Below are 569,201 nucleotides of genomic sequence, written 5' to 3' on the forward strand. Positions count from 1 at the left end.
TAGCTGGTACAGAAAACCTCTGAGCCACTCAAGTCCGAATTTGGGGTCAGCTGGAGTTGTACGAAATAAACCAAAACGCAAATTACTAAAATACCTCCAAACTAAACGCTGTTCATGAGTTAATTAGTCTGTGCAGTTAAACATGCATAATGCAATAGCAATTCTAAATACATATACTTTGCTACCTCACATTTAGTTTCTTTTACAAATAAATTGTTCAAGCCTGTAAGAAAAAAAAGCGTCATCCTGCCACATCCAGTGACGCTCACAGCCTTCAATCTTTGCTTCAGGGTCATGGGAAGGGACTCGGGTTAAACTGTAGAACTGCAGTCGAGGATGTGCACTGCTCTGGCACTTTTAAGAGTTTGATGGGGGAACATTACATAAGATGCGGTAGGAGCAAAGGTAATAGGGCAATATTATTAGGTATGATGTACACATCGTTTTTAAGAGACACACACAGGTCTTCTCCCAGAAGCCGAGGTGGACCAGTGACCCCAGAACCAACCTGCTTAGCGTTGCTTCATGATGAACATTGGACAAGCAAACACAACGGTAAAGTCAACGTACAGACTCGGGCTCTGAGAACCAACGACATTGCTTTTGAGCAGTCCGATTGCACTAACTAAAAGGCGGTGGGGGATGCACAAATTAATCAATGCTTGCCATCTGTTCTAGGTAAAATAATTCTGAATAAAAAAAATTGAATGCAATAAAATATTGAAACAAAGTTCAAACTTTATTTTCGACAGCCTAACACCAAGAAAAATGCGCCGTTCCAGTATGCAGCCACAAACACGAGCACAAATTAATTCTCGCAAAAAGGATAACCAGCCAGTATTGGTGAATCAGCTAAACGAGATCCTTTTCCGTGCAAAAAATGAAGTCAAATGAACCACATTACAGCTGCATTGTGAAAACATTCTGTGTAACTTTGAATTTTAGTTTTTATTTTGCTACAAAATATAAGGAGTTGATTTTTTCTAATTTGAGATAAAGTTGGTGACCAAAACATACTTTAACTATTTGCTATATCCAATCTGACAGATAAAAAAGCTTTGGAAAATCTTGCAAAGCAAGGTTTCATTTGAATGCATAATATAACGTTCCAATAGCAGGTATCAGCAAGCTATCTTATACAGCTCTATGATGAGCACAATGCAAGTTTGAACCCAAATTACTGTTCAAATGGATTTCAAATTGCATAATTTATAGAAATATAATTCACATTACAGCCCTTGCATGTATGGCCACTGTTAATTTTCTCAGCCTTTTGAATTTAAATTATCTTGCAAGTACAGAAAAATCCGTGACATTTTTTGAATATTTTATTTGCTTGTAAATAAATAAAATGGGCATGAATTCAAATCTACGTTCAATCTTAGTCTACATTTTAGTTTAGTCCTAGACCTGGATACTCTTTACGATAACCTGTAACCTCTTTCATGAAAAATGTTAAAGAACCCAATTCACGTGGTAGTGAATAGTATTTTTTTCATCATTTGACAAAAAAAATGGCCAAAAGCTGATGTTTCAGCTGTTTTGTCAAAATACGAATCTGGCCCAAAGTTAGTGTCCCCACAATCAAGCGACCAATTGTCGATGCTCCTCTCGGTTAAAGGCACAGCCAGTTAGGAGAACATGTAATATCCCTACGGCAGAAGCCTAAACGCGGCACTCCGCATCAAGGACGAGTCAAATCCTTTGGTTATCCTGAACAGCCAAGAGTGCAGCAGTGTCATGAAGACCATGCAGCATGTGGCTCATTCACCACAAACTCATTGTTGGACACTGCGGCACTGTTCAGTGGGCGCGCTGTGCATTCATGTCAAAATTAAGATCGACGCACAACCAAAAATTGGCGCTTTACGAGTTGACATCTGATCGTTCAAAAATTATTAGTAAAAACTGTTGTTCCTTTTAAATCTTGTTGTTTGTGTAAGTCTTACAGTCCACAAAGCGTATTTCTGGTCTTTCAATATTGTTTAAAAGATACTACGAATATTATAGTCCAATTTAGATAAAAACTGAGGTGGGGGACGAGGAACAAAAACTTTGATATGGGGGGGGGGGGATGTCGAAAATGAATTGTACATCAACTGCCTACGTATAAAGCTTACTTACAATATCATTAACGGAAAGAGATGTCAAACCCTCACATTAATTAATGTCCAGATTGTTGACTTCCTTGCTCCAGTGCATTTTGCGAAAATATAAAGCGAGCCAAAAAATAAACACCACGTCACCTGTGGGTGGTGTAAGGCTGAGAAAATTAAAATGGCAAGACAGAGAAACGTCATCACATCGGTGTAAAGCAAATTATCTGACTGCCGACTCAAAACATAAAATGAAAACTGCAGCGACAGATTGACTACTGGCGAAAAAGCACACACAACAGCACAAGATATAGATTTTTGGAATCATCAATCAACTGTTTGACATTTAGCTTCACACTTTACTGTGTAACGTAAGATCTAATTTCAGACTTCCAACTGAAGTTAAGCAGTGCAACATGTGGAGTTTAAGGTGCATAACATGGAGCTGCAAGCAAGTACATTTTATTCCAAGCTGCAGGCTCCTTGAGCAATGTTTGACATACGGCACTACGTAACCTTAGTTGAGATGCACAAGACAGTGTCGCACCATTTAACTTCAGCTTTAACCAGTGAAAGGATAACTACTTCTAAATAAGAAATCTGAGCAGGCTAATCTATTCGTGAAAGAAAATAGCCATAGACAAAAGTAACACATACTGAACAGCCTCTATGCCCTTAAAATAAGTCACAAAGAACAGAAGCACACCGCACATTACTTTCAACATTCCCAAAGAACAAGAGTCTGCTGTTCCCAATGGTTCCATGCATATTTTGGAGCATCGCAACAACGATGGCGCTCACAGCTGCGAGCAGACGCAAGCTGCAAGGTGGCCCCTTGTCCTGCTACGGCCTCGCTTTAGGTGTAAGTGTTGAGAAGTCACAGAGATGGCCGACCAGAAGCCTTGTTCCAAACAGCTGGGTAGTGCAGTCCTAAGCCTAGAAATGTTGCTGCACAATGAGACAGCTACCAGCGGATGTAAACGGTGGAAAAGATTCTGGCACTTCTGGGGAACCTCGTCACAGTTGTACCGACATTAACGTGACTCATTCAACTTCAAATCAACTGGCCTCGCAGCCATGGTGAAACAACGCTGTGGTGGTGGCTGTCCCCTTGATTTTATGAATGAGGTGCTTACGGAGACAAAAGTGGCAAGTTTCCACCACTTGACTAAATCAGTAATTCCTGCCAGTTTTTTTGTTTTGTTTGCTTCTGTCTCAAGTTCTTGGAAGGGGAACCATACCAAAGGCAGGTTGCTTGGACAGACCTCCGCTGCCAATTTCCACTGAACACCACAGGCAAGTAGACCATCCCTGCTTGGTCTCGTGCTACCGTTCGCTCGCTGAGCACTTCCCTTGTCCACGCTGGCCTCATGATTGGTGGCCCACGGTCTGTCTCTCTCCAGACTGCTCTTTCTGCGTCACCACTCCCCACCGTACAGGTGGACACACGCACCACCCATGGCAGAGCTCTCCCCTGCTGCGGCATGGCCGAGCCTACCCTGTGCCTCGCACATCACGCGACTTGCGTCCGTATCCGTAACTGCACACGCAACTGCCAATGTCAAGCCCAACAAGCTGGCCTCTTGCAGAGTGATGCTATTAAAATGCCTTTTGTCTTTACATTTTAAAATTAAAATAATTAAATAAAAGCAAACTGGAAGAACCGCTCCAAACAGATGAATGTATTATCTCAAAGCACTTAGGAGCTGGTCCCATGTTAGGTGAGATTTGCCTGCTTACCAAGGAACTTAATGCAAATTTATGAAAGCAAACTACATGGGGTACTGTAGTCATTGAACTGTCAAGGACTTTGAGGCTGATGTGATTTACTCTGATTTACTCTGCCAAAGTCTAGTCGCTTATGTGACTTTCAGTTAATAAAGAAAATAATAAACAAAAATAAAATGTAAAACAAGGCAACGGTGGCGTCGACAAACTAAGCAATACAAGGGCATAGTCAATCCACCAGCTTCCACCTCTCCCACTTAATTGCTTTGACACTTCCTTCACAGCTGACAGGTCTAGCGACGGATTTTCTGACCGGCAGGGGCTTCCCTGGCCGTATGCACCCTTACCACGCGACAGCCGGGCAATGCCAAGGCAAGCCAGGCGTTCCTATGGCGTCCATGCGTGTCGCGCCCACAGCTCTGGGCGACCGTGCCTCCTGGCGTGTGCGCCACCATTCCGTGTGTGCGCCACCATTCCGTGTGTGCGCCACCATTCCGTGTGTGCGCCACCATTCCGTGTGTGCACCACCATTCCCCACCCCCCTCTCGCATCCCTTCATTCGTGCGTCTGTCTGTTGGTCACGCGGTCCCTGTGGTCTGCCTCTTCCTCCTGCATTCCCCTCCTTCGTCAGTCCATTCTCCGATGGGTCGGTCGATGCGGCGGTAGCAGTTTTTCCTCGTTGTGTTTGCGATTTCTCTCTTGGTCACCAAGCCTTCTCCAGGCCCAGCTGCTTAGACCTACACCTGCACAAATTAAATTGATGTTGCGTTACATTGCTCGGGCTCAGTGCTACGCAAATACATATACTAACACGGACTGAACATTTCTCACCATCGTCAAGTTTCCTCGAAATAATGCATTCTGGGTGAACATTTTGTTTCAGGCCACTACTCAAAAGGTTAACGTACTGTATATTTCATTATGAGGCACAGTTAATGACACTAGTGGTGAGGTATTTCTGTCTGTGCTTGCACAAGGATGCCTAATACAGTCCTATTAAGTTTTATTCTGAAAAATATTGCATGTACATCTTACTGCTTGCCCGCTTTCCATTGGTTGCAGCATCACAATTTTGCAAAACTAACAAAAAGCAGCTATTCAAAATACAGCGACAGATTATAGATTCCCCTTTTAAAACCTCCAGATGCAAATCTTTCTAGGCCTATGTTAACCCCCAATAAATTGGCTATTAAATGTTTGAACTTAGACCTATAATAGGTTGTATATGGAGGTTTTTAAGTGTGCTGAAGTAATTGACATCAGTTTTTCAAATAGAAAAAAATGCCAAGTTTGTAATTGAAAAAAACAGCTTTTTGGAATGTTTTACGTATGGGCACAGGATCGACTATATGGGTACCACATTTCATCTCTCCAGCCATTCTAGAACATTATTATAATTGACATACCCCTCCACTCACAACTAAATGAGATTATTGTTCAAAAAGCGAATAAAATATCAAAACCAAAAAAAGCTAAATTAATTATCATATTATATGGCCAATTCCTTACACAAAGCAACAGGTACCAATACACACACACTATCAGATGACAAAAAACAAAACCTGAGCACTGCGTACACGTCCCACTACACAACGACGAGATGCAGTGTACAACAGGGTTGGTCATTTTTTTTGGGGCCCCTCACCTGCTTTCTAGTACTGCGACAGCCCCGCCATGCCGCTGTGCTGATAGGCGCGCTCGCCTTGGTACGTCGAGTCCTGAGACAGCGCCACATCCATCTGCGACTTGAACTCATCCCCGAGGTAACTGTCCTGCAACACCAAAGGTGGTGGCACAGACGACGTGACGTTGCAGGACCGCGCAGCGGTTTCTTGGAATTACTCCTCGAGGCAGCTTCAAAACATAGTAATCAGGCCAGGCCAAGCTAACATCAAGCAAACACGGTATTCTTAATATTCAGGGCTTTGTTTGAGATTAGTAATCTTTCTAGATTTGAAGCTTTCGTGACTGCAAGGATTCATACTCTTAGGTTTTTTCGGTAAAGGCACGTATTATTTTATTATTTATTTTTTACCTACGTGACTTTACCAAAAAAACTTAAGAGTATTAGTCATCTTCTTCTTCTTTGGCATGGCCGATGTAGATACAGAGCAACAACTACAATTTCACATTCAGGTGATCGAGCCAGATAACTGCGTCAGGAGCAGTGCAATGTGTATCGCTGCGATGTCTCCTTGTATTTGTGGATTTGGCATTGCGTCGTTATAGGTTAGTCACAACGCGACGACCACACACAACGCTGACAATGACAGCATAAACAATTGGCATAATTTACCTGTGAGAGTTCGGGCTGGGAGAGGCCCGGCTGACTCATCTGCGAAGGCTGACTCATGGACATGAAGCCCTGCGTGAGAGGGCCCTGCGAGAAGGGCTGCGAGCCCACGTCCTGGCTGGCCTGGCTGTCCACGAGGCCGTTGCCCGTGCTCCGTCCCGTTCCACGCGGGCGTTGCTGTTTGCCCTTGCCTGGCTTGCCACGGCCCATCCCGCGGCCTGAAAAACACATGGGCGCACGCAACCCCCCACACGCAGCGACAATGCACGTAGCTTATATAACGGCTATTTTGAATAACCGCAATCGTGAAAACAACTCGCCACAGATCAATCAACCAATAAGTGATGCTGTCACCACATTTTCATCTTTTCATTGAACTGGACAGGCAAAGAAGCAAGAAGATGCCCACCCATTGGAGGTCCATTCATCTGGCCATAATAGGCTGGCGGAGGCATCGGTGGCATCATCATGTTGAAAGGGATAGGCAAGTTAAAGGCAGCTGGGTGTCCTGGATTGGGCCCAATCATTCCCATCTGGTCATGAGTCTGAAAGTAACTGTTGTGTGGAGCTCGACCTGTACAGACACACAAACGAAAAATCACCCTCCACTATCACAAACAGAAAACTATTCACAACGATCAACACCAATGACGTCAAGTTATTATTGCTGCTTCAAAGGAATGCGCTCTGACCCGGTCCGCTCCGGTCGTACACGCTGCCCGGAATCATGGCCTCTCTTGCATCATACATCGCCGTGCTCATGAATCGACCGCCCTGTATGTGCACACAGACAGAGCACAGAAACATACACCCCATTACTCCTTCCAGAATAAAATCTAACTTAATTTTCTCAACATCACACTTCTAATGAATCCTAGACAAGTGCAAACACTCACCAAATATTCCCAAGGTTTTGGCAGGAAATACTATTTTAGCCGTTCAATTGAACTGAATAATTACTTTTTTTGGTACATGTAATAGCAATGTATGTAGGCGGTGGTGGAGTAGCATGCTGTGGCGACGTACGGGGTTGACGGTGTTGACAAGTTTGCGAGGCTTGCTGAACTGCATGAGGCTCTCGCGCAGGTTGTTCAGAGGTCCTTCGACAAGCACCTTCTGCTCCTTGTAGTAGTTGAGCAGATGGTTCCACAGAGGCTGCTTGGATAAAGCCTTTGGGTTGCCCACAATAATGACACCATACCTGCACGAAAGTCACCGCGACCACCATCGCAACCACAGACATGATTGTATTAAGCTAAATTAAGTGTAAAATATCATGATGCATGAGCATGTTGAGTTTTGAATCCGTTTAATCACTTGAAAGAAATAATCCATGAAGCATGCCGACATTGAAATGCCGTGTTACACGTGAGCCATTAAGCATCATGGCAGTTATAGTTGCAAAAAATGGACAGATGCCCGATAAAGCCCCGTCACAAAAATACTGAATGACATTATGGTTTACCCATAAAAGTGTTCACATCATCATTTAGAACCCACTAAGGTGGACAACTACATATTTTACAACCACTCTTAACAAAATCTTTACATTTTCGATTTAAAGCTTTCGTGACTGCAGGGATTCATATTCAAAATCTTTACTTCCATATCAGAACACAATTTCAATGCTATACGTTGTGCTGTGGAGCAGAGCAAACAAGAACCAAAGCCGTAAGCCTGAGTACTCAATTTCAGAGCACTCTGCGAGCTATCATAGGGGGGATGAACACGTCATACTTGGCTCGCGTGAGGGCCACATTGAGTCGACGAGGATCGTTGAGGAAGCCGATGCCCTGGTGCTCGTTGGCACGAACGCATGACAGGATGATGAAGTCCTTCTCGCGACCCTGGAATGCATCCACGCTGGCAATCTCCACCTCCTGTATGGTGGGCAGGACACACGAAATTAGCACCATTCGTGAAACGTATTGCGAGCGGTACTTTTATCCTGCTTTTCAATTTGCTGCTTCAGTGAACTTACACGTAAGATAACAAGTCGATGAAATATAACAGGTTTTTAATAATGTCACAGAGAAACAATAAATTGCCATTTTTGCCAACTGGTGTTAACAAAATAAGAGGTTTACAAAGATACTCTTAAACACATTTATAGTAAGTGATGTTGGTTTGTGGGTAATGTCCGATCACGGACTCACAGAATGAGAATCAGTCGAGAAAGACTGATGAGGCTACCATGTTTGTGAGGCAATGTGAAGTAATCGTGTTATGCTTGAAACGGTAAAAATGGTAAGAGATGCATTGGCCATTTCAAGACTTGTTAACAATCTTCAAAAGTCGTAAAAAAATTCACCTCGAAAGATGCGAGTAAAGTGAACACATTATCATCAGAATATGTATTTATACTGGAGGAATCCAATGAGATGTCCAGTAGGTACACACACCTGGTAGAGCTTGGCATGCAGGGAGCCGCTGAACTGCATGTACTGCACCAGGTACGAGCGCTGACCCTCATAAGGCGTGATGATACCGATCTGGTCTGGCTTGGCTCCAGCCTTCAGGAGGCGTGTTGTGATCTTCTCCACGTTCGAGGCCTCAGTCCTACACAACATTTGGCTTTAAGCATGAGCCAACAACACACACTCTCTCTGTTCAGCCTGGTGGCTCAGCGGTAGGGTGAGCAGCTCGCAATCGCAAGGTTATGGGTTCAAATACTGGGGAAGGAGGTTGGGTGGGGGGGTCTATACAACGACTGACACGTTGTAGGGAGTAAACAGTGGTTGCCTTATAGATAGACTCGCCCCCGCCATAGGAATGTGGAATTGCCGTCACTAGCTCAGGCATAAAATCACTTGACATTTTTTTTTTATATACTATAATGTGCGACATCCGAGACCAAATCATAGATAGAAAAAAATGTCCTGCGTACATCCAAAGTGTTATTGTACATATACAAAGCGTAACTTGTAAATTTTCCAATCATTAGTCTTTAGTTCATGGTCACTGACCCCAAGAACTTGCTTTATTCTTACAAATGGGAAATAATGGAGAGAATATGTAGATATATATATAAAACGCATACATTTATTTTACATTGATGTAAATCTCGCACAGCATGTGGCAATATTAAGCCAGAGCAGACAATTGCATTGACCCCCGCAGTGGGGTCAACATTCTCTGCTCCTCATTAGCGAGTGAGACATCACCTGTTGAGATAAGAGGTGCCAGAGCTTGCTATCTCCTCCTGGCCTTGGGTCACATAGAAGAACATTGGCTTGTCAGGCTGAGTCCACGTGAAGTCAAAGCCTTTCTTGACACGCTCCGCTGAAACAACAAGCCCAAATATCTACGTGTCAAGAAAATATTTTCGAAGCCCGCTTAAAAGATTAAACCCAATAAACAATCGCTATTATCTTGCAGATATGTACCTAAGATGTGCCCCGGTCTGTCCTACACAAACCTGAATCTTCATTAGTAAAAGAATTAAAAAAAACTCAGGCGCATCATTACAGCACATAGGTGACAAAACTGCTACATAACTCCCATGCTTTTCAATACATCAATGTAATGACATCGCTATAATTATGTCACCCATAAGCATAACTTTAAAGTATTTTTTGCTCATTAACAAAGCTTCAAGCCTGTGGATAAACTGGAAGACAAAAGGTAGGTAGTTACAAAGATGCGCTGTTTGTTTCTGGTGTTGCATCTTACTTTCAATAAATGTGACATTTTCCTCCTAGATGTGTCATCAAGATAATATGAAAAATTGGATATTTATTTACTTTTGCAGTTTCCTATTAACAATACACTCTAAACATGTCTTGGCCAATTTATGAAATAATCCCACAACCTATGTTATTGTAGGCCGTCTACTTTTCCACTTAGTAGTGCTGTAATCTAGATCCTGTTTATAAATCAACAATATGCGAATAGCCAAGAAGAACAATATGCAACATCAGGAAAATAAAGCTGTACTTCATTCTAAGAGCTTTCATTTTCAAAGATCTTTTTTTATTTGTATGGTTACACACACTGCCATTTTATACCAAACCTACAAAAACATCCAGAAATAAAGCACAACGCAGATCTGCTAAATTGAACACGAAGTCATGTAGAGCACAGCTGTGCGGAGTATTTTGTACCAGCAGTGACGCCGTTCTGAAGCGAGCCTTCGTAGAAGATGTTGGAAGGGAAGGCACTCAGTGCTGGGTGCATGCGGTACTGCACTTGCAGGCGGATGGGCCGGATGCCCAGCACCACCAACCGCTCAAACAACGACTGACATAGTCCAGCCTTGGCTGCCTTCTTGCACATAACCACGGGGCCCAGCTGGCAGTGGTCGCCCACCAGAATCAGCTACACACACGGATGCAGATGCCACGTTAGTAACACCCCTCCCTCCACGAGCAGCAGTCACTTTCAACACACACAAGTCACATGTCTTGCCATAATAGAGGTCTTTTGCGTTAGATCGCGTAAATATATACATGTGTCCATACTGTTTTTTTCGGTAAAGTCACGAAGGTTAAAAAATATAATGAAATAAAAGCAATTTTTTTATTTTTTTATTTATTTTATATATTTTTTACCTACGTGACTTTACCGAAAAAACCAAAGAGTATGGATCCTTGCAGTCACGAAAACTTCAAATCTAGAATATTTTAACACATTTATATATTTACGCGATCTAACCCAAAAGACGTCTATTATGGATGATATTGGTCGCGAAAGCCTACGTGTTAAACTCACATGTCTTGCCATTGGCATAAACCTCCATTCTGCCCTCACATTCACCGTGCCATCCACACAAAACAGGCTGATGTGTCAGAGGCACCTACACTTGAAAACAACATTTTACAAAGAGTCTGCCAAAACAGCCGATTCACCAGTTACATCGCTCGGGAACATAAAAGTTAATTATTTGTGGCTTAAAAGGTCCCACCCGAAAGGCTGGCATTACTTCATAATGCCAAACCCAAATTAATACCGCCGGCAACTATTTAACAGTTCTATAAATAGGCATGGCCTAATACTCTGAGGAGCGCACACGACCCTGAAGACACCAAAAGCTGCCACCTTTCGTGCCATACCTGCTTTGCACCGAGGACAGTGGGCACCATGCACTCGGGCTCCGTGGCCTGGGTGCTCTCGTCAATCAAAATGGAGCGGTACTGCATCTTGGCCAAACGAGGGTCACCGGCTCCCACGCAAGTGCAGCATATCACGTCCGCATTCTGAAAAACCAACGTTCTGCATCAACACACATTGCAAACGTGCCTTGCGGACATCAGGGCTACAGGCATACACTTAAGGCTTGTTGCAAATGGCAAAAAATTAGGTGCAATGTGATTCATTAAAAAAACTTGTTAGTTTAAGAATTGATAATAAGAACAAGTAATTGGATACAAGGGGATGTATATGCGGGTTCGTGTTAACTGTTTTCTGTGACCGTCAAGATTAATGGTGAACATTGAAAATCACTGATGAAACGATCTGGCTCTGGGGGTCTGAAGGAATAACTCCAAACCTTAAGAATCATCCATCATCATCCAAATCATAAGAGAGCTTTAACCTGGCTCTATGAGACTTACACATGAACAATTCTTAGAATCCTCAAGGTGCCTTTGTTTAGGTCTCTGAGCCACAGCCTAAATATTCCTGAGTCTGGCACATTGAGCTTTGGGAATTAACAATGAACACCGAGATTTATGAATGTGTGTTAAACTAACTTTCTTAGCCCACTGTGCATTGTGATGCCAATGTCCAACGTGTGATTTGACTTTCTGGTAACAGGTGCAACTTATTACTATAGATTAGGTAAAATTAACCAACAGTATAGTTGTTTCTTTGTATTTTATACATTACCCTCGAAAAAACAGCTATGTTACGAGTGTAGCGTGATTCAATTCATACTCGGCACAATTACTTTGTCTGAAGACATACCTCCTCCTTTAGGTACAAGAGAGAAATATCATTAAAAATAATTGGACGAGCATGTGGGCAGTGTCAAATTGTTACCGCAAGTGAAACCTGAAGACATGTCAGCATTTACAGAAACTTCAGCGAACATTTTAAAAAATCAATGGCTTAAATTTCGATTTAAAGCTTTCGTGACTGCAGGGATTCATCTTCTTGGTTCTTTCGGTAAAGTGACTTTACCGAAAGAACCACGAAGATAAATCAATGGCTTGTTTAACCGGTCCCTTAAGAATAAATTGCAAAACACATTTGTCTTGCACAAAACTAAACAAGCGCATCGGAATGCGCCGCGATAGTTGGCGGCGTAATTCACATTTGTAAGTTGTGGGGGGAGAGCATGGGGGGTGAGAGCACCATTGCTGTGAGCGTGGGCATGCAGGTGAAGTGGCATGTTGATCATGACAACGGTAGTTGGCATGGAGCTGTTTGGTGGTGGCAGAGTTGTGGGTGGGTGGGTAAATACATAAATGTTGTAACGTTTTGACCTGCCCCTACTAGATATCTGTGAAAACGAGCTTTATAGCTCATCGGATTCCTCCAGTGTAAATAAATATTCAGATTCTGATTCTGAATATATATGCTTGGTGCAGCCGTTTACTTTGTGCCCTCACCATCAGCAGCTCACGCTCCGCATTCCTCTTGAGGGCCCGGTACCGTTTCTCATCGGCGGAAGACAGCTCTCCGGTCTCATCCTTTAGCTGTTGCAGCTTCTGCAGCTCCGGCAAGCTACACCAAGAGCACACCAGTCCATGGTTACCATCCGTTGTTAAAACTCGTCACTAGTACAACACACCGGTGTGTTGGAGAGCAAAGCCAAAACATTTACAATGTGAGTACGACGTTTCTCCAGTAATTACAACAGCCAGATTTGTGGAGAAGTCCACCTGTTTCGTTCCTTATATAGAGGCATAGATGTGGTAACCACACTTCTGCGCTCTTGCGCAAAGTGGGGGGGGGGGAGATTAATGAGTCAACATACATTATGCACACGCATTATGCGAGCCCTTTGATCTTGTCCTTCCTGTCTATTGTATTTATTAAAATAGCCCTACCAACGGTAATCCCTATTGAAGTATGGTGCTCTGTATACACATGCATTCAAACAATCTATTATTTGAGTATTCGCTTCCACGCAGCACTAAGTCTGGTAGCTATCCGAAAGGTTAAAATTATTTTTCTTTCTTTCAATTTCGAAAGATTCTCTAATTAGTCTTGGCCAGTAGCAACTCGTTTTGCACAGAACTTCAACATTATCAAAATCTATTGAGTATCCTTGTTCGCAAACGTGTTCTGCTACTGCTGACAGTTGTATTTGGGAGTATTTAATATTTCTCTGATGTTCTTTTCGTATCGTGCTGATCATTCGTCCTATTTGCCCAACATTGCATTTGCCACAAGTGCAGTTAATAATCCTTTACACACCTTCTGTTGATGGCTTCGGGAATACATCTTTTGTACCAGATATTAACTTCTGTATTTTATGTACTGTGCCAAATCTGACTCGGATGTTTTGTTTTTCCAAACATCTGGCTGGTTTATCAGCTACTCCCGCAATGTACGGTATTTGTATCGTTTTAATTACTTAGGCAGTTTCAATGCTCGTGTTATTGGATTTGGTTTTGGTATTAAATGCCCTGTTATTTGTGCATCATTATAACCGTTCATTTGCAGCGCTTCTTTAACATGTTTAATTTCACTTCTCAGACTGTCACATGTGACACTTTCTAAGCTCGACGAATGAGCATCTTGATAACAGCAGATTTCTGTGCGGGGTGATGGTGCGACTCTGCATTCAGATAGGCGTCAGTATGTGTTTTCTTTCGGTAAACGCTGTGTTATTTTACCATTTCGCCCTTGTCCGAGCAGAATATCCATATAAAGGAGAGACAACAACAGGGGGTAGAACTCACCTGTCCATATTGCGTATTTGGTTGTGCAGAGCGAGGAAGGAGACGGGGGAGTCGATGGCTTCCCTGCTCTTGGCACACAACCGCACCACCTTGAGACCCGTGCGGTGGATCTTCTCCGTCAGCTGGTCCACTGCGATGTTACTGGGGGCGCACACCAGCACGGGCCTGTACGCAGAACAAGCACCCACACCAAGCTTCACCAACAGTACTGACATTAGCAAAGATTGACAGTTTCTCATTTTAAGCAAGCTTAACTCGTAGATGAGCAGGAACGGCAATGCCAAAGACTCGTAGCAAACAATCAGTAGGCATATGAAACCAACAATCAAACTAACACACATAATTGTACCCAAGGTCACAACCTAACCGCCGAATTGGATGACGATGCACAAAAATATGTTGTGGTCAAATATTCCCTTGTACCATTTTTTCGAAGGTAATCCACTGCTTATGATAAATCCAGTCTAACTTGCAAAGTTAAATATAATTCGAATGTAATAATGCTGTGAAAATCTTCAACCATTGAATTGAAAATAAAATTACATTAACCCACAGAACAGAGATCTGAGTCAAACACACTCACAATTAACTACCCATCCATATTAGATTCCAAAATGAAATGTACTCCAATTAGTAAGGGTAGCATAAAAACAAGGCAACCTCATTTTCATGAGTGTAAATCAGTTGAAGCAAGCACAAAGAGAAAAGAACACAAAAATATTAAAAAGCACATCCAACATTTTTCACTTGGGGAGCATTTTGTTAACATATCAATAACCTGCATACAAAATATGCTGAATAGTTTAAGCAGAATGAGTCAGCTGCGCTTCTGCTGCAGACTGTGATGCATGCCAGCACACTCGACTGCATGGGCAATACTATTTACAAGCAATAAATAACTCTGTAAACTACACTTGGTAACACCTGTGCGCCATTGCAATGTAGTGCGACTAAAATGGAACCCACAATTGCAGCACGATAAACATTTAAAGTTACATTTTATTTAGTTTCAGGAGCCCCACCCTTCCACAATGCTTTCACCTTATTGGAACTAAGGAGCCACTATTATGCCTCTATGCAATTCCAACAGCATGGGACTGCACACTCGTGTACCCACTGACTTACGTTTCTACTAAAGCTCTTCACGTTCATCAATGACACGTTACTACGAGTTAGACTGGCATGGACTTTGCACAACTTTCCGACACAGCAAACAAACTGGCACTGTATTTGCCAAGCAAGCAGAGCCACAGGGGGAGAAGACAATCTTCCACTGAATGTGCCAAGCCAGCAGAACCCACAGGGAAAAATTAACCCGTAAAAACAAAGTTTTCACTATAAATCCTTTATATGCGTGGCATCGGGACGGCTAGAGTCCTCTCGTCCTCTGGCTTGAGATGGCTGCCACCTATGGGTCAGATGATTGTGTGCCAGCATTAACAAATTGGTAAATAAATATTTTTAAAAAATTCCCTAAACAGTGTCAAATTTAGGAAAAAAATTTTCACGAAAATTCATTGTCACGCACAACGAGTCTGTGTGCAAAATGTCAGCTCGATTGGATCACGGGAAGTGGGTTAAAAAACGACCGAAAGATTTGCACGGTCCTAAGCAAGCAAGCAAACTTAATATAAAGGATTTAAAAAGACTGTCAACCACTACACTGCTTTACATATGAAAGCACTGACCCGCTGTTCTGCTTGGCCAAGTGGTAAACGATGGTGGCAGAGGTGACGGTCTTCCCAGTGCCAGGGGGACCCTGGATGAGGCTGAGTGGACGCTGCAGCACAGTCTTCACAGCGTACACCTGGAAACACACGAGGCAATGGGTGTACATATTTTACACTTAGTAATGCGTGTAGCCTTCTTAGAGTGCTATTTTTAGACATCCCGTTTCACTTCTTCAAAATTTTATTTTTATTGACGAAAGATGAAACTTAGCAGAGGATTACCAGCTTACTGTGAAATAGTTGTGTACTATATGCAGTGTTTTGTAAATGTTAAAAATAACGATTCAAGGTATTTTGTACGCGAGTAAAAACACTCACCATGCATAACCTCAATCATGAATAAAAAATATATATTTTGAATGTCATATATTGGTCATTGACTGATAAAGTATATTGGTCATTGACTGATAAAGTGGCTGCCAACTTATTTAGGTGAGAACACGATCATGAAAATACAAAACACACCTCTCTTTTCCATGTTATTGCAGGGCAAGACCAAAATAGGATAGAACCTATCTATGCCCCTGCCTGCTTCCCAGATAACATCGCTCAATGTAAATTTCATGATTTAGTAATCGATCTGATACTGCCGTTATTATTTAAATGAAACCCACGTTTAAAACGGAGACCGTGTACATTTGTTTAATAAAACTAAGCATGAACAATGTATAAACGTAGCAGCCTGAAAAAATGTGAAACAAACGAAAAAAGCATTTTTGTTAAAGGAACTGAAACTTAAGGGAAAAAACCGGAATGAAACTGAACCTTAACACCACACATAGTAAATATACAGAAACAACCTGGTCGTACCACCTCAATCAGTATGTAAAAATGTTTACTCAACAATAATACCGTTTTATTACAAATGCTTTAACTTTGTAGATTATGTAGAATAAATACCACATTATCGTGATCGTAGACAACCAAGTCCCTGTAATAATCAAGCGAATGCAAATTTAACCTTGCAAGCTAATGCCAGCTCCTTTTTATTTCATAATTATTATCAAAGACTGTCACAGCAGGGGGGGGGGGAGGAACACAAAAAAAAGGTAGAATTAAATTTCGATTTAAAGCTTTCGTGACTGCAGGGATTCATCTTCTTGGTTCCATTCTACGTGACTTTACCGAAAGAACCAAGAAGAAGAGGTAGAATTGTCAGCAGTGTCACACCTGAGAGTGGTTGAGGTCAGGCAGGCCTGGGGCAGTGAAGCGCTTTGGCAGCATGCACTTGATGAGTACATCCTCCACCTCGTGGCCCAGCAGCTTGTGGTAGATGTATCCAGACACCGAGGTCTCGTCCACCGCAAAGGTCTTCAGGGCGCTCTGCATCCTACACACGTCAACAGACTGTTACTAAAATCGCCTTCATCTCCAAGGGGAGACACCCTAGTTTCAGGAACGGGAAAACTAACTTTTTAAGCACAGCCACATGGCAATAATAGAAAAAATGGAAGCCTCACGTGTTGTGCTCGTTTCGAATTGCATTCACATCCGATGTAAAAGCCGAGTGTTTATAGGCTATTATACGCAGGCTTTCACGGCCATAATTATGTCTCCCAATTGGTTTCTTGCAGGCTAGGTTGTGTAAAAATGTGTCGTGAACCCTGCCCCACCTGACAAAGCCAATTAATTCCGTGCGCTTGCGGGAATTGTTACATTGGTCAGACAGATTGCAAATTAGTATAAAGATGAAAGAACAATCAATGAAATATGAAATACAGACTGAATTATCTGTGATTGCAGAACACGCATGTCATGAAGGGCATAAAGTTGACTTTAAGGTCAAAGACCTGTGTAAAAATAATTATTACTGGCAAAGATTAGAGAATCAATAGCGATTTTGAAAAGCACAAAATAACTTCAACCAAGCAGATAGTTATAAAATGAGTTCTGCCTGGAAATGAATTACAACTAAATAATTTTGATGACAAAGGTAATTGAAAGTATTAAATAACACTTACTTAAATTCATAACTCACTAAACCTCTATAATCAACAATTATTATAACATCTTAATTGAGAATTACTGTGATATTTAAAGAACAAAAATAATTACGGGCATTAAACATTTACTCTTCACATTGTACACTGAACACCAACATTTCAAAGTAGATTTTTGAACATATGTCCTTTGTATGAACATTATAAATATTAGTTTATTTAGGAAAAGGCCATTCAGGATACACCGACATTGAATAAGCACTTATCAAACAATACCTTGCTTACCTGTCAAAGGAGGTTGACTTCCACACAAAATCAACCTGGAAGTTGTGGGTGCACTCTGCTGGCACGCCAGTGTTACTGCGCAACTCAATTGCAATTTCATCTCCAAAGTCTGGGTACAATGTAAAGGAAATCAGACGTATGAAAACTAAAAGCCGAGGCTGTCATTAGTGTTACAGCACAAAAAACACGCACTGCTCTAACTGGTAGGTTGAAAAGGATGAACTAAATTCAATTTTCACAAGGTAGTATGCAACTTTGCCAATGCTCTTGGAAACTGTAATTATCATATTTGGTGAAAATTGTACACAACTATCATTCATATAGCAAGTAGCATTATCAGACATATGTACGCAATTGTCGAAACACACACATCGTGATAATTCAAGAACGGTGTATTTATCATCATTATACAAACATTTATGGACTTTATGATTTGGCAAAATCAGGAAATGGATACTGTCCGGGACTTTGATGACATGGCCAATCCCTTTCCAGGGAGCAGCCAGCTCTCCCTTGTAGCGCAAGCAGATCTCATCCCCTTGCATCAACCGCATGTCTGCTGGAAATCACAAGTAGCAGACAGCACAAGGCCAATGACAAATTGTTCCCAAGTTATTTAATACAAAATTAGCCACAGAGTTCTTGCAGAATTATTAAATTTGTTGTGGACAGCATATAATGCACAAAGGCAAAGCAATGAAAACAATGTAATGCAAACTTAAAAAGTAAACGTTAAACTCACTTACATTACCAAAGGTTAGGAGCAATATCTAAGCAAACGTGAACATGTATATTGTCGATAGGTACCTATACATCCGACGAAGAGCAAAACGAGTATATGGTGCCAAACATAAAAAACTACAAAGCCAACCTGAGTCAGTTTTGGGCAAGCTGAAGAAGGCAATCCTCTTCTTGTTCAGCCCCACATCCCATCTCACGGTTATGTTATCTTGAGTCTAGGGAATGGAAATGTGTGTCAATACACAGACGTTAATCAGTATGTTTCAGGACTGTACAACTGCCAAAGTGTTACACGAATGGAACAATTTCCTGTGCAAGCAACTAGTTGACACACGTGACAAATAAGCAGCAACATAACGTGAAAACAAAGGTTAATTATATCATTAAAATGCCCCTGGAGGTGAACAGTGTACCGAAAGTATTCTATTCCATAAGCCTAATTACTGCCAAACATAATTACCCTCAAAATGTACTTTGTCCAAGCTTTATTTCATGATGTAATAATCATACTACATTATACAAAACATGCACGTAATGCAGTGTAGTTGGAAGCAGCCAATCGCTATCGTCATAGCTCTAGTTCTTCACAGAATTATACAATTAGATCCACCATGAGTGGCACAGTGGTTAACACGTGTGCCTAAAAGCCTAAAAGCAGGAAGCATGCAGGTTCGGTTTCCGACTCGGGTGCCTTTCTGTGTGAAGTTTGCATGTGGTCCCCCTGTTCTGTATGGGTTTGTTCCGGGTCCTCCGGTTTCCCCCATAGCTAAAAACATACAATGTAATTGGTATTGGCCAATTCAGGAACTTCAAAACTTCCGCCTCAAGTGCGGCTTTACTAAATAAATATGGAATCATTATGCTACGCGTGAGCATAACCTAGTGACCAGGTATTTGAAATCAATAATTGAGCCACTCAAATTGTAAAGATCTACCAAAAATTTGATATTTCCATCTAATAAACACCTGGCATTGTACCCCACTTGCACCCAAGCCCTTGGCACTAACCTGGGATTCCTTGAGCTTCTTATCATAGTCGGCCTCCAGCTTGACAAGTGGCCCAAACACATTCTGATACTGGTAGGCATCCTCATAGCGTAGTAACACAGGCTGAGGCTCCTCATCCACGCCTGGCTTCTCCAGGTCCTCCAAGGTGGCATTGGGGTTTTCCTGTAACAGACATGGCAGTGATACAGACTTCCTAGGAAGCACAAACAGAGCTCCCACCCACACTGCATCCAAGGCTCAGCCAGAAATGTTGGTCTCGGATGCATAAAAAAACAGCATATTGTCTGCACACACGTACACCGATGTACATCTTTATATCAAGCTGACAGTTTTTTAGTATTTCTTTAAACACAGCAGACAGTTTTGTATGTGATATTATTCTGTGCATCAGTGGCTCAGTCGATAATGGCTAATTAATACAAGGTCAAAGGCATAGTTATTTGTGTACTACAAATATTGCCTAACAAACTAAAGCACCAGAAAGTGTGAAACTTCCTAAAATGTATGTATGTTAAGTCCATGCTTAACGCGTTTTCGTTATTAGGGCGCGTTTTCGTTATTAGGGAACACTTTTCGCACAACGTGGAATGCACACCGCGGTTTCTGAGCAGTTAACGACAAGAAACTTTGTTGAGTTGTGCGGCTGAGCAACAAGGGAATTCTGGGTATACACGCAAAATGATAATGCGTGGCGTACCTTCATCTCAGCTTTTTTTCCGCCATGGGATAACCGCAGGCTGATTTCAAAGTGCAAATGTGATTAAATTTGCATTATTTTGATTTATATATGCCCAGTAATGTCTAGACAATTCCTCACATACAGTGTTTTCGTTTAAAGCTGCATCTACCGTATTCAATGAGGAATGACTGAACGTAATAGGCTAGTAGGATGCAGGTCGATGTGTGTGTAAGTCATATGCATTCCACAAAACAGTGCCTCTTTTATTTCAGTTTCATTACCATCTGATAATAGCCACTAAACAGTAAGCAATGACTTTGAACGCCTGTCTCCTTAATCTATACTCTCCACATTGCTTAAATCAAAAGCTGATTTGACATGTTGCCAAATAGCAGGCTCCACCTCCTATGTTGCCCTCAAAACACCATTTTAGGTCGCACTCATTACACACAAAGTGCTTGACACAAATGAGTCACAATATCTTGCCAATCTCAAGGAGCATAAACCATAACACGGACTCGGGTCATCATTGCAGCAGCGGCTTTTGGCTGGCCATCGAACAAAGACAGTCACTGCATCGCACGCTTTCAGATGCGCTTCTGCGGCCGTCTGGAACGCTCTTCCTTACGATATTAAGAAGCCACTGGCGCTATGCACTTTTAAATCTAGATTGAAAACGAATTTCTTTATAAATAGCTGTTGTGTTTAGTTTCTTGTCCTTCCCCCACACCTCCAATTAGCATGGTTGGCTGCGTATGGTGCGAAAGTTCAACATGCATACATACATTTGAATCTGTGTTCAGACACCTGTTTCCTGTTATAAGCAGCCCTGTGCCCTTTAGGCCAAATAAGCAATTTGATTCCGTAATGTTTCCACAATGTGTGATATGATTGATGAATATATGTAGCAGTATATATGTACACTGCTCCAAAAGCTTTACTTAGACCTGTTTTTTTACTTTGCACCATCAACCTTTATTTACAAAATTACTTTGCAGCATGCACAACACAAACTATTCAAGCAAAGAAAACATTACGTTTACCACTGTATAACACTCGGTAGATATAAGAAATGTAGCTAATTCATTCAATAATCATATGAAATTCAATTAGTCTAATTAGTCTTGAGCAAGATCTTTCAATAAGAATTGTATTAGAAGTAATGTTAGAAATGTTCCATAATTTCCCTTTGACCAGTCATCCTTCCCCACACTGCTAAAGCTTGCCCAGTGTCAATGTTTCCAGATAGCCGTGTGTTTCATGCTCAAATATAGAGCAGTGCTCATCTCAGTCTATTCAACTAAAACTATTTTATTTTACCAGGTAAGGCCCACTGAGCTATATAGCTCTTTTTCACAAGTGACCTGGCCACAAATGATAGCTCAACAAAAGTGGCTAATCATGTGGAAATTTATAGCAGCCAAATAATGTGAACGCACGTTGTGGATTTTAAATGTGGAGGGAAAAACCGGAGGACCCGGAAAAAAATCCACGTGACCACGGGGAGAACATGCAAACTCCAAATATACAGGCGTCAGGATCAAACCACAACCTCTTGCATACCAGGCGAGGTAGTTAACATCTCGCTACCGTGGCACCCTGAGCCAACGTTTGGGAACTTGACATTTTATGGCGGGTGCCAGTCTCTGACTCGGACAACCACCCATGTGTTTTAGCACTACAATAACAGAAAAACAATTCCATTCTTGCATTTCCACACTGTGGTCTCGTATTTAAAGTTGTGCTCTTAAAAAATATTTGATACAAAGTGACAATATAGAACAGACAACGCATCTCGCCTTTTCATCACGACAGCCTATTATGTCTTGTGATCCTCTAAGTTTTGCCCTGCTTCACACAGCAGCACTGGCAGTCACACAAATAGAAAACCTCCGGCATCACCTTCCACAGCTCCTCCAGCTTGTTGATCTGCTGGGCCGTAATCTGCCGTGCCCTGAGTTGCTCCTGCTCCGAAGGGATCTTCACGAGCCAGGGCAGAAAACAGCGGTCCTGGATGAGTGGCTGCCACTGCGTTGCATCCCAGTTCATGTCCTTCAGGCTGCTTTGGCTGGCGCATGGTTGCCTGCAATGGTTGGGGGGGGGGGAGCAGTGATGCATTATATCCAAAATGTAAGCAAAATAAACACAATAACAATGGTGAAATAAAATGTGGCATGTATGCAGTGACCCTAGCTGTCAGAACATGCTCCCTGGACAGAAGCTCACTTCACTCTGCTGTCCGGATATGGAACTGCCTCCCTGAACATATTGTCCGTGAAATCACAGATTCTAGTCTCCAGGTCTTCAAATGCCGAGCACATGGACATCACCACACGCCTTGTAGAACTGAGTCATTGAGCTGCAGTGAACCAATGATTATGCCGATGAGATGTACTCATGTCTGATATTGCTGTTGTTCACAATTGCACCCAATAAAAATGCTTAATGCATCTATAATGTCACACTCCATTTACACAAGGACTGCAGAATGTGGAATGAAGAGGCAGCCCACAGTGGTTCAAAGGTAATGATAATTTTGATTTACAGAAGAAAAAAATCGTGTATTCTATCGTACATTTTGAAATCACATGAAAACCCTTAAAGAACTTAAACTCTATGGACTCATAAAATAAATTCAGTTAATGCAAGGCTGTTAAGCATATATAGCCAAGCTACTGATGGCTAGAGGCAAACAAGAATGGTTGTAAAAGCCTGTTATGATTTTATAAAATATCTTTAAAACAGCTAATGTTATGTAACAAAAAAAAGTTGTAGTAATAGGTTTTTACCCTTTTATCTGGCAACAAAACTGACACCTTTATACAAGGGATCATGTTTGCAATAACCACAACACTTGCAGTCAAAATGCAAACAAAAAGAGACAACTCTGATAATGATATGCAGTCCTTGAAATTGATTGGTCCACACGCGAGACGGCTTTTCTTAGAGCCTCGTCTCACATGGTGTTGGACCAGATGACGCCAAAACAATATTTGCTGTTTAATTTGCTCAATGCCAATAAAAAAAATCCTTAAAGAAATGTATATCACCAATGCTTTGTTTAGTTCAGACTAAATGCATTGTTTAAAACAAAATGACTAAACAGTCAAATGTTAGAAAACTGCAAAAACAGCCACCAAATAAAATTGTTCAATTTGATAAAAAAAATTGCAAAATGAACATTAATCTTGAAAGGGCACTTGAAATTGCAACCATAGTAACCGTACACAAATGCGAGTTTAGGGTTTTTTAAAATACAGATTTGCAGCGTACAAGGGTATGCTGCAGCAATAAATTCTACCCACACACCTCCGCTTGGGGAACGCTTATGTTAGCTCGCATAACTCATGTATACTGCATGGCAAAAATGCTCCCCACGACCTGCCTAACAATTATCCCAAAAAAATTTGACAGTGAGGACATTCCATATTTGAATTATACATCAAAAACCATTAACCAGGAAAAAAAAATTACGGCTCAAAAAACAATGAGAATGCACAAATCATATGAACCATTCAAATGATGTGGAATAAAAATCGAAGATTTCAAGCACACATAAACACACTTCGTTAAACAATGCAAAATTCCTATGGGAAATTGCCCATGCTCATTGTTTCATGTTGTGAAAGACAGCCATGATTTTAATTGCAGTGCAACTATGAGCAAATAAAAAAAAATAGTGGTGTGCAGTATTAAAGGACTCATTAGGTTTCCACGTGAAATTATTTGCTGATAATGTAAATATTAGTCATCATAAACATAAAAATAAAGGAATATGACATGTAAAATGTTAAGATATTTATCCAAAAAAGTACTACCTTAAGAAGACCATTTGAAAAAAAAGCATGAATGCTTTGGTCTTAAATAGCAATATCACAATTAGACATAATACATATTTGAAGACAAAATTTTACGCATCAGTACCATCATTAGCAACAGGCATCGACTGCAAATAAAAAAACTTGAATGAGTATTCATTACTCTTTGTTGTTGCACTTAGAGAAGAAAAATATGTAATTAAATGTACACGTTTTTCTTTGTAAATTAATAGTTACTACCAGTCCTTCATGAGCTAAGCTTTATCAATTGTTCTAAAGTTATGTTACTGTGATAAAGTGTGGGTGTAGCCGGCCACAGTATTCCGAGCAAAACAAATCTGTTTCACAATGAGTGTCATATATTTCCCAACTACCACTGTTGTCAAACAAATGTGTTCAGTCACTGCCAGCTTAACACCACCACAGAATAGATACACAATTCATTTTAACATGGATGTCAGTACAGTGTAAGCCTATTGTGTCACAGTACAAACTACATTCCATTTTAATCCCTGCAATACTGATCCTTTTTGATATTCACCAGAAAGGATTTCACCCGGTGTTGTGTCTCTCCCTGCAAAATGGGTTGTGAAGCTCGCATTGTGCAAAGACTCACGTGGACAATCGCAGTGGGCAAAAAAACAAAGTATGCCCTTAACTGTCGTGCATTGCAATTGAATCTTAACAAAAATATTAGCCGTTTACTTATTGGGTACAGAAATGAAACATTGCTATCAAAATCTGGGCAGAGTCCATGGGTGCTGAGAACAAGTTGAAATGTGTCAACAAAGCATTGGAAAAGGAGCCTAAGCTGGAACATGTTTTGGTTGTGTTCCATCGAAAAACATGACTACGACACCGCTTCCGATGTAAATGATGGCGAGTGCAAAAAGTGCAATACAGTGAACATGTTACGTAAACCAGGATCATGCCTTGCATAAACAAGTGATGCAAAATAAAAGACCAAACCAGGTTTTGCTCATGCATGTCTACTGCGTGTTAACCAATCATTGCAGAGCATCATATGTGAATGGTCAAGTTAAGACCAATGCTCATTGATAAATCGACACAAATACAAACGGCACACCCATCACTCGCTATTACCAAGAAACATGCTAACGTAAAACTAAAATTATAAATCGTGATATTCTTGGTTCTAAAAGGTAAAGTCACGTAGATAGAATTTTTTTCATTAATGAATAAATTGAAATTCAAAGCAAAAAAACACAACGTTTCGATCGCAACACAAGCGGTCTTCAGGCGGACTTTACCGAAAGAACTAAGAATATGAATTCCTACAGTCACGAAAGTTTCAAGTGATAAATCGTTGCAATGCATGCTATGCATATGGTTGTATTTGTAGGCATACTGAACTGCAACAGGTGCCAAGAGCGTGGTGAACCAGTGGAAATACTGCAGTAATAAATGCATTTGCAGTCACATTATCAAGGTGAAAATGAATCAACTATTTCCAATAACGTTAGAAACTTCACAAAATCGTATCTTTTCCACCTGGCTTTTATTTTTAAACTCATAATTAATAACAGAAATGTGATGTGCTGCTGGTCAATATTGTAAACGGCGCAATACAAGAAACTTTTGTATTCCGTACGTAGTGGGAAGCGTACCGGCACAGCAGCACCACGACCGAGTCAGCCTTGGCAGGGATGAAACCCAGCAGGAAAACGTTGCGGCAGCCACAATTGTAACACTCCAGCACAGTCTCACCAAGCGCCCCATCCTTGTGCAGTGTTACCTCCTTGCACTTGGCACGCACAAGATGGTTCACGATGTGGCTGCGGGAAGAAAAAAATATATTAACAAAAAAACACGGGTATATAAACGAATTGTACATCTTTATCGTCCTACCTGCATACATTTTGTACAATGAGGTTAGGGGAAGGGGTGATAAAGGAGGATAGTCGTGTGAAATGAAAGCTTTAAGTCAAGATTTAAGTTAAATACGTTGTTTCGTCCACTATTTTCTTATGTTTTACGTACTGAATGTGCTTTATAGGCGATTGATTTTCTGTTTCCATCTGCAGTGCCCTTTCGAGGCTCCAGTATTTTGCAACTGTAAAATTGAATTTTCTAAATCTTGACTTAAAGTATTCGTGACTGCAGCAGTACATATTCTATGGTTCTTTCGGTAAAGCCACATAGATAGAAAAATAATAAAATTATCACATTTCCATCGCAACACAAGCAATCGTCTTCAGTCTTCACGATTGCTGGTGTTGCAATCGAAACGTCGGGATATTTTTATTATTTTTCTATCTACATGGCTTTCCCTAAAGACCCATAGAATTTGAATATACTAATGTGGGCATGTGTTTCACATCGGCTTATTTCACAGCATTTTCCCATTGTACAGTACATGGGTAATTTATTTTATATGTAAACTGGTTGGTAGGCAATATTGAAAATTTCGTACCCTTTGGTTATTCACAACGGTGTGGTGGATTAATTTATTTAACCTTCGTTAGGTTTTTAAATTATTTATTGTGACAAGCATGAATTCTTCCGATCCAAAAATTCCACTTCAGCGCCCTCGTAGTGGAGGCCGCTCTCCGATCGAATATTAACATGGTAATTTCTCATCACTAGCCCCACCCACTTTGTTGATGACCCTTGGGCTACACCCATTTTAAACCTTTAAAACAGTCTATCTCAGCAGCTTTCCCCCTATTTTTCCTCCCGATGACGATCACTTGTGTTGTGATCGAAACGTCGTAGTTTTTTGTTATTTTCTTTGAACCTATCTACGTGACTTTACCGAAAGACCCAAAGAATGTATTGAACTGAGATGTCTACTATACTACATATTACATGTCACAGCTAAACACTACCTAGTCTCATTTCCCATTTATATATAAAATGTAATCAAATGTATGCATGCACACAATGTCATTGCATCCCTCTTGCAACATCATCCTTTGATTTCAAGGACCATGTGTGAGACATGAAGATAACTCGTGAAATATTTAACATGCTACCACAAATAATAATGGGAGAATAAGCTACCCAGTAACAAACTTCAACATCCGTAATCAGTGTTCAATTGAAACACTACAATGGAACATAAGTCATCCGAGGCTTTAAGTAACCCCACAATAGGCAGCAGCTTTTCAATCAATTCCCAGAACATTTTTTTCCAAAATAATGCCATTGGAAACCGATACAAAAATAGTAGGAATAACATTGATAGTTACACCTGTTAAAATGTTTGTGGACCAAATGCAAGTCTATTTTGTGTTACACATTCTAACATGTACGATGTAGACTGAATCTCCTTTTAAACATTTACAACGTAAACATGGTTTTACGTACATCTCCAGGGGAGACATGAGCTGCTTCTGTGAATGTACGCGGTCGCTTACATTTTTTCGTGAATTTATTCCGCGTGGTACAGTGCTTTTTTAAGTGCCCAGTTATAATTTGTCATATACCTGACATTTTGAGATCAAACTGGTTTGGCCGGACCAGCATAATAGGTACGTTTTAAAAGTCAAGTAAACTTATATCATTGTCAGATTGTATTTATAAAAAGATTGTTATTGCACATGGGGCAAAAAAGATGTTGGTTCGCGCATTTTTCAACTTACGAATGGACTCAACATACATCACCAAATTCCTTCACTAATTACAAGAAATGAATTCAAATGTCATATCTATAACATTATTAACTTTGCACCACAGGGTAAGTGGACTTAAGCTGCTGTATTATAATTGACATTGTTTAGCCAAATGGAAAATAATCAGGAAATGCTGTCTGATTTGTAAACATTTGCTTTGATTATAAAATTAGCTTAAACATTACAAGTAATACATCTGTCCCACCTTCCGGATGTGTTCCCACGGCCGTTGCAAAACCACTTTTTGCTGGAATTACAATACACCACGCAATTGGGATCGTGAATTCCACAGTAACTGCAAAAGAAAAAAAATGACCATATTTCAGCAATTAACATATCTATTAAAGAAAACAAGTTATACTCATTTTAACATAATCAGTTTAAATGAAAACAATATGTTTAAAATACCATGCAACAGGTGTACTGCTAAAATAGCATTAAACAAAATAACCATTGCCATCTTCTTGGTTCTTTCGGTAAAGTCACGTAGAAGGGAAGTAATAAAATAATAAAAATAAAACATAATAAAACATTTTTATTATTTTATTACTTCCCTTCTACGTGACTTTACCGAAAGAACCAAGAAGATGAATCCCTGCAGTCACGAAAGCTTTAAATCGAAATTTAACCATTGCCATGTAAACAACTGACAAATAAAATAAAAATGTACTTTAAATAATAAATATAACTTGTTTAAGGCTTCTGCAGTTAAAATTACATAATTAGATGTGCTAGTTTGAGGAAAACCCATATGGTACAACAAAATATCGAAACACTGCAATTTGCAAATGCAGTGTCCTTAAAAGTTATTTATAGTGGACCTCCCTTAATTCCACAAGAATGTATTTCCTCTAAAACCACCCGGCGGAAGCGACAAACGCCTACCTGCAGGCATGCGATGGGAGGTCCTTTGAGTAATAAGCATCTTCCTCGTCTTCTTCAAAGTTGAGCTCGGCCAGAGACTGAGTCGCTTTTGCCACCGCCTCATCCATCCCATTCGCGAGGGCCCCATCTGGTCCATTCAACTAAAATGAGATCGTAGAGAGCAACATCTGTATACAGCCGACGCACACGGCATATTAACAACGCGTGATACATCTCCCTTCGTAGACTTCGTCAAGTGAACGCGTGCAGTGGGTGCTCAATAAACCCGCTTAAAAATATGACGACCGCAATACGTGTGGTGTGTGCTGGGCAACGATGGGATCACTTGTTCCAAATGTATTCCTTTCGTGCATATTGACACCTGATCCTCTAAAGGCCAACAAAAAAACTGAACTCAAAATACGGCAACAAAGTTGTAATATTTAGATTACAATATCATCGGTACAGTCGTTGTGAACAGGCAGTGTTGGCATACATATGTAACAAAATCACATTTTGACTGCGTATTTAAGCAAGGTAACCGCATGCGTACAAGCACAAAAGGCATTCATTCATTCGTATCCAATTTACACACATGTACTTTCAGGGACCTAAATAACTCTTTACATCTTGACATGAATTTTGTTTATTATTAAGATTGTAACACGGAAAAAGGTGCACTTAAGCACTGGGCTTATAGCACGAAAATGTCAACGAATTCATGAGAAACGTGTACGGTACCTGGCAAGACGACACAATTTACAACTTTACTCATGACAGCTGCAACCTGCCGAAATAACCCTCACTCCTTCCCAGCAATACCAATGACATGGTTATTCATAATAACGTAAAACCAAATGTCAACGGGTTGTGGTTTTTTTGTATATATATGAATGTCCCTTAATTGGAGAACATGTTTTTATAAAATCGATACGCAGTTGTCCGCTGTATTGTCAAGAAGCCTAGTTGCCTTTGGTTTACAGACTAAGCCGATTCGTCACCAACCAAGAGTGCGTTTAAATCAATCCGCTCCCCATCCTATCCTGCCGAGCAGTGTGCGTCAAGCCTCACCGGATCAAGACAGAAGCCGTTAAAGATCTGCAGCCTATGGGAACCTGCGTACAACAGTTCTGCGACACGGCTTAGCAAGAGTGTAGAGGTCTCCGGCACCTTAGACTCGGGACCAGTTACCGGCTGATGTTCGGGATCTATGCTTGAGTATAAGCCAATGTAGCAAAAAACGTCAAACGCTGTTATTCCATACAGCCAGTAAGGTTTGTCACGTAAACGGTGTGTTGGAGAGGAAATCCACAACATTTACAATTTGAGTATGGCGTTTGGCAAATCGCCAGATTATACTGGATGTAATTTAGCAGCGAAAAGTCGTAATCAAATTGTATATGTTGTGGATTTATTCTACAACACACCGGTGGGCTGTAGTTACTAATTGGCGCGTTTTGTTGACGTGACAAATCCCTTACTGGCTTTGTCGGGTGGTGGAGGGTTACGACACATTTATACTCACACGATCGAATAAAAAACGCATTATTAATCATATTTGTCGCGAAAGCCTGCGTGTTAAAATGACTGTTATTCCAAAGAGCCTTTGGTTCTTTCGGTAAAGTCACGTAGAAAGAAAACAAATTAATAGAATACGACGTTTCGATAGCAATAGAACCAAAGAGTAATTCCTGCAGTCACGAAAGCTTCAAATCAAGTTTGAGCCTTATATACATAATAATTAGCGCACATTTGTTATTGAGTGGACTCATTCATTACGAGAATACGATATCAATATTAAGACTTTCAAAAAGTCGTGCGCGCGTCTTAGGCAGTAATTCGAAAAGGGTATATTTAACAATGTATTGCGCAATTATTCATACAATTTCCGGATATTTTAGAATATCCTTCCTTTTTTTTGCAAGTAAAATTTACTTCTCAATTTGTCGTAAACGTATTCGGGAAAAATAAATTACGTAAAATGTCCTGGTCTTAGGTAGGTTCTAAAGAGTTTCCCAACCCCATTTACGCGAAAAAAACCCCTTAAATTACTAAAGCAAAAAATGTAATTTTTTGTTGAATAAATTATCTAACTTTTAATTAGAAATCATGTTAATACGCAATGTCTTTATTAGTGTAAGCGTTATATATATTTTTTAATCACGAACTGTAACCAACTGTAAGCCATATGACGCGTGAAAATGTGGACTACGCATGTAATAATGCACAGTGGCCCGGATTGCCACGATTGACACATCACGATTCGATAAAAAAAGGAAATCGATTGTCTTTCATCTAATATCTCCATTGCACTCTGTACATCCAATCCGTTTGGTCTTTAATGTCTTCAAGAGCTATGGTCGAGAGACACTCTTTGAGGCCTCCCCAAAACCCACGACCCTGCGATGTAACATTAACCATCTTTGCTCGTATTGTCGAATTCATCCGTCATCTTTTCCGCCTCGTGTAGAGTCATACGTACTTGTCTTTCTGTGCCCCGTAGGGTGACAAATCGTAAAAAGATTAAACCAATTCTGCCACGTGCATGTCCACACACACGAGTACGTCACGACTGTGATATTCCACTTCAGTCAACTTTGTTCAACATCCCACGAAACAGTTAACCAGCAAGCCACAGACACCAAAACACACTCTCTAAAGAAACACCCAATGACATTAACATTAATCACATTCTAAACTCCCGACGTACAACCCACGCAACCACCCACGCCGCTCGGCCGGCACCGCGAAGCCGCGTGTGGGACTTGCGGTCGCCACACGCGCCTCAGCGGGCAGCCCCGCTAGGCAACACCGAGGCTTGCGCTCAGGCCTAAACGCAAATAACTCCACAACGGGCACAACAACAACAAAAACCCCGTCAACCGGTGCGTCCACACCTGTCCGTGCGGCGGCGCGTCGAGCTGCCCGCCCTGGCTGGGACCTCCCTGGCTCTGCGAGGGCAGCGTGAAGTCCGTGTAGTCGAAGTCGGTGGCCTGCGTGTCCGCGCCGATGAGTTCGCCCTCTTCCGTGTCGAGGAACGTGAGGCTCTGCGAGCTCGGCCCGTACGCGTCCACGCTCATCTTTGTTACGGATTATTAGTTGTTATTCGTGACCGGTTGTTGTTGTTTTTAAAACGAACGCCCGTTGTTGTTGTTGTCGTCGCTCGTTTCGTACAACTTTGCGAACGCGGCGAATTCTTTTTTCTTTTGCTGCCAGAACCGCCGCGGATTTGCGAGCGCGCGCTAATGGCGGAGCGCAGCCGTTCACCGGACGCGGCGCGCGACGAGCGGAAGCGCCATTACCAAAATACCTTCCCCCCACCCACACCCCACGCTTGACGTCATGTACGCGCGGAAGCTTCCGCTAGAATGACATCACGCGCGCGCGGGGGAGCGAGAATGACGTAACGCCCGTCCGCGGGAGCGAGAATGACGTCGGACTCGCGCACGGGAAGGGGGATTAACGTCACGCGAGCGCGGGAGCGATAATGACGTTGGGTTCGCGCGCGGGAAGGGGGAATGACGTCACGCGCGCGCGGGAGAGTGGACACGATGACGCGCGAAAGGGGCAACGCGGGAGTGAGTGAGTGGGGGGACAAGGTGCAACCAATCGGCGATCGCGGAGACGTCACAAAAGCTTTGGGGGATGACGTCACGCGCGCCTGCCGAATATTGACGGCACGCGCGGGTGACGTTGCCGTCGTTTGAAAGAGTCCCTCATGAACCGTGGGTGAAGTGAATCAGCATCTTTATTTATACTGCAAGATGGAATCCGATGAGCTATAAAGCTCTTGATCACAGATGTCCTGTAGGAGCACGGGGTTAGAACGTTACAACAACAAACAATGCAAAAAAGTATAGAAAATGTAAACAAATAACTTTAAAAGTAAATACAAATAAAACAAAAAATTGTTACCAGGTAAAGACTTAATTACACTTTTTGGACCATCTTATCTGACAGGCACTATTTTAATTTACTTCACCGAGTGTTAACATCCACAGTGTTTAACAGTAATCTCTTCATTGTTCTTTGATCACCGCTCGCCACGTTTCCATTCATTGTGTTGAGCACTACGTGATGTCTTTGATCACCGCTCGCCCTCCGTCCCGGCGCGTCTCCATTCATTGTGTTGAGCACTGCGTGCAGTCTTTGATCACCGCTCCTCCTCCCTTCCGATACGTTTCCATTCATTGGCTACCACAGCCTGATAAGCTCCCCCCCCCTCTCCACCTCCCTTCAACTTGCTTATAAGGGATTACATCTTGAATCATTGCTTCACTTGATGCAGCTAATTCGGCTGTGACGGTCCCACCTGATGACGGAGACTTGTGTTGCCTCCGAAACGTCGTGAATTTTATTTTTGTTTTGTTTTATTTTACTTTCATTAATTTTAATGTTTTTACCTACGTGACTTTACCGAAAAAAACCTGAGAATATGAATAGGTAAAGCCCAACTGAGCTTTTAGCTTATTTTTTTCAGAAGCGACTAATTACAGCTCAACGAAGTGGCTCATTAAACATAATTATTGAGGAATGTGTTGAGCGTTTTTATTACAGTAGATGGGTCACATATCGTGTGTTCTCACAAGCACGACTCGTTGTGCACTGCGCGCGGTGGTGATTAAATAATCGAATTGAGCACGTATCGATTAATCGACGCATCAGCTTGAGGGACACAAGCATCAATTCTAGATTTGAGGCTTTCGTGACTGCAAGGATTCATATTCTTAGGTTTTTTCGGTAAAGTCACGTGATTTTACCGAAAAAACCTAAGAATATGGACACTAGCATGTTGGAGTGATGTCATTTTAGAGTATTCGTCTGAACTGCTTCATGGCGTTGCCTTCATATCCACATCTCCAGTTTCTTCAGCCTCCCACTTTCCCCCTCCCCCCCGGCATGTTGCCTTGCTCTCCTTGCTCGCCCTACCCCACACCCCCTCTCTATCTCTCGTGATTGATTTTATTTTCTACCTACGTGACTTTACCGAAAGAACCAAAGAGTATGGATCCCTGCAGTCACGAAAACTTCAAATCACGAGCATCAGTCGCAACGCTCTCTCTTGACAAAGTCGACACGTCAACAAAAGGGCACTGTGGTATCTAGAACAACTCCCGCCGAGTGTTAAAGTTTCACACCCTCTTGAATCGTCTTGGTTCTTTCGGTAAAGTCACGTGACTTTACCGAAAGAACCAAGAAGATGAATCCCTGCAGTCACAAAAGCTTTAAATCGAAATTTAACCCTCTTGAATGTTGAGTTGCATTTTCAAGTTTAAGTGTGACCCTTTATTATTCTGGATTAGACCTCAGACGTGTGTTTTGCGTGTACTTCCCCATATGCAGTTCCGTATTGGCGTATGTCAATGGATAATTTCACATTTGATTAAAATACATTTATTGTTACACTGTGTGTATGTAAAACGCAAGGGAAGCCTGCTTGGTTACATTGAGAACAAGGCACTCAGTTGAAATAGCCAGCGGAAGGCGGTGTAAGTGAAGCTTCTAATCACATCTGGGTACAAATTGGCAATATTTGCCAGCATCTGGACAGCCTCTGTAAAGTTAAGCGGGGACACATCAGACGAATAAGAACTACGGTGATCTCACTGGGCTCTTGGTTGAAGAAAATACAATTCTATAAATTGCATATCTGTACGTATGTTTCAGTTTCATGTATTAGGTATAACCCTGTGAGCCATGCGGCTCTTGACTCGGGTGCAACCGCAACAAAACAAAAACATGAACAAGAAACATCTTAAAGTGACTACACTCGAACAGAAAAATCCTGGAAAAAACAGCAAAGTCTTCCAGAAAAACACCGTATTTCAACGCTGTGTGCAAAAATCCCAGTGGGATGCAAGTCAAACAATAACAACCATAAGACAATGTAGATTAAAGTTATCAGGCTAACAACAAACAAACATGGCTAAACCAAAACGTTTTCAAAATCACCAAAATAAAGCTATAAAAACAATGTAACAGTGATCATAGGAACGATATACATGTGGTGATATCATCGGGCTCTCTCGTGTTCTAAGAGAACAGGCTTTCTTAGTGGTTTCACCAAATTCAACAAATGTGATTCTGGCCATTGTATGGAGCGATTACAGCATAGAGGACATAATAGCAGGGTTCGTTCTACCAGTCTTGCACTCGTCACATAACTTGAGTACATTGTCACTCTGTTCCAACCCTTCTTCCCATTAGCTCATTACATCATCCAGCAGATACAAACCTTCTCCCTCCCCCATCATTCTCAAACACATTCCTGCGGAGGGAGCTGGTAGGAACGTTGGGTTGCTCGGTCAATGGCCAGGGTCAACGGCGGCGTGGTGTATTCCGCATATATGGCCGACTGTGAGGGCGGTCACAAGCCGGCGTGAGTAGGTTAAACGTTGAGTTTTATAAGGGCACCACGGGGTGACCAGCCCCTCCCCACCCAGCCTCACCCCTCCCACCCCCCACCCAGCCCCACCCTCCCCACCCAGCCCCTCCCCACCCTCCCCACCCAGCCCCTCCCCTCGCCACCCAGCCCCTCCCCACCCTCCCCTCCCCACCCAGCCCCTCCCTCCCCACCCAGCCCCTCCCTGCACGACGGACACAATAATCCCCTGTGGGCTGGTGTAACCAGGAGGTTCCTACCAGTGTAACCATAATCTGCTCTCCCTACACCACGGTCTTTGACTCGCTCTTTCTCCAGTCGAATCCCTTTGATGATACAGCACTTGAATTGTGTGTACCTCATCAGTACTGTATCTGAATTTGCTAGCTGCTTGTTTATATATCCGTCTTAGCATGTTCTTCCTTTGAAATTGTTTCATTTGATCTCATTATTTAAAAAGCTGGAAAATATTTTTATGAAATAATCAGTTAATATATTTTGTATTATTTTTTGTATGCCAAAAAAGAAAAGGGGCCGTCCATAAATGACGTCACGCACCTAGGGGGGGGTCAGATATTTCTGACGGTGTGTGACGAGGGGGGGGGGGTGAGAAATGTGACGTCACATCAAAATGCGCAACTTTAAATAAATATAGACAACACGTTCCACTTAATTAAATAGACTTTTTAATAAATGTTTTCTCCTACAACATCAGAGTGCAGCGCCACATTAAATACGCACTACAATGACTAGTTTAAAGCGATTTGAAGCATGTTTTATTTTCAAAATGGAAATATGGTTTTGGGGGGGGGGGGTTAGCTGATTAATAGTTCAGATAAGGGTAAGTGTAAAGTAGCCAGGGTGGCGGGGGGCAGGAGATTAGCTGATTAATAGTTGGCATACAAAACCATTTGCTAATTTTAGACGTGCTCCAGTCAACATTGACTGGCAAAACAACACTCGTTGAAGAAAGGCGTTTTAAATGTTATAAACTTGCTATTTTTGCACGGGTTTACTTCTAAGCTTCCACATTCGTATGAAAACTATGAAAACGTGATTTTGACATTCGTGGAACTGTAGCATTAGGAATAAAAAACACATAAAGTTTGAACATGATATATATATTTTGCATGAGAGATTCAGCTCTCATCATCCACATCAAGGGATAATGAACTAACTGTGCATAAACCGAATACATACACTACACAGCATACCCAATACCACAGCGCCTGTATTTTTACCAATATATCCAAACAGGGAGAACATTTACGCCCCATATGAACTCTTTGCCCAGTATGTTGTATTCAGCATACAGTGCACGATTAGACAATCGCATTTAAAGGTGAGAAACCCTTTAGGCAAGTGTAGTTCGTAAGAGGGATGTCATACAATTTGAAGTCTTAACAGTCCCATTTGCTTAAATGGGCAATGGGATGACATGCACCGGCATTGTAAATTCCGCACTCCAATCGTGGTGGGTCAGTGTTTTTATACGACCAGTGTCAACTTGACCACAAAGTTGTACACCTTTTATTGACACCGGAAAGTTAAATAATAATAATGTCAATCCTGGATAAGGGCCTACCCTTGTCGTTCGTTAATGCTTCCTGTGCATACAGTGTGTGTGTATTTCACAGTACATTGTCTACAATCTATAAACAATTTTGTATAGGAAGTGATTTTTAGTAGCCAAAAATATATAGTAATTGCTTGGTTGTGAAACACGATTCTATTTCTTTGCAGAACAAAACTGATCAAACAGCACGGCTTAATCATTCTTACGTGTCTCGTAACTGAACATCATGCCCAAAATCAATAACGGCACGGCGAGATCATATAAAGCAATCACACAGAGCACACACTACAGTGCATGGCACACGACAATACACGCCACACACGACAACACACAAATTACACCATTGGTTTCTTATCGTTCCCACAGATACAGTAGCGAATATTTTGGAGCACAGCATTTATACTTTCCTTTAAGGGCATTGGTACCATCCAAAATAATGTGATAAGCTGATACTGCAACCAAGCCCAGCATATATTTAGAACACCCTTTGCCAATCCACTGCTGGATGAAGCCCTCACCATGACATGTTTGTCATGAAAGTTGTTTGACCATACTTCACCAGGATCAGTACAGATGTCACCTGTCACTTAAGGTAGCCGTGAGTGGGAATCAAACTCAGGTTGCCGGCTTCGTAGTGCAGTGCGCGGACCACTGCGCCACAACTCTGCAGAATATTACAGCAGAAATCTAAAGGCAATCTTAAGCACGCAAGTAAAGTATAATGTTATTCCAAATCCCAATAGGAGATTATTAATACACTTTAAACAGTTTTTTTAAGAGTGCTTTAAAATCAGTGAAGTCCCATAAGCATTTCTGGCAAAATTACGAATGTGTAGGAATCTCCATGAATCTTGAGAAAAATCTTGTCCGTGGCAGTTTATTGTAGTGATTTAACAATACCACAATCTCATTGTGTTACTTTATTAGAGTGTATTCCTGTCGTTCAATTCTCAAGTGCGCAATGATCTGCCTAATTTATAAATTAACATCTCGTGGTACACAGTGATTGCTTTATGGAGAAACAATTCCCTGCGATGGGCATGTGGAATTCCAGTACTCTACCAACAATTGAGATGAGTACTGCTGCTGATTTGGATACAGTAAGGGGAACACACTCCCTTATTTAATGAGTGGCATGGAATTGCTGAAAGCCTACCATTCCTACAGGGAGAAGAATTTGCTGTTCTTTCGAAAGTTCACGTGAAAATGGAGGACCGGCAAAGACTTAGCAAGTGTGTGCACACGTTAAAGTAATTTAGTCCCCATAAATCACCTTAATTCACAAGCCCCTTCGGAGCAGTGATACACAGTGGCCTGTGTGCTCTACGTTGACTTCGTAAACTTTCTCGCCCTGGCCGTTATTTGACACCGATGGCGGTAACTCTGTCAGTCACGTGGCCAGCGTTGGCATGCCGTAGCGCACATAGTTCTGGCAAAGCGCAATGGGTTTGCCAGATGCCACTTGTCTCCCGGTGCCTGTCGTGGGTGGCTAACTATATCCGTGGTGGAGTTGCGCTTCACTACCGCGTCTCCCACCACGGCGCGCGTGTCATCTCCGCGCGGGGCAATGGTAACAACGCTTTAGCTCCTGACCTTCAAATTTTAATTTGTGTAGACCGTCGAAACACAAGTAGGAGTGGGCTTGCAGTTAAAGATTTGTGAAGTGAACATGATGGCCGCAAAAATGAACCCGAAGATGGATACGCGGCATGGAATAAACTCTGTCCCTGGATTCTCTCGTGAAGTAATGTCTCCTGACAGTTCTTACCAGGAGAACTTTTTGGATGACAAGGATCTTCGAGAAATGACCGAAGGGTAAGAAATTGCACCTTTGGGAATATTCCTAACCATGTCTACTTAACTTGCATTTTATTTCGGCTATCTGAATTTATGCACGGTGTTGATTTATGTCAAAATATATGATTCCATGCTTTTTGTTGTTGTTGCTGCTGGTAGTATCATTAAGCTAAAGTCATTTGGGTTCTCAAAACGACTGTATATATTCAGCCAAAACTTACAATTTCGTAAGCAATGTGTCCATGAATTACATCTTAATGACTATAACGCACAGTAAAAGCACATTACGGCTTTAAATAGTTGTCATAAAGCAGATGTGTGGCCTTTATCGGGTAACATCCATTTGATAAATTACGGCCAGTAAATCTACTGTGTAATGTCTTTTAGAGCACAGTGCACTATACTATTTACCTACAAGAGGCCTGCAACTTCAGAGGCACTTGATGGGACAGAGCCCTGCTACTGGAAGCATCACGCGCTTTCAGATGCGCTTGTGCGGCTGTCTGGGACGCCTCTTCTGATATTAGGAAGCCACTGGAGCTATGCAGATTGAAAACTCATTCCTTTAGACCTGTTATTTTTGTGTTTAGTTTGTTGTCTTTCCCCCGCACCTCCGATCAGCACGGTTGACTATGTACGGTGTGAAAGAAGTTCAACATGTATATTGATACTGTAGTCAAGTCAAGTATGCAGTTTATTTAAAACTGACTCTGCAGACCCCCCCCTTCCCGATTATTTTGTATAACCCCCTCTTTAAAAAACGCTCACGGTACAGGATGGCTCTACAATGTTACATAAAATATTGCATTGAAGGGAATAACTGGCCAAACAACATAATGGTTTATTACCAAACAATTGTGAGACCTTAATCATGTAACATTGAGAAGAGCGTATGAGGTGGTGGATTTGACTATTGGTCCAAAAATGTAAGGATGATTAAATAAATAACATCGCATCATACATCTGCTGAATATCGCATGCTGCTTTGATGAAAACAAGCTGGCTTGGTCTCTGAGACTGTTGTCATCGCTGACCCAAATATATGATACTAAATGTCAGAATCCATAAATAAATATGGTATTACATGTGTGCATACATAATGGGTGTTTATGCTCATGTTCTCCTTTAGGTTAGGGTGACATTCACAATGTAGTTTAAGAAAAGGCTTAACCGACTGAAATAATATCCCAGACAACGGTTAGAGACAAATGGTATAATTTTATGTGAGCTGTAAATTATTGACAGCTTAAACTTTTCAATGCACCTTGTTTTCACCAAGATTGCTCTATTTTCAATGTGGCACGCACATCTATGTAATTGGGCATTGTGCAATTAAACTTTAACTTGACGATGCGCGCTATTCTTAGGCGTGGTGACGTAAACGCTGCAACAGCCAACCCCAGTGTGATGGATCGCTGCCCCATAGTCCAACATTTAATATCCATGGCTGTCGTGATATATGAAGCTGTGTGCTCAGCCCTTGCAAACGACCTTAGGAAATACTTGCCTAAAATAAAACTGTTGCACTCAGCTGAAAACCTTGGAGAGGAAAACGCAGCACAAGATATATATGTTTGTTGATGAGAGTGGACTGAGTGTTATTGGAAAAACCTTTGTATTGACGTATAATTTAAATAGGAGATTTATCAGTATAGGTTTATATATCATCCTCTTGATATTCCAGTTCACCGTCAGAATTCTGAAGGCAATTATTATTGGAATGCAGGACTTACATTTATCTTGTAGTATGCATTTGGCTGCTATGAATTTCCACGTGTTAAGCCCTTTCCTTGAGCTATCATTTGGCCAAGTTGCTTCTCAAAAAAAGCTATATCGCTCAGTGGGCCTTACCTGGTAAAATAAAAAAAGTTTATAGTTAAAAACATCTAATCACTATTTTATTTAAGACTACAATGATGCTGATTATAACGATTACAGTTATGATGATGACGATTGTGACAGATGCATTGATAACAATTATAATACAATAAGAATAATAGTGACATTTTTAGTATTTGGTCCATTTTATTCGTGAATGTACATGTTTGTGGGTCCTACATCATAGCAGGTAGTATGCACTGATTAAAACAAAGAACATGGTACAACAACTGAAAGTGTGGAAAGGGAAATGAAGAGGTGTATGCTTAGAATTATTTTGACAGACAAAAAGAGACAAAAACATGATTGTGGGCTACCCATATTTGTCCATTGGCGTCAGAAACAGCATCATCTTCCATGCGATGAGCGGTGGATTGATCATGGTTGCTGATGAATAGTGACACTGATGATGACACTGTGATGACAATGGTTATGGGAATGTCATTGACAATGATAAGAATAATATTAATGATGACGATGACAAGGTGATGAAAGTAACAACAATAATGCTGGCAAAAATGTAAATAATGATGACGATGACGGCTTGTGTTGGGTGATCTGTGCCCAGGTTCCGAGCATGGACGAAGGACCCGGTGGCACAGCCGCACGTGCAGGTGGTCGTGTCGAGCCCGTCATTCTCCATGCTGAGCGCCCAAGGCAGAGACCGCGGCGTGTCCGTTCTGTGGGAGACGGCGCCCGGCCCTCGCTCCTCCTCGCGTTCCTCCTGGACCTCGGGGTGCAGCACGTCGGGCGTGTACAGCCCACCGCCGAGGCTGGCGCCGCCACCGCCGCCGTCACGGCCACTGGCCGCGTCCCCCGGTCGCATCATCTTCATCATGAGCGGCAAAGAGGTGGTGCTGGGCAAGGACTGCGAGGGGCTCGCTCCACGGCCCCGAACCATCGCCTCCACCGCCGCCGCTGCCCCGGGTTCACGGCGAGTGGCGGCATCCGAGTCGGGCGATCAGCCATCGGAAGATGAGACCGCCGCCGGCTGGTACGCTTCGGGCGTCTTGTCGGCGGACGAGGGCGTTGGCATGTCGCAGGAGAGCGACCTGGAGCAGAGCGTCGGCCGCTTTGGTGCTCAGCGTCTGGCCGAAGAGTACGGTAAAGGAGATTTACTCGCCACGGCCGCCGCTGCCGCCAACGTGGGTTTTACACGAGCCGATCTGGTGGAGACGAGGAAGATTGCCCACGAAATGTCACTGCAAAAGGATGTCTCTTTGGCTCATGACTTGAGAGATGCAACGCAACTGCAAAAATCCACCTTGTCTGAAGCTTCCATTGAGTCTGTTGGTGAGCTAGCTGCAGATAGTCACGTGACTCCCGGAACACTGGTGGCAGGAGATGGTGGCGCGGTGGGTGATGGTGACGAAGTTTTTAGTGGGTTCACTCAAATAACGGAGGTCAGTGTTGCAGAGGTTCTTTCATCTGAACCAATTAGTATCAAGAGCGCTTTCAAATCACCCGACGAGGTTAAAGAAAACACACCGTCAGAAAATGCCAGCGTTCATGAATTTAAAGAGATCACCAGTGTGACCGCTCTTGACACTGCCGTGCCAAGAGATGGGCTGATTGGCAATGAAAATAAAGTCGGCAGCCTTTCATTGGACAAAGGTCAACAGGGAGAGGCTAAAGATGACATCAAGGCTGAAGAGACAGTGAAGCAAGGTGCAGTGGTAGGAATTTCAACAACCGTGACTGCATCAGATGTGCCTGCTTTGCATGCTGATGAATTCCTCCCTGCAGACACGGATTCAGTGTCACAAATACCAAGTGGGGCTTCTACTGAATGTGAGGAATTGGAGGTTGAAACTCCAAGCTTGCTATCTGTATCACAAGCAACAGCTGTGGGCATCACAACAGAAGTCACGGTGAATGAGGATGCTAAAGATGAATCAGTGGATAGTGTGTCCAATATATCTTACGAAGTAGCTGCATCTGTTGCTCTTAACGCACCCAAAATTAACGTTGAGCAAGGAAATTCTGAAGTTCCTTGTTTACAACAGTTAGCTAAAACATCTGCTAGAGAAAAACAAGACCACGGTGTCTCTGAAGTGGCTCCACAGGGTGCACGCGATGCAATATGCCGCGGAGCCTTCGGCGTTAACGAAAACGTTGACGATTGGGAAAGAATCACTGCGGCTGGCGACCAAGAGAGGGGGAGCGCAGACACCAATATCCTGACCAGCGACAGACATCCAGCTGATGAAATAACAGGTGGCGGTGTGAAAAGACCCGATGACAGCCAACGGGGCTTTAACGCTATGCCTGACAGCCACGACCCCCCTGTGGGAACCAGTAGCACCGACGCTCAAGCAATCTACGATGCTGATTATAGCGAAGGTCTTGAGGAAAGTAAAGAACCCATGGCAACCCAGGCGGAGATCATTTCAGGAGCAATCACTCCGAGGCAGACTGAGCATACGGCGCCGCTGTGCTATGAAGAATCTGTTTATCCACTGGAAAATGTTTCAGGGGAACACGCTGTCCCAAAAGATAACGCCGCGGATACATTTGCAACTCTTGTCAAGGAATCTGAGATGCAAATGTCAGAGCAAATGGCCACAGCTCAATTGGCACAGCAGGCAGTGAAGCCATTCGAGGATATGGGCACACACGTTTCTGCAGAACGTGGGGAGCAACATGAAGCAAGTGACATACCTCCCGATGAACCGCTCACAAGTGAGTGCATTCATGCATCTGAAGTAACATGGGGTGAGGGTAATGCTATGGGGATGGACACTGCAGAAGAGGCTGTCGCTGAGGTTGAAAATTTCCATGATATCACTCGCCAGGTGAAGGTGGAGGTGGAGCAGTCTGGAGATAGTTTGCAAGAAGAAGAGGGAGAGGCAGCAGACAAGTTATCCGGCAAAGAATTGTACGAAGGTGTTATCACCGAGGGGCACGATGCGCCTATTGCAGGTGACAGACCAGAGCACGTGATCAGCGTGCCAATGTTTGAGAAGTCAATTGATAGAGAAGAAGCTCATCTAGAGGCTGAAATTATGAGATCACAAGGATTCCCTGTCTCCATACAACAGGACACACAGATGGAGCTACTGACAGAGAAGCCGACAGATGGCGTTTGTGAGATCTCTACTCAGTTTGACAACAGTCTACAAGAAGGAACACCTCAACCATGGGACGGTGGGGACGATCACACTCAGCTTTTTGAACCCATACAAGCTGAGACCTCCGCAGTCGATGTGGATGATCAAACACAAGGAGAAGGATATAGACCTATATCTTCTGAACCGTTTGTAACGCAGGTGTCTGATGATGTGGCTGTCCCTAGTGACCCGAGGGATGATGGCCAACTTGAATTGCCAGTGTTTGTCTCTGCGTTACACGAGGAGGAAATTCCTGATGGAGTCAATAAAATCAGGCCCTGCGATGCTGTTGAGAGTGAAGTGTGTGCCGCATTGAAAGAGAATGTCCCTGAGTGTACACACGCAGTCTTTACAGAACCTGCAACAGAATTGATGGAAGAGCCTCACATGTTGGGTCATGACACAATAGGGACATTGAAAGAACATATCAATGACAATGTTGATGAAGAAAAGCGTGTAGATTTGCAGATGAAAGAGCCTATAGATATATTGGATCAAAGATATTTGGGCACATTTAAAGAAGGCATCTTGGATGATGCTGACAAAGTTCCGAAAATTATTGTTACAGAGTCTGCAGAAGGTTTAGAGGAACGTGAATCCTTGTCCTTAGGTACCTTGGATGAAGAGGAAATTGGAAGACCTGATGAGTATGTTGACGAAGTAACGATTACAGAAATAGAAAATGTGCATGAAGGTGAACCCGCTGAGGTCATGGACTATGAATCAATAGGAGCATTTAAATGGAGTACTGTAGAGGGCGATAACGAAGAAATAAAACCTTTTGTGATAGAACCTGCTGAGGAATTAGACGAATTTGAGATGCTAGCTGGCTTGGATCAGGAAAATATTGGAGTTTTTAAAGAGCATGCCCCTGGTGGGGACGTTGGTGAAGATGGAGAGATAATCATTACAGAACTCACGGCAGAGTTCGAGGGAGCTGAGGCGTTCGATGAATTGGATCATGACAATATTGGAAGACTCAGACAGCATGCCCCTGGTGGGGACGTTGGTGAAGATGGAGAGATAATCATTACAGAACTCACGGCAGAGTTCGAGGGAGCTGAGGCGTTCGATGAATTGGATCATGATAACATTGGAAGACTCAGACAGCATGCTCCTGCAAACGTGGATGAAGAGAAAAAAGCATTCGTCACAGAGCCTGCCGGAGACATCGAGGAAGTTGAATGCATAGATGTCTTGGATCAAGAAAATATTGGGCACACTAAGGAGCATGTCACCCTTGGTGTTGATGAAGAGATAAAAATTACCTTCACCGAATTTGAAGAAGATTTAAACGGAGGTGAACATTTCGATATCTCGGATTACGAATCAATTGGAGCATTTAAAGATCACGGCCCCGAGAGTGCCGAAGGTGTCTTGGATCCAGAATGCATCCAAGCATTCAAAGACCGTGCATCCGAGAACGTTAACGAAGACGCGGATACGGTCAGCGCTGGACTTACGGAAGACCTGTGGAAAGAAGAGCCCACTGAAGTCATGGATCAAGAAGAAACACATGCATTTAGCCTAAATGACGATGAAATGTTTGATCAAGAGATGGACGAAGGTGTCACAGATTTGCTGGATGCAGAAGAAGGTTCATTTGAAGGTAGAATGGATGAGATCCACCTTGAGCTGGATAGAGAGGCCAGCTTGGGATCAGAGGTTCAATCCGAGGAAGGCATTGACTTTGAAGTGTGGAAGGCGCAGAGAGGATTAGGGGACTTTGCGGAACTGTATGAGCATGACATTTCCCTGGAGGCTGGAGAGTCTATCGAGGACCCGGATGCCTCGCTAATTTCAGTGGAGGACGAGGACTTTGACGATGCCATGGACAAGGAGGTTGAGGAGTACATGGACGCGGAGGACTTTGACATCGCCGCGATGCTTGCCGAGCTCGAGTCGGGCTCTGAGGCCGAGAGGAAGTTGAAGCATCCCGACGTGTACTGCATCACGTGCAAGAAGCCCATCCCGGCGCTCGATAAACTGTTCGGAGATCACAAACACCACAGGGTGACCGCTCTTAAGACGGCCGTGAGACTGATCAAGGTACCAGAGTGTATATTTTAAGTTAAACACAAACACCACCACCACGACCACCACCACAACCACTACGACCGCCACCACAACAACCGTAACCACCACGACCACCACCACAACCACCAACCAAACACCAACCACGCACCTCCGATTAGCGCGGTTGGCCACGTACGGTGCGAAAGAGATTCAACATACATACAAACACGCACGCACTGTGCATACGTGCGCACATGCACAGTGCACGATTTACAGTTGGGACATTGTTGAGATGTATCCGAGTGGTCTCTAATGCACGTGTGCGTTGTCCAGGCGGTGCTGAAGGAAAACACCAAGATCCTCATGGAACGGAGCAATGATGTCGTGGACCTTCAGAAACTGCTGTATGAGATCTCAGATTCCTTAGAGGCAAGTACTTTCGTTGCTATGAAATGGCAAAGTCACTGCTATAACAACGCAGTATTAGTACGTTCTCTGTTGGATTTCAATTCATGCTGACCTAACCTTAACCCAGTAAATACATAAATTATTCGCAAATGACAGTTTTTTTTACGTTTTTTTCTATCACTGACCATACAGAAGATACTGTTGAATAATATCAGATACCTTTATGACTGGCTTTTGTGGACTATGAAAGAGCATTTACTTTAAGATAATACGGAGGTTCTCAAGTCCAGCGAGTTAATGGTCGCAGCACAGCCAGCAGTAAGTTGCATGAAACATTTGCACCTCCAATTAGCACGGTCAGCTTCGTACAATGCGAAAGAAGTTCAACATACACGCAATACTGCCCGTTATTTGGCTATTCAGCGCTGTAAGTGCTCATTTGCAGAGGTGGGACAAAGTCATTGTTATGCAAGTCCAAGTCGAGTCGCAAGTCATCAAATTCATGACTCGAGTCTGACTCGAGTCCAAGTCACATGACTCGAGTCCACATCTCATAGGTGGGACAAAGTCATTGTTATGCAAGTCCAAGTCGAGTCGCAAGTCATCAAATTCATGACTCGAGTCTGACTCGAGTCCAAGTCACATGACTCGAGTCCACATCTCATAGGTGGGACAAAGTCATTGTTATGCAAGTCCAAGTCGAGTCGCAAGTCATCAAATTCATGACTCGAGTCTGACTCGAGTCCAAGTCACATGACTCGAGTCCACACCTCTGCTCATTTGGCAGATTGGCACAGAATCGCACCAAACCGTCTGCCTAAAATGCCATTTAAAGGTTGCTGTAATTAAAGGTCCTTAAAGTAGCTGCAGCAATGTGAAATATTGTGACGTCACTTTCAAGGTGTTTCCCCCCCAATGCAATGCATGGCTCTGTTGTTGGAAGTTCTAAAAAAGATTGTGAATTTCCCTCTGCCTAGATTCTTTTGCACATTTTTACACACACGATTGTACTGTCAGTGACTTGCTCACGCTACCACTAGAGGCAACTCAAACATGTGTTTTGGCCTACTCTGCCACGCTGGCTAAATGTCTTGACAGAGGTTGGAGTGCCTAAACTTTAACTGACTTTAACGAACTACCTGTTGACCAACTAACAGTACATACAGATTAATGCATCACTCAAATGTTCCCAGAGATAAGTTCACAATCTATTTGCTGTACTGCCATCTCCTGGCAATCGCATAGTCCAGCAGGTCTGGGAGTTTCACAAATTCAATGTTGGATTTCAGACATGAGCCACCACACCCAGCGTTATGAAATGTCAAAGAAAATCAGCGATGTTCGGCATTAAACCTTGAAACTGGAGTGCTCGATAAACTGTACGTTAAGTTGCCAAATTATTCTGCGGGCCTTATTATAAATGACTTTCCACGCTTTGAATAAACAACTGACCGGTGGTCATGGTCCCATCATATAAACACGCGTGCTTCGTGTGCAGTGCATGAGCACGGCTGTCATGGATCTATTTTGGGCGGACAAAACTCCCACCCGGGCAGTGTGAGTTCGTCCATTCTACGCCCATGACCTATTAAGGGAGGTTAATTTTAGAAATTGTTTAAATATATCAGTTGGCTCTTCACCACTTGCCACTGCTGGACGAAGACCTCCCCATGGGAGTCTCATGATGCCACAATCCATGGCACTCCTTCACATCAGCTGATCTCACTACTCTATTTCCACCATGGTCATCCTCTGCAGCATGTTTCCTCCTTTGGTTCCGTTTCTGTCAGCAGTCTTGTTCTTTGGACATAATCACTTATAATCGATGTGTCCTACCTCAGCCCAATTACTTTCCTGAACCGTTAACATTATCTCCTTAATCAGCATGTTTTCCCCGTTCCATGTTCCTATTTCTGTCTGTGAGTGTTGTTCCAAGCATGCATCTCCCCCATGCTTCTTTGTGAACTTTGCAGCCTCTGTTCCATTTTATTTGTGCATGACCCTGCTTCTGATCAACGTCAGAGCAGTAATGCACTTGATTAACAAACATCTTCTTTTTGAAAGCACCTTGGTGTGTTGCTTATTATGATCAAAGTCAATTTGACGAAATGACTGTATCCTGCTTTTGTAGACTGCTTTATTTCAGATTTTTTTTTTATCCTCATCCAGCTGAAGTAATTTTTCTTTCTTGCATTTATCTTGAGCTCCACTTCGCATCCCTCTTTGTTAAAGTTTTAATTGATTTTCCATAGGTACCTGGGTTCTTTCTTCGTAATAAATAAAGGCTGTAAATGAATTCTAGATTTGAAGCTTTCGAGACTGCAAGGATTCATACTCTTAGGTTTGTCGGTAAAGTCACGTAGGTAAAAAATAATAGAAATAATGATAGAAATAAAATAATAAATCACGACGTTTCGGAGGCAACACAAGTCTCCGTCATCAGGTGGGACCGTCACAGCTAAATTTGACGGTCCCACCTGATGATGGAGACTTGTGTTGCCTCCGAAACGTCGTGATTTATTATTTTATTTCTATTATTATTTCTATTATTTTATTATTATTACTTTATAACCTACGTGACTTTACCGAAAAACCTAAGAGCTGTAAATAAAGCTTTTGGCAGGGGAGAGGGGGGGACGACGTCAAATAATATTCGTGTTCAAATAAGCATCGGATATTGCTCCTCTCTGTTGGTGGCCCTCAGTAGAAGAAATGCCGCATTCTTGTGGCCAGCCATACACAGTGCATATAACGTGCAGCTTTGCCAGTCCCATCTGTTTGGTAGGAGTTTGACTTGTTCCAGTTGACTTATTTCAGTTCACAGCGAGATGTATCCGCCTCGTCTTAAGTCACGGTGAGACACGTTGCCCCGTCCTGTTAGTCACAAGCGAGTCCGCTTCCTTTGACCGTCACATGTTTCAAAAACGGTGTCACTCCTTCCAAACGACAACCCGTGGTGGCCCGGGCCGGCGGTGATGGTGGGGGGGGGGCGCGTCTCTGCGTCGCAGGAGAACTTCAGCGAGCAGGAGCAGGCGATGCAGGAGGAGTTCGACACGCTCATGAGGGTGCTGTCGGACCGCTACGCCGAGCTGTGCGTGCCCCTAGAGGAGGAGAAGAAGGCCAAGCTGGAGGCGCTCTACGAACAGCTGGTGCTGTGCAGGTGCAGCCTCGAGAGCACGCGCGCTCTCATCGCAGAGGCGCAGGCGCTGGATCCCGTCGCCGACCGCCTGGGCTTCCTCGTGGTGAGCGAAACTTCGATTTTATGGCCTGGTGCTCCCGCTGCCTAGATTTGAAGCTTTTTTGTGACTGCAAGGATTCGTATTCTTAGGTTTTTTTTGGTAAAGTCACGTAGGTAAAAAATTAAAATTAATAAAAGTAAAATAAAAATAGCTATTGTGCTGTGACGGTTCCACCTGAAGACGGAGGCTTGTGTTGCCTCCGAAACGTCGTGATTTTTATTTTATTTTTTATTTTACTTTTATTAATTTAAATTTTAATTTTTTACCTACGTGACTTTACCGAAAAAAAACCTAAGAATATGCTCCCGCTACCGTTTTATCGCTGTGGCTTCACGGAGAAATTGAAAACATTGCGCAAACATTAATCGATGTTAAATCAACGTCAACTATTAAATTCCGTGCAGGATAAGTCGGGACTGGGCAGGTTATTTTCACACCGATCATAGTACAATTACAAAATAATTAAGTTGAAATATGGAATATAATTAAATGTAACTTAAGTAGGTGTGTAGCCAGCGTGGAAAAGTGAGCCAATTAACCCCCCAGAGGCTCTCAGTTTCATCTAGTGCAGATCCTTGGGCCAGCAATGGTGCGAACAAGCACTTGGTGATTTCGATTTAAAGCTTTCGTGACTGCAGGGATTCATCTTCTTGGTTCTTTCGGTAAAATCACGTAGAAAGGAAGTAATAAAATAATAAAAAATAAAACATAATAAAATAATTCTCACGACGTTTCGGCCACAACGCAAGCAGCCGTCCTCAGGTGAAGAATGGATTGTCACCCAACCTGAGGACGGCTGCTTGCGTTGTGGCCGAAACGTTGTGAGAATTATTTTATTATGATTTATTTTTATTATTTTATTACTTCCCTTCTACGTGACTTTACCGAAAGAACCAAGAACACTTGGTGATTGTTGTGCCCGTCGCGGAGTTTGTGTGGGCGCGTTGCGTTGCTTGCAATTAAACTTAAGAGTGTGCGTTCATAGTCGTGTGTTAGCGTGGGAAATGTCCTTGCTTCTTCAAAAAATGCTCAGTGAACGTCGAGCTAACGTCAGGATTTCCTTCGCAGAAAAACAGAGAGAGAGTGGGAACTCGTAAGATTGTTAATTACGCTTGGTAAACTAACCACGATACGCTGTGATACTACAGAATTGTGAGAACATTTGCGATTTAAATTACACTTTACATCCTGTGCTTTGCAACGTGATGTTTTGTAAATAAGGCATCACGCGCAGTTTCAGAGCAGGCAAATCCTGTAGCATATGGCATCATATCATTACCATAAAGCGCAGTAATTGTGTTGTTGACAGCATTGTGAGACACTGAGAGCAGATCTGCCTTCGCCACACGAACGCGATCGTTATAATTTTGCAATAAACGATGTTGGGTTTTTCGTAAACAATGTTGAATTAACCCATTGTTTTGTCCCCTTGTGTATTTGAAACCTTTCTGGGTGTCCTAAAGTCTGCAGAAGATCTGAAAGCCAGGTAACGGTATTTATTTTGAAAGCGGCGCATGTGCATGCTATGCATATGGTCAATTATTGCCATCTCGTTAAAACATAGAAACACTGGAAAGTACGATAATAATAGGGGTTTTCCCCTTTTTCTGGCAACAAAACTGAAACCTTTTTACGAGGATTCATGTCTGCATTAACCACAATACTTGCAGTCAAAATGCAAGCAAAAACACACTATGATAATATATGCATTGTCCTTGAAACTGATTGGTCCACACACAGGGACGGCTTTCTTTCTTAAAGAAAGGGACGGCTTTCTTTCTCAAATCAGTTTCAAGGACAATGCATATATTATCATAGCGTGTTTTTGTTTGCATTTTGACTGCAAGTATTGTGGTTAATGCAGACATGAATCCTTGTAAAAAAGGTTTCAGTTTGTTGCCAGAAAAAAGGGGAAAACCCCTATTATTATATTTTGGTACCGGCAAAGGAGGTCTAATGATGAAACTGGATAGTACGTTGATAGGCCTAAAGAACCCCTGCACACGAAGCATCCTAGTGGTTATAATTCCGTTTGCTTCTTCGGCTCCTGCGTCACCCTCGTGCACGCTTTGACCGTAAACCACGCGAGGTGCACGCATCCCCGATCGTATTTGACGCAACCACTGGGAGATCAATTAAAAATATAAGGCCCCTTGGCAGAGCCCTCTTCATCCTTTAATTTCATTCAATTTAAAGCGGCAGGACCGTCCGTGCATCACGCTTCAAGCCCGTCGTGCTGCATTTATATTAAGTGATTATGAGCGCATAACGAGTCCTGGCAACAAAGATCCTTTCTTATGTCTGCTTCGTGCATTGCATTTTTCAGTTTACTACATGTCTAGCAATTGGGAAACAGAGTTTGCAATTAAAAAAAGTCTTAAGTGTAACGTTACTTGCCATACATCCCCGCATGCGATAAATAGGGGTCAAAGTTTTGAGTAAAAACTCACAGCAACCTGTCTAACGTTGAGGCTCTTCAATGTGCCTGGCTGTGAGCTAATCCGAAACATGTGCGTTGATATTAATATTAAGGGTGACATAACGAGTGTAAATGAGTGTGCGCTATTACCATCGTGTTCTAATCAACGTATCCCTATTCCAGAGACACAACCACCATCCCATCTGCTACTAACCAGCGGTTATGCATAGGGCAGTGAGTTGGTTTTGGTGGTTTGCCGACCTCTGATTTTTTTTCATTACCGCAAAAATTGTGTGGGAATTGTTCTGATATTCTATTTTTAAATGAAAGAGGAAAACCTTCTGTTGTGTGGTAAACAAATTGAACAAGATTTTAGTCCCTGGCCCATTGACATGTAGCATAGAAATAAGTAAGCACGTCATGATTCACCCCAGCAACGATTCATTTGATCCATTCAATTCAAGAATATTTTTCTTTTAGCTCATTTTCTCTTTTATTTGTCCTGTTTCTCGTCGTATCTCATTTGTATAGTCGTGCTTGCTACATGAATATGAATTTAACGTGAACATATAATTTGCAGACAATTTGCGTACATTGTAAATCATCGATTCTTTCAATGCATGCATCGTGAGCAAAATAATCCATGCATCATTACACACCTGATAAGTATAAGACTTGAGAAATATATTTCATACCATTTTGAAGGATTTTCCAGAAGATTGTATAAATGCTTTCACACCTGTGCAAGTGCATGTGTAAATGATTTATTCATTGCTAGAAATGATGCTGAATAAAGGATGATGGTAATTTATGTTCAGGTGCGTTATACCAACTGTACTTTAGGGCTAAAGTCTCTATATCTCCTATATTGTTTTATTGCCCGCAGGATATTGCTTTTGGCACACGGCATCATCAACGCCGACTGATCATTATCACAATTGTAATTATATGAACGGCAATAAATGTGCCATAAGAGCACAAATGGGAATGTTCCTCACGTGACTGGTGACACTGTGGTGGTTCATAATCAACGTTTTTGGGTTCAGATCGCGTTATTTATAAATGTGTCGTAACCCTCCACCACCCGACACGGCCAATCAGCAAAAAAAGTGTCACGTTGACAAAAGACAAATAGTTCACTGCTTTAGCCCACCGGTGTGTTGAAGCGTGAAACCACAACATTTACAATTTACGTTGTTTATGAATAATTGGTCGCGAAAGCCTACGTGTTAAACTGACTTTGGTGGTTGTTTGCAGGCTGGATCTTGCATTAACAGAAGGACAAGTCGATGAGTTTCAGCCGAGCGCATCAGCAGAGTTCCAGAACGCGATGCCAGACCTGTCTCACGAGAAAATCATTCTGGATGAGAGCAGCTGCGTGAGCGGTGAGGACTCGTGCTCATTAAATTCAAGAGGTCCAATCACTGTGTTCACAACCAGACAACTCCGCAATCTTACGTGGGGGGATATCCATTTCCATCTTCAAGCACGGAGCAAGATGAAAGCTTTACTCATGTCAGGCTGCTCACAAATGAAAAAAATATACAACACTGTATATCGGTTTTAGTAGAGGTTATCTTGTAAAATTGAGTGACTCATAAGCGTTCTGCTCAGAAATAGTTTTCTCTCTGCCGAGTATGATTGTATAATGAAACAATATTACTGGCTTTAGTGTGCCTCGGAAATGCCGACTTAATTAACGTGGCTTTGTAGTTGCTAGATGTCGCCACGGTGAGCACACTGGCCTTGCAATCCCAGTGGCCACCAATTCGATCTCTCTGAGCGTAATTTGCAACAATGGGCAAACCTCTTAATTCCCACCGCCCATCTTTGTCCACTCACTAACTGTGGATATGCCACTGTCAATGTCAGGTCGCATGTGGTGAGGTTAAGTGTGGGCACTTCCACCTCTTGCAGCGTTGAAGAGTAGGCCAAAAATACCCGCTATAGAATGTTGTGACCAGCAGCGTTGTGAGCAATTTATTACTTTTTCTTTTGTTATTATTAACTTCGAGAAAGATCTTCCTGGTTCTTTCGGTAAAGTCACGTAGAAGGGAAATAATAAAATAATAAAAATAAAACATAATTAAATAATTCTCACGACGTTTCGGCCACAACGCAAGCAGCCGTCCTGCTTGCGTTGTGGCCGACGGCTGCTTGCGTTGTGGCCGAAACGTCGTGAGAATTATTTTATTATGTTTTATTTTCATTATTTTATTATTTCCTTTCTACGTGACTTTACCGAAAGAACCAAGAAGATGAATCCCTACAGTCACGAAAGCTTTAAATCTAAATTCGAGAAAGATGTTTTAAAATTACAAATACATTATTATATCTATTTTTAATATCTGGGATAATAAGGTATAGGTGAGCAGTAAACAAATGCACAGGGTTTTTGTGGCAAAATCGAACCAAATTGTCATGGTGATTTTAGTGGAGGGAGTCTTTCTATGATTGGCAGAGTGGTGGAGCAGCTTCTGTTTACTTTGCAGTCAGTAAAGGTTAGAAAATGTCAGGTAGCGCACACGAGTGGAGATTTATTGACACGTGGAAGCACCTCCCAGCCGTTACAGTAGTATACATGTACAGAGATGTGTCAGTGACATTTTCACGCTCAGTATGTCTCTGCAATACCAAGCTTCCACATTGTCGCCTTAAGAAACACAGGTGGTAAACACTTAGTGATAAAAATAAATAAAAATTTGTTTTACGAGAAGACCTTTGATGTGTCTTGGCATAGAACAGCGGAAAAATTATTCTGTAATTGCTAATGATTACCACGTGCTTTGCACAGAGCAAATGCACTGTGTTTGCTTATGGGCCGCATAATGAGGCATTTGGATTTTAGTAGATCCCAGAGGAGTACATAAATTATGCAAAATGCAGTGTCACAACCAGGATAACCTCCACGCTAAAATCAATGACCCTCGATACATGTCACAAATCTTTAATATTTATCATTAAATACCTTGCATCATTGAACAGTGGCCACAAGTAACATGGTGGTGAATGGGACATATCTATCTGGCCTAGTGCTCCACATATTAATATGTTTTCCATCAGCGACTTTAAAGCCGAGAACTTCCCCAGCCAGAATTGTCCCATCAACCACCAACAATGCAAATCACAAGTTGAGTCAAAATGCCTCCCCTCTCAAATGCGCAATCGGGCGGCACTCACCTTTGTTGATATCGCTGAATTAGTGGTCTAAATTCCACATTCTTATGCCAGGACCAGTCTTTGCATAGGACAACCATTGTTGACTTAACGTGGCACTCAATTCATCGAGATGTTAACTACCTCACCCGGGATACAGGAGGTCGTAGGTTCGATCCCGACCCTGATGCCTGTATATTTGGAGTTTGCATGTCTCTCTCCTCGTGGTCACGTGGATTTCTCTCCGGGTTTTCTCTCCACATTTAGAATCAACATGCGTTTAGAGTATTTGGCTGCTATAGATTTCCACGTGATAAACCACTTTGTTGAGCCATTCTTTGCGGGCCGATTGCTTCTGAAAAAGAGCTATATAGCTCAGTGGGCCTTACCTGGTGAAATAAAAAATAAGTAAAAAAATAAATAAAATCAATGACAGGCTGATTCAATGCCCTCGGCCGGGAATTGAACCCTTCCAAATCGCTCGCCTGGCCCTCCAACCCGCAATGCCACCGGGTCCAATCTGCCCTCCACGCCTTCCCCCACTAACCCCACGCACCTGCCAAACACGGTTGGCCGTTCCTTGCAGTGCCGTCCCCGCCCACGATCCGGCCCCAGGAGCCGGCCGGAGCCACCACCAGCTCCGTGCTGGTGCAGTGGACGGCGGAGCCGGACGACACCGTGGACCACTACAATGTCTTCTACCTGGCGGAGGACGACTTCCAGTGCGAGGACACCGACACGGGTGGGTCGCCCGCGTCGACCTCCCGCGGCGTCTTGGTCCCGGCCCTCTCGTTTTTTGTGCAACTGGGTAAACCGTGGCGGGGCGAAGTGTGCGTACAGGAGCCACGGTGGCGAGATGTTAACTACCTCGCGTGGTGTGGAGGAAGTCAAGAGCCCGGTCCTGACCCTGATGACTGTATATTTGGAGTTTGCATGTTCTCCCGGTGGTCGAGTGGATTTTTCTCCGGGAGCTCCGGTTTTTCCCTCCACGTTTAGGATCAACATGAGTATTTGGCTGCTTTAAAGTTCCATACGATAAGCCACTTGGTTGCGCTATCGTTTGTGGCCAGGTCGCTTCTGAAAAAAAGAGCTATGTAGCTCAATGAGCCTTACATGGTACAAAATTTTTGTTGTTTCAATATTTTTTTGGAGTACACGTCTCTGCGCGCGATCTCGCTGCCGTGTGTGGACTGTGGTTGGCGTGCGCAGTGAACGTGAGGCAGGAGGCACGGGAGGACTCCTGCCTCATCGAGGACCTGGAGCCCAACACCTTCTACGTCTTCTGGGTATCGGCCGTCAACACAGCAGGAGCCAGCCCACCCAGCGACTGCGTCACCTACTGCACCGGTGAGGGCACCTCTACAATTGTGTGCATGTATGTATGTTGAACTTCTTTCGCAACGTACGTGGCCAACCGTGCTAATCGGAGGTGCGAGGGAAGGACAACAAACTAAACACAACAAGCTACTCTAAAGAAACGTGTTTTCAATCCAGATTTGAAAGTGCATAGCTCCAGTGGCTACTTAAAATCAGAAGAGCGCTCCAGACGGCCGCAGAAGCGCGTTTGAAAGCGCTCCATGCGGTGACCATCTTTGTTCGATGGTTAGCCAAAAGTCGCTGCGAGGATGACTGTGATGGTTTATGTTCCCTGACGAGGTCAGCAATTACAAAGATCCCCCGTATAGCCATGCAGACTGTTGGGGCAAGTGCTGTTGGCGACCATCTATGAAGACCGGCATGGCACACGAGCGGGCTGTGTGGCCAGGTGCACGCCCTGCCGCCATTGTCTCCGCAGCGCCGATTTACTCTGTTGAGTAATGTTTGCAGTTTCATTTCCTTTGTTTTGTTTTGCCAAATATCACACTAGGTGGCAGCATACACTGCGATGTTACATGTTCCATGTCAAAACATGATTTTTTTTTACTGTGATGAGATTTACATGGGTAATTTTTATGCCGTACAGTTGTTGTTTTGCTCGGCATAACGTGTGAATGGTCATTGAAGGTAAAATGGCACATTTGAGAGGATGGTGTTTTAATGGTTGCATTTGAAAATGTGAATGAATATCTAATGAGCAGTCTGTTACCCAAATAAACCCCTTAGGAGTGATATCATCCATAGCAACACACAAGTATCAAGACGCAAACATGCCCATCAAGCTCAACTCGGCACACATTCATTTGCAAACTCACACGCACGCACGCTCACACTCACATCCATTACCCTACATAAACTCTCATGCATGCACATGTGCATTCAACCCCACACCCCGTAGAACATCAATGCAGCCGAACTCTGCAACTTATAAATAAACCACTTACGCATCTACACTCCCAAAAAAGAAAGGTCTTCCTTTCGGCCTGCATAGATTACTTTGGCAAGTGCTGTGAGCGAGCACTTAAGACACCACACAAGGGGGCGTCATAGCCATGAACACATAGTTGCCTTTAATTTCCATTCACGACGTATGTACGTTGAACTTCATCCGCACCGTACGTAGCCAATCGTGCTAATCGGAGGCGCGCGCGTACGTGTAGTTCTCTTTGAGTTCTCGCCCGGTCAAACGATATCAAATTGAAACTGTCACGTGCGCTCATTTTAGCCCGGATTCCTCCCCACAGTGCCCGAGCCGCCGGTCATCCTGGTCGAGGAGTGCACGGCGTGCATGGACGCAGCCACGATCCGCTGGGACTCGGGCAACGTGACGGCTGTGGAGTCGTACTCGCTGGAGCACTGCATGCAGGCGGAAGGAGACGTGGACGACGACACCTCCGAGAGCCACATCACCAGGTGAGCCTGTCCGGTGGCTCTCTCCGATTCTGTCTTGCTTCGGGTGAGCGCCGCACCGTACGTAGCCAACCATTGGAAAGATGTGATTAACCATGCAAAAAAGATTTAACTACACTTATTTGGACCATCTTATTTGACAGACAACTATTACAGGTTATTGATAGACAGCCAGGCTTGTTTAACCATGTTTAGTTTGTTTCTTTTTTCACACTATTGTTATGTAGGCCAGGCTTAGTCACAAACCGTACCTCTCCATAACAAAGGCTCAGCCTCTTAAGCCTCACCTTACCATATTAATAAAAAGTGTGCCGTACTTGGCCCTTCCCCCTCTCCAACCATTATATATACGGAGTGGTAGCTCTTGTAATCTCTCATTTACTTGATACAGCTGTCGTGGCTGTGACGGTTCCACCTGAAGGCGGAAGCTTGTGTTGCCTCCGAAACGTCGTGATTTTTATTTTTTTTACTTTTATTAATTTTAATGTTTTACCTACGTGACTTTACCGAAAAAACCTAAGAGTAAGATTAGCACGGTTGGCTACGTACGGTGCGAAAGAAGTTCAACGTGCGTACGTGTTGAACTGCCTCGCCTGGTATGGAGGAGGTCGTGGGTTCGATCCTGATCCTGACAACTGTTGTATATTTGGAGTTTTTATGTCTCTCTCCCCGTGGTCGCGTGGATTTTTCTCTTGGTCCTTTTGTTTATTCCCTCCACACGATAAGCCACTCTGCTGAGCTCTCATCTGTGGCCAGGTCGCTTCTGAATAAAGAAGCTATATAGCTCCGTAGGCCTTAACTGGTAAATAAAATGAAATAAACAGAGGGGAGCCAAGGAGGGCAGCGTATCGCTATAGCCCAGCAGTTCATCTTCTTGGTTCTTTTGGTAAAGTCACGTAGAAGGGAAATAATAAAATAATAAAAATAAAACATAATAAAATACAATTCTCACGACGTTTCGGCCACAACGCAAGCAGCCGTCCTCAGGTGAATAACAGGGCTGTCGGAAAGACAGCGTGCTTGCGTTGTGGCCGAAACGTCGTGAGAATTGTATTTTATTATGTAAAAATTTGTATTCTTTTATTACTTCCCTTCTACGTGACTTTACCGAAAGAACCAAGAAGATGAATCCCTGCAGTCACGAAAGCTTTAAATCGAAAAAAGCCCAGCAGTCGTTTGGAGAAGCGTGATGTCCGACATTTGGAGCCTCTTCAGAGACTGAAGTCGTGAAAATGAAGCTTCCAGCACGTGGAGCAAAACGTTGGACACTGGAGAGATGCACAAAGTGTTCCAGATGTCTTGTGACCCCCCCCCCCCCCCCCCATTTGATTCTCTAAAACTTAACAATGTTGTTTACCAATGGGTGTGAAAACAGAAATGAATAAGCCAAGGAATGTCAGGGGTCAATTAATTGGGGGGTCACAAGACATCTGGGCCACCCTGTACAGTGCAGCAGTGCAAACCTCCGCAGTTGTGCCTATCTGGGCCAGTGCAGGATGCTGCCACACGCTTGGCCACGGTGACATGCTGCTGCTGCTCCCTTTGTTGGTTCTCTTGTGTTTATTTGTTTTATCTTTAACCAGGAGCGCCTCATTAGTAACCCTTTGGAAATGTCATTTTCAATCCAATTAGTACAACCGAGTTGACAAATCAGTTCACACGTTCAACTCAAGATAAAATGATTTGTTTTTCAAAGCATTGCTCATGATGACTCTGCCTCGATGAAGTTGGTGTTTTATTTAAAACTGGTTCATGCAAAAAGTGTAAGTGAATCTTAAACCCTTTTGGAGGTACGGTTGAACAAACCACCCATCACCAAAAAAAATTGCGTTGGGAGGCCTTCATCCAGGAGTATATTGATAAAGGGATGTAACTTGTAATCATACGCATTGTTTCACAGATGGTTAAGGTCTCCAAATTGGCAATCATCTGATGATAAAGGCAGGATTCAGACCACTATATTAAAGGAATGGGGATAAGCAGACTCTGGAGAAACGCTCATGTTGCTACCTGTTCTGATATTCCCAAGATCGTTCCCTTTTTGAGTGCGCCATCCTAGTAAATCTGTAATTCTTCCCAGGACATGAAAAGTCCTGTTTCTCTTCTGTTACATCACAACAATGCACCACTGTAGACAATGCATTTACACGTAGTCCTCCCCTCTCCCGCTATCGTGGGATATATTCCTCTTCCCACGATGTGTTTCCCGTGCCACCTTTCACGCAGGTGCATCTCGGGCATCCGGGACTGCGAGTGGGTCGTGAGGCTGCAGCCGGGGCAGACGTATGCCCTGTACGTACGTGCGGTAAACTCGGCGGGGCCCAGCCAAAGGTCCGAGCCAGTCCTCATCCGAACCAAAGGTACGTGACTATTAGGAGCCTCCTTCCCGTGTTGGTGGAAAGGCAGAATCTGCCGATTGTTGGTAAGGGGCATAAACCATCACGCTAAGCCATTGAACAAAGACAGTCACCGCATCACGCGTTTTCAAATGGAGCTTCTGCGGCCGTCTGGAACGCTCTTCCGATTTGAAGTAGCCACTGGAGCTATGCACTTTAAAATAATCTAGATTGAAAACTCATTTGTTTAGAAATGCGTTTTGTGTTTAGTTTGTTGTCCTTCCCCCGCACCTACGATTAGCACGTGGAACTATGTATGGTGCGAAAGTTCAACATACGTACATACAGAACAAATGTTACGGTACAGATCACAGATAAATGGCTCTGTAATGTATTTGAAACACACAATTTGGAATGGGGTGGAGTGACGGCGATGTCGTTACCGCACTCTGCTGAGAACCTGTGAAACTTGAGTTCGATTCCCCCGGCCATGGATAACTTCAGTGGTGAGTGATACACAAAGACAAACATCCCCCATATAGCCTAAACAGACTGTTGGGGCAAGTGCTGTTGGCGAGCACCTATGAAGGCCGGCACGGCACACGAGGGAGTGGCCAACACCGCGCCCGGCCGCCTTTGTCTCTCAAGTGGCCATGTCCACACATTGCCCCAGCTACTCAATTTAGTCTGAGTCGACCTAGGGGAGGCCCAGGACCGATTCGAATAAAAAAAGTCCTGCATTTTGATGTTTGGCCAGTTATATATGAAGTTTTCTACATTTGCGAAGTAACCCGAGGTGCTTGGAAAAACCTACATTTAATAATGGGATAAACCCTAATCATACCGTATTTGCGGATAGGTAAGCAGCCAACTTGCAGCATCGCCATCTACTGTTCAACTCGTAGGCCTGCAGCTTGGGTGTCAAGATCTCATCATTCACAAACCCCGCACAGACAACCACTAAAGTATAGACATGGACCACAGGGATTGGCAACATGACCCACCATGCGACTCAGCACTCATGCATGGCTGCTTGGATGAATGCTCTTTAAAACATATATATTGTTTTTAACCACCCCATGCATACCTGTCAACACATACGGTTTAGCCATATTCTTGTACAGGGGAATTGAGTTTTCAGGTCCGTACGGCGTACAGCCGTTTCAATACGGGCTAAAAAAAGAATGCCTATTTGTTTCTGTTTCTCCCTTGTGATGCGAATTTGTAGGATTAACTTTGAGATTTATAAGGGCACGGGGTGACCAATAAGGTCTGTAATAAGGTAGCGGGCACTGATAAGGGGTTGACAGGTTTGCCCATGTGACCCAGTGGAGTCAGAGGCCAGTGGAATCACCCCCAGCTTCTGCAACGGTCTGGAATACTGACCGTTATTAATTGTTTTGACACGAGCCTCTTTGCAGTGGCAGAGGGGAATCGAGGCACGGAGTCATCTTTGAACACGTCTGCGTAATGCAGCGCGATGCTTCGCAGACAGACGTTGAGGGGAGAAATAATAACACGTAAAGGGAGTGAAGATGACACCTCAGTGCCGGGCTTGAAGGGCATGCCAACAGCACGCTGGCAGGGGATGCTGATGTGATGCTTGCGGGGGTGAGTCTTGTGCTTAGGTTCATCCGTGCGTCTCACTCGGGAGCAGGGAGCTCCTCTTGTGTTGACCACTGCCATGAAGCGACTTCCACTCTGCTTGGTAGCGCTCAACCTGGCTGTGTCCGATAACGGGATTAGTTGGAAACGTATCGGGCTTTGTCGTCTGCGCTCAAATATTTTTCTTAACGCTAGCATCTCTGGCACTTGAGGTTTATCCGTGTTGTCACGTTTACTCGTGAAGTGTGTTTTTTTTAGAAAGTGCACACCGCTGCGATCCGTGCATGTAAGTCTCGTGTGTTGCAGGAAGGGAGTATTGGTTAACACACACTCTGCAATGATCCCAACAATCTGGGTTTGATTCCTAACTGGGGGATAAGATCAGTTATAAGTGGTGTCTGATCTTGGGGATAAGATCAGTTATAAGTGGTGTCTGATCTTGGGGATAAGATCAGTTATAAGTGGTGTCTGATCTTGGGGATAAGATCAGTTATAAGTGGTGTCTGATCTTGGGGATAAGATCAGTTATAAGTGGTGTCTGATCTTGGGGATAAGATCAGTTATAAGTGGTGTCTGATCTTGGGGATAAGATCAGTTATAAGTGGTGTCTGATCTTGATCTAGGCCTCTGCATTCTGTCTCCGCCGTGCACTGTGTTACTTTGGCAGTGTTGACACGAGGCCCTTCCATGCGATGGGTCGTCAGGGATGGAAACGAAGACTCACAGCATTGTCTATTTTGAGATGAGTGCGTGCGGTTGACGGGATGTACCGATCACCGTTATTGGCAGCCTGGTGACATGTTCCACATTCGGCTATAAACCACCCCCCCCCCTGCATCTGGCGCTTATGCGCTCACCGACTCCACCAACACGCAGACTCACGCACACAGCCACAGCCACCTTTGTGGGTTACGGAGTTGCACCGAGAGTGAAGATGCCTATTCTTAGGTTTTTTTCGGTAAAGTCACGTGGGTGAAAAAAAATTAAAATTAATAAAAGTAAAATAAAATAAAAATCACGACGTTTCGGAGGCAACACAAGCTTCCGTCTTCAGGTGGAACCGTCACAGCCACGACAGCTGTATTAAGTAAATGAGAGATTACAAGAGCTACCACTCCGTATATATAATAGTTGAAGAGGGGAAGGGCCAAGTACGGCACACTTTTTATTAATATGGTAAGGTGAGGCTTAAAACCTAAGAATATGAATCCTTGCAGTCACGAAAGCTTCAAATCTAGAATGGAGTGAAGATGCCCTTCGAGCACCCAGCACCAACGCCAGCCGCCCCCACGCTCACTCCATATGCTCATCCCAACACCGAGCCCCCCCCCCCCGAGCGCACGGCGTGACAGCCTATCTGCGAGGCCCATCTCCTTCCGATCTGCGGCACCGATAGAGGGGTAGTAGAGCTGCCACCCCTCGTCAGAGTGACTCCTTGACGAGGGAGAGTGTCTCCGTCCGCTCGCGAGGATGTTTGCACCTCTGTCTCTGTTGTGGGTAAGCCCTGATTGGATGTTACGCCACGGTTTAAGGTCTGGCTTTTTTAAGGCTTATGAGCGATGCGAGGCCAGGTCTTCGGCACCGCTTATCATGATGGGTCCACAGAGCAGATCAAGACGTTTTAGAAAGTGCAGTCTATCGGAGCTCGATTCAACAGACATGTAATCTGGTACATATTGATCCATGGGATTAAGGTGGGAGGCTCAGGGAGCTCGTGGTCTATATGCACTGAGCCAGTACTTCTGAGAAAATTTATTTGAAACACACAGCCGCGTGAGATTGTGAAATAAGTTTGCGAGTGCAGTACATTCATGGGCTCAACCCAATCGCCATCATGTGCATTTAGTCCTTCAATCAGTTTGACCCAGCCCAGCTCTGATGGCTACATCTTCTAAAGTATATTAGATCATTGGCAAGTGGCACAACACTCTTTTCAGAGGATTAAATAGTTTGGTAAGAGAGGCCTGTTGCAGTGACTCCTGGTTCTGTGGTGTCATCTTTGTCATGCCGTTTTCCTGACACGACACTCTGCTAAATGTGATAATTCCAGTAGAATGTGTTATTTTTTTGTAATCAGCGTGTACTATATGCTATGATGACATATGGTTCAGAAACATGGGCATTTATAACAAACAAATACAAACATAAACTGAAAATTGTGCAAAGCAGCATGGAGAGATGCATTACGTTGCAACACAGAAATATGAACAAGAGGATTAGAGAACATATGTAGGTTATGAACATAATCCAAACTATTAAGAAACGTAAGTTGGCTTGAGCAGAACACGTCACGAGAGAGGAGTGGCAGTCAAAGCCTGGAGCACGACTGAGACCGGGGAGATGGAGTGATGAAATCAGTCCGTGTGTAGGTGCTGGATGGATTGTGACATTGAAAGATCATGAGAGGTGGTGACAGATTATGGAGGCCTTCATCCATGATGATGATGAATATAATTCTGACATCACAAAATTCCATACGGTTCATCTCATGCAATAATCATGATCAATAATGACTTGATCTCAGAGGTGCAGTCTGCCATTAACTGATACCTGACCCACTGACTTGTGCAAACAGCATTGTTCGGAAACTGCTTTAACAGGGACATCCCACTACTTCTGGCCATGCAGGGACCCAATTCCTGCTGAGGAAGGAGTCCGCTCACCCAAGACTAATCATCTCCGAGGATGGAGCTGTCATCGAGTATGACGGGCGAGAGGATGAGTACCTGGACCCCAACCCAAACCGATTCTCCAGGTGAGGAGGCCGCACCCTAGCAAGGGCCTTAGCTTGGCCAGGCCTCAGCTTGGCCAGGCCTCAGCTTGGCCAGGCCTCAGCTTGGCCAGGCCTCAGCTTGGCCAGGCCTCAGTTGGGTAGAGGTATCTCTGTTACAATTAGTACTGGTAGGAACCTCCTGGTTACACCAGCCCACAGGGGATTATTGTGTCCGTCGTGCAGGGAGGGGCTGGGTGGGGAGGGACTGGGTGGGGAGGGGCTGGGTGGGGAGGGGCTGGGTGGGGAGGGGCTAGTGGGGAGGGTGGGGCTGGGTGGGGGTGGGAGGGGTGGGGCTGGGTGGGGAGGGGCTGGTCACCCCGTGGTGCCCTTATAAAACTCAACGTTTAACCTACTCACGCCGGCTTGTGCCCGCCCTCACAGTCGGGAATATTTGCGGAATATACCACGCCTCCGTTGACCCTGGCTATTGACCGAGCAACCCAACATTCCTACCAGCTCCCTCCGCAGGAATGTGTTAAGTATTTATAAATTAATTGATTAAAACCGATTTATTACACTCATGATTCATGCATTGGCTTTTGGCTAGTCATTGAACAAAGATGGTAAAACGATCACTGCGTCGCGCGCTTTTAGATGCGCTTCTGTTGTTGTCTGGAACGCTCTTCCTTCCGATATTAGGAAGCCACTGGAGCTATACACTTTTCAATCATCTAGATTGAAATCTCATTTCTTTAGAACTGCTTTTTTTGTTCAGTGTATTGTTCTTCCCCTGCACCGCCGATTATCACGGTTGGCTACGTACGGTGTGAAAGAAGTTTAACATACATACTTAAGAATATATTATTTTGAAGTGATGCAACGTTTATGCAGATTATGTCATTTAGACGAATGGGTCAGAATGAATGGGAGAGGGTACAAATAACACGGACACAAACAGACGAGATGGTACAGATGTGATAGACAGTGCCGGCGATTCAATGCAGATGAGAAATACACTACAGGTGAGGCAGTACAGACAGTACAAACTACAATCGAGCACCTGAATTTTGATGAATTGTTACATGCTGAGCCCATTTTAAGAATGCTGAGTTGAAATATGTGGAGTGAAGGGTTACTCGCACAGGCTATGGTTACCAGAGGTGGGACAAAGTCATTGTTATGCAAGTCCAAGTCGAGTCGCAAGTCATCAAATTCATGACTCGAGTCTGACTCGAGTCCACGTCACATGACTCGAGTCCACATCTCATAGGTGGGACAAAGTCATTGTTATGCAAGTCCAAGTCGAGTCGCAAGTCATCAAATTCATGACTCGAGTCTGACTCGAGTCCAAGTCACATGACTCGAGTCCACATCTCATAGGTGGGACAAAGTCATTGTTATGCAAGTCCAAGTCGAGTCGCAAGTCATCAAATTCATGACTCGAGTCTGACTCGAGTCCAAGTCACATGACTCGAGTCCACACCTCATAGGTGGGACAAAGTCATTGTTATGCAAGTCCAAGTCGAGTCGCAAGTCATCAAATTCATGACTCGCGTCTGACTCGAGTCCAAGTCACATGACTCGAGTCCACACCTCTGGTGGTTACCCCCACATTTTGTTGCAATACGCGGAGCTGTGGTTAGAGCACATGATTCATGGTTGGAAGTGCTTGGGTAGGCGACCACAATGCTTAATACAGTTGTCATAGACTTCCGCTGGGTTAACCTGTCTGCAGAGTGCAGAAATGGATGTATGTACGTTGAACTTCTTTCGCACGGTACGTAGCCAACAGCGCTAATCGGAGGTGCGGAAGATCCATTGCTGTGGTGCGTTACGCTCCAACTCGTATGCACTTCCTGCCTGCACTGACCCATACTGACGAGCTTTGTGAAGCATGGCAATCATGACCTCAGTGGCCTACACCACGTGGAGAGGCCCTCGCCCAGGGAGTGGATTGATGAGAGCAGGGACGCAATGACCTACTTCAACGGGGTGCAAGATGCGACTGTGGGCCTCCCCCCCTCGTTTCTCCCAACTCACTTTTACTGAAATAGCTACGGATGTTTTTAAAACCCGCATACAATCATATTTGAGGCTATAGCTATGTATATTTATTATTTTAGTTGCACCGTGTATTAGGTTTCAGAGGAAGACAGTCTCACAGTGACATTATTGATGAAAAAATGTAAAGGTACAATACTCACAATTAAGTTATCATGTGTCTTGCTTTCATGCGCATGTCAGTGAGCAGATAAACCTGGTGTTCAGTAACAAACGCCAGTAGCGTTACTACATTTTACGCTGTGTGTATTCTTCGGAAGTGTAATGAGCGGCTTCCGCGACACGTCGTGTAGAGGGTATTCACATTCGGGCACACCACCTTATCCTCTTCCTTCTCCGAGTACACACGTAGATATTAGCATCCCTACAGGCTACTACACGTGGTCGATCCCACAGCGTGGTTCCGTCCGCCCACTCCCGGCCTCGCCGCTGGTTGACGGCGTGCCGGCGAGGGTGGTGGGACTTCGCAGGAGATGTGCCACGTGGCCAGAGCCGGCCCAGCCACTAAGCGACCCTTGCAATTGCAAAGGGCCCCGTGGCCAGCAGAGGGCCCCCTAGAGTCACTGCTAGCGAGTGGGTGAAAAAAAATCATACATCAAAGGGGCCTCCAACCAAATTTTGCTTCGGGCCCCCAAAGGTCTAGGGCCGGTTTTGCACGTGGCCGAATGCCGGCCGAATGCCGGAGAGAGATGACGGCGAGCAGCAAGGCAGTCCGGACCCAAGGCTCCCCACACCGACCACGAGTCCACCTCCGCTTATATTGCCGCTAGGCTCCGCCTCCGGCCACGCCCTATCGTGGAACCTTCGAGCCGGTTCCCGGAGTATCTAGACCAGCCCTGCCCCTTTACCTTTGGCCCAGATACCTCTCCCTTTGGGATTGGATGATGTTTATAGTGGTGCCTGTACCCGTGCTTCCCTTTTCCAAGCAGTAGATGTCACGAAGTCATTACAGAAGTATCGTTTTTTTTATTTGTAACAATGTTTTTTGGTATTTATGGTCAGTTGTTGGAATGTTTTTATTATTATTTTCTTAACTTTTTCTACACATTTATCTGTTGATTCTAATTGGGCCTCCTATTATGCGCCGCATAACGCTGCCACACATACCCCCACCCCATAGTTGCACCCCTGGACGAGAGGGCCGTATGTCTACCTACCTACGTACGTGTACCTATCATGCAGGTGCATGGCGGTGCTTGGGGAGCTGACTCCGTCGCGCGGCCGTCACTACTGGGAGGTGAGCGTGGGCGAGTGCGAGGGCTACCGCATCGGTGTGGCGTACCCCGACACGCCGCGCGACGGCCTGCTGGGCCAGAACGACTCCTCCTGGTGCATGCGACTCGTCTGCACGCCTGCCAGGTGATGCCCCACAATGCAACACATGACATGAAAAATATGGAGATCCCCCCGTCCCCTATAGTTTGACGTAGACTCTCGCGACCAATGTTATTCGTGATAAAGTTCGTTTTGGGTTAGATCGCGTAAGTATGCGTCGTTCAACTAGCCACCACTCGACACAGCCAATGTTTAAGGTTTGTCACATTAACAAAATGTGCCAATTAGTTACTGATTCAGCACACCGATGTGTTGGAGAGTAAGCCCGCAACATTTACAATTTGATATACGACGTTTCGCTGGTGAGCACCACCAGCTTGATCAGGCGATTTGTCACAATTGTGAAGAAGTCTTCCTGTTTTTGTTTACGTGACAAACCTTATTAATTGTCTGCGTCAGGTGGTGGTGGTGGTTCAACGACACTTATATTTACGCGATCTAACCCAAAATATCCCCCCCCCCCCCATAACTTTGACAGACTGCCGGGGCAAGTGCCCATTAGTGAGTGCCTGTGAAGGCCGAAACAGCGCACAAGGGAGTGGTGGTGTAAGCATTTTGTTCATTGTTTCTCAAGAAACCCACAATACGGCGGTAACATCAAAAGGAGAGAGAAACAACAACATCTAGCGTATAAAAGGCCAGACATAATGCTCCCTTAATAATTACGGAACGAACGAGGACATTCGGGCTCACCGCCCTACCTTGTTAGGGGAAACGATCAGGAACAGCATCTTTAAGAACATGAAAAGGTTGGGGAGGGGGGGAGACAGCAACTGTGATTTGTATAAAAACAAAACATTAGTATCACAAGTTACATGACTCACTACCACCACCACCTCCTCCCACCGCCTCCCCCTCCACATCTACGGATGCCACAGGCACAAGTACGAGTTCCTGCACGCCAGCCGCACGCCCGACATCCGCACGACTCTCGTGCCGGCCCGGATCGGGGTGCTGCTCGACTTTGACGCGGGGCGGCTGGCGTTCTTCGACGCCGAGCGAGGGCAGCTCCTCTTCAGCTTCCGGCAGCGTCTGCAGGGTCTCCTGCAGCCGGCCTTCGCGCTCGATCAGCCGGGCATGCTCGTCCTGCACACGGGCCTGGCACCGCCCGCCGGCCTCGCCTACTGCTGAGTTTCTTCGGTGTGCCGGTGTGCCGGTGACGCATGTGGGGTTGCCACCTTTCCCCGGGGTTATAATTTTTATTCTGGGATCGTCCCGTTTTTTGAGGGAGCTGTCCAGGCAGGAGGGTAACTAGTGTGTGGTAGGGGGGCAGGGGGGGGGGGTGCCTTGGCCTACCGCCCTCCCCCCTGGTGGACAAAGCTACGAGTTGGGGCCCCCTTGACAATCACGATTAGACAACAGTGTAAACGAACTAAACACGTATGTGTAGACGTCATTAGGCAAGATGATTTGCGATATATAGCCTCGGTACGACCGTGCGAGACAAATAAAATATTGGGGCCCCATCCGACAGACTGCCGCACTCCCCTGAGCTGATAATGTCGTTACTACGCCACTGTCTCCTGGGAAATCTCTTAAGCCTTCTCAGGACATTGAATGTCGTGGCTTTGTCAGTTGCGTAATGATACACCACTCAAGACAACGCATGCACGTCAGGTTTCTCCCTTTTTTCAGTATTGTGAGATATTCTTCCTCCCGTGACATGTCTCGGTTTGTTTTGTACCCCAGAGGTGACAACCCTGGTGGCACTATACTTTTACAGTTGGCGGGTTTGGGTCACTCAGCCACGCCATCTGCAGAGGCCCGGATCAATCTCCAGAAACCAAGGATGGCACATGAACTGCAGCAGTGAATTGTGCGGTGGAATAGAGTCAATCTGTCTTCTTGGTTCTTTCGGTAAAGTCACGTAGAATGGAAATAAATAAATAAACATTTTTCAATCATTCTCACGACGTTTCGGCCACAACGCAAGCAGCCGTCCTCAGGTGAAGAACAGGTCTATCGAGAAGACAGAGTCTGTCTTCTCGACAGACCTGTTCTTCACCTGAGGACAGAGTCTGTCTTCTCGACAGACCTGTTCTTCACCTGAGGACGGCTGCTTGCGTTGTGGCCGAAACGTCGTGAGAATTATGTTTTATTTTTATTATTTTATTATTTCCATTCTACGTGACTTTACCGAAAGAACCAAGAAGATGATTCTCTGCAGTCACGAAAGTTTTAAATCGAGAGTCAATCTGGTTAAAGTCTAGCCTTTCATTTTTGCTGCTCCTGCCAACTCTGCTCCTGCCACCATCGTGGTCATTGGCTGTCAAGAATAGCTACTTGCCTTTGCTCCGCGTCCCGTCCCTGGGATGCATTTCATAAAACTGCTTCCCTGTTGGGGTGGAAAAAAGAATCCGCTATACTTACTCAAACAGTTTGGCTTTAGAACTACTGTCTTTCGACTTGATATAAGCTGACTCTATTCAGACGTTTATCAGCCTCACTCTCCAAATAAAATCTGTCTTTATTACTGGCTGCCTTGTGTTATTCAGACTAAAGCTTCTGCTTAGCAACTGTAATAAAAAATATGCAGGTGACTCGTTGATAATTGGAAAGTGGAGGCAACGTGTAATATTAATATTGTACCAGTGCAGGGAAGAAGCATAGATTTACACCATTGGAACCTCATTTGCCAGTAAAAAATATGATAATTGTTTTTTTACCCTTCTATCTGGCAACAAAACTGACACCTTTTTTTAGGCTAGGCTCTAAGGAAAGCTGTCTCGGGTGTGGACCAATCAACTTCAAGGACAGTACATACATTATCAGAGTTACGTGTTTTTTTGTTTGCATTATGACTGCAGGTATTGTGGTCTATGCAAACATGACTCCTTATAAAAAAAAAGGTGTCAGTTTTGTTGCCAGATAGAAGGGTAAAAACCCAATGATCAATTATCAAGCATAGATTTGTTTTTTTATTATTCATCCGGTGGAGGAAGCTCTAAACACGCCCATTGTGTTTGCATTGCAGATATTCAATGAATCCACGAGCGTGTATTATCCAAGACAATAAAACCCCAAGCTTCAGTTTTTGTTGTCATTATTGCCGCCACCATTTGCCAACAGCAGAATCGTTTATGATGGGAGCCACAGAAATCACTTTGCTGGTAAGCACCGGCAATTGTCCACGTAGCCCGTGTGAGCTCACCCGTGATCAATCGCGCGTATAATTGTTCACTCTGTAGCATATGGGAACCTAATAAACCATTTTGCATAGCTGCGGAGAGCTAGGGGCGTTTATTTGTTATGATAATTATTATTCTGAGTGAATGCAACGGTGATCGGGGTTTGGACCCAGAGCCCCACGTGCACAGCAGGGTACGAGGCACGTCCCCAATTTAGATTTGGGTGGACTTGGTGCTGAGGAATTGAGCTGCGGTGCTGTGACGTGGAGGGTTTTTGTGATCGCGATTGCAGATACGCGTTTGTCCTTCTTAAGAGGACTTTTGAAATAAAATGTTGCCGTTTCGCAACCTCCCGCCCGCTTGTGTAAAGCTGTTGTGGAGTCGCCCACTTCTGCGGAGGACAGAACACAACACAGAATCTCTATTCATCGTCTCCGAATTTTATCGTTATTAGTGTCGTCTAATTAGCCGATCTGTACCCCACCCCTCGCTCCTCGCAAGGATTCGTGACGGGAGGAGAGAGGGGACAGGCCGACAGGGCGAACTGGCTACATCTATCAAAAATAAAACAATAAAATCACGACGTTTCGGAGGCAACACAAGTCTCCGTCATCAGGTGGGACCGTCACAGCCAGATTTGCAGCAGCTGTGACGGTCCCACCTGATGACGGAGACTTGTGTTGCCTCCGAAACGTCGTGATTTTATTGTTTTATTTTTATAAATTTTAATTTTTTACCTACGTGACTTTACCGAAATAACTAAGAGTATGAATCATTGCAGTCACGAAAGCTTCAAATCTAGAATTTTACTTTTTTTTTACCTACGTGACTTTACCGAAAAAACCTAAGAATATGAATCCTTGCAGTCACGAAAGCTTCAAATCTAGAATTACATCTATCAACTTTGGTGGGCACAGCCTCTGTTCCCCTCTGCTGAAAAACTCCACTTTGCATATGGTTTCCACCTTGTCCTGGTTTGCCCAGGATTGTCCTCTGCTAAATCTGTACATTTATCTTGTACAATGACAAGGCCTGGTTTTGTTGTGTATCAGTACAACACTCAAGACATATTTATATGTATTCCCCCCCCCCCGGCCCTCTTCCTGTATTGTGAAATATTATTCTTTCCATGATATGTTTCAGTTTTTTTGTACTGCAGAGGTGGCAATGCGAAATTCGTTTCGGCAGACCCACGGCCAAACAGAACAGCGCTGCTGGGTGCCTTTCAAGAGGCACCCAATCGAGAGCAGTGCAGAGGTCAGAGGGCAGAGACCATGTAGGGCAGCGTATGCCTCTCCCTTGAGCGCAGCTCTGCAGCTGTGCCACTTGTTTCTATACACCGCTTTATTTAGGCAGCAAAGCCTCACTGGGTCTTAAGAATGCAGGTTTTGCTCGGTTTATGTGTGTCCGGTTGGTGCAATTTTGCGTATATGCGGCTAACCTAAAATTCGCTATATGCGGTTTTAATCCACTCAAATGCGGCGATGCGGTCGGACGTGCAACAACATCGCGTGTGTACTGTGTGCGCGACTCGGCAGGCGGCTGTCTTGTGTAGTTTTACATTGTGCGCCCTCGTTTTTCGGACGCATCTACCGCGTAAAGCGAGGGACACCTATGTTTTAACAAGGGCCCCACCTTCGATGTGTTCACACTTCCGACAGTCCTGTTCTTCACCTGAGGACGGCTGCTTGCGTTGTGGCCGAAACGTCGTGAGAATTATTTTATTATGTTTTATTTTTATTATTTTATTATTTCCCTTCTACGTGACTTTACCGAAAGAACCAAGAAGATGACTTCCAGAGTACTCTTTACGCGTGGAATAAAACTGGAGTACCTGGAATGTGTCACTTGTAGGGGTTATTACGTTTAAAAAAGAAGTCTGCACACCCAGGTGAGTAACCTACTTGCATCACTGCCTTGTAGAGGCTAGCTCAGATCCACTTCAGTTGGGTGGCTAAGGACACGGTGATATTTGTGTGATGCACCAACCCAGCCTCTAAATATTGCCATTAGAGTTGCTTTGGCTACCAGTCACCACCACGTCTATCAGCATGAGACTTAGATTAAACAGTTGCATAAGCACCAACATTACAAGTGTAGGTTTTAATTCTACCGTTGCGCACAATATGCTGCCGTTTTTATTTGGAAACAAAAACATTTTTGGGAGTAGTCGTCTGTGTATTTGCTTCGCATTAATATTGCACAGAAAAGCTTTTGTGGAATTTAAGTACTTTCGCGATCGCATTGCATAAAAAATGCAAGTCACTTTTTCTCCCGTGCGTCAGAGCGTATTGGTGCCACCGTGTATAATGGCATCGTGTGAGTCAGATACAATATTTTTTTAAAGAATGCTTTCAAAGTCTATTTTCGTCGATGACGGCAGCGACACGTTTATGAGCTTAGTTTAATGGATCTTGTGTGCCTCTGTCACAGTGAGCTGAGTGCTTTCTTCTGTTTTATGATAAACTAGCTGTACTACCCCTGGGACTTGGATTCACCACACCCGGCCGCCTCTGTCTCCCCAGTGGCGATGTTCACACCACAACAGTTACTCGTTCGAGGCTGAGTCGACCTAGGGGAGGCCCAGGACCAGTTCAAATAATCGTCACCGGTGGTGGCCGTGAGCGGGAATCGAACTCGGGTCGCCGGGTTCGTAGCGCGGCGCGCTAACCACTACACTACAATGCGTTACGTTTCCACGTGCGCGGGTCACGTGACAGATTTGACGTCACAGCTCACTTGCTGTGCAAAAAATATATGCATTATTGAGCTCCCCCCCCCCCCCAAAAAAGTTTATTTTTATAATGTTTGCATAGTGTACAGTCTGGAAAGTACCCACATGGCAAATTTGCAGTTTGTTGCATGTCGGGAAGTACGCTAAACATTTTGAACAGACACACATATTCACAACTTTGCCTTTTATATATATGGAGATGTATGGGTGTATAGACATTTGTCGGTGTAGTTGCAGGGCGGGCGCAGAGGGGGGGGGGAGTCCAAAGGTTTTGAGAATTCAAGAGTGAATGTTGTACCACCTGATTTGTTGGTCTTGGTTTTAATTCCCAGCTTTGCTACTCATCACACAACAACTTTTTCATAAATGTTTTCTCCTACAACATCAGAGTACAGCGGCACATTAAATACGCACTACAATGACAATAGTTTCAAGCGATTTGAAGCATGTTTTATTTGGGGGGGGGGCAGGGCTTTGTGACGTCATATTTGAGGGGGGGGGTCTGACTTTTTGTGACGCCGTGTGACGATGGGGGGGGGGTCAAAAATCGTCCAAAATCGCGTGACGTCATTTATGGACGGCCCCTTGCCTTACTACACGTAATGAATGCCATCTAGGGTTCTGCGATCATGACGTTTGGAAGTAAATCCCACCGCGCTGAGATGATGAACACAAATTTGTAATTGCAATACTGATGATGAGAGTTGTACTGCGTCCGTTGTACTTTGGACTGCGTACATTGGGCTGCGTACATTGGACGAGGGTTTCACTCGTGGGTCTGAGGACATTCAGGCTCAGAGGCCTTGGCTCTTTCTGAGTCTTTTCATTTGGTTGTTTTCTTGACACAAGTGCCGTACGTACCATATTGAGGGTAACAACCAGGAATTATGTAAGCTTTTTTTTAATGGTAGACTATTAACAAAATTTAGTGTAAAAAAATAATTAAAAGTACCTCCTCACTCAAATTGGCATTGAGTGACGTTCACCTCCGTTGGTAATCCTTAGTCAATAATACAAATTCCACATTCCAGTGGCTGCAGAAAATGTTGCATACAACAGATAACGACTATGGTGTGTGTACACTGCACATACGGTTTAAAAAAAAGCTGTGCTGTGATTGTCCACACGCGGTCAAATTACAGAGAGGAATTCAAAGATTCAACAGGAGTGTGTGAAGTTGAAATTCAATACTCTATTTTAAATCGGCCTAGCTCCATGTAATGAGCCATTTTCTTTGAGCATTGGCTTTGTACTAGCGTGTAATGTAATATCCAAACTGCCCTCTCAAGTATTGTATTGAAGAAAAACCCCGGCTCTAAAAATAGTCATTATAGGCAGTGTTGGGAACACATTCCTGCGGAGGGAGCTGGTAGGAACGTTGGGTTGCTCGGTCAATGGCCAGGGTCAACGGCGGCGTGGTGTATTCCGCAAATATGCCCGACTTTGAGGGCGGGCACAAGCCGGCGTGAGTAGGTTAAACGTTGAGTTTTATAAGGGCACCACGGGGTGACCAGCCCCTCCCCACCCAGCCCCACCCCTCCCACCCCCCACCCAGCTCCACCCTCCCAACCCTCCCCACCCAGCCCCTCCCCACCCTCCCCTCTCCACCCAGCCCCACCCCTCCCATTTTTGGATGCACGACGGACGGACGGACACAATAATCCCCTGTGGGCTGGTGGAACCAGGTGGTTCCTACCATTATAATATCTTACTGTTATCAGATTACCAAAGGCAGGCATGTATCCCTGTTTCTGTACTGAGTGTTTCTTCACCACGACGTCTCCTAACTTGCACGTGTTCTCTAATCCACAAGTGCGCTTGGGCAGGGGACATCGCCAGAAGGAACGATGGCTGTTGGTCGAGACTAACGACGGAGTGCAGGCAAAGGAGGGAACAACGCTCGATAGTAAGTTCACTGTGAAGGAGCGATGACGTTAGTTCATCTGTGAAACGACTGGACGTCTGTGTAAAAGAGCTTCATAGCTCTTCGGATTCCGCCAGTATAAATACATATTCTGATTCTTATTCAGGCGCCAGATGAGTGTTGCATCACAGGGTTGTTAGAGATGACAATGGCTTAATAAGCAGACCTTCATCCAGCAGTGGATTCACGATGGCTCATGATGATTTCTGTTTTGTTCAGCGCTCGATCGGATAACTGCTACTTGGCCTGTACCGGGTTAAATATTTGTTCTACTATTAATTTTACAACGACACAAAATATTGTTCCCAAAAATAATAATCACAGTGACGAATTGCTCATGTCAGAATCGTGGGTTAATGTGCGAGCAGCAGCAGTTGGTGCGTTCACGTCACGGCTACAGAGGCCACAGTTGTAGCGCTGTGCCATGGCCGCCAAGGTTCAATCAATGTTCATATAAAAGTAATCATAAATGTAATCAATTGGGATATAACTTTAAAATGTTCGGGCTTCAGCAATCAGGCTGAACGCTTTTCAAAGTAGCCCACATATAAACCAACGATACCATCAGCAACACGCATGTGTACTCAATCCCGCGGTGAAAATATCACGCGGAGGGCTATCAATCACCCGTCTAACGCCGTACACTCAGCTAATCCCTAAATCACGATTTTTTTTTTTACTATTTGACGCAAATCCAGAAAGGCACTTTGCTAAAATTAATAAGATTTGCAGCCCTCCCGAGTCCATGTCCAAAGCTCGTATAATAAACTGGCAATGGAGCCAAAGCATTAGTTAATCATTGTGTATCTGAGAAGGTGTCCCCAAATCCTTCATTATATAAATTGTTTAACCTTATGTGGAGACCATCACAAGGGCTGGGTGGTGTCCCTTTGCCCCGAGCACAGCTCTTGCCACTTCACGAGCCACGGGAGTAGAGAATCCGTGGCCACTCGAGCAAGAATCTTCCACTACTCCAGACACGAATGTCATACGCCACGCGTGTGAATATCATGTTTCACGCCGGGTTCCTTCGAGGTGGGAGACTCCTCCAAGAATCGCATTCAATTGCCGCCTAGGTGACTCCCGCAGGATTTGTGATTGGTCTTCAGACGATTGCCCTGTTTATATATATACACACAAAGACAAAGATTACCCGTATCGCCTTCACAGACTGTAGGGACAAGTGATGTTAGCAAGCACCTATGAAGGCCGGAACGGCACACAAGGGGGTGGGTGGCCAGCACCACGCCCAACCACCTTTGTCTCCCCAGTGGTGATGTTTACACACAACACCAGGTACTCATTGGAGGCTGATTCGACCTAGGCGAGGCCCAGGACCGGTTCAAATAATCGTCACTGGTGCTGGCCATGAGTGGGAATCAAACCTAGGTCGCCGGGTTCATAGCACAGCGCGCTAACCGCTACACTACCGCTCCCCAGTTTATATAAACACATACATGTACATGAGTGAGCATCTGAAATTGCATGAATGCATATTTGAGTGATCATCTCTCTGTTTGTATGTCTACACGTGCAAGTGAGCACTCAATAATTTGGCAGCCCTGATGGTCCAAGTGGTAGTTCTGGCGATCCTTGAGGAATGTCCGGTGTCACCTGTAGAGGAAGTGGTTGGAGCGGTGGTTATAGAGGGTAGTTGCGGTGGTAACGGTGGTGGTTGCTATGGTCTTGACGGACTCAGTGTTCATCCCCGTGTGTTGCCAGGGGTAGTCCCAGTGATCTCGGTGGTATCATTGTTAATTTTGACAGTCACCCTGGACCCAAAGTTGACAGTCGTCTAAGTAGTCATTCCGATGGTTCCAGTGGTAGTTCTGATGTGTTGAGTGTAGCCCCAGAGGTCTTGTTGGCAGACTCATTGGTTCATGTGGTCCGAGTGGAAGTAGTTATGGTGCCTGTAGTCTTAGCAGTAGTCCAGGATGTCCCAGTGGTAGTCCTGGCGGTGGCTCTGGGTGGTAACGCAAGTGGCTGACCCAAATACGAACCAGCCGCCATCGACCAGAATCGCCATTGAAACGTATTTCATCTGCGTACGCCATACGTTTAAATGGTATATCCACTAGTCTGGTCAGACTTGACGATCCTTGCCACATTGCTTGAAAACTTGCAATCGGGGTAGACTCTGGCCAATTTCGCATTGCTGCATCGGCCATATGCTTCAGTGGTTATTTTGGTTCATACCAGCTGGCTAGAATCGGGGTCAACTACAAGGAATTACCACTAGAACTACAGAGGAACCTCCTAGACGACCACTTAGACTTGGAGAGACCACGAGGACCACCACTCGGATGAATGCTGGAATCTTCAGAATTCAAAGGCGATACCAGCCAGCCGGTATCACGATTAAAACATGATAGATTACATACGGTCACGTGTGTGTGATATCCTCAAAATAAACGGTTAAGGAGCTCGTATAGAAGTAAATTAACGGCAGCGGTCTTTATACAATTACCCAGTCGAGCCTTCAATTACACACAACCATCATATGAGCCATGCACATTTAGAAACGTCAAACGATTTATTGAAAGTAATTGAGATGCGCAATAGGCGACTGTGATTACGGGGTTTTTTTTATTGCGTTTTGTTCCATTCTTAAAAGAATACATTATTTAACCAGACAATTCCCGTCCCTAATCCGCGTTTCTCTCATTTAATGCTAAAACATAACCATAGCTTGTCTAGAAACATTGTCTCGCGGATTAAAACAAAAAACATTACCGTATAAAGAGTACTGCAGGGAGAGGTGGGGGGGATTGATTGGTCTGTCAATCCACATCACATTATACTGCACCCTTATGGACTCTACACAATTATCTTGATTACAACCACAAATCAAGCCTAACACTTCAGGAACGGCATATGTACAATGCGTATAAATTAAAACAGAAATAATGTATTCTCTATTTGCTCTATTCAGACGTGGATTGTCGGTGAGTGTCTAACACGACTGACGGGGGTTGCCCAGTCACCACTGCATCGTCATCCCTTCGCTTGCTGATACAGCAACAACGTGCTCACTAAATTTCGATTTAAAGCTTTCGTGACTGCAGGGATTCATCTTCTTGGTTCTTTCGGTAAAGTCACGTAGAATGGAAATAATAAAATAATAAAAAGAAGATGAACGTGCTCACTGTGGCGTTGAGCCGATCTAAGGGGATACCAATACCGGGCACAGATTCCTCTCACCATCAGATGCAACTCACCATCGATGTGGCCTACTCTTGTCTTGAAACGGTTTTTTTCTTAATATGATTTGGTAAATTGCTAATGATTCACACTCTTTTGTGTTATAACACAATCTCAGCTTAGAGTCTTTAGACCGAAACATGTCGCAGTGTTCCAGGGAACACGAAGCCAACGTAATATTGAAAGTGCTTTTCCTAAGAAAAAAATAAAATGTACACCCCATATTTTGTCAGATTTTTTTGTTTGTTACACGACAGACCACACCCTGACCTTTACAAAAACAGCCTCTGTAAACATGTTTTAATTCTCAAATTTCCGTTCCTACAAACCCACTCGTTGTAAATCTTCCTTCATCGACATTATTTGATGTAATTCTTCCAACCGTCTTGTGGCCCATGATGGTTCGTTGTGTCATCTACAAAACAAAAGTCACGCAGCAGGCAAAAAACATGAAATAAACGAAAATTGATGGGCACAAAGTCTGTTCAAATGGTCAGCTTTCAATGTGTGCTTAAACTATATAGTGATGTTATTCTGATGTCACCTATCGTCACTTGGTCGAAGTCAAGATTCAATTACTTATTTTCTCTCAGCTTATCACAGGAGTGTCAAGAGCATGTGGGACGACAGTATAAATGGATGGAATCTTACTCTCCGTCTTTGCATTGCCACCCACTCATCGCTAAAACCACCGGGATAGATTACCGTATTTGGTTAAAGCAGGGCAGGAAAGAGCGAATTTAATTTAGCCGTAGGCAAAGAGCCAGCTTTACGTAAATTCGTTTTTGTAAATAACTACATCCTCGTTGAATTGAACATGTAAATGGAAAAAACTGCAAAGCAACATTGTTATTTGCTTCATGAGTAGAGATATTTTTAAGTGCATGACGATCAATGTTTGTATCCCAATCACTAATGACAAACAAAAGCATGTCCAATTTTACTTTTGTGGTCATTGATAAATTACACGAGTGCTTAGAATGTATGTCTGTAAGTTTCTCAGTCGTAAATCTTTGCCGTAAGGGAAGCCTTCGTGCTTTCTTCGGGTCACATTAAAGGTCAGTGCAACATGCAGTGTACAATGCTCTTCAGTGCTTTGTCTCTGGTGCTCCATCACCTCGGGAGCTGGTGGTGCCATCACCAGTCCCGCTTTGTGCGCGCAACGCATCCCATCAGCTGCTCGTCAGCAGCTCCCAGCAGAAATGAAGGCAATCCGCGAGACGTGAAATGATTTGCAACGAGCAAGACGGCCGAACTCACCATCGCACGGACCCTTCTGGATGGTGATGTCGTCCAGCGAGATGTCACCACTCGCGTTCGGCCCGGAGATTGCCGTGAACACAATCTGCAAGAGAAAGGCGAGGCAATCGGCGGGGTGGGGGGGGGACGCTTTTTGACCCACCGGGAAAAAGAAAAGTGCCCGAGCGAGCGCACCTGGTGGTCGACGCTGCTGCTGTACTCCACAAGGACCCGCCGCCAAACGTCGCCGTGCTCCCCCCACCGAGCCCAGAGCGCCGCGTCGCGCCGCGCCAGGTCCTGCCCCTCGCGGAGGCTCACGCTCAGCTCCCCGACCCCGGCGCCGTGCAGGTGGCAGAAGAACGAGAGGCAGCGAGCGCCCGGGACACCGCGCAGCTTGGGCGACAGCAGGCTAGCGCGCCGGCCCGGCGGCATGCCGCTCGCCTCGATGTACATGTAGTGGCCTGCTCCGGTAACACACACAACGGGCGGGTAGTTGTTGAGCAGTCGGGGGAGCGCTGGCGGTGAATGCCCGCGAGGGCTGGCAGGCTGGCGTGGAACACGACGGGACCAGCACCAACTACAAACTAATTTTTTTTTTTACTACCAGGTAAGGCCCACTGTGTGAATGTATGTTGAACTTCTTTCGCACCGTACGCAGCCAACCGTGCTAACTGGAGGTGCGGGCTCTATAGGTATTTTTGAGAAGTGACCTGGCCACAAATGATAGCTCAACAAAGTGACTTATCATTTGGAAATTTAGAACAGCCAAATACTCTGAATGCACGTTGATTCCACACGTGGAGGGTAAAACCGGAGGACCCGCAGAAAAAATCCACGTGACCATGGGGAAAGAGAGAGACGGGCAAACTACAAATATACAGCAGGTGTCAGGGTCGGGATCGAACCCACGACCTCCTGCATACTAGGCGAGGTAGTTAACATCTCACCACCGTGGTGTCCCTGTGAGCAAACCAAACACCTCGGAATCGGAATCTTTATTTATCCCTGAGAAATCCTTGTTGTATTTGCACGACTGATGTCCACTGAGTATCGCATAAGGTCGTGTTGATCTCGAGGAGGCCCAGACCGGGTTAAAATATAAGTTGCCGCTGCTGCGATGCTTGGCGATGGGGCTTATACTCATGTCAGAGCAGTGAGCTAGCACTGCCGACAAGCCGGGTTTGAATCCAGGTTTCATCCACCCACAAACCGAGTTCTCAATTGTAGCGAGTTGACGCTCTAATGTTGTTCACCAAAATGACTGCAGCAAAACAAAATAAACTCGTTGAAAAAAGAAAATATCACTTAATTTGGCGATTTCCAATGTGAGAATTTAACATTTTTTTCCCTTTGCGAATGTATCACCACTTTAAAAATAAGAGTCCTATTGAAGGGATAAGAATTTCTGTGAAGTTGTTCTCTGACAGAAGAAGATTTCCTGTTTGCCGTGACACTTGGAAACAGCAATGTCTTCGTCACATGACGCGGTGTCAACTTCTTCTACTCCCTGTCAGTTCCAAATTGGCGTTGGCACCAAATTTCTGTTTCTGTGGTCTGGTATACAGCAAGTGTTTGACCAAAACTCATCGCGGGATGCCGTCTTGACACCCATTCATTTCACCCAGTCAGCCTTTGCCTTGGCAGACTCGGCGACTGACATCTGTCACATCAACAAAGCGGGTGCAATGACACGGTGCCAGTAGCTCGATTAAATTATGAACAGCAAAGGAAGCGAGATAAAAAAAATCCGCGTGAATAAGAAAACTATCTGGAACTATTTTGACACATACGTAGGATGGGCAACAGGAAAATTAAAAGTGTGTTGTTTGGAAAAATGGAAGGAGCCGGAAAGAGAGGAAGACCAGAACAGAGAATGGTTTGACGACGACATCAGAGATCGGTGCAAGAAAGATGTGGTATTATTTCGATTTAAAGCTTTCGTGACTGCAGGGATTCATCTTCTTGGTTCTTTCGGTAAAGTCACGTAGAATGGAAGTAATAAAATAATAAAAATAAAACATAATAAAATAATTCTCACGACGTTTCGGCCACAACGCAAGCACCTGAGGACGGCTGCTTGCGTTGTGGCCGAAACGTCGTGAGAATTATTTTATTATGTTTTATTTTTATTTTTTTATTATTTCCATTCTTCGTGACTTTACCGAAAGAACCAAGAAGATGTGGCATTACTTGAGAAAATTGGCATAAGACAAGAGGAAAGGGGGAAACAAATGAGAAAATGTGCAGGAGACACCTACGGGCTATCTGCCCATGGATCGCGATGACGATGATGATGATAAAATATGAGAACAGGGGGAGGGGAGGATAGGAGGAGGAGGGAGTACGGCCGAGCCGGGCACCGTGTCCGGTGGTGTGGTCGCCCTGGGGGCCCGTGGACGAGGTGGGCGTGTTGCCGCTCCGCCTCAGCCACTTGAACGTCTCCCGCACGTCGTGTCTGTAGCCGCACAGGCCCTCGTCGAAGTCGCAGTTGGCCAAGCTCCGTGGTGGTGCTGCAACAGCGGTGGCAGCGGCAGTCGCAGTCACGACGAGGCCTTTGCACAAGCCTGCAGCCTCTGTCCAGTCTAGTTTCAAGTTTGTTTTTAACCATGTGAGATGTATGTTGAACTTCTTTTGCGCCGTACGTAGCCAACGGTGTGAGATCCCAAGGGACTAGGATAGGTGAGCTGGGTCACCAAAATGCCAAGAGGAAATCAACCAAATAGAAATCGGAGCAAAATCAACTCTGTCGCCATGAGAAAATCGAAATTATTGCCTGAACGCAAATTAATATTAAGAATGCGTTTCATGTCACAGAAGTCGGCTCAAGCAGATTCCTTTTTTGACTGACCATGGTACAATTACAATTAAGTTGCAGAGCACCTGAATGCATATCGGATGACTGTTGCAATCACATGTAAACAGAAAATGATATTCATTCACCAAACCGGCACCTCTCCTGCCATTAACACTGTCTTGTATATTAAAAACTAGTAATAAAATAAGGCCCGCTGAAAAGAGCACTGTGTTCATTTCAATTGGTGGTGCAAAAGAAAACTAATTATGTAAAGATACATCAATTCATCTATTGTAATCGATACGTATGCTCGCGACACACGCATTGCATAATGCATGCAGAGGTGATTTATGATTTATGCCCATGACATGATAGCGTGAGTTTTAAGTTAATGTACAAATGCGTCAGGAACAGTGAAAAATACACATGCAAAATGTTTGGGAAAATAATGAGCCAAAATTTTTTTTATAATACTTCATCCAAAACGTGTACACTGGCTAACGCTTCCTTGCCATGGCTGTACACCCTGGTCCATTAGATCTCCTCGATTCAAGCTTTGCATAAGTAAATATCTCTGAAGCTCTCCAGAAGTTTCACCGGATGCAGTTGCAATCGCAACCTCTGCTTGACTTTCATCGCTCGAGTGGAACAGCGTGACACGCCTCCGCACGGCATCGTCACGTAGACGCGGGTGCTGAGCCAGTCGCTGTAAAACGTCGGTGGGGACATTTGGAGACTGGCGGGTGCTCGCCGAGCGCTTTGTTCGTGAAAGTTGATCCTGAACCAACTACACGTGGCAGTGATGGGTGAAGGAACTCTCAAGTGCATTGAGCACAATGGCTCCATTGTGTAAACACGAGGTTAGTGAGTTTAACACGTAGGCTTTCGCGACCAATATCAGCCATAATAAGAGTTTTTTGGGGGGTTAATCGCATAAATATGAATGTGTCGTCAAACCCGCCGCCACCCGACACAGCCAATTAGTAAGGTTTGTCACGTAAACAAAACGTGTCAATTCATTACTAGTTCAGCACACCGATGTTGGACAGTAAACCCACAGCATTTGCAATTCGAGTATTGTGACGTTTCACCGGTAATTACAACCAGCCTCATCAGGCGACAGCCAGAAGTTGTGGAGAAATATTCCCCTTTCGGCCAAAAATGTCGCACGGACATGATTTGTTTCATGAAGAGTTATGCCGTAAAATACCCTCTAAAGTTCGCTTCAGTGAAGGACGTTCACGCCAGCGGTGGCGTGAGCAAGCAACTTGCAGGGCGGCACCTATATCGATCGCTCAGCGGGCTGCTGATGCGCTAAGCATTCATCCTCCGCGAGTCACTCTGGCGGATGAGACCATTAAACGCCAACCGGAGATTGAGTCTGGAGAACAAAGTGTCCCTTTGCAGGGAGTGACGAGACGTAAACTCTGCCATAAACACACCCTAAATGTGCCGAGTCACTCTATCAGCGTAGCTGAGCAGTGCCCTGCGACTGGGAAAGAGTCATAGGCAGGTGCATTTAGCAATTAACAAAAACGTATACTCCTCTGTGCTGTGTGTGCCTTGAAGAATCACATAGCAAAGCTGTCAATTAAAATAACATAAACCACGTGGCTTATCGGCATTTTATGTCGAACGAGTATTTAAATTTTTTCGCAACTTTGTTGCTGCGTTATGCAGCTGTAGGTGTATCATGATTCCAATGGCACTTCACTCCGAAAAAAATAAACACCACCCCTTGATGCGCAATGTCCATACTTTCGACACATTATGAGGACCTCTGGATTAGAGGAATCGGTCTTGGCTTGGGAATTGAGAAGGTAGCAGGGGCAGAGGTGGACCTCGGAGGAGGTGGATGGATGACATCAGGAACACCGCTGGCCTTACACACTAACCCAGCTACGAGAGGCAGCGAGAGACAGACGGTGTGGCTGGCGGAGTCTGGTCATGGAGGTCACCAGAGGTCGTACTCGACCTGACGACACAAGTTGACAAGGTGATGCGCATGTCCCAGCTTTCTCTGCAGTGCAGCGCTGTAAGATGCAGCAGCAGTTGGACACCATATGAATCCAAATTGCATTGTTTTATGGAGATGCACTGTATTCCATTTTAGTGTATTGGGGAGTTTGGGTTTGTGGGTGGCAGACGAAAATATGAGACATCTGTAGATTGTTTCTTAGGTGGCCATGAGCTAGAGGTGGAAATCCCACTTTCCTGTGATGAGATGAGGTCTCCTTGTAGGACAACCACCGTTAGTTTTCCGTAATTTGATACTGATTTCATCTACCCCGGAATGGATGACTGGCTAAGTTGACCCTAGCCAGGACTTGACCTCAAACGTTTCTGATTGGGAGTCGAGTTAACTTACCACGGCACCACTCAGCCCAAAGTAAAAGAAAACTCTAGCCATGCCATGGGCAGAAATAAACTACATTTTGAATGTTAAAATCAACTCCTATGCTAAGGAAACATTATTTTAATAATTGACTTTGATTTATGCAAAGTATATGACAAAGGAACTGTAAACGTTACACTTAGGCAAAGTGAGCAACTAAGAATATACAAAGGAACAATAAATACAGAGACATGCAAACAGAATGGTGAAAATGAGCAAATAAAATCAGCTCTGAAATATAATTTTGACAATTGATTGCATTGTTTTTGGAGTGAACTCATAATCGATATGATCTAGATACAATGCAAAATCAAACTGAAGTGTGAAGTATAACAGCGTGGTGTGGAGTTTCGATTGAGTACCTTTACTTTGCATGCAGTTGCCATGGGTAAGAGTGATGTCATCCAGAGATATCTTTCCACAAAGCAATGGGCTGAAGCAGTGAACCACAAACATGATCTGCAATGAGAGCACAGGAAGACATTAAATGACTGCACTGAATTACACGTGACATAATTGCTGTATGTGAAACTGACAGCCATCTCAATCCGAAGGTGCTTGATGATAGGGCGAAACACGTGCATTTTTCTTTGAGCTGGTGATCTGGATAAGTTGTTTCAGTGGGGGGTGGCGATGGTCATACGTGTAATCCCAAATGAGTAATTTGAAGATGCATTTGCACCATCGGCAGGTGTGGGCCAATGCCAGTTACATTGTACGGCTATGCTTTGGCTCTCGGAGGAAACAAGAGAACCCGGAGAAAACCCATGCCGAGCACGGAGAGAACAAACCAACTCCAGGGAAAGGCCCCCGACTCAGGAATTGAACAAAGGCCCTTCTTGCTATGAGTGTCACACCGCTGTGCCAATTTGTCACACTCAATGGCAACAATGCTGCTACCGATGACGATCACAGTGACAATGGCCATGATTATCTTTAATCCTAGTGATGACCTGGCCAGCTCGCTTTTGAAAAAGAGCTAAAAAGCTCAGTGGGCCTTACCGAGTAAAATAAAAAATAGCAAAGTCTCTGCGCGGTGTGTATTGAATTTTTTACAGGCTATAGTTTATCTTTAGAAAAAGCACACCAATCAACCATCACATTTCAGCAATCCCCATGAACTGTTTGGTTGTAAAAATAGCTGAAGCATGAAACACTTTATACAAGATGATGAGTGATTCTGTGTTTTTTTTCCTGCTGCAGTAGTGTCATGTGAAGAATTGCAGGAGTCCTGTCAAATATAACCACGTCATGCTGCCCAAAGCACACAGATATAACGGGTTGTAACGAAACATCAACTCTCCAATAAATGTAGATTCTTAAATTCATGATGCATGTATCAAATCACGTGCATAAAAAACCTACATTTGTATTCAATTTAAATACGTGTACGTTGTATGTGACCGGCACACGTGACCCCCCGCAGCTACTTAAAGGCACTACCATTCACTGCAGTGCCAAAAATTGAACGCGACTTGAATTGAATCGCCGGTGACAGTGGTGAATCATTACACTGCTAACGTATGTGGATGTAAAATTCTTACACTGTCAGTATCGGTGTTCGTCATAGGGTTTTGGGTGATGATTTTGGAATGGAAGCTGAGATGGAGCGATGGGACCGGCTCGTGCGCAGCAGTCAGATGGATCGTGGCATTTCAGGGCCATGTGGGATTGTCAGAGTGTGGGGTGGGGTTTCACTCATCGGTGGATCAAACACGACCGTTGATAATGATGATGAAGAGCTAGCTGAGAGGAGGCACCATGCGGACGTGGACTGAACACCCTTCTACAAGGGATGATCACCGATGGACAGGCACAGGTGGATGATAGTGTGGGAAACAGAACTAGAAATTTGCAGAACGTACGCGAGTCACATTGAACGCAACTAAAGCGGCAAACCGCTCTTAACAGAGAATACACAAGTGGCAGTATATAAATAAATACGAGGGTATGGGCTCTCCATATTTTTTCCTAATAAATCCATATTTTGTCCATCAGGTTATGGGCCTTCTGTGCCTGTATTTTTCAGCAGCGTTTGTTAAGCGGGAAATTTTTTGATTGGTTTTTACTTAATAAGCTTCATCAGCAGCGTGTGGCCCAAAAAATAAATAATGCTGGGTTGTCTTGTGTCGCAGGCAAGAGCTCTCCAGAGAAGTAAAACTCTACATTAGAAATTGTTGATAAAGTAATATGATCGAGTAGGCTATGAACGTTTTTAACCAAAGTGTTTCATCTGTTGTTGGGTACAGGGCACAAAATGAAGTGATTGCGGAAATTAATTCAGTGGCGTTTTCTTGCACGGTTGCTTCCCTGTTTCAATTTGGGTCAGGGTTGGGGGGAGTTAACTATCGATGTTTCAGAGGGACAATCCTTCATGGGTTGGTTGACACAACTCTTGATGGCAAAGCAATTGTGATACAAGAGGTGATCAGGTGGTGCCGGAGTAGCTAACCGTGATTAAACTGGGTTCTCAAGTTAATTATCCCAGCCAGGCCACCAATAACTGCACAAAAAAAATCCTGAATTTTTTTTTCACTTTAATTGGCTTAATTCCAGCTCTAAGATTTACAAAACATCCGTTTGATTGCCACGTGATGAACGTGTGTAGAAAGCAATGCGATCGCTTGAAGGGATCTCACAAGAAGTTCTGTGAAATCCGTTTCAGCAGGCCATTTCCCCTACCACGCGGGGGGGGGGGGGGGGATGGCGTGACATAAAAAGCCACCCCGGTGCAAGGGTTTTCGAACGGACGCGTCAACCCGTGGACGTGATGGCCGAGAGCACGACACGTCCCGTTGGTACGACGCGAGATCGGCCGACGACCGACGCGCACCCGATGCGGGTGCGACCGCCGGACGTTGATCTCCGCCTGCAGCCAGCCGTGGTCCGGGCGTCTCGCCGAGCTCCACAGCGTCTCCTCGGCCGCCACCGCCGCCGCCGGCGCCGCCGGCTCGGGCCGCCCCCGCGTGAAGCGCGGCGCGGGGACGTCCCACGCGCGCACGTGCAGGCGCGTGGCGGCGCGGGCGGCGCCCGTCGTAGCGCGGAAGAAGCGCAGGCAGTACTCGCGCTCGGGCGGCAGCTCCGGAGAGACGAGGCGCGCGATCGGCTCCCGTGACAGCGCCCGTCCGCTCGCCGCCGCGAAGTGACCTGCACGCGGTCCCGCGCGTGAGCGGCCGCACACGATAAAGATTCCCCCGTGAAGCCTCGACAGACCGTTGGGGGCAAGTGGTGCTAGCGACGGGGGTGGGTGGCCAGCACCACGTGGTGGCAATGGTTATAGGTTGCTCCAGGTATTCATTTGAGGCTCAATCGACCTTGGGGCGGCCCAGGACTTGGGCCCCACGAGTGCACTCACGCGCACTCACGCAGCATTCTCAAAAATCCAAGTGACGTTCGGCTCAAATGTGCATTAAGTCGCCGCACGTCTGCTTGTTTACAGCCCTCAGCCAGCGGCGGAAATTCTACATTCCTATGACGGTGGGCGAGTCTCTCCATTTGACAACCTCTGTTGACTTCCCCACACAAAGTGGTACTCGTTTATTGACCGTGGAAGAGCCATGAGGCCGAGTCAACCCCCAACCAGGATTTGAAGTGGCAAGCTTGTGATTGCGAACCACTGGCTCTACCGCTGAGCTGCCTGGTCGCAGTGGGGCTTACGAGCCGTGCTGCTGCTGATTAAAAACATGGAAATGGGGTGTAAGGAGGGGGGGAAGTGTAGTATGTACTCGAGTTTCTGCGGTTCGTGTAAACGCAGTAATTAGTGGTTGTGTTAGCCCAACTACACCACTCAGTGGTACCTACACAGAGTATGCCAGAGGAGGCCAGGCAGCTCACTGAGCCAACATCACTGAGATCCTAGGTTGGAATCCAGACAGCCACTCACGATTCAACCAGGTTCTCTGGTGTTAAAACTCCAGCCACCAATGACATCTTTACAAGGCGTAACGGTGCACTGTCTGGTCGTGGCCAATTGAAGTGCTGCCAGAAGTACTTGCGTAACATCGTCATCATCATCATCCTGATTTAATAATGCACCGTTCCCTATGAGCGTTCACGACGGAAGGGGTAAAGATGAATCATCCCTTTACGTGAAAGTCAGTATCCCCCACCGCCACCAATAGGGAAGGTGGCAGGGATAATGTACAAATATAATTTGAATGTATATTGCTTGTAAATGCAACATCACAAAATACTCGGTCGAACAGGATGACATGGAATATTCTAATTATTTATCTGCTTGTTTGTGCGTGATGAACTTCTTTCGCACTGTACGTAGCCAAGCATGCTAATCGGAGGCCGCTATTAATTCGGGTATTTATTTTTATCTGGGGATGGAGACAGTCTATCATGAGCAGAGGCACGGAGGAAGGTCTGGAGCCTGGAATTTAAGAGAATCACGAAGTCGACAGCACGGAATGGCTGGGTGGGGGAGGGCAGTACAACAGGGCAAGAATCACGTGTTTTTTTTAAATGTCACATGCGGCACGAAGGTTTCACCATAGCCCGTCGTGTGGTCTCCCTGTGGCGTGGTGTAAGTCGAGCCCGAGCTGAACTTCCAGCGAGAGTTCCCCGGCTGTTGCTTCCAGTAGCAGAAGCCGTTCTCGAAATCGCAGTCCGTCATCTGCTTCAGGAAGCCTGTGCAGCCGTCAGCAGAGCAGAGGCGTGGACAGAGGGCAGCACCACAACGCTAAACGGTCCCCGGTTCCACGCGCGCCGCCCGGTCTGGAGTGAAAATAGTCGAGCGTGAAAATAAGGGCCAATCAAACAAGACGTGCATTAATGCGGACAGCTTAGAAAAATGTCCAGTTCCTTCATTAGCTTCTGGGAAGAAAATTAGTTCAATACGATAGCAATAAATCATGATCTCTGTACTGTAGTGTTAAACGGAATTGCACCAGAATACAATGCAAGCGATTTGATCGATATTGCCACTCCATTTGCATTCAAATAAATTACGAGCGACTTCAAAGCAAAATGTTTACATCGTAAGAATAGATTTCGTGCATGAGACTGGCTTGATTTGTTAGAAAGCAATAACGCGGATGAACTTTAATGCATTACATTTTTTGTGTAATTAAAAAAGCACCTGCATGTGCAGTTCACAAGTGAGCTAGCTGAAAGGGCCGTCCTTGGCCACGGCATGGAAAAAGTCCCCAGTTGCTGGTGGAGCCGGATTGACGATGACGATCAGCTCGTGTTGGAGACCCATGACCAAAAGGATGGCCTCTAATGACGAGCCAATACCAACGTGAAGATGGCTACAGAAGCCGTATACTTGCTACACCAACTGACATACAACCATTCATCAATGCATGCCGTGTCAGTCGTGGGGGTTGTTTGACCATACTTCACGGAGGTGGTCAACGCAGATGCCTATCTCATCGGGATCTTCATTGGTAAAGCTGTTACTAGTTTAACACGTAGGCTTTCGCGACCAATATTATTCATAATCAACGTTTTTGGGTTTAGATCGCGTTATTTATACGTGTCGTAACCCTCCACCACCCGACACGGCCAATCAGTAAAAAAGTGTCACATTGACAAAAGACAAATTGTTCACTGCTTTAGCCCACCGGTGTGTTGAAGCGTGAAACCACAACATTTACAATGGTCCCCTTCTAAGCCTTAATCCAGCACCAGGGTGAATTTTGCTCAGCAAAGAAAGGCCGTGGTCTTGCCTTGCTTCTCTTCTTCGCAGGGACCCGGATGGAATGACACGTCGTCCAGAGCGACGAAGCCTTTGGACGAGCCCAGGACGGTCCCCTCGAACACGACCTGTGGCAAGCAGGGCCCGCGTTAGCGAGCAACAAGCGTGCGAATGCACTGAGAGGAGTATTCTTCAGACTCTCCCCCTCGCACGAAACAAGGGCCCCCTGCCTGAAATGTTTGCCTGGTACGTAAATGTTCTTCATCTGTAGGGCAGTGTATTGAAAAAATGTGTTGAGTTTTTGTCATAAATGAAGGAACGCTTCACGGGGAAGTCAATAACTTGCCCCGCCACAAGAAATGAGGAATTTCCACACGGGCGGTGACATGGCCCCATCTGTGGCGCATTCGCCGGTTGTTGCAAAGGTTCACGGTTTTGGTTACCGACAAACATACGCAGCCATCTACACCACACTGGACGTGTGCCGGCCTCATGGTCAAAATTTGCCTGGCAGGACCCTCTTGAAAAAGTAGTCATGAGGCTCGGCGAGGCTTTCCTGAGTCAACAGGCGTGATAACAAAACAAATCAGGGTCTCTATGGGCATTGAGTGCCAGCGCATTGCATGTTGAACGGGGAGATATTTAGATTTGTTTAACTTTGACGACATTATACTCAATTAAAAACAAACACAAAGTTAAGCAATGAAAAGCACGCGTTGTTTTTCCGTATCAATTTCAACGGTGTGAGAGCCGTGCATTTTCCATCTGTAATTCACCGCAGTACCTGCCCCGTCTTCAACAGAGAGACTGGGTTGTATTTATATTTTAAAATATTACTCTGCCCCAAGATGAAAGTTGATGTCCCCAAAAGGTTTTGACATTGTGGCTCTCCTTTAAAGATGCTGCCTCAGAAGCACCAACAACAACAACAAAACATCCACGAGCCAAGGCCAAGCAGTGAATAAAAACTCATACCAGGTGAGAGCTGGCAGCCGTGAGCCCACGCGAGATGAGCTCTCGATAAGAGTGGTTCTGTTTCTAAGCGACACAGCGCTTTTTGACAACATCTTTGAGGAATGTCAGGAACACTTACGTACCATTACGACGATCCACGGTGTGTGAGATGTTAACTGCCTCGCCTGGTATGCAGGAGGTCGTGGGTTCGATTCCAACCCTGACGTCTGCATATTTGGAGTTTGCGTGTCTCTCTCCCCGTGGTTGTGTGGATTTTTCTCCGGACCCTCCGGTTTATCCCTCCACATTTAGAAACGGGCGTTTAGTGTATTTGGTTTGCCATACATTTCCACGTGATGAGCCACTTCGTTGAGCTATCATTTGTGGCCAGTTTGCTTCTGAAAAAGACCTAAATAGCTCAGTGGGCATTATCTGGTAAAATAAAAATATAGTTTAGCTTAGTTTTCATGGCCAATCATTGAAAATAATGGAACGACCACCCCCCTTCCACAATAGGAATGTGGAATTCCCTCTAATGACTCTGGGTCTCAAACAGGAGTGGGTGCAGCTCCGTTGCTTGTGTGAGCACGGAGGCGTTTGGATCCGTTTGACTTTGGAAATGTTCCGTTCAATTTATGAACAAGCTAAATTAGCAAAAGCTAAGCAATAAAGGTCAAAGATTTGCACGTAATTTTTCTGGATCAACAACCCTGCCAATGACAAGATGGTTAAATTAACGTGAACAAAAAAATAACTCAACACATTCGGCAATAACAGTGCCTTAAAAATGAAACACATGTAACAGGTGACGTCGTTACGGCTAAGAAAAAGGACCGTCACCCGATATGTCACCTGTGATATATATTTGTTTTAATTTTTGTGTTATTGACGAATGTGTTGTGTTTTATTGTTAATGGTGCTTGAGCCAACGCAGCATCACCAAATAATTTATCGAACGAGGGTTAAATAGTTAAACCTTGCAAGAACCCAATTAAAATATAAACCTGAACTGTGGGGTCGTGGGGACGGAGTAGAAGGGATGCATTGTGGGAAGGGCTGACAACCAGAGGTGTGCCACGATCAGAAATTGTAATGAAGCTCAGAGAGCAACTGCGCCAATAGAGCCATGGCGGTGGTTTCCAGACAGGGCTTGGTGACTCGTGTGGATATATTACACTCCAATATCTGCTGGGCTGTAAGGTGGCCAAGATAGAGCGGTGTAATAAACGGAGCAATGGATCAATCTGTGTGGACCTTGCGACTGCTATCCCCTCAAATGCAAAGCATCTTTCTCCAGGTACACTTTTTTTGCTAATGAAATGTATAAAAAAATCTATATTTTAAAAGCAATTGGCAAAATGGCCCAATGCAATAGCCTCCTGAAAAAATAAGTACCGAGTCTAATTTAGGCATTTCTTGATAAATAACGATCACTCGATATTGATAACCTCGTAAGGTTGCAACATCATCAACATAGCACAGACTAATCGTTGCACGTAATAATTATAATTAGAAACTTCTAATCTAGATCATTAGATTTGTCAATTAGAAACTTTAAATCTAGATAATTAGATTTGTCAACAATTTTTTTGAACATCAGCCTCTATTTCCAGTCCAGCCTAAAAGCCTCAAATTGAGACTTTGAAAAACCACAATGTACTCACATGTGCCAAGAGTGTTTCTCTCAAACTTCTTTAACCTGCTGGGCTTACGGCTCACAATATTCAACCCGTACCAGTCGGTGAAGGCGGCTGGGAGAGAGAGGGGTGGGGAGGTCCGAGAGGGCGAGGAATTTGCCTGTACTGGAATGCAGGCCCAATCCATCATCCTGGCACAGCCCATTGCCTCCAGGTGGTCTGAGGAGCATGGCAACCACACCTGTGGCAGGGCTAGGCAGGTAGACAATGCCATGAGGGCTAGTGCAGGCACCAACAAGTTGATTGTCCCAAGGAATGTAAGGTTACTCGAATAATGTCTGGCATGGGGCGAAGTTGGAAGTCACGAGTTAAAATCTCAGCCAAAGGGATAACGAAGCCTATCGTATCCGTAGGGTCAATGAAAACAAGTACAACGCTGTGCCAGGGTCAACAGCGATCGTTCAATGGATGAACTGTTCCTCAAACCGTGTCCGATCGAAGTGTGGCAGATGCAGCTATTTAAAATCACAAACGGATAACAACGGGTCACGCTGTGGTGTGAATGCGGTGAAATGCGATCTGTTCATCACTGCGCTATGAACCTGATCACTGTCGAACGTCAACGGCGATTTATAATTCAAAAAGTCCTGAGCCCCCCCCGCCCCCCCGCCCCCCCGCCCCACTTTAAACTTCACCAACCTGCACTGGCCAGAGTCGTGAAATTTTGCCCAACAAGCCCAGGCCTACACTATGGGAACCTCATTTGCCAGTAAAAATATGATAATTGGTTTTTTACCCTTCTATCTGGCAACAAAACTGACACCTTTTTACAAGGAGTCATGTTTGCATAGACCGCAATACCTGCAGTCATAATACAAACAAAAGACATAACTCTGATAATGTGCACTGTCCTTGAAGTTGATTGGTCCACACCCGAGACAGCTTTCCTTAGAGCCTAGTCTCACATGGGTTGGACCAGATGACGCCAAAAGGCGCACAACTCAAAGACAATGCACCATCAGAGTATGAGAGCTCGGGGCAAGCATCTACACTATGGGAACCTCATTTGCCAGTAAAAATATGAAGGGTAAAAAACCAATTATCATATTTTTACTGGCAAATGAGGTTCCCATAGTGTAGATGCTTGCCCCGAGCTCTCATACTCTGATGGTGCATTGTCTTTGAGTTGTGCGCCTTTTGGCGTCATCTGGTCCAACCCATGTGAGACTAGGCTCTAAGGAAAGCTGTCTCGGGTGTGGACCAATCAACTTCAAGGACAGTGCACATTATCAGAGTTATGTCTTTTGTTTGTATTATGACTGCAAGTATTGCAGTCTATGCAAACATGACTCCTTGTAAAAAGGTGTCAGTTTTGTTGCCAGATAGAAGGGTAAAAAACCAATTATCAAGCCCAGGCCTGACTGACAGTGTGGGGGAGTCCTTCAACAAGTAGATTGACACATATGTTCTGAAGATTTAAATATAAATGGTAATGTGCCAGGAGAACAGGCATTCAATTGCGTAAAGACTTTCACATTGACCTTCATTTAGCCAGGGAAGACTCAATTGAATCTCAAGACCTTATTTAGGTTTCCTGCATGGGACATTCAGCCAATTCTGTCTTAAATTGTTATAAGCATCGACAATAACAGGACTGCCCCGATAAAGACACAACCAGTGTGGAGGAATAGCGCTCAAATCTGCACAGACTGCTCAGCAATCTGCTTGCTGTACTATGACTTGCTTACCACCTCACAGCCATGCAGATAGGTGTCTAATACATATCCCAAATGTCTGAACGATTATGCAATCCGCCCTCTAGAGCAGTGTTTGCAAGTGCCCATGTAATTTCTGAGATACGTTGGCTGCGTTACGGAGAACACAGCTAGAAAATACGTTACCACCACTGGCTTACATCCCAGGGATATGAAGAATTGAAATGTTGACTCTCGGAGAAGGGGCATTTATCGTTATCATTCTTATTGTGCTTTTGAAAGGTACAAATGAGGCGTTACTCCTCTTCCCTCGATCGTACGGCCTTGAAAGCTTTGCTCGCGACAAACGTTGACAATCCTGAAGCGCTCGCCGACCCCTTGCTCTGGCCCAACGGGCGGACTGATTGAGCGACGGGGCGATCGCTGGCGGCCGTCGCGAAGGCGCGAGTTGCCTGGAAGGGGTGCGTCATTTCCAGATGCGTCGACGCTGCTTCCCAGCTGCCCAGGGTCGAACCGGCCCAGCGCCACAGCTCGTGGACGTAGCCGCCAGCTTCCCGCGCACGCACCATGAGGCCATCCTCACCGCCACCCTCCACCTGCACGGGACGTCCACACAAGTTCTGGGTCGGCCCTCCTCTGGGAGCGTTTCAGATGTCGGTCGCCACCGACATTAGCCGTGGCCGTAAATCAAAATCAGGTCCCCTGGGTTCGGAGGGTAATTGGCAAACTACTGCGCCAATGCTAAACATTTTTTGTTAAATAACACTGGTCAACACACTTTTTCTGGCATAAGGTATTCCAACGGTTTTAAGGTAATTTTGGGGTGCCGATTCCAAATCTGGCATCAGTTTTGTCTATCACATCAGGTTTTTGAGATATTAAATATTGCATTTTCAATAAAAACTGCAGAAGAAAAATATTAAATAAATGTGGATATCTACATAAAATGATATTATACACACACTATCCTAAAAATATAACACCATATTTTAACATTAAAGCAGGCATTGACTCGCAACAACTTGCAATCATAAGTGACAGAGTTAATTTCGGGTAAAATCAATGAAAATGGGGTATGCCGATAGCATAAAAATGATGTGATAGAGCAAATCTGAGATCAGATTTGGAATCAGCACCCTGAAATTAGTCTAAAACAGCTGCAAAAGTCCAGGCCAGAAAAACATGTATTTTTTTTGTTGACCAGTGTCATTACAGTACCAATTCTACAAGAGAATTGCGACACTGATACAATGTATCGAATCGCTGGGAAGGGGATAATTGTTCTCTCTCTTGGCTGGTACTCGCAGGGTGGCACCACGGAGCTTGTACACAACAGCTCAGGAGTGAGCGGAGTGAAGTGCTGCCCCCCCCCCCCCCCCGCTGTGTGGAGCAAAGGTCACTTCTTGACTTAAAGCTTTCGTGACTGCAGGAATTCATATTCTTTGGGTCTTGCAGTAAAGTCACGTAGATAGGTTCAAAGAAATAATTCTTAAAAACTACGACGTTTCGATCGCAACACAAGCGATCGTCATCATCTAATGACGATCGCTTGTGCTACGTGACTTTACCGAAAGACCCAAAGAATATGAATATGAATTCCTGCAGTCACGAAAGCTTTAAGTCAAGATTCATCCTGATTGTCAAGTCAGGTGATGACGATCGCTTGTGTTGCGATCGAAACGTCGCAGTTTTTTTATAATAATTTTTTTGAACCTATCTACGTGACTTTACCAAAAGACCCAAAGAATAATCAAGAGGGGGAAATAAAAATTAAAAAGGAGTCGGGGGGCAGCGGGGTTTGTTTACAGCAGCGCTGTAGTATCAGAGGGGCTGGGGGGGGGATGAGGCCCCCTGCTGAAGGCTCAGCCTCCCGAATCATTCCCACGGTCAAATCAAAATATGTCGGTGCAATAACTAAGACCAGTGGCAGCCTATCGTCACATACACAGAGCTAGCGGAATGCACGAGGCACAAAAGGAGACCATACCTTTACTCATTGTATGAAGCGTTTAACATTTGTTAAAAGCTCAACATTGACTGTGTCGTGGCCCCCTTAAGTTTGCATAACCCCCCCCCTCCCCCCATTTCAACAAAAGGTTACCGCTACACGTGGCTGGCTAACTGTGACCCTAATGGCCCTTGCCTGGTAGTGAAAGCGAAGGCAGCCCGGTTGAGGGTCGTTCACCATCGGGGAAGCGAGGCGCGCCGTGCCTCCGAGCCCTTGGGTGCCATGCCAATTCACGAGCAGGTAGTGGTGACCTGCACAACAAAAACACAAAGACAAAGTTCATCTTCTTGGTTCTTTCGGTAAAGGCACGTAGACTTTACCGAAAGAAGTCACGTAGACTTTACCGAAACAACCAAGAAGATGAATCCCTGCAGTCACGAAAGCTTTAAATCGAAATTCAAAGACAAAGTTTTCCCCGCGTAACCAGAACAGGCTGTTGGGGCAAGCGCTGTTGGCGAGCGCCTACAAAAGGCCGGTGGCCAGCACACCCTGTGGCGACGTTTACACGCCGCACTAGGGGAGACCGAGCACCGGTTTAGGTAATCGTCACTGGTGTTGGTGGTAGCCATGAGCGGGAATTGAACTCGGGTGGCCGGGGTTCGTCGCGCAGCGCGCTAATTACTGTGCCACACACACACCCCACACGCTCACGTCACCCCGATTGCCCTCCGTTCTAGTGCAGGCACAAATGTTACGACGACAACAACAACAACAACAACCGCGCTTGTCCTGTACAGAATGACAGCTGCGTCTGCGTCGGCCGCATGACCTCATCCCTGAATGTGCAGAAATCCAGTGCTACATCGCAGGCAATGAGTCACTCCATATCATTCGTGATATAAAAAAAATTCGTGTAATCTGAGACACAATATCAAATAATGCATGATGAGATATTAAAACAGGCCTGCATGGCATTATGGGTAAACCCATAACATCCTGCTCGAACCTGATAGCCAACGGCGTGTTTTGTGTTACAAATTTTCAGTGTTTTTTCGTTTCCCACTTGCTACATCAAAAAAACTACATAAGCAACAAACGAAATTATTTGTTGCACACTGAAACATCTCACGATGCAGGTTTATACATGAAATTATAATGATAATTATTCCTATGTCTGCAGCACAACATTAACTGGTTTGTTTCCTATTAATTTGTGTTTTGTTTAACTTAACTTACATAAGGCTCGGCAAAAAATGTTAAATGAAGTAAATTTACAGTCTAATAAAATTCACGCTGTCAAGATGTTCTTTCTCAAAGTCCCTTTCGAAGTGCAGTCTCTGAAACTGGTTGGCAATTGGACAAATAAGGTAATATATCGTAAACAGCTCATGGGCCACATCTGTGGAGGGATTTTTTTATATTTTCAATGTGATCAGTCTCCTTAATCTTAATGAAATCTGGAAGGGACTTTGCTGACAACCGTGATAAATTTGATGTCACTCCGATTTAAAATGCCAAATTACACAAGGGAAAAACACACACACACAATAACCAACAGCAACAAAAACACACGCGAAGACCGCCGTACAACTCACAAAGACTGCTGGGGCAAAGTGCTGTTGGTGAGCACCTATTAAATCCGGCACGACACACAAGGGGATGTGTGCAACCAGCACCGTGGCTGGCCACCTATCTCTCCGCGGTGCTGGTGAGTGCTCGTGGTACCCGCTAATCATTTATAACGAGTGGACCTATGGGGAGGCCAAGCAGCAGTTCAGATATCACTCATCACTTGTGTGAGCAACTGGCAGTGAGTCAAACTCAAGCCGCCAGGTATGAAGCGAGTTGCACGAAGCACTGCACCGCCAATCCGCGTGTATGCAACTAAAAAACTTTATGCACACATTTCACGTTACAGACTGTTGGGGAAATTTTCTATAAGTTAGCGCCAATCAAAGGCGGCACAGCGAGCAAGATACCACGTGCACACAATTACCCCGTCACGTTTCCCTCCCTACCACCCATCAGGTACTCATGTTATACTGGTTGGTCGAGAGAAGGCTATGTTCGTATTCATATTTTCAGATTCCAGTTTCTAATCATAGCCAAGTAGGGGGCAGCGGGTGATGCCCCCCCCCACCCCTCCGTTTTGAGATTACTAAAATGGCTAAGTTATTGGTGTTAGAAGAGAAAATACATGAAATGTTTTTATTTTTAATGTCGGGCTCCATGTTAAAATCTTGAAATTTTGGGACTGCCTTTCCCCCTGGAAAGTGTCTAGATCCGCTTACGTTTCCACTTGGTGTCGTGGTGCAGTGCACGGACAACTCACCGTCACAACCACTCACGCAAACCCATCATCAAGTGACAATACTCTCTGTTTACCAAGCCACAGTGTTGTAGGTGATGAGGCACAGCCAACAAAAAACGGCCGTCAGTTGAAAACAAGAGAAAAATCACTTCAAGTGGATTAGATGCTGAGGCGCCTGCGAAGGGTGTTTATAAATCAGCGTGATGACGGGGTGAGCGGGGTGAGACTGAGGCTCCACTCTCAGCTCAGAGGGACAGACGACGATAACGAATCATCGTGTGGGCGGGCACATGGCTCTGCAGGTCACCGTGTCAAAGCTCCGGCTCCCGAGTCGCGGACAACTGTGTGGTAATGATGCCCAGCCGTGAAAGAAGTTTTAAAATATCTCGAAACTTCCCACCCCCCCCGACCCCCAAGAGGAGCAAATTATATAACCGTTGTTAGATTGAAAGGCTCTGCGTCTCGGAAAGTGTTATTTTTTGTCCAGATTCAGGATGTTTTGCTCATCAGAAAGGAGTGCTGCAGGTAAGTGATGCATTTGACGGGGACGTATTTTTTTTGACGTTGAACCTTTGCCCGCTTCACGTTGCCCCTCGGTGTTTGTTTTCATTCGCTTGCTGACGGCGCCAGAGAACTCCTGATATTAAAATGGTTTAAAATCCCATCGCTGAAAAAGGAGGGGGGGGGAAGAAGCAATTGTGGGAGCAGCTCACCCTGTTGTTGCCCGCGGTCTCAAGAACAGATCCTTACACTGGCTCCTACCTACCTCTCCCTTCTCATCTCACTCCAACCCCCCCAACCACCCCTGCCATGTGTCCATGTGTCCTCCGCACCAGCAAACCAAGGCCTTCTGTTGAAACCTCCAGACAACCTGCGCTCAATGGGAGGAGGTCATATTCTTAGTTTTTTTCGGTAAAGTCACGTAGGTAAAAAAAAGTAAAAAATCACGACGTTTCGGAGGCAACACAAGCCTCCGTCTTTAACTTTTTAAAATCCTTTATATTAAGTTCGCTTGCTTGCTTAGGACCGTGCAAATCTTTCGGTCGTTTTTTAACCCACTTCCCGTGATCCAATCGAGTTGACATTTTGCACACAGACTCGTTGTGCGTGACAATGCATTTTCGTGAAGAAAAATTTCCAAAATTTTACACTGTTTAGGGAATTTTTTTTTATATTTAATTACCAATTGTTTCATGCTGCCAGACAATCATCTGACCCATAGGTGGCAGCCATCTCAAGCCAGAGGACGAGAGGACTCTAGCCGCCCCGATGCCACGCATATAAAGGATTTATAGTGAAAAACTTTGTTTTTACGGGTTTACTTGTTTTTACCTACGTGACTTTACCGAAAAAACCTAAGAATATTAATCTTTGCAGTCACGAAAGCTTCAAATCTGGGAGGAGGTCAGTAGATTCCCGCGACTGCTCCCGTCGTCTGGAACGTTCTCTGTGGCCTCACCAGACGCTCTCGCGTGACGCTCTCCTCTGCCTACGACGGACTCATTCCCTCCATGATGGACTCATTCCCTCCATGCTGGACTCGTTCCCTCCATGCTGGACTCGTTCTCTCCATGATGGACTCATTCCCTCCATGATGGACTCATTCCCTCCATGCTGGACTCGTTCCCTCCATGCTGGACTCATTCCCTCCATGCTGGACTCATTCCCTCCATGATGGACTCATTCTCTCCATGATGGACTCATTCCCTCCATGATGGACTCATTCTCTCCATACTGGACTCATTCTCTCCATGTTGGACTCATTCTCTCCATACTGGATTCATTCTCTCCATACTGGACTCATTCTCTCCATGATGGACTCATTCTCTCCATACTGGACTCATTCTCTCCATGCTGGACTCGTTCCCTCCATGCTGGACTCGTTCTCTCCATGATGGACTCATTCCCTCCATGATGGACTCATTCTCTCCATACTGGACTCATTCCCTCCATACTGGACTCATTCTCTCCATACTGGATTCATTCTCTCCATACTGGACGCATTCTCTCCATGCTGGACTCATTTCCTCTACGATGGACTCATTCTCTTCATGCTGGACTCATTCTCTCCATGATGGACTCATTCTCTCCATACTGGACTCATTCTCTCCATGTTGGACTCATTCTCTCCATAATGAACTCATTCCCTCCATGCTGGACTCATTCCCTCCATGCTGGACTCATTCTCTCCATGCTGGACGCATTCTCTCCATGTTGGACTCATTCCCTCCATGATGGACTCATTCTCTCCATTCTGAACTCATTCTCTCCATGCTGGACTCATTCCCTCAATGCTGGACTCATTCCCTCCATGCTGGACTCATTCCCTCCATGCTGGACTCATTCTCAGCTGCACTGCATTGGAGTTTATTTGTCTCCTGCCTCTCACAACTCCCATAGAACCCCCCCCTCTTCCCCCAGCCCGCCAACAGAGTGTTGCTGCTGATGCCGTGAAGCACTGCTGTAGCAACCAAAACCCTGCAGACGAGACTCGAGAAGGTGAAACGAGTCCACGCTTTGCCTGCTGGTGACATATGCTGGGAGGAAAACTTATTTTCCCGTGCGGCAATTGGCCAATGGACTTAACATAGCGAAACGCTTTTCCTTGGGATAATTCGTGTAACTAAGTGTCTAGACGCCCTATGACCAAATCACCAGACTTTTTTTCCCTATCGCACTAGATCTCGGAAAGCTGAGCAGGATTGAGCGTGGATAGTGCTCGGATGGGCGACCACCACGTATTAAACAGGTGTTATAGGCTGCAGCAGAATCCATCGTCATTCTCACCAGGCCACACGCCGACCGGCGATGTGAAGCATGGTCAAAGTAACCTCCACGACCCCGCGCAGCAGGGAGAGGCTCGGTATGCCTATTAGCTCATTGAAAACAACAAACACAGGACCGTGCACGTCCGTGTCTCTAGAGCAATTGCGAACCCCGATCGTATTGTGCGGTGGTATCGTTGACGTGCACTGACGGAGCTGATGGCCCACGTCCATGGAGGACGGATCGACGGGGAATGTCGATCCGAGGTCTTGGCGGTGGCTTTTGCGTTCGTGACTTGCGGTCCGAGTGAGCCACTCACCCTGCTGGCTCAGGAAGCTGTCGTGGTCCATGGGTCGGTTGTAAAGTGCCGGGTAGCGTCGCCCGCCCCCTCGCATGGCCCACGACGCCTCCTCCTCCGCCTCGTTCTCGTAGCCGCACAGGTGCTCCTCCTCGAAGCCGCACGCTGCACTCGCACGGCGGAGGCGGTCACCGCTGACGAGCCTCAAGCACACCAATCGTACGGCACGCCGAGTGTGGAGACGTATACAACGCAACTATTTATATTTCACCCGGTAAGGCCACACTGAGCTATGTAGCTCTATTTTAGAAGAGACCCTGGCCACAAATGATAGCTCAACGAAGTGGCTTATCATGTGTAAATGTATAGCAGCCATATACTCTAAACGCATGTTGATTCTAAATGTGAAGGGGATTAATTGGAGGACCCGGAGAAAAAATCAACACGACTACAGGGAGAGAGACATGCAAACTCCAAATATAGAGGAGTCAGAGTCGGGACGGAATTCACAACCTCCTGTATACCAGGTGAGGTATATTCTTAGGTTTTTTCGGTAAAGTCACGTAGGTAAAACATCAAAATTAATGAAAATAAAATAAAACAAAAATCACGACGTTTCGGAGGCAACACAAGTCTCCGTCATCAGGTGGGACCGTCACAGCCGAATTAGCTGCATCAAGTGAGGCAATGATTCAAGATGTAATCCCTTATAAGCCGATGAGTTGTACTAACATTCTGATGAGCTCCCCCCCCCCCCTCTCCTCCCCCCTTCAACTTGCTTATAAGGGATTACATCTTGAATCATTGCCTCACTTGATGTAGCTAATTCGGCTGTGACGGTCCCACCTGATGACGGAGACTTGTGTTGCCTCCGAAACGTCGTAATTTTTTGTTTTATTTTATTTTATTTTCATTAATTTTGATGTTTTACCTACGTGACTTTACCGAAAAAACCTAAGAATATGATTCCTTGCAGTCACGAAAGCTTCAAATCTAGAACCAGGTGAGGTAGTTGACATCTCGCCACCGTGGCACAGTATGCGTGAGCACAAAGAAATGCATGGAAAGTGGAAATATGCAAACAAAAAATACCTATACAGCTGAAAATGTGTATTACAAAACACTCTGTACCTAATTCTTGACTTAAAGCTTTCGTGACTGCAGGAATTCATACTCTTTTGGGTCTTTCGGTAAAGTCACGTAGATAGAAAAATAAAATAAAAATCGCGACGTTTCAGGTGAAAAAATATATTTCTCCTGCCTCAGCAGTTCGCCTGCTCTATTTTTTCAGACGATTGCTTAAGTTGCGATTGAAACGTCGTGATTTATTTTTATTGTTCTATCTACGTGACTTTACCGAAAGACCCAAAGTGTACTCTATACCTACCTGAATAAGAGATACATAAAAATAGATTTACACGTGAATAGGTAGGTGTCATACATGCCAACGACTCCCTGTATAGCTTATAACAGACTGTTGGGGTAACTGCTGCTAGCGAGCACATCGTAAGGCAAACACGGTGCTCAGATAATCAAAGTCGGTCCTCCGGCTTGCAGCGCAGCGTGCTAACCACTGCGCCACCGCTCCCCAGACATAACGACAACGATGCCCTGCATGGCCCAACAACAGACTAGTTTGGGCCAGTGCCGTTCGCGGGAGCGCACACTTGCACACACGATACCACCACCTCCACAGGTTACTCGAACCGGCCATCAAGAACAGAATGACCCCGTGACATCACGGTAATACAACCCCTGCCCTTTTTTTGACGACGCTCAAGAAAATGCCGTGTCAGAAGTAAACGTCTCGGTGAGCCAAAGCCACGAGCTATGGGGGGTAGAGAGGAAGCGGCACAAACGAGACTTGGGGGTAGGGGAGTGCACAAGAAAGTTGGGTCACTCATGGATAGGGTGGAGGTGGGGGGGGTAAACAGCAGCACTTATACAGAACACGACAGGAGACACGGACAATCACAACCACATGTGTGGCCAGAAGCGATGGGGGGGACGGGCTGTGTAAAGCGAGCAGTGGGGGGCGAGTCTCACCCAGGCAGAACCTGTCCGAGAGGCTGATTTCCTCTATCGCCACCACCACAGCTCCCTCGCTCAGCGTAGCCTCGAACACCAGCTGTGGGAGTAAGGAGGCGGTGAAGGAGACGGCGCGTGTCACGTGGCGGCTGCCCGCGCCTGTCATCCGGTGACACGGAGGCGAGGTTGGTGGACCACGGGAGAGACGTGGCCATTATTTGAAAGCGCATGTGCACCAGGAGGGCCGGAGGTTTGCTGTTCATTAGCAGCAGTAATGCAAGTAGGTTTTTCACCGATTTTTTTAAAAACCTCTCTGCTCGGGGGGGGGGGGGGGGGAGCAGTGGTGAAATGCATTGTGCACTGATTTGTGAACCCGGTGACTTGCGATCGATTCCCAGTCACGGTAAACATTAGCGACGAGTGATATCCGAACCGGTCCCTGGACGAACACTTTGCAAGGGCTGGTATGGAGCAAAATAAGTTAAACGTATGTACATACAAGCCAGCAGTCGATTAAGAAAGTGGTGCAATTTTTTTTTTAAATGGACCTCCACGCTCAAACAATTGTGGAGCTTCATCTCCACTCGCGGTCCTGAGCCAGTGGTGGAAATCCTAAATCACCTGTTTTGCAGACCCATATCACCATGTGCTGCAATCTGAGGTATGTAAATGTATTCTTGGTTCTATCGGTAAAGTCACGTAGATCGAAAATAAAAATAACAGATAATAGAATAACAAAAATATCATAAATTGAAAATAATAAAAGCAAAAAAACCCACGACGTTTCGATCGCAACACAAGCGGCTTTCATTTTTTATTATCTCTCATTTTTATTAAATTTTCAATCTGCGTGACTTTACCGAAAGAACCAAGAATATGAATTCCTGCAGTCACGAAAGCTTTGAGCATGTAAATGTGCTATTTTATTCATCTTGGAGGGACGGTGGACTGAGCTTGGACTCGGAATCCTGACCTGAAATCACAATCTCACAAGCGACGTCATTGTTGCTCAACCAGTAATTACCAAGTGCCCTTTTGCGCACACAATCGTTGGGCTTTGCTTATCTCCACCCCTACCAAGGACCGAAATGCCACATTCCTACGGCAGTGCTTGGTCACTCCGTAGGACGACCACTGCTGACGATGCGGTTATTGCCAGCTGAGCAGTCTAGACTCAAACCGACATGCAAAAAAGACACGTCTCACTGCCCCCAGACGATTAAAAAAAAAACAGAAACGTGCATTGAAACACAACGCAAATGCGCACGCACTTCAGCGGAGTGTTACGCGGATTTCAGTGTTGTTTCTTCAGTCGGCATGGGACACGTTGGCACCCTTCCACGGCGTTACAGTGTCTCTGCAGGCTCCCGTCTTGGCCACGGTACGGCCACCGCCGAACCAGCGCAGGCAGCGGCAACATCTGCAGCGGCGGTAACTCCACGTGGCACCCGGCCAGCCCAATGCCCTAAATCACCCTTTCAATTAATAACCGCCAAAATGGCAGACCAGACGTTCTGCTCTCTTACACGCCCGTATAACCTACAGAGGTGAAATCTGGTGGTTAATGCAAACATGATTAGCCGAGGTATGCCTAGCTCTGCGATCATACATTTACTTGCAAATTCCATCTCTAGCCCCGCCCACTTACCAATGGGTTGTACCCATCTCAGACCTTTATAACCTTTGACTGCAGCAGCTCTCTCGCTGCATTTCTTCCTGCCTCAGCAGTCCGCCTGCTGTGCTTTTTCACCTGAGGACGATTGCTTGTGTTGCGATCGAAACGTCGTGAATTAAACATTTTTTTTAAAAATAAATTTTCTATCTACGTGACTTTACCGAAAGACCCAAAGAGTTTATCTACAATCTACGTTGCGAAAGAAGTTCAACATAGTACATACATGCATACCCTTCTGCCCCTCTTGCCGTCATTGCACCGGCCCACTGGGCGAACGGCAATTCGCCTGGCGAGTTCGTCCTCGAGTTGGGCGCGCACGCACTCGTCAGGAGCCAATTTAGCTGCAGGCCGATTGAAACTGAGTTGAGATTTCGAGTTGAGCCGAGAGTGTGATGGGCCCAATGGGGAAGGCAAATCGCGTGAGCAGCCCCCCGTCAACCCCTGCTGCTTGCCTCACCCACAGCTCCTACGTTGACAAAGGGGCTTGGGTCTGACAACCTGGATGGAAACGTTTAAGCGCGTTGCTGAAATCGTTGACAGGTGCCCACCGTGCTGGTGTCGAATTGCGACGGTGGTTGGAGTTGGTGGGAAACCTCAAGCCAACACAATTATGAACTTATAACATGAGTCATGCTGTTATTGTTTTTATTTTTTGGTGGGGGGGGGCGGGGGGTGGGAGCACTTGCTGAATTCACAAACCCAATCTTTTGGAGACTGACACGGTGACTCATGCTGTAAATAAAAGACAAAGATCCCCCGTAAAGCCTTCACAGACTGTAGGGGCAAGTGCTGTTAGCGAGCACCTATGAACGCCGGCACGGCACACGAGGGGGTGGGTGTCCAGCACCACGCCCGGCCGCCTTTGTCTCCCCAGTGGCGATGATTACACACAGCACCAGGTACTAATTTGAGGCTGAGTCGACCTAGGGGAGGCCCAGGACCGGTTCAGATGATCGTCACCGGTGTTGGCTAACCGCTACACGACCGCTCCCCACAACGTGATAACCACTGGCACACACACACACTGATGCAGTTCTCGTATTTGGCTGTAGTTAAAGAATTTCGATAAACTGTAGAAGAGTTAAATAAACAGCAGCTCTACCTTGTGAAACATGTTAAATACATGCGCCTTTTGGCGTCATCTGGTCCAACACCATGTGAGACTAGGCTCTAAGGAAAGCTGTCTCGGGTGTGGACCAATCAACTTCAAGGACAGTGCACACATTATCAGAGTTATGTTTTTTGTTTGCATTATGACTGCAGGTATTGTGGTCAATGCAAACATGACTCCTTGTAAAAAAAAGGTGTCAGTTTTGTTGCCAGATGAAAGAGTAAAAAAACAATTATCATACATGCCTGTATCATACATGCCTGCGTGTATGGTACAATGCAACATTTCTACCGACAAGAAACATGTGGGATTCAGTTTCCAGATACTCATTGTGAGATCCGGCCAAAAGTCACTGAGCTGGGTGACGACACTGAAGAAACCCGTGAAACTCGAGACAATGAATGTGTGCAAATGTGACAGCTGACACGTTCCTGAGCTCATATAATGCATGCTGTGTGGTTTCACTGCTTTACACGTGACATCCTATGACAGCATCTGAGAAATGTTTCAATAAACATGCAGTTTTCCTCATAAAATGTATTTTTCTTAGCATTTTTATGAGCTACAAACATAGAAAGAAAGAACAAAAAGGCGAGACACGCAGGGACACAATGTACATACAAAAGAGTAGGATACCCCGATGTAGCCTGGATAGATTGTTGAGACTAGTGTTGTTAGTGAGCGCCTATTAAGGGCTGACACGGCGCACAAGCGAGTGGTTTGGCCAACTCCAAGTCCGGCCACCTTTTTCTGATCAATGCAGATGTTTACACACCGCACCGAGTACTCATTTAAGGCCGAGTCTACCTCGAGGAGGCCCGGCCGTGCGCTAACTGCTGAGCTGCCGATTTGAATTACCTTTTCACAATTTTTTTTATTCCAGTTCAGCACAGCGTCTTGTGAGGCGATCCCATTGGGATGATTACTCAAATTGGAATTGTATCGCAATCGAATGGTTCACACCAAACGTGGCCGTTCAAAGTCGGTCTTTACGATGCAAAGTGTTCAGAATCCTGGGGGTGGTGGGATTGACTGGAGGAGCTATGCCCACGCTTAATGAATAGAGAGTGCGGGGCAGATATGTTGCGAGTGAGCATTCATGGAATTTCCATGCACATGTATTACAGGAAATTGCTATAAATACTACATATGCTTGTCTTTTTTTAAATGCTCTACTCTGGTGTGCATGTAATGCATAATGTACAGCATGTGGAAGGGGAATATGTTTCAGGCCGTACATACATCCATAACAGAGGTTTTTTTTGGGTTAGATCGCGTAAATATATAAATCTGTCGTTAAAACCCGCCACCACCCGACACAGCCGACTAGTAAGGGTTGTCACGTAAACAGAACGTGCCAATTCGCCACTAGTACAGCACACCGGTGTGTCGGAGAGCCAAGCCACAACATTTACAATCTGAGTACGACGTTTCGCCACTAATAACAACTAGCTTCATCAGGCGACAGCCAGATTTGGTCGCGAAAGCCTACGTGTTACACGTACGTACATGCAACTGGTACATATGCACAGACCTTTTGCCAATCCACTGCTGGATGAGGGCTGCCCCACGCCATGCCAGCCAAGGGGGTAAGCTCACGATAACGTCACCACGCTGGTAAGTCCGAGTTGGTGATGGCTGGGGACATGGACGCTAGAGCATAGAAGAACCGTACAACAGTGGATCCTGGTGCACTCGCTCCTTTGCTCTCTGTTCTGTGATTGGTGGTCACCCAAACACGCCCTATCCCAGGCCCAACCTGCTTAGCTTCTGATATCCGAAAACACTGTGCACATTTGGTCATTGGCATATACGTGCATAAGCTTGACGCGTATATAAATATTTTTTTTCGAACCAGACCACAGTCCAAAACGTTCATGCATCTGGGGAATAAATTAAGAACAATGATAGATGGCGCTTGCTTGGTGCAGCCAGACAAGCGTTCCAGCGCTCTTGACACCGCTGAAGCCTCCGGTCGAAACGGAAAATCCAGAAAAGCAACGACATTCATACCAGAGAAAGTTCAATTTGCTGCATCACCCACGCTGAGGATTCAACGGGCGGAAAGAGCCGTGGCGCCGTGGTTAGCGCACGGCGCGATGAAACGGCAACCCGAGTTCGAATCCCTGGCTTACGGTTGCCATCAATGGCAACTGATAGCTGCCCGGTTTTGACCAGCCCTTTGTTAACCCGCACTGACCAGCGTGGTGAAGTATGGTCAAACAAGCCCGATGATTGACAATTGTGTCGGTGGGGGGGGGGGTGAAGAGGACTTCATACCAGCAGTGGACAAAAGGATCATGCAGGAAACAGGGACCTTTTTTCAACAAATACACGCAACTACTTGTATTTTTAGCAATTCTATCATCCGTTAGGTGCCCAGGCTCTTACACTAAGGTTATAGAAGTAGCAGGCGGTGCTCACTAAATTTAGCGAGACGAAACCACGCCAATTGCGGACGTAAGTGCACGTGTTTACGTTTTTCTCATTGCCGGCGTGATTAATCACACGCAGCAGAAACCAGTCATCGCTTGCGTCTCGAGTGTCTGGCGTGGAAATCACATGGGCCGCGGCGGCGTCGCAAATCTTGAAGGCTTACTCCTTCGGAGAGGTTTCCTGGGCATCTGTTCTTGCTTAGACGTGAAAGGTGGGGGGCTGACTGGCGCTGCCGTGAGCGTTAATCGCAAGGGGAAGTTGCCCCGAGCCGTCATGCACAGCCGTTGCCGGGACCTCTCGAGCCACAATGCTCTGGGGCTGAGCAACAAGAAATACGTTTTTTTCAGGGTTATAGCGCGTAAATATACAAACCCACAAACACCCAATAAAGCTAATTAGTAAGGTTTGTCACGTAAGCAGAACATGCCAACGGTGTGTTGTAGACGAAATCCACAACATTTAAAATCTGAGTACGATGTTTCGCCAGTAATTACAACCAGCATCATCAGTCGGCAGCCAGATTTGTTGATGATATTGGTCGCGAAAGCCTACGTGTTAAACCGAGGAAGAGCGGTGTTGGGTTTTCCCTGTTCCAGTCTACATTCTACCCCCTGTCCCCCTCTCACCCGAAGACCTCTACCGTGCGGTAACTTCTGTACCATCAAAGACTGCCCAGGAAATCGAGCCTAACGGCTCATTGGGCCCTTCCTGCTGAAATAAATGAACACAATTACAAAAAATAAACACATTTGCAAATACATAATCGCATTTTATACACTGACATACCATTCACACCACAGCATACTGGTATTCGTGAACGAAAGAATCACGGTCATGAATAGTGTAAACCAGAGGTCGCAAACGGGTTTTAATTCCTTACCCGTACCCGGCCGCACCAGGGTCGCAAACGGGTACCCGTACCCGGCCCTACCCGTACCCTACCCGTATCCGGCCGGGTACGGGTAGGGTACGGGTATCGGGTACCTGATTGCGACCTCTGGGATGAAGCCATGTTGCAGGCGCGGGTGGGTTGATTCTAGGAACTTGAATTGTGAGAAGAGACAAGACGTTGGGAAATGAGTGACAAACAGTTACTCACCAGTGACTCAAGGTCTACCCGTACCCATACCCGGCCGCACCAGGGTCGCAAACGGGTACCCGTACCCGTACCCGGCCGGGTACGGGTAGCCAGGTATCGGGTAGGGTACGGGTATCGGGTACCCGGTTGCGACCTCTGGTGTAAACCAGACAAACACCTAAACTGGTTTTTACTTCATTGCATATCATCAGCAAGGGAGAGGCCTTGACAAAGTGGGATTCCTAAGCCAACTGCACAGTGTCAGCTTGCAAGGTCAAATCGCTTCCCATTGTGCGCATGCTGAGTAATACACTCGTCACGTCGTGTCCACGATCATCATTCATACATGTGTTGGACTGGATCAACTGCTGTTAGGAAACATCACCACAGCAGGATGACAGTGACATTCCCTTTCGGACAGTGCCGATGTCCTCTGCCCTCGTTTTTTCGGGTTGTGCCCAACAGCTCTCCGATGCCATTTCGGTTTTTGCAAAGTGCTGCTCATCGTGATGTCTGACGTTTAGCTGCACATGCTGGGAGCTTCTTCGAGAGCCCATGTCCTGAACAAGTTCCTGGCACATGAATTCGGTTTCAGAAGAAACTCTCAGGACAGGGAGCGAACCGTCGGACATCATTTGACGATTCACTCTAGATTAAAAACGAATTTCTTTAGAACTGATTTTGTGGCTCGTTTGTTGTCCTTCCCCGCACCTCCGATCAGCATGGTTGGCTACATACGGTGCAAAACAGTTCAACATCAATACATACATCCTGCGCACATAAAAGTTTAGTCAAGAAACAAGGTTACGTAATGTTACGTTGTAAACTTTAGTGTGCCTGCCAACAGTGAGTTTTTTGGCATGCATTTTAAGTCGTTTTGGCTGACTGTGAAGTCCAATGCCTTCCCCGCACCTTCAATTTGCACGGTGGGCTACGTACGGCGCCACAGAAATTCGACACAACAGCACACGTCCACTCTGAGCATCACGCAGCACGACCTGAAAACACACCGCAGAGCAGCGCGCGCCGTCGCCGTGCCGAAGCCACCCGGCTCGCCGACCCTCACCTGGAAGGGCTCGTCAAAGGGGCCCACGTCGAACGCCCCGAAGCGCCAGCCCTCGTCGTTCACGTCCCCCCGAGCGACGCTCGTCCACACGGCGGCGGCGGCGGCACCGTCGGCACCGTCGGCCGCAACGAAGGCTCCGTGGACGAGGGCCCGAGCCGCCAGGCCCGCGCGGGGACCGCCGCTCACGCGGTACACGAGCTCCACGCACGCACGCCGGCCCGCCGCCACCGATGGGCCCACCAGGCGCGACGCGGGAGCCTCCGGCGGCACTGACTTGCCCACCGACATGACGCCGTCTATGGGCGGGGGGGGGGGGCGCACGCACCGAGAGAGCTTACGGGAGGAGACGAATAGGCAGCCACCCGTCCCAGGTGGGTTTTTTATGGTTCGAGGATTGAACTCCCTTTTTGAAGGAGCTGTCTTGGAAAAATCTGTGAAAAAAAACCTAAGAGTACTCATCGGATTCCTCAAGCGTACATATTCTGATTCTGTAATTGTGAGATATTCCTTTCCAATGATATGTCCTGGGTTTTTTTTGTGCCTCAAAAGTGGCACGCTCAGTGGAGCTGTCAGATAATTAAAAAGTAAAGTCAGTGTACCCCTCTGTCAAGAGAGAAAAAAATGGCAGTGCCTGAATCTGCACGCCTCAATCGGCAGCCCTGAGTCAGCGGTGGAAATTGCACATTCTCATGGCAGGGACGAACCTCTTGAGACCTCCACAAACGGCAAGCTCATCCCATAGGCTCGAGAGGGATAATGGGCAACGCCAATCTCTGGCCAAGAGTTTGAATTTCTATCCTTCCGATGGCGAATTGAGGCACCTAACCACGGTGCCAGAGGGCTGGACAGCGAGCCCTGGCAGTCTGAGGCATATGCAGGCGAGGACTGGGCCACCAAATTTCTGGGCATTTGGCTAGAAAGCAACGACACCTGTTCTTATGCATGGTGGTCGCCCAGTAGCTTAACGAGAGTGGGGGCATGGGGAGTGGGGGGGGTGACTTCCCCCCCCCCTCCTGGTGGCCAAATCTACGAGTTAGGCCCCTCTTGACAACCAACATGAGATACGGTGTCAACAACAGTGTAAAAGAACAAAATAACGTAATTACAGCGCGGTTTACATTAACGTTCCACGTTTTGTTTTAATTTAATTAGAGCAGTTTTGGGGCCCCATCTGACCGATTGCTGCACCCACTGAGCCGATAATATAGTTACGTAGGTAAAATAATAATAAAATTAACATTAATAAAAGTAATAATAAAAATAAAATAATAAATCACGACGTTTCGGAGGCAACACAAGTCTCCGTCATCAGGTGGGACCGTCACAGCTAGATTTACTGTATCATACTCTTAGGGAAAAAAACTAAGAGTATGAATCCTTGCAGTCACGAAAGCTTCAAATCAACGATAATATAGTTACTACGTCACTGTGGTCGCCCTACTAGAGATATCCAGATTTAACTCTGGCGAGATCCGCATGCATTGACCATATTTTAAAAGTGGCGTGTGCGCTTTTATTCCCGGAAGTTTTGTGTGAGCATAATGTGGGATTACAAAATGTCTGTACGCACGTGCTAAACTAAAACTAAACTTTTTAATTCGACCGGGTAAGGCGCACTAAGCTATATAAAGTCGCTCTTGTTCAGAATGGACCTGGGCTCAAATGATGGGCTCAACGAAGCGTCTTATCGTCGTCTGGAAATGTATAGTAGCAGCCAAACACTCTCAACACGTGTTTCTAAATGTGGAGGGGAAAAACCGGCGGACCCAGAGAATGTTATTTTAAGCAATTCAACTAAACAGCCTTTGCAGATGCTGTTGGGTGTGTGTGTGTATGTATGAACATGTGTGTAAACATCGCCACTGGGGAGACAAAGGCGGCCGGGCGTGGTGCTGGCCACCCACCTCCTCGTGTACCGTTCCGGCCGTCATAGGTGCTCGCTAACAGCACTTGCCCCTACAGTCTGTTAAGGCTATACGGGAGATCTTTGTCTTTGTATTAACATGTGCGCGTCCTTTCGTGTATGCGTGTGCGCGTGTCTAAACGAGGCATTGCAGAGTTGTGCAGGCACACACAAGCAGAGGCAATCGCATGCAGTCACACACAGAAACAGATGTCCATGCGGCCCCGCAGACTTGCTGAAGCAAGTGCTGTTAGTAGGCATCTAAATCAGCTGAGCATGGCACAGAACACAGTGGTATGGCGAACACGTATGGGGCCGTCCATAAATGACGTCACGCGATTTTGGAAGATTTTTGACCCCCCTCCCTCGTCACACGGCGTCACACACACCTACACACACACCTACATACAACAACAACCGCCATTCGCCACTAAGTGGCGGTGACGTCACCACGACGCTTGTGCCAGGCCATGTGCACCTTGAGGCCACGTGAAGTGTCGAACGCCCGCTGGCAGGAGGTCACGGGGCAGACCCAGGTGCCACGGGTCGACTGACCGAGATGACCGAGATGACTGGCTGATGCACCACCTGTGCCCCCTACTGTGCCAACTTGCTGTGCTTTAGCCACCCGGCGCTCCGCTCTACATACACACACACCTACATACACACACACCTACACACACACCTACATACACACCTACATACACACACACCTACACACACACCTCTACATACACACACACCTACACACACACCTCTACATACACACACCAACACACACCTACATACATACACACACACCTACATACACCACAATGCACAGTACCACCCACACAGCCACTTAAACGCACAAGATAGCCACAGATGAGCCTGCATTTCCTCTCCTGGTGGTTGAATGTAATTACTCGAGCTGACTTTAGAGTTTACTAAGTGTCAATCTAGATTTGAATCTAAGTGTCTTGCGCTCTACGCTTCCCTACCTTTCGGTGATTGCATCTCCATAATCTGTACAGTCATAACACACTCGCCTTCAGGAGGCCTTCTAAAGAATATTTACATTATTATTATTATTTAAAACCCGTGCTCAAGTATCTGCTTAAGAGCAAATATAATACATCTCATTACATATACTGGATAATAATTGTCGTTTATCCAGTAAAGGGGTCGTCCATAAATGACGTCACGCGATTTTGGACGATTTTTGACCCCCCCCCCTCTTCGTCACACGGCGTCACAAAAAGTCAGACCCCCCTCAAATATGACGTCACAAAGATCTGCCGCCCCCCCCCCCCGCATTTTTTTTTTTATAAAACATGCTTCAAATCGCTTTAAACTATCGTCATTGTAGTGCGTATTTAATGTGGTGCTGTACTCTGATGTTGTAGGAGAAAACATGTATTAAAAAGTCTATTTAATTAAGTAGAACGTGTTGTCTCTATTTATTTAAAGTTGCGAATTTTGATGTGACGTCACATTTCTCAACCACCCCCCCCCCTTGTCACACATCGTCACAAATGTCTGACTCCCCCCCCCCCCTAGGTGTGTGACGTCATTTATGGACGGCCCCAAATCTTTATCCGATTCTGAAGATGCATGACTACTCAGTAACGAATTGGCCATGCATAACGATGCAGGGCCCTCTGCGGCCTCGTTTGCAAGTGGGAATTGACCTGAGACTGGCAAGAGAGCCGCGCTTACCAAGGAGGAGGAGATACACTCAAATATTCATGCAGATCCAGAAACATGCTTTGTGTGCTGCCCTCTGTTGGCCACCTTGGATCTCTACAGGAAGGGGCATTGGGCGTCTAATTCATACGATGTCCGTCAATGCGTGATCCACCAACTCGGCTTTTTTTTGTTCAAGTGCCGGTCTTTGCACGCATGTGCCACCACGCCCATCAACATTAAAAACAATTTGAACCGTAACAAAATAATTTATTACCAGCGCTTTGTCAATCCAATGCATGAAGGGCACCCCATGCGGTGTTGGTCACGTGGGTTCCGTGTTGGTCACGTGGGGTTGTTGAAGGGGGCTCCTCGGAACGTTTCAAATATCCCTCGCCGCTGATGTGAGCCGTGGCTGGGAATTGAACTCAGGACACCGGGCTCACGGTGCGGGGTATCATCGCCTGCACTTCTGCTCAAGGCCCCTCCGCCCCCATTGCTGAGGGACTACTTTTTTCTTGTGGTTTTCTTTGCTTTGATTAATTTCTATTTTTTTAATTCTTTTTTTACGTGACTTTACCGAAAGAACCAAGAATAGGACGACTCCGTTTTAGCTTGGTATGGTGTGGGACTGTTTTGTTTTTGCTGCCTTGCCCAATCTTGATCAATCAGACTTATATAATGAATGAATCTATTTATTATTTAGTGGCTTGCCTACCATGTTCTCTAGTGTGCACTCCTGTCGTTTTGTGTTTGTATTGTTTGCTGTTGTAACTCGATGAACCATCCTTACTGGAGCTTCATAGCTCATCGGATTTCTCCTGCAAGTCTAAATAAAATATCCTGACAATGAAAAGGACATAAATGTAATTCCCTGTCTTTGTCTTGTTCCCACTGGCGAGCGAGAAGTGAATTTACTTAATCACCACGTGTCAGAATAATCACGGCGTTTTAATTGACACACTCGTGCAGCGTTCAGAGTGGTGGCTGAATTTGACCGCTTTGGCAAATGCGCTTGGAGATGCGTCGAATGTTTAGTAATCGTGTCGAAAATGTATAACGGAAGACCACGGAATTCTCTGGCGCCGTTCTCTCCAGAAAGAAACGCTATATCATTCGTTTCCACTGGGCCATTCTGCACCAACGCAACACTGAGTGCGGCATTAAATCAATTCCACTTACGTACCACGTGTGCATCCAAGTCGCAGCAAGGCCAGTGTGTGATGCACGTGGTACGGCATGTAGGAAGAGGCATGCCCACGACAACACGAGAAGGCCACAGGTTACAATTGAGAAAGCCTTGGGCTAGTGCCGGTGGTGCACAAGTCACAATTATTTACCGGAGAAAGCCTCTCTGAGCCACAATACTTTTTGTACGAGGGTCCTGCGTTGGAGATGTTTTTGCCAAATCCCATGAATGAGTGTTCGACATGTGGGAGGAAACTGGAAAACCCTGATAAAACCCATGCATACTCGGGAATAACACTCAACACTGCCATCTCCTGGCCACCTTGCAGCTCCACGCATACACCACCTGGCGAGCTGTGGTGAGTTACTGACCAACCCGACCATGTTCTTGGTTCTTTCGGTAAAGTCACGTAGAAGGGAAATAATAAAATAATGAAAATAAAACAATAAAATACAATTCTCACGACGTTTCGGCCACAACGCAAGCAGCCGTCCTCAGGTGAAGAACAGGTCTGTCGGAAAGACAGCGTCTGTTCTTCACCTGAGGACGGCTGCTTGCATTGTGGCCGAAACGTCGTGAGAATTGTATTTTATTATGTTTTATTTTTATTATTTTATTATTTCCCTTCTACGTGACTTTACCGAAAGAACCAAGAAGATGAATCCCTGCAGTCACGAAAGCTTTAAATCGAAATTTAACCCGACCATGCTTAATTTCTCTTTGAGTCTGTTTCACTTGGTCGGTCGAAACGCCAAACACTCATCGATGGAATCGGCCAAGGATCCCAATGCAAGGATCCCTTCTCACAAAATCCTTGAGACTCAGTTGAGGTCGCTCCCCCACGAGAAGAAATAAAACGAATCTGCTGCCAGTCGACTCACCGCGCCAAACCCACTGGAACTCCCCGGATCTGTCGTTTGTGAACCCGCAGGTGCCGCGCTTGAAGCGGCAGGACGGGGATTCCCTCCCGAAGCGAGTGCCGTCGTCTGCCGGCCGCGTCCCGGTGCCGGCCTGCCTGCCCCTGTGCCGTCTCCTGGCAGCAGCGCCCGCCGCCGCGGGGTGCCCGTTCCTCCCGCGCCGGCCGCCTCCCGGGGCGCTTCTCTCAACCGCGAGGCCGCCCCCATCCGTGCCGGAGCCGGGCTCTCGGTCCGGCCCCGCCATGCCGAGCTGAGCGTGGCCGGATCCCGCGTCCGCACGGAGCCGCTCGACGGGCCCTCGGTTCAGCAGAAGACGAGGCCGCCACGTGACGCTGGCGCTGCTGCTGCGTCGACGAGGGCCCGGCCAGGCGGCCGCATCTGTCAACGGGGGATGAGGGGGTTGAAACAAGAGACGGATTTAGAAAGTGGATTTTAGAAACCTGATCGAGGTTTGGGAGGTAGGGTGGTCTTGAAATTTCAGGGGGGGGTTTTGGTTTGTTTTATAGGGCCATACGTTAATAGTGATGAATGTACATTCTGGAGAAAAAAAATGTTATATTAATATTTGGGGTCTCAAGGGGAGAGGTTTGGGGTGGGGGAGGGGCGGTGGGGGGTGATTGCTACCATCGCCCTTCCTGTAGGTCCCGACGCTTCGATGAAAAGCCACACAGCAACATCGCCCCCGACCGGCAAAATACATCTAAACCCTTTGCTTTCCCACCTGATGACGGACGCTTGTGTTGCGCCCGAAACGTCGTGATTTTGTTTTATTTTATACCTACTTGACTTTACCGAAAGAACCAACGAGTATGGATTCCTGCAGTCACGAAAGCTTAAAATCAAGATTGAAATATATCGATTAATTACGAAGGTGTTCGTAAGTGTCTTTTTGCGAGTTCTGCATACAATTACTGACACTATAAACACACACCGTGGACTTATAGATGCTTAATAAGAAGCGGGAATTCCGTGTCTAATTTATTTAAACAAATCTGAGTCCACTGAGATTCACGGGATTGAATTACCCCTTGTATTATGTTGGTATGTCGAACTTTATTTTGCCCCGTACGAAGCCAACCGTGCTAATCGGAGGTGCGGGGGAAGGACAAGAAACTAAACACAATAACATATTACAGATACTCAAATGATGGACTTTACATTGCACTATAAACTCTGCGACCTGAGTTTGATTCCTGGCCATGGCAAACCGTCAGTGGTGAATGTTTTCCAAACTAAGGCTGTGCTCACCCCCACTTCACCAAACTGCATTGACCAATGTGGTGAAGTATGACCGACACAGTGTGGAGAAGGCTTCATCAGCAGTGGATTGACAAAGGGCTGTGGATTATTGATGTACAACTCTTCTGAAGAATCTGCCACCACCAACATAGACGATGCTACTCAATGGTATGCGAGGGCATTGGTCCGCTTACACTTGTTTTAGGCTTTTAGTATCAAACTCTTTAAAAAGTACTCGTAAAATTTAGTTATGAACGTATTATATGGTATTTAATTTCAGGTGCATTAAGAAAAACCTCTGGATGTAAAACGTTGTCGGCCAACACTTAAAAATAAGCTCATCAATGCGGTCCTCCAATTTTGGGAGGGCCAACGAAATGTACATTTTTCAGTTTACATTTTTTTTATAGACTTTAATATCTTTATAGCTAATTTCATCTCTATAGTCCTTCTAGAACATCGTCAGAATTCGCATCACTCTGTAACTCACAACCGCCTCTAAATGGCAAGCTATTTCAAGATCTAATGAAGCTGATAATGATGATGACGATGAATGTGGTAAAGTATTGTCAGGCTGGGGTTCCACGGGTTTGCCAATAAAGTTCCTAACAAGTTGAATCAAGATGTCGCATGTGGTTGCGATCAATTTTAAAAAAAACCGCATGATTCGAGCGACAACGCAGCTGTTTTTGAAACTAACATCGTGGGGTCTCTAACATCCACCTCACAGAAGGAAATGAACTCTGGCTAATTTTCCACTGGAACGACTGACAGCTTTAAGAATAAAACCGGAAACGCACAACATTGACCAAGGAGTGAATGCATTGACCATCACTAATCGGCCAACAGTTGCCCGTGCCGGTCACCTCAATTCAATTCACGCGTAGCGCATCACGCGAATGAGTCGCTCGCTTGACGTTGTAGCATCGTTACAAAACGTACTCACGTGACACACAGAAGCAGCAACAGCCCAGCAACAGGAGCAGGGGGGTGCTCATGATGCCACGTGTCGAGCTGCCCTCCTGCTGCCCCCCACACGGCTTCGACCTGGGTTCACCTCCTGCTGCTACTGCTGCGCGAAGCTCCCAACAACACGCACACGCAGCCTCGGGGCTAACGCAGTGGCCCAGCTTGAGAGGGGGAGAGAGACACCGCCTTGCTGAAGCAGGAGTGATTCAAACAGCCACTTCTCCCACACTCTCGGGCGCAACGCCGTTCTGTTTGCGATGCCTCCTCTTTGCAGCTGCTGAACGTTAAAGTCCAGTGGGGCTCCTCGTGCCAAGCCTCCGGTGCGGGAAGCGACGCTGGAGGTACGAATGGAGTGGAATTCAAACAGAGTGCATAGCTCTCTCTCTCTCGGTGAGTCTCACACTCTGTGTGTGTGTCTCTGCAAGTCAGCTGGTTCTTGAAAATGAAGCTGCAGAGACGGGGGTCCCTCCCCACCCCCCTCGCCCCCACCCCCCTCACCCCCCTCGCCCCCACCCTCCCCACCCCCTCGCCCTCCTTGCCCCGCCTTTTCAGCAAAAATCCCACAGCCCCCTCCCCTCCCACCTCCACTTGCCTCCGGCGCGGGCTAAGTCAGAGATGGCAAACACCAAAGAGAATTCGTGAAATAAAACTCAGCACGTGCTTCGATGAACGCCGTGGCTTTAAAAGGGGGAGGGGGAATCAAAGTATACAATAGGCCGACGTTTCGGGGAAATGGCCCCTTCTTCATAGCAGGCTGCCAAAGAAGTATCGCCAGATAAGTTGGTGGGGGGGGGGGTCTAGCACAGGGACAGGGGGGAGGGGGTTAAGCTCAGGAACGGGGGCGCAGGGGGACACTGCCACCTTGTAACTGGCGTGAGTTTGCCTGGCTGACCACGTCTCTGCGAAGTGAAACAAACGAGTCGCGCAGTGCAGGCAGGGCTCAGGCCCGCGGGGATTCAGTGGGCGGTGTGGGACCGAGGCTAGGAAGTGGGTCGATTGCTGTAGGGACTGCGAGGCCTCGGGGGGTAGGAGGAGGGGGAAGCAAACACAGAGCCACACCCGTTTTGACTTGCGAATTATTATTGGTATGGAGTGTGTGTGGCACTGGCAGCATTATGCCTGTAAATCCAGCAGTATGGCAGTGCTTGTGGTTGGTGTAGCGCACGGACACGAAATTGTCACGGGCACCAAACAGTCCTCTGGGTGCAGGGTTGATGGCAGTAACAAAAGCAAGAGGGTTGAACAACTGTTTGTGTATTATTCTGAGCGGGTTGTAAAAAATCATCATTTCCTCCAGGTCCATCCACGCACGTCTAGGACAAAAACAAAGATCACGTGGAATGTGCCCGATCTCATCAGATCTCAGAAGCCAAGATGGGTTGAGCCTTGATGGTGCTTGGTCGTGCGGCTACGATGTATAACAGATATCACAGACTGTGATTGTGCATGGCCGAGAGCAGAGGGCCATGCAGAACAAAATGCATTGTTGCACCGTACTTCTATGCTCCCCCCACCTGAACCAATCCGCACTGCCCAGTATGCTGAGATAGGGGTCAAATCATCCATCAGTGCCCGCACAGAGTGGGGAGGCCTTGATCCAGCACATGCACATGGACTGTACATAAAATTGCACGCGTAAAATACAAAAATACTCACTCAAAGATCGCGAGCACCAACTCCCTCTTTAAAAAAAAACAAGAATGAGTCTCGAGACTGCTTGGTAAATTAATGGATTAATTGTATAATTACCACCGTCATTTATATGCAAAATAGGCGGCTTGGTGAAGACAGACCCAATTCTCCCAGTGGCACGATGTAAATTAAATCTTGCACGTGGACCAGTGAGGCCTGCAACAAAGGGCCGAGTGCATTAATGCATTAATCATGTAGCAACTCACCCCACCCCCCACACATCCCCCATACAATCTTATTTTTCTATTCTCTTACATTTGACCTATGACCTCTGCATGCAATGTGGCTCCTGCAAGAGCGAAACGAGCATTTGCAGCTCCGTCAGGGGGGCTCCCTGCTTCTCCTCTAGGATGTGTTCCCCACTCAATAGAGCTCCCCGTCGGGACGAGGTGTTACGCGTTACGGTCGAGGGGCTTCGCTGCGGAGGAGGAGGAGGAGGGGGAGGGGGCTGCCTCAGCCTTGAGCGAGCGCCCTTTGATGCAAGTATGAGTGCCACACAGAAATCAATGCCAAACCGGTGATTATAATCAAGACAACTTGAACGACTCCTATCTGGGAGCTGTGCACTGCAATAATTCACCTCTGATGAGCACGGTCGGCTCGGTACGGTGCAAAAGAAGTTCAACATACGTACACGCAAGTCAGGTGTGATTCTCATTTAAATTGCATCGAGTCTGAGAGCCGTGCTCTGCCTAAACGTTGCAGCAGCATGAACGTGCCTCCTAGATCTGCATACCTCTTTCTCCCATCCTGTGCATTATTCAAATTGTGCTATCAGCTTCACGTCTTGAGATGAAGATATTTATACTGGTTACAGCCCACAGGGGATTATTGTGTCCGTCCGTCCGTCGTGCATCCAAAAATGGGAGGGGTGGGGCTGGGTGGAGAGGGGAGGGTGGGGAGGGCCTGGGAGGGGAGGGTGGGGAGGGGCTGGGTGGGGAGGGGAGGGTGGGGAGGGGCTGGGTGGGGAGGGTGGGGCTGGGTGGGGGGTGGGAGGGGTGGGGCTGGGTGGGGAGGGGCTGGGTGGGGAGGGGCTGGTCACCCCGTGGTGCCCTTATAAAACTCAACGTTTAACCTACTCACGCCGGCTTGTGCCCGCCCTCACAGTCGGCCATATTTGCGGAATACACCACGCCGCCGTTGACCCTGGCCATTGACCGAGCAACCCAACGTTCCTACCAGCTCCCTCCGCAGGAATGTGTTGTAGTGGGCAGCGTCCCTCCCTATCCATAATAAAGGTTGTTGGGTTAGATCGTGTACATATTAATGTGTCGACGCAGCCAATTAGTAAGGTTTGTCACGTAAACAAAACGTGCCAATTCGTTACTAGTTCAGCACACCGGTGGGTTGAAGAGTTACACCTGAGGATCCAGTTTTAATTAGGGCGACTGCCCAGATTTGAACCCAGAATTTGTGCAATGCTGATTCAGTAGTCTGACCCTTAAGCCATCCGGCTACCGCAGAAAATATGTTTTTTTGAGGATTGGATTACATTAAGCGCATCAGAGATATGTGGATAAAACACCCCTGGACCAAACAGGGAAATTCAAATAGTGTTCAAAATATAATGCATATTGCATGCTGTAATTTATCGCAGTCGTATTTGGAAACGACTTTGCTTGCGGCGTTGGCATTAATGCAATTCAAATCCCACACGACTGTGATTGATCTATTGTGTTGCTTACTCGACGTACTAAGTAGGTATTATTATTTGTCTTTAATGCAAAGCTGTATTCAATCTGAAGGCGACTTAATCACAGCGGTAATCACGATGCCGTTCGCATGGAATATCAAGCAAAGAAATGGCTCCCTTTAGACACACTGATTGTATTGACAAATGGCTTAAGTGCTAAACAAACACGGGTAAGAAACCGCACTTCCATCACCCAACAAAACACGACTCCAACTCTCCAAGCCCTCGCAGCAAATGCAAGCACCACTTTCAATCTGCCGCTGAAAGGGGCAGCACTTTAAATCTCAAACCGAACGCGCGGGCGGTCATTCCCTGAATAAAAAAAATAACCTCCCGTGCCCACTTGTAAACGAAGTGATGAGCGCCAACCACACAGATCCAACTATCAGCTCGTGGTTGAATCTTGACTGTTTAAGACAAGGCTGGGTGCCTTATACACGCAGTTTGGTGATGTCACGTGACATGCAAGGCGTGGATGCAAAGCATGATGGGAGGACAGACCCTACGGTGAGAGTCACACCTTTAGCCGCATAGAAATCACTATCTGCGCGAATCATATTATTTCTTTCCGTCCCGCGCTCACTCTTTCTGTCCGATGAGTTACTCATCATGCACATCGCCGTTTAGGATTGGTTTAACGATCAGCTGCGTCTGACTCATCGGGTCTGAAGTTAACGTTTCCACTCGGCCACGTTTGGTAATTAATCACGTGGCACGGTGACGAATGAGCCGTATCTGAGTAATCTTAATTTTGGAGCTTTCGTGACTGCAGGAATTATTCTTTGGTTCTTTCGGTAAAGTCACGTATAAAGATAAAATAATAAATTAAATAATAGCATACTACGACGTTTCGATTGCAACACAAGCAATCATCATCAGGTATAAAATAAATAGCAACACAAATCTAACCAGAAAACTATAGACAGACATATAAGCAGACAGACATCACAAAGATACACAGAGAGAGAACACGTATTGGCACAAAGAGAGAGGGATCGTCTCTGTGACGAGGCCTTAAATATAGAGAGGGGGCGGAGAGAGGGAGGGGGCAGAGAAAAAATTAGCATGTCAATGAGTGGACGACGACGTGGTACGGTACGCAAGCTTGAAAATTAGGAGAAAGACACACTTTGATCTCACGGATGCTTAGATGGATCGCGTGTGTTGTTGGCGCAATGAGAGCGTATGCATATCACGTGGCAATGTAATAATAGAATTTGTATTCATGAATAGTGTAAATGTGATTGCATATCATGATCATGATTAAGAATGGGCATTAGGTTGTGAATGGGGTTGCATAAAATTGTGGGGGTCCGTAATTTATAGATTGGGAAAAGGTTGGTGAACAGGGGACCACATTGCATAAAATAAAATAAAAATCCGGTTCAGGATGAAGGGAAAATTCAGTTGTAAGCAGAGGTTGCACTTAAACAGTTCAACGCAGTGTCCAGCACTTTAGCAATCACTGCATTATTTTACATTTGAAGTCAATCGAAAGTCAAATGCCCCCCTACTCAAAGCGGCCATGGGGCAGCGTTCATCTCCATTAGCGGCTGTGAGTCCGTGGTGGATGCTTCACGTGGTATTTCTGGTGGATATGTTTCTCCATCGCACAATCACGATTGATACATTTTAATTCGTTTTTGTTTTAACGTCATATATATTTTACAATGATAAGGCACATTATTCCCATCATGAATTCAATCTGCATGGCATTGACTTTCATTTCGACGCTTTTAGCCACCAGTTCCAATTACATCGTGTGATAAGTACGGAGACAAATCCGAAAAGATGGAAAAACACTGCGGGTGAGTGCAGTGGGGAAGGCGGGGGTGGGGGGGTGTAATACCACCTACTAAAGCAAAATTTTTTTATCAAAATATCATCAGCTGATGCCAACGCGGAGAACCAGGCAGATTGGATTGGCGCGCACAAAAAGGGGTTAATGTTTATTTGCTGTGTGTGTCCCGCAGTGGGCCGGCCCAGCGTGCACGGTGCGCGACGCAACGCGTGCGCCTGCATGTGAAATCAATCGATACTCGGCGTCCATCCCATCCCAGCCCAGCGAGAGGCGAGCGGCGTGCACGCAGCAGGCAGCAGGCAATGCGGGCAGGCTCAGGGCGAAGTGCCGTCGCTGGTGGAGTTGGGGAGAGAGCGAGTGGCGCAGGGATGCAGCTCTGAGTTGCACCGCAGCCGCCTCCCACCACCACTACCACCACCACCACCTTCCTGCTCCTCCCCCTCCTCGTGCTGCGTGAGCCCGCGCGTATTTGACCGGCACACCGGCCGGCCTGCCAGGGACCAAGAGGGGGGCTACAGGAACCAGGGGGAGCTCCGGTGGAGACTCCTCTGGTCCAGAGGAGGAGGACGACGACGACTTGAAGCGGTGGTGGCAATCCTGAGATCGAGAGAGTTTCCCGAGACAAGGACTCAAAGCTTCACGCGAGCGCCCAGAGACCCTGCGAAGCACGGAGGCACAAACTGCACTTGTCCAACGGTAAGCAGAGTCTGTCTGCTCTTGATGTACGGCCGTCCTTTAGCCGCATACAGTGCAGCGCAGTGGGGTCGCGACAATATTCTGCAGTGGACCTCGGGGATACTTAGCAAGAGCAGAATGGAACTTTATCGCAGAATAGCGCAGCCGAACACTGCGCCGTAGTGCAGCATTATTGTGCTGCATTGTAAATGTGATGGGTGACGACAACTTATATTTTAAGTTAGTGTGTGTGTTTTTTTTTATCTGGTTCTAGAGCTAAACAAGCATTGTGAAATAAGATGTGTGTGTGTGTGTGTTAAATCTCCATGTAACTTGCGCATTATTTTGTGCATGACCATGTCTTACACGGAAGGCTTCTCGTTTCTACAAAAGCCACACAATGGGGCCACGCAATGCCGGGATCTGCAGCACAATGCATTTTATGATGAATGGATGAGTGCCAGTATTGATTTTTTTTGCAAACAAGTGCAGACACACGCGTCCACACACCCACAATGCACACACACAGCACCACATTTAACCTCTCAGCAGGGGGGTCAGGGCTAAAGAACAGAGATGAAAAAAATACAAGATTAATCGAGGTTGGGAGTGGCATTAGGAGAGTTGATTTTTTTTCAGACACCAGGCTTGCTCAGCACAAGAGATCGCACGATAGATTTTAAATAAAATACCGATGACCGATTTGGTAATGGAATGCGCCATCCAAGCATGCCCATTGTTTGAAATAAAACAAGCTTGGTTATTTTGATGAGATGAAATATTAGAGAGAACAGATGGATTTAAAGGCATAAAACTTAATTTAACCTGGTAAGAGCCGTTTGAGGTACATATACATATATTTTACGAGGTAGGCCGGATTAAATGTTTTTTGAAGGAAAATTTATTGAAGGACCATCATTTCCAGAGTATGCAGAAATGTGCAAATAACCAATTACATTTTTGCTTGAATTTCAAACTTGCCACGTTAATATAATGTAAACAATCCGTGCGTTCACAATGTATAACAAATTAACGGGGTGTTTTTTGGGGGGAGTTTGCAATTACAATTTGTTGTTAACGGTTTCGATAAAAAAAAACATTCTTGTAAAACAGCGGCGTTCATTAGCGGACACAAACAATGAATAAGTGCGACGCAAATATTCAGATGTCGATATGAGACAAAGGCAAATGGTGCATCAGCACGTGGTTCGCGAAACCAGCGATGTGCGTTTGTGACCGTGCCACTTTGGACACCGCCGGTGGTGGGGAGGGGGTGGGGAGCCGATGCCAAAACCATCTCCTGGTGCTGCCCGCCCGGGGCTTGGCTCAATGTCTGCACCGCAAAAAATAAAGAACCCTCTGCGTGCAAAAAAAAAATGCTCGCAAGCCTCGCGTTAACCATCCGCTGCGCGCCCTGGCGTCTTCCCGCTCGCAGTCAGCGATCGCGAATTAACAGACGGACCCTCGGACTCGGGACGCGACATCTTCCGTGGCGAGTCGCGCGCGGTTGTGAGCAGGCGGGGTGGGGTGGGGCGTTGCGTCGGCGGCAGTTTGGCTCCCAACGGCGGAGTGCGATTCGCCTCGACCTCGCCCCGTATCGCTAAGCCGGGCGCGTGTTGCTGCGACCGTGCAACGGCGTTCAGCTTTGTCGCATGGGGGTGCCTGCGTGCGTGCGTGGGTGTGGGCTATTCGCGTAAAGGTAGGCAATGGACACGTATCGCTCGCGAGCGGTCAACAAAGTTTTGAGATCGACGCATTAAGATTATTAACTGATGGGGGGGGGGGGGGTTGCTTTGTTTTTAATGCAGCTATGTTGAATGTTAACACATTTAGTTTGTGTAACGATCAGCACAAACGGTGTCAATGCGTCAGCTCGAACGTCGTAGCGTTACGTCAGAGGCGAGTAATATCCATGCCAGGCTTGAGCCACCCCTTGACCAATAATGATGAAGTATGGTAAAAAAATCCCCATGACCTAAAGGGCTGGGGAGGGGTTTTCATGCAGCAGTTGTTTGACAAAGGGCTGCACGTAATTATTTAATTACTGCCATCACTACATTAACAGGGTGCGATTACATAATGAACATAACATTATTTTGGAGCGATTGCGTTTCAAAGCATCACATGTCAAAAAGTTTGACCTCCGTTCAAATGCCAAACCAAAGGAGGGGTTATTTAAAAAAAAATTGTTTTAAACCCAACATACTCATCTGACTTCTTATCCACAATGCTCGCATACTCGTAGACAAACGGTGCATTCAATTTCCAACCACGCAGGGTCCCCATATTCGCTCACTACCAAGCAGCCGCGCGTTTTCTCCCATTGCGCGTGGCCCTTCTGGGAGTGGTGGCTGCGGCGATGGCGTTCGGTGGCTCTGCAGTGGGAAAACGGGAGGCAAGAGGACGTGGTTGGAAGCCCCCCAGTCCCCCCCCGCCCCCTTAGTCTTCTCCGCCACCCCCCAGCAGTTCACTAACCAGCCCCCCCCCATGACTGCAATGCCCATCGATAACATCTTGGTCGTGATGCTATTTCGCGAATTCTCTCCCAAAAAAAAACTCCCCACCAAAGCAGAAATTTACACCGAGCTTAGTTAAAAGTGGTTATACGGTTGGGCCAGAGGTTGTCCCTGTTTGTTCGACTGCGGTTTTTTTTACGCTGAACCCGCGCTCGTTACATAAACGTGTGTACTCGCGTAGCCCCGGTGAGTCATCGCTGTGAGTTAATTCGGTGCACCATGAAATGCACTTCTTCTACCGTGCACTATATGCGCAATCTGTGCCTTTGATGGTCGCACAGAGGTTGGCTGCATTTCACATTTTCCGAATCCGCATGGACGCAGGTATTAAGACAGATAATTGACAGAAATGTGATGTTGACTAATGATGCCGTTTTTTTTGCATTTTCTTGCAAAAAATCAAATATTCATATTCGGTTGCGTCCCTTAATCAAATAAGCCGAATGTGCCCCAATGTGCTTTGCGAACAGCAATTCCCTCTGTGCTTCTCCCCTGGTGGTCCTGAGCCAGTGATGAACATTCCACATGCGTAAGGAAAATGGAAGTATGTCGACCGGGCCAAGCCATGGTGGTTACCTACCAAGTAATGCGACGCTGTTCTCACTGAAGCCAGACAGCAATGAAGAGGTGCGTCAATCATTGCCAGGATTTGAACCCATAGTTGTCATAGCATCTCCGCCAACTGAGATGTATCGCAGCTCCGTCCACAGTGAACGAATGTGAATAACTTGTGTTGGGCATTGTAACAAGAATAACAACTCTAATGATCTTCACAAACGATCACGATTCGGAAGTGGCGATGAGTTTCAAGAATCGGTCGACTTTTAAATTCGTTTTTTTTCTTTCTTTTCTCGTTCGTATAGTGATTAGGGCTTTTACCCATTTCGTTCGCCTAAATATAATACGGGTTTAATTGGCGCGATTCATAGGTGCTCGTTTCTTACGCGTGCGATTTTATACAGATGTCAGTGTTGATACTTACGCGATCCGGGGGTAGAAATACCCAAAAGGGATCCCAGGTTATTGTGAAAGAAGACGTCACGGACGAAAGGAAAAAGAAGGCGGGGCGTAGGCGAGAGGGTTACGCCCAGGAGGGGCAGCGGTGACGTCACCGGATGAGGCGGGGCGATCGGGACGGCTTCCTGGTGGGAGTTTTGAATGGAGTGGTCCAACGCACGTGATCTCGCGTGGAAAACAAAGTTGTGTCGTCTCAACCTTCGTCTGGTGGACTCATTTACGCGTGTGTTGAGGGGCGTAGGAATCAATTTCAAACGGTGGATTGAAGCGCTGACAAATGCCAAACGTGCGCTCTGCTCTGTGACATACACGACGAGATACAAATGTTATCCCTAAGTAAGGAACGAAACAGGAGGATTTATCAACAAATATGGCCGCCGCCTGATGAAGCTAGTTGTAATTACTGGCAAAACGTCGTACTCAGATTGTAAATGTTGTGGCTTTGCTCTCCAACACATCGGTGTGCTGTACTAGTGACGAATTGGCATGTTCTGTTTACGTGACAAACCTTACTAATTGGCTTTGTCGGGTGGTTGCAGGTTTAACGACACATATATTTACGCCATCTAACTCAAAAAAGTATGGATGATATTGGTTACAAAAGCCTACATGTTAAAAATACACATTTTTATTTGCGTCAGTAATAGCGCAATCGATATATGATGGTTTATATTCAATATTTTCTGTATATAACTGATGAAAGTCACCACGTCAGCTCTGATGAAAACCGAACGGTTAATGAAGAAGCAACCTTAATCCAAGCAATGACTAAAAATGGCAACAGTCGGAGAAGAGAATATTGATGTTAATCATTGAAATCGGTTAACGCAATGCCATTTTTATGAAAACAATATTTTCTTGGTTTCTTAAAGTTATAGAGTTGACCAATAAAAAAAAACAAAATCATGGTCTTATAACCTTCAAACAGTCATTTTGTCTGCAAAGAGACCACATTTGTGATGATGCGACCATCTTTGGAGGCATAAAAGCTTGCAAAAGAGACACGCATTTAACCAACTTTACGTGGAGAGACTGATACAATTATGAAATGTCCTTGCCATGCACCTCAATTTGCATTCCAAATCAGCTCCAATTGACGACACTGTGCAGATCCATCCCATTACATCAAGGTCGGGTCGCACTAACAGAATTTTCCCAAATGACACTGCAAAAAGGCTGTGAGCAGCAAGCAATTAGTTAACGGTCTCCATTCGCCTCGAATCAAATGGAGAGGGAAGAAAAAATATATTGCACGCGGTCTTTTACGTAAATGACCGAGTCAGTCTTTTAGTAGCCCCTTATTGGGAAATGTGCCACTCAACGTGAAGTATCTGGAAATCCGATGGACTATCCACAGCCCTGTTATTCACAAGCCCTCCGCTTGATTCGCGTGCCGCTGCCGTAAATATATAATGCCCTTTCCAATTGACAAATTAAAGCTAATTATGCAAATTGCTGAAGAGTGGCCAGATGGATAGAAAAAAAAACGTGCCCGGTGGAGACGGGCCACTGAAAGTAGCGCGCGTGCAATTGAGCAGAGTACATCGGTGCTCGAATGCAATATTACAAAGTGCAGGCTTGCACACGCACACAATGAACGCTGTGCCCACAGATGCACTTACGCCCGTGGTACGCCAAGCAATTGATTTAATGCCAGGCTCAATTCTGCTCTGATTCAGCAGAACCCAGTTGAAACGTCGTCATGATATGGCATTTCCATCCCGAAAGCCACTGAAGCAGAATATATTTTAAATGTCCTTCCTCTTGTTTCATTGTTTTATTATTGTTATTTGAAATCCACTTTTACATCAGGAGTTGTTCTCTGTTAATGTGGAATGCCCATAATCTGCTCTCTGCTTGACCATGGAAACTCCTTGACTTGTAGACTTTGACATTCAACTTTTAATTAATGGTTTTTCCCTCTTGCCTATTTAATGCATTCCAATTACACCAGCAGCTAAAACTATTTTGATAAAAAAAAAATTGAACCTTTCCCAAAAGGTGGGGAAAATACATGATTGCATATACTGTATAGCAATTTAAATCACTTTCACCTGCACAGTAACATTCAGCACCGCCTGTCAAGATTTAGTTTGTTAAATGAGAATTATGTTTGCAATACACAACATCAGTGCTCCAATGAACAATTCATTAACGATGCCCCTACAATCGTGCTTTGTTATTTTCTCAAATTTTCTTTCTTTCTAGTAACACTTTCTGGGCGATTATCTTTTTTTCATTGCCCTCTGACCCGAGTGACCCATATTTGACAAGAGTTTAATTAAAGCTCGCTAAAACATCAAAGTTAAATGCCACACAGCACAAAATGTATTCTGTTTAAAAAGACAGAACCCACATGAAACGCTTAAGATAATCTGCTAATGAATTATTAACATGCGTATGTATAATTCATCAGTGCAGAGAAAGTGGCCCTGTGTCTCTCTATAAGGGCTTTGGAGAGGAATCAGTCAATGGCGATAAATAATACATGAAGGCAAAGGTGCAGTCCTGCAGATACCTGCTCATGCCACTGTGGCTACTTGTCCCACTTACAATCGAGCACCCCACCCACACTTTACCCCCACCACACAGCCAACCTGCCGATTGACTACAGCAATTTACACCGTTGGATGGACGGTGGTAGGAAGGTTGAAATAAATAACGCTTATATACATAAATAACGATTAAATACATAAATAACGACTAATTATGTGAATAATGATTAAATACGTAAATAACGACTCGTACCACCGTAGCAACCCGCCGCGCCAGGAGATCGAATTCAACCGACGGACCTCTGGACTGCAAGTCCAACGCTGCTGCTCACAGTTACACACCACACTAAACCCAGCGCGAGATTGTGTCCACAGCGTTGCCGTTCATTCATCGCCCGACCGAACAGCGCCGGTTCGGGTCAATCGTTCGTGGCAACGGAGAGGGCCGTTCCTAAAGTTGTCAAAGTTCGCAGCGCCGCTGTTCTGAAGTTGTCGCACGCGCTCGCCGAGAGCGGACGTGGAGCTTGTCCGGCAATAATTGGAACGTTTAAAAAACAAAAGTCAAGAGATGCAAATATTGATGCATGACGTTGTACCCGAAAGTGCATTGCGGATGATAACAAATTAAACACGTACACGAGATCGGGTCTACCTTCGTGGGATCTGGTGAGATGAAGTGTAGGAGGCAAATGCGCCGCCTTGCAATTGTTTTTGCCACGTTGCTGTTCGTGAAAGGGGGCCTCCTTTAGATGGAGCTCTGGAGAGCCCCTCGGGAAGGTAATTAGAATATTCTCCACGATGGCAAGACGTCTTGAAAGAGAGATACAGAATGTATGGAGCCTATATTATATTGGGTATTGTGGATTTCATATATACACAACCATAACCACGCAACAAAAACGTGTAAAATAACTGCGAAGATTATTTTGTTCGTCAAAATCAAGTAGAATTATCTCCATCCATGAATTAGTCGTCTGGATCAACGTTATCCCGGTTTCGTTTGCCTTAAAAGGGAACACCCTTTCGTCGGGTTCAAATTCACAGACTTCTATCAGCTGAATTGTGCCCTCTCGTGTCGTCCTTCCCCTGTACCGCCGATGAGCACGTCTGGTTACGTACGGTGCGAAAGAAGTTCAACGTGCTTACATGCGAACGTTAAATAAACACGTACACACAGTGCGCACTTTGATAGTATTGCCGCAAACGACTTTATAGTTACGTGTGTGCACACGTTTACCAGTATTTTTTTTAATACACGTAGCTCTGTTTTTTTATTTTAAATCCCATTATTTTTAATTTATATTCCACATTTTATTTATATTCCACATTTTATTTATACTCCACATTTCTCCGCGCAGATCTTTTTCTTTTGCAGACGAAAGCCAATTTGTCCTCTTCTCTGCCACTTTTGTGGGATTGCAATATCGGGGCGATATTTCTCAGCCGGTAGTGGAACGCACTTTTCCAATCCAATTAAACCGCTCAGCGGAGAGAGGATAGGAAGAGAAACAAAAACTAGTTTGGCAGAACATGCAAACATAGCCATTCATAGACACACCCCCCGCCCTCCTCCTCCTCCTCTTTCCCAGCATCTCCATCCCAATCACACAGGCAGCCCTCCGGCCACCACCGCCACGGCGATGAGTTATTGTTGCGGACTGCCTGCCGGCTGCCGGAGTACTGCAGTGTTCTCGGCTCAAAGACAAAGATCCCCCGTGTAGCCTTAACAGACTGTTTGGGGAGGGGGGTGCAAGTGCTGTGAGCGAGCACCACAAAGAGGGGGTGGGAGGCCTAGCACCACGCCCGGCCGCATTTGTCTCCCAAGTATGCGATGTTTACGCACACCACATACTCATTTGAGGCTGAGTCGATCTAGGGGAGGCCCAGGGCCGGTTCAGATACCTGTCACTGGTGTTGACCGTGAGCGGGAATCGCTGCGCGACCGCTCCCTCAAAACAAGACAAAGATCCCCCGTATAGTCTGAACAGACTGTAGGGTAAAGTGCTGTTAGCGAGTAGCACCTATGAAGGCCGGCACGGCACACGAGGGGGGAGGGTGGCCGACACCACGCACGCGCACGCACGCGCACCTTGTCAGAATGAATAATGAAGGACTCTGTTAGATTAAAACGGTGGCTGGGTGTGTGGCGCTGTAAGCGTGAGAGCAGCATCAGGGGACTGCAGCCAGCCTGGGGGGGGGGGCAGGGCTCTGAGTGTGAGTGGGAGCGGCGGGTTTAAGAGGTGGGATGCAAGGATCATCTTTTGGGAATCCGCGTCCGTGCACAGATCAAAGGCACTTTTTTTGCGTGTGTTCCAAATCCCATCCGGATCACGCTCGAGGAGTCCTCCAACACGCGATGGTGATCTGTCAAGAGTTTCCAAATGGACACTTCGAAATCGGGACGTGAGATACGCAGCGCTTAAGTTCTTACTCGACATTTTCCGGAGCGCAGCGAGGCTGGCTAAGAGTCGGGGTTGTCGGTATAAGGCACTACCATTACAGTACAAGGCATGGTCTAGACATAATCATTCTTATAGTATTGCACCCTGTATTCCGATAATCCTATATGAACATGCGTATAATCATCATGAGGACAAAATGAGGTCGGATGGATATGGTGTGCAAAAATAATTCCTATCGCTGCAGTCTGGAATGTTCCGGCTAACATTAAGCACCGGTGAAACGGAGAGCGGGGGGGTGCGGTGCTGGCGGGTGCTTGACGGATCTTTGTCTTTGAATGGGAGCAGTAGTTGGCACACACTGCTGTGCGCACCAGGACACTTGAGTTCAATTCCTGGCTGTGACTAATATCGGTGGAAAGTCATATTAGGACCTCTCCTGCATCACCCCGAGGTCAGCTGAACCTTAAAGCTCTCCGTTTCACCAGAGCAGTAAGTCGACTTGGCACTGCTTCAGATGATCGCAACGTTACAATTCTGTAATTGGCGATGTGAGCCCCGGCACCTGAGTTCAAACCCCATCCATGCCTAACTTCAGTGGCGAGTGATATCTGACACGTTCCTGCCACTGCTAAACTTTACCAACCCGTAACGGTCAGTGTGGTGAAATATGGTCAAGCAGTATGCATGACCGACACAGCCTTCATCCAGCAGTGAATTGACAAAAGGGTATAAAGCGTTGTTACCATCGTCCAGTTTTAATTCAATCTCATACAGTAGGACAGAAGTACTCCCAGGTGTGCTAATGAGTTCAAATCCTAGCCATTGTCAACGAAGCCCTATCCCTTTGGTCAACAATATGGGTGAATAACGTCAGTATTAGTCCCAGCATAACCCGTAAAAGAGAGTCTACACATCATTGGTTCAGGGGCAGCATTGGAGAGGAGCAAGTGTTGTAAGCCAGCACCTCTGTAGGCCGGCACGACGCACGAGGGAGTGGGCGGCCAGCACCACGGCCGGCCGCCTTTGTTTTCCAAGTTAGTTTCGATGTTTACAAACTGCACCAGGTATTCAGTTGAGACTGAGTCGACCTAGGGGAAGCACATGACCGGTGTTGATGGCCACAAGCGGGACTCAAATTCAGGTTGACGGGTTTCGTCTCGCAGCGTGCTAACTGCTACACTACCGTTCCCACACGCGCATTCACTAACGCACGCGCACGCAGACAAATACAAATATCCCCTGTGTCACCTACACAGGCTGTTGGCGTACGTGCTGTTAGTGAGCGCCTATGAAGGCTGGCAGCGACACGAAGGGGATTGTGGTTTGGCCGACATCCACGCCCGGTCAAGATGCGCACGAGGTGGGATCGAGAACTTGCCATGACGCATGTAGAATGTGCAATCTCCGTTGGTCAAAGAAAAGGTCAAATATTTATTTCACGAAATCACTGTAATCATACGGATGGAGTTCATTATGCAAAACGCACTCCAACCGTCAATTTCAAACAAACATTACACGCTAAGGGTTGTTTGACAAAATGATTTTAGGAGCAATGTTTTGGGGCAATGCCATTGTTGCAACAACAAAAAAAGGTCAACGGATTTCGGCACAAGTAATTGCCTAAAATATGAACGCTATTTTCCCATACATATTTAATCAGCATGTGGCTGAGGCAATTTCATTTTTTTCTAATTTAGTAAATATACCTTCCATTTGTAATATATTTCGCGAACGTAAAAAAGCTATTAGGGAGACCGTCATCATGAAGTCTACACAGTGCTTCTTAGCCTGGGGGTGCCAGATGCCCTTTCTGGGGGTGCGAGAAATGGACAGATTTTTTTTAGAAAATAAATAATCGAAAACACTAATTAAACACGGGCACGTAAGTACAACTTACTTTTCGATTTAAAGCTTTCGTGACTGCAGGGATTCATCTTCTTGGTTCTTTCGGTAAAGTCACGTAGAAGGGAAGTAATAAAATAATAAAAATAAAACATAATAAAATCAAATAATTCTCACGACGTTTCGGCTACAACGCAAGCAGCCGTCTTCAGGTGACAGTGTCTCATTCTTCACCTGAAGACGGCTGCTTGCGTTGTAGCCGAAAGGTCGTGAGAATTATTTGATTTTATTATGTTTTATTTTTATTATTTTATTACTTCCCTTCTACGTGACTTTACCGAAAGAACCAATAAGACAACTTACTTTGTTTCATCAAACCCCATGTATTTTTTTTATATCATACTTTTTTTTAAACGATTGAGGACCAAAGGGACGCAAGTCTGCAGTAACGGTTAAGAACCACTGGGTTATAGCAATGCAATAAACATTTACGTCTGAGCCCCCCCCCCCCGCTGCCCCCATCTGTAAGCTCATTTCACTCGGGCACGCCACGCGTTTATTAATTTCCTGTCAGAGCCGGCCAGTTTAATAAACCTCGTAATCTGCAGCTGGCGGCACGAAAGCGTCGTCGTAATCCAGCGTGCGCAGTTCTCCCAACAACGACAACAACGACACTCGTGGCAGTTTAAATAAAAACAACAACAACAACAACAACGACACTCGTGGCAGTTTAAATAAAAACAACAACAACAACAACAACGACACTCGTGGCAGTTTAAATAAAAACAACAACAACAACAACAACAACGACACTCGTGGCAGTTTAAATAAAAACAACAACAACAACAACAACGACACTCGTGGCAGTTTAAATAAAAACAACAACAACAACAACAACGACACTCGTGGCAGTTTAAATAAAAACAACAACAACGACAACAACGACACTCGTGGCAGTTTAAATAAAAACAACAACAACGACAACAACGACACTCGTGGCAGTTTAAATAAAAACAACAACAACGACAACAACGACACTCGTGGCAGTTTAAATAAAAACAACAACAACGACAACAACGACACTCGTGGCAGTTTAAATAAAAACAACAACAACGACAACAACGACACTCGTGGCAGTTTAAATAAAAACAACAACAACGACAACAACGACACTCGTGGCAGTTTAAATAAAAACAACAACAACGACAACAACGACACTCGTGGCAGTTTAAATAAAAACAACAACAACGACAACAACGACACTCGTGGCAGTTTAAATAAAAACAACAACAACGACAACAACGACACTCGTGGCAGTTTAAATAAAAACAACAACAACGACAACAACGACACTCGTGGCAGTTTAAATAAAAACAACAACAACGACAACAACGACACTCGTGGCAGTTTAAATAAAAACAACAACAACGACAACAACGACACTCGTGGCAGTTTAAATAAAAACAACAACAACAACAACAACAACGCGATTGAAACAATTTTGGCGACCATCGATTCGCAGAAACGAGTTCGCTTGTCTCGAGCGAAGCGACCCGCGAACACAATGGCGCGGATATGCGTGCCGCGTAATTGGCGGATTAGCAGAGGCCCCCTTTAATGCAGTAATGTATCATTTCACACTGGGATGGAGATAAAGTGCGGCTTAAAGTGGCGTTGAGGCGGCGCATTGGGGAATATTCCAGGAACCCGAGGGGCAATGCCAGCAGCGCTTTCTCTACCCCTCCTCCTCCCCACTACACTCAACGCCAGCAGCAGGCCCATTACATGTTTAATGCATACAGTAGGAAAGAAGCTGTCTGAAAAGGGAACATGAAAAGGGAACGCCCTCCTTGCTGCAAACTCGGGGTTAATGCGTTTCTTCTGTGAGATCTGTGCTCAGTGCCATGTGAATGCAGTCCCATCGAAGCCGATCTGCAAGCAGTGAGTGTCTGTGCATGAGAATAATGTGGGTCGTGTTAATACTAGCAAAAAAAAAAGAGGTCGGTAAGCTATTCAAATGACTGTGTTTATATCTTTTTTAAATGTGCGACTGCATGAAACCACGTTCATTTAAACAATTTCCTTATTTCATGACAAAATGTGGTGTCATTTTGGGACTGATTGAGAGTGATTCCATTTAAAAAAATAACTCCTGCAAAGGCATTGCAGCCGTGTCAATGCGTCGTTACGACAATTAATACACCTGATTCTTAAGCTCATACAATGCATCACGTGTGCAAGGATTGATGGGGGGTTTTTACATTCGTGTGGGGAGTGGTGGCACATTTAGATGGTGTAGTGGTTCGCACGCGCCACCCTATGAAGCCGATAATACTACTTCAAATCACGCTCAGAATCTTGATTCATCCTGGAGAAATCCGATTAACTATGACGCTCTTTTTCACAGATGTCCAGTAAGGGGGGGGGGTGTCAGAAAATGACATGAACAAGGGATACAGAAGAACGATTGGAGTACGAAGCAAATCTCTCGGTAAAGCCCACTGTGCAATTGGCTCAACGAAGTGGCGTGTCACTAGTGACGATTATTTGAACCGGTTCTGGGCGTCACCTTTGAGCTCTTGTCAAAGGAGCTGCAGTACAACGAGGCTCATTCGCAGATCAGCCCCGTTACCTCCACGGGGAACGTCGTTCTGTGCACTGACGTTAAGAGCGATGTGACCTCGACGTGGGCACACGACGGCCCACGAACGCAAGGGTTGAGCTTCGTCTCCATTGCCACGGAAGGGCAAATCCCCATTATCTGCTGCACAGTGCTGCAGCGAGAGCGGTCGTTACATAATGGGCATCAAACCGCGCTCAGTGGGACGACCACTCACAAGCCCCAACAACCAACGCAATTTACGCCCCTGAACCCACAACCGATGCGAATGTTGCCGGTTACAATATCACGGGAGGGCACGAACTCTTCGATTGTGCCACGTGCACGCGAGACAAACGCGGGTCTCTTTGGCCGGACAAACGGGGTGCCTGGCATTGGCGCTGTTGTAGTGCTGGTTTAATAAAAGCCCTGCAAGTCGCGGGCAGATTGCCAGTTCTTTGCAGTACACGCATTCAGGGCAGACAATTGGAATCCTTGGGAAGACAAGTGGCTATTGTTGTCGCGAGAACCAGTTTCACTGGATGGATCATTAATTACTGTATCAAATGGGCGGGAGCAGTTGCCCGATAGAAAGAGGTTTTGGCGAGAACAATGCTGACACTATTTATAGTCCATTAGGAATTGCTTCCATTACTTTCTGTATTATATCTATGCACTGCATATGTGTGCATACGTATTGATGCGTATGTACATGTGTGCATGTCGAGAGTGTTTTCAGTGTGATGCGTGCATTGATCAGGAGCGGTGGTGCCGTGGTTAGCGCACTGTGCTATGAACTTGGCGACCTTAGTTTGTGATTCCCAGCCGTGGCTAATATCAGTGGCGAGCGATGCCTGAACCTGTACCCGCGTGGTGAAGTATGGTCAAGCAAACTGTCGAGACTGGCAGTAGCGGGAAAAGGCTTCGTCCAGCATTTGGATTGTCAAAATGCTGCGCAATTATTTTTGGCCACCATTTCAACAATTGTATCATGAAATAATGACGTCAAGTTTCACGCGCACAGCGAGATGACGACACGGCCCGGGTGAGACGAGTGGCCGAATGGCTCCCAATGGAAATAACGCATCCGAGAGGACGATCACAGTGGAGATGGTGGCATACGATCGGTTAACTTCCTCGCCTGGTATGCAGGAGGTTGTAGGTTCGACCCTGACGACGCCTGCATATTCTCTCCCCGTGGTCGCGTGGATTCATCTCCGGGTCCACCAGTTTTTACCCCCCCCCCCCCCCCACACTTAGAACCAATATCAGGCGATCAGAGTATTTGACTGTTATACATTTGCACGTGATAAGCCACTTCGTTGAGCTATCAAGCCTATCATTTGTGGCCAGGTCGCTTCTGCAAAAAAGCTACATAGCTCAGTGGGCCTTACCTGTTAAGATAAAAAAAATAGTTTTTAGTATTGAAACCGACCATTAATTATTTACACGATTGTTCACTTGCATTATACTCACAGACTCACGAGTTTGTGAGTTTTCCCTTCGAGGATACTCATTTAATTAAAACACTGTCAACTAAATACCGTATGTTTGGTATCTACGTAAAAATATTGGGTTTTAATGTCATTAATTACATCCCATTGTGTATTATGGGATGTCATTTCTACCAACGACTTTAGCTCAGTCATAAAAAATCCTGAAATATAATTTTAGTAAATTGGATTATAATTGTCAATGATGATGATTATTATGAGGATGGTAAAATAATTTGATAATTTAAGTAAAAATAAAGCATACAAGAGTGGAGGGAGGGTTGATGGCACAGTGATTCGTTCACTGCGCTACGAACCAGGCCACCTAGAGTTTGATTCCTGTGGCCAGTGAAATTCACTAAGGTGGCCAGTGAAATCTGAACTGGTCCGGCCCATTCTCCTTCAAGCCAACCCGCACTGACCAGCATGGTGAAGTGTGGTCAAGCGACCTGCCTGGCTGATGCGGAAAGGAAAGGCCTTCATCCAACAGTGACTTCAGAAAGAGCTGACATTTTATTTTATTTTTCAAGGCATAAAAACTTTAACAATACGATAACAAAGCAATACAAAACAGTGCAGCATTAATCGATTATAAAAGCCCGGTGTTCCGTTTGTCCATCAACTAAATTAGAAGATCCTCTCGGAAGGCCTGAATCAAAAACTTATAGAAAGTGGACCCCCCGCCCCAAGATGTGGGAGTAAAAAGTTGATCCAACAGGTTTTATTTTGTAGGCATATATTCCTACACACCCTACATCCAATAGTCCGTAGTATCTGCACACATTGTGGGGGGGGGAGGACATCAGTGGGGTCAAACGGGCGATGGGCGAGGGGCAAAGCGCCGAGTAGCAGCCGCGGGCCGCCGATATTGTAGTGTATAAAGATGCAGGCGAGTGTTCTCAACACATTGGAGATTACATGAATGACAATCATGACATAATTTACATTTTTCTCTTGAGCCAACTTGAAGAAACATCAACGGAGGGAAGCCAACGCACGCTAACACACAGGCAGCGCGTGTAATGCCAGCATATAACTGGAAGGTGGAACGTGGTGACTTCGATATCATCTTAATGCCAATACTGTCAACGAATATTGATAAAGCACCAACCTACCTTGCAGTCCATGAAACAAACAAAAATCAATGTGTTTTACCAAGTAAAAAATCATTACGTGAGCTCCACCAAAGCATTCCAAATTCAACAGTTAGAATGTTAACGAGAGCTTTGTATGAAAACGGCTTTGAAGGCGCTCGCTCGCTCACTTGCTCGCATTTCCATTCAAAGTCATCAGCAGTGGGGGGGGGGGTTGAAGATCTCGAATGAATTTCAAACGTGAAGCCGCATTTGTTTTTTCCTGCGTCGCGTGTGCGAAACTTTTAGCAGAAGCAGCGACGTCGTCAGCGGCCATGCAGGACCCAGACAGGCAGCAGCAGGGCTCGCTGGCGTGGGGCGCGCGTGAGATCGCCCGCCACGTGAAGAATCAGGCGGCGCGCGGCACGGACCGCGTGCAGGATGAGCACACACGGCGCTCCTACTCGCGCTTCGGCGACGAGGACGACGACGACGAGGAGGCCGGTGACGCCGGGGTGGGACGCGGAGCCGCGGGGTCCCCCACGGGCCGCGCCGGGGAGAGCGAGGGCTCGAGCGAGGCCACGGAGGGGCACGACGAGGAGGACGAGGTCTACGAGGGCGAGTACCAGGGGGTCCCCGCCGGGGGGAAATCGGGTCACGCCACGGCGTGGGAGAACGTAAGACACAAAGACGCACGTGGTCACATCGCACCACACATACACTCATCACACCACACGTACACACGTCGTGACATCGCATCACACATACACACGACATCACACATACACACGTGGTCACATCACACCACACGTACACACGTGGTCACATCGCATCACACATACACACGGCATCACACATACACACGACATCACATCACACCACACACACACACGTGGTCACATGACACCACACGTACACACGTGGTCACATCACACCACACGTACACACGACATGCAAAGAAAGTCTCGCTGCATCGCGCGCTTTCGGATGCGCTTCTGTGGCCGTCTGGAACGCTCCTCCTTCCGATATTTGGAGGCCACTCGGTCTATGCACCTTTAAATCTGCATGGAAAACTAATTTCTTTAAAACCGCTTTTGTGTTTAGTTCTGTGTCCTTCCCCCGCACCTCCGATTAGTACGGTCGGCTACGTATGGTGCGAAAGAAGTTCAACATACACACAACATGCGGTGTGCATACCTACATACACACACACGAATATGGGACACTTGTGCAAAGTGGAACCAAATTGAAAGGGCAATAAAAACAACCCCAACGGACGTATTTTCCACGCAGTTTGTATCGTCTGGGCACCGTGCAAAGTTGACTTGCATAGATGGGGCAGCAATAGTGGCTCACGACAACCGTGAATCATCGTTGATGCCAAAGGTCCAGAATTGCCCTTTTTAAATCTCAACACATCACAGGATGTGCAGTTCGTGCGTTGGATGTCACGCACCCATGAAGTGCGTGATGGGGAGGATAGAGTATGTGGCATTTCCAATTGTTTTTATTATTTTGCCATGATCACCACCGTCTTTTTATTGGAACCACAGAGTTGGCTCAATAAAATGGGAAAAAAGCACTAACCGTTCTGGACATGCGGCGCTCTTTAGGCACACGTGGAAGTTATTTGTGCGTGTCCGTCTATCAAATGTGATAACAAAATTGTCGGGTTGAATTTCTCTATCAGTACCGAATTCCAAAGAGCCGACTCAGCCTCAAATGAGTACCTGGTGTGGGTGGGCGTGGTGCTAGCCACCCACCCCCTCGTGTGCCATTCCGGCCTCCCATAGTTTCTTCCCGACAAGCGTTCAACAAAGTTCAACATACACACGTGCTCGCCAACAGCACTTTCCCCAGCAGTCTGTTAAGGCTACGCTGAGGGGGGAGGGGGGGGGCGGTAAGAAGAAGACCTTTGCCTTCTTCGTGTTTGCAGGATGTGCGTAAGACGGGCTTGGAGGGCGAGGCGGAGCGCGTGAGCGAGCAGGAGGAGCTGGCGCAGCAGTACGAGGTCATCCTGCAGGAGTGCGGCCACGGCCGCTTCCAATGGGGCCTCTTCTTCTCGCTGGGCCTGGCGCTCATGGCGGACGGAGTAGAGATGTTCGTGGTCGGCTTCGTGCTGCCCAGTGCCGAGCGCGACGTCTGCTACAGTCGCGAGAACAAGGGCTGGCTCGGTGCGAGCACGTTCACCTCCACCACCCCGGGACCCCACGCGAAGTTGAAATGACATCAACGTTTCGATTTAAAGCTTTCGTGACTGCAGGGATTCATCTTCTTGGTTCTTTCGGTAAAGTCACGTAGAAGGGAAATAATAAAATAATAAAAATAAAACATAATAAAATAATTCTCACGACGTTTCGGCCACAACGCAAGCAAGACATCAACATTCTTTGGTTCTTTTGGTAAAGTCAGGTGGGTATAAAGGTAAAATAAATCACGAAGTTTCGATTGCAACACAAGCAATCGTCATCAGGTGGGAAAACCACAGCAAGACATTTTTTTTTGCTGAAGTGGGAATCACCTACGTGACTTTACCGAAAGAACCAAAGAGTATGGATTCCTGCAGTCACGAAAGCTTCAAATCGAGATGACATCAACAATCGATGGGGTGGAGCGGTTGGTGCAGTGGTTGGCATGCCGCGTCATGAACTCGGCGACCTGACTGACTGCTAGTTCAGGCAGCGACGACTCATGTCAGTGGCAATGATATCTGAACCGGTGCTGAAACCCCCGATTGCACCAGCACAGTGAATAATTACTAATATAATAAGCCAAGAATGTGTGTGTGTCCCGCACGTGACGTCACTCCACACGAGCCCCCCCCCCCCGTCATTCATAATCATGAGCGGATGACGTGAGACCCCCCCCCTCATTAATCATTAGCTGGTGACGTCACTCCACATGGGGCACCCCCCCTCATCAATAATCATAAGCTGATGACGTCACTCATGTGGACCCCACCCCCTCATTAATAATCATGAGCGGGTCATTATTTTGGATTGAATATTTTAGATTAACTGCAATGCACACCCGTCATTGGACGGGCTACAGGCTAGTAACCAAATAAGTTATCACGTGATCATAATTTTTTTAATTGGTCCTTAAAATTGCTTTACTTACCACCGCAAAAGTCTTGCCACCTCGAGTGATACTGAACAGCTGCTTTAGCCCATAGACTGTCAGTGGGTTATTCTCCATCGGCCCGCGGGAATGTGGAATCTCCACCACGCGCTCACTCGACACTTCACGACAGCTTCAGTGACCGCACACCAGTTATCAATGTATGTGCTGTGAGCTGGGAAGCCAGTCTATTCAGGGGGTTTTGACCACGCGAAGAAATGCGGTTGCGTGGAAACGCAACACGCGCGCAAACGCACAAATGGCTGCCCGCTAACACCCACGCACAACTGGTGCGTAGCATCATGTTAAATTGTTCAATTAAACTGCCGATTTTTCTCCAAACATATATTTCGGAGGTTTATATCGGTAAGCCAGCATCAGTAGGGTTCACAGCTTTGTACTAACGTGGAGTTGTGAGTTTCCAAATTCATGTGAGGGCCCCTTGGACAGACACACGGACAGACGGAAGAACATACGTAATGTTTCCTAGGCATAGCAATGATTAGCTCAGCGGCTCCTTGAAAAAAAAATGAAAAATGACACCAGAGCCAGTATGCATGTATTATGTAGAATGAACCGTGTAAAGGTCTCGATCGGATATGCCATAAATGGCCAAATATGGCAATGCAGACGAGCTGATTTCATCTCTTCTTACTAACCCTGGATTGGCCCAATGTCGGGCACAATGCAACGGTGAAAGCCTGCTTCATACAAATCAGTGCTTCTCAATTTAAAGCTTTCGTGACTGCAGGGATTCATCTTCTTGGTTCTTTCAGTAAAGTCACGTAGAAGGGAAATAATAAAATAATAAAAATAAAACATTATAAAATACAATTCTCACGACGTTTCGGCCACAACGCAAGCAGCCGTCCTCAGGTGAAGAACAGGTCTGTCGGAAAGACAGCGCCATTCAGACACTGTCTTTCCGACAGTCCTCACGACCCTCAATCATCCACGTTCACCAGTCTTTCCCATCCGTGTGTAAATCAAGCGACTGCTCCGCTGCTCGTATCCTCGTGGCTCACGAGGATGAAACCGGTTCCATAGTTTGTCTATCGGCCCTCTTGCTGCTGCTGCTGCTGCCTGTCATTCCGTCACATTTGCCCAAATGTATTGAGACGGTGACCTAAGACGAGACGAGCACAATGCAGTTCCTCAGGAACTACGACTGGTGTTTTTTTTGCGTAATGCACAACGGCCTCGTGCTTTGTGTGTGTGTGCTTAGTTTGGCTGTCCTTCCCCCGCACCTCCCATCAGCACGGTTGGCCACGTACGGCGCGAAAGAAGTTCAACGTGCGTGCGTTCGTACACCGTGCGCGTTTGCGCGTGGTGTTTTGAAACTTGTGGCTGACAATTACAGAAGGGCCGTGCCGCGTGCGTGCGGGGGGCGGCGGGGGGAGGGGGCGGGGGAGGGTCACGGGGACAGGGAGGTCACGAGGTCACGAGGACAGGGAGGTCACGAGGTCATGGAGGTTACGAGGTCACGAGGTCAGGGAGGTCACGAGGACAGGGAGTTGAGAAGCACCGATGTCAATGATTCGAAGCTCTCGGCGTTAGCTCTTACGAGCTCCTAGTACGCTCTGCTAAAAAAGGTGCTCACAACACACAATACGTATTTAGCTGGCTAGTTTATAGTTTATACGGTGACGTTAGGGCTTGGGTCACTGGGTAATAACCGAGTAATTAAAACATAGCGTTTGACCCTTGCCAGAATCGCTATGATCGTATCTAAATTGAGAGAGAAGTACTGGCAAGTTGATTGTCAGCTTATGCATTTACAGTGTGTGTGTGTAAATATACAAATCGCGTGCATTCATGCATTACATGGGAATGTGGTGATTGGTGTGCACGTGTTGTGCGGTTTGTGTGGGTATGTGTGGGTGGGTATGTGATATGTTGCGCGTACCGGTGTAGATTTGTACGATTCAAAGTGCGTATGCGCGGAGTGGCGGTGCAGTGGTGCGCGCACTTCACTATGGGGCCGTCCATAAATGACGTCACGCACCTAGGGGGGGGGGGGGGTCAGACATTTGTGACGATGTGTGATGAGGGGGGGGTGAGAAATGTGACGTCACATCAAAATGTGCAACTTTGAATAAATATAGAATTGTTATAACAACACTCCTACGACATCAGAGTGCAGCGCCACAGTAAATACGCATTACAATGACAATAGTTTAAAAAAAAACCTAAGAAGAAGAAGTTTAAAGCGATTTGAAGCATGTTTTATTTGGGGGGGGGGGGGGGCAGAGCTTTGTGACGTCATATTTGAGGGGGGTCTGACTTTTTGTGACGCCGTGTGACGAGGAGGGGGGGGGGTCATAAATCGTTAAAAACCGCGTGACGTCATTTATGGACGGCCCCTATGAACTTGTGTTCAATTCCCACCCGTGGCTTGCACGAGTGGCGAGTGATGTCCAAACCTGCACTGTGCCTCCCCAAGGTTGACTTAGCCTTAAATGAGTACTCGTTGCATTGTGTAAGCATCGACACTGGAGAGACGAAGGTGTCCGGCCGCGGTGCTGGCTCCGCCGCGCGTTCGTCCGTGTGTCCCATGTTGGCCTTGAGAGGCGATCACTAACAGCACTTGCCACAGCATGTCGCCAAAGCCTGCATGGGGATTCTAGATTTGAAGCTTTCGTGACTGCAAGGATTCATATTCTTAGGTTTTTTTCGGTAAAGTCACGTAGGTAAAAACATTAAAATTAATAAAAGTAAAATTAAATAAAAATCACGACGTTTCGGAGGCAACACAAGCTTCCGTCTTCAGGTGGAACCGTCACAGCCACGACAGCTGTATCAAGTTGAAACGTCGTGATTTTTATTTTATTTTACTTTTATTAATTTTTATGTTTTTACCTACGTGACTTTACCGAAAAAACCTAAGAACCTGCATGGGGATCTCTATCCCTGTGTGCAGTACTTGCAGCATCGTCGCTTGGCATCGCACTTGGTCAACTACTGGGTACCATTGCCTATAAACTATTAAAACGAAGCTGTATTCATCTTACCAGGTAAGGCTCACTGAGCCGTATAGCTCTTGGCCATTGTTTAAACGCAGCTTTTTAAATGTGGAAGGGAAACCCGGAGGTCCCCGGAGAAAAAACCCCACGTGACCACGGGGAGAGAGACACGCAAACTCCAAATATACAGCTGTCAGGCTCGCGATCAAACCCACAACCTCATGTATACCAGGCGACGTTGTTAACATCTCTCCACTACGGCGCCCTAAAGAGAAGTGGAGTATATTTGTCCTGTACTCCCTATAAAAGCTGAGTGGATTCTCTTTGTCTTGGTGCACGTGTGTGCGCGTGCGTGCGTGTGCGTGTGTGTGTGCGTGCGTGTGTGCGTGCGTGTGCGTGTGTGCGTGCGTGTGCGTGCGTGTGTGTGCGCGCGTGCGTGTGTGCGTGCGTGTGTGTGCGTGCGTGTGTGCGCGTGCGTGTGTGTGCGTGCGTGTGCGTGTGTGCGTGCGTGTGTGTGCGTGCGTGCGTGTGTGCGCGTGCGTGTGTGTGTGCGCGTGCGTGTGTGTGCGTGCGTGTGTGCGTGTGTGTGTGCGTGCGTGTGTGTGTGCGTGCGCGACAGGCGGTTTCGTGTACGTGGGGATGATGATCGGGGCGCTGCTCTGGGGCGGCCTGGCCGACCACATGGGCCGGAGGCAGATCCTCCTCGTGTCCCTCTCCTTCAACGGCTTCTTCTCCTGCCTCTCCTCCTTCGTGCAGGGCTATGGGGCCTTCCTCTTCTGCCGGTTCCTCTGCGGGATCGGGTGAGAGCCGCTTGTGGATCATGGTTTATGATTATAAGTTATTTTTTGTTAAAAAAAAGTTATTTTTTGTTTAAACTCAACGCGAGCCCGGTACAAAATGCCGATCACAGAGTGGAGGGGGGGGGGCAGAAACTCAGCGGCCAGATTTTGGGCACGAAAGGTGCCCAACGAAGGGGGGCGGGGGGTGGTGGACGGGGAATTGTGCTCGCTACCCCATCTAGGTGGAGACAATGATCGGGGGAAATGAAGATTTATATGGGGAGGGGAAAAGGGTAAGATAGCTAACATACTGGGGGGGTGGGGGGGGAAGAACGGGGCCGGGGGAGGGAGGAAGGGGAGGGAGGAATTGAGGGGGGGGGGGGAGAGAAGAGGGGGGTTATGGTTGCATTTTAACAATGTCCACCCGTCCAAAGGGGGCCCACTTAGTCACTCAGCCATCAGCTCGTGCGATCGACTTTGATTGTCGCTGCCGGCACGTTGTTAGCGGTGGGAAGACCCTTCGTTTTCACCCGTTCACATTGATTGTTGAGTTTAGGTCAGTTGCTTCGAATGGCGCGTGTAAGAATCAACGTTAAAAAAATATATATCTTTTGTTTGTTGAATCAATTTGTGACCCGGGCTCGCAACGAATCGAAACACTCTAAAATGCATGTGAACTTACACGTACGTCTTCTTGGTTCTTTCGGTAAAGTCACGTAAAAGAGAAATAATAAAAGAATAAAAATAAAACATAATAAAATACAATTCTCACGACGTTTCGGGCCACAACGCAAGCAGCCGTCCTCAGGTGAAGAACAGGTCTGTCGGAAAGACAGCGTCTGAATGAGCACCACCAAGCTTGGCAGCGTATATTTAAGCTGGGTTAGGTTATTTCCCTTCTACGTGACTTTACCGAAAGAACCAAGAAGATGAATCCCTGCAGTCACGAAAGCTTTAAATCGAAATTTACACATACGCGTCATTGTGGGTAAATCGCTGACATGTCGCTTCATCGGTACATTTTCACGATCCTGATGTTGCACCTTTTGAATCCCAGCCACGATCAACTCAGCCGTTCATCTCTCTGAGGTACCTGCAGGAGGCAGTAAAGCAAATGGGCGGTTGAATTAAATAAACAAATTGGGAGTTTTCTCGCCTTGATTGCACGCATTTGCGTCAAGCACTCACGTTTCCTCATATCCGCAACAAAAATATGAAGAAACATTCCAAGAAGGAGCCTCGTGATGAGAATATTGACACTCAGCGACGTTTCGTGAGCACACATAATTTTGATTGGCGAAATTAAGGTGTACGCATGAATGACAAAAGTACTCACGTCTCAGATTTGTTTATTACATGGTCACCATTAAAAAAACTTTTCCGGTAAATTAATATAAACTGTTGAATAACTTTGACAAAGCAGGTTGTAATGCTGGGCTGAAGAGAAATATGAGCAAAGCAAAAGTTACATACAAATGTTTGGGGAAAATGTATACAATTGTGGAAGTGACACAACTGGAATTCATATATATCCACCACGATATGTCATTAACGAAGTTTCTACTGCGGCACGGAAGCTCTACGCGTTTTTTGGAGAAACGCATGAATGATAAAAAAAACGTATCAGGAGTGTGCTCTATGAAAAACAAAGTTACCGTATAAACCAGCTGTGTGCAAATTAACCATGGGAATCAAACAGAGCGGCGACATTCATAGGTGATGTTTTGTGCCGCACCTGCGCTGGATTACATATTTCAGAAAATCGGAGCCATGTGTACCCACTAATTGAGTGTGAGGGTTCAATACAAAGTCTCACGCCACGTGGAACCACATCAAGCGGCAGCCACCGAGAACAGCGGAGTGGATGACTACTTAATGATCAGTTTCATGAAACAAAAGTCATTGGGTTTTTTTTCTTCCCCACGTAAGATCGTACGTGCCAAGTATTTAATCAATCACATTTCCGGCGCATTTCTTAAAACTCAGTAGCTCCTTTTCTTGGCAGTCTAACGTTTGCCAGAACTATGATTGACTGCGTGTCCTTAAAACTTTGTAATGCGGTGTAATTCTATTCTACACATATCATGGGTTGTCTCAATATACAACCCAATATGATTGGCATCCCTTCTTGCCCGCCAAATTTGCTCACCGTGCTTGCCAAATCTGTACAGAAGAAGAGCATTTGCTACGCGCCTCTCTGGAAAATACACACATTCCTCATACTTCGATTTGATCAAATATTTTTTAATCCGACCGTTCAAAATTAATTTCTCGGACCCCATTCTCTGGCAACACGTTCGTGATTTCGTTTAACCGAGGTAGAACTCAAGAGACACGGATAGTCTCGATGCCAATGGTGGCCTCGGTCGCTTGCAACTGCGGCCTCGGTTGTTTGCAATTGCTCAGTTGAGATTTGTTATTTATCTTACCAGGTAATGCCCTCTGAACTATGTAGCTCTTTTTCAGAAGCGACCTGGCCACAAATAATAGCTCAACGACGTGGCTTTTCACGGGGACATTTATAGCAGCCAAAAAGTGGGGGACCCGGAGAAAAATCCACGTGACCACGGTGAGGGAGACACGCAAATTCCAAATACACAGCAGCAGGCGTCAGGGCCGGGATCGAACCCACGACTTCCTGTATACCAGGTAAGGTAGTTAACATCTCAGTTGCGTCACGCATTAACGGTGTGCGTGGATGATCGTGTACCCCATGCGTGAGCAGTGCGCTTGTACACATCTAGGCAGTAGAGCAAATAGGATGCGGATGTGCCTGTGCAGTTTGTGAATGTTGTTGTCTCATACCCGTGGGTTTGCTTGGTGTACCGTGGACTTCCTCTCACGCACAAATTGTGCCCATTAAGGAAGTGGCCAAATGTCCCAAGCGGCAACCTCCTGAAGGAGCCTTCAGAGTCAGTTGATGCTTTTTACATGAATACTTTAGAATAGTCGGAGAGCCTGCGTATTTTAAAGGAATGGTTTTGGAGTTACTCGTCTCCATTGGCAAATCCGGAGCCTGAAGTCCAAATTCCGCATTCCTGTGACAGGAGCCCAGCCTTGCCACAAGACGACGTGAACAACGGGGACGTAACAAAGTCGCGATTCGTCGGTTAAAATAATGTCTTACGCTCACGACGCACGCAAACCCCGCAGCCAACAGATGCACTACACTAACCACGATTCGTAACCCTAAATTGTGGCAATTCATTGAATTGTGGCGGGGGGGGAGTGGGGCATGAATTATTACTTTGCCCAGTAAATAAAGGACAGGGGGTGGAGTGGTGGCGCAGCTGTTCACGCACTGCTACCAGAACCTGACGACCCGAGTTCGATTTCCAGCCACGGCTAACATCAGTGGCGAGTGATATCTGAACCAGTTCTTGGCTCCCACCCCAATTTACCAACTCACCCTCGCCAGCGTGCTGAAGTAAGGCCAAGCAATACTCATACACTGACACGGCATGGACAGGCCGTCACCCAGCAGTGGATTTGCAAAGGGCTGGCTGTATTTCATCGTTGCTTACATAACTACAAAATTAAGAGCGCAGTAATTCTTGAATTAAAATAAAAATTAGAACAGAATCATTGAGTGCACCATCTTCTGCAATGGCGTCTGCGCAACGGTTGATGTGCAACTCATTTGTGTGTCTTTGCCGCCGTTGTGCGTCGACGTTTCGTCGACCGTTGTTATTCGCGCAGCATTGGCGGCGCGGCGCCGATCGTCTTCTCGTACTTTGGCGAGTTCCTGTCACGGGAGAAGCGAGGAGAGCACCTGAGCTGGCTGTGCATGTTCGGCATGATCGGCGGCATCTACGCATCCGCAATGGCCTGGGCCATCATCCCGCACTACGGTGAGTCTGCTCGCCGTCCCCTACAACTCTTCCCACTTAACCTTATCACCTCCGGCTTCTATGTTTTTTCTCTGTACACAGCACAGGTTCAGCGTGAGATAATAGTACCGCGGTGATAATGAGATGGCAAAGTTGCAGCTCTGCAATTGCCTGCTCGTACGACTGCCGTCAGATGGGGCCTCCCGTAGCGGGAGTTATCGAGAGTCCTTTTTTTGTTTAGTTTTTTTGGCCTACTTTTCCACGCTGGCCAAACGTCGCGGAACAGGTGGGAGTGCCCACACTATACCCCCACCACACGCGACCTACCGATTTGCTAAATGTGGTGACCCTATTCACACCGCTGGGTGGACAGGGGTTGGGACAGATTTAAGAAACTTGCCCATTATGTCGACTGCCACTTGGGAGATCAAACCGGTGCCCTCTGGAATGCAAGTCCATTGAGCTAACGATTATACAATGGCAACATAACCCACTCATAATAATACCTTTTCTAAATTAATTATAATAGCACTGAGTATGAAGACGTTTTAATGACCGATCTGTATCGGGAGGTTTCAACAATTCCATTATTGAGAGTTTTGCACGCTGGAGGAAACCAGAGTACAAGACCTGGAGAAAGTCCACGCATACGAGGGGAAAACACTCCACAATGTCCACGCAGACGGATTCAATCGGTTTCTTTTTCACGGCCATGTGATGACCCCCCTCCAGCCCAGCAGATTTGGAAGCTTCACAAATCTGTGCGATCTGTCAACCTTCGCTTCCTAAGTGCTGGGACCAGAGGCTGCGCCAAACTCGGGCCGCACAAACTCGCTCTGCTGAACTTCAAACAACCCTGAGCGAGGCTGTGGGCAGTGATGCACAAATGAGTCATACGTCAAAGCGTCTCCGTGAAAGAAAAAAACAACGAGCATGAGGCAGTGCTCAGCCCACGTTGTCAGCCCTCAGGCAGGAGTGGAAATTCCACATTCCTCTGGCTGGGTTCGTTTTGTTGACGCTCCATTAAACATTTCCCATTTTTATCGATTCCATCCTCATCTGGGGATTTTGTTGAGAACCTTCCGTGAGTGAGCTTGGGCGCTCGTCCGCATCGCCGTCCAGTGTGAACGAAACGGGCGTAAACAGAACACGACCACTGCCACCGTTATCAAACACTGCATGCCAGTGTAACAAGCAACAATGTATTTATCAAACATAACATTTTGGACATTGGCCCACCTCTCTGCGCTGAAAAAAAAGAGCCATTGCGTTTTAATGCTGCTTTTCTATTTTGGTGCCATTTCTTAAATTGTCTCGTCATTTTTTATTTGGCTTGGTATTCGGGTTTTAATTTGCGTGGTAGTGGTTGTACCTGGGATTTGGTCCTTATATATAATTCATCTACAGCGTTATGGGATGATATTAGCATGAATGATGCTGTATCGAATGAAAGTATTATGATTAATAGACTCTTCAACCGTGCTTGCAAATGTAGTTTATCTAACTTTGAATTGCTGTTATTTGACTGCAAAGCTTAGGTTTATCAGCTATTTGTTTTTAAAAGTGGCCCTGAAATCATATTTATTCGTTACGATACAGTGTGGCTTTACATCGTCTCTTAAGCGCGACTGCATCTCAACGTGCTCTACAGAAACAGCGAGCGTATTTATCACGGAGAGCTAGGGGTAGTCATAGGCAGAGGGAAAATAGCAATGTCTTGAGCCTGGACTTGAACAGGAGTAAGTCGCAGGGGCAAAGATAGATTTGTGGACTGAGTGCAACTTTTGCGGAGATCTAGAAGCGAGTTTTCCCTGGCGGCAGGCATGCTCAAGGCCAAAATAAACAGCACTTTAAAATCCATTAACTCTCCCCGCGTCTCCTTACATTTTTCTGTGATGCACAGAAGCATTATCTGCACCTAACAACACACGGTTCTGATACTTTTTAAGTGCTCATAATGACCAAGTGGCAACATGCACATTTCTGCCCGCATTCAGATCTGCACACACACACACAATTGTATTTATGCTTCAAATATTTAAAGTTTAGTACAAAGCAATCGCTCTTGTTGATTTCCTTTTGCTACGATTGTCTTTTTAATAGGTGGGAATAGACACAATCCAGGCCTCCACTCTTGATAGGAGAGATATTTAATGCCACAATATAATTCATATAAGCACCGTGATTTGTGAGTTGGCAAGAAAAAAAAAACTGCGCACACACACCTTTTGGCGTGGCCTTCATGATGGGTTTTTGAGTCGCGGTGCAAATGTGGACGAGTGCGCTGCGAATTGACGTCATTGCCCGGAATTTTTGTGAAGGCAACGGCCGACCCAACGATATCCTTATTACGATCCCCACGGCCTTGTTATGCACGGGCCTTTCTCTAGGAAGTCAATAATTGGTCTCAGGTATTCCAAACTGGAACCCCGTGAAGGCCGTTTGAGGCCTTCCCATGTCATGATGGCTGTGGAGTCTGTTTGGCCACACTTCGTCCAAGCTCGTAAGTGCGGGTTGAAGGGACGACCCACGAACATATCCTACTCACCACGGATGTAATCACTGCTGATAAATTGATTACATGTTTCTAGGTTCTTAGTGCAGTGGGCTAACCACTGCACTAACGCTCCACCAAAACCCCAAAAGCATCCTGTCTCACTGATTAGAAACAAGCAATGGACAGGTATTGATGTCCATTGCCAGCAGTGAGTCAGTTGTGGAATTTCCACATTTGAATGGCAGGGAACAGTCTTCCTTAAGGAGACCACTGTTTCCCTACTAGAAATAAATATAGAGGTATACAATAATTGATCAAATTCATGAGTGTACAACTTTATATTTATACACTTCAGCCGAGTCACGGATGTTCAAAACAAACTCTCTAATCTGCACCGCAATCAGCCACACCTGCCCCTATAACCACAACCCGTGCAGGCTCTGGTGCACACATCAGTGTTCGATCGTACGTGAACGCAACACCTGCAGAGATGCACCAGATTCCCGCGTTGAACAAGCGCAGAAATTGGTTTGGGAAGGGCCACGGAAACAACCACGGCAATGGAGAGAATTTACAGCACGGGTTAATACGCCGCCACGTCAACATCGTCTGGTTGTGCAGCCTAAGCAATGCGTCTTGAAATCTAGATTTGAAGTTTTTGTCGGATGCGGAAACAAAATGCGGGTTAATCCTGTAGTGCAAAAAAAAAATTCCGCACAAAAAAAAACCACGCGCAATTTACTTTTTTTGTCATTGGGGCAGACGCCTTGTAAAGACACGCAGGCGGTTGACCCCCGGGAGCTAACCCAGCTGGAGTTTATGACAACGTTCATCTGTGATTGCGAATATTGCAATGTTTGACCAATTCTGGAGGAGCCTGAAATAAAAAAACACACCTGCGGAGATAACCCATCAAAGCTCCACACAAATGGGATTCAAGAATGAATTTCAGTGCTTCTCAAACGTAGCGAGTTGAATGTCTCAGGCTCTTCACTCGTGATTTGCGCACTAAATACGGGATGTTAAATGCGGTTTTCCCTTCGCGTAATCATATTTTCCTGCTCTCTGGACTAAAATGTATATCTAGGTTTAATCGCAATGCGATTAACATATCGATAGCAGGGCACATTGGTTATTGGAATGCCCCTCGTTGTTAATGAGAGGTAAATTCAGAAATCTCAGAAATAATTCTTTCATATTCACTTTCCTGAGACCGTTCTCTGCCGTGGGTGACGACACACCGCCGTCTGTGAGAGTTCCCGAATAGATTATTCATCTCGTGGCAAGACGGCGATAGGCACAAATTGGAATATAATTTAATTTGGGAAAACACACACAATAAAATATATATATACAAAAACAGTCTAACTCAGAAGAAATACACCCCCTGGATCTCCGGCCTTGAGGTTAAGCTTCAGCCTAACACGATCCCACTGCTAAGTAAGTAAAAGCCTGTTCGTGAAGCCTCAGCGAGAACCACGACAACACTCAGCCACTCGCGCCCTCCGGCAGCGACGAACCCGCATCGCCATTCCTGTTGCGCGGGATGTGTGTGCCCCCCCCCCTCCTCCCAAAAATCCAGCAGTTAAGTCCGCACCCCGTCAGGTGAGCGGACATCACGGCGCACGGTGCACAGCCGGCCTCAAGCGACACGTTACAGAGCAAACGCGGGTCGGTGAGCGAGAGATCGCTTGGGTTGCACAAGAGGGGGGGGGGGGGGTGGCAACTCGTCACGTCGTGGTCGCGTGAGACGGACGCATTCGTCGGCGACAGCGAGAACGCACTTCGTGCCGCGAGTGACTTGCGTAATGCACACGAGGCGTTGTTGAGATTGGTGCTCTTTGCGAAATTGTACTGAGTATTTAAATCAATCTCTCCGTATTCAGTTCTTGAGTTTTTTTTTCACAGAGCTGAATAAGCTTACTAGACAAAATAAATTTTACTTTGGTTCGTGTGCACACATAATATGCTGTAGTGTACACTGCATGCCGTCACCAGGCACTAGAGTATATTATTTGTGTACACTACAGTATATGTAGTGTACACTGCAGTATATCCATAAGGTTGAATAGTGCACCTGTGCCAATTGTAAACGCCATAACAGTTATATTTGTAGCATTCAATGTGGGTTTGGTGAGAGTCTCATTCCAGCGTGAGTTGTATCCAGAGCTTGACTAAAGAATGTAACCAACTTAATAGATTTCCAAAAGAAAAAATTATGAACAGGGCCACAATCTATGATGTGTCTAAATAAAAAATCCAATTTCTCAGAAACGCACATTTGTAAAGTTCCGCTTAAAAAAGAAATCACGTCTCCAAGTAATGACCCAGTTTCAAGAAACTTCACCAAAGTGAAATGGAAAACATGACCTTAATTCAAACCTTCGGCTTTTGTTTTAATCCACCACGAAATGCAGTGACCGTGGCCTCGCGCTCACAGTGACGGCATTCACGTATGGAGGCACACGGCTCCGAGGTGGATCTCTGTACGGCTCTCCAGGGTGGGTTGTTGTTTTTTTTTTGGGGGGGGAGTAACGATTTGTAGGGCGCGTGTTGTTGATCAACTGCAGTTTAATTCGATCTCCCAAAAGAAGCTCCCAAGCACGTGGGTGGCGAAACGTCGGACACCGCCGTGCCGGACAACACGCGGCACGACCCCGAAAAAAAAACCCCACATCGGGCAGCTACACAAGAGGGAAGCGTTTAAGACGTTCAAACTAAAACCCGAACGGAATATGCCAACGTCACTCAAAGCGACAACTTTTGTGATCAATAATTCATAGTTCGCATATACATATTTATATTGGTATCTTTCAAACAAAATGTCACGCTCTGTCATTCATATACCCGTTAATTAAAAACAGTCACAACGCCGTCGTGAGAATCGGCATACAATATTAAACAGCTCTGCATCTATACACAGGGCCCTAAAGAGCTGGCGATTTTTTTTCCCCCACTGACATTTAATGGGGCCCAGTGTCTCCGCCCCCCTACCCAATGGTACGCATCTCATCTGTCTTATGATTCTTTTTTTTATCAGGTCTCGAGTCACGCCCCGGCATATTGTAAGTGTCTTCTTGGTTCTTTCGGTAAAGTCACGTAGAATGGAAATATTAAAAATAAAACATTATAAAATAATTCTCACGACGTTTCGGCCACAACGCAAGCAGCCGTCCTCAGGTGAAGAACAGGTCTGTCGAGAAGACATTCAGACTCTGTCTTCTCGACAGACCTGTTTTTCACCTGAGGACGGCTGCTTGCGTTGTGGCCGAAACGTCGTGAGAATTATTTTATTGTTTTATTTTTATTATTTATTATTTCCATTCTACGTGACTTTACCGAAAGAACCAAGAAGATGAATCCCTGCAGTCACGAAAGCTTTAAATCGAAATTTATATTGTAAGTGGTTAAGCGGATAAGTCTCCTTGAGGCTACCAAGTCCACCACCTCCTTGCCTAAAACTACCTTGAGCGGGAAATTATCCGAATGCACGTTAATCACGAGGTCAATTCATCATCCTCCTGAATAGCTTCGCCGTTGGTAAATGTTATCATGACACTCCTTGCTCGCGCATTAAAAAAAAAATGACGATGCAATGACATCGATGAAGATAATACGTGGACCAGAAAGCCTGCGGCAGTCCATAAAGCTAGGCGGGAGTGCATCATTTAAGATTCTGTAACGTAAAATCGTGCATTGGCATGCATGGCTGGGTATTCCGCAGCCCTATAGCGGTTGTCTAGTTTCGCAGTTATCATTTGCACACCTGTCAACCCCTTATCAATGCCTACCTTATTACAGACCAATTCAGATCTCGTTGGTCACCCCGTGCCCCTTATCAATCTCAACGTTCATCCTACAAAGTCCCATCACAAGGGAGAAATACAAACAAATAGACACATTTTGTTTGTGCCCGTATTGAAATGACTGTACGCCGTATGGACCTGTAAAATTCAATTTCCCTGTACACGAATACGGGTAAACCGTATGGGTTGACAGGTATGCATCGGCTGTCTGCCTGATGATGCTAGTTGTAATTACTGGCGAAACGTCGTACTCAGATTGTAAATGTTGTGGCTTTGCTCTCCAACACACCGGTGTGCTGTACTAGTGACGAATTGGCATGTTCTGTTCTAGTTCAAGTTCATTTATTAGGTATAGCCCTGTGAGCCATTCGGCTCTTGAATCGGGTGCAACCGCAACAAACAAAAAACAAGAACAAAAAAACATCTTAAAGTGAATATGTGACTGAGTGCAAACAGGAAATCCAAGAAAAGACAGCAATATATTGCAGAAAAATCCACCACAAATTGTTTACGTGACAACCCTTACTAATTGGCTGTGTCGGGTGGTGGCGGGTTTAACAACACATTTATATATTTACGCGATCTAACCCAAAAAAAACCTCTATTATTGAGGTATGCATTTGCACTCGGAGCCATTTCCACTGCATGCGAGCCAATCGCGCACGCGATCATTAAGAGCCGCGTCTGTAAAGCAAACGGGAGCACCGTGACAGGTGCGCCGCTGTGGGCCTAAACGGCCGCCGGAACAGCCCCCGACACTCGGTTTGTCCTGAAGTCCCACGGTAAATGACGGGCGGTGACGGGACGGTGTTGAAATTGCCATCCAAACTGGAGGCGGTTGGGCGGGCCGCGCCAAGACTTCAGACCTTGGCTGGCACCTGCCATGGACATTTGTGGGGGGTGGGGGGAAAGAACGGCGGTGTTGGTGTTCGGAGAACTTCCATCCCAATTGGACAGAGATGGTCCCCCGGCGAGTTGAAGCGTCGCTAAATTTGTGAACGTGCGGTAACCGGCGTTGAGCTTGTGAAGTACGAGGGCCGTCGACAAGGCGTAAAATGTCCCGCGAATCATTCGCCGTGAATAATTCACCTGAATCATTCGCCGTGAATCATTCGCCATGAATCATTCGCCATGAATCATTCCCCACGAATTATTCACCGCGAATCATTCGCTGTGAATCATTCACTGTGCCGACCGCAGTGATGTCAAGTCCCAACTAGGAGATGGCCACGTGGCCTGGGGGGGCCAGTGCCATGTCTGAGACACTCTTGAGCCAGCACTGCTGACATCCTGGGTTCAAATCAAAGCAGTCGTCCTTTAATTACATTGGGTTCTCAAATGTAACATGTGTATGGTCTCAGCCCTATCAGCAATAACTGCACACACACACAATCGGTACTAAATTTTATTTGTCACTTTATTCTGTTCATTTCATTTGTGAGAAATATAACGAGAATCAACTTTGTTTGAATTTACATGCAACACACACTCTTTGCAGGGCATATAACAATGTACTGTATTGCCCCTGTTCTAGATAACACACGCTTGGCTTCAGAACTAGCTATATAATGGCATCTTCTTGGCTCTCTGATAGCAGAACACCACGAGCTCATTGAATGACACTGACGGTAAAAATGTAAATACAGCTTCGATTTGAAAAATTTATACTTGGTCAGAATAAACATGGTGAGGCCTTGTCAGGAGAGGCTTTGGTCAGTGGTGGAGCTGGAAGGGTCGATCCTTCATTGCATATATTTGCCATCGAAGTCAATAGACAACGCCTTCACTCTGGAGGGGACATCCCATTCATCCGTCTTGAGCACACTCTGGAGGGGACATCCCATTCATCTGTCTTGCTCACACTCTGGATGGGACATCCCATTCATCCGACTTGATCACACGCCACTGCCAGGCTACATCACGATTTCAAAACAGGTATAAAATAACAATTCACATTTCTTTTCAATCATTGGAATGTTGCAGCATTCAAAATGCACGATCGTAGTTAAAATCGTTGTATATCGCCCGGAGTGGCAGTTAGAACAATTGGGGCGCGTGGCTTAAACCCCCCAACCACACCCCACCATCACCTCTGCCCGACCAAAATCTCCCCATGGTAACAATGGGGTTTACCACGGCTAATGCAAATCGACATGTCACGTGCGGTGCGGAAAACATGGGCACCTCTTACGTCTCTTTGAAGACATCTGTTCAGCGTGGAGGCGAAGACCCAAACAAAAAACCCTTCAGTCTCGGCTCTTGTGCCAGAAGTGGCATGAGCAAACAAATGCCAGGCTGCACCAGTGCCGCATGAAGCAAGTGCGGGGCCTGTAGCATTTGTTATAAAGGGGCCTTAAATAAATCAAAAACACGTAATATTAAAACACACATGTTTTACTTGCATAGCAAAGTAATTGTATTTTTTTTATTTGCTATACAGCCAGATAATACGACAAATCGCTAACCTTAAACACCCAGTCGTTCATAAAAGTTGAAGGCGGTATAGTACTATAGTAATAGAGCTAGTGCAGAGTCACTGAACCGGAATTGATAGCTTGAAAGCATTAAGCGCGGGGCCCTTGAAAGTGCGGGGCCCATAGCACGTGTAGTAGCTACTACACGTGTAGTAGCTACTACACGTGTAGTAGCTACTACAGGTGTAGTAGCTGCTGCTTGTGCTACTGGGATCATCCGGCACTGAGCTGCACCTGTCCATGCACCGCTACCTAACGTCAACGCAGTGTGCGGCCTGCACGTGTTGGTATGCTGCGAGAGAGTGACGCTAAAGCCAAGAGAAAGCGGCTGAAGTCCACCCAGTCAGTTTAGTACACGGCACAGGCAGAGAGAGACATTTGCACCGCAAATGTGTCTGCGTTAACAATGATTTCTTCACGTCCACGTTAAACTATTGCGGTGAAACACCGCGATGAAATGAGAGCGATGTACCGTACTATAAGCATGCACTTTTGCTTGGATGTAGATTTGCTTTAGCCCCTTTTTTCAAGGTGTTAAGCCAGGGGTCGGGAACCTTTTTGACTGGGAGAGCCATAAAAGCCAAATATTTCTAAATATATTTCATTGAGAGCCATATAATATTTTTAACGTATCATAAATTAATTATGTCTTACTTTTAATGCGACTTCTGGTGCTGCATGGTTTTGCTGATGGCCTTGTAGTCTGGTTCATACGTGGTGAGGTTGAGCTTCATGCAGGTGTGACCTGTGAAATGTATCTTCAAAACTAATTTTTGTTTACTTTAAAATGACACAGTATTATTAAATAATATCACAAGTATTTAAAAATCAGTTCCAAACTGATTTTTTTTTCAACTCAAAATTGTCTGGGAGCCATATGCCGTCACTGGAAGAGCCATATATGGCTCGCGAGCCATAGGTTCCCGACCTCTGTGTTAAGCGAAACAAAATTAACGCGATGTGCTAAACTACGTCTCCTGCCGCCCGTCTCAGGCTCTCTGCCAGAGGTCGCAAACGGGTTTTGATTCCTTACCCGTACCCGTACCCGGCCGCACCAGGGTCCCTACCCGTACCCTACCCGAAATGAGTGACAAACGGTTACTCACCAGTGACTCACGGCCTACCCGTACCCGTACCCGGCCACACCAGGGTCGCAAACGGCTACCCGTACCCGTACCCGGCCGGGTACGGGTAGCCAGGTATCGGGTAGGGTACGGGTATCGGGTACCCGGTTGCGACCTCTGCTCTCTTCCTCTCGCAATATTCAATGGGCGCTGTCTGCGAGCGCATTAATGCGTTTCACGACACATCAAAGAGCCTCGCTGCAGCCGGGAGTGAATAAACCAGCGACATCGATCACGCAAATATCCAGATCTGCTCAAACACTGATGATAAAAGAAGAGCATTTATTTTTTAATGCAAATTTATGAGTCAAGACGGGAATTCAATTATGTTATTGAAATGGGAGGGGGGGGGGATTTAGGAATGTATCTGGATTTAATTTTGGCGAATGGCAACAGCAAAACTAACGTCCATCCTGAAGCACTCGCACAGCGAGGCTCAAGACCGAAGAGGAGAGAGAGAGAGATGGACACAGAGCAGCCAGGAACAGTGGCTTTTTAAAAATCCTTTATATTAAGTTCACTTGCTTGCTTGCTTGCGTGCTTACGACCGTGAAAATCTTTCGGTCGTTTTTTAACCCACTTACCGTGATCCAATCGAGCTGACATTTTGCACACAGACTCGTTGTGCGTGACAATTTATTTTCGTGAAAAATGTTTTCCTAAATTTTCCACTTTTTAGGAAAAAATTTTTTTCAGATTTAATTTAAAATACCAATGTGCTAAAAATGAAACTCTTACTCAAGAAAAACAGAAATGAATAATAAAATCAAACCTATGCCACGCATATAAAGGATTTATAGTGAAAAACGTTGTTTTTACGGGTAATTTTTTTTGCGTTCAGTTTGTTGTCCTGCCCCCCCCCGCGCACCTCACGATTCAGCACGGGTTTGGCTACGCACGGTGCGACAGTAGTTCAACGTACGCGCGTACGGAATCAGAACATTTATTTATACCGCAGGAGGAATCCGATGAGCTGCAAAGCTCTTTTCTCACAGACGTACCGGTAGGGGCACGGGGTCAGGACGTTACAACAAACAAACAAACAAGTGAGTTTAACAGTTTAACAGTTTAACACGGAGGAGGCTTTCGCGACCAAAATCATCCATAATACAGGCGTCTTGGGTTAGATCGCGTAAATATATAAATGTGTCGTTAAACCCTCCACCACCCGACACAGCCAACTAGTAAGGTTTGTCACGTAAATCTGAGTAGACGTTTCGCCAGTAATTACTCAGATTGTAAATGTTGTGGCTTGGCTCTCCAACACACTGGTGTGTTGCTGTGCTAGTAACGAATTGGCCACGTTCTGTTTACGTGACAACCCCTACTAATTATCTGTGTCATGTGGCGGCGGGTTTAACGACACGAATATTTACGCGATCTAACTCAAACAAAAACCTCTATTATCGACGATATGAGTGCGAAATACAAGAAAGGTAAACACACGTGACGTGCACCAGGATCGCGCGTGGAGTGTTCATCATTATTCACCCGTTCAATCCGTGACTACCGTTCACTCGTCGATGCGTCGATGAGGTCCATGGGATCTGCGGCTTCTCACGTGCGACGTGACGCCGCCGAGTAGATCGATGATCTGCCTCCCACAGCCCCCTTTCGATCCACCCTCGCCTCTACCCATCACCCACCCCACACCACCGCCCCGTGGCCCCTCCAACAACACCGGGGGGGGGGGGCTTTGCAACCTGCGGCTCCGGAGAACCGCGCACGGCTCTCTAAGGACCTGACTTCGTGGCGTTATTCATGAAGGAGGACCACCGTCTCGTATTCAACACGTGCGTTGCGGCCTCTTGGAATATCGAGTTTCTTACCGAATTCAAAGAAAGAACAAAAACACCACAGGGCTCGTCTTGTTATTTTGGCTGCCGACTCATGGATGACACAAAGACAAAGATCCCCTGGGGATAGCCTTCGATAGACTATTGGGGCAAGTGCCGTTCGTGAGCACCTACGAAGGCTGCTGCCACGGAACACGATGGGGGTCGTTAGTCAGCACCACGCCCGACCGCCTTTGTTTCTCAAGTGCCGATGCTTACACACCGCAGCAGGTACTCATTTAAGGCTGAGTCGACCGAGTGGAGGTCCAGAATTTTCGTCACCGCTGTTGGTTGCTCGTGAGAATCCAACTCGGTTGGTCGCCCGGTTCGCAGCGCAGCACGCTAACCGGTGCGCCACCGCTCCCTCCCCAACGAACCCCTCCCCCCCACCCCCCTCAGCCACCCACAACAGCACACAACCTACCCGGCCCGTGTCCCGTCCCCCCTGATGGATGGTGTAATTTCCCGTAATCAGCCGAGGGTGAAAGTGAAAGGGAATGAGGCGTGGAGATAACGGGGTTTGTGCTGACTCCGGTGGCCAGGCGCTGACGTTCTCCCACCCCCCTCCCCGCCCAGCCGCCTGCGATCATTCATTGTCCCCCTCTCCCCTTCCCCTCCACTCCGTCTGCCCCCCCCCCCCCAGCCGTTGTGCCCCCCTCTCGCCAGACGGCCCACCAACCACCGCATTCTCTCATTCGCCCTGCCCCCCTCTCTCTACCCCCCCCCCCCCCACGCCGCCAAGGCTCAATAAGTCACGGTGGCTAGGAGATGTTAACTACCTCGCCTGGTATACACGAGGTCGTGGGTTCGATCTCGACCCTGACGCCTGTTGTATATTTGGAGTTTGCGTGTCTCTCTCGCTGTGGTCGCGGGGATTTTTCTCCAGGTCCTCGGGGTTTTCCCCTCCACGTTCAGAAACGTGCGTTGGGAGATTATTTGGCTGCCATACATTTCCACATGATTATAAGTCACTTCGTTGAGCTATTATTTGTGGTCAGGCCGCTTCTGAAAGAAAAGTTTCGTTTAGGAATATTGCCCTGCAATATTTGTTCTCCCGCCCCCCGGAAACCAATGTGAATTCCCCACCGGGAATTGACATTAAGGAATATTCAGAAGTGTTTATTCCCCTTCTGAATATTTGTTACCTCCCCCTCATCGTTCTTTGTAGCGAAGTAAACCTAAACCCTAAGCAGAATAAATGTTTATTTAAAAAAGGTAAAACATGATTTTTTGCTCAAATTATCACCGAAGGCGGTGTTCATCTTTTCTTTACTGCCTTGAGACAGTGGTAACAATTCCACATTCCTACGTTAGGTGGTGAGTCTATGCATAGGAGAAGCCACTGTTGACTTCCACCTGAAAAGTGGTACTCACTTTATCGACCGTGTAAGGATGATGGGCTGAGTTCATCCCTAACCAGGATATGAACTCGCAACCTTCCGATTGTAAGCCGCTCACTCTACCGCTGAGCCACTTGGTTGGATTACATTTTTATTTCCCTGGAAGTATAAATATTGAGCAATATTCATGAACATTTTGGCAATTTGGTCCGAAGTATTCATTCACCGGATGGGTATATTTCAGGGTGCTGGACAATGTTTACACTGAAGTTGCTTGACATTGGTTTGTGTGGGCACACATTGGCAATGCTGGTTATAAAACAATACGAAGATGACAAGCTTACTCTTAAAAGCTATCATTGTTAATGCAAAACATTAAGCTGGGCAAGGTGGAGCAAGCCTTTAATCCAACGCCTTGGAGACAGGGGCGTCCGGCTCATACACAGATTTGTTAAAATCCCAAACCCACTGGGCTGTAGCTTAGTCAGGAGATGGAGGTAGAGCAAGTAGGTTCATGAGCTCATCTCTGCTGATCTTTGAGTATGATGCTGCCTTGCGCGAGGGTCTTCTCAGTTGCCCCCCACATGCAACACAAACTAAAGAAATATTCCAGATTTGAAGCTTTCGTGACTGCAAGGAATCATATTCTTAGGTTTTTTCGGTAAAGTCACGTAGGTAAAACATCAAAATTAATGAAAATAAAATAAAATAAAACAAAAATCACGACGTTTCGGAGGCAACACAAGCTGCATCATGCAGCTAATTCGGCTGTGACGGTCCCACCTGATGACGGAGACTTGTGTTGCCTCCGAAACGTCGTGAATTTTGTTTTATTTTATTTTATTTTCATTAATTTTGATGTTTTACCTACGTGACTTTACCGAAAAAACCTAAGAATAAAGAAATATTGGCTCAACATCGCAATGCATAACTCTTCTGAAAAAGGGCATCTGGAGACTCGTCATGAAAAACGAAATGACATTGTTACATTATTATATCACATGTTTATCAACTTATTGGACACATGAGACTTACATTTTTAACATCAAGAATAGAGTTTTCGTGAATTCTGCAATAAATGATAGCTGATGGGTACATTCGTCATTTCCAATAGTGACCAAAAATACATCCAAGACTGGTCCAGAAATTTAAGCAAACATGGAACTGGACTAAGTGAATTTTGCTGGATGGGTTGAATGTGAAATTTAAATCCTTGATTTTACTTTATATATATATTTAAAAAAACCCTCTTGCCATTTCCTTGACTCTAGCCCTCTGAAAGCAAAATGAAAAAAATGTTCATCAGAGTGGAAAATGTCAAGAGGGATGACGCTGCTTCAGAACGGATGTGGCATGGCAATGTGATCCATTCAGGTTTGGGAGCATGCTATGTGTGTCTGTGTTCAGATGCATTTACTTTCGGGCGTGGTGCTGGCCATCCACCCCCCGTCGTGTGCCTTGCCGGCCTTCATAGGTGCTACTCGCTAACAGCACTTGCCCCAACAGTCTGTTGAGGCTATGGACTGGGGAGGGGGAAATCGTTATCTTTGTCTTCATAGGGTGGAGCGGTAGTGCAGCTGCTAACCCGGTTGCCCGAGTTCGAATTAGGATTACCAGCCATGGCTCGCATCAGTGGAAATTGATGTTAGCCATGGCCCAATCCACAAATACGAAGGAGACATCACAGCGATATACTCCGCCGCTCCTGACGCTGATATCCGGCGCGACCACCTGGACGTGAAATTGTAGTCGCTGCTCTGCGTCTACATCAGCCGTACTCGAAAGAAGCGGGAATTATCTGAGCCACTCTTGTGCCTCCCCTAGGTCAGAGGTCTCAACCGGGTACCCGATACCCGTACCCTACCCGATACCCGGCTACCCGTACCCGGCCGGGTACGGTTACGGGTAGCCGTTTGCGACCCTGGTGCAGCCGGGTACGGGTACGCGTAGGCCATGAGTCACTGGTGAGTAACCGTTTGTCACTCATTTCGAGTAGGGTACGGATATGGGTAGGGTACCCATTTGCAACCCTGGTGCGGCCGGGTACGGGTACGGGTAAGGAATCAAAACCCGTTTGCGACCTCTGCCCTAGGTTGACTCAGCCTTAAGCGAGTTCCTGGTGCGGTATGTAAACGTCAGCACCGGGGAGACAAAGGTGGCCAGGCACCGTCCTGGCCACACCACCTCCTCATGCGTCAGTCGTGGTCACAATCGGTGTTCTCTGTGAGCACTTGCATCCACGGCGTGTAGGCTGCACAGGAAGGGGGTGGGGGACAATCTTGTCTTTTGTTGTAGAGCAATAAATAAGACTGTCTCATATGGTACAGCTTGATAGAACGTGCAGCAACACCTTGCGAGGAATAGTTTTCTGGGTTTTTCAAGATTAATTCGCAGCGCTCAGCTGCGATCTGATGGCGTGCAGGAAAAAATCACGACTCAACATCAGCCCGCGTGCCGCGTGCTTGTCTTGTTGTGGTTGCTGTTCGCTCGTGCCATCTGTTTTGCGAGCGAGGGGCGGTTAATGATGTCCCAATGTGTTTGCGGGTGCACGCGCGCATGCATAAAATGCGAATTGCCATGATTCGTGCAAAAATTAATAGAGCCTCCGCTGCGTCGGGCTCGTGCCGACTGCGTTGGTTGTGCGATTCGGCTGAGGCTGTGCGAGCAATTTCACTTTGCTTGGGCAAATGTTGCGCAGCGCTGAGCGCGCTTCCGTGTGACCTGAGCAACGTTTCTGGATGCGGTTAACATCGGCGGCGAATATCTGATCCTGTCCCGAGTCTCGCCTAGGTTGACTTCGACCGCAAATAAGTACATCAGCGCTGGGGAGACAAAGGTGGCCGGGCGTGGTCCTGCCCACCACCCCCCCCCCCCTTGTATAAGGCGCTCTCTAAGAGCACTTGCCCAACAGTCTATTACGGGGTGATCCTTTCCTTTTTGTGATGGTCCAGGCAGTGTTTTATCTTATTCCTGGGTGTCCCTACGAGGTTAGCTCTGGCTTAAACGAGTACCTATCGTGGTGTGTAAGCGTCGTCATCTGGGGAGACGTAAAGACGGCCGAGCATTGTCCGGCCACACAACCGTCTTGTGTGAGCCGTGCCTGCCTTGTTGGCAGGTACCCACTGACCCGCCCCTGCTAGACATGGGTGGGAAAAGAGCTTTGCAGCTCATCGGATTCCTCCAGTATCAATACATATTCTGATTCTCACAGTACTTGCCCCCCCCCTCCCCGCTCAACGCGGGATCTCTTCTCGTGTCCATGCAGGCTGGAGCTTCAGCATGGGCTCCGCGTACCAGTTCCACAGCTGGCGCGTGTTCGTCATCGTGTGCGCCCTGCCTGCCGTGTCGGCCGTCGTGGCGCTCACCTTCATGCCGGAGAGCCCTCGCTTTCTCCTGCAGGTGTGGCCGCCCGCCTCCCCTCGCCTCCCAGCACCACACAACCCTGTGCCGCCACCGCCGCCGCCACCGCCGCCCGCCACCGTCAACAACAACAACAGCAAACAGAAATCATCACGATAACAGCGACGTACAAGAGATAAGCATGGCATCGTCATTCGTACGGCAAGAACTGGCTCACTGTTGCAGGGTCAGAGGCCTTCTGTGGCAGCACAGTGTAGGAGGAGCATTACACCCCAGGCAAGCATTTGTATGGAGGAAATTAATAATTTCTATAAATAATGGCCTTCTACTTACTAAGGAAAGCCTCAAGCAAGCCTAAAGACATTTTCAGTATGGTCCTGCTTCGTATGTTTTGACCAGCTCTCTTTTGAGAATTTTGTTTCCGTGTGCGAAGAAACTGAAGTGCATGGAGAAACCCCCACGCATATGTTGGGGATGGCACTTGGTAGAACATCTGTATGGGAAGGTCAGTGACCTACTTATTCTGCTGATGCGCTAGGCACCCAAAATATCCCTGCAGGTGGCTGTCACATGCACGGTATCACCACAATATACCAAACCCACCACCGAAATGCTGGATGACAGATGTGACCACTGCACTGAATGTCAGCAATACCCTGTGACCACCATCACATAGGTGAGCAGACGATAAGCCTGCTGGGTAATGGTATCCGCTGTGCACAGGGCCGGATTAAGATTTTGTAGGCCCCTGGGCTATGGGTACTGTGAGGCCCCCAGTAATATTTTCAAAAGGAAAACTAAGTTAAAGAGAAATAAAATGTATTTTTACAAGGCAAACAACAAATGAAATTCGGCATTCACAAATTAAAAATAACTTTTCACCAGAGGTCGCAAACGGGTTTTGATTCCTTACCCGTACCCGTACCCAGCCGCACCAGGGTCGCAAACGGGTACCCGTACCCGTACCCTACCCGTACCCGGCCGGGTATGGGTAGGGTACGGGTATCGGGTACCTGATTGCGACCTCTGGGATGAAGCCATGTTGCAGGCGCGGGTGGGTTGATTCTATGAATTTGAATTGTGAGAAGAGACAAGACGTTGGGAAATGAGTGACAAACAGTGACTCACCAGTGACTCACGGTCTACCCGTACCCGTACTCGGCCGCACCAGGGTCGCAAACGGGTACCCGTACCCGGTCGGGTACGGGTAGCCGGGTATCGGGTAGGGTACGGGTATCGGGTACCCGGTTGCGACCTCTGCCCTAAAGCCCCGTGCCATCATCCGGCTCTGGTTGTACATTGCGATTGAGGATGCCCGAGGATACATCGGTTAATTCCATTACTGTAACTTTTCATCACAACTATAATTGAAATCAGGACATGGAGGAAATGGTATAGTAAGTGGTTATTATTTAATTGAGTAATATTTAGGCCATATCTACTCCATGGAGAATGAATTACCTAACTCCCATCACTGAATATTCCAAAACAAAACACAGAGAGATAAAATAATATATCGGCCGCAATTTTGTATTCATAAAGAATACTTTCCAGATGTTGGGCTGGCGTGAGGCTTCGAGTCAGGATTCGCTTGATAAATACCACGCTGACGCTCGCTCATGTCGAGTTGCTGGGACCAGACATATCCACACTCGTAGCACATCAGCCTTCCCAGAGGGAAGGGCAGCAGGAATTCGGTGTGCCGTGTTTGCTATGAGTCGAGTGACTGGCATGTAACATCTCCCCTGGTAACAAAAAGACCAATCTTCTTGGTTCTTTCGGTAAAGTCACGTAGAATGGAAATAATAAAATAATAAAAATAAAACATAATAAAATAAATATTTTATTATATTATTTTTTTTGTATATTATTTTTTCAGAGTGGATTTGAAATTGCTGTTGTGAATGCTGCTGTGGCTATGCCACATTGCACATTCCAAAGCATTGGTCTTTTTCGATTTAAAGCTTTCGTGACTGCAGGGATTCATCTTCCTGGTTCTTTCGGTAAAGTCACGTAGAATGGAAATAATAAAATATTAAAAATAAAACATAAGAAAATAATATGATTAAATATTTATTTAATTATGTTTTGTTTTTATTATTAATAATATAATAAAATGCTTATTTTATTATGTTTTTTTAATTTTATTATTTCCATTCTACGTGACTTTACCGAAAGAACCAAGAAGATGAATCCCTGCAGTCACGAAAGCTTTAAATCGAAAAAGACCAATGCTTTGGAATGTGCAATGTGGCATAGCCACAGCAGCATTCACAACAGCAATTTCAAATCCACTCTGAAAAAATAAAAAAATATATATATAACGGCTTACACAGCAGTTGTATTGCTGCTCAGAAGAAATTGCACTTTAAAATGTTAACGCCACCAGACATGACCAGGTTGGGCAAGCTAAATGCCATGCCTCTCATTGGTATTCTCAGTTCACCTGCACGGTTCACAATGCAATTGCATTTCAATTTCAAGCATCGTTTTTCGTAATGTTTTTCTCCTCTAATTATATTGCGTGCCATGGGGCATACTAAGAGTAAGAAGGCAGCCACAGCAAGTCGGCTGCTGGTGCTGATGATGTTGCGAAAACATTAATAAACATACATGTTTGTGCAAGCATAGACATTGTGGGAATACCGTAGTTATTACCGACACATAATAACTAGCCCAAGGCCAAATCACCCTTTATTAGCCCAATCTCATGGATGTTGGAAGCTAAGTAAGGTTGAGCCTAGATAGTGCATGGATGGGTGACCACATGTATCAAACAGGTGTTATAGGCTCCTGCTGCTGCTGGATCACGTTGTGTGCAGCAGAGGTTGTTATTGTAGTAAAATACATTGTTGTACTGCACTTCTTTTCTCCGCGCATTTACCAAACTGCAGTGAGGAGCGTGGTGGAGTAATTATCCAGCAGTTGATTGGCAATAGGACTGTTGCATGCAATGGTAGATAGTTCTAGGTGATGCCCACATTTGATTTCATCCCAGCATTTTATATTTATGGATTGGCAATATATACTTAGTCTCATGCCTATACCTATAAATCAACCGTCTGATCCTATGAAACCGGTGATTCATAATATTGTGCTACACGTGGGTATTACTCACGGCACATGGCACGAGTGTATTATATAATCTACTGAGAGGCCTGAACCGCAAGAACATATGTTCTCAGCCTATGAACAGTAACCCATTTATATCCTGTTCACAATTATTAGATTTCACTCTTCTCAAAAGCACCCCCTTTCAGTGCAAATAAGTGATTTTATTTTCCTCTTTTACAGAATGTGCGAAAGCATTCATATGGCTGGAACCAAATAGGAGCCCGAAGAGATAACAAGTACATCGTGTCAATGGAATTGGGCATAACCATTATGAGTGGGATTGAGAGAAAAAACACACGCACAATTACACAATGAAGACTGAGCTGAGCTGTTAAATTCCATGAATGCAACCCTGTACATACAATGCACAGCTGAAAACTAAAATAATAATACAAATAATCCATACACTGTGAAACATCATTCACTGTAAATTGTGTTTTTCAGGAGGGTGCAGTGTTTGGATATTTGGCCAATTTCTTCATTCAATATTCTTGCACATGGGAGAAAGGCAATTTACCTGGGGAAACCCCACGTCTAGGTGGACATTACGTTGAACAAACATTATACAGGTGTTCACAGCGAACTACTTGCTGTACTGCCATCCACAGGCCACCTGGTTAAGCCCTGCATGTTGGGAATCTCACACAGGGTAACGGTGTCTGTATTATTTCCGTGGTGTATGGATATCATTTTACGTCACTACTCTTCCCAAATTAAAAATCTCACCTACCAGTTGTAGTTACAGCATCCACTCAGGTGTACTCTGTGATGACTCAAAGTTCACGATTAATGCCCATGTACACTGGGCTTACGAACATTGTCACATTCTCGCCTCACTGGCCCACCTTCTGGCCAATCAATTACATTTCCGAATCTTCTTCCAAGATGTGCATTGGGTTGCATAAGAAAGAAAATGTGATTAATCATGACGGAGGGGGGCAAGTGGCATCGATCCAGCTGTCACAGAAGTATATCTGGGTTGTGCCATCTTCTGGTCCATCGATAACTTTTATCAATATTCCACAAGAAGCTCAATAAGGTAATTGAGAAAATGTGACTACAAGTAATGAGAATCATGTGTCCACGTGGCTCAGCGGTCACACAATGGCCACACCAGACCACGAAGCTCGTTGTCGCCGGATGAGGCTGGCTGCAATTACCGGCGAAACGTCACGGCACTCGAACTGCAAATGTTGTGGGTTTACTCTCCAACACACCGGTGTGCTGTACTAGTGACGAATTAGCACGTTTTGTTTAAGTGACAACCCTTGTTTATTGGCTGCGTCGGGTGGTGATGGGTTTTACGACGCATTTATATTTACGCGATTTAGCCCCAAAGAGAAAAAAACACTGTCGTGGATAATATTAGTCGCGAAAGCCTACGTGTGAAACTGCCTGTGTGCGTGCGTGTGTGTTCGTGTCACAGATGGGGAAGCACGACGAGGCGTGGATGGTGCTCAAGCAGGTGCACGACACCAACATGCGCGCGCGGGGCCACCCCGAGAGAGTCTTCACTGTAAGCGCGCACGCTCATTTACAGAACTCACGGACCCCCCCCCCCCCCCTCTATAGACGCGTCATCCTTGAAGAGGCGGCCATCAGCTATTCTGATAACAGCATGAGACTGATGACCATACCATGTGACACCAGAGTTGTCACCTGTTGTGTCCTGGCTTTCCCAGGATCATGCAGGTGACTTTGGGTCAGAGTGCTTGACCCACGATCAATCGAAAGGTTGTGAGTTCAAATGCTGGTTATGGGTAGTCTCAACTAATATTCCTATGAGCTGAAAAAAATAGAACCACTTTGTTGGAATTCAATGCTTTAAAAAATAATACCAGATGTCCTGGTACTGCCATAAGAAGGTGGACATTTTACCAATGGTTCAAGGTTACCAATCAATATTGGGGTAACTATGGAATGTGCATGCTGTAAATGTCCAAATGATAAGCCACTTTGTTGAGCTATCATTTGTGGCCAGGTTGCTTTTGAAAAATAAGTGAATACATGAGTGGGCTTTGTCTGAGGATGGTTGAGCTTTATTTGTTTGTGTTTTGGTGATTTTTTATTTACCTTTCTTGTACTTTGCACTCCTATCGTCTTGTGTGTTGATTGTTGTTGTGATGTTCTTACCCGCCCCTACTGGACATCTGCTCAAAAGGGCTTTGCAGCTCACCGGATTCCTCCAGTGTAGATCAATATTCTGATTCTGAACTTCGCTGGAACCCGCGAGCTGGAGAGACTCAAATAAAAAAATGAGGAAACTGGACAGTTGAGCCCCCCTGTTAATCCGTGCGCCAGGGCCCATGCCAACCGCATGACACCGCTTGACGATAACCATAAACACAGTGCAGTGCCATCTCCAGTTAAGACACTGCCTTCGAATTTTTGCCTTTTTTAAAATTCAGAAAAAAGAACTCACTTTAATCCATATTCAAGAAGATTGTTTTCGATTAGGTTTAGTGCACATGAGGTTGCATGTATCAGTGGCAGGATTAATATATACCAGACATACATGTTTTTTAGGCATTTGCCAGCCAGATGATTCACGTATGGAACAACCTCAGAGAGGACAGGCTAAAGCCGTTTTTGGAATTGCTGTCCAAAGGTTTATATTTGTTCACTTTTTCTACATCTGATCTCGGGCCCAAAAATGTTCTGACACAATTGTATTCAACACAAGGCTCTCATTGTAACATGATCAATGGCTATGGCTGAGCCTCAGAGGCAATGTGAGGAATGCTAAGAGGGAATATTGACAAGGTGGATGGAGTATTCAACAAGACACTGCACTGTGTGAGAATGTACACTTGATGGTACAATAACTCTCGCGAGACCCATTGAAAAACGGCACGTGTGAAAGAAAAAAAAAACCCGATTAAAACCAGTCCAGCGTCACACGTGGGGAGAGAGATAAGACTCATTTCCCGACCCATTGTCGCGTTACCCGATTAGTTGAGTGATCGAACCGATGATTGGCACAGCAACCGATCGCTACGCACGGCGCGAAAGAAGTTCAACGTACCCCGTACACACGGACACAGCGATGGTGTGCGTCAGCCGCGGACGTGACCGGCTCCTTTGTCCAGGTGACGCAGATCAAGACCTTGAAGCAGGAGGACGAGCTGGTGGAAATGACGTCGGACACGGGAGCCTGGTACCGCCGATGGCCCATGCGCACGGGCACGCAGCTGCACGCGGTGAGTGACGGGGTGGTGCTCTGCACACACGCACAGAGACCACAGATCCACCCCCCCCCCCCCCGCTGCTGTAACCATCAACGGACCGTCGCTGTTAGTGAGCACCTATTAAGGTCGGCACAGCGCTCAAGGAGGTGGCGTGGACAGCACCCGTGGTCAGTTGCCTTTGTCTCCCCAGTGCTTTTGCTCACCGTGGCAGATACTCACTTAAGGTGTGTTGATCTGGGTTGGGGGGGGGGTGCCTTGGGCCCCTTTGCGTGTCAATCGTCGCTGACGTTAGCCATGGCCGGGAATCGAATTTGGACGCCCGGTTCGTAGTGCGGAGCACTGCCCACGATGACACTGCTCTCCCACACGCACAGACAACACGCAGATACACAAAGACACACCCACACGTATCTGTAGACACGTAACAATAATCGCCATTGGCGGTGAAATCATCACTCTGCTTGTGCCAGGCTACGTGCACTTTGAGGCCACGTGAAAAGTTGAAGGCTCACTCAACAGAGGTCATGGTACAGGCACAGGTTTTATGGGTGAGCTGGCTGAGATGCTGGCGAATGAAAAGCATCTGTGCTCCCCATGTGCTAAGGGGCCATCCATTGAGTACGTACGCACGGAGGGGGGATTGGGGGGTTGACCCAAATGCGTACGCTTGTGTATGGGGGGGTCTACTGACAATGTACGCATATGAAACGGGGGGGGGGGTGAAGCCTCGATACTAATTTGTCGACTTTTGCCTTCAAATGAGCTAGACAGTCCGGCGGTGGACTATCTGTTTGCTTAAACACGTCAATATTATTAATCCTTGATCGTCTCTGCGTGGATTAAATATCGGCCATTCTATAGGATTCGGCGGGGGGGGGGGGGGTATAAAAAGTACGCGTGCATACAGGGAGGGGGGGAGGGGTCAAGTTTTGACAGATTTTTGCGTACCTACTCAATGGATGGCCCCTAGCCTGTTGTGTTTTAGCGGCCCCGGCGTTCTGCCCATTATTCTGAGTCTCTCCGTCACCCTCCTTTGTTGCCGGAGGGCAGCTGCCTCCGACTGGCCACTCGAATATTTTACGGGCCTACTGCACAGAGGCTGGTCTTGATACCAGTGATACACCGCCTTTAATAAGTCCACACACGCAAACATGAGTAGATTTAGAAAACACATACGTGCGTAAAGAGACACACCGACAAACACGTACACGCATTAACACGCAAGTAATATTACGTATTTATGTATTTGTTTTCTGCACTCTTGTTAATTCTCTTGGGTATCAATACAAACACGAATCCACACTCAAACACACAACTACACACACAGGCTTAAATACAAACACACACGCACATAAATACACGCCAGACACAAATATACAAAGGCAAACACACACACATACCAAAAAAAAGACAAAGATCCCCGTATAGCCTTAACAGACTGTTGGGGCAAGTGCTGTTAGCGAGCACCTATAAAGGCCAGCACCTCACACGAGGGGGTGGGTGGCCAGCACGACGCACGACCGTCTTTGTCTCCCCAGTGGCGATGTTTACACACTACACCAGGTACTCATTTGAGGCTGAGTTGACCTAGGGGAGGCCCAGGACCGGTTCAGATATAATCGTCACCGGTATTGGCCATGAACGGGAACGAACCCGGGTCGCCAGGTTCGCAGCGCGCTAACCACTACACCACTGCTCCCCACACACACCCACACGTACACACTAACACCCACGAAGACCAATATATCCCATTGCCTAGCAGCATGCTGTTTGGCACAAAGTGCTGTGCGTGAGCATAGGATGGCAAATGAGGCTGGCACGGCACATGGGAGTATGGTGTGGACTCTACTTTGTCTTCCTAGCGTAGAAATAAAACGACAGGTATACATTTTTAGGCTGAGTTGATCTAGGGCGAGGCCCACGCCATGGTCAGAGTACCAATGTGAGACTCATATTGTGCAGAGGTGGGGTGATTGCAACAACGTGCCACGGCATAGCACATAGATGTTAGCCCGCACCTTCGATGAGCACGGTTGGCGATGTACGGTGCAAAAGAAGTTCAACATACACACACACACAGCGCCTCAAACAGAACGCACAAATTCACGAGCAATGGGCGACATCATTGTGTGCTCAACAATTATGTGCACGAGAGAAAGCAAATCTTACATAATATTTTAGCGATTTCTCTAGCAATTGTAAAACAAACAAAACATGTTCCCTTTCAACATGATTGCATAATATATATATTTTTGCAAAACAATATTACGATTAAATAATACTTCAGTGGCACTGTCTGAATATATAAAAGGGTACAAAAACCTAATGGGAAAAACCACAGTCAAAATTAAATTACACATGTTCTCCAGAAGTGTTATCGCGGTGAGTTAGAGCAGCATGAGGCTATTATCACTTCCCTCCCAACGCCCACAATTATTTAATATCGTTGCCGTTTTTTATATTTCGTTTCTACTTATTGACCGAATTCCGTTATATATCTCGGGTATTGCAATACCCAATACGATTCGATGCAACGAAATTGGGATTCACACAGCCGCGACATACGACCGCACAGTGTGGGCATATTTGTTTTGTAAAGGCAGTCAGTTTCATGTAACGGTAAAGTGGCACCCCTGCAATTTCTTTATCACGCCACTCTATTTTATAAAATGCCTTTCATATTCAAGTATCTCAAAACGCTGCACGTAAAAAAAACTACACTCACAAGAGTAGATAAAATCTAATCGAAATAGAAAGCTGATAATAATGACTAGTCTCGAAATTCCAATAAAATGTAGACTTTGATGAAAGCGAATGATAATAACTGCATAGTAATCCAATCGGACATCAGGACCAGAGTGCCCTTCTAGAGGGTATTTGACCTACTCTTCCACACTGTCCAGACACTTTATTAGAGATGGGAGTACCCACACTTTACCTCACCACACGTGACCTGCAGATCCACCACGGTGTACATGCTCATACTGCTGGGTGGACAGAGGTGGGAGGATGAAAGAAGCTTGCCCACTTGTTTCAAGGAGTGCGCCGGAAGATCGACCCCGATGACCTCTGGATTGCAGGGCCACGTTCTGAGCAGCAGGGGACAGTGGAGCAATATCCTCCATGATCGTAATCTATATTTGAAGCTTTCGTGACTGCAGGAATCTATACTCGCTGGTTTTTTCGGTAAAGTCACGTGGGTAGAAAAGAAAAGGAAATCACGACGTTTCGATTGCAACACAAGCAATCGTCATCAGGTGGGAAAACAACATCAAGAGAATTGTGCTCCCACGTAAATAACACCCACCTTCACCAACTCCTGCTGACCAGCGTTGAAGTACGGTCAATTGGCCCACAGGACCTGCAGGGCGTAGAGAGGCCCTCATCCAGCAGTGGATTGTGTACGTGCGGTATTCTCGTGAGCACGAACGCCATTGGTTTTCCGAAAATCGGAAGGCCACCTATCGCATGTAACTCTGTGTGTCCTGCATGTTGAACTTCTGTACGTTGTGGATCACTTCATTCCGAGCCGTCGGAATTTTAACTTCAATCGGAGCTTCGAACTCAATCTGGCTGCCTATCATCCCACTTGAAGTCCTACATACAGAACGAACCTTCATTGAAGCGGCTGCATTCCATATCAAGCTCCCTTGTATCGCCAGCGTCAGGTGTAGCTGGATGTTTCTGTTGCGCGTAGTCACTTTAATGTGTTCTTCGTTCATGTTTTTGTTTGTTGCGGTTGCACCCGAGTCAAGAGCCGCATGGCTCTCAGGGCTATTCCTAATCAATGAAAATGAAAAAAAAAGCGGAGGGTCACACGTGTACCATGTAACGGTATGCAGCGAATTTTATCAGCTGCAGGGGGGGTCGCAATTCAAATTAAGACTTAATTATTTTGTATGTTTTTAACGCTGCCGTGTGTGTCGTAGCAACCCGAGTGGCTGCAGGTGTTGTGTGAACTAATCACACAACACGAATCAAAAATAATCTCATCTGCTGGGTTCGATGCGTGGAAAAATCCTATTTTAATGGGATAATCGATGCATCGTCAGTTTATATCACTCCCCCAGCGCCAACACCTCGCTCGCCAGGATTGGACTTGTTTAAGATTTTCTGGTTCAAAAATGTTATTACATCACTGGACCAGGAATGCCAGTCCTATACTATGTTATGATATCCAGGAGCTCAGTGCAATTATTATTGAAACCCATTCCTTTGCACCTTCCAGCCTTATCCTGTCCACCAATCAACGTGCACATTTAGTGCGAAAACATGACTGGAGAGCGAAGCAAAGAGTGGAGTGTTTAAGCATCTTCTGGTTGGATGATCCTTTCCCATTTCTCGCTTGTCTGGTGTCACTGAGCACAGCAGACGTGGTTCACAAAACCGACGCCAAGCCCGTCTCGAAACTACGCACGCACTTTGCAATGCCCCGGCCGGGATTTGTAAACGCAGCTCTGCGGCATGCCAGAGAGCTGCCCGCCTCGTTGTACGTTTCAACTCGAGCGCCTCCTAGTCGACGCATTGGGGAACGCCGTTGAATTCCCTGGCGTCCTTCTAAATCGGTGCACTCTAAACGGGCGTTGAGGGTTCAATCACAGTGAAACTTTAAGTGGCAACGTAACACCGATGCGTTATGGATTTTATGAAATCTCTAGCTGGATGGAAGGAGACTGGTGGATTTGTACATGAAAACTGTCCACCTTATATCGTGTTGCGTATTATTATATTGCAGCCGTTTTGTCAATCCACTGCTGGATGAAGGCCTTTCTCACACCGTGTTGGTCAGAGCGTTTAAACTAATAAAAAAAAAATGAGTTTTTATCTTACCAAGTAAGGCCCACTGAGCTGTATAGCTCTCCGAAACGTCGTGATTTGTATTTTATTTTTTATTTTACTTTCATTAATTTAATTTATTTACCTACGTGACTTTACCGAAAAAAACCTAAGAATATGAATCCTTGCAGTCACGGAAGCTTCAAATCTAGAACTGTATAGCTCTGTTTCAGAAGCGACCTCGCCACAAACAATCGCCCAACGAAGTGGCTTATCGCGTGTAAATGGATAGCAGCCAAATACTATGTACGCATGTTTCTAAATGTGGAGGAAAAAAACCGGAGGACCCGGAGAAAAATCCACGAGGCCACACACAGAGAGAGAAAGAGAGACACGCAAACTCCAAATATACAGCAGGTGTCAGGGTCGGGATCGACAAACACCACCCCACTGGCCAATGCGGGTTGTTGAAGGTGAGGCAGCAGGGGACAGTGGAGCACTCGTCACGAGAGTTAGCCACGAATCGCTACCACGAACCCTGAAACGCAGGTTGATGGATTCGTCGCGCAGCAGTGCTAACCACTGCACCACCACTCCCCCCCCCCCCCATTGCATAATAATACGTGTAATTCTCGACCCACGAAAGCCGACATAAACACATTTAAGATAGGTCACGATTAAGATACGTGGCTTATGAATGAGCATGTTTCCATGTGCGAGAACACCATGGAAACGTACACAAAATGCCCAAAAATCTCGTTGCTGTATTGTCTCTTACACTAGATCTCATAAACTTGCTGGTACTGTAGATGTTTCACATAAGATGATCTCTGATTCACCAACCCCATGTTAAAAGTCATTCATTTAAAGTACATGCCTTAATGGTTGGAAAAGGAATGCTAGAATTCATGCACACACTCCAAACCTGCGATAAACATCTTTATTTTTCACTCATGAACAATATAAATGACGTGTCGATTAGCAACTGATCCTATTCCAGCACCTCTGCCACCTTGCGATCAATCACGAATTGTCTTGAGTGTGCGCCGCGCGATGTATCTTACACATCAAAGTAGCAATCGTACCGCAGTGGCCACACATTTCAAAGGCACGTTCATTAATCACACCTGTCACCATGGTCCATAGCCTTAGTGACTCTTTCACTCTCTGCATATGCTTTTCCACCCATGACCCTTGACCCTTGACCCATTCCCCTAACCCCCCACTGCACCCGCCACCCTTCCAACCTTTAATTTCCCTTTCTCCCCAAGATATGCAAGACCCTGCGGAAGTGCTTTGCCGGTCCAATCAGGAGGACCTCTTTAATGCTGGTGGCTGTCTGGTGCACTCTCTCCTTCGGGTAAGCAACCCGCAATCACCCGGATACGTGCAGGTCACTTGTAAGAAGCAACTGTGTCATAAATAATATCGTTTATTTATACTGGAGGAATCCGATGAGCTTTGAAGCTATTTTTCACGGATGTGCAGTGTATTCCATCACTCATTACCAATTGCAATATAACTCAGGTAGCTTTGCGTTTGAAATGCCACTGTTATACGACTTGGCTCATTGCACAAATGTCGTGTTGGATGATGCCGTAGAATTAATTTGCATGCGGTTTGGGGCGTACGGGAAGTAAATGGGATGGATTAATGTGTTGGTGGAATATACATTTACGCTCGCGCAGTAAATACCGGTGAGGCTCAAAACGAAACGCATGGATCAGAGAACTAATTATAGCGAACAAATTCGATATCTGGACAGAATGCACTATTTTTCAGGATGCACCACTTTTCGTCGGAGCGCCACGCATGCCTTGCTCACCGCTCGCGTGCGTCCCGTTTGCGCCGCAACGTTTCTCGTCGACAGCTATTACGGGCTGAGTGTGTGGTTCCCGGAGATAATCAAGCAGCTGCAGAACGAAGAGTACGCGAAGCTGCTGAAGATCCACAACAAGCAGAGTGTGGTGGACACCACCTTCAACTTCTCCATGGCAAACCAGGTCCACAACAATGGGGAGTTCGTCAATGACAGGTGCTGCTCAACTATTTCCCCTCTGTTTAACACGTAGCAGGCTTTCGCGACCAATATTCTTCATAATCAACGTTTTTGGGTTTAGATGGCGTTATTTATAAATGTGTCGTAACCCTCCACCACCCGACACGGCCAATCAGTAAAAAAGTGTCACGTTGACAAAAGACAAATAGTTCACTGCTTTAGCCCACCGGTGTGTTGAAGCGTGAAACCACAAAAAACATTTTTTGTAAATGTTGTGGTTTCACGCTTCAACACACCGGTGGGCTAAAGCAGTGAACTATTTATTTTCCCTTTGCTGTATAGCTGGTACAGCAGTTACAACCGTATTTTCTGGGGGGTGGGGTGGGGGGGTTGGAAATAACAAAATGTTGAACGAGGTTAAGGAACGACAACTGTTGCCAAACGTGAGTATGGTTTATAATGCAGGGTCAAAGTCAGGTCAACGAGTTGTTGTGGTCGAATGAGCGTCTGGGTGGTGCTAAATTCTGTTGATGGTTGAAAATCTACATCCCCATGGTGGGGGACAGTCTGGCCATAGGTTGACCACTGTTGACTTCATATAAAAGTGCCACTCATTGTATTGATCACGCAGGGATGGTGAGCTCAATTGACCCCTTAACGGGACTTGAACTCACATACTGACAGTGAACCTGGCTCTCTGTCACGGCGACACTTGGATGGATGTGTCGAGTTTACACGAACATTATTACCAAATGTGTTTTACTTAAATGGGGAAGCTTTGAGCAACAGATATACTGTATCTACAGTATCAGTGTTGTTAATATGAACGTAAAGTCAAGAATAATCATTCGCAATGAGTGATTGAACCAAGTTGTGACTGAGATATACAAGAATATTTTTAGGAGCAGTCATTTTAATGTGCCTCAAACAATATAGTTTATTTATTTCTAAAGTATTGACTAAAGACTACATTCTAATGAAAACAAAGTTGCATTACAGTCCTGTTTCTGCTAAAATAACGATTTAATTGACAATTTACTGCATCTTCCATTTTCATCTTTTCAGGTTCGTGCACATGAAGTTCAAGTCTGTAACGTTCAACAACTCAATATTCAGAAACTGCTACTTTGACGACGTTACCTCCTTGAGCACTTTCTTCGTGAACTGCACCATCATCAACACAACATTTTACAACACAGGTTCGTGGCACGCGAGCCTTACGCCGCTTATTCCAGCTTGAAAATGATGCTCGAGTGGTTGGATAATGCTATCATCCATGACTCGTCTTAACATCTTGATGCATACAGTGCCTATAAAAAGTTTTAAAACCTAATAACACTTGTAATTGCTATGCAGCAACTACAAGGGCATTACAATGTATCTAAAGAAGACAAAAAAAACCCACTAAGCTTATTAAAATGTTCCACTTGACAGGCTTTCGACAGAACCGGTGGCAAGCATTGACCAATATAGCGCGTGTAGGTTTACATCTCAGAGTCGCGTTAATTGCCTTGTGGGTCTGCTCGCTGTGTCACTTTACGTTGATGTGTTTTAATAAGCAGCGAGGTGAGCTTTGTTCGTCGTGGCAGGGTGCAAAGGAGCTGTCAAAAAAGGTTAAAATGTGAAGGTGGTTCGGGTCGGATTTGGGAGGTGCAAACCTCCGCTTGGCAGCCGTGGGCTGACACCTCGATGACGTGAAATTTAAATGTGTCCCAAGGGGACGATATCTTTTTTTTTAGATAGGTGACAGACATTATGCGCATTAAATATGACAACCAGGTCCTGTCGCCCAATTACTTTATTCCATTCGCAAACCCCCCCCCCCCATCTCTGTATGTTAAAAGTGACGCATAATTTGGTCTCCTCAAGACAGAGGGGTTTACTGAGCGAAACATGTACGAGACCTTCTTGAGTGTGTGTCACCTAAAAATAACGAACCGGGGATGTATGGTAAAGATGTGGCGGTAATTGCGTATGAACAAGCGTGATCATGGGAGGATTTGTAAATACATCAAAATGTGATTTAATAGAAACTCCTCGCAACATTTTGTTTCTACAAGCCTGGTTTGCCATGAAGAGTCCAAGCAATCGGAAAATATGACAATTCAACTGTGCATTTCGTTGTAAACAATCATATTACGAATCACAATAACAGTAACATTAATAACTTAAATATTCCTGAATAAAGTAAGTTTTTTTTTTAAAAATCCACACCTATTGATTCATGCTTAACGGTGAAAAATAAAGCAACATCTGAACTATTGTTAATTAAATTTCGATTTAAAGCTTTCGTGACTGCCGTCCTCAGGTGAAGAACAGGTCATTCCGACAGACCTGAAGAACAGGCTGCTTGCGTTGTGGCCGAAACGTCGTGAGAATTGTATTTTATTATGTTTAATTTTTATTATTTTATTATTTCCCTTCTACGTGACTTTACCGAAAGAACCAAGAAGATGTACCGTTAATTATTTCACAAGTACAAATGGCAGTCACTTTTTTTTTCCACAAAAGCAAACATTCTTTTTTGCTCCCCCTGCTCAGACTTCTTCGCGTTCAAGTTTGAGGGCAGCCTGCTTCTCAACACCACATTCGAGAAGAACAAAGTCGGCTGCCACATCGGCTACAGCAATGACTACAGTGCCTTCTGGGTCTACTTCGTCACGTTCCTGGGCACGCTGGCCGTGCTGCCCGGCAATATTGTGTCGGCGCTGCTCATGGACCACATCGGCCGTCTCAACATGCTGGGTGAGTGGGTGAGCTTCATCTCCCTGACTACGCGGTGGGGGGGGGGGTCCCACTTGGCTGGGGCAGCTGGGCCCTACACCCCCCCCCCTGCCCCCCCTGCTCCCTCCTCACCTGTCGTGTGGTTCCGTCGCGCCGGAATGGATTCACCTGATGAGACTCTGTACCCCGCCACTGGAATCTTTCGGCGTGATGTACCGGCCTATAAAAAACATTTAAAAGCATGCTGGCTTAGGACAGAGGCCGGCTCCAACGTCTGTGTGCATCTGACCAATTTACGGAATATACAACAGCAGCAGCAGCAAAACAAATGGTAGCAAGGTGGTTATACCATCACACACAGAAGATCGTGTCATAATAGTACTGCCATCATGATGTGGTTAGGTAGTGTATTTAATGGCACGGTCGATTTTTTTACTCATCATCATCAGCCAAGATAAATCCACAGCTGGATGAATTACTCCACAAGCCATCGCCATCCTGCAGTCTTTAGATGCAGCAATCCATCTAGCACCTGCACACGAGTTGCTTTTATCACTCCATCTCCATGGTGTTCTCTCATTTGGCAGTCTGTCCATGATACGTTATTGACCAATGGCCATCGTCCCTCCTAAGCGAAATGTACTGCTCAACCACACTTTTCTAAAGAGTCCAAATGTATTCTCTTACCTGCATTACATACACATACAGCAGCGGCACATTGATGGTAGAAAAGGTGTTATACTATAACCCAGAAGGATCATATAATATTAATGTAATAACCAATACAGAAATGCTGTTCTTAAGTAGTGTATTTATTTGTTGACATTTCCTCTTCTGTATTTCACGTGAAATACAAAATGTAGTTGTTCGGACATTATTGTAAAAGTGATATAAAATGGTGTACATATATATTTTTAAGTAACTTATAATTAATCTCAGTTATTACATCAAACATGGCAATAAAGTGGTGTAATCAGAAGGAGGTGCAGATTATGGTTATTGAGAATGATGGGGGAGTGAGAAGGTTTGTATCTGCTTGAGGATGTAATGAGCTAATGGGAAGAAGGGTAGGGACAGAGTGACAATGTACTCAAGTTATGTGACGAGTGCAAGACTGGTAGAACGAACCCTGCTATTGTGTCGGCAGGTTGGAAGAGAGGTTAACGAAACCGACATTGGAGTTGTACCTCAAGGTTGATGACCAAAGTGAGGACATAAAAGCCAGAGGGTGGAGATCATTCTTGGAAAGGGGGTCTTGGTGTGGCGGTTTCGTAGGCATCAGGGAATTTAACCTCTTTTTAAATCCTTTATATTAAGTTCGCTTGCTTGCTTGCTTGCGTGCTTGCTTGCGTGCTTGCTTGCTTACGACCGTGCAAATCTTTCGGTCGTTTTTTAACCCACTTCCCGTGATCCAATCGAGCTGACATTTTCCACACAGACTCGTTGTTCGAGGCAATTAATGTTCGTGAAAAAAAATTCCCAAAATTTTACACTGTTTAGGGAAAATAAATGAAATATTTAATTACCAATTGCTTAATACTGGCAGACAATCATCTGACCCATAGGTGGCAGCCATCTCAAGCCAGAGGACGAGAAGACTCTAGCCGCCACGCATATAAAGGATTTATAGTGAAAAACTTTGTTTTTACGGGTTTACTTGTTCTGAATTAATTACAGCATGCATATGTTTTGCAATTAAGAACATAGACGTCTTCCTGAATAGCCCTGGCAATGTTAAGGCGAAGTAATTTAAACGGTTTTGGTGTAAAGACAAATCATGTACGTGTATATATAACCTTTTGAGCATTAGTTATTTCCTGATGTAATAAAACCCCAACCTTATTGGACTTATTACTGATAAGTATATTTATTCCGAATTATTACTTTAGTATTTTTCATTGAAAAATACCCCAAATATAAGCTCCTAACTGAGCGCCTATTGTTCAGTTATAAACTGCGCATGGTTGGATTAAGAACAGTGCTTCACAAGGAGCGATATTCCATGTCGTGCAAGGTAAAACATCAGAGTAATGCACCACCACCACGGTCTCTTGAGATTCTCAGGTCAAGCCCTGAAAGAAACAAGTAGAAAATGAACATTGCACTCCCCACATGCTGAGAGTAATGGTATAATCCCGTTCACAGACTGGAAAAAAATGCAAAAGCTATCTCGGTTTATTGCTTGCACTTGATTTAGTCACATGTTAGCAAATTCCCCCTGCATCAAGAACCGAGGCAATTTTCGTGATAATCAAAAAAGTGCTTTGCAAGCAACCAAGCAATTGGTTGCAAGAGTAAACAGATACGTATGCAGCTGTGTTTTGAACAAAACCCAAATGCTTTTGTGCATACACGTGTTAGAATCCGGCCAGGTGGCTCAGCGGTAGCGTGAGCTGCTCGCGATCGGAAGGTTGCGAGGTCAAATCCTGTTTGGAGGTCGATAAAATGACTACAAATTTGTGGGGATGTCAACAGTGGTTGTCCTATAAATAAATTCACCGTTGCCATAGGAACGTGGAATTTACACTGTTGGCTGTGAGCAGATGAGCACCACCTCAATGCAGTTTTTTTTAAAGCAGGTTATAATATGTCAATGCATAGGTGTCGAGTTTGGTGTGCATGCTGTACCTTCATGTCGACCTGAATAGATGCTCAATCACATCCCTTACCCCAAAATTCCGTAGGGTAAATTGTACATCTTTGGCATCATTGGCTTTAGCAATATAACACCTTGGGACAATTTTAATTAAAATAAGAGGTTTCTTTGAAAAATGGGGAATCTTAGTCTTTACGCGTGATATGTGTTTATATTTGTGTGCTTGTGTGTGTGCATGCCTAACTCAGGTGGTTCAATGGTTCTTTCCGGCATCAGCTGCTTCTTGCTGTGGTTCGGGAACAGCGGTGCTACCATGATCGGCATGCTGTGCCTCTATAACGGCCTCACGATCTCGGCGTGGAATTCGCTGGACGTGCTCACCGTTGAGCTCTTCCCAACTGACCGCAGGTGACAACTGCAATGCCTTCTGCACAAGGAGCCCCCGGACCCTATCACCGGTGTCAGACGAGCTCGAAACGATTTAATACTTAAAATATTTAATAAGAAATTAATGATACAGAAATATGTTGACCAACATATACAGATAGTCCCCGAGTTAGCGATGCGACAAAATTGTTAAATATTGTAAATTTCGCGCGGCAGGCAAACGCAGCAGCGTACGAGGTACGATACTGTACGTTGGGATGCTGTCGGGATGTTCTGTACGCATCTCCCGCCTTGTGTGGTGATGCCTCTCACTCTCACCAGCGGTCGACGGAGTTAAGTTGTCTCGGTGTTAGCTCATGTAGGCTAGGCCATCTTCGACTTACGATATTTTTGACTTACGATGGGGTCGTCGTAACGCATCTCCATCGTAAGTAGAGGAATACCTAGCTGGGCATGGTGGTGCGAGTTGGTAATTCAGCACTGTGGAGCTTGTGGAACGTGCAAAGATCATGTCAGTGAGACATCGACCTGCAGGGTCGGTGAGCTGGCTAGTGTATGGTAGTAAAACAAGTAAATTGCCTATATTTTGTCAGACCATTCATGTCAAGGAGGGCCTCTGACGCAAAATTCGGTGGAAATTTTGAATTCCATATACTGTTTAACACGTAAGCTTCCACGACCAATATCATCCATAATGCAGGGTTTTTTTGGATTAGATCGTGGAAATATATGTGTCGTTAAACGCGCCACCACCTGACACAGCCAATTAGTAAGGTTTGTCACGTAAACAGAACATGCAAACTCGTTACTAGTACAGCACACCGGTGTGTTGGAGAGCCAAGCCACAACATTTACAGATTGTAAATGTTATATATTTACGCAATCTAACCCAAAAAAACCTGTATTATGGTCCATACTGTGTACGTTAAGTGGTTATATCAACAAGCATTGTGGATCTCTCCAAGAATGCCATGCAGTCTAAACACCTTTCACCTGTACATATATTGTTGGGAATGTGTTCGTTACAACAAACAAGGCAAAATCTCCCAATGTCTGCATGCTCAAAATGACCTCATAGTCATTGTTCATGAAAGTGATCATGATAAAATCAAAGTAACTTCCTGTTAACACTACAACTGAAGACTGCTCGACCTCCGTCGGCTGCCCAGAGGCAGTGGTGGACATACTCTTAGTTCTTTCGGTAAAGTCACGTAAGTAAAAAATGAAATTAAAATTAATAAAAATAAAATAATAATAAATCACGACGTTTCGGAGGCAACACAAGTCTCGGTCATCAGGTGGGACCGTCACAGCCAGATTTGCTGCATCAAGTGAGGCAGGGAATCAAGATGCAAGCTCTTAAATACAAGTTAAGGGGGAGAAGGGGGGGGGCTTATCAGAATGTGGTAGCCAATGAATGGAACTATCGGGAGGGGGGGGGCGGGGTTAAAAGAGAGCACGAGGTGGACACTTCACATTGCTCCGGCGGTGGCCATGAGTCTCTCCGTAGGTCAAGTAATCGAACACTGAATGACGATGAAGTCATGGAGCACAACAGCGACTTGCACTTTGAGCCACCTTGTTTACCAGTGAAACCTTCTTGTGCGCAACTACCCCGTGACAGGGTCACGGGCTTCGGCTTCCTCAACTGCCTGTGCCGGCTCGCCGCGGTGCTCGGCAACGTCATCTTCGGTTCCCTGGTGACCATCACCAAGGTGGTCCCCATCCTGATCGCCTCCACCGTCCTGACGTTGGGAGGACTCATCGCTTTCCGGCTGCCTGACACGCGCAACATCGTTCTCATGTGAGCGGAGGGGGGGGCCACCATTTGGTCCCGCTGCCGGGGTCAAGACGCACACAAAGACACACACATACATACACGCACGCACGCGCACAACATGCACGGGCGCAGAAACACGTACTGACACGTCCACCTGTAGCCACAGCTGGCCATGCTTACGTTGCGGTGGTAAGAAGGTCAGTTTTGTATGTATTGTGATATCCACAAACCTGAAGTGGAAAGGTAGCTGGCAGGGCTGGGGTGGGGGGGCAGATTTATATCCGATGGCTTTGCCCCCGCCGCACCCCCTTACTGCATGGATGATGCACTATGGGTAATTGCTGGGGGTGCTCGCCAAATTAATCATGCTTTTCTCAATACAGTATTAAGGATATTGTTTTAAAAATGGCACTTTGTAATGTATTATTATGATGACATTACCGTACTACCGTATGTAATGTATTAATCTGTATACTGTCATTATATTTTTTGAAATGTTATAATATATTCTTATATATGCTGTAATTCTCCATGTCATTCAAAGTGTAATGTATACACAGTAGTGGTTGACCTATGGGTTAACTGCCCTTTGCCACAGGAATGTTTAAAATCCCACCATGGGCTCAGGGCCATAATCAGATTATTGCTGTGTCCGAGTGGTGGAATTCTTTAACTTTTAAGTTGGCATACACAATAAAATGTGGTTTATATATCAGCATCAAAATGAATATGCAGCTCTCAATTGTATGTATGTTGAACTTCTTTCGTACCGTACGTAGCCAACCGTGCTAATCGGAGGAACTGCAAATGCTACATTGTACCGCATTCGTATTTGAGCGTTATATATTTGACTAGGTGCAATCCCATGAAGGCTAACCTCTAATTGTATACAGTATACAGTACAGCATATGAACCATGTTAATGTTATTCTTGTGTTTACATTAATTTACATCATGGCAAATAACGAGTTTCCCCGACAACAATTATACTACCAAAGGGTGGCATTCAGCCACGTACAACTAAATTCAATGTCAATACTGATGACCCAAACAAATTATGCCTATAAATGCATGCAACTGCTACACATACATTCACATTACAACAGTCATATAATTGTACACGACATAACAAATGCCGGTCAGCGACACACAAGAACACTGATAACATCACAGATGCTACAGCTGAAACGACGGTATGTATGTAGAACTTCTTTCGCACCGTACGTCAAGGCCGTAGCCATGGAGTCAACATTGGGGGGGACCAAATCTTCCAGGGGGTCTGGGGGTCCCCCCCCCCCCCCAGAAAAAAAAATCTAAATTTGAAAACGAATTTCCTGCCTAAAATATTAAAAAATTCACTAACACATGGGATTTACTTTTTATTTATTTCTTACAATAATGTCTAATAGTGTATTGTATTAGATTGCGCTGTGTTTTCTTTTTTTATCTTTTCTTGTTTCATTGTATGTAATGGCAGAGATTAGGGATTTATAAAGTACAACCATAACCACAATCATATAAACATACATCTATTTTATAGCAATATATTGGAGGGGGGGCATTTTGAGCATATTTGAATATTGGGGGGGGGATGTGTCCCCCCCCCAATATATATTATAATTACGGCCTTGTCGTACGTAGCCAACCATGCTTATAGGAGGTGCGAGTGAAGGCCACATCATGCCCAACCACATTATATGCAACATCACACATACGGGGACCGAAGCAGCCACACGCATTGTGCAATGAGCAACCACACGAAACACGTAATCTGATGATGTTACACCACTGGACCGCATTGCAGTAGCTTCTGGTCTGTGGCCTAGGTTTTATGTTTTTAACACACCGCATGTGCCAAAGCTCCATCAAATATCTGTGGCATTTGCTGTAACTAAAGCCATGTGAAAGCAAAACAAGAAAAAAAATATTTGAACGTGCTTTCTAAATTGCTGCTATCTGTAAAACGTTTGTGGCATTTGTAAAACTTATAATTACGTTACCCTGTAAAATATACCCGTGTACGATGTGTTTGTTACGCCGTTGGAAAAATTGCATGCGTTGTGTGAAACAAGTGTTCCGAAGTTCTGAATTACAGGATAAAGTGAAGTCGATGTTGTTTTAAGTGGGTGCCGTGGAATTTTACTGTAAATGAGAACACTTTTTTACAATGTACATTGTTTAAACTTTGACAGCTGCAGTATTTAACGGAGGTGAAAGGTCTGGAGTAATTAAAATATTGTCAGTCTATTGGCTGGTGGTGTAAAACAAATTAAGTGGCATTTTCCATCAGTTTGTGTCACCGAAGCATTGTGATGTTTATAAAATGAAGGTATTTTATTCAACCAGCCACGATAGCATTTGGAAATAATATAAAGTTGCATTAAGATGCATTATAACAGTTGGTGATGATGATGAGAATGATGATGATGTTATATTACTTCTGTAATACAATGATGACCGAACCAACTTAGATACATTTAGAAATCGAGTAAAATTGCATTTCCAAATGGCCAAGAGGCTTCCCCATCGTGAGAAGGCCACAGCCTTGCATGTTCCTGCACTGCCCCTCAAAACTCAATGGACCAAACCTGAGTCTCATAATCTATAGTTTGTGTTTTCATTGTGCGCAAGAAATTCAATCGCCTGTACATAATCACGCTCTTACGCTCTCTGAGAATGCTCTGCTCTAGTGCCTGATGTTGTTGCCTCTTTACAGACCGTGTTGTTGCTTCAGGGTTTGAGTTTGCCAACTGTTGTGTCTTCATTAAAGTTATTGCAAAATCCTGTTCCGAATGAAGCTACCGAGTATTTCTTATCTAAGACGCCACTTCGCACATTTAATCACACCTTTTAAGTACTTACGAAACAAAAACTCTGACCACAAATAAGTCACAAATTATGATCTTCTTACGTTAAAAATAATGGCATTGCAATTGGTGAATAAAATATGTATGAAGTGCCTTGCAACACATTCCTGCGGAGGGAGCTGGTAGGAACGTTGGGTTGCTCGGTCAATGGCCAGGGTCAACGGCGGCGTGGTGTATTCCGCAAATATGCCCGACTGTGAGGGCGGGCACAAGCCGGCGTGAGTAGGTTAAACGTTGAGTTTTATAAGGGCACCACGGGGTGACCAGCCCCTCCCCACCCAGCCCCACCCCTCCCACCCCACACCCAGCCCCAGCCTCCCCACCCAGCCCCTCCCCACCCTCCCCTCCCTCCCCACCCAGCCCCTCCCCACCCTCCCCTCCCTCCCCACCCAGCCCCTCCCTGCACGACGGACGGACACAATAATTCCCTGTGGGCTAGTGTAACAAGGAGGTTCCTACCAGTAAAACTATACTGCTTTGAATACATGTGTATCCACTGCATTAACCCATTGACTCAATTGCATTGTAAACGTGTCAACAATGCACAGAATATGAAAAGGAAATAAAAAAAAATTGCCATTGCATCCGGGCTGTGATGGTTTGCTATCTCGCGGGCACCAGAACCTCGCCCATCGCGGGGTCTTCCCCATCGCGGATTTGACCGTTCGCTCCAAACGTATCGAGGCGTGATAATTGTTTTTTTACCCTTTTATGTGGCAACAAAACTGACACCTTTTTTTTACAAGGAGTCGTGTTTGCATTGACCACAATACCTGCGGTCAGAATGCAAACAAAAAACACAACTCTGATAATGTATGCACTGTCCTTGAAATTGATTGGTCCACACCCGAGACAGCTTTCCTTAGAGCCTAGTCTCACATGATGTTGGACCAGATGACGCCAAAAGGCGCACAACTCAAAGACAACGCACCATCAGAGTATGAGAGCTCGGGGTAAGCATTTACACCATTGGTGTATCGAGGTGTATTCAGTTCGCCGATCGCGCCCCCTCGTGGTTCGACCAGGGTCCGTCCATAAATGACGTCACGTGATTTTGGCCGATGTTTGACCCCCCATCGTCACACGGCGTCACAAAAAGTCAGACCCCCCTCAAATATGACGTCACAAAGCTCTGCCCCCCCCCAAATAAAATAAAACATACTTCAAATCGCTTTAAACTATTGTCATTGTAGTGCGTATTTAATGTGGCGCTGCACTCTGATGTTGTAGGAGAAAACATTTATTAAAAAGTCTATTTAATTTAGTAGAACGTGTTGTCTATATTTATTTAAAGTTACGCATTTTAATGTGACGTCACATTTCTCACCCCCCCTCGTCACACATCGTCACAAATGTCTGACACCCCCCCCCCCCAGGTGCATGACGTCATTTAAGCAATGTGTTTTGGGTTAGATCGCGTAATTATTTAAGTGGGAGAGTAAACCCACAACATTTACAATTCGAGTCCGACGTTTCGCTGTTGATTACAACGAGCTTCATCGGCCTGATGTCGGGTGGTGACGGATTTAACCCCAAAAAAACATTTATGATGGATACTATTGATCGCAAAAGCGTCCCTGATTTAGTTTAAACTTCTTTAGCTTTTAGTACATCACGGTTCAGTGTCGATGCCAGCTGGTCCTCGATAGTATAGTGGTTAGTATCCCCGCCTGTCACGCGGGAGACCGGGGTTCAATTCCCCGTCGGGGAGAGCTATAATTTTTTTAATGTTTTTTTTTTTAAAAAGCACATTAATTCTAAATTTGAAGCTCTCGTGACTGCAAGGATTCATATTCTTAGGCTCTTTCGGTAAAGTCACGTAGGTAAAACATTAAAAAAGTAAAATAAAATAAAACAAAAATCACGACGTTTCGGAGGCAACACAAGCTTCCGTCCTCAGGTGGGACCGTCACAGCCACGACAGCTGTATCAAGTAAATGAGAGATTGCAGGAGCTACCACTCCGTTTATATAATGGTTGGAGAAGGTGGTGGAGCAAGGGCCGCATACTTTTTTATTAAAGGCTCACCCTCTTAAGCCTCACCTTACCATATTAATTTTTGTTTCCCCCGTCCAACGTTCTCACGTAAAATCCTTAACCGCGACATTATTTTGGACTTGTTTAAATCTCGATATGTTACGATTCAGGAACGCTCATAGCTAATCCTCGATAGTATAGTGGTTAGTATCCCCGCCTGTCACGCGGGAGACCGGGGTTCAATTCCCCGTCGGGGAGAAGCTTGCATTTTTTACCGCTTGCGATTATTTTTGAAAACTTATTGTTCACTTCTATCCACGTGATTTTCACATAAATAAGTTGTGGGTCTCAATAACATGATTAAATAAATTCCCACTTATCGTACATTTCGATTTTATCCTGTATACTTGAATAGTGGATACTATACAGGAGTGCACTTTATTAGCAGGGTGTTTTCGAGTTATAACAAAACTGAACACGAGAGGGCGATATTTACCAACTCGCGGCTTCATCAAAATTATCTTTTTTTACATTTCCATGACAGAACATTGTCGTCAATGTGGCATGATAAGGAGACAATACACATTCCTATATCTGTACCTTTTTTACAAATCCAATCACCCACAAGCCTTTCTAAGAATGCATAATTTCAGCAGCATTGGTTCAACACAGCCTCTGTTAGGTATGGCTCCAATTTGGACGCAAGCCACGGAATACTTAACAAGATAACAATTAGCGTCATTGTGGAGAATAATCATAATTTCAACTTGTGACAGTATCCATGTTCTCAGAGGGGTGAGAAACCACAGGTCAAGTGGGAAGGCAGCCTTGCGCTAAGCTGGCTGCCAACAATTTCCCAAGCTCTGGTGTTCTATATATATTACGGTGTTATATTATCAGCCACTTAATCAGTGTTCACATGTGGGAGGAAACGGGAGTGCCCGCATAAAACCCACGCGTGCGAGGGGGAAACACTCTATCCCATACAAACAGAAAGGATGGAGTCCACATTATGTTGTACTGCATTGTCCTGGCGATGCCCATGGGAAGTACGTTTCGCAACGCTTGTTTGATCTACCAGCCCTCGGCTCCACAATGCAGGATTACAACATGCGCCAACACACCCAGGGAGTGGCACACCAATGTATTTTTTGTTCTCCACAAGGATGCTCATTGTGGCGTTAATTTATACGGTATCAATCATTTTAAAATTGACTCGTAAACTGAAAAAAATGCAAATAGTAAACGTATATTGCAATTTATCATAAACCAAATAGTAATGCTACTGCAGTTGCAACACTTGGAAACTTAGGAATTTCGCTTTATACAAACAGTACAGTGTGTGTTGAAATAATTACTTGTATATCAATGCTGACTATTAAAACATGCAGCACGTCGAAAAGCATGTTTTTTTTAATGTAAGCTTTTCCGAGGAATATTATTTACAATACTGATGAAAACATGTTCCAGATGGCCAAACACTAACAGCCCTGAACATGGAGCTACCCATAACGTGCTTAAGATTGTTATAAATGTTTTCCATGATCAAGTGAATAATTTTCTTCTAGTTTTGTAAAGCCTAGTTAGATTGAACTTACAAAATATTTACTATTCTTTGGCTCTGTCGGTAAAACAATTATGTATTATTTTATTTGAACATATCTACGTGGCTTTACCGAAAGACCCAAACAATATTAATTCCAGCAGTAACGAAAGCTTTAAGTCAAGATTTTAATTATTTACTGTTTCGTAATTTAGGCTTTGGTATGATAAACACAAATACATGTGCATACAACATTTTTTTATGTATTGCAATTTACACTCCAAATTGATAATCTAAATGGATGGTTCAATAATCCTCTTGGGAAGCCACTTGAGGATAATTTTCATTTTAAACATATCTGCGTTTAGGGCTATCAAGTGATTGGGTGAGAATATGAGTGGGCATATGTGAAACACTCAAGCAGTGGTTGAAAAGCTTCTAAAAGCCAATAATATTAAAGTATTATATGAATGACGTGGTACAAGGGGTATGTTTCATTTTGGCTTGAAGCGATTTAGTCAATAGGTTAACAAATGTGGATGTTGCTTTGAATGGCAAAGACTTGCCTCCTGCTATTAATACTCTTTGGTTCTTTCGGTAAAGTCACGAAGTTATAAATAAAATAAATCTACGTCACTTTACCGAAAGAACCAATCGTGCTATTAACTTTATAACTTCCTTAATGCAATGTGTACCCAGTACATTGTTTGTGAATGTTTAGAAATTATGTATACATATTTTAACGTATGTTATGCTGCCAGAGCTTGGATAAATACATAAATTTCCAGTCAAACTTCCACTGTAGCCCCGGGGTGCGACGTGGCCGAACAAGTGAACGACTTCTTGGGTGACCCTCAACACCATCGCCTGTAAACTCACACGCGCCTGACTTCGTACGGATAGCATCTGTGTAGCAATCACGAATGGGTGTCCAATTTCTGAATACAGTTGATGGCTTCATGAGATAGTGAATGCATTCCACCCAGTCCCGAATAAATAACACTCGCAGGCGTCATCCGTCACCCCCCCCCCCCTCTCCTCTTTAGGTGCTGCAAAGGGTCATCGCCCAAAACGTCGCCCGTGACATTTCATTTTGGAGGCCACGATGCTCGTGACCAATGTCTCCGAGTTGGTTTCGTTAATTGGGAGTCGTGCAACCACTGCCTAAACTCGGCGGGCAAAGCGTCACCACGTGTCAAGCCCTCTCGTTCTCTGTGCCGCTCGAAGAGTCACGCGAGATCCGAGGAAGTGCGCGGACGATCATTGGCGAAGTGAATTTCGTGAAGTTCGCCGCTGTCGATCCATCCCGGCGCGCCCTTTTAAAAAATATTTATCTTTAAAAAAATATATTCTTCTCTTTTTTAAAGAGTGGTAGGAAAACCCCCCAAAAATACGGAAACATAACGACCGAACGAACTTTTAAGCAGTAAATAACGATAGCATTCGGTCAGCGCTGATGAAAAGTGAGAATGAAATAACCAAAAAGCTCTCACGTGGGGTGAAAACTCTGGGCCCTCCGCGTGGCACCGCCACCGCCCCAACCCTCAGTAGCACCGCCTCCACCCCCCCCCAGTAACCACGCCCCCTTCAGAGGTCTTAGCCCCGCCTTCTATTAAACCCCGCCCCTTTTCCGGTTGTAAGCCCCGCCCCCCCCTGCCCAAAGCAACCTTTCGACCAAGTGAAACCATATTCTCAGGAAATATAAATAATTGCTTATAAGGTTTCGATTTAAAGCTTTCGTGACTGCAGGGATTCATCTTCTTGGTTTTTTCGGTAAAGTCACGTAAAATGGAAATAATAAAATAATAAAAATAAAACTATAAAATAATTAGCACGACGTTTTGTCCACAACGCAAGCAGCCGTCCTCAGGTGAAGAACAGGTCTGTCGAGAAGACAGAGTCTGAATTTTATTATTTCCATTTTACGTGACTTTACCGAAAGAACCAAGAAGATGATTATAAGGTCTCAATGGTGTAACGTACAATCTCCAAATCTCATCCACTATATATCTCTCTATGGATTCTCAATCTGTGTTCTACGAAGAAGGGGCATTGCCCGAAACGTCGCCGATTATAGTTTTCCTTTTGTAGGACATTTCTACTGAACGGCTTTGTAGACCTCAACACGGCTATACAGTATAGACCTCAAAACTAATTTTCCCTTTACAAGAAGATTACGGGGTAAACCATATGGTCCCACCTGATGACGGAGACTTGTGTTGCCTCCGAAACGTCGTGATTTATTATTTTATTTTTAATACTACTTTTAGTAATTTTTTTATTAATTTTTTTTTACCTACGTGACTTTACCGAAAAAAAACCTAAGAGTATGAATCCTTGCAGTCACGAAAGCTTCAAATCTAGAAATAAACCATATGGGTTTGGCAGCTATCACTTAATCTTTGCGCAACCACCGCCAAATTAGGTAGCAATACCAACGCAATTAATTAGCGATGCAAGCCCCGCCTCTTCCGCGAGATAACCCCGCCCCCTCGCTAAACCCAGCCCCCTCGCTAAAACCACGCCCCCTCATTAAGCCCCGCCCCCTCAATCAGCCCCGCCCCTCGCCAAGCCCCGCCTCTTTATTTTCCTTGCATCCCCCCTCCCCGCCTGGGAGCTACGCGCGCCCTCCTCCTGCGAGCGAGCCGCGGAGGGGAACCGTGAGGGCGGACGGCAGAGAAAGCGCGGGAAGAGCTAGAGCGCTTCCCCCCTCGTCTCTCTGGCCAGCCAGCAGAGCCAGCCCAAGTCAACTGCGCACGAGAAGGACTTGTCAAGAAGGAGCGCCCCGCGGGAGGGTGGACGTACGGGGACGACAAAAGCGCGGGAACGCCGAACGCCGCGTGAGGGGCAGAGAGAGAAGCAGCAGCAACAACAGCAGCCATGTCCGTGTCTGACGAGATGGACAGTCCCGGCTACGCTGCGGGGGGGCGACCTCAGTATGGATGTGAGTACAGAAGTCGTTCTTTTTCATCGTAGGGGGGGGGGGGGCATTGACAACTTTTGTAGTGCCGTGTAATGTTGGTGCTGCAAGTACACTCGTGTACAAGACAACTGCTCTGCTAAGGGCGGATATCGTAGAGAGAGAGAGCGCGCGAAAAAAGTTTGTAAATGTTTATCTCCGTCGTCGTGTATCTTGGTAACTTTTCTGTGAGGCGCGGTCGCGATGCGTAAGGCGCGCGCTGGCGTCGCGGGCCTCTCAGCCAATCAGGCGCAGCGCTCGCGCTACGGGCGAGACCACCTCGGCCACGTTTGCGGGGGGGGGGGGTGTTTCTTGTGGGGGGCCCAGCTAAGTCTTTTGGGGGGGGGGGGGGGCCTTAGACTTGGTTCAGAGATACTTTGTTTTTTTCGGTAAAGTCACGTAGGTAAAATAATAATAATAAATGAAAATAACAAATTTTGTTATTTTTATAATAATTAATAAATAACCATAAAATGAAATAATAAAAAATGAAAATAACTAAATAAAATCACGACGTTTCGGAAGCAACACAAGCCTCCGTCATCAGGTGTAACTGCTGCAGTAATTACTGTAACAGTAATTTTACTTCCGAAACGTCATGATTTAATTTAGTTATTTTCATTTATTTTTATTTTATTATTTTACCTACGTGACTTTTACCGAAACAACCTAAGAGTATGAATCCTTGCAGTCACGATAGCTTCAAATCTAGAATTGGTTCAGAGATGCCCCTCACGATTACCCCCCTTTTTAACTCATTCCCACGGTGGACTCTTCTACGCCTGTAAACGTGTCACGCTGGAGCTGACTGTGTTGCCTTAATGGATTCATTAAATTCGAAACAGCGTTGATATTTCAATTGTAAGGTTCGGGGTTTGAGACTGGGGGGGTTACGTGGTGTGTAGCGGACAGTGCGGCAAAATGAAGTGTACTATTCCGCTCCATCCTCTGCCTGGACTAACCCGCAGTGTGGTCACGTAGACACCTCGACCTGCACAGAGCGGGCACGGCCTCATCCAGCAGTGGATTGAGAAAAGGGCAGCCCGTGTATGAAGCACTGTGGCTAGGATACACTTCATAGTGGTATGACATTCACTGCATTACCACATCGGGTACAATACTGCTGTATGTGATGGTGGAGTGGTGGGACAGTGGTTGGCTCACTGCTGTGAATCCGGTAACGCGAGTTCAGGTACCCGGTGGTTTAGTATCAGTGGACATTGATATCAGAACAGCTCATGCCCCCTCCCCCTACCTCTCTTCCAGCGTGGTGAAGTATGGTAAAAAAACCTCTATAATCGACATGGCATGAGGATGAGGTCTTCGTCAGTTCGTACAATGAGTGCTTCGTGTGTTGAACTTCTTTCGCACCGTACGTCGTCTACCGTGTAACAGTGATTGTCCTGTGGATATATTCATCCGTGGTATTATGGAGTTTCCTCCACTGGCGTAGAACTGGGCTGGAAAATAACTTTTGGCTGTTTAATATAGAAACAAAATACTGTTTTACGGCTCAACTGTATACACTCATCTTTTACACGACTTACTGTCGTAACTAATATATTTAAGCCGTCAGCTTTTTTTTTCTAAGTTCTTTACATATGGTCCATTGCTGCAATGCGCTCTACAAATACCTATGCCGATGTGTTTCGCTCGAGTCATCGTGATGTGTCATGCTTTTGCTATGCAGCACATCGAATACCCGCCCAGTATATACAGTGTAGAGAGAGCGTTGACCGTAGCTTTCCGATGCGAAATTCACATTGGGTCTTACCGTGCAACCTGCAAAACTCATTTTTAGTTGCTGCAAGTATGTCACGAACGTATGACGTGCTATACCCTATGGCAATAGTACAGTCACGCAAAAAGCATAACGCCGAGATGATATAAATATACATTAACGCATAAAATAACTGTGGACTACAATAATTATATTGCATTGTTCTATAAGTAGTTGGCACAATCTTGGCTTGCTCGCAAAAGCCATCTCGTTTCGAGCAAGACTCTTCGAAGGCGGCATGAAGTGACACGTGTACTGCTCTGCCCTGCCTTTGCGAGTACAGTGTACGTCAGCATGTTAACTGTATGCCAAGCACACCTTGGGCTGCTGGCTGCTTGAACATCGTCGTCACCTGCGAGTCCCGTGACTCGGGGAGTGAGTGGCTGCTGCCCTGCCCAACTCAACCCAACCCTGTCCACAACCCTGCCCAACGCAACCCTACCTTGCCCACAACCCTGCCCAACCCTATCCAACTCAACCCTACCCAACCCTACCCTGCCCTGCCCAATCCAACTCAACCCTACCCTGCCCTGCCCACAACCCTACCCAACTTAACCCAACATCCCGGCCCAACCCTATTTATACTCGAGCTGTGCCCCCCCCTGTTCCTCCGGCGCTCTCCTCATCCCTCCCATCCATCCCCACCCCACGGTTCACCTTTCAAGTCTGCGAACCGCGTCGAACCGTGTCGCGTTTTTGTGGCGACAACACGAAGCATGCGCGTGTGTTGATTGGTGGCCGTGGAAATACATTATTTGCAGAGGGGGAGTTGGTCACATGATACATGTGAGATTTTTTTTTCTTTAAGTTCCAAAATAATTGTTTTGGGCTGCTTCATTACTTGAATGCTGTTGGTTACGCTGAATGTACATTTACTGGTTGCAAACAAGTTGGTGCATACTGCATAGTAAAACGTGACAATTCACAGCACAATGATAATCACCATATTCTGTAAATTGCTAGCATTTATATGCCTGCCCCACGACTTAATAAACATATAAATGATTTTCATCTGTGCTAACATATGAACGCTACTTATTATGGTTATCCAGACCATATACTCAGAGGGGCACAACTGGAAAACATCAAAATATGTGTCCTGTACTTGGGGAAGTTACTTTAGGCACAGTTGGATGAAAGTTATTAAATAAAGAGGTGGTCGGGAGTAAATTTAGAATTATTTTAAAAACAACTTCCCAGTCTGTCCAGATAGGTCAATATTTAATAAATGCACATTACCTGCGACAACATGGATCAGAAACCTGGACATTGACTAATAATATAGAACAGAAGTCGAGAATTGCGCTAAAAAGATAAAACACGTGGATAAGAGAATAGATTAGAGTTCTAAAGTATATTGACTATTAAGTAACAGAAGTGGGCTTGGGCAGGTGTGACAGTTCTTGAAACTAGTGATAGTGGCAGCCAAGGGAGAGGGTACACGCCCAAAGGACATTCACTGCAGAGATGAAGCGATTCAATCAGCTCGTATGAAGGAGCGAGATGGATTATTTCATCGTGAGAGATGGAAATGGCTTGGGGTGGTATTCATACAGCAGTGGATAGGTCCTAGCTAATGATGACAGGTCACCTTCAGAACGTTTCATGGAATTTGTGTTTTTAAAATTATAATGTTTAAACCCAAGCATTTCATTGGCATGTGCTTGCATGTGTGTGATAAACCCATAAAAGCATAAACCATAAGGGCTAAAGTGTAGGAGACATGCTCGTCCCAATGGGGGAGGTGCCCTTTATGAGAAAAGTAATGACCAAACACAGTCCGGTTATTTTTGTTTAGAAATACAAATTGCAGTCTCTGGATAAAAGGAGCCATTACCACCCGTGATCACAAACCTCATTTGACCACTTTGCTATTGACCCAAGCGCGCAACCAGTGACATTCGCTAAAGTTGTGAGTTTTTTATGGTGTTAAGTAAAACATGTGGTCGTAGGACAAAAATGGGGAACGTCCGGCCCGCGGGCCATATATGGCCCGCGAAATCATTTGGTCCGGCCCTGCCAAGGCAACCGCAGGCGGGACTCGAAATTCAATAAATCTAGGAGCAAACCTGGAAAAGCAGTTGCGAGTAGCAACATCATCAATATCAGCTAACATCACACGCCTCACCAAAGAGAAGCAGTTCCAGCCATCAATATAACAGGCACATTTTTAAGTTGATATTTTTTTATGGCCCGCGAATGATGTTACACATATCCAAATGGCCCTTGGCAGAACATTTTTCCCCACCCCTGCCGTAGGAGCTTAACGAGAAAATGCTGCACTGAGGCGGTGAGTAGTGGCCTCTGTAGTGGGGTGTGGCTGGGGGGGGCTCTGTTGGGTAAACGTTCGTCGAGGACAGTGAGGGTGGTGGGATGGGTGGTAGGGGTGGGATGGGTGGTAGGGCTGGGAGGGACGGGGTAGGAGGGTATTGGCTGATCGCTCTGGACAAGGAAAACCGGTTATCGTTTACGTATTACGAACAGGGGGGAGGGAGTCTTACCTACGGATTAGGGCTGTGGTTTGAGTAACCTGCACTCTCATTCACGGCAACTGTTTGAACACACCCTATAAATTATCCTTCTACAAGAATCTACACATTCACTTGACCAGAGGCGCATTTTTGTTGCTTTATAGCGTTCCCAATGTATGTTAATTTAAAACAACGATGTACACTTTGTTGGTTAAACATGGTTATCCCCAAATTTGTGGTTCAGCTACACTGTGCTGTGTTTATTGCCCTGGAAATGGAAACAAAATTGCATACAATATGCAAGGAGTTTAAAATAAAAAGGTAACCATGGTACGAAACGGGATTGCCATGCTTTTACCCTGGGACATGATGATTTCTGCACGTATTAAGTTTCTTGTTTTTGCGAGTGAATATGGTTGCAAGTGCCGAAGTCTGGATAAAAAACATTATGATCACTGCAGCTGTTTGGCAGAACAAGTAATGTTTCTACAATTGTTTCAATAGACGTTTGGAAGGATGCACCACGCAGATTCTCGAGTGGTGAAAAGCTGAATTTGAAATACACTGGTCCTGTGAATGCTAACATTGTCTTACTTTCCATTTTCCTCGTTTGCAAACTCCCATTCAATCATTTTCAAATGTGGTATTAAGCACCGAATGGGTGTGCTTTCCAGATGTTTGCACTTGTGTGCCTGCGCTCATCACTCTGTTCAAAATACATCTCTTTGGACCTGACGATTTTCCCTTCCTAGTCTGGGACCTGACCGTAAACCAGATGTCAGCATCTCCCGTAGATGCCGCATTCTTAGCAAATTGGTTTAAACTGCTAGGAATTTCTTCACACTGTTACGTAGTTGTGGCATACTGTGGAAAATAAATCCACTGCATGTTCACTGTAACAGCATTGTGGGCATAATTTTCTGCTTCTCAAGAATGTCACCAATTTATGAGATGTCCAATTAAAACAAGAGTTTTGAGTACAGTTTTGGGGAATGATACATTTGACTTGAATGAGTCAGGTCGGTTCTTTTTGCACGTTTCATTGCTTGGTAAATATGCTGCACTGCTTTATAACTGCAAGTGAGAATAGCAAAGTGGATTCATTTAATTTATTTGAATGCACCTCAATCCTAAGTGTTTATCATTGGCTTTGATAAAAATTGAAAGATGCATGGAACCGGTATGTTTCTGATGTTCATATTTGAGACACAACATTCAGCTTGCGGAATGTAATTATTGGATTTCACAAAACACATTTTGGATTGACATGACAATTACATCAGTATTGTGACATATTACTTCGATGCACTATAGGTGAAAGTGTTGTCATTTTGACATCACTTGATAAACAGACTACACGTGTGTGTGAGAGAGAGGGGGGCTTATGCGAATGTGTGAATGAGAGTGTATGATGTGAGTGAATGATTGTGAGAGATTGAGGGGTTGTGGTGTTTCAAAGTGTGAGTGTGTGTACGACTTCACAGTGCTGTCTGCAGCCTCTTTGCCGCTAGCCTTGGTAGTGCACACGTGGTCCAGTCCCTCGGAGGTATACAGGTAGTCCCCGACTTACGACGGAGATGCGTTACGACGACCCCATCGTAAGTCGAAAATGGCCTAGCCTACATCCCGGCAGCGTCCCAACGTACAGTATCGTACCTCATACGCTGCTGCGTTTGCCTGCTGCGTGAAATGTAAAATATTTTACAATTTTGTCATATCGCCATCGTAAGATCGAAATATCGTAAGTCGGACCATTGTAAGTCGGGGACTACCTGTATATCCAAATTTTCACCTGCTAGACTGGAAGCTGGTGGCCAGGCTATGGCATTATAGTAAGTGGGTTTGTGAACCCATTTGTTTAGCGGACCTTTGAGCGTTACTCGCTCGCATGCAAGGTGGGTATCCTCAGGCTATACACTTTTCCTCACAACAAAGCGAATTTATTTTTAAAAAGGAAGTAGCCAAGCATCATAATGTAGCAGGATCCTCCTGGGAAAGTCTACATTCTGCTGAGGCTTTCCTGGATAAAATCTAATTTTATTCAAATATTTGTTTAAGTTTGTCAATAAAATTGATTAGAAATGAAATAATAATAATAATAAAATGATCATTGTTTAATTAAATGAATACATTGGAAATTTAATTTAAAAAATGGCTCAATAAATTAAAAGGTACTTCGATGAAAATGTAATAAGTAAAATGTGAAATGCATAAAAATTACAATTTATGGGTTAAACAGTGCAAATAATTCAATTGTAATTTCTATTCATCTGGAATCATAAAAAAGAACCAACATTTGGCACTCGAACATCTAAAAGTCTCAAATCTGGTTTATTAAATATGAAATCCATCGCGATAAAATAGATGTGCAGAGAAAGGCACTTATACTCACCTACATCTGAAGTCATATACTTGCATAACATAAGATATGCAAGTACGTACAGTGTATATGACGTCTGAAAAGTGATCTTGTAAATTAAGGCAATGTGCCGATTACTGCTCATAAACAGTTTAGCAATTATAAGCTCAGTGAAGTCATATGGCAACTGAGAATTCAAATGAATTCGTAACAAATAGATTTCTGTTCAACCTCGTTCAGTTGAAATACTGCACAGTAAAATATTCCAAATGCAATGCTGTGCAGGGTAAAGTATCGTAGAAATGTTATCCTGCATGACCGTACATGTCTGCCCGAGCTTCTATAAACACATTACACACCTGTGATATAGCGTATACCATACATCAGCATAGTTATAAGCCCTATGTATACGTTTTCTTTGTTTATCTATCTTCTATATAAATACAGACCTTAATGTGTCTCAACCTCTAGGATACTTCCCGACAAGGGAGAAAGCTGAAAATCCGAGATTTTTCATTTTAAGGCCCCCAAATCTCGATTTGAAGTGCCTCATAAAATGTTGTCATTCAGAAACCGTAAAAAATATCGTTTGACAGAGCGTTAAACAACAAGTAAAATTAAATCGAGAACCATTGTTCTCTATTTAATTGTTTGAGTTATTTCCGATTCAAGCGGTTTTGAACGGAAAAAAATCCATAATTTATGATGTTCAAATCTGAATAATTTTGAAACGGTAAAATATAGGAGCTTCCCCTCGTAGAATATTAAGTTCATTAAATGTTGATCTTTTTATAAAAAAAAAATAACAATCTTTAATTTGAGCGGATTCCGATGGATACGTCTTTAAATATAAGAAGTTGAATCAAGTCGTCAACAATTTTAGTTTTTTTGTGGAAGACACATTTTTGGAGTAGTTGTTCACGTCTTATCGTAGATACAAATTGTAAAAAAATCATATCAGGTTCATTATATTTATTGCAAACTTTTGCCTGGTGAAGACAGGCTTCATGAACTAGTGCACAAATAAACGTAGTTTTGTCCTCGCTCATAATTTATCTCAATTAAAATGCATATGTTTCTTGGTTCTTTCGGTAAAGTCACGTGACTTTACCGAAAGAACCAAGAAGATGAATCCCTGCAGTCACGAAAGCTTTATATCGAAATAAAATGCATATGCTTCTTGAACTTGAGGCTGAGGTGGGTTGCAATAGCCTATTAACAATGCCGTTTAGTCCAGTGGACAGTACTGCACAGGTTTAGTGTAAATCCGTAATCTGATCTTTCTCTCACGTAGGTGTATAATCTTCATGAATATACCTCATGGAAAAAATGTGAGCCACCAAGCATTGCTGCAAAAGAGCCATGCCATGCGATTTCATTAGACTTATTTTTAGTAATTTTACAGCAAATGGAAAGCTGTTTTTGCATGCAGGTTACAATGGGTAAACATCCATGTTCATTTTTTTTATTGCACGTTTTGTCTTTTATTGCTTGAAACTAAAGTGAAAGAAAACAAGTTAAACGTGTATGTAAAAAAAAGTGTTTCTCTGCTTTGCGTGTTTTTGATGCTGCAGTTTTGCCTTGGAAGACACCGCAATGGGGATTTGTTTTGCTGTCTTTGCTAGGGTCAACTGACATGTTTCGGGAACCCAAACGTGATGTCCAAATTGCAAGTTTCGTGATTTGGTTTCTGATAAATGCCTCAGAAGCTGCGATAATATTAAAGCATTTACTTAGAACTTGGTGAGTGGTGTGCGCTGGAGCTAAAATTATAGTCCCATGATCGCGAACAGAAAATAAAATATATTTTGCGATTTGCTTCAGCGGTGCATTGTGGTGTATTCTGAATCTTCGTGTGGAAAATTTACTATTTTAAAGTGCTCTGACTTGACTTCCAAGCCGTGAAGCAACATATTCTTAAGCCCTGTAAATGGTCACGTGGGGGAATTGACGTTTGTGAGGATGAGGCATTAACAAAAAAATAAACAGTTCAGTGATTCCCATAAACTAGGCCTTGTATCCCAATTGAGGCTGCTTCTTATTTCAGATGCAAGTTATTTTAAGTACCTTCTGTGCACCAATTTTGTTTCATCATCACAGTCAACAGCCATGATCTTTCCACTGCTGTATGAAGGCATTCCCACATTGCCGCCATCGCTCACGGTCTCTCGATGATGCCATGGTCCGTATCGCATTTGAGAGAATCTTGATCGCTACATATCCGTGATGGTTTTCCTCTCGGGGTATTTTCCCTTCCTCGCTTGCCATTTTGCCACCTGTCACGGTCACCAGCAATCAGTCGTTCTCGTGATCCGTGTCTGTCCAATACATCTTAATTTTCCTGACGGGTCAATATGATGTCTTTCAAATGTGCTTTTTTTCTCATCCATGCGTTCTTCATTCTGTCTCTTCGTGTAATTTCAAGTGTGCATCTCTCCTGCTTCTGTGTACTGTTCGGTTTTTATTCTATTTTCTCCGTCAGTGTCCCATGTTTGCGATGTATGTCATAGTAGGTCATTAGGAGTTATTGTAATAGCTGTTGTATTTACTGCAAAAAATTGCATTTTATACAGAGTGCTGGAGTTTAGTGTTATAAGTTATAGCTGCAAAGGTAGAATAGGTATTCTCTACAATAATTTAATACCATTTTACACGTAATATTGTACTCGTCTCCACAACAGAAATGTGTGGCTCAAAATAACCACTGGCCCATTACTCGTTTGATAGTATTCGCCTGATAGGGAACCTAAGAGAGAGAAACGAGGCATCTGAGTACAAACTCGTTTAACCAGTGTACTGTACATTGCCTGTGCTGGTTATTTACCAGTCGTGTTCCAATAAAACTTTAACGTTCCAGGGTTTCTTGCTATATTGAATGTTGAAAAGTGCCTCAAATGATCGATAATTTTGACATTAAAATAATGTTCCACGATTACCTTATTGAAAACAAACTGACATTTTAACGACAATAATTATTGCATGGGTCAAGCGAATTTCCACTGAATGTAATGATTACACGTTACTATTCACTGAATAATTAGCTTATTTGACATCAAACATAAGTCGTACATCGGTAACAATAGCACGTCATTTACAACCCAAGACACATGTCCTTTTATACGTTTAACGTCATACCGTGCCTAAGGCAGTGGCTAATAGTCCACGAATGGTTAATTGTAGCTGTCCAAGCAATCTTAACTCTGACCTGCGTGTGTCTGTATTGGCACAGTTAGCTAAGCATTTAGAATAAGCGTGTGTATCGAGTATTTATTTGGCTGCAATACATTTCCACATGATACGCCAATTCGTTGAGCTACCATTTGCGGCCAGGTCGCTTCTGAAAACGAGTGGGCCTTCCCTGGTGAAATAAAAAAAATAGTTGAGCATCGTGTGATTGGTGTAGAGCCCTGTATAATCGTGTCGTGTGCCTGGCGGGTTCCCGCAACGTGGGTCGGAATGAGGTCGTTCTGACCCCTGATGGTGTCCTCTTGGTCTGTGCTCTTCTGGCTCTGTCGACTGCCTGGCACCGGTTCACTTTCTGGGCTACGTGAGCTTCTCACTCCTCCCTTTTCATGTTATTGCCTACTATAATCACCCAGAAATGTCTGTCCGTCCCGCGCGTGACGTCACTCCACATGAGGCCCATCCCCTCCCCCCGCGTGACGTCACTCCACGTGAGGCCCACCCACCTAATTAATATTCATGAGTGGGTGGATTGTTACATTAACCCAGTGGAAGGTCGATCTGAATTAAATAATTTATTACGCAAAGTCGCTTCAAATATGACGTTTCTTTACAGTGACGGTAAAACATAAATATGCAACCCAGTGCTACATCCGTGCGTGACGTCATTGCAACCCCTCCCCCTTCATTAATATTCATGCACACAAGAAGGTCGCGCACTCCACATGCCGCTCCCCTCCACAATAACCATGAGGGGTGACGTCACTCCACATGCCACACCCCTCCCCAATAACCATTAGCGGGTGACGTCACTCCACATGGGGCAACCCCCCCCCCCCTCTCATTAATAATCATGAGCTGAACAATTTTTCTATTGAATATTTCAGATTTACTGCAATATACACCCGTCCTTGGATGGGCAAAAAAGCTAGTTGTAGTCGGTTAAGTGAGTTTTACAAACTTAATACCGTGCCAAAATCATCTCCTTAATGACGAGTCTACTTCTTCAACGTTCTTCCCCCTCATCCCCCATTGTTGACCTCCCCACCCCATCACCTCTGATTAGCACGGTTGGTTACGTACGGTGCGAAATAAGTTCAACATACATACGCGTACAAATGAAATGGTGATTGTTAGCACGGAAACTTGCATCTAAAACTAAAATGTGATTTGCACTTGTAGAAAAACATAACCTTTGACATTCGTGTGTTTTGTGAGAATGGAATCCCAGCCCAGGCAAGCTTTTGTCGTTAGTTGCACACACACACACGCATGCACTCGCGTGTGCACATGCACGGACACTTGTCAAGGATGTGGGAGGTTAGATTAGTTTGTCCTTGAGATCACCCTAATCCTAAACCTGTTATATTGCCAGGCATAGTCTCAAGCACCAAGACTGGTGATGGCGAATGACATAGATAATACTGTGCTGCATTGTAAACTCCACCCATGCAGGCAACACACAGTTGGATGGACGTCACTGTATGTGCATATCAAGTTAGTTATTTTTCACGTGAAATGTGTTCCTCCTGTATGAGTGGCTCAAAGAAAACTTTTACCCATGAGATGTTACGGCCTCTGTTTTCCATTTACACGCTAATCTTCTCCACTTTACAGTAGTTGCCTGTGTTCTCGTGCCATGGATTCGCTTGTCAGGTTACGTTAATATTTTAATTTTAATGTGTAGCTAATTTTCATCACCAACACATTGCAGGCCCTTACAAGGAAATGCTCAGAATTCTTGGCACAAAATTGTGGTTTTGAATTAACTTCTTATAAAATATTTTTTTCCACACCTGTGCTGCGTCACACTTTCAAACATTCAACGTCACTCAGCATAATATCCCTGCACGATTGGGTATTGTGACCAAGCGCATTGATCAAAGACCATTCCTCAGATGTAAGAATCATGTGATGTACATATTTTACAAGGGAACCTGGAATTGTTTTTATTCGTATACAATTTATCTCGATTTTTTTCTTAATCTCTTGTCGCACTTCTTTTGGGTACAAGATATAGTGGTTATCATTGAGTTGACTTTTAGGTTATCATCTTGCCAGGCTGCACCTTGAATTATAGTCAACTCTGAAATGCTCAGGGTGTCTCTCTCTACCCTTTTGGGTCAGAAGCTAATGTCTGCCGCTGTGTTGGCTATCCCTAAAACTAGCAACAAGTGGTGTTCAAGGAAGTTGTGGCACATTTTTGCTTTAGGGTTGGTGGATTGCCCAGGTCATCAAGTGGTAACACCGCCTGTCAGGACTACAAAGAGTGGCCACGTTTTCTCCAACATAAAACAATACTTTGGAATTGGTCAAACATCTCAAGCCTGGAGGCTACTAAAAAATTATATTGAGCCTTGACAACGTTTTCCTGGATGAATAAATGGCAGCGTTTTTGTCGATGTATGCATGGCCATTAGTTTGACCAGTTCTATTCCACACCGTAGGGATGCATTGTGCATGTATTATTTGTGGTGGGAGTTGCCTGTTAATCATTTAATTTATTCATTTCATGTGTACGGCCTTTACAGCATCTACGTCAAACTCCGTTGTAATGAAGTACAGTTCAGCCTATGGCGTGAGGGTAATGTGTTTTATTGGGGTCTGAGCCGTGAGTGTATTTTAAGCATTGGTGTTCAAACTTTGGTCCCCTTCATAAGGTTGGTGTGGCCCTTGCGAGCTGGTTAACACAATGAGTCGTTGTCTCCCGACTGCGTGAGCTTTGTGTTTCTTTTAAGTTACCTTTTAGTTGACATATATAGCCCTTTCGACTTGAAAAATGTCACGGGTTTCGCATCCTGCAGGTAACAATTATTTTCTGAATTACCGAATGAGTAATGTATTGTGTGTGTGTATAGTGTGTTTTTTGTTGAACAAATGTTCTTAGATTGTGCTCGTAATAACGAACAAACTAACTTTTATTATTCATTGCCGATCAGAATTTGGCATGCGAGAAAATAATTGCAGCCTTCAGGAAATTTTTTTGTAGATTATTCATTATTTTCATGTTCCCACGAGAAGCTATTGCCCTCTCGAATGTGACAAAACTAATCGTCGGCGATGTGGCATATGGTGTGGTATCCGTTTGTGTGAGAGAGAAAAGTAAAATACTCTACCATCTTTAAAAACAAACTTGTCTTCTGTTGAAATGTATGTCACAATGTACTCTGTACAGTATTTAAAAATGTTTTTGCTAAATTTCACCTCAATGTTGGAATTCATGTTGTTGGTAATAGCCTTCTGAATGTGGTTTGGTTGCTTGACTCGGCAATGAGATAGACCGAATTTTAATTCCGGGTTGGGCATCAACGAGAACACATCTTTGTGAGGCCGTTTAATTGTAGACCAAATATTGTGGTGGCGACGTCAACAGCAGTGGTCTTTCTGTGTTCGGACATGCCCCTGCCATGGTTGATAAGTAGAATGTTTAACACGTAGGCTTTTGCGAACAATATAATCCATAATTCAGGGTTTTTTTGGGGTTAGATTGCATAAATAAATATATTTATATATTTGTATATGTATTTACGCGATCTAATCCCAAAAAAACAGTTATGGATGATAGAAGACTGTTGAATTTTCTACACCGGATTTTAGGTGCCACGTTTATAGCGGCTTTACAAGTACCATTTGATTAGGTGTTCACTTTGACTTGTACTTCCGTTTGAAATGGAGAAGGGCAGAAAAAAAAGTGAGAAAATAATCCCATCATCATCACCACCACCACACTTTTTTCAACGGTTGGGACACATGAGAAGCAGTGAAAAAAAGTTAGAAAATAATCCCATCACCACCCAACTTTTTTCGACGGTTGGGACACATGAGAAGCAGTGAAAAAAAGTTAGAAAATAATCCCATCATCACCACCAACACCACCACAACACTTTTTTCGACGGTTGGGATACATGAGAAGCAGTGAAAAAAAGTTAGAAAATAATCCCATCATCACCACCAACACCACCACAACACTTTTTTCGACGGTTGGGATACATGAGAAGCAGTGAAAAAAAGTTAGAAAATAATCCCATCATCACCACCACCACCACCACACTTTTTTCAACGGTTGGGGCACACATGGCTGTGTGTACTGTATCCGACTACCCTGTTTGGTGCGGCTAAGGGTGTGGTCCAATGCCGCCTCCCACCAAACCATCCATGCGCTGTGGTTTTCAGCTCTCCCTCCGCATGCTTCTGCATTGCCTGCCTCTGGGCGCGGTCACGACTCCTACCCGGGTCCGTGAGCTCACAAGTTGTTGTTTCCAAAGCCACCTTCCGTGGAATGCCTCGGCAGTTTACCTACACAAATCTCAGTGTTTTTTACTTTTAACCCCCCTTCTTCTCTCGCCAGCCTTCGCATTCTCACTGTTTACGGTCATCCTAAACTGTTACACTTTGGTGTATGTCCACTTCTGTTGTTTTGGAAACTTTCTCTTGAAAACGCACTCTCATTTGACCCACTTTTTGATTGACATAATTAGAGTGTGTAAAAAAAACAATCATTTCATTTGCAATGAGCGTGGGCCCGCGGAAGGTTTGAAGCGCAAAATGTGTAAACACGACGTTCACACTTGTGTCTTTCTGTTTCGCGTGTGCCCACCGTGTTGTTTTGTACCTTGGAAACTTATATAATTTAGTAGCGCTTCCCTCAACAGGCTTTAGACGATGTTTTTTTTTGCTTCGACTCCGTACAGTGCAAAAGCGCTTTCTTTCCATGAATGAGAAGCGCCTTTTGGTAAAAAGGGAAAGGGCCTCGACTGGGTGAGGTGAAGCCAAAACAGTTGCAAGGCACATTTGGCGCTCTGCCAGATGTTCATGGCATTGTTAAACTTTAACAATAATTCAATAACAAAGCGACAATATACGACAAAAAAGGGTGCCCAGCTACAGTCTATCTTGTTTTCCCAGCACTGTCTTTAAGTACCTTTTTTGTGCGCCAAAATGTACACAAGGAAACACTTAGGATGTGGGTCCTAACAAACTGCGCTCCGTGGAATCATATCGCTAATGTCGCCTGTGGTAGCCATTGTGTCTCTTGAGTGTTGGCCTGGTAGACACCCTCAATTACGGTCTCCATGTACGTCCACTGCTGTCACAAAGGTTTGCCGACAGTTTCAGTAAAGCCGGAATAATGACTGGGTTCCCACACTAAGTAAGGTCTCGTCCGCACGAGTTTTCCTTTCATGTTACTTTGCACGAGATAAGTCACCGCAGCTCTACAATTTGTGCACATGCTACGTGTTTTATGTGTCACCCGAACACGTGTGCATAATTGATCATTTACAGTTTTTTAAAAGGACAATAAAAACTCGTCAGTTTGGAGATGTGGGATTTGTCTAGTCCACGAGACATTGGGTGCATGGCGAGAGGGTAAATGCCCGACTTCGGTCAAACATCCCAGTGCAGGACTCTCTTGCAAAAGAGCCTTGAGACTCAAGTGGAGGCTTCCCCCCCCCCCCCCCCCGTGTAAAAAAATGACTTAATATACTTATTGTTATTGCTGTTTGTTTTTTGTTTCTGCACCGTGCAGCCGTGCTGGACAATGAGCGGATGTCAGCAGAGGAGATGGATGAAAGGAGGAAGCAGAACATTGCCTATGAATACCTCTGCCACCTTGAGGAGGCAAAACAGTAAGCCCTCCACGCGGCACCCTCGTACACTCAGATTAAACTGTGTAAGTTTTTTCCCACTAGTTGATGGAAAACCGAACCTTGTAATCTTACCCTGTTCGTAGCTAAAGTACGTTTGCTACGATGGCCTATATACGTACCTGCTTCTCACTACACTACAAATGAAGATGAGATTTGCGGACAAAGGTAGGTTGAATTATTTGGTACAAAAGTTATATGTCTAATTACTGTATAGTGAGATGTGTGTTTTTAAATGCTGTGTTATTTTAAAATCTGCCCCGCCAACGAGAGCATGAATTGGACATTCAATCTTTCTACGGTACGTTAGAATATGGTATGCACATTGTTGTTAACAGCTAGGATGTGGCAGTTGCCGCCTAGCTTTTATTGTGCACACCTCATTGCATAGTAAACAGGTGGTTGATAATGCTGCGCTAGCAAAGATAAGGATTATTGTACATCTCGCACTTCAACAACTTATTTTGTTCAGCGAGGCAGATTTCCACTACCTGCTCAGAATTTTTTTTGGAAGCTGTGAAGCAGAATCTTCATCAACCGTCTCCTGCTCTCTGGCGTAGCAAGGATTTGTGGATGCGTTTGGTATTTGAGGATGGATTCCCACACGAGCTGCGGTGAAAAAAAACATTGAGGGAACTCCACTTTGTGTGTACGGTTCTCGTGATCCTTGCAAAAGCGAAAACATTTCCACGCACTCTGCATCTACCTAAAGCAAATGGCAGTGAAGTGAAGTGTCTGTCAATTTTTTGTGTTGACTGACGTCAGGAACAAATGTCTTGCATGAACCCACTTTGCATGGGGTTGCACTGACTCAATGGCGGTGAGTGGCAGCGGTCCAGATTGAAAGACCGCACGCCCCCGTTTAGGCGTGGCTCTGGTTAGGCACACATGCAGACCTTGGGTTGCACAGCTAACATGGGTGTGTCGGCCAACAATCATGCGACAACATTTCAAGAGTGTTTGAGTCAGCAGTTCGGTTTATTCCAAGTAGTATTACTCTGTGATATGCATCACATTTACATATCGGTTGACCTGCGCGTTATTCAATAAAACATTCCGGTAATTAAAAAAATCCCGAAACAAGTTTTATTTTGGGACCTCCTTTGCCAGTACCAAAATATGAGAATAGTTTTGTTGCCAGATAGAAGGGTAAAGAACCAATTATCATATTTTTACTGGCAAATGAGGTTCCCATAGTGTAGATGCTTGCCCCGAGCTCTCATACTCTGATGGTGCATTGTCTTTGAGTTGTGCGCCTTTTGGCGTCATCTGGTCCAACCCATATGAGACTAGGCTCTAAGGAAAGCTGTCTCGGGTGTGGATCAATCAACTTTAAGGACAGTGCACATTATCAGAGTTATGTTCTTTTGTTTGTATTATGACTGCAGGTATTGCGGTCTATGCAAACATGACTCCTTGTAAAAAGGTGTCAGTTTTGTAGCCAGATAGAAGGGTAAAGAACCAATTATCATATGAGAATAGAGTTTCCCCTTTTTTCTGGCAACAAAACAGGTGTAAAGATGTTAAAACACCAAACTGAAACCTTTCACTACTTGTTTGCATTCTGACCACAAGCATTGTGGTTAATGCAGACATGATTCCTTGTTAAAGGTTTAAGTTTGGCGTTTTAACATCTTTACACCTGTTTGTTTGCCATAAAAAAGGGGGAAAACCTATTCTCAAGTTTGATTTTACGAAAGCTTTTGCTTGTAACTGTTGACACAGTAAAGTCAAGTGCCAGTTTAAAAATAATATCCTTTTTTTTGTGACAGGGAGTCTGGGAAGATCAGAACACAACACATTTGCACAAATATATACCACACACATCTTGCATATGGGACTGGCACACATAAAAGGACAACCAGTTTGGATTAAACCTGCAAAAATAGATCACAGATTTGTCCTCATTCTGTAATCGCATTGGCTGGCTTATCACAATATAAATACTCCTCATTTACTGGTTCCCAAGATACAAAGGTCTTAAACAAATCTTATGGAATTGAGTTTGAGCACCGAAGGTGAATTTACTCTTGCTTTAGTATTTTTCCCCCATCCAAGCATAATGGCTAAGAACATGTTTAAACAAGATAACCTTTCAGTGTAGAAGGTTAGCGTAGCATAATTCTCGCCGAGTGCCAAGCAGCACCCATGCACGTCATGATTCGCAGAGCTTTAGCGGGGCTTTAGTAAACGGGCGGCAGCGTAGGTGCTGTCTGCTGTGTTTGGTTTGGCATGCATGAAAGCATTTTGGTATTTCCTGCCAGGCCTAGTCTCCCGGGGAGGGGAGTGGGGGCGGTCTGCATGAAGGATGCCCAAGCAGCTTGTTGGTCTCTCACATGTGCGGCTTGATGCAATCCGTGCGTAACCCCGCCAACTCAAACAGCGGCTTCTTGGTCTAGCCCCCTCGGATGCATCTTGTTGAACGACCATTACACTCGTCCTCCATGGCTACCGGTCGTCGTTCGTGACCTCTCATTCGATGATTCGTTGTGCTTTTGCCGTTTGTCAATGTGCTGCCTTCACCACTCTGGTCAGTGCGGTTTGGGCAAAGAGGGGGCCTCAATAGGAGACCAGTTCAGATATCATTTGTCACTAATGTTAGCCATGGCCAGAAATCGAACACGGTGCACAAACCACTTTGCTACTACTGCTCCCCATGCATTTGTGTTATCTTGCCAAAGTTTTTGGAGTAATGTTTTCCCAGCATTCTGTCCAATTTTATATATTTGTTAATAAATTAATGTTGCTGTGGAATATTACCAATTCACTGATGGTTGTCCAATTCCTGTGTGCACTGCATTTGCATCGCAGTACAACTAAGGTTCGAGAGCAATAGCATCAGTTCTGATAATAATTCAGATATTGGGGAAAGCTTCACAGAGTTTAAACACTCTTTTTCACATGATTATTGCATTTGGATGTATGGACGATTTTTATTTTGTGTTTTTGAGTGAGAGAAAGCCAGGTTGTCTGAAGAATACTCTAAAATATTAGTGGATAACACCCAAATCCACACAGATAGGTGAACCACTTTATGTCATGCCACCTACTGGTCATCTCACGGCCCTGTAGTTAAGGCAAATCAGCCGAATGCACGTTAATTATGAGGCTAATTCACCATCCTCAATACTTTTGCCGTTGATAAATGTTATCATGACACTCCTCGCTCGCGCATAAAAAAAAAATGACGATGTAATGACATTGATGAAGATAAATCGTGGATCAGAAAGCCTGCGGCAGTCCATAAAGAGAGGCGGGAGTGCGTCATTTAAGATTCTGTAACGTTTGCCGCAGCCCTATAGCGCTTGTCTGGTCTCGCCAGTAGTCTGCAGTTATCATTTACATACCTGTCAACCCCGTATCAGTGCCTACCTTATTCCAGACCAATTCAAACTTTTGGTCACCCCGTGCCCCATATGAATCTCAAAGTTCATCCTACAAAGTCCCATCACAAGGGAGAAACACAAACAAATAGACATATTTTTTTGCCCGTATTGAAACGACTGTACGCCCTATGGACCTAAAAACTCGATTTCCCTGTACAAGAATTTGGGTAACTGTGTAAGGGTTGACAGGTATGTTATGGCATCTTACCATCACGATTATTACTTGTACAGTCCACCACTTGCTCCAGCAATGCGCTGGACTACAGGTGTGCATCGCCCACACCCTAAAATATATGTTGTAGAAAGTTCATGTAAATGTCAACCTTTTGCTGTCTTCTCGATAAGTATTGTACATTAGTCAATTTGTTCTTCAATTAGTAACTTCTTTTCAAAACATATTTTTAAAGACAGCACGTGAAAGCCCAGTGAAGTACACTATCTGTTATTCGACATGTGGATGTAAACATGCTCGTACTGCTGTGGGTAGCAGTGTTAAAGTAGGTGCACTCCACCACTCAGTGTTTATGTGAACCATAGTTTATAAAGTACTGCATTAAACTCGACACACTGCCTTCGTGTTTATTAAACAGATGGCGGTATTTTTAACAGTTCTGCAGTGTCGTATTTGATCACTGTCATGTGTAGCAGCTGTGCCTTTCTGTGTCTGCATATATTGCAAAGTGCGTGTGTATGACGTTCTGTTTGTGGTGGTGTGCGCATGAGTCAGTTGCTACATGCGGCAGTATTGTTGGGCAATTAGCAACGCTGTTTTCCAGCCGATCCGATGAATTTCGCAATTAAAATTGACCAATCTCCGGAAGATTTTCCATGTCTATTGATATGTTGAAAACATGCAGTGGGGACCTAAAACCGATAATGGAGTGACTTTATTTTGGGAACAGGCAACAACATGACTGCAGTTTTTCAATTGCTGCAGATGTAATTTCAGTCACTTTGAGTGGAGTGGTGTTGTCGATAACAGCCTGCTACGCTATGAACCAGGCAACCTGAGTTTGATTTCTGGCCACGGATAACATCGGTGGGACACGCTTCTTCACTGACCAGCGAGGTGAAGTATGGTCAAACAATCCCCATGACCGACTCGGCCCCTGACGTGCGGCCCCTGACGTGCGGCCCCCGACAATACGCAAATGTGAAAACACCCTCCACCATCGTGCTGACAAACACCAATGGTTTCAAATGTGTGGCGGCCCTCACGCTGATGATGCCTAATCGGCAAAAGTGGCCGCCCTCTGAAAATGAGTGAAGAACACTGCAGTAGTGGATTAACAATGAGCTGTAAATTATTGAGAATAAGTTTTCCCCTTTTATCTGGCAGCAAAACAGATGTTAAGTTGTTAAAGCACCAAACTGAAACTTTTTGCAAGGAATCATGTCTGCATTAACCACAATACTTGTGGTCAAAATGCAAACAAAAAAACATGCGCTGATAATAAAGGCATTGTCTTCGAAACTGATTGGTCCACACCAGAGACAGCTTTCTTTTGAGTCTCGTCTCAAACGGTGTTAGACCAGAGGACGCCAAATTATTATAACAGACGTGATTTAGTTTTCAGTTGTTAGATGACTGCTGGGAAGACCCTCATCCGGTTCGCACGGTTAGCTACGTACGGTGCAAAAGAAGTCCGACATACAGTACATCCATACATAACGTGCTGAAACGTGAAAATACATACGAATTGCGCATAATCGGCTCCGGCGCAGTTGGCATGGGGTCCCCCTGAAGGGTCTGCGTGTTTGACTGCAGCCTCTGGTCACAAGCCCTTCTCGACGTCTTTCTCGGACGCAGTCACAAACCCCCCCTAAGTCACAGTCCACGCTCAATGGGTCCACTGTACCACAAGGGTGGGTGGCAGCACAACCAGAAGGGTGAGTGGGGGGGGTCCCCATTTTTGTCAAGATGCTTTCTTTCCATCGCCATCCCTGCTATATTTTCCAGACTCCTTGCAGCTTGTGCATGTTGCTGACCTTTAGGATGGAAACTTGGACATTGTTGTTACCAAGTTATGCATTTAGTAATACAAAAAAATGCAGCGAGGCAGGGTACATTGATGCATTATGCCAATATAACATTACAGGAAGCTAACGCTCTCGAATGTTGCCGAGGTTCATGCTGTAATTGCTCATGGTGATGGACACTGAAACACACTTTAATTATTTACAAACCTATTCATAACGGTGATTAAGTTTTTTAAAATAATTTTTTTTAGGATTTTAATTTTACATTTGTAAAATATACCCATGTGACTGCTATCCGTTGCTTTTCAGTGTTGCTGTTCCGGTCTGTTGTGTTTGCCAGAACATCCTGTTTCACAGGCAGACCATTAGCTCCAGAACTGTTGTCAAAGTACTGCATTTATCACCGTTTAGTAGGTTGTCGTGCCACTGCAGCACTGCTGCAGCCTTCATTGTACCCTATAGGCTACATAAGGTCTTGCTGCTCAACAGCTGTTCTGATGCACGTCAGATAGGCCACCAGCATGTGTGAGGCTGAATGTTCATTATTAGCACTGTGTGTGCTTTTGGCATTATCTCTATAACACATCAGAGTCATCTTGTTGCCTGTTCTCAAAATTCTTCTCACTGAAACCAGATTGTAGTTGGTATGTTCTGCTATGTGATCAAAAAAGAACTGACATTCACTTGCAATGTGCTGATTCACTTGTTCTTTGGACTTTGTACATGTACAACCCTTTGTCAATCCACTGCTGGACCAGAGCTTCTCCACACTATGTGAGTCATCGAGGTTATCTGACCATACTTCACTGCGCTAGTCAATGTTGGTTGGTGAAGGCAGGGAGCATAGACATGGGTGCAATGAAGTGTGCACAACATTTTGCTCGTCTGCTGTCCACCGCACATCTTTATACTAGTGGCCGCCCATACAAGCACGATCCAGGCTTAATTCTGCTTGGGTTATAGAATATACCAGGACAAAACATTTAATTGAAAATAGAGCTTTATGTTTTTGACTCTCAAGCAGATTTAGAATCTTTATTTAGACTGCCAAGCCTACTCCAGTTTGAGTACAGTTTTGTGGTTTCACAGGCGATATCACAGAAAAATATGTTTTGGACAGTACCAAAATAAACCTCTTCTTGGCTCTAGATGGCTATTTAAACAGACACACCAAAGATTGCAGGATGTGGCCTGCAAAGAGCTTCTGCAGTCTCGCATCGCCAAAATAAGCACATGTCATTTTTATCCATAGTTTGCCGACATACACAAGTCCAATTATGTGAAGGAGTTGGCTCTTGGTAAGTTCTTTTCCCAAGTACAGAATGATCTGGTGGAGCAAGTTATTAGAAAACCGAGGGTTGTTTTAAATGTCCCTGGTTGAACAGCCTGTCTTGAATGGGTATGTGTTGAGTTGTCTTTGATGCACATGTTCAATGCCTATGTCCAAATCACTCATAAATGTGCCCGGGCTTTTCAGATATCAGAAGCAAAGCTTGGATAGTGCTTAAATAAGTGACCACCATGCACAACAGGTACACACTCCCTCACCTTGTATACAGGAGGTCGTGGGTTCGATCCCGACCCTGACGCCTGTATATTTGGAGTGTGCATGTTCTGCCCGTGGTCTGGTGGATTTTTCTCCGGGTCCTTCGGTTTTTCCATCCACATTTAAAATCAACACGCGTCTGTTTCTAAATATATAAATTTCCACGTGATAAGCCACTTAATTGGGCTATCATTTGCGGCCAGGTCGCTTCTGAAAAAGCTATATAGATCAGTGGGCCTTACCATGTAAATTTCTGTTTGTTTTAGTACAGTTTAGTTTTTTTGTGGTAAAAATCAATTATATACGTTATGCTCCCACGGTACATCCCCTGCCTTGACCAACGCACACGTGCCAGCACGTGATGAAAGATGGTCAAATAAACCTTATGACACGCGCGGCGTGGGGAGGCCCTCATCCAGCAATGTGCTGAAAGCGGGCTGCGTTGTGTATATTAATAATACATTTAATGCATCCGCTACCTGTGAAATGGGTGTCTCTGCCAGCGTTGTGCCCGTGTTGTGCACCGATGCCTTGCCTCTCTTGTCTCCGTGCATATTGAATGTCATCTCATGGCTTCCATTCAGAGCCATTGTTGTCAAGCTGAATGTTGCTACAATGTGGTTGTTATCCTGGTTATTTATTTAAGCATGTACAGTATCTATATTATGTATTCATCTGTTTATACACAGACATTGAGCATTGAATCCTCGGCAGATGTGAAAGTTGTTTTTAAATACACTGAAACGGCTCATTACCTTTGTGATTTATATGCTTCAATTAAATCTCGGAAGATAATGTTGTGCTCGCTTTAAGAAAATAAGTAATATTTTTAAAAACTTTTTTAAAAACACACTTTTATGAAATGTACTAGTAATGGAAGAACTCCACGACTCCATGAAGTGGCCCCGAAGCTTGCCATAACGTAAGGGACCGTGGCCAATTACAGCCAACGTCAGTTGACCATGGACAATTAGACCCAAGCCGAAACATAACATATTAAAAAAGAATGTTTAATAATATTTATTTTTTGTTTTATGATAGAATATAGTATTGTCATCAGTATGACATAAGTATACCAAGTTTGCAGTCGATACCACATTGGGAAGTGGATTAAAATTGAGTTACAAGATTTGAGGATACAACAACGACGACAATAACAACAGGCAGAGTGAGTTAATAAAATGCGTGTAAAAAGGTTATATCTAAGAGTTTGTTGAAGCACTTGAATAGGTGTATTTTGCTGTGAACCAGTATTAATGCCTTCTGCATCTCCCATTGCGTTATCTCCTTCTGCAATTCTAACTGTGTTCTGCATGTGAACGGCTTCATTTACATAACATGCTTCTCTCCCAGTGGAGCTTGACTTTAATCATGTATAGAGTAAACACACTTGTATCAATATAATTTAGGAAACTGTCGCGGTGAGTGTTACTGGTCTCCGGGTTATTTGGTTAGAAAAACTATCCTTTACCCTCAATTACGTGCTGTTAGCTTACAAGCGAAAATTAAAGTGAACCTACAAAAAGTCGCGATTGTGAAATACAATCTTAAAAAAAAACACTGGACTATTCGTTATTTAGTGTGTATTGACATTAAACACCCCACCTCCCCCCCACTGTGCTAAGTTTACAATCTGGCCAAGTGGCACAGTGACACATTTGATAGGTCGTGAATTTAATTTCTAGCCCTTCATCCCTCTGGGTGCCCTTAAATTGAGTACCATCTTGTGGGTCGTCATGACAGGTTTTTTTTAATGAAGATATTGGATTTTGCCATAGTAATGTGCAATGTATTGTCCTGTCTCAGGGCTGCAATTGATATGAGCTTTGTTCCACACGAGTTCGAGCATGGGAACATTTATTTATGTTGTGCTCGCTTTCAGGACAGTAACCCATGATGCTTGGTAATGCTTATTGGAGCTGTGAAAACGGTTTTGGTTAAATAGCCTCGTGGGTTTCAAGTGGAGTTCGTTGATGGCCTCGGTCAGTGACCAGTGACTACACAAAAACACATGCCCATTAAATTGGTTCTGCACATAATTTAGCTTAATTCCATATCTGAGAATTAAAATAATAGGACTTGACTGGAACACAATGAACATTAGTCTCGGTGGGGGGGGAGGGGATGTGGGAAAGTGTTGTTCCCCACCTTCTGCATCTGCACCAGAAGCCACTTGCTCTGTGGTGTCCACTTTCCTAGGTTATTCTCTAGCACGAAGAGTTTTACTGAATTGATGCTTTTCCCTGACTGACAGTCGGGATAAAATTATTTTTTAAATACATGTATGTATGCATATATGTTGAACTTCTTTCGCACCGTACGTAGCCAACCATGTTAATCGGAGGTGCGGGAAAGGACAACAAACTAAACACAAAGTAGCTTTAAAGAAATTAGTTCTTCATCTAGATTTAAAAGTGCATAGCTCCAGTGGCTTCCTAGTATCGGAAGCAAGAGCATTCCAGACAGCAGCAGAAGCACGTCCATCTGAAAGTGTGCGATACGGTGACCGTCTTTGTTCGATTGCTAGCCAAACGATGATCCGAGGGTGACCGGAGTTCGCGTGATGATTTATGCTCCTTGACTACATCGGCATGGTATTGTCGTTCATTTGTGGGAGAAAGCACTTTTATGTGCAATGAGTGCAACCTCGTAAAAATGTAGAAAAAGGGAGGCTCATCGGCATGTTGCTGCTGTGTGTGCATGCGCACAGGTGGATGGAAGCGTGCCTCAATGAGGAGCTCCCCCCAACCACCGAACTGGAGGAGGGTCTCATGAATGGCGTCTTCCTCTCCAAGCTGGGGAACTTCTTCGCTCCGGAAGTCGTGTCACTGAGGAAGATCTACGACAAAGAGCAGACGCGCTACAAGGCACCTATTCCACCGCACTGTCGTCTGCTTCAGAGCAGACTTGTGTCACATCAAAACCTAACAGTGTATATATTGTGACATTGTAAAGTCCCCAAGCTGTCTCTTACTTAGCCTGCAGTAAAAAAGGATGCTGAACAACCTTTAGTTGAACCACGAGTCCAGAATTTAAATATATTATGTGGTGATGCTATGTTTGAAGTGGTGCACAAGCACAGTTTAAAAAAATAACGCTTTCCTCAATAACACTGCCTTAGACGAACACATTTCTATAATAGGCCACGTTTTGGACCACTGGCCCTTCTTCATAGCACAATGTATGTTGAACTTCTTTTACACCTTATGAAGCCAACCGTACCCATCGCAATTAATTGGCGAGGCCAGATATAGAGTAAATAAATATTGAAGACTGCACTTTACACCATGGGGCCTGATGAGAATTAAATGTACAAAATGTTTTCAGATGGCAATTTTTTTTGGCATGTGAATAGTTACTTAATAATAGCTATTGAGTCACAGTAAAGTTATAATGTTGCTTGGCGCATTGCATTGTGGGAATATATGTTCCCTGTGAGAACAAGGCACAATCCACCTAGAAATGTATTCTTGGGCCAAATTATTAAAAATGTTCATAAGTCAACAAATACATAAACATTTACCCGATGAGGCATTTGTGATGTACAGAATGACAGTTGAGTAATTTACTAACGGTTAATTAAATGCGTTATGGAATGTCAACATTGGTTTTGTGGATAGACTGGTCCCCGCCACTGGAATGTGGAGTTTCACCACCAGCTCTGGTTTACCAAGAACACCATCCTATGCTAATTTGCGTGTGGGGATACTTGAAAATTTATTAATTTCTATGTCAAATGTAGTTGGAGTACAACATTGAACAAGACTAACCTTACCACATTTTATTCAACTAAAGAGAGCCTACCTTATTAACCTCTAGCGATCGAGCACTTGCAATAATCAGTTCAGGGGATGCTTGTTATGCACTTAAAAAGAAAATTGCTCCTATTGAAGATTGTATTTGCCTAAGTATGTCACTTAAAACCCTCTTGGCTCTAGGCCAATGCCCGAGACACATTTTCTGCCGGAAATCCCCCCCTTGGCTGACTGTAATTGGATGATACATGTGATGGGCACAATGGTGTCATTGTAAAGCTCTGGGCACTGCTCATCTATTGGGATGAAACACACATTGCCATTTATCTACAGGATGATATTTCAAAACAAACAATTTTGTACCCAAATTGGCTCAATCGCTGTGGGTACTGCAGAATGTCCTGCGATTTGCCATCTTAAGGAAGAGGCACCGTTTGCTTGGAAGAAGGCACTCACAAATTAGCCAAAAACACTGTCTGAACAGGAAAATTATAAAATAGATGTTTCAGGCAATGACTCTTCTTCATATCATGTAAATAGAATATGTATCCTGAAGGCAGTCCTCTTCACAAATGTTGAGTTTTTTGTTATTTGTGCTTGTGTGCCACTGCCAATGCAGCATCGCCAGATAATGAGCATAATACAAGACAATAACAGCCTGAGGATTGTGGCAGTGTGGAAAGCATTGGCTGCGGTTATCCTGTTTTTTGCTAAATGAACCCCCTCGGTGGCACGTACAGAAGCCACAAGAGCTTAATTGTGCGACTGCCTGTGCTTGCCTTATATTGCATGCAGGCCATGGGACTGCATTTTCGACACACTGACAACATCATCCACTGGCTTCGAGCCATGGAAGCCATCGGTCTGCCCAAGGTGAGCGACGGGCAAGTTGACCCTTGCCCCAACAACACCCTGAGAGAGCCAATCCACTTGCTTGCACAGCTGTCTGCTGTGGGTGTGTGTGATGGGCCGTGCCTCTAATATGTTGTTCAGAGCACATGGAAGAGAGAGATGAGACTGCATTATGTTTTTCATCCTGTGCTCAGCATTGTAAACTATAATATGAAAAAAAAGCCACCATTCATGGGTAATTATTTTTTATTCATGAAATATAGTCACTCTTATTAATACCTGTCAATTGAAATAGTAATTTTGCCTTTGTGCAGTTGCTAAAATGTGACGTTAAACTATTTTACATGTGTTTTCTACTTAGAGTGTTGAAGCTACATGGTAATAAAAAAAAAATCTATTCTCTGAACCGTTATGCCAGTATTGCTTCAGTAGAAAATGTTTTTATGGTCTTGCTGTAAGAGTTCAAAATAATCTGATTTAAATTGCAATCAAATTAGAAGCATTTTGTTATAATTAGGGGGATTATCTTTCCCCATGACCAAAACGCTCTACTTGTGCCTTCAGCAATGTCTAAGGTTTTTTTAGCTAACAATACTGTGCTTTGATGTGTGTAGCATTCACTTGATCTTGTTGAATTGCCAACTACACGATGCATATATATGTGTTTTATGCACATATTTAAATGGTCTGCTTAACCTACTAAGTTTCCATTCAACATTGTTATTCATTGACTTTATAGCTTTAAATTTTCACTAGGATCTTATAAATACAGAAATGGAAGCGCGAACTTCCTTCAAGAGGTTAAACATGGTAATATAGATAAACCCAGATTCGGCAACATCGTGCACTAAATAGTGGCAATATATAATATCCACGTGTTGTTTTGTGCATGACTTTTATCTTATGCGGAATAAAATTGTTGGCAAGTATCTTACTGGTGAACGCTTGCTTCACCATTATACATTTCGTGAATGTGCGTGTGTTTTTTTTTGTCTGCCCAGATCTTCTACCCCGAGACGACAGACATATACGACCGGAAAAACATGCCACGGTCCATCTACTGCATCCATGCGCTCAGGTGAAGAAGGCTGGCACAAAAAAGCCACACTTTGCAGAAGCATAAATCCACAGCATTCTTTGCATTCGTCTTGCCTGTTTTTTCCAAGTGCACATTTGCATGACGTGGCTGCACGCGCCTGTAATCTAACACTTTGAAGGTGGTGGTGTATCGCACAGACATCGCTGTGTACGTATGTGGAATCTTAACTTGAGTGCTATGAAGTGTTATGTAAAAGGCAATAACATCGTGGAGGTCGCCGACCGATCTATAGGTTTTTGAGTGTGATATCCTTGTTTGTGTGGCTTTTCTCTGGAAAAAGTTTGTTCTCCTGCTTTCAAAATACTTAGGCATTCTAAGCAGAACTTTGGTAAAAAAAATAACATGTTCTTATTTATTGATAATCCTCTTTAATCTGGCTCTCATGTTCTGTTTTCTAGCCTGTATTTGTTCAAGCTGGGCATTGCACCCCAGATACAAGACCTGTATGGGAAAGTAAATTTCACCGGTAAGTGAAACAAGGCTGGCAATTGTGTCTCTTGAACCTGCGTGCTCGGCACCAAGTACATTCCCAACTCGTTTGGTGTGTGTGGTGTGTTCACTGAACAATCTGATGCATGCACACAAATGCTGTGGTAAGATTTAATTGTGTACACGCACCGCAGATGAAGAAATTCATACCCTTGCCCCAGTAACCCAAGGATGCCTTCCATGCCAAATCTTGTCCTCATTTATAAGTGGTCCCTCGAAAGTCATGGCCAATACCATTCGACGTGTATTCATAAGAGAATCATACGTGTTGACATGGACACATATTTTTTAGAAGCAGATGAGAAGCCGTTGAGATGAAAAAGTGTCAGCCATGTGAGAGCCAGCCAGTAAGATGTATGTAGAACTTCTTTCGCACCGTACGTAGCCAATTGTGATAATCGGAGGCGTGGTACATGTGTACATTTTGAACTCATTTATTAGTCCACTGTTGCATGAGGGCCTCCCGAATATTTTTTTACGTGCAGGTTGGTAAATGCCAGGACATCAACATGGAAGCTGCTACGTCGACCTGTAGAAATTTAGAACACCTGTTTTATATGTATGTTTGTTACCCATCCAAGCACTATCCAGGCTCAATCCTGTGTTTGTCTTCAAAGAGCTGATGAGATTGGGCACGTTCAAGGCGATTTGGTCATTGGCTTGGTGATACAAGGAGGCAGATCATAAAACGTTGTTGCATATACAAATTAAACCCAAGCAAAAGAGTAGGCAGATATAATAACGGTGTTCACAACAATCATCTTTGCGTAACTGAACCGATTAACACTTTAAAATAATAGGTTTCTGTAATGAGGCTCTTTGTATAAATAGATTGTTTTCTGAGAAATTGTAACTGCTCATAGATTTAGAATATTTACGTATCACGAACACGTGCAGAGTTTCACTGCAAGGAATTCAAACACAAAGTACTTTGTCGTGGGTCAACAGACATATTTACTTAAACGTGATCCATTGTATTCACCAAATTGCTCATTGTGTGTCTTTGGCACATTTATCTCCACGGGTGGGGAGTAAACATGAAGAGAACTACAGTATTTCAATGATAAAAGCATCACATTGATGAAAACAATCGTGTGAATATTGGATGTATATGCACCCCATCTTATGTAATGGGTGACGCCAAGTCAGTGTTTCCCTGCTCACAATAAGCCAAGGAGCAGACTTGTTTTTTCTTCGTGGTCTCGAGTTGTGGAAATTCCGCATTCCCATGGCTGACGTCATTTCATAGGACAACCACGTGACAAGTTGATAAATAATCGTATATTAGAGTTACTAGCAGGAACCCGCGGAACTATTGCGGTAAAAGGATGGCCAATATGTTGTATGTTTAAACATCACTCCCTCTACTGCACCTCACCAATGTCTCGTAGTTATTTGTCGTGTAATTGGTGCTATTATATAATTCGGTGAATGCGTATAACCAATAATTTTAACGAGTGCGAGTTAGCATTGGTATAAACAAAATACTTTGATGTGGCTACCCCGACCTGACCCCCCTGTACAGTAGTGCAGAGGCTTTATTTAGTCTGGAGTGTCAAAGGGCATGATGTGTTGCTCTGGGCGCCTATTGACAAAAAGCATTTGCAAGTGCAGCTGATCGTTTTTTTTTCTGGATGGGATCTGCTCAATCCTGCTGTAACCGGGTTCAGCCCTGCCCAGGATACACCGTGCCTTTCATGTTACCTCTGCTAAGTCATCACTGGCTGGCTTCTGGGTGTCCTTGATCCGGGTCTAATCTGAGCTAGGCTCTTTATTGCTGAGGTGTTAGGCAATTGAAATAAAACGTTAGTTATTCAATCCAAGCAAAACATACTTTTCCTACACCATTTTATGTATGTAATGTGCTTGTACGTAGCCTATGTGTGTGTCTACAGCATAGATACATCGATGCACATGTAACGGAGAAGACATTTGTACAGCTGGCAAACGTTCATATTAAATATTAATTACAGTATTTTTATATTGTGGAGTTACGAATGACAAACAACAAGCGCATAATAAAGGAATTAACTAAAACGTGTAACACTCTCCCCAAGCCTAGCTCTGTGCAAAGGTATCAATACGAGCAGTAGAAAATAGTTACCTATTCACAAATGTACTGCAGCTGTGGCAAAAGCTCATTGTGGCTCACGGCCCACAAAAGCGACAATCTGTAAGTCTGTAATGCCGGTGACATCACCGTTTGCTGCCCCACATAGATACACGTCTGGAGTTAAGCCTGGTTAGACTCAAGGAAGGAATTAAGTTAGACAGAGCCGCACTCCCCTCCCACACCCATGGCTACTACCACCCACACATACTGGGGGTGGGGGGGGGCTTCCTGCCACAGTAAAAGCACTGGGTGTATGAATGTTACTTAGTCACTGGCAATTTACCATTAATAGAATGACGGTTGCAAGGGCTAAGCAGTTGGCTTGGGACATTTTATTTTATTTCGTTGTCAAATTGGATTGTTGAATTACTAACATTCAGCAGTGGGGGGGGGGGGGTGTGAAAATACATTTCGATTAAATTGTGCATGAGGACAACTTAACATTTTTACTCCTGAGTTGAATTTTTTTTTAGTGTTTTGAGCCTTTAAAACACATGTTCATACAATTTTAATGCAGCTGTTGAGGCACATCCATTGTCTCATCTTGTTATGAACAGATAACACAGTTGTGCTCACAGCTTCTTTTTCATCGACATGTTTTAATACATTCATTCATATTTTACTCCTACTGCTTACACTAGTTTCTAACATGATTTATAATTTGTACAGTACTGTACTTTAGGAATACAGTACTTATTGAATTCTTCATACACCACTTTGAAAACACTCTGAATGCACTTACTGCAACAACTTGACTTCTCTATGGAGACATAAACTCCAAAGTTGCCCGATTTCCCAATGCTGTTTGTTTTTTTACTGGTATACAGTACGTGACATTAATGCATCAACCCAGCCTTGGGTAGCGATCGTAAATGTATAGAGCTTTGAGCTCGACAAGGACAACAGGATTGGTGGTGTTGGATTTAAAATTATTTGAACGATACCTTCAGTGGACTAATTATGTATTGAACTACAAACATCTCATTGATAAAACATACAGCTATTGTCACGAGCATTTTTTTTTATACACGGAATTGTTGATAGTTCTTCAATTAAAATTGTACATTGTCACATTATAGTTCTGCTCATTTGAACAAAAATTGGAATTCCCATTTGGGTCACGTGATGAGATGAACACGCTTTCAGAATTCTCAGTCTGCAGGTTAATACATTACTAAGTAATCAGCTCTGGACGATGGCAAACTAATCCCAAGTGTCACTTCAAGAGGCTAGCCACCCAACACTCGAGATTGCACTTCTTCATACCTTTCAGGAAGAGTTTCCACTGCATGCCAGTAAACCAATAAAAACCTTTAATACCCGCAGCTGAAATGCACGAAATAAAGTGAACGACATTTTACGCGATTGGTATTTTTCACGCGCTCATTTGTGACTGGGCTGAGACCGTGGGCTCGCTACACCTGAAATCACGGTGTGAACATGAGTGCCATTCAGAATTTGAACCCAACGTCTTGGGTAGTCACCCGGTCATCTGTCTTTTTTCAAAGTCTATAATGGACAGCCTGTTTATTTACTAACATTCGTGTGTCGCATTGTAATTGGGTATGCGAAAATGACAGCTTTGACGTGGCGAGACAGGTGACATTTACACTTGCATGGTGGTTGCACTGGATGTGCGTGCTTGTCTTCAGATGAGCACACGCGCAATTTCCACAATCTGGCAGCAGCTGATAATGTCATGTGACACGTGCATGAGTTACCCAGCTTAGTTTGGCTCGAGCCAGTTTGGACCCGGAATTGTGAGGTGTCACTCCTTCTTGCCATTTTATTTTCTATGCAGTCTGTAGACACATGTTACTGTGAGACTGGTCTAAAATTACAAATAAAATGTTTTAAAAGCAAGTATTCGAAAAGAGAATGCCTTTATTATGCACAAATTATAGCCTTACAAATCCCATCCCACAACAAATTTCTGTTTTAATACACTTAAAATTCGTTTTCATATGTTAGTTTTTCAGTTGTTGTTGCTGTGTTCTTAGTGTGAAGCTGGCTATTGTAAGAATCAGTATTTACATCGCATTGTTCTAAAATATCATTGAAAGGGTATATCTTTGGCATTATTTGAAAGACTTTGTATTCGGATGATGACTGATCATATCGTCCTCATTGCCATGATCAATCCACTGCTGGATGAGAAGACCCCTCTAAGCCATCGCCATCCCTCACTGTCCCGTGAATGAATGAACAAGTCATCCAGCACCTGGACACAATCTCATCGCTCCATCTCCACGGTGGACATCCTCTTGGATGTATTTTCCTTCTTTGACTGTCACTCAACATTTAGTCTCCCTCACTGGCTCTCATCACTTCTAAGCGATATGTCCTGCACAAGCCCACTTGATCAGATATCGCATATCATAAAAACTCGTCTGAATGCCTCATAACAAACGTGTATATTGTATATAATCGGTGGACATTTCAAGCAATGGCCCAAATTTCAATTGAGCATTTATATGGTTGTGTGTGTGCGCGCGTGCGCGTGTGTGTAATTTCAGAGCTCTGTGCTCATGGCCATGACCGTTGTGTTCACAGAGGAGGAGATCAACAACATGCGCAAGGAGCTGGAAAAGTACGGCATTCAAATGCCGGCATTCAGCAAGATCGGCGGAATCCTGGCCAACGAGCTGTCTGTGGACGAGGCTGCACGTGCGTATCTCCCTCCACTGGCACAGTTGCATTTCAGAAGTCTTTGCAAATGTATTTTGTTCTATGTCGAGTTTTGTTATTCAGAGTGTTCGTTTGTCAGTTATGTTTCTTTTTTAATGCTGGGCAGTTGTGCATTTAATCCTTTCAGTTTTCATTTATTTTCAGTCAGTGGTTATGGAAATCACTGCTTTTGCAGTGACTCACCCACTAAATACTGCCAAATGCCAACGTGCACATTATCAGTCTGGCAATCCAGACTATTTTTCGGAGCCCTCCGTTGTGTTAGGGTGATGACTACGAGATTAAGAACTTGCAAGGAGGTGAACGCATACAAGCACTTCCAAAGATACACTTCGTCAGCGTGTAACAAATGAGCAATGGCGCTCTCTGTGGTTAATGGGGGCATTGCATGTGCGTTAATTGCGCTGCACGTATCCATTTCATTTCAAATGAAAGAAACATGTTTTTGTGAATAATCTCCCCATCCATATTTTCAGCAGTGTGGTAGGCTGTGCATTATTGGTTTATGGATTCTATAGTTTTTTTTATGCGAGTTGTGCTTGGATAGATGGACACAATCTTTCCTAAGCATAGTAATACGTAGCTTACCGGTTCCCTTAAAATTGTCTACTGATGCATTTGTAAAATCCAAATGAGAATAGAAATACAGAAAAAGCCATGAATTTGTGCCATGCTTAAAAATAAAAAAAACGTGTACATACACAATATGCCCACGCAATTATTCAGATTGAATGCAAATGTATAACGTGTTAGTTAGTTCATCATTATGGGACCTTCTTTGCCAGTACCAAAATATGATAATAGGTTTTCCCCTTTATTCTGACAACAAAGCAGGTGTTGAGATGTTAAAACACCAAACTGAAACCTTTTACAAAGAATCATGTCTGCATTAACCAACCGCAATACTTGTGGTCAGAATGAAAACAAAAAACATACTCTGATAATATATGCATTGTCTTTTCAACGGATTGGTCCATACCAGAGCTTTATTTTGAGCCTAGTCTCAAACGGTGTTGGACCAGAGGACACCAAAAGGCGTACAGCACAAAGCCAAGTAATATCAGAGTAATGAGAGCTTGGGGTGAGCAGCTACATCATGGGACCTCCTTTGCCTTAGACCAGAGGATGCCAAAATAAAGCTGTCTGGTGTGGACCAATCAGTTTCAAAGACAATGCATTTATTATCAGAGTAGGTTTTTTGTTTTGCATTCTGACCACAAGTATTGTGGTTAATGCAGACATGATTCCTTGTCAAAGGTTTCAGTTTGGTGTTTTAACATCTCAACACCTGATTTGTTGCCAGAAAAAAGGGAAAACCTATTCTTGTGTTCGTTCATCGGTAATCTTGTAAATATACTGAATATCAGACTTTATGATGGTAGACATTTGCTGAGCGCAGTTTAGATCGCTCGTCCCCGCAACCCAGTTGCTGGAATATAATACACGACTGAACATTTGCTCAGCACATGTTGTTCATACACGGACACGCACAAATGGTGCGTCTGGTGTCTGCTTGCAGTGCACGCGGCCGTGATTGCCATTAACGAGGCGATCGATCATGGCGTGGCCAAGGAGACCATGGTGGCACTGCGCAACCCCAATGCCATGCTGGTTAACCTGAACGAGCCGCTGTCACCGGTCTACCAGGAGACGCTGTTGCACGCCAAGCTGGACAAGGCCACCAACGCCCGCAATAAGGTGATGCGCTGCTCTTGCCCCCTTTTCGTCTTCCCGTTTCCATGAGGGTTTAAGCCATCAGTGCTGTCAACCTGCACGGTTCGCCCACTTGTTAATAGCCTCTGTTCAATGAGAGTGGTACTATGATGGCTTACCCTACACTTAGGGAAAATGTTCTGCGACCTAACACACTTTATGGCGTCAACCTTTTTTTTGTGGTTTGAAAAACTTTTGAAAAGTGAAAATGTTTTGACAACGTACATGTCACATTGTTGATATAAGAATCGCTTAGTAATTACAGAGACGCAATAGCGGTTCACATCCAGTGTTAATGAGGAAATAAAATTAGAGGTAATGGAGAGTGGGGGAAGAAGGAAAGGGAAGGAGTGAAAGAGTAACAATCTTGTATCCTGTAACCTGTTAACCTGTTGCTGAGGTTCAGTGCCACTATGTAGTAAAACAAACGCTGTTTTGATTTATCAAATCATATTTTAAGTAGGCAGTGACCCCCTTTACAGTTCTTGTATTGTTTAGCTTTAACAAATGACTTTGCATGGATTGAGAACCAAGGCCTTGTCCACGTTATTCAGTGTGAGGCAGCAACAGCTTCTGCATGCAATGTGTGTGACATCACTTCCTGTATTTACTGGTACAGTTGGTACAGACAAATGGGGTTTACATAACTAAATCAACAATATGTAACAGGGATGGTCAAATTGGCAGCTTGAGAGCTGCATGTGGCTCCTGTGCATTTCAAGTGTAGCTCAATAGGGATGTGGTCATTTTTTTACTTTTCAACATAAATTTAGTTGTAGATGCCCACAGCATGCTGAAAAAACGAATGTGTAATGTGCGTATGTTCACGCCGGACATAGCCAACCGTGCTAATTGGAGGTGCGGGGGAAGGACAACACACTAAATAAAACGCAGTTCTAAAGAAATGCATTTTCAATATATAATGAGTTTTCAATGTAGATTATAAAGTTTGAGTTTTCATTTTTAGTGTCCCTATGATACACGTGACATTTTGACGAAAAATTAAAAATGGTACGGTAATTATCTATGACCATGATAGGGTAGGCATTTGTATAGGAATTGATAGCTGTCTTGTTGGCAGAGAGGTAGTCATATGACCAGGTTTCTTGCATGCTTGCAAACTGCTTTTGACAAAACCCATCCGGTGCGATGTGTGCAATTGAACGCAACGCTCACCATATAGGTGATGTCACATCCATGTTGCATGCACTGAATTTCTGTATAGGACTGCTTTATGGTCACAATGCCTTGAGGAAAAATTAAAGATGTTGTGGCTTGTAGTTTTGGTTTCAGCAGGCCAGCATCCAGGCCACAAATGAACATATACGACAGATTATATTCCGCGAGTGTAGAATGTAATTCCAACTCACATGCTTTTTTCTCCATTGGTTCAATCAACTAAGGGATTGTGAATGTGAAAAAGCCCAATGTATATCATCAAGTTATTGAGGAACTTTACTTTCGCAATTTTTGCAACATAAATGACAGCAAATGCAAATTTTTAATGAAGAAAATCGTGAGTGATTGTTCAACAGCTCTCCATTTGAGGTTATAAGATAATTGGTATTTTGGCAAATCAGACCACCTAATTGGTCAATCAAAATACTGCACTTATAAATCCGCTACTTAACTTATTAATGATGCTATTAATAATTGGTTTGCAGTCGATGTCGGATTCCTCCAGCAAAGAGAGAGATGTATACGAGGAACTGCTGACTCAGGCCGAAATCCAGGGCAACATCAACAAAGTCAACAGTGAGTAGATAACTTCAAGGTTCACGCACGGGATGTGTAGTAACTCCTTCATCTAACAAACAAGATGCTGTATATAGACATGGTAAGTGCCTTCTTGGGTATAAAAAAAACAAGTGTACAAACATTGAAACGTATCCAAGTGAACTGACAATGATTGGAATCAGAATATCGAGTGATACTGAACGAATCCGATTGGCTATGAGCGCTTTTTCACAGATGTCCAGTCGGGGCACAGGGTCAGAACGTTACAGCAGAACGTGAGGGCGAAAAATGGCTCCATGGACATAGCACGTGGTTAGATTATACCAACGCACCTAATACATGCTGGCCTTGTGCGGCGGGGTGAAGAAAATTGCAGTGGATTATTCCATCGTGAGTTAAACAGAACCAAGCTAATGTTTTACAGCTGCGGCGTCGTGTTACTACAACGCCGCCGTGCTAGACTGTGAACGGAAAGGTCGGTCAGAAATCTGGTCCGTGCTGGTCTGGCTGCAGGCATCTGCTGTGCCGATGGCGAGCGGTGTGTCTGCACAGGCATACGCGCACACCTGTGGTGCATTGTTTACTGCCACGATGTGCCGATAGGTGTGTGTTTTTGTAATAAGCTCACGTGGGAAGCACTCTATAAAACTCTGAGTGAAACGAATTACTGCGGGTAAGCAAAAGTTTACGCATTCTCTAAGGGGAGCAGTAGGTGGCTCTATCCATCGCACAGATTAACGATGCTTTTACATCTTGGGAGACGAATGATAATTTATTTTGATGGTTAATATTGTCACATTTCTTGGTTGACAGAGTTCTCTCTTTGTATTGTGACCGTCTTTTGTTGGGTTTCTTGTGGGGTTCGCGTTGACCTTGGTGGTGGCGTGTGCCTGATAACACAGGCAGCCATTTCTCCATTAACGCTCATCGCTAAAGTTAGTTGGCTTTAACTTGCGGGATACATTTTCATCTGTAAAGATACAATTTACTTTCAAAATCTTGTACGTTTCCATTGTCATCTGCTTACAAGTTATTGAGACAGGTGGTTAAATATGCATTCATCGTGATTGCTTTTCGTGTGTGTTGTCAAAGCTGATGTGCACCTTGTTGTTCTGCCTAAGCAGAAGGACTATAATTAGATTACTCTCACTTTCACTGGTGCTGCTGTGCGACTGTTGCGCCATCGTGTACGTGGCCGATTCGAGCACCCACATGCGAGTGTGCGCAGATTTCCTCTACAACGCAATAGACTTATTAAGTTACTTTGTTACACATTTATTGCGTGCATTCATCCGAGGGAGCAGCGGTGGCGGCGTCGTGAGACAAGTCACTGTTGTTGACGACCACTCCCTTGCTCCCCGTGTCCTTCTGCACGTACGCACTCGCGCGCGCGACTCTTCAGTGCAAGCCGCTTTGGAGCAGGTGGACGAAGCCTTGGAGAAGCGAGACGAGGAAGCCATGATCCTGGCGCTCAAACTGCAGGCACTGGCCCTCACTGGGGTCCAGTCCCAGAACTCGCCCTGGTACCTGGAGCAGCTGAGCAGTGATCGTCAGCTGAAAGGGCAGGTGCGTGCCGGTTTTCCCGTGCACTTTCGCCAGCGCGTCTTGTTAAAACGTTCTATTCCAGTTGTTTTGGTGGCGGCAGCAGCACTTCCTGTTGTTGCCGAAATGTTTTGTTTCTTGCGTGGGAGTTTGACAAACAGATTATGCATTCTGCATCAAAGTGACCATTAGATTGTTGTCCTTCCCCGCAAATCCGATAAGCACGGTAAGCTACGTACGGTGCGAAAGAAGTTCAACATACATACAAATTACTTATCCATTTTACCCAGGTTTGATTGATGCCTTCTTCCGAATGTATTTGGATCTAAAAGGATTTGCCCTTTTAATTGCTTTAAAGGTCGTGTTTAACCAAAACGCCGAATGCTGTAACGGTGCATGTTCCAAGTGAACGTAAAAATTACGTGTTTAAAGTTGGTTGTACAAACAGAACGAAATTATTGCGGCATTATATTTGCAACAGCAGCTGTGTTAAAACTGTTTTAATTCGTAATCATATTTGCCACCTGATTGCAGGAGTCGGGTTCTTTCGAACCCCTGAGCAAGGATGAGCTGCAATCTGGAGTCAGAATTGCCAATGAGGAGTCATCTCGCCACAAGCAAAGTGAGTCCCTCTCCCAACCTTCCTGTTCCACTTGGCATTGGAATAGCACGAGCGTGTAATCCATTATCTGTATGTATCTTACATTTTATGTGGCGAACCTTTGACGCTTCACGTGGCCTCAGACCGAGTACCCTCAGGCCTTTGCTATTAGCGCCGTGGTGACGTCACTACCTCTTAGTGGCTAATGGGTGTTGTGGTTGGTCTTGACTTTTTATTCCTTCCCGTTGTTAGAGAGACCTGTGTTTTTTCCCCCGTGCATGTGTGCAAGTGCATTTAGACATGATGGGTAGGAGGGACCTGGCAGTGCACACTACATCCAGTGTGTTTGCTGCCGAGAATTGCTCATTAGTCATTTGCATCAGTGTTTATCTGTACCACACGTGTGAGAAAACTTAACATTCTAGTGCAGTATGTAAAAAAAACACAAATGCTGGGAGACAGCTGTCTTGAGTATTTTTAATATCCTCCAAACCTCCTCGTTTGCTCTTTGCAAGTTTACCAAGAATCCTTTCGAATGGAAAAAAGTACTAAGACCCCAGAGATCCAATCCCAGCCATGGATACCATTGGTGGGAAAATGGTGTCTGCTCCTGTTCTGGACCTCCACTAGGTTGACTCCAGCATAATTGCGAACCTTGTGTGGCATATAAAGCATGAGCAGTGCAGGGAAGGCAAGAGCCAACTTCGTGTGGTCCTGACCCCACACCCCATCCCGTCATCTACTGAACCTTAACAGTTGGTCATTCGTATTGTTGCCCTGGAGACCGGGAGATCGATGTTCGGTCGCCACGTCGATTGCATTCATGGTGAATTGTCACTTAACAGAGGGGGCCACGTGAAGGCTGCCATCATCCACTCCCATCTCGGCGAGTCACTCCACTGCTCCTGATGGGGTTATCTGGCTTGACCACTTGAATGTGAAATTGTAGTTGTTGCTCTGCATCTACATCAGCCTTATGAATGAAGAACAAGTTGCTTGCTTAACAGTACTTGCACCAACGATCTATGAAGCTTAACGGGGAGTGGGGATCTTCGTGTTTGTGTGTTTATGTGCTGCACTCTGCAGAGCTGAAGGCCATATCTCACTGCAACGAGGTGATCCGGCGAGGCGTGGCGGCCGACACCGTCGTCGCGCTCATGCAGTCGGAGGCACAGCTGCCCGACGTGCATCCCTTTGCCGCCGACCTCTACCAGAGCGAGCTGGCCGCGCTGCAGACACAGAGCCCCTCCGTGAGCAGGACGCACGCACCGCCACAGCACAGCCATCCCCGGATGGCCGTGCAGGACACGCACCTCAAAGTACAGCGATCCCTACGGTGGTGGCGAGAAAGGAGCCACGCTGGCTACATGTTAACTTCCAAGCCCGGTATACAGGAGGCTGTGGGTTCAATCACGACCCTGACGCCTGTATATTTGGAGCTTGCGGTGTCTGTCCCCGTGGTCGTGTGGATTTGTCCTCGGGTCCTCCGGTTTTTCCTTAAATATTTAGGAACATGCGTTTTGAGTATCTGGCTGCTGTATATGTCTTCATGAAGCCACTTCATTGAGCTATCATTTGTGGCCAAGTCGCTTCTGAAAAAGAGCTATTCATTGGGCCTTACCTGTTAAAATAAAAAAATTGTTTGGTTTAAAAATAGTTTACGTTTCGCCAGGAATTACATCTAGCATAATCAGGCGACAGCCTGATAATTCAAAACGTCGTACAGGAATTGTCAGTGTTGTGAATATACTCTCCAGCACACCGGTGTGCTGTACTAGTAACGAGTTTGCATCTTTTGTTTACGTGACGAACCTTACGAATTGGCTGTTGTTAGGTGGTGGCGGGTTTAGCGACATTTATATTTCCACGATCGAACCCAAAATCCTCTGATGGATTCGAGGAAAAGAGGACATTCTTGAGCTTCTACTCAAAGGGGGGCAGAGACCGGGGGAGACAGACGGATGAGGGGTGGGGGTTCTTGAAAGTTCAGTCGTCTTAAAGTTCAAGGGAGCCGATTGTGGCTAAATATTTTAATTACAAATTTGCCTCCACACAGTTGTATTCTTAGGGCAAATAAGGAGCAACAATGCATATCAGTGTCCCCTATTGTACCTCTTGCCTGATCGTGGGGAATAAAGGGATTGATCGAGTGAGATGGCAGTTTGAGCAACGTGTAAGCAACACATGATACCACATGAAAACTGCAGAATCCTGAAGCTCAAGTTGCTGCTTTTGTTGAACAAGAATGTAGTTCAGAAAGCGAGGGCTTTTATGTAATCTGCATTGATGGTTACTGATTAGTTTTGCACTATTCAGACTGCCGTATGACAGTAAACCCTTGTGCGTCTGTGTCAGGGACACATAATAACCCAATTAAGTTTTGGACAGTTTGTGCTTTTGTCATTGTTTCGACCTACATGTGTGAATAATTGCCAAATAATGTTTTCCATCGCGTAAAACTGGAGACAAATGTTCCAGACCCGCATAACCTGACACTCCATGGTGTTCTTTGGGCGCTTACATGTAGGTGAACTAATTAAAATACGGAAACTGTTGAGTGGAAAGCATACTACTGATATAATATGTAACTGAGAATTAACCAATTCACTTGTGTAATTGCGCACATCTTGCCAACAGAGTAATTGATACCAATGCTGTCACTTGCATGTACGTAGTGTTTTTAAAAGATGTCATGAATGTTCGTGGGTAGCTCTGGGAGGTAACACTGTATCAGGAAACTGCACTAGCACTGCTTGACTACTGGGTTCTTGAGTGTAATGAGTTGGTCTTAACGCAGTCAACAATAACTACAACCCACTATATTAGTCTTCAGAGTGATTGGCATGCAACAGATAACCTGTGTAGTGAGTGAGAAGGCGTCCTCCCTAGTATAGATATTAGCCAGTTGATGGGACCTGAGAAGTATACACCTTTATCTAAAATGGGGATAGGCTGTCGATTTTGTAAGAGTTTTGAATTTATTAAATCCTTCTGTGACATGACACTGATAGCTCAATTTGAAAATGTACATGTCAAGTCCTTTTGTCAGTGCACTGCTCAATGAGGGCATCCTTCATGCCTCTTGGGTCATGAGGTTATTTTTGTTACCAAACTTAATTCAACTGGTCAGCCTGGGTTGGTGAAGGGTGGGTAGCATAGACGTTTGAAGCATAGAATTACAAAACAAAGCACCACTCCTCTGCTGCCCACTGCATATCCCCGCACGCATCCATATGACAATTGTCATGGTGATGGTTCATCCAAGCGCCTTCCAGGCCCAAATTCTGCTTATATTTTTCGACCTCACGAGATGGATTTCATTTTAGGAAATTGGAATATAAGCGCGGGGGTGTCACAAATGATAAAACGGCAACCTTGTTTCCTCCCTTAACATTGTAAATGTTCCTTAAAAAATATCCTGAAGCAGAAGATTAGTGCCGGATACAGTCACATTTGCAAACGTGATTTGTAACTTTGATCATTACCTGTTTCTCGGTAGTTAAATGTTAATGTGCCATTTCATTGGACTGTTTTGTTGTTGTTTTTGCTGCCATTCTCAATCTTGATAAATCGGGCGTACATAATGAATTCATGATTTATTTGTATTTAGTGACGTGCTTACCATTTTCTTTATTTTGCACTCCTTTAGTGTGTTTTTGTATTGTTTGCTGTTGTACCTTACTGACCTGCCCATAAGAGGCATCTGTGAATTCCTCTTCCAGTCTAAATAAAAGTTCAGATTCTGACGACGTGTGAATGTGTGCCGCCGGCGCAGGGCGAGCTGGCCCACGAGGAGATGTACGTGGCAGTGGAGATGCTGTCAGCGGTAGCACTCATCAACCAAGCTCTGTCCTCGGGCGACAGGCCAGGCGTGTGGAAAGGCCTCACCAGTCCCGCCGCCGGCCTGGCCAACTTGGAGGATGAAAACACACAGAAGTACTCGCCCGCACTCACCACCTGCGCTCCCCACCCGCGCTCCCCACTTCCCCACTACCTCAACTCCCCATCACGCATGCACCTGATCCCACCCTCCATATGTTGAATTTGTCCAAGGAGTTTTTTTTCTTCTGAGTCACGAAACTGACTCCGATATTGGGTGCTCTTCATAAGCGTCGTTAGTCATTTTGAAAATATCTTGTACATTCGTAAATGCCAGCACCTGAATAATATTGTTGCGCCTCGTGATATGTAGAAGTATGAAACGCATCGTGTATTATTCCAGGACTCCCTTGGATGGAGATATACCAGTGTTCTTCACACATTTTCAGAGGGGGGCCCACTTTCACCGATATGACGTCCGTGTGAGGGCCGCCACACTGCCTACAAGGGGTGTTTTTCAACATTTGTGTTTTGTCGGGGTCCGCACATCAGGGGCCACGCTAAAGGTCCTTGGCTCTCTCGTGCCTTGCAATGAAGAACACTGAGATGTACTCTACTGTGTTACATCTCAATGGGCTCTCATTTATAATTTTTCATATTTCTTTTCAATAATTTGACCATTATGGGGAAGCTGTTTAGATCATGCTTGGCTACATTAAATGTCATGTGTCATGTTTTTAAAGAAGACAAGACTACAGCCGTCCCAATAACTCCATCCGATATAAGTTCAAAATACACGCTTTGTGAATATTACCAGTACAATATTTATTCCACAATATTTATATAGCCTAACCTCTGAAGCAGGGTGTGCTGTTATGTTTATGGCAATAACTAGTTCCCCAGTTCGACGTACTTGAATAGTGTTTTTGTCTTGAAGCATTGAGTCATTGCTCTTTGGCTGTGGGAATTGGCTTGGATGGTGCCCCTCTGACTTAGTTGGATGAAGAATAACGAGGAATTAATGGGGGTTAATTCGCTGATGGATTGCTGCACAGTCGGGGGGGAAAAGCATTTGCCTACTGTGCCTAGAATGGGGGAGGAGTGAAACTGTTGTTAATTATTTACAGGAATTCAAAAGCAAGTTCCAACAGGATAATTAAAGACTGTAGTATTGGTGCAGGTGTATGATTTTAAGTTAATTTACAATAAAAATGTTGAAGCTAGTTAACTCTTGAGAATATATATATCTATCATTAGCTTGGGTTCATCTTCAGAGATGAAAAATGCCCCATTATCATTTGATGATAGAAACACCAGCTTTTTGAAATATATATTTTTGCAAGTCAGAATTGGGTAAATATGTAAGGAAGCAACTGGTGTTTTATAATATTTTTTATTTTGCGTTCCATCATTGCGTATTGACTTAAATTGCAACCTCGGGAGGGAAGTCTGAGAAATTAAACTTTATTAAAGCAGTGATCTAAAATAAGCCTGTGCACATTATTCATGCCGTGTAGTGATGTCATATGATGCGCGAGGCATAATGAATCTGAATGGGAATATTTATTTCACTGGAGGAATCCGATGAGCTGTAAAGCAGAGGTCGCAATCGGGTACCCGATACCTGTACCCTACCCAATACCCGACTACCCGTACCCGGCCGAGTACGGGTACGGGTACCCGTTTGCGACCCTGGTGCGGCCGGGTACGGGTAAGGAATCAAAACCTGTTTGCGACCTCTGCTGTAAAGCTCTTTTTCACAGAGGGTGCACCAAGCCACTGTGGGTGGACCAAGCTGCTGGTCACAATTGAGCTTTTTGCTGTTTATAAATCACACGTTGCATTATTTTTTTAATCCTCATTTCCATCCTGCACACGTATTTTTGGTCTGAGTTTCTCATCGTTTACAGAAAGTGTTAGAGAATTAGTTGAATGTATGGTTTTACTGCCGCTAAGATGTAAGCTATTGTCACGTGAAGATGCGGGGGGCACCCACGCCAGGGTTAAGCGTGTTCTCTGCTGCTGGGCAGGTACATTGACTCGCTGCTCATTCAGAAGACTCAGTCGGCAGCCCAAGGCAAAGAGTTTCTCACGTGGAACGACATCCAGAGCGGCGTGGAGGACGTCAACGGCACCGTGCAGCAGGAGCACGAACGTGAGGCCCCCCCCCCCACACTCGCCTATCCCCCCAGCAGCAGCAGCAGCAACAACGTCCTTGTTGATCAATGCATTTATAGCCCTTATGACATAGTACATATCTAGTCGGTCAGGTGACATTGTCAGTTTAACACGTAGGCTTTCGCGACCAATATCATCCGTAATAGAGGTTTTTTTTGGGTTAGATTGCGTGAATATATAAATGTGTCGTTAAAACCCGCCACCACCTGACACGGCCAACTAGTAAGGGTTGTCACGTAAACAGAACATGGCCTTGCCTCTCCAACACACCGGTGTGCTGTACTAGTGATGAATTGGCATGTTGGCTGTGTCAGATGGTGGCGAGTTTTAATGACACATTTATGTATTTCCACGATATAACCCCAAAAACCTCTTATGGAGGTGACATTGTGGTGAAGTTTTCAACTCACATTTGTAAGGTAGCTAGTTCGAATTCATCGTACATATGGAGTTGATAAAATCGTTAACACTTTGTCAGAGGTAAACAGTGCGTCCCCTGGATAGACTGATCCCTGCATGGAAATGTGGAATTTACAGCACCGTCAAAGGTGCCACTAAACGAGACAACACACCTCCAACGTTGCTTCCGTGAGCAAGGAGACACGTAAACTCTATTTCTGGGCCAAACGTCTGCAAGGAAATAATAATGATATTAATTACGATAGGGTATTGCTTAGGTGTACAACTACACACCTAAAACATTATAAAAAAGTAAATCGCTAAAATCACACTGGCTCAATAAATAAATAGCACAGCCCACCGCCTATGTATGTATGTATGCTGAAAGAAGTTCAACATACGTACGTACGTAAGAAAGAGGTGGTAGCGGTGAAATGCTGATTGGGCTGACTGGAACGTGCATCGCGTGGCAGGGATCGTGGCGATCGGCCTCATCAACGACGCCCTTGACAGCGAGGATCCCCAGAAGACACTGAAGGCGCTGCAACACCCGGCCGCCAAACTGCTTGGCGTGGACCCGTCGCTAGCGCGCCACTACCAAAACGTGCTGCGGCAGGCCAAGGCCAACAAGGCTAAGGTGGGGGACTCGGCGCTGCAGGCCTTGTCTTGTATTATCACCGAGTTTAGTTTTACGAGTGGGCATTGCCGACTGCTGTTCTGGTGTTTGGTTATTGCGCTGGGATATGTCAACACTATGCCAGCCTTGGATGGAGATTGTTTTGACGCAGTGTCTGTCCTTTTAAGTGAGAGGAATCTTGTGAGCTTTTTATGATAACAATTACTGAGTCTATGATCTAGTCACAATATGTTTTGGGGAGGAAGATTTGATGTCACGGACAGGATTCCCAGTCATGTATCATCATGTCTAAATTGAGAGGTATACAGAGAGACCTTGCTGGAGACACACAAGCTCAGCTTAAATGATGCACATGCAGTTAAACTAAACAAACACATTCCAGAAAACATAACATTAATTGAACAAAATATGCTTTCTCACTACCAGTTTTCTTTGAACGTATGTCATTGCACTGTAGAATAACACTTAAACACTTGCAGAGTAAGCTCGATGGAATCCCATTTAGTTCTTCTTGGGCAAAGCTTTAACAAATAGAAGTGGTGGCTGTGAAGCAGCGTATTCAACTCCCATGGTAACATTCTAATTGAATTCGAGAAATGGTGCAGCCGATTAATGGTTATGTGTTCATGTAACAACTAATTCGTTCACTGTGGCCCTGTTGTTTATGTTTCTAATCTTACCGGGAGATCGACGTTTTGACATGCAGTGGACACTTGACGACACTCGTGTTGATGAGCAAGCGCGTAGCACGCAGGCACAGCAACACTTAATAGGAGCTCAGCATTAATCGTGGCTACTGGTCCCCCCCAATGTAAGAGCTGATTGTTTTTGGTACTTTGAGAAAATTGGTTTCCTTTTTGAATTATTTATTGCTGCCTACTAGCATAGGTTGCTGTCAATATTTATTTCAACATTTTAAATAATCAAATTTGGTAGCAGATGGGTCGTGTTGATGACGTAGTAGTCCTTCTGCGAGGATGTATCAGTTTCGAGCAGATTTTTTTTATAAGCTCCCAACGGTATGTATCTGACAAGTCTTCTCCGGAATTTCAACTAAAATAGACGCTTTTTTTGTTTGTTTCAAAATGACATTCTTTTTTTTCATATACATGAGGATTGGTGTCTGCATTCTAGTTTTCAACAGGGACGACAGATACACTGAGATTGTCCTCCTGTTCTGTATTGTGTTAATAATCTAATGCTCATATGTCACAAGTCAGATCCACGTGCGTGTGTTGTGTTTTAGGCAAATGGAGATCCCTCGGCTGTCCTTTGGCTGGAGGAGATTCAAGAAGCAATATACAGGGCCAACAAGCAGAACGAAGAGACTCAGCGTTGTGAGTTGCTTTGTGTGTTCATTCCAAATCCCTAACCCCAGTCCACTGCGTTTGTTTTACTTCTTAAGGTTGCACAGGTCAGGAAAAAAAATCCTAAAGTTCTAATAGCAACCATCATTAAATTTTACTGACTTCTTTGAACACTATGCTTTTACTCCCTCAATCTAGCCCAGATTGGCAGCTAAGTATTTAACAAATGTATCTTAAGAATAATACTTAATGAGATTAAAATAAAATATATTTGGAATTGCTGCTATAATTGGCTTTATGGTTAGTTACTAAAGCAAAGTACAGGTAGCCCTTTATGTATATAGGAAAAGTGTTTTTTTATACACTGGTATTTTTATGAAGCCTTTATCACTCCCCCAGGTCTCCTTTGGAAATAGATTTTTGCCTCAATGGGCTTTCACCTAGTTATAAAGTTCACGCATCTTTGGTTAAAACAGGAGGACTGGATGTGCTACCACCCCATTGGTCCACTTGTTGTTTTACAATATTACTAAAGTTTTCATGGTTGTGCTGTGGAGTTCTCATGTGTGTTTAAGTTGTACATCATGCTGAACAACACACATTGTACAACTTGGTAATGCTGCAGGGAGCTACGCTACTTTCCATTTGGTATGATATTTGAACGCAATGGACCAAGTTTATATCTGTACGTTGAGTTTCGAAAGCCATTGGATGGTATCTTGGATCACAACTTGGATTTTTTTTCCCTCCTGCAATGGCGTGTATTCGGTGGAGATGGGTGATGCGAGTAGTGGATTGCACCTCGCCTTACAAAAAGTGGTCTACCTTGCCTCCACAAGCCACTGAGCGACTGTGTGTGTGCGAGTACCATAGATTGACTGTGTGCGTGAGTTCCATGGTGACTGCGAGTACGATTGAGTAACTGTGTGTCGGAGTAACCATAGTGACTGTGTGTCTGAGGACTGTGACTGTACGAGTACCATAGAGTTACTGTGTGTGTGTGTGTGAGAACCATTGAGTAACTGTGTGTGTGAGAACCATTGAGTGACTGTGTGCGTGAGTTCCATGGTGACTGTGTGAGTACGATTGAGTGACTGTGTGTGTGTGAGTACGATTGAGTGACTGTGTGTGTGAGTACCATTGAGCGACTGTGTGTGTGTGAGTACGATTGAGTGACTGTGTGTGTGTGAGTACCATTGAGCGACTGTGTGTGTGTGAGTACGATTGAGTGACTGTGTGTGTGTGAGTACGATTGAGTGACTGTGTGTGTCTGAGTACGATTGAGTGACTGTGTGTGTCTGAGTACGATTGAGTGACTGTGTGTGTGTGAGTACGATTGAGTGACTGTGCGTGAGAACCATTCAGTGACTGTTTGTGTATCCATCCTCCAGTGGCGGTGGCGGTGGCGGCTATCAACATCGCGGTGGACGAAGGCGATGCATCACAGACGTTTTCTATGTTGCGTTCACAAGACGTGGGTCTGCGTGGCGTCGTGGAGGAATGCAGTGACACCTATCAGTCTGAGCTGTACGATGCCAAGCAGGAGAAGATGGTTCAAGGTGGGGGATTGGCACCTGGCACAGGCGCAGGAAAACCATCTTTCATTTCATCACTTGGATTTGTCATCATGGCAAAGTCGTCTCCAGTTTTAATGTCGACCGTCACTTCCATGCTGATGACCAAAGTAAACTATCCACTCCCACATCCTACCTTGACGAAGTCTCATCTGGAATTGGTTATAACTTTTGCCAAATGTTGCTAAATTTGAGGCACACTTACATGGCAGAAAGCCCACACTCGCACAAGAGTCCAATTTGAGCATGAACTTCCTAAATTCTAACAAGGAGTTGTCATTGATCTCGAGGTCTCTCTCAACCCTACAAGTCCTCATACCGTCAACCGTGTAACATCACTCACATCTTCCATTCCTTTCCCCAGCTGCCGCTGAGACCTTATTCCCTATCTTCGTCACATCCCAACTCGGCTATGCTCCTCCTACGGCCTCCCAGAATGCCTCTTTCCCAAACACCAATTGGTTCAAAATGCTGCTGCCAGACTCTTTACCCGCACCCGTATTTGAGATCAGATCATCCCGACACTTCCATTCCTCCACCGACTCCAAATCTTGGATCTGTTTTCAAATGTGCGATCATCATCTTCATTATCATCTATGGACTTGCTCCTGCTTATCTCTACCCTGTCATCTTATCTTACTCCCCTCTACACATTCTCCGCTCCAGCAACCAAGACTGGGGAGGTCGAGGTCGTGGGTTCGAGCCCGACCCTGATGCCTGTATATTTGGAGTTTGCATGTTTTCCCCATGGTGGCATGGATTTTTCTCCAGGTCCTCCGTTTTTTCCCTCTGCATTTACAAAAATGCTTTTCGAGTATTTAGCTGCTATAAATTTCCACATGATAAGCCACTTCTTTGAGCTACCATTTGTGGCCAGGTTGCTTCTCAAAAAGAGCTTCATAGCTCAGTGGACCTGACTTGGTAAAGGAAATACTTTCTTCTGAAACCTCTCTGTCAAACGTTCCTCAGTCGGGGGTTGCTCTCCTCTGCTGCTCTCGCAGGCTACAACTCCCTTCCGACCGACATCTGTGCTGTGGACTCCCTCGCCCTGTTCAAGTGCACAATCAATAGTTTCCTTTTTTTCCCTCTGGTTATGGCTCTTTCTGTCTATTATAATATAAATCTGCCCATCGTTTCTCTGCTGTGTCTTGAGATGCAGTTGCATTCAGACGTTACATATAAATACAAATTGTATTATAATTGTATTGTGGTTTGCGTGCGATTTTCGTCCCCTGCAGGGGACAATGGGAGCCAGTGGGTTCAGCACCGCACCAGAGAAGGTTTCGACTATTACTTCAACCTCCAGGAGCTTCACGGCACGTGGGAGCAGCCCAAGGGATTTGTGCAGAACAACACGCAGCTGAACCGTGAAGACATCCAGGTGCCGTAGCCTGTGCCGTCCTTATGACTTTGTTGAACCTGGAGGCCAGGAAATCGTGTTGGCAAGTGTTCTTGAGCCTCGATGCTGACATCCTTTATTCGCTAGCTAATCAATCAGTTATGGCTGGCATATATTGACAACAAATAAAAGTAGGCAAACAAATTGCCCCATGCATAATAACACTTCGTTCAATACCATGGCAAAATGTCTCGGGACATTTTCAGGAGATCTTTGGCTTTTGTGGTCATACGTTATTGTGAACTATTACCATCTTGTCCACATTCACCACCGACCACCTCACCGCTTTGCAAATTCTTGTCAGAAGCTACAGATAAGTGACGGTAACATCTTGTTACTGCTGTCTGTGGGTAAAATTCACTCAACTCCGCTTAAATGTTTTTTTACAAAAGCTAATTCAACGTGACACCAGGCTGACATTCTGTCATTGCTTCCCCTCGGTAATGCCTTAACGGCCCCGGCTGGTGCGCATGTGTCCGCATCCCACCCTCCCTCCCCCCCCCACCCCAGAACTCGGTCAGCCAAGTGACGGCAGCGTACAACCGCGAGCAGATGTGGCTGGCTCACGAGCCAACCATCGTGAAGCTGCAGGCGCAATGCCGCGGGTTCCTCGCGCGCCGCAGTTTCCAAGCCAAGCGGGACTTCTTCCAAGAGCAGGTCCCGGCCATCACCAAGATACAGGTACGGCACGGCGCGCTGACTTCCATACACACGCTCGTGCGCCACTCCGGACTGCCAGATTTACCATGATTCGGCTTTGCTTCGTTGCAGATTAACTGCACGACTGTCGTAAAACGTGGTGGAAATTATTTTCCACCATTGTAATCGTCACATACTTCCTTAATCAACTTCATCATAATAAGCCATGATCTATCCACTGCTGAATGATGGTTTCTCAAAGCGGTCGCCATCTCTTATAGCCTTGTGATGCAACAATGCGCTAACACCTGAAAATGAGCTGCTGTCATTGGTTGGCATGACTATATAAGATATATAGTCATGCCAACCAAGAAGATGAATCCCTGCAGTCACGAAAGCTTTAAATCGAAACTACAGAGTGGTATTGACAAAGGGGCTTTGTTTAAACATGTACTGTCCCTTGGATGTCTTGCAGGCTACCTGGAGGGGGTTCAAGCAGAAAAAAGCTTATCAAAACCGACTGAAAGAATTGCACAGTGATGTCCCGTCTGTTGTCAAGGTAACCTGTTGATTTGTTTTCCAGCATTTCCTAAATTCCCAAAATAATGCATCTTCGTAGTGAGGTTCAATCGCATATGGGGGGACTACGAGGAGGGTCATTTATGGTCTCTGTTTAAGCTGGACGACCTCAGGCCCGTGTCACAAGCAGGGCCAGGTCGCATGAAGCGACTTAAGTGAACGTATCCATTCGCTGCCTCTCTAAATGGATGTAAATGATTCGGGGACATGTTTTGAATTGAGGAGTTTAGTGCAACCCGGCCGAGGTAACTTTGATGAAAAAAAAAACGCGGGGAAATTAGACAAAGTTGGGACAAAAGAGCCAAGGACGCTGCAGTGGCCAGCTCCGCTCGATGCTGCTACCGCATATTACGCTGAGGTTAAATTGTAAATCACGCAGAAATGTATTACACAAATTGCGGGAATCGTAGTATTTTGATTTATTGACATTTTATCTCATGATGATCGCAGGTTTATGTCTTGTAAATTTCTATATTTTTCAAACGGTCGTCTGATTTAAAGTTAATGTGTCATCGAGCATAAGGTTGTAATACTTAAACCACAGCGGCAGTTAGTAATTTTCTGCAATAGAATGAGAATTATAACTCAGAATGCAAAGACGCCAGCTGCTCGGGAATTCCAACAGATTACCGAAGAGCGTAGGTCATAAGTGGTGATCGTTGTGATATTTTTACTGCAGCTGCAGTCCTTGGTACGCATGTGGAGGGATCGCAAGAAGTACCAGGAGAGGAAGAAGTACTACCGGGACAATGTAAGTTTTTTTTGTTCTTCACGACAACTGTAGACGCATCATTTCCCATAGCGCATTTATATTAGAACTGTCAACAAATACACTGAAACTTCTCTGGACTTTGGGACAATAACTTTTTTGCTGTCATGTTCACTCTTTTTGGGCGGTATTTAAGACTGTTGAGAAAAAATATTTTTTGTCGTAAATTAAAAGTGGCGGCCAATACTGAAATATTATCGCTTGTTCTGGACAGACATTGCATACATTTTTTTTAAAAAGGAAGACTTTCTCGCTCTATTTAAAGACTGGCCAAGGTGTCCATCCGCTGTAGTCTTTGTTCAGCAATCATGATCCATGCATAGTTCCATACTGAAACTTGTCTTTCTTTTAAAAGCCATTTCTGTCGACACGGTGAAATGTGTAAATGTGCAATGGTCGCAACTGCGTTTATACCGTGAGCATTAATCAATGCACACTTCTCTCTTTTCTGCCTGAAGATGGAGTCCATTGTCAAGATCCAAGCCTTTTTGAGGGCAAACAAGGCCAGAGAGGATTACAGGACACTGAGTAAGTGACTAACCAGCAAGGCTGTGTTTAATGGTGCATGCACATGGGGTTGTAGTTTACAGCATTTGCTTGTCGAGGGTACAGGGCTTTGTGGGTGTCAAATGTTTACACGCGTCAGTGATGTGTGAATTTGCAACATGTTGCTATGGGTATGGAAAGTTGTGTGTGTGTGCACATGCATATACAGCTTTATCTGTGGTGAGTAGTTATGGATAGTGGTTAAAAAACATTACCACACCATGAGAGTGGTGCAGGGAAGCCTTCATCCAACTGTGGATTCACAAGGGGGCTGCAAATGTTGATACTTTTTTTTCACATGTAAAACTTAGTGGTCAGCACTCTGTGCTATGATCTACATTACCAGGGGTTTTCCCTGCCATAAACATCAGTGGCATTGGCATCTGAATCTGGTCTTCAGAAAGTTTGTTATTACTGTGTGTGAAAATCAGCACCCGGGAACTATAAAGGTAGCTTTGCATGATGTTTGTTATACGACACCCCCAGTGTGCCATGTTGGCCTTAATTGGAATAGTCTCATGTACAATCTGGCTTGGTCCCATCCTCAGCTTTCACAGACCTGATTGGCCTCGGGGTTCTTTTTTTTCCCTATTATTATTTTACCAGGTAAGGCCCACTGAGCTATATAGCTCTTTTTCAGAAATGACCTGGTTCTCAGATGATAGCGCAACGAAGTGGCATATCATGTAGCAATTTAGAGCAGCCAAATACTCTAAACCAGGCCTGAACCATGGCGTGACGTCACCACTATATAATGATTTCTGCGTGCAACAACACCTCACAAAGGAACCTTTCCATCCCCCGATGCTCTGTGTGTGCGCAGTCAGCGCGGAGGACGCACCGGTCAACGTGGTGCGCAAGTTCGTGCACCTCCTGGAGCAGAACGACCTGGACTTTCACGAGGAGCTGGAGGTGATGCGTTGCCGCGAGGAGGTGATGACCAACATCCGCTCGAACCAGCAGCTGGAGCAGGACCTCAACACGATGGACATCAAGATTGGGCTGCTCGTCAAGAACCGAATTACTCTCGAGGTGATTTCTCCCCCACTCATTAAATCGGGTCCCTTTTTTTTAGTGAGCCATCGGGGCGAGAGCCGATGTCATGGCTTTTAATAGATGTGTGAGCTGTTTGTAATGCAGTCTTAGCCGTACTCGCTTGTTGAATCTTCAGCTCTCAGTAGCATTGATCTCAGATTTCCTGGGTATGTTGTGCAGTGTGCAAACCACAGCACCACCTCTCCCCACATATATACAAAGATCCCCTTTATAGCCTTAACAGACTGTAGGGGCAAGTGCTGTTAGCGATCACCTATAAAGGCCGGCACGACACACGAGGGGGTGGGTGGTCAACACCACGCCCGGCCGCCTTTGTCTCCCCAGTGGCGATGTTTACACACCACACCAGGTACTCATTTGAGGCTGAGTCGACCTATGGCAGGCCCAGGACCGGTTCAGATAATCGTCAATGGGTGTTGGCCGTGAGCGGGAATCGAACTCGGGTCGCCAGGATCGTAGCGCAGCTTGCTAACCCGCTACATTGCCATATATACACACACATACAGAGACACATGGTAATTTGTTTGTTATCTTAGGGCAGATTATATGGGTTGCAGATTAACAGTGTTTGCAGAGAAGTAAGATCAACAATCTTTCAGTGTGCAGCTGATTCTATTATTAGCTGCTACATACTTTATGAGTCTGACTCGGCACCCACGTGAACATAAAACAAGTGAAGACATATTTTTACATTTCTTGAAAAACGGATAGTACACACAGATCTCCCGTGTAGTCATAAAATATAGCAGCAGTGCAGTGATTCTTGCATTGACAGCGACGTCTTTAATATTTTATTGGAAATCTCTTTCATGTCTGTCTTCTTACGAATCTCAGGCAGTTAGGACGAAGAATACACATATATACGGAAATTAATATCAGGAGAAATTGCCAATCAAAATGTTTCTTATGGTGTTCATTTCCCTTGGTGGGGTCCTGAGTCATTGGTGGAAATTCCACATTCCCATGGCAAAGACTACGTTATATGTGTGAGGCAAGTGAGGCTGAGGTGTGTGTGGCTCTCTTCTTCTGCAGGACGTGGTGTCGCACAGCACCAAACTGAAGAAAAAGAACAAGGAGCAGGTGGCGGGCATGATGGTGGCAGACAAGCAGAAGGGCCTCAAGTCGCTGAGCAAAGAGAAGCGGCAGAAGCTGGAGGCCTACCAACACCTCTTCTACCTCCTGCAGGTGTGTGCACCCATCCAACTCTGACACAGCTCTCAAGTAGTGACTAATCCCATGTCTGCATTTCCCATAAATATGCTCAATTTCTCTTGAAATGCAAGTTTCCTTGTCAAGGCGCCCCTTCCCCCCTCCAACCCAGCTTAAATATACACTGCCAAGCCTGGTGGTGCCCATTCAGACGCTGTCTTTCCGACAGACCTGTTCTTCACCTGAGGACGGCTGCTTGCGTTGTGGCCGAAACGTCGTGAGAATTATTTTATTATGTTTTATTTGTATTATTTTATTATTTCCCTTCTACGTGACTTTACCGAAAGAACCAAGAAGAGTTCTCACAAGCAATGTGTGTGTGTGGGCTCATGGCCAACAACGGTGACGAATATCTGAACCAGTCCTGCACCTCCCGTAGGTCTACTCGGCCTCAAATGAGTACCTAGTGTGGTATGTAAACATCGTCACTTGAGAGACAAAGGCAGCCGGGCGTGGTGCTGGCCACCCATGCCCTCGTGTGCCATGCCGGCCTTCGTAGGTGCTCGCTATAACAGCACTTGTCCCAACAGTCTATTTAGCCTATACAGGAGATCTTTGTCTTTGGTGTGTAATTGTGACGGTGGCCTACATATTGCGTGCATTTGATTAACTAATATTCCTGTGCACGTGCAATTGATTGAATGCGCTCCATAGCTTGCAGAAAAGTTTCCTTTATCCCCCGCTTATAAATCAGTTTTCTCATGTTGCACACTTAAATGAAATGTTATTTACTACAGAATATTTCAATTGTATGTGAGTTGTTGATCTTAGTGCATATACAATATTCGAATGTTTCTATCATTAAATGTCAATGTGTGCTTGTATCCCATAGTGTGTGCATGTTTTGTTCCCTGCAGTATTAGTACATTAAAAACAAAATCTAACCTACACAATTTAAATGAGAATAAATGCAACCACATCGTGATGATGAGAAGGTGGCTTAGGCTAGAATGCCGAGACAATTCTGGGTTTGCTTATGGCCAGCTGCCTGTGATTAAACCAAGCGTGGCGAGTTGATGATCTTAGCCTGGTCAACAATGACTCTACAAAAACACTCCTATACAGTATTACATTAGGTTTTGTGCTTGATGGTTAAATTCCAGCTCTTGGGTGACAATCTCATTGCAGAGCATATGGGAAAGTGCACCCCCTCCTGTGTAAATGATAACTAGGCCACTGGAACATATTTTTTCGGAGAATTTCTGTATACAAATTTTTCCTACAGACTCTTGATTAACACAGAGGGGCATATTGCTTTCAGAGATTTCTGAATAGATTATTCATCTCATGATGTGATGCTGAGATAGTATGATTGAAATTAATTGGGGAAAGTCTTTTTAAAAAATATCACAACTCTCTACAATAGCCGCCGGTGTGTTTTTGAATAGCCACAATTAAAACCTCATCGTTTCCCGTGGCAGACAAACCCGACGTACCTGGCCAAGCTCATCTTCCAGATGCCTCAGAACCGATCGACCAAGTTCATGGACGCGGTGATCTTTTCCCTGTACAATTACGGCTCCAATCTGCGCGAGGAGTACCTTCTCCTGAAGCTCTTCAAGACGGCCCTGGAGGAGGAGATCAAGTCAGTGCTCGTCATACGCTAGCATCGGCCTCAAATGGGTCCAAGTCCGACTGTATGAGATCATGTGTAGCGGTCTTATGGACGCGTTTACATGCGTAGAGTCGTGCTTCGTGATGCCCTGTGGGATTGTAGACTCAGACGGGTTGAATATTCAGGGCTGCTTGAATATTCACGCCAACATCCGCCCACTCTTTGTTCCGTTGCGGGTACTCACTACTCCTCGTCTCTTAGCCCTCTCTCCCGACTCCCTCGACCTTCGTCCAGGCTACCTCGTACTCCCCCACCCGTAGCCTCCTTTGTCTCTCCAGCCCAGGAGCCTTTCTACCTGCTACCTGGCTCCTCTCTCTCTCTCTGACTCTCCTTTGTCTCTGACCCCTCCCCTTCCATCCAGGTTCCCCTTTTGTCCGCTTAGCCCGGGCTCCTCCCTTTTACCTGGCTCTCCTCCTACCTCGCTCCCCCACTAGCAGACGTCTCACTCTCTCTACTTGCCCTCCTCTCTCTCGCCCTTCTGGCACTCCCCTTTCTGGTTGGACCCCTTCCTGTGGTTGCCCCTCGTTGGGTCCCCGCAGTACTCCTCTACACAGGTATATGGCCCTGTTGTTCATTCACCGCTGGCTGAGGGACTACCCACACTGTGCGTATCGTGGAGGAATATTGTACGAGGTATTGAACAATACAACTATTTATTATACTACTCTGCTACCTACCACGTAGCTCTACAGCCCTATGACAAGCTCTATGTATTGTGGACGCCCATCCCAGCACTCTTCAGGCTCAGCACCTGCTTAGCTCCCGCGATGTGATGGTATCGGGCGCATTCCCGGTTATTTGGTTGAAGGCCGTCTTGTGTAAACCTTATTAAACATACTGTTCGGTCTCATTTTAGTCGGAAACCGCCTACATAGTGCAAGTGAGAGGTAATGCTGTGGCATCTGGTCCTTGGCGTGCAAACTGCGTTTAAGCACATGATGAGCAAAAACCACATTAACTTGAAGTCGTAAAGGTCAACTGGGCAGAATTGCTCATTAATTCTGGTGAAATCCTCTGCCTTTCCCACAATCTACAAAACCCCCTTTGCATATTCTTGGTTCTTTCGGTAAAGTCACGTAAATAACCCACGGCGTTTCGATCGCCTGATGCAGACCGCTTGTGTTGCGATCGAAACGTCGTGGGTTATCTACGTGACTTTACCGAAAGAACCAAGAATATGAATTCCTGCAGTCACGAAAGTCCCCTTTGCATAGTCCACATTTGTATGTATGTTGAAGTTCTTTCGCACTGTTTGAATTGTATATCTCACTTATGTTATACTTTTTATGATCTTTTTCATGATTTCTTAGGAGTGTTTCAGAGTAAGTATTGTTTATTATTCGCCTGCTGTGCTTGTTTGGCGTGTGACGTTGGGAAATGCTGTGTAAAACCACATGCATAACAGAACATTAAAAACAGTGGTGCTGTTTAATCTGAGTGAATCATTATATTCTTGCACCGTACATATTTTTCAAAACCAAATTTTAGAGCCCAGCGTCTAAAATGAGGCATTACGCATCTCCCCCCGCAGGTCCAAGGTGGACCAGATGCAGGACATTGTGACGGGAAACCCGACCGTCATCAAGATGGTGGTGAGCTTCAACCGTGGCACGCGAGGGCAGAATGCCCTACGGCAGCTGCTGGGACCTCTGGTGAAGGAGGTCATCGAGGACAAGGCCCTGAACATCAACACGAACCCTGTGGAGGTCTACAAGGCCTGGGTCAACCAGATGGAGAGTCAAACGGGAGAGGCCAGGTACGTGACATGTGTTACGCAACCCCAAAAAGCAAACTTCTTGCCCTTGGAGAGGTGTGCCGGTCTCGTGTTCTCCGAGCGGTCCAGCATGAGTTTGTTTTCTTTCAATGAGAGAAAAGACGTTGAAATCTCCAGTCAGGTAGAGCCACTCTGGCGACTTAACTGCATTCTCATATGGAAACGGAAGGCAATCACATGACTTGACTGTTAAAATTGGAATGTTTACCACTGACTAGCTGTTGCCAGCAGAAATTAGCACTACACAATGTTTTTTTGAGCATGGAGAAACTCAGATTTTGTGAATAATTTTTACACCGATTGGCAATACCCATCTTGAATTGGTTTTACAATATAACATGTATACATCAAATTGCTAGATGCAAAAGGCTGGTCAGTTGCAGTTTGTGGACCAGTATTTGAGATTTGCTGCCATAATGCGAGTTGTATTGATTTTCTGCTACAATGCCTAATGCGGGGAAGGCAATGCAGACACATTCCAGCATGTTCCTTAAGGCCAAGTTGCTGCCTGCCTTTCAGCTTTAACATGAAACATGTTTTGTGATTGGCTAAGTTCCAAACTCTTCATCCCTTGTAGTTCATTGTATACTCAAATAATGTAGTTGCCAACATCTCGGAGGACGGCTTACAAAGGCTAGTATTAGATACACATCAGGATGTAAAAATTACTTTCATTACATGCATCACTGGTGTGTTCACATTTTTTGTTCCAATGATGTATCCTTATGAAGAGTGATTTCTTTTTAAATAAAACTGAACCACCACTTGCTTAAAACAGCTTTTCTAATAACTTGATGGTTTTTTTGTGCATCAACCTTCGACTCGCTACGCTTGAACCAGGTTTAATCACAGTCTGTGGGTGCTAGATTAAAACCTAGAGTCACAGTCGTGTCAGCTCAGCACTGGTCTCTGAGCCGCCCAGCCTGCCACCTCCCCTTGATCCTACATCACAATGAGCTTCATTGATGACCTCCTCATGAGCTCCTTTGATTCAAATACTTGAGGAGTTATTCGTCCCAACATTAGACATCAAGCACGTGCATGCAATCAAACAACATGTGTATAAATTTTGATTTAAAGCGTTCGTGACTGCAGGGATTCATATTATTGGTTCTTTCGGTAAAGTCACGTAGAAGGGAAATAATACAATAATAGAAATGTAAAACAATAACAATTCTCACAACGTTTCGACCGCAACACAAGCAATCATCATCAGGTGTGAAATCCACAGCAAAAAAATGTGAAAAAAGTGCTGTGGATTTCACACCTGATGATGATTGCTTGTGTTGCAGTCGAAACGTCGCGAGAATTTTTATTGTTTATATTTATATTATTTTATGATTTCCCTTCTACGTGACTTTACCGAAAGAACCAAAAATAACATGTGTATAGCTTTAGAGCAGGGTTTGCCAACCAAATTAACAAGAAGAGCCTTTTTTTGGTAAAAAATATAAATATATTTTAAGAGCCGCGATGCATGTTATTACGAGACGGTGGTCCTTCATAAGTAACGTCACGAAGCAGCCCTTTTAAGGAGCCACATGCGACTCCGGAGACGCAGGTTTGCCGACCCCTGACCTCGAGGAACGTGACGTGCACGGCTGTAATCGCGCCGCGTTGTCGTTTCTCAGCAACCTGCCATACGACGTGGCTCCCGAGCAAGCGCTGGCGCACGACGATGTCAAGAAGAGGATGGAGACGTCGATCCGCAACCTCCGCATGGCCACCGACAAATTCCTCCTTTCCATTTTCAACTCCCTCGACAACATCCCGTACGTGTGCCTGGTCACGCTGTGTGCGCGCATGAAGAGTCGGGCAGAAAGGGCGTGCGACGAAGAAGCGAGCCGGTGTTAAATTGCCGAGCGATACTAAATTTTATCGTTGATAGACTTGCTGAAATGGTAAAGTCTCGATGGTTAAAACACTTCGTTTTGTGTGGGTAGATGGGCGACTGCGATAGCAAGTGGCAATTTTGGCAATTACTACCACAATGCGTTCCATATCCAAAATGTTTTTGTCTTCTCCCTTACTCATAATATGGGACAAATAATTTGTGCGTAACATTATAATCCTTCATCTCGTGGGATGCATGTCTTTCCATGTGGTAATTGTGACAACTATTGCCTTTCGTGGTGACGTGCAGAGTCGCATTGAATCTACACACCTTAAATTGTGTTCATTGCCATAATGAAATGCGGGCCATTAATATGAAACTAATCCTGGATCACAAAGCATCCAGAGGCATTAATTTAATCTGAGAATTTAGTGCATGAGTGCATTTACGTGTACATTACTTAATGGTTAGAATCGTCATGTGTTTTATGAGATGATGAATATTTGCACAAGGGTTGTATTATCCTTTATATCAAAGCTCCAAGTGAACAGGATGTCAATTGAGGGATGCATCTTATTATGTTACCCGTACTGTGAATAACATTGGCAAAGCAAACGCTTAACTGTAATTCCATTATTAAATAGTTTTGATAGTTTTTATGAACATTTAAAAATTACTTAACACCCAAGTATTTCTGTATCAATATGTAATGTCATCTGGTATGCGCCTAATTATGGAGATGAGATATATTATCCAGCGAAGCAGATCTATAAACCAAACCATAGCACGCAGGCCTCACCACACTTCCCGACACCGCAGTCTTATCCCGTGGCGTTGACCAGCATGTGTCTGTGCACGTAGCTATGGCATGCGGTACATTGCCAAGGTGCTGAAGAACTCTCTGCGTGAGAAGTTCCCCGATGCCACAGACGATGAACTCCTCAAGGTAGAAAGGGTCGACCCCCCACCCCCACCGAGTGCTCGGCAATCTCCTCTTCCTCCTCTTCCTTCGCTCCCTGCGAAGCCTCAAGAAGCCTATTCTATCGTCTTATGCTTCCTCTTCGCCTGCTTGACCACAAGCTTTGGCCCTTCTATTCTTCGTAGCCGGCTTCTTCACCTCCTGGAAGTGTTTCCTTTATCAAGTTACAGTAGTTTAATACAGCATTTGCTGTATGCAAATGTACCCGATCCTGCTGGCAAGCTACTCTCATCATGGCCATGAGCAAGACCTGTCCACCAAGTTTCAAAAGGCCCATGTCGATGCATGTCCAATATTTTTGCATTTGGAAGAAAACTTGAGAACTGGGAGAAAACTCAAACATACGAGAGGATAACATATCCTGCCATAAATCTGCTTTTGCTGGAGTGCTTCCTGCAAGTACTTATTTTCTCTGCAAGTCATGACTTGCCATTTTGGTGTCATCCACAACCCCGGCTGGATCACAGATGTGCATTATATCCCTTGCCAATTGAATTAACAGTATCCAGACATGACAACCCAATATCCTGCAATGCAAGTTGATAGTACATTTTGAACGACAGCTCAAACGTGTGAGAATTGTTCCTCAAACATTAAAGCGTGAATGTAATTATTGATTTAATTAATGTGTCCATGGAAAATCTCATTGGGTCTCAGGAATATTTTTCAGGATGGTCTTGTTATTGGCATCTTTGACCCATTCCATTACAAATCATTTTGCCTGGAGACTAAACCCGAAGTATCTGGAGAAAACCATTGCATACAAATGGATGGTCAAAGTTCCATGCAGATGGGTTCACAAACCCACCACAACTGTCCTGCCACCTTCTTGCAACTTCACCGCCTCGTGGGTTTGGGATCTTTACAAGTCTCTATGGTACTCTATCTCTTGGTTCCAAAGCACCGGATTGCACAAGTGCACCGCCGTGCTTGGCTTGGTGATTGAGTGAGGCTATGAACCTCGTTGATTGAAAACATTTCGCTTCGTGTGTTATTCTACGCCATTCAGCCGATTCAGAAGAGCATCACCGAAGACGCACCTTGGTTGTGTTTTTCATCACCGAAACTTCTCAACTGTGTGTGAACGCTTCATGCCTCAAAGGCCTAAGGGGGGGGGGCGATGCCTTTCCTCCCTGCTGCTCTGCTGCCCCTTTCTGAATCCTCCTGCTGTACAAATCTCTAGTGCAGTAGTTGAAGTGCTTTCCTTTATAGCAGCTTTGACTCTAAACATGCTAAACCCTAATAATCTGTCACTGCTGTTCTGAACTGCTATACTGTACTGTAAACAAAATTGGTTAGATATGAACGGTGTGCTTAGTTTTTCAAAATGTATTGGAAGATATTTAGTATAATGATTATTAATATTTTTTGCATTTTGTTACATTTATGTGTTTCATCTTCATACTCCAAACACGCTGTCTCTTGCAGATATTTGGGGAAGATATTTACATACGAAATGTATCAACTTTTTTTTACTTGTATAGTTAAAAGCATGCGTACACGAATCCCTTAATTATGAATTTGCAAAGTTGTTCTTGATTTATAGCCATGTGATGACCTTCCAGTCAAGTCTAATCGAGTCCACTGCGATATTTCCACATCATCGGAACATCTTTTAGTAGCTGTCGTATCCACGTCCCGCACACGCTGAATAAATCCCAGGCATTTTTCTTTTTCGGCAAATCTGCTGCGCGCGTACGCTTGGCTCTGTGACCTCTGTGGTGCGGCGATTGACCCCGCGCTGCTCGTTGGGTGCCTTCCGCAGATCGTCGGCAACCTGCTCTACTACCGCTACATGAACCCGGCCATTGTCGCCCCCGACGGCTTCGACATCATCGACATGTCGGCGGGCGGACAGTTGCACAGTGATCAGCGCCGCAACCTGGGCTCCGTGGCCAAGGTGCTGCAGTTCGCTGCCTCCAACAAGATTTTCGAGGGCGACAGCGCGCACCTGGCCTCCATGAATGCCTACTTGTCCGAGGCCAGCCAAAAGTTCAGGTGGGTGGCTTGGGGTGGGTGCGGGCAGATTGGCGGCTTTTAATAACAGCTGGACATCTTCTTCTTGGTTCTTTCGGTAAAGTCACGTAGAATGGAAATAATAAAATAATAAAAATATAACATAATAAAATAATTCTCACGACGTTTCGGCCACAACGCAAGCAGCCGTCCTCAGGTGAAGAACAGGTCTATTTTATTATTTCCATTCTACGTGACTTTACCGAAAGAACCAAGAAGATGAATCCCTGCAGTCACGAAAGCTTTAAATCGAAATTTAAGCTGGACATCTGCGATAAAAGAGCGTCAAAGCTCATTGGATTCCTACAGTGTAAATAAATATTCTGATTCTGAAATGTTCTGAATACTCACGAGTGAAGAGCTGTGCTCCTACAAGAGGTTGATAGTACGGTATAACAATCTAATATTCTGTAATAATATACAGCATATTAAATTACTTAGGAATTAAAACAACATGAACAAGAGTTTTTAACCTAAATGTTGTGTATACATGTGTGTGTAGTGGGGAGCGGTAGTGTAGCGGTTAGCGCGCTGCGCTACGTACCTGGCGGCCCGGGTTCGATTCCCGCTCACGGCCATCACCAGTGACGATTATCTGAACCGGTCCTGGCCCTCCCTTAGGTCGACTCAGCCTCAAATGAGTATCTGGTGCAATGTGTAAACATCGCCACTGGGAAGACAGCCGGTCGGGCTTTGTGCTGACCATCCACACTTCCGTGCCGTGCCGGCCTTCATAGGTGTTCGCTAACAGCACTTGCCTCAAAAGTCTGCTAAGGCTATACGAGGGATATAACTATATATATACAGTATATATTTATTGTAAATGCAGCATGAGTGTAGAAGAGGTACACAGGAGGTGGCGCACACACGAGAAACCCATCTCTCTGCTCCTGCTACAGGAAGTTTTTCCAGGCGGCGTGCGAGGTTCCCGAGCCCGAGGACAAGTTCAGCATTGACGAGTACTCGGACCTGGTGACCGTGTCCAAGCCCGTGATCTACACCACCGTGGGCGAGCTCATCAACACGCACTCGGTGAGGCTGCCCCCCCCCCCCTGCCGACGGCCAGCCTCCTGGCCATTCTCGCCTCTCTTATGACGACGAGGAGTCTTCAAGTCAATATTGTTTAGAATTATTCCGTGGCACGTTTCGGGTGCGTAGATCCACCATCCAAGGTGCCGTTTCGCCGAACGCAAAAAATAATATAGTGGAGCTGGGCGGTCCACTTCATTACTTAAATAATCACCCTAAAATTAGTTGGAGGAAAAAAAAAAAGTTTTGCCCCTCTGTTCCCACGTGTGCTGCCGGACAGGAGGTGATGACACTCACTCCATACAGTCGCGATCAGCACCGTCGTTAAAGCTGCATCCCGTGCGTTTTGTGCAGTTGCCACACATCGGCAGCCCTTTTGTCATTCCAGTGCCGGATGGGGCTCTCTCCCCAAGCCGTGCAGGTTGGTCATGGGCCATATCTCATCAGATTTCAGAAGCTGAGCAGAGGTGAACCTCGACAGCGAATGGATGGGTGACAACCATGCATAGACAGGCGTTCATAGGCTTGCAGGGCTACGAAGTGGGCAGCAGAGGGCAGAGCAGCATATTTTTACGCGCTTGCATTTCCATCCGCAACTTCACCAATCCTCACTGGCCAGAGTAGTAAACAAAATGAACCTGCATAGTGCGAGGTGGTCCTCATCCGGCAGTGGATTGATCAGAGGGCTTTACGTACTTTTATGCACAGAGTTGCACAGAGCCAGCTGAAGCTCTGACGTGCCCCCCCCCCGTGTTTTGTGTACTCACGCAGTTACTGCTGGAACACGAGGACGCGATCGCTCCGGATCACAACGACCCCCTGCATGAGCTGCTGCTGGACCTGGGGGAGGTTCCCAACCTGCAGGCGCTCATCGGTGAGCGCGCTGTGAGAAGCCAACGGGGGGCAGCTGCCCGTGATCGCACGACCGGCATCGTGCAGTCCGTGTAGTGACACGCCCTCACGATTCGTATTTCGTATCATGCGGACAGGGCTTTTTATAAGGGGTTAAAATCAACTGTTACGCTTACAACAATACACTTTATAAATCGTGCAATGGAAATGAATACATTATTTTAGGTTAACGAAAAAGGGAGAAGGGAAAATAAAACCCAATTTAAATAGAGGGCATAAATGAGGCAGGAAAAATATAGATTAAAAAAGAATCGGATCCCAATTAAAATATTGACCTTTAACCTTGACAATACTCGAACCTTACCTAATATTGCCACACATAATTGCAGTGTTTCATGCTAACAATAAAAACCCCACTGATTTACGTTCCTTTTTCAATCTCCTGCGTGACAGTCCTCCCACACTGTGTCAGTCATGGGGATTGGTTGACCATACTTCACCACGCTGGTCAGTGCGGGTTGGTGGAAGTTGGGCCTTGGCGCCGCACAGATATCGCAAACTACCGATGCCATCACCTGAGAAATCGAACTCGGTGGCGTGCAGACGTCACCGCGGCAGGGTTTTGTCACCCATTGAGCCCGGCACGGTGCGAGCTGCTACTGTTTGTGCCACCTCTTGCCATGCAGGCGAGGGTGGGGGAGACGCTTCTGACCCCAACAAGGAGGCGCAGCTGGCCAAGACAGAGATGTCTCTCACTCTGACCAGCAAGTTTGAGGTGCCAGAAGGAGATGACAGCAACATGAAGAGCCTGCTGCTCAAGTAAGCCTGGGGGCAGCTTCCCTGCACAACTCTCCTCTCCCTATTCTTAGGTTTTTTCGGTAAAGTCACGTAGGTAAAAAATAAAAATTAATTAAAGTAAAATAAAATAAAAATCACGACGTTTCGGAGGCAACACAAGCTTCCGTCTTCAGGTGGAACCGTCACAGCACGCTTGCTGTAATCAAGTAAATGAGAGATTCCAAGGGATACTACCCCGTATATATACTGGTTGAGGGGAGGGGGATGGGCCAGGACTGGCCCACTTTTATTATTATGGTAAGGTGCGGCTTGAGACTACGGCTAGTCTACATAACAAAGGACTGAGCCTTTATTATGGTAAGGTGACAGTAACTCAAGAATAGTTGTTTGTCAAAAAAGATGGTCCAAATACTACTACTGGATAAGAACGCACTTGTGACTACTGGCCTGCGAGTCGTTGTATGCACGTGTGAGGAGTGGTTCTTGCACTCGGCAAACCTGGGTTTGATTTTCGGTGTCGTACAAAATCAATGGCATGTGGATGTAAACCTGTCCTTTACCGTCTCCTAGATTGACTCGGCCTTGGTTATATTTGTGGTGTTGCGTGTAAACTTTAGCACTGGGGGGGAGACCGGTAGCAGGGGGAGGTGCTGGCTATACCACACGTGCTGTGTGTTAGCAATGGGTAGTTATTAACGGCACAGGTCCCGATGCCGTATAAGACTTAACGAGGGATCTTTGTGTGTGTGTGTGGCTGCAGGACCAAAAGGCTCATTGTGGACGTCATCCGTGTGCAGCCTGGAGACACTCTCGCCGAGATCCTGAAAACTCCAGCCACATCTGAGCAGGTGGGAGGATTAGGGGTGATGCAGCACAAGACACAGGACACGAGCGATGTAACACGAGAGGGAGACCATTCTATACTCTTGGGTTCTTTCGGTAAAGTCACGTAGGTATAAAAAGAAAATAAATTAAATTAAATCACGACGTTTCGGGCGCAACACAAGTGCCCGTCATCAGGTGGAACAACCACCGCAATAAACCATTGCCGAAGTGGGCAAGAGGAGGCTGCTTGTAACAAGAGGCTATATTTAAGTCAGAGAGGGGGGGTGGAGCCAGGGAGGAGAGAGAGGGTGGGGGTGTGGGGTAGGAGGAGTGGGGGAGTGCCTGCTCATTGTAGACTTTTGCCTCTGGCGACGCATCAAATATGGGCAACTTTGGCCAAAACTACAGCAGTGGCATAGAGTGGTGGAGTACTGTCTGTTCAAAGAAAAGAGAATTTGGTGAAAAGTGGTTGATGAGATGATGTGGTCCACAGACCACACGACCTCAGATTATCATGTAATTGTGAGTTGCCATTCTATAATGTCTGCTCGGGGTATAGACAACTACATTTTTTATATAAATATATAAAAATATATAGTGACTTAAAACTTACTTATTTTCTCTAGCTCGCCCCACAACCTTCTTAATCCCCCCTCATAACCACCACCATTACTGTTCCCTCTTCATATTCTCATTATATGGCTTTCATTCAGTCAATCCATTCATCATCATTTACCGTCATCAATTTCGCTTTCACCGAATTCACACATCGCAGATTGTTCCCCATAGCTTCCTCTAATTTATTTAATTCACCTCATGCCCATTACATTCATGTGAACCGTTATTAATTCTTAGCAAATCGCCTTAGTTAAGGCGTGATATATATTATGTTAAGATAAGATATCCTGGACATGAACAGGGGGAGGGAAGCAGTCAGAAGTGCAGGCGGCCAGGGCGAGGGTATTCCAGACAGCGTTCGGGGCTGCAGAAAACTGGTGATGACCTCCCATTGAGCGGAGGTTGTCTGGGATGGGGCTGTCATCATATAAGGCCTTGCATATAAAAGCGCTCCACTCAGAGCCGATGAGACAAACGAGGCTGACTTGCATGCGAACACACACGTGCGGCGATGAGTGCAGGAGGTGGAGCATGCGATGATGATCCAGAGGCGGACCATCATGGCGGCGAAGACGCCCGAGAAGATGAAAGGCGGCCAGGTGCTGGCCGAGGCCGACCAGCCACTGGATAAGAAGAAGCGCACCATCGCCAAGAACCTGAAGATCCTCGAGTCGGCTTCCCTCGTCTCGTCGGCTGCCAACTACCAGCAGCTCATCAATGACATCGCCAAGGTCTCTCAAGCTTCACGCCATACCGATCCCTCATCGGCGGTGTTTCATTACGTTCATGTTTTTTGTCTGTTGCGGTTGCACCCGATTCGAGAGCCGAATGGCTCACAGGGCTATACCTAATAAATTAAACTTGAAACTTGAAATTATGGATCTTAGTAATATAAGTCAGCTGTTGCTTATCTAGGGTAATGGTGGCCTAAGGAGGGTTACCCGGAGAAAAACTAAAACACACGTCATGCAAAATGTATGTAAATTAGAGTATGCAAATGAATTGTTTACCGACATGGAGTGGGGGGGGGGTCAAGACGTGTGGAAGGTATTGTCTGTTCGTATTTCTCCAAGTAATTGATTGCTTGCCAACATGTTTGACATGTTGATTGAGGCCACGTGAGCTGACCCTCTGAGTGAGGAGCGGCTAATAATTAAGTCAGCAGTGCACGTAAAGTTTTTTTTTTCTTTTTCCACCAGCTCTGTTAATCTGCAACTGGGCTATCTGTCCATGAATAATCGAGGGTTACCCATAAAAGCCTTACCTGCGTTTGAAGGTTATTTCTCAGGAGTGTCCTGACAGGTGTCTGTAGCAACAAAAACATTGCATACAAGGCGATAGATAGCACTCTCCTGCCTTCTCCTTGACACCGTGTGTAGTCTTTCAGGTTGGTGTCTTGTGCACAATATATATTGACGCTTCACAGTTTAAGCAGGGCAACCGTAAGAAGCGAGTTGCGGCTTGAAAGACGAATGCGCTGCCCCGTGGCGTAATTTGTTTACCAGAATTATTTTTCTTTTACGTGCAGGACATCCGCAATCAGCGTCGCTACCGGCAGAGGCGTAAGGCGGAGCTGGTGAAGCTGCAGCAGACTCTGAATGCCCTCAACTCCAAGACGACCTTCTACGAGGAGCAAATCGACTACTACAACAAGTACATCAAGACCTGCCTCGACAACCTGGCCCGCAGTGGCAAGTGCGTAATCTCACGACATTGCAGGACCCTGTAGCTCGGACTGTGTTGTCCCCTCTGCTGGTGGTTTGGTTTATCTCTCCTTGTGAAAACATTGGGAACTGTGAGTAAAGCTCACAGTGGTTCAGTGTGAATGCTCCCTTGACCCAAATACACGAATTAGCATTCTGTAAGTTGCCAGCGAGACTGATTCAAGAGCGCTGAATCCATATTGGATTCCAGCGCAGGGAGAGCCGATTGAGCCCCTGTCCTGGCAATGTCCACGTTAACCCTTTACCGTTCCGAGGCATCTGCAAGTTACAGGGTGGGGTCCCGTTCACCACCGAATCTCGTAGCGTGCAAGCGGTTCGCGTTAAATTCATTTCGAGAGGCGTAGCACTTGATGTTTTTAGAGACATTGTACTGTACACGCCGCAGAGAACTGTAACGACACGACCGCACTCTAAGATAGCTGACGCCAAACTGTGCCACACGCCCTCCCGCATGGCCCTTTACTTCAGATTCCATTCAGAATCAGTTTTATTCCATTTGGAATCGATTCCATTCCGTACGTGTACATCATCGGATCAGAAAAGGATTAAAAACAGTTCAGTTCGTACTTAACAATTAAATTGATCCGTAGATTCAGTCGTTGGTCAAAAATAAATATAGGTCCCAAATCTCTCCCATTCCTGTTATGAATGTAACTTCACTTGCTCTGAAGATATTTGTGAAAGGTGCTGCCTTTAAAAATGTACTTCGTAATCTGACCATGTGCTGTGAGCTTGTTGAATGTGTTTGCTAACAATTGCTTTTAATTGACAACACAAAATAATGTCGGGATGTCTACTTTGTGTATTTAATAGCTTTTAACTTGGTACTTGAGTTCGATTCCTGGCCATGGCTAACGGCAGTGACGAGTGATATCTGAGCCGGCCCTTGGCTCCTCCTTCACCAACTCGCTCTGACCAGCGTGGTGAAGTATGGTTAAACAACATCCATGACTGACACAGCATTAGGCCTTTATCCTGCAGTAAGGGTTGTAAATCTGTTTTAAAAGCAATTTAAAACTGCTCCCCCCCATAATTTAACAATGCGTTCTGTGAACATTATGTTTTTCCTACTGAACAGCCGTATTTGTGTTTTGTAAGGCTACGGCTAATAGTCGCGCGCACGTCCGTTTTTTTTTTTTAAGGAACTCGCGGCGATCGGTGCATCAAGGCAGCAGCGCCAAGGGTAGTTCAGGCAAGAAGGTGAAGCAGACGAACCTGCGCTACACGGCAGCGCGGCTGCACGAGAAAGGAGTGCTGCTGGAGATCGAAGGGCTGCAGCCCAGCCAGTACGTGTGTTTCGCTTTCCACTACGCACGGGGCAACTTGGCGAGAGTGCCGTGACCGAATTCCGTGCGTTTACCGATGCATTGGCCCAAGCGACTCAGAATTCATCCGGTCTCGTCAGGTCTCAGAAAGCTAAGTTGAGCCTGGGTAGTACTCGGATGGGCAACCACAGTGGGACAGCGCAGTGCAGAAGAATCTACCCACCCTCTACCTGCTATGATCAGCATGGTGAAGTAGGGTCAAACAACCCCTCCCATGTAATGAGGCCTAAAATTCAGGAGTGGATTGACAAAAGGGTGTACGTAATAATTTTTTCTTGTTATTTTCGTGTTCAAGGTTGTTTAAATACATTAAAAATGTGTGGGATTTGTAAGGTTTTGTATATACGTCATTGAGGACCCACGTACTAATGCTGGACTGATGTTGCAGGTTCAAGAATGTGCTCTTTGACATCAGCCCCTCGGACGAGGTGGGCGATTTCGATGTGAGAGCAAAGTTCATGGGAGTGGAGATGGAGAAAGTACAGCTGCATTTCCAGGTGAGTGTGTACCTAGCTCACACAATTCCACTCAACCCCCAGAGGATAACTGAAGTTCATTTCTAAAAGCCCATTTGATCAATTTGATATTTGGTAAAAAAAAATTAATGACGATCTTTTAATATGATAGCCTGTCATGTATGTCAACGTATAGATGTTTGAATTGACTTGGCCTCGTCAACTGGTCAATCTATGGAGACTGTTCACCACAATAGGAATGTGGAATTCCCATGACTGAATTGGGGGTCCCCCAAGACTGCTGCTCTATTCCTCATGGATCAGGGAGAGGCATATTGGTTTACTTTTCAGTTTGCATAGCCACACTGTCCAATTGGCAGTGCAGCATGCATCCTAATCGCAAGGTTGTGCCGTTAGCATCCTGACCACAAATGAATGAACCTTTGATCCCACGGATTGCGGAACCTCAACAAGTGAGAGTCAAATCACTGGAAGGTGTGTGTGTGGTCCCTCTGTGTGAAGACTTTGTAATTTCCACCACAGGCTTAGAACTGCCAATGGAGCCGAGTGCTTTCCCAGTGTACGGTGGTGTGGCACTGCCAGACACGCACGGTCCCTTCATGTATGGACCTGCCAATAACATCATTGTCCATCTTCCTTCCGCCAGGACCTGTTGCAGTTACAGTACGAGGGGGTGGCCGTCATGAAGATCTTCGACAAGGCAAAGGTCAACGTCAATCTGCTCATCTTCCTGCTCAACAAGAAATTCTATGGAAAGTGAGGGGGTGCCCCCCTGTGGCAGGGTATGGGGGGGAAAAAACGTCTTGGGCGAGTGGGTCCTTAGACCCCCCCCGCCGCCGATGCCACCCTCTTCCCCAATATGACCCCAAGGTGTGCCTCCTTGTTTTTAAAAGCACACACTTTTTTCGTATGCTTCTGCCCCAAACCCTCCTCTCGCTCTCCTCCCACCCAGGTGAATGTACGTAGCGTTTGTGTATCCACGGTGGGGAAGGGAGCCGTGGCCGAAAATAAGATTAAATTCCACGCGTCACGATGTAATGAAATTAAGTGTGGGAGGGGGGGGGGGCGGAAAACGCGCCGATTTTTTGTAGTTTTCTAAATGCGGAGGCGCTACTGTTATTGTATTGAACCCTCTCACTCACGGAATGATGCACGTGCTCACAAACTTGGGGAAAGGAATGACAATTGGTGAACAGTTCTGTTTTTAACCTTTGCACAATGTACACGACAGCTAATTAAGCTGGCAGTAAGAATAAAAAAAATTGTATAACCCGTTTATATACATATTTTGTTTTCCTTAAGTAAAAGTTAGAATGTTTGAACACTCTTTTGAACAGTACATAGATTACATCCTGCACTTACCATTCGACAATCACGTCTTGAAACACTTAGTTGTCATTTATAGGGTAATATTTATACATTACAAATTAATTAACACTATTCTCTTTACAGAGTATTTTAATTCACTGACAAACGTACAGTATATGGGTGTGCTTTGGATGGTGTAAAGCAGTCTTCTTACTAAGTGCCTTACATTGTCTTGTGATTATTCTGAAACTGTCATTGTCTGAATGAATCTTCTTACATTCCACTTTTCACTTATTCCTATTTTGCTTAATCGTCTGCATAGCATCATGTATAAACAGAGATGCTCCATGTAAGTGACTTCTCTTAGTTCATCCATTCTCTGATGTCTTTCAGAAGTGAAGTTCTGCTGTTCTTTGCTGTTTATGCAAAATAAAGTAGCTGGTACGCTGCGGGTGGCTCGCCTGAGTTCTGAGTGCGCAACATCTATTTGGCAGAGTTGTGCCTTTGAACATTTTTTTTTGCAAAACAAAGGGAGTTTTTTTCCTGATATGGAGTGAATACTTACTCGAAGGAAGTTCTTTGTGTGGTTAACACGAGTTTTGACATCTGTGTAATCCGTGATGATAGCAATCTCCCAGGCCCTCTGCCGACATGCATAACAATCTGAGCCGGGAACTTGCAAACTTAGTAAATAAAAACACTAACAATTAAATTCCTTATATTTCAGTTGATAAAGTTATTACCAATTGGTGGGAAATCAAAGTTTGTTCTATATAAATGGCCTCTACCACACAAATGTGGAATTTCCACATGCAGAATTGGTTTAATGCATGCGTTTTCTGGGCGTGGTGATGTTTGCCTGAAAATCCATCTTGAGACGGGGTTAGTGGATTGCATGGAGATCATGTGCACAAGATACTGACCTAACTTCAGGGCTTGTGTTGCTTGTGTGAGAATACAAGAGGTTATGTGGATGAGTGGCGGTCCTTGGTATGTGGGATTTCTATGGATACTTTACTTTCCTCCTGAAGGCACAAATGCTCAAGGAATTGATGAAGCATGCCAAGGAGCGTCTTTCGGAATTTTTTTTTTCCAAAGATTGGTCGATATTTTCTTGGTGGGGTTCCTTCGTGATGAAAAGCAAATGACTTTTAAACGTCAACAAACACTGCATGTCCGATCAAGTTGTTACCAATAGTAATGCTCACTTTGTCTTTCAACCTATCTAGTGACTTTACCGAAAGACCCAAAGCATATGAATTCCTGCAGTCACGAAGGCATTACGTCAATATTTGCTCTGTGTTCAAGTCAAATGTAACAATCAAATGACGTTGCATGCAAATGGTGTAGTTGCATAATAAAAAATGCATATTCTTTCAAACCAATCACATTTGTGCATATTTTAACGGATTATTAAATAAAACCCAATTAATTGAGATTTAAGTTTCAACTTCAAAGCCCTGTCACAGGTGGAAAATTACCTAACAGAATTTAAGTCGACAATGAGGGACAATATTTAAAAATAATTTTGTTAATGCAATCATGATATTTGAAGGTTAAGGCTAAAGTGGACCATTCGTTCAATTGTTTTCCAATTGTAACATTTTACTAAAATAAAAATATAGAACGTCTTTCACACGTAAATAAAGTGTTCACAAAATAATGTTGTTTTATTGCTTTAATTGCATTAAACCATTTATACAACTGTACAAAACCAACAATCATTTCAAAAAGCCTGCAAATGCAGTACACATGCCCAACAAACCTTTTTGAACTTCATGCTGCGCAGTGTCTGCGGTCAAGGCATGGACAGAACAGAAAGGGTGCGCTCATGCACACATGCAAACTCGTCTGCTGACAGTTTGTGCGAGCTCCCTCTTGGGGAGAACACCCACCTTCCAATGCCCTTGTACTCCACTGGACTGCCCCCTTCACATCGAAAACAAAAGACTAAGGCATGTAAGGATTCAACCAACCAGTTTGTATTAATCATAATTACAATTGATGTATATTTACACATGCATTGCTGGTTCAATAATAATTTCAGTGCTGCTGGGTACAGTTGAACTGCCAGTGACTTCATAGTTTGTAGGCAATATGCCAATGGGGGCTTATGTGGAACTCTTGTCATTAGGCACATTTTATGCCAACATTTTAAAGCACTTATTAAATTCACATTACTCTAGCAGTGAATAGTTGTGTATATCGGCAAGGGAAGCTTTGGTTTTGGGATTGTACCTCAAGCAAACAGTGTTTGGATTCAGTTATTAAAAGTGACATAACCACCAAGATAACCATTTGATACAAATGGAATTAACCGAGGAAATTAGGACAGACTTAACCTATTTTCTTACAAAATAAAACGTAAGTTAGCTATTTCCAGTCAGTAAACTTAATGTCTTACATTCCAAAAAAAAAAGGTTGATTTTAAATCACCGCATCACAGTTTTAACGACTTGCCCACACACCGAGTCGTGTAAAGTTTTGTTTCTTCAACACGCTTTCTTCATCCTCATGCGCCGCTGCCAGCCTTGTCGCCACCCCCCGCGCATTACCCCACCAGGCTTGGCCTCTAAGCGTCGTCGCCCGCAAACTCGTGCTGCGGCAAGATGGCAGCAGCGCAGCCCACTCCGGCAAACGACGCCGGGAAGTGCAAGTCCCTCTCCCACTCGTCCGTCTCGACGTTGTACACCTGCACCAGGCTCGTCACGTTGTTGAGCCGCCAGTTGTATCCGCCCACCACGTATATGCGGTCCCCCAGCAGGGCGCAGCCGGCCTCCGACTGGCCCGTCCGCATGGACGTCACGGCCGTCCACTGGTCGGCCTCCGGCACGTAGCACTCTGCCGCCAGCACGTCGTAGCAGCGCTCCACCTGGTCGGCGCGCCCCCCCAGCGCGTACACGCGTCCCCGCGCCGCCGCCATGCAGTGCAGCACGCGCGCCTCGCTCATGGCGGCGCGGAACTCCCAGGCGTCGCGCGACGGCTCGTAGTACTGGAGCGCGCGCCTGTCCTCGCCCGGGATGCCGTAGCCGCCCGCCACGTAGAGGCGCCCGCCCAGTGTGGCGCCCGCGTGGCCCCACGTGCGCCGCTTCAGTGCGCTCACGTACAGCCAGCGGTTGTCCTTGGGCGAGTAGCGCTCCACCGACGCCAGGCTGCCCGTGCGGTTGCGCCCGCCCACGGCGTACAGGGCGCCGTCGACCGCCCCCAGGTGGAATTGTATTCGGGCGTCCTGCATGGGTTGCAGGCGCAGCCACTTGCCGAGGTGCGGGTCGTAGCGGAAGCAGTCGCTGACGGCGCCCTCACCGCTGCGGTACTGCACCTGCTGCCCCCCGACCACAAACACAAAGTTGTCGAGCACGGCCACGCACGGGTGGCTGCAGCCCACCGCCATCTCTGAGAGCTCTGCAGTACAGACACGGGGCGCACAGCGGGTGCAAGCGGTCAGCAACGGTTCTGGAATGCGCGACGCTACCCAACAACTAATGTGAAGCCCCGGAGTGAACGTGCCGCACTTGGCTGCGCTACTTTAACGAACGAGTTGACGAATTGGAGCCACTGGGTGGAATTTCATGGAAATGTCCAAGCTGCACCCATAGCCAACTGGGTTAGCACTGAACTGAACTGTAGCAGTGCAAACAAATGCAGGTTATATGTTCACTCCAGCCTGCACAAATATCAACACTTTCACAATTTAACAAAATAACGAAAATTTACGCAAACAACAATTTCAAATGCGGCATCTTCTCCCACCCAAGTGCTTAAAGATAGCCCAGAAAACAAACCACTTAATTTGTACATATCCTCCTAGGCTGTGTCCTGAGCTCGCCAATGACAACGTTTATCAATTTAAAAAAGTAATATCACCATCAAGTCACATGCAGAAGCACTGCCAAAACGCCCTCTCATGGCATCGCTACCATTAATTCCAACGTGAGACGGCAGGCTCGACACTATACGTCAACATCACAAGTACAGCGCACGGTGGGAGCCGACCGAATTAAGCCAATGGAGCACAACGAGCGCTGGTAAATTTCCAACCCATGATGGTAGCCATCGATTTCACGAGCATATCGGCCAGTTTTATTTTGCAGGAGCAAATTTAAATTATTGAAATGCTTTGCGTAGACCCTGCTCAGATAAGTTCAAAACAGCACTCAGTCGGCTTTTGGGCTGCATTCACAAAGTGTGGCTGGCCGTGAACGACGTAGCAACCGCGCTGCGATGATGGGGGGGGGGGGGGGGAATTGCTCGCACCCTTGAAGTGTCGGGAGGAGCTGTCTGGGAGGAAGTGGACCTTGGTGCTCACTGAGCGGTCCAGGTCGATGTAGGGCGTCCCGCCCAGGGTGAGCAGCGACACGTGGTCCGAGCGGATGGCTGTGCGCGGGCTCTGCATCTCGTGCTGTCTGAAGGGCAGCACCTGCATTCGCGCACAGAGGGATGGGGGCCTTCAAATTGGCTACTGATGCAGAAGATCTTCATAGCAGTTTAACACGTACGCTGCCGCAACCAATATCCATATTGCAGGTTTTTTTTGGGTTGGATCACGTAAATATAAATGTCGTTAAACCCGACACAGCCAATTAATAATAATGGGCTTTTTTCCGGCAACAAAAATCGGGAGAAAGAAAACTGAAATTGCCCACATCACCAAATGCAGGGACAGACACGCACCGACTCCCACACATGAACATGGCTGGGTGTCAATTCTAAAATAGCGGTGCCAAGTACAAGCCAGCAGGAACACTTATTTCCTGCCACATTAATTATCAGGCACGTAGAGATTGCATAAACTCACATGTGTGCATGTGGTGAGGACAACTCTGGCAAATAATGAACAAGTTGTGAAATACATCAATTAGCGCTGGCAGCAATTACCTAATTTTTCCCTCCACAAGCCTCATGTAGCACTCGTCACACAATGTCTTCTCATGGTGTCGCTTGCAGTTGAATTGATAAAAGCCACGCGAGCGCTGAACCATATCTCCACCTTGTGTTCACCCACTCTCAAACAGTAGTCTTGAGATGTGGTCGCATTAGGATACTTTAAAAATACCAAATTGTATAGTCAATGGAACAGAACAACAAATGCTTACGCTTAAGCTGGCACAACATGAATCGTGCTAATTCAGTTGTGGCATGAAGTTGCGGCTTCATTGAAATTATACAAATTACAAGTGGTAAATTAATAACAGTATATCAATAAGGAAAAAAACCTCAACATGTCTGCTTATATTTAAAGTGATAAATATTTCTTAATTTAAAAAAAAAAACTTATTTTTCCCATCTCAGGTGAGACCAAGCAAATTATTTCATCTGCGTCCATTGTTCCCATCAGCTGAGCCAGCAATACAGCCCTCCCACCAGATGTGCATAGCTACAGTGGCTTCCTAAAAATCAGAAAATGCACCTTTAAATCGAGATTAAAAACTCATTACTTTAGAACTGATTTTTGTGTTTAGTTTGCCGTCCTTCCCCCGCACCTCCGATTAGCACGGTTGGCTACGCACGGTGCGAAAGAAGTTCAACACACATGCATGAAGGTGAAACTGCTCTAAAAGGTATCTATTTGGTGTTTGAACATCTTAACACCTGTTTTATTGGCAGCAAGGGTAAAATCTATTATTTTTGATGCTTTTATACTGGCAAAAAGGTTCCATGATATGTAGCTGCTCACCCCGAGCTATAAATGTTCTGATGCGTGTGGCATTGTCTTCGAACTGTTTGCCTTTTGGCATTCTCTGGTCTCGTACTGGTGAGATTAGGCCATAAAGAAGGCTGTCTCTGGTGTAGGCCAATCAGTTTAGAAGGCAATGCATATATTGTCTGAGCACGTTCGTTTGCATGTTCACAAGTACGAGTGGTGAATGTAGACTTGATTCCTTGCAACATCTATTTAGTGTTTGAACATCTTAACACCGGCTTTATTGCCAGAAAGGGTAAAACACCTATTCTTATTTTTCTATCGCGCGAATCGCGGGACACATTCTCTCCACATCTAGCACGGGGCGCACGGACCTGGAAGTTGAAGGCCTCGAGTAGGAAGCTGCGGCAAGTGGGGTCCTCCATCATGATGTCCACGGGCTGCACGTGATCGACAAGCTGCACCGAGCTCATGAGCGGAAAGCGCACGTGGGCGAGGACATCGGGCGCCACGCGCCGCCGCCCCTCGCTGTGCCGCAGCCAGCGAATCGCCGCTTGGAACAGATCCACCTGCCCCACGTCGCGGGCACAGCAACACACCCCACCACCCTATAAGCAGCCGCAAACCACGATCCTTGAAAAAAAGAGACCAAATGTCCAAATTTGGCCAGGGCAGTTACGGTTTTAGAACGCCTGTTCCTCCCCCCCCCCCCAGCGTACCGAAGCATTTGCTATCATTGGGATTTTGGATTAGCATAGTAGTGGGCGGGGCCTATGGGCAGTGAGCGGGGCCTATGAGCAGTCAGTGGGGCCAATGTCAGAAATCACCAGGCTTCTCTGGTGTGGGCAGGGATAGTGATGGAGTGGTCGTGACTTTTGGCTGTGAGCTCACCACCAGCTCCCGGTTGAGCCTCCCAGAGGTGCCCAGGCTGCTCAAGGGAATCGATGGCTGTCAGGGTAATGCCCCCAACATTGGTAACAACACACACTGTTGCCTACGTACGGTGAGAAAGAAGTTCAATATACAACACGTAACCACTTGAGTGGCCAGGTGGCATAGGGCACGACGCCCCACTGACCACCTTTTCTCGATGACCTCTTACATGTTTACAAATTGGGCCACTCCACTCTAGATGCATCCGATGGTTGGCAATCAAGGAAATCGGTATAGTGGGGGGGCTCACGGACCGAAGTCAAGAAACACTGGCTTAAAAGGGATCGCAGTGACTTTGTTTCAATGGTACAGCCGAATAATCTCCCAAGCAAAACCAGGAGCCGAGCAGGAGGAGACGTCAGTGCTCAGCGCTCGATCCTCTCACCTCGGAGCAGCACTGCAGCCGGTTGCTCCTCAGGAAGAAGACGAGGCGGTCGAGCGGCAAATGCAGGAAGTCATCTTCGGCGGCGATCTGCAGGAAGTGCGTGAAGGTGAACGCGTCGACCGACTCCTTGAGCGAGGCGAGGCTGAACGCCGTCGCCATCTGGCCCACGCCAAGGCACGTCTCCACGCTCATCGCCGACTTGAGGAAGTCCTCGCAGAGCCCCACGACGGGCGCCATCTGCAGGAAGACTGCGGCGCCCAGCACGTCCTCCACGCACTCCATGTCCAGCGTCACCTCGCCGCAGTAGGCGAAGTCCAGGATGTGCTGCAGCCCACGCGCCGACAGCCCCTGCAGCTCGATCTCGCGCTGGCTCGCCTCGCGCATGCCACCCGTGAACATGGCCCTGTGCACAAGAACAACAACCGTCTGGCTTACGAGAATGTCGACCATTCCACGTCGCCGTCGGTCATGTTCTATCCACTACTGGATGAAGGTTTTGCCAAGCAGTGACTGTCCCTCACGGTCATGTAACTATTAGGTTTTAAAATCGGCTCAGATGGATGTTCTGCGAACTTTCCATTATACTCAAAATAGTTAAACCAGTTTTCCTAAGATTTTAAACAAGATATGGAGATTTAAGAAAGGACTGCTAATTTGATGGGTTATTGGAATCCACACCTTCGTGCAATGGACAGACATAAGCAAACTTCCTTTCAGTGGGTATTGAGTTGGAGCGTATTGACAAATTAAACAAAGGGTGCATTGGCGATGCAATAGGGCTGACGCCTATTTGTTTGAAATATTGGAGCAATGCCATGGGGTCCGACCGTATTGTTGGGGTTCATTTTAGTAAGAAATGTTTCTACTTCCCTTCGTCCAAATGTTCTGAAGGACAATAGAGACACAGAATAATTATGGTCAGATGTGGCAGGATGAGCAACATTATTCGATGAAAGATTACTTATTTCAAAGGTATTTTACTGCTTGTACAGAACACTTACTCGAATGTGTCAATAATATTCTTTCTACCAGAAATATCAATGCCATTTATAGCCTATAAATTGGGCAGCCTTGAATTTCATGGCCGGCATGGCAAACGAGGGGGTAGGTGGCCAATACCACGCCCAGCCGCCTTTGTCTCCCCAGTGGTGATGTTTACACATCGCACCAGCTACTCATTTGAGACCGAGTCGACCTAGGGGAGGCCCAGGACCGGTTCAGGACTCGTCATTAGTGTTGGCCGCGAGCGGGAATCGAACTCGGTTCGCCGGGTTCGACAGCTCGGCGTTTCGCACAAAAAGCTCCACGTCGCGCGCACACACACCCACATGTTTCTTTTCTCTCCCACACTCATCTCCAAAGCGGAGGGCCGCAGAGCGCTTGGGCACCTGAAGTAGTCGCTGCAGGCGGCGAGCACGGCGCGGTGCACGCGGAACGACGCCTTCTCCACCAGCAGCGTCACGTCCAGGAGATGCCCGTTGTCGCGCAACGCCGCCAGCCCGCGCAGCAGGCAGCCGCTGTACCCGGCCGCCGTGAACGTGCGGCGCAGCAGGCTCGGCCGCTCCGTCGCGCTGTCAGCGCGGGAGACGCCCGAGGGGACCCGGTGTGCGAAGGAGGGGCAAGAGATGCGTGAGGGGGGAAGTAGGGACGGGGGGTTGCAGCAGCTCTCAATGTCACAGGCGAGAGCGCGTAATGATCCAGCCCCGCATTGATTAGCGTCAACAAGCCAGCAACCCTCATGCGGGTTGATGGATTGTGCAGATATCGCGTGTTTTCAGTCTTGCCATCTGATGGGCTTGGGGGGTGGGGGGCAAGAGAGGGCAGTACAGAAAGTAGGTTTACAACGTATGTATATGGAGTTCGGTGTTATCTGTCATTTGCGTAAGAGTTTTTTTTTCTTTCTGGGAGCACTAGTTTTCTTCCACTTGTGAAATAATTAATAAGGGATATACTGAGAAAGACCCATCTGAAAGAGCTCTGATATATGTTTAATAGCAAGTTAATAAAAACATTATCAGAGGGTTTTTTTCACTCAGGGAAAATAAAGACTACATTCCAGTCGATGAATAGACCTTAATAAAACTCATTAACTAATTATCCGAGATATTTCCTAAAATATACATACGAGAGAGGGCAACACTGAAACTTCTGAACTTGAACACCAGTTAGCCAGAACATTGGAATATTATTCATTGCATATGTTCACCAAAGCAGCAAAAGTATAACTTAAGATTAAATTAAGACCATACAAAATAAATGCAGGACATTATTAATAAATTGACAACATAGATCGAAACAAACTTCAGTTCATACAGAGTGACCGACCTGTGTAGGGTAAGGCAAGGCATGCTTACCGAATCAAACACTGAACTTGCTCGTGCAAAACATCTCATTAAAAATTAGCATTACAATTGCGCTCTAAGAGGTACTGGCAGTTGAACGCAGCCAATGTTCACACCAGCCACAACTCAAGTGGGTGTGCGTGGCATTAATTTTAGAGGCATTTCTGACGAAGTGTTTATTCCCACCGTGTGTCATGCTGTCACCAACTCACTCGAAGTATTTTTGACAATGAATCTTCATTAAATAATGAAAAACACTGCAACGGCCAATAAACCATGTTCATCGCTCCAAGAAACGTTCATTTGTGTTCCATGTGAGAAGTGTCCAACAAAAATGGCCATTCCACCACTAGCTTTGGGCTATAAATGGGATAATGATCAACTCCCCATGCTCTTTGCAAAAACTCTTTTTACACCAACTTTTTTCTGCTGTATTTAAACCCACGTTTGTTAAACTGCGGTGGCAACGTACTCCACCAACAACAATTATCCTCTCGAAATCTGTCCTGTAAAGCAGGAGGTTTCCGTTGAGGCAGGGACGTCGTTACGTAAATTTCCCTCGATGTGATATAAGATATTCCGCGCGCTATATTGACTTTCAAAATGCACAGCATATAGGTGTAGGGGATCTGCGAGCCACCCTCACGCACACGCAAACACGACATCACCCGGACCAAGGCGTGCCAGACGGGGATGTGTATTGGAGATGGTTTAAAGGGCGCTGTGGGACGGATGTTCGAGGTTGGTTGTGGAACGAGTGTAGCTGTGCATTGATGAATTAAAGAAGTGCTTCAAAACATTCTCGACTCCTCTTCATAGGTGGCAATGTGCCTGGAGGGCAGTTGGCTTTGTGTGAGCAAGACATTGATACTGGCCTCCAATGCATCCCCACGGTATAGATATACACGCGAATCTCCTATATACATTTTTTATTTTAAAATCCTACGACTCAACATTATTTTTGATGCACAGAGTATAAATTATTTTATAGGTCAAAAACATATCTCAACGAGCGAATTTTATCGAAAATTATATAACTTGTTTTTGGAAAGATTTCAAAAAAGCATTATTATTGTTGTCCTAATCTTTCATCCTTTAAAAGTGTTTAATGTGCAAGTATGCTTGCGTGCATGCCAATGCCTTTTCAAACATTAAACAAAAAGGCTTCAACTCTTTCCAAAAATGGGTGACCTTTCTAGGATGGTATACACAAGGAGCACCCCAGTCCCAGTATGTAAGGTTTGTCCTGGCACAGCAGTAACAATCTCCTTAGAGATGTAACAAAGCATAATACAAATCAGTCCAAAATTATACTGAGGAAGGCTATGACCAAATCGGGTTTGAGGTTTGGCTAATGTTTTGATTGGCAAGCACCATGCATAACAGGTATTATAAGCAGTGAGGCTACTTTGTGGGCATTACAACATAATCAATTGTTGTACTACACTTCTATGCTTCCGCATCGATGCTGCCCGCCTTCACCAACCAGGGATACTGACCTGCAAGTATGTTCTAAACAACCCCTTACAATGCCAGCATGGTGCGGAGAGGCCCTCATCCAGCAGTGCATTGACAAGGACTGTAACGTGTACACATTATACGTCTCTCACAGACACACACACTCGTGTAATCTGTGTGCTAATTCTCGGTAATGAGAGATCCTCAATTGTATTGGAGGAGCAGCTCAATGCCGGATTGCCACACCGGTGCTTGAATTATTCACGCAGAGTCGAGGGCGGGGAGCCTGCCGGGACAGCCATGAAAAGCGGAGCACAAACTCGTGCGGTGATGAGTGAGAGGTGACAGTCACAATCAACGCAATGGGCACGAATGAGCAGTGTTGCACGGGTTAATGGGGCAATGCACACGGTAAGAGGGTGAAGTAGCCGCCACTCTGGGGGTCAGCGCGGGGGGTCGGCAAACCTGCGGGCTCTTCGTGATGTTATTTTATTCAAGGAGCACATTGCGGCTCTTGAAATATTGCATTTTTTAAAATCGAATTTGAAGGGGAAAAAAAATGGCTCTTCTCGATATTTTGATCGCCGACCCCCGGACTTGACACATGGCCAGAATTGATTGTTGCGTCGACGTACGGGTACGTGTGTGCATGTACGTTGAACTTCTTTCGCACCGTACGTAGCCAACGGCGCTAATCGAAGGTGCGGGGGGGGGGTAACAAAACTAAACACCAAAAAGCAGTCTTTAAAGAAGTGAGCTGTCAATCTCGATGTAAGTGTTTAGCTCCAGCGGCTTCCACGTGCACGTGTTACTACGATGCCTCTCCATTGTACCCAACGCCAACACACCGCCATTGGCCACTAAGTGACTGTGACGTCACCACGGCGCCTGTGCCAGGCCAGGTGCACTTCTGAGGCCACGTGAAGTGTCGAAGGCTCTCCAACACCAATAACAAGTCATGCACTCGCTGACAGTAAGCGAGTAGGCAGAGTAAGGGGTCATCCATTGAGTAGGTAAGTCAAACATCTATCAAAACTTGACCCGTCCCCCCCCTCCCTGTACGCACGCGGACTTTTTACACCCCACCCCCCCCGAATCCTATAGAACGGCCGATATTTAACCCACGCAGAAACGATCAAGGATTAATTATATCAACGTGTTTAAGCAGAGTCCACCGCCGGACTATCTAACTCATTTGAAGGCCAATGTAGACAAATTATTATCGAGGCTTCACCCCCCCCCCCCCCGTTTCCTATGCGTACGTAACATTGTCAATAGACCCCCCATACGCAAGCGAACGCATGTGGCTTGACCCCCCCTCCATGCGTACGGACTAAATGAATGGCCCCTAACGCAATTACACTGACCCACACGGGTGGCCGAGTCGGGCATTAATAAGTTAATGTTGTTTTAGTGTTTCGAGCCACAAGCGCATTCAAATCATGAGACCGTCAAAGTGGTTATTTCTGTGTCAGCATGCTGCACGGGGTTTGGTTGCTCGTTCATCAGTGGCCCCGTGTGTGCGCATTAGCGTGGTCGAAACTGTGCAATGCGTTCCTGTGGGGATTGGCAGATCCTGTGGTACAAGCGATCTCCCGTCAGACCATTAAGAGTTCATAATGCATTATTGTACATGATGATAGCATTACAGTAGAGTTGTCAATGCCATCGTTGATGATCACGTTGTGTAGTTATTGCCGTTACTAACACTGTTTTTTTTTAAATATAAATGAAAGTAATGTATTGTTATTGCTGTAGTTGTGGTACATAGCTATGTTAATAGCCTTACTGCTTTATATTAAGTATTAGTTTTTGCTATTATCGTATGACGATAGATTAGTTATAATTGCTATTTTCTTGTATTTAAGAGTAAACAGCTCTTAGTTGTGACTGTAATTGTTAACGTTGTTGTCATTGCTGCTCTGGTCTCTGAGGAACACCACAACTTGCTGGGTGGGCCGACTCGCACAGTGCCAGCCTGGGGAACACCACCACCACCACATCAACCCCACCACCACCATATCAACCCCACCACCACCATATCAACCCCACCACCACCACCATATCAACCCCACCACCACCACATCAACCCCACCACCACCACCACCACCATATCAACCCCACCACCACCATATCCACCCCACCACCACCATATCAACCCCACCACCACCATATCAACCCCACCACCACCACCACCATATCAACCCCACCACCACCACCACCACCACATCAACCCCACCACCACAACCACCACATCAACCCCACCACCACAACCACCACATCAACCCCACCACCACAACCACCACATCAACCCCACCACCACCATATCAACCCCACCACCACCACTACCATATCAACCCCACCACAACCACCACCACATCAACCCCACCACCACCACATCAACCCCACCACCACCACCACCATATCAACCCCACCACCACCACCATATCAACCCCACCACCACCATATCAACCCCACCACCACCACCATATCAACCCCACCACCACCATATCAACCCCACCACCACCATATCAACCCCACCACCACCATATCAACCCCACCACCACCACCATATCAACCCCACCACCACCACCACCATATCAACCCCACCACCACCATATCAACCCCATCACCACCACCACATCAACCCCACCACCACCACATCAACCTCACCACCACCATATCAACCCCACCACCACCACAAAATCAACCCCACCACCACCATCAACCCCTGCACCACCACCACCATCAACCCGACCACCACCAACATTCACAACTCACCACCAGTAAGCAGCACCCTATCACCACCATCACCAACCACCACTATTGCCCGATCACTACCGGCACCACGGAACCATGCGCACCACAAACACCATCATCAGCAGCAGCAGCCTACCACTACCGGCAACACAGCGAGCAGCAGCATAGCGAGCAGCAGCAGCACGAGACCGCCCTCCCCACCACCTGCTGCCGCCGCCGCCGCCTCCGATGTCTGCGCCGCTAGGCTCCATCGCGAACTCCACTCCTCCTGCCCCAGACTCCGCCATCTTGCCCCGTCCGTGTCACGTGACTGAGAATGGGCTGCCCCCCCCCTTTACCGTTGGTGTCAGTTACATCACGTGACTGAGAATGGGCTGCCCCCCCACCTCACCACCGTTGGATTCAGTTACACCACGTGACTGAAAATGGGCTGCCCCCCCTCTCACCTCGCCACCGTTGGTGTCAGTTACACCACGTGACTAAAAATGGGCTGCCCCCCCCACCGTTGGTCTCAGTTACACCACGTGACTGAGAATGGGCTGCCCCCCACCGTTGATGTCAGTTACACCACGTGACTGAGAATGGGCTGCCCCCCCTCTCACCTCGCCACCGTTGGTGTCAGTTACACCACGTGACTGAGAATGGGCTGCCCCCCCACCGTTGGTCTCAGTTACACCACGTGACTGAGAATGGGCTGCCCCCCCCCCCGAAGTGGCTTATCATCGTGTGGACATCGACCTACATAGCTCAGTGGGTCTTACCTGGTTAAATGAAAAGTTTGGTTTAACTGCTACCCCCCCAATCCATGTGACTTGATCATGCCCCCCCACCCAACCACGTGACTTGATAGTGCCCCCGACCCCCCACCACGAGACACCAGTAGTACCCCAGTCACCACAGGCAAATTACTCCGTTCGCAAATTGAATCGTATTTAATGTCACTTAACACTGTGATTGAGAATGTAACATATCAATAACCATGGCAACGTGGAGCTCCTATACCATTGGCTCAATGCTGTGAACAGCCCCGCTGTGGTTTTGGAGCCCGATGATTTTTCTGTACAATACCATGTTGAACTTATCATTCTTGGATCTTTCGGTAAAGTCACGTCGATAGGTTCAAAGAAAATAACAAAATAACAAATATTTTATTTTAACCTATCTACGTGACCCAATAATTTTAATTCCTGCAGTCACGAAAGCTTTAAGTCATGTTGGACTTATTTCGCACCGTACGTCTCCAACCGATGAATAAAACTTTATATGCGGATTCTGCTCAATTCCTTATTGAGGACATTAGCTTGTGGGAGGGGGGGGGGAGAATAACAACACCTGGAGAAACCCCTCATCACGCAATAATCCAATTGCAGAAAGCATAGGAGCATGCGTCAGCCACCTGAATTCTGTGAAAAAGAGCTTTATCACTCAAATTTTTTAGGAGAAAGCATTTTTACAGGCCCAAGGCATCTCTTATTTTCCCAAATGGATGTGCGTCGTTCCTCGATGTCAATAATTGGAATAAACTGGGAAAGCCAAAACGAGCAACCTCTACTGCCATCTACTGACTACGGCGATTGCCCCAAGAAGTATCAACAACCTCTGCATCATCCACCAAACCTGCTGCAGAGTGCTTGGCCATGACGTTAAACCCTCCATTGCGATGCTATGAAACGTTAATTTGAGTAACCTTGTATCATGGATGCTGCCGTAATATATTGGTTAGCAAAAATAGATTTTCAAAGGCAGAGGTCACCAATTCGTTCTGACGACACCACGCCTGTCAATCCCTTATCAGTGCCTACCTTATTATACAAATTCATCCCTTATTGGTCACCCCGTGCCCTTATGAATCTCAACGCTTAACCTACAAAATCCCATCACAAACAAAAGCATGTCCGTATTGAACCGGCTGTACGCCGTACTAACCTGAAAACTCAATTTCCCTGTACAATATGGGTAAACCGTAAGGTTTGACAGGTATGCAACAGTGCGTAGTTGAAGCAATGAGCACTTTTTTCAAATCCTGTCTGTCAACATAATTTGTCGATCGGAAGATCACGTGGTGGGGAAGTGAGAGTACTCCGTCTGGCCTAGCCAGCGTGAAATCATAGGCCAAACACTCTCAATACGGGTTCTGGAGTTTCCTCCAAGTGGAAGCTCTTCTGCCAGCAGTGGTATGAGCAAGCCATTGTAGGGCTGCATCATGAATCCGTTTCACCAAATTATAGCAGCCCACACATCCTTTGGACGTGACCATCGTTCGTGCCTCCAGCCAGCACTTTTTTTTACAATACATGGTAAAAGTACACGTCGTTAAACGTGGCCCTGCGTCCACCCATGCACCCCCTCCCCTCTGCGTGCTTGGTGGTGCATGGCCTTCGATTAGCACGTTTGTCTACGTACGGCGCGAAAGAAGTTCAACACACATATATAAAACGTGCGCTGGTTGGTGCGTGGCCAGCCAGAAGAAAAAAACACTTTTCGAAAAAAACTATGTTTAGTGAAAGTTATATTTCATTAGTTTCACAATTAATGAATTGCACTTAAATCAATTGACAAAAAACACAATTCAGCCATCATTTTTGACCATGTTGTTTTCTCACTTGTACAGTTGTCATCTCTTTTGCAGTCATAACATGAGCATATAATTTATAAATTAGAATAGCAAGTACAGTAATTTAATCTTGCACTCAAAATTCCATTTGTATCGGGAGCGCAAGGATTGATTTGAATCAATTATTTAACCATATACATAAGTGCTGAGTTACCTTGCATGAAAGCTTCCTCAAACTTTTACTTGCATTGAACTCATTAAGCGGCAAGCCACCTGAATTGCTTTTTGCATGGATACAGCAATAGATCACATGTTGACTTTCTAGACACCAAGGAGATCGGCGTTTCACACTTGAAAAAAGTAAAACGTCGGCAGACTGAAATATCCTCACGTTGTGTACAAAACACTTTTATTATTATAATTCAGAGGACACGTGTAAGCCGCAGAGTTGTGCATCGTTTTGTTCAGGCAGAAGTCAATCGTTGGTATCGCAGCAGTAAAAACTTGGCGCGGAGTGGCGGCGGCGGTGGTGGTGGGGCCAGCTTCAGCAGCAAAGCTGTCTGGTCCAGGTCTTCAGTTGGTAAGGGCAACAAGCGCCTCCACCACATTACCCATGTGCTCACGTAAACTCCTCTCAGCCGCTGTCCGCCCAATCTCCATTTCGTTCATCTACCCACACACCCGTGCGGCACAAAGACAAAAATCCACCGTTCAGACTCGGAGCCTGTTCGGACAGAGTGATGTTAGCAAGAATAAATAAATCCAGCACAGCTCACAAGGGAGTGACGTGGCTCATACCACGTCCCTCCATATTAATTTCTCCAGTGCTAATGGTCTCAGACTGCACCAATTAAGCACCAAGTCAAATGAGTTCAGGTGAGGGCAGGGAGTGTATACTGTACGTGTATAGATGTACAGTACAATGGTATTTTCTGCACTGCCTTCTGGCTGCCCACCACATAACCTCACAGCCTATAACAACCTGTTAATGCAAGGTGGTTTCCCAACCAAAAACTTTCCAGGCTGTTGATATGACCATCACACCACATATCACAGCCAATGATTAGTGATATTAGAGAAACCATGAAGACACGAGGTGGAGGTGTGGTCAGTTGCATACATGCCTGGCTGCATTGGTCTTCCGCCTTGCTACCTTCACAACACCACACTAGGTGGTCATTATAAGCCTAGTTAACCTATGGAAGCCCGATGCTGAGCTCAATTTCCAATTGCTACTAATGTGCATGAACAGGAATCAAACCTGCCAAATTATGATTGAGGCAGTGCGTCAATTAACCACCATGATACCACTATCTTTACACATCAACGGCCACTTGAGTGTAAGTGTATCAGTGTGACTGTGCCAAGTGCCTTCTGAAGCCACAAAACATGTAAAAACACAAATAAATCAAATTATTTTATTCTGAAGTTAACAGAAATTAATAACACATGACCATCATATAATTGACGAACACCCTTTAATATATATTACGTGTTTGTTTTAAATAAGTGAAAGCCTCGTCACTCACGATTAATTCTACATCTTCTTTCCTGATGGTAACCTTGGCAAGTTCATTCTCTCTGCAGAAAATATCATCAGGAAATTAATTCAATACAATGGACAAACATTCATATGGGCCCTTGAATCAGTACATTTTAGTACATACATAATGCATGTAGTATTCATCACACAAAATCACTGCAAGTCCACTTTAAATGAAGCCTCATGTGCATGACAACTGGTATCAACAATTGTTTGCATTTTGACTGCTTGTGTTGTGGTTATTGCAAACATGATCCCTTGTATAAAGGTGTCAGTTTTGTACCAGTTGAAAGGGTAAAAACCTATTACTTTATTGGTATCAACAATGTTGAGCAAGTGTTAACATTAACAAGCCTACATTTTCCGCACATTTTATGGGAATTTAACATTTTAGATGTGTATTGAGCTGGATATGATGGCGCATCCCTGTATCCACTGCATCACACAGATTTGTTGAAACTCCCAAATCCACTGGATTGCAAGGTGGACTGATGTCAGTAAAGCAAATGAGTTCCCGAACTGGACAGAGTTTTGAGCGTTATCTCCTCGTACGCGTGGGTTTTCTGAAGGCAAAACAATGTCCTCTTATATGCAAAACACTTAAATGGAATTGGCCAAACATTCCATGGTGGGATTTTGCACACTAAAAAGGGATTTTGATACTGAAGAAAGACTTCCTAGATAAAGGCCTATGTTATTATAACAATATAATTGGACACATTAAGTTTACCAGTGTCTTGGCTTGCACCCTATCAAAACATATGGCTGCTAATGTTACAAGTCATTTTTCACTCATGTAGATGTTTACATTACACTTGTACGTGTACAGCACTTTTTGCAAATCCACCGCTGGGGTATGCATGGTGGGGGGGGGGGGTTTCACCATACTTTGACAAACTAAAGTTTAACATGATTAGTGCAGCGTAGTAACAAGGGATAATCTCTGCATGGTGTAACAATCGCAGCACTCACCTCTGTTGCTTGGCGGTCTGTTCCTTGGATCGCCTGTCACCAATCACTGACATGGCCTGCAAATGTGACAGCACACAAACCCCTTCAGTTAAAAATTAACCACCGACAATTGTGCATGTATGGCCCCGTGTAATGCCACTGCTGAACGAGAGCGACGCCGCAATGCGAGTCGTGAGGGTATAATGACCATACTTCACCACGCTAGTTAGTGCAGACTGGTGAAGACGGGGGGGCATATGGAACAATGAATCTTAATTCAATGTCTTTTGCTCTCCAAAAGGTAGCCAACTTAAAATGTAATATTCAGAATTACCAGGAGCAACAAAAGCAGTCTTCCCACGTTCGCATCTCACTCTCCGCCGCTTTCCAATCGTCTTCTCCCTTGTCCAAGTCTTCTCTATCACGTGGACGTGTCTTCATAGCTCATCTCTCCAAATGACTATTTCCTATTCCACCAAACCCCTCTCCTCTAATTCTAGATTTGAAGCTTTCGTGACTGCAAGAATTCATATTCTTAGGTTTTTCCGGTAAAGTCACGTAGGTAAAAAATTTAAATTAATAAAAGTAAAATAAAAAAAATCACGACGTTTCGGAGGCAACACAAGCTTCCGTCTTCAGCACTTTCTACCCACTTCCTCCTCTCCCAATATCCACAAATCATCCTCACAGTTCCCACGTATTCGCTTCTGATTTAATATCTCCCACTCAAACTAAACTATTTTTAAATTAAACTTTTTTTTATTTTACCAGGTAAGGCCCACTGAACTATGTAAGATGTTTTTCAGAAGCGACCTGGCTACAAATGATAGCTCGACGAAGTGGCTTATCACGTGGGAATTTATAGAGAGGCATGCAAACTTAAAATATACAACAGGCGTCAGGGTCGGGATCGAAGCCACGACCTCTCTCATACCAGGCGAGGTAGTTAACATCTCGCCACCGCGCACCCACCTCGTCCATCTCTGCCACTCATCCCCTCCCACTCACCTCGTCCTTAGCTCCCACTCACCCCCTCCTCATCCCAACTCAACCTCGTCCATCTCTTCCCCCACCCCACTCATCTCCACCACCCCACTCATCTCCACCCCACTCACCACCACCCCACTCACCACTACCACCCCACTCAGCACCACCACCCCACTCAACACCACCACCCCACTCAGCACCACCACCCCACTCAGCACCACCACCCCACTCAGCACCACCACCCCACTCACCACCACCCCACTCATCTCCACCCCACTCACCACCACCCCACTCACCACCACCACCCCACTCAGCACCACCACCCCACTCAGCACCACCACCCCACTCACCACCACCACCCCACTCACCACCACCACCCCACTCATCATCACCACCCCACTCATCACCACCACCCCACTCACCACCACCACCCCACTCAGCACCACCACCCCACTCATCATCACCACCCCACTCATCACCACCACCCCACTCACCACCACCACCCCACTCATCATCACCACCCCACTCATCACCACCACCCCACTCACCACCACCACCCCACTCAGCACCACCACCCCACTCACCACCACCACCCCACTCATCACCACCACCCCACTCATCACCACCGACTCCTCTCCCCACTCCTCACGTGCCCCACGTGCGCGCACCCCCGCGCGCCGCGCCGCGCGCCTCCCGGATGCCACTCACGCTCTCGAGGCTGGACGCCGAGATCTCCTTGTCCTCGGCGTAGTCGGTGACCTTCTCGAGGTCCGCCGCGCCGCTGTCATGCTTGCGGGGCTTCTCCGCGGGCTTCTCGTCGTGACAGTTCTCCTCCGCGTCCAACTCCAGGTCCGCCTCGCCCTCCGCCATGCTGCCCATCGAGCTCGTGCCGAGAAAGGACTCGGTGACGTCACGCGAGCCGCCGCGTGACGTCACGCGCGCGGGACGGAGATTGTTGTGACGTCATCCGGCCCCGCGCGATGAAGGGGGTGGGGGATTCGTCAGACACAAAGAGCCGTGGACGTGACGTCATGCAGATGGTCGATGTACTTGCAGGAGTTATTCTATGGTTCTTTCGGTAAAGTCACGTGGATCGAAATAAAAAATAGAAAAATGAAAGTAACTAAATAATAAAAAAATAAAATGAATAAAAAAATCAAGTGAATAAAAATAATAAAACTATCACGACGTTTCAATCGCAACACGAAACGTCGTGATAGTTTTATTATTTTTTATTCACTTTATTTTCATTTTCATTATTTTATTGTTATATATTGTTTCTATCTACGTGACTTTACCGAAAGAACCATAGAATATATGAATTCCTGCAGTCAAGAAAGTTTTAATGTACTTGCAGTGGGTTAGTGTAGTTTAATGTTGCTCTTTGGCTCTCCAACACGCCGGTGTGTTGCTGAAATCGCAACGAATTGGCACGTTCTGTTTACGTGACACCCCCCCCCCCCCCCAAAAAAAAAAAACCTGCGTTATGGACATTATTGATCGCGAAAGTCTACGTGTTAAACCACTATGAAGTTACACCATTGGAACCTCATTTACTGGCAAATGAGGTTCCAATGGTGTAAATGCTTACCCTGAGCTCTCATACTCTGATGGTGCATTGTCTTTGAGTTGTGCGCCTTTTGGCGTCATCTGGTCCAACACCATGTGAGACTAATCTCTAAGGAAAGCTGTCTCGGGTGTGGACCAATCAACTTCAAGGACAGTGCATACATTATCAGAGTTATGTTTTTTGTTTGCATTATGACCGCAGGTATTGTGGTCTATGCAAACATGACTCCTTGTTAAAAAAGGTGTCAGTTTTGTTGCCAGATAGAAGGGTAAAAAACTATTATCGCTATGAAGTTCTGCCAAATTTCAATTTAAAGCTTTCGTGACTGCAGGGATTCATCTTCTTGTTTCTTTCGGTAAAGTCACGTAGAAGGGAAGTAATCAAATAATAAAAATAAAACATAATAAAATAATTCTCACGACGTTTCGGCCACAACGCAAGCTGCTGCCATTCAGACAGCACGCGGTGCAGAACCACGCGTGGTTTTTTACGAATTAAAAAATCGCGTTTCGCCCTCCCCCCCAGGCTGCCCCCCCCCTCCCTTCGCCTGCCGGGCACCCGTAGGCCTTTCCGTGCTCCCCCCCCACGACTCCTCCCACCCCTCCTGCAGACGATCGGCGGCCGCTTTCGCGCGCCCTGGGAGCCCGCTCCGTGAGGCTTCTCAGCAGCAGCAGCAGCAACAGCGGCGGCCTCCATTTCACGGAACGACGACGACGTCGTTGTCGTCGCCACCGAAGGCTTTCATCGAAGAGCCCAAAAAAAAATCGCTTCGCCAAGAACCAAGCGACGCCTCAGAGCGGTGGATTTGGGGAGCAACGCGAGGCGATTCTTGGCCCCGTTGCAGGCCACCGTGCTCGCGTTGTGGTTCGCGTCAGGCAGTAGCAGCAGCAACAACAGCAGCAGCAGCAGCGATCCCTCGCTTGATTAGCGAGAACCATCCGCTTGGTCACCACCAACCCCCACCCGGTCTGGACTAAGGAAACCCTCGGTCCCCCGCGGAGGGAAAGGCCGAGCGACCTGGGCCCCGGCGAAACGGAGTGTGGTGGGGCTTCTCCTCGGGCAAACGAGGTTTTTTGCGGCGGCTCGAAGCGGACGAAGCGATGGCACGCGAGTACAAGCCCGGCGACCTGATCTTCGCCAAGATGAAGGGCTACCCGCACTGGCCGGCACGGGTGAGTTTGTGGCTTTTTCCCCCGTGCGGATTGGTGGGCCACTCATCCCCCGTCAATGCACTCGGTCGGCCTCGTTTGCGATGAACGCGATGAACGCGAATGCACAAAGCGGACAAAACGATTCAGTGTCATGCCATGTCACGCCACATCTCATCGCCTTCATCCACCCCCCCTCCCAGTCCTGAGGAGTTGTGACTCTCACGCCACAACATCTCAACATCTCAATGTTGTAGGTTTTAGATTTGAGGGCTCGTATGTCGCAACGTTTGCATTTGTTTGCAGGAACGATTTTGAAATGTTGGCGGTGGTGGTGATGGGGGTGGGATCATGAGGGTTCCTATAAAGAATGTTCTTTAAAGGGGGGCACGGAGTATACTGAGCCGTTAGTTTGTTCCCACCACACGGGTCAAAAGTTGTGTTTTATTTTTAAAGTATATTTCGTGCCGGCTTACTGCAACCTTGGAATTTCTTCCCTTCAGATGATGATTGGAAGTCACGTACGCTCCTTGCGGAACTTTTGTTTTCGCTCGTTTATCGATTGCACGAACGTGCCACTTGGAATGACCGATCTTAGCAATCCCCTTGTTAGGTACGCACCCAGACCGTGAACTCTGGGGCTGTGTCAGATACGAGTTGATTGTCTTGCGTTCATTGAGAATAAACGCATGTTAAAGTCACAAAGGCATCCTGTGGGTTGCGCCTGAACATGACTCGTGTTTTTTTTCTTATTAACAGCTTAAAATTCTTGTTTGGACAGCCTCGCCGCCAACAAATAAGATCTGTTTGCTCAGGGAGCATTGTAAAAGCCCCTTGTCAACCCACTGCTGCACGAGGTGCCCTCCCAATATTGAGTCGCGCGCGTTGCTTGACCATACTTCACCACGATGGTCATTGCAGTTTGGGGGGGGTGTGTGGACGGGAGGCTTGGGACAGAGGGACGGATTTTAGCCGTGGCCGGGAATTGGAAGTCAGGTAGCCGAATTCATCGTGAAGTGTGCAAGCTATTGCGCTAACCACTGCTGCTACCCGTTTGGAACGGTATCTCTTTTCAATATTGTATAGGGCAGCAGTGGACTGGGTTCGTTTTCACAGTCTCATCAGCAAGGCATGGCTGTGTTTATGAATGCACTTTGTACTGTTTATCAATCGGCTTTTTTTGCTGGCACAGAGAATTGTAATATCATTAATCGGCCTTTGAGCCTTCTTTCGGATTAAGGGTTTGCATTACCCTAGTTAAGAGTTTGGCCCGAGATTGATGTAGTTCTGCTGTAGTTCTGCTGGACATCTGTGAAATACTGGACATCTGTGAAAAAAGAAAGAGAGTTATAGCTCATCGGATTCCTCCAGTAAAAATAAAAAAAAATTCATCCTGAGTTGATGAACACTCGGGCCCCATGTCCCCGAGCTAAATTGAACAGGCGGTGCTGAGCCGATGGCTAAAATGCAATATTCCTTTCGTGGGGTACCATTGTCTCCTTTGGAAAACCACTGTCAACCACCCAAAAAGTGAAACTCAGTTCATCATTCTGTCCAAGTTTAATCCATAATACGGACCCATATCTCGCATGCGTTACCCTACCCTACACTGGGCATAGCAATGCATTCGGGCGTTTATATTCATCAAATGTCGCGATTGTGTATGTCTGTGTTGTATGCAACTACAGCCACATCTGCTGTACTGTTCTGCAATATATCAAATCAGCAGCGAGTGATACATTTGCATTGACAGTCTATATGCGTATACAGCAGTGTCCACAGTTCAAAATGCACAGGCTATGCGAATCATTTTAAACTCGTTTTGTCCAAGCGTAACTCTTCATGAACCCTTTACAAATACACGTGTGAGTGCGATGCACGTTTGGGGAGTAGGATTGTCAATTGAAAGATGGATTAATGATGTGAAGTGCCAGACCGCGACGTCGAGTTTCATTCTCTTGGTGAGGAAGAGGCAGCGGGGCCGTGATGCCAATGAGCATAAGCTGGGGGGGGGGGGGTTCCACAATATGACGACGATATATCACGTGATGCAAGGTCACGATAATCGAATCGTCCTCTTATTTGTTTATATTGTGATTAGCATTGTTTGTGCGTTTTTTCCTTAAATATTTAATTTCAGGGCAAAATATGAAATAATGCTGGAAATAAAGTTCACAGTAATAGCTCACGTTCAGAAAAATAGCTATTCGCTATTAAATTCATATTTTATATATGTATGTTGAATTTCCTTCGCACCCTATGTAGTCAACCGTGCAAACCTGAGTAATTAGACTTGATTATGCTTATACGACGTAATACATTTTATTAGTTAAATGTACTTATTGGTTCTCGTGTAACTTACGTTGTGCATGGTTATAAGCGTGATAGGTTTATGTTGAGTGAACCGCAGTTAAATAACGTTAAGTAACCTTGATTGGTCATAGATGTTCTGCAAAGGACAAACAAAACAATAACATTCTTAAATACAATTACATTTTAATGGAAATCGTGATTTCGTAAAACAAATACGTATCTTATATCTTAAAAATTATAGTGTAAACATGAACATGGCAGTGACTCGTGCATTGTATCAACTCCAGACATGACGTTTTAAGTTCGTGTTATGATCTAGAATGTTTACCAAAGTGGCACAGATTTAGAGCCATAAATACATTTGTGAAATTATTGCCATACAAAGTGTGCTGTAGCCACGTGATAACACAGCAGGCTTTTGTTCAGTGCGTGCTCTTAGCTGTGTTGTGTGTGTGTGCGCGCACCGGCAGATCGATGAAGTGGCAGAGGGAGCGGTGAAGCCACCGTCCAGCAAGTATCCCATCTTCTTTTACGGCACTCATGAAACGTGCGTATTACCTGTTGGACTCAGAACATTTATTTAATAATAAACACTCTCGTCACTCTCTCTCTCTCTTTACCCCTCCAATATTTTATTGAAATGGCAAGCCAGGAAAGATGATTAAAACCATATGTGTGTGACTCTAACTAACTTGACTGTTACTGTATAAAGCGCCTCGCTCTAAGTAGAGTAACTTTGTAATGCGGTCATATTTGGTAGCTAATTTGTGTGTGCTCAATCTGCGAGTGTGGGTGGGGAGAGAGTGCTGTGGTGAGTAGGGCACCCCTGCAATATTCAACCACCGGGGTTCGATTCCTGGCCATTGACATCACTGGTAGAAGTATGTAAATTAAACTGGGCTGAGCTTCAACAAATTAAACTCGGCCTAAATTGATCACCCCTCTTGCGTTGTGCCAGCCTCAACAGACTCTCGCGAACCAGCACGTTTACTTGGTCTATCCAAGCAACTAAAGGATTCCTACGTGTGTACGTATGTGTTCGCTAACAGCACTTGCCCCACAAGTCTGTTAAGGCTATATGGGGGATCTTTGTCTTTTTTTGTATGTGTGAGACAGGGCCTTTCTAGGTGTGAAGGATATATTCCCATATATCCAGACCAAGAACAAGTATGGCAAGCCCAATAAGCGCAAGGGCTTTAACGAGGGCCTCTGGGAGATTGAGAATAACCCCAATGTCAAGTTTTCCACTCTCAAGGTTTGTAGCTCGGTGTGAGTCATTTGTTAAAGGCAAAGGATGTGTGCCTATTTGTGTGTCTTTTTTTACTCAACCGTTTTATCGATAACCTTTATTTAACCAGGTTTCTTGTCAAATGTTTGTTTTTGTGAACACCATTCTTAACTCCCAACAAATTATGTTAGATAAAACACTTTTTTCGTATTTTTTGTGCTTTCCACAAATTTGTTCAGTGCATTATTTCTTCCTGGGATTAAAGCCTTAGAACATTGATGTACTTGGTTATTAGCATTACTTTGTATATCAGGCCAAACACTTTAATTTAAGCTGCTCACTGGTGCACCATTATAGATGACAGTGTTATTACCAATGCAACCCTCTCCTCGACCCAGTGACGTAATTCCATCACGTGTTCCCTTGCATCTGCCAGCAGAGTTCAGCCCCGTCGGAGAGCGGCAGTGAGGCCAGCGAAGCGGAGGGCAGTGAGCCGTACGGGGGGCGGCCGTCCCCGCCGGTGAGAGACAGCAGCGAAGGAGAGAGGGCGCCATCGGACCTGGAGGAAGTGGACGATCCTGGCACTCAGGAAAAAGTCCCACCACCGCCTGCCAAGCGTAAAAAACCTGAAGTCGTCTTGGACGTGGTACGCGACACGTCTGACATCATCATTGGACCTTGCTTATTATGGAATACTATGTACAATTGACCCAATATTTCAAGTAATGGCCTGCCGTGTGAGTTGTATGTTTGAGTAGTACTGTTGTGTGTAATCACATATCTTTGTTATAAACCCGCACGAGTGGTGAGTTTTGTGCTGTTCGCCGCTGCCAACGAAGTCACCTATTTATTTTTGCAAATTATTCTCCATTCGCACCATAAGTGCCATGTGGCAAGGCGAAAACATTGTCATTTGGAATTTTCAAAGTAAGCAGTACACCTATTTTGTGACAATAAATGGCCCTACGAGATGTCATTGCTTCTTCATTTAATTCAATCTGGCTGTACACATGTGGTGTAGTGTGCTTCGAGTGATCTTCAATGCATGTTGTTATATTACTAGAACATTTAAGTAAATAATGCTTCACAGTACACAAGTGAACATGTCGGAGCAAAGAGTCAGCACGGCTGTTAAATTACCTATCATTTGTGGCCAGGTCGCTTCTTACAAAGCTATATAGCTCAGTGGGACTTACCTGGTAAAATAAAAATAGTATAGTAGAAAATAAAGTTATGTGAAGTATGGTCCAAAGGCCCTGGGTTTTGTCCGTTCATAATTTCACTGTGTCTGTGCGAGCGTCACTAAGCAAGCGTTCATTTGCACCTTCAGCCGGCCAAACGAGTGAGGCGCTCATCTAGCGAGGAGGCAGGAGCTGCGGAAAGCGGTGCGGAGATGGAGGAATTCCCCGAGGCTTCTCGGAGCCCCTCGGGCTCGGAGTACGAGGAGGAGAGCTCTCACGACTCGGACAAGGGCAGCGACGAGGTGGATATGCCATTACCCTCCTCGTGGTATCGCATTTTTACGTAAAGCTGCTTCAGCAATGCCACTTCTGCCAGCTGACCATATTCAAAGGAGCGTTGCAGCTGACGTTTATAGCTTTCATGCATTAGCACTGTCCGTCTACCTGTAACAAGGGGGCATGATAACTTAAAGGTGATCTTCAAGGGACACATGGTGAACATAAACAAAACCTCAATATAATGTTGTGTTAATAAAACTGTCAAAATTGATCAAAAGGTGTTCCACGCCCTCCCCAGTAGAGCCGCTATCTGAGCCCACTGTTTCATCCTGGTCTACAGATGTCTTGCGCCTGGTGCGTGCTAGAATATTATTATAGTTAGTTATATATGTTTCAGGACAACTGCATATTTTTTTAAAGCATTACAGGCCTGATACATTTGCACGATTTTTCTTTATTCATTGGATAGAAATATATGTTGACATTACATATACACAAAAGTAATGTTTAACATTAACCTTGCCTTGCAGTCTACTTCCTTCATGATATTTATAGCCCTGAATGTTGCGTGTGTCATGTACACGATTGACCCGTCAACCCCTCCTCAAAAACAATGTACTCGAGTTATATAGGTAAGCAAGGGGGGAGAGAGAGAGAGAGTGAGGAGGGGGGGGTGTGGAGAAGGGGAAGGGGGGCTGCGTGAGCGCTAGGGGGAGAAGAAGTGAGGCTGGGGGGGAAAAATCTACTAGTACCCGGTGGGTATGATGGAAACAACCACAACCAGTTAAGGCTTTACCTGGTTAATAGTGGTTGTTTCCATCATACCCTCTGGGTACTAGTAGATTTTTCCGAGTTACTTTCCCTCCGTGTCCCACACTCAGCTTCCCACTTCTAGCCCCGCCTACTTCACTTCTTCTCCCCCTCACGCAGCCTCCTTCCCCTGCCCCCACCCTCTCTCTCTCCCCTTGCCTCTCCCCCCTTTCTTACCTATATAACCTCTTTCCACGGCAGCTCTCGCCTACTTCAGCATTTTTTCTTGCTGTGGTTGTTCCACCTGATGAAGATTGCTTGTGTTGCGATCAAAACGTCGGGATTTGTTTTATTTTATTTCTACCTACGTGACTTTACCGAAAGAACCAAAGAGTATGGATTCCTGCATTCACGAAAGCTTCAAATCAAGATTAATATACTGGTGGTGCGTGCCACTGCACTCCCAGTGTTCTACTCGAGGCAATTAACAAGTAGGCAATGTATTTCCTTTACAACCCCCGAGTCGGTTGTGGATATTCCTACTCGTGTTCAGGCGTTGCATTTTGGCGTAATGGTTTTGTGTTGTGTCCACCGCACAGGACTTTTCCCCAGAGCGAGTGAAAGGGGCGACGCGGGGTGGCCGAGCGACCAGCGGCCCAGCGCGTGGGGGAAGGAGGAAGGTACGGAACCGCACCCTTGCCTTCATCTTGCATCGGCGCGAGCTCTTGCTCGCCCGCCGTGTCGAGCGAGCTCGGTGTTGTTAAGCATCCCCCTTTTTTCCGCAGAAGTCAAAGTCCGTGTCTGAATCTGAATCGGAGGAAGCAGACGATTCCAGCGCTCACGAAAAGGTTCCGTCGCCTGACAAGTCTCCGAAACCTCGTCCAGCCAGCTCGGAGAGCGACTCGGCCGAAGAGCCGTCGCTCGAGGTTTTTTCAAACCCCCCTGAGAAAGGTACCCAGCACTGCCGCGTCACTGATAAAGCACTGCACAGTGCCGCCGCAGTGTTACTGTGGCCAGCTTGTTGATGGTCTACCACAGGCACGGAATGCCACCACGCTTGGGGTTGCGTGCTGTGGCACCATCGAGTTAACGGTCTTGGTTTTGTACAGTCGTCAAAGCTGAAGAAGCTCCATAGCTGCAACGGAACTCATTTACTATGCGGCCAGTAGAAAAAGGAGGCCATCACTTGTTGTATAGTAAGAATATGTATACAAGAAAACCTTGAGGAATTGGAAAACTTTTTCAGGCACATCCTACATTGGGATGTTTTGACCCAATTCTTTGGTGGGTTATCTCCTCGATGAGATAATACTTAAACATGCACACACATGATGTGCTGCCATCTGTTGGGTATCTAGTTTCACAAGTTGGGAGTCTTACAGCACGTGACCTTCAGGTGCCCCACCAACCTCGACACTTTAAATATCTGGATTACTCACACATGCGCCACCACGTCGACTCTATTTTACCACCTTCCTACCATGCAGCCCAAGGCACTCGGTTGGCATTCGCACTTAAAGTGGGCCAGTGTCATTGTGTGTTTGTTTGAGTGCTGAACACAAATACTCACTTTTTGTTATTGTCTTCCGCAGTAGTTGAAAAGAAGGCTCCAGCAAAGCCTCGTCCCAGGAAGGTGGAGAAGCCGCCATCCCCCGTCTCGTCTGACTCCAGCAGCGAGAGGTGAGAGCATCACCGTGTGATGGGACCTGTGACGCATTGTGGGAGCACCGCGAGCCGGGGAGAGTGAATATTTTGGTCAATCAAGTGATGCATGCTCAGAGAAAAACCGCATCTGTAATAGTTTTATGAGAAATTATCGGCATCATCATTATCATCGGACATTTGCATATCCGATTAGCTTGGTTGGCTACGTACGATGCGAAAGAAGTTCAACATACATACATAATTAATCCACTGCGTATTGATGGTCTACCCAAGATGTTGCCACCTTTAATGTTTTTGCGATGTAATAATTCATCTAGCACCGCACATGAGGTGGTTTCATCGCTCCATCTCGTTTCACTTACGATTGCCAGTGGGGAAACTATGGTTGGTGTGTCAAGATTAACGTCGGGAGTGGCAGCCAACGTATGGAACACGCCAATGCTGAGGTCCACTGCAGAGATGGAGCGATGAAATCGGCTCGTGTGCAGTAGCTAGATGGATTGTAGTATTGCAAAGCGGGAGAGATGGTGATGGACTCGATGAGTTATTCATCCATAAGTGGCTCGATCGTGGCTGATGATGATGATGGTAACACGTGCATAAGATGTGTTTGAGCATGCACTATGCCATGTTTGTATATCGAGTCTATATTTGTATTAATTTGCGGCTGCACCCCCTACGTGTGCGTGCGCACGTTTGCGATCGGCACGTCCGCTCGCGTCCCAGCGACGACGGGGACCGCGTGAGCGAGTGGAAGCGGCGCGATGAGGCGCGGCGACGTGAGCTCGAGGAACGCCGGCGTCGCCAGGAGGAGGATGAGCTGCGCAGGATGCGCGAACGCGAGGAGGAGGACCGCCTCCGCGAGGAGGAGGAGAAGAAGGAGCGGGACGATGTCAAGAAGGACAAGAAGGGCAAAGAGGACAAGAAGGGCAAAGAAGACAAGAAGGAGAAGGAGCCCAGGAAGGGGAAGAAGGAGGAAGTGAAGAAGAAGCCAGTGGAGAAAAGTCGACCGAAGCCTTCCTCGTCCTCCTCCGACTCCGAGGTGGAGGTGGGTGCTGCGTTGTTACCACTCGCAAGCAAAAGTGATCGTTATTTCATTTGAACAAGCAATGGGGATTCATCTTCTTGGTTCTTTCGGTAAAGTCACGTTGAAGGGAAATAATGTAATAATACAATAAAACATAATACGTGACTTTACCGAAAGAACCAAGAAGATGAATCCCTGCAGTCACGAAAGCTTTTAATCGAAATTTAAGCAATGGGGAGTTGCAAATCGACCTATCCTCTTAATGGGTTCAACAAAACAAGTACTTTGGGGAATGTCAACCGTCCGTGACCTGTGGGGATAGACTGATGGCCAACGTGAGAATTTAGAATATCCATCACTGCCTCAGGGTCCACCTTTCGGGAAATGAGTGCCCCCACCATTGTTTGGCTATGGAAACAAATGTTGATATGACTTTGACAATTGTCCATTGTAATGTGTACACATTGCCCATTGCAATTATATTGTGCTGTGTTGAATGGGTTCTCGGTGTTAATGGAGCATTCTTCGCTTCACCGTCAGGCAACCCTTCAGCATTTGTTTTCACAAGTCACATTGGTCTATAAGAGGCTAATATGCTGGTGGACCTACATGCTTTTATTTGTTATGTTTCAGTGGTAGGACATATTCTTGCGTGGTTTTATGTACTTGGTAACTACAGCGTGTTGCCCCACTCGCATTGTTGCATGTGCCCACACTAACTGACTCGTAGGCTCCCGAGCAATTTCTCTCGAATGTGTCTGCGGTGGTGGCAGTGAGCCAGTGGGTGGTGAGACCACAACCCGCATCTTGTCATTTCATCAATCAGCCCTTGTCAAGATGACAATATCACGTACAAATTGAGTATCGGACTATCATGTTTAATTTTCTGAGTCAATAAAATATCAACTACTAATCAAGTAAATCCAGCCATTGACCCATTTTATACCATTACAGTGCTTGTGTGGTTTTATTCTCCTATTCTACCCCGTAGTCTTTAACTCCCTAACCCATAAATATTTCCCGTTTAATCCTTGCTCCTATTCAACCCCAGGCTCCCAATACCTTTTTTCCCTCTATCAATGACTGATTGCCTCTATAAAAAATCCACTCGTTTTGAAATGCAGATGCTATATAAATAGTTTATTTGCCCGTCGGTAATTCCATCACCATTAACTCTATTTTCAGATTAGACGGTGCTCCTGCTACAAATAACCGCAGAAAGCAACGGAAATTGGCACTTTAATTATATCAGTTTTGAATACTTGAGAAACTTTTATCTGTGGATCTCAGTGGCGGGGGTGGTGGGAGATGGTATGGGCTATGAAGTGTTTGCCATTTCTCAGCGCCGTTCGGCTTGTGTCGCCGCTGCAGGTGAAGAAGGAGAAGAAAGAGAGCGCTCCTCGTAGGGCGCCGCCCAAAAGGCAGCCCGACCGCAAGCCGGCCAAGGAGAAGAAGTGAGCGGCCGTTGCCCGCTTACATTACACACAGTCAGCCAACAGCAGTAGATGTCGGTGTTCGTTTGCCCTGTATACACCCGAGTAAAAGCGCGAGACTGTGTCAGTTGATTGCATGGTAGGAAACAAAGCTGTCATGCTAACTCTCACAAGGCCAGCCCATACCCTTTGCACTTGAAAGTCAAGTTCTTGATCTAGTTTACAATACAAGCGTTCTCTATGATTATACTCTAACAAGCACAACGGTAACCCTAGCAAGTGTAGCTCTGTCCGTAACAAGCTTAGCCCTAAATCTGACTAAAAACACACACTGACATCTTAATTACCTTAACAAGAACAACTCTAACCACAACAAGGTCATCAGAATAGACCTCATCCTTACAATGATATCATTTTCCCGAACATATCAAGCCAAGGTTAATAATCCATAACTAAAACATGTGTTCTAACCCTAGCAAATACACAGCGTTCAAAGACCAGTTTTTACATAATTTCAACTCTTACACTCCCCCTTCACAAGTCTAGCCCTCGTCACTAACCCAGGCACTCGAATAATTGGGGAACAGCTGCATTTCTAGATATCGTGGCTCCGTATGTCCCCATTGCCAAGTGTTTTGAGAACCTGATCTGCAATGATGCGGAACGCCCTGGCTGTCAGAATGACGGCGCAAACTCAGGCTGCATCCTCCCGTCATGAGCGTCTCGCCCCTCCTCGCTTCCTGCAGGCAGCTGAAGGAAGAGGAGAAGGAGCGTAAAAAGCAGGAGAAGCTGCAGCTGAAGAAGGTGGAGAAGAAACGAGGTTGGTGTTTGATTTTCACTCCCATCTTAGTTGCCTTGGCAGGTCATTTTGACCGGAGTGGTTACCCTGTGAGTTATTTGTTGATTGAATCAGGTTAAATTAGTCACATGGATTATTAGGAGACAACATGATCCTTGATGCGTCGTGCCACACCGTCGGCGATGTATTAAGTTGTACAAATGTAGAGTTGGAATGCTAAAGGTCATGTATAGAGTAAAGTTCCCTGTGTCTCTGGACCCCTTCTTAAAAGAGTCCTGCATTGACTTATTCAATAAATAAGCTATATTTCCGACAACAATGGACAACTACTTACAAAAATAACACCCCATGTGATTAATTAAATTGATTTATATTTTTTTACTTGTAAGTCGCCTAATTTGTGGAACGACATCGGACTACATTTTCAATTTATTGTTGGAGCTGCCCTTCATTACTTCTGCTCACTCCGCAGCACACTTAACCACAAGCTCTCCTCCCCATGCTTCCAACAGAAATATCCATGGAGCAGCGGCTCAACAAGCTGCACGTGGAGATGAAGCTTTCGCTGAGCTACGCCAACCCCGTACGCATCACGTCACAGCGTCACAGCCTAGACTAACGTAGCCCTGGTGAACGATACTAGGCGCTGCTGGACTTGATTGCCTTCCACCAGACTTGGATACGCACCGAGGGATGGAATGATTCACCAACCCACCCCCTGTAGATTCGACAAATTGTTGCGATCCATGGTCGAAATTCAATTAAAGATTTTTTTTTTTAAATAACATAGCCGTTATTAAAAAGATGGCTTGCAACGGTGACGTTACGTGAACCCATTGCATGCAGTATTAATGAATTTTTTTACAAGTGCCAACTTAAGCTGTGACTAAATACTTGACTGTCTACCAATGGACACTTTTATAAATACCAATTCATGACTTTGCAGTGCACCACTAGGAACTTGGCTGTACACCAGCGGAGGCTCTCTGCTATGCTCCGCTAGAGAATTGGCAATGTATCAACAGTGTGTACTGCAGAGGTTGTGCAAAAACCCACCATGCCGTATGTACTGGAGTCTGATAAATATGCATCTGGAAACTTTTCACTCGGGAGGGGTAATGCTTTACTGTCGCATGTATTTCACCATGGCAGCTTGGGAATTCTCATAGAAATTTAACCATGCTGCTTATAAGTATCCTGAGCTTGTAGTAGAACAAAGTGTAGTGCACACTCCATGGGGTTGAGTAGTGGCACGATGGTTAGCTCACTGCGTTATAAACCTCACGACCATTGGTAACGTCAGTGGCGAGTAAGATCTGAACCAGTCGTGGGCTCAACGCCACCAACCCGTACTCACCATCGCAATGGAGTAGTCGACCCCCATGACCGGCATGGCGTGGGGAGGCCTTAATCAAGTGGTGGATTGACAAAGGATTGCATTTTATTATTGTTGTACGCCACGTGCACTTTCAAAAAAAAAAACTGCCTATGCTTGCAAGCAGTTGGGAAAGATGTATGTGATGTATTGCATTGGATACACTGGAAGTGGCTAATACATCAAATCTTTTTTTCTGCAGGACATTGCCAAATGTTTACAATGCATGGATGAGCTGGGTTCCCTAAAGCTGACGGCCCAGTTGCTGCACAAACACCAGGACCTCGTCGCCACCCTGAAAAAAGTACGTGTCGTTTGCTAATCCACATGAAAAACACCTCACCCACCCTCTTTTACTAGGACTGGCTTTTAAGAAACCATGATGTACTGACGTGGCCAGGTGGCTATTGATGGTTTCAGCCTGGTCACAAATAATTGCACAAAAAACGTGTTACGTTAAATTTGGTTTTATACTTCATTTGGCTAAATTCCAGCGCTAAGGATTAAAAATATCAAAATTAGAATATGTATTTATACTGGAGGAATCCGATGAGCTATAAAGCTCTTTTTCACAGTTTGTCACGTGGAAAATATTACTCCCAGTGACAGGGCAGGTTGTAAAGTGCTGCCATCTTATTTGTGGATCAGAGGTCCCTTCAAGAGATTCAGAGGTTGTTCTGTGGTATCTGCTTTTGTGGGCTGTTTTCTAACACAAAGGGTTCCATTGGTCTGTGAAAGTTGCAAATGGATACCTAGTCTCGTGACGTGACACCGACAGCATGATCAGGATAAATTTGTGCTAGGGACTTGACGAAATAGGCTTGATTCCCGACCACGGATAACATCGGTAACGAGTAATATCTGAACTGGTCCTGTGCGCACCGCCTTCACCAACCCATGTTGATCAGCATGGTGAAATAGTCAAACAGCCCCCATAACTGACATGGCGTGGGGGGAGGCCTTCAACCAACAGTGGATTGAAAAGGGTTGCAATTTATAATGTTTGCACACTACACATACATTTTAAAAGCATAGAAGACCAAGCTCGACCAAACTTGGATTATACGTGACGGTGAAAAACCTGCATGCTAAAGGGTGTTTCTCGCAGTTCTATTCGTATCTTGCGTAACAGTCTTGACAGGTCATTAAAAATAAAGGATCGTTTCTAGGGAGATTGGATTTCATGCAGTGGCCATGTCTCACACCGTGATGGTGGCTCGCCCCTCCCCTCCCCCACCGGTACAGGCGCGGCGGTATAAAGCGAACGAGGACGTCATGAAGAAGGCGACGCTCGTCTACAACAACCTGAAGAACGCGTTCGTGGGCCCCGGCGGTGGCGAGAGACCGCCGGGCCGACTCAGCGGGGATCGGCTCAGCACCGACACCGCTCCGACGGCGGCCGAGGACGGAGCGGAAACGCAGAAGAAAAACGACGCCGGTCAGAAACGTAGCCCAGCGTGGCACCTTCACCACCACACCCTGCCGTGCCTTACCCCTCGTCCTGCGTTCAGCAATCCTGCGTGTCACTTTTAACGGGGATGCAGGCTAACGATGATTCACCTGCTCATGTTATTTGATCAGATTTGGAATGAGCACTTGACTATAGAATATAGTTTTTTTCGTGCGTGTGCTCTCTTGAAATGTATTCATTTTCTGTCTCGCTTGTATTGTCTCATGCATACTTTTTTTGCGCTGTCTTGGCTTCTGCTATAATGCCCATATGTTAAGCCCCATACCCTAAACACTGCCACAGCTATTTCTGATTGAGTACGACCATAGGCTGGAATCGCGTGACTTCTCTTGTTAAGTTTCTCCTCTCTCACGGCCGGAGTGAGCAAAGTTGAGCGATGGACATTCAGGAGGCAGGCTTCCAGCACCGTTCTTTGGTTATATTTTGTCAGTCGCTCAACTTGGCGAGTTCCAGCGGAGAGAGGAAAGGTTCATAATAACGCCTCATTGATTTTGCATTTGATGTTGTTACCGTCATGAGGTGGAGAAGACCTGAGTGTGAACGGGGCAATACAGAAGCAAGACATGGATGCGAGGGAGGAACAGACCCAAGATGCGATGAAGTCGGAGCAGCCCAAGGAGAGGTGAGTGCGTTTAAAAGCCACTGCCAGGTTGGCACTCGAAAGACTCGCGCAGGAGATCAGCATCATGAACTTGCACCTTCATCGAAACGAGCAATCCTGATCACAACTTGCACACGGGCAATTCATCGAACACATCTCCGTTGTGACGTGCGTACGTACGTTACATGCGTGTTCATTGCGGCAGGCCACTGTTTGCCAGTGTCGCAGAAAGTATTGGATGGTTGGACATGATTGCTCAAGTTTCACTTATTCTATGCTTGTTGGGGCCAGATGCACCTCGTTGCAAAGCAGGATAAGGGATCGCTTTGGGTCCACTTGTCACTGTGTGTAACTTAGGCTTTGATGAAGGATAAGGATAGCATTTAATTTAAATACTGGTTGTTTGAAGTAGTGAGTTTGCCCACATAATGTATGCATGCAAGCTACTGTTTGATTTAACCCTTTGTTGAGTTTACAAAGCATGGGAAAAGTCCGTGGCCTTGCCCTTGAGTCGTTTATCTACATGTAGGACAATACGGGAACATATTTTTTTAATTTGAGTTGTAAGAATGTTGGCATTTTAAATGAGATTTAAAATATTTATTTGAAAGCGGCATTTCATGATTGACAGTGACATTCTGGGAATGGCTGAAATGAACCAAAACATCTTAAGTATTGTTAACTGACATTACACCTAACTGTATACTTATGTCATACTTTATATTTATACATTTTCTTTAAATATAAATTTTAATAAATTGCCAGACACAAGTGCTATATTTTAGGTCTACTGAATGTGTACCCGTTAAGTATTCCATATTCCACTACGTTATCGGCATATCTTACAGAATCTGTGGTATAGTTCCAGCCACACTGCACTGCAATCCCAGCAACTCTGGACGTGTTCATTTGTTACAGTTGGACTAAACTTAGCCTGGGCACCTTTAAGGTCAACTCTGTCTAAAACAACCGTTTAAAATGATTCGGTCATGGGCGTGAGCACTGAAGAAAAAGGTGGTCAAGCGTGCCGTAGGATTTACCACCTCCTTGTTGCCATGCTGGCTTTACTATGTGCTTTCAAACAGAACTTTCATATCTCTGTGTGCCTGGGTGGCAGGGGTGGCTTACTTGTGCCTCACAGTAAGAAGGGCCTGGGTTCGACTTCTAACCTGGGAACCTTATGTGGAGTTGTTTTTGTTGATATTCTCCCCTCTTCTTGCATGGGTTTTCTCTGGATACTCTGTGTTCTCGCATAACAAAAGTAAATCAATTACAATGCAACTACTACTGGCCAAACATCCAATAACTGAAATATTTCCTGCATACTACTCATTTGGGATGACACCACAGCAACATCCCCCCCCCCACTGCAAATTCTTCGCAGGACCCTCGTGAAAAAGTATTGAGATTCGGTGAGGCCTTCCTGGCTAAACACGCATAATAATAATGATGTGCGTGTTTGTGTCTTTCATATGTCAGCGCCCATCTAACACCAGCAGCAGGCCCTGTCGAGAAGCCACCTCCCGATGGCCCAGATGTCGCCACATCGACGGAACCTGCGAACGGGAGCTGAGAAAACCGTGTCGTCTGCATTGCAACATTTGGCTTCGTCGCAGTTCCCTTGACATCACGCAAATCGCACGCAGTCATGCGCACAACACTCGCGGGGTATACACGCACGTGACGCACACACCTGCTCGCTGCTCTCCAGCCTCAACCTTAATGCTAGGTGTGCGCTGCGCGATAATGACAAGCACTGTGGCAGGCAATGTTGCTACCATGGTCCTGTGCAGGGTGGGGGGTGGGTGGGCACCATTGTACAGCCACACGGTCTTTGGAAAAAAAAAGTGTGGATTTTCCATTGAGAACACAATTATGCAGATTGTGGGTTTATTGTACTCGCCTCTTATCATTGTGGGGAACTTGTTGTCCATTGTCCTTCTGCAGGCGTTGTCAAAAAGCCAGCTTCTCCCACGTGTGCAGCAGTGGTTACTAATTCCCAAGGAGCTGCTCTCCACTAATGGCAACTGTGGTCCCACATGCACAGGAGGGCAGGTTTAGCACATTGGTTGGCAGTCAAGAGTCAAGTTGCTAATGTAGTTTGTAGTCCGTCTTTAATTCTACCCATTACCGTTATTTCGTCGGTACTTATATGAAGTGCGCCTTAAGAAGTGTGGACGTGGGTATTTAGAAGCCACTGCTGTGACTAGACAATAGAGACACAGAGCGGGCCCAGAATATAGGAAGAGGCTTCTTCAATGTGCTTCATTAGCCCAGCTGTGACGTGTGGTGGGTTTTTCGCAACCTGTGTTAAAGTGGAATGTCGCTGAGCTAATTACTGTGCAGTCTCCACCTCTCCTTGCATTGGGAGAGCTTCCCTACATCTTTAGTGGCTTCCCAACTCGTGAAAAAGTTCCATCAAAGCACAAGTGTGTGATCAAATAGCGCTAAAAGTTGGGCTGTAAACTGTGGATTGTTCACACCTCTGCGAACCAACAGGTGCCATTTATGACCCTTTTTTTAATACCTTATGTATTTGATAACTCTTTGGACAAGTAAAATTTAGTCTTTAACGGTTTTAAAAGCGTACACATTTAAAATTGTGAGTGGGGTGTGTCGCAATGCCGGGGGCAAAGTGAGGCTGTGGCGGCTGGCCATTGAGTTGTGCCGTTTAACATCGGTACGGGCTTCTATGGAAGTGGCTAATGCAGAAAAAAATCTTCGTAAAGCATCCGCCAGTGCTGGAATTAAAGCCAGTTGGTCTGGTAGAGACAGACTGACAGGGCGACCTGTGTGATATCTCCTGGAATTCATCGGAATCCCAGGCTTGTGGAAGTGAATTGTTGCAGCAGCTTAGCCAGTGAGTCCAGGATTTCCCGCTCGCTGCCGTGTGTATCCTTGCCAAGGCCACCAGCTTCTCTAGTTTAGAATTGCAGTTATTGTAGGCACCTCGGACTGACTGGCATTTCAGGTCTCCCTTATGTTAAGTTTTGTATGAATGTACCAGTGTGTAGCGTATTTCCGATCTCCCAACGTGTTCCTCTCCGCTTTGCAACGCCGTGTGCACACGTTATTGTTACTGATAAGAGAGTAGCCTCGATATGGTTATGGGCTGCAGACGCTCTCCGTTTCACACAACACGCACACGATTAGCAGGGTTTTTTTTTAAAGACATTTGAAATTAATTGGAAAAAAATATATCTGTGCTGTGCAGACTGTGTTATGCCATGCGTGGATTATACTTCCAAATGGGTTAATTTTATGGTCGAATTGGATTGGCCATTGATAATGTAACTCTTGGCTGTTTAGATGTGTTGGTTTGTTATTTTTAATAATTATTTTATATGTTGAGCAGTCTTAGTTCTGCAGCGAAAATAAGTAGGAACCTTTAAATACCTTAAAATGACCTGTGGTACGGTGTTATAGTGAGGCCAGGGAATTCAGATTTAAGAACGTTATTGATGATGCGCTGTTCATTAAGCGTTACTGCCTGCAGTTAAACGTGCTGACAGCTAAGAGATGCCCCCCTTCAATATAACAAGCTAACCAAAGAGAAGGGTATGATAGAACCAGGTTGGTTGGCTGGAATCTGTATCTCTTTAGGAAGTTTTAGTCGTTAACCCATTGAGTTTTTTTTATATTTTCCATATAAATTGGTGTAAATGAGTTTGCCACATAACACATGGACCAAATTATCAAAGATCAAAAGCAATAAAACGGACATTTCTCGCCACAATCTGTTAAAATCCAAACGTGTGCATATTTTCTTGCCGCTGCTGGTGTGTGCAGTCAAGCGCACAGCACAAGCGGTGTTGACAGGGCACGTTTCCACTTTTATATTATGACCTGTTCAATATCATCACGCCGTTACTTCCCTGGTTATAAGCAGCACCATCGGTCCTCAATATAATAACAATGTCTGCCAATCGTGTTGATCTTTGACAATGTTCTACCATGTTTTATATTACTGGTGGCTCACTGAACATCCCGTTTCTCCAAGGGTGCCGACTGACCCTCCCAAAAGTGTGCCCGTTCACGTTGTCTTAGAGTGTTTAATGCATTTGGAGAAGGCATCCTTTCCTAAAACAGCAGTTTTTTAGGAAGCCCCGTTTGTTCAAATAACACCTGCCATCAACAGATTTTCCCTGAGACCAGTGTCTTTTTCATTGCAAGGCCCCGAATACACCCCATCGTGCTGTCAAAACTCAATGGTTTCAAATGTGCGGCGATCGTCGCACTGATGTCTAATCGGTGAAAGTGCCACACCCCCCACGAAAATGAGTGTCCCTCCCCAAGCCCTGCGGGTTGTGTACGGGTTATTTCATCTTCACCACACCGTTCAGTGCGGGTAAGTGAAGGCAGGACGCATAGACGTTGGGAGCATTGCACAGGACAACAATGTATTTTGCTCCACCGTACCCAGTTGGCAACGCGCAACCCCATGAGTAAAGCAGCAGTGGTGGCAGGCAATTTGTCAACTGCATTTCTCTGGCCATGTGAACATCTTCCAGCAGAAACCGAGGTGTATGAAGATACTTCAAAATAGGTTTAAGTGTAAGTGACGCTATGTAAATATGTGCCAGACTTAAACATTTCCTACTCTTCACAAGTTGTGTTTGTGTGCCTGTGTTTTGACTATACAATTCATTAAAACATTGTTGGACTTTTTTTTCTACCCACATGTTGAAAATCAAAATAATTAAACAATGATGGAGGCGTACCATTATTGAAAACTTCAAACAGAAGCGGTGTGATAGTTGATCCGGGCTGAGGTAAAAGGTTGACTACCACAACATGTTACAGCCCTGTTGTCAATCCACTCTTGGATGACGGTCTCCCGATGCCATGCGGCTAATGGGAGTTATTTGACCACACTTTACCATGTTAGTGCCGGTTGATGGTGGGGTGCATAGTTGTGGGCCATTAGAAGTGCAGTACACACAATGGAGTTATTGCATTGCCCTCTGCTTTCCACCACGTTGCCCTGCAGCCTCGTATGCATAATAGTTGCTCATCCAAGCTATTCGGGCATTATGAAGGCTCAACCTCACCTGATCAGTTGCTCTTCCGCAAAAAATGCGCAAGCTGTAATATATTATTGCAGGGGATTTGGTTTGAAACTATGGGCAGGTATTTTCCACTTTTTATTTAGTATGGAATGGTGTTTGCCACCAGTGAAACTTTACTTTTGAGTCCTGTACCCCTTTTGTGCCACCTCAGTCCTGATTTGCTGCCAGTTCACTGAAGTTGAGAAAGGTCAACCTCTGCAAAAGGTCATTAACTTTCGACCTCCCCCCCCCCCACATCACAAAGTGGCTATTTCATCAAGGTGCTTGTAAACAGTAACCTACTGAGATTCAATATTATGACGGGTCAAGTGCATTACGACACGTCATGCATGTCATCAGAAAAGGCAAGTTGTGATTCCATTTTACAACAATATTTAATGTTAAAGAGCAAAACAGACAAGTTTCCTTCTGCAAGACGCCAACCGAGGAGGGGTTCCAGTATGGTCACCGAGAAGCTGGTATGGAATGCTGTCAACGTAGATTTCACGAATACAGTATGTACATCGGGAGACATTTTTACCGCTGCCATTTTTCACACAGTAACACTCTAGAACGGAGTGAAGAGGCAAGTGCTGTTGATGGACGTCCTAACAACAGGCCGGCACGGGGGCTATGGGTGGTGTGGCCAACGGAAACCCCAATCTGTCATCCGTCTCTCCATCGCAATTATTCACACACTCGCTATATAAGCTGCCAGAGGAAAATAGAAAATCGCCAATGATCACTCGTCAGCGGTGTGCGCGGCGAGGAGTCGCAAAACGCAGGTTGCCGGGCTCGCAGCAGGTGAGGCACAGGCGCCTTCAGTTGAATATGCCGGGGTCTACGTAAGGGAACGCCTCGAAGTCGCACGCCTTGCCCCCGCTCTCGTCGTAGTGCAGCATGCGGAAGCAGACGTCGCAGAAGAAGCAGGGGTCCTCGGGGGCCAGCTCGTCATTGTTGGTCACCCACCTGGGGGGCGGAGGGAGTGCAGCCGTTGAATGGAAAACGTTAAGAACGTTAAGCAAGAGTAGCATTGAATTAACTTTCGTAATGAATTACCCTCCGAACAACTTCTGAATAGATATGTAGGCGATACATTTCAAGGTGCAGAAACGCTTGATGGGAGAGGCCAACGACGAATGTTGCCGGGATGCGCCTCTCACTTGGCCGTGTAGATTTTGCAGACGAGGCACTTCCTCGACATGAAGCAGTGCTTGCTGACGAGCAGGGGATACAGGGACCGGTCTTGGCAGTCATCCGGGTTCACCATCCTGGTCGGTGTTCATAAAATCAGACCACCAGAGTAAGCCGCTGTGCGTTGCCCCACCAATACAAAAAGGGGCTTCTCTTTGCTTTGGTCCACGCAATGTTTACAAATAATCGCGATCCAGGCACGTACACTGGTGGACAATTTAAAACAAAGTTGCCTCTTCATCTCCAGTACAATGTCACATCCGACTCGCTGGAGACGGATATATGAACAACTATAAAAGGTGACCGGTAAGCCATGCACAAATACTACGCTGGGTGTTGGCGGTGAATTGGTCAGAGCGGATACGTGAAGGTGGGATATAATGCGAGATTGTATTGTGGTGACGAATATGACCCAAATAAAATACGTAGTTTTTAAGTTAGTAAATGTTTATCTTCCTATGAAGATTGACGCCCTGCCAAGGTAATATGGATTTTCAACCACTTGTTCAGGGCTGCCTATAGAGATAGGTGCCACCGAGTGCTTGATTGAGCAAGGAGACTGGCTCCGAATTACTATTTTTCAATATGGCTCCTTGGTTACATCCAAAAGCTAGAAGCCCAATGTCGCGCGTCTTTACCTTATGTCCTTGACGATGACGATGTGCTCGCAGTCTCCCTGGTGGCAGTACAGGTAGGGGAATCCCACCTTGAGAACTAGGTCATTAAAGGTGTGGTCTTCCATGGAGCGTGCCTCGAATGGCCCGAGACCCCGGTCCAGGCAACTCGCCCACTCTACGATCGTCCTGCGAGACGACACCCGGGGAGTACGCGTAGCTCAACACCATCATCATTACTTTTTCTTTTGGTGTTACGTTTATTGTCCTTCCACCGCACCTCCAATTAGCACGGTTAGCTACGTACGGTGCGAAAGGTCAGCATACATGCTTAATATGAGCATAAACCATCACCCTCGCAATGGCTTTTGGCTGGCCATCGAACAAAGACGGTCAATGCATCTCGCGCTTTCAGATGCGCTTCTGCGGCCGTCTGGAACGGTCTCCCTTCCTGATATGAGCCACTGGAGCTATGCACTTTTAAATCTAAATTGAAAGCTCATTTCTTTACAAGTTTTTTTGTGTTTAGTTTGTTGTCCTTCCCCCCCACCTCCGATTAGCACGGTTGGCTACGTACGGTGCAAAAGGTCAACATACATACGTGATTTTCATACCGTGCCTCCCACGCAAAAATAGATTAACCGAAATTATTATGCAGCTTATGCAGTCATTGGTGACCAGGCTCAGACCATGAAATCGCTCTCCCTGAAATCCCAGTTTAACTACAGGTGGCTGTAACCTTGCTTCAAACCTAGTATGTGTGTGGTGCTGCTTCAACGCCACCTGCTCACTTCACACGGTTCAGGAATTTTTTTAAGAAGAAGAAAAAAAAACAGGCAGCGGCAACAATAAAACCAACACAATGCCACAGAAATCCCAGAACGTGTCACCACCTGCTCAGGTCCTGGCACTCGGGGAAGCGCATGTCATTGTAGAAGATTCCCTCAAAGTAGAAGAAGGCCGACTTGTAGAGGTCCTTGCTCGTGTGCTCGGGCGCCAGGTCGGGGGTGTTGCTGTACTCGCCCAGCATCTGCAGGTCGCTCACGCACGGCAGCGCGTCCCGGAGCTCCGTCAGCTTCTGGCTGCCCAGCACATGGAGCACCTGGTGCGGTTTGCTGCACTTGTGCTGCAGAGGTAAAGCAAAACAAATGACGTGAAATTCACCGGTACAAACAACCCCATCGAGCCACGTCGGCGCGGGGGGCCCCGCACGGCCCATGTGCTTATCCCCCTGGCAATTTGCCGAGCCAAGACCAAACCGAGAAGGTCTGGCCTCACACAGACATCTGGAGAAGGCTTGGGACCAAGCAAGGCCAGAGTCGGGGTTGATCGTGCGAGCTGTTCGTTGCGTCAATCGGCACGTTAAACTTTTGACATCGACAGCAGTGGGAAAAAAAACAATCCACGACACGAGGTCTATTAGATGTGGTGTGCCGGGCGTGGAAATATTTCACGGGTCACCGACCCAGACAGGAACTGCTGAAATTAAGGCATGTGCGAGTGTGCTGGTGAGAGCTGGCTGGGGAGTGTGTGCCGGCGGGAGTGTGCCGAGGAGTATACCAGCGCGAGTGTGCCGGTGTTAGCGTGGTGGAGAATACGTGCCGGCAAGCGCGTGCTGGCGAGATTGTGCCAGTGTGAGCGTGCCGGCGAGTGCGCGCCGGAGAGGGCTCGCCGGAGAGAGCGCGCCGGAGAGAGCGTGAGTGTGCGCACCCGCTGAAGGATGATGGGGTAGTAGACGTTGACGACGAGCAGGACCTCTCCGGGCGGGATGACGTCCTCCAGCTCCTCAGACTGCTTGGCGTGGTACTGCAGCTCCTGCACGCAGCACGAACAAGGCAGCAGTGGCAGCAGTGGCAGCAGCGGCAACAAAAACAAAGATCCCCCTTGTAGCCTTAAGAGACGTTTGGGACAATTGCTATTAGCGAGCGCCTGTGAAAGCAGGCACGGTATACGAGGGGGTGGGTGGCCAGCACCACGCACAAACACCTTTGTCTCCCCAGTAGCGATGTTTACACACTGCACCAGGTACTCATTGGACGCCGAGTCGACCTAGGGGAGGTCCAGAACCGGTTCAGATAATCTTCACCGGCGGTGGCCGTGAACGGGAATCGAACTCGGCTGGCCAGGCTCGAAGCGCAGCGTAGCGCTGACCGCCCTGGGTTTGGCCCTGGTGGCTGTGTGCGCCATCTCGCTCGGGAGCCCGTGGCCTTGCCTCTGGCGGCTGGTCGTACCATCTCGCGCAGCATGGTCTGTATGCGCTTGTTCGTTGCCGCTCCCGTAGAGGGCAGGCGTTGTTTCTTTTCCAGGTACTGCTGCCTCAGCCTGCACGCACAGCACACATAGCACGCGTAGCCTCATCATACTGTTGAGTCAAATCGCTGTTCGCGAGGACCCATGAAAGGTTGCCACGGCACAGGACAGGGAGGGGGGGATGGTGGCTAACACCACACACAGCACCAGGCACTGTTAAGACTCGAGTTCACCGGGTTCGTAGTGAAGTCCGCTAACCACTACATGACCGCTCCACACAGCAGTCACCGCAAACAAGCACAACGCAGACAGCACGCACTCCAACACGTGTACAGCACACATAGCACACTACACACGATGTACACCGACACGAGACCTGTCAATCCACTACTGGATGAAGGTATCCCTCCCATGGCACATCAGCCGTAGGATATTTGACCAAAACTTCACGATGCCGGTCAGTGTTGATTGGTGAAGATCGGGAGCGTAAGCCTTGGGAGCATATGACAGTACAGTACAACATCGAATTTTTTTTCTGCACCGTCTTTTTGCTACCCACCAACATCGCCCCTGCCTTCAACATCTGTCATGGACGGCGGTCGGCCATCCCAAGGTGGGGGGGGGGGGAAGGTGGGGGGGTGGTGGGGGGGGATTGTCCGGGGATGGTGGGGGGATGGTGGGGGGGGAGGATGGTGAGGGGGGAGGATGGTGAGGGGGGGGGGATGTTGGGGGGGGGGAGCCGACTCGCCTGAGCGTGAGGAGGTCCACGTGCGGCGGGATGCTGCTTGGATCACAGTTCAGTGCCTCAGCGGGACACCGCAGCGTCTCCACTCTACGCGCGCGCAGCAGAACACAGACACCGCGACAGACGACGACGGGGCCCCCCGTTTGTTGTTGTCAATGTCAGGGTGACATCACACGCGTGGCTATCTCAAAGACAAGCGCAACACGCGCGCGCACGACGTTATGTTTGCACGTGGAAAGCTGCCGCTGCTGCTGCTGTTGCAAGCTGCTGCTGCAAGCTGCTGCTGCTGTTGCAAGCTGCTGCTGCAAGCTGCCGCTGCTGCTGCAAGCTGCCGCTGCTGCTGCAAGCTGCTGCCGCTGCAAGCTGCTGCTGCAAGCTGCTGTTGCTGCTGCAAGCTGCTGCTGCAAGCTGCCGCGTCTCCGCACCCGCACACGAGGCTCAGCTCCTGCTCCAGCGCCTCGGGCCCACCGCGTCTCCTCGCCTCGGCGGCAGCGAGACGACACCGCCACCGCTCCGCCAGACCGCGCACCCACACGGCCGACGAGTGCGAGCCGGCGACCTCCAGCCGGAGTTCATCCCCGCACGCCTGCCCGCCCTGGCCCCGGCCATGGCCCCGTGCTTCCACGGCATCGGGGGACGACGCAGAGAGAGGAGCCGCCGCAGAGAGAGGAGCCGCAGGAGGCGGATGAGGAGCCCGTAACCCCGAGCCGCATGCCGCCTCCGCCATTTGTTTACTTCCGCCTGCTTGAGCCACTCAGGGAGCATGCGCACGCGTGCTACGGGTGCCCGTGCGCTCCGCGCTGACGGTGGTGGGGAAAGGCGTTTGTAAAATAATTTTTTACGCAGTGCCGATTGTGGCGTCTGTGGGGTGGGGGTCCAGGTGGTTGGGACGCCCCGCCCCCCCACCCCCCAGATTCCGCAGGGCGATGACCACAACGTGGAGTGAGACAATGGTCGCACGTGTTGGACGAAGAAGAGCTGATGATGATGGTGGTAATGGTGATGACATTGGTGATAATGGTGATAATAAAGATGAACATGATGAAAATGATGATGATAACAATGATGACTTTACCGAAAGGGACCGTCCATAAATGACGTCACGCGACTTTGGATGATTTTTGACCCCCCCCCCCCGCTCGTCACACGGCGTGACAAAAAGTCAACCCCCCCCCCCTCAAATATGACGTCACAAAGCTCTGCCCCCCCCCCCAAAAAAAATAAAACATGCTTCAAATCGCTTTAAACTATTGTCATTGTAGTGCGTATTTAATGTGGCGCTGCACTCTGATGTTGTAGGAGAAAACATTTATTAAAAAGTATATTTAATTAAGTAGAAGGTGTTTATATTTATTTAAAGTTGCGCATTTTTACGTAACTTCACATTTCTCAACCCCCCCCCCCTCGTCACACATGTCTAGGTGCGTGACGTCATTTATGGACGGCCCCAAAGAACCAAAGAGTATGGATTCCTAGAAATATGGATTCCTGCATTCACGAAAGCTTCAGATCAAGACTGATGATGATGATGCAGGCGGTGATGAGAAGGGAACTGCCACTGTGCAAGTGGTGTTGTTATTGTTGTTGGGAAAATTCGATGGAACCTGAAAGGGAATCAACATATTTATATATACCGGAGGAATCCGATGAGCTATAAAGATGTCCAGTCGGGGCAAGGGGTCAGAACGTGACAAAAATCTGGGTACGCACCACTTGCACGTTGCCAAAAGGTTTGCTTGCACGGATGTACAAGTCTCCTGCCACAAAAAAAAGAAAAAGGAAACGTGGAGTTTCCCCCGCTAGAGTTGTCGACCAACTCGAGTGGCTCGTGTTGCGATCGAAACGTCCTGCAGTCACGAAAGCTTCAAATCAAAATTAAATCAAGATTCAGATCAAGATTCAAATCAAGATTAAAATCTAGTTTCAAATCAACATTCAGATCAAGATTCAGATCAAGATTCAGATCAAGATTAAAATCTAGTTTCAAATCAAGATTCAGATCAAGATTCAAATCAAGATTCAAATCAAGATTCAGATAAAGATTCAAATCAAGATTCAAATCAAGATTCAAATCAAGATTCAGATCAAGATTCAACTCTCGTGGTGGAAACCGCCTCGCTTCGAACCCTTTGCGCACCCTAACGCAGCGGCTCTTTAAATATCGACGAGAAATTTTGTTTTTGTTAAATTTAGACTTAAAACTTTCGCGACTGCCGGAATTCATATTCTTGGTTCTTTCGGTAAAGTCACGTAGATAGAAAATAAAAAATAAAGACCGCTTGTGTTGCGATCGAAACGTCGTGGGTTTTTTGCTTTCATTATTTCTTTTTTTCTTTTTTCTTTCATATAATTCTATTACTTTTTATTTCATTTTTCATGTGACTTTACGTCCATCGTCCGTGTCGTAACGAGAGTGCGCACGGCTGCCCTCCCGTGGCCGTGGCCGCGTGTGGCTCCCCGAGTCGCAGCAGCGGCAGCGCCACGCGGGGGAGTGGCCTCCCGTCTCCTGGACGCGAGCGACGCCAAACACAGGTGCAGGAAGACCTGCGACGGGCGGCACACTCACTCACCTGAGCAGCACACACACACTCACCTGAGTGGTACACACACTCACACTCACCTGAGTGGCACACTCACACACTCACCTGAGTGGCACACACACACTCACTCTCACCTGAGTGGCACACACACTCTCACCTGAGCAGCACACACACACACTCACCTGAGTGGCACACACACTCACACACTCTCACCTGAGCAGCACACACACACTCACCTGAGTGGCACACACACACACACTCACTCTCACCTGAGTGGCACACACACTCTCACTCACCTGAGCAGCACACACACACTCACCTGAGTGGCACACACACACTCACCTGAGTGGCACACACACTCACACACTCTCTCACCTGAGTGGCACACACTCACTCACACACACACTCTCACCTGAGCAACACACTTTCACCTGAGTGGCACACACACTCACCTGAGTGACACACACACTCACACACTCACTCTCACCTGAGCGGCACAACCAAGGTAAGAATCTCACCAGCCCCCCCCCCTGCGTTGGACACAGCCGTTGGTTGTAAGACATTGGTGAGGACGTCACCTGGGGAGACGGTGCAGACACCTGCGGCAGAGAGAGACACCTGCGTGATGCGCACTCACCTGGCCGGAGGGTGTATAGGGAATGGACACCTGAGTGGCCATGAAGCTGGGGAGACGGACACTCTACCTGGGGTGACAGCTGGGGGGTGACACGGTTACTCACATGGGTGGACACACACCTGGGTGGACACACTCACCTGGCCCCAGGTGATTCGAGAATAGAGCAGTGACGTATAACGATGACTCTATTATTACAGTTCGCCAAAGGGTACAAAGGCTAGCGATAATATTACAGTTCCTAAAGGATACAAAGGCTGGCGATGCTGCTGTATTAGCAACGGATAGTGAGGTGTTTCACGAAACATTTCACATTGTGCTGTGCACGCAGGGCAGAGTTGATAAGAGCTGTGTGTGTGTCGGGCTTAATGGGGATAGGTGGCGCCAGTGATTAGCGCACTGCGCTACTCGCCCGGCGACCCGAGTTTGAGTCCCGTTCACGACCAATGAAAGTCGCGATTATCTGAACCGGTCCTCCTGGGCCTCCTCCTAGATTGACTCAGCCTTATGTGAATACCTTGTGCGGTGTGTATTAAACATTGCCACTAGGGAGATAAAGGCGGTCGGGCGTGGTGTTGACCACCCACCCCCTTTGTGAACCGTGCCGGTCTTTTTAGGTGCTCGTTAATGGAAACTTGTCCCAAAAGTCTGTGACGGCTATAAGGGGGATCTTTGCATTTGTTGACCTTAATAGGCGCCCTCTGAAACATTTACCCTGCTGGTGAATGATGGACCGTTGTCTCTGTGGTTTTTTAAATAATGTATGAAAATTAAAGAGATACTTGTAATAAGCACCTCACATGCATGTACTGTACATGGTGCTTCAAAAACATGTTAACACTTATATGGGACTATCGTTTTTAATGAAAAAAGAACGGATAATAGACTGTAACATGATAACAAATGTAATGTTAATAGCTTTAAAAAGTCTTTGTCAACACGTGCCTGGAATCTTCTCCAGGTGGTCTCTTGTGGTATTGTTGCAAATTCTCTGAAGTGTGAACATTTTTTTGAAGCACCCTGTATAAACAGTGAGATGTTAACTACCTCGCCTGGTATGCAGGAGGTCGTGGGTTCGATCCCAACCTTGCCGCCTGTATAGTTGGAGTTTGCACGTCTCTCCCTGTGGTCGCGTGGATTTTTATCCGGGTCCTCCGATCTGCCGATCGACGAACTGTGATGTCCCCATGTGTACTGCTGGGTGGACTAAATCGGGGAGGGTGACGTGGGTAGTGGCGGCGTCCCATAGTCCTCGCGTCGTGCGCTGTTGGACGTGAGTGAAATGCAAAACGTCGGGCGTTTGCGCGCAGCCTGCAGAACGAAATGCCGACGCAGATCCAGTACTACAACTCGTCACCGGCAATGACGGGGGTGTTGCACCCCCAAACGGCGCAGTGTTCGCGTCAGCCCGTCCGGCCCTGGGACCCCTACCCACCCCACCCACCTGCACGCATCATCCCTGCCACGGGTAAGTGCACACCAGCAGGAGCAGCAGAGCCCACCATGGGTGGAAAAAAACCCCCGATTTTTCCAGCGGCAGGCATCGGGGTTTGTCTTTAATACAATTAAACCCGATTTCGGTGAATTAAAACCTGGTGTAATGAATACGAAACTCTGATCCAAGGCTTAGGCTGCTTCCTCGTCGGTGCTGCTATCGTACTCGGGGGGCCGTCGGGCACGGGGTAGTCGTAGAATGCGGCGGGCAGGTTGGTCTTGATGAACACGAGCTTCTCCACAATCGTGGGCGCCAGTGAGTTCCTTAGCTTGGAATGGATGAAGCCCATCGTTGAGAAGTTGGCGAAGTGCGCTTCTGCAATTAGAACCAATTAAACCGGATTTCTCCCAATCTCAGATGATCGGGTTTAGTATAAAAAGACAATTAAACCCGATTGTAAAAAACCCGACTGTGCCGATAACGCACGGAGTATTGGCGACGCTTAACCAGAGCAAGGGCTGTCTTGATTATTTCACGTGATCGGTTACTCTTACCAATTTTTATCGGTTCGATTGCTCAACTTTCCCCCACTTCGGATGAGCCCGGCTGGCTACGTATGGTACGGAAAAAGGTCAACGCCCGTACCTACAATCGGATAACTTGAAATCGTGGTGTCACGCCGGGCCTGACTTGCAGGGGGGTTTTCCGCCTTTGAGAGACAGCATGTGGGGGCAGCTGACATTTGTAAAGGGGTCCGCGTAATGCAAACACAGACTTAAGCAGTCAATCATTAACGCACGTTTCCATGGGTTGCATATGGTCAATAGCAGCGCGCGCACGAGGGCAGAACCAAGCTGGGCCAAAACCAGGCCAAGTTGTGTTCCCATTAAGCCGCTGGCCTCATCCGCTCCCATCCCATTCCACCCACCTCACCGTGCGCTCAGAGTTCAACGGAGGGCCCTCTCCACAGCGTGCAAGTTCTGGGGGGTTATTCGATCATACTTCGCCATGCTGGTCAGTGCGGCTTAGTGAAGGCGGGGAGATGAGACGCAGGAGCGTAGAAGTACAGATTTGCACCCAGATTTGTACTCACAACCGTCGGATTCTTAGTCCAAGCATTTTGCTTCAATGCCAACCAAACACAGCTATTAAAGTATCTAAAGTTGGTGGCATTAAGTGATTCAGTTGACACCGTCTGTTAGCTTATGATCTCAACCAGACAGAACACAATTTTTTATCGCCACCCATTTCACGTATTTGCAAAAATGCTAAAACTTGTCAATATTTTATTGAAACATTTCCAAATTTGTAGCCATTTTCTCACCAACAGTTGGCATACAAATCAGTTTCCATCAACACACAAGCCGAGCTCATTGTGCCTCATGCAGTTTGCCACGGTCCTGCTGTAACCAGAGCCTGATGCAACGCGCCTACAGGCACGGGCATGCTTCTTGCATCGCACCCCAAACTAAGGTTTTCATCTTGGTTGGCTGGCAAACTCCCATGCGTATCGGTGTTTTGCACCAACGTACATAGGTTTTCAACACTTCAACGCATTTATTTTTTCCGGACGGATTCTCAGTTTCGCTCGGACTCCGGCTCAAAAGCGCCGACACCTTTCGCACGCGAGCGCTTGCGCGCGTACCGGACCGTGTGTGTGTGCGCGAACGCGACTGGCCGCGCAGGCTTTCACCACCGATCGCTGTCGGCCCCGCTGGACCGCCCAACGTGGAACGACCCACGGCACGGGCGCGCCGCCTCTCCGCCGGCCTGGCCGCGCGTCGGTCCGCGACGCCAGCCCTTCCAGTCGTCCCTTGGCCGTCGAGCTCCCTTCGCAGGTGCCCCCCAGCAGAGCCTTGCGCGTCTTACGTGGTTTTTCGTCGCCGCCGCGTTCAAGTTCGGTCTAGAAACGCTTTTTTGCGTGGTGTTTCGGTTTGTCGTCCATTCCACCCGCACCTCCGGTCAGCGCGGGTTGGCTGTGTACGGTGCGAACATTACTTCTCTCAAGCTCTCACCACACACTACCGCGGGCATCTTCAGGAGTTGAAGACGACAGCTCTCTGACGGTGTCTTTCGGGTAGCACATTATTTATTCATTTCAAAGTTCATTTATTAGGTATAGCCATGTGAGCCATTCGGCTCTTGAATCGGGTGCAACCGCAACAAACAAAAAAACATGAACAAGAAAACATCTTAAAGTGACTATGTGCAAACAGAAAATCCAAGAAAAGACAGCAAAATATTGCAGAAAAAATCACCGTTAATGCAGGTACAACCCCGACCACTCGCCAGACAGCCATCGTCGGCCTTCTCCAGCCTCTAGCTTCTCCAAGTCCTGAAGATACCCCGCAGTAGTGCGTGGACAAAGCTGGAGGAGAGAAAGGCTCAACAGTACGCCGCAGGGAAAATCCCGTGTTTTAAATCGCCACGATTGCTATTCACACCGATCGTCGGAGAACAGTCCTTCTAGCTAAGGCGTCGGCGGTTTGCGGGGTCGTCCTCGTCGTGAATGGCACGGTTGTTGGTGCGTGGCGCAGCTCGGACGATGGACTTGGGGCTGTACAGCCGGGGGCGACACGTCAACGGCAGGATGGGCAGCCTGCCACCGTACGCCCCCTTCAATGACCCGCACCTGCTCGACTACTACACGCGCAAGTTCGCGATGGAACCCCGGCCGCCGTCCACGGTGGGTGGTGCCTTGCGTGGTGCCGGAGGCGCGCGGTAACAGCGGCGGTGGTGGGAATTCGAGAAGCCACGTTGATGTTGATGACGGTGAAGACCATGAGGTGTATGACAAGTGCCGATCGTCGTGATGATGTTTATTGTGGTGATACGGATGATGATAATACCGAGAATGATAACAATGATGGTGATGGCGATACTTATAATACCAAGGATGATGATGAGTATTGTTGTCGTTACAATGGACAAAATGAAACTGATGGTACTGACGATAATGTGATTTACAATGGAGATATTTTAAGATAGTGGTGACACAGACTATGACAGTTGTGATGATGGCGATGCACGAGTGCCACTTTAACCAACAGCTTAAGGTGTCGCGCACGGCTTGGAATACAAAAATAAACCAACTCTACGTTGAACACATCCGTCATTCCTGAGTTACCCGCGTTACTCCTACTGCCGTGCGCAGGCGGGGAGATCGGGCAGCGCCCGCAGCACCAGGGGTGGCGTCCTCTACACGGTGACGGTGAAGACGGGAGACTGTAAGAACGCCGGCACCCAGGCCAGGGTATGACCAGCGGCGCGGTGGATGTCATGTGTGCCGTGTGTGTGCGTGTCTACGTATCCGTGGGGAGCGGTCATGTAGCTGTCACCACCAGTGACGATTATCTGAACCGGTCCTGGGCCTCTCCTAGGTCGACTCAGCCTCAAATGTGTACATGGTGCGGTGTGTAAACGTCAGCGGCCAGGCGTGGTGCTGGCTACCGACCCCACCGCGTGCCGTGCCGGCCTTCGAAGGTGTTCGCCCACAGACACTCGCTCCAGCGGTCTGTTAAAGTCTGCACGGTGGGTGGATCTTCTCCTTCCTTGCCTTTGCGCCAGGTGTACCTGCAGATGAAGGGCTCCAAGGGCAGGGTCAACAAGAAGCTCCTCTACAAGAAGTCCGGCTCCGGCATCGGCGACTTCCGGTTCGGCCGCGGCTCCAGCCACACGTTCCGACTGCACGGCCCCGAGCTCGGCGAGCTCAAGGCCATCACGCTCGAGGTACGGAGAAAGAGGGCTGGGGGGGGGGGCACCCCGCCTCCCCCCGCCACCACCACCGCCACTGCGTCCCGTTGCCCCCATCATCATTTGTGGCAGCCACCGCTACCACCGTCGTGCGTAGCGCGTAAAGAACCATGGCATTACGTCCGTCGTGCCTCCGTGTGCTCGAATGAGTGTGTTGCGTTTAACGCTCGCATCCATTGGTGACCCCGAGCCTAGCGGTGGACATTCCCTGTTCCGATGGCGGGGCTCAGTCTCACCGTAGGACGGCCCCCGCTGTTGGCGATTGTTGGGAGCGGTAGGGTTAGCGCGCTGCGAACCCCGGCAAGCCGAGTTCGATTCCCGCTCATGGCCAATAAAAGTGGCGACGAACATTTGAACCGGATCTGGGCTTTTCGTAAATGTCTCAATCCTTAAAATGAATACCTGGTGCGGGATGTAAAACATCACCACTGGGGAGACAAAGGCGGCTGGACGTGGTGTTGGCCACCCACCTCCTCGTGCGCCGTGCCGGCCTCCATCGGTGCTCGCTAACGGCACTTTCCCCAACAGTCTGTTGAGGCTACACGGAGGTTCTTTGTCTTTGTTGTGGTTGTCAACTCAGCCTCAGATGAGTCCCTGGTGCGGTGTGTAGTAAACATCGCCACTCGGCAGACAAAGGCGGCCGGGCGCGGTGCTGGCCCACCCACCCCCTCGCGCGCCGTGCCGGCCTTCGTAGGTGCTCACTGACCACGCTTGCCCCAGCTGGTCCGTTAAGGCTACACGGGGTGAATCTTTCTCTTTGGGGCAGCACGATGGGCTGGAGGAGCGTGACGCGTGGTTCGTGGAGGAGGTGAGCGTGACGAGCGCGTCGCGGGCGCGCACCTGGACCCTGCCGTGCCACTGCTGGCTGTCGCTGCACCGCTCCGACTGCCAGATCAGCCGCACGTTCACGCCGCTCGCCTGCGAGTCGCACACCGGTGGGGATGCCCCTCGCGATCGCTCGCCACGTTCTACAGACATCGGCGGCGACACGTCACATATCTGCCCCGATCGATTAACCGCCGACACCCAGCGAAATGTGCCCTTTCGTGCGTACGTTTGCTTACCTGTAAAGCTCAGAAACGCGTTTCCCCACGTTTAAAGCAAATTTGCGCTTAGTTTTTTGTCCAGTAACCTATTTAGCGCATGTGTGAACATCTACAGATGTGTGAACATCAAATATACATCTATAGATGTTCACACTTGCGACCTTTTGAGCTGGATGACACTTCACCAATAGGTTACCTTAATGACACTTCACCGATATTCTACCTTCACAATGACACTTCACCAATGGGTTCCCTTCACAATGACAATGAATCGATAGGTTACCTTCACAATGACACTTCACCAATATTTTACCTTCACAATGACACTTCACCACAATTGGCTACCTTCACAACGACAGCCGTGTGTACACGTCGTCTGAGACGATGTCACGACGCTGACCATGAGTTCTAGATTTGAAGCTTTCGTGACTGCAAGGATTCATATTCTTACGTTTTCTGTACTTGATACAGCTATCGTGCTGTGACGGTTCCACCTGAAGACGGAAGCTTGTGTGGCCTCCGAAACGTCGTGATTTTTTATTTTATTTTAATTTTATTAATTTTAATTTAATTGTTTTACCTACGTGACTTTGCTGCCAATGAGGTTACGACGGTTACCCCCCCCCACCCCCCCACCCCCCCGTAGTGTACGAGGTGGTGACGGTGACGGGCGACGTCCGCGGCGCCAGCACCGACGCCAACGTCTCCGTGACCCTGTTCGGCGAGCGCGGCAGCACGGCCAAGCTGCAGCTGGCCAGCGCGTGAGGCCGCCTCCTTTGACCGCGCGCCCGCACGCACCAAGACGCGCCTCCCACGCTAGCGGCTTCGTTCGTTTGTCCATGCCTTTTTATTTGAGGTAGGAGGCAGGGTTAGGGTAGGAGGCAGGGTCAGGGTGGGAGGATGGGTCAGGGTAGGTCTTAAATAGAGGGATAAATGTGATGTCCTCACTTGTGAGCCAATCGGGATGGAGGGTTAATGTAGCTAATACCGAAACAGCAGGATTTCTCTACAACTCTGGCTGTGGCTTGATGATGCTGGTTGTAATTACTGGCGATATGTCGTACTCAGATTGTAAATGTTGTGGGTTTACTCTCCAACACACCATCGTGCTGAACTAGTAACGAATTGACACGTTCTGTTTACGTGACAAACCTTACTAATCGGCTGTGTCGGGTGGTGGCGGGTTTAACGACGCATTTATATTTAGGTGATCTAACCCAAAAACCTCCATTGTGGATAATATTGGTCACCAAAGACGACGTGTTAAACAGGAGAGAGGTAGTTCAACACGTAGCAGGCTTTCGCGACCAATACTATTCACAATAAATGTTTTTGGGTTAGACCGCATAAGCATAGATGTGTCGTAACCCTCCACCGTGTTGTTGTTTTTTCCTGGATTTTTCTTTTTGCGCATAGTCACTTTAAGATGTTAATGTTTTTGGTTTTTTGCGGTTGCACCTGATTCAAGAGCCGAATGGCTCACAGGGCGATACCAAAAAATGAAATTGAAACTGAAACCACCCGACACAGCCAATCAGTAAGGGATTTGTCAAGTAAACACAACGCGCCAATTAGTTACTACTTCAGCCCACCGGTGTATTGGAGACTAAACGCACAACATGTACAATTTGATTACGACGTTTCACTGGTAATTACATCCAACATCATCGGGCGATTTGTCAGAATAGTGGATAGACATGCTGGTAGGTTGGTCAGTGATTGGGTAAGTAGGTCGTGGGGTAGGTGTGTAATTAGTAGGTGTGTGTATAAGTCAGTAGCCAGGCTGGATCGTCGCGTGAGGTGCGATCGTTTGCGTGACGTGTGTGCCCTCTGCTGCTGCAGCGGCAAGGACTGCTTCGAGAGAGGGAAGACGGACACGTTCAAGGTCAAGGCGAACTGCGTGGGACCACTGCGGAAGATAAGGCGAGGGGCAACACTGATTGACTTTTGTTTTGATTGACATCTCGCCACGGTGGCGAGATGTTAACCACCTCGCCTGGTGTACAGGAAGTCGTGGGTTCGATCACGACCCCGACGCCCGCTGTATATTTGGAGTTTGCGTTGCTCTTTCCTCGTGGTCGCGTGGATTTTTCTCCGGTTTTCTCCTCATCAATGAGAATCGACGTGCATTTAGAGTATTCGGCTGCGTTAAATGTCCACGTGATAAGCCACTTCGTTGAGCTTTCATTTGTGGCCAGGTTGCTTCTGATAGAGAGCGATGTAGCTCAGTGGGCTTTACCTGATAACATGTAAAAAATAGTTTTGTTTAACCGGCTAAGAACTCTAACAGACCAAAATTTGTCTCATTTGCAAGAGCAACCCGGGCATGAGTCTGCCGATAGGGGGGCGATGATTGCTGCTGTGTATAAACGCAATCGAACAGATCTGTTGTGCCACGAAAGATAAACATCCCCCTTAGAGGCAGGTGGCCAACACCACGCCCGGGCCGCCTTTGTATCCCGAGTGGCGACGTTTCCACACCGCACCAGGTACTCATTTGAGGCTGAGTCTACCTAGGGGAGGCCCCGGACCCGGTTGCGATAATCGTCTCTGGTGTTCGTGGCCACCGTGAGCGCCAATCGAACTCGGGGCCGCCGGTTTCGTGGCGCGGTGCACTGACCGCTGTGCCACTGCTCCTTACACACGCACACACACGCTCACGCGCACGCACACACACGCTCAAGCACACACACACACACGCACACACACACACGCTCACGCACACACACACACGCGCTCACGCGCACACACACGCTTACGCGCACGCACACACACGCTCACGCACACACACACGCACACACACACACGCTCACACACACACACGCGCTCACGCGCACACACACGCTTACGCGCACGCACACACACGCTCACGCACACACACACACGCGCTCACGCGCACACACACGCACGCTCACGCACACACACACACACACGCACGCGCACACGTATGCGCACACACACGCTCACACACGCACACACGCTCACACACACACACGCAACACGCGCACACACACACGCACGCGCTCACGCGCACACACACGCACGCACACACACACACGCGCACACACACACACGCACGCGCACACGCACGCGCACACACACGCTCACACACGCACACACGCTCACACACACACACACACGCAACACGCGCACACACACACGCCCGCACACACGCGCACACACGCACACACACATACACACACACGCACGCACACACGCGCACACATACACACACGCACGCACGCTCACGCAGGGTGGAGCACGACAACCGCGGTAGCGCCCCGGGCTGGTTCCTGGAGCGCGTCGTGGTGACGGACGTCAGCCGCCCCGGTGCCCGCTGCTTCTTCCCGTGCGGGCAGTGGCTGAGCCGCGACGAGGGCGACGGGCGCACGGCGCGCGACCTGCTGGGCAGCCCCGACCCCATGCACGCGCCGCGCAAACGTGAGGGCGGACAGCAGGCCCCGTGAATCTCTAATTCACTTATTCGTAGTTCTATGAATCCCCATTCACTTGGGTGCAGCTCTATGAATCTCCATTCACTTATTCACAGCTCTATGAATCTCCATTCATTTACGTGCAGCTCTATGAATCTCCATTTACTTATCGCAGCTCTATGAATGTGTATTCAATTATGTGCAGCTCTATGAATCTCCATTCACTTATCGCAGCTCTATGAATCTCCATTCACTCACTCACATCAGCGATCGTGGCCCCCTATTGCGCGCTGACGCAAGAGGCGCAAGCCGAATTCACCCGCCGTGCCCAGGTGCCATCGAATGGCCTTTCCCAACCTAGCGTGCAGGCGTAAACTCGGCAGTTGCTTTTGAAATGCCGTACAAGAAAGATTTAACCTCCCTTCCCCCGGCGTGCAGCAACAGAAAAAATCAGAAGCGCTGCTAAGTGTGCAGAGCCTCCATGAACCTCTTGGTTCACGTCTGCAAGGGGCAGGTCAGACACAGCAACAGTTCAGTGGGGTCCTGGCGAAACTTAATAACCCACAGGCAGGAACCCAGAACCTGTTCCATTATCACTGGCCACGGTCAACAGCAATCAAACTGAGGTTCCACCATTATTACTACGCCGGTCGCTATGCGGCCAATAAAACTGTCGCCACTTTTCGGGAAGTTACCACCGAAATTGACCGAGACCCCGTCATGGGCAATGTTGATTTCTTTCACCGCTGCCCTCCGCGGCCACCGGCAATAGACATCTCTGTACTTCTTCGCCTGAGGACGGCTGCTTGCGTTGTGGCCGAAACGTCGTGAGAATTGTTTTATTATGTTTTATTTTTATTATTTTATTACTTCCCTTCTACGTGACTTTACCGAAAGAACCAAGAAGATGAATCCCTGCAGTCACGAAAGCTTTAAATCGAAAAATCTCTGTTCTCGTTCTAGCCGGGAGATGCATAGATTCGACCGCTCCGGTTTGTTCGATTTGACAGCGCGCGCAACTGTAGGTTGCTTTTTTTCGTTGAGCTTTTTGTCTTTCCCCTGCATCTCCGATTATCCGATTAGCACGGTTGGCTACGTACGGTGCGAAAGAACTTCAACGTGCGTGCACGCCATCGGCTCCCTAGCTTGTGGGTTTGCGCCGCTGGTGGTTGCTCAGGGAAACGCGCGCGGAGAAACTCCGCAAAATCTTTGCGCAACAACTCCAGAGGTCAGGGCTAAAGGTCGCCGCACAGAGACACGCCGCGGAGAGAGACGCGCTCTTGTGACATCGCCTGCCCGGGTTGGTGCACAACAACGCGGCCACAACTTGCCAACGGCAACTGTGTGCACGGGCTTAAAAGATGGTAAATAAAGGCAGGCGTGGAGAGCGAGGTGCTAATCGGAAAAAGCCCCATTGTGGCCCCAGCGTGTCGGGGCTTGCCTTCAAAAGAATACCACGAAGCTTTGCTCGCGAAGGAACGGTGCGAGGTGTCACCGTACGAGATTCCGAAATCACGCGCTTGTTTTCGTTGCCGTATCGATACGATCTAATGCAGTCGAGTTAGTTTCATATATATTTATGTGTATACAAATTTAGATCGCAATATTTCTGAAACGTTATTTTCTTTATTCAGGTTATACATTTCCGAGTACAGTATTTGTTTGGCCTCTATTGTAGAATGACACGGTTAACTATTACCGTCATACTGACGATTGCGCTCCCCTGGCCCAGATCATCGCCGCACTGGTTGACCGTCACCCACGGCTAGAGCGAGCCGAACGGCTTTTCTCGCGCCGCGACCGATGGCGAATCGCTCGCCGCGCATTTGCCGCACGCAGACCTGGGGGTGCCGCTCGCTGGTTGCGTGCGGAGGCGCCGTGCGCCTGCTGGAGAAAGCGCGTCGCTCACGGTAACTCACCCCGGTCGTTGCTCACCCCGGTTCCTGCTGCTGCTGATTCTGGGTCCTTCTCTCCCCACGCAGCCAAGAAGTACGAGGTGACGGTGTTCACGGGGGACGAGCGCGGCGCCGGCACCGACGCCGACGTCTCCATCAGCATCTTTGGGGAGCTGGGAGACACAGGTCGGTGCACGTCCAGTGGGTGAGCGGTGAATGTTATGCGAGTGCGTGAGTGAGTGGGAGTCTGGTGGTTAGCGCTACGCTGCGCTATGAACCCGGGGACCCGAGTTCGATTCATGCTCATGGACACCGCCAGTGACGATTATCTGAACCGGTCCTGGGCCTCCCCTAGGTCGACTCAGCGTCAAATGAGTACCTGGTGCGGTGTGTAAACATCGCCACGAGGGAGACAAAGGTGGTTCTGGCTGTCCACCCCCTCGTGTGCCATGCCGGACTCAATAGGTGCTCGCGAACAGCACTTGCTGCTAGAGTCTGTTAAAGCTACATGGGGGATCTTAGTCTTTGTTTTCTTAACCAAAGTTAAACAATGAACTATTTTTTTTATTTTAAAACTAAATGCTAAACTGAGCATTTTCTTGTTATATTACCAGGTAAGGCCCACTGAGCTACATCGCTATTTTTCAGAAGCGACCTGACCACAAATGATGGCTCAACCAAGTGGCTTTTCACATGGAAATTTATCGCAGCCAATTACTCTGAACGCGTGATGTTGATTTTAAATGTGGAGGGAAAAACCGGGAGGATCCGGAGAAAAATCTACGTGGCCACAGGGAAAAAGACACTCAAACTCCAAATATACAACAGGTGTCAGGGTGGGGATAGAACCCACAACCTCCTGTATACCAGGCGAGGTAGTTGACATCTCCTAGCTACCGTGGCACGCTCGTTGAATGTGCGTGCGTGCTACGCGCAGGGGAGAGGCGGCTGGACAGCAGACGGAACAACTTTGAGCGCGGCAAGCAGGACAAGTTCACGCTGGACTCCCCCAATCTGGGCCGTCTCACCAAGATCTCCATCGGCCACAACAACCGCGGGCCTTCTCCCGGATGGTTCCTCGACAAGGTGGGTCCTACCTCGTCGCCCCACCGCGGAGCGACCCGGACGCCGCTCTGCACCTCGCTGCGAGCATCCGCCGCCCCGCAGTGCCTCGTCGAGAAAGAGAAGACTCGGCAAATGTATCCAGAGGCCGTTGAAGACTAGGTCCCTCCCCCCCCCCGCCCGAGCTGTTGCGACGTTGGCAGCTGCCCTTACCGCGTGCCACTCTCTGGCTCTAGGTTGAACAGAGAGGTGCGCGTAAAAGCGGTGCGCGCGGAAAAAAATGTCAACGGCCGTCGGTGATTTTTATGATCCTCTTCGCGTAAGCAGTCGCGGCGATGAATGCGATCGCGACGCAAAGTTGCGTCATGTTGACGGAGTGGTGCGCGCGGGGTTGTGTTGTGCGCCGAGCGCTGCAGGTGGTGGTGGACGACCGTGACGCCGGCGTCGTTTACCAATTCCCGGTGCGGCGCTGGCTGTCGGAGGACGAGGACGATGGGCGGATTCGGCGCGAGATCCCCGTGGCCGGCGGTAGCGTCACCGACGGAGGCGCCGGTAAATCCCACGCGGCGCCCTCCACGTGACAAACCCGAAACCTGAACCTCCACGTGACAAACCCTAAACCTAAAACTCCACGTGTCAAACCCTAAACCTGAACCTCAACGTGACAAACCCTAAACCTGAACCTCCACGTGACAAACCCTAAACCTAAAACTCCACGTGTCAAACCCTAAACCTGAACCTCAACGTGACAAACCCTAAACCTAAAACTCCACGTGTCAAACCCTAAACCTGAACCTCCACGTGACAAACCCTAAACCTAAAACTCCACGTGTCAAACCCTAAACCTGAACCTCCACGTGACAAACCCTGAACCTGAACCTTCACGTGACAAACCCTGAACCTGAACCTTCACGTGACAAACCCGAGACTTGAACCTTCACGTGACAAACCCTGAACCTTCACGTGACAAACCCTGAACCTGAACCTTCACGTGTCAAACCCCAAACCTGAACCTTCACGTGTCAAACCTTAAACTTGAACCTTAACGTGTCAAACCCCAAACCTGAACCTTCACGTGTCAAACCCTAAACCTGAACCTTCACGTTACAAACCCTGAACCTGAACCTTCACGTGTCAAACCCTGAACCTTCACGTGTCAACCCCTGAACCTGAACCTTCACGTCTCAAACCCTGAACCTGAACCTTCACGTGTCAAACCCTAAACCTGAACTTCCACGTGTCAAACCCTAAACCTTAACCTCCACGTGTCAAACGAAACTTATTTTATTTTATACAGGTAAGTCCCACTGTGGCATTGTGAGCGATCAGCAAATGCCACAGGCAGACAAGTCTAACTATCTCGACTAATCCCTCCCCCCCGCCCGCGCTCCACCCGCCAGCAGGCACCCTGTACACGCTGCGGGTGCTGACGGGGGACAAGCGCGGCGCCGGCACGGACGCGCGCGTCTACGCGGTGCTGCACGGCGCCGGCGTCGGTGGCGCGCGGCCCGGCAGCAGCGGGCGCCTCGAGCTGCGGGGCGGCTCCTTCGAGAGGGGCGGCACGGACGTGTTCCAGCTGGAGGCTGGGCGCGACGTGGCCAGCCCGCTGGCGCGGCTCACCGTCGGGCACGACAACTCGGGCGCCGCTCCGGGCTGGTTCTGCGAGAAGGTACGCGGTGTGCGTAAAACCGGACGCGGTAAAGCAGCCCGTAATTTTTTTGTTGCATGGATGTACGTTGAACTGCTTTCGCACCGTACGTAACCAACCGTGCAAATCGGTGGTGTGGGGGAAGGACAACAAACGAAACACAAAAAGCAGTTCTAAAGCGATGAGTTGTCAATCTATATTTAAAAGTGCATAGTTCCAGCGGCTTGTCGTTGTTGTTGCCGTCGTCGCTTCGTGGCCGCGGACACGTCCGATTAGCGCGGTTGGCTAAAAGGAGTTCAGTTCAACGGAGGTCATCGCGATCGTTGATCTCGTCCGCGGGGCTCAGGTGGTGGTGCTGTGCCCCGGCACGGGCGTGGAGCAGACGTTCCCGTGCGGCCGCTGGCTGGACCGCCGCGAAGGGGACGGCCTCATCGAGTGCGAGCTCCTGGAGGACTTGTCGCTGCGCAAGACAGTGGCCAAACGTACGGGCGATGTACCCGACCGGTCGGATGACTTGGCGCGAAGGTTGCGAGACTTTGTAATCGATCGAGGAAAGCCTCGATGAGACTTGAGCCTCTTGTTGCAGCAAGTTATTGTTTTGGGATCACGTGACACGCAGGCTTTCACTGGTAGGTCGATGATGCTAGATGTAATTACCAGCGAAACGTCAAAGTACTGGAATTGTAAATGTCGTGGATTTACTCTCTAACACACCGGTGGGCTGAAGTAGTAACAAATTGGCACGTTTTGTTCACGTGACAAACCTTACTAATTGGCTGTGTCGGGTGGTGGTGCGTTAACGACACATTTAAACTTACGTGATCTAACTCCAAAAACCTTTATTATGAATATTTTGAGATACTTATCCAAATAGGTTTTTTTATACATATCATAGTTGGGTGAGAGAGTTGACATTTCGCCACCATGACGCCCTTGCGGTTCGGTCAACGAATACCGCTCGTCATCGTTCGTGCGCCGGTGCCCAGCCCGCGTCACCGCCACATCTATGCTTCTTATTCTTGGTTCTTTCGGAAAAGTCGCGTAGAAGGGAAATAATAAAATAATAAAAATATAAAACAATTAAATTCTCACGACGTTTCGACTGCAACACAAGCAATCGTCATCAGGTGTGAAATCCACAGCAAGAAAATTTGAAAAAAGTGGCTGTTTTTTATTTTTAACGTCAGCACCACGGACAGCGATTTGGCAGTTGGTCAGATGGACGAGTCCATCTATGTTTGGAAAAGAGGAGGGGGGAGAAGAAGAGAATGGAATGCGGTCTGAAAGTCACCGTAAGCGTGAACACAATCAATTAAGACCCGAAATGGTTTATCAAATCCTTCCAATGATTGCTAAGCCAGAAACCATCTTCTCGGTTGAAATTGTCTCTGTGGTTGTATATGTGGATAGCCTCATAAACGTATCTCTTATAGTAGCCAAATGGCTCGCAGAGAACCTCTGTCTTGGAGAAGTCAACGTCATGATAATTGGTTTTTAACCCTTCTATCTGGCAACAAAACTGACACCTTTTTTGCATAGACCACAATACCTGCAGCCATAATGCATTATGGCTGCAGGTATTGTGGTCTATGCAAACATGACTCCTTGTAAATAAAGGTGTCAGTTTTGTTGCCAAATGAGGTTCCAATGAAGTGAACGTCATGTTTTATATTTTTATTATTTTATTCTTTGTCTTCTACGTGACTTTACCGAAAGAAACAAGAATATGAATCCCTGCAGTCACGAAAGCTTTAAATCAAAATTTAAATCTGTGCTTCCGTCGCCACGCTCGCAGGGCAGCCCTGCTCCGTGTGGGTCCACACGAGCGACGTGCGAAACGCCGGCACGGACGCCAACGTCAGATTCCAGCTGTACGGGGAGCGCGGGCACTCCGAGGAGATCCTCCTCGACAACAAATCGGACAACTTCGAGCGCGGACAGACGGACAAGTTCACCGTAGGTGTCGTCTGGAGCGCGCCCAGATCCTGGGTGCTGATCGGGGCGGCCGCCTGTGATAAAGTTGGAGTCTAGGAAGTTAAACTTTTAACTATTTAAACTATAATTTTTATTTTACCAGGGAAGGCCCACTAAGCTATTTTTCAGAAGCGACCTCGCCACAGATGTGGAAATGTATATCAGCCAAATACTCTTAAACGCATGTTTTCTAAAGTTCATGGTGTCAGCTTGTTCACTGATGACAGTTAAAAAAAACTTTTTTTTGCTTAATCTGGGGGAAAAAGGTCCAGATTTGAGTATTTAAAACGTAAATTTCCGTTTGACTGCCATGCAATGAAGATATCTAAAGCGGCAGATGTGGGAAAGTGCGGCACCGCTATTATGGACAGGAGGCTGCGCGAAGCAGTCATCCTGTGATATCACCTTCGATGGGCCAATCTCCCCACGCCTTTGCCGGTCGTGAGGATTATTTGACCATACTTCACCATGATGGTCAGTTTGCGGGTCGGCGTAGGTGGGGAACAGCCCCCCCCCCACCCCCCCCAGCAGCCGATTGACAAAAGACTGGGAGCTGTCCATCGTTATGTACCAAGGTTTGGGAAACTGCAGGTGACCTGTAAAGCTGAGCCCACGAGGTTCGCGTCCCTCCTGTCGCGTGTCGCGTGCTGTTGCCGGGGATGCAGGTGGAGCTGCCGGACCTGGGGCCGCTGTACAAGATGCGCGTGTGGCACGACTGCACGCACCCCTTCGCTGGCTGGCACCTGGACAAGGTGCGGCAGCCACTGGTCGCAACTCGCCCGCGTGTGTGTCGTTGTACCTGGTGCGGTGTGCAAACATTTGGGGAGACAAAGGCGGCTGGGCGTCGTAGTGGCCACTCACCTCCTCCTCGAGGCCTGTCCCGGCCTTCATAGGAGCTGGCTAATAGCACTTGACCCAGCAGTCTGTTCAGGCTACATGGGGAATCTTTGCATTTTTTGTCGTATATTTATGGTGGGGAATGGTGGCAATTTGGTGACCCGAGTTCGATTCCTAGCCACGACCAACATCCAGTGGCGAGCGGTATATTAATTTATTCTGGACCTCCCCTAGGTCAATTCAACCTTAAATGAGTACCTGGTGTGGTGTAACAAATATCTGGGGGAATCCAAGACGGCAGGACGTGGCGATGGCCGCATAACCCCCCGTGCACCGTGCTGTGTGTGAACACACACAGCATGGCGCACAAAGGCGGCCGGGCATGATGATGACCACCGACCCCTTCGTGTGCCGTGTTATCGAGTAGCAAGTGCCACTTGCTAACAGCACTTGCCCCGAAAGTCTGTTAAGGCTACACGGGGGGGGGGGGGGGGGGGGGATCTCCGTGTGCGTGACTGCGCATCACCCGCGACTGCAGGTGAGCGTGTGGATTGCGGGCGGACGTGAGCGCTACACGTTCAAGTGCGGGCGCTGGCTGGACGTGAACGAGGGAGACGGGGAGATCGTGCGGGAGCTGCCGGCTGAGGGCCCCTCCGTCCGCCAGCCGCTGCCAGGTGTGTGCAAGCACACGGCCGGCTCGTATAAAATACCCACAATGCTTTGCACAGCACTGGCGTAAATGTGGTCGGAAGACCCACGATGCCTCGCAAGGCACCAGGAGGAGTGCCCATAATGCGTGGATAGGCTGAACGAGATGTTGGATCCAGCAGCATCCCTGAACGGCGTCACGGGAGATGAGTGGGCCTGCAAATGCGAATTCAACCCCGGTGAAGCCTTGGGAGCTGAATGGAGTTCAAGAGAATAAAATAATAATAAATGAAAATAAATCAATTAAATCACGACGTTTCGGAGGCAACACAAGTCTCCGTCTTCAGGTGGGACCGTGACAGCTAAATCACTTGATACAGTAAATTTAGCTGTGACGGTCCCACCTGAAGACGAAGACTTGTGCTGCTTCCGAAATGTCGTGATTTAATTGATTTTAATTTCATTTATTATTATTTATTATTTTTTACCTACGTGACTTTACCGAAAAAACCTAAGAGTATGAATCCGTGCAGTCACGAAAGCTTCAAATCTAGAAAAAAAGATTTGGATACCTGATGCATAAATGGACAATTAAAAACTCTCCAGTCTGTGACTTTGGTCATCCAGAACAGACCATACAATGTGTAACGACGTAATGCCCGATCCACAAACGAGGAGACATCACAGCGATACACTCCGCTGCTTCTGACGCAGTTATGCCGCTTGACCACCTGAATGAGAAATTCTACTTGTTGCTCTGCATCTACATGCGCCGTACCAAAGCAGAAGTTGGCCTGCTTGCCCGCCTGTACCCGCTTTCCTGCTGACCTGCCTCGGTTGATTCATGGCGCTAAACCCCTCTCTGGCCCCCCTCTTCCCCACCCGCCGTGTCCGGCCGCGCGCAGTCGTGCAGTACGCGGTGCTGGTGGAGACGGGGAAGTGCGCGGGTGCCGGCACGGACGCCGCCGTCTCGTTGTGCCTCTACGGCGAGCGCGGGGACACGGGCAACCGCGTGCTGCAGCGGAGCTCGTCGCACCGCAACAAGTTCGAGCGCGGGAACGTGAGTCCCCCCCCGGAGCCACCGCCGTGCCGTGGAGACTCGGCGTCGGGAGGGAGACTTGGTCTTCCACGACCGATTAAGCGGAGGTTTTAGACATAGAGTCACGTGCGGCCGCACGGAGGCGGAGGTTGTCCGTGCCGGCACCGCGCACGCCCCCCGTGCGGACCGTCAAGCTCGCAGTTTATCACTCTGGGCGGCATTATTGTGTTATTACTTTTGTTGTTTCCAGTTTCGGTTCATACGACCTCACGAGTGACAATGCCGTTACGGTGCTCTGCGATTGCACACGCTCCGCACTGCATTCTATACGCGTTGGATTGCTACCGTCCTCACGTTAACCTCAGCTTCCAACACGATCATGGCAAAAATGCGTTGTTGTACCGTACTCCTACGCTCCCACATCTGTGCTCCACGCCTCCACCAAACCCGCACGGGCCAAAATGGCTGTTCACACGGCGCAGAGAAACACCCATCCAGCAGTGGAATCACACGGGTGGGGGGGTCCTGTGTGTGCATGCGGGCGTGTGCGCACGTGTTCGGTGCAGACCGACGAGTTCGTGCTGGAGGCCGTGAGCCTGGGCCGGCTCGACCGAGTGAGAATCGGCCATGACGGCAAGGGGTCCAGCGCCGGGTGGTTCCTGGAGCGAGTCGAGGTGCGAGACAAGAGTCGGCCAGAGGGCCCAGCCCAGGTGTTCCCATGCAGCAGGTGAGACTCCCTCCATAATTTATTCATTCTTTCATTTTTATTTCCATTTACGCACTGCGCTACCTGATCGCGTCAAGGAGAAATAAAGCATCGCGCGAACTCCGGTCATCCGTGTAGCAACAGCAGCAGCAGCGGTTTATGGATAGCTATCGAATTAAAACTGGACGTAGTCAACTGTGGTAATCGTAGGTGTGGGGAAAGGACCACAAACTAAACACAAAAAATCAGTTCTAAATAAATTAGTAAAAAAAAATTGCTCCAGTGGCTTCCTAATATCGGAAGAGCGTTCCAGATGGCCGCAGAAGCGCATCTGAGAGTGCGCGATGCAGTGACGACTGCCTTTGATGGTTAAAATTTCCGTTCACAAGGATGAGCTGGGTGCATTCGTATGGCTAGGTTACCAATTGGCACAGCGAGGAGCACACGCTCGCTCGAGTCTGTGAACCCATAACACCGTCTCAGTTTCGTGACCTCCATCCTCAAATGTTGTGGTGATGTCACCGGCATTAGTGGCGAAGAGTGACTTTTGTTGTTGTTAGGAACGGCTTATTTTGCGATGTGGCAAAATGTTATGAATTTGAGAACATCACTTTCATTTTAAGTAGTAATTGACATTTAACGAGTACACAAGTCAGAACTCTGATACGTACATCTCTATCAGAGTTACACAGCTATACTTTATAGTTTACTTCTCATTAATACAAGCCAGGTGGAAACCCGCTTAGCTTTGGAGCACTGACATGGTCAGACTGAAATCTGCCATCATCGCAGGAAAGAGAGGTTTAATTCAATGCAACTTTGATAAACAATATAAAGTATGTAAACACAATCGTGAGCTTCGCTGGCGATAAACAGGAATCACAGTCAAAGAAGCACTTACACAAAGCTCCAGACAAGCAAATGGGGCTGGAGTTCACCCCTGTTGGTGACCCGAACTCAACCGGTGGAAATTCCACCTTCCCATGGTAGAGGACAACCTTCGACTGCGTGTGTGTGCGTGTGTTCGCTGCAGGTGGCTATCCGAGGGCGAGGACGACGGACAGATCGTAAGGGAGCTGCTGCCCTCAGGACACTCGCAGATTCTCAAGAGTAAGAGGCTCGCACGTGCAGGTGGTTGGGAGGTTCACAGGGCCAAGACCAAAACTAAACGATTTTTATTTGACCTGGTGAGGCCCACTGAGCTAAATAGCTCTTTTTTTCAGAAGCAACCTGGCTATCGGAAATGACAGCGCGACGAAGTGGCTTATCGCGTGGAAATTTATAGCAGCCAAATGCTTTGAACGCAAGTTGATGATTATAAATGTGGAAGGAAAGAACGGAGGACCCGGAGAAGAATCCACGCGACAACGGGGAGAGAGACACGCAAACTCCAAGTATACAGCAGGCGTCAGGGTCAGAATCGAACCCACGATCTCGCCACGGTGGCCAGGAGATGTTAACTACCTCGCGGTTTGCAGTTAATCCGGGTCTCCAAGTGCAGCGCGTTGGTGGGCCCAGCCCCAGTAATGAACGACCGCACGCATTAAAAGTGTTGGGGCCGCTGGTCCCCGAAGTCCCTCCCTGCTCCGTGCCTATGGCAGGGGCTCTGCCGTGCGCCGACCCCTCGCTGCTCTGCGAGCAGCTGCTGCCGTCGCTGGGCTCATCGCCCGACGGCTCCCCTCCCTGGTCCGTCCCTCCGCGAGCTCGTGTGAGAGGCATAGCTCGCCGCACGCCCTCGTTCACCTGCAGACGCTGCGTTGTCTCTCCACGGATCACGCGCTATTAAACGGGGGTCAGGGGTCAGAGGGCGAACGACGCTGCCCTCACACTGCGCGAGTCCCGGCGGCGACAGACGGAGCGGGGACCTGCGAACGCACCGACCCCTTCCCCCACACTACGAGCGCACACACCTGCACACACGCGACACCCACTCGTTCGCCGCTCTCCGCAGCGCTCACTCACGTGGCGAACCACTGTGTACACATGCACACCCACACGCTCACACTGCTCGACAAGATCACGCGAGGCCACGCTTCGCTATTTATGATTTATTATTCGCTACCTGGCAACTAATGTTGAATCAGTGAGTCGACGAGGCTGGCCTATTCCACTAAACCTGTACCTATTCCTTATCTATCGGCTATTATCCTACTTCACCTTCTTACTCCCTGTTAGATGCCCACGGCGGTTCGTTGATCCCGTACTCGCAGCGTGCCTCGATGCGTCTCACGGACGTTCGGGTCGCTGGACTGGAGAGCGTCCTGTCGCCTGGCGCTGGAGAGAAGAGAGCCCGATTTCCCCTTTGCACCCACTATTTATCCTCCCTACCTCAAAGGGTGTCGGCTCTGAACAATGGGCTCGCGCCCCTCTGGCACGCGCACCGCGGTTCCGGGAGCCTGTGATATGCTAATCAGTGTGCGGCGTTGCGCGGCGTAAATTCTAATTAATCCCCTCCCTAACAATGGTGCCTGCGCGCTCAAGCGTAATTATCCCAACCATCCGTGACTATGCGCAAGAGCCCCTGCGGTCCCGCTACTCATGCTGTCCCGTCCCTCCCCTGCTTGCCCCGTCGACACGTGGGTGGTGTGTGTGGGGGATGCGCTTCAACCGCGGTGGCCGAATGCCCCTCGCCGCGGCCATACCATCTTAAGGCAGGTCGCAGCGCCGCGGTGCAACGTAGCGTCGGGGGAGGCCGTCCAATTCCCTGATCGCCGGAAACCGTGAGAGTTAATCCCGATAAGGGTTTCTCGGATAAAAACCGGTCGATCAGGTGACCTTCCCTTCCAGCTCTATGGGGGGGGAAATGCGTGCGGGTGTGTTCATGTGAGGTGAGGTGAGGGGGACGAGGGGTTGGCTCCGTTGCTTGGTGGTGGCGAGGTCGGGGATGGGGCGCCTGCCGAACGGCTTCGTGGCGGCGGCATCACAAAAGCAACTCGTAAAATTCTAGATTTGAAGCTTTCGTGACTGCAAGGATTCATATTCTTAGCTTAAGTTTTTTCGGTAAAGTCACGTAGGTAAAAAAGTTAAAATTAAGCTGTGTAACTCTGATAGAGATGAAACGTCGTGATTTTTATTTTATTTTAATTTTAATTTTACTTTTATTAATTTAAATTTTTTACCAACGTGACTTTACCGAAAAAACCTAAGAATACACCTCGTAAAAGTTGTGTGTTGTGGCTTAATTTGACTGGCGATGACTGACGATGACAACCCAGCGTCCTGTCTCCCCGTCCCCGGGGCCCTGTGCGATCGCTGCCGGCAGACATCAGCTACCACGTGAAGGTGCGCACGGGGGACGTACGCAACGGCGGTACGGACGCCAACGTGTACGTGCGTCTCGTCGGCGAGGCGGGCGAGACCGCCAAGATCCCGCTCCGCACCTCCGCCAACAAGACCGGGAACAAGTTCGAGCGTGGACGCGTCGACGTGTTCACCATCGAGGGCGGCGACATCGGGAAGGTGCGACCGCGGCGGCCATTTTGAGGGAGTTGCCTTGTAGTCCTTCCTGCGTCGCCGACACGCCAGGCAACCCTCCGCAATAACCGGGTCCTACGGTTATTCAACCACACATTTGGAATCGACGTGCGTTGAGAGTATTTGGCTGCTAAACATTTCTACGTGATAAGCCACTCCGGTGAGCAATCGTTTGTGGCCAGGTGGCTTCTGAAAAAGAACTCTAAAGCTCGGTGGACCTTACCTGGTAAAATAACAATTTTGTTTTTTACATTTTTTATTTTGAATCTGGCGCGACCTCTTGTCGCGGTCTCGTGCCATCAGTCTGATCTCTTCCCGCGAGACGCTACGCCCTTCCAAGCCGTTCAGTTTCCAACTGATCAGCGTTCGCTGCCGTTTTCCAGCACCCGCACAGAAAGGCCCGCTGCGCCCTTCCCTACCTCTTCGGCGCCACGCGAGATGTATCGAGCGATGAAACCCAATTGAACGTGGCACCCTTTTGCGACACGAAACAAATTTGATTATTAGCCGTGCGTATGGCCACCCGCTAGGCGAGTCGCCGTTGACCGGGCTGCGGGCGCGGCGGATGTCGCGGTCGGTGCCCGACGGTCGCGCACAGGTGCGCCGCCTGGTGATCGGACACGACGACTCGGGGCCCGGCGCCGGCTGGTTCCTGGAGGGTGTGGAGGTGGAGGTGCCCGCGCAGGGGCTCGTGTACACGTTCCCCTGCGGGCGCTGGCTCGCCTCGGACGAGGGCGACCGCCGTACGGAGGTGGAGCTGCAGCCGGGGCAGGTCCAAGAGCGCAACAAGCGTACGTGCCTCCTCCTCCTCCGTTACCGCCATCACCAGAGCCACATTACTACTCGGGTGGGAGATGCCTTGATGGCAATGTGGACAAGCTCACACCTCCTGGCTGTTTTGTACACCTATGTATTTAGCCTTTTCATTAATCCACTGCTGGATGAGGGTGCCTCGCCATGCCGCGCGGGGCAGCGGGCGTTATGTGATCGTATTTTTCCCCGCACTGATCGGTGCCGTGTTGGTAAAACGCCCGGGGAGAGCACGTACGTGGGGGGCAGCCTCGTACAGCCCAATGGATCTTGCTCTGTGCCGCCCGTGATGCCAGTAAATCCCACGCTGCCACGCAGTGATCAACTACGAGGTGACGGTTCGCACGGGGGACGTGCGCGGCGCCGGCACGGACGCCGCCGTCTTCGTGCAGCTGTACGGCGAGCGCGGCAAGACGGAGCAGAAGACGCTGGCAAGCCGCTCCGACAGCTTCGAGAAGGGCGCCACCGACGTCTTCAAGGTGCGTCCGTGTGTCCACCACCACCATCATCATAAAAACGACAGAAACCATTAGCCACTTAAGCGGCGGTAACGACGACGTCACCACGGTGCCTGTGCCACGCCAGGTGCACTTTGAGGCCACGTGCAGTGTCGAAAGCTCGCTGACAGGTCATGTGACACACCCACGTGACTGAGATGACGAGCAGATGCACCAGCTTTGTCACCTCTTGCGCCAACATACTGCATTTTAGTCGCACGGCTCTCCGCTCGTTATTGTGCTCCTCTGCCCTCCGATGTTGCTGGAGGTCGACTGCCCCCAACTGCCCAGTGACTTCCTTGACGAGCCTCCTCCTTAGAGGCCGATCTTGACACCGCCGGTACCTGTCTTCGGCAAGTCCAATCACCACCACTCGCAGTAGCAGCAGCGAGCTGTGTGGTGCAAAGCGAAGTGGTGACACCCGTCGCACCTGTTCCCTGTTTACTTGCGGTGATCGCGCAGGTATCTTTGTTCACGGTCCACCGATATGGTTTTAGGAGGCCCCGGGGCAAAATGCTGAATAAGGGCCTCAAAAAGGGTCCCCGTTGGGCCTTCTGCAGAGCACCGTTCACTTAGCAGACCTCGTATCACGCTGGGACAGGTGCTTGGCTGGACTGCAGCAAAAAAATTGGAATGTTGACACGAGATATGAGGTGCTTTGACTCGACAGGAGATACTGGTTTCAGCAAATGGCTTCGCTAACCCACCTGGATGGGTTTAACCCTGCTGCATGTGTGCTGAACTTCTTTCGCGCCGTACGTAGCCAACCGTGCTAATCGGAGGTGCGAAATGAGTGTCGTCGGCTCGGAATTGCGTCGATTTTTTCTCTTGCAACTCCACTTTCCTCCGGCTTGCTAAATAAGAGCGAGAAAATTGGATGAACGTGCCAAACGGGACCCTCCTGAAAAGGGGTCTTGAAAAATCAACGAGCTTTCCGTTGATGAGTTAACGACTCAAGATGATGATTATTAGACACAAGAATCAATGGATGCTTCCATGGCGTACTGCTTTGCACACTGGATCTGCAATCCAGAGGTCGCAGGTTTGGTTTGATCTGTGAGCGGTAGGAGATGTTGTTGATGTTTAAACAGGGAGGTTTATGGAGCGCACACGAACGCGCGTTTGGAAGGCTACGAGTTGACGTCTCTGTCCTCGGTCAATTGAGTCCATGAGTCAGATGTGGTTGCTAAAACAGGAACCACTTTGGAAGCGATCAACGGTCGCCATGCCCACTATGTTGACCCTGTAAAGACAAATTGTTTTTTTTTATAATTTACCCGTCGAACTCAGTCTATGAGTTGAAATCAAGATAGCCAGCCGAATTGTGCAGTACGGTGTGAACCTTATGAAGCCAGACTGTGTAAGAAGTCGGAAAGTCTGCTGAAGTAAAGAAATAAGCCCCGACCCAAGATGACTTAGGCGCTAATTAAACTGCGCACAGGGCGTCGAGTTTACGTGCAAATCGCGTGGGGCGCTTTTTAAAAATAATATAAAGTGCAAGACGCCACGCATGGTTAGTGTTGTACTGTACGGTCAATGCAGTCGATGGCGCACGTGTAAACAACCACCAATTCTAAAGCTATTTACAGTGTTGGCCTGGTCTGTTGTGAACCTATCTACGGCGTTAATCGCGCCGAATGCTTTGCTAAGGATTTCCCCCTCACGCTCGCTCGCTCGCATCGTCACTTTGTCAGCTGAAGGTGTTTTACATTCACTTTACATCAAACGAACTCATCTTCTTGGTTCTTTCGGTGAAGTCACGTCGAATGGAAATAATACAATAATTTAATTATGCTTTATTTTTTATTATTTTATTACTTCCCTTCTACGTGACTGTTCTTCTTCACCTGAGGACGGCTGCTTGCGTTGTGGCCGAAACGTCGTGAGAATTATTTTATTATGTTTATTTTTTTATTATTTTATTACTTCCCTTCTACATGACTTTACCGAAAGAACCAAGAAGATGAATCCCTGCAGTCACGAAGGCTTTAAATCGAAATCAAACGAACTCTTACAAGGCCACGACTATGAGCCGTACGCGGCACCTGATTGTTTCGCCTTTGAAAGGTGAAACAATAGCTGTTACAGCACGATTAGGTTTAGTCGTCTCCGCACGTCTTGAAATGCGTTTTTATTGTCGTTGTTGTTTGTCTTCCCGCCGCCCCGAAACGTCTAAAATAAAATAAGTAGAAAAAAAGATTTGCGACGTCCCTGGGTGGGCTTGAACCACCAACCTTCCGGTTAACAGCCGAACGCGCTAACCAATTGCGCCACAGAGACAGCTGCAAGGAACCACTTGCTGTTCCTTGTTTAGTGAATTACGGTAATGACACTCGTATTGACTTTGGGGCCGTCCATAAATGATGTCATGCACCTGGGGGGGGGGGGGGGTCAGACATTTGTGACGATGTGTGACGATGGGGGGGGGTTGAGAAATGTGACGTCACGGAAAAATGCGCAACTTTAAATAAATATAGACAACACGTTCTACTTAATTAAATAGACTTTGTAATAAATGTTTTATTTTGGGAGAGGGGGGGGGTAGAGCTTTGTGACGTCATATTTAAGGGGGGTCTCACTTTTTGTGACGCCGTGTGACGAGGGGGGCAGGTCAAAGTTAACGTTAACTTCGTGTACAAAAATAACAAAGATCGTCCCTGGGTGGGCTTGAACCACCAACCTTCCGGTTAACAGCCGAACGCGCTAACCAATTGCGCCACAGAGACAGCTGCGTGAGAACTGTCGACCGTTCCAACCTTAAGGCGTCTTCTCAATGATATTCAACTGTGAATAAACATTCATCCAGCATTGACCGCGCACAAACAAAACAAACTCACAAACACTTAACACGCTCGCGAACACCGAAAAGCATTTGCTCTGAGGCTTTAAGCTCCCAGATATCAGCCACGGGCATCAGAGGTTGGCGTGTCCTGTGCTGTACCTGTACGTAACACATTACGACTGATTGCGAGCCATTGTAGCGCATTGGGAGAACATTGAAACGCTCAAAAACATTTTGTTGGCAACGTAACTTGGATTGACTGCTTCCGACTAGCAAGTTTTCCATCTCAAAGTTGGTGTCTCAAACACGCGACGGTTCCATCTGTTGATGCCTCCAGCAGTTCTTTGAAGTTGCTCTTCGTGAGTCGTTCATCACCACACTCCGTGTGAAACATTCCACTTTCCTTCCATGTCCGCAATATTCACGTTCACTGGCCTGCACTGGCAGCTAGGTCTCGGCAAGGTAAGGTAAAAGGTCAAAAGCAACGAGCTTACCTTTACCCTACCTTTTACCCTTACCCCATACATATTACCCGATTACAGGGTAATTACTGGGGTACTACACATGAACAAGGTTTATAACAGGTAAATGTTAGGTAGGTCGCTTTATTCATATAGAATACTCTCGATGATTCCAATTTTAAATGGAGGCCACGGACTGCGCCACGGAGCTTTTAGCGAGCGGTAAACACCGGGTAATACTTTGCGCTACCTTCCCCCTATACCTTTACCATTTTACCCGGTAAAAATGGTAAATTACCTTACCTTGCCGAGGCCTACTGGCAGCGGTGAGCGTAGTTCTTAAAAGTATGTTTTTTTTCTAATTGCACGAGAATTTCTCAGCATGCACATACATTTAAATCGAGCAATTAAAATGTACCTTATTGTGGAAAAAAAAAATCACTCGTCCCTGGGTGGGCTTGAACCACCAACCTTCCGGTTAACAGCCGAACGCGCTAACCAATTGCGCCACAGAGACAGCTGCAGTGGCTTTCTGTCTGTGTCCCTGCTGACACTAAGCCGTGTTCATTGATTGGGGTAACAGAAGATGAATAATGCGTGGAAAAGTTAATATCCAGCTTGCTACATTCCCTTATTTAAACAAGGCATTGATCTGCAGGTGGGGATGTATTATAATCCCCATCTCTTCATGTTCCACCAACCATTTTCCATGTCATCAAATGATATTCATATGCAACTACACCAAATAAGAAAAATTACCGCTGTTTACTAATATAATAAGCCAATAATGTGACGTCACTCCACGTGAGCCCCCCCCCCCTAATTAATAATCATGAGCAGGTGACGTCACTTCACATGCCGCACTCCTACCCAATAACCATGAGGGGGTGACGTCACTCAACATGCCGCACTCCTCCCTAATAACCATGAGGGAGTGACGTCACTCCACATGCCGCACTCCTCCCTAATAACCATGAGGGGGTGACGTCACTCCACATGCCGCACTCCTCCCTAATAACCATGAGGGGGTGTAGTCACTCCACATGCCGCACTTCTACCCAATAACCATGAGGGGGTGACGTCACTCCACATGCCGCACTCCTCCCTAATATCCATGAGCGGGTGACGTCACTCCACATGCCGCACTCCTCCCTAATAGCCATGAGGGGGTGACGTCACTCCACATGCCGCACTCCTCCCTAATAACCATGAGGGGGTGACGTCACTCCACATGGGCCCCCTCCCCCTCATTAATAATGTTGAGCTGAACAATTTTTGTACTGAATATTTCAGATTCACTGCAATATACACCCGTCCTTGTACGGGCAAACAAGCTAGTTCATCATTAAATGCTAAATCTGATGAGTTCAGGAACCCTGTGTAAATCGTATTTCTCCAGCATGTTAAGATTAACGCTCAAACTGCGAACCAACAGCAATTGAATTTAGATACTTCTGGGGTGCAAAATATCCTCAGTTGCGTCCCTCGATGGGTTCCATCTTTTGATGTCTCCAGCAGTACTTTGAAGTTGCTCTCCGTGAGTCGTTCATCACCACACCCGTGTGAAACATTCCACTTTCCTTCCATGTCCGCAATGTTCACGTTCACTGGCCTGCACTGGCCTGCACTGGCAGTGGTGAGCGAGGTTCTGAAAAGTATGTTTTTTTTCTAATTGCACGAGCATTTGTCAGCATGCACGTACATTTAAATAGAGCAATTAAAATGTAACTTATTGTGAAAAAAAACAATCACGCGTCCCTGGGTGGGCTTGAACCACCAACCTTCCGGTTAACAGCCGAACGCGCTAACCAATTGCGCCACAGAGACAGCTGCAAGAAACCACCTGCAGTTCCATGTTTGAGGAATCACTGACATTCGCTGTCGTAAAATATAATCGATTACACTGGTCAACACACTTTTCTGGCATAAGGTATTCCAACGGTTTTAAGGTAATTTTGGGGTGCTGATTCCAAATCTGGCATCAGTTTTTGTTTATCACATCAGGTTTTTGAGATATCAAATATTGCATTTTCAATAAAAACTGCATAAGAAAAATATTAAATAAATGTGGATGTCTACATAAAATGATATTATAAACACAATATCCAAAATATACAGCACCATATTTTAACACTAAAGCAGTCACTGACTCGCAACAACTTGCAATCATAAGTGACAGAGTTAATTTCGGGTAAAATCAAGGAAACTGTGGTATGCCGATAGCATAAAAATGAGATGTGTTATAACAAATCTGAGATCAGTCTAAAACGGCAGCAAAAGTCCAGGGAAGAATTTTTTTTTTGTTGACCAGTGTTATTGACTTTGTGTGATCAAAATATACTCACAGAGTCCCATTTCGGTTGACAGGCGAAGGCGCTAACCAATTGCGCCATAGAGACCGCTCGTAACACACTCAGCTGACCGCGTGGTCTCCAAAGCCCACCGATGATATTCGCTCGACGCAACTGCAACACGAGGCACAAAAATGCTACGCACATTTGGGGACTTTGTAAACATTTGTCAACATGACATGGTGTTTATTAGATTACCCAACAACTTCATCCTGACCTTTGCAACAGCAAAAAAAGCCTCGTCCCTGGGTGGGCTTGAACCACCAACCTTTCGGTTAACAGCCGAACGCGCTAACCAATTGCGCCACAGAGACAGCTGTAGGAGCACTTCCGACCGTTCCATCCTTAAGGCGTCTTCTCAATGATATTCACCTGTTAATAAACATTCATCCAGCATTGACCACGCGCAAACAAAATAAACTCACAAACACTTAACACACTCGCGAACACCGAAAATAATTTGCTCTGAGGCTTTAAGCTACCAGACATCAGCCAAGGGCATCAAATATTGGCGTGTCCTGCGCTGTACGTAACACATTACGACTGATTGCGAGCCATTGTAGCGCATTGGAAGAACATTGAAACGCTCAAAATCTTTGGTTGGCAACGTAACTTGGTTTGACTGCTTCCGACTGGCAAGTTTTCCATCTCAAAGTTGGTGTCTCAAACACGCGACGGTTCCATCTGTTGATGCCTCCAGCAGTACTTTGAAGTTGCTCTTCGTGAATCGTTCATCACCAACACCCCGTGTGAAACATTTCACTTTCCTTCCATGTCCGCAATATTCACGTTCACTGGCCTGGTGAGCCTGGTTCTTAAAAGTATGTTTTTTTTTCTAATTGCACGAGAATTTGTCAGCATGCACGTACATTTAAATAGAGCAATTAAATGTAACTATTTCGATTTAAAGCTTTCGTGACTGCAGGGATTCATCGTCTTGGTTCTTTCGGTAAAGTCACGTAGAAGGAGATTAATAAAATAGGTGGTCAAGTAGACAGAGTCTCTGTCTACTCGACCACCTGAAGACGGCTGCTTGCGTTGTGGCCGAAACGTCGTGAGAATAATTTTATTATGTTTTATTTTTATTATTTTATTATTCTCCTTCTACGTGACTTTACCGAAACAACCAAGACGAAAAATGTAACTAATTGTGAAAAAAAACAATCACACGTCCCTGGGTGGGCTTGAACCACCAACCTTCCGGTTAACAGCCGAACGCGCTAACCAATTGCGCCACAGAGACAGCTGTAGGAGCACTTTCGACCGTTCCATCCTTAAGGCGTCTTCTCAATGATATTCAAAAGCGGTTGCTTTGAGGCTTTAAGCTACCAGACATCTGCCACGGGCATCAGAGGTTGGCGTGTCCTGTGCTGTACGTAACACATTACGACTCATAATTAACGTTTTTGTGTTAGATCGCGTTATTTATAAACGCGATCTAACCCAAAAACGTTGATTATGAATAATATTGGTCGCGAAAGCCTACGTGTTAAACATTACCACTGATTGCGAGCCATTGTAGCGCATTGGGAGAACATTGAAACGCTCAAAAACTTTGGTTGGCAACGTAACTTGGTTTGACTGCTTCCGACTGGCAAGTTTTCCATCTCAAGATTGGTGTCTCAAACACGCGACGGTTCCATCTGTTGATGTCTCCAGCAGTTCTTTGAAGTTGCTCTTCGTGAGTCGTTCATCACCACACCTCGTGTGAAACTTTTCACTTTCCTTCCATGTCCGCAATATTCACGTTCACTGGCCGGCGCTGGCAGTGGTGAGCGTGGTTCTTAAAAGTATGGGGTTTTTTACACGCTTTCATTTCACTCTGTCTGTTATTGCCGTTGTTGTCGTTTTTGTATACTCAAATCTTGTAACTCAATTTTAACCCACTTCCCAATGTGATATCGACTGCAAACTTGGTATACTTATGTCATACTAATGACAATGCTTTCTTCAATCATAAAAAAATATATTTTGAAACATTATTTTTAACATGTTATGTTTCGGCTTGGGTCTAATTGTCCACGGTCAACTGACGTTGGCTGTAATTGGCCACGGTCCCTTACGTTATGGCAAGCTTCGGGGCCACTACCTGGAGTCGTGTAGTTCTGCCATTACTAGTACATTTCATAAAAGCGTGTTTAAAAAAACAAATTATTACTTATTTCTAATTGCATGAGCATTTGTCAGCATGCACGTACATTTAAATCGAGCAATTAAAATGTAACTTGTTGTGAACAAAATAAACAATCACACGTCCCTGGGTGGGCTTGAACCACCAACCTTCCGGTTAACAGCCGAACGCGCTAACCAATTGCGCCACAGAGACAGCTGCAATAAGCCACTTGCAGTTCCATGTTTGATGGATCAATGACATTCGCTGTCGTAAAATAGAATCGAGTGTTGACTTTGCGTAATCAAAATATACTCACAAACACAGTCCCATTTTGGTTGACAGCCGAACGCGCTAACCAATTGCCCCACAGAGACCTCTAGTAACAAACTCAGCTGACCGCGTGGTCTCCAAAGCCCACCGATGATATTCGCTCGACGCAACTGCAACACGAGGCACAACAATGCAACGCACATTTGGGGACTCGTCAACGAAAACTCCGTGCAGACTTATTGTTGGACAAAGAGAGACACGTCAGTCAGCAGGTGATTCACTCCCTTTGAGGTAATTGTAACTTTCATTGAACTATACTTTGTAGCGTTATACTTTGTTTAACCATGCACCGTGTACATAATGCAATGGCCCACAGTCTGTTGTTTTTGAAGGATAGCTCATGACCCACATGTTTTGTGAAAAATTCTAATTCATTCGAATGAATTTAACTGAAAAAAAACCGTGTCCACTAAATACATTTGCAAACACTTGCCAACATGACATGGTGTTTTATTAGTTTACCCAGCAACTTAATCCTGACCTTCACAACAAAAAATTGCCTCGTCCCTGGGTGGGCTTGAACCACCAACCTTTCGGTTAACAGCCGAACGCGCTAACCAATTGCGCCACAGAGACAACTGCGAAATGGCTCAGGCTGTTCCATCTTTAAGGCTTGTTGATGACATTCCTTGAAGTGAAACAAAACTGCCATTATTGACTTTGTTCAAGCAAAACACACTCACAATCATCGTCCCTGGGTGGGCTCGAACCACCAACCTTTTCAGTTAGGGGCCATCCACAAATGGCGTCACGCGATTTTGGACGATTTTGACCCCCCCTCTCGTCACAAAAAGTCAGACCCTCCCTCAATTATGACGTCACAAAGCTCTGCCCCCCCCCCCAAATAAAACATGCTTCAAATCGCTTTAAATTATTGTCATTATAGTGCGTATTTAATGTGGCGCTGCAATTTGATGTTGTAGGAGAACACATTTATTAAAAAGTATATTTAATTAAGTAGAACGTGTTGTCTATAATTTATTTAAAGTTGCTCATTTTGATGTGACGTCACATTTCTCAAACCCCCCCTCCCTCGTCACACATCGTCACAAATGTCTGACCCGCCCCCTAGGTGCGTGACGTCATTTATGGACTGCCCCTTAACAGCCCAAAACGTTCTTAAAAGTATGTTTTTTTGACACGCTTTCATTTAACTCACTCTGTCTGTTTTCGTCGTTGAGTCTAATTGTCCACGGTCCCTTACGTTATGGCAAGCTTCGGGCCATTTTTTGGAGTCGTGGAGTTCTGCTATTACTTGAACATTTCATAAAAGCGTGTTTAAAAAAAAGTTTTTTTGAATACTACTTATTTCTAATTGTACGAGCATTTGTCAGCATGCACATAGATTTAAATCGAGCAATTAAAATGTAACTTATTGTGAAAAAAATACACAATCACACGTCCCTGGGTGGGCTTGAACCACCAACCTTCCGGTTAACAGCCGAACGCGCTAACCAATTGCGCCACAGAGACAGCTGCAAGAAACCACCTGCAGTTCCATGTTTGATGGATCAATGACATTCGCTGTCGTAAAATAGAATCGAGTGTTGACTTTGCGTAATGAAAATATACTCACAAACACAGTCCCATTTTGGTTGACAGCCGAACGCGCTAACCAATTGCCCCACAGAGACCTCTAGTAACAAACTCAGCTGACCGCGTGGTCTCCAAAGCCCACCGATGATATTCGCTCGACGCAACTGCAACACGAGGCACAACAATGCAACGCACATTTGGGGACTCGTCAACGAAAACTCCGTGCAGACTTATTGTTGGACAAAGAGAGACACGTCAGTGTCTCTCTAATTGTAACTTTCATTGAACTATACTTTGTAGGGTTATACTTTGTTTAACCATGCACCGTGTACATAATGCAATGGCCCACAGTCTGTTGTTTTTGAAGGATAGCTCATGACCCACATGTTTTGTGAAAAATTCTAATTCATTCGAATGAATTTAACTGAAAAAAACCGTGTCCACTAAATACATTTGCAAACACTTGCCAACATGACATGGTGTTTTATTAGTTTACCCAGCAACTTAATCCTGACCTTCACAACAAAAATTGCCTCGTCCCTGGGTGGGCTTGAACCACCAACCTTTCGGTTAACAGCCGAACGCGCTAACCAATTGCGCCACAGAGACAACTGCGAAATGGCTCAGGCTGTTCCATCTTTAAGGCTTATTGATGACATTCCTTGAAGTGAAACAAAACTGCCATTATTGACTTTGTGCAAGCAAAACACACTCACAATCATCGTCCCTGGGTGGGCTCGAACCACCAACCTTTTCAGTTAGGGGCCATCCACAAATGACGTCACGCGATTTTGGACGATTTTGACCCCCCCCCCCTCGTCACAAAAAGTCAGACCCTCCCTCAATTATGACGTCACAAAGCTCAGCCCCCCCCCCCCCCAAATAAAACATGCTTCAAATCGCTTTAAATTATTGTCATTATAGTGCGTATTTAATGTGGCGCTGCAATTTGATGTTGTAGGAGAAACATTTATTAAAAAGTATATTTAATTAAGTAGAACGTGTTGTCTATAATTTATTTAAAGTTGCTCATTTTGATGTGACGTCACATTTCTCAAACCCCCCCTCCCTCGTCACACATCGTCACAAATGTCTGACCCGCCCCCTAGGTGCGTGACGTCATTTATGGACTGCCCCTTAACAGCCCAAAACGTTCTTAAAAGTATGTTTTTTTGACACGCTTTCATTTAACTCACTCTGTCTGTTGTCGTCGTTGAGTCTAATTGTCCACGGTCCCTTACGTTATGGCAAGCTTCGGGCCATTTTTTGGAGTCGTGGAGTTCTGCTATTACTTGTACATTTCATAAAAGCGTGTTTAAAAAAAAGTTTTTTTGAATACTACTTATTTCTAATTGTACGAGCATTTGTCAGCATGCACATAGATTTAAATCGAGCAATTAAAATGTAACTTAATGTGAAAAAAATACACAATCACACGTCCCTGGGTGGGCTTGAACCACCAACCTTCCGGTTAACAGCCGAACGCGCTAACCAATTGCGCCACAGAGACAGCTGCAAGAAACCACCTGCAGTTCCATGTTTGAGGAATCACTGACATTTGCTGTCGTAAAATAGAATCGAGTGTTGACTTTGCGTAATCAAATATACTCATAAACACAGTCCCATTTCGGTTGACAGCCGAACGCGCTAACCAATTGCGCCATAGATAACGCTCGTAACAAACTCAGCTGACCGCGTGGTCTCCGAAGCCCACCGATGATATTCGCTCGACGCAACTGCAACACGAGGCACAAATATGCGACGCACATTTGGGGACTCATCAATGAAAACTCCGTGCAGACTTATTGTAGGACAAAGGGAGACACGTCAGTCAGCAGGTCATTCACTCCCTTTTAGGCAATTGTAACTTTCATTGAACTATACAGTACTTTGTAGCGTTATACTTTGTTTACCCATGCACCGTGTACATAATGCAATGGCCCACAGTCTGTTGTATTTGAAGGATAGCTCATGACCCACATGTTTTGTGCAAAAGTTCCAATTAATTAAAATGCAAGTAACTGAAAAGAAACGCACTGCGCTGATTTTAGATGTGTCCACTGACGACATTTGCAAACATTTGTCAACATGACATGGTGTTATTATTTGGTTCTTTCGGTTAAGTCACGTCTAAAGATTAAATAATAAATTAAATTAAATAATAGCATACGACGTTTCGATTGCAACACAAGCAATCATCATCAGGTATAATGAAATAGCGACATAAAATCTAACCAGAAAACTATAGACAGACATATTAGCAGACAGATATCACCAAGATACATAGCGAGAGCAACACAGGTAACAGAGAGGGGTGATCGTCTCTGTGGGGTGGCCTTAAATAGACAGAGAGGGGGGGGGGCAGAGGCAGAGAGAGGGAGGGGGGTTAGAGAAATAATTAGCATATCAATGAGTGGTCAACAGACGTGGTGCTGCAAGTGCGATGACACGGCAAGCAAAGAGAAGTTTTAAGCTTATCTTTTTTCAACAAGTCGCCAGAGAGAGAGAAAAAAGATAAGCTTAAAGCTTCTCTTTGCTTGCCGTGTCATCGCACTTGCAGCACCACGTCTGTTGACCACTCATTGATATGCTAATTTTTTCTCTAACCCCCCTCCCTCTCTCTGCCTCTGCCCCCCCCTCTGTCTATTTAAGGCCACCCCACAGAGACGATCACCCCTCTCTGTTACCTGTGTTGCTCTAGCTATGTATCTTTGTGATATCTGTCTGCTAATATGTCTGTCTATAGTTTTCTGGTTAGATTTTATGTCGCTATTTCATTATACCTGATGATGATTGCTTGTGTTGCAATCGAAACGTCGTATTCTATTATTTAATTTAATTCATAATTTTATCTTTAGACGTGACTTAACCGAAAGAACCAAATAATAATTCCTGCAGTCACGAAAGTTCTAAAAATTAAGAATGACATGGTGTTTATTAGATTACCTAACAACTTAAATCCTAACCTTTGCAAAAAAAGAATAAACTCGTCCCTGGGTGGGCTTGAACCACCAACCTTCCGGTTAACAGCCAAACGCGCTAACCAATTGCGCCACAGAGACAATTGCAAGAGACCACGCGACCGTTGCATCCTTAAGGCGTCTTCTCAATGATATTCACCTGTGAATAAGCATTCATCCAGCATTGACCACGCGCAAACAAAACAAAATCACAAATACTTAACACACTCGCGAACACCGAAAAAAAATTTGCTCTGAGGCTTTAAGCTACCAGATATCAGCCACGGGCATCAGAGGTTGGCGTGTCCTGTGCTGTACCTGTACGTAACACATTACGACTGATTGCGAGCCATTGTAGCGCATTGGGAGAACATTGAAACGCTCAAAAACTTTGGTTGGCAACGTAACTTGGTTTGACTGCTTCCGCCTGGCAAGTTTTCCATCTCAAAGTTGGTGTCTCAAACACGCGACGGTTCCATCTGTTGATGTCTCCAGCAGTACTTTGAAGTTGCTCTTCGTGAGTCGTTCATCACCACACTCCGTGTGAAACATTCCACGTTCCTTCCATGTCCGCAATATTCACGTTCACTGGCCTGCACTGGCAGCGGTGAGCGTGGTTCTTAAAAGTATGGGTTTTTTTTCTAATTGCACGAGCATTTGTCAGCATGTAACGTATTTTTTTATTTAAAGCTTTCGTGACTGCAGGGATTCATCTTCTTGGTTCTTTCGGTAAAGTCACGTAGAATGGAAAAAAAATAGTAAAATAGTAAAATAATTCTCACGACTTTTCGGCCACAACGCAAGCAGTAACGTATTGTGAAAAAAAAAGCACACGTCCCTGGGTGGGCTTGAACCACCAACCTTCTGGTTAACAGCCGAACGCGCTAACCAATTGCGCCACAAAGACCGCTGCAAGCAGCCACCTGCAGTTCCATGTTTGAGGAATCAATGACATTCGCTGTCGTAAAATGGAATTGATTACACTGGTCAACACACTTTTCTGGCATAAGGGATTATATTCTAGATTTGAAGCTTTCGTGACTGCAAGGAATCATATTCTTAGGTTTTTTTCGGTAAAGTCACGTAGGTAAAACATCAAAATTAATGAAAATAAAATAAAATAAAACAAAAATCACGACGTTTCGGAGGCAACACAAGTCTCCGTCATCAGGTGGGACCGTCACAGCCGAATTAGCTGCATCAAGTGAGGCAATGATTCAAGATGTAATCCCTTATAAGCAATTTGAAGGGGGGAGGAGAGGGGGGAGCTCATCAGAATGTGGTAGCCAATGAATGGAACGTATCGGGAGGGAGGGGGGCGGGGCTCAAAGACAGCACGGAGTGCTAAGTACAACGCATCGGGAGGGGGGGGGGAGCTGGGCCAAAACAATGGACGACGGCTTGGACGCGGCTGCCGCTGCACACGCCAACACAATGGACAGAGAGGGGGGAGGGGAGGTCTGATACACATGATAGACAAAAGAATGAAAATGCCCATATTTATACCAATGCTGGCTGAACAATGAAGAGAGCACTGCCAAAAAATAACTCGGTAAAGTAAAGTAAAATAGTGCCTGTCAGATAAGATGGTCCAAAAATGGGTAATTAAGTCTTTTTTGCGTGGTTGATAACATCTATCCAATGATTACTAAGTTTGTACCCATCATCACGGTTGAAATTATGTCTGTGTTTGTATATTTGTATGGCTTCGTGTACATTATAATAAGGGATTATAATTTATTTAAAGTTGCGCATTTTGATCTGACGTCACATTTCTCAAACCCCCCCTTCCTCGTCACACATCGTCACAAATGTCTGACCCGCCCCCTAGGTGCGTGACGTCATTTATGGATGGTCCCTTAACAGCCCAAAACCCTCACCGATTGCACCAGAGAGACAGCTTGACCAGCGAACTGGCTATGAACTCTTTCTGGCTCATTGATGACATTCAGTTTAATTTAATTAATGGCTTAAACCACCAAGGCTCTTTAATGACATTCACTGTCATTTGATGACATCGAGTATTGTTATTATCGACTTTGTTCAAGCAAAACACGTCCCTGGGTGGGCTTGAACCACCAACCTTTCGGTTAACAGCCGAACGCGCTAACCAATTGCGCCACAGAGACATCTGCAAGGGCTCCCAGGCTGTGCCGTCTATAAGACTCGCAGATGACATTGCTCGAATCGACTGGACATCAGCTGCACAGAGGCAACGCAAAACAAGTCGGTGGGGGTGGTTATCGATTCTAGATTTGAAGCTTTCGTGACTGCAATGATTCATATTCTTAGGTTTTTTCGGTAAAGTCACGTAGGTAAAAACATTAAAAAGTAAAATAAAATAAAAATCACGACGTTTCGGAGGCAACACAAGCTTCCGTCTTCAGGTGGTACCGTCACAGCCACGACAGCTGTATCAAGTAAATGAGAGATTGCAGGAGTTACCACTGCGTTTATATGATGGTTGGAGAAGGTGGTGGGGCAAGGGCCGCATACTTATTATTAATATGGTAAGGTGAGGCTTGAGACTAAGAATAGACTGCATAACAAAGGCTGAGCCTTTGTTATGGAGAGGTGCGGTTTGTGACTCAACCTGTAACAAGAAGACCACCACTAAACATGGTTAAACAGTAATGGTTGTCTGTCAAATAAGATTGGTAAATAAGTGTAGTTAAATCTTTTTTTTTTTCATGGTTAATCACATCTTTCCAATGATTACTCAGTTTGTAACCGTCATCACGGTTGAAATTATGTCTGTGTTTGTATATTTGTATGGCTTCGTGTACAAACCTTTGATGGTAGCCAGGAGGTTTGCAGAGAACCTTGGTCTCGGAAAATACAATTTCATGAGAGCCCACCGAGTTGTAGCAATGATCGGCAACGGCCGAAAAATCAGTTCTGCCGTGTTTCAGATCTGACTTGTGCTCGCGGACACGATCAGAGACATGACGTTTCGTTTCTCCAATGTAGCAATCACCACAAATGCAACTCAATTTGTAGACTCCAGGATACTGTAAGTCAGGAACGACATCCTTCACAGATGGAATCAAATCACGTATTTTATGCACTGTACTGAATCGGACTTGGATCTTATGTTTGTTTAGAATTTTGGAGATCTTTTTGGTCACGCCTGCTATGTATGGCAACGTGATAGTTTTTGTCGGAGTTTCATGTGGCTGTTTCTGTATGGTGGGAGAGACAGCTTGGCGGATAGTGCGGTCAGAGTATCCGTTCATCCTGAGGGCCCGATGTACATGTCTTAATTCACCGGCCAGGTGGTGTTGGTCAGCAATGCCATGGGCTCTGTGGTATAGCGTTTTGATGAGAGAATCAGAATTCAATCCATGTTGGACTAAGTCCTCAATTATTGTTAGGGTGTCCGGTACTGGGACTTTGGTGAACAAAGATACTACATCAAAGCTGACGAGGATGTCATCAGGAGATAGTACCATGTCCTTAACCATAGAGACTAATTGGGTTGAGTTGAGTACTGCCGAAGAGGTCTTGCCTGTGAAGGGGAGCAGAGTATCTGATAGAAAACGGGCTAGTTTGTACGTAGGAGAGTTTATCGTCGACACGATGGGTCGTAGCGGGGTGCCTTCTTTATGGATTTTGGGAAGACCATAGAGTCTGGGTGGTCTAGCCGCCGATGGTTTTAGAGAGGGAAGTTTGCTTGGTTCGATTAGGGAAGTCGAACTCGTGATGATACTGTTGGTTTTTGTCGTTAGGTTTTTAGTGGGATCGTTTTTAATTTTGGAGTAACTCCCATCATTAAGAAGGTCCAGGATTTTGTTGTTGTATGAATCTTTATCCATGATGACCGTGGCATTGCCCTTGTCTGCCGAGAGGATGACTATATCATCTCTCTTTTTTAGGTCCGCGAGTTCAGAGCGTTCGTTTTTGCTGATGTTACTAGTGGGTTTCTTAGCATTCTTAAGAATAGTAGCTATTTCAGCTCTTGCTACATCTGCATGGATGTGTCCTATGCCTCTGAGGGCTACATCAATCTGAGAAATCATATCCTCTACTGGTATATATTTAGGAGTGACGGCGAAATTTAGTCCTTTGGCCAGTACCGTTTTTAGATTGTCAGAAATTGGGATGTTACTCTGATTAATCACGGTCTTGTTAACATCCAGCTTTGCGATGTGTGGCTCTGGTTTCTTCTTAGATAGGAGGTTGAATTTAGAAATCAGGTTAGCTTTGCATTTGGCTGACATTGAGTCAGCAGAAGCAGAAGTCATGTAATCAACGTGGTTCCAATCGGAAGGTGACATTTTTTGTATTAACATTAAATGTGTTTGTAAGAGAGTCTTGTCTAAATTATCGAGTTCAGATCGGAGTAACCTTATTCTCTCCGAGATTAGTGATAGGCTAGCTTTAAATAAGATCTGTTTAGAGTTCGGTGAGGACACAGCAGCGGATGTGAGTGTGAAAGCGATGGGTATTACCTTGTTATCTCGGCATCTCTTGAGGAAGGCCAGCGTCTCGAGAAGCTGTGACTTCTTGTCTCGTTGTCTGTTAAAAACTCTAACAGATAGGTGGAATTCCTCCCCGTAGAGGGCATTAATTCTAGATTTGAAGCTTTCGTGACTGCAATGATTCATATTCTTAGGTTTTTTTCCCTCTGTCGACTTCATCGGAGAAAAGCACTGGGAAATGCAAAACTCGGTTAGGATTCTGATGTTATTTAAATATGTCACAGTGTGGAGTTATGACTTTCGTCGAAAAGTCTACTTTCTTTAAGACGTTTTCTCTATTTAAACGTGCTGCTTGAGTACTTACTGGATAAGTAAGTCTAAAGCAATAATAAGTCATGTTAATTTATTTGATTATGAATTATAATATTTGTCATGAATCATGTTATTTTTTGTTGTAGAAAGAGGCATACATTGATGACGATAAATTATGTTGTTTCGATGTATATCCCCCTTTCTCTCTCTTTATCATCACGTCGGGCTGTCTGCTCCTGCCTTTGTCCCTCTTAGGCTGCCTCCACATCACCGTGTCTCTCTGTCTGTCTCCCTGTGTCTCCACATCACCGTGTCTCTCTCTGTCTGTCTCCCTGTGTCTCCACATCACCGTGTCCCTCTCTGTCTGTCTCCCTGTGTCTCCGTGTCTCTCTCTCTGTCTGTCTCCCTGTGTCTCCACATCACCGTGTCTCTCTCTCTGTCTCCCTGTGTCTCCACATCACCGTGTCTCTCTCTGTCTGTCTTCCTGTGTCTCCACATCACCGTGTCTCTCTCTGTCTGTCTTCATGTGTCTTCACATCACCGTGTCTCTCTGTCTGTCTCCCTGTGTCTCCACATCACCGTGTCTCTCTCTGTCTGTCTTCCTGTGTCTCCACATCACCGTGTCTCTCTCTGTCTGTCTCCCTGTGTCTTCACATCACCGTGTCTCTCTGTCTGTCTCCCTGTGTCTTCACATCACCGTGTCTCTCTGTCTGTCTCCCTGTGTCTCCATATCACCGTGTCTCTCTCTGTCTGTCTCACTGTGTCTCCACATCACCGTGCCCCTCTCTGTCTGTCTCCCTGTGTCTCCGTGTTTCTCTCTCTGTCTGTCTCCCTGTGTCTTCATATCACCGCCACTCTCTCTGTCTGTCTCCCTGTGTCTCCACATCACCGTGCCCCTCTCTGTCTGTCTCCCTGTGTCTCCGTGTCTCTCTCTGTCTGTCTCCCTGTGTCTCCACATCACCGTGCCCCTCTCTGTCTGTCTCCCTGTGTCTCCGTGTCTCTCTCTCTGTCTGTCTCCCTGTGTCTCCACATCACCGTGTCTCTCTCTGTATGTCTCCCCGTGTCTCCGTGTCTCTCTCAGTATGTCTCCCTGTGTCTCCACATCACCGTGTCTCTCTCTGTCTGTCTCGCTGTGTCTTCACATCACCGTGTCTCTCTCAGTCTGTCTCCCTGTGTCTCCGTGCCCATCTCTCTGCGTCTCTCTATCAAGCCCATCTCCTCCTAACCCTCTCTCTCTCTGCATCTCTTTGACTATCCTCGCACTCCTAGTGCCGGATGAAGCTAGTGCGTGGCTGGTAGCATATGTTATGAAGGGGTCTAAAATAAAAACACGTAAATATTAAAACACAATTTTTTTACTTGCATAGTAAAGTAATTGTATTTTTTCATTTGCCACACAGCCAGATAATACGACAAATCGCTAACCTTAACACCCAGTCGTTCAAAAAAGTCGAAGGCGGTATAGTACCACAGTAATAGAGCATATTCTTGGTTCTTTCGGTAAAGTCACGTAGAAGGGAAATAATAAAATAATAATATATTTTTTTCTCCATACTGATATTATTTTATTATTTCCCTTCTAATAATAACAATAATAAAATAATAAATTAGTTGTTGTTTTATATTTATTTTATTTTATTATTTCTCTTCTACGTGACTTTACCGAAAGAACCAAGAGTATGAATCCCTGCAGTCACGAAAGCTTTAAATCAGTAATAGAGCAAGTGCACAATCACTGAACCGGAATTGATCGCTTGAACGCATTTAGCGCGGGGCCCTTGAAGGTGCGGGGCCCGTAGCACGTGTAGCTACTTGTGCTACGAGGATAATCCGGCACCGCCTTACACCCCACCGCGATGTTCATGCGCCCAGAGTCGGCGTCGTCCCCCACGCCACCCACCCCACATCGCTCCCGTCCACGTGTACGCTGCCGCGCAGCTGGAAGGCGGCTCGGAGGGTACGTGTCGATGAACGACTAAAGAAGGGGGGGGGGGGCAACTTTAAAAGGGCAGGTGTGGGAGCATTAGATGGATGGAATCGTCGTGTGTTTGAGATTCCAACATTGCGGGTGGACAATTTGCCAGGCGGTAAGCAGAGTAGAGCAAATGTGTTGAAAAACGACATTTTCAGAGGGTTTGAGTTGTCCTTCACCAATCAACTACAATATCAGTCAGAACATGTTGCGTACAGACGCGGCGGCCTCTGATGCCCGTGGCTGATGATGTCTGGTCGCTTAAAACCTGAACGCAAATGCCACGAGTGAGCCTTAAAGACAGGACGGCCAACTCAGCCATTCAGCTGTCGCTGTGGAGCAATCGATTAGCGTGCGTAGCTTTTACTCGAAAGGTTTGGGCGTGTTCAAACCCACCCAGGGACGCGTGTGAGTTGTGATTTTGCACACAAGAAGTGAACGTTGTATTGCTGTTTGTTCGCAATTAAGTATTTCCGTGTTGCAGAAATACGATTTTAACGGTTACATTTGTTTCTGAATTCGTCATTTTTGTTGTTGTTGCATTTAATGATGAACAGCGGTATTGTCTCTTTTCGGGTGTCGTCACGTATGAATATGATTTGGTGACCTGGATAATGGTACATCCCACCTGCATATGACTGGCTTGCTTAAATAAAACAATACAGCAAATAGGTTTTGGACTTTTCCATGCTCACATATCCTTTGGATGGCACTCTCATGCTCACATTCCCTTTTGATTGCACCCGTTGGGTTGCACTCCCTCGTCGAGGAGGCCGCTCTCCTCCTATCTTACAGTTACATGCTAATTTCTTACATTAACATCACTAGCCCCGGCCACTTCTTGATGACCCTTTGGCTGCACCCATTTCAAACCTTTTAAAACAGTCTGCCTCAGCAGCAGACCATGCTTTCCCACCTGATGACGGACGCTTGTGTTGCGCCCGAAACGTCGTGATTTATTTTATTTTATACCCTACGTGACTTTACCGAAAGAACCAAAGAGTATTATTATCTTGTGTTCCCCTAATTAATTAGCATGGTTGAAGCATCAGCAGTCTCGCGTTCTTGAGAGCACAGTCAAGCAACATCGTCAGCTGTCTCTGTGGCGCAATTGGTTAGCGCGTTCGGCTGTTAACCGAAAGGTTGGTGGTTCAAGCCCACCCAGGGACGTGAAATTTTTTTTCGCTCACAAGAAGTGAACTTTTAATTTCTCGATTTGAATGTGCGTGCATGTTGACAAATCTTCGTGTAATTAATTTTATAAAAAATTAAAGAACCACGCTCACCGCTGCCAGTAATGGGGACCATCCAGTGGAAGCCAGTGAACGTGGATATTGCGGATATGGTAGGAAGTGAAATGTTCAACACGGGGTCTGGTCGTGAACGACTAAAAAAATTGCAACTTCAAAGTCCTGCTGGAGCATCAATAGATGGAACTGTCGTGTGTGCAAAATACGAAGAGCTCAGGAACATTACGGATACCTGTGCAAATCGTATTTCTCCAGCACGTAAGACAAACAACTTAACTGCGTACCAACAGCAATTAAATGTTGACTTCTCGCGTGCAAGATAATTTCACACTCGCATCCCTGGGTGGGCTTGAACCACCAACTTTTCGGTTAACAGAAACAGTTGCGAAAACACTCAGGCTATTCCATCTTTAAGGCTCTTCCATGACATTCTCTTTAAGCAACCAGGCGTCATCCGCTCTCTCTTTTCTCTACGTCTGTCTCTCCTCGTCTGTCTCGCTGCGTCGTTCTCCACGTTTCACTGTCACCCGTTATAACCAAAACCGCTATTTTGCACCACCACCACATCTCCTGCGCGCGCGACACAGCGTTCGCACGGTGCCAACCATCCCCCCCACCCAATGTTCATGCCATCGCCACGGCTTGCACCCAAGGTCAGCGTCTCCCCCCCCCCCTTCCTTCGGTCCCCGGTGCCGCACAGCTGGAGGCGGAGGACGTGGGACGGCTGGCGAAGCTGCGCGTGGGTCACGACGACAAGGGCCTCTCCTCCGCGTGGTTCCTCGACTCCGTCACCGTGCGACGCTTCCGCGGCAAGCGCGACCTCGCCAACGCCGCCGCCGCCGCCGCGGGCGGCGCCCGGACGAACGGGGAGGCCGGCGCCGGCCGACGGGACGGGAGCCGTCGCGGGAGCCTCGCCGGGGTGGCCGCACCGATGGCGTCGCTGGCGGGCAAGGGGCCGGGCGGAGAGGCGGACGGGGACGTGGAGACGTACACGTTCGCGTGCCGCCGCTGGCTCGCTCGCAACGAGGACGACGGGCAGGTGGTGCGCGAGCTGCTCCCCCAGGAGGGCAGCAACCTGAAAGGTGGGAGGGGAGAGCTGCTCGGTTCTGGCCTTACGCGGGCGTGGAGGGCAGGGTCACATTTATGGTCATTTGGCACCACCCGGAGGGACCCATCCAGGGGGACCCACCTAGGGGAGAACAGAAAATACCACTCCCCTATCCGCCCGCCCACGCCTCTCTCCCCACTCTTGATGTACAATCAAAATTACGAACTTTCAGAGATTCGAACAAACCCGTCCGTATTCAAATCTAGAAACCCGTCCGTGTGTCCAGTTGCCTGTTCGGACCGAGACTCGTAAGTTCGAGCACCGCGCAATAGATGGCGGTGGTGGCATCTACATCTATAGAACGTGAAGAACCAGTGGCATCTGCACAGGAGATTTTAAAACTTTTAAAGCCATTCCCTGTGTTTAGTGTACATGCCGTACAACATGTTTGGAATCGACATGAGTAAAGTTCACTTACGAACAGGCCTCTGGAACCTAACTCGTTCGTAAGTAGAGGAGTCCCTGTATTTTATCTGTATAAAGACAAAGATTTCCCGTATAGCCTTTAAGAAGCTGTTGGGACAAGTTATGTTCGCGAGTTGCACCTATGAAGGCCGGCACGGCACGCGAGGAGGTGGGTAGCCAGCACCACGCCCGGCCGCCTTTGTATCCCCAGTGGGGTGGATTAAACACCGCAAGGTACTCATTTGAGGCTGAGTCGACCTAGGGAAGGCCCAGGACCGGTTCAGATAATTGTCACTGGTGTTGGCCGTGAGCGGGAATCGAATTCGGGTTGCCGGGTTTGTAGCGCAGCGCGCTAACCACTACACATACCCAATATGTGACGTCATTATTTAAAAAAATATATTTTTAAAGGTAGGATCGGGCGACACGTGGGCATTGGACAAATGTGCCTTTTGCTTCCCTCCCCCGCTATTAAATACAGCCCTGGCGTAGGGTGAAGGAGGAATTGCACTCCAACTAAGAATTCATTCTTGAGGGATGCTTTCTAATTACAGCGCCGATCAGCGAGATAGATGGTTACAATTAATCATGCAGCAGCCGTGATGAATCTGTCGCTAGATGAAGGCCTTTCCAAATCATTGCCAGTGGTGCTACGGTGCAAAAATCCACTATTTCATCGCTTCATTTCCACGGTGGATTTTCTGTCGGACGCATTCCATTCCTTGGCTACCATTCTGTCACTATTCTTGCTAAATACTATAAATACTGTAAATCGGTGTCACTGGATCCAAATTATGAACATTTCCAAATGCAGGTATCGTCGAAATTATTCAAACATTCAATGCCAGAGGATTATTTACTGCACTGTTATGTTTTTTTTAACGTCATACAATGTTAAACATGTGTTTTTACATAAAGGGCCCAATAAAATGGCTTTGGTGCTGAAGTACACAGTGGGCAGCAGGCCAGATTAGGGCAGCAGTTAAAGTCGAAACCGTTTAAACACCATGGCAACCGCTTGCTTAATTGAACATTTTCCATCTTCGCATTTGCTTCATGTCTTAATGGCATTTATTAAACATTTTTTTAGAACCCCTTTTCCCTAAATTATTGATGCGATCGTGCCGTTTCATTTTAATAATTGAGGCGGCCGTTGCTCCCAGGCGGATTGGTCGGGGAGTGCCATCTGTCACGTGCAATGTTTCCGTCTGCGCTGACCGGGGGTGATGACGGGGGAAGCGATGCTCGTTGTTGGGTACAGCGCTGCCACTTAGCAATCTCGGGGAGCTGTTGCTTTAAGCAAAGCAGCTGGCAAAGGCAAATCGTCTGTCTCTCGTGGCGCTATGGGTTAGGGCAGGGGTCGGCAACCAAAATAACAAGAAGAGCCATTTCTTTCCAATTCGGTACAAAATTCAGTATTTCAAGAGCCGCAATGCATCTATGTACGTACATATCGTCAAGAAGCAGCCCGTAAAGAGCCGCATGCGGCTCCGGCGCCGTAGGTTGCCGACCCCTGGGTTAGGGTGTCTGGGCGTTAACCGAAAGTGTTGCTGCTTCATGCCCACCCGGGGGAGTAGTACGTGCGCGGTTTTTTTTCTGTTGCAAACAAGAAGTCAATATTGAATTGGTCAGTGAACGTAACAGGCGACTATAATCAAGACGTGTGAATGAGTCGGTGGAACCTTTTTAGATGGTAGAGATATCAACTTTCCTGGAAAAGAACCAAATGAAACAATAGAGCAAGTAGGTTGTTAATCCAAAAATTGCATAACATATTCGAATGTTCTTCCGATGAAATACAATGGCAGGTCAACAGTTGTGTCGCGATGTGCAATGCTTTGCCAGTCCACCACCGGATGAAGGCTTCCCCAGCCACAGGAACCCCTGACGCATTTGGTCGATGTGTCCTGGCCTGCCCAGGCCATCAGAGAGCTGTCTTTGCGACGCAATCGGTTGCCCACCAGAAGTCGATGCTAGATTGCATCTTATTAACGGGGCATTAAACACAAGACCGCAACAGAATGCTTGCAGCTGTACTGCGGTGAAGATGGTTTAGTGTGTTTGGTTGTTAACAGAAAGGTTGGTGGTTCACACCCACCCAGGGATGTGAGTGTTTTTTTCCATTAAATACAATTAAAGTGGTTGATATTATAATTGTTTTTTTACCCTTCTATCTGGCAACAAAACTGACACCTTTTTTTTACAAGGGGTCATGTTTGCATAGACCACAATACCTGCAGCCATAATGCAAACAAAAAACATAACTCTGATAATGTATGCACTGTCCTTGAAGTTGATTGGTCCACACCCGAGGCAGCTTTCCTTAGAGCCTAGTCTCACATGGGTTGGACCAGATGACGCCAAAAGGCGCACAACTCAAAGACAATATTGTTTAGTACGATCGCATTGTCTTTAGCAGGATTCTTCAACTGGCGGCCAGTGGGCCACATGTGGCCCAGGAAGGCCCAAGGGAGTGGCCCATTGAGCTGTGGAACCGCCAAGACATATCTGGCGCCGAGTATTAAATAAACACAGATTGGTGACGTGAAAGGGAGACGAACAGGATCGACGAGGAGAGAGCCGTTGACAAGCTGCATTATAATAGTCACAGGGCATCTCAACGCGATGTCATAACGTATGGTGTCACATGACCATGAAGCACATGCCAGTCACATTGGTGGGCTGCCTGGAAACACGGCTGAGGAACCCCAGATTCCAGAGGATCGTCGACGATGACGTGCCGCCCCTCCCCACTCTCGCTTCGGCACCCCCACTCCTGCCGTCGTTTCTCCGGCTCGCCCCCCAGAATGCACGTACAGCGTGCACGTGTTCACGGGCGATGTGCGTGGCGCCGGCAGCAACGCCAACGTCTTCATCACCGTCTACGGCACCGCGGGTGACTCCGGCGAGCGGCAATTGCGCGATTCCGAGAAGCACCGCAACAAGTTCGAGCGCGCAAACGTGAGACCCCCCGCCAAAAATGCACGCACGGTGGATTTGCCCGTGGTGGAGGTGGCGTTTGGTGGCGGTGGTGATTGTGGTGCTAATGGTAGTTGGTGGTAGTGAGTGGGTGGGGCTACCTGAGTAGTGGGTGGAGCTAACTGGGTAGTGGGTGGGGCTACCTGAGTGGTGGGTGGAGCTAACTGGGTAGTGGGTGGAGCTACCTGAGTAGTGGGTGGAGCTACCTGAGTAGTGGGTGGAGCTAACTGGGTAGTGGGTGGGGCTACCTGAGTAGTGGGTGGAGCTACCTGAGTCGTGGGTGGGACTCGCTAAGTAGTGGGTGGAGCTAACTGGGTAGTGGGTGGGGCTATCTGAGTAGTGGGTGGAGTTAACTGGGTAGTGGGTGGAGCTACCTGAGAAGTAAGTGGAGCAACCTGAGTCGTGGGTGTGGTTGACAGAGGAGTAGAATCTTGATTTGAAGCTTTCGTGACTGCAGGAATCCATACTCTTTGGTTCTAAAAAAAGTCACGTAGGTATAAAATATATCTACGTGACTTTACCGAAAGAACCAAAGAGTACAGAGGAGTAGAAGTCGTTGCGACCAACAGCGCAGACCGAAGAGGCAACTCACTGTGTGGGTGAGGCTCGTGGTTGAGTGAGCGTGGCTTTGAGGACCATGTGCTCTGGTTGAGTTTCTTCAGGAACTCGCTCCCAGCCCATGGAGTGAAACACGAACATCCTGAAAACACATCGGAGAGCTATACAGCACAAACGCTATGATATGAACATGTATTGACGTTGAACTTCTTTCGCACCGTACATAGCCAACCGTGCTAATCCGAGGCGTGTAAATGTTGGGTGTTTATCTTCTTGGTTCTTTCGGTAAAGTCACGTAGAAGGGAAGTAATAAAATAATACAAATTCTCACGAGGTTTCGGCCAAGCAGCCGTCCTCAGGACGGCTGCTTGCTTGGTTCTTTCGGTAAATTACGTCCCTTCTACGTGACTTTACCGAAAGAACCAAGAAGATGAATCCCTGCAGTCACGAAAGCTTTAAATCGAAATGTTGGGTGTTTGTTGACCTTTCCCCCCCCCCTCCGCACCTCCGATTAGCACAGTTAATTACGTACGGTGCAAAAGAAACTTAACATACATACGACATTACAGAACAAATGTGATGTAGGAGACTGACAAAAGAAAAAAAAGGAGTCAGCTCTTAAATCGTGTGTGGCGGATATCCACGTCGCCAATGGCCTCCCGGCTGCCACTGTGTCATCGTTCTGCGGCCGCTGCAGGAGGACGTCTTCACAGTCGCGGCCGTGGACCTGGGCGAGCTGAAGAAGGTGCGGCTGCGACATGACAACAGCGGCGTTAGCGCCGGCTGGTTCCTCGACCGCGTGGAGGTCACGGAGCAGACGTCCCAGCGCAAGTGAGGGCACCCGCGCCGGCGCAAGGGTTGGAGCGTGCAGGCGGGTGGACGCGCAAGGGTGTCTGTCGGAAGGGTTGTACACGTGATAAGCCACTACTTCTTCTTGGTTCTTTCGGTAAAGTCACGTAGAAGGGAAATAATAAAATAATAAAAATAAAACATAATATATTATATTATTATAGTATTTTATTATATTATTTTATATTATTTTATTATGTTTATTTTATATTGATAAAACATAATATATTGTATAATTATATTATAAAATTATATAGTTTAATATAATATTATTTAATTTTATAATGTTCTATTTTTATTATTTTATTATTTCCCTTCTACGTGACTTTACCGAAAGAACCAAGAAGATGAATTCCTGCAGTCACGAAAGCTTTACATCGAAATATAAGCCACTACGTCGAGCTATCGTTTGTGGGCCAGCTCACTTGTGAAAAAGAACGACGTAGCTCAGTGGGCCTTAACTGGTAAAATAACAAAATTGTTTTAGTTTATTTTGTGTCGTGCACGGCCCCACCATGTTATTGTCGCCTGCGGACACCGCGCTAGGTACGTGTTCCCATTGTCATCACCTGTGCTCACTTCACTAGGTACGTGTTCCCATTGTCTTCACCTGTGCCCACCGCGCCAGGTACGTGTTCCCATTGTCTTCACCTGTGCTCACCTCGCCAGGTACGTGTTCCCATTGTCATCACCTGTGCTCACTTCACTAGGTACGTGTTCCCATTGTCTTCACCTGTGCCCACCGCACCAGGTACGTGTTCCCATTGTCATCACCTGTGCTCACTTCACTAGGTACGTGTTCCCATTGTCTTCACCTGTGCCCACCGCACCAGGTACGTGTTCCCATTGTCTTCACCTGTGCCCACTACGCCAGGAACGTGTTCCCATTGTCATCACCTGTGCTCACTTCACGAGGTACGTGTTCCCATTGTCTTCACCTGTGCCCACCGCACCAGGTACGTGTTCCCATTGTCTTCACCTGTTCTCACCTCGCCAGCTACGTGTTCCCATTGTCATCACCTGTGCCCACCGCGCCATGTACGTGTTCCCATTGTCATCACCTGTGCCCACCGCGCCAGGTACGTGTTCCCATTGTCTTCACCTGTGCTCACCACGCCAGGTACGTGTTCCCATTGTCTTCACCTGTGCTCACCTCGCCAGCTACGTGTTCCCATTGTCATCACCTGTGCCCACCGCGCCAGGTACGTGTTCCCATTGTCTTCACCTGTGCTCACCACGCCAGGTACGTGTTCCCATTGTCTTCACCTGTGCTCACCACGCCAGGTACGTGTTCCCATTGTCTTCACCTGTGCTCACCTCGCCAGCTACGTGTTCCCATTGTCATCACCTGTGCCCACCGCGCCAGGTACGTGTTCCCATTGTCTTCACCTGTGCTCACCACGCCAGGTACGTGTTCCCATTGTCTTCACCTGTGCCCACCACGTCAGGTACGTGTTCCCGTGCGGGCGCTGGCTGGCCGTGGACGAGGACGACGGGCAGGTGGCGCGCGAGCTCGTGGCGCAGGACCCCGCCCGGGCGAAGGCCCCGGCACTCGGCTCGGCAAAGCGGCCCAAGTCCAGCGCCAGCCTCAGCTTGGAGCAGAAAGGCAGGGGCGGGGGGGCATGGGCGGGGGGGGGGGCGGGGTGGGGGGCGGGGGGGCATGGGCGGGGGGGGGCGGGGTGGGGGGCGGGGGGGCACGTGGGCAACATTCACCAGGCCCTTAGGGCTCTATCCACCTGGCACTAGGCACTACGAACTAGGAAACTCACACTCGCCACGCTGGGAGTCGTGGGTGGTGTTCGTGTCTTGATGGGAAGTTGTGAACGGTGCTAGTGTGGCGATGGGGATGTGTGTGTGGTGTTTGTGTGGTGATGGTGAGACGTGTGTGATATTAATGTGGTGATGGTGAGACACGTGTGGTGTTAATGTGTACGTCGCCCGTGCAGCTCAGCTCACGACGTACAACATCAAGGTGAAGACAGGAGACAAGCGTGGATCGGGCACGGACGCCAATGTCTTCATGGTGCTGTACGGAGAGAAGGACGACACCGGTAGATAGGCAACTTGCCGCTTGATTGTCGGTTCCTTCCACATCATCATGTTTTTTGTTCTGGTTGTCAACCTATTCAGCATCGTCGCATTATGATAATTATAGACATCATCGTGGGATCATCTGCATCATCATTGGATTTTAAATCGGCATTGCCGTATCACTGTCATTGTTATCATCACCAGCGTCTGCATCAGCAATTATCAGTATCGGCGAGAGAAGCATCCTCGTAATCATAATCAGCAGCAGCAGCATTATTCGCAAACATCATCACGTGCAAGAAAAAGATCAGTATCAGGAAGAGTAGCATCATAAGCAACAGCAGCATGATCAGCTTCATCACCATCATTGTCGTTGCCACGGTTTGATGGTCTGTGTTTGTTGCCACAGGCAAGGTAAACCTGAAGTCATCCAAAACCAACAAAAATAAGTTTGAGAAGGGCCAGATTGATGAGTTTACCCTGGAAGCTGTCGACATCGGAGCCCTGAAGAAGATTAAGATTGGACACGACAATGCAGGTAATCCCCCTTCTAGGAGAAATGAATGAATGAAATGAATACTGTAATAAATTTGTGCGAGTGTTTTTTTTGCTGGCAAGAAGTCAATACTAAATTACATCTTATTACAGTGAATGGCATTGCCAAGTCTTGAAGATGCGCCACAGATGCAGCTGTCTCTGTGGAGCAATTGGTTAGTGCGTTCGCCTGTTAATTAAAAGGTTGGTGGTTAAAGCCCACCCAGGAACGATGGTTGTGAGTGTATTTTGCTTGCAGAAAGTCTATACTAGATTTGTTTTTAAGACAGCGAATGTCATGAATTCCTCAAACATGGAACAGCAAGTGGCTGCTTGCAGCCGGTGTTGTGGTGCAATTGGTGAGTGTGTTTGGATATTAACTGAAAGTTTGGTGGTTCTAGCCCACCAATGGACGATTTTTGTGATGAGATTTTGCTTGAACAAGTCAATTTTAGATTCGTTTTTATGGCAGTAAATGTCATTAAAGAGCCCAAAAAATAGATCAGCCAGAAGTTGTCAACTCTATGGCATAATTGGGTAGTGCGTTCAGCTGTTAATTGAGAGGTTGGTAGTTAAATCACGCCCATGGACAAGGGTGTGTGAGTATATTTTGATTGCACATATTAATATTGGATTAGTTTTTACAACAGCCAATGTCATTAATTCCTCAAACATGGAACAGCAGAGGGCTTCGTGCAGATGTCTCTGTGCTGCAAGTGGTTTGCGCATTTGGCTATTAACTGAAAGTTTGGTGGTTCAAACCCACCCAAGTGCCGATGTTTGTGAGAATTTTTTATTCCACAATGTCATTTATTCTTTAAACAGGGAACAGCAAGTGGCTTTTTCGAGCTGTTTCTGTGGTGCAATTGGTTAGCGTGTTCAGCTGTTAACCGAAAGGTTGGTGAATCAAGCCCACCCAGGGACGAGGTTTTTTTTGCTTGTAGAAAGTATATTTTAGATTTGTTTAAACGACAGCCAATATCATTAATACCTTCAACATGGCACAGCAAGTGGCTTCTTGCAGCTGTCTCTGGCGCATTTGGCCAGCGTGTTCTGCTGTGAAGTGTAAAGGTTGGTGGTTGAAGCCCACCCAGAGACGCTGTTTAAAAGTGTATTTTTATTTCACAAAGTCAATACTAGATTCGTTCTTAAGACAGCGAATGTCATTAATTCCTTGAACATGGAACAGCAAGCAGGTCGTTGCAGCTGTCTCTGTGGCGCAATTGGTTAGCGCGTTCGGCTGTTAACCGAAAGGTTGGTGGTTCAAGCCCACCCAGGGACGACCTGTCGGAGAATTTTTTGCTGGCTAGATTAGATTCGATTTTACGACAGCGAATGTCATTAATTCCTTCAACATCGAACAGCAAGTGGCTTCTTGCAGCTGTCTCTGGCGCATTTGGCCAGCGTGTTCTGCTGTGAAGTGTAAAGATTGGTGGTTCAAACCCACCCAGAGATGCTGTTTGAAAGTTTCATTTTATAAGTCAATACTAGATTCGTTTTTAAGATAGTGAATGTCATTATTTCCTTCAACATGGAATAGCAAGTGGTCATTTGTAGCTGTCTCTGTGGCGCAATTAGTTAGTGCATTCGGCTGTTAACCGAAAGGTTGGTGGTTCAAGCCCACCCAGGGCCGATGTTTGTGAGAATTTTTTATTGCACAATGTCATTAATTCTTTAAACATGGAACAGCAAGTGGCTTTTTTGAGCTGTTTCTGTGGTGCAATTGGTTAGTGTGTTCAGCTGTTAACCGAAAGGTTGGTGGATCATGCCCACCCAGGGACGAGGTTTTTTTTGCTTGTAGAAAGTATATTTTAGATTTGTTGGAACGACAGCCAATATCATTAATACCTTCAACATGGCACAGCAAGTGGCTTCTTGCAGCTGTCTCTGGCGCATTTGGCCAGCGTGTTCTGCTGTGAAGTGTAAAGGTTGGTGGTTGAAGCCCACCCAGAGACGCTGTTTGAAAGTTTATTTTTATTTCACAAAGTCAATACTAGATTCGTTCTTAAGACGGCGAATGTCATTCATTCCTTCAAAATGGAACAGCAAGTTACTCCTTGCAGCTGTCTCTGTGGCGCAATTGGTTAGCGCGTTCGGCTGTTAACCGAAAGGTTGGTGGTTCAAGCCCACCCAGGGACGAACTATCGGAGAGTTATTTTCTTGCTAGATTCGATTCTATTTTTCGACAGCGAATGTCATTAATTCCTTAAAAATGGAACGGCAAGTTAATCCTAGATTTGAAGCTTTCGTGACTGCAAGGAATCATATTCTTAGGTTTTTTCGGTAAAGTCACGTAGGTAAAACATCAAAATTAATGAAAATAAAATAAAATAAAACAAAAATCACGACGTTTCGGAGGCAACACAAGTCTCCGTCATCAGGTGGGACCGTCACAGCCGAATTAGCTGCATCAAGTGAGGCAATGATTCAAGATGTAATCCCTTATAAGCAAGTTGAAGGGGGGAGGAGAGGGGGGAGCTCATCAGAATGTGGCAGCCAATGAATGGAACGTATCGGGAGGGAGGGGGGCGGGGCTCAAAGACAGCGCGGAATGCTAAGTACAACGCATCGGGAGGGGGGAGGCGGGGCCAAAAAAATGGACGACGGCTTGGACGCGGTTGCTGCTGCACACGCCAACACAATGGACAGAGAAAATGGACGACGGCTTGGACGCGGTTGCTGCTGCACACGCCAACACAATGGACAGAGAGGGCGTGTGCAGCAGCAACCGCGTCCAAGCCGTCGTCCATTTTTTTGGCCCCGCCCCCCCCCCCTCCCGATGCGTTGTACTTAGCACTCCGTGCTGTCTTTGAGCCCCGCACCCCTCCCTCCCGATACGTTCCATTCATTGGCTACCACATTCTGATGAGCTCCCCCCTCTCCTCCCCCCTTCAACTTGCTTATAAGGGATTACATCTTGAATCATTGCCTCACTTGATGCAGCTAATTCGGCTGTGACGGTCCCACCTGATGACGGAGACTTGTGTTGCCTCCGAAACGTCGTGATTTTTGTTTTATTTTATTTTCATTAATTTTGATGTTTTACCTACGTGACTTTACCGAAAAAACCTAAGAATATAGCAAGTTAATTCTTGCAGCTGTCTCTGTGGCGCAATTGGTTAGCGGGTTCGGCTGTTAACTGAAAGGTTGGTGGTTCAAGCCCACACAGGGACGAGCTTTTGGAGAGTTTTTTGCTGGCTAGATTCGATTCTATTTTACGACAGCGAATGTCATTAATTCCTTCAACATGGAACAGCAAGTTGCGCATTGCAGCTGTCTCTGTGGCGCAATTGGTTAGCGCGTTCGGCTGATAACCGAAAGGTTGGTGGTTCAAGCCCACCCAGGGACGACCTAGCGGAGAGTTATTTACTTGCTAGATTCTATTCTATTTTACGACAGCGAATGTCATTAATTCCTTCAACATGGAACAGCATGTTGCTCATTGCAGCTGTCTCTGTGGCGCAATTGGTTAGCGCATTCGGCTGTTAACCGAAAGGTTGGTGGTTCAAGCCCACCCAGGGACGAACTTTCGGAGAGTTTTTTGCTTGCTAGATTCGATTCTATTCTACGACAGCGAATGTCATTAATTCCTTCAACATGGAACAGCAAGTTGCTAATTGCAGCTGTCTCTGTGGCGCATTTGGTTAGCGCGTTTGGCTGTTAACCGAAAGGTTGGTAGTTCAAGCCCACCCAGGGACGAACTTTCGGAGAGTTTTTTGCTGGCTAGATTCGATTCGATTGTACGACAGCGAATGTCATTAATTCCTTCAACATCGAACAGCAAGTGTTCTCTTGCAGCTGTCTCTGGTGCATTTGGCCAGCGTGTTCTGCAATGAAGTGTAAAGGTTGGTGGTTCAAACCCACTCAGAGATGCTGTTTGAAAGTTTATTTTTATAAGTCAATACTAGATTCGTTTTTAAGATAGTGAATGTCATTATTTCCTTCAACATGGAACAGCAAGTGGTCAGTTGCAGCTGTCTCTGTGGCGCAATTGGCTAGCGCGTTTGGCTGTTAACCGAAAGGTTGGTGGTTGAAGCCCACCCAGAGACGAACTTTTGGAGAGTTTTTTGCTTGCTAGATTCGATTCTATTTTTCGACAGCGAATGGCATTCATTCCTTCAACATCGAACAGCAAGTGGCTTTTTGCAGCTGTCTCTGGCGCATTTGGCCAGCGTGTTCTGCTATGAAGTGGTAAGGTTGGTGGTTCAAGCCCACGAACTTTCGGAGAGTTTTTTGCTCGCTAGATTCGATTCGATTTTACGAAAGCGAATGTCATTAATTCCTTCAACATTGAACAGCAAGTGTTCTCTTGCAGCTGTCTCTGGTGCATTTGGCCAGCGTGTTCTGCAATGAAGTGTAAAGGTTGGTGGTTCAAACCCACTCAGAGATGCTGTTTGAAAGTTTATTTTTATAAGTCAATACTAGATTCGTTTTTAAGATAGTGAATGTCATTATTTCCTTCAACATGGAACAGCAAGTGGTCAGTTGCAGCTGTCTCTGTGGCGCAATTGGCTAGCGCGTTCGGCTGTTAACTGAAAGGTTGGTGGTTCAAGCCCACCCAGGGACGACGTTTTGGAGAGTTTTTTGCTTGGACAAAGTCTATTCCTTATCTGTTTTTTAAGACAGCGAATGTCAACACGTTCCTTCGGAGGGGGCAGGTAGGTACTTGGTTTGACAGTGCATTCGTGCGATCCGTGTGACGCTGCGTGGGGCGGCGTGTCACGTGGTGCTGAGCCCGCCCGAAGTGGTCTATGAAATACAAATCGAGGGCGTGGCTAATCACGACGGACAGACCGACAAATAATCCCTGGTGGGCAGTTTGGAACTGTTGTTCCTACCTGTATTAATTCCTTAAACATGGAACAGCAAGTGGCGTCGTTGAGTTGTCTCTCTGGTGCAATTGGTTAGCAAGTTCAGCTTTTAACCACCCAGCGATGCTGTTTGAAAGTGCATTTTTATTCCTCAAAGTCAATACTCGATTCGATTTTACGACGGCTAATGTCATTAATTCCTTCAACATGGAACAGCAAGTTGCTCCTTGCAGCGGTCGCTGTGGCGCAATTGGTTAACGCGTTTGGCTGTTAACCGAAAGGTTGGTGGTTCAAGCCCACCCAGGGAAGACCTATCGGAGAGTTTTTTGCTTGCTAGATTCTATTCTATTCTACGACAGCGAATGTCATTAATTCCTTCAACACGGAACAGCAAGTGTCTCATTGCAGCTGTCTCTGTGGTGCAATTGGTTAGCGCGTTCGGCTGTTAACCGAAAGGTTGGTGGTTGAAGCCCACCCAGGGACGAACTTTTGGAGAGTTTTTTGCTTGCTAGATTCGATTCTATTTTTCGACAGCGAATGTCATTCATTCCTTCAACATCGAACAGCAAGTGGCTTCTTGCAGCTGTCTCTGGCGCATTTGGCCAGCGTGTTCTGCTATGAAGTGGTAAGGTTGGTGGTTCAAGCCCACGAACTTTCGGAGAGCTTTTTGCTGGCTAGATTAGATTCGATTTTACGACAGCTAATGAAATTCATTCCTTAAAAATGGAACAGCAAGTTACTCATTGCAGCTGTCTCTGTGGCGCAATTGGTTAGCGCGTTCGGCTGTTAACCGAAAGGTTGGTGGTTCAAGCCCACCCAGGGACGAACTTTCGGAGAGTTTTTTGCTTGCTAGATTCGATTCTATTCTACGACAGCGAATGTCATTAATTCCTTCAACACGGAACAGCAAGTTGCTCATTGCAGCTGTCTCTGTGGCGCAATTGGTTAGCGCGTTCGGCTGTTAACCGAAAGGTTGGTGGTTCAAGCCCACCCAGGGACGAACTTTCGGAGAGTTTTTTGCTGGCTAGATTCGATTCGATTTTACGACAGCGAATGTCATTAATTCCTTCAACATTGAACAGCAAGTGTTCTCTTGCAGCTGTCTCTGGTGCATTTGGCCAGCGTGTTCTGCAATGAAGTGTAAAGGTTGGTGGTTCAAACCCACTCAGAGATGCTGTTTGAAAGTTTATTTTTATAAGTCAATACTAGATTCGTTTTTAAGATAGTGAATGTCATTATTTCCTTCAACATGGAACAGCAAGTGGTCAGTTGCAGCTGTCTCTGTGGCGCAATTGGCTAGCGCGTTCGGCTGTTAACCGAAAGGTTTGTGGTTCAAGCCCACCCAGGGACGAACTTTTGTAGAGTTTTTTGCTTGCTAGATTCGATTCTATTCTACGACACGAATGTCATTAATTCCTTCAACATGGAACAGCAAGTTGCTCATTGCAGCTGTCGCTGTGGCGCAATTGGTTAGCGCGTCCGGCTGTTAACCGAAAGGTTGGTGGTTCAAGCCCACCCAGGGACGAACTTTCGGAGAGTTTTTTGCTGGCTAGATTCGATTCGATTTTACGACAGCGAATGTCATTTATTCCTTCAACATTGAACTGCAAGTGTTCTCTTGCAGCTGTCTCTGGTGCATTTGGCCAGCGTGTTCTGCAATGAAGTGTAAAGGTTGGTGGTTCAAACCCACTCAGAGATGCTGTTTGAAAGTTTATTTTTATAAGTCAATACTAGATTCGTTTTTAAGATAGTGAATGTCATTATTTCCTTCAACATGGAACAGCAAGTGGTCAGTTGCAGCTGTCTTTGTGGCGCAATTGGCTAGCGCGTTCGGCTGTTAACTGAAAGGTTGGTGGTTCAAGCCCACCCAGGGACGACGTTTTGGAGAGTTTTTTGCTTGGACAAAGTCTATTCCTTATCTGTTTTTTAAGACAGCGAATGTCAACACGTTCCTTCGGAGGGGGCAGGTAGGTACTTGGTTTGACAGTGCATTCGTGCGATCCGTGTGACGCTGCGTGGGGCGGCGTGTCACGTGGTGCTGAGCCCGCCCGAAGTGGTCTATGAAATACAAATCGAGGGCGTGGCTAATCACGACGGACAGACCGACAAATAATCCCTGGTGGGCAGTTTGGAACTGTTGTTCCTACCTGTATTAATTCCTTAAACATGGAACAGCAAGTGGCGTCGTTGAGTTGTCTCTCTGGTGCAATTGGTTAGCAAGTTCAGCTTTTAACCACCCAGCGATGCTGTTTGAAAGTGCATTTTTATTCCTCAAAGTCAATACTCGATTCGATTTTACGACGGCTAATGTCATTAATTCCTTCAACATGGAACAGCAAGTTGCTCCTTGCAGCGGTCGCTGTGGCGCAATTGGTTAACGCGTTTGGCTGTTAACCGAAAGGTTGGTGGTTCAAGCCCACCCAGGGAAGACCTATCGGAGAGTTTTTTGCTTGCTAGATTCTATTCTATTCTACGACAGCGAATGTCATTAATTCCTTCAACACGGAACAGCAAGTGTCTCATTGCAGCTGTCTCTGTGGTGCAATTGGTTAGCGCGTTCGGCTGTTAACCGAAAGGTTGGTGGTTGAAGCCCACCCAGGGACGAACTTTTGGAGAGTTTTTTGCTTGCTAGATTCGATTCTATTTTTCGACAGCGAATGTCATTCATTCCTTCAACATCGAACAGCAAGTGGCTTCTTGCAGCTGTCTCTGGCGCATTTGGCCAGCGTGTTCTGCTATGAAGTGGTAAGGTTGGTGGTTCAAGCCCACGAACTTTCGGAGAGCTTTTTGCTGGCTAGATTAGATTCGATTTTACGACAGCTAATGAAATTCATTCCTTAAAAATGGAACAGCAAGTTACGCATTGCAGCTGTCTCTGTGGCGCAATTGGTTAGCGCGTTCGGCTGTTAACCGAAAGGTTGGTGGTTCAAGCCCACCCAGGGACGAACTTTCGGAGAGTTTTTTGCTTGCTAGATTCGATTCTATTCTACGACAGCGAATGTCATTAATTCCTTCAACACGGAACAGCAAGTTGCTCATTGCAGCTGTCTCTGTGGCGCAATTGGTTAGCGCGTTCGGCTGTTAACCGAAAGGTTGGTGGTTCAAGCCCACCCAGGGACGAACTTTCGGAGAGTTTTTTGCTGGCTAGATTCGATTCGATTTTACGACAGCGAATGTCATTAATTCCTTCAACATTGAACAGCAAGTGTTCTCTTGCAGCTGTCTCTGGTGCATTTGGCCAGCGTGTTCTGCAATGAAGTGTAAAGTTTGGTGGTTCAAACCCACTCAGAGATGCTGTTTGAAAGTTTATTTTTATAAGTCAATACTAGATTCGTTTTTAAGATAGTGAATGTCATTATTTCCTTCAACATGGAACAGCAAGTGGTCAGTTGCAGCTGTCTCTGTGGCGCAATTGGCTAGCGCGTTCGGCTGTTAACTGAAAGGTTGGTGGTTCAAGCCCACCCAGGGACGACGTTTTGGAGAGTTTTTTGCTTGGACAAAGTCTATTCCTTATCTGTTTTTTAAGACAGCGAATGTCAACACGTTCCTTCGGAGGGGGCAGGTAGGTACTTGGTTTGACAGTGCATTCGTGCGATCCGTGTGACGCTGCGTGGGGCGGCGTGTCACGTGGTGCTGAGCCCGCCCGAAGTGGTCTATGAAATACAAATCGAGGGCGTGGCTAATCACGACGGACAGACCGACAAATAATCCCTGGTGGGCAGTTTGGAACTGTTGTTCCTACCTGTATTAATTCCTTAAACATGGAACAGCAAGTGGCGTCGTTGAGTTGTCTCTCTGGTGCAATTGGTTAGCAAGTTCAGCTTTTAACCACCCAGCGATGCTGTTTGAAAGTGCATTTTTATTCCTCAAAGTCAATACTCGATTCGATTTTACGACGGCTAATGTCATTAATTCCTTCAACATGGAACAGCAAGTTGCTCCTTGCAGCGGTCGCTGTGGCGCAATTGGTTAACGCGTTTGGCTGTTAACCGAAAGGTTGGTGGTTCAAGCCCACCCAGGGACGACCTATCGGAGAGTTTTTTGCTTGCTAGATTCTATTCTATTCTACGACAGCGAATGTCATTAATTCCTTCAACACGGAACAGCAAGTGTCTCATTGCAGCTGTCTCTGTGGTGCAATTGGTTAGCGCGTTCGGCTGTTAACCGAAAGGTTGGTGGTTGAAGCCCTTCCAGGGACGAACTTTTGGAGAGTTTTTTGCTTGCTAGATTCGATTCTATTTTTCGACAGCGAATGTCATTCATTCCTTCAACATCGAACAGCAAGTGGCTTCTTGCAGCTGTCTCTGGCGCATTTGGCCAGCGTGTTCTGCTATGAAGTGGTAAGGTTGGTGGTTCAAGCCCACGAACTTTCGGAGAGCTTTTTGCTGGCTAGATTAGATTCGATTTTACGACAGCTAATGAAATTCATTCCTTAAAAATGGAACAGCAAGTTACTCATTGCAGCTGTCTCTGTGGCGCAATTGGTTAGCGCGTTCGGCTGTTAACCGAAAGGTTGGTGGTGCAAGCCCACCCAGGGACGAACTTTCGGAGAGTTTTTTGCTTGCTAGATTCGATTCTATTCTACGACAGCGAATGTCATTAATTCCTTCAACACGGAACAGCAAGTTGCTCATTGCAGCTGTCTCTCTGGCGCAATTGGTTAGCGCGTTCGGCTGTTAACCGAAAGGTTGGTGGTTCAAGCCCACCCAGGGACGAACTTTCGGAGAGTTTTTTGCTGGCTAGATTCGATTCGATTTTACGACAGCGAATGTCATTAATTCCTTCAACATTGAACAGCAAGTGTTCTCTTGCAGCTGTCTCTGGTGCATTTGGCCAGCGTGTTCTGCAATGAAGTGTAAAGGTTGGTGGTTCAAACCCACTCAGAGATGCTGTTTGAAAGTTTATTTTTATAAGTCAATACTAGATTCGTTTTTAAGATAGTGAATGTCATTATTTCCTTCAACATGGAACAGCAAGTGGTCAGTTGCAGCTGTCTCTGTGGCGCAATTGGCTAGCGCGTTTGGCTGTTAACCGAAAGGTTTGTGGTTCAAGCCCACCCAGGGACGAACTTTAGGAGAGTTTTTTGCTTGCTAGATTCGATTCTATTCTACGACAGCGAATGTCATTAATTCCTTCAACATGGAACAGCAAGTTGCTCATTGCAGCTGTCGCTGTGGCGCAATTGGTTAGCGCGTCCGGCTGTTAACCGAAAGGTTGGTGGTTCAAGCCCATCCAGGGACGAACTTTCGGAGAGTTTTTTGCTGGCTAGATTCGATTCGATTTTACGACAGCGAATGTCATTTATTCCTTCAACATTGAACTGCAAGTGTTCTCTTGCAGCTGTCTCTGGTGCATTTGGCCAGCGTGTTCTGCAATGAAGTGTAAAGGTTGGTGGTTCAAACCCACTCAGAGATGCTGTTTGAAAGTTTATTTTTATAAGTCAATACTAGATTCGTTTTTAAGATAGTGAATGTCATTATTTCCTTCAACATGGAACAGCAAGTGGTCAGTTGCAGCTGTCTCTGTGGCGCAATTGGCTAGCGCGTTCGGCTGTTAACCGAAAGGTTGGTGGTTCAAGCCCACCCAGGGACGAGGTTTTGGAGAGTTTTTTGCTTGCACAAAGTCTATTCCAGATCTGTTTTTTAAGACAGCGAATGTCAACACGTTCCTTCGGAGGGGGCAGGTAGGTACTTGGTTTGACAGTGCATTCGTGCGATCCGTGTGACGCTGCGTGGGGCGGCGTGTCACGTGGTGCTGAGCCCGCCCGAAGTGGTCTATGAAATACAAATCGAGGGCGTGGCTAATCACGACGGACAGACCGACAAATAATCCCTGGTGGGCAGTTTGGAAATGTTGTTCCTACCTGTATTAATTCCTTAAACATGGAACAGCAAGTGGCGTCGTTGAGTTGTCTCTCTGGTGCAATTGGTTAGCAAGTTCAGCTTTTAACCACCCAGCGATGCTGTTTGAAAGTGCATTTTTATTCCTCAAAGTCAATACTCGATTCGATTTTACGACAGAAAATGTCATTCATTCCTTAAAAATGGAACAGCAAGTTACTCCTTGCAGCTGTCTCTGTGGCGCAATTGGTTAGCGTGTTTGGCTGTTAACTGAAAGGTTGGTGGTTCAAGCCCACCCAGGGACGCACTATTGGAGAGTTTTTTGCTAGCTAGATTCGATTCGATTTTTCCACAGCGAATGTCATTAGTTCCTTAAAAATGGAACAGCAAGTTAATCCTTGCAGCTGTCGCTGTGGTGCAATTGCTTAGCGCGTTTGGCTGTTAACTGAAAGGTTGGTGGTTCAAGACCACCCAGGGATGAACTTTCGGAGAGTTTTTTGCTTTTGCTAGATTCGATTCTATTCTACGACAGCGAATGTCATTAATTCCTTCAACATGGAACAGCAAGTGTCTCATTGCAGCTGTCTCTGTGGTGCAATTGGTTAGCGCGTTCGGCTGTTAACAGAAAGGTTGGTGGTTGAAGCCCACCCAGGGACGAACTTTTGGAGAGTTTTTTGCTTGCTAGATTCGATTCTATTTTTCGACAGCGAATGTCATTCATTCCTTCAACATCGAACAGCAAGTGGCTTCTTGCAGCTGTCTCTGGCGCATTTGGCCAGCGTGTTCTGCTATGAAGTGGTAAGGTTGGTGGTTCAAGCCCACGAACTTTCGGAGAGCTTTTTGCTGGCTAGATTAGATTCGATTTTACGACAGCTAATGTCATTCATTCCTTAAAAATGGAACAGCAAGTTACTCATTGCAGCTGTCTCTGTGGCGCAATTGGTTAGCGCGTTCGGCTGTTAACCAAAAGGTTGGTGGTTCAAGCCCACCCAGGAACGAACTTTCAGATAATTTTTTGCTTGCTAGATTCGATTCTATTCTACGACAGCGAATGCCATTAATTCCTTCAACATGGAACAGCAAGTTGCTTATTTCAGCTGTCTCTGTGGCGCAATTGGTTAGCGCGTTCGGCTGTTAACCGAAAGGTTGGTGGTTCAAGCCCACCCAGGGACGAACTTTTGGAGAGCTTTTTGCTGGCAAGATTAGATTCGATTTTACGACAGCAAATGTCATTCATTCCTTAAAAATGGAACAGCAAGTTACTCATTGCAGCTGTCTCTGTGGCGCAATTGGTTAGCGCGTTCGGCTGTTAACTGAAAGGTTGGTGGTTCAAGCACACCCAGGGACGAGGTTTTGGAGAGTTTTTTGCTTGCACAAAGTCTATTCCAGATCTGTTTTTTAAGACAGCGAATGTCAACACGTTCTTTAGGAGGGGGCAGGTAGGTACTTGGTTAGACAGTGCATTCGTGCGATCCGTGTGACGCTGCGTGGGGCGGCGTGTCACCTGGTGCTGAGCCCGCCCGAAGTGGTCTATGAAATACAAATCGAGGGCGTGGCTAATCACGACGGACGGACCGACAAATAATCCTTGGTGGGCAGTTTGTAACTGTTGTTCCTACCTGTATTAATTCCTTAAACATGGAACAGCAAGTGGCGTCGTTGAGTTGTCTCTCTGGTGCAATTGGTTAGCACGTTCAGCTTTTAACCACCCAGCGATGCTGTTTGAAAGTGTATATTTATTCCTCAAAGTCAATACTCGATTCGATTTTACGACAATGAATGTCATTCATTCCTTAAAAATGGAACAGCAAGTTAGTCCTTGCAGCTGTCACTGTGGCGCAATTGGTTAGCGCGTTCGGCAGTTAACCGAAAGGTTGGTGGTTCACGCCCACCCAGGGACGAACTTTCCGAGAGTTTTTTGCTTGCAAGATTCGATTCTATTTTATGACAGCGAATGTCATTAATTCCTTCAACATGGAACAGCAAGTTACTCATTGCAGCTGTCTCTGTGGCGCAATTAGTTAGCGCATTCGGCTGTTAACCGAAAGGTTGGTGGTTCAAGCCTACTCAGGGACGCACTATTGGAGAGTTCTTTGCTGGCTAGATTCGATTCGATTATTCGACAGCGAATGTCATTAGTTCCTTAAAAATGGAACAGAAAGTTAATCCTTGCAGCTGTCTCTGTGGCGCAATTGGTTAGTGCGTTCGGCTTTTAACTGAAAGGTTGGTGGTTCAAGCCCACCCAGGGACGAACTTTTGGAGAGTTTTTTGCTGGCTAGATTCGATTCTATTTTACGACAGCGAATGTCATTAATTCCTTCAACATGGAACAGCAAGTTGCGCATTGCAGCTGTCTCTGTGGCGCAATTGGTTAGCGCGTTCGGCTGTTAACCGAAAGGTTGGTGGTTCAAGCCCACCCAGGGACGACCTAGCGGAGAGTTTTTTACTTGCTAGATTCTATTCTATTTTACGACAGCGAATGTCATTAATTCCTTCAACATGGAACAGCATGTTGCTCATTGCAGCTGTCTCTGTGGCGCAATTGATTAGCGCGTTCGGCTGTTAACCGAAAGGTTGGTGGTTCAAGCCCACCCAGGGACGAACTTTCGGAGAGTTTTTTGCTTGCTAGATTCGATTCTATTCTACGACAGCGAATGTCATTAATTCCTTCAACATGGAACAGCAAGTTGCTCATTGCATCTGTCTCTGTGGCGCAATTGGCTAGCGCGTTCGGCTGTTAACCGAAAGGTTGGTGGTTCAAGCCCACCCAGGGACGAGGTTTTGGAGAGTTTTTTGCTTGCACAAAGTCTATTCCAGATCTGTTTTTTAAGACAGCGAATGTCAACACGTTCCTTCGGAGGGGGCAGGTAGGTACTTGGTTTGACAGTGCATTCGTGCGATCCGTGTGACGCTGCGTGGGGCGGCGTGTCACGTGGTGCTGAGCCCGCCCGAAGTGGTCTATGAAATACAAATCGAGGGCGTGGCTAATCACGACGGACAGACCGACAAATAATCCCTGGTGGGCAGTTTGGAAATGTTGTTCCTACCTGTATTAATTCCTTAAACATGGAACAGCAAGTGGCGTCGTTGAGTTGTTTCTCTGGTGCAATTTGTTAGCAAGTTCAGCTTTTAACCACCCAGCGATGCTGTTTGAAAGTGCATTTTTATTCCTCAAAGTCAATACTCGATTCGATTTTACGACAGAAAATGTCATTCATTCCTTAAAAATGGAACAGCAAGTTACTCCTTGCAGCTGTCTCTGTGGCGCAATTGGTTAGCGCGTTTGGCTGTTAACTGAAAGGTTGGTGGTTCAAGCCCACCCCGGGACGCACTATTGGAGAGTTTTTTGCTAGCTAGATTCGATTCGATTTTTCCACAGCGAATGTCATTAGTTCCTTAAAAATGGAACAGCAAGTTAATCCATGCAGCTGTCTCTGTGGTGCAATTGGTTAGCGCGTTTGGCTGTTAACTGAAAGGTTGGTGGTTCAAGCCCACCCAGGGACGAACTTTCGGAGAGTTTTTTGCTTTTGCTAGATTCGATTCTATTCTACGACAGCGAATGTTATTAATTCCTTCAACATGGAACAGCAAGTGTCTCATTGCAGCTGTCTCTGTGGTGCAATTGGTTAGCGCGTTCAGCTGTTAACAGAAAGGTTGGTGGTTGAAGCCCACCCAGGGACGAACTTTTGGAGAGTTTTTTGCTTGCTAGATTCGATTCTATTTTTCGACAGCGAATGTCATTCATTCCTTCAACATCGAACAGCAAGTGGCTTCTTGCAGCTGTCTCTGGCGCATTTGGCCAGCGTGTTCTGCTATGAAGTGGTAAGGTTGGTGGTTCAAGCCCACGAACTTTCGGAGAGCTTTTTGCTGGCTAGATTAGATTCGATTTTACGACAGCTAATGTCATTCATTCCTTAAAAATGGAACAGCAAGTTACTCGTTGCAGCTGTCTCTGTGGCGCAATTGGTTAGCGCGTTCGGCTGTTAACCAAAAGGTTGGTGGTTCAAGCCCACCCAGGAACGAACTTTCAGATAATTTTTTGCTTGCTAGATTCGATTCTATTCTACGACAGCGAATGTCATTAATTCCTTCAACATGGAACAGCAAGTTGCTTATTGCAGCTGTCTCTGTGGCGCAATTGGTTAGCGCGTTCGGCTGTTAACCGAAAGGTTGGTGGTTCAAGCCCACCCAGGGACGAACTTTTGGAGAGCTTTTTGCTGGCTAGATTACATTCGATTTTACGACAGCAAATGTCATTCATTCCTTAAAAATGGAACAGCAAGTTACTCCTTGCAGCTGTCTCTGTGGCGCAATTGGTTAGCGCGTTCGGCTGTTAACTGAAAGGTTGGTGGTTCAAGCCCACCCAGGGACGAGGTTTTGGAGAGTTTTTTGCTTGCACAAAGTCTATTCCAGATCTGTTTTTTAAGACAGCGAATGTCAACACGTTCTTTAGGAGGGGGCAGGTAGGTACTTGGTTAGACAGTGCATTCGTGCGATCCGTGTGACGCTGCGTGGGGCGGCGTGTCACCTGGTGCTGAGCCCGCCCGAAGTGGTCTATGAAATACAAATCGAGGGCGTGGCTAATCACGACGGACGGACCGACAAATAATCCCTGGTGGGCAGTTTGTAACTGTTGTTCCTACCTGTATTAATTCCTTAAACATGGAACAGCAAGTGGCGTCGTTGAGTTGTCTCTCTGGTGCAATTGGTTAGCACGTTCAGCTTTTAACCACCCAGCGATGCTGTTTGAAAGTGTATATTTATTCCTCAAAGTCAATACTCGATTCGATTTTACGACAGCGAATGTCATTCATTCCTTAAAAATGGAACAGCAAATTACTCCTTGCAGCTGTCTCTGTGGCGCAATTGGTTAGCGCGTTCGGCTGTTAACTGAAAGGTTGGTGGTTCAAGCCCACCCAGGGACGAGGTTTTGGAGAGTTTTTTGCTTGCACAAAGTCTATTCCAGATCTGTTTTTTAAGACAGCGAATGTCAACACGTTCTTTAGGAGGGGGCAGGTAGGTACTTGGTTAGACAGTGCATTCGTGCGATCCGTGTGACGCTGCGTGGGGCGGCGTGTCACCTGGTGCTGAGCCCGCCCGAAGTGGTCTATGAAATACAAATCGAGGGCGTGGCTAATCACGACGGACGGACCGACAAATAATCCCTGGTGGGCAGTTTGTAACTGTTGTTCCTACCTGTATTAATTCCTTAAACATGGAACAGCAAGTGGCGTCGTTGAGTTGTCTCTCTGGTGCAATTGGTTAGCACGTTCAGCTTTTAACCACCCAGCGATGCTGTTTGAAAGTGTATATTTATTCCTCAAAGTCAATACTCGATTCGATTTTACGACAGCCAATGTCATTCATTCCTTAAAAATGGAACAGCAAGTTAGTCCTTGCAGCTGTCACTGTGGCGCAATTGGTTAGCGCGTTCGGCAGTTAACCGAAAGGTTGGTGGTTCACGCCCACTCAGGGACGAACTTTCCGAGAGTTTTTTGCTTGCTAGATTCGATTCTATTTTATGACAGCGAATGTCATTAATTCCTTCAACATGGAACAGCAAGTTACTCATTGCAGCTGTCTCTGTGGCACAATTAGTTAGCGCGTTCGGCTGTTAACCGAAAGGTTGGTGGTTCAAGCCTACTCAGGGACGCACTATCGGAGAGGTCTTTGCTGGCTAGATTAGATTCGATTATTCGACAGCGAATGTCATTAGTTCCTTAAAAATGGAACAGAAAGTTAATCCTTGCTGCTGTCTCTGTGGCGCAATTGGTTAGTGCGTTCGGCTTTTAACTGAAAGGTTGGTGGTTCAAGCCCACCCAGGGACGAACTTTTGGAGAGTTTTTTGCTGGCTAGATTCGATTCTATTTTACGACAGCGAATGTCATAAATTCCTTCAACATGGAACAGCAAGTTGTGCATTGCAGCTGTCTCTGTGGCGCAATTGGTTAGCGCGTTCGTCTGTTAACCGAAAGGTTGGTGGTTCAAGCCCACCCAGGGACGACCTAGCGGAGAGTTTTTTACTTGCTAGATTCTATTCTATTTTACGACAGCGAATGTCATTAATTCCTTCAACATGGAACAGTATGTTGCTCATTGCAGCTGTCTCTGTGGCGCAATTGGTTAGCGCGTTCGGCTGTTAACTGAAAGGTTGGTGGTTCAAGCCCACCCCGGGACGAGCTTTTGGTGAGTTTTTTGCTGGCTATATTAGTTTCGATTTTATGACAGCGAATGTCATTCATTCCTTAAAAATGGAACAGCAAGTTAACCCTTGCAGCTGTCTCTGTGGCGCAATTGGTTAGCGCGTTCGGCTGTTAACTGAAAGTTTGGTGGTTCAAGCCCACCCAGGGACGAACTTTTGGAGAGCTTTTTGCTGGCTAGATTCGATTCGATTTTACGACAGCAAATGTCATTCATTCCTTAAAAATCGAACAGCAAGTTACTCCTCGCAGCTGTCTCTGTGGCGCAATTGGCTAGCGCGTTCGGCTGTTAACCGAAAGGTTGGTGGTTCAAGCCCATCCAGGGACGAGGTTTTGGAGAGTTTTTTGCTTGCACAAAGTCTATTCCAGATCTGTTTTTTAAGACAGCGAATGTCAACACGTTCTTTAGGAGGGGGCAGGTAGGTACTTGGTTAGACAGTGCATTCGTGCGATCCGTGTGACGCTGCGTGGGGCGGCGTGTCACCTGGTGCTGAGCCCGCCCGAAGTGGTCTATGAAATACAAATCGAGGGCGTGGCTAATCACGACGGACGGACCGACAAATAATCCCTGGTGGGCAGTTTGTAACTGTTGTTCCTACCTGTATTAATTCCTTAAACATGGAACAGCAAGTGGCGTCGTTGAGTTGTCTCTCTGGTGCAATTGGTTAGCACGTTCAGCTTTTAACCACCCAGCGATGCTGTTTGAAAGTGTATATTTATTCCTCAAAGTCAATACTCGATTCGATTTTACGACAGCCAATGTCATTCATTCCTTAAAAATGGAACAGCAAGTTAGTCCTTGCAGCTGTCACTGTGGCGCAATTGGTTAGCGCGTTCGGCAGTTAACCGAAAGGTTGGTGGTTCACGCCCACTCAGGGACGAACTTTCCGAGAGTTTTTTGCTTGCTAGATTCGATTCTATTTTATGACAGCGAATGTCATTAATTCCTTCAACATGGAACAGCAAGTTACTCATTGCAGCTGTCTCTGTGGCACAATTAGTTAGCGCGTTCGGCTGTTAACCGAAAGGTTGGTGGTTCAAGCCTACTCAGGGACGCACTATCGGAGAGTTCTTTGCTGGCTAGATTAGATTCGATTATTCGACAGCGAATGTCATTAGTTCCTTAAAAATGGAACAGAAAGTTAATCCTTGCTGCTGTCTCTGTGGCGCAATTGGTTAGTGCGTTCGGCTTTTAACTGAAAGGTTGGTGGTTCAAGCCCACCCAGGGACGAACTTTTGGAGAGTTTTTTGCTGGCTAGATTCGATTCTATTTTACGACAGCGAATGTCATTAATTCCTTCAACATGGAACAGCAAGTTGCGCATTGCAGCTGTCTCTGTGGCGCAATTGGTTAGCGCGTTCGTCTGTTAACCGAAAGGTTGGTGGTTCAAGCCCACCCAGGGACGACCTAGCGGAGAGTTTTTTACTTGCAAGATTCTATTCTATTTTACGACAGCGAATGTCATTAATTCCTTCAACATGGAACAGCATGTTGCTCATTGCAGCTGTCTCTGTGGCGCAATTGGTTAGCACGTTCGGCTGTTAACTGAAAGGTTGGTGGTTCAAGCCCACCCAGGGACGACCTAGCGGAGAGTTTTTTACTTGCAAGATTCTATTCTATTTTACGACAGCGAATGTCATTCATTCCTTAAAAATGGAACAGCAAGTTAACCCTTGCAGCTGTCTCTGTGGCGCAATTGGTTAGCGCGTTCGGCTGTTAACTGAAAGTTTGGTGGTTCAAGCCCACCCAGGGACGAACTTTTGGAGAGCTTTTTGCTGGCTAGATTCGATTCGATTTTACGACAGCAAATGTCATTCATTCCTTAAAAATGGAACAGCAAGTTACTCCTCGCAGCTGTCTCTGTGGCGCAATTGGTTAACGCGTTCATCTGTTGACCAACAAAGTTAGTGGTTCAAGACCACCCAGGGATGATGTTTGAAAGAGTGTGTTTTGCTATCAAGAAGTCAATTTTAGGTTGTTTTTTTTACAGTGATTGTCATTCATGCCTTCAATGATGGTACAACCCATCTTGGTGAATACGTTGTTGGTTCATGCGATTTATCTGCCAAATGTTTTGCTCAGTTGAAGTCGGTGTTGAAACATCCGCTGAATCTCACTCACCGAAACTTGTCCGAAACGTGAGGACCTCATCTTCGTCCTTTAACCTTGCGCTGGACGCCCACTTTTTTTTTTCTGTTCACCCCGCAGGCCTTTCTGCCGGCTGGTTCCTCGACTGGGTGGAGGTGGATGCGCCGTCGCTGGGCCAGCGCCTGCGCTTTGCCTGCGCGCGGTGGCTCGATGCGGACGAGGACGACGGCAGCACGGAGCGCGAGCTCTTCCCAGCCGAGCCGAGCTCCGAGCACTATGCCCCACGTAGGTGCTCCGGCAGCTCGGATGCTTTGCGCCGCAACAGCAGCGGTGCCGGCGATTGCGCCAGCGTTCACGGTAGCGACGATGCTAAAAACGATCGTCACGATGGCGGCGACGACGATGTCGGCGTTTGTGAGGATGTCGTTGATGCCGGACGAGCGGCGTCCGTTCGCCAGTCCCCTTTCGCACTCCCTGCCCAGTACTGAAAGAAAGAGACCAGAGCAGCAGACGGTTTGAGTGGTGCCACCATCCGTTTTCTCGCTAGGTCAACTCAAGCCCAGGGTGGGCTCCCCACTCGCAGAAAACAGTCAATCAATCCTTCTGAGTAGTCGCTGCGGTTGCCACCTATTCTGGGTTCTCCCAAAATTGTCGTCCATGTGAGGTCACGGTCCAAAACGTCCTCGGGTTTTTGTCGAATGCGTCAGAACACACCGCTCGCGGTGCACTTCTCCCCTCTTCTGATGCCGTGAATAATCTTCCCACGTTTGTCCTGATTTTTGGTTTGTACCTCAAATGTGGCGGACCCAGGGAATCGGTTTTGCCACCGCCCAGTGTGGTCAGGGCGTGTTTTTTTGTCGTGGGGCCATGCTGGTGATGCACTCAAGAGTGATGGCTCACCAGTCGGGAGATTTGCGAGTTTCAACTCCCGGTTGGGTAGTGGATTCTTCCCATCATCCGCCCGGGGGTGGATAAAATCAGTAGCGCCAAATTGTGGGACGTTAACAGTTTACAAACTGATTTCAAGCTTTCGTGACTGCAGGGATTCATATTCTTGGTTCTTTCGTTAAAGTCACGTAGAAGGGAAAAATAAAATAATAAAAATATATAACAATAAAATTCTGACGACGTTTCGATTGCAACACAAGCAATCATCATCCCTTCTACGTGACTTTACCGAAAGAACCAAGAATACAGTGTACAACCTATGGAGTGACTGGTCCTCACCATAGGAATGAGGAACTTACACCACTTACTCAAAGACCACCAGCATACATAAGTGCGGTCCTATTGCTAGTTTGGTCACAGAAACACTTTGACTTTTACTGCATAACCATGACGGTTGTTTTTTTTCTAGCGGACACTGGGGAGGAGATCTACGGGTAAACTAATGGTGACGTTGGGCAGGCATTCATCCAGCAGGGAATTCATCATTACTGACGACGATGATGAAGGGTCATCTCAATTCCAATGCCACGCATGCTTCTCTTGCGGAGTATATACAATTCTTGTGATTTGTGTTTAATTACAGGCAGTGTTCAAGCATTGACAGTTTGATTATTTATCACTCTGTATTGCCATTAGAAGCTTTAGGGCAATAATGGTGTTCTATTAATGTAACTAAGATGATATATTTTTAATATTATAATTATTACAGACTTCATTGTATTTTCAATAAATTAGTTTCAGAAGGCCATTCGAACACCGAATTAATTGTCCCCATACGAATTAATGTAAAAGACATTAATTGGTTCCAGACACAAGACATCTCTCATTATAAAGCATTTTTACACGAAGTTTACAGTAATTACATGCATAAAATCATTCAAAAAAACCAGAAACACAATAAATAAATGGAATAAATGAATAAATATATGGAATAAATGAAATAAATGAACATTGAACTTCACTTTACCTGTAGTAAGGAGAATTGATGGCTTGAGTGGAAGGTGGTGAGGAGGAGGAGGGTGTAAAACCTTTGTCTGGGCACGCGTCATGCATGCTGGCCATACGCGTCTCAGCCAGACAGGTTCTTTCAAGTCGTGATTGCCCATTCGACCTCCAAATTTCGTTCGGTTTCCGGGGCAAAAAATGTTCGGAAATATTGTTCGAACACCGATTTGTTCGAGTTCTGGTGCGTTCGATCTCCGAGGTTCTACTGTACTATTAATAAACATGAGGGGAGTGGTGGCACAATGGTAAGCACACTGCACTATGGCATCAGTGGCGGGTGATATCTGAGTGATATCTCAACCAGTCCTGGGCCACTCCTTCCCACCTCCCATTCACCATCCCACATTGACCAGTGTCGCGAAGCATGGTAAAAGTAACCTCCATGATTCACACGCATGGGCAGGTCTTCATCGAGCAGCGTCTGAATCTCGGAACGCACAAATGGTCATCTTTCATTTCATTCAGAGAGAGGCATAGCGCCAGTTGTTTTTAAAAGACGTCGTACTCCCAGCAGAGAACCGAAGCGACACAACCGCAATCTGCGATAGCTGGCGCCGTACTGTGCAGTCGTTCGTGACCGGCCAGAGACCATGAACTCGCTAAAATTGAGAACCACAGGTTTAACCACAGGTGGCTAAAATCTGCATTCAAACCCAGGCTCTTAGCAGTGCTGACTCAGTGCTTTGACCTCTAAAGCCACCTGGCCACCTTTTCATTTTTCCCCACGAATTCAATATGCAAATTGTCCAGCTAAGGAACGGCGTGACTCCACTTTATATCGCTTTGCCCATTTGTCAACAAGTCTATTAGCAGTTCAATTAGTCAGGCGCAGGTGAGAGCCTTTCAAGGTGCAGTCAACGTTTTGCAAGTAGGAGACACGTATGGAATATTGCGGGCATTATTTTAGATGACAATGACGCACAGCAGGTCATCAAGGAATGCGTGGCGCATGCTGATCGCTGCGGTGACACCAATCTTGCCGCTTTGCTATCAATGCTCAACCAAAAGTGCCCCTCATACGCACACCAGTGTAGAGACAAGGCTTAACAGGAGGCACTCTTAACTGTGATGTTGTGAACCATAATGTGTCCTTGTGTCTCTGCGGTTAAAACACGCGACTTTCAATCGCAACGCTGCGAGTTTAAATCCCCTTTTACGGAGACGATTGAGCACATTGTCCCTCCGGGTTTAATGTATAAACATTCCCTCCCTTTGCAGTTAAGCAAACGGCGGTTGTTGTCCTATAGGAACGTGGAATTTCCACCGCCGGTTCAAGAGCATTGCCCCGTTGCCTGTGTGAGCAGGGAGACTCTATGACCTTGTGAGGGATCAATGCGAGCAAGTCTGACTCTCGGTTTCGTACGAACGAAAAGGCGACTGTCTGATGGGGTTCCGTTAAGGGATTGCCAATGTAGCTTTTTCGCAAAATGCCAGCTTGCTCTTTGTCACCGCTTACTAACGCCGCCCACCCTTGCCGAAGCAGCCGTCCTCATGCAGTGCTGCAGAAGTGGAGGGTGACAAGCGAACAATAAAATCCAGTTCATGTTGGTCGCTTCCTATGAATGCTGTTTATCTGTAGTGTCACGGTGTTGTCTGCCACGTGTGCAACTAGATGCCAATCCGTCCAAACTGTGATCCAGTGCCGCGTTTATAAGTTGACCACGCTAGCTTTCACTGCCGACATCTATTTGTTTATTAATTGGGCCGGGTGGTGCTGTTGGCAGTTCTCAACTCTCTCTAGCGGAGTTTACAATCGGCATACCACTTTGTGGGACGTCAACAGTAGATGTACTTTGGCTAGACTGGCTCCTGCCATGACAATGTGGAATTTCCAGCGCTGGTTCGAAACCCTGGGCTCGTTTGACTCGTGAGACATTTTGATTGCGTCAAAGCCCCCACGTGAAATGTTTTCCATCAGCTGCGTCCGACACAGATAATTTGAAAACCCGCACGGATCACCGTCTGTACCACGTTGGAGTCTGGGTACATCACGTGTTGATTACAAAGAGCTGCAGTGGTCGAGGTGGCTTTGAGGTGCATTTGCCATACGTGTTTTTCCTTATTTTAAACATGGGCCTTCTCATGAAAGGGCTGCCCATGTAAGATGACAACGACCAGTTTTAAATGCCATATCTGTACATGCCAGGCGTGATGCGCAAGCTTGCAATCCAGCACTTTGGGCCATCAGGGTTGTAGGGTCGTGGAAAGATTGTTTTATCCGTGAGATATCCACCTGCGCGGTGACCAGGTTGACCGTCGAGAATGCAGCACAGCAAGTAGGTTGCCAAACCTCTCGAATTCGAGCGTTAATCCTTTGCGTCAGTGGCTTTTCTTTGGGCGCCTCTGGGTTACCTCCCACGCAACAAAAAACAAATGACTCGGCAAGGAATTGGCCAAACATCCCCAAATGCAGCACCTTCCCGAGGCGGCCTCAGGGAGGGCTATCATTACTGATACTGCCGGTCCATTTCTAGCGAACAGCTCGATGCCGTCCCGGGTGTCCAAACCGCTCCGCGGCACGTGGAGAGAAGCCAAATGGGTTTAAAGGGGAGCATTCAATTACACGTATTGGCCTCACCTGGCGAGGACAATATTAATGTACGTTTAATGGATATGCCTGCTCGCTATTACATTGATTGTGAAGACCACCCTGCTTTCCCTCTGTGGTTTGCCCATATTTGACTCTAAATTACGCGCAAAGTGAGGGCTATTTCTGGGCCTGTCGTCAATTGCCTTCGTCTGCTGCGAATGCATCATGCAGCCCACATGCTGGCTTCATATTTGCGTTGCGAAAAAAATGATACGTAGAGAAATGAGATCCGATGAAATGAAGTAAAAAAAATAAACACCCTCTGGTGCGCCGCGGATCCGGACAAAATTATTTTGCCACGCGGTCGTGAAGCAGAATGACGACAGTGTGACTTGGGAGTTGGCCTCCCAGAGCGACGATGAACCTTCCCTTTTGTGGAATTTTAAACGACAAGCCATGGTGTCGTTTACGAGCGCGTAACGGTAGAACGACGTTTGGCTTCTCCGCTTGATATGCAGGTCCACTGGGGAAAGCCCTCTTTGTGTCCGAGGGCCTCGTATCGGCCGAGTCCCCAGTAAACACGCGACGTTGCGCCTGACGTTGGCACGTGGTTGGAAACGTCGAACCGAACGTCGGTCTCAAAGTTTCACGTTTACTGGGATTGTGTTGGGATCGCGTCAGCGTCAGAGTCCGTGTTGCTGCTGTTGCTGCTGTTGCTGCTGTTGCTGCTGCTCGAGGTATTGGTGAATGTTGGTGTGGGGTCTAACCGTGGTGCTTTGGCTTTAGTGTGTTTGCCGAAAAGGCAAAGCCCCGGCACGGTGCGGTGTGAGTCGGAGCGGCGTGCGTTGATGGGCTGTCTTGGTTCTTTCTTTTTGGGTGAATTAAATTCTGTGATTTTCTTTGAGCTTGCGTTCTACAGACATGATTCGTAGTTAAAAGATTAATGTCCCTAAATCATTTAACAGTCGAGCCGATAATAACTGAGCACATTTTAAACTTGGCCAAATTCATAGTTTGAATTATTGAAAATAATAATTTTAATAATGCATTGTATTAAAAATGAATTGGCATAATATCTCAATGCAGGAAAACAAGTCTTGTGATTCACTCAGACTTCCCTGGACAAACAAAGGACGTTGCTGTCATTTAATAATTCACGGAGCATTCTACTCATCACTTTAAGCAATATAGATGAAGGCAAAGCATTGGCGACCCTAAAACCAGCAGTGGAAATTCCACATTTATATATCGAGGCCAGTTTCTTGATGGAATGACCATTGTTGTTTTCCCACAAGGTGGTACCAATATTACTTTCCCCAGTAGAATGATAGACCAAGTCAACCTCCGAAAGGAATTTGAACACATGACCTTCCAGCACCGCCTGGAAAAATTCGCGTTCAAATCCCAGTCAGGAATTGACTCAAATCCTCATCATCTCCGGTGTCAATAAAATGAAAACAACATCTTTGGAAGATCAACAGTGGCTACCCTTTGGATAAACCAGCCAACAACATTGGCTCTAGACTGCCAATGGAGATACGCAGATTTGAAATCGAGGAATTTTAATAGAATGGCGGCCTCCTCGCGACTCCATCGACGAGTCCCCCTTTCGCCTGACGCAGAATGTCATTGGCCTTAGCGTTCGGGCCTCGTTTGTGACCACTGAGCTGCAGTCGTGAGGTTTGCCGCCTGGTGACGGTGCGTGTGCGATGGTGAACTCTGGGTGCTTTCCCCGCTCGCCTCCTGGGTTTCTCCAAGCCACTGCACTCTCCCTCCCGTCTCTCCGCTGCTGCTGTTGGTGGTGGTGATGGTGGTGGTGGTGGAACAGCGTGATCTCTGGGCACAAGGTAAACTCCAGACTCTCTATCGGACGTCCTATTTGCACATTCATCATTTTCATCTTCTCGGTGGTTAAACCTCACTTCTCTTAAACGTAGTTTTTGGTTTTTCCGTGCGTAAGATATTTGGTAACACTCCCTCTAGACATGTCTCTCATATTCGGTGTGTAGAACGTTGAGCAAGCCTGCGAGTGATTTGCGAGTATCAGAAGGCTCCACCGTGCTAATTTTAATTCAATTAGAGAGTTAGACCCTCACTTAACATGAGTGGTAGCCAGTTATGATACCAGATTCTGTGCCCTATGTCAGTAAAGTTATACAATCTGGTCATACACCTACACACACACACTGACCAGATGATTTGATGCATCGCCAACATTTACATGAAACATCAGCGGAAAATATTGCGTCTTATAATCAGGAGAACGGGGTACTTCATGTGCAGCATCTACGCAGGATAAGAATCTCAAGGCCAACTGTGTTGTGGGAACAGGATTTTCAACCAGGTATCACCCACCAAAAAAGTACTTTAAAGCCTCCACCTTCACCCATTTACAACAATAAGAGCGTTGATATTCAGGGATCATGGTAGCAAACGGTAATTGTGTACGTCTCTGTGTGGAATGTTTATCTGACTGGCGGTCTCTCTGGCTGGAGCGCACGACACATAATTAGAAGGTCGCGAGTTCAACATCCTGACGGAGAATCAACCCTCGAATTGAGTCCCACTTAGCTGGATCTCACAAGTGGATGGCCTTAATTTGGCGCGGTAAAAAAACCCCCATTGCTCAACAAACCTGGCGACAGCAAACCGACGTGAACTTACCCAATCCGAAGAAAACAATCCCACACGGGTCCCACGGTCGGACTGGCTCCTGCCATAGGAAGCAGAATTTCCACCAAGCAGCGACAGGCAAATTGCGGAGCGCTTGTCCGAATCGCGGCGATGCTTGGACGCTGATTGCAGCAGGTGATAGACGCTGTCGCATACTCTTAGTTCTTTCGGTAAAGTCACGTAGGTAAAAAATGAAATTAAAATTAATAAAAATAAAATAATAAAATCACGACGTTTCGGAGGCAACACAAGTCTCCGTCATCAGGTGGGACCGTCACAGCCAGATTTGCTGCATCGAGTTAGCCAGCACCGGCGACCCCCCGTCCCCCCCAACTCCCACCCCGCGCGAGCACAACGGCCGCGATTTCGTCCGACTCGTCGTCCCGAACGCGTCTCACACCCTTCCTCTGCTGCCCCCGCACCCCACCGGCAGACGTCCCGTACGAGATCACGGCGCGCACGAGCGACGTGCCGAGTGCCGGCACGGACGCCGACGTGTTCGTGGTGCTGTACGGCCGCGACGGCAGCTGCACGCGCCAGGCCAGCCTCTGCCCCAGCAAGAAGCAGCGCAAGGAGCACTTCAACCGCGGTTCCGTCGACACCTTCGTCCTGGAGGTGCGTGGCCCACGCCGATTGGGTTTGTCGTGGCACGGCAGTGGTACCACCACCACTACTACGATGCGTCACGTGGCGAACCGTCCATTGGCTCAGTGGGGTCACCTCGATGTGATCGTTACTGCACCTGCGATGAGCACGGTTGGCTATGTTACGGTGCGGAAGAATTTCAACGAACGTCGCTGCCCGCTTAATTGTTTGTTCTTGAAATATTTTGCTTCCTGATGAAATATGCGCAGGAAATTAAGGTTTCAAATAAACGGCCTTTTTAAACTGTTCTCTGGAGTAATCGACGGCATGGGAAATTCTGAATTGAATACGATTGAATATCCCAGCACGTGAAGCAAAACGCCAGCACTTGTTTGCCGAACAGCACGTGGCACAACCTTTAAACACATCAGAGATCTTGATCTTTAGATCCCTTGCTGGCGAATAAACAAAAACTAAGCTATTTTTATTTCACCAGGTAAGGCCCACTGAACTATATTGCTCTTTTTCAGAAGCGACCTGGCCACCAATGATAGCTCAACAAAGGGACTCAGCACATCGGAATGTAGAGCAGCCAAAAACTCTAAACGTACGTTCATTCTAAATGCGACCACGGGTCGAGAGAGAGAGATACGCAAACTACCAAATTTACAACAGGCGTCAGGGTCTGGTTCGAACCCACGACTTCCTGTATACCAGGCGAGGCAGTTAACATCTCATCGCCGTTCAGCTTGAGTTGAGCGGATCAGAGTTGAGGGTGGTCGTGTGTGTGCGTGGGTGTCCCGCCCACACGCTCAGCTGGAGGACGTGGGCGACGCCATCGAGAAGGTGCGCGTGGGGCACGACAACGCCGGCCTGAGCGCCGGCTGGCATCTCGATCGCCTGGACGTGCGCAGGCTGCTCGGAGGAGGGAAGGTAAGGAAGGATGCTGTTGTCATTATCCTCATCGTTATCATCATCATCGTTATCATCATCGTCGTCGTCGTCGTCGTGGCTGACCCCCTCTATCATCATCACATCAATGCCACTATCATCGTTATGATCATTAGCACCACTATGATCATCATTGTTTGTCATATTTAACATTGCCAAGATGACGTGATGTGACCATGTCGTCTAGATTTGAATGAGGCCCTGTGTGTTTTGGTGACACCACCACCATGACTGCTACCACTATCAACAACAACACCCGCCATTCGCAGTGATATCACCACGGCGCCTGTACCAGGCCAGGTGTACTTTGAGGTCACGTGAAGTGTCCAAGGCTCGCTGGCAGAAGGTCATGGGACAGACCCAGGTTGCATGGGTTGACTGACTGAGATGACTGGCAGATGCAGCAGCTGTGCACTCAACTGTGCCAACTACCACTACCACTGGCATTCCCACCATCAACACCGGCAGAACTAGCACCGCCACCAGCACCATCACCACCACCACTAGCACTACCAGTACCACTGCCATCATCATCATCATCACTACGAGCACCTCCAACAGTACCACCATCATCTCCACCAATATCACCATCACCAGCACTATCATCACCACCAACACAACCGGTACCACTATCATCATCCTCACCACGAGCACCTCCACCAGTACCACCACCATCGCCACCAATATCACCACCACCACCACCACCGTCATCACCACCACCGCGCTGACGCTGGCTGTTGCGGCTGGCCGGGCAGGGTTCGGAGACGTTGAGCTTCCCGTGCGGGCGCTGGCTGGCGCGCTCGGAGGACGACGGCGAGGTGGTGCGGGAGCTGGTGCCGCGCGCCGTCGTGCAGGAGCGCGTGCTGCGCGACGGGAGCCTCAAGCGCGCCGAGAGCATCTTGGACGACGTCCTCCAGAGTGAGCGGTGGGAGGGGGGGCCCTGCCACCCCAGGGGCAGAGGTCGCAAACGGGTTTTGATTCCTTACCCGTACCCGTACCCGGCCGCACCAGGGTCGCAAATGGGTACCCGTACCCGGCCGGGTACGGGTACCCGTTCCCTACCCGTACCCGTACCCTACCCGAAATGAGTGACAAACGGTTACTCACCAGTGACTCACGGCCTACCCGTACCCGTACCCGGCCGCACCAGGGTAGCAAACGGCTACCCGTACCCGGCCGGGTACGGGTAGCCGGGTATCGGGTCGGGTACGGGTATCGGGTACCCGGTTGCGACCTCTGCCCAGGGGTCAGGGGCACTGAGCCAGCGGTTAAGCCGGCTTCTCGATGCTCGCCGATGAAAACGCAAACAGATGATCGCAGAATCGGAATGTTTATGTATGCTGGAGGAATCCAGTAGGGACGTTACAACAGCAAACAATACAAAAAAAACGATCGGAGTGCAAAGTTTAGGAGAGGTAAACAAATCATGTAAAAAGCAATATACAACTAAAACCTAACAATTGTTTATCTTTGTTACTGACCTTAGTTGTTCATGCAAAGTCAAATGGCAGCTTCTTCTTCTTCGAAGCTGCACGTGGTGCTCGCCGCATCCGCCCTCGGGCACTCGTTAACAACACCGCTCGCCGCCCCTGCCCCACCACCCCCCACAACGGTTTCCAATGGCAACCCGGGGGGGTGGGGTGTGGGTGGGTGGGGAGGACCGCCGTTGTCTCCCTGCGATGATCTCGGAGCTCTCACGCGTTGCTCCCCCCGCCCCCCCGCCGTGCGCAGCTCACAAGTACAAGGTGCGCGTGCACACGGGAAGCGTGCGAGGCGCCGGCACGGACGCCAACGTCTTCGTCACCCTCTACGGCGACCAGGGAGACTCCGGCGAGCGCAAGCTGAGCAAGTCCGAGACGCACTCCAACAAGTTTGAGAAGGGCCAGGTATTGCGGGCCGTGTAGTGCGTACGTGCGTGTGTGTGTCAATTAGTGGGACCTGAACTATAACCTAAACAATTTTTGGTTATTTTATCAGAAGAGACCTGGCCACAAGTGATCGCTCAACAAAGTGGCTTATGACGTGCAAATTTATAGCAGACAAATACTCGAAATGCACGTTGATTCTAAATGTGGAGGGAAAAACCAGGGGGACCCGGAGAAAAATCCACGCGACCACGGGGGGAGAGAGAATGCGCAAACTCCAAATACACAGCAGGCGTCACGACCTCCTGTATACCAGGCGAGGTCGATAACATTTCGCCACCGCGACACCAAATCTCACTCCTTGATCCTCGCCCTGCGCACACCCTGAGCATCGATGGGCTTGCCTCCCTCCTACCCCCTCTCTCTCGGACGTCGGCCGGCTCAGGAGGACATCTTCACGCTGGAGGCCGTCGACCTGGGCCGCATCCACAAGATCAAGGTGCGGCATGACAACTCCATGCCGAGCCCCGACTGGTTCCTGTCCAAGGTCGAGGTGGAGGACCTGGACACGGACGAGGTGTTCCTCTTCACCTGCGAGCGCTGGCTCTCCAAGGACAAGGAGGACAAGAAGCTCGAGAGGACCTTCTACGTGAAGGTCAGCAAGCGAGATGCTCACCCCCCACCCCACCCCCCGCTAGCCCCGTGACAGTTTTTGTTTGCGCGGTGACGTAACTTCTGCGGTTGCCGCCTCCGAGGTGCAAAATGAAGGGACGCGTCGCGGGAAGAAGAAGACTATCTCACAGTGCCGGGGAGAGGGGCAGAACCGCACGTGAACGCAATGTCTACGGTGGTGAATTCTATTGTTGTTGTTCAGCTGACAAACAAAAAAACGAACTTTTAAAGTCCAACTTGTTGATTTCCCAGCACAGCTTGCTGAAAGAAGAGGATGATCAAGAAACAACCAGGACAGGTGACACCCAGTAGTGGAGGTTTGCTTTTCGGCGCAGTCTGGATCTGCGAGTGTTTTTTTAAATTTTATTTTGCAGCGGGCAACGCTGAGTTGTAGATGTTGTCGACCGTAGGTGATAACATTTCTACATAATGATGATGAAAATTGTCAGTCCCCTGATGGATGCTAAACCTCCCCTTGTCACGTCCGTAGTGCGGCTGCTTTCGCCAAGCTTCACCACACTGGGTCAGTGGAGGTCGGTGAAGGGGAGGGATAGGATCTAACCGGTTTAGGTATCACTCGCCACCAATGTTAGCCGTGGCTGAGAATCGCACTCGGATCACCAGGTTCACAGCACAGTGTGGGCGCTAAGCGCCGCGTCGCTTCTCTCCTACGTATTTAACACGTTATGTTCGTGTGAAAAAAGCATCAGTAGTCAAAAGTGTTTGCTAAAGTGAGCACTGAGCCAGTGGTGAAAATTCCATATTCCTATGGCAGGGTCAACAGTACATCCGTAGGATGACCACTGCGGACTTCCCATATGTTTCCAATGCTGAATCGATGGTGGTGGGTTAAGCAAAAACTTGACTACATTTCACAGGCAAGGCCTAGTGCTGCATACATCTCCACCTGTGCCGTCTCATTAGAGACTGCGGAAAGTCTTTATAGTTTTACACTTGCGTTTATTCTCGGCTAAACGATGTCCTACTCCTGAGATTGGTGTCAGCAGATCTCTCGCGAACAAGACTTACCCGACGAGACGGACTTTTGTAAAAAGAAAAAAAAAGGGCACGGCAAAGCAAATTTTACGAATTTTTCACAGCTCTTAATAAATGTATCGCCGAGAACGTGATTCCATTATCAAGCTGTTCTTGAGAGGTGGGGGGCGGGGGGCATGCGTGCCTTGGGATCATTGGTTGAGCCGTAGAATTAATAAACCGAGAAAAAAAACAGCTCAATCGGCAATTCTTGCGACTTGATACTTTTTTTTGTGGCAGTTGTTATTGACTTGCAACGTGGACGCGTGGCGCCATGGTCAGTGTGCCGTGCCCGCAGTCGGAGGGTCGCGATTTCACATCCCAAAATTAAACCGTAAACTAAACAATTTTTCCTTTTATTCTACCAGGTGAGGCCCACTGAGCTGCATAGCTCTTTTTTCAGAAGCGACTTGGCCACACCACGATGGCTCAACGGAGTGGCTTATCGTTGTGTCAAATTTATAGCAGCCAAATACTTTAAACGCACGTTGTTCCAAAATGTTGGGCTGTCATTTGTGGCCAGGTCGCTTCTGAAAAGAGCTATATAGCTCAGTGGGTCTTACCTGGTAAAATTAAACAAAAATCGTAGTTTTAATAGTTCCCGTTCGTGGTCGCCGTCCATCCCAGCGGCTGTTCCGGCTCACCCCCTCCACCCCCCCCGTCGTTCTGCTTCTGAGTTCACTGTGATGGGACTGGGAACATTTCAGGAACAAGCGGAGTGAGTGACCGTTATCGTTTCACCGTCGCTGGTGTTTCGCCGTTCCTCTCCCTCGCAGGGCTACGACGGTGAGAAGTCGAGCGTGGGGAGCTCGGTGCGGAGCCTGCGCGGTTCGGCCGGCGGCAGCCTGCGCGGCGCGGCCAACCAGACGGCCCAGTCTGCATCGAGCCGGCGCCGGAGCATCGTCGAGGATACGATATACGAGGGCCCAAGTGAGTCATGGACTCCTCGCGGGACTCTTCGCTGCGGCTTGCTGATGGCTCGTGGAGCGGTGGGGTTAGCTCACGCAAAACCCCGAAACGTAGCCCCGGCAGTCCACGGTGCCAAGTGGGTGTGTTGCCGATGCCACCCGCTAATCAGGGACCGATATCAACATCGTCATCGCCACCGGTGCTCCCACGGTCACCGCCACCTTTGGCCACACATTACCCGACCGGGAACGTGCATAGCACCGCGCACCTCCGATTAGCACGGTTGGCTGCGCGCGGTGTGCGAAAGAAGTTCGTCAACATGCGTGCGTACATAGCGATTGTTGCCCCTCCCGCCCCGGACCACGCTGGAAAATGAGACCTGTCCTGGCATCTTGCATTCTCACCCAGCTCGTCGACGTGAACTCACTAACGACGCCGCCTCCTCGCCCGCAGCGCTGCCGTACCACGTGGCGGTGACGACGGGCCGCGAGAAGGCTCAGGGCGCGCCGGGCCGCGCTTTCGTGGTGGTGTGGGGCCGCGCCGAGCGGCGCACTCCCCGCCTGTGGCTCGACAATGCCGACGGCCCCGTCGCCTTCTCCCCGGGCTCCACGCGCTCCTTCCGCCTCGAGTCCCTGGACGTGGGCGACGTCACCAGCGTGGAGGTGGGCGGGGCGGGGCGGGGCGGGGCGACCCCACCGGAAAGGCTCGTTGGCCATAGGGGCCCGGGTGCCTGGCCACAAGATGTTAACTACCTCGCCTGTTATACAGGAGGTCGTGGGTTCGATCCCGACCCTGACGCCTGCTGTATCTTTGCAGTTTGCGTCTTTCTCTCTCTCATCATCATGGTGGCTAGGAGATGTTAACGACCTCGCCTGGTATACAAGAGGTCGCGGGTTTGATCCCGACCCTGACACCTGCTGCTGTAGATTTCGAGTTTGCGTGTCTCCCTGTGGTCGCTCGGATTTTTCTCTGGGTCCTCTGGTTTTTTCCTCCACATTTAGAAACGTGCATTCAGAGTATTCGGCTGCTATAAGTTTCCACGTGGAAAGCCACTTCGTTGAGCTGCCATATGTGGCGAGGTCGTTTCTGAAAAAGAGCTACGTAGCTCAGTGGCCTTACTTGGTAAAGTAAAACATTGTTTCGTTATAATTGGACAGGGGTCCCCGTGGTGTTCCTCGCAAGCAGGGGGCGACCATTGGCCAACGCGACCCCTCTCCCTGTGGGTCCAGGCCTGGTTTCGGCACACTTGCCGGGCGGCGGTAGCGGCGGCGGAAACGCGGCGTCTCTTGTGTGTCTCGTCTCCCTCCGTTGCCGCCAGCTGGGCCACGACGGCACGTCGTCGTCCGAGTCGAGCTGGTTCGTCGACGAGTTCACGCTGTCCCTGCCGACGCGCGGGGTGGCCTTCCGCTTCCCGTGCCGCTGCTGGCTGTCGCGCACGCGGGCGGACGGGCAGACGGCGCGAGTGTTCAACGTGCGCGACGCCGAGCTCGCCAACTCCAAACCCAAGGTGCGCGCGCGCTCGCGCCGCGAATAAGTGACGCGCACGTCACGTTGATGATGAAGCGTCGGTCACTAATGACACTCGCGTAGTGTGGAAACGGCCGTTCCGTGTTAACCCTCTGCAACCCCAGGTCGGACGTCTGCTGCGGAGATGGAGCAATGAAACCAGAATGTGTGCAGGTGCTGGATTGAGCGTTACATCGCCGCATGGTGGGAGTTGGTGCTGAACCGGTGGGAGAAATCCCACAATGCCACGGAGGAGCGTGGCGGTCTGACCATTGTTGATATCTCGCAAAGTGGAACCAGTTTTACGGACCTCAGAGGGATGATGGGCTCGGTGGAACCTCCGTGGGGGTGTGGGCAGGCATCGTTCTGGTCTTGTGTCAAGCACTCCGATCGCAGAAACTGACGCGGCACAATTTGTAACTCTGATCACATTGCAATAACGCCGCACTGTCAATGCGGACACATGGACGCCCGCGTAGAATGCAATCGGCGACAGTCAATGCGCGATCCACTGTGACCATTAGGCACCGGCAGCTCGCACAGCGCAAGCGAGGCCTCACAAACGACCTGGATCTTCTGCAGCGTCGCGGGCTTTGCGCGGTTTTAACCGGACATCACCGTGGCCTTAATTAAACCGTCTCACAGCAGGGTTCCTAATTAAATATTGAAATTTTTCCTTCTGCGGAGAGCGTATATTTTTTCATTGAGCACGACCACCGTTACAGACGAAACAGCGTATTATCACACCGGTCTCGTCCGTTGTTGCGCCGCCGCTCCCGGCTTCCAGCGCGTTTGACGAATGGCCGTGCGTCGCGGCAATAAATCTTGCTGAGGCCGGAGACTCTCTCAGTCTCTACTTCCAGCTCATCTGAGCTCTCCCAACACCCCCCACCCCACCCTCCCTCCCCCACCTTCTACGCGGTCATTGGCCCACACCTTCCCGTTGCCTGCTGAAGTGGCCTGATTGATTGTGGCAGGTTATCAGGCAGCCCGGCTGCAGGAACTCACAGATGCAAGGCAGGGAATTAAGCGGGGCTCAAGCACTGCACAGGCACGACTCTTCCTCGCCCCTTAATCAAACGACTGCCGCTCAAGAAGCGCAGTCCACGCCGAATGCTTGTCGCGCGAGTTCCACTCTGGCTCCGGGCCTTACAGCCGGCGGCTCCCGGGGTCGTGTTGGCGTGAAGAACAAGAGAGGTTGAGACGAGGTGGCCAGAGGCACGAGGTGTGTTGGCGACGGCTATGTTAGAGACACTGCCGGGGTTCGAATCTGGGGGGTTACGACCGCTTGCGATTCAATCGGCTTCTCAGGTGTGATGAGTCGATGGCCCCGTGGTTTCACTTTGTTGTTAAGGCCTCAGTTGCCTAGCTCAGATGGAATGGTGGGTTCGTTTGAGCGCCGGTCCACGTTGCGCCGGTCGCGATGAGGGTCGGCCACAACGGTCGGGGCGTGAGGGTTCGTCGGTCGGTTAGCGAGTCGCTCGAAGGGGTTGCGTGCCGTGCGCTCGCCGTTTGCCCGCAGGTGAGCTACGAGGTGACGGTGGTGACCGGGGACTCTCCAGGGGCCGGCACGGACACGGGGCTGCACGTCACGCTGTTCGGAGCCAACGGGGCGACGCCAGAGGTGACCCTCGCCAAGGGGGAGGACCGGTGAGTGACGGCGACGCGGCAACGGAGTTACATCGTCACCTGCGCTAGGCCTGAGCCGGAGTTCGACGTCTCGTGCACAACGAGGACATCTCTCTGTGCGATGTGCTGTATGTTGAACTTCTTTTTGCACCGTACGTAGCCGACCGTGATAATCGCCGCCACCATCGTCACCACCACCACCACCACCACCGTTGTCACCACCACCACAGCCACCGTCACCACCACCACCATCGTCACCACCACCACCACCATCGTCACCACCACCACCACTGCCACCATCGTCACCACCACCACTGCCACCGCCACCACCACCACCGTCGTCACCACAGCCAGTGTCACCATCACCACCGCCACCGCCACCACCACCACCACCGCCACCATCATCACCACCACCGCCACCGCCACCACCACCACCGCCACCGCCACCATCGTCACCACCACCACAGCCACCGCCACCATCGTCACCACCACCACCACCACCGCACATTGACGGCGTGGTGCGTAAACCCCACGCAGGTTCGAGAGGGGACACAAGGACGTGTTTGCGATGGAGATGGATGACGTGGGGCGGCTGGAGAAGATGCGTGTTCGCAGCGACGGGAAGGGCAGCCGCCCAGACTGGTTCCTGGAAAAGGTCATTATCAGCGTCAGCCATGAGCTATCCACTGCTGCATAGCTTTTCTGCGCATAGCTGCTTCTTTACCACTCGTGTGTACATATATATATTTTTGTTACGAAAATCATTGGGAACAGAATAATGGAATAATTATAGGCCAAACAGGCACATAAGTAAGCCGGGTTTAGGAAAGTTTTTATAACTATCGACGGCAAGGACACACACGGACAATCATATTCCACGTGTTCTTCCCGTGGTCGCGTGGATTTTTCTCTGGGTCCTTCGGTTTGTTCCCCCACATTTAGAATCAACTTCGGTTTCGTGTCTTTGGCTGCTATACCTTTTTACACGTTACGCCACAGAGGCATTTCAAAAGCTACCGGCTTTCCCAGCCAGTCACGTTTTATTTCGGCCGCTAATTGTTTTTACAGTCTGCGTTCACGTCGCCGGATTTGTGTTTATATATATATATATGCGTCGTCGCCATTGTTGTTATTTTCAGATTCTGCTGAGGAACGTGAAAACGTTCGAGGTGACGGCGTTCAAGCTGAGCGGTTGGATCTCAAAGTCTAAGGGGGACAAGAAGCTGGTGTGGGAGCTGCCAGCCGTGGCCGGGGCGGGCAACGACCCGCCGTCTAAGACCACGTACACCATCGCTGTGAAGACGAGCAAAGTCAGGGGTACGACAGAGCGGGACAATTAGTTGGGGGGGGGGGGGTGGGGGGCTCGACCTCAGCGATTCGGCCCCCCGCAAATAATGAGTGGGCTGCGACTTGTGATTCTCCCTCTCCCGCCCTGCTGTTATCTTGGGGGGATAGTTTTTGTATTGTTAATTCAGCCGTTGATGCTGCAATGGCTCCATAGCAACGGATGTAGGCCCCATCGGCTTGCATGCGAATTCCATGGAGGGGGTGACAGAAAAGTCTGGGGCCTGACACATGATTCGTGGTGCAATGTTCAGTTCGAAGGATATTAAGTTCAAGATGGCTTTTAAAATGTTTTAGGTTTACACGGACTGTAATTTTAGCAGTTGATTGAAATCATCTTCAAAAATTCATACAAATCAGGATAAAAAAAATTATAATCCAGAGGATAAATCCAGGCCCATAATTATCAGACCTGGCTCCCTGTGACAGAGATCACGATGCTGGGAAAGAACCTTTCCAGTGGCAATCAAATGAAATGCCACGATAAAATGTTTCTCCATGCGGGGATTGAAGCCTCGTGACCTTGATGATCCACACGTGTTGCACTTCGCGGACCGTGCAGAGAAGCAGTACGCACGTATTGCACGTTTAACTTCTTTCGTACTGTACGTAGCCAACCGTGCGAATCGGCGGTGCGTATTACCAAGGTCGCTCACTCATTGCTTCCTACGTCAGGCCACGGGGCTTTCCATCGCCTCCTTGTAGACTGCCGTCGTGCTATTTTTTTTTGCCAAACCTAGGCAATTCGTTGCCGAGTGAGCGTAACCCCTTAAGTGGCGGATTATATCAAAACCGCTACCATCCCCCCCAAACCCCACCTTGACAGAAGCCCACACCAACCGGCTTGCTGAAGTATGGTCACAAAGCCCCCCATGACCAATGATGGCATGGGGAGTCTTCATTCATTGGTGGGTTGAGAATGGTTGTAATTTGACAAAAAAGGAGACCCATTTAAGCCAGCTGGGGTGATGCCGCACGAGACCAGTGCGTGCGTGTGTATTGATTTGTACGAGTGACACGACCGGAGGATGCAACAACAACAACAATAATAGTAATGCCCTTTTGCCCGGACATAGATGTCGCCTTACGTCTGGGCAAAATGTTCATTTTTCAGGGGTCAATTGTGCAGGTGACCCTCTGCCGTGTGTTCCGTTTGTTACAAATTGCATTACCAGGTGCTGCCACCGAAGAGCGGGTTGACCTCTAGCTCACACGGAGCTCGCGTAGCGGTGAATAGCCCGACCGTGGCTTGGTGCTTGACTCGCTCGGGCCAAAATCGCGGGACGCATCTCACGTAAACAGTCGGGGGGGGGGGGGGGAGGTCAACAACGCGTGCACACACACGTTAAGATTGAATGACAAAAACGCACCGAGGGATTGTAGGGTTCGGTTGTTTGTTACAAAGCAGCGTGTTTATTGTTGGGGAAAAATCGGCTCGCTCGGCCCGGGGGCATCGTGGCTCGAAACGACGGATCGCGGTCGAGGCTAACGGCGGAGTGGCGGCCGAAAGAAGGGAACGCGTCTGAGAGCACGTCCCCACCGCGGAGATGGAGTGATTAAATCAACCCGTGCGCAGGCGTTAGGTGGATTGTTGCATTTCCAGACGGTGAGCGGTGGCGATGGTTCACGGACGACTTCATCCAGAAGTGGATAAATCGCGGCTAATCATAATTAAACGTACGAACTGATAACACATGATTACATTTTAGATTTCAGTCTAATAACATGAGCGGTGACGCAGTAGTTCATAACCCACTGTCCTGTGACCTGAGTTCGATTGCTGGCCACGGCTAACATCAGTGTCAAGTGGTATCTGAACCAGCCCTGGATGCCCCCCGTTTACCAACCCACGTTGGCTTTACGAGCGTCTCTACTTTGTGCCTTTCTTTCGACGAAATTTCTCTCCACCTCGAATCCAGCACGGAACATCTGAACCAGACTTCTCAGCGATATAAACACTGCTCGTCCTTTGAACAGTTTTTTCATTATTCGCAGCTTTCCCAGCAGCACGCCGCTGCTGCTGCCATTGCCGTGCTGCTGCCGTACGCACGTTGAACTTCTTTCGCACCGTACGTAGCCAACCGTGCTAATCGTGGGTGCGGGTGAAGGACATCAAACTAAACACAGGAATTAATTCTAAAGAAATGAGTTTTCAGTCTAGATTTTAAAAGTGCATAGCTCCCAGTGGCTTCCGAATATCGCAAGGAAGAGCGTTGGTTCCAGACGGCCGCGGAAGCCGCATCTGAAAGCGCCGCGCGACCACCGTCTTTGTCCGACGGACAGCCAAAAGCCGTCGCCGCCGCCGCCGTGAAGACGATGACAGGAGTTCCGCGCGACGGATTCACGCTCGTCGACGAGGTCAGCGACGCGGTCGCGGTTCGTATTTGTGACAAGCGCTTTGTGCGTCGCCGCACAGGCGCGGGCACGGACGCCAACGTGTTCGTGGCGCTGCACGGGGACGCGGGCGACTCGGGGCCCCTCGCCCTGAGCTCGTCGCTCAGCGGGGGGAACAAGTTCGAGAGCGGCCGCACGGACGAGTTCCGCTTCGCCGACCACAAGAGCCTCGGCCGCCTGTCCAGGTTGCGCGTGTGGCACGACAACAAGGGTGAGGCCTGGCGCGGCGCTGCTGCTGCCGTGTGTGTGTCTGTGTGTGTGTGTGTCTGTGTGTGGGGAGCGGTGGTGTAGCGGCTAGCGCGCTTGCGCTACGAACCTGGCGACCCGCGTTCGATTCCCGCTCACGGCCAACACCAGTGACGATTATCTGAACCGGTCCTGGGCTTCCCCTAGGTCGACTCGGCCTGAAATGAGTACCTGGTGCGGTGTGTAAACATCGCCACTGGGGAGACAAAGGCGGTCGGGCGTGGTGCTGGCCACCCACCCCCTCGTGTACCGTTCCGGCCTTCATAGGTGCTCGCTAACAGCACTTGCCCCTACAGTCTGTTAAGGCTATACGGGGGATCTTTGTTTTTTTTGTGTGTCTGTGTGTGTGTGCAGGAGCCGTAGCACAGTGGTTGGTGTTCTGCGATGCGAACCCAGCGGGTGACCCGAGTTTGATTCTCGCTCACGGCCAACACCAGTGACGATTACTTGAATCGGTCCTGAGCCTTCCCTAGGTCGACTCAGCCTCAAATGAGTACCTGGTGCGGTGTGTAAACATCAGCACTAGGCTTTATAGCCTTTACTATTTCTAACACCTGTTTTATTGCCATAAAGGTTAAAGCCTATTCTTCTTTTGTCATCATCTTGTTTTCTTGCTACTGTTTTTATTGTTTTTGTACTTTCCCCCCGATTTTCTTCCAGCTGTGCAACCTGCACCTCCCGATTAGCACGGTTGGCTACGTACGGTGCGAAAGAAGTTCAACAAACACACACATACACACGTCACCTCGCGACGACCAGGTCACGTGCCCTTTATGAATGCTGGAGAATGGTCCGCTGAATGGAGATATCACAGAACTACAGCTGAGATTCCTTCAAGTGACCTTTTTAAATCACACACTCGGGGACACACTTGCCACATGCCCTGCCGCAGACATATGCTTGGCAGTCAATCTGATAATTTTTTTCCCAAATGTTGAAACTTTGTCTAAAGAAAAAAACCACGCATTTAATACGATAGTTTGTGTGACAATCGACTCACTCCGCTTACAAACCCGCATTGATCGTGGGCGGCTGAAACCCGGAATTTAACCGAGGGTGTCAGCGGTTCCAGCGCAGTGTCGCCTACCCCTGAGTCTCCGCGGTGCTCGCTTTAATTGAAAGTAGCTCACGAAAGGTCTAGAGCGATGGCGAATCTAATTACCACCGGCAAAGCAGATCTGAATGTGGTAATTTCATTGAGGGTTTCTACGTAAAGTACCGCGAGTTGTAATCAGGTGGAAAGACGACGAGGGTAATGAGTTCCGCAGTCGAGCAGGTGAAGTGGTTCGTGCAGCGCCTCGGCAAGGGATCAAGTCGCTGTTCCAGTACTCATGGCTACTCGCTAAAGTACTTGCTCCCGTAGTCTAGAGGCTTACACGGGGTTTGTGTGTGAGTGTGTCTGTGTGTGTGTCTGCTACGAACCCGGCGACTAGCGTTCAATTCTCGCTCACGGCCAACACCAGTGACGATTACCTGAATCAGTCCCTGGGCCTCCCCTAGGTTGACTCAGCCTCAAATGAGTACTTGGTGCGGTGTGAAAACTTCGCCCACTGGGGAGACAAAGGCGGCCAAGTGCGACGTTGGTCACCCACCCCCTCGTGTGCCGTGCCGACCATCGTTCATAGGTGCTCACGTACAGCACTTGCCCCAAAAGTCTGTTAAGGCTATACGGGGGATCTTTCTCCTGAGTGTCCTAAGAGATGCAATCGCTGCGCCGCGATGCCATCAATCCAGCAATGTGGCATCTGAAGTCGGTCTGGGCTTCTGCCCACGTCAATCCAGCGTGGCACGGCAGGGCAGACATCGCGACTAAGCGAACAAACGCAGCCGCAGGAGGTTTTTTTGTTGTTGTTGTTCTTCACCTGCCACACCGCTCCCTCGCGTGCCGCCCCGGCGTCCATCGGGCGCTCGCCAACAGACAGCGCTCCACCCGGGGCAGCGTGCGTCTCTCGCCGCGCGTGTCCGGGCTCGCGTTTGGTGCGCGTCCGTCCGTCTGTCTGCCTGTGTTAATGAAACACCCCCATGCAGCGCCCATTCTCACAGTCGCGGCGCGTCTCGCCGACAGGCCTGGGCGCCGGCTGGCACCTGGCGGAGATCGAGGTGAGGGACGAGGTGGCCGGGCAGACGTTCGCCTTTCCCTGCAACCGCTGGCTGGCGGACGACGAGGACGATAAGAAGACCGAGCGGGAGCTGACGTGCGCCGGCTCGCACAGCCGCGCGTAGCCCACCCCCCCCCCCCCAACACGGCGAGACATCGCGCGCCTCCCTTCCTCTCTCTCTCGCTCTCTCCGCCGCACGCGCTCGTTCTCCCACTGAATTTCAACGAGGGCTAAATGTAAATTAAGAAAAGCGGGGGGTGCGAGGGGCTGCGGTGGAGGGTGCGGTGGAGGGTGTTGCGTGGCATATACGTTACGTGGGTGGAAACAACAACCCCCCCCCCCAAAAAAAACCCGACGGGAATTTGAGATGAGCGAAAGCAGCGGGCGCTCACTCCCCGGCGGCGCCCCCCCTCCCTCACCCCGCTCCCTGCCGTGGCCGCGGGATTTCGTGAAGGTCGCTGGTGAAGTCGCGACCGCCCCAGACGCGTTATTACTCCGGAGCTGCGTGCGGGGCGTGCCGCTCTGAGCGTAACTGCTTTTGCCCGGCTCACGATTTTTTTTTTGTCGCTCTCCGGACGCGGTCGCCCCTCGTGAGCGCTGCCCCGGGACTGCCGGCGTCGGGGATGTAGTTTGTAGTCGCCGCCGTAGACGAGCGGACGGGAACAGGTTGAAGCTATCAATCCGATCGATCAAGTGGATGGCATACCTTGTCAACCCCTTATCAGTGCCCTACCTTATTACAGACCAGTTCAGACCTTATTGGTCACCCCGTGCCTGTTATAAATCTCAACGTTCATCCTACAAAGTCCCATCACAAGGGAGAAACACAAACAAATATATCATTTTTTGCCTGTATTGATACGGCTGTACGCTGTATGGACCTAAACACTGTACAAGAATACAGGTAAACCGTATGGGTTGATAGGTATGGGACGGATTTCATTTTTGAAGTGGGTGAGAACCCTCTGAGACCAAATACCAAATGTTTAAAGGAAAATTTGGCATATACGTAGTAATACAAGAAAGCGAAATTGACACTGAAAAAACAAATATGGTGACAACAATCAAAATAAATCTATGCAAACGGAAATAAGCGAAAATATGAAAAAGAAAACAACGCTTTTAGTATTCGTGTGAGTAAATATTACCATGAAATGCAATGCCGACTGGACGACTCCAACATAAATACAACGTACAGGATAAAGGCGCAAGAGTTAAAGATCACCAAGATTTTTTTTTTTTTACAAATCACTAAAAATGGTGAAATTATACTGAACAATAATTCACCTGATGGCGTTGAGGCGTTTAGAATTGAATGCCTCCCGGACAGACGACCGTGAATGTCCGCTCGGCACTTTACTGGCAGCTTTCTGCGTGACCGTCAACTGTTCAGGAATTAACGGCCATAACCTGGCCAAGAACTGAAACTCAACAATTATCTCCGACTGCACAGATTCCATTTCAAACTGATGGATGTGTACGTTTTCCCTGTGGCTGCGTATCGGGGAGATATGTTCGTGGTAACGGGTGTGCGAAGAGTTCTAAGTGTGGAAGTTTTGATAAAATGTACTCTTTTTTCTACAGATTGTCGGTTCAAAGAGGCCAATTTTCCTGTACATTTGTGTGGAATGATTGAGCTATTTTGTTTAATGCAGGATCTCTTCTGTCAACACAGGATCATTATCAACCAAACTGTAACCATCATAATCAATATTTATTATTAATTATTTTAAAATACTGAATGTGCTCAGATTTTAATAAAAAATGGTTTAAGTTCTCTCAAGAAGGCTGTAGATGTTGTTACATTTTTTGTAAACATAAATTGATTGTGCTTGAATTCTGTTAACAGTGACTCCATTTTTAAATATCAATGAACATTGTTAACATTGTAAACAGCTTGTAAATTCCAAAAAAGGGAAATATATATACATCTTACATGGGAGTTTGCCTCTGTGTCATCTTTTGTTTAAAGCCACACACAGGAAGTCGGAACCACTTGCCAAACTGGAAGTGGCACATTGCATTGCATTCTGGGAGTTCCATTCACCCTCCCCAGCTCTGTCCAAAGCATCAGCACAGGTGGCTGTTGATGCTTGTGGATTAATCCTTGCCTAACTTTAAACATTTCGAATACCAAGTCCTTTGTGTAACAACAGCAATTTCTAAATGAAATTTCAATTTTGAAAATAAAAATGTACTGAACACAAGATGAAAAGTTTTGAGAAGTGTAAATTCACCAAATTATCAGTTTATCGATCATGATCAAATCATGAGGCCTTATCACTCTGCTCCTGGAGGAAGACCTTCCCGCAATCCGTCTCGCTGCTGTGCAGAGGCAGATATCTCGCTCCGTCTCCACATCGACCGTATTCCCAGGTGTGTTCCACATATTAGGCTTAATTTGAACGCCCGTATATATATATATATTTTAATCAAGGTGTTGTTGAAACTTCTACAAATAGAGCAAACACAATATGTAATATATGGAAACAACACCAGTCGGTAAGTAGAGTGTTACTGTGTGGGAAGTGAGTTGATTTGTGGTGTGAGACTTCATATTTATGAACTCGGGAGAGAAAAAAAGTGGCAACTGTTGTACAGTATTACGTGTCATCGTCGGTATTTTTGGCTGTGCTTTTAATACACAGGCACATTTTACAGTAAACACTCTCTCGGTTGCTATGCATCTCAACATTACACGTCTTGGCACAGCAGTGCATGGAGGAGAGAATTGGCGAAGGCTCTCGAAAGACACTCGACGTTGACCTGAACGTGACTTTCTAAATGAATCACGGAAGGTTCCTCTTGAACTGCATCCGAGAAAATTGCACCGTTAGGAAACATTTGACTCGCGTTTGGTAGGATGCGAGTTCAACCCCCGATCCGGGGTTGAAACTCGGCTCAATCAACCCTCGGTGGTCGTGAAAACGAGTATCAATCCTCACCCCGGCCTTTTTTGCCGTGCTTGTTGCTGACTTGTAGCCCCTACTCCCCCTACCCCACACCCCCACCCTCCCTGTCTCTCCTCCCTGGCTCCTCCCCCATCTCTTACCTATATAGCCTCTTGTCACAGCAGCCCTTTTGCCCACGTCAGCAATTGTTTCTTGCTGTGGTTGTCCTACCTGTTGACGGACGCTTGTGTTGCGCCCGAAACGACGTGATTTAATTTATTTTATTTTATACCTACGTGACTTTACCGAAAGAACCAAAGGGTATGGATCCCTGCAGTCACGGAAACTTCAAATCGAGATTGACGACGTGGCAAGTCAACGGTGGCTGTCCCCCAGTCGGATCGTTCTCCACCACAGGAGAAGAGCCGAGCATCTCAAAGTTCCTCTCGCCAGAAACAACAGAGATTTCGTCGAATTTGCTCGATTGCCTACGGCCAGTGCTACATTGTGTACGTTGGACTTGTGCGCCGAACGTAGACAATCGTGCGAATCGGAGGTTTATACCCTTTCTGATAATAAAGCAGGCGTTAAGATGTTCAAATAGATACCATTTGCCAAGCATCAAGTCTGCATTAACCACACGTACGTGTGGCAAAACATGCAAACAAGCATGCTCTGATAATTATATACGCATTCATAATAGAGGTGTTTAGGGTTAGAGCGCGTAAATATATAAATGTGTCGTTAAACCCGCCACCACCCGACACAGCCAACTAGTAAGGGTTGTCACGTAAACAGAACGTGGCCAATTCGTCACTAGTACAGCACACCGGTGTGTTGGAGAGCCCAGCCACAACATTTACAATCTGAGTACGACGTTTCACAACTAGCTTCATCAGGCGGTCGAACCCAAAAAAAAACTTCTTATGGATGATACTGCTCGCGAAAGCCTACGTCTTCAACTGAATAAACGTATTGTCTTTGAAACTGATTGTCCTGCAACAGATGCAGCCTTTTTTTAAATCCTTTATATTAAGTTCGCTTGCTTGCTTGCGCGCTTACGACCGTGCAAATCTTTCGGTCGTTTTTTAACCCACTTCCCGTGATCCAATCGAGCTGACATTTTGCACACAGACTCGTTGTGCGTGACAATTTATTTTCGTGAAAAATGTTTTCCAAAATTTTACACTGTTTAGGGAATTTTTTTTAAAATATTTAATTACCAATTGCTTAATGCTGGCAGACAATCATCTGACCCATAGGTGGCAGCCATCTCAAGCCAGAGGACGAGAGAACTCTAGCCGCCCGTTTCAAAGACCAATGTGGGCTGGGTTGTGGCCCATTGAACACGCATATAAAGGGTTTATAGTGAAAACTTTGTTTTTACGGGTAAATTTTTTACATGGCCTTGTCTCACCAGTGTTATAGCAGAGAACGAACAATGGCAAAAAAAGGGTCCCATGGTTATATTGATGAGATACATCCCTCGCGAAAGAGACTCTCAATCTCAATGGCTCGCCAACCTGGTTAAAACCAGGGACCACTTGCATGCCATTTCACCATTCCTGCACGGGAGTGAATGCAGAAAGAAAGAAAATAAAATGCAATCGGATCACGCCACGTGCGGCAATATGCGTAATTTGATTTTTCCATTCATTCGGCGAAGGAGGTTGCAGCATTTGATTTTAAATGTAAATAAATTTCCGCGGGAGGTTACGAACGGTGTGATGATGCATCGTGGTGCCACGCTGAGTGAGCTCGGGGCACCCCACATACCTTGGGGGGGAGAGGGGTAAGGGGTGGGAACCACGCCGAAGAGCGGCTACTGAGCAACACCCAACACGGAGAACATGTGCGGGGCATGTTTTTAATTGGGCGAAAGCAGGGACCCTGAGCATGTTGTGTTGCTAAGAAACGCAATTTGTCATAAATGGGGGGCGGGGGGGGGTTATCGTTACCCGCGCCTGCGTGTGTCGCAATGGGTCGCCGTGTCTGGGTGTTAATGCGGAATGGTCGGTGTCTCGAGGCAATCTGGAAAGCAGCCGATTTCATTACAGAGCCAGAATGGCCCTCCCACCCCTCGCCCCCACCCCCTCGCCCCTACCCCCACGCCCCCACCCCCTCGCCCCCACCCACCCCTCGCCCCCACCCACCCCTCGCCCCCACCCCTGCCCCCACCCCCAGCCACACCCCTAGCCCCACCTCCTCCCCCACACCCACCCCACCCCCTCCTTGCTCAAGTGAGCAGTGAAGCACCGCTTGGTCCACCCCTCCCCCCGCCTCCCTCCCCCCGCTGGTGACCCTGAGCCTGTGGTGGAAATTCGACGTTTCCATTCCGCGGGAGGGCACATGCCGCTTGAAGCGGCTCACAAATCGTGAATTGTTTTAGCGACCCGAGGTGTGATGGGCTGAGCACAAGAGGCAATGCGATTTGGAGGAACGCGGATTCTGAGAATTGTCATTATGATGTATTTACATTTGTAAAGGTCGATGACTGCATGAACAAAAAATGTAAATTATTTTTTATTCCAGCTCTGTTGATTTGACCGTCGTGCGACACGTGATTGTGTTATAGGGCAAGCGGGAAAGCTACGCTGCCGAGTGTGGATTCGATGTCACAGAGAATTACTTCTGAATCTCAGAAGTAGTTCTCTGATATCCACATTTTATGACTGTTCTCCAACACAGGGATTGGTACACGCACCACTCTCTGAGAGTTAAAATGGATTATTCGTCTCATTAAATGATAGCCGCAGCAAAATCGCGTTGCGGGGATACATTTGATGACCTACATTTTTGTCCTTACGTCATTAAATTAGTGGCTCAATAGTAATCGTCTCATTGAATAATACAAAAAAAGGCTTTACCCTTTCTGGAATAAATATAGGTGTTGAGATATTCAAACACCAAGCAGACACCAAATTACGATATAATATACAGCAGAAATGGTTAAACCTTTATTTAATCGTTCAATATCTTGATACTGGTGAAAGGGTCCTGTAGCTTTAACTGCTCAGCCCAAGCTATGGATGCGTTGGTGTTTGCGTTGCCCTTGTACTGCTCGCTTTTTTGCGGCCTTTTGTCTAGCACTGGTCTCTGGTGCAGGCCGATCAGTATCCAGGACAGTGTATCATCAAATCATATATCTATTTTTAGTTATTTCGGTAAAGTCACGTAGGAAATTTTGATTTCATTTTTTACCTACGTGACTTTACCGAAAGAACTAAGAATATGAATCCTTGCAGTCACGAAAGCTTCAAATCTAGAAATCATATTTCTTTGCGATTTTACCGCTGGTATATGGTTGCGCAGACATTGATACATTTTGATTGGTGTCTACTTGGCGTTTGAACATCTTACCACTTGCATTTACACCAGGAAGGGCATGAAGACATTTCAGAATTCAATAACTTGATACTCGCGAAAGTGTCCCATGGAAATCACCCTGTTGTCGGACTTTTCCCTGCCACGTGAATGTAGGTTTCTCACCATAATCATGGGATCTCCAGCAGACACGAGAGTTGCCCTATTGCTTGATTGAACAGGGATGATGCACTGTGACCATAAACATTATCATTCTGTTTTTACATTTTAATTCAAAATATCTTGTATTCATAGACGAAGAGTATATATATGGTGCGTGAATTTCTGGAGTGGAAATACAGTTTAGTGTATATATGGCAGATACGTGAATTGGCTGTCTCTGCCAGTGGAGGGTGCTATTGAATAATCCTTGTAGACATCTCTCCTGCCTTGCCCTGAACATTACACACTGCAGTGAAGATTTCACTACACTGTCGGTAGAGGGATATCGGGTTCTTAAAGATGCGGCCCAACACACAAACATCTCTAATCTTGAAGATAAATACGTAAAGTATGCGTCGCCATCTTCACAAGGCATTTATTGTTTTAGATGTGAAGCTTTTGTGACTGCAAGGATTCATACTCTTTGTTTTTTTCAGTAAAGTCACGTAGGTAAATCAATTAATAAAATAAAATAAGTTGTTTTCATTTATTTTATTTTATTCATTGTTTTACCTACGTGACTTTTCCGAAAAAACCTAAGAATATAGCAAGTTAATCCTTGCAGCTGTCTCTGTGGCGCAATTGGTTAGCGCGTTCGGCTGTTAACTGAAAGGTTGGTGGTTCAAGCCCACACAGGGACGAGCTTTTGGAGAGTTTTTTGCTGGCTAGATTCGATTCGATTTTACGACAGCGAATGTCATTAATTCCTTCAACACCGAACAGCAAGTGTTCTCTTGCAGCTGTCTCTGGTGCATTTGGCCAGCCTGTTCTGCAATGAAGTGTAAAGGTTGGTGGTTCAAACCCACTCAGAGATGCTGTTTGAAAGTTTATTTTTATAAGTCAATACTAGATTCGTTTTTAAGATAGTGAATGTCATTATTTCCTTCAACATGGAATAGCAAGTGGTCAGTTGCAGCTGTCTCTGTGGCGCAATTGGTTAGCGCGTTCGGCTGTTAACCGAAAGGTTGGTGGTTCAAGCCCACCCAGGGACGAGGTTTTGGAGAGTTTTTTGCTTGCACAAAGTCTATTCCAGATCTGTTTTTTGATTGTTTTCTTTACTCGTAACTTGTGTTTGTGTCGTGTTTGGGTTTCTCCTGTAACGAGGTTGTATCAGCTCGGATTTTCTATTTTGCTTCGCTGCTGCTGTAGTTGTTGTTGCTGTTGTCATCATTGTAGCGAACCAGGTCACCCTTGCGAATGACACTCTTATCATGGGCTCTGAAGAGTTCCTGTTTAACAAAAGATCAACTGGAGCGTGAACTTTGCCCCTTAGACTCTGCGAATTGCAGGTACTCGTAAAATACGTTATTCTATCATTTCCTGGAACGAAACAATGATTTAGTCACGAACACTGCCTTAAAAGGAAAGTGTGTGTATTTACTACTATAATGAGCCAAGCATGTCAGTGTGTCCCGCGCGTGACGTCACTCCACGTCGACCAGCCCCCCTCATTAATAATCATGAACAGGTTACGTCCTCCACATGGACCGTCCCCCTCATTAATAATCATGAGCAGGTGACGTCACTCCACATCGAACAGCCCCCTTCATTAATAATCATGAACAGGTGACGTCATCCAAATGGACATCCCCCTGCCATTAATAATAATTATCGGGTGACGTCATTCCACATGAGGGGGAGGAGGGGGGCGAGGCGCCTCCTCCCCCCTCCTCGGCGACAACTCACAACCCTCACTACAAAGGCAGAACCCTCACGTCACGTGATCTCCGTAACGCTGTTGAGACATCAAAGTAAAAAGGCCGTCACGATGAACAAGGGATTTTAACATTAAAATGAAATAGGTCTGTGTCACCGCGCCCTTACAAATTGCACACGAATTGATGCAATGAATATCACGTCGCGGTCTGCTTTTCGCTTGCAAGTTTCAGATTTACTGCAATACACCCGTCCTTGGACGGACAAAAGGCTCGTTTATATATATAATAGTTTACATTTCGGTCAACGGCCCTTCTGCAATGCACAGAGACCAAGGTCAAGTTCATTTAATATGGTATAGCCCCGTGAGCCATTCGGCTCTTGAATCAGAGAGTTAAGAATGGATGCTCTTATCCACTCTAACGCTCTGGCCATGAAATTCTAGATTTGAAGCTGAAGAATAAGAATCTGGCCATGAAAGTCACCGATTATAGATTTTTTTTATTTTTCAACGCAGTGCTATTTATGAATGTATTGAGTTTGTTTTGTTATCTGTGCTCGTGCGCCGCTGCCAACGCAAGTTCTGCCAAATATTTGGTTTTATCATCTCTCGGCAGTTCCTGTCCATTGGAATGCTGTAATGAATGTCACCAGAACATGTTATTTTGTTAAAATAGATGTTGTTTGCATTAATGCTTCGCAACTCTTTGCTTCTCGAATAAAAAATGTTAGAAGACGTATACTGTTGTGTGTCTCTCTCTCTGTGTATCTCTGTGTTGTCCCTCTCTGCTTGTGTGTCTGTCTGTGTGTCTCCGTGTCTGTGTTTTGTCTCTCTCTCTCTCTCTCCAATTTAGCAATCTTTGGAATAACGTAATCATCCAGGTAAGGTGCTGACTGTTGTTAGCCGACTCTTTGTGTTGTATTGCATTGTATTTCTAAGTTCACTCAGTTTGTTTTATACCTGATGACGATTGCTCGTGTTGCAATCGAAACGTCGTATTCTATTATTTAATTTATTTTCTTTCTACGTGACTTTACCAAAAAGCCCTAAGAGGCTGTCGGAGCAAGTGCTGTGAGCGAGCACCTGTGAAGGCCGGAACAGCAGACGAGGGGGTGGGTGGCCAATACCACGCGTGGCTCCCTTTGACTCCCAAGTGGCGATGTTTACACACCGCACCAACTACTCATTTGAGGCTGAGTTGACCTAGGCGAGGCCCAGGACCGGTTCAAATAATCGTCACTCGTGTTGACCGTGAGCGTGAATCGAACTCGGGTCGCCAGGTTCAGTAGCACAACGCGCTAACCGTTACGCTACCAATCCCCACATACACATGTAAACGCACACGCACACAGACTCCTCCCACTAGCCTTATAGACTCTTGGGGCTGAGTGCTATTAGTGAGTAGCCAGAGGTGGGACAAAGTCATTGTTATGCAAGTCACAAGTAAGTCTCAAGTCTTTGCTCTCGAGTCCCGAGTCAAGTCGAGTCAAAGATGAGGCAAGTCCAAGTCGAGTCTGAAGTCATCAAAATCATGACTCGAGTCTGACTCGAGTCCAAGTCGCATGACTCGAGTCCACACCTCTGGTGAGTACCTAGTAAGGCCCGGGGTGGCACAATATAACCTCGCTTCCATGAACCACAGACACACAAAGGATGCACGGAAGTTGCTCCCACTCCCGGCACCTCTTCTTGGTTCTTTCGGTAAAGTCACGTAGAAGGGAAATAATAAAATAATGAAAAGAAAACATAATAAAATACAATTCTCATGACGTTTCGGCCACAACGCAAGCAGCCGTCCTCAGGTGAAGAACAGGGCTGTCGGAAAGACAGCGTCTGAATGAACACCACCAAGCTTGGCAGCGTATATTTAAGCTGGATTAGAGGAGGAGGGCGCCTTGACAAAGGAATTTGCATATCAAAAGATGCTGGAATTTGCAAATCAACAGATGTTTAAAGTTGCATTTTTTCATAACGGATTTTTTTAATGCTAATGTTTGACGTTTCGATATCGCGGAGTGGCACTGATTGCGGATTGATTGATACCCCAGTCGCGGAGTTAATTAACACCTCTGGAAAAAAATCGTGTCCAAGAAATAAAATATTAAATTTCCTCGGCCCATTTTGTATTATTTGGTACCCCGGGCTACCGCCGTGAGGATCACGTGTGCAGCAGTCACGTTCCACCTGCTTGCTGGCTTCCTGCACCGCAAGCAATAATCGGCAGAAAAAAACGATTTCGACCGACGTGTACATATCTCCCGTCGCCATCGTTCCTCGTGAGCACCGGGGGAACGAGCCTGTGTGTTTGCAGGCGTGTAATGATGAGCCGTCCACCTCCAGCCATTTTATAAATTGTCACTTACATTTAATGATAAAAAAATATATATTATCGCAGGTTTACCATCCGATTTGCAATGGCACTCATTCCTTGTTTTTAAATCCTTTATATTAAGTTCGCGTGCTTGCTTGCTTGCGTGCTTGCTTAGGACCGTGCAAATCTTTCGGTCGTTTTTTAACCCACTTCCCGTGATCCAATCGAGCTGATATTTTCCACACAGACTCGTTGTGCCAGACAATTATTGTTCGTGAAAAAAAATTCCCAAAATTTTACACTTTTTAGGCAAATTTTTTTTATTTTACATATATTCAAATAGAACGCATTCATGGCTTTGGCTGAACGTCAGAGTGTAAGAGCCCAGAGCGTAACCCCTCCACAGGCCGTGGCGGAGTAGCGCAGTTGGTAGCGCCCTCGCTTCCTATGCCAAAGGTCGCGGGATCGATCCCCGCTTCCTCCACAGGCGAATATATTTTTAAATCCTTTATATTAAGTTCGCTTGCTTGCTTGCGTGCTTGCGTGCTTGCTTGCTTGCGACCGTGCAAATCTTTCGGTCGTTTTTTAACCCACTTCCCGTGATCCAATCGAGCTGACATTTTCCACAGACTCGTTGTGCGAGACAATTAATGTTCGTGAAAAAAAAATTCCCAAAATTGTACACTGTTTAAGGAAAACAAATTAAATATTTAATTACCAATTGCTTAATACTGGCAGACAATCATCTGACCCATAGGTGGCAGCCATCTCAAGCCAGAGGACGAGAAGACTCTAGCCGCCACGCATATAAAGGATTTATAGTGAAAAACTTTGTTTTTACGGGTTTACTTGTTCCCATCTCGCATTAGCCGAATTTGTAAGATGTACACATCACGTGCGTATTATTATTCGGACAAATTGAACGTATCAGATTAGTGAACGTACGACTCCGATGCATGCATCGTGAGCATAATAATCGTGAAAGCATACTCTTTACGGGATGAAACGAGGAGCCATTGTATATGCGCTGCTCACTTTCTGGATGTATACAGTATTTTCATTGATGCATTTATTCGAGGGTTGCCACAATGCTTTGAGATACAAAAAACACCTGGGTGCACATCGTGACAAAAAGCACATCTCCAAAGACTGGTAGACCTGGTGAATGCGCCGTCTCGAGTGAGTGTAGCATTGGTACAATTGCGGCCGTGCTTTACAACTGACGTATACAACTGGGACTCTTTAACATCCCCAGGGAGACTGGACAGATGTATTGGGGACGGCTGTAGTCTCAAAGAGAGAAGGGTCCTGGTTGAGGAGGGTGAGAAAAATAAACGGGACAGGTGACAGCCTCAAATTCATGCCATCACGTACACACAAGTCGGTAACTTCACGGAGGACAAATAATTGAGCAACATCATTTTAGTTTCTTTTGTATTTGAAACCAAAAAAACATTTGTTTTATTATGTTTAATGATGTACAGGTGATGGTACGCATTCGTAGCTTGAAGTTCGCTGCAGTGTTTACAGTTCTTACGCTAGTTCGGTTAATGTGACAGACAAAATGCACGCTCGTCACCACTAACGGCTGGCTAAATACTGGACAGCCTATAAATGCTCGCGGATTGAAATGGAATGCAAAGTGAAAATCATATTTTTGATTGAAGCACTCATCGTCTACAGCAGTGATTGTTAACATTGTTAGGACGCACTTATTCCATACTTGGTGACACAAATGTTGAAAGTTTTGGTTTTCATTTAAATTTACTCTCAATCATCCAGACATTACTGACAGAGCACTCAACTCGCCAGCGACATGAGTACAGTTGCGCGACAATTCCACAGTGGCCGTCCTATATATTATCAGTTGTACAAACACTTTAATTGTAATTCATTATTTGTGCTTATACGTTATATTGTAGTTATCAAAATACAAAGCCTGATACAATGAGGTGATAATATTTGCTCCCAAGTCATTACATCTCTTACAACAAAGTATATTGTTCATCATTATCATCATCATCCATTAACTTGGTCGTTTATTAATTTAATGTTCATTATTCAATTACGGTGATCCAATAACTTATCAAATTAATTTGCCCATTTAATATATCATGCTAAAGTTCACTTGTGCATTAATTCCTTCATTCATCCATCGAGTGATTTATGCATCACTCGGTCTGCATTATAAAAAAAATCTGGCCTACAAAGATAAAAACGCCACGGCGTGTCTGTGTGTGTGGATATAATAATTATCATTTCAGGAAGCAGAAGTACATTTAAGGTGGCAAAGGCAGCTGAGAGGGGCTAATGGCACCCACATCAGAGCTAAGCCAGTGCTAGGAAACGCGTACCCAACCCGAACCCCCTTAGAAATGAATATTTGTTCTGCCAATTGGACCAGTATCCAGGATCACTGGCTCACCTTCCAAATAATTGTACCCCCTTTATTTTCACATTGAAAGACTATACCCATGCAAATTCTGAACGGAAACGCCACGGTACAAACGCCGCTTTGCAGACGAAATTCCTGAAACAGATGCTCAACCCTCCTGGATATTTTTTTACATTCCTCGAAGAGACGCTGGTGGAACCATCTATCGCATCTGAGCACCAACAGGCCGATGTGTGCATCTCCTTCACGAATGGGAAATGAAAGACGGGCCACACTAGTGCGATTTGTGGCCGTGCAACCACAACTGTGGCCCATGTGGTAAAGCACTGTAGCCTCTGCTCGTTGAACAGAGGAATATCAAAACGACACAAACGCTTGTCTCCTGAAGAAGCCCTCTCGTGGCTCGCCGACCTCGACATTGGCCTTTAGACCCTGAACATATTGCCATACGCAACAAAAACAATAGTTGCTCAGTCTTCTTACGGTGTATTCTTGTATTTAATCGTGTCCTCGTCAATGTAATAATAATGATAATAACGACACCTTTAGCGCCATACCACGACAAGCCGTGGCAAGCCGTGGCAACCGTAACTCCTGTCATTCCCTCGGGGGGGGGGGGGGGGGGGCGGAAATAAGTCGGGGCGACACAAATATTACCATCGGGGAAACAATTTTTCGGGGAACCAATATACATTGATGCAGCTTGACCTGAGATGCTGGGTTCAAATCCGAGCAACCGCCTGCGATTAAACCGCGCTCTCGAGTGCCGTGAGTCGATGGTCTCAGCCTGGCCACCAATAGCGGCGGGGAAAAATCATCGCGCCTAAATTTGCGCAGAAAAAACACGTTTTTGTTGACTCCAGAAGTAGTTCTGCGGAGAGAGTATCTCTGCCACAGCGGGGTGCACCGCTGGCTGCACGAGATCCGAATGGAATTTCTTCGTCTCTGAAATGGTGCCACTTTCACGCTTGAAATCGGGGGGCGGGGTGGGGGGGTGGGGAGATACGTATGTAAGTACGTTGAACTTCTTTCGCGTCGTACGTAGCCGAAGCGAGCGTGCTAATCGTGAGTAAGAGTCATGCCGTGGTGGTAGACGTTCATCACGTGTTTCGTTTGTGCAAACATGCCCTGACGTCCGCCTGTGATTTGGTGCGTGCGCATGCGGCTCGAGCCGTCCGCTGCGTGTGACGTCGGCGGCACGGAGCGCGACCTCTGGGGTGGAAAAACACAAAACCCGGCCCCCGTTGTGGCTCTGTTGTATGGTGAGAAGACAAAAATGTGTAATATAATTCTGTTGTCCACACATGCGCAGAACAGAGTCTGCGTTTGGGTTTTGAATTGTAACGGTTCCACATTCGTGCTGCTGATGTTCGAAGCAACAACGTGTTTTATTTAGAGTAATTTCAACAGAGCAACAAACGCAACATTGCCTGTGTTCCCACCGAGCAAATGGACTTTCTGAAGCCCCACCAGCAGCAAATCAAATTGTGAACTCGCGTGGCACTTCATTATCGGTGCGTGGATGTTTTGCTATTGACGGGCTGGCATTGACCGAAGCCGCAGGGATGCCAATGCCGCCAGTTCTGTGAGAGCGAAGGTGTCGAAAACTCAAAGAGGCTACACGAACTTTTACGATTGCTCGGCAGGCAAACAGTTGCAAGGCTGCAAGGGCATGGTAATGCTTTTTTTAAGTTGGCGTGGTCTGGTCGTTGCCGAAGCCCATGAATGTTTATTTTAATTGAAGCAGCAACTTGCTCCTTCCTGCATCCCCCTGCGCTCCGCTGTCCTCCACGCGCACGCTCAAGTGCCCTCTCGAGGAAACAAGGGGGGTCGGTGATGGTGGCGGTGGTCACGGGTTTTCGAGGCGCAACCCAACGGCAGCTTCAGCTCGGGATTTATGCGACACTCACGCGCGCACGCACACATGCACACACGCGCGCACGCACGCGCTCTTTCACTGGGCGAACGGTTGGCGCGTGAAGAATTTGGGGAAGTTGCCTTGAACCCGGAGACTGCGTCGGTCTCTCCGGCTGCAAGGGAAGTTGCTGTGGCCAATTCAACTGCTGCACTCTAAAATAAATAAGGGCGAGGCACCTCGACCTGAAATTGGTTCACTCCCTTGGCTTGCCTCTGTGGCATGCTCGGTGTCAGGGGGACACGAGGTGGCCACTTCGTGGTAGTGCAGCAAGTAGGATGTTGATCTGGGTACTTCTGCTTCCTCCCACAGTCAAGACACTCAGTCAGGGCCCAACATCTCGGGAAAGGAGAGGAGCCTCATCAACAAATTCTGAAACTCACCGAGAGTATTTCCTGCATAAATCATTGACTGCGATAACGAGTTAAGATTTACACACGCTCGCGGCACCCACTCCCCCCACCGCACCATGTAAAAATGTGGACCCCCGCATATCTCCCGCCCTGCCGATACATTTTTTTCCCCCGGTGTCAGTTAAATTTACTTGGGCTGGGGTAGAGGGGTCGAGGAGGCTGCTTGGGAAGATGAGGAGGAAGAGGAGGAGGTGGTGCCTTGCCGATTGGCGGAGCTCGCATGTCCCAGCTCACTCGTCGCAGCCCAGGATTTCGACGCGCAGTGTGATGCGGTTGAACCACGCCGTGGGCAGGATGCGCACGTACCGCGCCCAGAACGGCGACTCGAACATGTTCTTCTTGTGCGTGTTGTTGTCGTAGTTGCCGGCAAAGATCTGCGACGTGAAACAGGCGTGCTGGGTTAAGCGGAATAACTTGATAGCCACAATATCTCATTATCCACGGAAATTAGGATTTGTCAAGAGTAGGTGGAGGCAAAGCGTTCCACTCACGGATCGCAATGGGGCGCTGCAGAAGTTTGCAGTTTCAGCCCAGCGGCCACTCTGGTAAATTCTGAATTAACCGTAAATACTACACGGCGTCTGCTCTGCAGCGTGTGCTGTTGTTATCATCCAAATCTGCCTCGTTGGAAATATCTCGCACACGTTGTGAACAAATCGCATGGCGACATCGCCCCGAACTGCTGCAGGACTGATGCCCATTTGCAGGCCGGCACTGCGTCCACTTACCGCCGGACCAAGACAGCTGCTGCTATGGTCCCCTTGGCTAGATTGCCGCAGGGCACTGGAATGGTTTGCGATGAGCTGCAACACCTCTGCGTGTATGCACGTTAATCTTCCTTCGCACCCTACGTAGCCACCCGCGCTAATCGGAGGGGAAGGAAGAGCGTTCCAGATGGCCACGGAAGCGCATCTGCAAGCACGCGACGCGGTGACCATCTTTGTTCGATGGCCGGCCAAAAGCCGCCGCCGCTGCTGCTACTGCTGCGAGGACGACCGGAGCTCGCGTGACGATGGTTTATGCTCCTCGACGCGGTGCTGCTCCGAGTCAAAGCGAGCACCTCGCATTCCGCCACGCCACGCATCCCACATCGCCACTTCCACCCACCTTGGGGCGCCCGCTCGCCCTGTCCTTGTAGAGGGTCCAGCTCTTGCCGTCGTCGCTGTGCGCCACCTTGTAGGCGCGCACGAACTGCACGGTGCCGAGGTCTCGCGCTCCCTGCGTCACCACGCCCGACACTCGCCGCGGCCGCAGCAGGTCCACCTGGCGTGGCGGGGTGAGCGGATAGCGCCGGTTAGAGGCCGTGTCGTTGAGGCCCCGTGGTCCGCACACAGGCGAGTCGGTGCGCGGCGGGGGAGCAGGGGTTTTCCCACCAGTTATTCACCATGCCGTGCCGGAACCAAACCGCATCGTGGGACTTCTGAATAGGGTTACATTTTCTATTTCTATTTTACCGGGTAAAGCCCGCTGAGCTATATATACCTCTTTTTTTCAGAAGCTACCTGGCCACAAATGACATCCCAACGAAATGGCTTATCACACGGATATTTCTATCAGCCAAATACTCTAAACGCACATTGATTCTAAATGTGGAGGGAAAAACCGGAGAAAAATCCACGCGACCACGGGGAGAACACGCAGACTCCAAATATACAGCAGGCATCAGGGTCGGGATCAAACCCACAACCTCCTGTATACCAGGCGAGGTAGTTAACATCTCGCCACCAGGTTCAAGGCCAAGCAAGGCCAGGGGCCTAATAAAGACATTGGTTACGAACATGCGGCTTCGCCGTGTCAATTACAAACTTGCTCAATGCATGCGGCATTGGTAGTCAGCTCCTGTTCCTCAGCAGTGGACAAAGACGCCGGGTCTTCCTGAGCTACGCTGTAACTGACTACGCAGCCCGACTGTGAAAGCCTTGCACATTGGTACGACCGGAGGGCCTGGAGAAAACCCCACGCGGACACGGGGAGAGAGACGGTACCTGCAACCACTGCTGCTCGTTGCAGCTGGCGGGGGTCCAGGCGTTGACTCTGCCTGTGGCGTCGAGCCGGGCAAAGTGCGGCTCCCAGCCCCAGAAGTCGAGGCCCAGGGTGTGGAACACTCCAGACGCCGTCATCTGCTTGTCCTTGATCCTCCCGTCTTTCACACCCAGTGGCTCTGAGCAGCCTGGGGTTGGTGGGTGGTTGGATGGGTGGGTGGTTGGAAGGGTGATTGGGTGGGTGTATGGATTGGTTGGTGGTTGGATGGGTAGTTGGGTGGGTGGGTTCATGGGTGGGTGTATCGATGGGTGGGTGTTTGGTTGGGTCGATCGGTAGGTTTGGGTGGTCGACGGACGGACAGGCAGGCACCAAGTAGAGATTTACAAATTAGGATTACATTATTTAGATATCGTGTTGATTATTAACAAAAGTAAGTGGACCAAAGCAAGACATGTAATTAGAAACTAAATACGGATCGGCAGTCATAAGTCAGAGAGTACGTCCAACTGGGAAAAGGAACTCGTATGCATGAACTCTGGGGGATAGGTGTCAGCTTGGAGAGGCCTTCATCCAGCCAGGGACAACCATGGCTGACGATAATTTCCACACGCTTTTCTGTGCCCTTTTCGGCCCTAACTGATTCTAAACTTGGATTGTACCAACCCCCCCCCACAAGTCTACAATCTAATTTGTGAAACGGCCGAACATTGGGCCTGCGCTTTACATGTCATACAGCGCGCGGTCCAAAAAAGGGAATGTGAAGCCACGGGAGAGGGGGTGCCGCTCTTACGGACGGGACGGGCGATTGCATCTGAGCAATGACACAGGAAAAACCAAGGATCTTCAAGAGTCAAAAGTTTGCAATGCGCTGCATCGCCGGATCAAGCAGCCAAAGCTGCCTTTTGGCCATTTAATCACCGCGATAAGAGATAATCTGTCTTCCGCGCCTCGGAAGTTTAAAATGATGCGCCCTTTTGTGCGGATCTGGCCATGAAAGGGAAATGACACCCCTTTGTTTTGCTCATTCTACTTCGACCTGCTTCGGAGCTTCAACTATGCAAGCAAAGTTGTAAGCAAAGCGATTGACTGTTACACCGGTCCGTGAAGACACAGGAGGGTGGTGTAGATTGCAACGCCGTCAATCCTCCCTGCGAGGCGGCTGGCGGCAGCTGTACGCGCCGATAAGACGCTCGCCGGATCGGCGAGATGAGCCGACATTGGCAATCCCCCCCCTCCCCCGCGCCCCCTCCCCTCCCCCTGTCCGCCCCTCCAGCCACCTCTACACCGGTGCCCCACATCTCCCGCGAGTGCCACTGTAAAAACCTCGCTGCTTTCGCTCGCTCGCTCTACGCTCCAGCGACTCATCCTGCTTTCTCTAATCGCGCCTGTCCCGTTACGCACGCACGCACGCCCTCCCTCCCTTGCATACATCCCTCCCTCTCCTCCATCCCTCCCTCACTCTCTTTTCCCCCCTCGCTCCCATTTCATGGGTCCTGTCTGCACTGAGGGTGATAGGGAACAAAGACGGTCGGAAAAGCCGGTGTTTTTTTTCCATTTGTTCCGAAATTGGTTCACGTGATAATTGACATGCGGCCACAAAGTTTACCCTATGCATGGAAAAGGTGATTTCCATCAGAAAAGGAATAGTTAATGAATGGGAATTCCTGGTCTGACTATCGATGTATAATTGCGATGCTGGAAAGGCATAATAGAGGGCATGGTTGTAAAACCTGTGAAGCTGGAGACGAGGATTGTAACATTTCAACCTTCCCAGTGATGCCATGAATTGTTACGATTCGATGGTGCAACCCAATTCAATAACACATTATTAGTTCGTCCCGTTTTCAGTGTCCCAATTGTTTTCTAGCTCTTTTTTTCCCCGTCTCCTTTGTACGGCATTTCTTCGATTCGTTAGCTTCGTTTGCCTAAACGTGACGTCGGCGAAGCAATGCGTGTCGATCGTAAACACATGCACGTCTCCAAAGATGTAGGCCGAGGCGTCTTGGCGGCACTTGAGCCGGTCACGTCACACAAACGCCTGCCCACCAATCACAGCCACTGGCTCACCCGCCCGCCCACATCCCCTAGGTCTAAAGGCGTCAGGTCCGGGCCCCCCCAGCCGACCTGCCACTGTTCATCTCCGCTTCCCCTACCCCCCCCACCCCCTTCGTCGTAAGCCTGGCGCCCAGTCCCCTACAGCCTACGGACCCCGGTGCAGTTACACCGCCTGCACACTCGATAGCTTCACCACGGTCGGGGGATGTCAACGCTCCAGGTAAAGTCTCCCTGAGTCTCCGAGACTAATCTCGCGCGAGGATTCTGCTACTTTTGACAAGTTCAGCCGTTGTTTTTGCTTCACGTGCAGCAGGAAAGTGAAGGAACCCCACGCTCGCTCTGTGTGCCACGCATTCTTCGATGGCCGTAGGCACTCACCGGTGAGCTCACACCCCAGCAGCTCCATGCGCAGGGTGCAGCGGTTGTGGCAGATCGTGGGCAGCAGGCGCACGTAGCGGCTCGTGATGGACGGGCTGAGGGCCGTCACACGCGGCGTCGAGTTGTCCCAGTTTCCGGGAAAAATCTGCGAGGGACGCGACCACGACGAGCGCGGTTCTCGTGATTCGAGCTACGCGGGTGGGGGGGGGGGGGGTGCTGCCGCGATGTCATTTTTAAAGGCGTTAAACTTCACGGCGTTACGATGTTCGTGATGTCGGTGTCCCGTAACTTTGTAATTGAATGTCACATTTTTATAGTACTATTATCACTTAAAAAGTCCTTAAAACTGGACTTGCCTCTACACAATCCTCCCGTAAAGCGTCCTGATCATTGCAACTTTACGATCAATAATGCTCATAATGGGCATTCTGTCAGAAAATTAGTATGTAATATTGAGAAAGGTTGTAAGAACTTGGTGGGGTGGAGAGGGGGGAGAAACCGAATTGTAAAATTAATTTATGTGCAGTGACATCGCGGGATGTCACTATGCAGTACCGGCCCTAGAGGGGCCTAGTGAGCGCTGATTGATAGCGCTGGATGGCACCACGCTTGGCGTGCAGTGCCGGCCCATACAGGACAGGGTGTGGGAGTGCCGGCCGTAGGAATGAGGTTACTAACGGCCATGGCACTCTGGTTGACGCAAGAGGACACGCGACCAAGTGGGGGCTAGGGGTGGTCACGTGGTCGGGAGCCAGATTCTTCCCGAGGATTCTGGAAGGTGGTCGTGGCCAAGGGCGGAGCCAGCCACGCCGCAGAGAATATAAGCCGGGTTCCCAGAGGGACCAGGGTTGTTGTTGTTGTTGTTCATCCTGGAAGAAACCTTCGTCTACGTTCTCCGTTCAATGAGTCTCCAACACGTGGACCTGGACCCGAGCAGTTGGTCCTGGTCCGTAGTAGCTAGTGACGTTCTAATTAGTGTAGTTAGTCTGGTGGTCACCACCATAGGTTGTTATTCTGTTAAGGGGCAGTTACCCCGTGTGTTGGGAGTTAAATAAACGTGTTGCCTCCAAGTCAACGTCTGCAACTCAGTCGAACTCACTACATATGCACTCCGCTCCCTCACACCGCTCACCCACTGGGCTGGGGGAGGGGCGGTTGTGCAGACAGGGGGGGGGCGGTACACCGACTCACTGACCCTGTCCTTGGTGGAGCGCGCCTCGCGGTATCCGCTCCACGTCTTGCCGTCGTCACTGAACGCGAGCATGAACTTCTTGATGTACTCGGCGCTGCCCATGCGACGCGCGCCCTGCGTCGCCACGCCGCTCACGCGCATCGTGCGGCCCAGGTCCACCTGCGACGAGGACGAGCAACGGTCGCGCGTTTCAATCGGAAGCGACCTGGCCACAGACGATAGCTCGAAGAAGTGGTCGTTCACGTGGAAGTTTGTCGCAGCCAAATACTCTAAACGCACGTTGATTCTAAACATGGAGGGAAAAACCGGAGAAGAATCCACGCAACAACGGAGAGAGAACACGCAAACTCTCAAATATACAGCGGGCGTCAGGGGTCGGGATCAAACCCACAACCTCCTGCATACCGATGGAGGTAGTTAACATCTCGCCCGGGGTGAAGTTACCTGGATCCAGGCCGACCTGTCCTGATCGTCGGGAGTCCATGCGTTCACCAGACCATTGCGGTTGAGGCGCGCGTAGAAGGGGAACCACTTCTGCAGACCAAACATGCCGCTGTACATGGAGGAGGCGGAGATCTGGTAGCTCTTGATACCGCCCCCTTCCATCCCCAGCGGTGCCCCGCAGCCTGCGAGGGGCGAGAGAGTTCAGAAATTGGGAAACGTCGACGCGGCACCAGGCTCGTTGTGCGGCAACGGTGTCCGTCGCTTTGCCGCGTGAGGCCCACGCTGGGCCCACGCTGGGCCCACGCTGGGCCCACGCTGGGCCCACGCTGGGCCCACGCTGGGCCCACGCTGGGCCCACGCTGGGCCCACGCTGGGCCCACGCTGGGCCCACGCGCCTCTCCTCAGTTGCTTCTCCGCTGGGATTGCGTTGCCATTTGCAGCACCGACGTTTTGGAATTACCTTCATTTTCCTTCCTCGGCCATCGTGTAAATCTTCCTTTCAAAAAAAATATATCCTGAAGCGGAAGATTAGCGCTGGATAATGGTCACATTTGCAAATGGGATTTGTTACTTTTTCGTTACCTGTTTATTGATAGTTCAATGTTAATGTGCCATTGTACTGAGGGACCACTATTGCTGTGTGGTGTTGTCTTGGTGTGGTCTGGGACTGTTTTGTTGTTGTTTTGCTGCCTTGCCAAATTTTGATCAATCGGGCTTCTATAATGAAAGTGTTTATTATTTACTTATATTTAGTGACTTGCTCTCCATTACCTCTATTTTGCATTGTTTGCTGTTGTAACTCGCTGACCCGCCCATACTGGACATCCGTGAAAAAACATAAGCTTCACAGCTCATCGGATTCCTCCAGTCTAAATAAAACAATTCTGATTCCGATTAAACTCGGTGCTGGTGTGCGTGAACGTGGGATACTGACGCAGCTGGCAGTTCTTGCCGGTGTAGTCGGCCGGGCAGTCGCAGGTGTAGTCCCCTTTGAGGTCTCGGCAGATGCCACCATTCTGACACGGCCTGTCGAGACACTCGTCGATGTCTTGACGGGACACCGAGAGAAACGCGCGTTAGTTTGAACACAGCTCTCCCTCCCCCGGCACTGGCCACGCGTACTGCTCTAATGCTGCTCCTGGCAGTGGCGTCGCGTGGTTGGCATGGTACTATCGTGATTACACTATTGTGGTTGGCATGGTACCATCGTGATTAGACTATTGTGGTTGGCATGGTACCATCGTGATTGGACTATTGTGGTTGGCATGGTACCATCGTGATTGGACTATTGTGGTTGGCATGGACCATTATGGTTTGTCCATCGTGGTTGGCATGAACCATCGTAGTTGGCATGGGCCATTGTGCGAGGAATTAAATGGGGCCCACTTGTCCGATGCCACCGCCAGCCCCCTCTTTGTAGCCTGGCCCCATGTGCCTGAGTGGACATTTGCGCTGCCTGCACATGTGTGGAGGCTGTGCAAACTGGTCGTATGTATGTATGTATGTTGAACTTCTTTCACACCGTACGTAGCCAACCGTCCTAATAGGAGCTGCCAATTGTCCGGTTGAGCCAATGGTAAGTCAAACAATTGCTCGCGTTTCTGGAGCGTGAAGTACGTTTTTGGGTGTTCGTGTTGTCTGTTTTGTGCCAGTCACTGTTAGCAGCAGCTTAATTAAACGTGCAAATCATAAAACAATCGTCAGCGTTCTCATTAGTGCTGCGTGGGTATATTGAAGGGCTATTGTCTGAAACATTAGCCCACTGCTTTGGCATGTTTGCTGAAGTTTTAATGATGAACATAATGCGTTTCTTGATGTACTTAAACAGCTCTGTCAACCCAGTGAGCCCGATTTTTTTTAAACAAAAAACTTAACTGGGATTAAAGACTGAGTTTAAGCTGATGTGACGTGGCATAATTTACTTGGACGTGAGGTGGAAAATAATATAAAATCCTGAGCGTGTAACTTTTTCTCAGCAATATGGGCTCGCCAATTATTCCACTAAAACAAGCACACAATGATGAGGAGCACAGACTTCTTGTCATTGATGCAGAGATTTCCTGAGATCCATGCCTCGCCAATCTCTTCCAAAGAGGACCCATGCCGATAAAAATGGGGCAGAATTGCCACCAGCATTTGTTCAAGCGAGCCTGACTCTGCCGGTGAGAGCCTCAATGTTTAAAACGGTCCACAGAGTTGGCTTTTTTTGAACCAGCACTGCTCATAAAATGCACTCTCAGAGAATGGCTGTGCAGCCGATGGGTTGTGTAGAAATATACATTTACTCATTACAAATATGTAAAAGGAGGCGTTATCATGTCTTGCAAGCTCCAGCAGCAAAAGGGCCACTTTGCTTCGATGTGCCTCAGGCGGGGGAATGGAAACACAGGAATGTGTATCGGGCTATGTGGATCACATCGCTAATGGTTGGAACAAATCAGCCTCAGTGATCCCACGTACTGACATGTTTTTTAGTCATGGTTCCAATCTGAAGTAGATTATGTTTTTCACTTTTTACCATCTGATCGGTATTAATTGTGCTTTGTCTGTCGTTTTGAACAATTGTGCAGCCCAAAATACAACGCGAGCATATCATTTTGCGTTAAATCGTAGATCCTGACACGTCGTTTTGATGGATTTATTGTTTGTGAAATAATGTATTACAACCTATGAACGGATGCAGTCTCACACCCCAAGTGTGTAGCCTCACCGACTGATCAAACCCATCCCAAAAAACCCCCCAAATTCCCAGAAACACCTAGAAACCTACTGACCTCTTGTACCTCAGCGCAGCGCTGGTGTTGGCTTAGCGCTGGGGTACCATACATTGTCCTACCAAGGGCCAAACAGGACTTTCAAATACCTTAGGCGGGCCGTGCATTTAACTCAACTCAACAACAACCGCCATTCGCCACTAAGTAGCGGTGACGTCACCACGACGCTTGTGCCAGGCCATGTGCACCTTGAGGCCACGTGAAGTGTCGAACGCCCGCTGGCAGGAGGTCACGGGGCAGACCCAGTTGCCACGGGTCGACTGACAAAGATGACCGAGATGACTGGCTGATGCACCACCTGTGCCCCCTACTGTGCCAACTTGCTGTGCTTTAGCCACCCGGCGCTCCGCTCGTCACCCATTAATAATGTAGGAAATAGCGTGCGTCTCGACCGAATACGAGGGGGCCCTTGCGGTGACATAAGCGACTTGAGTGCACTACAATTAGAAACACCGCGTTGTTGCCAGGTCTTCAAAAATAACCCCCCCTAGAACCCGATTAGTGCGGCCAAGATGCTCTGGCGGTGACATCAAATGATCGTTTGTGTGGGGCGTTTGGAAGTGGTCGGTACGAAGTGAAAGTAGTGGGCCATGTGACACGCGGGCCCGTGAGCCGTGAGTTCGGCCGTCGCCGCGAGTGCAGCGCCACCACCCACTGTCTGTGCAGAGTCGGCCCTTGAAGCCCCTTGGACACGTGCAGTGGAACTCCTCGTCGATGGAGTCTCCGCGCACCCCGAGCGACGCCTCGCACTGCCCGCCGTTGTGGCACGGCTTCGAGCTGCAGGGCCCTGCGAGTGAGGAGAGCGGTCGGTGATGAGATCCCCACGAAAGACCAAAGATCTCCCCGTAGAGCCTCAACAGACTCAGTTTAACACGTGTGAGGCTTTCGCGACCAATATTATTCATAATCAACGGTTTTGGGTTTAGATCGCGTTATTTATAAATGTGTCGTAACCCTCCACCACCCGACACGGCCAATCAGTAAAAAAGTGTCACGTGACACGTGTCGGATGGTGGAGGGTTACGACACATTTATAAATAACGCGATCTAAACCCAAAAACGTTGATTATGAGCCTCAACAAACTGTTGGGGCAAGTGCTATTAGCAAGGAACCTGGTGTGGTCAGTGCCAAGCTTGGCCGTCTTTGTGTCTCCAATACGGATATTTACAGACTGCATTAGGTATATAATTAAAGGTTGGATCGACCTAAGAGAGTACTCAGAAATGGTTGTGATGTCACTCGCCACTTATACTTGGCTGTGGCTTGGAACAGCACGGTGCCCTGAATTCACTACGCTAATGCTTCCTAAACACGTGTCGCACACGTGTCACACACACAGACAAAAATCCCCCGTGTAGCCTAAACAGACGGCTGGGGCAAGTGCTGTTAGCGAGTAGCACCTACGAAGACTGGCACGGCACACGAGGGTATGGGTGGTCAGCACCACGCCTGGCCGCCTTTGTCTCCCCAGTTGGCGATATTTACACACTGTACCAGGTACTCATTTGAGGCCGAGTGGACCTAGGGGAGGCGCAAGGACCGGTTCAGATGATCGTCACCTGGTGTAGGCGGGAATCGAACTCTGGCGGCTGGGGTTCGTAGCGCGGGATCGCGATGTGAGTCCTCAACATGATTCGACGAGTGACGTTAACAGGCGCACAGCAAGCGGGAAATTCCAAAATCGGGCAGCGCAGAGCAAAGAACCCAGTTGTAACCGTTCGTCCGACATTGACCCGACGTTTCACGTTTGCTGGGAAGAGGGCGGCGTGGACGTCATCGCTACGCGTAAGGAACGCGCAGTGCCCACGTTGCGCACACACGGGATGCTGCGTGTACAGTTTCCCTCCGTTTAATCCAGTCGGCTGTAATCCTTCTTCTCATCACTTAGCCCTCTAAGCTATCGGAGGATTCAAGGAAGCAGGTTATTTCCCCCCACTGTGTAAGCTTTATAAATAGAGCATTAAACCCATGGCTATTTATTTTGTATTCATAAATGTCTTCCGTGAGGTTAAGGCGGTAAATCATGCGCACAGTGTAATACGCACTTTTTGCAAGTCAATAAATATCGCTTGGGCATGTGGTGATATTGGTCTGTCTTTGGAATGTGGAATTTCCACCGCTGGCCTACAGCTGCCAATGGAACGTGAGCAGCACCCAGAGATGCCCGTGCCGAAGGACACGCTTCCATTGGCCATAACAAAGAGGGGGGGTTTTTTTTTGGGGGGGTGGGGGGGGGTTAGATCACGTGAATATTAACGCGTCGTTAAACTCGCCACCACCCGACGCGGCCACTCGGCAAGGTTTGCCACGGAAACAAAACGTGACGATTCGTGACGAGTTGAGCACACCGGTTGTGTGTCCGAGAGTTAAACCCACCACACTCACGATTTGAGCGTGACGTTCAGCTCGCGATGACAACGGCCAGCTTCATCAGAATTGTGACGAAGTCTTCCTCTCTCGGTGGATTCTTCCATCGTGTCTCCTCTAAACTGTTGCTCGCTTCGAAATGAATGGGTTGCTGGCGGAATTTGCAGTAACAATGAGTTTCACCAAGCTCTGGGCAACAGAAGCAGAAATCCCAGAAGAACCGGTTTCCCCCCCCCCACGGGTTGAGTGACAGAAGCGAGTGTGTAATGTGTGTATCTTGAACTTCATTCGCGCCGGACATAGCCAACTTTGCCAATCGGAGGTGCCGGCGGGGGGGAAGGACAACAAACTAGACACAACAAGAAGTTCTCAATAAATTGAGTTTCAATCTAGATAATTTAAAAGTGCACAGCTCCAGCGGCTTCCTAATACATATCGGAAGGAAGAGCGTTCCAGACGGCCGCAGAAGCGCATCTGAAAGCGCGCGATAGCGGTGACCGTCTTTGTTCGACGGCCAGCCAAAAGCCACCACCGCTGCTGACAGGATGGTGACCGGAGTTGTTCGCGTGATGGTTTACCCTGCTCCTTGATGACTCTGCTGCACAGTCCGCGTAGTCAACTCTACACTGACCGATGCAGCATCGTCATGCTCCAGGCCCGTGTAGCCAGTAGGGTCCCACCCCAGGTTTCCTTGCCAGCACGTCCTCCCACAGGTGCATTCAACTCTGTCTTCCGCTTTCCGCATTGTCGCCCCCCACCCCCCCCCCCCCCGTCGTTTCATCACAAATCACCCGGAATGGTGAGCAGAGTTGAGCCTGGATAGCCGCCACACAGCCTGGGTTGTTGAAGAGGCTGCTGTGTGGCTAGGAGGCAGGCAGCAGAGGGCATTGGAGCAAAAGTCATTGCTGTGCCGCGCTTTGAATGCTCACGTCCTTGTCGCCCGCCTTCACCAAACTGCACTGACGCGCGTGATGACGTTACGGTCAAGCATCCCTCACACTGCCTGCCAAGGGGAGAGGACCCAACATCCAGTGGCTTTACACGTGCACACATGTCACCTGTAGTTACGACAACCCGATATGGAGCTCGCTGTCCAACTGACCTGGAGCCACTCCACATCCGTGGGCCAGTGCATTCTCACGGGCCGATACAATCCTTCCACAATCCGGTGATTAAAACCCCCCCTCGAATTCAATAATGTAAGTGACAACTCGCAAGCTTAAAACGTGAACATTGAAAAGACGAATGTATAATCATCTCATAGTTAGCCAGCCTAATCTCCGAACTATCCAGCAGGCCTAGCAAACGAGAACGAAGCAAAGCTTAGCATGATCAAGAAACGTGAAATACTTTGGAGTGCAACTTTGATCTTGTCGCTTGGTGTAGGCCGCTTGGCGTTTTGGGTCTGTGCTCAGCAACCCTGATACAAAAAAAAACGTAAACCTGGTAGGAAACATCTTGAAGAGTTATTATAAAACTAAAGATCAATTACTCCAACAGATCCGATTTATATAATTCAGGTTCACACAGCGTTGTTGCTATGGGAACCCATATAAGGAACATACACTTTGGCTTGGTGCCAGAGTCAAGTTTCAGAATTGTGAATAATGCCCATGGAAGCGTGAACAATGTGTTCTCACACTGGCCGTCATTCCGTTTTTACAAGCGGTAATGTTTTCACCTCCCCTCTCAGGATGATATAAACTCGTGAACCGAACGTCAAACGAAACGCCTAAGTGCCTTTTTGCACGAACCGGCAACAATAACGTGCAACGGACGCCTGTCGGCTGCGCTGAGCTAGTGGTGGAAATTCCGCATTCTCATGCCACGGGGGGGGGGGGGGGGGTCTATCCAGAGCATGGCCAATGTGTTCCAACAAAGCGGTACTCACCGTGGTCCCTCCCCACCATCAGGATGTAGCACACGGAGTCAACTGTGGACAAGGAGCTCACACTCGGAGCTCGGAGACGTCTGACTGCGAGCTCGATCCAAGATTTGACCTCGCCTGGTATGCAGGAGGTCACGTGTTCGAACCCGACTCTGATCCCTGTATATATTTGGATTTTTCGTGTTTCTCTCCCCATGGGTTCGCATTGGTATTTCTCAGGGTCCTCTGATTTTTTTTCTTCATATTTAGAATCAACGTGCGTTTTAGAGTATTTGGCTGCTAGAAATATCCACGTGATAAGCCACTCTGTTGAGCTGTCATCCTTGGCCAAGTGATGTGGCCAAACGATAGATTGCTTGGTAAAAAAAAAAACAGTTTAGTTTTAGGTTGTAACCTGCCATATTCAACCATTAAAAGGGCCGAGACAAAAAACGCGGATGGCACAGATACATTTGAAACTAAATTAAATGAAACACAAGTGAAAGGAAATGTTTTGAGTCCGGTATTAAAACGACCGATTGTCACAGCTGAGCGGACTTCAGTTGGCAGAGACCGTTCCAGGTCACCGGGGCTGCAGATGGAAAACCCCACTCTGCCCTCCTAAGCTGAGTGGATTTCACACGGAGCAGCAGCAGCAGCAGTAGGTCCATAGCACTTTACAGATGCGCATCTGTCGCTGTCTGGAATGCTCTCCTTTTTTCCGATATTAGGAAGCCACTGGAGCTATGCACTTTTAAATCTCGGTTAAAAACGTATTTCTTCTCAGCTGCTTTTTGTGTTTAGTTTTTAGTCCTTCCCCCGCATCTACGATTAGCGCGGTTGGCTATGTACAGCGTGAAAGAAGTTCAACATACATACAATACCGCTAACGCATCGCGCCGTTAGTAATTCCGTGTGGCGTTTAACGTTTCTTCCAGGTTTAGTTTCGTTCACATTGATGGCAGCTGTTCCCCACCCTGGACCGACAACGCTGAGTGTCACATCGGCTCCTGTACTGGAGGAGCAGCTGTTGGTGGACGGAGTGAACTGAAACACTTCCTGACAAACTGGTGCCAGTGCCTCGGGCACGGGGGGCGGCAAGGGTAGGTGGCGGCAGGAGTTGGGAGTTGCCCAGCAATCCCAGCAACAAACACTCAAAAGAGACCCGCGGGTGATTTTCCCTGCATTGCAGTTCAAAGGTAGCGTTGCGTGTGTGGACACGCGAGGGATGCGCGGTGAGAGCCCGGGCATCGTTAGCGCGGGGCTTGTCGGGGCGTACGACCGGTGGCAGCTTTCGTCCGGAAGAGCGACGTCGCTGCGATGGAGCGAGCGCGTGAAAGAGTCGCTAAGCTTTGATTAAGTATCCCCCGCGGGCGTTGCACGGCCAACTGCTTGAAAGGTTTGGGCGAATCGGGCGCTTGAACATGCAAATAAAAAGAGTTGCACTAACTTCATTGGAAGCGATAATATTTTAATGCCCACATGGCACGCACGGTAAAGCCGGACTTGCCATCCGAAGGGTGTCGGTTCAATGCCACTCCGCAGGTGGCAGCGGCAGCAGCAGCAGCAGGGGAAACATTGGGGCAAGTCTTTTTAAGAATTCCCCTCCACCGCCGTCAAGCCAGCAGCAGAAAAGGGGAACACCAGAGAGTCCAGCGTCAAAGCTGACTGATCGGCGTGAAAGAGAAGGCCAATGCACCCTCCCACAGAGGCTCTCTCGAGCTCCCTCTAGTGCAGGGGTCAGCCACCAAAATAACAAGAAGAGCCCTTGCTTTCGTATTCTGTAAAAAAAAAAACCTCAACATTCCAAGAGCCGCAATGCACGTGATGAATCCGAGGTGGCGGTGGTCCTCAATAAACGACGTCACGAAGCAGCCCATGAACAGCCGCATGCCGCTCCGGGGGCCGCAGGATGCCGACCCCCCCCCCCCGGCTCCAGCGGACGCCCGTCTGTCAGCGCCGGCGTGTGCGTCCGCCTTTGCTCGCTCCGTGTGGCGTGCAATGCACCCACATTGGCAAGTCGCTCCGTTGACAAACAAAGCGCCCGAGTACAAGTCTGTCGGCTCCTTTGTCTCGCCGCCGTTGTCGTGAGCGGTCGACCGCCCCCACCCCACTCACATCGCCCCTCCTGGCCACTGCAGTTGATGAAGGGGCTTCATCTGTGCGGTGCCTTCCATTGTTCACGCGGGGCAGGGGACGGTCCTTTGTGCATTGGTGGAGCCAAAATCCCACGGCGAGGGGAAGCCCCGCGTGGATGGGGATGCTCATGCAGCTGATGCGAAGGATGGCGATCCGTTGCGCGATCCATCGTCAGCATCGGCTGCGATGAATCCACAGCTGGATGAAGGCCGCCCCAAACCGTCGCCACCTCCCACGGCTCTGCGATGCAACATAGCAACCCTAACCCTGCACGTGAACTAATTTCATCGTTCCATCTCCTAATTGCACGTGCTCTGAGATGTGATCCAACCCTCGGCTGCCACTCCATCATTACTAGTGGGGGCGGGGGGCGTTAATATACTCACAACTAAATTCACGTTCATGGGCAGCATTGTGTCCTCAAATGTACACCGCGGTAAAAAAAAAGATGCTGCTCAGTGCAAATGCAAGCCAAGAGAGAGCCCCAACGCATTTCGCACGCAACAATCTTAACGGAACACTTCATCAGTGGCATGATAGAATTTCAGGAAAAATTACAAAACCAACGAAATGAAAAGTGAGGATTGGCTCGGTGGCGTTGGCACGTCGGCGTTGGCACGTCGCCGTTGTCATCGTTGTGGCGTCGTCGTCGTCATAATCATGGCACGGTTGTCGTGACGTCATCGTCAACGTGGCACCGTCGTCATGTCGAGTTGTCGTCGTCATTGTCGTCATCATCGTCATTGTCGTCATCGTCGTCGTCATCATTGTCGTCATCGTCGTCGTCATCATTGTCGTCATGATCGCCGTCATTGTCGTCATCGTCGTGGCATCGTCGTAATGTCGAGTTGTCGTCGTCATCGTCGCCTTCGTCATCACGGCAGTGACGTCATGTCGCGTCATCGCCGCCGCCACCGTCGTACCTTCCTGGCAGAGATCTCCCTTGAACCCGGGCGCACACGAGCAGCGGAACGGCTCCTCCAGGGAGTCCCCGCGCCCCATCGCCTGCACCTCGCACTTGCCGCCGTTGTGGCACGGGCTCCGGCTGCAGGGTCCTGACCATCGACGACACGACCGCGGACGCGAGGAGCCGTTACCGCGCGCCGCACACGCGCGCACAAACACATAGGGTCCCCCGTGTAGCTTCAACAGACTGTTGGGGCAAGTGCCGTTAGCAAGCAAAAGCTACGAAGGCTGGCACGGCACACGACGGGGTAGGTGTCCAGCACCAGGTCCAGCCGTCTTTGTCTCTCCAGTGGCGATGTTAACACACAGCACCATGTACTCGTTTGAGGCAGAGTCGACCTAGGGGAGACCCGTAATTGGTTCAGATAATCGTCACCGGTGTTGGTGGCCGTGAGCGGAAAGCCACCCGGGTTTGTAGCGCAGCGCGGCGCTAACCGCTGCGCCACCGCTCCTCCCCACATGCGCGTGGCCGCCAGCTTCCGAGATGATAAAAAGGTATAAGGCAAAGATGCAGCCCTGCAACTGGTTTCTCGTGGCACTGCTCGCAGAAAGGGCCCTCCACTCGAGGCAGATCTACAGAGCCCCTCGAAAGGGCGTTTTGGCCTACTCTTCCACGCTGGCCAGAACATCTTGGATGGGCCGGGAGCACCCACACTTTACCCCACCACACGCGGCCTGCCGATCAACACTGCTGTCCCCTATTTACCAGAATCAGAATCTTTATGCTGGAGGAATCCGATGAGCTATTAAGCACTTGATCACAGATATCTAGTAGGCAGGGCACCACGGTTGCGAGGAGATGTTAACTACCTCACCTGGTATACAGGAGGCCGTGGGTTCAATCCCGACCCTGACGCCTGCTGTATATCTGGAGTTTGCCTGTCTCCCCGTGGTCGCGTGGATTTTATCCTCCGGGCACTCCGCTTTCCCCCCCCCCCCCCACATTTAGAAACCTGCGTTTAGAGTATTCGGCCGCTGTAAAAATGTTCACGCGCGATGATAAGCGGCTTGGTCGAGCGAGCGATCGCGAGTGGTGGCCAGGTCGCTTCCCAAAAAGAGCTGCACAGTAAGCTCAGTGGGGCCTTACCTGCTCCAGATAACTAAACATTGTTGTCGTTTTACACAAGGAAACACAGCGGGCTCACCTCGTGCCCCCCCGGTTTTTGTTGCTGCACCTCTCGCTTTTTCATGATTCCTTTGAGTGGTCCCTGGCTGCTATCGTGATGGGGAACGGTGGGGGGGGGGGGGCCCACCCAACTTCCAGCCCTTGGCTCTCATCTGCTGGACGTTATTTGTGCCGCTTGGGTCGTCGTCGTCGTCGTCGTAAAGGTTCTCAGCGTTTCAATCGCCGTTTGTGCTGATGCGTCCGCTTTTATCGGGAGGGGTGGGGAGTGGCAGGCATGAATTAAAAATGAGGCTTTACAGATATAAATCTAAAAGCCCGCCCCCCCCCTCTCCCCCCCCCCCCGGCGAGTCAAAGTTGAGTTACCGCGCTCTCTCCAAGTCGGCGTGTCCGCGTGTCAATGTTTTTATGTTCGTTTCAAAACAAAAGAAATAAAATAAGTATCAATGTTTTATACGTCGTAAGTTTGTAAAACGTGCGGCTGCCCGCGTGTGCCAGCTTCCCCCCCCCCTCCACCGCTCTCTCCGTCTCTGCGAAGCGAGCGAATTTGTTTTTGCGAACGTGGTCGAGTTGAACCGGAATGACCTTTTTGGATGACAGGCTCCGACACGTCGCGCTATTTACGCTCCACCTGCCGGGAGATTCTTTAGCTCCCGAAGCTTCCGCAGTTCCCCAACGAAGAAGCCTCCCCCGACACGTGCAGCGACAACGTCGGCCATCGTGCCCAAAGGCACGACCCGAGAGCTCGCGCGGCGGCGTTGGGAGGATGAAAGATATTGTTCGGTTGCTCCTGCCTTCAGGGATTAAAAGCGTTTGCATGGGGATGCGTGAAGTTATCCAACTTTCGGGACTGCAACAAAGCCCTAGGCCCTATTTAATGTGGTGTGGTGTGATGTGATGCATGAAATATATTTTTTAAGGATGATAAGAAGGACTCACTCATATATGTATTACTCATCTACTAATATGCTGAATGCGAAGGTTAGTGTTGTTAATCACTGCAGGATGAAGACCCCCGTGTTGGTCACAAGGGTGGTTTGGCCATACTTCACCACGAAACGTCGGACATCGTACGGAACAATGCGCCGTGTAAACCCAAAAATCACACCGCAGAATTTGGCCCTCAACAGTGCCGTGCTTAATACGAGCCCGCCTGCCTCCATGCAGCCTCGGAGGCTAAAGCACGGGGAGTCTTTGTCTAATGCATCGCTGGTGCTTGTGCAGCTGCGTGAACACGCGGATGTCTGTGCACACGTGCACGTGGATCGTGCATGCGTGTGTGTGTGCACGCACACGTGCACGCGGATGTCTGTGCACACGTGCACGCGGATCGTGCGTGTGTGCGCGTGCACGGTTGCGCGCGTCGTTCCGCCACCGCAGCAGCGGTGCTGCTTTGACGCCCATTGGTCTCATCTAGCGGCGGGCGATGATTGATGTGAAGGATGCGCGTGCACGCGCGTGCGCGCGCTTATTCAACAGCCGGCCCCCGGGGGGGTGTGGGTGGGGGGGGGAGCACTGACATTGACCGGTGACGCTGCCCTACGCGGGCGCTCGGTGCACGGCGCCTGCGCCTTGGATCCGCTCAAGCTCCGTGCGGTTTTTTTGGTCGCGCGATCTCCAACCCCGCGGCCGGCTTCCTCCCGCCGCGCGCCCTCCGAATGCATTCCCAGCTTCTGATAATTCACAGCCTCCGCATCAGGCCGGAAGGCGGCGGGGGCAGCAGCGGCGATGATGAGAAACACGTTAAGGCGCCATTCCGCTTGTGCGTTTTTTTCTAAACGTTGATCTCTCGTCGCAGCCTCAACCAGCGCCCCCCCACCCCCCCCGCAGAAAACACGTTAGATGGAATGTTCCCAGCGAGGCTTACCGAGCGTTGGAAATTGTCAGCGGTTGATAACAGAGCGTGCCATTGTGCGTTTGCAGGGGTGATATATTGCTCTCTGCTGAACACAATCGTGGCAATGTAGCGTAAGCCAAAGGGGCTTTGTTTTGTAAATACTAATAACGATAAGAAGAGAAAAAAACGCCAATTATTTACTCGGAGAAGCCTCACTGAACCGCAGTACTTTTTTCAGAAGGGTCCTTCATTGGGATGTTTTGGCGATTTTCACGACTTGAGGATTTGGCGTCGTGGGTGGAGGACCAATGGAGTACCCGGAGAGAGAACCCAGGACGGACACACAGCAGTAATACTCGGCACAACCATTTCCTGGCCACATCTTGCAACCCAGCTCCTACAACACCTGGCAAGCCTTGTTAAACCTTGTCAACCATCCAAGTACAATCCAGACGCAACCCCGCTGAGCTTCTGAAGTCTGATGATCGACTGCATTTAGGGTCACTTTGGTCATGGGCTTCGTGTGGATTAGCAGGGGTGATTTGAACCCCCGTTATATATAAGATATATAAACGAATTTCTTCAACGTGATTCGATGTATGTATCTTGGGTTTAAGAATACGCGTCTTAATGAAATGATGTAACATTACACCCACAATGCATTTCTTCCCCAACTTGACCTTGAAGGCTTTCGGTTTGGCGTTTTAATGGGCTTTCCCAAAACGTTTGTGGCCATTGGACAAGCAATGGCGGGGGTTCATGTGGTCGGATGTTGCTGCGCTTTAACCCCTAACCACACCACTGTGGTCACATTACCCATTGACGGTAGACTCGTCGAGGAGGAAACCCACGCAATGTCAATTGTTTTTGTGTTTGTTTTACCAACCCTTTGTTGAACCACTTCTGTATGAAGGCCTCGCCAATGCCATCAGAGTCACGGGGGTTCTTTGACCATACTTCCCCCCCTCCCCCACGCTGATCAGTGTGGCTTGGTCAAAAGGCGGGGGCCCCAAAGCGGCTCCGTAATTTTAACCCCCGCCGCCGATGTTAGCCCTGGCTGGGAATCGAACGCGGTCGGTCAGGTTCACAGCGAAGTGCGCTAACCGTTGCACCATGACTAACACCCCCAAAATCGTATTGTTATGAATACTGCTTGTATAACATGGCCATCCACCTGCGAAGGAGAATGTACCCAGACCTCCTCTTCAATGCTTGTTTGAACTGAACCTGTTTACTTTAGACCTCATTCCTGGCTCGTTGAACTCCGTTCTCACGAATGTCATAATAAAGAGAGTCGGGAAGTGAGGTCACGCATCCAGAGACCTTAACTTTGACCCCTTGGACACCCACTTCTCTCTGTTCTCAAACAAGCCAGTGAAATGTTGACTATGTAAGCTCTCACCACTTCCACAATGAGCTGTGACACGTTGAACGCCCCCCCCCCCCCCCGTGTAACACTGAGTCACGGCTGCGAACTAAGGGCTGGACTTTTCCGCGGTTTTAAAACGGGGCTACTTCTTTGGCCTCTGAGGCTCCACATAAAAAAACAAGGACACATCGTGGACAGAAGAACATCCCACAACACCACGAGAGGGGAGAACTGCATGCGATCGCAATGTCGTGAGTGGTGTACGATTCCGCAACTCGCAAAAAAACACGGAAACTCTTAAAGTCATGGTGAACACTTTCAGATTTGCCAGGACCAACTACCTCAATGAATAAGATGTCTTCGAAAAAGCCAGGGCAGGCGGCAACCCTCTGTTTGATAGCCAATCCCAAGTCTTGACGTTGTTTTACAATCCCACTGGTGACATTTATTGTCACCTTTTAAGCCAGGGAAAAAAGAAAGAAACCACAGTCTCCATCCATGGACCAATGAGCAAGTAGCAGGGTGACACTCATCTCCATCAACAGCAGCACTGAACCAATCGTGGAAATTCCACATTTCCATGGCAAGTAGCGTTCCGTCCGTAGGATGGCTACTTAAAAAATGTCCACGAAGTTTTTGTTTTTATTTTTAATTCAGCCGAGTTGGCTCGCAGCCAGGACCTGAGCCTTCCCACCACCGTTTTTCGATCGTCAGCCCAGCGCCTCTGACCACAGCACTGCCCCCTTGTGCGGAGCGAAACAGCGAGCGCTACCCGCTGCGGGTAGCGCTCGAGTAGCGCTGCGCGGGGCTGGGAGGCTTCAACGAAGCGGTGGCGGCGACGGCGGCACCGCCCTCCGTCATCCACATTCAGTTTCGATGCCAAATGCGGCCACGGAGACATCTGGCGCCGACGCGCGAGAAAAATCCAGCGTCCCGGAATTTTTTTTTTCACTTTGCGGGGGCGCTTTAACATCTCCACCCCCCACCACCACCACCCCCCCCCCCAAAAAAAAGAAAAGTCACACTCTGCCCCCCCCCCCTGTTGACGCAGCACTCGACTTGAACAAAATAAATAAACAACCAAAAATAAAACAACGGCGCCGTTCAAACAATTATAATCCCTCCGCCAAACTGGTCACGCGGCGCCGGGGGTGAGCTCCACGTGACGAGCACGACGGCCGCGTGGCGGTGGCCGCGGGTGGCATCGCAGGCGGCGAGCGCGACGGCGGCGGCGGCTCGTGGTCGCAGTGCCGCAACGCCACGCTCCTCCTCCTCCTCCCCCCTCTCTCTCTCTGTCTCTCTGTGCGAATCGTCGTGCGGTCGTTCGCTCAGAGCCCCCAAATAGCGTCACCCGGTGGGGTGGGGTGGGGGAGTGGGAGACGTTAGAAAAACGACGTGGATAAAAATACATAAATTGCGGTCTGTGGTGAAATTTATGCCCGTTGCGTACACTGCGTCCAGCCATGGATCCGTGTTTATTCAACGAGTAACGGCCGTGCCTCTGGAGGATGGCGTTGGGAGGGCCGGGCGAGCGCTTTGAGAAAAACATGAGCAGAGAACTCCGGCCATTCCGTGCCTTCACATCTCTTGTCTTTCCAGACCGATGCTGTCTAGCGGCATGAGTTAACCGAGCAAACGGCGGAGCAATTTTTGGGATCGGGGGTTCCTTCGCAAACAGCGGACGGTGAGTTTAAAAACCGAAACGGTGTTCGGTGAGGGTGGACGGTGTGGGGTGGTGGGAATGAATTTGGGATAATGAACAAAAAAATTCTCAAGTGACAAAGAAAGCACTGTTCACAACAACAACAAGAACAACCGACCGATGACGATGGCGTTCTCTTACGGCTTAAGAGGGATTTGCGGCGCCAAAGCTGGCGAGATAAACACAAGTCACGGCGGTTCGGTGAAATAGGTCGCATGATCAGATTCGAGCTCCTCTTGTCTTGCGACCCGATCGCCCACAAAAAAATCCTATTACCCACGGGAGCCGAAGGTCTCCACAAAAAATAAAACCTCATTAATCTCCCGCCCTTTTATTCCTATTATTCGCACATTTTTCGCGAATAGGTGAAGTCACGCGACAAATTCACCCCGCTGCTGCGTTCTCCGGAATTAAAAGATTCTCCAGCAAGAGAGAGGCACCTCAAACTTGTGCTGGGTGTCCCCCTCCCCCACCCGTACCCTCCCCTACCCACACACTCACACACCTACCGGATCATAGGACGTACCTCCAACTTTTTGCTTTCAAACGCTGAGGGTAAAGTGTTTATTATAGGAAACGGTATCCGTGATCACCCTCGATATTTGTGTGTGTGTGTATGGATAGGTGGAGTGAGCTTGCGGGTAACATGTTCGTCCCTCGCACATTATCACCGCGGATACGGGGAGTTTTACTCTACAGTGTTTACAGGCTGGCGTGGAATATAACTGTAGGGAGTGTAATCTTCCAGGGATAGGCAGAAAGCGGCTTTTGCCATTTCCTCCCTAAGCCAGAGGAGAAATTGGTACCAGCTTAGGTCGTGTTACCGATGTATTCGTGCGGCCATCGCGTGATGGTTTATAACCATCACGCAAACTCCGGGCATCATCGCAGCAGTGGCTTTTGGCTGCTCGCCGTCAAACAAAGACGGCGGGCGCCGCATCGCACGGCGCTTTCAGACGCGCTTCTGCAGCCGTCTGGAATGCTCTTCCTTCCGATGTTAGGAAGCCACTGGAGCTATGCACTTTTAAATCATCAGATTTTAAAACTCATTCCTTTAGAACTGCTTATTGTGTTTAGTTTGTTGTCCTTGCCCCCGCACCTCCGATTCGTATTGTGCGAATGAAGTTCAACATACATACATACATAAGAGTGAACTACTTGATTAACCCACTAATTTCAAATAGTTACCACATAATTCACGACTTTTTCTTTCGTACAACTGATGTAGATGTAATTTCACATTCAGGTGGTTAAGGCAGATAACCGTGTCAGAAGCAGCGGAGTGTATCGCTGTGATGTCTCCTTCGGATTTGTGGATCGAGCATTGCGTCATTATACGTTGCATCGTCTGTTCAGGGTGACTGCAGGCGCACACTGGAGAGATTTTAATTTTCCATAATTCACCGGTAATTGGTCAGACGAAGACCTAGGAATCACTCAAGTTATGATTACGCCAGCTCCGGGTGTAAGCGACCAGCATAGCACGTGGGACTATCGTGGGAAGCTTCAGTGACCAGAACAGGACATTTGTTCAGCGCCCAACAACGTTTGTACAGAAGGGAGAGGAGAAAAATTAAACCATCGAACGACATCACCGAGTAGAGCCACGCGTGCCTCTGGCTGTGAGTCGAGCCACAGAGTGGAATTGCTCGGCAACACGCAAACAGGCCAACGTGGGTGCGGCACGGTTGGCTACGTGCAGTGCGATAGAAGTTCAACATCCCTACGTACTCATAATCAACGTTTTTGTAAATGTTGTAAATGTTGTGGTTTCACGCTTCAACACACCGGTGGGCTAAAGCAGTGAACTATTTGTCTTTTGTCAACGTGACACTTTTTTTTACAGATTGGCCGTGTCGGGTGGTGGAGGGTTACGGCACATTTATAAATAACGCGATCTAAACCCAAAAACGTTGATTGTGAATAATATTGGTCGCGAAAGCCTACGTGTTAAACTGATCCCTACGTACGTACGTAGATGCGGCACTGCACTGCTTTTTGTCCGCGGTGAAATGTGCTCCCTCGAGTGAAGCCAGGCGGAATGTTGGAAGCAGTGGCAAGTGTTAGCAGTTGTATCTGTAGGGAGATTTAAGGGGTGATTGAAAAGTCTCTGGCCTGACGAAGAAGTTGGAAGAGTAGCCCTGATGATAAAGGGCATGGTCCCTCCGACAGCAATGTTCCCTCGAGAAGCGAAATGCACTCGCTCCATCATCTCGGGTTGCATTCGCAGGCCGTTCTTTGTCCATCCACTGCTGGATGAGGGCCTCGCCAAGCCACGCAGGTCATGGGCGGTTTTTGACCGTGCTTCGCTATGCTGGTGAATACGGGTTGATGAAGGTGTGGAACATATATGTGGGAGCATATAAGTAGAGTACAACCATGGGATTAACTGCATTGCCTTTGGCTGCCCACTACGTAGCTTCATCATCATCATCATCTATGCACCAGGTAACCAACTCTGAACAATTATTTGCGTGGCTCCTCAAACCTCCTGTTGGGAGTATTTATATTGCTTCATTGCCACTAGAAAAACGTTTTCTCTGCAAATAATTCTCGAACTATGGAAACACACAGAAGGCACTGGAAGTCAGCTTTGGTGGGTCTTGGTTACCTGGGTCGCCGTGGTGGCGAGATGTTAACTACCTCGCCTGATATGCAGGATGTTGTGGGTTTGTTTCGGACCCTGACACCTGCACATACAGTATACATTAAATCCTGGTCAGCTCAGCCAATGGGATGATTGCCCGATATATCATCGACGATGGCCATCCCACAGAGAGGACTGGTCCCCGTCATGGGAATATGGAATGTTTACCACCTGCTCAGGGCCATTAGCAGTAATGAACCCTGTCCCCATTGCTCGTTTGAACCGGCAGACGCATTGGCTTTAGAGGCTGCGCAGGCGCGTGTGTGCTCACACGAGCACACGCTCACACGAGCACACGCGCTCAAACGCGAGCGTTGTTGATGACCTGGGCCTCGCGTGTGAAGTGTGTTGTCTGTTTGTGGTGAAGTGTGGCCGTTTGCCTTTCCCGTGCAGCTTTTGTCTAAAATGTCAGCACGGAGCCCTCTCCAACTGATTCCACAAATCGCCAATTAAGGCTGATCTCTCTGCTGGGCCTCTCCACTGTCAATTATTAATGAGTACATTGGTGGGGACTTTTTTTAAAAGTCAATATCTGCCAACCTTTACAGCACCCGTGCGGTGCATTCATAAGCCTCGGCGTAACCGCGAAGGTTTAACGGTGCTGCTGCTGTTGTGGTGGATTTTCATTTTCAAATTGTTTTCGCTGTTACATTTTTTAGTTTTTGAATGTGCTAGTTTCGTGTATCCTCCTGTTAACTCTTCCAACCCCCCCCCCCCGCACCTTTCCATTCGTGCGTAAACACTGTGGGGAGACAAAGGCGGCCTTCATAACGTGTTCACTCACATCACTTGCCCCAACCAGTCTATACGGCTACTACGTACCCGTAAAATTGAGTTCGATTCCCGGACCGCGGCTAACATCGGTGTTCCGTGCTCTCTCTGTGCCTGTCCGTATTAGTTGCTCATGTGGCACTGATTGAGCTCGCTGTATTCACTTCCTTCTGCTCTCATACAAAGGGCAACGACTCATGGAGAAGGAAGGTGGTAGCGGCGTTTTTGTGTTTGGTGCCTGTGACCGGGATGCCATCGTTTGCTTGCGCTCTTTCCCCCCCAAGCCACATTTGCATTTAAACAACAAAGGAGGCATCTGTTCGGATTTAATTACCAAAAGCGATGACCAAACGGCCACATTTAATCCCTCAGTGCACACGCTGCTGCTGCCACCACCGCCGTTGCTGCTGCTGCTCGCGACTGGACGTCCGTTCATTTCGACGGACACGGAACCCCTCCAACCGGCGGCGCCTCTGAAAGGCACTTTTGTAAACGGGGATTAACATTGATGTACAACTTTTTGCGCGAAAGTCTTCGTCGCTTTTTTTTTTGCATTCGAATGAAAAATCTAGGAATTAATAAAGTGAATAAAGGCTCGCGGAGATGGAAACATTTAAACGTCTCACCGCTGCAAATGAAACTGCGAGGGCGACGGGGCTCTGCTCATTTCAGTCGGTGGAAATTCCGTGTCCCTACGCCAGCGATCAGTCTCATGTACAGTATGTATGTTGAACTTCTTTCTCACCGTACGGTCGGAGGTGCGGTTAGCATTGTTGTGTCAACTCCCCCAGATCAGGATTTGAACTTAGACCCTTGCTACTGTGAGGAAAGCACACCAACTACAGCACCACCTGGTTGGATCAATGACTAAATGCTACATCTCTCCAGTAAAATGTCCACAGTTAGAACTTGAAGGGTTTTGAGTACATACATTTAGATTTAGCAACCCACTGAGAATTTAGATTTGGCAATCCACTGTTGGGCAAGGGTCTCCGCATGCTGTGGACGTCGTGGGAGATGTTTGATCATACTTCACCACACCGGTCAGTACAGGGAGCATGGATATGGGCACATCGAAGTACAGTACAACGATGGATTTGTCTGCCCACCACTTTGCGCGTGCAGCCCTTTAGCAACCTGTTTATCTCCCTTTCAAGCACTGTACAGGCACAACCCTGATTAGCTTGCGGGATATGATGAGACTGTGTGCATTCTGGGTGATTTGGTCATCGGCATGTTTTGGTAAAATATCATAATTGTGATAATTCTGATGAAATAACATTCTGTAAAGATGTAGTTTCTGTGTTTCTATATTTGTTTTTACGTGCCGTGTCTCGCTGAACGGCGAAGTGACAGAGGTCTTACTTTGCAATCGAAACGATGACATTTATAATCCTGCTCAGAGGGGTGACTCAAACGTGTCCCCACGGAAAGTTGAACTGTGAACGTTTCTCGTTAACCTTTAACTCGGCCCATGGGGTTGTTACTCTTTAAAATTCAAATCAATGAAACCCGGCGTAGTTATTGAAAGAACATATTGAGCGCTCGATCGTTCGCCAAGTCTGCTACAAGCTGACGCTTTATTAATCCGTAACAGGAGAAGTTTGTTTCACAGCACGATTCACACCGAACAGAACAAAGGTCTCCATTGATCGTGCATTTTACGTGTAGTTATTTTAACGGGGGCACGAGTCGTACGAGCGTGTAGGCTTGTGATATTTCAGGCGGTTTTTAACCGCACGCGTTTCTTGCCTTTATAAATGTTCCGTAGATTTTTAAATAAATAAATAAAACCTCTCTTCTCAATCCTTAATTATTTTACGTACATAGGGTCTACATTTTATCCATGTTAAAAAAAAAAGACTCGCTGAATATCGGTGTTCTCTTTCAAGAAACTTGGCCGATTGTTTTGGTGCGCGGTTTTGCGTGTGGGAGGAGGCAACCTTCTTAAAACTGATCAAGAGCGCTGCCTCCACCCATCGGCAAGGGCACCTTGGACGCATCACTGTGGGCGCCGCGGTGGCTAGGAGATGTTAACTACCTCGCCTGGTATACAGGAGGTCGTGGATTCGATCCCGACCCCGACGATGCCTGTATATTTGAAGTTTGCATCTCTCTCTCTCTCCCCGCGGTCACGTGGATTTTTCTCCAAGTCTTCCGGTTTTTTCGCTCCACGTTTAGAATCAACGTGTGTTTAGAGTAATTGCTATAAATGTCCATGTGCTAAGCCACTTCGCTGAGCTATTATTTGTGGCCAGGTCGCTTCTTAAAAGGGCTGATATAGCTCAGTGGGCTTTACCTGGTATTTTTTTTTTTAAGTTTTTCGGGTTGATGGCCGCTCTTCGCCAATTGGCTTCGACGGCGATAACACCTATCGTCGCTAACGACAGCTCTAAAATAATCTCGCAACTCAATGGCTCCCGACGATTCGCGCGGTACCCCCACGTTCACATAAACGATCTGCGTCATCAGCATAATCAGCATTTGCGTCGCTGTGTCAAAAGGAGGGTGGGGGTGAGGTTGGTGTTGTTCCGTAGACACCCGCACGGCATGCTCCGGGAGGGGGGGGGGACGGACGCGACTCGGAATCTCACCTGGCAGCCGCTCTTCGCACTGGCGGCCTATGAACTCGGGAGTGCAGTGGCATTTGAGGTTGGTGCCGTCGTTGCCGCTCTCCAGGAAGCAGGTTCCGCCGTTAGCGCAGAAGCCATCGTGGCATTTCTCTCCTGTGTCAAGCCGGGAGGTGGGGGGGGGGGGGGGGAGCGGTGGCAAAGCGGTTAGCGCACTGCCCTCATCAGTTCGATTCCCGGCCACGGCAAACAACCAGCGGCGGTGAGCGTGGTGAATTATGGTCAGGTGACCTACGCAGCGTGGTGAATTATGGTCAGGTAACCCACGCAGTGTGTTGAATTATGGTCAGGTGACCCACGCAGCGTGGTGAATGATGGTCAGGTGACCTATGCAGCGTGGTGAATTATGGTCAGGTGACCCACGCAGCGTGGTGAATTATGGTCAGGTGACCCACGCAGCATGGTGAATTATGGTCAGGTGACCCGTGTGCGCGACCCGTGCAGCGTAGGGAAATCTTCGTCCAGCAGTTGACTGACGAAGGTCCGTAAATGACGTTTTTTTTAACGTTAATGTTCTGAACCGGTAAATATGAAAACAGGAGGCCTCCCCTCCTCACGGGTCAAGCATTCAGCTCACGTCATCGACATAGATCACTCCGTCTCCCCCCCGCTGTGAAACTTTCATCTGTGCTCGGATTCACGACTGGGAAGAAACGATCAGTTAAAACGCAGCAGCAGCAGCAGCAGCAACAACAACAGCAGCAACAAAGACGGACGCAGCTGTGCTTTTTAAAGCTCTGCTGTTTTTACATCACCTGCGCGGTGGAGAAATAGCAGGTGTTCTCCGATATATTTATTTATTTGAATGTGTTTTGAGCAATCCACATCATCCTGGGTGTGACATTAAGCTGCAACCCGTGACCTAAAAGGAAAACCACACTGTTGACGAAATCAAAGGAGAAGCCACCCCCCTCAGCCAATCCTTCCCCAGTTACGCCTAAAGAGCCCTAGTTCCTGAGCGCGGCGACGTGACGTTAAGTGGGATTGGATGGGACGGAGGGAGCTTGAGTCACGGCACCATCTCCCGGGAGAGGACGTCTTACGAAGAAGGAGAGCAACATGGCCTGTACGACGCAGTCACACTCAGACTCACAATCTCAAGGGTTGGGAGTTTAAAATCCCTGCTGGGGGGGGTGTTAAATCGACGAGGTGCGGTCCTCAAAGTTCAATCTCCCTTCACAGGGCCCATTTAAAAAGAGAGAAGTTCAGAGGCCACCAACGGACTTGGAGCAACTGGGGCAAGGAGGGAATGAAATAAATTGGGGGACGCCTTTGCGTGGAAAATTGACAGGCCAACAACAACAACCACACGTACTTTCCCACATCTGCTCGAAAACAAGCCTTGCCAATGCCCCATTGGCATAACGTTAACGAGAGCCTCAAATTGAAAAGTCGCTGTGACCTTTTTGATTTAAAGCTTTCGTGACTGCAGGGATTCATCTTATTGGTTCTTTCGGTAAAGTCACGTAGAAGGGAAATAATACAATAAGATAAATATATTATTTTATGATGTTTTATTTTTATTATTTTATTATTTCCCTTCGCTGTGACCTGCTCTCCCGTGGCTTCAAGTGGAAGGAAGTGACAGGAAGCCCCCGAGTCCTCAGCTCAGCCCTAGAGCTTCCCCTGCACACTGGAGGTGAAGCACCGCCTTGGTGCTCATTCCATTTGTTTTACGTCCACGTATTTTTCAAAGCGCACCCGCGTGCTTGCTTAACGGTTATTGAAGACGCTCGCAACGGGTCGACGTGCCCTGATGCTGACGACTAATTTATCGTCCGCAATCGATGAAACGCGCCCGTTGTTGCTTCAATCAGAAACGTTGGCGCGCTGAGGGTGGACGGGCGGGCGGGCTTGAGCCTGCTGAGCTTTGGCCGATGGAACCACATCAGGCCGCTGCTGCCGCTGCTTTTGTTTGTTGTTGGAATGTTCTGACCCCGTGCCCCTGCTGGACAACTGTGAAAAAGAGCTTCATAGCCCATCGGATTCCTCCCGTATAAATGCATTTTCTGATTCTGATTTCAATTGGGCCATCGTTACAGACGTGAGCCGATGCTGACCGAGAGCGCCGACCGCACGTGCTCCACTTTTTCTGCGATTTGATGGAAGCTTCGTCATCGGCGTGCCGCTCTTATTGATCGCGTTCAGCTCCCCCACGAGCCCTCCTACTACCATTGGATTGAATAACAATGATACAATCCTGAACATTTGTTCCGTGTGTTGTTGTTGTTATTATATCGATTTGAAGGGATGGTTTGTTGGGCTGAGGGCATTTGGCAGTGTCATCTGCGTGACCTTGAAGTCCACTCAATGAAGGTGGAAGACTCCGCCAGCGTGAGCCATCGCACACCGCTCCTCCACGGATCTGTGCCGTACAGACAATATGTGAAGACAATTCCATCCCGTGTCTTCACGTTATCATCGTCGTCGTCGTCATCAGCCGTGCAAAATTCACTGCTGGATGAAGGCCTCCCCAAGCCAGCTGCCACCTCTCACGATCTCGCGACAGTAGCAAATCGATCTGGCACCTGCACACGAGCTGATGACATCGCTCCATCACCCCAGTGGACGTACTCTCTCAAGCGCCCCACTCCTTGGCTGCCACTACGTGATTACTCTCGATCATCATCACGTATAATAAAAATAACTTTTTTTAAAAATCCAGACCAACTTTAGCCAGCGGCGGCAGCAGCAGTTGTTTACGCAGGCAAACGCTCGACCGGCTTTGACCTCGGAACAGGGCTCTCGTCAGCAGTCTGGTTTGTCAAACAAACCCCGCTGCGTCATTAAGACGACTGTTGGCTAAAGCACTCCATCCCAACCGTGGGACCCCGGCTGTCGCGGAGCATTTTGGACGAAGATCCGTGCGCACGCGCGCCAGTGGAACTCCACGCTGCGTCTTCGCAGCGTGAAGACGTGGGCGGCTCTTGTTCCTCCCCCCCCCCCCCCCCGAGGCCGTCGGCCCTTCTTCTTCTACTTCATGCCGGGCTCGGCAAACAATGGGCGGACGTGCCCCGGGTGTCCTCGCGCGCTTTTTGTTTTTCGTAAATAAAGCCGCAGCGACGGGACGCCGACGAGCGCTGACGCACGTCGGCCGGGGAGAGCGAGAGTCCACGCATCGTGCCTCTCGCCGGCCAACAGGTTTACAACAATTGTCGACCCCTCCCAAGTAATGTCACCCCCCCCCGCCCCAAAAAAAAAATGTATTTTCTAGGCATATATACCTACACATCACCCTACATGCAATAGAGTCATGAGTATCTGCACAACTTGGGGGGGGGGGGGGGTGGGGGAGAAGCGGACATCGGTGGGGGCGACGTGGCAGGTGCGAAGCATCGAAAAGCCCCCCGCAGGAGCCAGAATAAGGCCACCACAGGCCACCGAAGGTCTCGTCGTAGAATTCGCCATCGGCAAAGCGGTTGGTCATCACAGTACGAAAGGCAGAGGTCGCAACCGGGAACCCGATACCCGTACCCTACCTGATACCCGGCTACCCGTACCCGACCGGGTACGGGTACCCGTTTGCGACCCTGGTGCGGCCGGGTACGGGTACGGGTAGACCGTGAGTCACTGGTGAGTAACTGTTTGTCACTCATTTCCCAACGTCTTGTCTCTTCTCACAATTCAAGTTCCTAGAATCAACCCACCCGCGCCTGCAACATGGCTTCATCCCAGAGGTCGCAATCAGGTACCCGATACCCGTACCCTACCCGTACCCGGCCGGGTATGGGAAGGGTACGGGTACAGGTACCCGTTTGCGACCCTGGTGTGGCCGGGTACGGGTAAGGAATCAAAACCCGTTTGCGACCTCTGACGAAAGGTGCTTACAAACGCAGCACAGTATGTGTATCGCCACGTAATTCTACTTGACGTCAGTCCCCAGAATGTAACGTCCCCGTGTTAACCACGGTGTGGGTGTCTCCGGTGTGTACGCGATCCGTACCAAGGCTGACCTTGTCTGACCTCTGGGTAGCCTTGTTTGCAAAGCCGGATTAGCCCGTGGGTTATATTGGTGCGAGCATACATACGCAGACGTGTCTGTGTTGTCAACACGCGTTACATAAACAAGGTCTGTGCAGTCCATCAGTCTTTACAGAGCTTTGACTCTACAGAGCAATATTATCAAGTGGCAATTGTTTTACAGAGTAAACGCCGGACTGACATTGACATTCTGGGTCTCATGAACAGAGTGAGACTTGTTAAACGAATGCTGGGTTACAGCCCAGAGCTGCTACACAACTCACAACACTCTGCCTCCTCCTCTCTGCCGGTCCACACGCAGAGATGGAGCTCCCTTCAATGTGTATTATCTCAGAGCCTCATAGTTAATTGACAAATGTTCCTTATTTTAACTAAAATTGGCTAAACATTCCAATGCAGGATGGTCATGAAGATTATTGTTGAAGCTCAAGATTTTTTTCCCTCCAAGATACATACAGTAGAGACAACATTTTCATTATCATGCAAGTGGGTGACTGGATATTTTTTTTTCCATCACCTCTCTTTCCATTGACAAAAGTCAAGCTATAGTTCTATGGATATGTTGTTCCTGCCTTGGGATTGTGTAATTTCTACCATAGGCCCACCACCAACACCACAGAGATCATCATCAACCGATACTCATCTGAGTAAGCAAAAGCGCCGACCGACTTTGTGGCTGTTGCGATCGATTTTTTTCCAATCATCTTTATACGGTAGATCAAACGAATACAACTTCGTGGGAAGCAAAACAATGGTTGTATTCAGAATAAATTCATGGTGATGATGGTGGGGAAAAAATTGTTCCACTACGTCTGCTTTTCTCGCGTAAGTTTGAAAACAACAATAAAACTTGAGTTCCTTCCATTTTGCTTTGTCGTGTCCCAAAAACCGCGTCTGTGGGGATGTCGTAACGCAGGTCGTGAAATGAAACCGGCTCCGTCGGGACTGCCATTTAGAGAAACATTTCCCAAGCCGTGGCCAATGTCACGTGCTTATTTCACTGCCCCCAAAAAAACAAGTATTAAAGAAATAGGCACACAGAACCGTGGTGGTGGGTGGGTCTGCGTGCGTGGGGAGGGGGGCTATGAATTCTGGGAAAGGGCAGCTGCCCAAAAACCGTTGGCACTGCGTGGATAATATTTCTGGCGGTTTGAGACAAGCGGTAGAACGAGGCGTCCACAAAGTGTTTGTGCGGAGCGATAGTCCGCTCTTCGTAAACACGAGATCGCGTGGAATTGACATGACAGTATTTGTACATTCTCGTTCACTGTCGGAGCATCCGGGCGTTGTTCACCAACACGTCGTGGCGAAGCTTTATCAGAAACAACAACAACAACAAGAAGCGATTCAACGAAACATCGCGTAAAGATGTGATTTGTGACATTGTCTCAAATACAAATATAATGGCAATAATGATGGCATGCATTTATTTACGTATTTGACATGGTGACGCGTATATGATAATAACGCAGTTTATTTATTTTTCCAGGAGAGCCTCGCTTGAGTCTGAAGACACTCTTACAAGGAGGGTCCTGCACTGTAATGTTTGGCCAAAAAATGTTATCTCCCTCGCCCGGCATGCAGGAGGTCATGGGTTCGATCCCGATCCTGGCGCCTGCTGTATATTTTGTGTTTGCACGTCTCTCTACCCGTGGTGGTGTGGACTTTCCAGTATTTCCCTCCACATTTAGAATCGACGTACGTTTCGTGTTTTTGGGTGCTATAAATGTCCACACGGTAAGCCACTTCGTTGGGCTATGATTTGTGGTCAGGTCACTTCTGAAAAAGAGCTACACAGCTCAGTGGGCCTTACCTGTTAAAATAAAAAAAAGTTTAAGAGTTGAAATAGTGACGTGTATACAGTAAGCGCGGTATTTGTTCAGCCAAGGCTGGCTCTGTTGAGGAGACCCAAAAAGGGGTAGAAACTGGTCGATGATTTGTTTCCTGTTGTTGCTTAATATAAGTGGTAAAGTCTGGAAGGCCCCCTCCCGTCCCCAATACGTGGAGAGGAACAGAAACCTCGCTGCTGCGTTTGTTTTTCGCGGTTGTCATCGTCGTCACTGTCGTGTCAGATCACGGAAGCTCGGTGATGTGCCCCGTCGCTCCGCGCACGCACGGAGAGAGGGAAGCGACGTCTAGTTGCGGGGGTCTGCGTCGTTTCAAGCGAGCGGCGTGGCGTCGAAACGCCGCTCGTCGCCACCGACGTCGTTTGCTTTAAACGGCGCTTCGTGGTGGCCCGCGCCGTGCTCTGACCCCGAGTCGTTCGCAAGACCGAGGATGCCGCCCGCCTCTTGCGCGGTCGCAAGAAATCTGGGACGCGATTGTGGGGGGCAGAGGCAAAATTACATCTCACAATACCCGGCGTCGCAGAGGCCTGTTGTGCGTGTAAATGTATTTTGTCCCGACCGCTGTATTTTTGCACAAATTATAGCAAAACCCAGACTTTTAATGTCGCGGGAAGATTTAGAGATTTCCCAGAATAGCTACCATGAAAAGAGGGTGATCCTGGGAAATGCAGGACATGTGGCGACCCTTTTCAAACCACGTCATCCAACTAATTACGTTTAGTTACAAAAACAGCATTGGACAGAACATCTTTTAACGGGCAGCAAGTTGAGCCTAGGTCGTGGTGAAATAACGTACCGAATTGGACTAACTGCAGCATTGAACAAAAAAAAATAAACAAATCTACAAAAGAGTGACTGGCACTTCCTCTCGCGAAATATGTTTTTTTAAAAATCAGTGTGTTCTTGTGAGCAATATGCTGTACATGGCCCATCCTGATTGGCAAAACCTCTAAAGACGTTCCAGATGGCCTGGAGAGTTAACATTTGGCACAGGTATGGTCACGTTTATAAACGTGCGTTTAGAGTATTTAGCTGCAATAAATGTCCACGTGGTGAGCCATTTCGTTGAGCTATCATTTGTGGCCAGGTCGCTTCTGAATAAGAGCTATATATAGCTCAGTGGGCCTTAAGTGGTCAAATTTAAATAGTTAGTTAGAAGTCTACGTAGGGTTGCATCTGGTTACCAATGGTAAAATCCAGAACCATAAAAAAACGGACAACGAAAAAAAAACACTCTTTGGAGTTTTTAAAAAATCTAGGGCGATAAAAGTTCACGTCCTGGAGAGTTTAAAAAATGCTGAGTCCCAAGATGTTGTCGTATATTTGATCACTCAGTGTTTTGGATACTGTTCGGGTGAGTGTGATACTTAATCAAATTCCAAAGAGTAAGTAAAGCTCACTGACAACCAGCTAGTCGTGAGTAGAAAAACTAAATCTCGAGATGTGCTTTGATTTCTCCCAGCTGGGCCAAATCTCATTGTCAAAAGCTCTGTTTGTGATAACTCATCAATTAAAAACGCCCGGCCTATCGTTTGTCAACTAAATGATAAAGAGTCTTTCAGAAAGCCTGCATCTAAAAGTTATAGAAAGAGGAACCACCCCCGCCCCCCGCCAGATGTCGGGGGCGGGGTAGAAAGTTCATCCAACAGGTTTACAAAAATTATCGACCTCCATAAAAAAAGAAATGTATTTTCTAGGAATATACACCGACACACCCTACATACAATATACACCTACACACCCTACATACAATAGATACCTACACACCCTACATACAATATACACCTACACACTCTACATACAATAGCCAGTCGTATCTGCACACATTGGGGGGGGAGGGTGTGTGAAGAAGACATCAGTGGGGGCTACGGGTGATATTCAAAGTGCAGAGAACCCCTCCGCAGTTCAAAAACAACAACAACAACAACAAGAAAATCCTCCATCTCCTACACGTGAAAGACAACGAGTCGACTCACGCAATCATTTCTTGCGAATCGGTCTCGGCCGAGCCAACTCCTTGCCATGGGTGAGGGTTCAGGCTCACAATCCGCAATGTGTGGAGGCACGGTATCAATCCCGTTTGCATGAGCGGGTTTCATCCCAAGTGGGTTGCCACTGGATCTGTGTTTTCGTTCACGTACAGCGAGTGGCTGCGTACATGAAGGCTCGTCTCGCGTGCTATTGCCGTGTTCGTTACGGACATCAACAGCTGTTGGCTCTCTTACGGCATCTGAAGACAGTCCTCACCCGACTGTGCTTCCTTCAGCTGTTCACGCACAAAGACAAAGATCCCCCGTGTAGCCTTGACAGACTGTTGGGGCATGTGCTGCTAGCGAGTGGCAACCTATGAAGGAAGGGCACGGCACACGAGGGGGTGGGTGGTCAACACCACGCCCGGTCGCCTTTGTCTCTCGCGTAGCGATGTTCACACACACAACAGCAACACGCATATGCCTCGACACCCCCTCACCCACGGCAAGACCTTCAACAAACAATACTTTTAAAAAAAGAAAACACAGATACGGATAAATATTGCCCTGCTTTTATGAGATATTGAAAGTACCGCGGGCACGACGGGAACCCCACGCAACAATCATTGGAGAGATATCCGTGGATGATGGGGGGGTGGTGGTGGTGGTGGTAGGGGTGTCATCATTGACCTCGTGCCGGGGATTTTCAGGCGTAATCTTGAAGCTCCCGAGAACGCCCGAATTTAATTCATCGCAACAGCAGCGACAACAAACAGACCACGCACGCAGTGGTTTGCTCACAATAACCGGATCGCAGTGCTCGTCGATTAGGAAATGTTAATCTGCTTCGTGAGCTTACACTCGCGACACGACGGGGCACAAAGGGAGGGGGGGGGGTCTTGTTGTCATCGTGTTAAGTTGGTTAACGCCGTGCAGCCCCATACAAACATGGGGAGTTATTTTTTTATGACTACTACTGTACTCAAATGATGTTAGTTTAATAAACACGCGATCTTGGCATGTAACATTACGGCATTTTCTGCGGTTATTGTGGAACCACGTCTCTCAATACTGTTGGACATTCAGTTTGCGCGCACGAACACACACACACACGCACACACGCACACACACGCGCACGCACACACACACGCACGCGCACGTGTCTCATGCACTTCCTGTACTCTATCAGTGCCAGATAAAGGCGCAGCCCTGCAATTACTCGCTCGTGCCACCGCTTGACACAGTCAAGGTCTCCTCCACTGCAAGGGGGGCCCATGGGAAGAGAAGCCCCCCTTCCCTTCCCCACCTCCTTACAGCACAGGCGTCTAAGGAAGAGGTTGGCAGTGCCCACTCACTCTTTGCCCCACCGCACGCTACCTGCCGGTCACAGAGCGAGCATGGCTCTTACCCAGCATTGTACCGCCGCGTTGGATGGACACGAGACCGGTGGAAATTGAGAAAAATCGCGCTTCGTGTTCAGCTGCCGCGCCCGGAGATTGAACCCGGCCAACCTTTTGACGTCCGGCGTGTTCACCATTACGCAGCGGCAAGTAAAGTATAAACCCGTCGTTCGGTAAAGTCACGTAGAAGGGAAGTAATAATAAAAAGTATTTTTTATTATTTTATTATTTCCATTCTACGTGACTTTACTGAAAGAACCAAGAATATGAATCCCTGCAGTCACGAAAGCTTTAAATCGAAGTATAAACCCGTCGTTCAGGCACTTTGCACGTCATGGAAGCAATGTGTGGACTCGTGCGACATCTGTTCAAAGTTTGCGCCTGAGTGTTATCATCGTTTGCGCCAGACGTTATTAGTTAACTACCGTATTTAATTGCGTTCTGAGCTTTCGGTCGCGATGTGACGATACATTTTAAAGACGGGACAACGCGCGCGCGCACGTGTCACCAACGCGCGCGCGCACGTGTCACCAACGCGTCGTAACGTGCGCATCACGAAGCGAGTAAAAACTCAAACCAACAAGAGGCGCCGACACCATGCTTGACCCTTGCACGCACATCGAGCGACAGAAACGAAGATGCCGCGTGGATCGGAGAACGCACGCGAACGAATTAAGATGATTTAACAAAAAAAATAAGAAGAAAGTTAATTCGAACGTCGGTGTGCGCCAGGTCACTGTCGCCGCGAGCGTAGGTCGCAGCTGGCCGCTTTGGTCAAGAATCGTTGACGGATGACGGCGAAGGGATGGAAGGCGGAGACGGAGAGATGTGAGATCGTCTCGTGTCCAGGATTATTGTCACATCGCAGGATGATCACGCGAGACAGCCTGAGGAGGAGGCCTCTATCCAGCAGTGAACTGACCCTGGCTGGTGACGACAATGGTGATGATGATCCAAACACGGTTTACTAAGTGGAGCATGCTCGTTCCACGCGCCTACAGAGCTCGAAACAAAACAAGAACTGCTTGACAACAACAACAATATCTGTTTAAAGACACGTCATCATCATCATCACCGCAGCCATGCGATCACCCACACTTGCAAGAACGACACTGGGTGTTGTCGATCAAAGTTGGACACGCGTCGTTCTCACCGAGGCTTCCACAGAGCGCGGCTGCAAGCCAGATGATGAAGATGCTGCTGCTGCTGCTGATGGTGATCTTCATCCCGGCGGAGATCCACGACCCAAGCAGACAGAGGTCCCCACACGCGCGCGGTCCGTCCGTCTGTCTGCGAGTGCGTCAACAACACACTTCACTGGCTGCGCTGCTGATGATGCGGCTGTGTGAGTAAGGCAGGCAGGCAGGGAGGGAATGGATTTGGCTTAAGGGGAGAGAGGGGCGGATCGCAGAGAGGGCGGAGGGAGGGACAGGCACGGTCGAGGCGCTTCTTTCACTTTTGGTTTTAAGGAAGGCGACTTCGGAAATGTCCAACGCGCGCGCTCCGTCTGAATAACAAAGACAATAAACATCCCACCCATCTCACCCCCACCTCACCCTCTGTTGTGTAACGCCCCCCCCGCCCCCCCCCCCCTTTGTCAGTCGCTCCACTCGTCTACTCGTGGACGGTGTCCATGGGGTGGCTGGCTCCTGTGACTTCAGTGCGCCGGTCATTGTGGAGTGGTGAAGGGAGGGCGGGCAAAGGTGCAGGCCCTGCAATTACCTGTCCGCGCCGCTGCTGGCCTTAAGGATCGCCACGAGAGGGATGGGGGCATTCGGTCTACTTTTCCGCGCTTGGACTTTACGTCTTGGGACACGTGGGAGGATCCCACACCCCGCAATACGTTGCTAACTGGAGTGCACTAACTTATACTGCGGGGTGGACAGAGGCATTGGGGGCTGTCCATAAATGACGTCACGCGGGTTTGGACGATTTTTGACCCCCGCCCTCCTTAGTCACACGGCGTCACAAAAAGTCAGACCCCCCCTCAAATATGACGTCACAAAGCTCTGCCCCCCCCCCCCCAATTTTTTTTTATTAAAAAGTCTTTAATTAAGTAGAACGTGTTGTCTATATTTATTTAAAGTTGCGCATTTTGATGTGACGTCACATTTCTCAACCCCCCCCCTCGTCACACATCGTCACAAATGTCTGACCCCCCCCACTAGGTGCGTGACGTCATTTATGGACGGCCCCTTGGGGGAGGGTGGTGTGGTGGTCAAGAAACTTGTCCCTTGTTGCTACTGCCGCGCCGGGAGAAAGAACTGGTTGACCTCTTCATTGCAAGCCCAGTGTGCCGCTCACCATTGCACCACGGCAACTTTGCCGACGAGAGGGAGGAGGGTTCAACACCCGTTCGGTTCATATTCTTGGGTTTTTTCGATAAAGTCACGTAGGTAAAACATGTAAAATTAAAATTAATAAAAGTTAAATAAAATAAAAATCACGACGTTTCGGAGGCAACACAAGATTCCGTCTTCAGGTGGAACCGTCACAGCCACGCTTGCTGTATCAAGTAAATGAGATTCGGTTACCAATCACCACCGATGCGAGCCGTGGCCGGGATTCGAACTTAGGGTCCCCGAGGAGTCGAGCGGAGCGCTCGAACGACAGCTCAAGACGCTGTGACTCCACGCGCCTTCCTCTAACCTCAAATTCGCAACCCACCACGCGAGCCAGCCAGCGAGCCAGCCAGACAAACTTTTTTTTTGGAAAAGAAAATAGCATGTAAGTAAACAGCGGCGGTGTTGGCATCGTAACGCGTGACTCACAGTCGCGAAGCACGACGCGTTTCGAATCCACATTCAGGGAGTGCACTCGCAGCCTAACCCATCCCTGCGGGGTCAGTAAATAGAGCGCCACTCTCTGTCGCGTGCGTGTGTGAAGTCAGCGGTAATTGTCTCTGGGTAAAGATGTGTTGTTACCCGCTGTTAGGAATGTGGAACTTCCACTTCTACCGATGTGCGCTGTGGCCGCGAATCGAGCGCATGCCGTTGGGTTGGTAGCGCAGTGCACGGAACAGCGCACTGCGTCAACGCTCCACCCCAACATTTGTTGTCGTGTTGTAAACTTTGCCATTTCATTTTTTTTCTCTCTCTCTCTTTCTTGTTGAACGTTGCCAGAACGGGAACGTGACGTCAAACGACGATTTGTATTCCAGCTGACAGAAGTGCGTGGCCCGCTCGTCTCGCTTTGCGACGGAGGACGCAGGCGACCGTTCACGATTTGGGGAGAGATGGCCACCCCCCCCCCCACAACTTTTCCGGACAAATAATCCCGAGGAGCAGCTGCCCAGGACATCACAATGAGCATGCCGCGTTAGAGTAACGTGGAGTTACCATCGCTGCCTCGGGCGACGCCAATTGAGAGGTTCCACTGGCCGCTACTTGTTTGTATTTTTGTTAAATCTCACTTTGTAAGCAAACGGCATTAACGTGCACACGTTAGATACATCGTCATATTGGCGCTTGAGGAGTTGAGTTTTTTTTAGTAATAGGTTTTTACCCTTTCAACTGGTACAACAACTGACACCTTTATACAAGGCATCATGTTTGCAATAACCACAACACAAGCAGTCAGAATGCAAACAAAAAGAAACAACTCTGATGATGATAATGATATGCACTGTCCTTGAAGTTGATTGGTCCACACCCGAGACACCTTTTCTTAGAGCCCAGTCTCCATTGGTGTTGGACCAGATGACGCCAAAAGGCGCACGAGTTTTTTTTGTTTGTTACCCTTTTCTAACGGTCAATATGCTGGTGGCTCGCTCTGCACAGTTCGCTAATCCCCACGCGTTCCGCATCCCGCCTCTCTGTGTCAGTGCAGGCGTGAACATTTCCGTTCTGCTTGGCACAACTTCGCTTTTTCTCCAACTTCTTTTGGCAAAGCCGTTTCCCCTTCCTCCATCTATGAGTCACAGCGGGCAGGCAACGCTACAATAGAGCCCATGGGCTCAAGTCCAGGAAGGGTTCTGGCCCCTATGAACATCGGGTACTTCGCTCGCAATGGTTCGAGCGAGGCCTGTTGAAACGCTCATCACACTGGGCAAGGGCTTGCTCGTTATTGAACGAAATCCTGCTGATGAGATGCACTCTCAGACGAAGGTCACGGACTGTTTTGTTTAATAAAAAAAACTACTCGCGTAAAGAAAAAAGATAAATGTGGGAAGAGGAGGCGTTGTGTATTTTGTGATGAAATTGGATTCTCAAGTTGATGATCTCAGCCCGATCAACGATGGCTGCACACGCAAAATAACACACTTTGTTTTGCAATTAATTTTGGCTAAACTCCAGCTCGGTGAATGAAACGTCTCAGTTTTTCCTGTGGCAATGCCATAGCAGAATGTGTGGGAGAGTGCACGCACCCTCCCACCACCCCCAATGTGCGAAGGATGCAACAGGCCACTTAAATGATGTTTCGGAAGTCCTATTCAAAATATTTATTTTGCAGACATTCTCTGCACTAATTCACTCCGGTCACTCGCTCAATGCCGGCCAGTTCCCTATCGCTACGACCGTGCCGACTGTTCCCCTGAACCTCCCTTCTTGATCCTTCCACCCGTGCCGAGGCCTCGATCTACCACAGGCTGGCCGGTGTCGTCTCATCCACGCTGCGTTCAACCACCACACTGCACAAAAGACAAAGATCCCCCGTGTAGCCTTAACAGACTGTAGGGGCAAGTGCCGTTAGTGAGTGGCACCTATGAAGGCCGGAACGGTACAGTGGCGATGTTTACACACCGCACCAGGTACTCATTTTGAGGCTGAGTCGACCTAGGGGAGGCACAGTAACGGTTCAGATAAATCGTCACTGATTTTGGCCGTGAGCGGGAATCCAACTCGGGTCGCCGGGTTCGTAGCGCAGCGCGCTAACCGCTGCACCACCGCTCCCACAGGTCACAACAACTCACTCACTCACACACTCAGTCGCTCGCCTCCTCATCAAACTCACCACACCGCAGGTCACACACACGTTTGTCTTTCTGCTTCTTCCCTCGCCACTGCTCCACGGCGCAATCCCCCCGAGCTCTTCATAACAGTGGAGGACCTCGCTCGACTCGGGACGAGTGCGAACGATGTCTGTGGCGTTTTAGAAACGTCTGACAGCGCTGGGTTCCCGAGCTTTTGGGTTCCCGAGCTTAGCGACTAATAAGTCATATTAAAAAAAAAAACTTTTTTTAAACACGCTTTTATGAAATGTGCTAGTAATGGAAGAACTTCACGACTCCAGGAACTGGCCCCGAAGCTTGCCATAACGTAATGGGACCGTGGCCAATTACAGCCAACGTCAGTTGACCATGTGACAATTAGACCCAAGCCGAAACATAACGTATAAAAAATGTGAAAACATTTTTACGATACAATATAGTATCGCCATCAGTATGACATAAGTATACCAAGTTTGCGGTGGATACCACATTGGGAGGTGGGTTAAAATTGAGTTACAAGATTTGAGGATACAACAACAACAACAGCAGACAGAGTGAGTTAATAAGAAGCGTGTAAAAACAAACAAAACACACGGAGCGGACCCCTGTGCGAGATTTCCAAATGGATTCTCCGTCTCATGGCGCGGTGCCGACAGCGGCGATCGAATCCATTGGGGCGAGGTGATGTGGAGGGAAGAGGAACGACCAAATAATTCTTCAAATCTACGTATTTTTTCGTGAACCAATGATTTCATTCATTTCACAAAACACAGCCTTAGGCGTTGTACAACAGTGTCGTTCACAAAAAAAAATTGACGGACAGCCTTTATACATTAATGGGAGGAGCACTCTGCTGGCGTGACTCTGGGCGTCGAGTTGCGGCAGCTGACGTGCTAATGTTTACTTTGCGGGGTGTTTAAAGTACGGGGGGGGATGAGCTTAATGGGCTAACAAACTCCCCCGCCGTCTGGTGTCTCCCTTAAGGCCACGGTCTTTCTGTCTTCAGACTCGGGGCTGGGCGGGCGAAATTGCGCAATTCGAGGTGTGATGTTCGATTACGAATGTTATTTTATTATAGACCGCAACTCACATGGTCGTGAACGGATAACGTTTATTAAGAAGAAAATTGTAAAAGAGATAACGATACTCAATGGGTCATCCTGGTTAAAAGACATTGCCATCATTATCTACGTGCACAGGAGATTATACATCTCCATGAGCGTCCATGTGGTTAAATAAAGAACGTCGGTGACCGATGGATCCGATAGGGCATTGAGACCCAAAACGATGCACGCGCATGTGCGGTGCGTTTGTCAATCCACTGCTGGATGTGGCATTCCGGACGCCTTGTGGGGTTACTTGACCATACCTCACCTTCCCAGTGAAGGCAGGAAGCATGCACGTGAGAGCAAACAGTAGAGAATGATGTCGTGTAACGCAGGCATATTTATCCGGCTAACTAGGTGGGCAAATTGGAGCAAAGAGTTCCTGCCACAGACAATTTCCACCTCCAATAAACTCGTGCTTTGTGCTCCTTAAACAGCTTGGCCGAACACTAAGCTGTGTGCAGAGATAGTGAGGATTCCTGGGTGACGTAACAACTGGCTGCGTAATGAGCTGCCTTGCTGAGTAGGTAGTCCATTGTCTGGCTGGCTGACAGGCTGGTGATGGACTGGCTGAATGACTGGCTGACTAGCTGATTGTCTGGATGACTAGACTATGGGTTGTCTGCTGACTTGCTGGTTGAGTGGGTAGTCCATTGTCTGGCTGGCTGACAGGCTGGTGATGGACTGGCTGAGTGACTGGATGACTAGCTGATTGTCTGGATGACTAGACTATAGGTTGTCTGCTGACTTGCTGGCTGACTAGCTCACTGGCAGGCTGGTGTGCTGGCTGGTTAACATCACGCCGCCGTGGCCAGATGTTAACTACCTCGCCTGGTATACAGGACGTCGTGGGTTCAATCCCGACACTGATGCCTGTATTAAGTATGTGGAGTTTGCATGTTCGCTCTCCTCGTGGTCGCGTGGATTTTTAATCCGGGTCCTCCGGGTTTTCCCTCCACATTTATAAAAAATGTGTTTATAGTCAGTTTAACATGTAGGCTTTCGCGACCAATATCATCCATAATAGAGGTTTTTGGGTTAGGTCGCGTAAATATATAAATGTGGCGGGTTTTAACGACACATATATATATATTTGCGCGATCTAACCCCCAAAACAACTGTTATGGATGATATTAGTATTTGGTTGCTATACATTTCCACGTGATAAGTCACTTCTTTGAGCTACCATTCGTATCTTGAGTTAAAGCTTTCGTGGCTGCAGGAATATTCTTTGGATCTTTCGGTAAAGTCACGTAGGAAGGAAGAAGCTAACCCCCTCTTCCTGATGACGAACGCTTGTGGTGCGATCGAAACGTTGGAGATTTTTGTTATTTTTTCTTATTTTCTTTGAACCTGTCTACGTGACTTTACCGAAAGACCCAAAGACGATCATTTGTAGCCAGGTCGCTTCTGAAAGAGAGCTATATAGCTCAGTGGGTCTTACCTGGTAAAATAAACAAATACAAATTTGAGTTTAAATACTTTTGATTTACTGGATGGTTGATCGTGTGGCTGGGTTGGCTGGCTGCTGGGCTGACTGGCAGTCTGACTGGCAATCGAGAGGGCTGGGTGGGTGCCTGGCTTGATGGGCTGCCTGGCTGGCTAGCTAAGCTGCTCGAGAAGAGAATGCCTTTACATTTTGCGCCGTGTAAGCACACATCAATTTCGCAGCGATCTGGCCCATGTGTGCCCCGTGTGATTGCATGGGTGTATAGGGCTGCACGCGCGCGTGTGTGTGTGTGAGTGTTGTTGAATCAGGGGGTGCATGCACCCAGTGATATTTATCCTCTAGGACGTGATGGACATCGGTATAACATTAACAGCGCGCACACACACACACAGGGGGTGGGTGCTGTGATGGAGTGCGTGAGCCAGATGATCTCAGAATCCGAGTTTGATTCCTGCTCACGGTCCACGATTATTTGGGCCAGTCCTGCCCCCTCCCCCAGGTCGACTCAGCCTCAAATGAGTAACTGGTGCAGTATGAAAAACATCATCCGTGGGGAGATAAAGGCGGCCGGGCGCGGTGCTGGCCACCCACGCCCTCGTGTTCCATGTCGGCCTTCGTTGGCACTCGCTAACAGCATTTGCCCCAAAGGTCTGTTGAGTCTATACAGGGGGTCTTCGGCTATGTGTACTGTATATACTGCATTAGACTGTATACTGCCCCTACAAGTCAAGATGTCTTCACTATCCATAATAGAGGTTTTGGGGTGAGGTTGCGTAAATACAAATGTGCCGTTAAACCCGCGGCCACTCGACACAGCCAGTTAGTAAGGGTTGCCACGTCAACAAAACGTGCAAGTCATTTACGAGCACAGCACACACCGGTGTGCTGGAGAGTTAAACCCACGACGTTCAGAATTCTAGTTTCGCCAGTAATTACAACCGGCATCATCAGGCGACTGCCAGAGTTGTGGAGAAATCCTAGATGGGTTGGGTTAATTTATGCATATTCATTACAAATAGATATCCATTACTGGTCGGCCTATTCTTCATTGTTTGTCATATCTGCTAATACCACAGCACCGCCTTCCTTCTGTTAGATCCCACAGCTTTTGCAGAGGCTATGTTGTGCTCATCGTCACCACTCCTCTTGAATTTTGCTCTTCCCCTTTGTTACACAGTCGACGCGTGTCATCCACGGACCACTGTCACAATCTCATCACCGCCACTTGGATTTCGACGTTTGCTCCCTTGTTCGGCAGGGTGCACACTCAAATTCCTGTCCCACCCATCGCCACCCCCTCTTAATACATCTGCAACGATTCATTTGCCACGTCCTACTCAGAACGCCCACGTCGCTCGTCCTATCATGCCATGGGGAATTCCTAGCATGCTACGCACGCAGTGGCTTGTATTGAAAGTCCAGGCGACATTTGTTTTTTCTGATTGTGTTCCGATCCGCATGGCCTACACCGCAATTGCAAAGTGCCGGTTTTAAACCAGACGATGCACCATCTTTCAACGTTGATATCCAAAACGCGCCTACCTACGCCTTATCGGGTTATTCTTAACCCCGAGTACCCAACCCATAAATCGTGCCCAACCCCCCATAGCCTCCAAGCACACCATTTTCTGCAAGTGCCGGATATGTGAAATGCCCATTAAAAAAACATTAACATCTGAACCCCGTTGTCTGCTTCACCTCGACTCACTCAGCCTGAAATAGAACGTCACGTGCACGATCGACACCGACAAAGCTGTCCAGCCATGCGTGGTGCTGACCTCACGAATCCGTTGCTGAGAACAGCACCCAAAGTCCAAACCCTCACCCCGCCGCCTCGCTGACTGCGGCGCCGGTACCGTCCCACCAAACGCGTGGAGCAAACAGCCCGTCCAATGGTTGCTTCGTTCCCGACAATTTTGGCTCCTCGCTCGGCAGGGGACGCCTGAGGCGGCTGCCCAGTCCCCCGCCTCTTGCTACTCACAGCCACCCCCCCCCTCCCAACTGCTCCGCACCAATAACTCCGCAACAGTCCACACTGCAGCAGTCCAGGGGCTAAGTGTGGGATCGTCTCCGTGCGATATTAATAGTCTGTCTCTGTGATGACAAGACGACCTTGGGCTGCTGTTGGCACACATGCGCGAATTGGTTGGTGGCCGTCACGGGTTTTATAGAAGACTTTAACGTCCCCGCGCCGTGCACTAAATGGGAGGATATACGCCGTAAATACACACAAACCTGTCGCGGTGAAGCAATAACCTTTTAACATTTGGGAGAAAAAAAATTGCCCTATAGCATGCGCGCGCTGGTGGCATGCGTGTCTGTTGCGTACACGGAGGGATGGTAAAAACCAAAAACCAGGCCGAGATTGGCATTATAAAACATAACCGCAGCCTTCTCCCGCGGGTTAATCTGGTTTTTTGTTTTCAACAATTCTGTTCCTACAGCCCCTCCGTGTAAATCCAATTTCGACACGAAGGCCTCAAACAACGCCGTTGTGGTCTCGAGGGCTGTTCGACCATACTTCACCACGCTGGTCAATGAGAGTTAGTGAAGGGCGGGCACAGGGAGAACAGTCGTTCGGGGAGGCTCACTGGCCGGGTCAGATATCGCTTTAGCGACTGATGTTAGCCGTGGACGGGAGTCGAACTCAGGCGGTCATTAGTTTAAACATATCCGCTGCTAATAGTTTTTTTCCCGTCACGGAAACGGCGCGGTGAGTTAGCGAAGTTATTTGTCGAGCAGAGATGTTTGGCTCACTGCTATTTCCTTGTTGATTATCACTTCACGTGGTGAGGGAACTGACATGTTTTTGGAAAGCCCTCGCCTTGGCCGAGGTTTACTCCCCAAACATTTCGCTTCGCACGGAGACTGCCACCCGCCTGCTTGCTGTACTGCCTCCTGCAAACAGGGCCACCCCCCCCCCCCCATGTCACGTGCGATCACTTGCCGTGTATCTCTACGCGATTGGCCATCCTTGACCATCTCTACCATTCACCTTAGGGGCCGTCCATAAATGACGTCACGCACCTGGGGGGTTGGGGGGGTCAGACATTTGTGACGATATGTGACGAGGCGGGGGGGGATTGAGAAATGTGACGTCACATCAAAATGCGCAACTTTAAATAGATATAGAATTGTTATAACAACACTCCTACAACATCAGAGTGCAGCGCCACATTAAATTCGCACTACAATGACAAGAGTTTAAAGCGATTTTGGGGGGGGGGGAGGCAGAGCTTTGTGACGTCATATTTGAGGGGGGGTCTGACTTTTTGTGACGCCGTGTGACGACGGGGGGGGGGGGGTAAAAAATCGTTCAAAATCGCGTGACGTCATTTATGGACGGCCCCTTACCCCGGAGTTTCTGAATGCTTCGTGAAAATCGCGTGAATCGCCATACGCTGAAACGTGCGCAAAGAATCACGTGGTAGAGTTCACTTGTGTGGAAGAGATTATAGTAACACCATCCCACCACTCGGAGTGTGTCGATACAAATGAGCACCGCTTTGTGATCGGTCACCATCGGTTGTCCTATACGGATGGACTTGCCCCAGCCATGTGACTGTCGAATTTGACACCACCATATATTTTGATTTAAAGCTTTCGTGACTGCAGGGATTCATATTCTTGGTTCTTTCGGTAAAGTCACGTAGAAGGAAAACAATAAAATTAAAATAATAAAACCGCCACTTTTTTCAAATTTTCTTGCCGTGTTTTTCACACCTGATGACGATTGCTTGTGTTGCAGTCGAAACGTCGTGAGCATTGTATTGTTTATTTTTTTTAATTATTTTATTGTTTCCCTTCTACGTGACTTTACATATCAAGAATATCCCCCCATATTTGGTAAGCGTGGTGAGTTTAATAACCGAAATGTAATGTGTCGATAAATCACGTGTGTATATACACATACAGTACCGAAAATCAGCTCAATAGGTCTTTCAGAAATTCTTACGACGCGCTTTGTATCTTTGTATTTTCAAGCAACAGTTGGAGTTGCGTCTCGCAGTCCGCTCGGAGTTTGTATGTCACCGAAGCTGTAGCACCGAATAGTCACCGGGCTGCAAGTTTGAGGTGCGTCTTGTGATCTGGAGAATACGGTCATCACTGATTTAAAAACAGCGGCTCAATATATCAATAGCCAATAGGTCTTTCGTAAATATGAATAGGGAGCATGCAAAATGGACACGCGTGTAGGATGGACAACAACAAGCACATTAAAAGTGTCTTGTTATATTCTTGGTTCTTGCTGTGGATTTCACACCTCGTGACTTGAGTATATTATTCACCGGTGCTCGCTAACAGCGCTTGCCCCAACAGTCTGATCAGTGGGGGAGGGAGGGAGGGGGGCATTGATGTCTTCGTCAGCCTGTCTTAAACGCGGCCAACTCTAAAACTGCGCCACACACCGTCGTCACAGCAGCCAGCGCCAGCGTGGGGAACCTTTCTTTCTGCCAAGGGCCATTTGGATATTGATAACATCATTCGCGGGCCATACAAAATTATCAACTTAAAAATTACCCTGTTATATTTGGTCAAACATTTAATTAACTCGCCCCTAATGTGATGGCTGGAACTGCTTCTGTTTGGCGAGGCGTGGTGATGTTAGCTGCTATTGATGATGTTGCTGCTAATCGCAACTGCTTTTCCAGCTCCTAGATTAATTGAATTTCGAGTCCCGCCTGCGGTTGCCTTGGCAGGGCCACACCAAATGATTTCGCGGGCCTCATACGGCCCGCGGGCCGGACGTTCCCCACCCCTGATTCTAAGCCCTCTGCTGGATACATCCCCTCCCCTAAACCGCCGTCGCTGCTGCTTCTGCTGCCCCATCTCTTCCCAAAGTCATCGTCTTCGCGGAGTTCTGCCTCCCCCACCGCCCCAACCTCTCCTCCACCACACGTCAGCATCTCATTAAATGTTAAATATTAATTATTAATTGCTCGGCGTGATGCGCGCGCGCACCCTCGTGGCGAACGCTGGGGACTGCAGCACGTGGGGTGGGGTGAGGGCGCCTGGTGGTGGTGGTGGTGGCAAGGCGCGCACGTGGTGATTGTTCGCGCGGTAAGATGATGGGTGACGCCGCCGGCTCAACAATTCTATCCCACTGGGATTTTTGCACACAGCGTTGGTGTACGGTGCTTTTTCTGCAATATTTTGCCGTCTTTTCTTGGATTTTCTGTTTGCACATAGTCACTTTAAGATGTTTTCTTGTTCATGTTTTTTGTTTGTTTGTTGCGGTTGCACCCGATTCAAGAGCCGAATGGCTCACAGGGCTACACCTAATAAATGAAACTTGAAACTTGATCGGCGGCAGTTGTTGTTGTTGTTGGCGGTGGTGGTGGTGAAAGAGAATGCAGCACTACACAGCTGTCAACAACCCACCTTGTCAGTGTCCTACCTTATTTGCAGACCAAGTCACAACGTAGTGGTCACCCCGTGCCCTTTATACATCGCAACGTTCATCTTACAAAGTCCCATCGCAAGGGAGGAACGCAAACAAATACACAACAAATATTTTTTTTGCTTGCATTGAAACGGATGTACGCCGTATGAACCCCAAAACTACATTTCCCTGTACAAGAATACGGGTAAACCGTACGGGTTGACGGGTATGTATGTAGGATGAACGGAACTCTTTCATTTGTGTCTCTTCGCGTCGAAATGAGAGTGGTCGTTTATGCCATGGGCCCATTATTGGCTGTGCGCACCAAATTGCTAGCGAAACAACAAATTGTGTGGGTCTCACCAGCAAAGGGTCGTTCTCGTAAAATGAATGCTGATAGAGCACAGGGAGTTCTTGGTAAGTTCGCTCCATTTAAACGATGGGGACGACACGTTATCATCATCATGGCTTGGCTTCGCGAACGAAGATCTAGGAAGGACACCCACGTCTTCTGCACCAGGCTGGTGGCTGACGAGGCCTATGCGGGACAAGCAGGTCCTGCCACAACAGCTGCTGCAAGTCTAGGTCTGATCTGGGATGGGTGCTGAGGGATCACGGTTCTTCCTCCTTCTCCTTTTGTCCTCCATACGGGCCCTGCGGGTATCTTCGAAGAAGGAGGTGGCCTGGTGGACTGTGTGCCGCCAGGAGTTGCGATCAGCTGCTTGTGTTGCCCACTGACGGTGATCGATGCAGCAAGCGGTGAGGGACTTCTTCAGGGAGACTTCTTTGTATCGCTTTCGTGGTGCCCCCTGTCGCGATGGCCAGAGGACAGTTCCCCATACAGTGCGCGCTATAACGACACGTTATAGCGCGCACAAAAAAACACAGCACCGGACGCAAACTCATAATCGCGCGTTGGCTTTGAGCATCATGGGTAAAAAATACAAACGTAAAGCAGAACGTGATTATTGGGGGTTCGAGGCGACGCACATCAGGTCGCGGTATCAATGAAGTGACGACGTATTGGCGAAACGACGTAAAACGGCTGTGGTGGACGAACAATCGATGTTCGTCGCACATTTCAGAAACGCATCGCCGCCCCGATGACCGAACTCGCCCGTTGCGCCACGCGTCGGTACAATCCGTGTGCGGACGTCCTGCGTTCGTCAACGAGTCGTGTGTGTGTGTGTGTGTGCGCGATTCGTTAATTCTGGAAACATTCGCCACCCCCCCCCCCAGTGTGTTATTGCTCACGAAGAGGCGACGTTGTCATTATACGTTGAAGCGAGGCTAAGCCGATCCCTTGGCAAAGAGCAGGATGGGCCGGACTACCCCTCCACCCCGGCCTATTTCACAAACACACCACGGACGTTTGAATATACCGCCGTAAATAAACAAATAAAGCCCCACCGCGCACGCAAGCGATCCGCTGCCTCTCTGTAAAAAAAAAATTACATTCGAGTCCATCAGCTAAAAAAATGACCCCCCCCCCTTGCTTCCTGTGTCCCAACCAGAGGCTTCAATTCTTAGCATGTGTACATCATTTGTATAAAAGTAGAACGATCAATTGAGACCCGTTCCAGTATTTGTTATATATATACACACACACTGGAGATATGTTTCAATAATACCGTAACAACAAGCAATGGGCGCATGTCGTTGGTGGCCTGTGGGATTATAATCATGTCGACAGATCGTGAGAGATGGCGGTGAGGGCTTTGGGTTTGGAGGAGGAGGAGGCCTGTGTCCAACAATGGATTGATCGTGGCCGATGATTATGGTGAAGATGATTGCAATCCCATGAAGCGGAACTCGAGATACGAGGGTGACGACGACGATGATGCTGCTCCAGCTGATGATGTTGAATGCAATACGCATACAGATGACGGCATGGGTGAGTGAGTGTGTGTATTACATTGCATGGGGAGCCGATGTCGCAGTGGTTAGCGCACCCGGCGACCGGAGTTCAATTCCCGCTCACGGCCACCAACACCAGTGACGATTATCTGATCCGGTCCTAGGCCTCCGCTAGGTCGACTCAGCCTCAAATGAGGACCTGATCGGGCGTGGTGCTGGCCACACACCCCGTTCGTGTACCGTATGCGGCCTTCAGAATGTACTTGTCAACAGCACTTGCCCCAAAAGTATGTCAAGGCTATACGGGGGGGTGGGACCTTTGTTTTTGTTTTTTATGTCTTTTTATTCTCTACCAGGCAAACCCCACTGAGCTATATAGATGTTTTATTTAAGAAGCGACCTGTCCACAAATGATAGCTCAACGAAGTGCCATATCATTGCGTGGACATTCATAGCAGCCAAAGACTCTAAACTCGTGATGTTGATTCTAAATGTGGATGAAAAACCCGGAGGACCCGGAGAAAAAAAATCCCCGCGGCCACGGAGACAAGAGAGATAGAGACACGCGCACTCCAAATACACAACAGGCGTCAGGGTCGGGATGGCACCCACGAACTTCCCCACCCCCCTGCATCATTGCACCCACGAAATGTTTCTTCAACGTCTCCTTTAGCCGCCGCCGTCGCGTGCCCCGAAATCTCAAAGCGCGATGACGTTTCTCGCTGCGGCCGCCGGCACGAGCGCACAACCCATCGGCAGTGGGCAAGGGGCTTCGCCACGCGCAGCCCCTTCACACTGCGGCTCGCGGCGGGCGGAGACGCCGATTGCTAAAAAGCGATCGGGGGAAGAGGTGGTGGGGTGGGGTGGGGGGCCACTGCCTGCCGCATGCAGCTGGAGAGGAGGGGAGAGGCGTTTTTAAATCTCGACCCCGCCCGCCCGCCCGCCTCCCTCTCGGCATCGTTCACCGTCATCCAGCAGATGGCAACAGTGAACCGATACGGGGCGGGGGGGTCTCGACTCGCAGCCAGGGAACACGCGCATTGCCATCGGGGTGTGAGGAGGAGGGGGTGGGTCGGTGTGGGTGTCGCACTTGATGAGAATTCACTTGCAGGCGGCAGCAAGCTTTGCTCGCCGCTGATGCCCCCCTCCCTCCCCGTCCCTTCTCCCGCACTCCGTCGGAATAAATTCCCCAGCACGTGAGCTGCTGTGTCCGGAACGGTGCAGCGAGCGAGAGAGAGACGAGAGAGCGAGCGAGGAGGGAAGGAGGGAGGGAGGGATGGAGTAGGGCACAGGTTCTGCTTTGTGCGGCCATTTTAGGATGTAAGGCATTGCTCGAGAGAGAGAGAGACAGACAATGTGGTCCGGTTTAGACGACGTTTTGCTCCATAACCAAATCACTGGGTTTTATTTCGTCACGGTTTCAATGAAGAATTCAAGTCCTTTCACCGCGCAGGACGAAAGCCCTTAACGTTGATGCAGAGTTCGTGGCGTATCTCATTCGATGGGGTATCTCTTTAGATCTTGAACAAAAAAAACAAATCTTATAAACATGCCAATTTCTTCGCACGTTCCCATTTTTTAAAATATATAATTACAGAGCTTGTTTGTTGTTGTTGTGTTTGCTGCCTTCTCCCCCCACATCGCTTGACCCACTTTGAATGAACACGCTCACCGCCATGCGATGTCGCGCAGAAACCCGAGACGCGCCGCCTTGCTGTGGTGGCGGTGGTTGTTGATGTTGGTGGTGGTTGTTGTTGTTGGTGGTGGCCGAGTGTACGTGGCTCTCAGTGCGTTTAGCCCTTCAATCATTAACCGTCTATTAAAAATGTGATCGGAGGGTCGCCAGTAATCACGTGCCATAATCACCGACGTGCCGGCAGGCGCCGTGCGCTGTGTCGGTGGCAGTGGCGACCCGCGGTGTCTCGCCTCGCCGGCATTCACGCTCCAGGAGCAGCACGGAAATCCGCGCCGCGATGTCCACGCGGCTACCCCCCCCCCCCGTTCGTTCTGGGAGTGATTAATGCGCACAATTTCAGCACGCGCGCAAGCAGCGCTATAGCGAATGGGGAATATTTTTATTATTATTTAAAAAAAAATTCACCCCCACCCCGCCACACACCCCCTCCCCCTTCCGTACGTGAATTAAAGTTAACCGTGAGACATGGCGTTGTGCGGGGGGGGGACACGCCGGTTGGGTCGCCAAGAAAAAATTACCAAACGAAGCCTTGGGGACACTGGCACCACGGACACGCGAGGATGAATTTGATACACACACGGAGAGATAGGAGGGTACGTGTGTAGGGGTGCGGTAGATGCATTGTGGGGAGCGGTGGGTGTAGTGGTTAGCGCGCTGTGCTAGGAGCCCGGCGACCCGGGTTCAATTCCCGCTCACGGCCAACACCCTGTGACGATTATGTGAACCGGTCCCGGGCATCCCCTAGGTCGACTCAGCCTCAAATGAGTACCTGGTGCGGTGTATAAACATCGCTACGAGGGAGACAAAGGCAGGCGGGCCGGCGTGGTGTTGGCCACCCACCCCCTCGTGTGCCGTGGCGGCCCTCAAAGGTGCTCGCTAACAGCACTTGCCCCTACAGTCTGTTACAGGCTATACGGGGGATCTTTGTCTTTGGTGGATATAGCCTCGGGAAATTGGGGCCAGTCCGAATGAATGACCCGGAATGACCCCGCTGTCGATGTACCTGTACAGGTGCATCGACTGTGTACGTGCACAGGCATTGTGGCACAGCGGAATGTAAGACGAGTCGATGAGCGTTTTTCTAACCCCTCCCCTCCGCCTCCGTAGACGGCAGTGTTCAATCGAGAGCACGCGTACCGCTCGTCATGTTATTGCTGACCAGGTATATAGAACAGCTGATGCGTCATGTTCACATACATGTCAATCCTTTAGCAGTGCCTACCTTAGTTACAGGCCAATTCAGATCGTATTGGTCACCCCCGTGCCCCTTATACATCTCAACGTTCATCTTACGCAGTCCCATCACAAGGGAGAACACAACACAAATAGACACAACGATGTCAGGTCCATACGGCGTACAGCAGAGTTAAATGTGTTAGTAGCAATCAGATTCGTACTCATAGTTCCGACGCCCAGCCAATACACCACACGGCTAACCCAGCAATAGATTATTTTAAGAAAAAATCGAACACATTGTCCAAGAACCATTCCTTAAAAGGTACACGTGTAATATACGACGTTTCGAGCAATGCCCCTTCTTCATTTGAGATCCTACTGCGCTGTGCACTGTTTATATCAAGTAAGCGTCACTTAATCTAGAAGGACGTTTTACCAATTATAACACACACACGCCGACGAACCCATCACATCGTACACGATGCACTAGTTATGTCGAATATTAAGCAAAGGATAACGACGGTGCAATAACTCAATGCAAGAAGTTCTTGTATTGACGTGCATCATCCTTGAGATACATCCAGATCGTAAACCACTGACCATAGACATTGATCAATCATATAGTGTTGACCATGTAGTACTGGCCATGTAATATTGACCATATTGTACGGACCATATAGTATTGACCATATAGCACGGACCATATAGTACGCACCATATAGTATTGACCATGTAGTATTGACCATATTGTACAGACCATATAGTATGGACCACATAGTATTGGCGTACTGCTAGAGGGTTTACAAATCCACATCAGCAGCAGCAGCAACGTCTCGCTCGATCGATACAAACAACAACAACAAACAAACGCGGTACGTCAACAACAGGAGCCGTGTTGTTGTTGTTATTGTGGTGGGTGTTGTTGCCGTAGTTGTTGTTGTGTGTGCTTCTGTGGGGAACGCTCGTGTAGTGGTTAAGAACCCGGCGACCCGAGTTCCATTCGCGCTCACGGTGAGCAGCGGTGACGATTATCTGAACCGGTTCTGGGCCTCCCCTAGGTCGACTCAGTCTCAAATGAGTACCTGGTGCGGTGGGTAGTGAACATCGCCACTGGGGAGACAAAAGCGGTCGGGCGTGGTGCTGGCCACCCCCCCCCCCACCTCGTGTACCGTTGCCGGTCTTCATAGGTGCTGGCTAACAGCACTTGCCCCTACAGTCTGTTACAGGCTACACGGGGGGTCGTTGTCTTTGTCTCCTGGCTCTGCATTCGCGGACGAGATGAAAAAACACTCCGTGATGGCTGCTGCTGCTGGCTGTGGTCAATGGAGGCTCTTCCTCTGCAGCGCTACGCTGCGCTACGAACCCGGCCACCCGAGTTCCATTCCCGCTCGTGGCCAACACCGGTGACGGGTCATCTGAACCGTTCCCGGGCCTCCCCTAGGTCGACTCAGCCTCAAAACGGAGTACCTGGTGCGGTGTGTGGTAGGCATCGCCGCTAAGGGAGACAAAGGCGGCCGGGCGTGGCGCTGCCCCCCCCCATTCCCTTTCGTGCATCGTTTCAGTCTTCGTAGGGGCCACTCGCTAACAGAGCTCGCCCCGACGGTCTGGCCCAGGCTACACGTGTGTGGTGGGGGGGGGCTCTTCGTCTCTCCTCCATCGCCAGCCACCATTTTGTGACAAGGGGAGGCGTCTCGCTGCAGAGGGAAGCCACGGGAGCTGCCATCCACACACCAAAGACAAAGGCCACCCCCCCCGTATAGCCTCGACACACTGTCGGGGCAAGTGCTGTTAGCGAGCACCTGTGAACGGCCGGCAACGGTACACGGGGAAGAGGAGTGGGGGGGGGGCAGCGCCACGCCCGGCCGCCTTTGTCTCCCGAGCGGCGATGATTTTTACGCACCGTAACCGGGGTGCTCATTTGATGCCGAGTCGACCTAGGGGGAGGCCCAGGACCGGTTCAGATGATCGTCACTGGTGTTGGTGGCCGTGAGCGGCAATCGTAGCGCAGCGCGATAACTGCTACACTACCGCTCCCCCATCCACACACCACACACACACAGAGAGAGATCACGCCACAAGACGCCTTATTCCCTCCATTATAAGTCGCACTCTTTTTTTTTACACCACCTCTATTTTAAAGCGAAGGTTTGGTGGTGCGTCTTATAATCCGGTAGGCGAGTGTGTCTGTGTGTGTGGGGAGAGGGTTAGGGGAGCGGGTAGGATACCTGTGAACCCATACAGTTTACCCAGCATTCTTGTACACCGATATTTAGTTTCCAGGTCCATAGGGCGTACAGCCGTTTCAACACGGGCACAAAAAACATGTTTCGTCTATTTGTATTGTGTTTCTCCCTTGTGATGGGACTGCGTAGGATGAACGTTGAGATTTATAAGGGCACGGGGTGATCAATAAGGTCGGAATTTGGTCTGTAAGAATGGTTCTTGGACAATGTGTTCGATTTTTTTCTTAAGATCATCTATTGCTGGGTTAGCCGTGTGGTTTATTGGCTGGGCGTCGGAACTATGAGTACGAATCTGATTGCTACTAACACATTTAACTCTGCTGTACGCCGTATGGACCTGACATTGTTGTGTCTATTTGTGTTGTGTTTCTCCCTTGTGATTGGACTGCGTAAGATGAACGTTGAGATGTATAACGGGCACGGGGGTGACCAATACGGTCTGAATTGGCCTGTAACTAAGGTAGGCACTGCTAAAGGGTTGACATGTATGTGAACATGACGCATCAGCTGTTCTATATACCTGGTCAGCAATAACATTACGAGCGGTACGCGTGCTCTCGATTGAGGGACAATTGTCCGTGGTGATGTCACAATTGTCCCTCCAGGTAAACTCACCGACATATGAAAACAACTGTCCCTCCAGTGCGTGTGCCTCATTGGCGAGCTTGTTCGATGCACGGCTTCGTGAACACTGACCAGAGTCTTGTTATTTCAGAAGATCTGATGATGTGTCGGCATCTCGCATTGCTCGCGTGGCCCATTCAAAACGCCTCATTCTGCTTCGGCATAACGGTTAGAAGTCTTCTTCTTGGTTCTTTCGGTAAAGTCACGTAGAAGGGAAGTAATAAAATAATATTATTATGTTAAATTAAATTTATTTTATTTTATTACTTCCCTTCTACGTGACTTTACCGAAAGAACCAAGAAGATGAATCCCTGCAGTCACGAAAGCTTTAAATCTAAAAATGTTAGAAGTCTATTCAGATAATATGAACTATTCCCGATTATCCGGATTATGAGGCGTTTCAGAAAGTAATACGCACTCCAGACGCGTCTGCGCTGTCAATACAGTTACCAAAAACAAGTGGGGTCACATGAACACATCCCGGACTAATAGACGCATCGCCAACCTTTGCTGAAAAAAACTACTGGTGAAAAATGTTCATCTTATAATCTGGATACGACGGGTATTTACAGTTACACAATCTCAAGGTGTTTTTTTCGTCTTACAAGTGTTATATAACGAAACTAAAAATAATAAAAATGTTACCGTGGTGTTGTCACTAATTGAGATGTTCCGCATCACACCACGATTGCCTTTCTCAGAAATTGTCTTATACCGTACTGATATTAATTTTGCAATAGAATTAAGACTATGAAGAATTATTATGATTACGTTTTTTTTCTTTTAAAGAGCAAAGAATACATATTTAATACAAAAAGGCTCCAAAAATGAACTCATGACTAAATAACAGTCGATAAACACATCCCTTCAGATACAAGGATGTATCATTATTATTTGTACACGCAGGATGGATAGATTGCAGAAATCTTGCATTTTACCCCTCGCGATACATTTGAGCAAATATGCATGTATATGCAATATACTTACTTTATACTGTTTTAGTCTAGAAATATAATGCCAAACATGAAGGTACGACTGCGTTTGAGGATGCATGAAGACAAAGACTCTCCGTGTAGCCATAACATACTTTTGGGGCAAGTGCTGTTAGCCAGCACCTACAAAGCACGGCACGGCACACGAGGCGCTGGCTGGCCAGCACCAAGACCGGCCGCCTTTGTCTCCCTAGTGGCGATGTTTACACACCGGACAAGGTACTCATTTGAGGCTGAGTCGACCTCGGGGAGGCCCTGGACCGGTTCAGATAATCTTCACTGGGAGTTGGTGGCCGTGAGCGGGAAACGAACTCGTGTGTGGGCTGAGTTCGTAGCAGCAGCGTAGCGCTAACCCCTGCATCACCGCTGCCCACTTCGGAGGGACATGCAATCCCATGGAGATGAAGAGAGACAGAGAGATTGGAGAATGTTTAGAACTTATTTTGCGGAGGGCTCGGGACGGTGGGGGGGGGTACGAGACGCGAGAATTGTAATCGTGTGAATGGAGACACTTCATCAGATGATAACAAAGGTCAAAAATAATACACGTGTTAAGATGTTCAAACACCAAATAGACACCGATAACAATGCATCGAGTCTGCATTAACCACACACAGCCCTCGTGCTAAAACATACAAACGAATATACTTTGATAATGTACGCGTTTTCCGTTGAAAGGGCTTGGCCTACACCACAGACAGTCTCCTGCGTGGCTTTGTCTGGCTGGAGCTGTAGACCGAAGAACGCAACAAAGGCGAACAGCACAGGAACAATGCAAACGGCGAAAATCATCGACAAAGCATCGGGTTAATAACTTTTATTGTCAGGCCGCAGCAAGATTCCGTCGTGGGCAGAGGGAACAGAGGAGCTGAGTCTCGCTGGACCTGCATACAAACATCGCCAGGCACTCGGCAGTGTAAGGAAATACATTCTGGACGAGGCCACGTTCCGTATATCATTCACTGAAATATATATTTTTGTCTATTTAGAAGACACATTTTCTTGCAGTCAATACTTGAGGTAGCCTGGGGAAAAGTCGATAGGCCGCACGTGCTTAGTTTTAAGTGCTTGCCACAAATTAACCACAATGCCTTGCTGATGCCCTTGAGGAGCATAGACCATCACGACATCCTGGTCATCCTCGCAGCAGCAGTAGCGGCGGCTTTCGGCTGGCCATCGAACAAAGTCGGTCACTGCATCGCGCGCTTTCAGACGCGCTCCAGTGGCCGTCTGGAACGTTCTTCCTTCCGATATGAGGAAGTCACCGGAAGCTGTGCACTTTTAAATCATCTATATTTTAAAACTAATTTCTTTAGAACTGCTTTTGTGTGTTTAGTTGGTTGTCCTTCCTCCCGCACCTCCGAGTATCACGGCTGGCTACGTACGGTGCGAACGAAGTTCAACATATGTATAACATATTCTTGGTTCTTTCGGTAAAGTCACGTAGAAGGGAAATAATACAATAATATAAATATAAAACGATAAAAATTCTCCAGACATTTTGACTGCAACACAAGCAATCATCAGATTTTCTTGCTGTGGATTTCACATCTGATGATGATTGCTTGTGTTGCAGTCGAAACGTCGTGAGAATTTTTACTGTTTTATATTTATATTATTTTACTATTTCCCTGCTACGTGACTTCCGAAAGAACCAAGAATATAAATCCCTGCAGTCACGAAAGCTTTAAATCAAAATATGTATAACATTCAACATATGTATAACATTGTATGCATTTAATATGTCACTTTAGAAAAACACATTCTTGCCGTTAATACGCGATGATTAGCGTGGGAATAGTTGACAAACCACACGTGTTTATTGCAGCACGTGACACGACAGCGTCATCATTGTTTTGCCGACCGCCAACACCAGCCCACGTGATGGGCATTCAGGCGTGGTGGGTTATCAGGTTTTTCCAGGACACCTGGCTTGTCCGAAACTCGCCAATCGACTCTCAAAACAGCTCCGCACTTCGAAGAGCCGCTCACTTCGAGTCCCGCTCCCCTGCAGTCCTCGATTCACAAAGCCGCCAAACCTCAACGCCTGGGTCAACGTTTCTCAACTCCAATCCTCGACCACCCCTCACCGACCACAGGAGAGCTGTCCTTGGTTTACCAACCATCAGGTACGGGCAGCGCGCAGCGAGCATCACGAAGATGTGGAACGCGTGGTGGCGTCGCGATGACGAGTGGACTTGAGAGACACGGGGCGTCGAGACCACAGCCCCCGACACGCCGTGATGGGACCCGTGTGTCCCGTGTGCGTGTGTATGTGTTCATTTTGGACACTTCACGTGGCGTCAAGGTGCACATGGCCTGGCACAAGCGTCGTGGTGACGTCACCGCCACTTAGTGGCGAATGGCGGTTGTTGTTGGTTGTTGTTGTTATTTTGGACAAAGGCGAACACCCATTGGGCAATATCCTGGTTACAGCAAAATAAATACATGAACGTGAATAAAACAATGCAAAAAAAAAACATTTGCACATGCAGGTAATATGACAAACGGATAGGTCGTACAGAACCTGGAGGAATCATTGCTGGTTATAGTTCTTCATTGCAAGGCCCCCGGGCCAACTGGCGGTCCCTGGTGGCCCTTCCTGTGGCCCTTCCTGTGGCCCCGACGGCCTTTAGTGCGGCCCCGACGGCCTTTAGTGCGGCCCCGACGGCCTTTAGTGCGGCCCCCGACAATGCACAAAAGTGAAAACATCCCCCATCATCATCATCGTGCTGCTGTCAAACCCCCAATGGTTCCAAATGTGTGTGGCGGCCCTCACACTGATGATGTCTTATCGGCGAAAGTGCCCACACCCCTCCCCCTTCCTCCGCCGTCTGAAAATTCGTGAAGAACACTGGGTTATGGAGAGCATGGCCTTGTCCCTCTCTTTCTCTCTCTCGGTGGCCTTCAGAGCCCCGGAGGCCACAGTTCTTGTGCTAGTGTTGCAAATTCTCAGAAGTGTTACAATGTTTTTGAAGCACCCTGTACATTCTGACGATGTTCTAGACGGGCCAAGAAAGATAGGCGAGCGATGTAAATTATTTTGCTGTCCGAGAAGGGATCGGACGCTTGAGGTGAGTGATGTACATTTTAGAGAGGTGCTAGACGGGCCAGAATGTTCAGTGAGCGACGGGAATTCCAATGAGGTTCTAGAAGGGCTAGAAAGCTGAAATGCGGCACAAATATGAGTCAAGTAGGTGATCATAACTCTAATCATCCAAATACCTACTTTTATCATTTTGGGCCCCAAAAACAGATGCATATGGGGTTCATCGGTTTCGCTCATAGAGCCAGGGTCACCCTGGAGATTTACGCCGATTCACGTTTTAAAGTCTTTTCGTAATATGACAATCACGAAGAGCAATTTAGTAGACGGATACCTCTCAACCCCGTATCAGCGCCCTACTTTATCACTGACCCATTCGGACCGTATTGGTCACCCGGTGCCCCTTATCAATCTCAACGTTCATCCTACAAAGTCCCATCACGAGGGAGAAACACAAACAAATCGACGAGAAAAATGTGTTGAAACGGCTGTCCGCCGTATGGACCTGAAAACGACTCTATTTTCCTGCACAAGAATACGGGCAAACCATATGGGTTCACAGGTATGTAGACGTATACGCACGTATGCACGCTCACGTTGGCAAGGTTATTGTTGGGACGTAATGCGGTTCAAATCTTGATAACCTCATGCTTCATGAGGAACGTCGCCTGATTGCTCGAAATACCGTTAGGATCACTGTTGCCGTATTACTGTGAAGGCTACAGGGGGGTCTTTGTCTTCATACCGTGACGGTGAGACACGACGTGGTGGTTTATTCTGCTTGCCCAGTCACCCAATCTGCCGACAACCACGAGTTTGACACTTTTCATTGATTACGAATCGATACGTTAAAACGAAAACATCGTTAAGAATCAATCAGCCGACGGGTGCAGACTGGATAATGTGATTTCACACTCACGACAGGACGCAGTGATAACACGGGATTATGGGTAATGCGATTACAGTAACGCATTATTCAGCACTCGACTCAGCTTGTAATTGCATTTACTATTGTCCTGAAAAAAAAGTGCGTGGAAAAGGTGAGCGCTACGCTGCGCTACGAAGTCCAACCACCCGAGTTCGATTCCCGCTCACGGCCAACACCGGTGACGATTACCTGAACCATTCCTGGGCCTCCCCTAGGTCGACTCAGCCTCAAGTGAGTACCTGGTGCGGTGTGTAAACATCGCCACTGGGGAGACAAAGGCGGCCGGGCGTGGTGCTGGCCACCCACCCCCTCGTGTGCCGTGCCGGCCTTCATAGGTGCTCGCTAGCAGCACTCGTCCCAACAGTCTGTTAAGGCTATACGGAGGGTCTTTATCTTTATAAAATGATTCTCAACTGAGAATAATTTTAGGTCGGTGTGTTGAGGCTGTGTTGCGTTTTCTTTTTTTTATCTGTGCAACTTTTAGACTTCAACATTTTGCAGAAGAGCTATTTAAATGTATCCTCGTTTTAATTAATTGTACCCTCTAGGCCCTTCTTAACGTAACAGACTTTCGGAGAGCATTTACATTTATACATAGGCCTAATTACGTGATTATATCTCTTGTACTTCGTGAAGGAAACATCTGCTAGATATGTTAACTCCTTCGCCTGGTATGGAGGACGTCGTGGGTTTAATCCTCACCCTGACGACGCCTGCTGTATATCTAGAGTTTGCATGTTCTCCCCGTGGTCGCGTGGATTCTTCTCCGGGTCCTACGGTGTTTCCCTCCACATTTAGAATCAACATCACACGTTCAGAGTATTAGGCTGCTAGACATTTGCACGCGATAAGCAACTTCGTTGAGCTATCAATTTGTGGCCAGGTCGCTTCTGAAAAAGAGCGATATAGCTCAGTGGGCTTTACCTGGTAAAAATGAAATTGTTTAACAAGCCCGACTCTAATGATGAGACCCATAAGGACGAAATCGGTCCATAAATAAATGCTACTGCTTGACAATTATTATTGGTTTGGAAAGCCAAGAAGGCCAAATGGACTGAAAGCACATATATAACTTTATTATAATTCGTGAACGTACAATTAATATATTCATAACCGATAATCAAACATACATACAGTACATAAATAGAACATTACACAAGGGAGTAGTAGCAATGTGTTATGTTGAAACTTCTATAACGCGACTCGTGTTTTCGTTTTGAATTAGCCCACGTGGTCTCTTCACGTCACAGTGCTTGTCATGAACGTTGGCGATAAATCTACGACGACCACGTGGCCTAACCCATAATCTAATGCGGACTCACTATCCTGGCTACAAAATCAGCTCAAAACAATTCGTACATTTAAAAATTATAAGACGGCAGTTACGCCTAATAGGAATTCGGCAAGTCTCTATTATAGTACTTTACGATGCCGTATATTGTCCTTGGTGCATCAAAATAACAATACCTTAAGCATATTATAGCATTGCGCGAATTATTTGAAATTATTTATTATTTTATACGCATACAGAGAAATGAAGAAGAACAGAGAAACACTTTTAAACACGATCAACTGAAAAGGCACTACCCTGATATTGTTGATAATATTTTAAAATCGTATATAACATAGTGTATGTGTACATATCCACATATATATTCCAACAAAGTACTGAGCCTGATACGGTGTGTAAACATCGATTCAAGGGAGACAAAGGCGGCCGGGCGTGGTTCTGGCCACTCACGCCCTCGTGTGCCGTGCCAGCCTTCATAGGTGCTCGCCAACAGCACTTGCCTTAAGGCTATACGGGGTATCTTTATCTTGTGTGTTTTTGTACGATGGAAGTGACCTTTGTGTATATATGTGCGTGTGTGTGTGTGGGGGGGGGGGTTCGATTGTGCACGGGTTAGCGCATGGCACTACGATCCCGGCGGCCCGACTTTGATTCCTGCTCCCTGTCAACATCGGTGACGATTATCTGAACCAGTTCAGCCCACCAGGTGCTCAGAGCCTGGTGCGGTGTGGAAACACCCCCCTCACCCCACTCGGGAGACAAAGGCCGCCCTGCGCCGTTCCCGGCCTTAATAGGTGCTCGCTAACAGCTCTGCGCTGGCCCCGACAGTCTGTTAAAGGCTAATTGGAGGGTCTTTTGCGTTGCATGCATGTATATGAGTGTGTGTGTATATGGGTGTGTGTGTATATGAGTGTGTGTATATGAGTATATGTATATGTATATGAGTGTGTGTGTATATGAGTGTGTGTGTATATGAGTGTGTGTGTATATGAGTGTGTGTGCATATGAGTGTGTGTGTGTATATGAGTGTGTGTATGTATATGAGTGTGTGTGTGTATGTATATGAGTGTGTGTGTGTGTGTATGTGAGTGCGTGTGTATGTGAGTGTGTGTGTATGTGAGTGTGTATATGAGTGTGAGTGTGTATATGAGTGTGTGTATGTGGGTGTGTGTGTATGTGAGTGTGTGTATGTATATTAGTGTGTGTATGTATACGAGTATGTATATGTGTGTGTATGTATGAGTATTTTGTTGTATGTATATGAGTGTATTCACGTTCACAATTTGTATATTTGATTTATCTTAGCATTGTAACGTTCTGAAAAAGTCATATTAGTAGTCGACCGTAACAGTAACATTAAAATTATTTCCTGAGAGAGGCCAGTGAACTGAAACATCGAGTCTTTCATTTCCTCTTTTAACGAGAAGCACCAAAATAATATATAAGCCATACAAACCCACAAACCATCCGTAAAAAGATCAACTTTCAATTAAGCCAGCTTACACATGCAGTCCTAGTAATTCAGAATACATGACAAGTTTATTTTTATTATTATTGCACATTCACAATAAAAAAATGCTACTTTTGTTTCGGTGATACTGTGCACGAAGCGCAAATAAAACTCAACACATTGGGCAACTACTGCGTACACTAGTCGACGTTTTAGGCAACAGTCCTGCTCAATTGCTCCGTTCTGTTTGAAAAAGGACCGCTTCCCGAAACGTCGTATTGTTGTTATCAGCTGTTTGCTTGTCAAAGGAACAGGTGAAGGACGTTTTTGCGAAATCTGACAGATCAATAAAGACAATAAAGTGAGATCCTCATCACTGCCGGCCTTCATCTCGCAGACGGGTTGACATTTAGTTGCAAGGTACTGCTATGATTTGTATTTATGATTTCAGAATTAATATCGACTTATCCACTTATTATGCACTAAGCGAATGACTTGTGACTACGGTAAGTTCACGATTAATGTAAAACCTGGCAGTGTCTGCAACGTCGATGCCTGCTATATTTATTGGCGATGTTTCAGGCAATGCCCCTTTTTTGTTATCTTGTTCGAGGGTAAAATGTCTTTTTAAAATGAATTGTACATCATATACGACGTTATGGGCAATGGTCCTTCTTCATGTCACAATATATAAAGTGGTATCAAAAATATTTGATGTTTAAATATTGTTTATTATATATAAAAAAAAAAATCTAAATTGTTATCAGTATAGGTTTTTAATATAAAAATATGTATATCATATATATAAATAAGTAGAACCCCTCTTAACGACGGTGATTGGTTCCACGAAACCGGTCGTAAAGTGATTTGGTCTTTAAGCGAGTATAGGAAATGCACGTTAAAGGCTTAATTCGTTCCGATAGCATCAAAAGTTACCCTTTTCCACCCAAAAAACGTACGTTACAATATTTAAATAAAGGACATTAATACGTAAAAATACTAACAACATTATAAAAAACATAATATGAAAAAAAAACGTGGTTAATCAATGCATTAATTAATATTTACTGTACCTACAACAGCCAGTCGTTAACAGGGGAATGATCGTTAAGCGAACACGTTGGGCTCTATGGAGGCCCTTGGTTAAGCTACAGAGACACGGTTACGAATATTGAAAACGGAGTATATTTGTTAATTGACAACGCTATTTCTTCGTGTAAAAAACACAAAAAATATCGTAGAGGTCGCCACGACAAGTATCAATTCTTATAAAATTGCGTCCCATCGTCAATTTTTGCCATTGTCTCTGACAACCCGTGCTCAAGTCAATAAACGTGTTACACTCTTATTTATTACAACTTTAAAAGTGTTGTTTGTTACTGGCGGGGGTGTGCAGACTGAATAAGTGTGATTTAGTTATCAGATGGAAATCCCATACTTTCAGTAAATATATCCCGTAACCATAACCAGATCTTCAAAAATGAAACCATTTCATTTTTCATTTCACCAGGTAAAGACCCACTTGAGCTACATATCTCTTTTTCAGAAGCGGCCTGGCCACAAATGATCAAATGATGGATCAGCGACGTGGCTGGCACACGTGCTAATATTTAGCATTCAAATACTCTAAACGCGTGTTGATTCTAAATTTGGAATAAAAAAACCGGAGGACCCGGAGAAAAATCCACGCGACAAACGGGGGCACATACAGACGTCAGGGTCGGGATCGAACCCACGACATCCTGTATACCAGGCGAGGTAGTTAACATCTTCTAGCCACCGTGGCACCCCATGTCACTCTGGGGTTCAAGGTGTAGTTAAATAAATTCGCGTCTACAGCTCTGTTGCCAATGCACTGCTGGTTTAGGGCCTTCCTATAATTTGCGGGGTCGTGGTTAGGGCTATTTGACCATACTTCCCCACTCTGGTTAGTTGCGGATCGGTAAAAGCGAGGGAGAGCATAGACGCCTTAGCACTGCCCTAAGATGTTTTCAAATTAATCTTTGATAATATGCCTGGCGTGTTCAGTACTTAACTGCAGCCCTGGATAGTCCGCAAAGGTTGTTCCATGAATGATTTTAGCTCACAGCCACATCCATCTCGCCTTACAATGCCCTCATACTTATAATTAACACCTTTATAGGATGATAGGCATACAATCATTTCGGATCATTATGAAGAGGCGTACCTTGGTATTCTAGTGGTAGTGCCTTACGTCCTATTCCAATCCAGTCTGGCAGCGTTTCCGGAGACGAAAACAAAATCTGGAGCTGTGAGAAATTGGTAAAACCCGGTGCGTAGCCACAGACTTCTTGAGTCGCTCTCGAGAAGAGACTCTGGTGGACTCGTCGACTCCTGGCAACGGATCCCATCCGAGGTTTGTTCAGAGCGCTCAAAGCGGGGCACCCCTGCGAATAGACAAGGAGAGCCACCCGTGGTGAGTGAAACGCAAGAGATGTAACGCCTAAGCCAGCCCCTTCGCGACCGTTTTACTGATGAATAATCATTCTGACAATTCTAGATTTGAAGCTTTCGTGACTGCAATGATTCATATTCTTAGGTTTTTTCGGTAAAGTCACGTAGGTAAAAACATTAAAAAGTAAAATAAAATAAAAATCACGACGTTTCGGAGGCAACGACGTTTCGGAGGCAACGACGTTTCGGAGGCAACGACGTTTCGGAGGCAAAACAAGCTTCCGTCTTCAGGTGGTACCGTCACAGCCACGACAGCTGTATCAAGTAATTTACTTGATACAGCTTGTGTTGCCTCCGAAACGTCGTGATTTTTATTTTATTTTACTTTTTAATGTTTTTACCTACGTGACTTTACCGAAAAAACCTAAGAATATGAATATCATTCTGACAATCGCCCGATGATGGTCGTTGTTGTGATCACCAGCGAGCCCTCAAAACTACTTATTGTGTAAATGTTGTGCAGGGTTTGCGCTCCCCACACACACACACACGCTGGCGTGCTGAAATAGTAACTCGTTTAACCACGTTTTGTTCACAACGTGACACACACACACACCTTGCTGATTGGCTGTGTCGGGTGGAGATGGGTTTTACGACACATTTACATTAACGCGATGCCTGCTGCTGGCGGGAAGAGAGGTGCCACAAAATGCTTGAAATGTTTGAAATGCTTGAAATGTTCGTGTGGGTAACATTCGTGCGATGATCCGTAAACCCTCGCGGCCTCCACAGTGCGTGCTGCATGGATTCCAGGCCGCGTGCGTAGCCACCAATGCCTATTCATGCATTGTACAAGGCAAAGATCCTCCGTGTATAGCCTTAGCAGACTGTTGGGGCAAGTGCAGCAAGCGAGTAGCACCTATGAAGGCCGGCACTCCTGGCCGCCTTTGTCCCACCTAGCAGCGATGTTGACCCACCGCACCAAGTACTCATTTGGGGCTGAGTCGACCTAGGGAAGGACCAGGACTGTCTCCAGATAAATCATCACTGGCATCGGCCCTGGGCGGGAATCGAACTCGGGTCGCCGGGTTCGCAGTACATTTACTCACACACCACCACCGCGTTGGGATTGTTCAGGCTCGGATTTTTACCCCAATTAGTGACCGCAATTACCACAGCAACCCGCGATGTTTACATTCACGGTAAGGTGCATACGACAGTTGCATACTTGTCAACCCATACATTTTACCCGTGTTCTTGTACAGCAAAATTGAGTTTTCGGGTCCATACGGCGTACAGCCGTTTCAATACGGGCAAAAAAAGAATGTCTATTTGTTTGTGTTTCTTCCTTGTGATTGGACTTTGTAGGATGAACGCTGACATGTATAAGGGGCACGGGGTGACCAATAAGGTCTGAGTTGGTCTGTCATAAGGTATAGGGCACTGATAAGGGGTTGATAGGCATGGTATAGTGTAGTGTATAGTGTAGTGTATAGTGTAGTGTATAGTGTAGTGTATAGGATGAACGCTGAGATGTATAAGGGGCACGGGGTGACCGATAAGGTATGCTGAGTTGGTCTGTACTAAGTAAGGGGGTTGCCAGCGATGCAGTTGCCCAACGTGCGCGTGGTTGATGCAACTCGCGCGCAACACGTGGGCGAGGTTTGCATCGGCAGCGGTTGCACAAACATTACGCACCTCAACCGCGTTCGTCAATAACACTGCCGTTAAACAGAAATTAAATAAAGGTTGTATATGTGTTTATATAGATGTATATATGACGGTGGACGTTTCGGGCAATGGCCCTTCTTCAATCAAGAAAAGATCACCACTCTGCTACGAAGAAGTTCCATTGCCTGTTTGTATATCTATATTAACACACACACACACACACGTGAATATTGACATGTGTAGATTTTATACACAAACGTTCCGTATTCTGTATAGGTTTAAATCTCGGGCAGTATTATTCACTATATAAAGCGGTTATCTTTTGATAATAATGCGATAAAAGAAGGTATATTTACATATATACATATATGATTTCATCATAGGCCAAATTAATTAACCCGTGCAATGACTAAATATAATATAACTACTTGGCTAAAACGTCTCGTGTTATATTTACATTTGTATACGGTGTATGCCTAATTATCGTTATTATTACATGTAGTGCACTTAAGGTTATATAGATGATGTATTTATCTCATCTATACGAGCCTGTGAGTTCGTATAAACCTCGCTCGATTCGGTGAACGCACCTGGGCTCTTATCTGTTGCACCGTCAGTGGTTGTTGTCTCTGCTCGGTCACGTGGCATTTCGGGCCTTCGGGATCGTGCTCAGCAATTAAGATTTTTTAAATTATTAAACCTCTAATTTGTACACAGCATACATCGTGTGTGCAACGTATGCATGATATTTCTCACCGATAACCGTAATCTCGTTTGTACATAATCTTTATAATGCATTATACGGTAAAATTATATAGTATTCGTCGTATTGTTTTTAGTAAAGTATTCATGTACATATTAAAGGTGAGATAAACGTAATTACTATTGTTCAATACGCATGAGACAGTGCATTAGGATATGTGTAACACACAGACGTATCGTACAAAGAGTATTTAACAGATCTATTTAGAAGGGCTATAACTTCGCCCATTGTATATATATTAAGCCTTTTGAGGCCACAGTTTAATTGAGAGAATGTGTTGAGTTTCTTGTTAATTGTAGCAGCAGTATGACAACACATTGTGTCCGTATTGTGGAGGCGTACGTACTTAATCTATAGGTACACGATACGCATATGTACATAGACATGCAATTACTCGAATGGTTAATTCTCAAGGCTAATAATACATTGATATATATTCATAAATGTGAACACAAGCTATAAGTTTGGGTTTGTGTAGTGCCCATATATTGTAAATGTGTTTGCTGGATATATATCTATTTTTCATAAATTTTACATCAATTAAATATGTAACATCCTATAAGTCCTATAGTTACAATTGTATGAGCAATGCATTGAGTAATTATTCACTAATATACCGTACACTAATATAAATATAATGATCACCCATATGGATTAGCAGACTGTTGGGGCAAAACATACACATCATTATCATCATCATCATAAATATTTGTGTGTTAATATTTAATACTGTATCGATAAAAATTACCACCAACACATTTCTGAAATTATGTTTATATACATAATGCATGTCTTGCTGGAATTACGCTATTTCTTAGTCAGCGAATATAATATACTGTATATTGACCCACATATATTAATACTTATTTTGTATATGGTTAAATTAAGTATCAATAACTCTGAACAACAACCGCTCATATCAATCGATATTTATACATATCAATATTCAGCTGATTTGGTTCATGGGTTGAATCCAGATACTTGTAATAGCCATACAGCATTTCTCGTCCATTGTTCTCTTTAACATAACATTCATACAGTGTACGCAACAACATACCCTACTTATTGGTTGCAATGGCTACAAATGTCATTAGCACACCTGAGATAATATTGCTTCACATTGATGTTCGTGACTCTTTCTCCAATCGAATGTTCAGATAATGCGTTCGAATGTTGTCAGCAAACAATTTAAGCAAACTCGCGTCTCCTCCCTTGAATGACTCCCCTTCTGATATATAGTAAATAATATATCGATATTTTGTTCTCCTTCGTTTAATCTCGGTGTATATAGCTGACCCATTGTTTTTTGTTTGCATTATGACTGCAGGTATTGTGGTCTATGCAAACATGACTCCTTGTAAAAAAAAAAAGGTGTCAGTTTTGTTGCCAGATAGAAGGGCAAAAAAACAATTATCAAGACCCATTGTTGTAAATGCATTTTATAATCACAATAATTCTAAATTAAAATTATGAATGTCTTCACGTCGACGCGATTATTTTGTTCAGCGGTTGGTTCGTGACAGCGATGATGGCTGTGCAATGTTACACCCAGGCGAATCTCTTCCCGTGGTCGACAAAGGAGGGCAGCATGCCACGAAAGAATTCATAATCATTGAGCATGATTGTCATTATCTTCATCGAGCGGTGGATTGAGGGTGACTCGTGGTATCGAGGACCAATCGTGACGACCGGCGGTACCTTTGGAGGTAGCGCGCGAGAAGCTGTGATCTGCGAGTGACGTTCTCCCTGGGTGTCAGTGAAAAAAGAAGAAAAAAGTTAAAGGTGTAGCCCTGCAAGTGCTTGCTCACGCCTACTGCTGGTGGAAGGGGCGTCCACTCTAGCAAACCCCTTCCCTACCCGCCTTCTCTAGACGTCTTTGAAGAGGTGGCAGTACCCACAGTTTACCCCACCGCGCGCGACCTGCCCGCTGTGTGTGTGTGTTACATGTGTGAGAGTGATGCGAGGCGGCAACGTGGAGGTGCAGGGATTTAAACAAACTTTTAACAACAAAAGCAACAACTTCTCGTTGTTGCAGTATGCCGCGACGGGTGATCGTAAAGCAATGGATTGCGAGGGGCACAACGAAGGGTGCGCTCGCTCGCTCACCAATCACAACCGCCGTGGCAGCATCCCACGTGCTGCGGATGAAAGCGCCTCTGCCGTGTGCGTGCGGTGTTCTGCGACGTACGTGAGTGAGTTCATTAATTAAGGTTCGTCACGTGCGGTGAACGGACGTTGCGGGTGACGCTGAGCGTTAATTGGTTTTTAAATCACCTTGGCTGTGGCTTATCGAGCCAGATCAAACGGCTTTTTTTTCTCACGTAACTCCATCAGCACGGACATTGCCATCCCGATAACTCGTGCACGGAGTGCTTATCGATACAGAACGGTGTTGGATGGCGTTTGGAGCGGTGGCGCGATGGTTAGCGCAATGCGCTGTGAGTTCGACTCCGAGCCGAGACGAACATCGGTGGCGATTATTTGAACCGGTTTCGGGGCGTCCGATAGATCGCCTCGGTCTAAAACGAGTGCCTGGTGTGGGGTACAAACTATTTTTTCAATTTTGTTTGATTTAAAAAACATTTTTTACAAGGCCCACTGAGCTAGGTAGCTCGTTTTGTTGTTGTTGCAGAATCGACCTCATCACGCGGAAATTTATATCAGCCAAATATTCTAAACGCATGTTCTTGAATCTAAATGTGGAGGGAAACACCGGAGGACCCTGAGAAAAATCCACGCGACCACGACGAGAACACGCAAACTCCAAATATACAGCAGCAGGCTTCAGTGTCGGGATCGAACCCACGGACCTCCTGCATACCAGGCGAGGTAGTTAACATCTCACCACCGAGGCGCACACTCCATCAGCCCGGGCGTGGTCCTGGTCTACATCTTCCAAACGGATGTGGTCTCCTCCTTAATAGGTGCTTGCCAACTTGCCCCGTCCGTGTGAATGGCTAAATGAGGATAATTTCTTATGCGTACACGTATGTGCATGTGTATATGAATAGGGGGAGCAATCGTGGAGCGGTTAGCCGCGCTGCGCTATGAACCTGGCGACACGAGTTCGAATCCTGCTCACGGCCAACACCAGTGACGATTATCTGAACCGGTGCTGGGCCTCGCCTAGGTCGACTCAGACTCACATTAGTATCTGGCGCGGTGCGTAAAAACGTCGTCACGGGGGAGACAAAGGCGGCCTGGCGTGGTGCTGGCCACCCACCCCCTCGTGTGCCGTGCCGGCCTTCATAGGTGCTCGCTAATAGCACTTGCCCCAAAAGTCTGTTCAGGCTATACGGGGGATCTTTGTCTTTGATGCTTGTAGGTATTTGATGCTTGATGTGTGTATACGCGTGAAGGTGTTATACGTTCACAACTTGAACTGTCTTGAGAAACGTGGTGAAGTATGGTTATACGACGTCCCAATGTTGATAAAACACACGCCTTTAACGTTACACATGCAGTCTATTTCGCGAGTAAACTCAAGATACAGTCCACGTTACCGTGTTCCTCCGACTCTAAGACGCTCCGCAAAGTTAAAGACTTGCGCGTGGTGCCAATGAAGTTTTACAAATTCTGGCCACGCCAAGACAAAGGTCCCCCGTGTAGCCTTCACAGACTGTTGGGTCAAGTGCTGTTCGCGAGCAGCAAGCTACGAAGGCCGGAACGGTACACAAGGGGGGGGGGGGGTTGGGCAGCAGCCACGCCCGACCGCCTTTGTCTTTCCAGTGACGATGTTTACACACCGGACCAGGTACTCACGGATAACAAGTAAAAATAAAACTCAGCACATTAATCAATAACACTTTGTTACAGCCCTATGAAGAAAACGTATATAATCGGCGACGTTTCGAGCAATGTACCTTCTTTACAGCACACAGACAGAGGCCGGAGAGTCCGTGGTTGTTTTTTTTTACCGGATTATAAGACGCACCCCCCTCCCCCCCCAACGAAAGTTTTGTTTTTAATTACAAAATGGTACAGGGGAAGAATAAAGTGCCTCTTTATAATTCGGACAACGTAAAGCGCTGCTCACGTGACCTGGGGACACATCGGATTGACAATTTTTTTTAAATAAAATTGCAAATAAATAATAATTACAAGTTTATCAGGTTATCGAAGATTAGACATGTTGGTTATGAGGTTACAAATATTAAGCCTTCACAACCCATTAACATCGAATTTCATGGAAATCTCGATTAGAATGTTTGATTAGAGATAGCGTTTTAATTACTCACTGAAAACCGATTGCATTACGTTGCATATAAAGACTAAAATTGTTGTTGTAATTGTTTATTAGAAGCATGCATTGCCATTTATTACAGACGATCGTAATTGTGTGCATGTATTGCGATTTATTTTCTATGTTTATTGTAATTATTGTCAGATATTGATTTGGAAATGGTTTTAAATATTGATTGCACCAGCTGATTTTGTCCTGTTAGATATTGATTGCAATTTCGGAACTTAATTCTAATTACTCTTTACATTATATCATTTCAATTGTTACCTAATCATTTTAAGGGTGTTTTTTTATATGTTCATGTTTTGAAATATTAATGTTAATTGATAGATACCGAAACTAATAATGAATATATAATTGCGTTTATTGAGTTGTTGAGAGAGGCTGGGTCAGGGACACAGAAACGATCACTTCTCACCCTACAGGAAACGTAAAAATGTCTCAACTTATCGGTCAATCAACAACAAACAATTACCTAGACGGTATTGAAGAACGGTATAATTTAACATAAATAACAAATGTACGATTAACCAGAAGGAGAATTGAAATAACATTAACATTTTTTGTAATTAGCTAATTAATGATTATCATGCTGTCTGGGACACGCGTGTGTGGGTGTGTGCGTGTTATTGTTAGTGGGGAGCGGTAGTGTAGCGGTTAGCGCGCTGCGCTATGAACCCGGCGACACGAGTTCGATTCCTGCTCACGGCCAACACCAGTGACGATTATCTGAACCGGTCCCGGGCCTCCCCTAGGTCGACTCAGCCTCAAATGAGTACCTGGTGCGGTGTGTAAACATCGCCACTAGGGAGACAAAGGCGGTCGGGCGTGGTGCTGGCCACCCACCCCCTCGTGTACCGTTCCGGCCTTCATAGGTGCTCGCTAACAGCACTTGCCCCTACAGTCTGTTAAGGCTATACAGGGGATCTTTGTCTTTGTCTTTGTTATTGTTAGTGGGGAGCGGTAGTGTAGTGGTTAGCGGACTGCACTAAGAATCTGGCGACCTGAGTTCGATTCCAGCTCACGACCAACACCAGTGACGATTATCTCAATCGGTCCCGGGCCTCCCCGAGGTCGACTCAGCCTCAAATTATTACAGTAGCTAGTGCGGTGTGTAAACATCGCCACGAGGGAGACAAAGGCGGTCAGGCGTGGTGCTGGCCACCCCACCACCTCGTGTTTCCGTGCCGGGGCTTCATAGGTGCTCGCTAACAGCACTTGCCCAACAGCCTGTTAGAGGCTATACAGGGGTCCTTTGTTCTTCTGTATGTTATTACACGTGTTTTAGAAACTTAAGTTGTAAAATAAAACCAGTTTTAAATAGTTAAATCCCACTACTGGATGACAGCCTCTATCCAGAAAATACCGTGTGGGTGAGTAGAAGATGACCATACTTCCCCACGATGGTCAGTAAAGACTAATCAACGAATGAAAAACTAAGAATCGGTTATAACCTTTCTGGCAATACAACAAGAGTTGTGTTAAGATGTTCAAACGCCAAATGTGAACATTTTGCAGAGAATCGAGTTCTCATTGACGATGAATATATTCATTATCAGAGCACGTTTGTTCCCCACGTGCACCGTGTGTGGTTAACGCCAACTTGATTCCTTGCAAAAAGGTTCCTATTCGGCGTTTGAACATCTGAACACAACTCCTGTTTTATTGCCAGAATGGGTAAAAACATTTAGTTGTTTTTTCATACTTTGATACTGGCAAAAAAAAAGGTAAACATTTTTTTTTTACTATTCAACGACGGTGGCTCTCACCCTCTTCTCGCGCCTCAATCAATCAGGTCAATCAAGTGCTTATTTCTATAGCACTATTTCGTGCAAAGGATGCCATTCAAAGTGCTGTACAGATTTAAAAAAAAACATTGCTACTAGACTAAATCACACGAAGAATGAAAGCAAATTCCATACAAAACAAACTTATAATACATTCCTATCGAAGGCATTACTATTCATTTTACTCTGCTCGCCAAATGTGTCCCGGATCTCTCTTGCAAGCTGAGCCCCTTTCTCGTTTGCCAGTCCCATCGTGAATAGACTCCCAAATGTGACCACGGCAAGTCCATTCGCGTGCCTACGACCGATCTGGTGGTCTATTATTCCTCTGCCTATCTATGGGTCTGTGTGTCTATTCGTCTATCTATCGATCTGTGTGTCTATTCGTCTATTTATCTATCGATCTGTGTGTCTATTCGTCTATCTATCGATCTGTGTGTCTATTCGTCTGCCTATCTATCGGTCTATTCGTCTGCCTCTCTATGGGTCTCTTCGTCTGCCTATCTACTATCTATCGCTTTGTCTATATATATAACATTTCTATTCCAAATATCGATCTCGTTGTGTTGTCTGCCTATTTATTTATTTACCCAACTAAATTCAGTCATAGTCTGCTTGTGCATCAGTATATCAACATATCCATCAGTCCACCTATTTATATCCCTGTCTGTATATTTAGTCATGTATTTAATCATATACAGTATATATTTTAGCCATCTATAGTTGCCTATCTGTTTGTTAATTGATCTATTCAGCTATCTTGTTATCTGTTAATCTACATGCATACAGTATATTTAGATATCTCGCTGCCTATCTATTAGTCGGCATGTCTGGTTATCAGTCCACGTTTAATCGCATTCCTGTCGACTATTCAGTATATAACCGTATATTTGTTTGTTGTATGAATCTATTTAACTGTGTTTCCGTTTGTCTATATATGTAGGCATGTGTATGTATGTGTTTATTGATCTGGAGAGTCATCTCTATTTGTGCCACGATTGCATCGCCTATTCTGATTTATATCTATTCTATATCTCTGCTTTCGTGTCTCTGTCTGTGGGTTTGACTTATTTTTTCCCCAGTCTGTATATTTATTTATTTATCGATCAACATATCTAACTTTGAGTCGGTGTGTCCGTTTCTCTATAAAGTGATATATATATAGGTTTCATATAGATTCCTAAATAGGTGATCGATTCGTCCGTGCGTGCGTTATTATTTCATGCACCTATTTACATGATTTAAAACATCAACGCCATTTGTCAAAAACACCACCTGAAAAATAATATATACACGCACACGTATAAGATAGACGACGTTTCGGGCAACGGCCCTTCTTAATGGCTCAGACGAATGGATCGATAAATAAACATTCAAACGAATGGATAGCAATATGACGAAGGCCTCATTTCCCGAAACGTTACCGATTATACATCTCGTTCCATTTAGCGCTGTGTTACGAACGAATTCGTAGAGTTTGATGTCGGTTGTATTCCTAAACCATTGCCAACGCAGCAGCAGCAGCAGCAGCATACCCACAAAGTGAATCATTATTGTCACAGCTGGACAATGTATTATTGAGTCTAAGTATATATTCGTTTTAGTCTTGATGAAAGTTACCTATCCGCATGTATGCACGCGTATCTCTGTGTAAGCATATATTAGTGCGTCTCTTGGTCTGTCCATATTACAATCTATTCGTTTGCACGTATATATTTAGATCTACACATACGACTATATATTTGTCTGTCTATTCGTCTATCGAAATCTACATATATTCGTTAGTGCTATATGTATATATATTCGTTTGTATGATTGTGACTACGCACATTCATTTGTTTTATTTATATATCCGTGCATACGTTTCGTCTACCAATCCCTACCTATATCTATTCAATGCAAGGCGTCGTGTCTGTGAAACGCAATCAAATAAAAATTACCCCCCAATTAGAGAGAAGCAAAATAAATCCATACTCTTTGGTTCTTTCGGTAAGGTCACGTAGGTATAAAATAAAATCAATCACGACACACCTGCTGACGGTCGCCTGTGTCGCGCCCGAAACGTCGTGATTTATTTAATTTTTCTACCCACGTGACTTTACCGAAAGAACCGACGAGTATGGATTCCTGCGGTCACGAAAGCTTCGAATCGAGATTAAAACAAATCCACTTAAAGTAATATACTTAACGTGGTATTCATTTAAGTGACCGCGTCCTAAATCTATTCATTTCGGAGAATAGATACACACACATATATATATTTAAAAAGCACACACGCATATAATTAATACGATGTAAAGATTTCTCATGCGCTTGAGTGTGATAACAATTTTAAAGAGGCGATCATTTTGCACGACCATCTCGATCCAGCGGTGGATCGAACATGACTGGTGATATTGACTTTCATCATTTCCCCCCAAAGATCGTTAGAATCGAACGAACGACATTTAATTTAGAATAGCAATGAATACAAATACATCGGAAAATTGGACACCAAGTTAAAGTCTGACTTAATATTTAAACTTTTCAACACGATGTATTGGAATACAATACGAATTAATCCCTGCAGTATTTAAAATGATTATACAGTACTTGTGTGTGTGTGTGACAACATCACATTACCCCCTCGTGGCCACCAACACCAGGTGACGATTATCTCCACCGGTCCTGGGCCTCCCCTAGGTCGACTCAGCCTAGAATTAGAACAGTACCTGGTGCGGTGTGCAAACGTCGCCAATGGGGAGACAAAGGCGGCCGGGCGTGTGCTGTGCTGGCCTTCCTTGGTGCTACACGCTAACAGGACTTGCCCAAACAGTATATTAAAGGCGAAACGGAGAATCTTTGTTTTGTGTTTGTTGGTTGTTGTTGTTGGTTGTTGTTGTTGTTGTGGTGTGCAAAGTAACGGGACGTGCAGTGAACGTTCGTTCTCTGACGCCAATGCTGAATGTGTCAACTTCATTTGACCTTTTCATTATATAAATCACAGTATATCTTATTATCTAACATGTAATATAATCAACCCGTTTTACGTGCATATTCGACGCGTTTTTGCTATTTGCTATTTTATACTATATCGACATTATGAATGATTATGGTTGTGTAATTTATTATTCATCTGTTTGTATGACTGAATATTAAAAAGACGCGATGTAATCCACTGAATCGTATTCAGTGCAGTATATCACGTTGTAAACATTTAGAGACTGTACTTGTCATTCAGCGTTAATTCAATGCACCGGGTTGCAAGTAATGTACAGTGCAAGAGGAATGTAGTATATCCACATTACACGTAACAATAGCGAAACTTAGCATTTCTAATGATTTATCTATTTTCAGTATGCCGGGCATCTCACAACAACCGTAAAGAACTCTGCACCCACCATCCCAACCCTCCCCACCCTCTCCACCCTCTCCTTCCTGAATCGATCCGGTTTCGAGAGGCTTAACTCCACATCCCAGATGTGTTCTAATGTTACAACGCTACTTTGTTTCATTTCATTTCATTTATTTGGTATAGCCCTGTGAGCCATTTGGCTCTTGAATCGGGTGCAACCGCAACAAACAAAAAACAATAATATGAACAAGAAAACATCTTAAAGTGACTATGTGACGATGTGCAAACAGAAAATCCAAGAAAAGACGGCAAAATATTCCAGAAAAAGCACCGTACACCAACGCTCTGTGCAAAAATCCCAGTGGAACGCAAGTCAAACAACAACAACAATCACAAGCAACTTAGATTAAGGCCATCAGTCTAACTCCGTTCTACAACAAACAAACAAATGACAGCATCGGTAGTAGTGGTAGTAGTATTATTATTACCACTACTACGCGGATTCCAATCAATCTTAGCCAGACATCCTGGTGGGCACCACCGCACGTGACGGTCCTGCCAATGACGCATCGTCCCAGGGTCGGTGAACGCTTCCACCATCCAGGGGCATGGCGAGTTCCACACGGACCACGCACGGGAAGCGAAGGGACTTCATTAACTCGGATGAGGCGACTCAAGTTGTCTGGTTTTTGCTACCCCCGTCCCCGACTCCCGCTAGGCGAGATGTCATCTGCCTCGCCTGGTATGCAGGAGGTCGTGGGTTCCATCCCGACCCCCAGAAGCCTGTTGTAGAGTTGGAGTTTGCATCTTTTTTTTTTCTCTCCCCGTGGTCGCGTGTATTTTTCTCCGGGTCCGCCGGGTTTTTCCCCTCCATGTTTAGAATCGACATCGGGCGTTCAGAGTGTTTGGCTGCAATACATGTCCACGTGATAAGCCATCATGTGTGGCCAGGTCGCTTCTCAAACAGAGCTATGAATAGTTCAGTGGGCCTGACATGGTGAAAAAAATATAGTGGTTTTGTAAAGGAAACACGAAGGGGTAGTCTAATAATCCGAAAGGTGTGTACGTGTGTATGAGACCAGATTTGGGGAGCGGTGGTGTAGTGGTTAGCGTGCTGCGCTTCGAACCCGGTGACCAGAGTTCGATTCCCGCTCATGGCCACCAACATCAGTGGCGGTAATATGAACTCGTTCTGGACCTCACCTAGCTCGACTCAGCCTCAAATGAGTACACCTGGTGCGCTGTGTAAACAACATCGCCACTGGTAACAGCACTTGCCCCGAAATAATGTTAAGGCTATACGGGGGGTCTTTGTCTTTGTGACCAGATTTGGCTGGGTCATGTAGCCCGCGTGCCCAGGCACCGAATACACAATCAGCTTCTGTTTGGATCTGTCCCCTGATCTGTCAGCGAGCCGTCGACACTTCACGTGGACTCAAACTGCACCTAGGCTGGCACAAGCGCCGTGGTGACGTCACCGCCACTTAGAAACGAATTGAGGATTGTTGTCTTGTTGACACGTTGGTATAAAATAAAATAAATCACGACGTTTCGGGCGCAACACAAGCGTCCGTAATCAGGTGTGTCGTGATTTATTTTGTTTTATACGTACGTGACTTTACCGAAAGAAGCAAAGAGTATGGGGTAAAACATTTTTTGCGTTTAAAAACTTTACTCTAACTATTGTAACGGTACAAACAAAATGTCGGTTATTTTCCCAAACATTCCAGAATGAGTCCCAAGTCTCTTTTATATTTTTATTCAGGAGGGTCCCGATACATTGGGGATGTTTGATACATTCCACGAATGAGACAGCTCGGGTTCGTGTGGGAGGTGAGTGGAGGACCCGGAGTAAAGCCGAGCACCGCGCTGTTAACGAATTTCACGGTTCGAATCAAGGGGCCGCCCCGATTAACGCCTCGACGCTGCGCTGTAACCACAGTGGACGTTGAAGATCCCGGGACGTGATTCGCAAGACGAGGCTCTACATTGTGTGCCCGGACGCTACGGTCCAAAATGTGCCCCCTCCAAAAAAAGAAATGAAAATTCCCGACTTAGACTACACACAGCAAACACGTTCCTTCGGAGTGGGCAGGTAGGAACTTGGTTGGACGGCGCATTCGTGCACGGCAGAAAGCTCGCGGTCACGTGACGCACTTCAACTAATCCGGGAGCGTACACATTTGGGAGGGGCTATGCACGACAGACAAATACTCCCTGGTGGGCAGTGTGGAACTGTTGTTCCTACCTGTAAAATCGCCGACCTACCTTTACCTACAAGCAAGATGACGTGGCAGGATGCTCCTGACAGACACTCCTGTGACCCAGTGAGGCTTTTTTGTTTGTTCCTGCAGGGTAAGCGAGCGCAGCATAACAGTAGCCAGCATCACAGGCGCGACGATTGGATCGTCTCGCGCGCCTAACAAAACGCTGCTCCTGTGAAGAAGGATTTGTTTTTCACTCCTCCTCCTATCCAGTGCTTGACACAATTAATCCGACTTTAGGAAGTCTTTACGTCGCCCAATCACACCGCGCTTGCAGAATAGTTGCAGTTGCTTAAAGCCACGTGCTATTGTCCACTGCTGGATGAACACCACCCCGCCCCCCACATAAACCGCGAAGGATCATCAAGGTGTCTTGACCACACCTCTTCGTTCGCTAACCACGCTGATCGGTGCTGGTTGGTTGGACGTCGTGGTGACTAGGAGATGTTAACGACCTCGCCTGGTATACAGGAGGTCGTGGGTTCGATTCCGACCCTGACGCCTGTTGTATATTTGGAGGTTGCGTGTCTCTCTCTCTCATCATCATCATCATCATCACGGTGACTAGGAGATGTTAACGACCTCGCCTGGTATACAGGAGGTCATGGGTTCGATTCCGATCCTGACGCCTGTTGTATATTTGGAGGTTGCGTGTCTCTCTCTCTCATCATCATCACGGTGGCTAGGAAATGTTAACGACCTTGCCTGGTATACAGGAGGTCGTGGGTTCGATTCCGATCCTGACGCCTGCTGCTGTATATTTGAAGGTTGCGTGTCTCTCTCTCTCTTCCCCTGGTCGCGTGGATTCTTCTCCGGGTCCTCCGGTTTTTCCCCTCCTAGAATCAACGTCACGCGTTTAGAGTATTGGCTGCTATAAATGTCCACGTGATAAGCCACTTCGTTGGGCTATCACTTAGCTCAGTGGGCTTCAGCTGGTAAAATAAAAAAACATAGTTTTAGTTTAAGAAGAGGGGTTGCCTCGGGAAGCCTGTTCAGATCTCACTCGGCCGATCTTTGTTGTCCGCCACTGCTGATGTGTACAGAAACGTTGTGTTGAGTGTGCTATTGTGTGCGTGCATCCTGGATATGCAGATGTATTCATGCATATGTGTGCATTGTTGTGTACGTGTATGAACTGTTGTGTACGTGGGTTTGTATTTTATACGTACATGTAGTACATGCGGGTGTGTATTGTTGTATAGGTGAATGTATTGTTGTACAGGAGGATGTGTTGTTGTATATGTGGATGTATTGTTGTATAGGTGGATGTATTGTACAGGTGTATGTGTTGTTGTACAGGAGGATGTGTTGTTGTATAGGTGTATGTATTTTATAGGTGTATGTGTTGATGTACAGGTGTACGTGTTGTTGTACAGGAGGATGTATTGTTGTACAGGAGAATGTATTGTTGTACAGGAGGATGTGTTGTTGTATAGGTGAATGTGTTGTTGTATAGGTGGGTGTATTGTTGTATTGCACACGTGCTGTGTTGACCTGCACAGGTGCTACTCGCCACACTTTCCCCCAACAGTCTGTTGAGGCTATACGGGGGGGGGGTGATCTTTGTCGTCGTTGTAATCGCATTCATTGCATGCAGTAGGCACGCGTCTGTGCACAAGCATTTGCGGTGGATTCAAATTGAAAAGTTCCCCCCCCCCGAAATTCAGGACGAAAACCCGAAACCTTCTTTAGCCTAAATGGAGTTTCCACCCCTCCCCCCCCCATATTTATTTTCATTATTATTAATCAAAGGCATGTTCCTTTGGAAATGCGACTCACGGTGCCATCGACCCAGCCACCAGCCAGAGTGGCGGGTTCCGCGAGACCATTTGCCGAGTAGCTGCCCACGACAGAATTCCAAAGTGACCCATCGGATTGCTCAAATGCACTGGCTAATCGCCGCCTTTTGTGGTTATTCGCAGTAGTAATGCGGCGTTCGCTGTCGCGGCGATGGAAGCATTTATTAAAACCACTCTATATATTAGGCCGCACTCCGCCCTGAGTGCTGTTTGCGAGGGCACTCCGCTTGTTGTTGTTGTTCGAGTGACGATGTATAGAAAGTTTAATTTTTTTTTTACATTTCTATCCACGTGACTTTACTAAAAGAACCGAAGAATAAGGTTCCAGATATTACGTCCGAAAACTCGGGAGAGCCTCGCTGAACCTCAACGCACTTCCCAAGGAGGGTCCCCTACTGCATTGGCATATGTGTGGCAAATTGCAATTGCCATTCATGCGCGCTCGGCCCAATGTGAGTAAGGGCAATGGGCGAATAAGCCAAATAAAACGCAACACGTAACGAGAGAGCCTCCACGCTGCCGTCCACTGGCCCATATTCCTCGCAGCCACACGATGACGAAAGCCGGCCGGCGTTGATCGCTACCAATCGCAGCTATTGATCGGACTCATACCCGGCTCAGCTTCCGAGATGTGACGAGACCGACCGCGATTGTCGGTAATGTTGCCTTGGGCAATATGGGATTCGCTCATGAATGTACGCCGTGCGAGAGCTCGAGTTTGTGTGGTGTAGTGTGTGTGTGTGTGGCCATGGCCAAACCCATGGCACCAGGGTGTGTCCGTGGCCCCCTGTTCGCGAACCTTGGACACTCCACGTGCCTAAATTTCTATTTAAAGCTTTCGTGCATGCAGGAATTCATCTTCTTGGTTTTTTCGGTAAAGTCACGTAGAAGGGAAGTAATAAAATAATAAAAATATTATTATTAAAATAAAACATAATAAAATATGTTTTATTTTTATTATTTTATTACTTCCCTTCTACGTGACTTTACCGAAAAAACCAAGAAGATGAACTCCACGTGGCCTCAAGGTGCACTTGGCCTGGCACCGGCTCCGTAGTGACGTCGCCGTCACTTAGTGGCGGCTGTGTTGGTATGTGTAGGGCAGTGAACAGCTATCGGGATCAACAGATGTTACATCATTACTCATACACATGGATTAGTAAGCGGCTCCGCGGTGTCGCGATGTTCCCCCGCCTGGTAAGCAGGAGGCCGTGGGTTCGACCCCGACCCTTGGCGCCTGTATAGGTGGAGTGTGCGTGTTCTCCCCGTGGTCGCGTGGATCGACCTTGGGGTCCGTCCGGTTTTTCCCCTCCACATTTAGAATCGCGACATCACGCGTTGAGATCATTCGGCTGCTCATATGAAGCCCTCTACACGACGATGAGTCACTTCGTTGAGCTGTCATTTGTGGTATCAGAGGCGCTATGCTGATGGTTCGGAGAACGAAAGTGTGCTTCGGCACTACGCGTCAATGGGTGAGACTGGTGGCCGAATAACACCCAAAGAAGACGCCAGAAATATGAATAATTGTTTATTTGAGTTCCGCTACGTTCGCAATGGCACATACACAACATGTATAACATACACAACATGTACACCACTCACAACATGTACAACACACACAACATGCACAGCACACACAACACAAACAACATGCACAACATGCACAACACACACAACATGTACAACACACACAACATACACAACACGCACAACATGCACAACACACACAACACAAACAACATGCACAACATGCACAACACACACACCACGTACAACACACACAACATGCACAACATGCACAACACACACAATATGTAAAACACACACAACATGCACAACACACACAACACGTACAACACACACAACACGTACAACACACACAACACGTACAACACACACAACACACACAACATGTACAACACACACACAACATGTACAACACACACAACACACACAACACACACAACACACACAACACGCACAACACACACAACACACACAACACACACAACACACACAACACGTACAACACACACAACACGTACAACACACACAACACACACAACATGTACAACACACACCAAGTACAACATTTACAACACACACAACATGTACAACACACACAACACGTACAACACGTACAACACACACAACACACACAACACGTACAGCACACACAACACACACAACAAAGGTTAAAGACCACCTCCCCCCACTCCGGTAAGCCACAAAGAATGTTGGGGCAAGTGCCGTTCGCGCGTGCTGGTGGGTGGTGTTGGTCAGAATCATGCCCGACCGCCTTTGTCTCCCCGTAGCTCATGTTTAAATACACCGCAACCGCGTGTGCCACTCATGCACGGCTGAGGTCCAAGAAGCGATCTAATTTGACTCGCCACTGATGCTCGCCGTTACCTGGGAATCTCACCACAAGGATTTGGGTTTCTACAATGACAAAGATCTCCCGTATAGCCTCAACAGACTGTTGGGGCAAGTGCTGTTAGCGAGCACCTGTGTGTGTGTGTGTGTGTATATACACATCTAGCGAGTGTGTGTAAGTAAAAAATAAACACGGCACCAAGGTCTGTTTAACTCTGACTGGAATCTATTGATTGGTAAATCCCACGTCACTACTTGTTTGTATTGGTTATGAACTAAATCGATACTAATATATCGATTAAGTTGTTCCAACCTTTTTTTTCTGTTGAATCATCAGAGGGGGTTTAAATGAATGCACGATTCATATATATGCGATCGTACATGCTGGACTTGCATTAATGGGTACATATATACGTGTACGATAATGCTATGTATTATTGCGTGAGATGGGTGGTTATGCACGTGTATGTGAATACGTATTGGCAGTGCTCTGTGTTGATGTCGAATGTGTGCTATGAAAAAGGGTCATTGCCCGTAACGTCGCCGATGATATATGCACGACGCCGGTCGGTAGGGTGGACAGCACCACGTCCGGCCGCCTTTGTCTTCCCAGTGCCGATGTTATCATCATCATCATCACCACCACCACCACCACCACGTTCCATGGAGTAAATATCCCGGAGATGTTCACTGCACATTTCGTAATTAGTTTACGCAAAACCGCCCCCTACACTACTTTAAGGCGGAGTCGACCTAGGGGTGGCCGGGTGCGTAGCGCAGTGGGCTAACCAGCACTCCACACACACTCACACTCACACTGCACATGCACGTCACGCATGCACCTTCGCGTACACACCATACGTACATAGTACTGCATACATACTGTACGTGCACACGCACGCACTTGCCTCCAATCGTCTGTTGAGGCTATGCGGGGGATCTTTGTATTTTTGTTTCGTTAAGCACACACAGGCACGCGATGCCAATTCACTGCGTAATTATCATTACGGGGGGGGAGCGGTGGCGGGGTGGTTAGCGCCACTGCGTTTGTGAACCTGGCGACCCGAGTTCGATTGTCGGCCACGGCTCAGATCTGTCAGCGGAGAGTGAAAACTGCACGTCACCTGGGTGACCTCTACGACGTCACGAGTCCTGAGTGACCTTTACGACGTCACGGGGTCTGGGTGACCTCTACAACTGCACGGGTTCTGGGTGACCTCTACGACGTCACGGGGCCTGGGTGACCTCTACAACTGCACGGGTCCTGGGTGACCTCTACGACTGCACGACTCCTGGGTGACCTCTACAACTGCACGGGGCCTGCATGAACTCTGCTACGTCACCAGTCCGCACTGACCAGCGTGGCGACGCATGGCCAAACGACCCCTAGGAACGAGACGGCGAGAGGAGATCTTAATTCGGCAGCGGATTGGCGAAGGCCTGTAATTATTAATGCTTATTGCATTATTACCTGGAATATCAGCGTAACACTTTGATTGATCTGTATTATTTAGTAGCATTTTCATATTTTATCTTATTCTGTACAGTGTATAACCCACGGCTGGAATTTCCCCTAGATAATTACCCGTACTTATAAATGTATATATGCATTTGTACGAACACACTTATGCATACATGCATGCTATAAGCATGCCCTGCCATCCGTACATGCTATCACTTCAAAGTGGGATCTGCAACGTGTACTTGGGTACGTGGCCGGTGAGGCTATATAGGTATGCACGTGTCCGGGTGTACAATAGGTGTACGTATTTACGCACACCTCCATATATAGTGATGTACGCACGCCGAGATTGGGTCACGACACCACCATCGGTATTTTATGTTGTTTTATCTCACCAGGTAAGGCCCACTGAAGTGACCTGGCCACAAATGATAGCTCGTCGAAGTGGCTTATCGCGTCGAAATTTAAATCGGCCAAATTTTCTACAGCGGTGCTTCTTAGCTTGGGGTGCACGCTGCACCTCCTGGGGGGGGGTGCGAGATGCCCTTTCTGGGGGTGCGAGACATGGACTTATTTTTTTTTTAGAAGGTAAATAATCGAAACGACAAATTAATCACGGGCACGTGAGTACAACTACTTTGTTTCATCAAACCCCTTTGTGTAAAAAAAAAACATTTTACATTTTGCTAACGGTTGAGAACCAAAGGGGCACAAGGCTGCAGTAAAGGTCACGAGCCACTTCTCTCGACGCGTGGTGTTGATTCTAAACTTCGAGGGGAGAAAACGACGAAATAATCCACGCGACCACGGGGAGGTAAAGACACGCAAACTCCAAACATACAGCAGCAGGCGTCAGGGTCGAGATCGAACCCACGACCTTCCGTATACCAGGCGAGGGAGTTGATATCTCCTAGCCACCGTGATGATGATGAGAGAGAGAGACACGCAAACTCGAAATCTACAGCAGCAGGCGTCAGGGTCGAGATCGAACCCACGACCTTCCGTATACCAGGCGAGGTAGTTGACATCTCCTAGCCACCGTGATGATGATGAGAGAGAGAGAAAGACACGCAAACTCCAAACATACAGCAGCAGGCGTCAGGGTCGAAATCGAACCCACGACCTTCCCTATACCTAGGCGAGGTAGTTAACATCTCCTAGCCACCGTGATGATGATGAGAGAATCACGCAAACTCGAAATCTACAGCAGCAGGCGTCAGGGTCGAGATCGAATCCACGACCTTCCGTATACCAGGCGAGGTAGTTGACATCTCCTAGCCACCGTGATGATGATGATGAGAGAGAGACACGCAAACTCGAAATCTACAGCAGCAGGCGTCAGGGTCGAGATCGAATCCACGACCTTCCGTATACCAGGCGAGGTAGTTGACATCTCCTAGCCACCGTGATGATGATGATGAGAGAGAGACACGCAAACTCGAAATCTACAGCAGCAGGCGTCAGGGTCGAGATCGAATCCACGACCTTCCGTATACCAGGCGAGGTAGTTGACATCTCCTAGCCACCGTGATGATGATGAGAGAGACACGAAAACTAGAAATCTACAGCAGCAGGCGTCAGGGTCGAGATCGAACCCACGACCTTCCGTATACGAGGCGAGGGAGTTGACATCTCCTAGCCACCGTGATAATGATGAGAGAGAGACACGCAGGGTCGAGATCGAACCCACGACCTTCCGTATACCAGGCGAGGTAGTTGACATCTCCTAGCCACCGTGACACGGCGCTAAGAATACATCACGCGCGCCCTTGAGAATGGAGAGGCGAGGTCAGTTCGTGTGCAGGGTGGCGACCACGTGGGGATTCCTTCATCCAGCAGTGGAGAGACAATGGCTGACGACGATCGCGATGCATATACACTGCGTAGCAACACACGGTGAACGTTCGAATATCGGAATGTTAATTAAAATGTATGGAAATAGTCGCATACGGTGGCTAGCTATTCGAGAGAATCGCAATCGCACGCTCGTGGTAAATGTGTTTCACCAACTTAAAAACAAGCGCGCGCGTGCGTAAAAAAAGACAAAGATCACCCGTATAGGCTGCACACGCCGTTGGGGCAAGTGCTGTTAGCGAGGAGCAACCTATGAAGGCCGGCAACGGCGCACGATACCCGTGGGTGCTTCCAACACGCTGCACGTGCAAAGACAAAGGCCCCCCCCCGTATAGCCTTCACACACATGCACGCGCGTACAGACGCACGCCGCGTATACACAACGACAAAGATCCCCCGTATAGCCTTAACAGACTGTAGGGGAAAGTGCTGGTAGCGACACTTATGAAGGCAGGAACGGTACGCGAGGGGGTGGGTGGCCAGCACCACGCCCGACCGCCTTTGTCTCCCCAGTGGCGATGTTTACACACCGCACCAGGTACTAATTTAAGGCTGAGTCGACCTAGGGGAGGCCCAGGACCGGTTCAGATTATCGTCACTGGTGTTAGCCATGAGCGGGAATCGAACCCGGGTCGCCAGGTTCATAGCGCAGCGCGCTAACCGCTACACTACCGCTCCTCAAACGCACACACATGCACGCGCTCACACATGCACACGCCGCGTACACACGCAAACACATGCACACGCCGCACACACATGCACACGCCGCACACAAGCACACACATGCACACATGTACACACACATGCACACGCCGCGCACACACGCACACAAATGCAGGCGCATACGCACGCACGCACATGCACACGCGTACAGACGCACACACATGCACGCGCACACACATGCCAAGCACTCCGCGCAGAGCAGAGGTATGGACATTGTAAACGCTCGATTATTAAGCCGATTTTTGTGCTAAGAAAAGGGACATTGCCCGAAATGTCGCCCGTTATATATTGTTCCTTTTGAAGGCCACGGCGTTATTGACGAATGCGTTGAGTTTTTGTAACAGACGTGTATGTTAACATGTATGTCAACATGTATGTTAACGTGTAGATCCAACGCACGAATTCGATTCCCGCTCACGGACAACACCGGTGACGAATATCTGAATTGGTCCTGGGCCTCCCCTAGGTCGACTCAGCCTCAAACGAGTACCTGGTTCGGTGTGTAGTAAACATCGCCACTAGGGAGACAAAGGCGGCCGGGCGTGGTGCCGGCCACCGACCGCCTCGTGTGTTCGTGCCGGCCTTCATAGGTGCTACTCGCTAGCAGCACTTGCCCCAAATGTCAGTTAAAGTCTCCACGGGGATTGATTTCTTTGTTTGTGTTTGTTGTGTGTGTTGTTTGTATTGTGTGGGTTGTGTGTATTGTGTGTCTTGTGTATATTGTGTGTTCGTGTTGTGTGTGTTGCGTGGGTTTTGTGTGCTGTGTGTGTTGTGTGTGTGTATTGTATGTGTTGTGTATATTGTGTTTGTTGTGTGTGTTGTGTGGGTTGTTTGTATTGTGTGGGTTGTGTGTATTGTGTGTGTTGTGTATATTGTGTATATTGTGTTTGTTGTGTGGGTTGTGTGTATTGTGTGTGTTGTGTGTATTGTGTGTGTTGTTCGTGTTGTGTGTGTTGCGTGGGTTTTGTGTGCTGTGTATGTTGTGTGTGTGTGTGTATTGCATGTGTTGTGTATATTGTGTTTGTTGTGTGTGTTATGTTGGCTGCTTGTATCGTGTGTGTTGTCTGTGTTGTGTGTGTATTGTATGTGTTGTGTATATCGTGTGTGTTGTTCGTATTGTGTGTGTTGTATGGGTTTTGTGCATTGTGTGTGTTGCGTATATTGTGTACGATGTGTGTATGTTGTGTATATTGTGTGTATGTTGTATGTGTTGTGTATAGCGTGTGTGTTGTTTGTGTTGTGTGCGTGCACGCGTGATCGCTGTAACGTTCACCCCCAGGCATTCAGCACCAAGTAAATGTTAAATCTCAATGAGCTCGCATCTGCTTAAGCACATGTCACGCATACATATATATGTGTATAAAGAACATGTCTGTATGCGCCTCTAACATGTGTGTATTATGTTATGTAAATGTACTGAAATGTGCAGACAATTTGTTTTTTAAGTAATAAATGTCTTATACAGCAAGCCTCACTGATACTATTATTTTTGCAGGAGAGTTCGTTCGTGTGTTGCAATGTTTGGCCAATTGTCTTTAACGAGTCTTTGGCAGTAAAGTTAGTCCTGCGTTAAGACTACGTTATAATATGTATTACTGGACATACAAACGTGAACCACTGTGCAGTGTGACGAGTTTGTTTTTAATTACCCATTAGGACGTGTTTACATAACACACACGACGACTGCGTCATAATCTCGTTACAATATAATGTTTAATACATATGTATGTTGAACTTCTTTTGCACCGTACGTAGCCATTTGTGCTCATCGGAGATGCGGGGTAAGGACGACAATCCGAACACACAAAAATCAGATCGTGCATTATGTATACGCGTGTACATAACCACATGTTAAACGCAATATTCGTCTAATTTTTATTGTTCTTAAACTGTACTATATAACTGCATAGGCAGTTTACAAAAAAAAACCCTCTGAAAACATAAATGTTGTGAAAGTGAGATTGTAGACGCACATTGTTGCTTTTTCAGCACACAAAAAGCCCCTCCGTGAAAATTTATAAAGAATATAAATTAATTACTTTTAAAATACTTGTGACCTTTCGAAAGTGATGACAAATACACGTCAGTATACACAGGAAGACTACACTGTATTGACGACTTTGTTTAATAACATCATAGAACGGGGATTAAACACAATAATATTTCCAATTAATAAATAACGTAACTTGAAATAATACGTTAAAGAGAATGTATGGTAATCTATACTTATATGTATATGCAGCGTTGTTAATCCGGAGCCGTAATATTTTAATTCGATACTCAACACAAACGCGTATTCAGAAAGTTGTCATAAACGTCATGGGTAGACTGTGTTGAGTATGTTGCTGTCATTGTGTGTGGCACGTGCTCTACAAGTTGTAGGCCTATACCGCTGCTAGTGTGTTCTAGCGACTCTTTATTAAAACTCTGCTTCTTATTATGCACGCGTACATGAGATTGTTCATAATACCGATTTTTTTTGGAGGTTAGATCGCGTAAATATAAATGTGTCGTTAAACCCGCCACCACCCGACACAGCCAACTAGTAAGGTTTGTCACGTAAACAGAACGTGGCCAATTCGTCACTAGTACAGCACACCGGTGTGTTGGAGAGCAAATCCACAACATTTACAATCTGAGTACTTGTTTCGCCAGCAATCACAACTACCATCGTCAGGCGGACAGCCAGATTCGTGGAGAAATCCTCCTGTTTCCTTCCTCAAATAGAGCGGTAGATGCGATGAGGTCACTCGCGAGCCCTTCACGTGCGAAGGCCACAGAGTGGGTGACGGGGGTTAATGAACGCGAATAAATTACAATGGGGGCTCATTACCGGTTGGTGTCACGTGACGTTCCATTCGCATGGGCTCAGCCGTCAGCGCTTGCGCTCCGCTACGAACCGGCCGACCCGACTTCCATTCCCCGCTCACGGCCGCCAACACCAGGTGACGATTATTTGAACCGGTCCTGGGCCTCCCTTAGGTCGACTCAGCCTCAAATGAGTACACCTGGCGCAATGTGTAGACGTCGCCACGAGGTGCTGGCCACCCATCTCCTTCGCGTGCCGTGTCGGCCTTCATGGGTGCTCGTTAACAGCACTTGCCCCACAGTCTGTTAAGGCTACACGGGGGATCTTTGTTGTGAACTGCTAGCCTACCTGGGTGGTAGCGATACTGCATGCTTTGGGCCAATGACTCTCGGACTCGAGTAATAAACACACGCACACAGCCTTGTGCAAACCACCAGCTCCAGAGAGACTACACAACCAGGGCCTACAACGTCTATTGCACCCCCAAGAAAAAGAATAAAATGTAGAGAGTCAACTCCAGCAGAGACTAAGAACTGAGAAGGATGAGCCGCGTGCTAGAAGATGCCATGTTTTGATCAATCGATCAATGAATGTTTATATCCATGAAAAAGCTATTTTTATTAGATCGTGTAAATATAAATGCGTCGTTAAATCCGCCACCACCCGACGCAGTCAGTTTGTAAGGTTTTGTCACGTAAACAGAACGTGCCAATGAGTAGCTACTTCAGCACATCGCTTGTGTGTCGGAGAGTAAATGTTGTGGGTTTACCCTTCTGAAGCAGTCACCTAATGTCACGTTTTGTTTAGGTGATACACCTCACTAATTGGCCGTGTCGGGTGGTGGCGGGATTAACGACACATTTATATATTTACGCGATTTAGCCCCCCACAAAAACCCTTTATCATGGATAACATTGGTCAGTCACGAAAGCCTGCGTGTTAAATCAGTCTTCATATAATACAGTTACCCAACTAGTAATCCAGCTAGTTGCGCATAGGAAAACGCACGGTATTTTTCACCTCGATGTTTTTTGTTTGTTTACCCGGTTAAACAAAGGTGAAATAAATGAATATATTTGTGCAGAACAAGGAGAGCGACGACGACGACGACCCCCCGAGCGATCTGCTCGCAGGAACGAACTCCGGCGGGACGGAACGCGCCGGAGGAGCGGGCAAATGTTTAGCGACCACCTCCCGACGCTGACCCCGACACAATCATCAAGAGTGGCTAGCGCGCAACCGCCCTCGATGTACGCGATGCAGTCGCTGCTCAAGATCAACGCTGGCAGACGTACGACCAACGGGGGAAGGAGTACGAGTTAATGTTGATTTGTTACAGGGATGACGGCCCCGTGCATCTCGTCGCCCGGCTGTTTCACGCGGGAGATTCCTGCAGTGCTGCGTGAGCGCCTATGTTGAAAGTCTGTTAAGGCTACACGGGGGGGCGGGGGGATCTTTGTTGTGAACTAATAATCTATTTTCTTGGTTCGAAAGAACCAAGAAGATGATTCCCTGCAGTCACGAAAGCTTTAAATCGAAAAATAATAATCTATTATTTATCTACCTACGTGACTTTACCGAAAGAACCAAAGAGTATGGATTCCTGCAGTCACGAAAGCTTCAAATCAAGATTTACGTTGAACCTCTTTCGCGCCGTACGTAGCCAACCGTGCTAATCGGAGGTGCCGGGGAAGGACGAACTAACAACTAATATACATTAACTACCTACATTTTCAGTGAAGTCAGCATAGATAGCGGCAGTAACAGAGACGAAGAAAAATAAAATCGTCAATATTGCATAGAATGAGTACACAGCGGGGTGCTCAAGGAATGTTGCGCAACTAACACACGAGGAATTTGACGTTGGTAAAAGATAAAACAGACGCGAGTCGAGCAGAAGGCAGCCGCCTCGGTCACGTAGGCAGTTCGCTGTTGTCCAATGCCTTCCGGTTGTTTTAGTTGAGCTGTCTGCAAATGTCGCACCCATGCGGCACTGCGCGATAGCGAGGTACGTGCGCTCACACCTCGTGGTATGTAACCGTACAAGATACAGGACAGTAAGGTACATTCACTCTCACGTAGATTCTAGATTTGAAGCTTTCGTGACTGCAAGGATTCAAATGCTTAGGTTTTTTCGGTAAAGTCACGTAGGTAAAAAAATTAAATTAATAAAGTAAAATAAAAATAAAATAAAAATCACGACGTTTCGGAGGCAACACAAGCCTCCGTCTTCAGGTGGAACCGGCACAGCACAGCACGATAGCTGTATCAAGTCACTTGATGAAGCTATCGTGCTGTGACGGTTCCACATAAAGACGGAAGCTTGTGTTGCCTCCGAAACGTCGTGATTTTTATTTTATTTTTTATTTTACTTTTATTAATTTTAATTTTTTACCTACGTGACTTTAACGAAAAAACCCAAGAATATATCACGTAGATGTTCAAGTTGCACTCTATCAAGGTACACTCAGACTCACGTAACCGCGCAAGCGTCACGCGAGCGCGCATTGTGTCGTCTCCTGCCACGTGGCGTGACCCGCAGTCGCGTCACGTGTTGGTCATCGCACTTGGAGAAACACTCGGGCGGCGACACCCGCAGCTAAAACACACAGACAGAGACAGAGAGGCGTGTGGCGACTCAGTGACTGATTGAGATACTGCGCTTGCTAGAAGGACCGTAAATGTACAATTCCAAGAAATGTAGCTCGTAATTTTTTTTTTAAACAAAATTTGTGGGGGGGGGAGGGGTGGAGTTATATCGTGTGTGGGTTTAATGTCATGGTTTTATTACTAATACCTGCCACCGCCTTACATTGCCGATCTACAATTTGATTGGTTTTGCTCTGTCGGGGCGTGGAGGGTTTTATATATATATATTTAAAAAGCTGGCATTATACCCGAACGATCGAATCCTAAATAAAACGAATTATGAATCGTAATGTCGATGGTGAAAGTCGAAGCAGACAATGAAATCGAGCTCAATTATTTGCTTGTAACTGATTTTTAACAAAAACGAAAAAACGATATTTCCCAAAACGAGGTGCACGACGACAGCCGATGGCTTTGACTCATAACACAAAGTGGTAAATTACTTTAAATCTTCAATGGCAACAATATATACACACACACACACTATCTACATTTCCAGTGAAGCAAGTAATTAGACCACCACCCTCGCCCCCGGAGTGTGACGCTAAATGCAGTAGAAAGCAGTCAAAATGCGACTGCGTAATGATGCAATGCTTCAGTCTTCTTCTTTATTATTTACGCGTATGTATATGATAATTATTTTTGTGCTATGAAGAAGGGCCGTTGCTCGAAACGTCGCCTCTCATATTATTGCATCCTTGTATTCACTATAGTATACACACGTGCCTCTTGTATTATTATTCGAGCCAAATATCAACAACTATTAACTGGATAACTTGATATCAACTACGCAGAGAGCGGACGGTAGTGAATGCGATGCTGGTGGCGCACATTTAATGTGTTGAGTGAACACCGCGCACATCGAAACCTGCCGTGGCATGGCTCAGAAAGACGGCCGCGAGCGAAGCGAACGGAGCAACAAAAATCGTTCCCAAAAAAAACTAAAATAAAACAAAACCAAAGTGCTCAAAGAAGCCGTGGGAAGATTCGCACCGACAGACGACACAGAGTTGGGAGCACGCGGATTAGAGAAACGACCCGCGCGGGATCGAATGCATCGTCCAAGCTGCGAGAAAGAGTGCAGGGGGGTAGTGGTGGTGGTGTCTTGGGGCTGACAGGACAGGTCGCTTGCACGCACGCGCCTCGAACTTCTTTCGCGCCGTACGCTGGCGGCCTGCAAAAGGGGTTGTTGTGGCCAAACGTGGCAAGGAATCGTGACGAAGTAGGACGAGCCCGGGGGACGGGGGGGGGGAGATGGAACTCGTCCAAGAACCCCGTCCATGGAGGAGATGGAGCTATAAATTCAGAGGTGGCGGCTGCGGCGGCGGGTAGAATTCATCCAGCAGTGGATCGAACACGGCTGACGATAACGACGAGTGAAGAGAGGTAATGAATGTCGTGATAATATTCCATCCGTGGTGAATATGCCGCGCCTTCACATGCGCTCCTGCGGGCACTGGGCGCTATGCACTTTTAAATCATCATCATCATCATCTAGATTGACGAACTCGTTTCTTTAGAACTGCTTTTTTGTATTTCGTTTGTCGTCATTACCCCCCCCCCCCCACCCCCGGCGCATCCGATGAGCGCCGTTGGCTACGTACGGTGCGAAAGAAGTTATACATACAACGGGCACGAAACCCACGCAGGAGTTGACATTGAAACGTGAGCGCCATTGCTCCGCGCGGCACAATCCGTGCAGCCTTTCTCGCGCAACAGAGACGTCGCCTCTTGCCTCGCGCAGAGCGGACACAACGACTCCGAGTTGATTCCTACAACGCCATCGTTTCGCTGGGTTATGCATGCGCGTACCAACAATGCGTTCGCTGCGATGCAATTCGCTAATGTTTCGTATACGTGGTGAATAACTTGAGCGAACATCTGTCACGCTGTCAAAGATGCCCTCCAGTTGAATGTGGATGTTCATAGTTTCTTCGTACGATCTGATGATTGTATGTATATGTGTGTTGAACTTCTTTTGCACCGTACGTAGCCAACCTTGTTAATCGGAGGTGCCGGGGAAGGACAGCAAACTAAGCACAGAAAGCAGTCCTAAAGAAAAAAATGCGTTCGCCAATCTAGACGATGATTTAAAAGTGGCATCGCTCCCAGAGGCTGCCTAATATCGGAAGGGAAGAGCGTTCCAGACGGCCGCAGAAGCGCATCTGAAAGCGCGCGTTGCAGTGAAGGATAGCCAAAAGCCGTTGATGATGATGTTGTTGATGTTGTATCTCGATGAAACTGTGAGAAGAATACATTGATCGCGTTCCACCTTCCACTGTGGAGATGGAGCGATTAAAAAAAATCAGCTCGTGGACAGGTGGTATCTGTAAAAAAGCAGCTTTATAACTCATCGGATTCCTCCAGGATAAATACCGATTCCGCCAGGTGGATTGTTGTATCGCAGGATCATGATGTGTCGGTATCTTGGAGGCCTTTCATCCAGCAGTGAATTTACCTTGGCTGATGATGATTGTGATGTATTGAGCGGTAGGTATATATGGTTTACTAGTTAAGCGTGTATGTGGGTATTACTCGGCATGCATGCATAGTATATTGCAGGTTGTGTTCATGTTGTTATTACTCAACGTATTAGTGCATATAGACGCAATATAATATTTAAGGTGTGTTATTTACGTATTGCACAGTATATTGTATTTACCGATTATACGCATGCTTACAGTTTGCATGATGTTATTATATGTATGACATGTTATGTAAGGCGTCATATGTATGTGCGAATCACAGCAACTTGTATGTAGTGTGCAATGGACACTGCTCTACAATCCGCGCAACCCGAGTTGGATTCCCGCTCACGGACAACACCGATGACGGCGATCCCAACCGGTGCAGGGCCTCCCCTAGGTCGACTCAGCCTCAAAATAGTACCTGGTGCGGTGTGTAAACATCGCCACTGGGGAGACAAAGGCGGCCGCGCGTGGTTCTGGCCACCCACTTACTCCCTCTTGCACTTGCCCCCACAGTATGTTAAGGCTACACGGGGGAACTTTGTGTGTTGTTTTGCGCGCGTGTATGCGTGAAATAAAATACACGACTGCAATCAAATAGCATTTGCATTTATTGACACGGAACGTTTACCATCACATTTCACTGCATACGTGACTGGCGCACACACTCGCGTGTCAAGGACAGCCCGCACAGTCACGGAATCAAACGTGGACATGCGCGCGCGTGGAAGTGACCTCTTGTCAGCGAGCCTTCGACACTTCACGCAGCCTCAAGGTGCACCTAGCCTGGCACAAGCGCCGTGGTGACGTCGCCGCCACTCAGTGGGGGAACGGCGGTTGTTGTGTGTGCGATGCGCGTTCACGTGTGCGCATGTGGGTGGGAGTGTGTGAGGTGCTCGCTAACAGCACTTGCCCCAACGGTCTGTTAAGCCTATACGGGGGATCTTTGTCTCTGTATGGTGGTGTGGGGGGAGCGGTGGTGTAGCGGTTAGCGCTACAAACCCGGCGGACCCGAATTCGATTCCAGCTCACGGCCAACACCGGTGACGATTATCGGAACCGGTCCTGGGCCTCCCCTAGGTCGACTCAGCCTTAAATTAGTGCCTGGGTGCGGTGTGTAGTGAACATCGCCACTGGGGGAGACCAAAGGCGTTCATCAAGACAAAGATCCCCCGTATAGCCTGTAACAGACTGTAGGGGCAAGTGCTGTTAGCGAGCACCTATAAAAAGGCCGCCACAGCACACAAAGGGGTGGGTGACCAACACCACGCCCGGCGCGCCTTTGTCTCCCTAGTGGCGATGTTTACACATCGCACCCAGGTACTCATTTGAGGTCGAGTCGACCTAGGGGAGGCCTAGGACAGCTTCAAATAATCGTCACCGGTGTTGGCCGTGAGCGGGAATCGAACCCGGGTCGCCAGGTTCGTCGCGCAGCGCGCTAACCGCTGCACCACCGCTCCCCTCTGCGTATGTATAGACATAGGCCTCGGCAAGGAAAGGTAAAAGTGTAAAAACAACGAGCCTACCTTTACCCTACCCTTTACCTTTACCCCTTGGCATGTCGACACCTTTACCCTTTACTTTTACCCGGTAAAAAGGGTAAATTACCTTATCTTGCCGATGCCTATATAGACATGTGCGCCCACACGAACTGTAGGGCAAGTTTTCAGCAGCAGAACAAAGGCGATCCTTCTCGTCACACCGGAGACTGCGGTGGTTCTTAACATTTACCGCAGCCTTGCACCCCCTCCCCCCCTTGATTGTCAATCGTAAAACGATCACGCGTAGGGGTTGACGACACAAAGTAAGTTGTTACTCATGTGCCCGTGCTCAATTTGTGTTTTCGATGATTTACTTTATGAAAAAAATATCTGGCCATGTTTCGCAAACCCAAGGAGGGGCGTGCCCCCCCCCCCAACGTGGGTGGGCTACCCCCCCCCCCCCCCAGCTTGTGCGTGCAAGCCCCAGGTGAAGAACCACCGCTTCAGACGCATTCCCCGACACACGTGACGTGGCCGCCACGATCACGGCCACCTCCCTCGCGCCTATCCGCGGCGTTGAGTTCTCGGCGTACGATCGTTGTATGTAGACCGCTCGTGGCATTTAAACAAAGTGTCGTGCACACATCCGTTGCAAGGTGTTTTTTTTGTATACATCCACAATAGGATTGCGGTCACTTTCAGCTATTCGGGCGGATAAAAAAAAAACTAATTTCACGTTCGATGCGCGCGGCAGCAAACGCGTAAACTTGCGTACGTGCACAAAGACACAGGTCCCCCCCCGCTCCTAGGGTGTAAACAAAACCGACGTTGTTTCGGTGTTCAAGTTCATGCCACTGCTGGTGGAAGTGACTCCGCTATCAGAGACACGAACATTTTTTAAGAGTAGAGGAATCCAATGAGCTATGAAGCTCTTGTTGTTCACAGACAGTCGAGTGTAGGGGTGGAGTCAGAAATATCGCTCTCCTGGGTACACACATCTTGGCTGAACACTTCCACACGTTGGCCCGACGTTTGTGGATAGACGTGGGAGTTGCCCACACTTTGTCCCACCGCCATCGACTCACCGCCACTGTGTGCACCCACTTGGACTGCTGGGTCGACACAGGTGGTGGTGATGGTGGTGGGGGGCAGGAAATCGGAGCGGGGGTGAGCGGGTGATTTTATAAACTCGCCACAGTGTTTTTACTGCCACCCCGGGAGATAGGATCGAACCGACGACCTCTGCATTGCAAGTCCAGTTGTGCTGCTAACCATCACTCCACGGCAACATAGTATACACTTGGGAAACAAATATGAGGTTTGTGTATATATATAAAATCGATTGTTACTAACATTTATATAGAACTGCTTTAGTGTTTTCTGCGTCTCGTTTGTTCTTCCACCGCACCCCCCGATTAGCACGATTGGCTACGTACGGTACGAAAGAAGTTCAACATACATTCGTGGAACTGCGTAGGTACGGCCAGGTAGCACGAAGTTTCTGTAATAAATAATATAATAACAACAGCAACAATGTCCTTATCTATCCAGAAGAGACCCACCGAGTCGAAACGTCGGACCTCTTTTTCAGGAGGGTGTTTGTGGCTTTTAATTTCAGATTATTTGAATTTAAGATGTTTTCAGCCAATGAATGATGGAGTTGTGATCATTATTATTATAATAAAAACAAATCGCGGCCGGAGATTCGAATCCCTCCCTGTGCTGTAGATTCCAGCCTCTTGAGCGCCAATGTCTCCCCGGAGTCCGGATTGCAAGTCGACCGTGTGCCGGGAAACCATTCAGAATCAGAATGTGTACTTATACTGGAGAAATCCGATGAGCTATAAAGCTCTTTTCCACAGATGTTACATTACTACACGGAAGCCTATCCACTACGTAACGCGGTACTACATAATAAACAAAGACAAAGATCCCCCGTATAGCCGTATAGGGTAAATGGGGCAAGTGCTGTTATGAAGGCCGGAACAGTACACGAGGGTGTGTGGGGGTGGCCAGCACCACGCCCGGCCGCCTTTGTCTCCCCCAAGTGGCGATGTTGACCACACACCGCACCCAGGTACTAATTTAAGACCGAGTCGACATAGGGGAGGCCCAGGACCGGTTCCGATAATTATCGCCACCGACGTTGAGCCGTGAGCCGGAATCGAACTCGGCTCCGTCGGGTTTGGTAGCGGGGCTAACCGCGCGACCACGCTGCACACATCGCCCGCGACGCACAAAACACGCCCCGTACATGTGCGGGCGGCTTTAAAATCAGGCGCACCAACGCGCATTAGCCCCGCACGCGACGTCTGGATGAGGGCGCGCTGCCCAGCCAGCGCTTGCACGACGAGCTACAGCAGCCGGAGCAATCGCCGCACGTAAATCCGACGCGGCCAGCCGCCGCAGCCAGCAAGAAACGACGTTTCAGATGAACTGCCCTCGTCAGCGGCACGTGCGGGACATCGTTTCGATTGTCCAACGGGTAAAATGACATTTGGATTGCACGCCCGTGTGTGTGTTTTTTGTAATCACAGATTTTTTTTATAATCCACCAATTGACGAAGCCCCCCCCCCATCCTTCCACCACCCACCCCACTACGCCATAGGTGTTGTTTGACCATACTTCACCAGGATGGTCAGCGCGTGTTATGGGGAGAGAAGAGCTGAACCGGTTCTGGTAACGCTCACCAATCGGTTAGTCGTGGCTAGGGATCGAACTGGGGGGGCGGGGGGGCTTGATGGGTGTACGCAGCACCGCTCCCCCACTCGTGCCCTGTAGAATACGTACCGCAAAGCGACAGGGATTACGATAATCGGTTACCGGTTCAGAGTTGGTTCAGAGCGGGTGGGCGCACCGCGGTTTGGCGCATAGGCGCTCACGAACCCGGGCCACTCCACGTTCCGATTTTGCGGCCACGGTCAACATCGGTGGGGAATGTCTGAAACCGATCGCGAGTCGTGTTGTCCCTAGGTCCACTTGGCCCTAACGGAGGAGGCGTCGGTGCACTGCTTCAGCATCAGTGCTGTGGGAAGACTACGAGTGGTCGCTGGGTCCAGCACGACCTCCTCGTGCACCGTTCAGGCCTTGATAGGTGCTCGCTAACAGAACCCGGCTCGACAGCCTACACGGCTGTGCACGGGAGACCTTTGCTCATGTATCTGTGTGTCTGTGTGTGTGTCTGTACGTGTGTGTGTCTATGTGTCGGGGAGCGGTCGTGTAGCGGTTAGAGCGCTGCGCTATGAACCCGGCGACCTGGGTTCGATTCCCGGTCATGGGCCTCCCCTAGGTCGACTCCGCCTCAAATCAGTACCTGTTGCGGTGTGTAAACATCGCCACTGGAGAGACAAAGGCGGTCGGGCGTGGTCCTGGCCACCCACCCCCTCGTGTACCGTTCCGGCCTTCATAGGTGCTCGCTAACAGCACTTGTCCCTACAGTCTGTTAAGGCTTTTCGGTGGATCTTTGTCTAGCAGTCTGCAGGTATAGACGCGTATGCAAGCATTGGATGTGGTGATGCGTATCGAGACACGAACACAACATTAAGGCAGAGTATATGTGTGTGTGTGTACTGCATAATCAGGCTAACGAATTCATCCCTTCCCGTGCGGAGCGGTGGCGCACTGGTTAGCACTACAACAGCGACGTGAGTCTGCCGACCTTGGCTTCGTCGAGTCCAGGGCGACTGCCTTCGGCGGGTCGGTGGGTTCCGCCTGCTTTACCACCGCGGTGAAGTATGGTCGAACGACTCGATGTGACCGGCGCAGTACGTGGGAGGGAGGCCTTCAAGCAGCAGTGGATTTACATCGTTATTATTGTTGTTATAGATAACTAATCGCACCATGGCCCAGTACGTTATCTTGCTCTATATGTTCCTCGGAAATACGTCTGTGTACGGGGATAGGGGCCCATTAAATAATGTTACCTATACACAGCAATCATCATCATCATCAGCAGCAGCCATGATCTATCCACTGCTGAATGAAGGCCTCACCAAGCCGTTGGCATTATCCGTAAATACTTTTCGATGCAACAACTCGCAAGCCGAGCTTCATATCACGCCGTCCTCCTCCTCTACCACCACCCACACTCTGGCTTCACTGTTGATGGAGTCGAGATTCTTATGCAACCCGAGGACCGACGTGGTTTAGGTGCGAAACGTCGTGGTGGTAGCTTCGTCACACTTCACCACCCGGGTCAATTCGGATCGGTGAAGGTGGCACGCCCAGCTCACCTCCGAGCAGCGAATCCTACAAGCTGTCTTCAACGCAGCGGAATATATATTTTTTGTTTTATTTTAAAAGGAGGCCACAACACTGCTGATGAGCTCAATAACGATCGAACCCATCCAGCGATTATCCGCTCATACAAAGGCTGCGTTGAAAGCATCGGGTTTTGATGAGGCCCATGTTGCAGACGAGCCTAAATGTCACTTAATCTGTAATCTTCCGTGAAGATAGACTTTCATCCCCGAATTAAGAATTAGTTTATTAAGATCGCGGTAATTCGCGAAGGTGCTGAGTTAGGTTTGCTGTGTGGATTTCCAACACGGCTTGCCCCACGTAAGTTTTTTTTTGTTATATATACTAATGTGATGTCGAGGTGTCTGTAGATAGGTGGGTGTTTATACTACACGTGATCTCACGAATAAATACAAATGTGCCAAAAAATACACTGCTTAAAAGAAACTTCGTTAGGAGTGATACTCATCATCATCGTCAGCAGCAGCAGCCATGGTCGATCTACTGCTGGATGAAGACCTCACCCAAAACCGAGGTCACCACCGATACTAATCCACGTAAGCGCCTGCAAAATTAAGCGATCTCATCGCTTCCATCTCCCCGATTGACATCGTCCAGGACGCGCTCTTTGGCACCCATCCGAAAGCCAAAAACAGAGGCCGACAGCTGCCTCGGCTCGTGGGTTACACTGCACGCACTGTGCGCGACGATTATGCGCGCACCGGTCCTGGGGCCTCCCCTAGGTCGACTCAGCCTCAAGTTGGCACCTGCTGCAGTGTGCAGTAAACATCGCCACGAGGGAGACAAAGGCGGCCCGGGGGCGTGGTGCTCGCCACACATCCCCATCGTGTGTCATGCACGGCCTTCATTGGGTGCTGCTCGCTAACAGCACTTGCCCCAACAGTCTGTTAAGGGCTATACGGGGGATCTTTGTCTTTTCGTGCATGTTTGGCTACGGGCAGTGCGCGATCTATTCTCACTGCCGCCTATTCATTCACACATGCAAATAGTGTACTGTAATCAATTATTCCCAAACCACAATACTGTACAATATGCTTTGTGTACAAATATAGATTTATCAGAAATAATGAATACGTAAAAGACTAGTCATTCGCTTATCTTCACGTATAAAACACCCCCAGTAATGTTATGTGTGACTACATGTGATAATAATTAACACGTAAGCTTTCGCGACCAATATTATACATAAGAGGGTTTTTTTTGGGTTAGATCACGTAAATATAAAATGTGTCGTTAAAACCCATGTTCTGTTTACGTGACAAACATTACTAATCCGCTGTGTCGTGTGGTGGTAGATTTAACGACACATCTATATGTAAGCGATCTAACCCGAAAAAAACATCTATTGTGGACGTGCGATGATATTGAGCGCACATCGTGTGAAAACAAACGATGTGCCACTACTGCCACTGCCGCTGCTGCTGCGTTACACGAGCAAAGTTAAACACAACACAAAAAAACCTCACACTCGTCAATGACGACGCCGTCTTAAACGAAACAAAAATATCTCAACAATCGGCGACGTTTCGGGGCAATGGTCCTTCTTTCGAGCACGTGTGTTCAACATGTCCACCCAAAGGTGTGTGCTCGACAACGTCCTCCCCAGTCGCTCGTGCCGTGGGTTCCCTGCCCCTGTCCAAGTTCACTTTAGAACCTCCATTTCCCCTCTCTGCCGATGGCTGCCTCCTTCTTTCTAAAACAAATATGCCCACTTGAATCGTACTCGAGCGTGTTTCCCTCCCCAATGCAGTGACGCAACAATGACTGCCGCTGCTGCTGTAGATGAGAATCGGCATCTTTATTTCGACTGCAGGCGAAATCCGACGAGCTGTAAAGCTCTTTATCACAGATGTCCAGTAGGGGCACGGGGTCAGAACGTTGCAACAACAACAACAAACAATACAAAAAGACGATAGGAGCACAAAGCATGGGAAATTAAACACATCACTGGAACAAACAAGAAAAACCGTGACGATAGTGGCAAGACCTGGTGCTACCCTTTACCCGAACTGAATCTCCCCAACACAGACGTGCAGCTACGGTGTGGGGCGCAGTGTACACAACTCGGATCCCCTCCATCTCTCCGGCGCTTATATGTACGTGCTATGAAGAGGGGGGCGGGGGTGGGTCGTTACCCGAAACGTCGTCTTTCCTTTTTTAAATTTAAATGCCGCTGTTTCAAGAAGGAAATGTTATGAGATGTGTTGATGATGTTGTTGTTGTTTGTGCGCATCGCTGCCACACCAACCATCGCCTCGTCGTCGTCAGACACCGTCAACAGATCAATCCCTCCGACGCCGAATTGGCTCGGAGTCTGGGCCAGGAGCGGTGAGGACGCAGCCCTCATTAGCGCAGCGTGTTCATTTGCGAACGCGTGGGTCCTTCTTGGGACGCTGTCAAATGACGCCCACGTGTGCGCGCGTGTCTGTATGTTCGTGTGTGGTTGTTGTGCTTTGTAAAGAAAAAAAACCCAGATATATATACACACCTTTAGACAGTAGTGTGTGCATGTGGGGAGTTAGGGGGGCGGTAGTGTAGTGGTTAGCGCACTGCGCTATGAACCCGGCCGACCCGAGTTCGATTCTCGCTCACGGAACAACCATCCGTCACGAATGTCCACCTCGTGCGGTGTGTAGTAAACATCGCCACTCGGGGAGACAAAGGCGGTCGGGCGTTGGGCACCCAAACCCCCTCGTGTACCGTTCCGGCCTTCATTCGGTGCTCGCTAACAGCACTTGCCCCGAAAAGTATGTTTCGGCTCTGCGGGAGGGATCTTGGTATGCTCCGGTGTGCTGTATTGTAGGCATGCGCATACATGAGTGTGTGTATGATGGGCATTGTGTTTGTTTTGTAGACATGAACTTGTGTTTTGCAAGCTAAACGTGAAGTACTTCACACGTGTTGATTGGTATTGTGTTGGTACGTACGTTATGCATGGTCTATTCACTTGCTACAAAAGCACTACACACGATTATTTGATATGATTTCAAATATAGGTTTTGTCCTTCTAGGTTATAATATACACTTCTTTACGTGTACACAATTCAAAAGACGTATCTGTATACGCCTTATGCGACATACGTTAAGTACACACATGTAATGTATTGCATAGTATAGCCTACTAAGTGTACTGTGTCATATAGACAATGGAGATTATATTATTTATACATAATGTATAATATGCGTTGTATGGAAGGATGATATGTATATTCAAGTTAAAGTTAATTTACTATATTACATATGCACACAGTGTTTATTAAATGCCAGCTGTACTGTGCATTGTATTCAGGCATACGAAATATACTTTAGTATTTACGATACTATGTATATTTACGTCATGTAAACGTTGTCCTATATGTACAATTATATGCTGTGGAATGTACACACTATATTAGGATCACAGACGCATGCTGCACTAAACATTTAAACATTGTACATGTACAACTCTTGGGTAAATGTAACCGTATAGATGCATTCAGAAAATACTTCATAAGCATATATATTTAAAAAAAAACATGTTATTAATGCATACATAAGCGGTCATGCGTGTCAGGCTATTATACAGTACGGAATGTTGTCTTTAATAAAGCAAAACTATTCAGTGACATTGACCTTATATGTATCTATACAGTTGTATATAGAGCGTGTCTTTAATAAGTAACCTCTACTGACCAGCCTGGTGAAGTATGGACACACATTCCTCAAGGCTCCGTAAGCTATGGACATGACTCCCCATCCAGTAGCGAATTTCCAAAACGGACTGTGCGTGTATTACACACACACAGACATACATAATGGGCCCATATGTGTGTAAGAAAATGTGTACAATAATTAAGCGTGACATTCATGCATAGAAAGGGATGCTGTACAGTACACGTATCCACAGTATAGTACAAATTAAGGCTCTATCTATATTGTATTATTTATATACAGTAAATACATAATCGTTGCGGGGCATAAGCTGCATTAGAATAATATAACAAAGTTTGAATGCAATTGTGTATATTTACACGATTCTGTGCACGCCTATACAAGCGTTTGTGTAAAATACATACACACATATAGTGCACGTAAATACAAATATGCACGCACAAAGTGTCACTATTAAGAATTACAATCTAAAAGTAGAGGTTGAATTTGTTAGAACGATTCCAACTGTGTATTTACTTACGGCTCGGGTACGTTTAACAAGGTGCAATTGAATGTACTAAAGTACTTGGGCGTTTTAGCGACGATTTCAAATGACATATTAATGTGTGGAAAGTAAGACAATAGCGAACGAATCTATGTCGGTATGTATGCATGTACACGCGTGTCTATGCACGGATATACACATTCAAGACCATAATAGCTGATAAATATATTCATCTTTCCTATGAGCCTCCCCTAGGTCGACTCGGCCTTAAATGAGTACCTGGGGGGGGAGACAAAGGCGGCCGGGCGCGGTGCTGGCCCACCCACGCCCTTCGTGTGCCATCTCGGCCTTCACGATTGCTCGCGAACAGCACTTGTCCCCAACAGACCGTTGAGGCTACACGTGTCACCTTTGTCTTTAGATGCACACCGTGTTATGCACGGTGGGGGATTTTTTTTTACTCAGCTGTTGCAAAATTGTGGGACATTTCGGTTCAAAATGTGACCACTTTCTACTCATGGCACCCGCGCGGACGTCTCTCTCGCATCCGAATTCGACCCTCGGTACTACCGAGGCCTCGTTGAAGCGAAAAAACAGAATCCCTATTGATTCACTTCACGAAGAAAGAAAACAACAACAAAAACAACATCGCTCGGCTGATTAACCCATCTATTTTTGTTGTCGTTCCTCGACTGAGAAAAATGTCGTTTCCAAATTAATTAGTGCGTGCAATGCTTACGATGGGGCCTTACACACGTCATCATGAGAGATGTGTGTGTGTTGTGTGACTGTTGCCGCAATAGCAGCGGTCGTGCAGCGGTTAGCGCGCCTCGCTACGAACCAGGCGACCCGAGTTCGATTCCCGCTCACGGCCACCAACAACTCAGACGACGATGATCTGAACCGGTCCTGGGCCTCCTCGAGATCGAGTGAACCACCCACTAACCCCCCCTACCCCCCCCAGTGTGCCCATCCCACCTTCACCAGGCGTTCGCAAACAGCACTTGCCCCAACAGTCTGTTAAGCGGCTATACGGGGAATCTTTGTCTTTGTGACTCATTGTATAGTTGTTGGTGTTTAGAAGGTACACAGACCCCGCCCTCACACACCCAACTGTGACGTCACCACATTAATTAGTGCAAAAAACATCCTCGTATGGAATAGTTATTTATTTATTTCGCATATCCGATTAAGCATGGTCGGCTGCGTACGGTGCAAAAGAAGCTCAACATGCATACGCATGTATATATTAATCATTAGCACCCGCCCCCACCATCCGCTTACAACGGAGACAATAAAACATTGGGTCGACGATTCGGCTAACCGGCCTTCTTCAGAGCCCTGTTTGATCGCATTGACCACATCCAACGTCTTAAAATGATAATTAAATAGCGTCAATGCGTGCGAATAAGCAGTACAGTACAGTGATGTGGCACGCTCGCGATCAGAAGCATCAATTAACATATGCATATTTTCTTACAATTATGTTCACAATTGCATTAACGTGAAGTACATCAACCAGCGGCGTGCCACGCGCAAATTGACACCGCGATGAACAGCAATGGTTGGTTGTAAGGTAGGAGGGCAGTATAATTGCCTGTTGCCCACTGTGGCAAAGACAAAGATCTCCCGTATAGCCTTAATTAACCTTTGGGGCAAGTGCTGTGAGCGAGAAAGCACCTACGAAGGCCGGCACGGCACACGCGCGGTGTGGGTGGCTATCACCACGCCCGGCCGTCTTTGTCTCCCGAGTGGCGATGTTTACTACACACCGCACCACGTACTCATTTGAGGCCGAGTCGACCTAAAGGAAGCCCGGCACCGATTTCAGATATTCGTCATCGATGTTTGGCCGTGAGCGGGAATCGAACTGGGGCAGGCGGGTTCGCAGTTCAGCGCGCTAACCGCTACACCACCGCTCCCCTCGTGAACGAGCGGGCACACACAAAAAACAAAGATCCCCCGTATAGCCTTAACAGACTGTAGGGGCAAGTGCTGTTAGCGAGCACCTTAGACACACACACAGACAGACACGCATCTGTGTGTGGTGGCGTGATTGCACGCATTCACATCGCCTCTACCGCTCGCTGCACGGAATGGAACACACACACACACTCCCCCCTAGCAACTGTGTGACGATGCACCCGTAATTTAACATTAAAATACGGACAGAGAAAGACCTGAAAGAAAATAACCACTTTTTGTTTTTGCATGTTTTTTTAAATATATAACAAAAAAAACACCCACGTACATGGCTAAATAAATGATCACTTTGCGCCCAACACAGGCCTTCCATATACAATATACAATCTTAACACGCTCACAACAAGATCCCCAATGTAGCCTTTTAATAGACTCGGGGCAAGTGCTGTTAGAGGAGTAGCAACTATGAAGGCCGGAACGGCACACGAGGGGGTGGGTGGCCAACACAACTCCACAACCGGCCGCTTTTGTCTCCCTAGTGCCAATGTTTTTTTCTAAACATATCGCACCAGGTACTTATTTGAGGCCGAGTCGACCTAGGGGTGACCCACGACCGTCACGAGATAATCGCCACTGGTGTTGGTGGCCGTGAGCGGGAATCGAACTCGGGTCGGGGGATTCGTAGCGCAGCGCACTAACCACTACACTGCCGCTCCCCACGCCACAGAGAGACACACTCACTCACAACACTTACACACAAACACACGCGTGTGTGTAGGTACAGGCGCAACATTTACATTTTCATCCTGCGGCATTGCATTTCGCGATGCAAGACTAATGTAAACAACCATTAGCTTACCCCCCCCCACCGCCGCCTCTCCTCTACGCCGCATTCCATCCGCATCGCGTGCGTTGGCCCTCCACCCACGGACACTGCAACATCGAAGCCACAACGACCACAGCGCATCGGGGTTCCTCTGGAATTATAAGACCGCGTGTTGTGGTGTGCGCGCGCGCGCGTGTGCAGGGGAGCGGTGGTGTAGTGGTCAGCGCTACGCTGCGCTACGAATCCGGCGACCCGAGTTCGATTTCCCGCTCACGGCCAACACCGGTGACGATTATCGGAACCGGTCCTGGGCCCACCCCTAGGTCGACTCAGCCTTAGATTAGTACCTGGTGCGGTGTGTAGTAATCGTCGCCACTGGGGAGACAAAGGCGGCCCGGGCGTGGTGCTGACCTCCCTCCCCCTCGTGTGCCGTGCCGGCCTTCATTAGGTGTTCGCTAACAGCACTTGCCCCAATAGTCTGTTAAGGCTATACGGGGGATCTTTGTCTTTGCAGGGGGGGGGCAGAGGAGTGGCGCTGTTGGTGGTGGTTGGTGGTAGAGGCTACAGTTCAAATTAATGTGTGTTGCGTTTGATATTACCATTCATATTTGTTTTATGTTACGAGGCAAAGGCCCACCGAGCTAAATATGTTGAACTTCTTTCGCACCGTACGTAGCCAACCGTGCGAGCTCTTTATTCAGAAGCGCCTTGGCCACAAATGACAGGTCAACGAAAATTGTTTTTTTACGTGGCAATGGGTACGGCATTCAAATACTCCGAACTCATTTTGCTTCTAAAACGTGGAGGGAAAAACCGGAGGACCCGGTGAGAACAACCCACGCGACCACGGAGAGAGAGAGAGAGAGACACGCAAGCTCCAACGATACAACAGCAGGCGTCAAGGGCCGCGATCGAACCCACGACCTCCTGTGTACCAGGCGAGCGTGATAACATCTCGCCACCGTGGCACCCACAATGTATACATGACAACAGCAACTCCTGTACGTGTGTATGTCTGTGTGCGCGCGCGCGTGTGCATGTATGTATGTATGTGTGCCGTGTGTGAGAGTGTGGTGCCAGTGTGTGTGGTGTATGTGTGTGTGCGTGTATGTGTGTGCATGTATGTATGTGTGCCGTGTGAGAGTGTGGGGCCAGTGTGTGTGTGTATGTATGTGTGTGCATGTATGCATGTATGTGTGCCGTGTGTGAGAGTGTGGTGCCAGTGTGTGTGTGTGTGCATGTATGTGTGCCGTGTGTGTGTGTATGTGTGTGCATGTATGTATGTGTGCCGTGTGTGAGAGTGTGGGGCCAGTGTGTGTGTGTATGTGTGTGCATGTATGTATGTGTGCCGTGTGTGAGAGTGTGGGGCCAGTGTGTACGTGTATGTGTGCTGTGTGTGAGAGTGTGGGGCCAGTGTATGTGTGTATGTGTGCCGTGTGTGAGAGTGTAGGGGCCAGTGTGTGTGTGTATGTGTGTGCATGTATGTATGTATGTGTGGCGTGTGTGAGAGTGTAGGAGCCAGTGTGTGTGTGTGCATGTATGTATGTATGTGTGGCGTGTGTGAGAGTGTAGGGGCCAGTGTGTGTGTGTGTGTGCGCGCGAGTCTGTGTGTTGGGAGCGGTCGGGCTGGCTGGCTGGCTGGGCAGGGCGGGTGGGCAGGCGAGGAGTCGCGCCGCTAGATGTCAGAATTTCTTTGGCCTTAAAACGCCGAGCAACGGCGCTCCGAGTTACACACACAGAGAGCTTCAACTCTGGCGAGCAGCGAGAGAGAACGGGAGAGTAAGTCGCACGCACGATCTCCTGAACTCATCTCTCTCTCTCTGCGCGCGCGTTTCTTCTCGCTCGCAAACCCTCGCCGTCACGCACGCAACGACGGACTGTTTCGCAATGGCATTGTTGGTCTTGTTCCATGTATCGCGATATGTGTGCGTGTGTGGGGGGGGCTTGCTCGCCTCACCGCTGTGTACGTCTATGGGGACAAGAGACACGCGCACGCCTACTTAGACGAAAGCGTCGGGCTGTCGATTCCACTTGGGTGTGTACAGAGCCACTATTGTCAATGTGTACACGTGCGCGTACGGCCAGTGAGTATGGGTAAGCTAGCGAAGTTTTGTGTCTGTGTGCGCGCGTGTATTAATACGGTTGCGAGCGTAAGCATTTGTGTAGGCGTGCGCGTGTGTGCACGTGTGTGTGTATGTCTGCGCTATGAATCTTGCGACCCGAGTTCGATTCCCGCTCACGGCCATCACCAGTGGCGATTATCTGAACCGGTCCCTGGCCTCCCCTAGGTCGACTCAGCCGCAAAATAAGCATCTGGTGCGACGAGTAGCAAACATCGCCACTCGGGAGACAAAGGCGGACGGGCGTTGTGCTGGCCCACCCAATCCTCACCCCTTCGTGTGCCGTCTCGGCCTTCATTAGGCGCTCGCTAACAGCACTTGCCCCGATGCTCTGAGGCTATACGGGGGACCTTTGTCTTTGCAGTATGTGGGTTGGTAGGTGTAAGTATAAAAATATGGATGTGAATGTGCGCGTCTTCTTTGTGTATGTACGTGCGTTTTGTGTATTAACAGCTGTGAGTATGCACGTGTGCACATATATTATTGATTGAATATGCAGGATGTGCACATGCCAAATTGATGGTATAATAATGTGCAGCTCTTTGGCAATCCGCTGCTGGATGAAGGCCTCCTGGGGGGGGGGCGGGGTTGTTTGACCATACTTCACCACTCTGGGTAAGTGCGGGGTTGATATGGGGGGGGGGTGAATATAATTTCCCACATATCACTCGCTAACTTCTCTACAGTAATACGCGTATAAGTGATTCCTACAGTAATTTCACCTTTAACAGTTTGTATTACGTGGAAATGCGAGTAAAGAGCGTTCCAACACGTTCAAATACACATCAACTGCAGTTTCATGGATACGATGGGAATTTACGAACTCTGCTTCTGACCGAATTTCTGCCTTGTAAGTTCCTGTATAAAATCGACACAACCCGGGCGGGGTTGAGGAGGAGTTCCAATAAATATATTAACGGGAGGGGGGGGGGGCAGTGAATAACCAATTACTGAATTAATTGTCCGCGTGTGTGTGCGGATTCATACCCGGCGACCCGAGTTCGATTCCCGCTCGCGGCCACCGATATCAGTGACGATTATATCTGAACCGGTCCTGTGCATCCCCCCCTTGGTCGGCTCAGCCGCAATTTAGTACACTTGGTGCGGTGTGTAAACATCGCCGCTGGGGAGACAAAGGCGGCCGGGCGTGCGTGGTGTTCGTAAATAAATGCATTTAGAGCTGTAAATAGTGGTTCACACGTAGAAACAACAATCCGTCCTTTGAAACTACTATGATTAACAAGGACAAAGATTACCCGCATAGCCTTTAAAGGTTTTGAGGCAAGTGCTGTTAGCGAGTAGCAACCCATGAAGGCCGGCACGGCACGCGATGGGGTGAGCGGTCAGCATCAGGCCCGGCCGCCTTTGTCTCCCGAGTGGCGCTGTATTACACGTGTATCACGAGCTACTCATTTGAGGCCGAGTCGACCTAGGAGAGGCCCAGGACCGGCTCGGATAATTATCATCAACGGCATTGGTGGCAGTGAGCGGGAATCGAACCGTGGTGGCGAGGTTCGTAGCGCAGCGCGCTAACCGCTACACTACCGCTCCCCTGTCAGATTTGAGTCGAGATATTATACTGGGCACGCAGCATTTGACGAATAAAAAATTGATTATACATTCAAAACAACATCGTGTTAAATACGCCTGTTACATAGCACGCATTGTAAGCGAAACTGTCATACACATCTTATATTGTAAGATGACTACGGTGTACTGTATATGCCAACGCACTCGATCGTACGTGTTTGCATTAAAATGTAGCCTACATCATAGTGTGACGCGTGAGACGATTAATTATAATAATGATTAATAATTAGCGGATTGTTTCCACGTGCCTTTCTTTCCAATGACGAGGAATTGTGAGTTGCCCGTGTGTGTATATATATAGAGGCAGTATGTAACACAAGCTGTAGGTGTGTGATTACATCCCCGATGTGTGAGCGCGTGTGGCGGCGGGGAGCGGCGGTGTCGTGGCTTTAGCGCACTGCGCCATGAACTCGTCTCCACCCGAGTTCGACTCCCGCTCGCGGCTAAGGGCCAGCGACGAACACCTCAACTGGCCTCCCCGGTGTTGTAAACAATGGGGAGACAAAGGCGGCCGGACGTGGTTCTGGCCACCCACCCTCGCGAGCAGCGCTCCCTGAAGGGCTACACGGGGGGGGGGGCAATACGAAGCCGATCTCACCGTTCAGAGTACGAGATCGATGAGCGAGTGGTGTTAGCGAGCGCCAATTGCTGTGGCTCATAAAACACGTGGAGAGTGTGGGGGGGGGGCAAGGGATAGAGGGGGGGCAAGGGATAGGGGGGGGGGGCAAGGGATAGGGGGGGGGGGGCAAGGGAAGGGGGGGGGGGCTACTGATCACACCCGCCCCCAAGCGAGCACGGCACAAAGACACCAGAACCCCCCTCCCCCCCCCCGTATAGCCCGAACAGAGCTGCGTCATACAGGACAGCGAGCACCTACGAGGACAGGCACTGCACACCAAGGGGTAGCCAATCACCACCAGGAGGCCCAGGACCGGTTCAGACGATCGCCCCTGGTTGTAGCGGTAGCTACACAACAAAGACAAAGATCCACCGTATAGGCTTTAAGACTGTTGGGGCAAGTGCTGCTAGCGAACACCGATGATGACCGGAACGCCGCACGAGGGTGGGGCACGAGGGTGGGGTGGCCAGCACCACGCCCGGCCGCCTTTGTCTTTCCAGGGCTCGTGTTTGAACGCACAGGTGTTCATTTAAGGCTGAGTCGACCTAGGGGAGGCCCAGGCCCAGTTCAGATAATCGTCACTGGTGTTGGTGGCCGTGAGCGGCAATCGACTCCGGCTCGCAGTGTTCGCAGCGCAGTGCGCTAACCGCTACGCCACCGCTCCCCACATCAAAGATCCCCCGTATAGCCTTAGCAGACTGTAGGGGCAAGTACTGTTAGCGAGCACCTATAAAGGCCGACATGGCACACGGGGGGGGGGGGGGGGTGGATGGCCAACACCACGCCCGGCCGCCTTTGTCTCCCTAGTGGCGATGTTTACACATCGCACCAGGTACTCATTTGAGGCTCAGTCGACCTAGGGGAGGCCCAGGACCGGTTCAGATAATCGTCACTGATGTTGGCCGTTCGCAGCGCAGTGCGCTAACCGCTGCACCACCGCTCCCCACAACGAACACACACACGCGCGCGCGCGCATACATTGCTGCAAACATAAGAAGAAGCACTTGCAAGAGCATAACAAAAGGCTTGTTGTACTTACCCGTTGCACTCATTGGCAACAGCAACACACGCGGTTCGCTATCACGGGGGGGGGGGGGGATGCCCAAACCAACACGGAACAGCGTCGGACCGAGAATTCGCGACGTTCACCCGATTCCCGCGTTCACCATCGCTTGCGCGCACGGCGCCCAAGCAAAAAAAAAACACTCACGGACTCTCTACTCGCTGCCGCCACCGCTGCTTTCCAAAAAAATACAAAAAACACAAAAACAAAAACCCTTCACGAACGAACGCTAAGAATTTTTTCTAAAAAAAAAAAAATTGCCACGACACAAGAAAATAATTCGAAGTCGATACAATTCTAACCGGGGCACGGGGAGAGCGTCATTTATTAAAACGATGACCGAGGCTACCCGCATCGCGGCAACGTCGTCTTGACGTGTGCGGCTCTCAGTAATTAGCGACGGAGGCGGCGCGTGGCGCCCTGACGTCACTCGCCGACGATAATTGTTGATTGGAGGCGCCTTGATTGTAACCGCCGCTCGTCACTCTGCCGGGGCTCTTAATTTGTACGTACACATCGTTGGGGGGGAGGGGGGCAGGGAGTGGGTGGAGAGCGGTGGTGCAGCGGTTAGCGCTGACGCTGCGTAATCCCTGGCCAGCCGGCCCGGTTCGATTCCCGCTCACGGGTCACCAACACCAGGTGACGATTATCTGAACCGGTCCTGGGCCTCCCCAAGAGTCGACTAGGTCTCCAATGAGTACCCGCTGCGGTGTGTAAACATCGCCGCTAGGGAGACAAAGGCGGCCGGGCGTGGTGTTGGCTCACCCACCCCCTCGTGTGCCGTGCCGGCCTTCATAGGTGCTCGCTAACAGCACTTGCCCCAAACAGTCTGTGTTGGTTATACGGGGGATCTTTGTCTTTGTTTTACACATTGTGCCTGTGTGTGTACGTATGGCGGAGCGGTGGCGCAGTGGTTAGCGCTGCGCTGCGCTACGAACCCTGCCGTCCCGAGTTTCATTGCAGACTCGTGGCCATCAACACCGGTGACGATTATCTGAACCGGTCCTGGGCCTCCCCTAGGTCGACTCAGCCGCCAATGAGTACCTGCTGCGATGTGTAAACATCGACACTAGGGAGACAAAGGCGGCCGGGCGTGGTGTTGGCCACCCACCTCGTGCTTCCGTGCCGGCCTTCATAGGTGCTCGCTCACAGCACTTGCCCCAAAAAGTCTGTCAAGGGCTACACGAGGGTTCATTGTCTTTTGTTTGTGATACTGCAGCGTTGGCAGTGGTTGGGTCACCCAGCACACATCACTGTATACATTGTATCTAAACTCTACACGTTCATCAGTCACATTGCCCTATACAGGATGACTTATGCAATAGGGGACGTTATGACAAATGGGTCCTTTTTCGTATAGGATAAATAGGTAATCGCAGCAATATTTAAATCATAATGAAATGGGGCAATTGCCTGAAAAGTCGCCTATTAAATATTTTCTCAGCTCAGTGTTGTTGACGAATGCACGTCGAGCTTGGTGTTAATTGTGTACGCGCACACACCCTTGCGTTCAATACTCTACGCATGGCATCTATTTACAGAGATCGATACTGGCGCAGCGAAGATTAGGAACCAATACACTGAATGTCACCTGCACGGTTTCAACAACGAAAATTGCCATGCATTTACAAAAACAACGTTCCGATATTTATACTCCGACGACAATGAATTTGTTGATATGTGTTGTTTGCATGCTTGTGTTACTGTATATGCACAACACGTAGGCTTTCGCGACCAATATGATTCATAATAAAGGTTTTTTGGAAGCATGAAGACTTCTTCACAATTCTGGCAACACGCCTGACGAAGCTGGTTGTAAGCACCAGCGAAACTTCGGACTCAAATTGTAAACGCTGTGGCTTCACTCTCCATCACACCGATGTGCTGAGGTTGTAGCTAATTGGCACGTTTTGCTCACGTGGCAACCCTCGCTAATTGGCTGTGCCAGGTGGTGGTAGGTTATTAACGGCACATTTCTATGTACGCGATCTAACCCAAAGACGTTGATTATGAATACTGTATCTGGACGTAGCCTGTGCGTGGGTAAGTGTGTGGATTCAAATCGAACGCCACTGAGAACTTCCCGTGCAGCGTTTCTTAAACGAGGCGACAGCTTTGCTGATGACAGTGAATGAAACTGAAACTTTCTCCCAAATCTCCAATTTAAAAAAATAAGAATCTATCGTGCAACCTTGTTCAGAAACACCCATGTATTTAGGCCCGATTGGTGACAATTGAAAGCGTTTTTTTTCTTCCAACAGTTACATTTTATTGTTTGACACTTAACAGCAACCGAGTATTTTGACGCATGCAAAGATACTTAAATAAGGCGGTACTTGCATGGTCGTCCAATAAAGTAATATTACATCCTTCGCCGTGGGATGCAATATTACTTTCGTCTAGCGAACCATTTGGCAGGAGAATTTGCTTTCTGGAAATACAATCTTCGACAAGTTTCCACTTCATTGAGTCTCATGAGCAGTGCGCGGCCAACATGAAGCAACGCCCGCTACATGCTCCCTTTGTCAGCGGGAATGGCAAAAACAATGGGCGGATTTCACAATTAATACGTGCGCTATTGTTGTGCGTACTGTCTATGTGCATAGCCTTGTGGTCCATCCACTGCTTCATTAGGACATCCGCATTCCATACGAGTCTTGTTTGACTATGCTTCACCACGCCGGTTAATTAATTTTGTGAATTCATTTTACGTGATCATAAATACAGAGTCTACAGTGCAATGGGAATGCACGTGTACACACATGTGTATAAATATTGTATATAAGGGTAAGTTAAAAAGTAGTTTAAAAAGATATAGAATATATTTGTTATACCTCAGGCGCTCGAATTAATACCGTTATATTGACATTGATTGCGATATAAATATGGTACTTATAAATAAATTCATTTAATTATATTATCTCCAGTTCATATTGAGAGCGTGGGTCACACATTTAAAATGATAGCGCGTTCAATGTGCGTGTTATATATATATATAACGGAGTTAAAAATCGATCATACACCAACATACGTGCACACACACAATTAATTAGTTAACGTCAGCATCACCACATCAGCCGTCACCAATCCACCGCTAGACAAAGGCCTACTTCCCCAGATGTCGTGAGTTCACACTCACGTAATGTCACACATTCCATAAAATGTACGCTATACAGGACACACAATGTGTCCTAATTTGAGTCACGTAAATCAATACAATATAAAAGACACATTGATTAAATATATAGAGGTCAGTAATGTGAAATAAGCTTGCTGTTTGTCAAAAAAACAACTGCGGCATAAAATATTTCAATATACGGTTCATTTCGTTAAGCAAGATGTAGTATCCCACGTCCGTATATCGATACGATAATTAACAAACACGTCACGGCAATGCACAATCGACATTTAAAAAGTCGCATCGTTGTCGGCGTCTATAAACACATTTAATGCCGTTACACACATATCTAACATTCGCCACGAAATCATTGCGCACAACGCGTGTCTTCAAACAAATACATTCCCGCTGCCAGCAGCACCACCACGACCACTGGCAATCAATCAAACGAATCGTGCTAATCGATGGCGCTAATGATGATGAACTAATACCTGCGATAATATCCAAGGACGCGCACTGATGCGGTGTTAACAAAGAGAAACCAGGAACAGCTGTCCCGTGTACTCTCGCCGAGTCACCGGTGCTGTTAGCGAGCACCTATTAAGGCACACGGAGTAAGGCTGCGTCGTCAGTAACCGCGCCCCAAGTCCACTTTGTGGCCCCGTAGCTTCGGATCTCCCATGATCCACCGCCCACAGATAGCCGTTAACGCCCGAGTCAACCTAGAGGAGGGCCACGACAGGTTCAGACTGTCACTTTGCAACCGACGTGCATGGACGGGGAATGAACTCAGGTTCGCCGTGTACGTAGCGTCGTGCCTTGCTATTGGTACTAGTGAACAAAGACAAAGCTCCCCCGTATAGCCTTAACAGACTGTTGGGGGCAAGTGCTGTTAGCAAGCAGCAGCTATGAAGGCCGGAACGGCACACGAGGGGGTGGGTGGCCAGCACCACTCCCGGCCGCTTTTGTCTCCCCAGTAGCGATGTTTCCACACTGCAACCAAGTATTCATTTCAGGCTGAGTCGACCTAGGGGGAGACCCAGAACCTGTCGTTGGCCGTGAGCGGGAATCGTAACAATGCATAAACATTATATTCAAAGGGGCGCGCGATGATTGCAATGCTGGAGGAAGACTGTGTGTAACAATACGTGTGATTATCGTTGGCCGAGAATCATACACGCACACGCGCACACGCACACACGCGCACACGCACACACGCGCACACGCACACACGCACACACGCGCACACGCACACACGCACACACGCACACACGCGCACACGCGCACACGCACACACGCGCACACGCACACACGCACACACGCACACACGCGCACACGCGCACACGCACACACGCGCACACGCGCACACGCACACACGCACACACGCACACACGCACACACGCACACACGCACACACACGCACACACGCGCACACACGCACGCGCGCACGCGCACACACGCACACACGCACACACGCGCACGCGCACACACGCACACACGCACACGCGCACACGCACACACGCACACGCGCACGCGCACACACGCACACACGCGCACACGCACACACGCGCACACGCGCACACGCACACGCGCACACGCGCACACGCACACACGCACACGCGCACACGCACACACGCACACGCACACACGCGCACACGCACACACGCACACACGCGCACACACGCACACGCGCACACACGCACAGAAGACAGATCGCACGTACAGCGTACGCAGAGACTGATGGGAGTCAGCGCTGTTCGCGAGCACCTGTTCAGGTGGCGGGGGCGGTAGCACAAATTGGGTGGTGTGGTCAACACCACGCCCGGTCGCCTTTGTCTCCCAATTGGTGATGTTTGCACAGGGCTCCAGGTGCTACTCATTTACGGCTGAATCGACCTATAGGAGGCTCAGAGCATGCAGGTTTAGAGTACTGCTGAACAGTTGATGTTGGTGGCCTTGAGCGGGAATCGAGCTCATGTCGTCTGCAGGCACGCAGTGCGCTAACCACTGCGCCACCGCTCCCTCCCCCACATATATAAAGACACAGACCCCCCACCCCATATAGCCTGTTAGGGCAAGTGCTGTTAGCGAGCACCTTTGAAGGCCTGCACGGCACGGCACGCAAGGGGGTGGTGTGGCCATAACCACGCCCAACCGCCTTTGTCTCCCCAGCCTTGACATTTAACGCCACAGCCAGTGCTCGCACCCACACACAATCGGGAACCAATAGCATGATTTGCATACAAATAAAATCGCACACCTAACGCAAAAAAATATATAATCATTGACAACCACCAATACGACCACAAGCGAAAACACATGCGCACACACAAAGACAAAGATCCCCCGTACAGCCTTCAAGAGCCCGTGGGGGCAAGTGCTGTTAGCGAGCACCTATTAAGGATGACACGGCACGCGAGGGGGTGGAGTAGCCATCACCCCACCCCCCTCCCGGCCATGCTGGTGTGTAATACACCCAGCGCCAGCTATGCTCATGTTGGTGCTGAATTGACCTCAATAATGCGTTGGCCAAGCGGCCGGGAATCGAACTCGGCTCGCCAGCGGCTTCGCGGCGCAATGCGCCAACCACCGCTGCTGCGACCACCGCACCCGAACAGGCGCAAAGACAAAGGTCCCCCGCTTCGTAGCCTTGACAAATTCATGGGGCAAGTGCTGTTAGCGAGCACCTGTGAAGGCCGGCACGGCACACGAGGGGAGGGGTTGGGCAGCACCGAGCCCGTTCGCCTTTGTGTGCCCCGAGTGACGATGATTTTACACACCGCACCAGGTATGAATTTGAGGCCGAGTCGACCTAGGCGAGACCCAGAACCGGTTTAGATAAATTGTCACCGGTGTTGGCCTTTTGAGCGAGAATGGACCTCGGGTGCGCGGAGGATCGTAGCGCGGCGTGCTAACCGCTACAACCACCGCCCCTCCGTAAAATACACACGCACGGACAGATCGCCCACACGCGCCCATCACACGCACCCACACACACACGCACACGGGCGCGGTCTCTATACGATGAGAGAGAGAGAGAGAAGTTCAAAGCGACAGAGAAAGACGCGCGCCACTGCGTTGCGTTTTACAACCTGTCCACTAACGCGTCCCTTGTGTTAACGCCCGCGGGGGGCACGATGGGGTTGAGGGCGTGGGGGTGGTGGTGTTGGTGGTGGTGGTGGTGGGAGGAGGAGGAGGAGGAAGGGCGGACCCCGTGTCCCTGCCCCGGAGGCGGACCCCTACGACCCCTGGGGTCCCCGGGGTTAAGCGTCGCCCCCTTGAGTCGGGGGGCCGCGCTTTCATCACGTGACGGGGACAGCGCGACAATGGCCTGGCCGTGGCCACGGCCGTGGTGGCTAATTGCCAAGGGGGTTATCCCCCTCCCCTCCCCCGTTTGGTTAAATGGGCGTAAATAACACAGACTCTTGTAATTGCGGTTATATAGGCTGCCTTTAGAGGAGCCTGTTAAAAATCACGAGCGTCGTGGTGGTGGTGGTGGTGTTGGTGGGGAGGCGGAGGGGTTCGACGAGGGAGGAGGGCGGCTCGAGGCAAGGGTTGGCACGGCGCCCTTTGGCACGGGAATAGGAACGGGGACGAGCCCTTGGGCTTGGCTCCTGTCGAGGCGCGATCGTGGGCCAACCGCTCACGAATTATTAGAGCTCCCGTGTATCGCGTAATGTGACCGAGGATTGATCCCGTGATGATTGTCGAATGACGGCGTGATCCTCTTTGGGTGAAGATTCGTTAAATATTTGATGATCGGCGATTGGTGGTGATCGATGAATAGTGGTGGTGATAATTAGCGATTGATTTGGGGATTGCGGATGACTGGTGGAGAGATTACAATTGGAGATTGATGACGATTGACGCATTGATTAATCGATGATGTATTACATCGATGACACGCGATGGGAGAAAATGGGATTCGATCTCTGGGCGGATGTGGTCCGCCTTGACCCTGCAGTTCATGTATGCGGGCAGAGATGTGCGGAAAGCCACGGGCAGGCTGAGTAAGTGAGTGTGGGGAGCCTCGATCGACGGCCGTGGGATGCCGCCGTTGCCCGCCGCACGAGTTAACCGCAGACATCTTGTAATTACGTACAGTGCTGCGCTCCGTCATATTTGCATGCGGAGGTCTCTCCGGGTATACAGTGGGTTTGTGATGCTAATAGAGTGAAACTGTCCATTAATGTGCACGAAATTTGCATGCAGTGACACGCACGCACGCGCGCGCGCGCGCACAAGATAAAGATTCCCACCCTCCCCGCGTGTAGCCTGAACAGACTGTTGGGGCAAGCGCCGTTTGCGAGCACCTGTGAAGGCCGGCAACGGCACACCAGGGGCTCGGGGTGCCAGCACAACACCCGGCCGCCTTTGTCTCCCCGGTGGCGATGCTTGTACTACACACGGCCACCAGGTACTCATTCGAGGCCGAGTCGACCCAGGGGAGGCCCACGAGCGGCTCAGATAAGAGTCGAACCCCCGGTGGCCGATTCGCCGGCTTCGTAGCGCAGCGCGCGGACGACTACACCACCGCGCCCCACTATCTCCACACGAGCCACATTGCAACGAGAGTCGGAGCAACTCTCCGTCAATCCCATACAAAAGAAAACAATAATTTCCCCGTGAAGCTGACTGACCCCATAGGTGCCAGTGCTGTTAGCGAGCATCTATTAACGTAAGCACGTCGCAGTAAGGGGTGGTGTGACCCAGTAGTACAGAACCCTGTACGTCTCCCGAGTGATGAGGTTTACATACCACCACCGGCTACCGATTTAAGGACTGAGTCGACCAAATTGAGATGTTCAGACACCGCTTGCAACTCCCGTTAGCCGTGGTCAGGAATCGAATTCGGGTGGCTTGACGCGTAGCGAAATGCGTGGCCAGCAGCACGCCCGGACGCCTTTGTCTCCCCAGTGGCGATGTTTACACACCACACCAGGTACGCATTTGAGGCCGAGTCGATCTAGGGGGGGGGGGCGGGAGTTCGCCAGGACCGCTTCAGATAATCGCCACCGGCGTTTGCCGTGAGCGGGAATCGCACCGCACCACGCACTCACCCACAAAGTCCGAGTCGCATCTATCAGGAGGCGTCGGACCTGTTGAGGAAATTTGCCACTGAATTTTGGAGCTGAATGAGATTTGCACGTTGACGGCCGGGTTCGCAGCGCAGTGCGCTAACCACTGCGCCACAGCTCTCCATAGACGTAAGCGGTTGCAAACGGACACACACGCAACGCGTTGTGTTGAGTCAAACAACATAACGCGTGTTTTGTGTTACATAGACTCACGTGTACATGTACACACATGCATGTACTGCACGTAAATACATACTTGTTGTGTAGAGATATTCATATCATGCATGTGTACGCATGCATTCACAACAACATACATATCCAGGCAATAATTCCTTTTTACTCGAATTTAAATAACAATGCAATCATGGGTGTATTCCACTGTGTGCTTCTGCATTCACCAACAAAGATCTCCTCTCGTGTAGCCTTAACATACTGTTAGGGCAAGTGCTGTTAGCGAGCACCTATGAAGGCGGCACGGCACACGAGGGATGTGGGTGACCAGCCCCACGCCCGACCGCCTTTGTCTCACTAGTCGCGATGTTTGCACACCACACCAGGTACTCGTTTGAGGCTGAGTCGACCTCGGGGAGGCCCAGGACCGGTTCAGATAATTGTCACCGGTGTTGGTCGTGAGCGAGAATCGAACTCGTGTCGTCGGGTTTGTCGCGCACACACACACACACCCATACACATAACGAGACACACACACACCCATACACACACCCTTACTCACACCCTTACACACACACACCCATACACACAACGAGACACATACACACACCCATACACACAATGAGACACACACACACCCATACACACAACGAGACACACACACCCATACACACAACGAGACACACACACACCCATACTTACAACTAGACACACACACACCCATACACACAACGAGACACACACACCCATACACACACCCTTACACACACACACATACACACAACTAGACACACACACCCATACACACAACGAGACACACACACACCCATACACACAACGAGACACACACACACACCCATACACATAACGAGACACACACACACATACACACACTCATACAAACAACGAGACACACACACCCATACACATAACGAGACACACATACACACCCATACACACACTCATACACATAATGAGACACACGCACACACCCATACACACACCCTTACACACACACACATACACACAACTAGACACACACACACACCCATACACACAACGAGACACACACACACCCATACACACAACTAGACACACACACCCATACACACAACGAGACACACACACACCCATACACACACCCTTACTCACACCCTTACACACACACACCCATACACACAACGAGACACACACACACCCATACACACAACGAGACACACACACACACATTCACACAACGAGACACACACACACCCATATACACAACGAGACACACACACCCATACACACAACGAGACACACACACCCATACACACAACGAGACACACACACACCCATACACACAACGAGACACACACACACCCATACACATAACGAGACACACACACACATACACACACTCATACAAACAACGAGACACACACACCCATACACATAACGAGACACACATACACACCCATACACACACTCATACACATAATGAGACACACGCACACACCCATACACACACCCTTACACACACACACACCCATACACACAGCTAGACACACACACACACTCATACACATAACGAGACACACACACCCACACACATCACGAGACACACCCACACACATCACGAGACACACACCCATACACATAATGAGACACACACACACCCATACACATATCGAGACAAACACACCCACACACATCACGACACACACACACCCTTACACATAACGAGACACACATCAACAGACGGGCAATACACACTCACAAACGGACACAAATGCTACATAGGCTTCTATAATTCAAGTAACAACAAAACTGTTGAATTCCAAAATGAGATACACAAACTCACACGTAAAAACACGATTGTGTTCAACTGTAATATGGTAAATCACATCAACACACATGCACAGCAAAAAATTGCGTCTCATTACAGACCGTGCTTTACATACACATACACAGTTGACACACGGAAGTAAAACCACTATTATGCTACACAAACACTCTGAATGTATACACAACGACACAATTGTGTCACATCACACACTGGATATTTCCACTAGCAAGTAACGACACAATTGTGTCACACCACACAATGAAAATATCCACAAACGAGTAACAGCACAATTGTGTCACATCACGCAGTGGATATTTCCACTAGCAAGTAACGACAATTCAATTGTGTTACGTTACACACTGGAAATGCACGCGCACAAATAACAACACAATCGTGTTTTGCAATATAAACTGGGATTTCTCACACACACACACACACAGCACAATTGTGTGTTAAATCACAGAGTGGTATTTCACGCACATGGAAACATACGCGCAAACACAATTCCTGACATAATTGTGTTACAATCTTAAACCTACACACACACACGAATTCAACAACATTTAATGTTATATTCGACACTGGGATGTCACACACACAAACGTAGCACAACGTTTGTTCAATTACACAAGAATCGCACAACTGTGTGTGGGATTCCAGACTGGGACGTTCACATACACAACCGTTTCAACGCAATAATTTTTCCCACGTGCAAAGACAAAGATCCATCGAATAGCCTTAATAGACTGTTGGGGTCAAGTGCTGTTAGCGAGTAGCAACCTGAAGAGGAACGGCACACGAGGGGGTGGGTGGCCAACACCACGCCCGGCCGCCTTTGTCTCCCTCGTGGCGATGCTCACACACCGCACCAGCTACTCATTTGAGAATTAGTTGACATAGGTGGAGGCGCTGGCGCGGGTTCAGATACCAAGACTGGTTCAGATAATGCTCGTCACCACTGCGTCAGTTGCGAGTGGGAATCGAACTCGGGTCGCCGGATTCGTAGCGCAGCGTAGCGCGAACCACTACACAACCGCTCCCCTCTCCACACGCACGAGTGCACACGCAAAGCAACAACACAATTGTGTTAAATTCCTCGCTGTGATTTCACACGCAAAGACAAAGATCACCCGTATAGCCTTAACATACTGTTTGTGGAAAGTGCTGTTAGCGAGCACCAATGAAGGCCGGAACGGTACACGAGGGGGTGGGTGGCCAGCACCACGACCGACCGCCTTTGTCTTCTTTAGTGGCGATGTTTTTAACACACCGCCCCAGGTACTAAATTAGGGGCTGAGTTTACCTAGGGGAGGCCCAGGCGCGATTCAGATAATCGTCAACGGTGTTGGCCGTAAGCGGGAATCGAACTCGGGTGGCCGGGTTCGTAGCGCAGCGTCGCGCTAACCGCTACACTAGCGCTCCCCACATTGCGATTTCACACAAACACACTCACTCACACACTCAGCGTGCACTCCACTTCCTTAAGTGCGATGGGACGAAATATTATCAACAAAGGCTCAAAAGCAAACCTCTGCCATTCTACACCGTGAGCCGGGAAAGTCAAGCGCAGCAATTAGGCATTCTTACAACCACCACCACCACCAGCACGCCGCCTTTGTATCCCCGGTCATTCTCAGCGACGCACTCGCCAAACAAAAGCTGAGAGAGAGAGGGGGGGGGCGGGGTGACTAATTTGAACATTTTACTAAAACCCTCGCCTCTTAAGTGGGGCCCAGTTTTCTGTGCCGGCTAAATAACTCAATTGACCGAAAGTGTTTGGAATGCGCTCGGATGGGGTCCCACGCGGGTGGGATGGATCGCGACGCGCGTCGATCGGGACCTCACCGACCGCTGAGTTTGTGCGGTGCGGTTGGACTACGGAGGCGGGCTGGCGGGTTGACGTTGGGTGCTGTTGTGTGAGCAGAGAGACGGGGAGAGACGGAGGGAGCTGCGTGGTTTCTGCGCTTAAAGATTGTGATCTCAGTGCTCACGAATACTCAGTAAGCATGCCCCTATTGCATTGGTGAATTGGGAGTTAATTACGTATTAGGTGTTATAGGTGGGTTGTGGGAACTCTTCATTTATACAGCAATGGCTGCTGCTGCTGCTGATGGTATTAGTTATGATGTTATTGTTAAGTACTTTGTTAATTACACTCCAGGATGAAGATCTCATCACGCCTGTGTCGCTCAGTGGAGGTTATGTTGAACATACTTCACCACGCTGGTCAGTACAGGCTTGTCAAGGCGGGGGGGGGATGTCCAGTCTAGCCGCGTGTCGAACCGAGGTCCACCCAGCTCATAACGCGTTTGTGCAAACCTCGCCGCGACACCGCTCCCCGCTTGAACAACAATAACAACATATTCCCGGAGCGAAAATATAAATTTGTTTGCATAAAGTTAACGTTTTGTACATATGTACCTTAAAAAAAAACACATCTAAACTATGAGCAGGGTTGGCTACGTACGTACGGTTGGTCAAGAAGTTCAACATACACACACTAAAGGCCACGCGTGTTGACCGACGTACAATCCTGTGCAGCTCATCAATCGGGACGAGGGTTTGGGTCGAGCATCGCACCGATACGCGCGCGGTTCCGTGGGCTCATGCGCGTGACCGTGAGTTCATGCGCGTGACCGTGGTCTCATGCGCGTGACCGCGGGCTCATGCGCGTGATCGTGGGCTCATGCGCGTGACCGTGAGTTCATGCGCGTGATCGTGGGCTCATGCGCGTGACCGTGGGCTCATGCGCGTGACCGTGGTCTCATGCGCGTGACCGTGGTCTCATGCGCGTGACCGTGAGTTCATGCGCGTGACCGTGGTCTCATGCGCGTGACCGTGGTCTCATGCGCGTGACCGTGAGTTCATGCGCGTGACCGCGGTCTCATGCGCGTGACCGTGGGCTCATGCGCGTGACCGTGGTCTCATGCGCGTGACCGTGAGTTCATGCGCGTGACCGCGGTCTCATGCGCGTGACCGTGGGCTCATGCGCTTGACCGTGGGTGGAGCGGTGGCGCAGTGGTTAGCGCACCCGGCGAAAGGAATTCGATTCACGACCACGGGTGGAGGAAAGTGACCAGCGCGGGGAAGTATGGCTTACATCAATCCAGCAGTGGACCGACAAAGAGCTAACGCTTATTATTGCTGTTGTTAATATACCATAATATACGGTAGGTGACTATGACCTTGAAAACAAGTTTAAAGCCGTATAACACGTAAACGACTATAAGATCAATTATCCGTAAGTTACGTGGAGAAATGTCTTACGTTTTTGATATCAGCATGTAATAATACAATAATGCAATGCATTAAACATCTTATAGTGTATCCATTGCACGTGAAATATGATCAAAATCTAAAATGTCATTTTTTTGTTATAACGCATGAACTTGTATGCGTGCGTACCCCCTAACGTTGTAATTCATCTACAATATGTAACATAAATGTGAGCTGCAACATATTATGTCGTAACTAGCGTAAAATCAACGTTCTACAATAAGAACTTTATATAGTAGAGTCTCAATAATACGGACCGTGTATCATTTTAATATATATAGCATGTACAGCCATGTAATAGACAAAAGCTACATTATATTTACAAGCATTGTCACTCTATATATTTAATCCGTATTGTAGTACAAAAACCGATTCATGTTATGCTGTATATGTTCACAAAAAAGTCACAGCAGTAGAGTGTATATCTATTGTGTACATCTATAATATCGCAGACTTTACGTATATTCAACATATATCACAAAAATGTAACGCGAATTATAAAACCATTTGCAGGTCGTATAGTTTCCCGAGTCATCATAGCATCCGTGCATATTGTAAAGCCGACCACCCCTACTACATACACCACGAATAGCGATGCGCCCGGACGGGATAGAGATCTCAAATCAAGACAAACACCATAACTCGTGATATCCAATTGTTTCTTAGTCAACGTCTTAAATTACAGAACAGACCACACCTGAGAAAGAAGAAAATCCCCACACGCAACTGCCAATGCCAGGCAAGCCCCCCCCCCACCGCGTGCTAACAAAAACAAAGATCCCCTCTCCACTGTATAGCCTCCACCCGATGTTGGGCCAAGTGCTGTTGGCGAGTACGCCACGACCGCGCCCGGGCCGCCGGTGTCTCTCCGGTATCGACTGCTGCGTTACCCACCGAACCAGGAACTCATTTTAAGACCGAGTGGATCTAGGGGAGTTGGAGGGGGGGGGTTTGGGGGTGCAGCATCGGTCCAGATATTCACCACTCTTGAGATGCGTTGGCCGTGAGTGGGAATCGAACTCGGGTTTGCCGTGTTCGCAGCGCACTCGCAACTCCACGCCCGCTGCCCCCCCCACCTCACAAACACCAAGCATTACCGCACAATGCACGGCAGCATTGAAAGCACCACAGCCGTCCTGCACGACAAACACACGGCGCATAGCGGCAATGCTGTCCCTCGTGATCATTTTATAATTATCGAGCGAACACGTGCAGCGTGCCCACGGAGCGAGGTGCCTAATGTAGTGCGATCGGCCTCACGCTTAACGATACATACAATTAAAACGCACACACACACACACGTATACATACGTCGTGTGCTGGTGGCTTACACGCCTTACAGAAGACAACACGTGTTCACTAGTAACAATGTTCCAGCGCTAGGAAGATATCCGATGCATTCTTCTGTCTTGCGATGGAGGGGAAAAATAACAGACAAATTAGGCTGCGCCGGTAAAAAATACTGCGCAGCCTGAGCGATAGCCAAGAGCAGAGGCTTTAGACATACACACAGGGAGAGAGAGAGACACACGGGGAGAGAGAGGAGACACACGGGGAGAGAGAGACACACACAGGGGGAGAGAGACACACACGGGGGGAGAGAGGAGACACACGGGGAGAGAGAGACACACGGGGAGAGAGAGGAGACACACGGGGACAGAGAGACACACAGGGAGAGAGAGGAGACACACGGGGAGAGAGAGACACACGGGGAGAGAGAGACACACACAGGGAGAGAGAGGAGATACACGGGGAGAGAGAGGAGACACACGGGGAGAGAGAGAGAGACACACACAGGGAGAGAGAGACACACGGGGAGAGAGAGACACACAGGGAGAGAGAGAGACACAGGGAGAGAGAGAGAGGAGACACACGGGAAGAGAGACACACACAGGGAGAGAGAGAGACACACGGGGAGAGAGATGAGACACACGGGGAGAGAGAGGAGACACACAGGGAGAGAGAGACACACAGGGAGAGAGAGACACACACAGGGAGAGAGACACACAGGGAGAGAGACACACAAGGAGAGAGATGAGACACACAGGGAGAGAGATGAGACACACGGGGAGGGAGAGGAGACACACAGGGATAGAGAGGAGACACACAGGGAGAGAGAGAGACACACAGGGAGAGAGAGACACAGGGAGAGAGAGACACACACAGGGAGAGAGATGAGACACACGGGGAGGGAGAGGAGACACAGGGAACGCTTCACGAATTTGCGTGAGACACAGGGAGAGAGAGACACACACAGGGAGAGAGAGACACACAGGGAGAGAGAGACACACAGGGAGAGAGAGAGACACACAGGGAGAGAGATGAGACACACGGGGAGGGAGAGGAGACATTCACTATGCAAGGGCGCGGAATCATCCGAATAATAATAATTATCTTTGCGGGGGAGACAGAGAGAGAGCGAGAAGAGATAAAAAAAATCACGTGCATTGTTAACATGCACGGTAGAATTTGCTCGAGTCAGCAAATTTTTTTTTAAGAAACATAATAACCAACAACATCGACAACAAAAACACGAACGCACAAAAAATAGAGAGACAGAGAGAGAGAGAAGCACGGCGATTCGACACGCCCCGTGCTTAAATGAACGCCAGCAATCGCCATTGCTGCAGCCGTCCCCTTACCACCACCACTGTACGTCTAATACAGTGGTGCAGTCATTTGCATATATGGGCTCTTGTTTTGCATACGAGATGTGTGGCGTGCCAATTGTGCCGCCGCTACTGCTGCCGCTAGCGCTGCTCGGGTGGGTTCCACGTCACGCGCGCGCGCGCGCTCCTCGCCAAGGAACGATTTGCGCCACCGCTCTCATCGCCCAATCCAAATGCCCTCTCTCTCCTCTCTCTTCTCTCTCTCCTCTCTCTTCTCTCTCTCCTATCTCTCCTCTCTGTCGTCGCAACGGTTTGTCAGCCAGCCAGCCTCATTTCGGCACGCAGAACCAAAAAAAAAAGAGAGAACGATTAAGTTGCGTGCGTGTGTGTGCACCAGGTTCGGCTGTTGCCGTGTTTTGTAAGATTTGAGTAATTCACATTGGTGGATGGACCCGTAGCAAAGAGGGGGGGGGGGGAGCGGTGGTGTAGCGGTTAGCGCACTGCGCGACGAACCCGGCGACTCGAGTTCGATTCTCGCTCACGATTCAAGAACAGTACTTGGTGCGGTATGTAAAGATCATCAATATAGGGAGACAAAGGCGCTCGGGCGTGATACTGACCACCCACCTCCCACGGGTTCCGTGCCGGCCTTGATAGGTGCTCGCTAACAGCACTTGCCCCAACAGTTTGTTAAGGCTATACGGGGGGTGGGGGGGGGGGTCTTTGTTTTTGCGGGCAAAAACACTACGCGCCCGTGCGCGCTGGAGTACAGCCCAATTAATTGCCACTCGGCACACGCGCGTTCAACGTGCAGGTATCACTCGCACAGAGAGTGCGTGTGCACTCCTAACACATGTGCGTGTGTAATGTGCGTGCGTAATTTTACGAACGTGCGTACAAGCACGCGTATGCATTCCGAGCATGTGTTCCAATGCACAGCAGCAGCAGCAGCAAGTAGGGGGGCATTGCTGCACGCGTAACGCCACGCCTCCCCACGTAACGCGAACGGCATCTGGCGCGACGATGAACACGCGGCGCGGAAATCATCGTGCGCCAATCTCTATCCACTGCTGGAGGAAGGCCTCCCCACGCAATCCACACCCCTCATAGTCCAGTTGCACGACGACTCCCGCTGCTCATCTCACTCACGCTGCCCCAACCCTCACAGCTTCAGCTCCGCGGCAGTCGTTCTCTCGGACGCATTTCCAATCGCTCATTTGGCTGCTATTCCGTGACCAGTCTCCAATAAAAAAAATAAAAATCGGGTCAGATTATCCATACGTTGCGTTTGTTGTATCCGTGACCAGCAGCGAGTATTGCCAAGGCTATAATGAACCCTTCTGAGCGAGGCACAGCATTTCCCTGGCCCCCATGCCCGCATCCCCTACAGATCCATCTTCGCAGCAAAGCGCGCACAATGTACATGTCATTAGCACGTGCGCCTACTGTATAGCCCCCGCATGTGAGCGCAGCTCAGTTCGCATTCGCCGAAGCGTTTCTCGTGCACCGCAGATGAACACTCAACTCATAGACCTGTACGCGACCACACACACACTCACACACCTCTTCTCATAGCAAAGATAAAGACCCCCCGTATAGCCTTAACAGCACGTTGCGACGAGTGCTGTTAGCGAGTGGCACCTATGAAGGCCGGCACGGCACACGAGGAGGGCTACGTGGCCATCGCCACTACCAGGCTGAGTCGACCTAGGAGAGTCCCAGTACCGCTTCAAGCATTCGTCCCCGTTCTTGTTCTTGAGCGCGACTCGAACTCGAGTCGCTGCCGGTTTCTGCCGCGCGGTGCGCTCACCGCTGCACCACCGCTCCCCCATACAATGCAACGCAACACATGCCTCAAGCGCGCGCGCGTGTGTGCGCGCACAGCCTTCACGCACGCGCACGCACGCGCGCGCGCGCCGGGTGCAGCCGCCTCGAGCGGCGCGAGCGAACCTCGACTCGAGACCCGCGGCGGCGGCCTCGAGAGCCGCGCTTCTTCCTCCGTGCCACCAGCGCGGGACGACGCCGCGCGGCTCGGTACACGCCGGTAGGCGCTGTGCGTCACATTGTTGTTATCGGTGGTGCTGCTGCTGTGGTGGTGGTGGTGTGGGGGTGGTTGTGATCGTAGCGTGATGGTGGTGGTGTGATAGTGGTTACGATCGTGGTGGTGTGATAGTGGTGGCGGTAGTTGTGGTGTCGTGGTGGTGTGATAGTGGTGGAAGTGTGATAGTGGTGGCGGTGGTGGTAGTTGTGCTGTCACAGTGGTGGTGATGTTATCGTGGTGGTTTGATAGTGGTGGTAGTGTGATAGTGGTGGTCGTAGTTGTGGTGTCAAAGTGGTGGTGATATTATCGTGGTGGTGTGATGGTGGTGGTGTGATAGTGGTGATGGTGTGATTGTGGTGGTGGTAGTTGTGGTGGTGGTGGTGTCAGTGGTGGTGGTGATATTATCGTGGTGGTGTGATGGTGGTGGTGTGATAGTGGTGATGGTGTGATAGTGGTGGTGGTAGTTGTGGTGGTGGTAGTTGTGGTGGTGGTGGTGTCAGTGGTGGTGGTGGTGTCAGTGGTGGTGGTGATATTATCGTGGTGGTGTGATGGTGGTGGTGTGAGAGTGGTGGTAGTGTGATCGTGGTGTTGGTGGTAGTTGTGCTGTCATAGTGGTGGTGGTGATGTTATCGTGGTGGTGTGAGAGTGGTGGTGGTGATGTTATCGTGGTGGTGTGAGAGTGGTGGTGGTGCGATGGTGGTGGTTGTGGTTGTGACAGTGGTGGTAAAGCTGTCGCTGCCAGTGGCTGAGAAAGCAGCATACGTACACTTTGCGTGACGTAAGGAAGTCGAGTGAGGCGGCTGCGAGGGTGGAATTCTTGCGCTCGGAAGATCTTGATGCTTTTTCGACAAGAGACGGAAAAATAAATTCAGGACAGCTCTCATCGTCCGCCAAGCCAGCCGGTTGAGCATTCGCTCGCGTTCAACACAGACTCCAAAGTCAGTCTCTCTCTCTCTCTCTGCGTCTGCCTGTGTATGTATATATATACACACACACGACAAACAAACTAAAGTCTTTCAAACAAACTATTACAATTTAGCTTTTTTTTTCCCCCCTTCTACAACAAAATTCTTCGTCGGTCAATCGACGTTGGGCGCCTCGCTCGCTGTCGATGCACGCACAGCAGCAGCGGCGGACAGCGGCGAACAGCAGAAGCTGCTGTTGCAATAGCATCGCGTCCTCTCGTGTAGCTGTGGCCGAGGCATCCGCGTGGCGCAGTGTTCAGGTGAGCATTGAACTTGACACCTAGACGCTGTGTCTGCCATTGACTCAGCGGCCGCCAGTGGCTTTGGGGTGCCGGGTTCGTCTGGTTCCCTCGTTTAATGAGATGCAGCTCGTATTGTTTGTTTTTAAGCTTCATCCTCTGCTAACTATATAAGCAAGGTCCATGCGTTTCACTCCCACACCCCACCGCCCCCCCCCCCTCCGCAACTTGCACCCCCCCCCTCCACGCCCGCATCACCATCTCCTCCACATCTCTCTTTAAAAAAAAAAACTTCTATTATTTTCTGTTCTCTCACTCTCTCTCTCCCTTCACCATCACGACCACCACCGCCACCCCCATAACTCCACTCTCGTCTTGCAGCCTTCAACTTTAGCCATCCCTCCATAGCCCCCACCCTCACCCAGACCCCCCCCACCCACCCCAAGTGGGTGCTCCATGCACCCATTGTGCGAGCTTGTCTGGGATAGGAATCCCGGCGGGCCACTAAAATAAAGTTTTCAAGGTTAGAGCCGCGCGTCTGAAAAGCGCCTCATTAGAATTCCGCCATGCAAATAAGGATGGCCCGGGCGTGAGAACCGACGGGGAATAATGCCGGCTTCCCCAATGGCTCGAGTCAGCACCCCCCACCACCACCACCACCATCATCATAGCCCGGCGGGACGTGTCATTGCCATAGTAGCCAGGGCTGGCTGGTCAGTAATACGGCCAGCTCCATCTCTATGGCTCTTGCCGACAGGCGTGATGGGGAGGGGGGGGTCGCCCAGACTTTTTTGGGGCCGTTGCCTCTCTGTAAATATATCAATCGGCTCTTGTTATGCTGCCTGCCCGCTTTATATTCGAGGCGACTGACTGTATGCATGCAATGCTAGCGGGCCCGGCTATGTGTGTGTTTGCGTGTGTGTGTGTACGAATGAGTGTTACAGGGTCCCCGTGTGTGTGTGTGGACGTTGCCGGCCTTCATAGGTGCTCGCTAACAGCAATTGCCCCAACAGTCTGTTAAAGGCTTTCCGGGGTATCTTTGTTTTTGTATGTATCGTCGGTTACGTGTAAATACAATTTGAGTTTAATTGTGTTTAAGCACATATAATAAGAAAACCTCTACATATTTATCAATAATACTGCCCTGCAAGGAGGGGGGGTGGGTATATATAAAGTGACGTTTCGGGGAATGACCCTTTTAAAAGCACATATTATTGTCGGTGCACTCTAAGTCCTTGTAATTATGGTGTTAAAGTTTAACCGCTGTCGCGACACTGTAATGTGTGATAGTTAGTTAGCTTACTCGAGCATTACATGCGATAAATGTGCGCGTACAATGCATAAACACTCTAAACTCATAATACACACGTACGTACACACCGTAGCACGTACAAACACGCACACGCATATCCATATACGCACAGACACTGCATACATGCATATACTCTTCCATACGTGCACAGTGTCCATACGTACAACCACATGTATATCGTCAAATAAATACACGTACAAAGACGTAAACAAACTTAAGCTTGTGCATACGTATCACGTACACGTTATTCACACAGACACAAGATGATTGTACATCCATACGCATACATATACGTACATGTATACTCATATACACGCGGTCATACATATACAGTACAAATATCCCCCTGTAGCCCACATGGGCTCTTGGGACAAGTGCTGCTAGCCAGTACCTGTTAAGGGCATGCACAGCATGCATACACAAAACAAAGATAAAGATCCCCCGTGTAGACTGTTGGGGCAAGTGCTGTTAGCGAGTAGCACCTATGATGGCCGGCACGGCACACGAGGGGGTGAGTGGCCAGCACCACCCCCGACCGCCTTTGTCACCCCAGTGGCGATGTTTACTACACACCGCACCAGATACTCATTTGAGGCTGAGTCGACCTAGGGGAGGAAGCCCAAGACCGGTTCAAACAATCATGCACACACACACCAATGACGCTCTATGGCAGGCAGTCTCAACCATACACACACACACCGATATACCCCCACCACCAAAAACCTCCACCCAACTCCCCCAACCAACCCATCACACCACCACATTTGCCTTTTGAACACCACACCCCATCCTAACAACACTCGCGAAGAGAGAAGAGGAGAGAGAAAAAGCACGAACCCACCCACCACAAAACGCGCGTGGCTGTTATTTGGTTTGCTAAACACGTCCGTGGCTGGCTCCGTGAACAATATGCGTGGCGCTCCGGAGTGGTCATACGGGAGGGGACAGCGAGCGGACCCTTTCAGCGCCATTCGTGCAGACGTAATGATGCACGGGGAAGGAGACTCTCTCTCTCTGTGTGTGTGTGCGTGTAGACGAACGCCCGGGCTGCTGGCTCGGGCTTACGGCTCGCAGACACGGCCACAGTCGCAGGCACTTGAGGTTATGTTGAGACGGCAAGAGAGAGAGACGGACAGAGACGCTTCCTCGGCAACAGCGGCGTGGCTGGCGATCGAGGTTTCGGGGCGAGCAGCTCGCTCGGGCTGTATCTCGTGCGCGCTCAACAACTCGAATGGTCATCGAGACGAATCACCACTGACGATGTTTCTCGTGGTGGCGGTGGTGGTGGTAATAGGAATGCATTCCTCACTCGAAATTGGCAAGAACGCTCGCTGCCTTATAGGCTGCGTTGGAATCGGAGTTCTCGGCGTAAGGCACTACCACTAGCATACAAGGTAACGCTTCTCCTTAACACTCCTATTGCGTATATTCCTCTAATCAGTATTTGGACAAATTAACGCGAGATGGAAATGGTTGGGTGCCGTCTTAATTCAATAGCTGGCTGACAGAGCTCGAGACGGTGACGATGATTGTTTGTGATGGAGGTGATACGTATTTGTACATGCGGGTTATATTTTTAAAAAAGGCTGTGTGCGTTCAAAAGAATCTCTTCTGACCTTATTTTGGCCGACGGCGGTTCTTGTTCGAGAAGGATATTCCACTTTGTTAAAAAGGGTGCGTGTGAAATATGGCAACAAAACAATTAGAACCCACCGGGCGCCTTAATTTACGAGGCCGAGCTTGCTCTGAATGTGTGTCAGTGCAAGTGTGTGAGACTGTTATTGTGTGACGGTGTAATTCATGGGTGCTCCTCGCTAACGGCACTTGCCCCAACAGTCTGTTCAAAGGCTATACGGGGGATCTTTGTCTTTGTGTGTACATCTATATATGGGTGTGCCTGCGCGCGCGTCTGTATGTGCGTGTGTCTGTATATCCGTACGACTGTGCCTCTGTGTGTCTGTACAATTATGTACGCGTGTGTGTGTGTGTCTCTCTGCGTCTGCGTGTATGTGTGTGTGAGAGTCTTTGTGTGTGATCGAGAGAGAGAGCGAGAGACACGAAACTCAATTATCATAACACTATGCTTAATGTATTGACAGTAACGTCTCACGCAACTGTGTGGCAGCCCTCGGTAACAATGAGCTCTTAAACAAATCAGCTGCACTTACCCGCCAAGCAGTGCCGCGAAAAACCCCAAACCCTGGACACAGCGCGCATAGACAACGCGTTTTACACGGCAGCCTACGAGACTACGTACGCCCGATGAGCCTATGAGTGCGTACATAGCAGCGTCTGCTTTGCCCAGTTTGCTGATGAGAGAGAGAGAGAGTGGAGGAGGAGGAGGGCGAGAGGCAGCGAGCGAGCGAACGAGAGAGACGGAGGGAGAGAGGGAGCGCGCCAAAACTGCTCTGCCGTGGCTAATTATTTTACAAAACAGAACGAGTCTGCTGCTTGCCAGTCGTTCGCACGGCCCACAGAGCAGTGTACGAATAGGGGGGGTGGTGTGTGTGGGGGGTGTGGGGGGCGCTTTCTGCACGTTGTGTGCATTCATTCATTCATTGGCCGCTCATTATTATGGAAATGGGTGTCTGGGGCTTGATTTGAACTTGATTTTGGCACCGGACCCTTCCAGTGATGGTGGGGGGTGGGATTGAGAGACGGGGGGAGGGGGGGGGGTCAGTGGTGGGGGGGGAGGTCAGTGGTGGGGGGGAGGGGCAGCTTCTGTCCCCTCCCCCTACCCCTCCCCCGGCTGTCCCCTCCCTGGCCGCCCCCACCGCCACCACCACCACGCACGCGTGCGTGGTGGTGGTGTCCCAGGGACCTTAACAGCAGACGCTTTTTGATTAAGGGAGCATTTGGGGTTGTAGAGAGAGAGCAGGAGGAGTGGTGGTGGTGGTGGAGCGGGCGGTGTGGGAGGGGGGTGAAAGGGAGAAGGGAGGGGTGGGGGTTGAAATGGGGGTGGCTGCTGGCGCGAGAGCGGGTGGTGGCTGGGTGGTGGTGGTGGTTGGCGGTGATGTGGTGGTGGTGGCGGTGGGAGGAGGTGGTTGGAACGGGGGGTAGTGGGTGTTAGAGGGGGAGGGGCAGCGATTGTGGGTGTGTGAGAGAGAGGGGGGGGGGATGCGCTGCGGGTCGTGGCGGTCCTCGCGCGCGCTCTCACCGCATTCGCGTCTCGGTGGAACGAGCGCGTGGGTCTCCTCGCGTCACGGCGCTGCCCCCCGGTGGATGATAATTCA

At 47.3% G+C, this 569,201-nt stretch overlaps 11 protein-coding genes and 75 non-coding genes across 95 annotated transcripts; 66 read left to right on the forward strand and 20 right to left on the reverse strand.

Annotated features, from left to right (window-relative positions):
• Window positions 1-720: 720 nt before the first annotated feature.
• UPF1 (UPF1 RNA helicase and ATPase) lies at window positions 721-31,985 on the reverse strand. Of its 3 annotated transcripts, none has more exons than XM_078600134.1 (24): window positions 31,565-31,985; window positions 28,689-28,828; window positions 28,009-28,098; window positions 25,797-25,964; window positions 22,253-22,433; window positions 19,672-19,833; window positions 18,794-18,878; window positions 18,380-18,478; window positions 17,923-18,031; window positions 16,868-17,027; window positions 15,656-15,774; window positions 13,968-14,132; window positions 12,669-12,783; window positions 11,169-11,312; window positions 10,221-10,434; window positions 9,282-9,399; window positions 8,520-8,676; window positions 7,855-7,997; window positions 7,144-7,318; window positions 6,810-6,891; window positions 6,527-6,691; window positions 6,121-6,335; window positions 5,470-5,596; window positions 721-4,567 (listed from the first exon to the last, which is right to left on the reverse strand). In XM_078600134.1, the coding sequence occupies exons 1-23, from the start codon at window positions 31,745-31,747 to the stop codon at window positions 5,477-5,479; spliced, it is 3,309 nt and encodes a 1,102-aa protein (XP_078456260.1). In that variant the 5' UTR covers window positions 31,748-31,985; the 3' UTR covers window positions 721-4,567; window positions 5,470-5,476. The 3 variants fall into 3 exon arrangements, with proteins under 3 accessions (XP_078456260.1, XP_078456259.1, XP_078456261.1); XM_078600133.1 differs by having other exon boundaries at window positions 18,380-18,481; window positions 31,565-31,984; XM_078600135.1 differs by having other exon boundaries at window positions 17,923-18,024; window positions 18,379-18,481; window positions 31,565-31,984.
• Window positions 31,986-38,116: 6,131 nt separating this feature from the next.
• Window positions 38,117-69,409, forward strand: LOC144722155 (uncharacterized). Its single transcript, XM_078600329.1, has 13 exons — window positions 38,117-38,440; window positions 40,869-45,459; window positions 45,760-45,855; window positions 48,843-49,076; window positions 50,537-50,559; window positions 52,750-52,877; window positions 55,235-55,390; window positions 55,858-55,995; window positions 57,270-57,438; window positions 59,662-59,795; window positions 64,005-64,131; window positions 67,333-67,509; window positions 68,364-69,409. Exons 1-13 carry the CDS (start codon window positions 38,295-38,297, stop codon window positions 68,614-68,616), a joined length of 6,372 nt encoding a protein of 2,123 aa, XP_078456455.1. The 5' UTR covers window positions 38,117-38,294; the 3' UTR covers window positions 68,617-69,409.
• Window positions 69,410-77,785: 8,376 nt separating this feature from the next.
• On the reverse strand, window positions 77,786-119,889 carry LOC144722051 (MAM domain-containing protein 2-like). Its single transcript, XM_078600136.1, has 15 exons — window positions 119,430-119,889; window positions 117,209-117,622; window positions 111,571-111,866; window positions 104,223-104,304; window positions 102,198-102,341; window positions 96,997-97,112; window positions 95,306-95,449; window positions 90,579-90,675; window positions 89,398-89,535; window positions 87,734-88,047; window positions 85,263-85,359; window positions 82,072-82,221; window positions 79,907-80,172; window positions 79,733-79,817; window positions 77,786-78,887 (listed from the first exon to the last, which is right to left on the reverse strand). The coding sequence occupies exons 1-15, from the start codon at window positions 119,479-119,481 to the stop codon at window positions 78,832-78,834; spliced, it is 2,451 nt and encodes an 816-aa protein (XP_078456262.1). The 5' UTR covers window positions 119,482-119,889; the 3' UTR covers window positions 77,786-78,831.
• Window positions 119,890-141,064: 21,175 nt separating this feature from the next.
• On the forward strand, window positions 141,065-189,706 carry LOC144722052 (synaptic vesicle glycoprotein 2C-like). 3 transcript variants are annotated; one of them, XM_078600139.1, is made up of 13 exons: window positions 141,065-141,457; window positions 142,711-142,924; window positions 147,453-147,633; window positions 151,312-151,463; window positions 167,784-167,917; window positions 172,419-172,508; window positions 174,082-174,192; window positions 180,228-180,316; window positions 180,827-180,991; window positions 182,021-182,154; window positions 183,497-183,700; window positions 186,524-186,683; window positions 188,287-189,706. In XM_078600139.1, exons 1-13 carry the CDS (start codon window positions 141,086-141,088, stop codon window positions 188,468-188,470), a joined length of 2,190 nt encoding a protein of 729 aa, XP_078456265.1. In that variant the 5' UTR covers window positions 141,065-141,085; the 3' UTR covers window positions 188,471-189,706. The 3 variants fall into 3 exon arrangements, with proteins under 3 accessions (XP_078456265.1, XP_078456263.1, XP_078456264.1); XM_078600137.1 differs by having other exon boundaries at window positions 141,065-141,427; window positions 142,687-142,924; XM_078600138.1 differs by having other exon boundaries at window positions 141,065-141,417; window positions 142,656-142,924.
• A 3,241-nt stretch (window positions 189,707-192,947) lies between these two features.
• TRNAD-GUC (transfer RNA aspartic acid (anticodon GUC)) lies at window positions 192,948-193,019 on the forward strand. Its single transcript has one exon. It is a non-coding gene; the product is annotated as a tRNA-Asp (tRNA).
• A 452-nt stretch (window positions 193,020-193,471) lies between these two features.
• Window positions 193,472-193,543, forward strand: TRNAD-GUC (transfer RNA aspartic acid (anticodon GUC)). Its single transcript has one exon. It is a non-coding gene; the product is annotated as a tRNA-Asp (tRNA).
• Window positions 193,544-197,377: 3,834 nt separating this feature from the next.
• Window positions 197,378-270,459, forward strand: IQGAP1 (IQ motif containing GTPase activating protein 1). Of its 3 annotated transcripts, none has more exons than XM_078600141.1 (38): window positions 197,378-197,772; window positions 213,108-213,207; window positions 222,848-223,004; window positions 224,688-224,765; window positions 225,746-225,822; window positions 226,242-226,309; window positions 230,999-231,112; window positions 232,653-232,831; window positions 234,511-234,601; window positions 235,986-236,149; window positions 236,660-236,747; window positions 237,813-237,976; window positions 240,502-240,662; window positions 242,576-242,700; window positions 243,596-243,759; window positions 245,006-245,096; window positions 246,458-246,625; window positions 247,879-248,021; window positions 248,550-248,720; window positions 249,154-249,237; window positions 249,937-250,008; window positions 250,485-250,554; window positions 251,396-251,604; window positions 252,661-252,813; window positions 254,259-254,422; window positions 255,984-256,208; window positions 257,858-257,998; window positions 258,922-259,006; window positions 260,805-261,037; window positions 261,955-262,087; window positions 262,856-262,958; window positions 263,623-263,755; window positions 264,495-264,582; window positions 265,699-265,908; window positions 266,706-266,872; window positions 268,044-268,187; window positions 268,615-268,723; window positions 269,349-270,459. In XM_078600141.1, the coding sequence occupies exons 1-38, from the start codon at window positions 197,709-197,711 to the stop codon at window positions 269,460-269,462; spliced, it is 5,004 nt and encodes a 1,667-aa protein (XP_078456267.1). In that variant the 5' UTR covers window positions 197,378-197,708; the 3' UTR covers window positions 269,463-270,459. The 3 variants fall into 3 exon arrangements, with proteins under 3 accessions (XP_078456267.1, XP_078456268.1, XP_078456269.1); XM_078600142.1 differs by lacking the exon at window positions 197,378-197,772 and adding an exon at window positions 210,212-210,384; XM_078600143.1 differs by lacking the exons at window positions 197,378-197,772; window positions 213,108-213,207; window positions 222,848-223,004; ... (4 more) ...; window positions 232,653-232,831; window positions 234,511-234,601 and adding an exon at window positions 235,238-235,256.
• Window positions 270,460-271,673: 1,214 nt separating this feature from the next.
• On the reverse strand, window positions 271,674-283,853 carry KLHL26 (kelch like family member 26). The gene is made up of 6 exons (XM_078600144.1): window positions 283,734-283,853; window positions 278,358-278,540; window positions 276,970-277,372; window positions 276,026-276,220; window positions 274,265-274,427; window positions 271,674-273,412 (listed from the first exon to the last, which is right to left on the reverse strand). Exons 1-6 carry the CDS (start codon window positions 283,814-283,816, stop codon window positions 272,583-272,585), a joined length of 1,857 nt encoding a protein of 618 aa, XP_078456270.1. The 5' UTR covers window positions 283,817-283,853; the 3' UTR covers window positions 271,674-272,582.
• A 2,612-nt stretch (window positions 283,854-286,465) lies between these two features.
• Window positions 286,466-290,518, reverse strand: HYPK (huntingtin interacting protein K). Its single transcript, XM_078600145.1, has 4 exons — window positions 290,273-290,518; window positions 288,599-288,654; window positions 287,613-287,664; window positions 286,466-286,752 (listed from the first exon to the last, which is right to left on the reverse strand). The coding sequence occupies exons 1-4, from the start codon at window positions 290,441-290,443 to the stop codon at window positions 286,657-286,659; spliced, it is 375 nt and encodes a 124-aa protein (XP_078456271.1). The 5' UTR covers window positions 290,444-290,518; the 3' UTR covers window positions 286,466-286,656.
• Window positions 290,519-291,726: 1,208 nt separating this feature from the next.
• On the forward strand, window positions 291,727-311,072 carry HDGFL2 (HDGF like 2). Of its 3 annotated transcripts, none has more exons than XM_078600146.1 (16): window positions 291,727-292,306; window positions 295,066-295,142; window positions 295,712-295,850; window positions 296,260-296,469; window positions 297,154-297,306; window positions 298,633-298,713; window positions 298,819-298,984; window positions 299,626-299,713; window positions 300,425-300,746; window positions 302,097-302,179; window positions 302,905-302,978; window positions 303,470-303,540; window positions 304,535-304,636; window positions 305,578-305,770; window positions 306,323-306,425; window positions 307,884-311,072. In XM_078600146.1, the coding sequence occupies exons 1-16, from the start codon at window positions 292,235-292,237 to the stop codon at window positions 307,975-307,977; spliced, it is 2,028 nt and encodes a 675-aa protein (XP_078456272.1). In that variant the 5' UTR covers window positions 291,727-292,234; the 3' UTR covers window positions 307,978-311,072. The 3 variants fall into 3 exon arrangements, with proteins under 3 accessions (XP_078456272.1, XP_078456274.1, XP_078456273.1); XM_078600148.1 differs by having other exon boundaries at window positions 306,332-306,425; XM_078600147.1 differs by having other exon boundaries at window positions 296,263-296,469.
• Window positions 311,073-311,828: 756 nt separating this feature from the next.
• On the reverse strand, window positions 311,829-317,012 carry SNAPC3 (small nuclear RNA activating complex polypeptide 3). The gene is made up of 8 exons (XM_078600149.1): window positions 316,681-317,012; window positions 316,259-316,342; window positions 315,492-315,582; window positions 314,971-315,075; window positions 314,154-314,386; window positions 313,285-313,449; window positions 312,616-312,723; window positions 311,829-312,421 (listed from the first exon to the last, which is right to left on the reverse strand). Exons 1-8 carry the CDS (start codon window positions 316,980-316,982, stop codon window positions 312,274-312,276), a joined length of 1,236 nt encoding a protein of 411 aa, XP_078456275.1. The 5' UTR covers window positions 316,983-317,012; the 3' UTR covers window positions 311,829-312,273.
• Window positions 317,013-318,794: 1,782 nt separating this feature from the next.
• On the forward strand, window positions 318,795-415,912 carry LOC144722059 (lipoxygenase homology domain-containing protein 1-like). The gene is made up of 44 exons (XM_078600150.1): window positions 318,795-319,300; window positions 320,740-320,897; window positions 322,550-322,702; window positions 323,402-323,550; window positions 324,019-324,117; window positions 324,432-324,593; window positions 325,384-325,552; window positions 326,310-326,424; window positions 327,506-327,586; window positions 328,917-329,104; window positions 331,080-331,178; window positions 331,930-332,078; window positions 332,471-332,606; window positions 333,455-333,723; window positions 334,049-334,184; window positions 335,498-335,658; window positions 336,342-336,428; window positions 337,052-337,187; window positions 338,067-338,221; window positions 338,767-338,927; window positions 339,940-340,016; window positions 342,169-342,365; window positions 342,979-343,171; window positions 343,509-343,669; window positions 364,876-365,257; window positions 368,495-368,649; window positions 369,923-370,056; window positions 371,523-371,680; window positions 372,021-372,125; window positions 372,515-372,643; window positions 391,700-391,864; window positions 399,169-399,350; window positions 400,137-400,253; window positions 401,027-401,189; window positions 402,003-402,157; window positions 402,582-402,791; window positions 404,620-404,773; window positions 405,206-405,414; window positions 406,071-406,259; window positions 407,781-407,908; window positions 408,425-408,542; window positions 409,027-409,204; window positions 411,648-411,836; window positions 413,937-415,912. Exons 2-44 carry the CDS (start codon window positions 320,753-320,755, stop codon window positions 414,092-414,094), a joined length of 6,756 nt encoding a protein of 2,251 aa, XP_078456276.1. The 5' UTR covers window positions 318,795-319,300; window positions 320,740-320,752; the 3' UTR covers window positions 414,095-415,912.
• On the reverse strand, window positions 345,894-345,967 carry TRNAN-GUU (transfer RNA asparagine (anticodon GUU)). Its single transcript has one exon. It is a non-coding gene; the product is annotated as a tRNA-Asn (tRNA).
• Window positions 346,340-346,413, reverse strand: TRNAN-GUU (transfer RNA asparagine (anticodon GUU)). Its single transcript has one exon. It is a non-coding gene; the product is annotated as a tRNA-Asn (tRNA).
• Window positions 347,374-347,447, reverse strand: TRNAN-GUU (transfer RNA asparagine (anticodon GUU)). Its single transcript has one exon. It is a non-coding gene; the product is annotated as a tRNA-Asn (tRNA).
• Window positions 348,684-348,757, reverse strand: TRNAN-GUU (transfer RNA asparagine (anticodon GUU)). The gene has a single exon. It is a non-coding gene; the product is annotated as a tRNA-Asn (tRNA).
• On the reverse strand, window positions 349,522-349,595 carry TRNAN-GUU (transfer RNA asparagine (anticodon GUU)). The gene has a single exon. It is a non-coding gene; the product is annotated as a tRNA-Asn (tRNA).
• TRNAN-GUU (transfer RNA asparagine (anticodon GUU)) lies at window positions 350,451-350,524 on the reverse strand. Its single transcript has one exon. It is a non-coding gene; the product is annotated as a tRNA-Asn (tRNA).
• TRNAN-GUU (transfer RNA asparagine (anticodon GUU)) lies at window positions 351,534-351,607 on the reverse strand. Its single transcript has one exon. It is a non-coding gene; the product is annotated as a tRNA-Asn (tRNA).
• On the reverse strand, window positions 352,227-352,300 carry TRNAN-GUU (transfer RNA asparagine (anticodon GUU)). The gene has a single exon. It is a non-coding gene; the product is annotated as a tRNA-Asn (tRNA).
• On the reverse strand, window positions 353,124-353,197 carry TRNAN-GUU (transfer RNA asparagine (anticodon GUU)). The gene has a single exon. It is a non-coding gene; the product is annotated as a tRNA-Asn (tRNA).
• TRNAN-GUU (transfer RNA asparagine (anticodon GUU)) lies at window positions 353,796-353,869 on the reverse strand. The gene has a single exon. It is a non-coding gene; the product is annotated as a tRNA-Asn (tRNA).
• Window positions 354,697-354,770, reverse strand: TRNAN-GUU (transfer RNA asparagine (anticodon GUU)). The gene has a single exon. It is a non-coding gene; the product is annotated as a tRNA-Asn (tRNA).
• On the reverse strand, window positions 356,249-356,322 carry TRNAN-GUU (transfer RNA asparagine (anticodon GUU)). The gene has a single exon. It is a non-coding gene; the product is annotated as a tRNA-Asn (tRNA).
• TRNAN-GUU (transfer RNA asparagine (anticodon GUU)) lies at window positions 357,054-357,127 on the reverse strand. Its single transcript has one exon. It is a non-coding gene; the product is annotated as a tRNA-Asn (tRNA).
• TRNAN-GUU (transfer RNA asparagine (anticodon GUU)) lies at window positions 358,276-358,349 on the reverse strand. Its single transcript has one exon. It is a non-coding gene; the product is annotated as a tRNA-Asn (tRNA).
• On the forward strand, window positions 364,022-364,095 carry TRNAN-GUU (transfer RNA asparagine (anticodon GUU)). The gene has a single exon. It is a non-coding gene; the product is annotated as a tRNA-Asn (tRNA).
• Window positions 373,848-373,921, forward strand: TRNAN-GUU (transfer RNA asparagine (anticodon GUU)). The gene has a single exon. It is a non-coding gene; the product is annotated as a tRNA-Asn (tRNA).
• On the forward strand, window positions 374,199-374,272 carry TRNAN-GUU (transfer RNA asparagine (anticodon GUU)). The gene has a single exon. It is a non-coding gene; the product is annotated as a tRNA-Asn (tRNA).
• TRNAN-GUU (transfer RNA asparagine (anticodon GUU)) lies at window positions 374,705-374,778 on the forward strand. Its single transcript has one exon. It is a non-coding gene; the product is annotated as a tRNA-Asn (tRNA).
• Window positions 375,740-375,813, forward strand: TRNAN-GUU (transfer RNA asparagine (anticodon GUU)). Its single transcript has one exon. It is a non-coding gene; the product is annotated as a tRNA-Asn (tRNA).
• TRNAI-GAU (transfer RNA isoleucine (anticodon GAU)) lies at window positions 375,915-375,988 on the forward strand. Its single transcript has one exon. It is a non-coding gene; the product is annotated as a tRNA-Ile (tRNA).
• On the forward strand, window positions 376,090-376,163 carry TRNAN-GUU (transfer RNA asparagine (anticodon GUU)). The gene has a single exon. It is a non-coding gene; the product is annotated as a tRNA-Asn (tRNA).
• On the forward strand, window positions 376,265-376,338 carry TRNAN-GUU (transfer RNA asparagine (anticodon GUU)). Its single transcript has one exon. It is a non-coding gene; the product is annotated as a tRNA-Asn (tRNA).
• Window positions 376,616-376,689, forward strand: TRNAN-GUU (transfer RNA asparagine (anticodon GUU)). Its single transcript has one exon. It is a non-coding gene; the product is annotated as a tRNA-Asn (tRNA).
• TRNAN-GUU (transfer RNA asparagine (anticodon GUU)) lies at window positions 377,133-377,206 on the forward strand. Its single transcript has one exon. It is a non-coding gene; the product is annotated as a tRNA-Asn (tRNA).
• Window positions 377,686-377,759, forward strand: TRNAN-GUU (transfer RNA asparagine (anticodon GUU)). Its single transcript has one exon. It is a non-coding gene; the product is annotated as a tRNA-Asn (tRNA).
• TRNAN-GUU (transfer RNA asparagine (anticodon GUU)) lies at window positions 377,861-377,934 on the forward strand. Its single transcript has one exon. It is a non-coding gene; the product is annotated as a tRNA-Asn (tRNA).
• On the forward strand, window positions 378,202-378,275 carry TRNAN-GUU (transfer RNA asparagine (anticodon GUU)). Its single transcript has one exon. It is a non-coding gene; the product is annotated as a tRNA-Asn (tRNA).
• Window positions 378,377-378,450, forward strand: TRNAN-GUU (transfer RNA asparagine (anticodon GUU)). Its single transcript has one exon. It is a non-coding gene; the product is annotated as a tRNA-Asn (tRNA).
• Window positions 378,728-378,801, forward strand: TRNAN-GUU (transfer RNA asparagine (anticodon GUU)). Its single transcript has one exon. It is a non-coding gene; the product is annotated as a tRNA-Asn (tRNA).
• TRNAN-GUU (transfer RNA asparagine (anticodon GUU)) lies at window positions 378,902-378,975 on the forward strand. Its single transcript has one exon. It is a non-coding gene; the product is annotated as a tRNA-Asn (tRNA).
• On the forward strand, window positions 379,253-379,326 carry TRNAN-GUU (transfer RNA asparagine (anticodon GUU)). The gene has a single exon. It is a non-coding gene; the product is annotated as a tRNA-Asn (tRNA).
• On the forward strand, window positions 379,806-379,879 carry TRNAN-GUU (transfer RNA asparagine (anticodon GUU)). The gene has a single exon. It is a non-coding gene; the product is annotated as a tRNA-Asn (tRNA).
• On the forward strand, window positions 379,981-380,054 carry TRNAN-GUU (transfer RNA asparagine (anticodon GUU)). Its single transcript has one exon. It is a non-coding gene; the product is annotated as a tRNA-Asn (tRNA).
• TRNAN-GUU (transfer RNA asparagine (anticodon GUU)) lies at window positions 380,322-380,395 on the forward strand. Its single transcript has one exon. It is a non-coding gene; the product is annotated as a tRNA-Asn (tRNA).
• Window positions 380,497-380,570, forward strand: TRNAN-GUU (transfer RNA asparagine (anticodon GUU)). The gene has a single exon. It is a non-coding gene; the product is annotated as a tRNA-Asn (tRNA).
• On the forward strand, window positions 380,848-380,921 carry TRNAN-GUU (transfer RNA asparagine (anticodon GUU)). The gene has a single exon. It is a non-coding gene; the product is annotated as a tRNA-Asn (tRNA).
• On the forward strand, window positions 381,401-381,474 carry TRNAN-GUU (transfer RNA asparagine (anticodon GUU)). The gene has a single exon. It is a non-coding gene; the product is annotated as a tRNA-Asn (tRNA).
• Window positions 381,576-381,649, forward strand: TRNAN-GUU (transfer RNA asparagine (anticodon GUU)). Its single transcript has one exon. It is a non-coding gene; the product is annotated as a tRNA-Asn (tRNA).
• Window positions 381,917-381,990, forward strand: TRNAN-GUU (transfer RNA asparagine (anticodon GUU)). Its single transcript has one exon. It is a non-coding gene; the product is annotated as a tRNA-Asn (tRNA).
• TRNAN-GUU (transfer RNA asparagine (anticodon GUU)) lies at window positions 382,092-382,165 on the forward strand. Its single transcript has one exon. It is a non-coding gene; the product is annotated as a tRNA-Asn (tRNA).
• Window positions 382,443-382,516, forward strand: TRNAN-GUU (transfer RNA asparagine (anticodon GUU)). Its single transcript has one exon. It is a non-coding gene; the product is annotated as a tRNA-Asn (tRNA).
• TRNAN-GUU (transfer RNA asparagine (anticodon GUU)) lies at window positions 382,618-382,691 on the forward strand. Its single transcript has one exon. It is a non-coding gene; the product is annotated as a tRNA-Asn (tRNA).
• On the forward strand, window positions 382,969-383,042 carry TRNAN-GUU (transfer RNA asparagine (anticodon GUU)). Its single transcript has one exon. It is a non-coding gene; the product is annotated as a tRNA-Asn (tRNA).
• On the forward strand, window positions 383,522-383,595 carry TRNAN-GUU (transfer RNA asparagine (anticodon GUU)). The gene has a single exon. It is a non-coding gene; the product is annotated as a tRNA-Asn (tRNA).
• On the forward strand, window positions 383,874-383,947 carry TRNAN-GUU (transfer RNA asparagine (anticodon GUU)). Its single transcript has one exon. It is a non-coding gene; the product is annotated as a tRNA-Asn (tRNA).
• Window positions 384,215-384,288, forward strand: TRNAN-GUU (transfer RNA asparagine (anticodon GUU)). The gene has a single exon. It is a non-coding gene; the product is annotated as a tRNA-Asn (tRNA).
• TRNAN-GUU (transfer RNA asparagine (anticodon GUU)) lies at window positions 384,390-384,463 on the forward strand. The gene has a single exon. It is a non-coding gene; the product is annotated as a tRNA-Asn (tRNA).
• TRNAN-GUU (transfer RNA asparagine (anticodon GUU)) lies at window positions 384,565-384,638 on the forward strand. The gene has a single exon. It is a non-coding gene; the product is annotated as a tRNA-Asn (tRNA).
• Window positions 385,293-385,366, forward strand: TRNAN-GUU (transfer RNA asparagine (anticodon GUU)). Its single transcript has one exon. It is a non-coding gene; the product is annotated as a tRNA-Asn (tRNA).
• On the forward strand, window positions 385,468-385,541 carry TRNAK-UUU (transfer RNA lysine (anticodon UUU)). The gene has a single exon. It is a non-coding gene; the product is annotated as a tRNA-Lys (tRNA).
• Window positions 385,643-385,716, forward strand: TRNAN-GUU (transfer RNA asparagine (anticodon GUU)). The gene has a single exon. It is a non-coding gene; the product is annotated as a tRNA-Asn (tRNA).
• TRNAN-GUU (transfer RNA asparagine (anticodon GUU)) lies at window positions 385,818-385,891 on the forward strand. The gene has a single exon. It is a non-coding gene; the product is annotated as a tRNA-Asn (tRNA).
• TRNAN-GUU (transfer RNA asparagine (anticodon GUU)) lies at window positions 385,993-386,066 on the forward strand. The gene has a single exon. It is a non-coding gene; the product is annotated as a tRNA-Asn (tRNA).
• TRNAN-GUU (transfer RNA asparagine (anticodon GUU)) lies at window positions 386,546-386,619 on the forward strand. Its single transcript has one exon. It is a non-coding gene; the product is annotated as a tRNA-Asn (tRNA).
• Window positions 386,721-386,794, forward strand: TRNAN-GUU (transfer RNA asparagine (anticodon GUU)). Its single transcript has one exon. It is a non-coding gene; the product is annotated as a tRNA-Asn (tRNA).
• On the forward strand, window positions 386,898-386,971 carry TRNAN-GUU (transfer RNA asparagine (anticodon GUU)). The gene has a single exon. It is a non-coding gene; the product is annotated as a tRNA-Asn (tRNA).
• On the forward strand, window positions 387,239-387,312 carry TRNAN-GUU (transfer RNA asparagine (anticodon GUU)). Its single transcript has one exon. It is a non-coding gene; the product is annotated as a tRNA-Asn (tRNA).
• TRNAN-GUU (transfer RNA asparagine (anticodon GUU)) lies at window positions 387,414-387,487 on the forward strand. Its single transcript has one exon. It is a non-coding gene; the product is annotated as a tRNA-Asn (tRNA).
• On the forward strand, window positions 387,589-387,662 carry TRNAN-GUU (transfer RNA asparagine (anticodon GUU)). Its single transcript has one exon. It is a non-coding gene; the product is annotated as a tRNA-Asn (tRNA).
• Window positions 388,142-388,215, forward strand: TRNAN-GUU (transfer RNA asparagine (anticodon GUU)). Its single transcript has one exon. It is a non-coding gene; the product is annotated as a tRNA-Asn (tRNA).
• TRNAN-GUU (transfer RNA asparagine (anticodon GUU)) lies at window positions 388,870-388,943 on the forward strand. Its single transcript has one exon. It is a non-coding gene; the product is annotated as a tRNA-Asn (tRNA).
• On the forward strand, window positions 389,045-389,118 carry TRNAK-UUU (transfer RNA lysine (anticodon UUU)). The gene has a single exon. It is a non-coding gene; the product is annotated as a tRNA-Lys (tRNA).
• On the forward strand, window positions 389,220-389,293 carry TRNAN-GUU (transfer RNA asparagine (anticodon GUU)). Its single transcript has one exon. It is a non-coding gene; the product is annotated as a tRNA-Asn (tRNA).
• TRNAN-GUU (transfer RNA asparagine (anticodon GUU)) lies at window positions 389,395-389,468 on the forward strand. The gene has a single exon. It is a non-coding gene; the product is annotated as a tRNA-Asn (tRNA).
• TRNAN-GUU (transfer RNA asparagine (anticodon GUU)) lies at window positions 389,570-389,643 on the forward strand. Its single transcript has one exon. It is a non-coding gene; the product is annotated as a tRNA-Asn (tRNA).
• Window positions 389,745-389,818, forward strand: TRNAN-GUU (transfer RNA asparagine (anticodon GUU)). Its single transcript has one exon. It is a non-coding gene; the product is annotated as a tRNA-Asn (tRNA).
• Window positions 390,473-390,546, forward strand: TRNAN-GUU (transfer RNA asparagine (anticodon GUU)). Its single transcript has one exon. It is a non-coding gene; the product is annotated as a tRNA-Asn (tRNA).
• TRNAK-UUU (transfer RNA lysine (anticodon UUU)) lies at window positions 390,648-390,721 on the forward strand. The gene has a single exon. It is a non-coding gene; the product is annotated as a tRNA-Lys (tRNA).
• Window positions 390,823-390,896, forward strand: TRNAN-GUU (transfer RNA asparagine (anticodon GUU)). The gene has a single exon. It is a non-coding gene; the product is annotated as a tRNA-Asn (tRNA).
• TRNAN-GUU (transfer RNA asparagine (anticodon GUU)) lies at window positions 390,998-391,071 on the forward strand. Its single transcript has one exon. It is a non-coding gene; the product is annotated as a tRNA-Asn (tRNA).
• TRNAN-GUU (transfer RNA asparagine (anticodon GUU)) lies at window positions 391,173-391,246 on the forward strand. Its single transcript has one exon. It is a non-coding gene; the product is annotated as a tRNA-Asn (tRNA).
• A 5,041-nt stretch (window positions 415,913-420,953) lies between the features above and the next one.
• TRNAN-GUU (transfer RNA asparagine (anticodon GUU)) lies at window positions 420,954-421,027 on the forward strand. The gene has a single exon. It is a non-coding gene; the product is annotated as a tRNA-Asn (tRNA).
• Window positions 421,028-421,304: 277 nt separating this feature from the next.
• On the forward strand, window positions 421,305-421,378 carry TRNAN-GUU (transfer RNA asparagine (anticodon GUU)). Its single transcript has one exon. It is a non-coding gene; the product is annotated as a tRNA-Asn (tRNA).
• A 4,396-nt stretch (window positions 421,379-425,774) lies between these two features.
• LOC144722060 (lactadherin-like) lies at window positions 425,775-468,358 on the reverse strand. 2 transcript variants are annotated; one of them, XM_078600153.1, is made up of 12 exons: window positions 468,243-468,358; window positions 467,674-467,810; window positions 457,287-457,418; window positions 445,201-445,332; window positions 438,559-438,690; window positions 436,064-436,177; window positions 435,130-435,311; window positions 434,689-434,844; window positions 433,494-433,638; window positions 431,063-431,247; window positions 430,185-430,340; window positions 425,775-429,451 (listed from the first exon to the last, which is right to left on the reverse strand). In XM_078600153.1, exons 2-12 carry the CDS (start codon window positions 467,744-467,746, stop codon window positions 429,308-429,310), a joined length of 1,551 nt encoding a protein of 516 aa, XP_078456279.1. In that variant the 5' UTR covers window positions 467,747-467,810; window positions 468,243-468,358; the 3' UTR covers window positions 425,775-429,307. The 2 variants fall into 2 exon arrangements, with proteins under 2 accessions (XP_078456279.1, XP_078456277.1); XM_078600151.1 differs by lacking the exon at window positions 468,243-468,358 and having other exon boundaries at window positions 467,674-468,025.
• Window positions 468,359-569,201: the final 100,843 nt, after the last annotated feature.

This window comes from Lampetra planeri, chromosome 13 (genome assembly GCF_965212315.1).
Source record: "Lampetra planeri chromosome 13, kcLamPlan1.2.h2, whole genome shotgun sequence".
Lineage (NCBI taxonomy): Eukaryota > Metazoa > Chordata > Hyperoartia > Petromyzontiformes > Petromyzontidae > Lampetra > Lampetra planeri.

What these genes read in the sequence shown, in the direction of transcription:
- UPF1 (XM_078600133.1), bottom strand. Translation starts at nt 31,747, where the DNA reads ATGAGCGTGGACGCGTACGGGCCGAGCTCGCAGAGCCTCACGTTCCTC. An exon ending in TGTCATCAAAGTCCCGGACA is followed by an intron (nt 18,032 to 18,379) that starts GTATCCATTTCC and finishes CATTGTACCCAG; the next exon opens with ACTTTGGAGATGAAATTGCA. An exon ending in TCAGAACGGCGTCACTGCTG is followed by an intron (nt 9,400 to 10,220) that starts GTACAAAATACT and finishes TTGTTGTTTCAG; the next exon opens with CGGAGCGTGTCAAGAAAGGC.
- LOC144722155 (XM_078600329.1), top strand. Translation starts at nt 38,295, where the DNA reads ATGATGGCCGCAAAAATGAACCCGAAGATGGATACGCGGCATGGAATA. An exon ending in TGAGAGCAGCTGCGTGAGCG is followed by an intron (nt 52,878 to 55,234) that starts GTGAGGACTCGT and finishes CGTTCCTTGCAG; the next exon opens with TGCCGTCCCCGCCCACGATC. An exon ending in AGTCCTCATCCGAACCAAAG is followed by an intron (nt 59,796 to 64,004) that starts GTACGTGACTAT and finishes CTGGCCATGCAG; the next exon opens with GGACCCAATTCCTGCTGAGG.
- LOC144722051 (XM_078600136.1), bottom strand. Translation starts at nt 119,481, where the DNA reads ATGAGCACCCCCCTGCTCCTGTTGCTGGGCTGTTGCTGCTTCTGTGTG. An exon ending in AAATGACGCACCCCTTCCAG is followed by an intron (nt 90,676 to 95,305) that starts GCAACTCGCGCC and finishes TGCTTGCCACAG; the next exon opens with GTCGTGTTCGAGGGGACCGT. An exon ending in AGACCACACGACGGGCTATG is followed by an intron (nt 88,048 to 89,397) that starts GTGAAACCTTCG and finishes GACCGCGTGCAG; the next exon opens with GTCACTTCGCGGCGGCGAGC.
- LOC144722052 (XM_078600138.1), top strand. Translation starts at nt 141,086, where the DNA reads ATGCAGGACCCAGACAGGCAGCAGCAGGGCTCGCTGGCGTGGGGCGCG. An exon ending in AAATCGGGTCACGCCACGGC is followed by an intron (nt 141,418 to 142,655) that starts GTGGGAGAACGT and finishes GGGGGCGGTAAG; the next exon opens with AAGAAGACCTTTGCCTTCTT. An exon ending in CGGGCACGCAGCTGCACGCG is followed by an intron (nt 174,193 to 180,227) that starts GTGAGTGACGGG and finishes TTTCTCCCCAAG; the next exon opens with ATATGCAAGACCCTGCGGAA.
- IQGAP1 (XM_078600141.1), top strand. Translation starts at nt 197,709, where the DNA reads ATGTCCGTGTCTGACGAGATGGACAGTCCCGGCTACGCTGCGGGGGGG. An exon ending in AAGAGCAGACGCGCTACAAG is followed by an intron (nt 223,005 to 224,687) that starts GCACCTATTCCA and finishes TATTGCATGCAG; the next exon opens with GCCATGGGACTGCATTTTCG. An exon ending in GAGGCCAGCCAAAAGTTCAG is followed by an intron (nt 261,038 to 261,954) that starts GTGGGTGGCTTG and finishes CTCCTGCTACAG; the next exon opens with GAAGTTTTTCCAGGCGGCGT.
- KLHL26 (XM_078600144.1), bottom strand. Translation starts at nt 283,816, where the DNA reads ATGGCGGAGTCTGGGGCAGGAGGAGTGGAGTTCGCGATGGAGCCTAGC. An exon ending in GGCGGCGGCGGCGGCAGCAG is followed by an intron (nt 278,541 to 283,733) that starts GTGGTGGGGAGG and finishes CCGCGCTGACAG; the next exon opens with CGCGACGGAGCGGCCGAGCC. An exon ending in TCGAGGCCTTCAACTTCCAG is followed by an intron (nt 274,428 to 276,025) that starts GTCCGTGCGCCC and finishes GCGCGAATGCAG; the next exon opens with GTGCTGCCCTTCAGACAGCA.
- HYPK (XM_078600145.1), bottom strand. Translation starts at nt 290,443, where the DNA reads ATGGGCAGCATGGCGGAGGGCGAGGCGGACCTGGAGTTGGACGCGGAG. An exon ending in CGGCGTCCAGCCTCGAGAGC is followed by an intron (nt 288,655 to 290,272) that starts GTGAGTGGCATC and finishes TCACATTTGCAG; the next exon opens with GCCATGTCAGTGATTGGTGA. An exon ending in CAGACCGCCAAGCAACAGAG is followed by an intron (nt 287,665 to 288,598) that starts GTGAGTGCTGCG and finishes TATTTTCTGCAG; the next exon opens with AGAGAATGAACTTGCCAAGG.
- HDGFL2 (XM_078600146.1), top strand. Translation starts at nt 292,235, where the DNA reads ATGGCACGCGAGTACAAGCCCGGCGACCTGATCTTCGCCAAGATGAAG. An exon ending in TCAAGTTTTCCACTCTCAAG is followed by an intron (nt 295,851 to 296,259) that starts GTTTGTAGCTCG and finishes TGCATCTGCCAG; the next exon opens with CAGAGTTCAGCCCCGTCGGA. An exon ending in TTCAAACCCCCCTGAGAAAG is followed by an intron (nt 298,985 to 299,625) that starts GTACCCAGCACT and finishes TGTCTTCCGCAG; the next exon opens with TAGTTGAAAAGAAGGCTCCA.
- SNAPC3 (XM_078600149.1), bottom strand. Translation starts at nt 316,982, where the DNA reads ATGGCGGAGGCGGCATGCGGCTCGGGGTTACGGGCTCCTCATCCGCCT. An exon ending in GTGGACCTCCTCACGCTCAG is followed by an intron (nt 315,583 to 316,258) that starts GCGAGTCGGCTC and finishes CTGTGCGTGCAG; the next exon opens with GCTGAGGCAGCAGTACCTGG. An exon ending in ACCCCATCATCCTTCAGCGG is followed by an intron (nt 314,387 to 314,970) that starts GTGCGCACACTC and finishes TTACCTCTGCAG; the next exon opens with CACAAGTGCAGCAAACCGCA.
- LOC144722059 (XM_078600150.1), top strand. Translation starts at nt 320,753, where the DNA reads ATGCCGACGCAGATCCAGTACTACAACTCGTCACCGGCAATGACGGGG. An exon ending in CTGGCTGGCACCTGGACAAG is followed by an intron (nt 336,429 to 337,051) that starts GTGCGGCAGCCA and finishes CCGCGACTGCAG; the next exon opens with GTGAGCGTGTGGATTGCGGG. An exon ending in CGTGTGGCACGACAACAAGG is followed by an intron (nt 411,837 to 413,936) that starts GTGAGGCCTGGC and finishes TCTCGCCGACAG; the next exon opens with GCCTGGGCGCCGGCTGGCAC.
- LOC144722060 (XM_078600153.1), bottom strand. Translation starts at nt 467,746, where the DNA reads ATGAAGATCACCATCAGCAGCAGCAGCAGCATCTTCATCATCTGGCTT. An exon ending in GTGCGAAGAGCGGCTGCCAG is followed by an intron (nt 445,333 to 457,286) that starts GTGAGATTCCGA and finishes GTCGATGGTCAG; the next exon opens with GACCCTGCAGCCGGAGCCCG. An exon ending in ACAGGTCGGCCTGGATCCAG is followed by an intron (nt 434,845 to 435,129) that starts GTAACTTCACCC and finishes TCCTCGTCGCAG; the next exon opens with GTGGACCTGGGCCGCACGAT.